Below are 550,243 nucleotides of genomic sequence, written 5' to 3' on the forward strand. Positions count from 1 at the left end.
TGGTCTAATCTTCTGAAAGTGAAAACTCATTTGCTTCATTACCAAAGGATTCAGAGATGCTGGTCCATAAGGGTTGTTAGCTCCGAATTATGGGTCTTGTCGCTTACTTTCCCTGCCTGTCTGCGAGAGTCCAAGGTATGGATCCACTCTAGTTCCTCCGGTTTAATGCTGAAGGAGCCCTTTTTTCGGATGAGGTTTGAGGCGATAGACCCACTTCCTCAATGGTTATCCCCAGTATTCCGGCATTAGCAACGTGAGGGTTTCTTCAAGATGCACTCTTTGGATCGTAAGATTGATGTATTGGGAATCATGACAAAGCAGAAGTGGTTAAGGTTATGTCTGGACGCGTGCTTTTTGTTCGAAATCTTTTTAATTTTATCGGGGTTGACGTTATTCATGACATCCCCGTGAGCCGTTGAGGCGATAGTCGCTTGGTTGGAATGAAACAGGATGAGGACTGTGCTGTTCTGGTGACCAGAAAATTGCTGGCACACTCAGCCCACTAACGTCTTAATATTCCCTGTCCCGTCACATTTCACCAGCACTTCCGCATAAATCTTTGATTGATTGGATTGGATTATTGGGCGTGTAATCGCGCGAAGAAATTTCGAAAAAGACCATATTTCCGATCATAAAAAGGGTTTCTATCATGAGCATGTATCCATGTAAGTACTATCCGAAAGAGAAGGAAAGAGGCCTCGAGGAAGAGCCAGCAATTCGTCTTGATCGATTGACATCGTTTCAATTGTCTGCAATTAATTCTCTTGAGAAGGAGAAGAAAAAAGTCCCCACCTTTCAGCCAGACTGAAATGGTATGGTCAACCTCTTTTTACTCTTCCAAGTGGGCCAGATGACCGCAAATTCCCGTTGAGAACTGACATAGAGCTTATCTCGAAGCAGTCCACAAAATATTCTATGCAATAATAACCCGCAATACTTACTCTATACTATGTCAGTACATTATAATATTACCAAATCTCCTGAGATCTGGAATCTCTGTAAATGTTTTCTCCATCTCCATCGACGGGGCAAGTGTAAACTTTCCACAAGAAACATGGCCAACCAATACCCTCGAAAACCGCACCTTCTTCCGGGAATTTCCCTCGCAGGACCCAGGGGCTACCAATCTTGCATGTAGAAAAAAGCAACAAGAGCTGCAGGCTGTTTAATCCTGACGCATCGAGGCCCGTACACCCTTCTGGTGTACCCGGGGCTGCACTTGCTCCAGAGTACAGAGGAGAAGGAAAAAAAAAAAAAAAAAAAAAACTTCAGAACGGGAGGGTGCCACAAATAGCTCTACGTAACGGTGGAGCCCCGATCCCAAATATTCCAACTGAACTCCATACTTTCTTATCGCGATTGTCACTCTTACAAGATTCCTTTCCACTCATCAGACGCATCTTGAGAATGAAGACATGACATCGTGTCTACGTTTTTGTGGACGCCGCGCCGGGCATATGCATCCTGTGCATCGAACCTTCTCGGGTTCAGCACTCGGATCCCAGAAGCATTAAAGTTTTCCCGTCGTAATAGCGACAGTAGCTAGCTTAGTGTACTTTCCAGCTAGCCGCTTCCCAGTCTCCAACTTGTACATGGGACAGAGGTCTTCGTTACCTTTTTTGCTTATTCCTCCTATGTATGCTGCACTTTTGTGTTCAGTCCCAAAACCAAGGCTAGTCTCGACAAAACTAAGGCCTGAGCGAGCCTTCCCTTTTTCCTATCCCCCTTCCTTCTCGCTTGGGTCCCACCGCCAGAGCCCAGAAGTCTGCATATGTTCATGTTAGTTTAGCTCCAATTCACAATCAAGCGGGTTCACTGTAGAAGAATAAAAAAATAAAAAATAAAAAAATAAAAAAATAAAATATGGGTTGAAAAAACGAATAAGAAAAACTGGTGGAGGTACTGAGAGTTTCTCCACCAAAGTATATGAAGAACGAGCAGCCCTCCCGCGCTTTGCGAGCTTCTTGGACACACTTTTTCACCTTCTCTTGTTCCCTCTCTTACACTCACTCTAGAACTAAAACCAGACGGTCTCCTCTTCTCCACTTTTCCTCAAGAATCAAATTTCTCATACCGTCGACAGTAGACTTCCACAAATTACCGCGTTGCCTGTCAATCGAGTTTTCCAAGACGAACCAGACTTGCTTGTCTCATCGGGTGTCCAACATATCCACACAACTGGTTTTCAGCAGACCGATAATATTCCTAACCTCGAGCTAACTAGCCGCAAGCTCTTATCCACGACATTTTCGCCCACGAAAATTCGAACACTGTTCCTTATGGTGTAGTGTGCCAACTGGACAAGCCTGGTTTTCTTTTCCATACTCTTCATTGTGCGCGGATCATTCTACAGTTGGCCCTGGAACGTTTGATTCCGACTCACTACCTCATTCGTTCTACTTGGTTCCGCTTGGTCTTGTGCTGAAGGTTGCTTCCCAAGAAATTGGTCGACCAGTTGTCCCGACTAGAACGATTCCTTCTGCAGCATCGATTTACTGGAGGAACGTTTCCGCAAGGGCAAATTTGCTTTTGCCCGTGTTAGACATTCGATAGCCAAATCCCAACTTAAACCCAATATCTTCATTCTTTTTTTTTTTATTTTAAAAAGACTCTAAATCCCCTTTTCCGGGGAATTGGTCTGAATGACAGAAGTCTACCAATACGCTCAACGTCAACCGTCCGGTTCTTTGCAGGAGCAACGAGGAGTATCCGCATTGGCGAACTCACGACTTCCCCCGAGCGGGTACTCTGCTCCTCCGCCTCCGCCTACATTTCCATCTCATTCGAATCCAGGACCTAGAGTACACGGAAATCGGCAAGAAAACATGACGATATATCAGTATGTTCCCTCGAATAAAGCGTACCGTAATGAAGAATTGCGGGTTGAACAATTTACTAACCGTTTGCTTCACGTTCCCAGATCTGAGCCGTTTCAGTATGAGCTGAATCGCAGATATCACGGATACTTGGCTGGGCTATATATGTATCCGAACGATGAGGTATGTCTGAGTTTTCTTGGGCTGTGCTGTTCAGGACGTTCGGGCTAACAATGGGATTGTTTTGCGGCCTCTACAGAAGGAACAGGATCGATTAGATATTCTGCACAAATTATACCTTGTCTCCCGCCGAAATGAACTACATCGCGCTCCTATTTCCGTTACTCCATATAGCCAAACCAGAATATTAGATCTTGGAACCGGAACAGGAATTTGGTCGATAGATATGGCGGAGTATGTTAAAGTAGCCTCGAGGGACCGTATGCGTTGGATTCAGACTAACAACGCATTCTCAACAGTAAATATCCAGATGCCGAAGTTATTGGAACAGATCTGTCTCCCATTCAGCCAAAATGGTATGAACCACCATATATATATCTTGGCTATATGATTTATAAATATATGAGATTGCTAACTGATATGTTTAGGATCCCCCGAAATCTTCAAGTCCGAATATGCGATTTCGAGAGCACTTGGACATTAGGACAAAATTCTTTTGACCTCATTCATATGCGGAACGGCGTCGGCAGCGTCTCGAGCTGGCCCGGCTTGTATAGAAATGTTTTCAAGTAAGTTCCCTCGGCTTCAATCATTAAAGCATATTCATATCGATTCTAATGACCACCACCCATCATAGCCATCTAAAACCGGGTTACGGATGGTTTGAACAAGTAGAGATCGATTATGAGCCGCGCTGTGACGACGGAACGATGTCTACAAATCCAAACATTTCACCTCTTGTCAAATGGTATCAATATCTAGCCGACGCCACCGAACGATCTGGTAAACCACTTCGGTACCAACACAAGACAGGAAAGATGCTTGCGGATGCCGGTTTCACAGATATCCGCGAAGTTATCATTCAGGTACCCTATAGCCCGTGGTCAAGCGATCCTCACCTGAAGAAGATTGGCTCTTGGTATACTCTGGCCATGTCGGAAGGTCTAGAGTCCCTTTGCATCGCACCATTCAACAGGATCTACGGCTGGGATCTAGAACAAATCACCGGCTTTCTTGGCCCTGTCAAAAAGGAAATGTTAAGTAAGAAGGTTCACGCGTACAACAACATGTAAGTTTTCACTTCTTCGGCCAGACGGGATAACTTTTTGTGATACTAATTTCAGCTGTGATTCTAGGCATATTTGGATTGCCCGACGCCCTTAACAATTATTAACAACTACGGCTCGCCTCGTTACTTTCCTTGATGCGTTTTCATCGTACTCGAAGTCCCGCTGGCTTCGACCGGAATATTCTGCTTGCCTGCGTTTCTTCCATTCATGCAAAGATACCCCTCTTCCTACGGATTCCTTTTGATAATACCTGATGGCCCATATTACGAGTACCCCGTCGCCTGCACAATTACCTCTTTCCATTCGCATACCAACACCTTAGCATCCAATTTCATTTCCTTGATAACGATTTTCTTTTCTTTTAACTTCTAAATTTGTCCCTAATCTCCTTGAAAGTCTATTCTGCTCGTCCTGGAGTTTGATTTCTTCCGCATCGGTATTTTAAGGTTTAATTGTTTCCCACGATAATAGCTTCCCAAAGTCATCTGCACAAGGCGTTCTGCGGGTTTGAGTATTTTATTCTCTTTTACTGTCCTCCAAAAATCCATTTCTATTGCCTTTTCCCATTTTCTTACCGTTGTATTTCTTTGATATCACGAGCAATATTCATCTACTTTTATTGGAGCTGGCTGGTGGGCGAAACTTTGCATACTTTTTTCTCAAAATTTCAATTTCCCCACAAGCCTTTTCTTCCTTCTCCTTGTAATACTTTGTAACAGTAGTATGAGGACTATATATTCTGGGAGTTTGGGGATTGTGGATAGCACACAACTGGTCTTTCGTTTTTTTATTCTTTTTTATTCTTGTTTTCTAAATCTCCCTTTGTATTTAGATTCATTCGCCTTCTACATAGCACAAAAAAAATTCGTATACGTTCCGCAAGGAGCACTTATTCCTTTTACAGCCATCCGATATCCATGGTCGTTCGTGAATTTTGGTACTATCCGCCACACACCCGAAAGTTTGATGATACGATAATACGGTCACTCTTGTACTAACCCTTTATCGACCAAATGCCCTGATAACATCACCTCCTAATTCCCCACCTTTCCAACAATTACTATCTGAGCAGACAAATTTCACCCTTTTCCTTCTTTAATACGATCGTCACAGCACACGGATCAAAATCCCACGCGGGTTCAAGGCCACGGTTTAAACCAAAAGGAGCCGACCCATCTCGCCTCGTCGTCCCCAAAAACAAGACAGCGGGAACGTTAAAGTTCAAAGCGCTCCTCTTTGGAGTTTCTTCAACTTCCTTTTTTCTTCGACTCATTATTTCTGAGCGTTCAGGACACTAACCAAATATTTCATAGTTCTATAGCTTCTCCGATTCCCCTTTCCCTTTTCCCCTCTCCGCAAAAATATTTGTGTAAGACCTGACAGTGTTACACGTCATATAACATATACTAGGGGGCTATATTCTGGGTATTTATGAGCTTATCCGTGACATGGCACTGTCGAGTTGACTCCACAAAGATATATGTTTGAGAAGCTCGTCACGTTACGATCCTAGTCTAACCAATCGTGACTTCGTAAGCTTTCCTAACGATCAGTGAATTAGAAATAAGCGTGGTTTTCCTTCCTTTTTTTCTCCCCTAGAATCACCTATTAAGATCGAAATCTGGCCTTTAGCTTGTGAATAGTCTTGCGGAAGATAGTATTTTGGCTAGAGAGACACGGCTATATAATTGCTAATAGGACCTATCATATTCTTCTAAAAGGTATGGCAAGGGAAAAATGGGGCAATTATTCGGTGGCCCACCCGGTGGAACCTGCAATGCATCTGACTTTTCACTTAAGAGGTCAAGATCTATATGTACGAGCTAGAGTACCAGTATCCGAGGTAACTCCTGACGCCAGACCAGAAAACCGAAATCGCAAACCAGGTATTGGAATGAGTTCCGGGTAATAAGTACGGATTTTTATATATCGGAGCTCCCACTGCCATGTATGTTTCAGATCTCAATCTTGTTTGTCGTAACTAAGGGTGCGATGCGGGTTCAACGTTCTACAGGATCTGAGAGGCGGTTGCTTCCATGATAGTGTAAGTGTGTGAGACTACGTACTCTGGAGAGGGTTGTACTTATATCGATTTCTCCTTGCTAATGGGTCGAAATCAGGCCTGGATAATGCGTGGGAAGATCGAGATCCTGTGCTACCTACCCCAATTCAAGGTTTGGGAAAGGGAGAACTAGTTTTTTGATATATACAACCAAGCGCAAGCTAGCACCGGTTGGAGTTACAGAGTCATGTCTTGATATCACCTAGACCACATGTTGAACACGGGATAAGGTGGACTGAGAATTTTTTCCAATAAAATATTCGGTGGGGCCGGTTATCTTGTGGCACAAGGGAGCTTGCTTGGGAATCTAGATGGCTGTCGGATATCATCGCGCATCACTGGGTGAAGTCTTGGTGGCTTTCTGTTGTTCAGACTGATGCTATCCTCTAAGCCTAAACCGTCCCTGTCCTTAACATACAAGGCGAATGTCTATGCATTTAGATATCGTTACACGGCATGATATTGCGTATCCAGCGTGGCCCTGTGGCTTCACCCAATCGAGTTCTATTATTTGACGTTGCGCTAGAAGACCCGGCCGGGGGGCTAAAGGATCTGACATGATGCCGGATTTCCAACTCCAAGAGTTTTTTTTTTTTTTTTTTTTTTTTTTTGTAGTGCCGTGCGCGAATCATGTAAGATGTTTAAGAATTTGGAGTAGCACATTATGCACCGTCGAATCGATTCTACGAATGCTTGTGTAGGCAGGGGAAAAAAAAGGAAAAGATATTGGAAGGCCTTGGTCTAGGAGTGGACGGAGCAACTAGCGAGGCCATATGCATATGCGCCATCGCATGGAGTTGACCTGAAACGATGACAAAGATGATGACTACGAGAAAAAACGGGATTGGCTTATCATTATATTCCCCTACGATGTGAGATATGAGATGCTCGTCCCGTGGGGAACATATTCCATGTGGCACAAACGTGTAAGAAAGGAGCTGGACAGGAATTCGAGCCACAAGGATTTCCGCAGGACCAAGTCACAGGCAGCAATAATTATGTTTAAGCTACAAAGTGATCTCACGATGCACGCCCTGGGGTACGCTGGTAAATTTCTAGACTCAGACTCAGAAGAAACATTAAATACTGAGCTTTTAAGCTTTTAGGGATCATTTCCCGGGCGGAACTGCGGTAGACATCCAATATCCGACCACATGGGGTTAAATGCATAAACGCGATGCGGGGGGGACTGCGAGACACTGTCTCAGTGTCTAGCTAAACTTGCTAATGCAGAATCTAATATCAGGATCCCTTTCATCGGAAATACCTATACTCTAGAGACTACTGTTCGTGTCAAATAATAATAATAATCGCGATCGGTTGCGGGAATCGACTAGCCCACCCGGGCTTTGTCATTCGATTCGAATCCTGAAACAGATTGTTTCTAATATATTTGTCGAGGATAGGGCTCCCTGGAACCGACGGGCATTGTCGAGGCTTGGTACTATAACTTCCCGGGAATCAGACAAACTTGGACCTCCTGGCTTTATCTTAACTTCATCTCTACCAAAGATTTTGCATGAGCGGCCCAAGCGCCCGTATCTTGCTTTGATGTAGTATAATTTGGTCAACCATGGTCGGTGGCCGGCGAGAAAGACCATTATCAATCCTGCATCCAAACCGTTACACAATACATGCCAACACAGACCTGCAAGCCGGGATGTTGGGTTTGTCGAAACCACAACGCATTTGTGTCTCACATAACCAACGGAAATGCATCCTCGGGATACCGGATGCACGAACAGGGGAAGCTTCAATCTCACATTTGTCGACAGCACTTGCGCTAGCTCTATACTAGTCCTTCTTGCAGCTATTCGACCTGGCTGGTGATGTCCGAATGCATAATGGCGCTGCGGTATGCACCGCCGGTAAATCGGTCTACGGATAACTTAACCGAAAGTCTACAAAACCCTCATGTCAGGAGCCAGTGAGATCTGACGCCTTGAGCGTTTGTAGACGGAGCAAAGGCAAAGCATGACCGTGAGACTCGCTTCTTCGACCAATTCATATGACAGAAAGTGAGACTTTTTTTTTTAGGTTGGAGGGTAGCAACCTCGACGTGCAGTGCTTGAGAATACGAGACCCTGATGTTTTTTTTTTCTTCCTTCGCTTTGAGAAAGAATTTTTCTCGTTTGTTCCCTGTGCATTTCTGGCATACATACTTTCGCGAAAAATCTCTCGGTACCTGCACCTTGCAAGTTACATAGATGACTGCAAACTAGAATTCAACCGACGACGCTGAATACAATATTATTCTAGTTTTCTTACGAGAAAACTTCCAACCGGGGCTTTCCGTTTGTTGACAATATCTAGGCTCTCTTATCCCTCAAGGTCCTGTCATAGCATCGACCAGCAAACTTTTGAGGCCCGAGCATCTCCGGTCTGACTTCTCGCAGCTCAACCTGAGCAACACAACACTACACCTTCCTGTTAACTGTCCTAGGCGCAAGCTGAGCGGATTGATATCGGGGCATCTCCGCCTTGACTCGTAGGGAGCGGAAAGTTAGCAACCAGACGGCAGTACATACCAAGAGGATCTCGAACCCGGGATCCTTGAGAGGAGCCAACCTGTATCCTTTAATAGAAGTAATCGGCTCTCATCCCGAGTATATGGGATGGTGGGTAGGTTTTTTCCCTGATCCAATCGTCACCTGCCGTAACAAGTGCACGCGAATGTCTAGCTGTGCATGGGGGATCGTGGGGAAACTTTTGGTAAGAAAATAGGCTAACGGGAACCAATCAACCTCCCTTAATTTCATATATTTTGTGGAGAATAGGCTCATACAAATTCAAGCGACCCGCCATTCTCAGGCATCGCTTTGGGCGTCTCCCCTCATTAGGTGTTGGTTTTCTGACATACCACTATGGCTACTTCATTATCACAACGCTTGTCGCGTCAGGCATCCTTTGGGGTACCCATAACCCGCGTGGTGAACTAGGATATGTCGATGCATTGTTCCTCTCCGTTAGCGCAATGACACTTGCTGGGCTCAATACTGTTAGTCATCAACCAGTTGCTTCAAACCTTGATACGTACCGTCTTTTAGAATAGGTTATGTTCGTAATTTAACCACGAACATTGCCATCTGTAGGTGGATCTGTCTGCTTTGAACACTTTCCAGCAGTTCATCCTCTTCCTGGAGTTACTGCTAGGATCATCGGTAAGTTCCGCCAGCATTCGTTTCGTCCGATGTACTAGAGGTTCGATATAAAAAGTCGCATCCGTGCATTTTTGTGTTGATGTGGAGTTGGATTGATAAATACTTGCTTTTGGAACAGGTCTTTGTCTCAATAGTGATAGTTCATATTCGGCGATTCGCATTTGAGAAAAGATTCGCGCAGATTGCAGCAGATAGGAACCGATCAGGTGGTTCTTCAAAGGAACTAGCACCCCATGGCCGCATCCCGGACACGAATAGGGTCGAGGCTGTTCCCTATTCAGTTCACAATGATCTGGATATCGATATTCATGGACAACCATCCGCAATCGGGTTGCACAATCGCCCATCAACTGGACAGCCGGATGATCTCCAGGTTGCACAGAGCGGGACTCTAGATCACGCAGAGGCCCATAGAAGCGATCTGGACCAGGAACAAAGGTTTCATCTCGGGGGACTCGAGTATAGAGCCATTCATCTTCTGTCATGGATTGTTCCAGCATATTTCATCCTATGGCAGCTCTTCTCTTGTATTTCCCTCGGAGGCTGGATTGCGACCTATAAGGCAGATGTGACCCGAGCTAACGGGTTGAACCCCTGGTGGGTCGGGGCATTCAATACGGTCTCTGCATTTAACAACTCTGGGATGAGTTTGCTAGATGCGAATATGGTAATGTCGTTGCTCTTCCTAACCATGGCCCCATGGTCTGACCGAAGTGTCTAGGTTGCCTTTCAAGACTCCTATTTTGTCATTGTCACAATGTCTTTTCTTATTCTGGCAGGGAATACATGGTAGGTATCATCTCAGCAGGGGCAAAGGATCCAATATATCAGGCTAATCCATTCCACATTTTGATAGCTTTCCGATCTTCCTACGATTGATTTTATGGACTCTGTTCAAAATCTTGCCGGAAAACGGCTACTTCCATGAGACAAAACGGGCGCTGGGTTTCTTGCTGCGTCATCCGCGGAGATGCTTTACTCATCTGTAGGTTAACTTATATACCTTGGCCCTTGCTCCGGGCGCCTAGGATCGTGCCTAACATGGACGTAGATTCCCTTCCCAGCATACATGGTGGCTGTTGACAGCTGTGATATTTTTGAATGGAACTGATTGGGTAAGCATCGGCCCATTATAAATTTTAATTTGTTAAGCGCGGTTAATAATAGAAAAATTAGGTGGCATTCGAAGTCCTCAATGTGAGTTCATAATCATACCTCCAGATAGTACGTATGCTTCGGTTCTTCGCTAATGTTCAAGCTAGATTGGAATACCTGAAATCGAAAAACTCCCACTGCCAGCAAGAATCATCGATGGTCTCTTCCAAGCGTTGGCCATCCGAAGCGGAGGCTTTTATGTTGTGCCGATTGCTGCCACTAGAATTAGTTTGCAAGCTCTATACGTAATCATGTAAGTCCCATTTTGCATCTAGACTCCCGTAGCTGCTCGGAAGATACTTACTTGAAGAAACCTTCAAGGATGTATATTGGAGTATATCCGGTTGTTATTACGATTCGCAGGAGCAACGAGTACTTGTACAGAAGTTTGGGCATATATGAAGGCGACGATGAAGAGAAGGCAGACGGCGATACCATCTATGAACTTCGCCAAGAAAAGATTAAACCGTTCCTCGGTTTCTTCACGTCTCAATTGAAGGCTCAACTTTCCCATGACCTTTGGTACGTATATTGATCAAGGCACTTGTCGATATTTGGAATAATATTAACTTGGTTATTTGGTTAGGTTTCTCATTCTCGGGATCTGGATTATTGTTGTTATAGAAGCGAAGAGAATTGAGGCTGACCCACGAAACTTCTCGTTCTTCAATATCTGCTTCGAAGGTGCGGCGACAATTGAAATTAGCCATCCTGATCGATATAATACTGATATAGGTTTATTACTCTAGCTGTCTCTGGATACGGTACCGTTGGTGTTAGCACAGGGTTCCCAGACGCCAACTACTCCTTCGCAGGGGAATTCAAATCGCTGTCTAAAATCGTAATGTGCTTGATTATGTTGAGGTAGGATACCCCGTAATACACAATTTCTTGTGAGGATGACTAATAGCCTGTTGTACTTATATAGAGGACGCCATCGTGGGCTTCCAATCTCACTCGACAAGGCGGTACAGCTACCCGGCGATGTCGTCCTGTCCTCAGACAACAAGGAATAAACCATTCAACCCAAGTCCAATCGGATTATGCAAATAGCATACATATTAAAGAATTGCTAGCGAATTATGCATGTTATGGCAAAATTAAAAAAAAAAAAAAAAAAATTTACACAACCTGAAATAACCCGACATATTACCCCTTACACCGTCATATCACCACATCCTATAGAACGTCCCCCAAGCTCCCTGTTCTAATTAATTAGACTAGGCATAGAATTATTAACATCATTACATATCAATATAGGCGCGAGCATATACTAACATTCTTCTTGAGACCGAAGTAACCACCATCGCCGTCGAAGTAAAGATCGTATCCGTTATAGAACTTGCGCCCTCTGTTTATATATTAATTTTCATATTCGCCAGCTTGAACAAAGTCTTAAGGGGTTGGATTTCTTACGTATTGACGCCGAGAATAGATCTCGTCCCAACCCAAGTAGGTTGCATGAGATTATCAGTACCAATGGTTCCAGCCTTTGCCTTTGGTACAGAAACGAACTTCGCCTCTCCAAATGGGATTGAAGGGTCTGGGATCCTGATAGTTATCTCGTTCCCTTCTTTGTGGGCGACATCACCCTTGGCATAGGCATTCGGAATTCCAGTATCCGTTAGGAATGTCCCAGTAACCCACGAGCTATTGTTGATTTGGACCTCACATGGTGGCTCTCCCTAGTCCCTGTTGTCGGCATTTCCTTCTCTCAAGTTCAACTTGACAGCACTAAATCCCGCCGTGTTTGCTTTTGTGATTCCCAACCAAACACCAGTGGAATTGATCACATAACCGGTCCTAAATTTCGAGCCGACTGGTACACCGTCGATGGGTTTGATGTTCATGAACAGGTTATGCGATGGCGGGTTTCCGCGAGCAAACCCAATACCCATATAGGCCTTTCCGACAGTCGAGCTTCGATCCTCGATATCTCTTCGTCCTCCTCAGAAACACGACGTGTCAGGGTACTTTGATCAGCCGTCGATGTGCATGTTCCCTTACAAACGCACGCCTTCTCTGGAGTTTGACACCGATCCCACTCCGAAAACTTTGGACAACAGACTTCGTTCGTCCTGATAAGTGCTAAAGCGCTAGTAACCACACCTCCAACGTCGACGTCAGTGGTGCACCAGTAGTCTTCTTGTAACCAGTGTGATGAAGTATAAAATACATGTCCGATCTCGCAGTTTCTCTGGAGGTAAGTAGTGCTGAATCCGTATTTAGCATCAATTACTATACCAGTCGAACCCGTGTCCATAGTAGCGACTAGAGGACGACCGTTAACTGTGATACTGAGAGTCGGCGCATCGGTCCATTTCTGATTTCCAGTGTTGTAGAACGGGAGGAATTTTGTTTGTGTGAAAGGACAGTATGTAGGGACCGGATACGGGTTCCCGGTGGGTGTCAGTGGAAGGGCCTCGGCCCCTTGACCCCTAGCAAAGTAGCTGTGACGAGAGCCCCGATTATATGCATTTTGATATATAGATGTATGTATAGCGCGGAGACTTTGGAAATGGGGTGCTCTCGAAGACTTCTTAGTAAATGATACTATAGGCGGCTGGGGGGCATCCTCTTATCTATAAATGTTTAGTATGGAGACTTTCGATACATCCCTTAAGCGCCATGGCGCTGGTTCACAGGCCTCTGTAACTGCACTTCGTTTCCCCTTGACTCGATTGGATACCCCCTCGGGAATCTGGGGGCTGAGACAAAACGGGAAGCTGAGATCTTCACCAAATTTACAAAGCTTAAAGCTGATAACTTCACGCAACGCGCCACGAAATCCAGCTATTCCTGTATGCGGAAGCTAGGTTAGCTCTACGGTGGCGAATAATTCGTCTCGCATACATAATTAGTCTCGAGAGCATACATAATACGAATGCTGAAGAAATTAGTAAATGCAATTGCAAAAGACCCACTAGCGACCATACGCAACAGCACCGATGGACGATGACAACATGCCCTTATAACACATGAAAGCCATATATCTCAAACTGTAGGTTCTCCTTTAATGGTTTTTGAATATTTTACTTTCTGTATACGTAAACATAACCACGTGCGAGGGGGGAACAGTCAGTAGGGATCCCGGAAGAGACCTGATAGAAACAAAGGAATAAACCGATTGGGGCTCAAAGCCTCGAGCTCCGGTTGCGTTCAAGTTTTATTCGGGGTTGCATTAGGAAATATCGAACTGCTAAGACGGCGTACACGGCAATATTACCTTTTTAAATGCCTATTAATTAATAGGGTGCGTAGGTCTGTTGATTCGGTTGTTGCGGCTAAGTAGCATGAATTGTCCAGAAAGGCATGAATCGTGAAGTCCTATTGCCAAAAAACGGTATTGTACATAAATCCAATACCTACGCTACAGAAATCTAAATATAGAAGCCCAGTCGAGAAGGGAAACCGAGTGTAACATGGGATCTCATTGCTTGCTATCACATCATGTTCAAAGCGGAAACCGTGCTCGCGTGGCCATGAGCTGGATGTATACTCGATTCAGTATAGCGACGGACACAGACATGGGACTTGCGTACCTTGTAGTTCAGTACTTCGGATCGTCGTTAGCCTGCATTATAATAAAACCCCGGCGACATTAATATCACGATGAATCGGAGAAATGTGCCCGTTGGCCTCCACAATTTGGCCAATGGTACGGATGAGACGTGTTGCATTTTGTTAGCGTGTTGAGTTGTGTGAGGCTCTTCGCCCGATTAAGTCGTAATTGTGGAACCTGCCCGATGGGTTGAAGGGTGAAACCGGTGCTAATATAAAGGTAGAATGGTTCTTAATGGAAGGCGACTGTACGGTCGAGGGGTAAGGAGCTACTTAATCATATGGGTGAGTTGGATATTGGACATCACGTAGGTCTAGGCCTAGGTCCGCGAAAACTAATTCGAAAATCAATCTTGGGCCAGAATATAATTATTTAAGGAGTCGATTTTGACTAGACTCGTGGCCTGTTAATTTACGAACCACGCAGATCTAGCTAGGTACGAGCGATTCTATTCAATATGGGATCTTTCAAAGCGTTTAAAACTAAGATTTGAACGTTCGAACCACTAACTGGATAACTAGCTAACTCGTAAATACACAGTATCGGATTAAAAATTCGGCAGTGGAAACATTAACATTAAGCAATTTGAGAATCAAACGACAATGGGCATGGTTTCGTAAGTTAAAAGAACGAAAGAAGAACGAGACTAACATAGAATTGCATAAATAAATTTAAACATGAGATCGATAGAGCGAAGGTGCTGATCGTATCAGGTGAGTAAGTGAGTGAATTGGCGGAAGCCGAAATCTCGATCTTGGAGCCAGAGACTAAACTGTAGACTGGATTTACACTAAGGAGTGTACTCTTAAACTTAATGGAGCAAGCCTAGTAATATATTCTGTCGTTTAGTTGGCCTGTATATATGCTAGGATATGTATTGCCTCGAGTTCAACTTAGCTAGCTCAGATAATATCTCCAGGGCCAGGCCAGATTGGAGCGAGTATCCATTCAAACTTGATTCTCAACGGGCATGAAGAAGGGACCTTTGTTAAACAATTCGAGAAGGAAAAAAAAAAAAGCCAAATACCTGCCTATACGCGTCCTTGCGCAGTTTTCAAATGATCAGATAGTTTGTGATGAAAAAGAGAAGGAGACTTCTTTCCAGCGATACGCCCAGCTCGCGGAATAAGAAATAAGCCTGCGGTAAGCAGTGGGTGGAAGGAAATGGTCGAAACGTGACCCTGTGCAAGGCGCTTCGTTGTACCCGTGCCGTGCTGACCTGGTAATTAACAGCACAGCATATGCTATGCACCTGCGGCAGTCTCTGGCTCTTCAAAATGGCTCCAAAGGTTTCTACAAACGCGAATCTCTCGCACCTCCCGAGATGCGATAAATTCTATTGCTTGGTCGTCCTCACGGAAGAGATCGTAAGCAAGATCTAGTCCCTGCAATAGCATGAATGTCGAGTAGTCCTCAGGCTCGGTATATAGATTTCCAGGTGCGCGCTGATACAAGCGGTTGTATATTTTGGTGAGGTGAGAGCCCCCGACGTAGTCGCGATATTTCAAGAGGATTACACTCTTCGCCAAAACACAATCTCTGAGTGAAACTTGTGTTTCCGGGCCGAATAATGTACCGACTCGGTGAAGAAACTCACTCCAATGAATGGCGATGGTTCTTTGGTCCGGCAGCTCCGTGGATCTGCGGTGTTTGCGGATGTAGTCTGTTGCGAGCCAGAATAGTAGATGAATGAACCGAGTGTTTTGATTTGGTTTAATCTTGTCATAGCGACAGATACGTCCGCTAGGATCGGCTGTTGCTACTGCATCACAAAAGTCTCGAACAACTTCGTTTCTGTGATTGAATTTTGCTAGAAACTGGATGACGGTTTGATTCTTTAGATCTTGGGTTTTGCACTTCCGAAGGTCGCTCACCACGGCTTTAATGTCATCGAAGTAACAATTGAAAAAGTGGCGTTCGAGGTGATCTTTCTTTTCATCGGTCCTCACATTTTCATTGCCTTTGCTTAGACGTCTAGACACGGATTCAGTGAATTTCCCAAATGCTCCTGGGAGGAAGTAGATGATTTTCTTCCTCAGCTCATCGGCCACGGGAGCAGGGATTGTATCAATTTCAAGCAGTTTGGCTTGAAGGGAGACAAGTTGCACAGCGTCGAGGTAGCCCAGGTTCCAATTAAGAATATTAGCTTGGATGGGCGGGAGAGCTTGGATTACTCCAAGGACATCTGCAGACGAAAGATACTGAAGGATTTGTACATGGAGCTCAGAAGGAGTATTCTCCATGCCCGGGAACCTTTGTGGAACCTCTTCTCCGTTCATTGTGAGATATAAAGGGGATGTTGAAGGTTAAGAAGAGGATAATATATAGGTGAAGAAAGTATTCTGTAAGTAGGGTAGTCTGGCCAGCTGGTGTATGAGGTGGGTGGACTGCACACGTGCGTACGTGAACTAAGATACAACTGGGACTACAACCTAAACATAAAAGTTTAGGTAGGAGTCGGCGGCTGTTGGCGTCCGAAGAAAGAACGGGAGCTCTAGTGGATTGCTGACGGGTTAGCTAGCAGGAATCCATTGATCAAACTGCCTATATCGCGGTTGATCAAACCTCTTTTTATAGTAAACCGCCACCAAGCCGAATTCAGTTGAGCCTCATCGTCAAGAATAGTCAAGTCGTTATTGCTCACGCAATTCCACTGTTATGCAGCTCCATCAATGTACATCCATGTACAGGGATGGCAGGGTTGGTGGTGCTGGCGTAAGGCAATCCATTCCCGGACTGAAGTCCATGCCGATGTATACGCGTAGGTATGATGATAACATAAGACCCTGACACGTATGCTGCCTTCGGCATCCAATGTCAATCGAGAAATCCCGATAGAGCTCCATTGGCATGGATATCGACGCCGTATTGGTGCTGAAAGATCGGGGTATGTCGATCCTGGGGTGGGTTAGAAAAGTACTGTTAGCACAGCCGCCTCCTAAATTTGGGCTGGGTAGGCGATTGCTAAGTACTTAGACGGTGAGGTTGACCGCTCTATCCCTCGGAAAACCGGCTGAAATTTCGAAATTCCATTTTATGCAGCCTTCGGAACTCGCATTCGAATATATCAATGCGTAATTTACGACTTAATAATTTGTGTGTGATGGGTGCATCAGGGTGGAGCTATCAGGAATTCCTCGTTATCAGAAACCCCATGATCAAAGTACTAAAAGTACTTATCTCCATTTGGGTCCCTTTTAGTGCACATTGCAGTTAACATGAAGCACAGGCTCCCTGGGCCAATTGATAGCTACAGGTGTTCGAAGCCGAGCTAAGTCTTTGAGCATGACCATGGAGGCCCCACTGCAAGCCCTAATAAACAAGGATAAACTGTGGCCTCTTGCGATTTACGCCGTGCCTATTTCGTTTATTATGAAGCATCAATCGCCCGAAATTTGTCAATTTTTGGTGTAGTGTAACCTTAAAAGGACTTAGTCTGGTTATAAAAATCCGAAAACCTCTAGCTGGTGTGTGAGTCGCTGGTAAAATGCGGGGACACGTAGCTAAGTAGCTCCCGGGATTCCTACTTCTTGGAATCCCTAAAGGGATAGGAAGATTGCCTGAAGTTATGCAATCAGTGCTGACATGCATCTTGAAGCTATACTAGTTCCATCGAACCACTTTGATCGCCGTAGCGCTTAGTTTGCACAGAGGCCGGGGTTAATTTGCATACAGAAAGGAGTGCGGACACCAATGCATGCAAGCCCGATGTGGACAAAGGCCGTTCGAGAATGTTGGTCTCCTCCTACTCTTCGATTTGGTTACCTCTCTCTTTTTGGACGCTAAAAACGAGGGGGAAATGATCGCAAGGATATCTTTTCCGTAGATGATTAGCATCGAAAGCTGAGGAGTGAATTAGTGTTGTTCTTGTTGGAGATGTTGTGAATTGATCGGTATCCTATCTTATCGGGTCTGTCTTGCCTTGCATTATCTCGGCTCTTATTTTTTAAAATAGTCGAGTTCGCGGACTGTCTCAGAGGGCACCTGCTTAAGTAAGTACTTATTAAATTTGGTTCAGACGGGTTTGCCACAAGAAGTGACCGCCCCTTCTTCCTCTTATATGAGCCTTTGGGCAGTCCCCAAATATCAACAGAATCTGGAACGACCACGAGACCGTAAGTCAAACTAGACTGATGAAATTCCGCTTATTTCTTCGAATCAATAAGTATCAGGCATCTTTTGGGGTAGTACAAACTATTAAGAAGGAAATCGAACAGCCTATTCGTATATCACGGCGCACCCCCTCTGAGGGATTTTTATCTCACACCCTCGATTTCTTTTCTTAAGGTACTCGAAACTCAGGAACTCCTCAAGTAGGTAAGTACTTAACTGCGAGGGGTTCCAATTGGTCGCTTGATACAGCCATATGATAATTCCTCCATTCTTCTGGCAAGCCGGTTGTCGAACAGTGCATATACATACATCAATGACGCAACATCACACACCCGGCCTTTGTAATTGTGGACGATGTCACCGTCACGGCTTTGTGTTTATACTTAATTCGGTGGACTTGTCTCCTGATAGTTTAAGAATGACAATGTTCTTCGCTTTTGCACATCAATCGCCGTGGATTGACTTAAAACGTTCGCCCTAAAGGGCTTAATAGTTCCATCTAACTATGTTGGATTTCGCAATCCCGAGTGCTCACGTGACAATAGATACAGCATGTGCGCCTTTTGAGGCTGTCACACGGTTGTTATTGGCCATTGGTATCTCAACCCCTTCCAGTGGGAAGATAAGACGAAGAACTGACTATGGCATACTGCAACATTTGTTTTGGAACCAAGTTGTCTTGTGTGGTGCAGCACTAGCACAGCTGTGCCTTCTATCACAAACCCAGTGCATTATCAATCAGCCTAGCCTCCTTCAAAAAAAGAAAAAAAGAAGAAAAAAAGGTGCAACCGCGATAAGCATTCCCCATTATCCAAGAATCCGGTAGCACTGTGTAGAATCATTCCTCATATCAACGTTACGAGGTTCATGGATTCAACACAAAGCCCGGGGAGATGTCGCCTTTCCCGTGTTGGAATTTGAGGTTGCACCAACTCCCCACCAGATTAGACTAAAGCGCCGACACCAAAAGTTTTCTCCTTCAAAGTTCGACTTCGGCTTCGTCGACAGGACTACAACTGCCATTCATCCGGGCCGACCGAGGCTACCGACACTATACTTTGCTTACGCAGGTAGCTCAAGATAGCCGAAATAGTCCCCAGGTTTTAGAAGCCTCCAATGGCGTTCATATAGTGTCGGGTATCTTTCCTTTACTGCATTGGTCGTTTCTCAAGATCCCCACAGTCTTGGACTGCATTCTCAACTGCCAAATCAAATCGCGACGCGAAAAAAAAACCAATATGCACCCAACAGTATCTGTTTCTTTGCGCAATGCAGCCCGGGCACCGCTAAGGCGGAAAACCTGCGAGGTAATTTCTTCTGCCGTCACCTTGCAGAATCGGGCACGGCTTTCCTACCGTCAGATTCGTGAACAATCGAATAAACCTGGTCCGGGACAGTTCCATGGACAAGTATGGGAGTCTACGGCAAAGCGTATTCAAGCCGAGCGGGCGGAAATGGAACGGTATTGGAAAGAGAGGCAGGAGAAACGGAACCGCGAGGGCGACGGGTATTTCTCGAATACGTTGCCTCAAATGTTTGGTAACTCTCAATATCGATAAGATTTTGTTCTTGGACCAGGACGGTGTGCTGACAATTCAAATAGCATGGGTATTGTCTGCGGTGTGTGCTTATTGGCTCGGAACATACAGATGGTCCCCAGCAAAACCCTCGTCGACTACCAAGCTAGAAGACGTTCCCGAAATATACCACGATGTCTCGAAACATAACCTGAGCGCTGCATGGTCCCAGTTTGTGCTTCTCCTCGGCGAAGAAAACGTATCATGTAATCTTGACGATCTTGAGCACCACGCTGGAAGCAGCTGGTCTTCACACCCTGCAAATCCGAACGACATGCCCTTCATGGTTTTGTACCCGTCAACGACCGAACAAGTCTCTGAGATCGCGAAAATATGCACCCACCGCAAGATCCCTATTACTGCATATTCTGGGGGTACCAGTTTGGAAGGACACTTTGCGGCGACGAGGAGTGGAGTGTGTGTCGATTTCACACGTATGAACAAGGTTCTGCAGCTACACAAGGACGACTTGGATGTCATTGTCCAATCAGGTCTTGGCTGGGAAGATTTGAACGAAATTCTAGCAGAACATAACCTTTTTTTCCCACCTGACCCAGGCCCGGGTGCTATGATTGGAGGCATGGTCGGAACCGGGTGTTCCGGGACAAATGCGGCAAAGTACGGCACGATGAGGGAGTGGGTGCTAAGCCTTACGGTTGTGCTCGCTGATGGTACGATTATCAAGACAAGACAACGGCCAAGAAAATCTTCCGCAGGATACGATTTGACAAAGATGTTTGTCGGGTCCGAAGGCACGCTTGGATTGGTCACCGAAGCGACCTTGAAGCTGGCTGTCAAGCCGCAGAACGAAAGCGTCGCTGTCTGTGCTTTTCCTTCAATAAGAGATGCGGCTGCTGCTGCGTCAAAGGTTATTGGTCAAGGGATCCCCGTCGCAGCCGTTGAGATCCTGGACGAAGTACAGATGATGTGCATAAACCAGAGCAAATCAACAGCTAGGGCGTGGAAGGAGAAGCCAACGCTGTTCTTCAAGTTCGCAGGGACAAAGAACGGAGTCAAAGAGCAAATTTCTATGGTTCAAGCTATCGCCAAGTCATGCAAATCCGAATCTTTCGAGTTCGCAACATCAGAAGAAGAGAGGCTTGAGCTGTGGTCTGCAAGGAAAAATGCACTTTGGTCTGTCATGTTGTTGAAGCAAAAGCCTGACGATCAGGTCTGGACCACCGATGTCGCTGTCCCAATATCAAAGCTTCCAGACATCATTGAGGCCACTAAAAACGATATGACTAGGAACAATCTTCTTGGCTCTATGGTTGGACACGTTGGCGACGGAAATTTCCACTGCATTTTACTCTTTGGACAAGAGGACAGAAGAAAGGCGGAAGGTGTGGTACATAGGATGGTCGAGAGAGCGATTACCATGGAAGGTACTACGACAGGAGAACATGGAGTTGGACTCGTGAAGAGGGATTATCTCCCCAAAGAGCTTGGCTCGACGACCGTCGATGCCATGAGAAAGGTATATTTGAATGTATTGTTGATGCCATGCCCCAGAACCTCTGCTAACGAATTGAATTATAGATGAAACTCGCGTTCGATCCTATGTGCATCCTTAATTGCGATAAGATTATTAGGATGGACCCTCAAACAGTTGAGAAGGACAGGTGGAAGAGGAATAAGCCCGCACAGCACAACCCAGTCGTCAAGGAAGGGGATGCGTAGATGTATAATAAGTAGATATCCGTGTACATAACCAAATGAAAGAATTATTGTAAACCATTTCGGCCGTACAAAGTCCGGTGGGCATGAGCGACAATAACTGGGTCCTTGTTTCCATGCAATCCGAAAGAACGACTCCAATCACGATCCGAATCAGGTTACAATTATGAGACCAGTCGAAGCTTCAACACAAGCCAGCACAAAATACAACATCCGACACAGCTTTCAACACCGAGAACATGTATATATATAGGCTTGCGAATTAAAAATATTTAAGTATTAATAATACATAAGTAGAAGATATTAATTAAATAGAAAAAAGAAATGCAACAGACTCCCATATGACGGTCAAATCAAGACCTAAAGCAGGTTTATCGATGTCAGCCAGCAGACAAATTTAAGCTGAAGGATATCATAATGACTAAACAACTAGTAACATTCCCAAATTCCCAAGCGCTAAAAATAATTGCGATCCGCCAAGCGTACGTCCGTAATTTCGTAAGTCCATGTGCATCGTTATTACTAAGGGCGATAGTAACGGACTGCGTCTTCGCGCCGAGGTGTCGCAAGATATTGATCCATGCCATAACGCCCGCTCTGTGGCCGAGATTCGTAAAAGGCTGCTTCCGGTGTAGCTTCGATCATAGACTGGAGCGCAGGATCGAGTCCAATATGCGGATTTTGGTCGAGTTCATTGTGGGTGAAGCTGTATTCTTGGGAGAGGCCGAAGAATTTGTCTTGGTGGGATTCTTCGATTGGTTGAGTTGATGAGCGGGCGCCGGGACCGTGTTTCGACAGTGGGTCTATAGTGAGTTACGAATTAGTAAAGATAACTGCGAAGATAAGAAGGCATTGGCAATAGATGTTATGTTCTTGTGATTTGTTTCAATCAACGGTCTTCATACCTTCATTCTGGGCTTCTTTTGCTCCTAGCCTTCTTTGTAACTTGTTGGCTAGCTCATGGGGCCTATTCGTGTTCGACGGCTGATTATGAGATGGCGAACTCGGTCCGCCTTCTTCCACTGCTAAAGGAAGAATAACGGAAAGCGTCTTTGACGAAGAAGAAGAGGACGAGCGAATCGAACGAATCATATTGAGGTGGTATTATAGTTAAGAGCAAAGCTTTAATCTGACTTGAATTCTCTAGATCGAACTGCGAGGATATATCGATAAATCAATGGGATTTCTTTGTGGTTTATAAGTTATTGCTTCCGAGATATAGTAGTCTAGTCTGTAAAGAAACTCTGATCTGAGATAACGGTATTTTTTTCCAGTGCAACAGGATCCTAACTGTTATCGGTTATCGATCATTGCAACCCAGGCCTGATCCCGTGGAGGACTGTGGAGCGAGTTCGCGTACCTTGCATGATCAGATGAGCTATCTTTTTCAGGGACATCCTTGGCAGGGCCCGCCTAGCAATATCCGATCGAGTCCTCAGACCAATTGGCTTCAAGAGATGACATTCTGCAGGTACGGTGAATTTTCTGCTGCTGCCAGAAGGAAGGTCTCCATGCTGGAAGAGGATGCTAGGCATTCTCACGCCATGGAACGTAAGGAACTATCCTTCGCTAAATATGGCATCGCCTTTCAAGCCTTAGCTTCTGGGGTATGGATGGCTCAGAAGGCTATCTATGTCTTAGTTGGCGTAGCCTTATTGCGGCCCTAGATTTGAAATTGAAAAAAATCCTGCGACTCCACACGTTCAAAATTGCAATATATAAAGAGGTGCATAATAGTGGACATATAATATTACTTGAAAATTGACGATATGATCGACCAAGGTTAAACGTCACATCGATACTATATTCCATACTCTGTCTCACATTTTAGGAATATTCGGATTTTATTATATTGTTGGGCTAGGGTCTGTTCGGGTTGGGGATTTGTTTGCCTGTTTTAGTCTTGAGGTGCTACGGTGCCTGTCATGTCTAAGATACCGCAAAAATCCTCACATTGAGGTGTAGCTAGCTAGCTAATGTTTTCGTCATCCTTCAACGAGATTGTGAGTTAGTTTTGAAGTAAGAATTGTAAGTTTTTTTTTTTTTTTTTTTTTTTTTTTTTCGTACTAGCGGGAACAATTTGGCCTGTTCCATTCATTTATCTCAGTTGAAACCTGTTGATGCATCCTGCAAGCGGAGTTTTATTAGCCCAGGGTATGTGCGTGGCACTTTGCAACTTTACAAGGCATAATCCATGGATCCTGTTGCTAATATTCGACGTTATCAAACTAAGGAATGCCGCCTTTGTGAAAATTTTTCTGATCACTAGACCAGAAGCCCAATCTGCTGTGTCTTAATTGAACGAAACAGGGTTCTGTGCATGATGTGGTGGTAATGCTTAGTCTCATAGAACCCTAGTACCCTGCCCGTGCAGGTATTCCAATAGCGATTATGTAGCAGGACACCATCTACGGATACCGACATAATATCGAAACTGCTGATTCGGCCAAGTTATCGCTGTAGATGAAGCATAGGGCTTCCAGGAGGTATCATATGAGTCTCTCACGTAACAAAAATGCGCTTTGAAGTGCATATCTTTGATATTACAGAGCTCCCCGACGATAGCCACCGGCAAAGCCGTGATGTTATTTCCCGACATCACCTTAGAGGCTGAGGAATTTGAAAAAGGCCAGTTCATAGGATGGTTTCAGACTGTTCGTTCAATTACGTTGAATGAGTGTTTGACTTAATTAGACTTCCCTTTTTGGAGAACATATTGAACTTGGATATCACAAGCGATAATGATCACGAGAAAGCAAAGCGCCGTTGAGTGTTTCTACATCTGGCGAGCGGAGATGAAGGGACCGAATGAGAAGAGGGCAGTGGAGAGGTTAATGTCAAAGAGGAAAGAGATTCCATGGAGATGGAGCCGTTGCGATGGCTACTGCCATGGCCCTCAAATGTCAGGTGCCCTTGCCTCGATTGGTGCTCGGTTGCTGTGGTGATGCTGTGTTGATTTCCTAAAGTAGCTCTATATTTATGGCTGCCAACACCAGGGAAGTCTGCTCCCACAGCAACAACTCCAAAAGCGTCGATCACCACACGTCAGGTACTTCTGAGCTGTACAGATTTTGGTGTTGTCGACAGGTACATAAGCTCCCTCTCACGGCTGTCCCTCTTCCTTCTTCCTTCTTCCTCCTCACCACCATCAAAACACACATCCATACCGCTCTATCTTCCTTATCTCCCACCACCTTTACCACAATCTCAAATCATCACCCTAACAGTTTCGCAAATCTCCAGCTGCACAGATTCCGAAAAAGAAAACCTAAAGCTCGTTCCTCCTGACGTTGGCCCGTTGGTCGAAGTTCGAATATCAGCTAGATCTTTGGCATCAAGAAGTCCTCCGGGATCCTCCTCGGCCTCTGCATCTGTCCAGGATTCATTCATTTGATCATCTTGGATTGTATTATTACCTCCATAATATAATCCGTCCGACAAGATTGATTCACTCGAAACTCATTAAGAGACGACAATAATACGCATTTGCGAACGTACTTTCTTTACACGCCTGAGAAGTACCTACCCGAACACATCTCCATCAAACTCACACACATACTCGCATATTTGAAACACATATCAATACACAATGGCAACCGCTTCTGTTCACACACCCCTCAAGTCTCATACTGGAATGTTCAGCATGAAGACCGCCGGGGGAAGGATGCCTTTGAGCCCATCTCCTCGCAACAGGTCAAACTCTACTTCCAACAGATCCCCTTTCACCCCACCTCCTAGAACCATGGGTGCTAGCAGAAAGGATCTCGGAACTTCGATTTATGCTGGAGGTCTTACTTCCCACTTTAGTGCTGTGGCTGCTACTAGTGCCAAAAAGCCCACCTTCAAGAACTCTCCTAAATCCAACATCACCCGCAATGGCTTCACACCTGTCAAGCTAAGCGTCTCTGACTGGGCTCTTACCGGTACTGGTCCAAATGCCGATAAGCTCAACAGCAAGGTTGCCAACAAGCATGCTAGTCCGACCAAGAAGGTCAGGAAGGGAAAGACCACTATCAGAGCTCACTCTAGCCACATCGACAGATTCGTCCCAAATAGGACTGCTTCGTCGCCGACTGGTATCACCAAGGCAAACTTCAAGAGACAGACTGGTCCTCGTGGACACACCGACCCTGACAGCATCTTTAACTCCCTTTCTGATGAGTTTTCTGCCACTACTCTCTCAACCTACAACGGCAACGCAGATTGTGACTCTCCATCATCCAAGCCAAAAATGTCACCAAACACTGCTGCTTACCAGTCTGCTCTCGGCAGCGCCGTTGGTATTCAAACTGATTCGAGGGTCCTTGCCTTCAAGCCAGCGGCCCCAGAGTCTTCTCGACCTATTGATTTGAGAAGCCAATACAACAGACCACTCAAGGCAGCAAGCAATGCCCAATTCAGAAGACGTGTCCTCACTGCTCCGGAGCGTGTCCTCGATGCTCCTGGGCTTGTTGATGACTACTATCTTAACCTCATGGATTGGGGCTCTAGCAACATGGTTGCGATTGGTTTGGAACGCAACGTCTACATCTGGAATGCTTCTACCGGGTCTGTTTCTTGCTTGCTAGAGAGTACTCCAGACACTCATATCACATCCGTCAAGTGGTCCAACGATGGCTCTTTCGTCGCTGTTGGTCTCGGTACTGGCGAAGTGCAAATATGGGATCCGGAAGAGAGCTCCAAGATCCGCTCAATGCACTCCCATTCTTCCCGCGTCGGTGTCATGTCTTGGGACAAGCATATTCTCTCCACTGGTTCCCGAAGTGGTGAGATCATCAATCACGATGTTCGTATCGCTGACCACAAGGTTGCTTCCTTGGTCTCTCACACTGCTGAAGTTTGTGGGCTAGAGTGGCGTGCCGACGGTGCCCAATTGGCATCCGGTGGCAACGATAACCTCGTCAACATCTGGGATGCAAGAGCCCTTTCCGCTCCACGATTCTCCAAGACCAACCACAAGGCCGCCGTCAAGGCTATCGCTTGGTGCCCTTGGCAAAACAACCTCCTCGCCACTGGTGGCGGCACCTTCGACAAGAAGATCCACTTCTGGAACTCGACTACCGGTGCTCGTGTCAACACCATTGACTGCAACACCCAGGTCACCAGCCTCAAGTGGAGCACTTCCTACAAGGAGATCGTTTCCACCCACGGTTTCCCAGACAACCAGCTCATAGTATGGAGCTATCCAAGTCTTGTCAAGTGTGCCGAGATCCCAGCTCACGAGACCCGTGTTCTTCACTCTGCCCTCTCTCCTGATGGACAAGTCCTTGCTACTGCCGCTTCTGGTAAGTTACACTCACCCGAGATGTCTATACCGCGAATAGTTACTAACGTTCGATTTATTAGACGAATCTCTCAAGTTCTGGAAGATCTTCGAAAAAAAGGCCGGTGCTGCTGGTCTTGCCTCTGTTTCTGCCATGTCTACCACCGGCAAGGACGGAGACTTCTCCAAGCAGATGACCATCCGTTAAATCAAACAATTCCCATACTCCAATGTCTATTTTGAAGCATCACCTACATTTCGACAACCTACCCGACGACAACCACTCGACAACTTACGACAGCAACAACACTCGACAACATATAAAGAAAGAAAGGCTAAGTATTAAACGAATGGCCATGTTCTGTTTAGCGATTGGAACTTTTTTTTCTTTATGAACCGGAATGCTTCTTATGGATACGAATTTACGGAGTCTTTTACGGATTATTTGGAATTATAACAGAGGAACGGGTTAACTTGGCGGATAACAAGGGGGCGTTGGATTCTGAATTTTGACCTGGCTGTTTTGCTTTTAATTACTTATTACATACAAAGGGCGTTTAGGAGTCCTCTGTGTATTCTTAACTTTGATTAAAAATTGCTTAAAAATTGCTTTTGAGTGTCCAATTCTTTTTTGGCTTCCAATGCGAGTTTTCTTGTTGAACCGATCTTGAGTTCCGTTGATGTTCTCCCATGTAATATGTGATGAGTGCATTGTAAAAGACTCAAGTACTTCTTGCCTTTTGATGTTTTGACGCATTGATGCGCGTTAACTTGATTGACAATGACATGTGCTTCAAGACAATGTATATAAGTTAATAATAATCATACTAGTTCCATATCGAAGCCCACTGCCCAAACGCTCTAAGTAAGTTCTTTGGATGTATAACAAGGAAATAGTCGATGTAATTCATTTCGTCGTGTATCTATCTCGGTATTTATCTCTATCGGTAGTACTACTATCTATATAGATCATAATCAAAATCCAACAATCAACCCCTTCAACAACGACACAACTCCTAGCACATCCAGCCCCCTAAATCTATAGACCTAAACAGAGCAAGGCGAAATAACACCCGTCGATTGTGCATAACTCCACAATATCAACCCTGCCAGCCATAGATGGCCCACCAGCAGGTCATACTCTCACCACTTTCTCCCCAATCATCCCTAGCATTCTCCTCCCCTTCCTCTAGAACCACAAAGCCCTTCGTCACCATTAAGTTCCTAAAATCATTTACTTCTCCACCGAATAGCTTGCGTAGCGGAAGTTCCACGATGAATCTTGCGGATTCAGATCGTTCCAACCAACCCTCGACTACGGTTGACAACAGAGTTGGGTGTTCGGATGAGTATAGTGAATCTGCAGCGATAATTAGGGGGTATCGGTGTTCTTGTTCAGCTTCCGCGGTTGGTTGGAACCGCCAGTCTAGGATTCCTGTTGTTACTTTTGTGGAAGGTGGGATGGAGCTATTGTTTAGATCCACGTTTTGTTGGAGGTTTGTAACGATCTCCGGGAGATCTGTCAGGTGAACATGGATACCGGCGGCTTCATTGGTACCATTATCTCGGTCGAGGATGGAATTAACAGTTCCGGCCAAAGCAAGTCCAGCAAGCCCAGTCCCCGCCCCAAGTTCCAGCACCATATTATCCAAAGAATCGGATCCAGAAAGAGCCATACGAATACCCCTCCTCATCCCCTCATCCCCACCAATTCTTTTACCCAGAGCATAAGCAGCACCCCAAGTCTTCAGTCCCAAATTATCACCATCCAAAGTCGGTTCATGAATTTTAATCTCCAATTCATTTGATATTCTAAAACTTCGGTCAAGAGATGGCATTGCCGTACGCCCACAACGTTCTGATAGTCGGATACTTGCTGTTTCCCAGATTATTTCGCGGGATTCATCTGTTGGGAGCCATTTTAGAGGGGAGGAGACGAGAGATGTGAGCCAGGGGGTTGGGTTCCCTATGATTTGAACTTCCTTTTGGGATAAAGTTGCTGCAGCTGGAGTACCGCTATCACTGCTACTAGGGGGCCCATCCCATGACGGGGGACGAATGGCGAGTAGGTCGAGGATTGTTAGGAGTGTATTAAGACTAGGACGTGTGCACGGGTGGGGGAAGTCGATAACTGGAAAAGGGAAAAAAAACCCCCGGATAATGTTAGTCTACGTATTTTTCATTTACCAAAGCATAGCGATATGACTACGGAAGGGGGTATGTGAGAGCGCGGGGGGTCCATTCTTCGATTCAGCAATGATAGTCGGATATCTCATAGAAGAAGCACAAGAAGAAGCAAATGTTATAAAACTAGAATAGAGAAACAAAAGAGCATGCCATGGAACAGGGATATAGGGGGTAGGAGTATATTTCATTACCATCTAGAATCTCATCAGGCGCTTCTTCCGATTCCTCGCGGGTCATGTTGAATCCAACAGCCAATGTAATGCCACTTCGTCAGGTGAGAGACAAAGAACGGTAATGAGCAATTGCAATAAGCAAGGGAGTTAGCAGGGAATAAAAACTCTCCCAAGTTCCGATTATCCAGTGCCACAAAGTCTAGTTAAAGCACAGCCAGTCCTCGAGCTTGGGCGTTTAGTGGGACAAAGAAGCAAGAACAAGAGAATTCAAAAAAAAAAAAAAGAAAGGAAAGGAAAAGAAAAAAGGAAGGTTATACGATCGATATCATGGTTCCGGTATTAATTAGCAAGGCCTTTTACTCCCTCTCTGGTCACTGCAGCTATGTGTACATGTATGTATTTACTAGTCCAGTGGTAGGGAAAGAAGCAAGGAAGAAGAGAGGAAAAAAAAAAAAGCCAGGGTTGCAGGGATTGAAAATGGAGCTTCTGGAAGAGCGGCAGAAGGATTTTTGGACAGGGATCAGCTGGGTTACTGGCTGAGCACCGCAACACAACGGTCTCTTTCAAGCCTTTCTATTGGCCAGTGACAGGGATAAGGAAAAAGCAAAATACAATATCTCGTGCGTGTGCGTGGAGGATACTCTGCAATCGATGCAGTGACAAGATCGGTTAACATTCCAAGGCTTGAGAATTTCTAAGGCATGGGGCCCATGGGGTGGCGGTGCCAGAGTGCAAATTCTTTAAGTACAAAAAACATACTTTTATAACATGAAATGTCTGAAATAGGTTGCTTAAACGATGACGAACGGGAGAACATTGCCTTAATCGATCGCGACAGAAAGGCTTTTATATTTTATTGTTTTTTCTTTGCGGAGGATCCCATGATATCGTCCACTCAGATCCAGTCGTTTTCTATATCATGCAGATTATTATGCAGTGTATGAACCATGCACAGACGGATTTTAGCCAATCCACAGTGCAGTAGTTGCGCAGTTTGTATTCTCCCATTCCTTTTTTATTTTTTTCTCTTGGTAAGCCAAAGGGTCATCGGCTTAGATCGCCTTTGGAAGTTCCAGATCAAAACGGCCTCATCGGCTTAGTACCCACTACCTACCCCGCCGCCTTTTCGCGATATTGTATTGGCTGAATGCATGAAGGGGGGTCAAGGGTATCTTCTCCACTCCCTACAAATGCCACGTGGATGTGCAAGGATCGGAATCTGCTGTGCGTCTTCAATTGGACACCACGTTCACGGCATATGCACATTCTCTCACCTCTCTATTTCTTTGCTTACGCGAAGGTGTTCCAAAAGCAACGACCCGCTTAATTAAATTTACCCACTTTTTCTTTTCTTTTGAATGCACATAAAGAGCACTTGGTGGTCAATCATTCGAAGAAGGCGGTCATGTTTCTGGGAACACCTTAACCCTCTCCCTTCCTCCTTCTTATTCATGTGCAATTCATATAGCCAGTGCCAGGTACTATACCAGTTAGTACCTTTACGTCCTTCGGACATGTAACTCTACACTTAGGTTCTATAATTATTGTTTGCCTCTTACAAACTTAGGAATCACAAAATGAATAATCGCATGACGTACTCGGTAGATAACAATTACCAAGCGATGAGGAGAGTACAAAGATATTCTTGTATACCAATGTACCCTCCAGGATTAGCATTCAACAAGGTTACAATTACTTAACCTGGATTTCAATGAAAGATATAGACATAATAGAAATACGATTATTAAGACAGGTAATAAACGAGTACATGTACCTCTATACCGAATTCCATGATCCTAGTCAATAAATCGAGCTCCGGCCTCATGAACTTAACTCACCTGCTCAAAAATAACCTAGGGTATGTGCTTTGACGCCGATCATAATCACCCAGCCTCTCTCTTTGTACACAACCGGAAAGGTAACCACGCCCTCCCCAAAACAAGTTGAGATAGCGCTGTATCATGTAATTCTTGGAACAATGACGATTGGACCGGGTTTTCTTGAATTATTCTCACATCCCGGTTTTGTTCTAACGTATCTATATCTTGCTAATGCCGGTATGCCCCACGAGATCCAGAAGATGAGAATCAATATCTGTATTATTTTCGTAACAAAAAAGTCTCACGCGGCAGCGATAACCTGCTCTTCTTGTTAGCTGTACATTTTGCATTCTTCATTCCTAGGTTCTTGGTTTCCGCTATCCTCGTGCGTGGAGATAGGTCTTTATTGGAGGGTTACATTTACAATCGCCACTTGCAGTTTTGGATCCTGTACATGCAAGCCAGCTAGCTGGCAAAAAATAAAATAAAATAAAATAAAATAAAATAAAATAAAATAAAATAAAAATAGGTTTGCGATATTTATTCTTGGTGTATACAAATACTTCGAACTTAGAAACCCTTTTTTTGAAGAAAATGATTGATATACTAATTCCATCTGTTATCATGGCCGGAAAGGCTGGCCAACATCACAAGTGCATGTACATGTGTACGCTAATCTATGTTCATATCCATATATCCATTCTCGGAGTTGCAGTCCAAATGCAATGTAAATGAAATCAAAGTACTCCAGCGACAAAATAGTAAAAGAGAAAAGCCTGTAAAAGAAACCCGTCGATGGTATGAAAAGCAAGCCAAAACGTTAAATGAAAGCAAAAGGGGATATCAGAGTAAAGTATAGACATGAAAAGAAAAAAAGGGAAAATACTAAAACAAGTGCCAGTTAAAGATTCGCCATGGCTATAGATAAACTCCCAAACAAAATAGAAACGTGCGAAGGTCCTGCGGCTAAAGTCATGGGACATTAAACCCAAAAATTTAAAGCAAAGTGTTAAAAGAAGATGGGAGAGATAGAGAAAGGTGGCAGAAGAGGAAGAGGAAGGAGGATATGTTAAACAAAAAGACTAAGAACGTAAACGGAAGACGTAGGACCCCTATTCTGCCCCAAAGAATGAAGTAGCATCTTCCACCCCAAGAACTGAGTCCCATTCAACACCATCCATGATCAAGTCACCTTGTCCATCAGCCGACCTGACCTCCTCGAAGGACCATTGTCTTGTATGCCTCAAGGGATAAGCATCGCTGTAGACTCCGTCTTCTTCCACAGGTCCATACTCCAAATTTTCAGGGATATGCATCTTGGGATGAATGAAAGCCGAAATTGGGATTCCAGAAACGACCTTTTGGAGTTCTGAAGAGCAAGTATCCATTCTGTAAGATGTAAGACCAGTGCCCATGTGGGAAAGGAGTAAAGCGGTGTTACGCTTGCTGCTGCTGCTACGCCGGCGGCGTGGAGCATTTGGACGAAGGCTAGAGACAGAACGAGAAGAAGATGTAGTTGTACTTGTGCTTGTTGGTGTGAATGAGAGGCTAGCCCTGGAGGTACGACGGGATAAGGGGCTGATGTCCTGAGAAAATCTACTAGGATGAGAGAAAGAATCTTGAGACCGGCAAAAAGAGAAAGAAGATAGCAAAGCAGAGAGCCGCCTGTTGGCTGGGTAGGCTGCGAAATCTTGACGACGAGAGATCCTAGAGGAAGAAGAGTCTGCACAGCTGCTTCGGCGAGGAATAGGAGAGAAGTTGGAGAAAGATGATCCGCTCCCGGAGGGAGTGAATTGCTGAACGCTTCCTCTTCTTGAAGCTGATACTGCTACTTCTGTGGTATCCATGGTGTTTGCCGATGTAATAGATGGAGAACGGGCCTGGGATGGAAGGCTACCAAGGTCATCAAACCATTTCTCCCGTTCAAAGGGTGATGGGTAATGTTGTGCTTCGGTCTTGTCGTAAGGGTGGTACATAAGCATGGATGGGTTGTACTCCTGTTCCTTGAATGATGCGGCTTTGGAGACTCCTCGCGTGGTAATGCCATCCAAATCGACATCACCAAAGTTATGAGAGAGAGTTGGGGAGTCCGGATAGAGGGCCCAGTCACGATCAAAAGACATCTTCCAGATAGAGAACTTGCGTGGCTCCGGAGTTGGGATAGGTAGAGTGACACTTGGCATTGTGGGCTTTAGGAATGATATTGCAGATGGTTTTGAAAAGCTGGATAGTACGATGAGAGGCAGAGGGGCCTTGAGTATATGCATAAAATCTGTCCAAAGAAATTTCGAGGGAAGGATGTGCCAGAACGAAAGAAAGAAAAGGCGAGTCCAGTAATTGATAGGGAGAAGCCGCAAGCTAGACGCCTCGTTTGAAGATTTGGAAACGCTGTAGGTATGAAAGAGATATATATAACGAAGTATATGTGTAGTAGATGCCTAGCTTACGTCTCTGAGAGGCAGTAAAGGTTGGATAAGTATTGATATTGTCTGTAGGTCCTTGTGGTATGAAAAATGATAATGCTGAGGTGACAATGAGATCGGCCGGTACTTATAAGGTAGTTAAGTAAATATTCAACTTGATATTGAGTGAGGAGATATTTATATTCAAAAAGAACGGGAGGGAACGACTTATATGTCTGCTGGATCTGCCAGCAGCATGCAGGCGAGGAAGGATGCATGGTGTTTCTTTTTGGGTGGGTGGTGTGGCCTGGTCTTCAGTGTGTGGTAATAAATTGTGTTAATGTGGTAGTGTTGAGCCAAGAGAAACACAGACGCCCGCAAGCCTGTCCCATGGGAGAAACGAGGCAAGTAGATGCCTACTGTGTATACCCTTCCCCCACCCTTCCCCTCCCCTCCCTAGGACATATACGGATACATGTAGGTACTTTATTATCCAACGGAAGTTGGTGAGTATAATACATACATTTCGCTTACGCATCTTGGCTTGCGATGCAATGCAAGTTGGTAATGCAAGCAAATTCAACCCGACCAGGTCTTTCCGGTTTCGTTTTTTTCTTATTTTAATTTTATTTTATTATATTTTTTATTTATTTTTTTTGTTGAACAAGGGTTATTGACGCTGGCACAGGGTGCAGGCTAGCCGGTGGATGCAAGTACAACTACGTATGTAAGTACTATATCTGCCCGAGTAGAAAAGGCTCTAAATGCGCCTTAAGCAAGGCCTTAGGATGTCCACATTGTGGGAAACCATCTCGTTAGAGGGAGCTAGTTCGTTTCTTTGTCCGTACCCACCCGCTGTGTTCCATGTAAAGTTGCTTTTGCTTACTATACTTACCCGCTTGCTTGGGGCGGATTACGTCGCCATCACCTTGAATATCGCAGAGTCGCACAGAAAAAGTGCAGCGAAAACATTCCGACATTCGGTGCACCCAAACCCACTTACTCATGTAGGTCGACAGAATACAGCTAGCAGCATGCGTCCATATGCATGCAGGTGTGCTGCAGTGAACCCAATATAATTGATCTTCCCACCGATTGATTTAGTTCTGGGGCGAATCGAATTCGATCATTGAATTCCATCGACTTCTCTTGTAGTCTGTACGATTTGTACATACCGCTTGGTGATGCCGCCCCGCGCACACACGACATGGGAGATAGCAGAAGGCTATGGTTTCACAGCGGGTCTTGATACCCCTGAGACCTTTTTGAGCTCACTCACAGGTATTATCAGGTATTGAAACGAAAGCATGCCCGAGTTTGCTGCTCCATGTTGACGATCATCGTGCCTGTCAAATTTCAGATCCAAACAAAAATACCCGTACTTTGAAGTTACTAGACATATGCAGCGGGCATCGCGGGGATACCACACCAGTATTACCTTGGCTGAGGGACTCATCAACCAAAGCACAGATACCCTTTTTGTGTGTGGACGTGCATGAGACAGCCTCCATTCGCGGCTCTTTGGCTAACCCACGCCAAAGGCTAACACTTGAGACCAACTATTCCCAAGATAGAGCACTTGAGGCTGAGTGCAAAAAAAGAACGCCATTTACAGGTCGCTGGACCCTTGCCTAGCGTGAAAATATCATTATGGGCTTGACTACTTCAGGTAATTTTCCAGAAAAGAACAAGGAAGATTTTCCAATCCTTTCCACTTTCGGCATCTTTGAGTTCGACATCAACCAACCTTGTGCTCTGTACATGTAATCACGCCGCAGGAAAGAAAATAGGACTCGGCTGCTGCAGCGCCAACAGGGTCCCATGCTGTCAGTCGTCTCACACCCTCAGGCGGCTTACAAAAAGGGAATATGCACAACCACTGGTTCCTTCTCTTTGGGATTTTTACATTATAGAGCTACACGTCCGGATCTTTCGGCTGCAGAAATGTCAGTGACGCATCTCCAACTTTAGCGGTGTATGTAGCCACCCTGGGCGCACTGAACTCGACTTGCACATACAGTATGCATAGACGAAAGGAAATGTTCATCTCGAGACAAAGGTTCTCAGGTGAGTCGGAAAAAGCATACATATGATATCTATTTCGTTCCATCCTTCTCGTGGTAAACTAGCCCCACAAGCTGTAGTTGACGAGGGACTCGGTAAAAAGGTAAATTTCGTTTCAACGGTCGAGAAAGATGATTGATCTTGGTTCTTTCCCTCAAACGTCCTCATCCGTTGCCTTGGCCCGCCGTCCCTGTCAAAAAGGCCGAATTTACCGCGCCGTTGCTTAGCAGCCTCCTAGGCCGCAACAGCCATCCCTCGTCTAAATATGAAACCCTTCGCATCTGCGATGCAAACCGGGTGACTAGCAGCTGGTTGACCCGTTGAACATTTGATATTTCCCCCGTGGCACTTGCAATTGCCGGACTCCATACACACAATACCGAGCGCCATAGCCCTGATTCCAACCTCATAAACAGTTAAACAGGCGACCAGCGACTACCCACAGCCAGCTGAACATCGAGGCGACCAGCAGGCTGCAAAGAACTCACACAAAAACAACGGCAAAACTCCACTCGTGAGCATAAGAGAAATCTCCCACACTGAATTCGAACACCAGGCAAACGGCCAAGACCCCCAAACCCTGGTCCGGGCCCGAAAGTACTAGGGTCCTGCACAACAGTTTGATACTCGTGGAGCTCGGAGCTGAAAATATCTTCTTTAAACAAAGTATTATCGCGGGTAAGTTAATGTGTCGCCTCCGCGCCGCATTTGCAAGCTCAGATATGTAGGTACCCAGGCCTGGGGCAAGTAGGCAAATTAACCCCATCATACGATATCGGTAGATCGGACTTTTTCGAGCTTGCATACTTTATGTCAATAACAATTCGTCAATATTATAACTAATTCGAAGATTTCGCCCCTTACATACCGCAAGGCTTTCTGGCGAGGTTCTGTTTGAAATTCCGAATGGTACCGCGTCTGATACAGAGCCCCTGCTGTTTCATGATTTACAATAACACCTGATGGATGCGCGCAGGCTTAACGAAAGTTCAAGTATACTACGTATAGTAGCAGTAGTTAGTCGTTATCTGTAATGCAATTGGTCTCGTGGTCAATTGAAATTAATTCCGTAGCCTTTCTGTTATGCTTCAGTACCTGCGTGGTATCATCTGATCATGCATAGCTTAAGTTTAGGATCTAGAATCAAGATTTCTATCAATTGCAAGCTGATTGACCGAACATTTACAGATCTGAAGCGAGATCAAATTAAATAAGCATATGCTTCATACAGAGTAGTGAAACATAAGTCCGAATTCGGGCACCAGGCATAGCGCATTGGCCTCACGAACTCCACATGATGTTTTTTTTAAACAGAGATGTTCCTTGTAAAAAAAGAGTTCGTAAGCAGAGCGTCGCCGACGTCCCCACCGATAAAAGCGAGCACTTAATCCTTGTGTAACATCAATCACCATCTGCATTCCAATAAGATATCACAGCGGCACACACAGAGAGAGAGAGAAAATGTGACATATCCGAAAATATGTACATACGCTCTACCCCGAAAGTCATTTATCGGCCCAGGGCCACGGAACGAGATGCCATATTTGGGGATCTGTTTGCCCAATTGTTTCGAGAGGAGCGGATAAATATCAATCTATCCATATTCCGAAACATCGCTCTAGCTTTCGATTCGCGCCACAACCACCCGACCTTGCTTGCAGCCGGTATTTCCTAGTTGTCGGAATTCGGTTTTCACAATTCACGGGCCACCAATCGACAAGAAGAGGTTCTATTCTTGTTCAGACTATTTTAGGTTATTTTGCGCTTTGTTCGCCACTGCCGCCTCCCCCTCATCTTCCACACGTTTGTTCAGACCTCTACCCGCCAGCACGGTGCCTCTCAGTCCCCCAAACGCCATAACATCCCCGATCCTCTGAACATTGCATAGCAACATCACAAGTCGATCTAGACCCATCCCCCAGCCTCCAGTTGGCGGCAACCCCCACTCCAGAGCCCCAATGTAGCTTTCATCAACAGGCATCTCCGGTAAGACCTGCTCCGCCTCCTCCAGGATCTCAATTGGCAAGTCCTCACCTGCTTCCAAGGCAGCAACGACTCTGAATTTTTGCTGCTCGAGAAATTTCCTCCGTTGTTCGAATGGCGAGTTCTCTTCCTCGTACAGGTTCGCTAGCTCCTTCCCTCCTACGTACAACTCTGCACGGTGTGCGACAAGTTGTCCGTCACTTTCTCGTCTGCTGGTCTTAGAGAGTGGGGATAGACAAGCGGGGATATCCGTCACAAATGTGGGTTGTATACACTCCGGTTCGAGATACTCTGATGCGAGATAATCTAGTATACCCGGCAAAGTACAATTCACCGGTCTACCAAGCTCGTTTTCATCAATAATTTCTAGTAACCGCTGTGCTGCACCTGGTTCATCCAGAATCGGGAGCTTACAGCCTGCCACCTCCTCTATCCCACTGATAAAATCGATTTCACGGAAAGGTGCTTTGACTTCAATAGTCCGTTCTCTGCTACTGAAAGCTTCAATGTTGGGAAACCGCTGCGGCCTGGCCTTTTCAAAGTCGGCAAACAGGTTTACCAATATCTCCGTAGTCGTCCGCTTCAGCCCTTCAATGTCGGTAAACGCCTCGTAGAACTCGCACGAATAAAATTCAGGATTATGTGTCGCATCAGCGTTCTCATTCCTAAAGTTCGGACCGATCTCAAAGACTCGATGAAGACCTCCAACAACTAGTCGTTTGAGCCATAATTCCGGTGCGATCCTGAGTTGCATCTTTTTATCTGACCCGAAGACTTTCGAAGCAGTCTCAAAAGGCTTTGCGGCCGCACCACCAGAGAGTTCGGCGAGAATAGGCGTAGAAACTTCAACAAATTCTCTCTGGAGGAAAAAATTTCGCATCCAGTTGATGATAAAGGACCGTGCTTTGAGAACATGCACGGGAAGAGGGTTGACCATAAGATCCACGTGGCGAGATTGGAACCTCTTCTCCACATCCTCGAGTTCCAGGGGGGGCACATGGAGACAAGGCGACAAGGGTTTGGGTAATTCAGTCGCATAGATGGATATCTCGCCTGCCTTTGTCCTCCCAGGCAAACCAGTAATAGCTAGGGGTGGGAAGTCACGTTAGTATCCCTTTTCGTTAGCATGGCCAAACAAGGATAGTCCTACCTATGATATCTCCTTTCTTTAGCTTCGAATGTGCACTATCAAAATCCGCACGCTCAGCCCCTGACTTGCCAAAGCTGCTCATAACCTGAACCTTGAAGCCATCCGCAACAATATCAAGGAACCTTAGTTTAGACGAAGACTTGCGTATTGTTTTAATCCTTCCTTTACCCTACCCAAACACCAACAGTTAACATCATGGCCCCTTTCTCTCGACCCGACAGAAATGTCGAAGACAACCCAGGAAGCAGACCATAAACAGTGACCAGATGCCCCTCATCCTCTTCAATCGCCTCATTCTCTAGATAAGAGTACCTCTCACGGAACTCTCTTATACTAACGCGACGTTCAACATCCGGTTTAATCCTTGGGTAATAATCAACATCGCTACCGGTCGCAACTTCCTCCCACCGGTCTTCGACTATATTGCTCTCCCGTATTTGAGCCGCTAGGGGACTAGCAGGCGGTGGGATGTGACTTCCATCCTGCGGTGGCGTCTGGCTCAACAGACGACGTTGAAGATGTATGGGCAGAACCCTCGATCTTACAATAATAGGTCGACTAAAAGAGCGACAATAGACCCGTTTGCCTGTGGTGGCTATATACCTAGCCGGCAGTGACATTATTTTGGCTATGTAAGTGAGTGAATACGCCGCGGGGGTGCCAGTCCACCACGTGCGTCTGACCCTACTACTTCTCCGTTTAATGCCTGTCAGTCGAATGAACATCTCGAACCGAAGAAGTGATCTAATTAAAATGAAATAAAATGTATTAAATAAATAAAAATAAAATCAGAGAGAAAAGCATGCGAAGCTTGTTCAAGTCACGCCGGGAGAATAACCTCCAGGTCATTCGCAACGGTTCTTGATATTTGATACTCATCATAAGGGGAAACTACCGTAACAATTACAAACCCAATCTATAAAAGACACGAGCAATGATATAATCCACATACCTATGATCCTCAACCGCCAACTAAGGCTTCTCCGTCTACTACTGTAATGGAGCGTGGCGATGTTTCTGTTGGAAGTGAATTTAAAGTCGCGAACGATTTTAAGCTCGCTTATATTTTTTTCCAACAGTTCGTATCGATAAAGAAAGAGGGAAAAAAATTTAAGCGGGTGACGTCCCATCGTGTTGAATTGGCAAGCGCCTTAAACGAAACCTCGAAGTCTTGGAAATCGACAAAAACCTCGCACGACCCAACATTAACAGCTGCAGCCTAGGACACCGTCGAGACCCCGATCAACCTCTTCCCAAACCGACTACCCTTCGAACCTTTCCGTTTACCATCCCTTCAAACTCTTCACGATGTCCATGTTCGGTTTCGGCGGGGTCCAAGGCCCCACATCTGCCCAAAAGATCGCAGCCGCTGAAGCAGAACTTGAGATGGTTACTGATATGTTCAATCGGTATGAAAGCTTCAACTCCTTCTATCCTATTCTCCGATGATGTGAAAACATATAGAACTAACATCCTATATTCCGGAATTTAGTCTCACAAACTCCTGCTTCAAAAAGTGCGTTCCAAAGGACTACCGCGAAAGCGACCTGAACAAAGGCGAATCCGTCTGCCTCGACCGATGTGTCGCCAAATTCTTTGAGGTCAACGTTAAGGTCAGCGAGCAAATGCAAAGTCAAGCTGCATCGCGGCAAGGTGGTGCTCCTGGTGCCGGTGGCATGTTCGGAATGTAAAGGACCACTATTGGAATCTACCATTACTGTGTACCCTCGGCCTGCCGTCCTATCCATTCGATGGAGGGATTCGAAAACGAAAATTTTATATCATACTATACAAAGTCGTCGACTTTTTTCATGCTGGGATACCGACAGATTCTAGAATTGGAGGGTAGGCGCGACATAGCACGACATATACGATCTCAACTCTGGGCTCGCGAAGCCTGCATTGGAAACGGCTGGGTTCTATACCCAGCCTAAACGAATAGCAGTTGTACATACACAAAAAGACTATTTTTTTTGCATATCAGGGCTGTTGAAGTGGTGTTAAGGTTTTTGGCTTGCGCAGATGTACAATACGCAATATTCAATCTGGATTGGCACATTAACGTGCCCTGGCACAGACATATAAGAACGCTTGGTAATCTGAGCTCTAGAAGCCTCGAAATCGGATATTGGGTGCAATTGATGCATGAAAGAGATACATATTCCTTTTAAACAGACGCTGGCTGCTATGATAACAGGCTAAAACAGAAAGGTTAAGTTTTATACACGGTAGAGTAGATCACATCCTAACCACATGTTCTACCAATCATTCCCAATATGTTCCACTAAAAGCTCCGCGCCATATATGGTACTAAAGAATCGAAATTAACAAAAGAAAAGCAACAAGCAGCAGAACAAAGAAATTTTATTGCCCGGCAGGCGGTGGGACATGCCAAGCATTATTCCTTGGATCAAATCCCGGTGGAGGCCCAGGTGGGGCGTGTCCGTTCCCAGGTCCTTGGACTGGCGCCTGTCCAGGCCCTCTTCTTTGCTGCTGCTGGCCTCCTTGTTGTTGTGCTCTCCAGTTCCTATATATTACCAAACCCACAACTGCAAACATGACCCCCAGAATTACCAGATTCTCTATGAATTCGTCGTCATCATCTCCGTAAAACTCGTGTCCTGGATCTCCCTGGTGGGCTTTGTCGCCATCCTGACCACCATGTGCGGCATCTCCCTCCTGATCTGCGAACTCCCCAGGCTTATTATGCGTATACTGAGGTTTTTCGTCGGAAAACCACCGCCTCAGCCACTCCCTCACGGTCACCTTCTTCTCCGGCTCCGGATCCGACCCAATAGCATTAATTGACCCGCCGCTGACAGTATTCCAAAAACTCCTCGCCCTCAACTTCATCAAACTCAGCGTAACCGGCAAATATGCTTCAGCGTTGGTCTCTAACGCTTGGTCGTAGTAGCGTTTTGCAAGGTGGTAGTCTTGTCCGACCCCGATTCCGTTCTCGTACATCCATCCAAGATTCCATAATGCTTGTGCACTCTGCGTGAATTCGGATGCGGCGGTATAACAGGCCGCAGCCTTCTCGGCGTCTGCTTCCGTTCCAATTCCTGCAAGGTAATAGTCGCCCATTTTGACGTAGCTGTCGATATTCTGCTGTTTAGCAGACCTCGTCCAATACATCAAGGCCAACTCTTGATCCAAGGCATCATTGCGCCTAACACGCCACCAATCCAGCGGAAATCGACTCTTCAATTCGTCAAGCAGATAAGCAGTATTCGCTTGGCCACTCTCATAGCCTTGCTCTGCTGCCATCATAAATCCGAGAATAGCTGCATCCGTGTTGCCATTCTTATACATCCGGTGGGACCATTCAAGTGGCGCCTGTAGGGCCTCCACCTTCTCGGCAACATGCTTGAAATATAGCGTAGCCATACCACAGCTCCTTTCCCGTCCGTTCCCCTGGTTATTGATCTCCGCTAAGTAGTAATATGCTTCAACTTCGCCGTGGCGTGTAGCTAGCTCGAACCACTTGTTCGCGATAGCGTACTCGCCTCTCCCGTAGAAGATTTTACCAATAGCAACTTGAGCTGCACCGTGATCGTCCTCGGCAGCTGACTTGTAGAGTTTGGTTGCTTTCTCCGCATTTTTCTCCAAGCCTGCAAGGCCATGCTCATAGAGATAAGCCATTCCATGTTGCGAGAGGATATCAGACTAGATCATAGGGAAGTTAGTATCTAAGACCTCTAGTGCTGGAAATAGATTCATCACAAACATATTTCAAGCCCCTCGCAAACCACCTTCTTGCGAGGGCAAAATCCTGTGGAACGGCTTCACCCCTCAGGTACATCCTCCCAAGGTATCCCGCTGCCTTTGCAGCAACTTCGATTACGGTATCCGGTGGATCCTTGACCTCCTTCCCATCCTTGGTCCACATCTTCTTTGCCAGCTGAAAGTACAAGTCCCGAGCCTTTCTGAGATCACGAGCTAGCCCTCTAGGCCCCTCGTAATACAATTTGGCAAGCTGCTGCGTTGCAGCTAGATCTCCTTTGTTGCTCAGCAGCAAGAGGTACTCGATGATGTCGTCAATCAGGGAAAGTGAGTTATGGTCGTTTCTCTTTGATAGTCGACCGGTGTGCCCAACGCTTGCACCGGCACCGTAGGTACCACCGATCTCGTCGACGATTTTATGGTTGTTGCGTGGAAGATAGTGGCCACCTGGAGGTCCAGAATGGTAGTAAGCCATCGCTTTGTCGGCGACTCGTTTATAGAAGAACGCGGCCTCCTCGCAATTCCTAGGTACGCCAATACCAGCATGATAACGGTAGGCTAATGTCATTTCTGATCGAGTATCCCCTCCAAGTGCGGCGAACGTGTGATACACCAATGCCTATAAACCTTTCAGCACAATGTCATCTCATTATTCATAATTATTTGTTTTACCTTAGCTTGATCCTTTTGTATGATACCGCCATAGCCAGTCGCATACATAAAGCCAAGCATATTTTGAGCTGTGCTGTTTCCTGTAAGTGATGCCAGTTCTTTGTAGAAGCCAAATGCCGTTGCGGTATTCCTTGGGTGCGACCAGTTCCCATACTAAATATCTGTTAACTCCTATATTCTCCAGATGAATCGGTGTCCTTCTTCCCCAACAAGTCACCTACGAAGTTCATTTCCGCTAGCAAGTACATTGCATCCGGGTTTTTCATCGACAAAGCCCTCATAAGTAAATGTACCGCATCGCTAAGTACTTTGCTCATCTGTGCCGGGGCACTCCTACTCTCCCCGTTTAACGGCTCTTCCTGTGTAGGGACATTGGCGATGAACAAGAAATCCAGGGTCCTCTGGAGCCAGTAGAGGCCTTGATGGATCCAATACGTCGTCGAATCCCTGCGTCTCGAGTGGGATGGGGATGGGCGGATGGTATTTAAGAGCTCGAGAGCCTCATTGACGTATTGTTGGGCTATATATAAGACAATATATCAGTTCACATCTCATATTGTAAAAAAGATGTTGGAATAGACATACAGTCGGTTTCCTCATGTTGTTCCTGATTATCGAAACCGTCGGTTGGTAAATCGCGGTCCGGGACACCGAGTGGTTTTTGAATGTCACGATGTTCCTGATTATTATCTATTAATACTATATACAATTCCAAAATCTTGCTAATGGCTCGTGGGTATGTCTATACCGGTACGTGTTCTATCGCGTGAGCGGCAATCGATAATGTGGAGAGAAACAAGACTACTCGTGGAAAGCATGGAGATTAGCTACACAAATTCCCTAAACAAGACGAACCCCCCATTTCAGGAAGTGAACTCCTACAGAAATAAACCCCATGTGGCCGTTTTCTCGCCATATTTTTATTGTGGTAAACGTCGTTTCGTGCTGGCCGAACGGTGCTTTTATATCCCTCGAAACAAACCAGGCCGGCTGTGTGTTATAACGAGCCTCTCGCCGATAGGTTACCGTCTTTGATTGAACATGAATGGACAGGAAGTCTATGGATGGGAGCGAGGTAAATGTCGAATGGAGTTCTGAGGTACGCGATCCGAATTCTGGAGTGGCTGGGCCAAGAGCGAAGTAGTGATGGTAGTTGGTGTTAGTAATGCCGCTGGCCGGCCTCTGCGGGATGAGGGAAGACGACACAGTAGCTACAAAGAGGTGGGTAAGACCAAATTGAATGACGTCCATTCTGACTACCGCGCAACACATTTTGAGATGACCAAAACATCCAACGTAACTACAGCACCGGAATCTGTAGTCATAACACAACATCTGGATATGGAATGCCCGCGCTGCTCTTGCAATTAGTTGGTTGATGTTTAAAAGTTGTTCATTCTCTGGTGTTTATTTAACTACTTAAAAACTACTACTTGGTGTAGGCTGTTTATGCTAGATGATATCCTACAATTAGGGAATAAAAAGGCAAAAGGAAGACATATATGACTTTCTGGAAGGTGTGAATTTGGGTGCGGTGCGGTACGGGACAAGGGGAAAACAGCAGACTGGTTTCCATGCTACAAGTGAAATAAACTAGACAATACAAACTACGAAAGGGAAGTAAGCGTTTAAAACTAGTACTAAGCAGAAGAACGAGATAAAATGAAAGGTAACGAGAAAGGGTTACGAAATGGAAAAAACGATCCGGAATTAGAATGATTTTGGGTCCTAATGTGGAGGGGTGTTATGGATAGATCCGAAAGGTAATAGGAACGTGCCGACAATATGGGTAAGGTGATGATAATGATACACCACGCACGTCGATATTTGTATAAAAAAAGAAGAAAAGGTGGGAAGGAAAACGAAAAGGGAAATGAAGCAAGAGAAAGCCAAACCGACTTGAGGAGGGAAAGTTTTGAAACTACTGGAGCTAGAGGCAGCGTAAATCCAAAAGACGACCGAAAAAGGCGACGGCGCTCAGGGTGGAATATCGCTAGGGAGGGCAGGCTACAAGTATTGCACGAAACCGCCTATTTGCAGCCAAGTGTACAGTTGAGGTTGGATGTTAAGGTTTTGAAACAAAGGAAATAAAATGATAGAAACGCTTTGGAAAGCGGATTTGCCTGGCACCAGGCGGCGAGATGGAAGACGCTATAGCGACGCCGAAGCTGTTGGGAACAAAGGAAATAAAAGTGTTACAAAAGATCCATAATAAAACAAAAGCAGGAAAGGGGAAGGTAGTCGAAGGCCACGCGAGTTTCTTGCTCTATGGAAACAATCATTAATCTATGAGACGCCGGTTCCGGTGTAGTAAGAAACGATGTTCCATAAATACAATCCGTTGCAATATTCGGGGACGAAAACCGTGGGATGCCCGGGAGATTTCAGATGACTAGACGTTGCATGTGAAGGGCGTTAAGAAGTATCTGTACAAAAGTCGAAGATGGCTGATGCTGATGAAACACGGAATGTGCAAAGCAAGAAGGTTTAGATCATGATCGTCCGGATGGTGTATATATCGGACTGCAGCCGAAATATGCAGAAGATTATAGAGAGACATCCAGGACGAGACTAACATCTCGAACTTGGGTTGTTGCTAGGTCCTCGAGAACAGGGATGAGGTCTAGCAGTTCATTATCATGGGCGTCAGAGAACCAGCTGCTTACGGGGAGGGCATGCTGTGGATGGAAGATGTAGGAGGTGGGAGAATTGTCGATAATGATAGTGTCCTTCAAGTCACGTCCGAGTTGAGAGAGATCCTATGTTTCATCAGCCAAGAGTTCTGGGTGGGTTATAATGGTCCTGGGATTACACACCTTGACATAGTTGCCTTGATGGTTGTAGCAACTATCTCGGAAGAGACGATGATGGACGACGGAATGAATGTCAAGCTGGTCAAGAAGCGGGTCGCCATACTGGATTAAATGAGTTAGCATGAAAAGTTGGATACTTATAGATATTCTCAGGTCTTACCTTAGAAACGGACGCGGTAAAGACAACAACTTCGTAGAGTTCTCCAACCCGCTTCATGAATTGATCCACACCGGGCCGTTTTATGACATAGATGTTGTGATAAGATCCTTCAATTTCGACGGGTATAGTGAAGTCCGGTTGTTGAAGCAGTTGCTACAAGACATTTCAATTAGTATCACATGGACATATGACTATAGAACGAATTTCTGGTCTATTTCAACGTACCCTAAAGCTGCTGTGAACCAAAGTTTCGTCCAAATCTAGTACGAGACACTTCTTGCCAGTATGTTCCGGAGCAATTGGTGGAAGCAACCACTTGGATTTTTGATCCTCGCTCGACAACATTTCAGCAGGAACAGGGACTGGTACCATGCCCACATCCGCGGCTCCAGTTTCCTGGTTCAGTGAGTCGGTATCTGAGTCGTCTGTCTCAATTGGTGTTGTAGGTCGGACGGTCGAGGTCGACTTTCGCTTGTCATCGCTCGGTATCGAGGTAGTCACTGGCGCCAAGCTAGTTTCATCAGATTTACCCTCATCCGGATGCGGAGTAGGCGGAGTATGTGTAACAGAAGGACCACTGGGGTATTCTGGCTCAGCAGTGGTTGTCGATGTTCCCTGGGTCTGTTGTTCTTGGATAATCGCTGGTGGGAGGAGATTGTTTTCAGGCGCTTCAGGTGCTGGAGGAGGTGGGGTTGTCGGCATTTCCGGGGCTCGGGGAAATTTGGCTTCGCCATTGGTAGATTCGGTGGAGGACTTAGCCAGTGGTGGTTCTTCAGCCTCCTTTGTCGGTAAAGTCTCTGGCGCAGATGGAGTCTCTTCGGCAGGAATAGGGACTTTTTCGTTGAGTTTTGTCTCTTCTTCCTCCTTTGGTGGTGGTGGAGTTCCGACTCGTTCTTGTTCCTTCGACTTTCCAGCGGTAGCCTCGGCTGGGACTCTCGCCTTGTCTCGCGGTTCGGTGCGTGGTCTTTCCGCCTTTCGCGCGTTCTCGTCGACACCTCCTGCATATGAATCCGGCGCCCGGCAGCATCCTAGCAAAGAACTGAAGAATTTCGAAGCACCGCTCTGTTTCGGCTTCTGGTTGGACCTTATGCTCGCTCCGTCACCCCTTCTTCTTCGCTTAGAACCCTTTGCGGCCTCGTTCTCTTCTACCAGACTAGCATTATTGGCAGTCGTAGCTGTAGACGTCAGAGATGAGTGTTGATTCTTTGAATTTGGACGAGAAGGAGAAAGTAAAGAATCCTGGGGTTTTGAAGACGAGGAATCGGCGAGAGGCATACCCGAATCTGTGGGCTGAGCTTGTGACATCTTCGCGACTTTTTACTGGTGCAGGGAATGAATGGGGTTTTCAAGTTCCTGCAAATACCACGTGCAATATGTGCCCTTTAAGGAGCGAGGATTCCCGTATTAAGGGGATTCTGGAATATAACCATTAGCGATTCGTCGCAATTAATGAAAATGCCTCTGACAGGCCGTCAAAGCGCACCCGGAAACGGGATGGGTAAAATTGTACGCACCTCCGCAGCCCCGTCCGACTAGGGGATGAATAAGGATGAGATGGCCGGGGAGATCGTTGCGAACGATGTGGTTCAAGTCACAGGCCCTGCAAGTCGCGTCTGAATATCTCCAATTCGTGCCTAGAGAATTCCTCGAAACCTGTGCGATTTAGAAAAAAGAAAAGGAGAAAGATCTATAAGGGAGTCATCACGATTGTTGGCTGTTAGTTATAATATTCTCTGAAGTTTAAACTCACGGGCAATCAGAGATCAACGCTGCCGAAATTGAACAGTGTCAAACACGAGCCAAACGACCGACCATGCGAAACCATCTACTGCCTCGCTGCAAACACGTTGAGGTTCGAATTGCAGATCGGAGAAGATAGGTTTAAGAGAACAAAGCGTGGTCCGCGATGCGGTTGCACAAAACGTTTCGTCCGGTTCTGGTAAAGTGTGGGCGGAATTGAAAAATAATTCCCTCTACAGAGGAAGAGAAGGCGAGGCAACGAACGTACAGTCTATGTTTTTCCCAGGCTCGATAAGATATCCACCCGGTTTCTGGAGCCAAAAGATGGTTATTTCCGATGTCGGGAGATGGCGATGATGTCGCGATGAAGTAGTCGATGAGGTAATAGATGAAAGAAGTGGGAGATGGAGATGGAGATGGAGATGGAAGAGGCTAGGTTGATGATGATGAAGAGGTTGATGGAAAGATGGAAGTATCGGACCGCCGTGGGCGTTGCGGAAATATGCCAAAAGCTGAGTGTTGGAACCAAAAGCGTAGGTGGAAATGCAAGTAAGTATGAGAACACACAAATTGAAGAAAATAAAATAAAATAAAATAAAATAAAATCGAAACGAAACGACAAAGTAGAATACGAAATAAAATAAAAAGAAAATAGAAAAAGATGATAAATGATAAAAGAGTGTGTAAGTTTAAAGAACGGGCTGAAGAAAGAGAGTCAACGACGGATGATAGTTAGTAAGTAAAGTAATGTAAATTAAAAGACGGACAATAGCCTGTGATCAACTTCGACCCTAGGCACTACTCCTTGAAAACGAATAAAAGATACACGAATGCAAAAGATACTTTTTACCGGCGGCGGGGAAAATTAAGGTGAAGCCGACCGCGAAAACCCAAGAAGCAACGGGAGATGGTGGAGATGTCAGAGGAAGAGAGTGGAAGGGAAGAATGAATGGGGGGATGAGGACGGGGGATGAGAACAGACGATGAGGATGCACGTTGACAGATCAACCCGCCAAACCAGACCGGACCAGAACTGGGAGCGAAAGAGGCGGGAAATGAGGAAAAACGAGAGGCACTCTGCACAATCAATCAATCAATCAATCAAAGACAATAATGAGATTGTTGTGAGCCAGACCTGTTCAAGGAGACAGTTTTCTGAGGGTCAGTAAGAGGGAGGAAATTAAGGGTGGCCTAGGCGTGTCGCTTATTTGCCTTCAGGACTTTCCTTCTGGCTGGTTGGCTGGACACCCCGGATTCTCTCAAAGGTAATGTACCAGGGCAGACCTCAGTCCGCTGTTTGTCGAAGGATATTCGAATTCGATCAATCAATGCTAACCTAGCGATGGTGCCAGCTAATCGCGCCGAGGCATCTCAAGGCAAACGATGGTGAGGAGATATTGATCGATATCGATGGTAATGGCGACAACGATGTTGATGATGCATTCGAGGGGAGCAGGGGAAACAGAAAAAAAAAAAAAAAAAAAAAGAAAGAAGAAGAAGAAGAAGAAGAATCTGCTATCTTACCAGACTGTCGGGCTACTGTACGGCGACAGTGATGAGAAATGACAAAGCGACAGGTTGCAGTGCAGGCCGCTGAGGCACTAGTATTGGTCCTTCTCTCGCAGTAGCGCAAAGATAATATGCAATCCGTCCGACTCGACACAAACGGTATCCCGCGAGGCTCTATCGGATCGCCTCGCCTTTCGACTTCGATGTCTTTGATTTCGTTCCTCGATTGTGGGAAAAGGTTTCTGACTCGATAGATATCGATGTGCGCAATCCTCCAAAGTTACCCCTAGCGGCTAATTATCCAGAATTACCCCAAATTCAATGCGACAGATTCCCTAGGAAATTCGATCTGAGGAAAAAAAAAAAAAAAGACGTGGAAGCAAGTCAAGAGAAATTGAATGCTTGGACAGGTGAACCCAAGCGAAATAAGGTTGGGTAGAGGGGGACCCGTGGTCTGTGGGACTGCACGGCATGGGTTACATACGATCCTTAAATTGGCTCCAGGAAAGTTACCCGCTACTTTGCATCTGCGGCCAGGAAGTCGAAGGAAGAAAAAAAATTGTTCAGACTTGCAGCCACGGTTTTGAACCAAACGCACGGGATCTTTTCCTCTCAAGATTACTGATGTCCTGTCTTTCAAAGCCAGTCCGCTCGGGTCGGTCGCCTGAGGTTTGACATGGAACGGAAGAAAGCTACTAGCTAGTGGCTGTTATGTTTTATGTACCGATATTGTACCCCAAAGTACTGAATTGATGAAACAAATATCGATTATCCAAATTTCAGAGAAACATTTAAAATCGATCTATCCGAGTGGCCCTTATAACTACTCAATTATAGATTATAGCGACCCGTCGCCCTCAGAAAAAAACAGCGGTATACTAACTAATAGTATCTGAAGGCCATGCCAGATGCATATCGGTTTCCGCAAGTGCATTCCCCTTTAGCGACCTCGTTGCTATAAACAATCTTTCGAATTCAGCACCCCTGGTGTCGCAATCGAACAGGTCCAGAACCCAAATCTATCTTAATATTTTCCCGTAAAAGTGATTTTCCCTTCTCAGTATTTTTACTTCTTCAACTGGCGCTGTCATAATGCATACAAACCACAAAGCTCGCCGTCCATCTTCTCGAAATCCCAGAGCTTATCTCAACCGATATGAAGAATGTCGACAGCCTCACCACAACCGCATTTTTGGCTGCCACACCTCTCCGCAGTTCCAAAAAACCCATCGACCAGATTTCACGCTACTGCGTATGGTTCGCAAAACCCCTGTCAGACCTCTCCACCTTTATCCAAAGAGGGTTGAGCGACCCAAGACTCCAGCAAGCCACAACATACATCTCCCAAAGCCCCTTGTCCAACGGGCTTGACTGCCGTACTGCCTTCGCCGAAAGAAACCCCACCCAAACCCCAAAATTGGAAAGCACGTTCTTTCCCACCCGCCACACTGCTAGCCGCCCAGCGGGACGATCCAAGTAGTCAAAATGTACCAATCATGTACTCCCATTTCCCTTGGATTCCGAGGGCGAAGGAAAGGGAAACCAAAATGGCATCCTCGGATATATTTTTTGCTGCGATCAAATAGCCACTTCCCCCTATTAGTAGATAATACGCCCACAGGCTGAAGGATTATGTTTGTAGGTGTGCCATGTACATGCTACTATAAAACTGCTCCGTATCTACCTGCAATTGCAACATCGGTAGGCACAAACTAAGAAAGGCTGGAAAAAAGAAGGCTTTCCTTATTCCGTAGGAGACAAAAGAGACGGAATACAATTCCCAAAAAAAAAAAAAAACTTACGTATCCTCGTCACTCCCAAGCAAAAGGTGGGTAAAGATAGATGTCTATCGAACCCTCTTCGACCCTTCCCCGGCCAGCTTTTCCCTAAAAGCGCCATATCGCTGCGGGGAAAAACGAAATCTAAGTATCTTGCAGATCCGAACCGCCCATCCAAAAAACTCAAAAGTTTAATCGGGTTTTTCTGGGGTTTTTGATCTTGGATATCCATTTTTTGCCGAAATGTTCTGGGATTCTCACTATGACCATGAACCTTGGCTTAGGTAAATCATTCTTTGAGAGTTTGATACTATATACACAAATATGAAAGTGATTTCTAGGGAGGCTTTGCTTGCATCTTCAAGTCATGCAGAGCAATGCTGTCAAATTCTTAGCTAAGACTTGGCTCTTTTCCCTCTCTTCCCCCCATGATAGGATTTCCGGATGAACAGCGAGCGAATTCCACGTTACGAATGATTGACAGAAAAAAGTGATTGCAATTTTTTCTCCAGGTTAAGCTTATTGTAACATTGCGTGTGCACTGACGGGCCTAATAATAAAGTGTCAAGATTGGTTCGCTTCGATTATGTTGGAGAGAGTGCAGGACCAATAGAATAGGTTTGATATCAATCTAGATGCAAATACAGCCTTGAACTGATGCATTACTTGCATGACGTTTATCAGCTGAAGAATATGCGATCGATATATTGGTGCAAATATGGGGGGGTATACAGAGAGATATCAAATCTTTAAAACAGGGTGATGGGGTGTACATATGTCGGGAAAACTTTCGTATTCATGCGATGTGTTGATGAATTCAACATGATCTTCTTGACACCATCATATTCATACACTTTAAGTCACATATAGGGCGGGTGCTCCCTCAAAAAAAAAAAAAAAAAGGTACTTGTTCCTAAAGATATTTTTGCCCGCAATCGCCGAGGGGAAAAACTTTCGAATTCATAGGGGAAGCGAATTTAAATGGAAAAACAATTTGTGGGAATTTCGTGAGCGCAACTGTGTTGGGCAGATGCCAGATAGTCTCAGGGGTGCTCGATGGGAAAAAATATCTAGATCCGTCTCCCACTTCAAGGTCGAGATATCAATCAAAATAGAACAATAACAAAGGAAGCTTTTGACATGATATTCCGAGATTCAATCCCCGTGGGAGAGAAAAAAATATTGAATCCCGCGAAAACGAGTTCCGACTTGCTTTCAAGGGACATTCACTATCCTTAATTGAACAGTTATCGTTCACGTTCTCGGCCTTGTTCCGTACAAGATGGTAGAAAATTTCCGTGGCGATAACAGGGTCCGGACCTCTGGCATCTAGCGTGATTGCCCGAAGAGTATGGCTATGGCGCTATCAGAAGACAAATCCTCCTTTCACGCAAACAAGCACAGTGCAGAGATTTAAAGGGCTTTTGCTCAGAGGAAGTAATCATTATCATCACGATTAGAGATCACGATTGCTTTGAATTCATGAATTCATGACACCAGTGGATTAAGATTTTATGGATTCTCTGGAATAGTCTTCCGAAGTATGAAAGGTTTTAAAAAGAGTGAAAAATATCAATTTGGATGTCTCTCAAACTAAGCTAAAGACTATCCGAGAACGTGATATTTTTTTGTCATCCCATTTTCTGGTAAAAGGGAAAAAAAAAAACAGCTTTTCCTCGCCGGTATCTATCAAAACATTTACAGTCCCAGTCCCTCCAAGGATATCAGATTTGTAAATCAGTAGCAAGCTAGTTGGAAAAAAGAACTCCACCAAAAACGCTATCATGGTCCGCCATAACGTAAAAAGACTATGCAAAAGTGACAAAACAGCCGTACAAGTACAATAAGAGTAGCCTCCTCGTGAACTCCACAATGAAAGAAGAGTTTGAAATTTTTTTGTTCATGAATAAATAAGCGACCGCGGTATTATGAGAGTAAGAGAAATGGTGATCGGGAAACGCCAGTTGGTAGTATGATATTAAAAAGACGATAAGAAACAACTACTTTGCTAGAAGAATGCGAAGCAGTTTACTCCTCAACGGCATAGTCATCGCTACCCTCCTCACCACCCCAATGGACTGGGTTAAGCTTGAGGAACCTGAGTCGGCGGCCTTCGCTGCTAGTGGTGGAGCTGACGCTGGTGCTTCGTCGGGTCTTGAGGGCCATTGGCTCAACTGGAACAAGATCAGCGGATGGGCCAAGCTCTGGAGAGGCGGCGATGGCTTCCTCGTTGTCCTTGCTGTAGGTCATGATGGTTGCCCGTTGTGGTCTTGGGGCAGATGGGTAAGATTCAGAAGTAACTGGGGCCAAAACGAGGAAGTTGGATGGTCGTCGCTGTCTCAAGAACCATGGGGCAACTGTGGGTTCCTCGGTAAGGGCGAGGAAGGTTGATTCCCGACGGACCATGGTTGCGTGGTGAGAGAGGGCCGAGTGAGGAGTGTGGATTGGCTCGGATTGAGTTGGGACGAGAGTTTGGAATTGCATTTTGAAAGATGAAGTTTGTTTGTTTGTTTGAAAGTGTATTTATTAAAGGAAATATCGAGGAGTGATTATTATATGGTTGGAAGGCTTCGACTTGCGACAGCTAGCTATGCTTATAATTATACAGATGAAACTTTTTTTGTGATATCTTCGTTGAAAGGACTGTATGGGCCGGTAGATGTGATTGATGTTTTGGCTTGTTGGTAGAGAGGCTACTGATGAAACTGGAAAAAAGATGAGAGATGGGAGGGTAGGAGGGGAGGTTCTTATAATTTTCGCGGAGAGCTCCAAGACGAAAAGCTCTTCCCCAGGTAATGGTGGTGGCGTAGCGGCCGCAGCATCTGATCACCAATTCGGCGTATGGCCATTGCCTTTGTGTGCAAGAAAAAGGAAAACTTCCCCCACGTAATGGCACGAAGAGTTCCGCAACCTTCTTTCATTTAGCGTTTGAAAATTCCAGGGTGGCCGGCTTGATGCAATGCGCTAAGACAAGACCATCTATGAGGTCACGTTGTGCCCGTTGTACCGGACGAAGGCGGGGGATAACCTTAATTCCCCTTTCGAATTTCAAAACCCCGTCGCAACCAGGGAATTCGCAATAGCGGCCTGGAGTTAGTCGACGTTCGAGTTTGTTTCTGTCTAAGATTCAAACAACTGGTACTATTTCCAGGCGGCAGTGGAACGCTTGGCTGTGTGAATCTACAACATTGAACTTCTTGGACTTGCCAGCTTCAAACAACTGTGATCATTGACGGCGAGGAGGAGGAGGCTATGCATGTAAAATGTACTATTCCTTTGTTACAACGGCGAGGTGATCTCTGATGGTGGGCATGGGAAAACTAAGAGAATTAGCCAAGACGATGTATCGAAGCCGGCGAATGGAAGGGACACAACAGAGCGAACTGACCGTCTATTGGCCCAGAAAAAAGGTGTGCCAATTAAGAAAAATGCAAGTTAACCCTCTGCTGAGGTTGGCGAAAGCGAACGATGGTCGATCGGACGCAGGCAACAGTTAGTGTGTGACGCTAACCCACTGCCGGTTCTCCTTATTCTCCTTGGAAGTGGTGATAGTCCTGCCATTTCCTGATGGTGTTGAGCCAAAATTGCCCAATTCTTTCCTGCCAGAACACGGGTCAAACTCCTGGAGCTCCACACTTCTCTTCCTGCTGTTCGCCCTAGTTGTTGCTGTCCTGTCGCTTCAAGGATGTGGGCTGAAATAGCAGCAAATCAGGACATCCCTGGTGGGACGGAACCCCGTCATTGGTCCCTCGTGCATTTAAGCTTATCAGTGAACGGGGCCGCTGACGTTTGGCCCCAGCGTCATGATCCAACCGACTTCCTCGGAGGCAAATGCCATCCGACCGAGTTCACACCATTCGCACGTGGTGGTCCAGTCCAGATCTCACCCTTTTGATTAACATTTTCCAGCAGATGTTCACTAGAATTTTCCAAGGGCCAATCCATTCCTTTTTTTCCGTTCAGGGTCCTACGTAGAGCTCGGAGTCGGATTCTAGTACAACGCCGACATACATATGATGCTAAGGTAACGCATAATCGTAATGAGTCTGGGGCAATTACGACGCGAGCATCGGTTGTTTTTGTCAGCTGTCTATTATCAATACAGATTTCCAATTCTCCCATCGATGCAAGGGAAACCTTTCGAAATATTTTCTGTTGAGAGACCCTCGGGCTTTGTGGGTTTCAACCCCGCGGTAGCCGGGGTGCTCGAGACCCAGCTGACGACAGTTTCTGTTATCAAATTGCTTATTGCCTTGCTTGTCCCCCCACTGCATTAGCAGGAATCCTAATGCGCAGATATGCAATGGTCCATGGCTTTGTCTCTCTGGCCTCTTCTCCCCAGATGTGACACGAAACTATGAAAGCCGACAGCCTTTTCCTCGTTAAGCTTCTCGAGGGTGGGGCCTGTTGCATATCTTGGCTGTATATCATTGGCTGTCTTTGTTAGCTCTTTCCTCTCGACCAACTGCCTAGTCCAGACCGACCTGTATTCGGTGCACACGGCACAATGTCGAACCGGCTGAACTGAATCTGTTATGCAATCAGTTGACATCCGACTACCCGGGCTGTAGAAGCCGGTTTGATGAAAAAGTCAAGGCGGACCTTCGGCCTGCCGACCCTCTTTTTTCTTTTCGCCTGCATAAGCCAAAAATGACTCCGCAAACCCCGTGTACAAGCCTCACAGCCGAGAAGATTTCAGTCGAGAGCTCTACCGACAGAATTTTCGGTGCGTGCCGACGAAAAAAAATAAAATTTTAGCCACAGAAAATTTTTTGTTGAAAAGGCCTCGCGGGTCGATTTTTCGAAAGGTCATTATCATACCATTCCAGCCGCAAACAATCATGCCCAGCCGGCCAGATGCATAAAGACCGTCGATGCACCCACCACAACCCTGTAGACGGTCGATTCCTTGACGTTCGAAGCTCTTCTATAATTTTCGTCGACGGGAAATCGCGGGGTACCCTGGTATGATCTCACGGAACATCTACCTCGACATCTGTAACTTTACACCCATCAACCCTATGTTCGCCGCGAAATTGCTGTTCTCAGCATGTGTGGATCTCTGTGCCGAAGAGTATCTACATGCTCTATCCTTACTCGGCATGGCACGGCAGTTTCATTTTTTGAGAACACCATTTCAAACCCATTTTTCGAATAGTGGGACTAAAGGATGCCCAATGGTAACATTTAGGTACTAAATGATGCAGTGAGCTATTCGTCATCGACCGCTTCAAGCGCAGATTAGGATAATCCCAGCGATCGCTTAGAGGGGAACCATGCATCCTTTGGTCAAAACCATGAAGGGCACACATGTCTCGTAGGCAAGGCTGTATTGGGAAAATGCAGATGGTCAGGGCTTACGTGAAGGTGGGGGCTTCATGTGATTCCCTACAGTGCATATCCAAAGGCTTAAGGCCAATGGTGATTCTGTTTTTGTTTCAATATGACAGCTATATTTTGAATGCGTCGGTGGCGGTTTAAGGCAATGGAGCTCCAGTTTGTAGAGGTAAAATGCTCTGGACACGCGTTGAATGGCTTCTCGGGATTTTCTATAATAGCAAATGTGGCCCAATTTCTTTCGAACACGGCCCGAATTGGATACCGGCAGCAACCCGATGTCAACTGATATCGAAGACCCGAGACCGCGGTAGGGCTGTCGACAACCAAAGAAACCGGAGCAAGTCCGAATAAACTCACGCCTCCCTGATAACCAGGCTTCTCCGCATTTTCCAGGCCCACCTTGTCTTACATAAAACGGCCCTGCTATAATCTGGCTTTCTTTTTATCTGTTGTTTTCTCGGAATCGGGTAGCAAAAATAACGCAACGGGAGTTTTCGCTCGTGTACCTTGCAGGGCCTAGCTGTGGAAATGATGTCTGGCCTTGGAATGGTGAGAACTTTAATTCCGAAGGTGGGTTTGTGGTTTTGTGGCGGTCTGATCTTTCTCTTCTTGATAGGGACTATCCCGAAAGGTTCTGATATAAAAAAATTTTCCCCTGCATGTCACGAGAGTGTAATGATCTTTTGATGGACGGTAATATCAAGAAAGATAAGATCCGACTCGTACTACCGAAGCTTTTATGTTTCAAGCAGAGCTCACCAGCTTCTTGATTTGTATAGTCAACGGGTAGAAGCGAATAATGCATGGATCGGACAAACTTTTTTTTTTTTTTCCTTAAAAAAAGAATGTTGATCAAACCAATCTAAGGCTAAAGGTCCATTTGCATGTGCTTCTTATCGGGAGGTTTCGAAGCCTGTGAACCAGTAATTAGTACTAGGATTCGATGCTTAAGTTTTCGTATCTTTGTGTGCGATATCTAAATTCACCCGCAGTGCGGGAAATATACTACTTCCTATAACCCGATTATGTCCTCTTGGAGCAAATGATACCGACGTATAGTTTTCTTTTTTGTTTTCTACGCCACATGCTTAAAAGTTTTTTCCACCTGGGAATTAGTCGCTTCAGTTTTACGATATCCCCATTATTCCGTTGCTTCCATACTATGAAGTATATACTTTTTAGAACCACTCCCGTGGATGTAATTTTATGAACATGTTTCAGGAGATAAATTTAATTCGGGCCCGGTCATAGCTCGGACCGGGCACTGTTGGGCCGTTCAAAGTTTCACCGAGGGGGACTCGCATACGTATGTGTTCTGATCATGACAATTGACATTCATGAATGTCTGGGAGGTCAATGTGGCCATATGGACCTAACAGGCTAAACAACGGAGCTTAGTTGAGCACATGACTAATGGCGCCGCCTCTGTGTCTTTTAAGAATTTTGAGACAAAGGTTTATAACGTATAAAATCATATCAAATCTTCAAACCAATATCTTGTCCATGGCATCTTCCATACACCCCCTTCAAAGGAGAAGCATTTGGTGTAAACCGTGTCTGTGACAGATGTGAAGAAATCGGGAATGCTCCGGGCCCAATGAGGTATTACATCTAACGCTCATAATAATCGTCGCATTAACCCGATAACTGGCGTCCTTTGCATGATACGCTGGGTTTGTGTCTGCTTATTTTGTCAGAAGCTACCTAATCGAACCCACATGCTTATTCTATCCTAGTAGTGGAGTCCTATAGTCCCTAGGACCCTGAAAGACCTAGATTCATAGCGAAGGAGAGCCGGTGAAATAATAGCCGACCATGGACCCGGAATTTCTCATGCATATGCAGTCCTGACTCGAGAGCGCTATTTTTCTTTGGAAAAAAATTTCCCTCCACCGGTCGATAGAATAATAGCCAGGACGATAGCAATACCCCTCGGCTGAAATTACTCTCGGGAAAGCTTTGCAGGTAGATTTCGTCGTAGGTTTATTAGGGCGATAATGCTAGAAGTTGATGATTTGGATTCCCGATCCTTGGGAATCTTTAGGGTCCGTAATTTCATTGGATCCTACACCACCCTAGCCTCGAAGGAATCACAAGGGCTGACCTAAATTCTGACGATGCCGTAATTACTCTCTGACATGTGGAATTCCGAAGCCCTGTTCACTAAGTGAGGCTTTTAAGGATATTTCGTACCGATTAATATGCAGACTTTGTTTCGAATTTAGGTCCTTGAGTTTACATTTTGCTCTCTATCTACAAATCAGTATTAGCGTACATACTATCGATCTTTTACGATTACAGTGTCGTGCATAGACTTTATATAGAACGTAGTCCCGAATAAACGTCATCTTTACATCGTCTTCAACAGTATTTTTGTTTTTGGGTTTTATGGATTCGTGGAGGGCAACAATGGCAATTTGTGTAGAGGAGAAGGCTATCGATATATAATAATTGTACGGCTCTATGACGCAGCAGCTTGAAATCTAGCCGTGTATCACTGGTATGTATGTGTTTCAAATCCGTGTCGTCACGACCAGCCGGATAACTAGCCTTTAGTCACGAGGCTAATAGGCATAGTGACTAACATTCTTCAAGTACTCGGCCTAATAGTTCGACTTTATTACCCAGCGATGCCTAGGTACCAGATATACACGGGATCCTATGTTAGGTGTACCCACGACGTTACGACATAAACCACTCCTCGAGCTAGCTTCAACGAACCCGTTTCTTCTTCTAGTCGATATAAACAAATTTAATGCTATATAGATATCAATTTGTCCAGACCAACAATTAATTGATTAACGGAAATCCACTGCTCCCTATTCTGCAAAGCATATTAACATCTATTGACTGGAGAATGTAAACTATTTATGATGGAAAGTTCACGAGATCAACTAACCCCGCTATAGATGCCTCAATACTGATCGGTAGGCCTATAGGAGTATGGTACGTTCTTGTTTGGGTGTCAAGCTTAACTGCATTTGCTATTTGTACAGGCACCCGTTGTCTCGTACCCAGACCCGGTCGAGGTATCCGTCATAATTAAGCCAAACCACGATTTTTATATATACGCTTCGATGTCGGTTTGCGAGTGTGGCGTAACTACGTTGACGCCTCGGTTTTGGTGCATCGAGTGGCGCGGTGGTTACCGGTTGGTAAACCGTCCAAAACTTGGGGTATTATTGATATTTTCGAAATTTGTCAGCCTCTTTTTCCAAAGCTTTCCCTAGACTCTATTTCTAGTGTGCGGTTTATAAGCCAGCTTGTTACATTTAATATCGATAAGGCGAATTGCACCTACTGTAGTTCAACTTTACTAGTGTTTCGAAATTTCTGTTCTCTGGCCGCTTTACTTTATGGGGTGGTAAAATATATAACAAAAAATGCATCTGATGTTACAACCTTCACTATTTATGGGTATCACCCTCTCAAGTCCTCCGCCCTAGTTCCCTGTCGATACACTAATCCCAAGTTAAAAGAAGACAGGAATGACATGCATTGCATAGCGGAATGCAAGACTAGAAGTCCGGATGTTTTAGATTCCCGCCGGGTCCGATCGATCGATGTCTCCGAAGATCCACCCAGATAGTACGCCACAAACCGATCTGGGATGCACGGCGGTTACTGGAGTTTTGGGATTTAATTAGACGCTGGGGATCCATGTACATCCCAGCTTGCGTAATGAATGGGTGTTTCTATGTCACAACATCGGCCCTATCTGTCCAAGGCAAGATAATTGTGGGTCTGGATTGATTCTAGGCGCGCATGCCGGTACCTAAACATCAATACTAAGTTTTGTCTGTGCGAACGTACGTTAACGCGTTACTAGTACTCGTACGATGCACGGAGCACTATAGTACTAAAAACACTATACTAGATTGGATTTATCTAAATACGATGGGCGGCAAGCATGGTTTACTAGATCTATGAAATATTTCCCTCTAAATGCCCCTTAAGTGCAAGAATTGACGTTTGGTTCTTCTGCACATAATTTCTAAATGTTACACACAGACAGTAAATTTAGCACACGGAAAATCCCGTTTAGATGTCACAGCTGTGGAATAATGGCCATCTTGATTTAAAGTAGCTACATCTCCTACGAAATTAGCATAAACTCACAGGCATCTGGTTATAGGTTCTTGAACCTTTCCCAATCTAGAATGATGGACTGAAGTTTATGTTGATCAATTGCAATGTCCTGTCGACACGAGCACGACAATCCAAACGCAAAACCATGTTGCATTTTGAAGGCAACATCCCTGCCATGTGACACAGGCTTGGATATACGTATAGCTCACAAAAATTTAGAACGACGAAGAAAAAGTGCTAAAAGAGCTGAGAAATAACATCAACCTCCCCGACTCTTCGGTGACTTAATCTTTATAACAACACCGGCTCTGCAAACTATACAAACAGGGACGGATGTGGACGCTGTTGCGAAACGGACAAGGGGTACTTTGGGCATATGCGCTACAAAATCCTAATAGGAATTCTGCCGGTACTATACTAAGACTGGATGTGATATTGGGATCCCGGATTGCATTTAACCATTATAAAACCCTTGATTATAGGTGGTGAGATAATTGGATGTTGGAACATTCTTAGTCCGAGGGCATGGCAATGGGACGGTGGAGACGGCACAGTTATATACCCCGTCAGTATTGCACAATCAATGATGATTGAAGCACCGTCAGGCATCCGCTTACCGGAAGTCCACAACAGCTTCCGAAGACCTATGATCACGATCAAACCTCGAGACGAGCTCCTAAATTTTAAAAGAAACCGGTTCCAGCACCACGTGTGCGAGTTTTGGTATTTCCCAGCGATGGAAGAGGGGTTATAATATCACATTTTATCGCTGGCGCGCAGCCGCTTTTATCACACCGGCAGCTTGGGAAAAGAAGCAGGAAAACTTTCCCTTGATCAAGGAAAAGGACTGCAAACCCCGATCACACAACGCATAATCTGCAACTATTGGACGGTTTTGCTATGCATGTAGCTTCAATCCGGGACACATCCGCGACGAACGAGGGCTCGAGGAAAAGGGTTAGGGGAGCGGCTGACCTTTTCACGATCCGCTTTCCCGCTTCCGCTCGTATATATCTCCTGCATATGTTTTCTTGAGGCACAAGATATCCGAAATCAATTTAATATTCGCCTGCTGCGACATGGGAAATATCGTTTCTGTAACGTGGCTACCTAGGTCCCTTCGACGCGCGACAGATCACACAGCCAGCGGCGCATTGCATCCACCTAATTCTCGGCCAGTTTATCGGGACCGGCTCCATCTCGGGACAACTGTCTGTGACAGTGACTGCCGCTGCTTGCAGATATCAGTCACCAGCGCGCTCCGGTGCCATGTTTTGAGGTGTTGATACCATTAAGCTTAAACTGAGAACGCCGGTATGTATCATGGATATCTTCTACCATTCTCGTATCACATGAGAGCTCTGTACATGCTGGTTCTAGATTTCCGGTTCACACGCATGATCACACAGCTGTCAATTGAAAGTCTCTTGCAGGAAGTCTGTGGTCTCGTGAGACCTTATAGTACGATCCCCAGTCCCATAAGGCTACCTGCCAAGATCGAAAAACCGGCTTATCTCCCAGAACAACCTGGCGAAAGCCAAAAACCTGGCCTGAGTTTCTTTTCTAATTTACTCCATATTCCAAAACGCCAAGGAGCGAGACTGCTTAATTGAGGAATAGGTATACCCGTCGACACGGTGGGGTCAGTCCGAATACTTCGCCTAGGAGATCCACTTGTCAAAAAAATGAAATAAAAGAAAGGGACCCTAGCCTTTGGCTCTACAGGCTTGGTCGAAAAGAGACGGTATTCCCCGACGGCAGCGTATCCCCGATCTCTGTCTGTCTAGACGAGCAAAATGGGATCAATCCCGAGCTCCGGCCAACGAAGCTAATCATAGATGCTAGCGCATAGATGGATTAGAACCTTGCGCTGTGGGGTATTTATGTAGCAGGCAGCGATTCCATCGTTAAAGAGGGACTAGGGAATATGAGGCTAATATTTTTTGGTTTTCCTCAAGGGTTGTGGAGTATTGAGGCGTAAGCGTAGAGATGCTCTCTGATCCTAAATTCGGTCCTACAACTCGGCGATCCTTAGTGAGAGGTTGTAGCCTAACCTCGCTGTTGTAGGTTGGAGTGTTAAAACACTCTGATCCAAAGTGCCAATCCATGTTTGGTTTGGAGCTTTATCTTCAACCCTGTATATTTCCTCCGGGCACTCCGTTAGAATACGAGTGAACAATCCATACGGCTAGCCAGGCAAGTTAAGCTTATTTTTACTACCCTGTATCTGAATATCATTTTGTACGTAAAATGAACGCCGCATCGTATCTCGTCAATGCATTACTCTCGAGCTCTCGTTTCAATGCAATAGCTGATCAGTGGAGGCGCATCTGGCAACACTTTGGTGCCACAGCCATTGTACTGGGATTTCCATGTCAGAAAACCGACTGCAGCCAATTGGCAGTGCAGTAACTTCATTTGGGCACAGGTCCAAGCCTGTCTATTATATGCAGCGCTGCACAAGCTACAGCTCGCTACCCAGTATGGGTGCGTACAGCAAGCTTGGTGTTTTGGAATCTGCGCAGCTTAAACAATCGGAGTGCATTTGCAAACGACAGCATCTAATTAGCATGTGCTAGTGAATGAGTTTGGGTGGTTGAAGCGAAAAACTCCTCAAGTTTACCAGCTCGAGCGTTCCATGCAGCTGCTTCAGAAGAATCAGCAATATGTTTCAAAAGCGATCTGCTGTGATGATTCCTGTTCCATCCAAACGAGGAACTCATAAGAGCCCGAGCTGAGGTCCAAATTCGACATTCGAGACGAGCCACGTCATTCATGAACTCACAATCTCCATAATATCCTCATTTCTAGCTTTGCCTTAAAATGCAATTTATTGTATGGGTTTGAGATCTCATAGCTTGGCCGTTTGGAGAACTGAGGAGCTGCATTGTTCGCCCTGAGTTAATGTGGAGCACAGTTGAGGGCTTTTTGCTCATCTACTTTTTTTTTTTCAATTGGCTTTCGAAATACAGGTTCGTTGACCGAGGCCCCGTCGACTCCTGGTGGATAAAACCGTGAAACCGAGGGGCACGGAAGACTTCGCATTTGTGGGCGAAGTCCCGTCTACAGGATATATGCACGGAAAAGATGATATTATATATCTATTGCTTCGCATAGCAGAACATTCTATACGAACTGTGCATCCTATCGGAATTTTGCTCTTCTTTTGCCTTCGTTTCGAAGGCAAGACGTCTCATCTAGGATCTGCAATCTCGCCGAGGGCTCGCTAAATCTGCTACATCTGGGCCTTAATTCGAAAAAACAGGGTCCTCATGCACAAACCTCCTTTGCTTGTTTGCCGTGAGACGTTTTTTTTTTTTTTGGCTGATAGACAGCGAGAATCAGCGAAATGCGTAATCTCTCGGGGAATTACTTGATGGTCGCAAGGATCGTGGTGCAGCAGCCCAGCGTGTAGTCGCGTTATATGATTTGTCAAAGAATTAGATGTGAATAACCGCTCGGAGGGCGGGGTGGGACCTCACTTCCGCCGTCTGCAGAGAGGCGAAGTGAATTTTTCGGCCAGATGCTTAGGCGTCAGTTCTAGTTATGCGTAGCTGGAACATGGATCTCGATCAGGAAGAGGTACAGTACCAAACAGGGACGGAATGGGATGGTCGTTCTGATCTAAATTACCTGGCAACCTACTTGAACAGTCTCAGATCGGACCCCCCATGTTAGCAGGCCGTCGTAGTCTCGTGATGTTGTGGATGGGCATCGTAGTTAAGCTTCGATCGAAGGCGGTGATATGACCTATATCACACAGGATAATTTTGTGTGACCATGTGGCCGGCCATTGTCTAGAGTTTTGCCTTGAGGCTTCATGACGGATCAAACCCTGTATCAAAGCGCTGGAAGGTCTCTAGAAGGTTTCTGAAGTTGGGTATTTGACAAGGATAGGCTGCTATAAACTCGAGACTGTGCCGAACGGGCACATCAAAGCGAAGGAAAGGGAGAACCCGCGGGTTGGGGAAATTTATGAGACTGTCCCTCGTAATAACGCCGTTTGTATTATAGAGCGGTCAGATGCTTACTATCCGTAAGTACAGTGCACAGCAAGTCCATACATTTGCATGCATACACTCGGGGAGGTTGCGTCTTCGGATGGCGGGTGAAATACATTTCGAGATAATAATGCAATGAAATTGAAATTGAAATTGAAACGGAAATTGGAACACTGGGAATTAAGTCAACCTGACCTGAACTGCACTATCGATCTCCCACCCCCTCTAGCTAGCATACCTATACCCAGACCAAAGCAAGCCGGGAGCACGCAAGAAGGCTTTAGTATAGTATAGGGACTGGGGGTGCGGACGCTGTCGTGTTGCGTTAGTCCCGTTGACCCCATGAAAGTGTGCGAGCTCTAGACCCGTCATACATATTTCGGAGTGCCCATTCGAGGTCAAGCTACCGACGGGCCAGAACTACGCTAAATCAGTCTAGAGCACTTACAATGTTCTGAGTTTTTATCTTGCTTCCAGTCAATTGGCAATTAAATTTACCAGGTAACCATCTTTGCCCCCTTCGCCGTGTCATGCGCATGCCATGGTTCATGATTTGATACAATACGATGCTGAGAAAACAAGTGAAATCGAATCAGGCGAATAGGCCAAGCTGGATGCCTCCCGCAAATGCAAATCAGTCGAGATTGGGGAAGTCTTGCGCCACTAACAAGGAGCCAACCAAGGGCTTATTTCTGAGTACATGAATTCCTTGCCGTGTCTACTACTCAAGGCCCCGGCTAGCTTCAATAGTCGTAGCTCCAGTTCACAAGCAGCAAGAGCAAAGGAACAGGCTGCAGGGCAAGGCCGCTGGGGTTTCTGGCCAGGATACACGGTGTAGGTATGTACCGTATCCAACGGACGAAACTTAACTGAGCTAACTTTTGATCAACGGGTGTCAGTCCATGCTAATGGCGAAGTCACCTTATATCCCCATGGTAGGTATAATTTATTATTTTGCGAGACACACCCCACCCGCGGTAGGGCACGACGCAACATCATCCGCATTCCCTTCAGGAGATATCTACGGACCATCTTCCCTTTGGCAACAATGGCACCACCTACGGACCGGAACCGCGTTGTCGGGTTCATGGCTAGATCTTTATAAAAGAAAGCATACCTCTCTTGCATCCAGATCTTCTTTAGTCTTCTCACTCCTCTCTTGCGTATCCACCTTTTCGACCTCTAGCTCCCCTTGAAGCTTTTTCATTCGTAGCGGACAGTACACTCGACAAGTACAAAGCTCGGAGCGTTGGTATTGGTATCTCAAACCAGACCCCATAAAAAATTTCCACCCGCCTCATATATATACATATTTATGTCACAAAGACCGAGAACGTTTGGGACGACGACAAGATATAGCACGCTGCGGTTTTCAGACTCTCGATAGCTCAAATCAATCGATAGCCTCTTCGACTGTGCGGAAACTTTCCCCTTCTTCTGCTCGGTGTGGTCAAGTTGCAAACGGAGCTAGTTCTGCAGGAAGAACATCCCCGGGCCGGACTTGGTAGCTCCACATTTTTGCTACACACGCACGACCCTCACAATGTGCCAAAATCTCGTCTCAGTTTACAGCTGTGGCCACAAGGTTTGCAGCAAAGTCACGTGCGCTGCATCGAGAACGACAAGCTGTGCTCCGAAAGAGAGAATAGTACAACATGATTACAAGTGTGAGGATTGCGAGGCAAAGGGATCGTGACAACCGCTCGCAGCTGCTCTGGCCGGCTGCGAAAATGAGTGGGTTCTGTCTAGCGGCCTACAGAAATTCCGACTATATTTGCAGAAAATGATGTACTCCTACTCATGCTTCCCACCTTTCGTCTTGGGTAAGTTTTGCGCTTTCCCATGTGTTATGCCGAACCGTCGAGCTGCCAATTGGCGGGCGAGCTGCTTGATCGCTTCAATTACTATATGAGTGCTGACAAGCCCTTCCTTCCCTTCGTATGGGATATCCAGCCGTTGTCCGTTTGGAGTTATTCCTGCGTCCCGCTCTACCGTCCTGAATAAGCAGGAAAATTACTTAATAAAAGCTCGCCGTGGTGGTGTCGTCGCACCAACTATACCAGCTCAGAGGATCTCAGCATTATATCCGGAGCCATGAAAATTCCAACCTTGCAAGCAATCAGGCAGGCATCGTGAAGGAGAATAATCTTAAACTTCTCCACATGGGCATTTGAGGCTTGCACATGGCACCCGCCCGATAATCCGTACATACATACCTTATCACGCCATGGCCTGTTTTACGAACACCGACCTCAAATTGGACGCCTTGACAGACTCGAATCGGTTGCAGCCCATTCACCTGACATCACGGCCAACGGACAGAACCCTCTGCTTACTCCGCCTGTTTTTTTTTTTGGGGGGGGATTTCATTTCCGAGCGTTATGAGTTTTTTCGTTTTTTTTCCTTATCTGGGACCTGACAGGATTTCTTAATTCTTTCTTTATCCTTTAATTACCATTTTTCCGATCCGAGCGAGCGAGCGAACGTCAAAAATACACATCTCAATTAACCTCACCTTATACATACGCTCCGAGAAAGGTCAATTTCCATGCAGCTGATGTCGAGCTCATTGTTGAATAGATGGATTTTCCGCCACCACCACCATCAGCAGAAAATACGGGATACCGACATGACAGTTACCCAGTCCACGCCCGACCCCACCTGTCCCGCAACGTCAACATTACTCTCCAACAGAAAAAAGGGCCCGTCCATCCTGCATACCTTCGTGCATTAAACCCCTCTTTAACTGCCATTAGTCCCTTCCAATCGCTCGGCCTTTTCTTGAATTTCTAGTTCGTTTTCTTTTGTATCGGGATTTTGCTTTCATCTCACACCGGTTAATTTGGGTATATTTCCTTTATCATGTGTGGGCGGCCTCTGTTCTCAAGAAAGCAGGTGTTCCAATGGAGTTACTTTTTTTTCCCCCTTGCGCTGTCTATTCTCAATATTGATTCTAATATCATGACATATCATGTCCTAGCTTCCTTTCTGGGGTTGCATCTCTCTATCCGTCGTCTTTTCTATAAAAAAGGGTACTAAAAATTGTTTTTCTTTTCGTTGGCGTAAATTTTGCTCACGGTTTTTTCCCTTTCCGGTTAATGATACTTCTTTACACGGGCTGTGGACAAAATTCTCAAAAAAAAAAAAAAAAGTCTACTGATGTTTGTGTTTTTGTCACTTTCTATTATAAATTTGCTGCTTTCCTTGCAAATGCGGATGCTGTGTTATGCTTATGGAACTTCGAATTAGAAATATGATTTCCTAATGTCACGATGATGCTTGCTTCGTTACCGCGTAGAAGAGAAAGAAGGAAAGAAAAGAAAAATTTCAAAGAGAAAAATGTCACGAATTAATTGAAAGTTCCACACCACACTGCATAAGTCCACCCCACCATAAACCCCCATTCTTTCCCTCTCTTATTTTATTTTGGCTTTCGATATTAATATCGGCTTTTTTGGAAGAGCTCGGGAAGCAAGGACAGCAGCAGCCAAAGAGAAAAAAATTTGGATGAAGCTGTCAGTATTCATCGGTCTCGCAAACCTTTCAATCAATCTGAAAAATTTCCATGGATTTATCCGTTCCTTGCAAAGTCAAAACAAGCTTGCAAGCTTTCACGATGGTCCACCACCAATGTTGACACTCTGCATACCCCAAAAAATCCCATACCGGTCTAAGGTTTATCTTAAAGCTCCACCAGAAGAATAATTGAAAAAGAGACTACCGATGTTTTCTTACTATTGTTTTTTTCTTTTTCTTCTTCCTTACGCTCTCAATTCGAGAGAGGAAAAAAAAAAAAAAAAAAAAAAAAAAAGAATCCCGTCGTTTCATTCCCAGCTACATTTACTAAAAATTTCTTTCCATCTGTCCAGGTCCAGGTCTCGATTTGCAATATACTCAAATACCTTGACCCATGCTGGTACGACAATTCTCGAACAGTTCTAACGGCCGGCGCCGAGGCGAGATTAGACGTCAAACCGCACACCGGCTAGCCTACAGCGATCGATTACACAGAGCTAGGGCGTATATATATACTCATATATCCCCGTCCTTTTTTTTTTTAGACGAAAAAGAAACAAAAGAAAATAAAACTTCCAACCGATTTACCGTTTCTACAATGTTGGGCAAAACTAGAATCCTTATTTTCATGTGCAAGATGTGAATAAAAAGAGCGAAGGGAGAGCTATCATGGATTATCACGAGACCATGTCGCGGCAAGGCTGTTTTCGTGAAACGTAACACCACCTTCCTAACGTTAAGAGCAAATGCAGCAAGAGAATGTGAAAAAAAAGAGAGAAGACACCATTTGTAACCCAGATCGCTCCCCAAAATGCATTAAATTGAACGGATTGAGACCGTTTTCGTATCTTGAAGCTCGATCGAGACCTCAACAACAGCCGGGAACGGGTGTCGAGAGAGGAAAAAAAAGCGGCGGGGACGGCCATGAGTGGGCCGAAGCGAGGTGGTTCAATATTTGCGTATAAAATCCGGAACAGAGAAAAGAAGAAGAAAAGAAACTGCTATGTGGAGAATGGAATATGGAGGAAATATTTCGAATCCGGAGCTCAAACAAAGCTGAAAACGAATCCATTGCAACCATCTGATTGAGAATAAGACCTCAACGAAACTGGACATTTTCCGCTCGCTATCTTGTACCATACATGTTCGAGCGCTAGCTACCCGTGCACCACCCCCAATGTTTCTCCTGCTTCGGATGCACAAGTACCATGCAAAGCTGCAAGATTGCAGGGCCCTGCCTGCGCGCGCTCGCTCGTTAGTTTACCGTCGGACCTTCTTTTTTCCAGTGCATTTTGCATTTGCATTGCATTTCGTCCTCTTTCTTTTCTTTTCTTTTCTTTCTTTCTTTCTTTTTTTTGCCCGTCCGTCTGCACCGTCCGGCGTTTCCACCCATCTCCAAAGAGTTTTAACGCACAAACCTTTCGAGCGGTTGCAAGGGTTGGGCCGGGTGGGAGCAAAAGGGATGGGCTGGCGGGAAACACGCAAGCTCGATCATCGAAATCCCATGCCGTTCCGTTTGATCCGCCTGTCAAGGAGCATACTTTTTTTTTCCCTTTCTCTTTCGATCTTTTTTGAGCTTAGACTCCTCGGAATCCATCAAAATGTTGTCTGACTGCTGGGTTAGAAGGGAAGCTCTTGGGCGCCACCGCGCCTGAGCATTTTGGGTGCCCATGTTCAATCGGCAGCGTGGAGTTTGCTCTAGTGCCCTTTTTTGCGAGCTTGTCCTTGCAAAGTTAAAAGCTCATGGAGCTTGGTCTGCCTTTCCCATGAAATGCGCGGCACAGCTCGGTGGGAATAGCGAAATATGCATTCCGATCAGGATGAATTGCGTGTCCCTCGGCAGATGCAGAAACCTTCGTCCGAATTGGGGGCCAACTTGGTCGGCCGTTAACTCCATACTTCATAACTCCTTGCGTATCAAGCTGGCCGTCGCAATGACCTCTTCGATTTTCTTCAGTTAGAAAAAGAAGCATGGGAGAAAGCTGGAACGGATTTTCCAACGAATGGGAAAGGTGGCAATTTCCCACCCGTCATTGGCTTTCGACCGAGAGTAAGAAAAAAGACACGGATATAATCCGTGTCCTTCGGTTGTCCGTAATCTCTTCGATACTGGGAGGTTTCATTAACGGAGCTTCAAAACGACGTATGCACATATGTGCTAAAAAAAAAAAGAGGACAACGGTATCATGACAGCGCGGCTATTTTCCTGCCGGTGCAAATACCCGAATGCAGTCATCATTTCCTGACTTTTATAATCCTTGAAGGGGAGAGAAAAGAAAAAATACGAATGCAAGATGAAGTTGTAGATCACTTGACTTGAAGCCGGATGCACGCTGTCTGCGGCCTTCTGAAACAGGCTCATCCTGCAGGAAACCGATGCCTTCGCTCATGCAAGATCGAGTAATACAGCCAATCCTTGAATGAAGAGAGAAAAAGCAAGGTATCTTCTTTTGCCAATCTGCAGATATCAAAGGGAAAGAGTCAGAGCCCCTTACAATCCTTTACCTAGCTACCCTTGATCACGAATTTTCACGAGCTTATTGTACGATAGTACAAGGTAGCTTGCGGTTTCGAACTGCGAAATCGAGTCGTCAAAAACAAAAAAATATTTGGCCCTGTCCGGAAAGTTCCGCCATTGGCCTTGTTCATTCGAGCGTCCTAAAGAAAGCTTGATACGCGTGATCCACGTCAAAGGACAATTGACGAGCATCTTCCTGGTCCATTTCCTCCGTCGCCTTCATGCCGTTAAGTTTGATCAACCAGTGCACCAGGTTCCCTCTACCCTCGAAATCACCGTTGGAAACGTTATTAAGACTGCTCATGAGCTCTGATAACAGAGGGTGTAACTGGTCCTTCGCCTTGAAATCCAAAGATAAGGCGTCCATAAAGGTGATGAAGTTCTGGGTACACTCAGCAACCGCCTTCGCGGATGGGCCGGCTGACGGCTGCGGTTGCCCGAGGATTGCCGTGATGCCGTTCTTAGGGATGTTGCCTTGTGAATGATCAGCGCCGCCTCCTCGTGATGGGTGTTCGGAGGTAGCGGGTACTCCAATTTTGAGGCGTGAGGTTGCCGCGGGGTATTCGATCTGTGTCACATTCAGCCAAAAGGGAACTCATCAACCGCCATGTTGGGATGCAAGAAGCCGACGCATGTTTACACATATCCCGACAAGAAACATATCGGACACCCGCTGTCGTATTTTGATAGGGCTGGAGTGTATCTTGTAATTCTGTTCCATAAGATATGAATGGACCAAAAAAGAAAAGAAAAACAAAGAAACAAACATAAATATACCAGGTGATAGAACAACTGATGATTCTGGACCGGGAGAACACCTACGTCATATTCCCTCTTGAATGTTTCTAGATCCACAAATGCCTTGCTTACTTCATCGTTGCTGAGAATCGTCTTATACTGACCGAGCAAGCGGAAACACGTTGGTGTGTACTCATGCTCCTTGATACTATCCCGCACGAACGCCTTCTCTAGGAAGTCTAGAGCGACTATAATCGAGAAAAGATCGGCCAGGGACTCGTGTAGCGACCTCTGGGCCGTGGTCGTATAGAGCTTGACCTCTTCATCTAATGATATTGTGGAGGAGAGGCTGGGAGTGGGGACGAAAGACGGAGAAGGAGCGTATGCGGGGTGATATTGGGGGTTGTTCATGATTCCGGAACTTGGTCGGCCTTCCTAGCCGGTCCAGACGGTACGGCCAGCGGGTCCGGGGCCTTTGGAGGTCGTGAGCTCAACGGTTGGTGATGTTCGGGAGGTATATGTATCGGGACAAGTCGATTTTAGAGTTGGCCCGAGCTTTGGGCTAAGAAATGGATCATGACGACGGCGGCAACGCAAAAATCTTGGAAGCAATCAGCAAACATGTTAACAGTCTTAAAGCCGAAAGTCTACAACTTCGACTTGCATAAGACCGAGAATGCAAGGAGTCCGCTGCTTTACTTCATTCGCAAAATATGATATTATGTCTGCAGTATTGTACTAGTCAAGAACCTATAGTTTAATGCCATGCAAACCGCGGGCAATGTGACATGTAACAATTCTTATTAAAAATTGTCCTCCAGAATACATGTACGTTCTACGCCGCATTTTTCATCCCACTCGGCTCAAGGTAGCCTTAGCCATGTGATCCAGCCTGATTTTTACCGCCATTCTATGCGCGTCCAGGCCCTCCACCGCCGCCAAGTCCATGACCGCGGTGCCAAGGTTTTGCAAGCCATCCGCAGTCAGTTCAGAGCTAGTGATATGCTTGACGTAGGTCGCCAAATTGACCCCGGAATATTGCTTCGCATAGCCATAAGTCGCTACCAGAGATGAATAATGTTAGCCGATATCATATTTTTCAAGCCTCTCCCCTTCAAGGACCCCTTACATCTAAGAGATGCAAGTAAATAGGGGGAAGATGAATATAAGATTCTCTTGACAAAGTGCACTTACGTAAACTATGATTGACTCCAGCACTATAATCTCCCACAGACTCTGGAGTCCATGGTCCGATGAAGACACTGCCTGCATTCTGCACTTTCTCGACACATGCCTTTGCATCTGCGATCTGCAATATTAAATGCTCCGGTGCATATAAGTTGCTCACTTCGAATGCCTCGCCAACCGTATCGACGACGACAGTTACACTGTGAGCAATAGCACCGCGAACAATGTCCACACGGGGTAACGCCATAGCTTGCTTGTGCAGCTCGTCATCAATAGCTTGTAGCTCCTCGTTGGACAAGTCAACCGCAAGTAAGACAACTTGTGAATCGACTCCGTGTTCCGCCTGAGAGAGAAGATCCGATGCCACGAAAGCCGGATTTGCCGATTTATCTGCGATCACTAGAACCTCTGATGGGCCAGCTGGCATGTCAATACTGACGGTAGCCCCCGTGTCGTTTGAGACTACCATCTTGGCCGCCGTCACGAACTGGTTTCCCGGTCCGAGAATCTTATCCACCTTTGGAACAGATTCAGTTCCGTATGCAAGGGCGGCGACAGCTTGGGCGCCTCCTGCAAGGACAATGGCTTCGGCACCAACCTTGTGAGCGATATACACAATTTCCGGTGTGATTGAGCCGTCGGGACGAGGTGGCGATGCAAATACAATCGTCTTGCAGCCGGCGACTAGAGCTGGAACGCCGAGCATAAGTGCCGTGGATGGCAAAACCGCTGTACCTCCAGGGATATACAATCCGACCCTCTCGATTGGCCTTGCAAAGCGAGAGCATTGAACACCTGGCATGGTCTCGACCACCAACGGTTTGGATTCCTTCTGAGCTGCGTGGAATTTTAGGATATTCTCGTACGAGAGGTCAATGGCCGCTTTGACTTCCGATGTAAGAGTCATGAGGCTCTCCGGGTATGGCGCTTTGAGAACCGTAGACTTCAAGTCTGGGCATCGGTCGAATTTCTGAGTGTAGCCGAGGAGGGCTTTGTCTCCATCTTCACGAACGGCTTTGATGATCGGGTTGACGATTCCCATGATCGTTTCCGAAGACTTTTGCGACGGCCTCTTTAGAATAGCCTCGAGCTCGTCTGTTGTAATTTCAGTGGAGAAGTATCTTCTCATTTCGATTCGGTCGCTGCTAGTGTCCTTAACTGGAGTTTCAACTGGCTTCTCAACCGGCTTCGCAGGTGCGGCAGCAGCAGCTTCCTGTGGTTTTGTCCCATCGGTTCCATTCGTCCATTTCTCCTTCGCATCCCCCTTTCTCCTAACCACCTTAAGACTCTTCGCATCGAGATTCTTCTCAATATCAGCGATAGAGACGCCCGCACTAACACACTTCGTGAGTGCAAAGTAAATCAAATCCGCCGCCTCCCAAGCGACATCCTCCTTCGTCTTTGCGTCACACAGCTCATCAGCCTCCTCCATAATCTTCGCCCTCAATAGCGCCGGGTCATTGAATAACCTCGCCGTATACGAACCCTCCGGTGCCGATTTAAACCGTGACTGCAATGTTGCCTGTAAAGCCCCTAAGCCCGTAGAAGATCCAAAGCAAGTCCTCGTATCCAAATGACAGAACCCCTTGCCCTTCTGCTTGACCGTGAATCTTAAACAATCCGCGTCGCAATCCATATCGATCCTGATGAGTTCTTGTATAGCTCCACTCGTAGCTCCTTTATACCATAATCCCCTCTGCCTGCTCTGGTAAACTCCAGACCCGGTCCTCAAGCTCTCCGAGATACTCTCCTGACTGCTATAAACCAACCCCAAGGCGACTCCCTGCTCGTCCACCACCAATGTCGTAAACAGGCCGTCAGGTCTATCGCTCTTGAGAGCCTTTGCATAAATCGGAGCGACACTCAACAATCCCCCCTCCTTCTTAGAATCCGCGGTTAATTCTTTCGAATCGATGATAACCGTAGCATTCAGCTTAATCAACTTGAGCACCTCCTCGAGCACCGGCTTGCTCTTAAACGAAATATAAACTGGCGGTCGGTTCTCAGTCCCATACACCTCCAACCACTCGATCACCGACTTGACATTAACGTCAGGAACATCGGGTACAAACACGCCGAGTGACGTATGCCTGATTGCGTTCTCGAATTCATCACGGGTGTATTTATCGCCCCGAGGAATAGCAAGTATCAATCGATCCTCGTCGATTTGTAGTTTTGGATCCCTTAGCAATTCGAGGTGTTTAAGGCTGGTTATGATTTTTGACGCTCCAACATTAAGCAGCTGTTTAATCTGCGTAACATCGGATTCGAGTGTTGAAACATCGACGAGGAATTGGAACCGGTTGAAGTTTTGAGGAATGAATTCAAGGGATTGACTGTAGTTTTCGGCTGTGACGCTGAGGAATATCCAGCTGAGGTGGGAAATCGATCGTATCGATAGACCGGTGGCTGGTGGGGCGACAAAGTCGTAGGCGGGGATTAGCGGGGCGGTCGCCATTTTTTTTGCAATCGGAAGGAGGGAATAACGAATTCGAATTGACCAGAAATCCTGATGGAGATTAGTCAATTGGAGTCCGTTTGGGAAGGTAGGAACTACAGATGGAGAAATACGGTTTGAGGGCGTGTAAAAGGTCCCTTTTAAAGGGGAGATGGGCTGGTTGCAATTAATCGAGGTGGGTTCAGGTTGAGTCAAATCGTCGTAGTCGAGTAACCCGATGTCGCTGTGGCTAAAATTTTTGTTGTCGCCGAAGGCCTTAGCTTAGCCGGTACTAATGGGAGAGACGTCACATTGGAATGCTACGGCTCTGATAGGCCAGCATTATGCATGCAGACTAGCTCCACTTGACTGACTTATTGTATAGCGTACCTATTTGCGTATGGTTCACGACGTTTTAATTATCACCAAATACTGTGGCTGGAGATATATAACGTGACAATCTAAGTAATTATTGAGGTCGGATATATCGGAATTCCCGGTTCAATACGAGGCCTTAATCTGGAAGGATAATTGCTCTCCGTAAATATCATTATATTCTTTGGTTTCCGAGACTATCATCAATGCATTTAAGAAGTACACCGGATCCATAGCCACCCCCCTTTAACAAACCTATGAGAGTAAAAAAAAAAGAAGAAGAGGACGAGGGCGGGAAAATAATCACAAAATTCCCTTGGTAGTAGTGAACACCGTATGACGGAAGAAGGAAGTATGGGAAGAAGTCAGAGCCGGTATAATAATGTAGAGGCGTAATAGGAGGGTGAGGAAAAAATGTACAAGCGGAAAAGACGGAATAACAACAGGATGCGAAAAAGATTTAGCTGAAGGTACTCGGTCTCTTGGCGAGGAAGATCTTCTTGCCAACGCCAACTGGAGCACGGTGAGGGAGAGGGAACTTGAGGTTGGGGGTGAGGAGCTGCTTGATGTATGGTCGCTTGACATCAGCGGACTTCTCGATCTCGGCAACCTTGAGGATCTGTATTCGAATGGTTCGTTAGTAAATAATCCTTCGACGTTGTATAGTATGTTTTGGTGAAAAAAAAAAGTGACATACGTGGATGGACCTGAATCTGGCACGATGCCTGGCAGCCAAATCCTGGTAGAGGGAGTGGACGGCATCGGTTCTCGATAGTTCTCTGTACTCCTTGTACATGTTGTGGGTACCGCTTCGGGAGTCGTATCTGACCCAGATACCGAAGTTCTTGACCTTCAATGGACGCTTCTCATGGATCTAAAACAGTTTCCGAACAAATATCTCGTTAACCCATCTGCAATTCCCCATATCCAAGTTGGTCTGTTCTTGTGGTTGCAAAAAGGTACATACGACATTCAGAGAAACAATCTCTCCGGCGCTCTTCTTGACCTTTCTGAGCTTCTTGAGGAAGTACCAGAATCTCGACTTGGCGACGACATCGTTGGGGGCGAAGATTCGCATGCGGTATAATCTTGGAGTCTCATCGATCTCCGATGGGAGCTTGCGGCCGATGACCTGGTATTCCTGGAGACGACCTGCAATCACACAAAACCCCATCCATCAGCAATTCGTTCGAAAATGTCGTATCTTCTGTCCAGCCTGAATATCCTCCAGCAAAGCAATGCCCTCAGATTGGAAAAGTTGTCGGATTGCAAGTATTGTTGTGATATCGATATTCGAATAATTTTTTCGACCCATCCTCTCTTCCACCAATTCTCGAAAACGATCGGACCAGGAGTAATAGTAACGTACCCATCCTAGAATAAATTGTTAGTACTGAATAATTTCGACTGACGATAATTCCCGTCGATGAAGAGCTTACTTTGATATAGAACCTGTAGCGGGTTAGTAAACTGAAGTTGGTGATGTGGTCGTTGATGATGGTTGCTGGTGTTGAGAGCACTTTGTCGAAAATTCAAGATACCCAAATTTGCTAGGGCGACCAAGCGAGACACCAAAAACTTGGGTGGTGACTGCTTTTCTTGGATCCGGAAAGATTGCCGGGACAAACAGCTTCAGGGCTTCGACGGACAGCTTTGGTCTTGACAACACGCTCAACACATGCACCCAATCCGGCTCAACCTTGTCTCGTACCCAGGCCAGGACCCAGGCTTCAAGCTCCCTTGCAGGCCTGATACTATGCCGGCGCCCTCCAGTTTGATTTTTCACAGACACTACAATATATGCTACTATCTTGTAGAAGCAGAATTTTGAATTTGATTTCGTATGCTGGGTATTTCTTTCAATTATCTTTAATGCCATAATATTTATTAAGCTTCATTGTCAAGGCCATCGCCAGTAGGCATAACTTAGCTGAGCCATGCTATGCATATAACGAATCAATGAACCCCAATCTCCACCCCCTTGCCTCCCTCCAACTCCTCCCTCGCCAACCTCTGCCTCTCCAACTCCTCCACATCCCTCTTCTCCCTTTCTCTAATCCCCCGCAACAAATCCGGATAATACTTCTCCCCAACATCCGGATGACTCTTAATCCTATTCAACAACGTCGCCTCCCCCAGATGTTTAAACCTATCCTTCTTAAACGTAAATTCGATTGAATCTTTACTTCCTCCGACTATTTGTCTTTTTAAAGCAAGTACTGTCTCCGGAACGTTCATATCTTCGAAGGAGGCGTCGTAGGAGACGCCTTGGAAGAAGGGGATGGAGAATCTGGCGCCTGAACCGGGGGGAGGGGAGAGGACGCGGTGGGTGGTGGAGGTGCAGACGCCTTGGGTTATTGCTTCCATTCCTTGGCCGATTGCGACGACTGACCTTCTTGTCAGACCAATTGGAGGTTCGATACTGGAGGAACTATGGTAGGTTACGTACCGAATGTTCCATCGATGGGTGGGCAATCGATCCACAGGCCATCCGAGTTTTGGACTTGAAGGCCTTTATGGGGCGTTACCTGGAGCAAGTAAGACGATAACATCGAGTCCTTGTGGGGTCCGACGCCTATTATTTTGGTTGGTTTTCCGGCCTCATCATATTATATTCGTTAATTGGATTTATGAACGCAAGTATACCTTGCCCAGTCCCTTCCTTGATCTCCCCCAAATCGGGATACTTCACAATCTTCAACTTATGCTGCTGCCTATCACCCTTAACACCTTCGAAATACCTAACCCCCAAAAAAACAGTCAATTGCAATCTTCCCAAACCCCTAGAAACACAACATACATACCTATCGAATGCATCCGATGGCAATCCAATAGCTTCAGCGATAAGACTAGTAAAGAAAAAACTCATATCCGCCATTTCTTTCATATACTGTTCGTAAGTAGCTCTGAAACCGGGGAGAAGCTCATCTTTGACCCAGATGTTTGGTCCTACGAGATATCGATATATTGGGTCCTCTGGCTTTGGAGGGGGAGTTCTGTGCCGATGTCGATTTGTTCGCGCCAATCGACGGCGAAGCGGGTGCTGTATATCCAACATTTTAACAAAGGAACAGCGGGTATATAGGGGAAAGGGGATGTCATACATTTCATTTCCAAGTCTTGAGTATCCCAAGAAATGGGGGGCTAGGAGGAATCATATCATTGTTAGTATTCATAACAAAGCCATGGGATATGAATGCATGCTACGCACAGTTCTTCATCTCAAGACGAAGTTTCTCATCTTCGGGAAGATTAAAGAATTCAACCCCGAGTTTCTTGACTCGATCGATGAGTTCGCTGGAGATCCCGGTGTTCTTGATGTACAAGAAGCCGACCTTTTAAATATCATCATAGAATAATGTATCAAATCAAGTTAGCTCGACTTTTCATAAACCATACGGGGGTATATTATTAATCGTATGCAGGCAAATGTACAAAGAAGGAAGGAAGGAAGAAAAGTACCGACCTCGATTAATGCATGTCGGAGATCGTTGAGGAAGCCAGGCTTGGTATCCTCCGACCTTGCTAGAGAAAGATCCAGGATTGGGATCGAAGTGAAGGATGTCATTCCGAGCCAGTTTTATCGGTATCTAAATGGTGCGAAACCAGGAATAATATTGTTCAATGCAAATGCTGTTGTAGAATAACTTCAATTGTTTAATGTTAACCTCGGGTCGAGCCGATGTTCGGTCAACCGCTCGTTAATTCTCAATGTCGTCAACGAGTTGTAGTTTTAAGATCTATATCTTCACTCGGTTCAATCAATATCATTAGTTCCCAAGCAGTCTTTAATTTCCTTGGAAAAATTAAATTCCGAATGAAATTCCCAGAGTTTTAGAAACCATTGAATTCCGAAATAAAAGAAGTCCTAAAAAGCCTCGGGTGTCCCGCGGGTTGTTATATAATACAATCACGACATTTCTTAGTCAGCGGATGCGAGTCCAACACTTATACGTTCACCGATGGTACGACCCAGTACCTGTCTATCAGAATGTCCGTCTAGTCGCTACGACCTTCCAGGGTTGATTGGATGGTTGGTATAGCAGCCCATCTGAATGTAAGTAGCTATGTGCCTGTTCCCTGTTCATGCAGCTACTTTCAGCTAATCCGGTCACGCGATAGTCCATTCCAACCCGCGTTGTTCTTCTTTTCCAAAATAAATGATATATTATCTCCAGTCTCGGTGTGCTTTCGAAGAACTCTGTTGGATTTATTTGTGAGCCCGAGGCGGGGCTGAAGTAGAGGGCAGGGAAGGCAGCCACGAGGTCGACGGATCTTCGCGACACTTCACTGATAACGCCGCCTGCTGTATGTCCTGGAACCTCATCCGTTTCGATCCTTTAAATTTGCATCGTATCTTCGAAAAGAAACCCGACCAAACTCGGGATGAAATAGTGGGCCCCAGACCATACCATCCAGCTTCGGCAATCCCCAGCCTCCTGCCTGTCCCCATGCCCTGGCAGCTAGGCGAGTAGACTACCTGCAGGGGAAGCCAGCCGAGCTAACTTCTCCGCCCTTTTATCTTCCCATCCTCCTCAACTCCTATCATCACTTCTTAATTCCGATAAGAGTTAGGTATTGGATGGTTATAGTTGGGACCGTAACTTCTTCTTCTTTTTTTTTTTTAAATGATGTTACGGTCTGCAGTTTTAATTTATATTTGCGCTGCGCGCAGTTTGGTTGAGGGACTTGCGTTTGAGGGGCATGGCGTGGAGGCTTTGTTTAAGGGTCCTTGGGAGTCTTATAATAAAGCACCCGAGGGGAGGATAGTTCGACCGATAAAGGTGTATGGTACTGAAGGAGATGTTACTACTCCTGAGGGACTAACAGAAGGCGGGAAGACCACCTTGACGCCTGGGTCTTTAATTACATATGAGTTCGCGGAGAACATTGCCGGACGGTAAGGACAATCTACAGATCACGACCTCTTGAAAGTATCACCGAGTATGTTTTCTAATATAATATATACCTCTGTCGTGTAGAGTATTCTGGACAGTAGACGACAGCCCACATCTATCCAACAACCAAGTCACCGAATCCTTCCAACTCTCCTTCGGCTTCACCGAATCCCCAAACTTCATCGGCCGACACTCCGATGCCACCACTGACGCAAGACACCAAGATCTCCCACTGGACCAACCTTTCAAAGCCGGTAACAACAGCTTTGACAGGATATACGTCCGTGGAGCGTTTAAATACATGACCATCTGGATAAACGGAAACTCAACATACACCGGTGACGCCCCATCATTCACAATCTCAGATATCTTCGTGCCCTACGCTGCCATGCCACACTTTGAAAATCCAAAGGCATATACCGGATACTTCCATTCCTCGGATAACCTCCTAAACCGAATCTGGTACGCCGGAGCATATACCCTCCAACTCACCACCGTAAACCCGGAAGAAGGAGGATCGCTAGTCGATTTTAACAAACGTGTGGATCATAACCACTTCCCACCGGGTGCGTGGGCTAGTAACTTCACGATTAGCAACGGCTCTTCCGTCACCACCGACGGCGCAAAACGTGATCGTATGGTTTACGCCGGAGACATGACAATTGCTGTCCCCGGTATTGCCGTATCAACGTATGATCTAGATAGCATTAAGAATGCCTTGGAAACACTATTTGCTCATCAATATTGGGACGGTGGGATGCCGTATGCCGGTCCTCCGATGGGTTATCATGGCGAGTACAGTGATACCTACCATCTACACGCTCTACTCGGTGTTTGGAATTACGTCCACTACTCCGGCGACGTAGCATGGATGGCACGGTACTGGCCGGCATATAGACGGGCGCTTCGAGTTTCGTTAAGGCGGTGGAATAGATATCGAGGTCTTTTCTGGTGTTGGTCTACAGCCGACTGGCTTCGACCCGGTCAAGGAGGATATAATTCCGAAGCCAACGGGATATTTTATCTAACGGTGAAGAAAACTTTGGCGATAGCGGAGATTATGGGACCGGGGTATCTCAGTATGGAAGAGGCGAGGATGTTGAATGATATTTTGAGTGCTATGGAGCTTAATTATGAGATTTTGTGGGATGAGGAGAAGGGGTTTTATAGGGATAATATCGATACTAGGAGGAATATTTATCCGCAGGATGGGAACAGTTGGGCTATTTTTTCGGACGGGTTGGTTCCGATTGAGAGGGCGAAGGTTATTAGTAGGAATTTGAGGAAGAGGTGGAATAAGTACGGTGCTCCTGCAGTTGAGGTGAGTCCCCCCCTTTTTTTTTCCCCCCTCTCGTATTAAATAAGGAAGTTTTATTCTGACAATGGATGTGCAGATGCCAAACACGATTTCTCCCTTCGCGACAGGATTCGAGCTTATCGCTCACTGTTATGCGGAAGAGCACCAGTCAGCAGTAGATCTGATGCGTCGAATGTGGGGATACATGCTTGATGGCCAGGGAATGACGAATAGTACATTCCTCGAGGGCTTCACGATCGATGGGAACATCAGTAAGCATTCCAAAAAAAACCAATCTACCCAAGAACTTATCAAACGCTAATATAAAAATACAGAATACCCCGCCTACGGCTCCTCGGAACGAAACTCCCACGCCCACGGCTGGTCCAGCGGGCCCACCTACGTCCTCTCGACCGAAATCCTAGGAATAAAATTCATAACTCCGATGGGGTATTCCTGGAAGATTGAACCGCACTTCGTCGACCTCGATTGGGTCGAAGGAGGGTATGCAACTGCAGTTGGGAAATTCACTGTGAAATGGAAGAAAGGTGGGAAATTGGAGGTTAAAACACCCAACGGGACTAGTGGAATTGTTGTATGGGATGGGGAGAAGAGGACGTTACAAGGTGGTGGGATTTGGGTATGGCATTCTGATGGGTGGAGAGCCGGACGGTGGGATGGGGATGAGGATGATGAGAAGTATGCGTTTAGGAAACCGGACCCGGAGCAGGAGAGGCTGGGGCTGGAGAGGATCAGGTCGGGGTCTAGTTCTTCTGGCGGACAGTCTATTTTGTCGTGATCGGTACCTTCTCGCTAAATATTCACATGTCTTGAGGGGTGCTTTGCCTATTAGCACAATTGCATTGTAGTTTTGATTAATATCACCACTCGAGACTGTGGGAATATCTCATGAAGTCGAGTCTATAAATAATCGACGTGTACACGAACCCACCCTTGCTAACCCAACCAATCAAATCTCTTGCGCAAAAAATCCAACAATCCCTGCAATATTTTTATCAAGACAAGAATCTCAAGCTTCAAAAGCTCAATCCCAGAAAAAAAAAAAAAAGAGAGTTCCCTCCTTTCCTTTCCTTTCCTTTCCTTTCCTTTCCTTTCCTTTCCTTTTCTTCGCAATAAAACAACACCTTTTTATACAAAAATGATCCCCTTCACCCCCTCCCTCTCCAGCACAATCTCCTCCCCCGAAGGGACATACCACTACTCCCTCTCCCGTCTCGGTCCCTACCTCTCGACCATCAGCTCCGACGACCAACTCCGCATCCTCGACCCCACAAACCTAACGGTGATAACCTCCACCTCCTCCCCGACCCACTCCTCGGGCGTAACCTGTCTGTCATCGCTCGACGAAAGCGATCCAAACCTATTATTTACAGCTGGAAGGGATGGAACGGCGAAACTGTGGGATTTGAGACAGGGGATCGGAAGGCCTGTGGCGGTGTTCAGGAAGGGCGGGGAGCCGATACTTTCGTTGGCGGTTTGTAAGGGGAGGGGGTTGTTGGCCGTTGGGACGGAGTTGACGGGGACGGGGAGCGAGGTTGTTGTATGGTATCATTCATGCCCTTCCTTTCCCTTCCCTTTCCCTCTCTTTTTTTATAGAAAAGGTGACTAAGATAGTATTGGAATAGGGATCTCGAAGGACGAGAGAAAATGTCATACGTCGAATCGCATAACGATGATGTTACCCAGGTAATCTCAACGTTCCCCGGAACCTACAAAATCAAAAACCATCTACCAAAAGTACTAAAAAAAAAAAAAAACAGCTATCCTTCCACCCAACAATAACCTCCCTCCTCCTCTCCGGCTCCACCGACGGCCTGATAAACATCTACGACATGTCAATCCCCGAAGAAGACGACGCCCTCCACCAAGTAATAAACCACGGCTCCTCAATCCATCACGCCGGCTTCCTAAACGACTCTACAATATACGGTCTATCCCATGACGAAAACCTCTCTGTTTACAAACTCACGGACCCCAATGAAGATGTTGAAGAACCTGGGCCGGTGGTGTTTGGTGATGTAAGACAGAAATTGGGGTGTGATTATGCTGTTGGGATGTTGTTAAGGGGGAGGGAGAGCGCTGGGACTGGTATCTTGGCGGTGGGATCGCATGGTGAAGGGTGGGTTGATTTGCATTCTTTGAATGTGGATAGGACGGGGACTTGGGCGTTGGGTGGGGAGGATGTGGTTAGGCTGGTAGGGGGCCATAGAGGGGAGGTTGTTAGATGTTTATACTTAGACGATGTGGTAAGTGGAATATATCATTTATATTATCATCAGACGAATAAAGGACTAACGAGGCGTGATTTAGACTGCGACTGTGTATACTGGTGGGGAGGATGGATTGGTTAAAGCTTGGAAGCCGAGTTCTTGATTGGTATATAGGAGGTGATCTGTACTAGGTATTTCCATTGATGCCCAAACTGGCTAAAGGAGTGCAAGAGGTACAGCTATGTGAAAAGTCATCGATCCTCCTTGTTCATTGCTTTCGTCAATTTACAAGGCAGAAAAGAATCGACGACGCTGAGTTAAAGGAAATAGCGGCCCAAGTAGTATATAATAAGTCTAGAACAATTAGCCATTAATAATCATATATTCCAAATTTTGATTCTGTACTTACCATAGAATCCAATCTATACGACACAGCAATGCGGTACCGGTGGTGGTCATTGGTATCTTCGGTGTTCTGAATATAGCTCTTCGAAGTCCGAGTGACAACAGAACGATAAAAACACAATGGTGGAGGTTGGAGTGTTATTTACCCCACCTCTGCAACTGCTTGTCATACCCGATGATGTCAATGTCGATGTTGAGTGACGCGAGCATCATATCCATGGTAAAATGCTGTAGCATGAACATAAAATTAGATGCATTGAATGATCAAGTTAGAAACTTGTCCTCCCTCAATGCCGAGAAATAAAAAGAAATAGTAATTGGGCAGATTAACAGTGAAAGTATCCCAGAGGGGGCGTCTTTCGCGAATGTGTGAAGAAAAGTATCCACAGAGGGAGGAAGTACTCACGTCACCGTCGTCCTTAACGGTATCCTTGGTTTCATTTTGTTGTTTCTCCAACTCAGACATTTCATCAAAACCCGCTTCGTACATAGCAAGCCGCCTCGCTTCCTTTTGCTCCTCCGTCAACCCTTCTTCGGGATCTTCATCAGCAAACCCCCATCCGCCGCCACTCCTGCTGCGCTTCTGTCTATCGCGGTATCCCGCCATCCCACCCATTCTTTGGAAACGCTGCTCAGCACCCGAAAACATACGATCGGCTGCATTTTGCGCCGCCTGTCGCCATTTCAGAATAAGCTCCTCGAGTTTATCATCTTCTCCCGATTGTTCAATTTTTAGAGCTTGCGACGATTCTTCGAGGGCTTGCTTGGCAGTACGAACTGAGTTTCGGAGTTGGGAGAGCTTTTGTTCCAGTGAGAGGATGTATGGGTCCTTGGTGGAGAGTGAGGCTGGACCGGAGAGGTTGAGCTTTGAAGTCTTTTTTAAGGAGGAACGGAACGGTGGATTATTCGATTTGATACTAGATTTGGCAGATCGTTGAGGGAGAATTGCCGGTATATTGATTGGCTTTGTGACCGTTTCAATGTCTTCGCTCGGTTTATGAAGACGAGGAAGCGGAGTATACGGAATCGTAGTCTTTTGAGGTGGTGTGGATGGCGGATACTTTTGTGGAGATTCACGATTGGCAGTCGAGGTATTGTGTAGTGCATTGTTAAGTTTCAAAGGTGATTTGAAAGGTCTCATAAGTTTATTCGTAGCCGTCATTGAAGAGTTTAGACGACGACGTTTGGCGGCTGGGAGACTAGGCGTAGTTGATGTACTTGGAGTCGGACTAGGCATTCGTGGTGGGGACGATGAGAGGGCGAATGATTCCGGTTGGAAGGATTCGGCAGGTGGGGATTCTGCGATTGTTGGGGGGGCTGGGACGTCGATGTATTCATTATCTGGGGTGGGTTCCTGGATATCTGTTTCCTCGACGTCGGCGAAGGAGATGCTGGTGTCGTGTCCATCTTGTTCCTGGACTGTTTCCAACACTGGAAGGCCAGCATATCCGTCTTCGGAGCCAGGTTTCTGAATATCCATTTCTTCAACACCAACCAACCCGGCGCTAACATCGAAGTCTTCCTGTTCCGGAACAGTTTCCAAACCCGGTTGCTTCATAGGACTCGTATGAAACTCCGGAGGCGGACTCGACTCCGACGGCAAAAACACAGCAGACTTCGACTCTATCGACGAGTCCGGCAAAGCTGCAGTGCAACTAGACTGCTGAAGAACATGTCCATTTTCTTCCTCATGGGAGGTCGTTCGAGGTTTACATGGAGTGGTTTCGGTGGTAAATTGAGATGAAGGTGGTAGATGTTGGACCAAAAGTGCTTGGAGTGGAGATTCTGGACTCAATGGACCTGGAGGGTCGCTGAGAGGATCTGGACTGCCGTAGGGCGATGTCGCGGGGACAGCTGGTGGTCGTGGGGGTGGGGTTGAGGGTTCCATGATGTGGATGGTAGATGGAGATGACTTGTTTGGGCGCAGCGTCGGATGAGAACGCGTGCCGGTCGACAACGCGAAAATTGCAACATCCCTACTAAACCAGCGCTGGCTGGGCAAACAAGACCCCAGAGATACGTACGTTGATACCTGCATGCCGATACAAAACTTTAAGAATATTTCCTACCCTATTGACAATCCTACAAAAGAACCATTTACCAAAACTTGATACTCATGATTGAATTCCCATGCGTTTTTCCTGAATTAAACCGATTGACCACCCCTCCTAAACCACATACAGTCCTTGGACAGGACATCTCTAGCAGAAGCAATCTATCTTTCGAAATTTGAACTGGTACTGTATGGAAGTAATTGAAAAATATTTGTAGAGGATGAACTTACACAGTAGGTGTGACGGTTTCCCAAATAAGAGTGAAGGTTGTATGATCCTTCCCAAGCCAGGTACTGCAGAATTCTAGGCCCTCACCCGACGTGAAAAGACTCTACTTCAATTACCATCATCCCAACATATTGTGGCGCTGGTCGAGTGTAGTACCGACCAAACAAACATTACACGCCGTCACGGCATACGATTCGTGCATTAAAAATCTTGGAATACGGTCTTGGCCCAGGTATTCCGAAGTGCGAAGCCAACGAGTTGACGCCATTCCTAGCAAAAAAAATATTGGTGGCGGCTCTAGTGCAGCTGAACGCGGGGTGCGAATGTTGCGCTGCGCTGCAGCTGGAGAACTCGGGGTTTAAGGTGGAGTACATTCGATGTCATATGCATTGTATCGATGAGTTAATATGCCCACTGGCTCACTAAAATTCTCTGGGGAGCTACTAGCTACTTGGTTTATATAATTATTGAAGGGAGGTGCTTAAGCTTATTCGCACTCGGGGCATGAGCTAGATCTGTGCTGGCTGGACGTAGTCGCTGAAGTTATAGTGTATAAGTATTTACTCACATAAATACAATCATGAATTCGAATCAAAATTTAAATGCCACGGCCTCGCAGTCTAGCTGAAGTTAGTTAACTAGTACTAATCAAGTTCTGGTTGAGCTGAGGCTACAATTGTGCAGCATGCAAAAATTGTGGTTGAAACTCATACGCAGTAGGTTATTGCTACGGGACGCCAACAAGCTTGCCCTCGGCTCTCGCCTCCGCAGCCAACTTGGGATGGGAGGCTGAAAGATATGTTTTTGCTGTTGCATGTTGCCAACCATACTGACTTATGCCGTGATTGATCATCAATTGGATAGAAGGGTATTCTACGTTATGTAACACCGTTGAATTTTTTTAACTAAAGTTATAACATTGGGTGACCGCAATCGGAATTTCAAGAATCAAATTCTAGATTTCCGCGATGGATCCATCGACATTAGTCTAAAATCTACCAACATAATATCGTTACGTTACAAGATTGACTTAGAATCCTCAGGTGAGAATTGCCGCCCCACGACCGAAGAAGACCCTCTTCGCATTATACTATTACCGCGATACAAACCCTGCGAACTAGACCGGAACGCTGAATTCTGATTTTGACTTCTTGGCGACACCTGCTTCACCTCCCGTGTGAGGTGTTCAAGCTTTCTCTCCAAGGAGTTGATATTTTGATCAAGTGGATGCGGCCAGGGATGGCTTGTTCTTGTGCATATGCTCAAAATATTCCTTCGAGGATTCTAGGTAAGCTATGACACAGTGCAAAATCGAATATCGAACCACGCAATCAACCGATACTCGGGTACAACATTCATTAAAGCAAACGTTCAAACACTAAAGCAACATGGTATATCCGCTTGCCACGTTACAGGTCTTAAGGATATAATGGGCAGGAACATGAGGAGCCCTATAGCTCTATCTTCTAGTACGTTTAGTGAGCCATTGCATTGGTCGCCGATATAGTCAAAAGCCTCGAGCTAGGGTCTCATAACAACATACCTTAGACACAAAGTTCTGACCGTGGCTTCGATAGCAAAACCATCGCCGAATACTTCTTCTCTATTAGATCTAATCTTTAAATCTTTGTTCCTAATCAATATCGAGAGAAAAAGAAGCTGCGTTGCTCACTTGTGGTATTTCCCAAAGCAGCCACGCGGGACCGGGAATTCCCCTGCCCAGAACCTCCCCAGGCATCAATTTCTCGGCGCATGAGCCCTGGATGCCTGGCTGCGGTACTGTGGCCATTTTGTACTCAAGCCAGCCTAAACCTCGAACGTCATGCCTTCTCGAAGCCTCTGCGCCAGTGAATATGCCACGATGTTCTCCACCACGAGCTCCTGAATAAAGCCCTCAAATCCGTTGACAGTCGTATACCGTCTATATAACAGTCGCTGAGAACGTTAATATTCACGACTGTTGTGTCGATATCCAATTCATTCAATTCCACCTAAGTAGCTATGGAAGCGACTCCGGAGCAGGCCGCAGCGGCCAAAATATACCAGTCACTTAAGGACAACAAGGAAGCATTCTACTCGAACCTTACGGGTGGGTCGATAACAGAGATCAATTTTGTCACTTCCGCAGCGCCGGTATGGCCCCTACTTTATCTCCACTTGGCGTGGGCATATTCTAACAAATGGAGTCTTTGACAGATTGCATATTTTATCTATGCCGCACTTCAAACCCGGAAAGGCTTCTTTCAATCAGATGAATATTCTTTACCGTTATTCCTGATAGACTTCGGATTAAACGCGGCAGCTCTCTTACTTTCAATTACCGTGTACTCCAAATATGCGATATACTTCAGTCTCTTCCTCGCCCTGAATGGGTGTGTTCTATACTTCACACAGTCTCCGTTGACTCAAACGAGATCACGAAAGCCACCACCAAAGGACGATGTAGCAAAAGAGTTGTCCGAGAAAGAGAAGCTGGATGTTTATCTTCCGAAAAAGGCGTTTATTACTGTTTGGAGGGGTGGCATGATGATGATTACTTGTCTTGCCATTCTCGCAGTAGATTTCCCTGTGTTCCCAAGGCGTTTCGCTAAAGTCGAGACTTGGGGTCAAAGTTTGGTACGGGCTAAAACTATACGAAATATCCCTCCGGAAGTGCTTAGTTGACCATGGGGTATATAGATGGATCTCGGCGTCGGCTCTTTCGTCTTTGCGAACGGTGTCGCCACCGCCCGCGGTATCCTACGGGATGCCCACCTCGGCAAAACCGCACCTTTAGTCACCCGCCTGAAACGAAGCTTCCGAAGCTCTCTAGCATTACTAGCTCTCGGCCTCATCAGACTTTTCCTTACCAAAACTGCCGATTATCATGAACACATCACTGAATACGGATTACACTGGAACTTTTTTATGACCCTTGGTTGTCTACCACCGTTCGTGGCTCTATTTCAAGGGACTTTTACCAAAATGGCTTTCCCTGAGCTGTTGGCTATTTGTACCGGTGCGGGGTATCAGTTGGTTTTATTTAACTATGGGCTTCAGAATTGGGTTCTCCTTGCTGAACGCACAAATATCATTAATGCTAATAAGGAGGGAATCGCATCGTTTTTCGGATACCTCGCTATCTTCCTAGCGGGTCAGGCAACAGGCATGAGGATATTACCCCTCCAACAGCAACCGCAATCACAAAGCAAACAACCACAAGCGATCGGCAAGAAGAAGACATCCGCTCAAAACTCAGCGAAGAAGCCGCTTCTCAAGCCATTGTTGCTTCAGGCCATCGTCTGGACAATGTTGTATCAGTTGACTGATAACTACAAGTATGGCATGATAAATACGCAGATCTCGCGGAGAATAGCAAATATGCCGTATCTGTGCTGGGTTGGGGCCTTTAACTGCTGGCAGCTTTTGGCGTTTTATTTGATCGAAACGACATGTTGGGGTGATTCGGAGTCTGTCGGTGGGAAGGGTAGTTCGGCGGCGACGTATGAGGAGAGGAGTCCTAGGTTGTTAAGGGCATTCAATAGGAATGGATTGATTATCTTTCTGGTGGTAAGTACATTTTTCGTTTACCGTTTCGTGGTAAAACATGCTAACAACAGTCATTTTTGGATCTGTAGGCGAATATTGCTACTGGGCTGGTCAATATGACCATGAACACGATCGAAACCAAAACGCCGGTCTCTATGGGTATCTTATTTGCATACGCATTTGGTTTGAGCAGCTTGGCTGTCGGGCTTGATCTAAAGAATATCACGATCAAGTTCTAAACGCAGGCTCTCCATGTAAAAGCAGCATGTTTTGGTGTTTGAAGCGAAAAAATTAGGGACTTGATGTATATATTTTGTACTGGAAACTCCTATCGTACACCGTAATATTTAATAAACTTGTGCCCTAAGACCTATATAGATCTCCTAATTATATTTTATACAATAGATCATTCGTCATCCTCGTCGCTGTCGAACTCCAAGCTCTCTTCATCGTCATCCTCGCTAACGTCCTCGTCACTCTCTTCCTCCTCCGCAACCTGTTTTGTCTTCTTGCCCTTGTTCGGCTTCGCCTTTCCGCTCTCCTTTTCCTTCTTCTCTCGCCTCTCCTCTTCCTTCTTCGCCTCTTCTAAATTCTTCCCCCTCTCTTCTCGCACGTTCCTTTGGGTAATCACATAAACACCTAGCGGACTCTTTTCCCACTCCAACCTCTTCGAGAATCCCATAACCTCGTCCATTCTTCCGGGTCCGAAGTTAACATCCCGTCTCTTCTCCTCAATCCACTTGGCGTTGCTCTCTAACCTTGCCACCAACCCAGCCAACGCATTGTTAAACCTAACGTTTTTATTCCCGGTACCGGGGGCGCTAGCTTTCTTCAAGTACTTTCGAACGATCATCACCGGTGGAACAATTAGTTCCGGGAAAGCCACGCTTGTCGCCCATAGTACGAAGTACTCGCTGAGAACCTCCACAACCTGGTCTCCAACTCCATCTTGTAAGACCCGGGTTCGTAGATAACTCTTCGGCACTCTGATGATTGTGGCGAAGTCCAGGGGTTTCAGTGTCGACGCCTTTGGTGGCTTCTTCATCTCGTTTGAGGTGAGGATTTCCAAAATTATCGATGCGAGGGGGATATACACCCCAGTATGTCTCGATAAGCGGATCAACGATCTGATCAAATGTAGTCGGAGTGGGAAATATTGTGCGGTAGGTATTAACCGCGCCGCGCCTAGCGTAACCTGCACGAGCGGGTATATCAATGGATGAAGCGGGCTTTGTTTACCCTTCTCCGCTTGCTTCAGTCCATCACAATGCGTAGCGAGCACTCTGGACCAGAAGTCTAATGAGTGCACATACTGCCAATTGTAAACTTGCTTGTAGCTTTCCTTCGAGTTATTTGTGATGCTATTTCGTAAATGGACGGCGAGTTGACGGATATAGCCGAATCCGAGCATGTAAGAAAGGTCCTCGTCGACACCGAAGAGATCGATACCGCCGTTTTTCATGAGATTGATGCTTGGGAGGGTATGTGTGGTTGTTCCTCTGCAGCCTTTGAGGAGACCATTGTAGGCGGCCTTGAGACAGGCTTCTTGGAGAGTTGAGTCTCCGATGACGATGAGTTTGCGGAGAACTAGATAGGCGGTCACTCGGGCGGAGTCTTCGGTTGAAGGAGATGACCAGATTTCGACGACCTGCTTTACGAAGTCTCGGAGAAATCGACGGAACGAGAGGAGGTATGGAATCAGGCCGAGGGTAGAGTTTAGGACGAGTTTTGTGGTGGAAGAGTCTGTAAGATTGGAGAGGAGGTGTAGGAGAGAGGATGAATGGGACTTGAGGAGGGTTGTGAGGGTCTTAAATTTTGCGGAGTCGGTGGAAATACGGCTATAATAAGAAGTTAGTACAGGCCTTGGCAGAGAAAACATCATGAGGGAACTTACATCTTGCCACTCGGTAGCTCTTTTACGGGAAGATGATGATTGAGAACCTCGGGTATCCGTTTCAAAGCAAGGACAAGCAGATCGTGGTAGACTAGATCATGGTTAGCGCATAGCTTTCAGAGGAGGATTTGTGACAAGACCATACCATCGGGGTTCGCAATCGAATACTTGAAGTTCTTCTCCTCTGCCTCTCCTACGTGCGCAGCAGCTCTGAATGCTAGAACAACTTCCCTTGTCGCCCTCAAACTGTGCTGCTCTTTTAATGACTTCTCCCATTGTTCGATTTGTGCCTTCTTGACAATCTTCGACTTCCCGTCGTCATCTGCCTTGCCCTTCTTGGCCTTCTTTGAAGGCGCCTCTTCTTCATCATCTTCTTCAAGATCACTAATCGCACTTAGGTCGTCCTGCTCCGCCATCTTGAAATCCAATAGCTCTGAGTCGTTCTCCTGTAGGTACTTGAAGAACTCGGGGTCTTTCTCTGCGAGTGCCGCCAACTGGTCCTTGTGGCTCTCAATTGCGTCGCCTCCCTGCTTTTCATCTGAGTCCGAGCCTTCTTCAGCAGCTGCTGCCTCCTCTGCCTCACTCCTCTTCCGTTTTCCGCTCTTCTCTTTCTTCTTGCCCTCCTTCGTCGGCTGCGACGGCACCTCGAATCCTCCTTGGAAAAACTGTTCCACGCTCATATTCTCGAATAAATCACCGTCAGTCGCCGAAGCAACCTTGGTTTTCTTCTGCTTCTTAGTTTCTTCGTCATCAGAAGCCTGTTCGTCGTTATAGTACTCTCGATCTTCAGTCTTTCGCTTCTTCGACGTCTTCAGTCGCTGCTTTATCTTCTTGACGGCATTGCGCTGCTCGATGACTTTGGGTAATTTGTTCTTTTCGAACTTCTTGGTAGCTTTCGATTTGGCCATGGTTGGCGACTAACTGGTAGTGAGTGGGATTTACGGCGACCGGTGGTGGTGGTGGTGGTGGACAATTGTCGCGCGCAGAATGCTAGATGAGGATCTTTATCGAACCCAGCGAACAGAAATTTTTGAACAGAAAGCGCGATGCCAAGAGAAAATTTTGGAGCCCAACACATTTTTGGAGTTTCGTGTAACGTTGTCAACCCTGTCGCAACACATTTTGCGAGATAACCGGCTTGGTGGTCTACAGCTTGGTCCGCAGCTGTATAGACACATCTGGCTCGGGGGAGGGATCGAATAGGTTGGAAAGCGAAGGATTTCGGGAACGAGGAGTACATTGTCTCGGAGTTACTGCTGATGAACCAGGTCGTGTTCAGGCGACATTCTGACACAGCGGGCAGCTGCCTCTGATCAAACCAGGCCAGGTACATCAAATACAGTAAACTCTAGCATCTGTAAGGATAATTATATTTACGTAGTAGAATTTTGTAATACTTCGTAAAAGAGAGATGATTGAAATTTAATCTATTATACAAAGTGCTTCAGCTATTTTAAGAGAACGCCACAGGAGTGGATACCAGCCACAACACAAGAAGCCACACAAAATTGAGCCCAAAAGTGCAACACAAAAAAGTGTTGATGAAATACAGTGTGAGAGCTTTTGTTGTAATCCGCCGCAACTTGACGGATCATGACAGGGGTCGACAAGATTGAAATATTTACATATGAAGAAGCACTAATTTCGTAACTTTTGTTCTGGTATACAGTTCATTCATTCATTCAAAAAAAAAAGAAAAGAAAAGAAAAGAAAAAATGGAAATAGAGCAAAGTTCTCACTCAGGGATCTTGCCAGCAAGAAGAGCATCTAAATAAGCCAGGAATTTGTCACTTGTGACCGTACTTAACTTGTCGAAGACGGCGTCCGGCATGGCTTCTAGGACTTTGAGGATCTCGGGATCGAGTGCTTCGACCACAGGTGTTTCAAAAAGTAATTTCTTCATTACCCCGGGTTCTGGAGCGTCTGGGTTTGGTGCTCGTCGGAGGATCTTGGATTGATAGATTCCTTGTGAGAGGCGTTTGTAGATGCCGAGGCCGGTGTTGGCAAGAGGTGCTGACAAAACAGCAGGGATCAAAAAAGGCACAACGATGAAGTTGGAGATCTTCATGGCTGTTATTTCCGAAGATCGATCGGTCGCAGTTATGAAGGGCGTAGACCTTCCCGGAATATTAAACCCGGTGGGGAAAGATAGCAAGGGTTATCTTCAATTGGTAAAGAAAAGAGGTCATAAGAGAAGGTATTAACCAGCAGGGTACGGAATTATTAACCAGGGTAAATATAGCATGTAGTATGGCAGAATAGCTTGGGGACTCTAGTTCGATCAGTCTTTTCTGATAAATCTAGGAGAGAGTAATCCTTGCACGGTCGAAATATCGATTTATATACCCCTCCATACATGGGTAGGTCTCAAGTTAACGTTCCTGGGAGACTTTTGGACAGGTGGAACCTCGTGCATTACGAGACACTCACCAACGAAGATTCGAATATTCTCCAGAAAGAAAATCTTTGCAGCCTGGGCTGTCGCATAATATACTAATATGCGATAGAGTTTAAATCTCAATTAGGTATGTTGATATGTTACAGATCATCTCGACTATTGCCCGAGGAAGCATTGCGGGGATCTGAATCATGTCTAGGTCAGGTCATCGTTGGTTGTTCTAATCGTCTACTTGTCTTCCTCTTTCGGAGTGGGGATTCCGAATTCCCCCGTTTCAACTGGCTAGCTGCTCTTTTAAAACACAACCTCGCCACAATAGCGTACCTGCTATAGAGATTCTAGATCCAACATACATAGATTAGCGAGAGGCTAATTTCGCCTCGTAGCGGAAATTTTATGACGACTAATATGACTGGGGCAAGTCCCGGCCTCTTGGCCAGGGGCTTGGAAATGGTTAATATTTGCTAATACTCCGTCGTCTATTGACAAGTTGAACGTTAAAAATCTGCCAAAATGCAACAATTGATTTGTTTCCTAACTTGAACAATTACGCTACCGACTTCTTGGCTTTGGCGTGGCATATACGCCTGACCTGGATTGGTTGTTACCCAACTGGAGCTCGCGATGTTCGAGCGCAATTATTTTCGCTAGTACGTAACAGCATAGATCGTGAGGTCTTGTTGGAACATCTAAGAACGATAACTTTTTGTTTTGATCCTGAGGTTCTGGCGGGCGCTCCCCGAGTTCTCGAGTGCACCGAGATGTCACGTCGCTATCGATCTTTCAGAAACACGATCGTCAAGATATAAGAGTATATAAGCAATATACTCATATCATCTGCTATTTGTGGCGTTCTATACTGCTGTCTTACGATAGTGTAATGTTACTATTTCGTGATAGGGATTAAGATTATCACGTCAGGGCTGGGGCCGAGGCTATCTTTCATATCACATCTATACCTTCTCTTTAGATCTACTTCCCGCATTTTACCTTTTCTTTTTTTCTTGGATCTCCTATAAGATCCCTCATAGAGTCTAATCTTCAAGATAGTATATTAATATACCGTCAGGAATAGTCTCACGAGGTCTTTTCTTCACCATACATCTCTAACGGGTAGACGAAAAATGGTACCCTCGAAATTCCTGTCAGTCGCATTATCGTTCGGTTTATTTGGAACACAGGCTTCAGCTGGTGTTTTCAACTATGGTGGAGATCGCGGTTATGCTGCGTACGCTCGCTCTAAGATAGCTCCTGCTCCTGTAGTCAAACAGACGCCGGACGCTCATAACCTTCTTCCAATTCGTGAGGAATATCTGTTCCCACATTTGCAAAAGCGAAGCGACGACCTTTCGAGTTTACATCTTGAAGAGACGGCTACTCTCTATTTCGCGAAGCCTGCTAGTAAGTTTATTCTCCTCTATATGCCCTTATTCATACTGCTAGTTACTAAAAAAACTGGTGAACATTAGCGGGATATGACATCCATCTTGCCACTATCAATGCGAAGCCGCAAGCGGAACACCCTTTAATAGCCTTGGAGAAATTCGATGGCTTTACAAAGAGTATCAGCTGCCGGGGCGAAGACATCATCCTTGAATTCCAAGACAAGGATGCAATGACCTATGCCACCAAACAATGGGACTGGGTCAACCGGAAGGATCAAGACCACTTCTTCCTCGTTTCCCAACACCACCACAACGGCTGCAACCCCGAGGACGAAAGGATGCCCCACAAAGTCGTTTCCATCAAGTCGGATGCACGAAAGTCGACTATAGTGCTTACTACTACACATGCATCGTGGGATGAAGCACTTGGAGACTTTACATTCAATTTCGAAACCATCCAACACCCGATCATCAAGCTCGCCAAAAGACGAGACCCTATCGAAGTTGGATACTATCCTTCTCCGATCACCATTATTATCGCAGACTTTATCTGTGCCAGAGCTAAGGCCGCGGATATCAAAATTCCTGGATGTAAAGAGAATGGCGACTACGGTTTTGTAGATCTAGAAGCCCTGACTGGAGCTGCTAAGGCTGCTCTTGAGGGAGCGTGGAAGCTCATCCCGAATTTCGATGCGATGGCTACAGCTACCGTTGAATGGGGAAATGACGACCTCAACGATAGGGTTGCATTTGTGGAATCAAGCGGCACAATCCCGGATCTTGACGGAGTCCAGTCTAACTACGAAGTCAAAGGAACTTGTGTCGGCTGCTACGTCAAGGGCACCTTTGAGTATACAGCATCCGGCGGACGTGATTCGAAGACCGGAAAGACCGAACTAATAGTTGGATTCCGACCGAAGATCAAGGCAAGGCTTCAACTCGAACTCACCGGGAAAGTCACAGTGGCCAAGGAGCTCAACTATGTTGCAGACTTCATCTCGAAAGGAATGAAGGCATATGTTATCAAGAATATCATTTGTCTAGAGCCCCAATTCTTGAGTGGACCGGGTGTCATCATGAAGGCTGGCGCTTCGGGAAATTTCACCGTTGGATTTAATCTAGACACTGGTTCGCCTCTTCTCATGTTGAAGGCTACTAGTGGCGATAAGGTCCAGGTCCTCCAGAAAGACTGGGGAACAGTCAAAGTCGATCCTATTATCCGTGCTTCTCATGTGAGAACACACTCCGAAGTCAACCCGTACTTCCGTCTAGGGGTCGGTGTCGGCGCAACATTCTTCAAAAACAGCACCATCAGCGGAAAACTCGGTGTATGGGCGGGATTAAACCCTCAGCTGATCTCTACCATGGACTTGGGTTTTGACACAACAGGCCTTTGTGATGGTAAACCGGAAGTCGGTGCGAAATTCGAGAGTAGCTTTAGATTCGATTATAGCTACACCACAGTGGCTAAAATCGAGAGCGAAAGCAAGCTTGCCAACTTTTTGTTCGACTTGGTAAAGCCGCAGAGCTGGGCCGAAACAAGCGCGACTCTCAATCAGAACAAGAAGAATATCCTTTTTGAGAAAAAATTTGCATTTTGTAAAGCTCTCTCGGTTTGAGATCGATGTTGGAGTGAGTTGAGGATACATAAAATATAATATACCCTGGGCACGAGACCAAATATACCCCTGCATGGAACGGAAATTTTGTACATAGTTTTTAATATTAGTTAACATATCTCGTCATTGGAATCGATTCGAATTCTCTATACATAGCTTCATGTGTATAGGCCGTCATTGAATTTCCTTCGTCGCAAATACCTTAGGTCAATATAGTCCGTGATCTTAGGGTCTGTTTCGGTTTCGTGGGTCATATTTGACAGGGTGGTATATACGATATCAAGGGAGTAGGTATTTGAGGCGACGAAGGTAGACGGATGGTATATTCGACAAAGCAATGTTGTAGTTTTTCCGGGGCAATATTGAAATATGTTTCAGAGTTGCTCGGGCAGTTCGATGTCGATCTGAAAGCTCCTGATAACAGCTGAGCTGAGAGCTAATTCAACAAAGCAAAGCCAATTGTACGTTTGAAGTCGTAGAATGCGACTAATTCCCGATCCAAACCGCATGGAATTCTGGTATTAACTTTTAAGGCTACCACGGGGACCTAGATGTATACAGAGATTTTGAGTGCTTTCTCACGAGGCCAACTTATTCTGACCTAGCGCTTCGCAATGCAACCCGGAATAATAGCTTTCCAGCTGCTAACTCCGGTTTTTTGTGAAGGGGCATAACCTCTGATACCCGCATATGCGGTACAACTTGTATGCTGAATTCTGATGAATAATGCATGGTAGATATAAAAACGAGCAATGTATTTTCGATAGGGAACGCATGTGAACTAGGTCGTAGTGCAAGATGCTGTTGGAGTGAGAGGAATAACGGGTTTCCGGTACAACCTTCCAAGATCGATCTCCATCTCACTTTAGGATCGTAGACTTGGTGTCGATTTGTTATCATACGGGATCGTCTTCAGTCTTGTGCTTTAATTTTGCCAGACGAGCGAGTTGGAGGTCATCCTACAACGTTGTACTTTGTAAATGTGTTGCTGTCTGCATCTGACTTGCAGTGGATGGAGGAAAGAGCTCTTTGCATTGTATTATACAATGATACTTTGGCGATACAGACCAAGATTCCAAAAATAAGTAGAGTATGGGTAACGAAGGTATTCCCAAGAGTCCCAAATATAATTCCTATTAGATTTCCCAGCGAGGTCTCTGTATTTTATAGTCACGTGCCAGACGTGTTGAGGGTGGCTGGATACCGACGCCACACCCCGAAACCGCGGTCCAGCCGACAGCTGCTAATTAGCCCACTTTAGCCTCCTCCACGACGATGTATCGCTGACGATACTCTCTTCCTCCGTGGACCCAACGTTAAATGGTACAACCCTTCACGACCATTACCTTCCGGACCCGTACTACAACTACGAGATAGGCTCAAGATGGATGTGATCGAGAAGGAGTTGGACAAGCTCACAAATGGGGGGGCGAACCTGTCCAAGTCCATCAAAGACATCGACAAATGCTTGGAAATATTGATGGCTGCGAAGGCGACCATCGAAAAGGGTATTGCAGACTATTATTTCGTGTTTAAAGAAACCGGGGCATGATTGAGACTGACTTATTATTCAAGATCCCCGTGCGACTGTCCCTACTCTACAAACTCTCGAGTCAGAGCTCAAGACGGGATTCCAGGCTGCAAACGACAACCTGAAGGGTCTCCATGCGGGCATCGGGAAATATGGCAAGGCTCTAGACAAGGTATACACGTTCTTAGATATCTGTATACACATAACGCTAATCCATGGCGTACAGAAATTCAAACACAATAACAATGAGAATACATTTGGTGCTCTCGCCAACCGTCAACCCCTCATAAACCGCGCGATACAGATGCATCTCCTCCGGGAGGGCAATTTCGAGATCGCTGACATGTTTGCCAAAGAAGCGGGTATTGCTGAAAGTGTTCCTTCGGTCCTGGAAGTCGAGTTTCGAGAGCTATTTTCTATTCAAGAATCTCTCCGACGAAAAGAGCTAAAACCTGCAATAGAATGGGCGGCGAAACGTAGGGATCTGCTAGAGGCTAGGGCTAGCAACTTAGAATTTGATTTGCATCGTTTGCAATATCTGGTTTTTTTGTTTAACGGAGGGGCAGATGATCCGGTAAAAGCACTAGAGTATTCCAAGAGTTGTTTTTTACCGTTTCAGAAGAAGTATCTCCCAGGTTTGTGCCGTCTCCTATATGTGCTCCGGGTTGAGAATAGGATTTTGACAAGGTGCTCTATAGAAATTTCACAACTTGCCGGCTGCTTGCTATGGCGCGAGAGACTATCAAGTTCACCTTACGCTGCCCTCATCCAGGATGAATCGTCGTGGCAAAGCATAATCGATTCATTTACTACTGAATTCTGTGCACTACTTCGACTTTCAGCTGAGTCACCACTTTATGTCGCAACGACGGCCGGCGCCATCGCCCTCCCTACATTTAACAAGATGGCGACAATCATGAAAGCGAAAAAGACCGAATGGACAAGTCAAAATGAACTGCCCGTCGAAGTACCATTGCCGGACAAATTCAAATACCATTCGATATTCGTCTGCCCAGTCTCGAAAGAACAAACTACTGACTCGAACCCTCCGATGATGATTCCGTGTGGCCACGTGCTGGCTAAGGACACCGTGCAAAAGCTTGCTAGAGGCACTGGTAGCCGGTATAAATGTCCTTATTGCCCTGCTGACAGCTTACCGAAAGAAGCTCGAGAGATCTATCTGTAGTTGCAGGCGAAAGTGTTGGGTTTATGGTTTTCGGCGTAGGCTTTTGGTAAGATGGGCATAATATGTAACTGCGTGTGTCGAGGCGTTATCGGTTTTTACTCTTTTTAATAACTCTACTCTAGTTGGTCTTTGGGGCAAAGCGGAATTATTTTCTTTCGGATTCGAATCCTTCAATTTGAATTTGGGCGACGTTGATAAGTTTCGATAGTGTACACTAGCTAGCCGTCGTTATAGATAACCAAATTCTATTAGACAAACGCTAAGATTTCCAATAAAAAGGACTTTTAAAGAAAGAATTCCCGGAACACCAGAACCCATGCAGTATATAGTACACGTTTGCAAGAAGGCAATTGATGGGCTTTTACTTCTTCCGGGCGTTATTGAACCACCTCTTCCCTTCCTTTGTGAGACCCATTCTCGGTGCACTCTTGCCCATAAATTCTCTTTGTGCATCCAGCTCCCTTTCTAGGCCTCGAAGTTCTGCCTCACGCTTCATTCTCGCCTCGAGTTCTTTGTATTTTGCCATTCGTGCCTTTGCAGCCTTCTGTTCGGCTTTGGTCGGTTTGCTCTCCTCATCCTCGTCGTCCTCATCCTCCCAATCCATATCGTCTTCATCCACTACTTTCTTCTTTTCCTTGACCGGTTTGATCACGTTGCCCTCCTCGTCGAATACTTTCTTCTTTCCTCCCCCGACTCCACTATCCACCCCGTCAACACCCACAAACACCAGCTCCTCCTCTAATCTCTCCCGTTTCCTCCTCTCCACATCTCCCATAACCCTTAAATACGCCTTGTCCTGCATCTTCAACCCTCTAACCGTATCCATACTCAAAACCCTACTATCATTCCCACCCGCGCCCCGTTCCTTCACCAAAACGCCACCATCCCTCGTTCTGGCGTTAACCATTCCAAAGTAAAATTCATCTGGATTTCTTTCCGAAGCTTTCGACTTTAGGATCTTTAAGCGCGCCTTTTTGGAGTTGTAATCTTGTGCGCGGAGGGCGTAGTCTTTGTGTTTTTCGAGGTGGCCGTATTTCAGACGGGATGAGATTTGGGAACGTTCTTTGTGGTTGCGACGTTGGATCGCATTGCGCATCGAAGCTGGGTTTTGAGAAGGTTAGGGATTTCGTTAAGGATGGGATTTGGGGGATGGGGGCTTATGCTTACACATGGTGGGTGGTGGTACTGTTCGAGGACAGTGACCTTGATGATGGTGGTTTGTGTGTGAGCGTCGGCTGGTTTGTGTCGCTGAAGGGAAACTGGAACCAAAATTTCGAGAACTTGGCGATTGTTCACGTGAGTAAGAACAGAGGCTAATCACCACATTAACAACACAAAGATGTGCGATCATTGCGAACCGTCTAGTGCGCATGTACACACCGAATTAATTACATTTCCATATTCGAATTTCAGTTCGCAGATTTGACTGATGATGTCGCCGGAACAGAAACCTTGGGCTGTCGGTCTAAAAATATCAAAGCTATGGATCGAGGCTGGCTACTAAGAAAGAAAAGGATAAACGGATGAACGGTAGTCGATGCATCGGTGCTCCGAGTAATGATGTAGGAATGATAAGCTAAGTTAAAACATGATGAAAGAAAAACAGTACAGTAAACGGATCCTGTGTAGTTGAGATCGCGTGTCACAGGGACTACAGGAATTTGATGCAAGATCAAGTTCGCCTTTCAAGCCGTTTCATCTTCGAGGACCTTCATCATTTTTCGAAGTATCCCCAGGTGACTTTATCCACATCGAGTTCCTCGTGTCCTTTGAGGCGCTTCTGGGTACACTCTAAAACAAGCCGGGGAGTAACATTCCCTATTAAGTCCTTGATCCTGTCCTCGCCATCTTTCAAAAAAATTTTCAACTTCTCGACTCGTAGGAAGCGTTTGTAAGCATTGCCGCACACAGTTTTGAACTCCAAGTTCTTGATGTTGATCGTCAAGATTTCCTAGAGTATGTGTGAGCCGCTGGCTTGTCTAGGCGATAGAATTGCTGGATGCTTCGTTCATTCTCTCCTCGGCAATATCCTAAGAAAGGCCATTCTTTGAAGTTTCATGGAGGCCTCTGTTCCTTCTTGGGACGGACTGCCGTAGAGCATTTGAATACTCCTGCACCATGTCATCGTCAGTCAACACCAGCTCGAATCTCTGTAATCCAGCAAATTTAACGTCCTGTGCAGATTCCACCGAATGCTGAAAATCCGTCTCGCACCGTTGGGTCGAATACGGGCTTGGATCCACACGGGGCTTGTTATGACATCAAAGCGGACCCACATACTCCACGACCATATTAGTGACGTTAACAAAATGGCATTGACAAAACTTTTTGAACCATTTATCGGAGAATAACCCCTCGTAGATAATGATTCTTGTGCTATCGGGTGGAGCGATGAAATATGAAGGGTGGAAATTTTTGCCTTCTATGCTGAGTGTGTGCAGCTTCGATAGACCGGCGAACGCGTGTTGGAGATTCCTGAGACTTTCTGGGGCTCTGGGTCCTCATAACATCGTTTTGCGTATTAGTAATCATAGGAAGTAGGGATCCATAGTTGCTCGATGTTAGGCGCCTCGCGTAAGAATGATACAAGGGTCTCCGATAAATCGGTGTTTGCGTAGCTCCAATCATGCTTATATTCATCGTCGCTGTCCAAATGCGAACAATAACTGAGGCTCCTATCGATTTAGTCGTTTACTCGCCAATCTATTTCCACGTGCAGTTTCGTGATTCGGGAGGTATCTAACAATCTCCACGCATCGAGGGTACTTGGATTTAGTGGTACCCTGATGGTTAGGGAGAAGTTATCTTGCTTTCGTTCCGAATGAATCCACTTTCTAGGAACCCATTCCTTTGAACTGGAGAGTGTGAATGAAGAGTGAATTTTTCAACCCAGTCCTCTCGATTCCATACTTGCGTATGGTTCTCAACATCCTATAGCAAAACTTTCCCGGTATCCCCTGTCCCTTCGGTACGGTAAAGGCGTAGATTCGACCAAAGGCTCTGGTTGCACGGATGAAGCTTTGATATTGCTGATTGTGGGGATTGTTTTGGTTGATTGTAGCTGTGTAATGATTTGGAAGGCTGTTGTAGCATTGAACATAAGGTATGACTGGCCAATATATTTTGCAATGAAGGCCGCATCTGAAGCAAAATAAAAACATCCAAACGTTCAAACCTATCCGCTTCCCAGACTACTATCCGCTTGGACAGATTTATCCCTTTTCGGGTGGAATTAAACAAGAAAGGGCACAAGTTAGTCTGGTAAGCCCGAAGTACCCGATTCTGTCCAACCTTAACGTATAATGCGTGGAGTCATGAAAGAACTCTGCGTTTTAACATTTTATACTGTCCAAATTAGTCCCGAGACTGACCTTGTATTGCGAAACCATTCGATCTACACTATATACTACTAGCTTTATCTTGTAGACCAAATTTGCAAATGTTAATTGCGAAGTGTCGCCCCGTGAGGATCGAGGATACGTATATATGGGCCATATTATACTTATATACATGGGTGCGCGTGGGAATACAATTTACGGGCTGGATTGCATTCCGAGCTCCCAGTAGATGCGACATTCAGCATGCTATACGATTTCCCTTTAGACTGAATACCGGGTGTCACAGATGGAAGCTATGATAAGGCACTACTCCCTAAGTACTTCTTTATGCATGTTTGTTCTGGCCACCAGCTAGCCGCTACCGACCATCTCTTGTCCCGATCCATTCGAAAGTCAAATTCGACATGAAGCGCTGCAGCTAAAGGATGATCTCAGCCAAAGGCTTCCCAATTTTGTGATCCTTCGAAGAATCGGTGAAATCCTAATAATTCGGGACGACCCCCCTCTTCTCCACAAAATATATCTTTCCTACCATCTTAGTACTTAGAGAAACGATTTATCGTCCTTTCGCGAGTGATGGCTGGCAAGATACCCCCAGAGCCCAAATACAAACCGGCACCAGAGCTCGTAATCATGACTTCTCGAGCCCAACAGCTCCATAAACCCCTCAAGCTCACAACCCTCATTAGTATTAATGAACCTCAAGTTTACAACGCGCTTGGTATCCAAACCCTCTGCATTCCTAGAGGGTTCCCAACGAGCATTATATTGAAAAAACTAACACTCGAGTTCCACGGCTACGCGAACAATTCCAGCATCCACTACTCCATCGACGTCATTAGCTCACTTCCTCGTGGCGTTGTTGATGGGCTTACATCGACTGCACAATCACTCGAGCGGCTGAATCAGCTCTACGACCCAGGCGATACAAACCTTATTGGAGGGAACAGTTGGTATGCAAATGATAACAACGCCCTTCAATTTGTTGCACTCACAGCCCCAGTGCAGCGCGGGGTCAAGTTGTTAGCTCGGATGAATGGGAGGTTTGTAGATGGTAACGAATACCGTTCTGAAACCATTGATTTCGAGGAGTTGCAGAAGAATGCTGGAAATGGGTCGCAAGGACAATCTGCACCAACCGGGTCTGGAGCTGGAGCTGCTGTTAATCCGGCCCCGCCCCAGATCGTGACGGTGGATGACGAATTCGTTGTTGTTGTGAGGGTTTTGAGATTGTGCGCCTTGGGTCTTGGGCGTGTTACAGGTGTTATTGGGCTGGAGGTTTCATAGCTTGGCCCCGCGTCCTGTTTAATAACCACTGCTTTCCGGGCCGAGTTTAGGCTGGTTACATACTGAGACCAAAGAATGGCCTTTATTCTGTAGTTTCCCTAGCTATCCCACTGGTGATATAACGGATTCGCAATCATATGCATAAATTTAAATTCAGGAAGTACGTACCATGTGGCTGAAGGCTATCGATATGTCCAGGATGCAATGACTCCGGACGGTTTCTCAATTGATCGATATGAGCTCTTAAGTTGCAAGTTTCTAGTCGGCTCTCAAGCACAACGGGCTGGTTGCACACACTCGCTAGACCACGGCCCATCTTCCCCGAACACCAAAAATCAGGCATCGGAAATTGGAACCTTGGATTTTAAAAAAGAACAAATATATACATATATATAAAGTTCAAATGGGGATCATATCAGGGAGAACATACAGGATAGTTAACGTCAAGGCAGGAAAGGTCATCGACCTCTCAGGTACGGAGGGACATTCAATTACAGGATGGCAATGGAAGGGCGGAAACAACCAAAAGGTGGGATCGGTACCGAACGTTCCCAAATCCATATGTAAACAATCACCCTCAATAAATAGTGTCGCGATACTAATGCAACCCGTTTTGCTAGTGGATTTTGGAACAACAAGACGGTCTATGGATTTTCCGAAATAAAGAGAAAAGAAGTTTTTTGGGAATTGCGGGGATCCGAGTCGAATTTGGGACGCGTCTCGCCGCCTCCGATTTTCCGGTACAGTGGGATATAAAACCTGAGGAAGATGATCTATCTGTATACCGGTATGTGTATATACCTGGGCTTAATGGCTAAATCCTCGGGTTCGAAATCTTAATGACAGTCAAAGTATACTTGTCCCGCGGCAACCTTGTCCTCTGAATGCCGAATTGGCGGGTAATGGGAATGGGAATAACGGTACCCCCATACAACTTTGGGGCCAGTGGCCAGCAAATCATCAACATTGGCGGTTTGAAGAAGGTGAGTTTTGTCGGAGTTTTTGGAGATTTGATAATCTGCGAATGTGAGCTGTACTGACACGATTAGTGAATTGAGAATTAGTGTAAACACAGACAATAGTTAAAGCCGTAAGATGAAAACGGTTAACTTCCAGGTAACCCGAGTTAATTTGGGTCATAATGGAGAAATCGGTTGAAAAATATATTAGGTTATATTGAAGCGGGACTTGTATCAGAATACGCAGTAGAATGACCAATCAATTATTTTATCTTGTCCAGTTTCTAAGATCCACAATTTGGTTTACGACACAATATTCGAAGGAAACAATTTAGAAATACACCCAGAAGCTCTGAGTTTATATATACATACAGTCATGATCATCTTAGATCTCGACCAACTCTCAGATGCTAAGAACAGGAGGCGTAGCATAAGAAATACAATCGGTATTGTTTCGAAGGACATCAAAAGTCTCCGCATGGCTTCTTCAGACTAAACTTCCAGCACAATACCCTTTCTTTTCGAAATATCTAGGTCTTACCAACCAAAAGGATCATTGCTGGGGCGCCGAGGACTCCAGACGCGAATAGAACGGTTGCAAACAGTGTAAAACGCATTGTAAAAGCGCTCGGATATGCAAGGTCCGAATTTTGAACTGGGAAAAGAGGAGGTTAATCTCCTAGTCAGTCCCCGGTACCTGGAGACGTAGGTTTCGGTATTCTGGCAACTCGAAGAGAATGTGTAATATACCAACATACAGCTTTTGACAGCGAATAGGAATATGAAAGAATGGACGAGTATCGATTCTTGGCCAAGAATATCTATCGATGCTCTATGTAAATGAAGACACCTGCCTTGAGAGAGGGAAATCATATCTCAAGAAGGGAGATACAGCCTTCTTAGAGACATATCTTTTCTCATAAACGGACTTCAACTCCGTCTATAGATATCCCTATAGAGGGATAAATTGATATCCAATTTAAAGGAGCCAGCTGAGTAAAATAATTGCAGATTTCCCCTCATAGAAATGTCTAGTCTCGGCATAGAAATACCGTTCTTGCTTAAGCGATTAGTGGATACCTCTGATATTCACTCAGATGAAAATATATTTACACTTAAGTTTTCTTTTCCCCGTTATGTGGCCTGGAAGCATCTATTTTGTGGTTTCATAATGAAATTTAGATTTTAAAGAGGCTTTGATATGTAACAGCAGTTGCAGTCCATGGTGTTGACCCGTTATATTTCCTTTTCAGGTTCGGAGGGAACCAATGAACAGTTCTAAATATTACCGTCCATATGAATGCAATATAAGAGAATAGACGAAGGCTACCGGCTGCCCTGGACGGCCCCGGCCTCAATTGCAGTGCAATAAAAGAACGTTTTATAGCCTATAATATAATATCCGATATCTTGGGGGATAAGAAGTAAAAGCAACGATTTTGTGGTTCCAGGAGTACGGTTGGACTTGACTGTACCGATATCGATACACATCTACAGGGAAAGAAAACCAGAATTCGAAGTGCTATTTGGTGCATGAATTGCCGTTTGCCGTAAGTCGTGAGCTGTGCAGAGCTTTCAGGCCCCGACAGGGTCTCGTAAGGCCTGACCCTACTCCCCGTTAACAAGAAAATTAAACAATAGCGTAAGAACAGTACTATGAAACTTCTCGTTATTGTCAGATATTTATTGGCCAGCAAATACCCAATTTTTACCTTTGTACGTAACAAAACCTCAACGGTATGCAGAGCCTCTTTTCAGCGAGGAAGTATATATACGTATATCGATCGCGAACTTGCCCCCAAATACTTGCTTACTTAAGTACATACCTCGTGCATACCCTTATTACAGCACATCATTCTTAGGTGGCTAAAGGGTTAGCAGTCACACCATAGTGGCGGCCAGAAGGTGGCAGCCAGCAAGACGGAATCGGACTAACAGTCCTCTCGATATCAGGATATTTCGACGCCATTGTGCTAAGGATCCCAAAGACAGGAGCCACTCTTCAAATCTATGAACGAAGCTATTTCGAATGTTTGCGCTCCGTGGTTTAGAATCAAAGGTTCACCAGACCCCCAAAATTGCAAACGCTAATTGCAAATGTGAGATATCGAGGTATCTACGTTCCTAATTCGAACTTAATATCGAAGTTACCTAAGCAGACGAGTAGGAAAAAAATTCTTTTTGCTTTAAAAGATAGGGAAATAATTTTAAGTTATACATTAACTCAAAGCCAGTAAATAGGTTCCGCTATGAAAACCGTCGGAGTTCGAGATCGATAAGCCATTGCCTTAGCTAGCCTACATTTGCATCCAGGATGCGTGTTGCGGCTACAATTCCAACAAGAAAACACCGAAGCACGTGCAGAAAAGCTAATGATATAGCTCTAAATGGCGAATGTCCGCCTCAAATTGATATGCTTAAATTCGTAGCCAAAGACGGGGTTCACTGAACTAGCGTCGAGTCCAGTGGAAAAGATGAAATGCAGGTGCATGCGGGACGTCACCCATGGCCAGGTTGGGGTTTTTGTTTTAGGATCCTGTCAAGAGTACTTAACGAGCCATTGCCAATTCTAACCGAACTTTCAACCATAAAGTCTTCTGGGACTGCAAAACCTCAGTATCAACTACACTTCGATACCTTACATATTCTTCACTACAAACCTCTCCAACTCCAAGGGCTTTAGGAGCCACAGGTCATCTCTCGGTCATACAAAATTTCCCAGGATGACGACCGAAAACGAAGATCAGCGACCAGAGGAGTCGGAACAAACACATCCTCGTGCTGTGCTCACAAACCCGGAAGCTCTGACCAATCCGTCTGCCGAAGATGAAGCGAACGCCATGCGACCACCATCCTTGGGTTGTGATGAAGGTAAATATACTTCTTGAATGAAAGAATAAATTATCAGTTTCGTGATTTCTAACATAAGTTTATCTTTCTCTAGATCTCCTCGAAGACTTCCCTCCAGACTCTGAAGTTCGCCACCCTTTGCCTTTCTACTTTACAAAGATGGTGTATATTAACCGACATTATATAACCACTAGGACGTCGACTTAGTCCACTGTCGTATCACCTCAATCCCCGCTCTCGGCCTCGAAAAGCTAACCGCCGTCCTCCGTCTCTGTCTCCGGCAAAACGAAATACCCCGTATCGAAGGTTTAGAATGTATCGCCGGTACATTACAAGACCTTGACCTTTACGATAATGCAATAGGGCATATGACGCGTGACTTGGAGGTTTTGGTCAACCTTGAGAGTCTGGATTTGAGCTACAATGATCTAAAGCATATTAAAAACTTGGAGAAGTTGGTTAAGTTGAAGAACTTGTATTTGGCGTCGAATAGGATTGGAACGATCGAAGGGTTGGGAAATTTGGTAGTGTTGAAGAATTTGGAGTTGGGGGCTAATAAAATCAGGGTATGGGAGAATCTGGAGATTGAAAGTCTGTTTAATGGAAGGAGGCTAATGAAGCGTAGGATATCCAAGGCTTGGACAACTTGACGAAACTGGAGGAGCTATGGCTAGGGAAGAATAAGATTACTGAGATCAAGGTTAGTATCCTCGTCTATAAATTTCCGCTGATGTTATACTTATGCTGACTTGGGTGTAGAACATCTCAATGCTCTCCAACCTAAAAATATTATCCCTGCCCTCGAACCGACTGACAAAACTAAGCGGGCTAGACGGTCTCACCAACTTGGAAGAGCTTTATGTCTCTCACAATGCCATCGAAGACCTATCCGGTCTTGAGAACACACCCAATATCAAGAATCTTGATGTCACACACAACAGACTCACTTCAATAAAGGGAATCGAGCATTTGTCACATATTGTGGATTTCTGGGCTTCGGAGAACCAGTTAAGTTCCTTCAAGGAGGTAGAAGATGTTCTAAAGGACAAGGCGGAACTGGAGACCGTCTACTTCGAAGCGAATCCCTTACAGCTCTTGAGCCCGGCGACGTATAGGAATAAAGTCCGCTTGGCTATTCCGCACATCAAGCAGATTGATGCTAGTAAGTTTTTCTCCGGTTTCTTACGATAGATTCGGTCGGTAACTGACTTGGGTACAGCGTTTGTTACGGCACATTGATTGATCGATTCTTTTGTTGAATTTAACTGAAAAGCGCAATATCATTTCTAGCAACTGACGATAGATGGACCGGTGATATTATAGTTAACAGATAGAAGAGGCCGAGGAAGCATTCTCTAGAAGTGCCAATACACGGTGACATAGCTTGCGGCGCCTTGGTGTTTCTGGGATTGCTTTTTTATTGGACGATGTCATTGCATGGATATAAAATTAGCTAAAAAATAGTAATGAATATACAAAATATTTTGATCTGATGATCGAATTCTTAGTATTAATTACTAAGAGAGTATTGTTTGTTGGAGCATCGTGAGGAACTTGGCCATTCTGAGGCTGGCGGCCATGGGTGTTCAGCATTCAAACTGGAGCCAATGATATCACAACGCACAAGCCAAGCTCATTCAGAGAAACCAGCCTTCAGCGCTTAAACAATCCACAACCGCGACAACCATGTCTTTATAGCCTTCGGATATACAGGCCACCACCATGGAATCAATAATGTAAGCTACAGCTTCTAAACCAAACCATCGCCACTTACTAACCTCTCTGCCAGACGTGCCTGGCGTACCGCTCACGCCGACGAAAACGGCAAGCTCCTAGCCTCCACGATCTCCCTCACAAATACCGACCTCGAAGAATTCGCCTACAGCACCAACCCAGCTCGCGTCGCCGAGGACATCTTCCGTTCGCTCGAATACGAAAATAACTCTTCTAGACCAAAGATCACAAATAAGACGGGCTTGGAAGCATGGGCTGAGGTTTATGTTGCTTACTGGAAGGTCGCACAGGCGCTGGAGAGGCATGATGAGGTCGAATGGGGTCAGGTGTTTGTGGCGATGAAGGATATGACGCAGTATGTGTAGTCTTTTCGATTACATGGGATTTTGGAGATGGGGTATAGGGCTGAAGGACTGACGGTGTGGAGTGGATAGAGCAGTTATTCGAGGGTTTCAGAACGGATTATGGGAGGTCTGGCAACTTGAAGTGCTATATACTGCTTGCAAGTATTTAAGATATGTTGCGATACGGGCGGATGAAGCGAAAAGATCGAACGGCGAGGATACGTGGAAATCGTTGGAAGATGCTGCCAGGATTATTAATCGGGCTTTCAACGTGTGCTTGAACGACCGGTATGTTCGAGGTATCATTGTGCGATTTATATGGGAACTTTGACTGACGATTTTGCTATAGAGCTGAACTCGCACAGAGCAGGAAATGGGGGACGTATTACATCATCAACATACTCTTCAAGACGTACTTCAAACTCAACGCCATTACGTTGTCGAAGAATATCTTGAAAGCACTTGTTGCGAATACGACTGAGATGCCGGACTTGCTGGATTTCAGGACATCAGATGTAGTTACTTTCAAGTACTACTGTGGTGTTATTGCCTTTTTAGATGAAAACTACGTTAAAGCCGAAGAACATCTTGAAATGGCATATCAACTCTGCCATAAAGCTGCACAGAAGAATAAGGAGTATGGTGCACAATCCGTCATTACTAACTATCGCGATGAGAGAGATGCTAATATTTTATAGACTTATCCTGACCTATCTAATCCCCACCAAACTTCTTACTCAACGTCAACTCCCCTCCGCCACACTGCTAAAACCCTACCCACTCCTCGAATCCCTCTTCCTCCCGCTCGCCAAATGCATCAAATCCGGCGACCTACGCGGGTACGACGAAAACCTCGCACGAGGCGAAGACTGGTTTGTCAAGAAACGAATCTTCCTAACCCTCGAACGTGGCAGAGACATCACCTTGAGAAATCTGTTTCGAAAGGTGTATTTGGCAGCTGGGGACTCGAAGACGAGGATTCCGGTTGATCATTTTAAGGCGGCGGTTAGTTGGAAGAGTGGGGTCGAGTTGGAGGCGGAAGAGGTTGAATGTTATTTGGCGAATATGATTTATAAGGGGTATATCAAGGGGTATATCTCGAGGGAGAAGGGGATGGTGGTACTTAGTGGGTCGAATGCATTTCCTGGGACCGGCGTTTAGGTTGTTCCTCATTTTTTTTTTTAACACTGGCTCGAAGAGTTGGGTTATTCAAAGGATTAATCCCGTTCATGCTGAAGTGAAGCTTATAAGAAGCTTCTTTGTATTATATATACTTATGTTGACATGAAATGATTGTCTCGTACCCATACATAAATGAAATGACCTGTATCGAGGTTTCCGAAGTCTGCATAGAAGCCCAAAGGCAATGGTGTAATTGTGGCTAGTGCACCGCCGAAGCGTTGGCCGCAAACCGAATTCAACCTCAATATCGGACCACCTGCCACCAGCCACTACACTACACCTCGTCCCGCGATTCACGATGAACTAGCGAAAACCAGGCTCTTTCCCGTCATGAATCACGATAGATAGGATTCATCCCCCCAAACAATATAGTACAAATGCCACGACCTGTTCAAAACCCATCGGGTTCACTCCCAGATCCCGAACAACCACGATATCACCTCCCATCCGCGAATCCGTTACCACTCTCATCGGCACAGGAAAGTCAAGTGCGGGAGCAGTATTATGCAAACGTTAGGGCTATATGCGCGGAGGAGATTCGGCGTATGTCGTTTTCCCGTTTGGAGGGGGTGTCAATTGAGGAATTTGGAACCTATTACTGATGATTTGGTGTGATTACAGGCTACGCAGAATGCGCCCGCGGACGAACGTTTAGCATGGTATGGAAGTGCAGGGAACAGCAAAAGATTATGAACGGATGTATGGTGTTAAATGCTACACAGGAAGAGCAGGATCGTGCGAGGGAAGAGTGGTTTAGGAAGAAGATTGAGAAGGCGGAGAAGATTAAGAGGCGGAAAGAACGGGAGGAAGCTGCTGCCACTGCACAGGCTGAGAAGGGGAAGGCATGAATGATACCCTTGACTATCCAGCCGTCACGAATCAAGGCAATTGGGGCCTTAGCTTCGAAAATTCGGGGCGAGACAGAGGCTGTCTTATTGGACTGGTATAGAGATGCCGGGCAGCCGTCCTTGCTATTGCAGTTGAGATACTTCAGACCACTTGTAAGAGAGTATTCTGCGTACATAATTAGTAGAATTGTATATACTGCCATTGTATATTGTATAGACCATACAATACACCATATCTCCATGATATCAGACCCTGAGGTATCCGATATAATACCCGTGGCGGTGCGAGTCGCCAAACCACCTGTGGCGCATGGCACTCGTTTCTGGCCTATGGTGTCCTTTCACCCTTACAAAACACCAAACCAACTCTCAAAACCGCCGCCCAAAACCCCAAGTTTGTCTCCTCCATCATAAAATACTACATACGTCGCACGATTGAAGAGAAACGAATACACCCTTCCGACACCGAGCAAAAAGTCAATTGCTTTTACTACTTGCGCGTCCTTTTATGTTACGTCTTCTTTTTAAACTACAGTCATAATGGTATGGTGGATTCCCGTTTTGTCATGGGTCGTGCGAGGGTCTTCGGCGTGGAAGCGATACAGGCGATGACTGGAAGACTAAATGACATGACGACTCTACGGTCTGATACCCGTCATCATGATCGATGAGTCGTTATGTCTCCAGACATCCCAGTTCGATACCATTCCTCGCCACCGTGTCGCAATTACTCCATAGTCCTTCCCCGCCGTCGCCAGATCCCATACATACCCTCCAGATCTTTACGACAAGACTAACATACCGTGTCCACTTTAGTCTTCCGAATCTCCCGAGCCACAATCGCCACCAACCGGCACCAGCACCGGCAGAGCCTCCCCAGCCCCACCCGGTGGTCCAAAGTCCGTCATCAAGCGTCGATCAGCTGCCGACAGAGCGGCCTCGCAGGCCAATGCTCGTCCTTCGAGCACTAGATCCGCTGGAGCGGGTGGAAGTAGTAGTACTATGTTGAGTATGTTGAATCCAGACTAGTTATGAGGTGGTTTTGGGAAGATGTGACTAATGCACGTTTTGTAGAGCTTTACACCGACGAGTCGCCGGGATTGAAGGTTGATCCTGTTGTTGTTCTTGTGCTTAGTTTGGGATTTATTTTCAGTGTGGTGGCCTTACATAGTATGTTCCTTTCCCGGTATATTGATGGGGTTAGATTGGAGTCCGTACTAACCAGTGTTTCTACAGTCATCGCCAAGCTCTCGCGCAAACTCACTGGTTAAACGATTGATTGACTGGTGTGGTGGAATATAGCGATCTGATTAGGTAGTTTCCTATATCTAGATTGTGGGGAGGAAGAAGAAGAGCAGCAGGAGCACATTTCACTATCTGGCGGGTGGCTTCATAAGCTCCACTCAGGTTTCTGTAATAAGCCGTTCCAAAATAAAAGAAACTCTACATTTTTTCCCTCCATTTTCTGTATAATCAAACTTTTGTTACCCCGGTCTGCTTTTGCCCTTCTCTTCCCTTTCTTTGTGTGTATATTTATTAGGTTTGCGTGTTTATATGGTTATTTGAATCCTTTTTACGGTGGAAGGGAGTATGATGCTGTTTCTTTTGGTATCGTAGTATTCTGAGTGGAATAATGCCTTTGAAAAAACAAAATGCTAACCTGTGACGCCGCCCTATGAATATATACACTTGTCCCCAAAGATCCCGTTAACCTCATAGATAAGCACTTACGTAGATAAGATGAATCTACAGCAAGAAAGTCCAACTACTAGGAAACACAAACTCATCCTCCAATATTCTCCTAACCCTATCTAATACAAAATCCTTGACCTTCCCAACATTCTTCAACACCTGCTTCCCTTTCCCTTTTTCTCCAATCTCACTATCGATCCTAATTTCCTTCAACATGCTCGCAATTCCATCTCCACCGCTTCCCAACCCACCACCATAGTGACCTTGGTGATCATGATGGTCATGATCGTTATCTACGAAACAGAAGTGTGCGCGTTTCCCAATGTGGGCTATTACAGCTGTTCCATCGAATGTCATACCCGTTATGGTTAGACGGACGGGTAAGGAAACGAATGACGGGGCTGGATAGTCGATTAGGAGTTCTGCTGTTAATTCCATACGGATGTCGCCTGTATACCTCACTCTTGCGATTATTTGAATATCTGAATCACGGGGTTCACGGAGACGGAGACGAGGGGCGTGGGGGTCTGGTGGGGTGGAGGGGGAGTCTAGTGGGGAATGATGGCCTGCTTGTTGTTGTGGTCCTGAGGAGATTGAAATGTCGGAGAAGGGGGTTGGAGGGGGTTCACGGGTGCCATCTGTGTGGTGAGTGTCGTCTGAGGAAAGGTTTAGATGGGGGTTATTATGGGCCGTTGGGATTGGAGGGGGGATTTTGGAGGAGTCAGCTGTTGATGGGGGGGATTGGGATGGTGAGGTTGAGGAGAGGCCGGAGTGGGGTTGTTGCTGTCGGCGGCTTCGGGAGTATAAAGGTGATCGACCGGGGAAGGTTTCGACTGAGGCTTGTTGGAGGGACGCTAGAGGTGTTAGACCGCCTGTGAAGCCTGATGTTAAGGCAGAATGGAAGTAGTGGAGATTCGACGTTGTGCCACGAAATGGAGATGATGTGAATTGGTCCACCGCTGGCGAGAAAGACGGTCTGAGTCCTGGATATCGGTGGTCGATATACGGAGGAGGCTGTAGACCCATCGGCGTTAATATCGGTGTATGTAGCGATGTCACCGGCGCAGATCTAGTCGTATCTTCATGATACGACCCTTCAAAGTCCGACAATCCCTCCCTCCGATCTCTCCTCCGTCTCTCCCGCGCCCGTTTCAGAATCTCCTCCGGCGAGTTATAAACCTCATTATCGAACTCTTCGTCTTCATCATCGCCTTCAGCGTATGCGTCTTCGTAGAATTCCGGGTATGGGTCTGTTATATCTTGGATTTCAATCTCTGGTGGGACGGTGCCCAGATCGAATGAGACGACGCTCACGGACCGTAGGAATTTTGGGAAGGGGATTTGTTGGAATTTATCATGGAAGAAGCCGCAGAGGGCGTCGGCGTATTCTTTGCCGTCGGGACCGGTGGTGAGGGCCGGCCAGTTAATGTCGACGGCCATTTTCTAGAGGAGGGTGGAAGTTTATGGTTGATTGAATGGACATGGATGTTTTTTCGCGACGAGGACCCGCGGCTGAATTTCCGCTCAGAGAGGGAACATGAACGTGAAGAAATAAGAGGAAAGAAGACAACAGGATTTGTATTAAAAAATAACGCAAGATATATGATACATACCACTTTGTGAAGATGCAGAAAAAAAAAATTGATGGTATCTCGATAATTGTGAAAAGACTCCAGAGAACGCCGGAATGCGAATTCTTTTTGAAAGGAAAAAGAGAAGAAAAAGAGAAAAGGTCGTTGTAGTCCACCCATATTATATCCATCTACATCACCATATCCTCATCTCGATCCCCGTCACCATTCTCTCGAAACATATCAGCCACAGCATCAGGCATCTCTTCGTCCGCTTCATCACGTTCATTCCTTGAATTCTCCCTAGGTGTAAGATCTCCGTCTCCATTTTCCTCCTCTTCATCAGCACCGTCATCCGTCGGATCAGCCAAAAGTTCCCAGTTGACACCCGTTAAACAGTATTGTTCTAGAGGTAGCTTGGTGCCCCAGTCTTTCTTAATAGGCGGTAGCGCAACTTTATTCCTATCCTGTGAGATGTCTAGTAGGAACTCCTTCGGTGGTGCTGCGACGAATTGGTGGTTGACCTTCGAGGAAATTGCCATTCTTAGGTCGGACATAGTGATCTGAGGGGGCGGCTGGCCAGTTGTAGTCGCGGGGTGGGCGGAGTCCCAGTAGAGTAGAGCGTCTTGGAGAACAGAGTTGGTGTATCGGTATGCGATGTCCATTAGAGCTAGAGGGACCCTAACAAGATAGTAGCAAACATTAGCAAGATGGCCTTGATAAATAACCTCGAAGTGAAGATAGCAAAGTACCTCTCCTGGTATGAAGTAACACCCAAAGATGCCAGCATCAGATGGATCGTTCTCGCGTCTCGTGGCCTTCGCGATGCACCTGTATCAACTGCCGATTCCGTGGCCTGTGTTGACTTGAGTGTCGGCTGAGTGGAGCTTTCGCCATTGATGTTCCCGTTTGTTTCCGCCATCCTGTCCGTTGGTCGGCGATGGTTGAGTTTTGAAGAACGGTAGTAGTAGGTAGAAGTGGCTGCGGGAGGGAGACGTGATTAGGATAGCTCGCGATGGATTGACAACACACAAAATACCACAAGTTGCGAAATGCACATCCACATTTCTAAGATTATGACAACAGACGCAATTACAAAAATTAGTTTGATGATTCAGGGAAATGTAAAAAAAAACACTTAGGTTCAAGAGCATAAAGAAGGGCACCACGCCCTGTTGTGCATTGATAGATGTGCAGTGATAGGAATGAAATAGTCTGAAACCGCACAACATAAAAAAGCCTCCCACCCTCCCCTCCATTAGTCTCGAGTCTACTTGATAACTGTTAGTATCGTTTTTCAAAAGAGTATTGAAAACTGAGAGTTACTTGGTCCTTACTTTGGTGTTGCCCGCTCCGTCCCCGCCCTCCGGGGCCTCATCCTCGGGACCTCCCGACAACCTTGGAACCGCACGGTCCGCAACGTCAGGGAGGTCCCTGAGGAGAGCAATACCCTTCGAGGCGTACTTCTCCTTGTCGTATGTTGATGGGTCTTCATGGTCACCCACCAGACCCCAGCCCAGACCGAGGATGCTACTCCCCTGGGCGACGATGTTACAGACGCCCGGCTTTGGCGGGCGATCCGCAAAGAACGGGCGAACCAGGCCCGACTTTATCATCCCCTCGAGGATGCGAAGGTTCTCGGTGCCCCAGCGGCTACCGGTCTGGGAAGGGCCAGAACTGCCCTTCTCGATTGTGGTCTTCCAGCCTTTTTCTTCGGTGGGCGTCATGGCGCCCGAGATTGCCCAGTAATATGGGCGTTCGTCCCTTACGAGCCGGTATTTTGGCTTTGGGACGTCTCTCAGCCAGACTTCGTCTGTGCTCTCAATGTAGTTGAGGTAGAAGAGTAGGGACTCGACTGCTGCCTCTTTGACAGCCTTGTAGGCGGGTTTGTTTGAGGCAGAATATGCCTCGACGCGTTTTTTGGAATTGTACTCCCGTTTTGGTTTTTTGGTAGGTGGGGGGACGGAAGCCGATGGCTGATTGCCATTGTTAGGGAGGCTAGAGGGAGATGAAGAGGAGGAGGAAGGTTGGAGGTCCTGAGAAGCTTCCATCGTGATCTGGACTTGGAGAACAAGAAATTTATCTTCGGGGGCTGGTTTGGAACGCTGAAGACAGTGAAGATGTTGATGTGGATCGAAGGTTTTATGATAAGAAGTGACGGGAGATGGGTATCAAGTAGGCGCTAGTGACGGTGTGAGGATTTAATCAACTTCAGATTTGAGGAGCGGGCAGTGATTGATATTGATTTGGTCAACTTCCTAACTCTCAGCATTTCCCTCTTCACTAATTCATCCTCAAATCACTATACCATTTCACAACAAATAGCTACCACAGCCTCTTTTAACAATCTCCAATATAGATTCAGAGACCCGTATATGCATAAACACTACATGCTTCTATCAAGTTACTATCAAAGTTACTATCACAGTTATCGAAGATGGAACAAACCTAGTCTTGTATTATAACCCATACTGAACTCGGTGTACTATGGACTAACTAGCTAACACACACACTCTCTAAAAAAGATGAAAATAAAAGGGGCCAGTTTTGGATGTTCTGATGTAACTTCCGGCTATATGTCTTAGTAACAACTAGGATTTCCTAAGAATTAGCTACTATGTGTACCTTGTCCCAACAGGCTACGCGGTTACAAACGTTAACAATTTTGAACCGCAAAAGCGTCCCGAAGTTACCTCCCTTTTCTTGCATTTTTCTTTTATGAATTTTTCTGTACATGGCACATAAGAACGGAATATATATAGGTACTTAAGTAGATAGACGCATTTTGTTTTGGGGGGTTCAGCACCGGTCTTGATACTAGACTGGATAGATAGATAGATAGATATTCAAAAAAAGTTAACCAACTTTTCGGGTTTCCCGCGCTATCTATCTAATTATAGTCTAGATAAATGATAAATACAAAGAAAGCTTTTGCATATGGAGAATCTTCATATTTTCTAGAGAGTTCAAGCAACATCCTTACATTCATAGCTTGCATGTGAGAATCAGCCAATCAATTCTAAATATCACCGACAATTAATACTAGCAACAGACATGGCCGAAAATACCGGCACAGGCATTCCTATTTGAATCGTATGAGTACTCGACTAGAAGGCCGGTGGTGTTTCCTCTAGACTGTTGAATATCGAGCTACCCTCAGCAACCCTTTAAAGCCTTAGTTTCTTGGTTTGGTTTATAGTTTTTGCTGAAGATCTGGTCTATATTGCCTTTCCCCTGATTCGACATTTACGATACAGAAATAAGTGTCATAAATACCAGGGGCAAACCTTTGACGGGTTTGCCTTATTCTCACGTATCTTGGTCTAGTTCCGTCTTCAGGATCCCGAAGAACATAGTACACAGTTTTATCACTATCTACTTCCGTTTCTCTCTTCCATAACGAATAAGGCACTTGGGGTGTATTACCGACCTCGGGCTGCTGGCTGTTAGGAGGTACTTGTTGCCCTGGCATCGTCTGGGCAGGTATCGAGTCATTCTGAGACGGCGTTATATTGTAGAATCACACTATTTCCCCTATTTTGGGCAGAACTTGCCCAAACCCACTCCGGGACGCCATTGAATTTTGCACGGATAGCATCTCTTGCCGTGTATTGCTCTGGGAGTATCTCGACTGACTCTGAGGCCTCACTGGAGTTTGAGATGAAGGCTTCGGTTGTCCCATAATGCGCCGAGAAGAAGGAGGCGCTGGTGCAACTGGCATGTTGTCCCATAGGCGCTGGCCTACTAGTCTGCTGGCCCGATTCATCCCCCCTCCGACGTTTGAGACGAGGGGCGGGCGCCGTACCGGTATTATTAAATCCTCATCAATCATTCTGTCAAGTTCATCTGTGTTCGGTGGAGTCCACCTAGAACATGTACGCGAATCGTTTTTGAAACTCTTTGGTGTTGTTTATCTGTCCATGTCCTGCTTTGACCCCAAATGTACCCAATTGTACTGCTCTCCGGTGGTTGATATCTAAGGGTGTAAAAGGATATTCCCTTCGTCCCTAAGGCTTGCGGGCCTAGGTGCCTTACAATGCTTTTTTCGGCCTTTTGCTTTATGTACCTTTGCGCCTGTTAGTTTGGCTCGTGTTTTTTCTTTCGTAACGTAGGATCGTACTCCTTTTTCTTTTATCGTTGTTATTTGCTTCCGAACAGGAGTTCCGACCCTGGTCAACGGCGCGTGTTCTTTCTATATGAATATTAATAGCCGTTACTTGTGTTTTTATTACATAGTATTAGGGTTTGCTTAATGATAGTATAATACTTAAAAACAAATTATTAAAAATTAATAGATCAAGTAAATATATTTCTCATTAAATTTAATCAAAACCTCTGGGTTATTATCGCTTTCATAACCTTCTCTCTCTACTCCTTGCCATATCCCTTCTCCTCCGTAGCCGCCACCCCTGCTGTTGAAAGGGGGTAGTGGGTGTGGTGGTGCGCTACCGCCATATTGACATTCAAGACTCATGGTTCTTCTAGAATACCGGGGGCGGAAATGTAGATATCTAATAAATGTAAAAATTTTTACTATGGCTACGAGAAATAGGACCATGCGAGAGTCCGAGGTTGTGGGTATTTAAATTAGATAACAACCCGCTTAGAGGAACTGAAGATGTTGACTAGGGTTACAGACTTGCTCCTTGGCCGAATTAAGGAGCCGGGTTCTTTTCTTGAGCTGTTATAAACCTTTGTAAATTTTAAATGGTAGTCATTTTTTCATAGAATTATCGTCAACATATCACTTGTCCGATCCTTCCAAGGCTTGTTCGAAGTCGAGTTGGGGTTTGTTTAGCGAATGCCAATACTATCTTCGTCATGAGATTCATTTCGAAGTCCTTGAACTTCCAAAACTCGAGAATAAAACCTTGGTACTGAATTAGCGTCGAATCCTGGCGCTCAGCTGATCAGTATAGTAGATATCCCAGAGATATCTGCGGTGGAGGCATACCTCTGCCTCGAGCACTTAGATTCGAGGCGAGAGGCATACGGACTTTGTCTCGTAAATTGATTGGCTGCAATATAAAAAGTTGTAGGTGTGCCATTCAATTCAAAATTTTAATGGCATGTGGCCAACTTAAAGCTAGAGATTACACTTCCTACTTCTTCGACGAATCATTGGTTAAACTCCTTGCCGAGTTTTAGCGAACCTATGAAACATATGCTACAGTCTTTATTTTGAGGTTCTGCTTCGAGGCGTAACATCACTGACGCGCCAGTTGGATTTAGACCTGTAATAATGGTATAACGATAAATAATGATATCTATGGCGTGATGGCACTAGGTGTGCAATCATACTATTACCTTCCTTAGCTTTTTTAGATAGTGGCAAGTCTTGTGACACTAGATAGTCATTTTTCTCATAAGTAAGGCTTATTTGGTATATGATCGTGGTCATCTGATATCAGTGAGAAGGTAAAATTTCTTATCATAATATTGCCGCGTAGTAGCGTAGCATTTACAAGGCGGCATGTCCATTTTATTAGCACTGTAGCCCATGACCCATTCTCGGTAGCATGTTACACCCTTTTTACGTCCGAAATCAACAGTAAGATTGATATGGGCCGCAAATGAAAGAGTAGGCAATAACAAATTAAGCCTATCTGCACCGGTGTACTGGAACACCAAGTGCAAGCGTTGAAAAGTATGATTTCTAGACCAGAAGACTGAAATGTATCAATTTAAGTGTGTGGTACATGAAATCTGTATTTGCATGTACACGATTGACTGAGCTAGGCTAACGGTTTGCAAAACGTTAGATTTCGTAGAAAATACTTATCTTGAACGGAATTAAAATATAGATGAGAAAATACAACTATATTAAAACTTATTAAAGATGTTCGGTGTAAACATGTAACCGAAATAGTTTCAAAAAGTGTAGGAAAGAGTAGATAGCCGTGAAAGAAGCGTTAATTCTCACTCGATAGTATACTGTCTGATCCTAATCTTTATCAACCTCTCTATAGCATGGAGATGCTATGGTATAGGAAAAGACAGCAGATGTGACCCGATTAGTGCAGTTGCATGAGCCATGATACTAGATAGATATTAAAGGCTGAATTTCTGGCCAGTTAATTTGATACCATGACACTTTATGCAAAAAAGTATACTACCCGAACTAAGATGGTTGATGGGGAAATCTATGTCAACATGAGAAAGAAATAGAGAAAGAAACAAAGAAAGAAACAAGTAAAAGGCTGCGGGCACTAGCCTAGTCCCGACCCGGCTGTTTTGCGCGCATGTGTGCTATAAAATTGAGCCCTGCTACTCTATGAGAACATAATTGTCTCTAATTTCTGCATGTTGATTTTCTAAGCTAGAACCTTTCCCCCGCGCGCTGGGACTGATTGGACCCGGATCGGTGTTGCCCTTGGGGCTGTTGTCTAGGGTACTGATGTTGTCCCTGCTGTCCCTGCTGCCGCTGGGGCTGCTGTCCGTACTGCTGCTGTTGTCCCTGATGATGTTGTCCCTGGGACACTTGTGCATGGTGCTGCTGTGCATGACGCTGTTGACCCTGGGGATGCTGTAAATGGTGCTGTTGACCCTGGGGGCGTTGTCTGGGCGGAAAAAACCCTTCGACTGGACCATTACCAAAAAACATTGCCTCACTGTTGTTTGCCCACTGTTGTCTCTGGTCCTCCATGATGGGGCACCCGTCTGCATACATCTGGTATTCATTCAGTTCTTGTTGTTGTTGTGGATCTAGAAGCGGTTGAGGTCGAGGTTGAGGTTGACATGGAGGCATATACTGGCCTTCTTTGTCTTTGAATGATCGCGATGGTATTATCTTATTCTGGTCCACCATGTCTGTAAGACGTTTCATATTTTGGGAACCCCACCTAGAAGCCGTATTCCCTTTGTGGAAAGTACGCTCCCAAGCCGATTGTTCCACCTGATCGAATTGTGTGCCTGGGTTTCGTTTCCAGTAATGATCATGGTCGCCGCAACGGTCTAGAGGGGGTCTATCTGCAGTAAAGAAACGAGTTTTCTCTGCGTCCTGCAGTTCATACTGCTTATTGCCTCCCTTAGGCAAGAACCTGTTCAAAGAGTTTACCATTGCAGCCTTTAAGTTCTTCTGTGCTACCACATTGTGCGTCTCATAGTGACTTCTACGCCTTTCGCTATCGTATGGTACTTTTGGCTTCTTCTTTTGGTCGACTACCTGCAGCTTTTTGGGGTTTTGTTCCAAATCTTCCTCGTACCCAGATGATCCGCCGGATTCTCCTTCACCATCAATCGGTGGCAGATAAGCGTCGTCCCCGCCATGGCCGCCGCCATCATAACCCCCTCGCCGATTTGGATCTTCCCCGTCATCCTCACCACCGGTGGCACCACCCAAGCCGGCGCCGGCACTACGCTCAGGGAGGTATAATGTACTCATTTAATATATATTGAGATCAGTAATATTGCGCCGATAGCCAGACGTCCAGGTCAGGGCGATAGAACGAATCGTAAGAGAACAAAAGCCAAAAGAAGATAAAGCTTGGTTTTACGGAACCGGAAAGGCATTCAAAAAGATTTAAGGACCTTGAGGATTTCCAAGTATTAGGTTTATATCTATGGATATATATTTTGACACCGCTCCAAATCTAGGAGCTTATAGGTTTCGACAATATCCAACGCCGGATCAACTGGTGAATAGCTAAGCCAATAAGTACATGGTAGTAGCAGCAGATGGACAGTATCTCGCGGTTTGGCCAAACTTAATATTATCATGAGGGGCATTGAGAATCATCGATTTCAAGTATCACGAAATCGATTAAATCATGAGGCTTCAGTCTAGATAGGAGATGGTCTTGAGGCGAACAATAAAGTTTATGATTCTAGCAGCAAAAAATTTTCAGTGCAACAGATTTAGACGGGTAAACTAAGTTAATGCATTATTTTCTCGTGGTGCCATTGCAAAAACGTCTGCTTCTAGCAAAATAAAGTTTTTAGGCTATCTATAGCCACGGAGAAGAAGAAAGCATCATGATGCAACGTAAGTTGGACCTGTGACTCTCTATCATCTATAGGTCTAATCTCTGAGCTTCAACATACACTTTGGCGCTAAATTATAAATGTGATATGTCGCAATACCAATATCATGATATTCATTTTTACTCAGTAACAATTCACATGTATATGTTAATGTTAGGTTAATTAATTACATCGAAAGTTCTATGTGATTTCGAAAACAAAAGAGTTAAATATTGCGGTATCAGAGTAGCAGATTGGTGGAACACATAGTGTAACTAAACATTTGCTTTCTCTGTACATGTATCTAAGTTATGGCCGAATACGGCTATACATTTACGGCCACCCGTATCTTCGGCCCTTGTCGTACAAGATATTTAATGGTACTACAACAACGCAAAAATGCAGCGTGGGTAGCTTGTCACATTGGCCATAATGCATCTTGGGAATTACAATGAAACTGCTCAGTAGTTACTGCTGGCATACTTGTACGGATCCTCAAGCTAAGTTGTTTTTCTATTGCAAGCATTGTGTAAGGTGACTGGCAATTGCGCAAGCTCTCATTGTGACCCTAAAGTACCTCGTTCCTGGAATTAACACACGCAACCTTATTAAATTTCCGCAATTTCTAATCGATCACATTGCATTATCATGAGGCAATCATACAAAGAGCCGGAATCGACCCCATAGACACTCGGTTAAATCTCGTACGTGTACGATGAAATTAGTATCGGTTCGTTAACATAAGCAAACCGTTTGCAGCGCTTAGATTGTATCTATTACCTGTACATACACACACGTATCAGATTTCTTGAACCCGAGAATTACATCATGCCACACACGGGTATTTTTTTTGTCATCGCTCGACTGTTGGCCGGATCCAATTCGACCGCAGGAGAATAATGCGGGATTTTCAGCCAGGGCTGTGATTCTAGAGAAGCTTGATTTCTGTGGTCGGCCTATGATCTTTGGCACTACTAGCCGATAACAGCCTAGTCCCTTCAACTCGAAGTCGTTAGATCTATAGAGTAATGATACACCATTACTCACTAACATAGCTGCCATCGGTCGCCAAGATGCAATTCGACGACTACTCATGAGACCAACGACTATCAGTCCTATCTAAGAAAGCTCGAAAGGCGGTCGCCTCGATCAACAACACAAACTGCCCTGCAACATGATATCAGAATAACCCGAACCAGTCTGAACCAGTTGATGTACTGTCAATCCACGGCCCGGAAGTTCCCGATCATCCCGAGAAAGCCTTTACGGAGATTTAGGTTAGGGATTGAAATCTTTTTACGATTTCATACAACCAACCAAGATGGTTCTCCTAACCGGAAAATATCACATTAGCTCTGTCGCAACCCACAAAATGGTAGGTCTTCGCTTCGATGACCCGATCAATCCCGGCGATTCAGCGAAACAAATATATACTGATGAAGATACCGACCCAAGGGTTTGTTGCTTCTCGCAAAATATGTCGTCCAATCGTAAGCTAACCATAGTCCTGTAGTGGAGCTTCGAAGCCCTTGGGGATGGCCGATACCTTATCAAAACCACGGAGATGATAACGTGCTTTCTAGAGAGAAAAATCATACGTTGTGTACATCCAATGCCGAATCTCCTATTGGAATGGGAAAGAATGGACCCTGTGAATGGGCTGTGGAGGAAGTCGACTAGGGCGGCAGTGTTTATACGTAATGACCGCTTCTTGTGAGCTTTAATCCCTAAGTGATCTGTGGTCTTCTAATATTTCGCATAGGATTCATAAATTTAACTCACCCGAGGGATGGACGGTCCACGGCGATAGGGTATGTTAAGTTAATACTTTCGGTATTGTTCCATGTATAAATGGATAAGATGCTGATGAAATTCTTCTGCGCAGGTCAGCATTGCATTCCCAAGTCATACCGATGGCGACAGGTTCGTCATCATCCCGGATATGCTCTAGCTAGGCTGTATTGAATGAATGAATAATCGCCTCGGCTGTCGCTTTGCGAAAGCCATGAATATGAGATTTTGTGTTTATGAGCATAGATAAGAGTTGGCCCGAGCGCCAGTTTATATGTCGACGTATAACCGGCTATTTTCAGAGGTATGATAGTTATGTGGTTACTTAGTTAGCTGGAATAAACATCAAAGGAATGAATATAGTTAGGTGGGGTGCTAGGTGGTTGCGCGCGGGGTTAAATCCTGATATAATTATTGGGCTTAACTAACTTGAAGGTCTTAGGTCTAAATTTGTTATAACTTCGAGATATTGTTATTAATACAGAAAGAAAAACAAAATAAAACTAAATTAAAAACATTACCAAAATTATTAGATTCAACTTGAAGTTGAAGCGCGAGCGAAAATATACATACATACATACATACATACATACATATACTACATGCTATAAAATTAATGGGAAAGAAAAATAAGATAAACCATTTCAGATTGAAGTAATCGAAGCAAATTTTGTCCCATTAAAAATGTAAATATATAAAAAATAATGAGGAGAGAAGGCTAGTATAGCCATTTAATTTAGGCCCTAGGGACTCGTCAGTATTACTTTAAAATTCAGACTATCGAGTCCGATGTGTTGGTGTTTTCCTTGTCATCAGACACTTTCAACCGTGCTTAGCTAGGTCTTATTTACGTATATCTATAGAAGTCGACAAGTAGTTGGAACACCAAAATTACTTCCGGATGGTGCTAAATCTCTGGCCTGGGTAACACCTCACAACTAAAACATGAATTAAGGCGAGTACCTAACTAGCTCTTTGCATGTAAACTTCGCGGTTATCGTAGATAGTACAAAATTTGCCAAAAAAAATAATAAAAAAAGCAGGCTTAGGAAATTAAAAAAAAAGATTTACAATTTATTCTTACGTTACTTGGTATACATGTAAACAAAGGTTAACTTGCAACAGAATTTCTGGCACCGCGGTCTTGCCTTTATTATCTCATAACTTTTGTAGAAGTTTTTGGAAGGATTCTTGAAGACCTTTCTCCAAAAGCTTAAGACTGTCATGTAATGACTCCTTCTCTGCCATTGAATTCTTTAGGTTCGACTCCAGGGCTAGTATCTTCTCTTGAAGGGCGGCTTCTTTAGATCTGTGGGTTTCGGCCGATGCCACTAAACGACTTTGAAGTTCGGATTGACTGTTTTCAAGGGCTTCGATATTTTCCTTTAACTCTTTGGCTTCGAGGTCTGTGGTTTCTTTGAGCTTATCGTGCTCAGCCCCAAGGCGTTGGTAGCAATCCTTCATGACGGATTCGTTGTGGCGAGAATGCTTCTCAGAGGCTCTAGAACTAGCAAGATCTTGTTCAAGGACATTAATCTGATGTTGCATACTATCCCGTTCTTTCGCTATTGTATTTACTTCTTCCTGAAGGGATCCGTTCTGCTTCTCTAACTCCACCTTATCCTTGATATTCCTAGCATTTTCGGTCTCCAAACTGGATATTATCCCTTTAAACATGCTCTCTTTGTCGCAAGAGAGCTTGACTTGTTGCTCAAGTTCCCTCTTTAGAAAGCTTAGTCGCTCTTCGTACCGGCTTTCCTTCTCTTCGTATTCCCGTTTTAAGGCTCGTTTTTCGCTCCATAATCGTGGTATTTCTAGAAATCCGATCGCAGAATGTTTTATGAAGGCTTGCATCATGATTTCCATATCTGTGATCGCAACTTTAGCCATTTCGTTGTTTCTTTCATCGCCAGGGTGCCTGTCGGTTTTATTGTATTCCATGAAAAGAGCGAGCGTATCGGTGATTGGTGTGTATGGAGAAGCCGCAATAGCGGCTATTGGAGTTGTGGGGGAAGGAGTTACTGTAGTGGGCATCGGATCCAGTTCCAGTATGCCATTGGAATTCAAGGACATTGTGCGAGGGGGAGTAGGGATAATTCGTTTAGGGGTTTCTTGCCTGCTGGTCGTTTCTAGTGATACACTCTGCGGGAGAGGAGACTGTGAGGGTTGTAGGGAGCATCTTTTAGCAATTTGAACTACTGATGGAGTCTGAAAAACTGTCGATGTTACTATGGGCTGAGAGTCCGGTACGCTCCCAACTGCATTTTGAACGAGGGCCTCGGGAGAAGTCCTGTTATCGTTGCTCGTTGACGTTTCTCTGGAGCGTTTTGTAGGACGCTCGCTTGTTGACTCTACTAGTAGTTGACTCCGGTCACCGTTGGATTGGTAGCCTGCTAAATCCTCGCCTTCGACACCTTCCTCATCGTCTTCGGTGTCACTAGACAGAAGCTCCCATGCAGCAGACTGCAAATCTGACCGATTGCCCTTTTTGACGTAATATTCCGGTAAAATCGCTTCCTTCTTGATCAAAGAAGTGAGTTGGACTCTTTCATGGTCAGACCAACTTCGAAAGTAGCGACGTTGTACAGATTCGCTGTTGATTGTCCGTGCGATAAGATTTTTTTCCGTTTCATTCAAATCGCCGTTGATTTTCCATAGATAAACCGTCTTCCTCTTTGGAAACGGTTTACAGGTGATAGTTACTTTCCTCGGATCAACATGAAGCCCCAGTTTTTTCCTCACAACTTTGGCAGCCTCTGCTCGAAGATTTGTCATGACTTCTGTACCTGAGCGTTTCCGTTTGAGGCTTGGAGATGACAATGAGCTGAAGCTTTGGTCCATGCTAGTATCTTCTGCCATCATTATCTGTTGATTCGAAGGGCTCCAATAGATATTCCTCACGAGAATAGTTAAGGTGTTAAAAGGAAGGGAACGATAAAGACCATCTACGCGGTAGCTTTGAGACAAGGGAGATGGATTATGATGTAGAAATTGCCGTGTAAGTTCGAAATTCGGAGTAGTAATTTATGAGACCGCCTGATGAAGCTCAGCTGTAAGGATTTTGTGGGCCAGAATCTTGCAAGAGACCAAAATGAATAGAGTACTGCAAAGATCTAACCTTTGCAATCGACGTGAGAGTTGGACCTTTGGAAGAAAGCAGTATATTTCCTACTGTGAATACCAAAACAACCCATAGCTTAAAACGTAGGGGACTGGATTCAGGAGGACGCGAACGTTAACACGAACCCTTGTCAAATGTACAAATGTACTCAGCTAAACTGACCAAGTTATTGGCCACACCGGAGGATCTTTAAGCCGCATGATAATCCTAGAAAATTTCAGCTGCTTGAATCTGAGTGTTTCGATTGTTAATTTTTAATTTATCGGTACTAAACAGTTATCGTCAAGATGACATGTATCAAAAAAAAAAAAAAAAGAAAAAAGGAAAACTTGAAGACCAGTGCTCCTAGTATAAAAGGTTTGACATCATGATTCATGAATCATGATTGTGATGCCAGTGCTGTTAAAGATTTTCAAGTTCACATAGATTTTATTCTATTCTATTATATTTTATTTTATTTTGATATGTACTTATTTACTTTCTAAATATTTCATTCATTTTTCCGAGCTCCGAGTCCACAGCATTTCTATGATCCCAATTTTATTTTTTTTTTTATTTTTTTAATAATGGTGTGTATGTATTTCGAATATTTCCAAACTTGCATGAAGGAATGAGGAGGACAATTTGAAATACAAGCTGTGAGGAGAAAAAGAAAAGAATCAAAATGGGATAAGGAAAAGGAGAGAAAGGCCTTGTGTTATTTCGAGGGGTCAGAAATAAACAAAAATGTATCGTCGTCTTTTTTTGATGCTGGGTGGCGGTGGGTCTAAGCGTTAGGCGTAGAGGTGTGGTATCTAAATTCGTCACGAGGGTTCCGAGACTAAACCAAATCTAGTTCTTGTGTTACCCAGCTTTCTTGAGACTAAACCAAAGCTAGTCTAGGCTCTCGAAACGACAGGGATCTCAAATTCAATCAGTGAAGATGCATTGGAAGATGTGGAAGACGAGTATCTGTGGAAAGACAGTTGAAAGAACGATTCCGAAATGTTTACAGAGTAGCCGAGGCTCCCCAAAGCGGAAATAAGCCCTGTGCTGGTCCGGCCAAACCTAGGTACCTTCAATTTTGAGATAACGGCAGAGTCTGGAAAATCCTTCCTTGCTTTCACTTGATTGCGGTGAGGTTGGCGTATTCATAAAAATAGCCTTGAGCTAATAACACGTATATAACATTGCGGAAAACGAAGTGCTTCGTATTACCTTCATATAAACTTGAATGGTGGTCTCAGCAACGTGACTACTTGAATGCTAGCCTGGTCCCAACGACAGGTATATGATAATTTTAGAGTATATTCGATGTGGTGCACGGTCTCCTAGCTATACCAATCTCTCTATTTGCAAAATCAAGCTTACCGAGCTCATTCTTATTACTTCCACTGAGCGAATAAAATTACAGCGGCCTAAACAAACTCACGAATCATCAAGTACTAATTTAGGCTACTTCATTCATTACCTTCCTTTGAGTTCGCGAAGTTGAAATCCTCATATGTTTCCAAATACATGCATGGATCAACCTGGATGTACGTTTTAACGTTATCCTGAACTTATCAATCGACGGGATGGTCCGCATCATGCATCATCGAATTTCATCATCTCCTTCCAGCCCTCTCCCTAAAGTTCCAACATTCATATCACCCTGTAGCTTGGCCAACTCGTCCTGAGTCGCAAATCGAAAGACTATCTCACCCAATGGAAGATAAAGTTAACCATATTTTGAAGATGGGATCGTTTGGAGATATATGGGTTCCGTGGATCCAAAGACAGTATTGACGCCAGAGATACTAAGAATCTTCTCTTAGTACCACATTTGCGAGGTCTATTCTAATATTCACGCTGATTAATTGCGGCAACTGAATAATGCCTTCCTTCAAGATTCTGAAGAGAAATTCCCTTTCCGATACTATCCCTTTCCATAGTAACAGCATTGCGCCCTCTTCCCCTCTTTTTACGTCGGTAGGATCCAAGAGCTCTTATAAATGTCAGGTCAGATGACGGGACCTAGGGGAAACCTGATACAAGCAGACGCGGTACGCGTAAGTACACTGGACTGGAAGTTATGACACACTCTCCAGCCTCGATCTAGTAATAATGCGTTTTAGGTACTCGAGTAGGCGAATTACAGGTTACCAAGACGAGCCCACTCAATGTGCCCGAAAAGCCCTCCATTGTTTCTTTTCCGTCGGGCTGGCATCTTGGTTCGATGGAGTTTCGTTTCTATTCAGGGTGGTCGTCGGGGTAACATATGCAAAGGGTTTTTTTGTACACACCCCCTCAGCAGAGTATATATACTTAGGTGGATTCCTAGCCCTTCAAATTTCCTTTTTTCGTGGAAATATTTCCCTCCAAGATTATCTCAATACCATTATATAACTTGATCGGTACACATAATAGCACGCGCGCTCTTATTCATTACTCTTCTCTTCTCTTCTCCCTTGAAGTACTCCCATAATTCCGAAAAGTACTCGCAGAACATATCTTTTGACTTTTACTTACAACTGTAAGTCTTATTACAAAATGGTGCGATGCGTCAACCTGAAAAAATATGACCCAAATGAGCTCTTTCGGGAGGTTCACGACGGTGAGCACCAAAACACACTGGCGGCGGCACTCAACGAATATTTGGCGGAGATAATGGGACGCCGACGACCTAGAACGGGCCTTGTCTATTTGGCAAATTACTATTTTGGTTTGAAGCGCACACGCTCATCATTTACGTGGCATTTTCGAGGAGATGATATTAGTATAGAACAAAGAAGGGACTTGGACGACACGATATTTAAGGATCTGTCCTCGATATCGAGGGTTAATTGGGCCGAGATGACGCCAGCAAATTGGAGTCGGAACCAACTTCACACAATTCTGCTACTGATATCCAAAGAAAAGCTTGAGGGGCGGCGGACTCCAGGGAAAGTGTACACCACACGCTCTAAATGTAGAGCTAACTAAGTTGGTAAGGCAACTGTCTTTGTATTTGACAACTTAAAGGTTTTCCGAAAACTGATCGTAAAATCTTTAGTCACGATCGGATTTATGGGGCTGCGTAGACTTGAATGGTTGTTAAAAGAGATGGAATATACACAAATGTGACAGAGCGTATCTATGCAACGTAGAATCTGATGAATATGATGGATAAATTAATTTGAATAATCTGCCTACTATATTGCCATTGCCTTAACCTTGTTGCCAGTGCCCAGCTACTATCAGTACTAATATATAAGAAACCATTTACAGGACCGGAAAAGTGACGAGTCCATCACAGCCTACCCAAAATTTCTCCGCCTCTACGATACAAGAGCGAGTGTCAAAGTATGATTCAACATCAATGATCGCTATGGCCGAATATTTAATGCGTTAAAAGTTTTCCTTTCATTGGTTTTTACGGTGTTTTAATGGGTTTCATCGCATTATATCTATAGAATTATGTTGTTCTTAACTTTATGGAGTTTTGGTAGATGCGTCGCTTATTAGACTAGTAGCCTGGCACTTGTCTTGAAACTAGAACGGCTTCGCCTATAGACAGTAGTAGACTCTTCATAGCAGCTGCATTCTGTTCGAACGTTCTTTTAATACAAATGTTTTCCCGGTCTAAAACTTCTTTCAAATTCATGTCTATCATAAGAACTTGAATCTTTGTATAGATCATAAAGATTTTGTTTTAGGGATTATTAGGTTCCAGACTATTTCAAAGCTAAATAAGCATTTAATTTTTAATATTTTCCAGATTTTGAGTGCTATTCGATGGCAATATCGTATGCGAAATCTCTCGACTTCTCCTATGTCCAGATCCTACCCGGTTGTAAACAATTGCAACGCCCGACAAAGAGCGTACCCAGCGAACCTTCCCCAAACCCAATGCCAGTAGCGTAATAGTCTAGTAATTAACGATCCGTCGGTATCGGGCGCCTCGATTTTCAAGTTCTATTTAACAACCCCGCGCGTACGCTAAAGGTCGTGTTTTAGCCTTTTTTTTTTTTTTGGCTTCCTACACATAGCGTTATATCATTAGTCCCAAACTATCCAAGCTACCCCGGTTATTTATTTTTACATACAATGGAAAACTTACCTCGATTGACAAGAGGTCAATTTTTTGAATAGATTCCTTGCACCATTTTTCAAATTTCGAGGATTCCCTTTGGTACTGCGAGGAATCTGCGGTCAAAAGCCGTTCCATCATATTTAGAGCCGGTCTGATATATTCCGTGCTAACGCCAATGTAAATTTCTGCAATGTTGGATATCATATATATCTTGCCGTGTAGGCGGAGGGCTTGTTCGGCTAGACGTCGTTTATTTATGTTTGTGAATTCCAAGTTGTTGATTTCCCTGGCATTTTGTGCATTGCCAGATCTGACGATTGCGGTATTAACCCCTTCCAAAAATGTATCCAGTGGGCTGCACATGCTCGTCTTGACATCGCTTAGAACACTTGCGAAAAATATCTTCATCTCGTCGATGCATTCTTTCATAAACGTCAGAGATTTAATCGAGTCCTTGATAATCTTCAGAATCCCATCCTGGAAAGCGACGATAATTAACCTCTGGACTGGCTTTACTGCTAAATTTAGTGCGTGATATTACTCACTATTTCTTCACCTTCCTTTCCCATAGTAGCAAGATTTCGCTGAGTGACCGCAAGCTCGAATTCCGCTTTCCGGTTTTCTTGCACCGGGGAATCTAGTTTGTCTTTCAAAACTGTTAGAGTCTCAAAGCTGTTTTGATACACACATACAGCACGCTCATTTCACTGGTATGAAAATGCAGCACCACTTCGCTGTGAACAGGGACCTCCAGAACTCCTGCACAAAAGTTGCCTGAAAACTAAATTTCCAAGAGTCACACCAGACCACTAAATTCCGTGCTTCCCGGACAAGAAGTTTAGGCCACGAAATAACCCTTCACCGCAGTAGCCGCCCTCTCAAGTCCCATATCGCACTGCAATTTCCTTCGGCAATACCCGTCAGATTTGGTGGCTATGCATGGATACTCTTAACCGTCAAATCTTCGACATCAACTCATCACCGCCTCGCATCTACGGAACAAAAATTCGGTCTAAATGGCTTCCCAAGAACAACTAAAAAAAAAAGTCAAAGACATTAAACAATCTCTAAAGTCAGCCTCGGATGCCTTTTCGGCAATCGAATATGATTAGAAACTTGATACAAGTGCCAAAGTTCGGGAACTTCATTACGCATTATTCGCGGCATCTAGAGGGGGCCGGATACCTACTTTCGTACACCCGAACTGCGATTTCGAAACCGGAGATATTACCGAGCGTCAATACCCCATTTTATCGATGCGGTAAACAAATATATTTCATTCCTTGGGGGCGCCTGGTTTCGGCGGCCAACACCAGCCCAACTAATCACTCTCCAAAGCCAACTGCTGGTGCGCTGGATAGAAGACAGCTTATCGTCACTATTACAATTCCTCAATATTGTCATTGAATGTTTGCAATCCCTTTTGCAATTAAGCATTGACTATAATAAACAAATTATTGAACTCAAAAATGAGCGTCTAACCGCCAACCTTCGAAGAGATATCGTCTGCGCTTGCGCCGAAGCGATTGATTTGAAGGATTCCAGAGAAAAGTTGCTACAAAGAGCAGGAAAGGAATTGGATAGTACGGCAATGGTAATTACGAATATCAAGAGGCGAATTGCGGAAAAGAAGGCAGAAATAGGCTGTAATCGGGTCATGTTATGGGAAGACAAAGAACATATTCTTAGGGTAAAAGATCAGAGAGCAGAACTTAAGAGATCTCAGGTTGATTACGAGGGTAAGGCTATTATGGCTAGAGAAGTATGCAGATTTCATTGCTTTAAAATTTTACTCACAGTCGAATTCAGGAATTAATAGAAAGTCTATATAGAGAGCCGGTCTAGCGATGTTGACGGGGATTCTCGTCGCAATTCTCACCCTTGGTTTAGGATTTGTATACGCAATGCGTGCTTTCAAGAATTCTGAGGAAGAATCTCAACGGGCGGAAAGATATACCACTCGAGCCACAGACTGTGTAAACAAAGCCAATACGCTAAAATCTTCCTACACAATCCTTCAATCATCTACATCCTCACTGGGAGAAACTGATTTGCGCTTCACAAATGAGAAAACGGACTTGGTTCAGAACTTGACAGAAAAGGAGAAACTACGGTCGAAACTGTCGTCTAACGTGGTACATCTTGAGAGAAAGGTATCCGTTGCAACCAGCCTATCGAACGACACTGCAAGAGTTGAAGCAACTTATCAGACGCTATCTACGAATACAGAAGAGCTAAGGAGAAACCTACAAAGTATGAAGACCAACATATCAGAATATCGCGATACCCTTGTAGAACATCGGAACCATGTGGCCATGACTGCCCGAAGAGTTTGACGACAGCCCAACTACTGCGATACCGAGAAATTAAAAATGGTAGAAGGTGCCTTACAAACGATTTTACCCTGCATCGATCAAGTTTTCACCATAGTGGCAATTCCCTCAGGACCCATGATCTAGTTTTAGACTCGACTAGGAAGTGTCAAGATGGGACATTCGTATACCACGATAAGACCGCAAAATATGACATTGAGGGTGCTGGAGGGTCGACGTATTTCTTTTTCCCTAAGCCGCCTATTAATATGAAGGTTATCGCCCTTTAATTCCATGATTGGAACTACAGGATTGATATTGACATACGCTTCGATTTCTTCAAGATCCAGCCTCACAATGCCGAGCTATCGAACTACACCCAACACAATTACTTTGCGTTGAAATGTTGTCAATTTAGCAAAGTCACGTGGGTTTAGTGTATTTCCCAAAACGGACGGTTTCTAGTAAATAGGGATGTAACCTCATCCTCATCGAAGTCCCGCCACAGGCGGCGTTTTCTTCCAAACAAAAAAATCAATGTGATTATCAATATTTCCACATTTCGACGTTTCAATCCTAGAAGCTTTACTAATTTATAAGAAAGAGTCGATGAGTCTGTTTTCTAGCTTCAGGGTCTTGGGTGTGTTGCCGCAACACATGGCAGTGTTGACAAATCACAATCTGTGTAACCTGAGAACTCACCTCTCCTCTTAGTTATGCCTTTGGCAAGAAATCCAGCTGGTTATGATAATACACTGAAGAGTAAGTTTACGGTTCGGGTTCAAGTTCAAAGTACTAAATTTGAATTCAGTTGAATTTTTTCGCTTCGTTTATTCCATTCAACATCGAGGGCGTATCGCAGGCTTCACTAAAACCGTGCTGCGAACATCCTATATCGTACCGTAACACTAGTCTCATGCATCATCATGCACCCTCATAAATACATACTCCCCCTTCATTAAATATGCTACCGCTCATAAGCAAAATCCCCAGGGACCGAAGGTAATACATAAATGACCTCATCAATACAAAATCAACAAAAAGAAAGGGAAATGGCAGTGACAGCGACGGGGACACCGCTAAATGATCATATCAGATCGGCTCCGTAACACTTGACATCATAATATCCCCCAAACTCCACAGACTCCAGTCCGCAACTTTTCTTCCCTGCCTCCTCTCTCCCAACGCATACAAGAAGTGTAAGTCCTAATTAGCACTCCCAGTGGCCGCACTCGGAAACTCTCGGTCCTTCTCACTACTCTCCTTGCCCTTGTGCAAAAGTCCGTAATGATGTCCGTGGTGGTGATTCTGCTGTGGGGAAAGATGTTGCTGGTGTTCGTGATCTTTGGCATATACTTCCCCGCCTTCAACCATGACCAACTCTTCGTCCTCGTCAGCTTCCGAAGTGCTGGCCATAGCATCGACTTGGATGTTCCCTCTCTTTTTCTTGTTACCTCCAATAACACCAAAGAATCCGCCCTCTTTCTTAAAGGGGCTCGATAGAGCGTCCGTGCTCTCTCGTCTCCACGAGCCGAACAGCTCAGTAGCGCTCCCGATAGAGCCAGATGAGCTGTGCCCCTTTCTCCCACTTGTTGGCTTGCCTTCTTTTGTTTCCTTCTCCTTCTCCTTCCCTTCGACGGGGGTTGCGGCTCCAGCAGGGGTTGATCCATCAAGGGTTGGAATAACAATACCACTCAATCCATCAACCTCTTCATCGATCACATCTGCGGTAGGAGTGACAGCACTATCCCCCTTCTTCCTGGAGAACAATCCGCCCTCCTTCTTGAAGGGTGACGAAATTGTGAACTTCGCAGGAGATCCGAGCTTAGGGCTGCTTGTATTACCTCCACCAACCAACTTCGTATGACTTCCCTTGCGGCTAAGACCAATACGACTGAGCAATGATTCCTTCCCAGCACTACTAGAGGCCGATTCCTTGTCAACGGATGTAATAGAAGTAGTGAGAGCGAGCTGGTCAAGACTGGCGGAGCTTGCAAAGGAAGATTCTGTGTTAAGAGATCGAGTCTCGGCATGAAGATGAGAGGATGGGCTCGAGCCGGCGTTATAGGCATCGAAGGTCGGTGCCGTAGGATTCAGCTTGACATTAGACGACGAAGATGGGCCAATATCACCACTAGTAGGAGGGGCCGGAGAGCTGGTGTTTCCTTTGTTTGACGAAAATATCTTCGCAAGACGGCTCGGGTGGCCATTAGGCGGTGAGGTCTGAGGGGAAGGTGGGAGAGATGGGATGAGAGATGAAGTGTTGTTTACATTCGGGATATCAGCCCAATTCGCAGCAAGGGGGCTTGCACGCACGACTGCAACATTATCACGAGCCGGCCACCCAAACGCACTAAAGTCCGCCGTAGGCTTAGGAAGAATGCTTTCTCCAAAAGAAGATATGGACGAAGGGCGTGGAGAGAGTGGTTCCTTTGAGAGAAGCCGTGAGGGGTCTAGAGGATCCGACTCCGGGTCAAAATGATTGAACGAAGTACGAGAACCGTTCGTATTATTCAGAGTGCGCTTGATATCCGTACTATTCGAAAGAAACCCGAGACCAGAAGTTGGCATCCAACTGGTCCCATGGGAGCCACTCCTGCGACGGGTACCAATTGGATCAAGGCCCGTACCCTCTTGCTTTGGGAAGGAATTGGATTGGGATGACTTGAGGCTTCCAAGCGTCGGTGTTTCGTTTGACAGCGTCTTGCCTCTTTGCCTGGTGAAGTTGAACAGATTTGGGAAGATCTTCTTAGGAGGAACAGGCTCCTCTGGCATCGGCGGAGGGATACCTCGGAGGCTGTTATTCACAGAGGAAATGCTGTTGGACCGGTCCAACCGTCCGGACTCCTCCGTAGTATATACAGGGAATTGTGGGAAGGAAGTCCGAGGTGATGAAAGTTGTGAATTAGGCATTGAGTTCGAGGATACCGGTGAGTGAGCGGCTGGAATCATAGGCTGAATATTATCGCTAGTTGGAAATGTTTGAGAATCAAGAAGATATGTGCTGCCTTTAGGACTGGGTGGGACTTCGTCCATGCTCATGAAGAGGTTTGAGGGAAGGAGGGAGTCTGCAGTCGGTGACATGGGCGCACCGCCTGTAAGTTTATCCATCTCAGGTGTAAACATAGGATCGATGCCACTTCCGTATCCGAATAACGGGGCTGCCGGGAGCAAAGGGAAAGGTGGAGAAGTTTGTGTCGGAGCAGTTGTAGATGATGGTGTAGGAGGTTGATTAAAGGGTATGGAAACTGGCATATATGGAAGATCCGCCGTTGGATAGACATTTAGCGGAGCCGAGACCGTCTGAGTGCGATTCTTCCTAGTACGGTTCCTCCTCTGTTTCGACTTGGCTTTCAGGCTTGTCGAATCAGACGGTGGAGCAGGAAGACTAGCCCTGCGAGCATGCCAAGCACGCAGCTGATGCTCTGAACGAAAAAATTCGTCCTGTGCGGCCTGAAAGTGTTTAAGGATTTCCATATATCTCAGCTCCAATGCTTTAAACCGCGCCTGCCATTCCCGCTCGATTCGGGCGTCCTCGGATTCACCAGGAAAGCTGGGCCCCCGTGAGAGTTGCGGCACACTCGGTAGGACCGGTAGGATGCCAGATGCAGTCGGGTCGCCGTCGGCAGATTTAGGCTTATCGTCGGTTTCCTTTTCCTTGAGCTTCTCCTCTTCATCATTGATCGCCTTAATCGCTAGGGAAAGAGTTCTTATTTCTTCCTCTAGACTACCCAATTCTGTGAGGATAGGCTCCAGCTCTTTCTTTTTGTTTTTTCCCATATCTTCTGCTTCCTGTTTTCTTGCCTCTGCCTCATCCTCGAGTCTATGGAGTGCTTCTAAGGCGGCTTCCCTTTCTTCGTCCCACCGAATGCAGTCTTCCTGCATTTTTGTAATCTCATCTTGACGAGCCTTCAATACCTTCTCAACTTTGGTTCTCTGCGCCTCTGCTGCACGTTTCGCATCCTCGAGTGCCCTGGTCTCTGTTCTTAACTGAGATCTGACGTTGTCCTCCTCCTTCTTCTTATCTCGGATTCCCTCTAGTTCCGTAAGCAGAAGAGCCTCAGCAGCCTTATGTTCTTCTTCTTGAGACAAGAACTGAGCCTCCAATTCCTCCGCCTCCCGTTGAATCTTCTCCAATTCTGCTGATAGAGCTTCGACGGTAGCATCCGTTGTAGCCGGATCGCTAGGGGAGGTCCCATGACTTGTTGACCCATTTGTAGCCAAAAGGTTCTCTTCTGTCGTATTCGGTGAATGCTGTCGCCGAAACGTCCGTCTAGATTGAGGGGTCTGGGCCAAATTATCGGTAGCGTGGATTGTGGGGATATCGTCTGGACCGAGGGCCGGACTATTGCCAATTGCGCCATTCATTCCACCAGCCGCTCCTAGTCCGGTCGCTGCCCCGCTAACGGCAGAACTAACACCCGTAGCAGCACCAACTCCATCCCTTGAATTGTCATCGTTGGACCGTAGCGTACGTAATCGTATCAAGGGACTGGGTGCTTGGAAATTCGATGAGTTTGCGGCTATGACACGGACGTTGTAAATTTGGTCGGGGCTAAGGCCAGTGACGACGACGCTCGTATCCCTGCGTTCATTTTCGCCAACTGTTTCCACCCCATGTCAGACGTCATCTCCCTCGGCAACTGCTACAGAATACCCCCCCCCTAAAAAAAAACACTCACCATTCTGGCCATTGATTTGGATTATGTGTTTTGCTACAGATCCTGCCTTTTCAGGTGGTGCCCAATGTAGCTCGATGGAATCTGCGGAGATGTTGTGTAGTGAAACCCGCGGAGGTGCCGGTATATCTAGTCCCAGTCCCTTAACCAGGACAGGAATCGGAATCGCAAGTAGTTTCGATGCTCGGTGGGTTAACCTGTAGAGAATATTATCAGCATACGGCCTTTGTATGTCCAAAAGTCTATCATCCACGTTTTGATCGGTGTCGGGCGAGGATGTCGCGAGGAGAACGATCACGAGCGTACCATGCGAGGGCGAGAAGCGTCGCCACTAAAGCGACGACCATTATGGCCGGGCTGGTGTAAGGCAGCCACAGTACGATTTGTGCTACCGGATCTAGGGATTTGAAGCCCTTGATGAGAGGGATCGAGGGTTGTTTGTTCGGTGGGTTTTGGTGGATTGTTTGAAGATGGGGGGTTTGCATTGGATGTTGCATGATTTCGAGGTGCCAAGCCGCACTCAATTTTTCTTAGTAATTTTAACCGTTCTAGCCTATTTCGTAGACACAGCCAACATTCAACAGCTAACAGCCGTTTCTCTGGATCTCGTATACCTCTTATCGCGACATTTACACGCTGTCCCATATACTGTACTTGCTTGTCGACCATATCGTCGCCATATTAATTAATTAAGTGCATGTACTTAGGTGGGTGCACCGGTACGTATGCATCTGTGTATCTATACATGAGTACGTAGCCACATCCGTATCCATTTACGCCTCTTACGCCTTGATACCATTGCATTAAGTCAAAATTTCGCCACTTCTACCTCCCTTAGTTCAAATCTTTGTGCCGGGCCATTATGGCCCAAAGAAAACCCTCACAAATAGTCTACCAATGCCCTTTCTTCGCCTGCAAACAAGTGTCCCAACTGGAATAATTCGACTGGTCGTGCCATCTTGTCATTAACTCCAACATTCTCGGAGCAATGTCGCGATTCGCCTTCTGAAATATTGTTTCATAAGGGTGAAGATTGATCCCGAAGTATGAATTAGGTCGAAGAACGCTGCCATGTGTACAATGCCTGGCGTAATCGGGCATCGAGGACGCCGCGGTCATAAGTGCCTCAACATCATATCCTTCGTTTAGAACTGCCCGAGCGGCTCGATTTTCAGCCTGCACAGCAGCACCAAAATCTTTGAAACAATGTGAGATAACCGGAAGAATAAGGTTGAGGCCGATGCGGTCTGTGGCGTAGATCATTGAGTTCAAGACCTTTAGTTTCCCTTTTGCGATGTTGCAGTTTATAGTCATCCCGACCAACTATACCCATAGAAATTTATTAGCAAAATTCAACAAAAGATATAGATGAATCGATCCTGAAAGAGATGTATATAGTGACCATCCTATAAAAGAGTGGAAACCCTTGACTGACCTTATTCTTCTCGGTAACTTTGGCCAAATAGGCCTCGCTCCAACATTCTCGACTCCAAGTCGGCATAAAAGGTCCCCGAATAGAAGCATTTAGCATAATGAACCGTTTATAGCTATTGATCAGAGCATTATTATTGTGTGTCAATACCTCCGCGTGAGCACCTAAATCGAAACAAGTATTATTCCGTCGGATTATCTTGATGTTTGGCAGAACCGGGATTTGGTCGACAATGTCGCTTTCGCCATTGATGATAAAGATGAAATCCGCCTCGAAGTGTAAACCATGTTTGATGAAAAAGAGAGCATTTCGACGAGCATTGAGGGTTTCGAAATAGACGTATGTGATCAAAGGTCGGTCTTTGATCGGAGCTAAGGAAGTCTATGAGGGGTTGGCTATTTCCCGCTGCATGAACTCGGATCCTGATATTCTCAGGTTTCGACGCGAAGATTTACAAGAACCAACATAGATGAGCAGAAAAGGAAGACTCGAGCAAATATCTACTATAGAGTGATCCATAGCCGAAATTTATGCATCCAAATCCAAATACCCAGGATTTTACACAAGTCGACGATGTTTAATGAAAAAGAGGGTCCGCGAGCAAATGAAGAACGCCCTGAACTTACCTGGAGAGAGATATCAGGACAAATCCCAGGCCTGAATTCGGCAGCACTATTGCCCAGATGATAGCCAAGTAGAAAAATGAAAGTGGCAGAGATGGTAGCGATAAAGACTGTCCAAGAATAGATCGCTTTCATGAACCTTCTGAGAGAAGGAGGGGCGGAAACGAGAGTGTTCTTCACTTTTAGGTCGAGATCCAAGGATAAGGTCCGGGTATGCGACTTTGAGTAAACTTTTTTGGACGGACTCGGAGGGAGAGAATGGTCGGTCGACATCTTTGCGGTGTGAAAAGGCTAAAGGGATAAATATTAATATCAGCCCCGACTTCGAGGCTAGACAGTTTCCTCTGAACGTTACCAATGTTAATTGAACTGGCTGGGGCCTAGCTAGCTCGCCTGCGCGATCTCTTTATTGCCTGGGAAATAATAGCTGCCGTATAGGTTATATTATGTCAAAACTTGTTACACAAAAGTTTAAGATGTCTGAGGGTAGGTGAGTATTTCAGAGAAAGACGATGTCTGATTTTCCGTCGCAGGTTTTCTCGTTACCTTCCTCCAAAGCTTGGTCAAAGCTTTTCTACTGCCAACTCAGCCATGATCATTATCACGCAAGCGATACATGTACCCCCACACCTTTAAGAAAGGGTCCCCGCCAGGGTAGTATCTGGCGCAGCTTATGCATACATCACCTCATTCGCCAGTCCATATCTCTGGTGAAAACACTTGCATCTACAGGACAAGCCTGCACGATCAAAACGCCACAAAGTTCAGTTTTGTATCACGACTTATGAGGGAAGGCAGATAAAATGAATGATATATAAACCCTCTTAAGGCCTTTGTACGAACCGTTTCTGCTTCTTTTTATGCTCGTAATATTATATCGACGCTAAACTCAGTCCCTTGAAACCTGAGGGGAAATTCGAAAACCGGGTTGTGCAGTCAGGATCAAAAATTACAACAGCGCACCAAAAATTATGTCTAAATCATTGCGGCCTGGAGGGCGCTCTGAATCCGGGACTAGTTCGCACGATCTAAAGTTTTGGCGCTTCTGGAATTTTGCTCAACTGCGGCAAATACGAAACTAAACATACAAGGCGACCAGTTCTAGAGCTTTGGCGTGCAGTGCCTCTGGGCCTCTACTACCAATTCAAATTGTCACATCCTAAAAACAGTAACCCCACCGACCGAAATCAGTTTCAAGTTGACACTCAGGATATACAGGAGGAGACGTAGTTATACATCTTCCTGCCGCTTCGTCTCTCGAACATGGCACAGACTTCAAGTGTGGTGCTGTTGGTTCCTTCCGATCGCTTTTTCTCTGGGCTGGTAGCATGAGGCTAAAGTATAGACTGCGTGGGTGCATGAAAGTAGTTGGCACATCTCAACAATCACAAGCGCTTATGTCGCCATTCTCATTTACTAAACCTCAATCCATTGAAAAATGAGTAATACATGCAGCCTCCAGGGTTGTTAGTAGTGATCAATGGGACTAAGGACACCTGTGGCCAACCGGCGTCTAGGTACGAGACTAGGACTAAGGATGAATGTTTTACATAATATAGAGCCTCCTGAGTGATATGACTGCCAAAACACACTGGAGTATGAATCTGGAAGACTTGTCCTTTAGAGGAATTAATATCATGGATGGTCCGTTGACGTGGAAGCCGAGCGGTGGGGGTTCGCTAAGTACAAATTCTGTGTAGCACGAGCCCACCTCATCCAACGCCTGCTGTTCAATAGGTATACGCTTCAATACGCCACAACCTTAGCATGGTGATTGGTGCGTATCCCCTCCTATTTAGTCATGTAGAAGAGAATATAGAACAATCTTAAAGCATCCTAAATCCCGAAACCGAGATATTTACTTACCAGTCCCGTAACTGTTTGCTTAACCGAAGTAACTGTGTCTCTGGGTCTGATATGGGACGAGGGATTTCTATTTCCTTACGAAGATATCATGATATCATATTCAAAGATTTACCCGCATGGGGTCTTACAGGACGTGAGCGGAACTAGCCGATAGCTATAGGACTTCGACATTGCACATCCCGCATGTTCAATTACAGCTTGTACTCCGGACATTGGGTTGAGAGCTGAATGTTACGAGCCTCGAACCTAGGCGCTTGATGTAGAGGAACTGCTCCAATTGCTTAATTAATCGCAGCCGGGTCCGAATACTGTTGTGACACAATCTATGGTGTGTAAGGGGCGTGTCCGAAGATGGAGCTATTGAGCACCTTATCAAATTAGTCCTAAAGGGTCCGACATAACTATGCCATTTATCAAGACGATTCGCCGATAGGGCCTTCCGACATTTTAGTATCCATCCGAGCAGCGTATTTGGCCATGGAAGAACCCGAAATTAATTCTCGTCGTTTCTTTTTTCTCCCAATACGTACCATGCATGCGCAGATATATATGCAGGATTTTAAGACAGTACCACGGTCGTAGAGACCTCAGCTACTGACTGACACCTTTGATTTCCCAGTGTTCGGTTCATGGCTCATCTATCCGAGTCTAGAAACACAGGGCTGTCTTGGAATTTAACCCAACTCTGTGGGTTGGTATGGTCTTGTGGGTTAGTATAGGATTGCGTTGATGTTGGATTTTTCCCCCAACCCGCCTGACCCATCCCGACCTATTTGGCTAGGATGAAAAATGGATGCTGTTTTTCCAAGAGCCAACAGTTTGTACGACACCCGATAAACTTTCGATGCCCAAAACCGCTCCTGGTATGCCCATCCGAGATATGATCCATAAAAAACGGCTGAACGAAGACAAACTGTCATTCTACCTTCTACGCCTGTTATCACGGAAGAAAATAACAGTTGTTGAACTGTCTGTCGAGCTCCCCAATCGATCTAGCCTAAAAAGTGTTGCCTTTTGTTGAAGGCTCGCCAATGTGGACCTTAATCGGCCAGGGTCTATTGGGTCAGGAGGATCCTTGCTTGTGTAGCTGCATGCATGCACTCTAATTCAGCTTAGGCTGTGGGGCGGAAGGAAATAGATGTTGGATTTTTCTTGCAACAATTAGTAGTTATATCAAATTCATGATTATAGATCGACCATCTACGAATTAATCAGCTGTACATTTTTATGTACTATATAAGATAACTATGATATCTGGGTCCAAAAGAATGATCGTGGAAGCTACAGATCAGTTTAGTTTGGGGGGCTTTACGGAGTCCATTTCGAAGCTTTCAACTACTTCTACCTATACGACTGCTGGGTCCTAGGCTAGCTGGGACGCCCTCTACGTGGCATGGACTAGCCTAAAAAACCGGACCAATACAACATGCATTGCCACTTACATTTCCCAAAATCGGCTCTTCAAGATCTCTGAAATGCTCTGCACCGCCCATCGCCTTATACCAGTTTGACCTTAAACGAGTATCTTAAACAGTGTAAGATGCGTCGCACCCTGTCAACAAACCACCCTGGTTGACCGAAACGCTATCACCGCTGCGAACCCAAGAGCCTTCCGGGTAACGTTCAGAGCCTGGAAAGGCTTTTTCAGCGAAGTCGAAAAGTTCTTCGAGCCACATTTGGATCGTCCCATAAGTTCTACCTCCAATAATACAAGCATAATTTATCCAATTGTAGTTTAAACAACGGCATCTAATCACTAACCCATCTTCAATCTTGAAAATATAGTTCAAGCTATTCATATTTAGCAAATCCGTTTGGAAATATGCACAATATTTAGACTTACTCGACGAAAACTCAGTCGAATACTGCGCCATGATGGTACTCAAATCCCCGTGCATGACAATCATTCAAGCGTTAAATAACAAACGCTCAATTCCATTATTTCACTCCCCTGCATTTATCGTAAACGTCGGCAATCCTGCTCGAGTTCCCGTTTTTTCCCCAAAAGGCCGTGAACACCAAGAAACACCAAAAGCCAGGGTGGTGATTGAGGAGAAGGCACCCCTTTGGCAGCGTATGCCTTCGTGGGGTATCAGGCTTTAAGAGATCCCACATATGCATCGGTAAATTCTGGTACGGATTCACCGAAGCTTATCCTCCAACTGGTAGAGAGAGAGAGAGAGAAAGTCACTACAGCAATTCCGGGATTGAAATTAAGTAGGAAAAATGGAGCAACTACAAGTGCCAAAAAATTGCGACTGTGGTCGCAAGATGTCATCGGGGGAGGTCGTTATGCATACATTGCGCGAGCTAAGGCCTTCGTCGCAGGTCGGGATCCCGAAACATGTACAGGAACGTCGGCAATAGTAAAGATGTATGATCTTTACAATTTAAAAGTGGTATCAAGATACAAAACTGAAGTAGCAATGCAAGTAATAATCCTGTCCCTTGAATCTCGACCTTTTCATAGTTTAATTTTTATTCATGCCTTCTTCGTACCAACATACTACTCAGATACAACCGTTTATCCTCCCTCCGAGGTATCTACATCCCACGACTACACGTAAGTGGTCGCCGTATAAACGGCGGGCAAGGTATTCTAATCCTAGAAGTCTGCGGCAAGAAAATCGAATACAGCCGCTTTTAAAATCCAAGCACCAAAGAGCATGCCAGAAAGGCATTATCGGAAATCCACCGTCTTGGTGTCTTGCATAGAGACCTTGCACTTCGCAACATAACTTACAACACAGAGAGTACTTCGTCTCCCCTGCGGGTGGTCGATTTTGGAGAAGCCACTCTTGATGAAGTGGTAACTGATGGCGCCAAGGAGGGTGAGATGAAGAAATTGGAAGAGTTAACGCCGGATGATCGATATTTCCTATTGTGATGAGAGGGAAAGATGATCAGTACAAAAACTTGCCGACAACTGTAAGAGGAAGCCGATCCTCCCATCGGCTGGACAGGCCGTGGTTGTCGCCCGCCATTATGCTCTATGGATTTGAGGTTATGTCATCATGCAATTGATCATACGTATACTATAAGTACCGAATCAATGTGAAAAATATATTTCTATCTTTTAACTAGGCTTAGCAGTGAAACCGCCTAAGAAAAGACGCAGAACACTTTTTATAAGCTGTGCAATTGTTAGTTGTTGTGATTCGTGTTGCGTGTGTGGCTCTAGATCCCGGCCGACAACCCAGACCTAGTCTTCTCCTGGTCTTGAATCTGCCGAAATCCCAGCACTGTCTCGTTTGAGACTGCATAGAATTCTCCGTACTAAAAATGCAAACCTGGCTAATGGGAAGGCCTCGAGGGTGCCTGATTATACATACTATAGTTGAACAGCAGCTCCAGGAACGGCATCGTTCCCATTAATATTCAGCATCAATCGGGGCGATGTCGCAAAGCTCTAAAGGGAAAGAATTTACTTTATCATAGTCCGGGGTAATTAAATTGAATCCAGCATCGTGCATCAACTGTGCATCGACTGTTGGGGCAGACTGCAGAACTGAAGCTTTTGTAAGTGCCGACGACGGCTTAGTGCCATCGACGAGCGCCAGGACCTTCTTTCTAACGGCTGTTGGGGCTAATAAGTGACCGGACCAGGTGACTGATGACGGCGCCCGTTTTGAAATTTCAAGCCCCCACGATTGCAACCATTGGAGCTCAACCCTTTTCAGGTCGACACGAGCGACCTAAGCTCGACTTTTGCGGATCGTAATCGGTCAACGGACTCGGTATGTCTCCGTCGAAGTTGATTGCTTGCTATCGATTTTGAGCTAGCTCTTTAACCATTTTTTATTTTTTTTTTTTCGATGCATTGCATTGGACCTCAATTCTAAACAGCCGTTCGAAAGAAATTGATAAAGCAAAACCTGGAATTCGAGGGTGTCTTATCCCTCCAATTGGGAGCTTTCGGCATAGTGTAAATCCCGTCGGGTCCCAAGCTTGTGATTCCCGAACGATAATATGGCTATATAAAATTTTTTGCTTGAGAGTCTTAAATACCCACAACTCTGACGTGACAGATAACAAGAGACAGAAATACTTAATCCCTGCAAGCTCGAAGACCCTGGGCCGAGGCTTCCATTAGTTCCTGTACCTGCCGTCGGAGCTTCGTCACCGAGTAAGATGATGTATTTCAATTTTATGGGAAAAGTAACCTGCTGCCGGAAGTGTAACCTTGTGAGTGGCATCGATAAGGAAAACCAAGCTGGGGGCTAATTCTGCATGGAGTTCCCCCATCCTCGCATGAACCGGAAAAGTGTTTTTCTCGAAGTCTCCGACCGAACCGATGTAGCATGTGGTTCCCCGCCCTACGCCTTGGCTCTGCGGCCGTTGAGGGCCCCATCCTGCCATCTTTCGATTGGGGTTCGCATTTGTGCCATGATTTCCTTTGGAGTCGAGTCGGCGCCTGCCTGCACGTACGGGCTGCGACAGGGATACTTGATGCGGTTGGGACTAATTATTGCAAATGGTGGGAATGCATTTGGGTAGTTGCAACTGATATCTGTCGGTCTGGATGTATGTATGTGGAGATACATCCGGAGGATAATCAATTTAATAAGACTGGAACGGACCCCCAAGGAGAAGAAACCTTTTCGTAACCTTTCGTATTCTTTTGTTCGTCTTTCTTCTCCTTGTTTCCCTTCGAGGTTTTGTTTCACCCATTCGAGTAGTTATTTTTGTTTTTTGATTGTTTGAAGGCAAAATCCGTATATTGCACGTAAGCAAGCATCCTGACATTCCAGCTGTACCACTGTCCGGTCTTCGTCTCATCTCACTGTCTCGATCGAATATATTGCCTCATCCTCCTCCGCTATCCGTCTGGAATTAATAATTAAACCAAACCGACTACAAACTTCAAGCTCGAATTCCCGAAGCCTTATAAAAAATCCAAATAAAATAGAGTCGTATAAGAGTACTTGAGATTGAATAAGAATAAGAGCGTTGAATTCAACACTTTCCGATTCCATTCAACGGTGAAACAGGTCGTCGTCGTTTAGCTGTTAACAGGCAAAAACAAACCCGAATCAATCTCAAAACCTGCCTCGAAACCTGTCTTCAACTTCAACTCTCCATCTTCATCACTACCACTACCACTATAACTTAACATCTAGGCCTCGTTCGTAGCCTCACCCGTCATCACTTTAGGAGATCGCCGTAAAGCCGACGACCAGACTTGGCTTGGAACCCCAGCCTGGCTTTTGGTGGTCGTCAGCTGTTCAACAAACACCCATTAGGAACGGCTAATCAAGGCCCTGCGACCTCCGGTTCTGCACTTTGTCGTCATTACTCTGCTCCAGACTTGCTTCCGGCCAGCCTTCTCTCTTTCCACGTCGTCCGTTGTCCGTCACCCGTCGCTTGTCGCCCGTTTTTTTTTTGCTTGCTTTCGTTGCCTTGCCTAAGAATACCGCGTCCTTTCCCTTCTTTCTTTACGCCACAACCTCAGTTTGGGCACCACGTCTCCCATACCATTTCCATTTCGAGCGCATGAGAGTGTGACAGGAGTCAAAGAGAGAGAGAGAGAGAGAGAGACAGAGAGAGGGAAAGTCGTGTGCTCGAAGAAAACCCCAAGAAAGCCGTCAAGGAGGCCTTTCATTCTCTTCCTCGAAAATATTCAAACCTCGACAGTCGATAGTCAGTCGATAGTAGTAAACTTTAGGGACTGCCGCCAACATGCAGTACGTCAGAAGCATCGCCGGTTCTGTCACCAAAACCTACAACTCCATCAACCCTGCTACTCTCAGCGGTGCAATCGACGTTATTGTTATTGAGCAGGAAAATGGTACGGTGGTCTTTTCAAAATCGCTAGGGAGATATCACATGCTAATACGATGACCTGCTTTCTAGGAGATTTGGCTTGTTCTCCCTTCCATGTTCGCTTTGGCAAGTTTTCGTTATTACGGCCGCTGGAGAAGAAGGCAAGCTTCACACATCCCTACCCTAGCTTTACGCCCTAGCATCCGCCCTGATTCTAGAACTAACGTGGTATTCTGCCAATTTTAGGTTGAATTCCGTGTCAATGGACACAAAACCAACTTCCCCATGAAGCTAGGCGAAGGAGGAGAGGCATTTTTCGTTTTCGAAACCACCAGCGATATCCCAGAAGACCTGCAAACATCTCCCCTGGTATCACCTGCTTCCAGCCCTAGGCCGATGTCCCCGGTTTCAGATGGTGGATCCGTGCTGGATTTGGAAACTTTGGAAGATCTAGAGAACCCAGGAAAGACGTCATCCGCTGCTACCTCGGATTCAGTCGCTATACCCCGAAGGGCTCAGTCAGACGCCGGTCAAGCCTCGCCGTATTCGTTATCACCACCAGATGTAATTAAAGTCCGACCGCAGAGTGGCGACTGGAAATATAGCGGCTTGGACAGATCAAACTCGGCGGATATCCTGCCGGAGAGCCATAAGTTCAACCTCGATGACAGCCATAAAGCGAAATCCGCTGAGAACACACCTCGCTCCTCTTCACCCCTCAGTGACCCACAGAGATTTGAAAGAGCTAGAGCGCTCTCTCGCAAGATCTCGATCCCCACAAGGATCACCGACGATGGTGACTTGATGCTCGATATGAACGGCTACAAGACCGGAGAGGAGGACTCGTTACAAGCTGAGGTTATGGCTAGGAGAATTCTGGCTGAGGAGTTTGAATCCGGTTATGACCTTGCCTCGCTGATAGGTGCAGACGGTCATGGCAATATTATCATCTACACGAGTGAAGAAGCAAAGGCTGATGCCGATAGGCGGGCGAGAGAGGCCTCTGCGGCACCAATTGATATTTCCGACCTTGAGTCCGGTTATTCGTCGGATGATGGCAAGAGCATGACAAACGAGCAACTCGTCACTCCCCCAAAGACACCACCCCCAGGAGGACTTCAATCGGAACCCAAGAACTACGCCAAAACACTACGATTGACCAGCTGCCAACTTAGGAGCTTGGACCTCAAACCCGGCGCGAATACTCTCAGTTTCTCGGTCAACAAAGCTGTCTGTAATGCCAACCTTTATTTGTGGAAGTGGAACATTCCTATTGTTATTTCCGACATCGATGGAACAATCACCAAGTCCGATGCTCTCGGACACTTCTACAATATGCTCGGGAGGGACTGGACTCATTTGGGTGTAGCCAAGCTCTTTACTGAGATCTCTGCGAATGGGTATAACATCATCTACCTCACCAGTCGATCCGTCGGCCAAGCGGATACTACGCGAAACTACCTGAATGGTATCGTGCAAGACAAATACAAGCTTCCAAAGGGACCCGTTATCATGTCTCCAGACCGAACTCTTGCTGCTCTTCGTCGCGAAGTCTATCTAAGGAAACCGGAAGTCTTCAAGATGGCATGCTTGCGTGATATCCTCAGCTTGTTCGGCGAGAATGACAACCCCTTCTACGCTGGCTTCGGCAATCGGTTGACGGATGCTTTATCCTATCGATCGGTCAACATCCCATCGACCAGGATCTACACCATCGACTCGAACGGATCGGTCATCCTTGACCTCCTCACTTTGACGACCTACAAGTCTACATATGTCAACATGCGAGACGACGTCGACCACTTCTTCCCACCGACATCGAATCTGACAACAGATGAGTCTTGCACAGATTTCATCTACTGGAGACAACCAATTGATTATGCCGCCTTCAGTGACTCGGAGGATGAAGGGGAGGACGACGATGACGATGACGATGAGGACGAGGAAGGCCCAATGTATGGCGAAGAAGAGTACTATGACGACGAAAACGATGACGATGCTCAATACGAAGACGCACTTGGCGGTTCATTCCTTAGCCAGGGATCCTACAATTCGCTCAGAGACAACAGAATTGATGAGCAGAACGCGCAATTTGACGAAGCATTGAGAATTAACTCACGGGGTCGAATCATCGAACAACTACTCGAGAAGGACAAGATGAGTCGGGCGGCAGATAAGCTGAAGGCCGCTTATGGCGGCGATGTGCCTGAAGCCGGCGTTTCCGATGAAGGCGCAGAGCATATTGGAAAAGTTCATGTGGCCGATCCAAGAGTTTTGGAAGCTCAGGATGATACCATCCACCATGAAAACCTTGGGACTGTGGCCAACCCCGATAACGATAACAACCTAGGGTTTGTCGAGGGGTATATGGGAGTCCAACAGAAACAACCACAATCCGAGCCTGTCGAGGCTGCATCGACCTAGAGAGCTGATGCGATCCGAAGAGGGCTTGTGGCGTACATCCCCGAACGGGGACTATGGTTCGCTTCTGCAAAAAAACCGCCGAAGGAAGACGGTGTGTAAACATTGGGCGGGCGAAGAAGGTGGCTCGCGGAGCGCAACGGATGGCGCATATGTTACGGGCAAGTATTGATAGCGTTTTTGTTTTCCCTTTTACCTCTTTTCTACGAATTCTCTAGTGTTGCTATCGTCGCCGATAAACCTTTTTTTTATTCATGAGAATGCGTTTCCTTTTTTTACTGCACCTGCATTGCATCGGTGTTCTCTTTTATTTATTTTTTCTACTATACCTCGCTCAATTTCTTCTGGAGCATTCTGGCGACAAAAAAGTCGAAATGATAGATTAATCATTCTTCCTGCCATGCCCTCTCTTCTTTGACCTATCATCGATTTTTTACCAATTCCTCATCCTCAATGGCGTTTCAACATGCTTTTTTATATATTCTTTATTTACTACTATATGACAGGGCGGCGGGAAAATTCAACATCCAACTAAACAAACGAAGTACCAATGAGTATTTTTATACCAAAGGCGAGAGAGCAGACGAAAGCGGTCAAGTCCTTTTATATCAACGACTGCAGATTATTTTTGTTTTATGTTTCGAGTATTCGAGTCTTTTGTTTTACAATGCGCAGCATTCGGTGTTTCCAGCGATTTTTTATATCTTGTTTATCGCTTCGTTATTTGTTCGATGTCTCCTTTTTTCGGAATTTTCCTTACAAGTCATAGTCATAGTTCTTAGTGGAGTTTTTTTTGTACGATATGGTGGTGGGTGAATTCATAAGGGGGTGGTAGGATATCGTGCGAATGGATGGGGTGGATATAGTAAGTAGTATATGAGCAATCAATCAATCAATCAATCAATTAAAAAGAGAAAAGTCCAAGCGAAGTAGGATCGTGGATGTGTAATCTTCAAATCGTGTAGAGACACGAAGGTCCACAGCATGGAATGTCCTAAATTCAGGCGTCCATGCATTCAAAATAGCTCCAGGATATCCCGCCCGAGACGTATGAATTATTCCTGGTTTTTGGCATGCCGCCCCCCTTTACCTTGCAGATTTGGTTCAGTTCGGGTTCGTTTGGGTCTGAATTCAATCAAATACTTACCGCATGTGAAATGTAAAATGTGAAAGAGAGTTCCCTCACCTGCATTGTGCCCTGGGAGCAAGCCACGGAATGTCTCACGGATCCGCGGATCACAAGATTGAAAACTTATCTGGAGATCGATGGGAGGCATTTTCAATTGCGTCCTGGTAATTACAAAGATCGTCGGTGCGACGTTAAGCGCTAGCTGACTCGACTGGACTCGTGTCGATACCTATTGATACGATCATCCACAGTTGGTGAATGTCCTACCTGCTCCACCAGATCTATCTCTCCAGGCGCTTACACTGAATACCGTCGGTCAAAGCCCATGCGCAAAATCGGATTTAAGACGAGTTAACAGCCAGCCGGCACTCGATTCTGCAACTCTGCGATCATGATCTGTATCATCTCGTCATGATAGACTGGCTCATGCTACCCAACCCGTCAGACGCTGTGCACGCATCACCCGTTTGTTTACCCGGAGAGCACCGCGGATTGCCCACGAAGTTTACTGTAAATCCTCACCAACAGCAAAATCACAATTTTACAACATCTTCATCTGGATATATATTTGATAAAAATTTACATAATCTTATAGACAGGGTCTATTAGAACATCTCTATGTCATTAAAATCCTTGAAATCTATAAGTATTAGGGGAGTAGACTGGGGTTTGGATTAGTGTATGTTTTTAAATTTTGTTTATAATTCTGTTTGGTGAAGGTGCGCACCAACAATGTCAACGCAAGGTTACTATCCACCGGCGATTGTCGAAATAGGTCCCGAATTCGAAGAGAGGAGAAAGAGTCTAGAGAAGCCCGTATGTGATAAATACCCATACTCCATTAATACCAAGTACCTTGTATACATAATATAACCCATAGCCCCCAAAACTCCCATAAAGTCAACTATCAAAGAGAAGAATCCACCCCTAATAAACCCCAGAGAAAGTCTCCAAAAACGCAGCGTCCATCCCAATACCACTATCCTGACTCCGCCGTTCGATTTTCTTGGTACCTGGTTTGCTCATAAAGCTTTCTTGTACTCCCGCGTTAACGTTGTGAACGTTAATACCGTCGCTGGTAATGGGGATTGGAATCGCAGCGACGAGGGAGGCGATGGTGAGGATTGTGATGGATAGGGGATGCATTTTTCTTCTTCTTTTCTGTTATCAGGTGGGATTATAGGTAAACGCAGTTTGTGAGGATGAGCGATCGGTACGAAGCGAAGCTATCAAAGAGAAAACGATATGAAATTGATACGGGAAACAAATACACCTACAAGCCCCTTTCCTCAAAATACTTTGCTCATAGAAATTAACATCTAGATAGGCTATGAACTCGAGAGAAAGACTTCGACAAGCAGGTCGGTAGGAGAGAAATGTGTTGATGGATGATTGGATGACGATAATGCACGAGATCAAGCAATCGGCGAAGGATGCTCAAGAAAACGCTACATATTAGCGTTGGCAATAATCGAATCGCTAAGCACTCAATAAATCCAAAAAGGGCCCAAAAGGTATGACATACGATTAAATTTAAAGCCTGTCATCATAATCATTCCAATTTATGAACGGGCGCTGTTTCCTAACTATGAGAGAGTAGTATCAAAAGGAAACAAAACGAATATATCCAGCGAATAGAATGAAACAGGAACTATTCCCAAGAGAACTGACAAGAACATACAGAACCAGTCGATCGCGAAGTGTGAAATACCGACAGAGCCGTCTTGCGACATAGGGATACGAGTGTCCGCAAACGAAAATTTAAATGCATTCAACAGAAAAGTTTTCATACCTATAGAATGTGCGATTTCAAATTGGGATCAAGTGCTCTTGTCTACCAGCCGGTCACGACCGGGCGGCTAACGATCAATATATAATGGCTTCAACTGAAACCGCATAAAGCCATCCATCAAATGTGCCAATGCCATTAGGATCCCATATAGCCAGTTGATAACGAAACCAATACCCGAGTAAGATCAACACCGTTAGACATTACAGATGGGAAAACAACAATTTCCACCTTATTCAAAGAACTTGAAAGTCGTGCGACAATGTATGTATTACAGTGACACTCGGTCGAATACATCGACTTTATCGACACCGTTGCTAATTTATATCCAACCCCTTGCTTTCCGATATCTTTGGCTAAAAACTATAGTCCTAGACCCGGAACAAGGTGCACAAACAACGTAGTTGATGCCTCCTACATGTACAGTTGATTTCAAAAAGTTCCCACTTCCGTGGATGTATCTCTCTGCAAGGAGGTTTACACAACAAACGCGATAACTCATGTGATGACTCTTCAGATCTTTTGAAGATTTATTTAAGAGTTGGTCTTTCTGAAGGTGATATATATACATTTCATATAGGAAGGTATAAGAATAAGACTCCAAAGGGAAAAGAATAAAGCAGCGGCTACAACTTGTCTCGTATGCCTAGACCTGGTCGGGCTACAACCAACGACGATAAAATCGACAAATACAATAGCTTGACCATTCCCTTCAGGGAATGGGAGAAATGGTGGGCAAAGCAGCCCCATATGCAAAGGAAGTCTTGGAGGAAATCCTGAAATTTAAACCAGCCCCCAAATATATATACCGGTCTCGTACCTAGAACTAGAAAGAGAGGAGTTTGTTTGGTGTCTACGAATTACTTGCACAATCAAGTCGCCAACTATTATGTCCAACTCCAACGATATACTTACTTAAGAAGGTAGCCATAGCCACTAAACAGAAATTACTCAAGTTGGCTAAGTCGTGGTTCATATACAAAAAAGCAGCAGCGACTTGTATGTACTGACTATTGATATTAACTATAAATCCTAATCACTTAATAAATATTAATTGGATACCTAGGTGCCTAATATATGGTCTCATACCCAGACGCCGGTTGGCCGCCTAATATATGGAAATTGATCTCGTTTTCTTTTTATCCCTTGTAAAATAGCCCATCAAATAGTATCTCGCATTTCACAAAATCCATTATACAGTTCCCACCAGGAGAGTTCTAGAAATAATGCTCGTTCACAACCTTAAATTAACATCTTATCTGATAATAATCACCCCTGCAATCCTCTCCCTCTGAACACCGCCTCCTGACAAAGCAGACTGACCCTCTTAAACAGCCTTCTCCACTCCAATGGACACCCTCTCGCCTTCTCAAATCCAACCACATAAAGCCCATCCCCTTCCTCACTCGTAATCCTCTCAACCCCCACATTTCCCGTCAAAACGCACTGTCTACTATCCCTCGTTTTTACCTTGATATACGCATCATCACCTTGCTTCTCTAACTCTTCAATATTCTCATTATAACACTTCTCATCAACTGCCACCCCAGATTTCCTCAGACTGCTTAACAAAAGCGGTAGCAAGCGTGAATATGGCCAAAGAGTATAGAATCTCGTCAACCGCCCCGATGGACAAATATCATTGAACTGTCTTGCAGCTTGTGTTAAAGTAAGTGATACCGCTGGCTGTGCCGAAAATTGTGATTGTGAAGGATCTTCGTTCACAGACTCTAAGATCTGCTGGTCGTTGTAATTATAACTGCTGAATGACGATTGCTGGGAGTGGTATTGCTGTCTTCGTTGGTTTGCAGCGAAGCTTTGGGCGTTTGCGGCTTTTTCACGGAGGTATTGACTTGGCTGCTGGCTGCTTAGTTCTGGGTTTACATCTGCTGGGTCTAGTGTGAGGGATTCCATGTCGTCACTTAGTGCCTGGGTGTTGGGGATTATGTCTGTCGCGGCTGAGGAACTCGGTTCTGCATTCGAGGGGTGTTCTGCGTTCGAGAGGTATTCTGCGTTGAAGGTTTCGATGTCATCGACGACTATGGTATCTTCTTCTTCGTAATCCATGTCGTCGTCCTCGTCGTCACCGTCGTCTTCTGGTGTGGCGGCGACTTGGGTGAGGGGTACGTGGAGACCCTCGACTAGACGGGTGGCGAGTACTATCCCTCTTTCGCGAGAATTGACGGCCAGAAGAGGGTTTTTGGTTCTATACCATGGGTAGGATTTTACTTGGTCGATGGTATAGCGTTTTTTCGGGTCGATTTCCATCATGGCTTGGATTAGAGCTATGATGGTTGTTAGAATTTAAACCAAGTTGCTAGTTAGAAGGAAAGAACATACGTCGAACGGCTGGTTTTATTTGGGGCCATGGCTCGTAGGTGGCATTTCCACCGGTGGATTTATATTGAAGGTACTCCGGTGAGCGGCTGGTTGGTTCGTCCCAGGGTGTGTTTCCTGTTAGAAGGACGAAAAGAACGACACCGACGGACCAAACGTCGACTTGGTCGCCTATGTAACCTTTGCCTTCGGATACCTGTTACATTTATGAAACGAGAGTGAGGGCCTGGAGTTAGTGTCAGTCCGTCTACTACGCTGAAGCAGAGAAGAATGAAGATGGTTTCCGTACCTCGGGCGCAACATATGGTGGTGATCCGACCAGTTGGGTGCTCTTTTTGACTTGATTTTTATGCTTAAACAAGGTTGCGAAGCCAAAGTCGGCGATTTTGAGGTTGCCGTTTGAGTCTAGCAGGATATTCTCCGGCTTGATGTCCCGGTGAGCGACACCCTTCGAGTGAATGAATTCCGTCCCAGCAAGAAGCTGTTGAAAGTAGTAATGTGCAATGTCGTCTTGGACGCCCACGTCGGCCTCTAATAGAAATCCGTGTTAATGCTGCCATCCGACAGCAGTGATTTGGCCCAGTCGTACCAATTTTATCGAATAAATCGCCACCATCTGCGAATTCCATAGCGATCCACCGCCATATCGTGCTTTCACCACTGGCGTAGAATTGAATGACGTTCTTATGGGCCCCGACATGCTGATGCAGGCCGACCTCCATAAGAAGTTGCTTGGGAGTTATGTTTCCATACTTTTCAGAGTATTGCTTGTGGATGAACTTCACGGCACAAACGGTGCCCGATCCTGGCTCCTTTCCTTTACGGACGCTGGAGATGTTTACCCGTATTAGTTTTATATCACAACAAAGATATCTAGAGATATCCACATACAAAGCATAGGCGCCACGGCCGAGAGTTTCCGACACCAGGTCGAACGGGAGGTTTGTAGGCAGTGGTGCCAACTGACTGTGAGGTGGCTGATAGTGGGGAACCCTGTTAGTTAAGCTTGAGAGTTTTCTGTGGTCCGTGCTTGAAGCTGCGATACCTTACCTGAGCCATGCTAGCCACTGCCCCCTGGCAATGCAATATAATACAATCCGATATCACGATTGATCACGTCCACGTCCTCCCAACTGAGGTTGACCAAAACTGCAAACGCGAAGATACACGCGTGTCGCGAGAGCACGTTCTGTGGGGGTTTGCAATACAATTCGACCTGCTGAGGTGTTTGTGTGAAGCAGCGCTGTGTTGGGTTGAGTTGAGGTGACAACAGCCGTGCCAGTTTGGCATTTGTTTTGGTCGCAGAAATAGCTTAATTCCCAGCAGACCAGAGCTTCTCCCGCAGAAATATATCAGGGTCCAGTCCTCTTTCTCTCCCTCTCGGGATTCTTCCAGCGGTCAAGGCGTATTTAACTGATTCAAACTACCTGTCTTCTTCTCCGAGCTGATTTCTTATCTTTCCTTTCTATTCACGACTCTCGTAGAATTAACTGTCTTCGGCTTCTATCCATTAATCTCCTCATCATCATCGTCTCTCGTCCTCAGCCATCATGAGCGTCTCTACTTCCACAGTGGCTCCGGCGGCCGGCAGCTCGAATACCACAAACGTAACCAAGAGGTTCTGCTTCCTTCGATTTCATACGGTTCCTATATGTTGTGTATGTGTATGAGAGAGAGGGAGGTGATTGCTAACGTCGGACTATCCAGGCTCCAAAAAGAACTCATGCAGCTCATGATGTCTCCTTCTCCCGGCACCTCAGCCTTCCCAGACGACCCATGCAATCTCCTCAAGTGGACTGCCACCATCGTCGGCCCGGATGACACTTACTTCGGTACGTTATACCCTGGTTCTCTGGCTTTCGAACGAGCTACTAACCTCCATATGCGTGTGTTGCAGCCGGCAAGACCTTCAAACTCTCCTTCACCTTCCCCGGAGACTACCCTCTCCAACCACCCACCGTCCTCTTTACCACCCCAATGTTCCACCCGAACGTTGATATGGCCGGCCGTATCTGCCTTGATATCCTCAAGGACAAGTGGTCTGCTGTCTACAACATACAGTCGATCCTCTTGTCCCTCCAGAGTCTCCTCGGCGAGCCAAACAACAAATCTCCGTTGAACGGCCAGGCCGCACAGCTCTGGGATGAGGATCCGAAGGAGTACAAGAGATTGTTGGAGAAGAGACATCAAGAGGCGGAGTAGACGCTCTCTACTCTCACCCTCATGTCTGTCTTGACGATGGCCGGAACATATAGGACCGAGCAAAATGACCGAAACGACCTTTTTCACGTTTTTTCTTTCTTCCCTCTTTCGTATCCTACATTAATGAAATGCTTTTTGTTTCATCTCGGTTTTTTTTTTCTGATTATTCTTGCTCGGCTTAAGTCTTACCCTGCCTTGCTACTAAGAGCTGGTTTTCATATTGGGTTTTCCCTCATGGCGTTTTTTTATTAGTGGATGGGGTTTTATCTTCTTCCTTTTTCCATCCGTTATTTCAATTGTTAGGTATGAGATGGAGAGGGTGTAGCTAGACAGACGAGACGACAGAGGCTTCCTTTCTATAACTGGAATGATAATATTTCCGCTCTCTCGATTGTCATTTTTCTTTTTCTTTGCATTTTTTTATCTTAAATTTTTATATCGTCGATTGTTCCCTTGTCCTATAGCCAGATTCCTCAACTTGTGGCTTCCTGAATGAGATTCCGATATCAAACAATTATTTCTGATTTTGACTAGATGCATAAAATGTATACAAATTCTGGCGTTCGTCGATTCGGCTGTATTGTCCGCCAGGGAATAGATAGATAAGATTGGTTATAACAGCAATTATGATCATGTTGTTTCCCTTTCGGTCCCTGCATGACCTAAACCCGGCTACGGCTTCGATATCGAAATCTTGTAAGCGACAAGGTTAGTTAGTGGGGAACATGACATACTTATCCCCAACTTACTCTCATGAGGGATAGCGATAAGGCTGAAGTCTCATTAATCTACCCTTGCATTGTCCGAGTGCATATTTCTTACTTTTTTGGTAGGATATGCTTTCCGTTGGACCCCTTTCCAGGACGGTAGACGCTTCTTTTGCCAATCACGAATTTAGGGAGCGGTATTTGATTCTCGTACCGCCGGTCTCTGATAATGCTACTGAGATAAATAATAATAATGCCATAGTCCTGGTTCCGTAAATCATCGTCGGTAGGTAAGGTCCTAATAATTTTTAGCAATATTCCAGACAACGACGACGGCATAGAAGTGATCGATCTAAATTTGTCATAGGATGTATTATCGCAAACCTAAACAGCCCTGATCGATTTGACAACGGGAATTCTAGCTCAGTTATCGCTACAAACCAGCGTAACAAACCAATATCGGCGATAGGGTTTTCTTCACTTTCTTAGACGATTACTCTCCTAGAATATCCAAACCGTTGGACGCCTGAAGTTAGCCCCACTCTCAGATTCCACACGGCCACCATACCTAGATAGCCATTAAAATCCCATAGGAGACTTCAATACTACCACCAGCGGCCCGAGATGTGAACCGTGGAGGATATCTGTTGAAATTATAGAAAGAACGCAGAAATGGTGCATCCGCGCACCTCGAGATCGCGTGAGAAATCACCGAGTCACAGAACCGATGGATTGTATATATGTCGTTTAAAATAAGTACTGACCTAGTACTTTCCAACATGATATATATCAACCTCTCTGTGTTGCTGGCCCATTGATACTAAATTTCCAGTTCGGAATGTGTATAATTTGGGGGAGCATAATACGCTTCACCCCGAGTAGAGGGCAGTAGAGAAGAGATGACATCATGAACGTTACATCCTTCGAAAACACGAAGACATCGATGTTATGTTGTGACGTTGCAGTTTGACCGCCAAGCCTCTGCATATTGGCATGTCTTCTTGTCACATGTATCCAAATTTGGTAAAGCAAGCGAACTCGCAAACATGACCGCAATCGCGTGAATCCGCCTGCTCAATCCCCCCATCCACGACTCTACTTCCACCGGTCCAAACCCATCGTACAAAAATGGTCAAGCCGCTACACTTCAAAGGCGACAGAAAGCCTTTAAAAAAACGAAAACGTACCGAGCCCGACGAAGAACCTGGTACTGCATCCTCTATATCCGCCTCCACAGCCGAGAAGTTCGGGACAGCAGCGGGAAGTTCGAGTTCGACGGCTCTAACAACAACAACGACAAACGAAAAGGAGAAGAAAGTTAAAGTTGTGAATGAAGATTTGGATGCAGATGATGGATGGGTTAATTCGGATATTTTGGAGGATATTAGAGGACCGGTGATATTTGCTTTTGTAAGTCCTTTTTCCCTCGCTCGACCTTTTTCTTTTGCGATGGGATGAGATGAGATGGGGATGGGTCGGTTCACGTGTCAGGATGGGCATTTGCAGATTAAGATGGGACATTTGAAAGATCGTCATGGGATTTGCGGGTACCCGGTGGTCTTGCCAACGTGTGTACCTGCGTCTACCTGCAGACCCGGGCGTAGGGCTGGCCCGCATGGCGAATTATTTCATCCGATCTTTTTAATACTTGCCGTGTCAGGTCTCGTGCTTGGACCCTGAATCTTACTCAGAAAATATTTTGGATTTTTTTTTTTTTTTTTTACATTGAACGGGGAAGTCATGGCTAATGGCGATATGATGTAATAGGCGTCCACACCACCTACATGTCTCGCATGCGATGCGACAGGGAAGGTATTTGCTTCGGTATTACGGGATGTTGATGGAGAGGATTTATCGACCGCAGAGCCTCATGATGTATGTTTCTCCTCGTACCACCCTTTCTTATTTTCATATGATTCACCAAGCCAATCATGACGACAACGATAGGTCCGTCAGGTCTGGACGGTAACCCGAATACCCACCTCCACACGTTTGGCCTTCAAAGGCCACCACAGTAAATACCTCGCCTGCGATAAATTCGGTATCCTATCCGCTACAAAAGACGCAATAAGTCCCGAAGAAGAGTTTACACCGGTGAAAACGGAGACAGGGTGGGGTATTCAAACTTGCCGAGATAAGTTTTTGAGAGGGGAAGAGAAGAACGTTAGTAGTGGTGGGAAGGGGAGCGGTGCACCCACCGGTGGTGTAGTAGTGGAGATTAGGGGGGATGCTGAGACTATCGGATTTGCGGAGACATGGGTGGTGAGAGGACAGAGGAGGTTTAAGACGAAGGTTAAGAAGGAAGGTGGGAAAGAGGATAGGATCAGTCGGAAGGAGTTGGAGCAGCTGTGAGTACTATACTATTATCTTTGACGGTTGCAATGTTCATATCAAGACAGCGTGAGAGGGTGTGCTGACGGTTTTTTGATGATGAATATACAGGGCAGGACAGCATCTCGATGATGATCAGGTGAAGTTATTGAAGAAGGCGAGACGGGAGGGAAATCTACAATCTGCGTTGTTGGATATCCGACAGAAGAAGAAGCGTGATAAGTTTGCATGGTAAAAACCCCGTAAGAAACCAAATTTCGAACATCTTGGGATGGTTTTTTTTATTTCGGAGTCTGGAATAAAGCGGAGTTAGAAAAAAGCGGAAGCTCCGGGGTGAGCGACGGATATGCAAAGCACGGTCGTTTGCATGGCAGGTTTGCCGGGGAAATTCCAGGTTTTGGACACACCTTTGATGGGCAGGTGTGGTGGGACTATGCAGCCCTTGCTTGGAGGGGCCCGGAGGTAGATACAAGGAAATACATTCGACGGGTTCTTCCTGTTCTTCCGAACGTCAGGGTCCAGAATGCTCACGTTCACACTCGCACTCGCACTCACACTCACACTCACATTCTTAATATTTGTGAAAATTCAAATGCGTCCCTTTGTGAAGTGACAGTAGATACGTGAGTATTCGGGAACATACGAGAGGAGCTCGAAGCAAAAATTTTCAAATCCAACATGCTCACTGACCCTTGTTCGGAATCGAAAATCAACAGAGGAGTGACATAGTCTGCTGGCTCAAATTGTATGGGAACAAAAGTACCTCTTGACTTTATCAGCGGTTAGCGATCGTAACTCTCTCTTTTTCGCGCGTATTGTTTTAGTTTTTCTTTTGGACAGCTGTCAAACGGCGGGATGCTATTGGCTGGATTGGCCATCGATATCACAGGTACATACTTGCAAAGTGCCCAGGTCGAGCTCGTCCCGATCATATTGCCAGAAATGGTAATGTTTTTGTTTTGGTCTTTGTAGATCGATGGGGGGAGGATTTTTTTCCTTCCATCGGGGAGGGGCAATCAAATGTATATTAGTTTTCGATGGAGGGGGAAAGAAGAATCCTCCTTCCTCTTTCTCTCTTCCTTCTATTGCTATCACCAATCTCCACTATACCACAGTACATGTATACTTGTTGAGAAAAGGTAATTGAAGACCCTGATTCGAGCCCCCATCAGCCCGTTCGCTTGCCCAGCGGCTGTCCGTCCTGTTCCACGTACCAAGCTTCACAAGTGCAAGCTCCCCCCAGCTCCTTCTCTGATCTGGCAAGTTACCAGCGGTGACCTCGATCGCTAAGCCGATAAGGAAGCGGTGCTGGTGTGGAGTTGTTGCCAAGACTGGTATTCCCACACAACACATTTCCCATCGTCCCATCTTCCTATCAGGCCATATCTTAGTGCCTGCCCCCCACCTTATCGGATCCTGCCCACCCACCATCGCAGCTTCCCATCCCATCGCAACTTCGTCACCTCCGAATCTTCTGTCGCTGGCTCTGTCGCCCTCTCAGAACTTCTTACCTACCCTGCACTTCTCTTTTCCATCGATCCTATCGGAGTATCTCCTTCGATCACCTCCTCCTCGCTTGCCGTTGCATGTTGGTCACCTGTCTGCATGAACGTACATACTGCACACTGCTTATCAACCGAAACTGACCACATACAAAAGAGTCATAGAATTCAACCACAACCTCTTAGCTTCGCGAAATCCTTCTTCTCCGGCCAATAACACGAAGTCACTCGATTACGCACCAAAGCACTCATCGCGTTTCTGGACAAGCGCCTCGACTCGCATTGCGTTCTCCATCTTGCGTAGTCAGCACCCGAAGCTCAGTTTGATATCGATACCAGAAGCCAGTAAAAGGTACTATATAAACTACCCCTCCCTTTCGAATCCTCTTTTCGAACCGATATTCCTTCTTCTTCTTCTTCTTCTTCTTCTTCTTCAGTTAGTCTTCATCTCTCGTTGCATGTAGCTCCTTTCGGGTCTCTCGAGTCACGACAGACCGGAATCAAGCTCGCAAGCAAGATATACTCGACAAGTTGGATATCCATCACTTACACACTCTTTTTCTTTTTCTTGTCATTCCCCCCCCCCCCCCCCCTATGTTCTTCAACGATTGCGACCCTTCCTTCCTTGGTTCCTTCTCTGTTATTTCGCTTTCTTTTGTTATCTATTCTTTCCTTCTTTTCTATCAATCTATCGTATTAGGAGTCTTCATGCAGCTTCCTAACCCTCATTTCGTAGCTGGCGTCAAAACCAAACCGCTCAATAAACCTCGTCAACTTACCGAAAGGATAAGTCTCCCAGCAGATCCTCCCCGCATGCAGGAAGATCTTCCCAAAATCCCCAAGCGGGACTTCCTAGTTCCAAAGAATCTTAATGGTGGTTCTTTGCTCGACACATCGGACGACGAAGATGGCATCTTCACCCCTGGTCCAGGATACTTGTCAGCCGCGACCAGCCTAGGCTCCATTCCCGGTCCTAATAAGACCTCACCGACTACGCAACCTTCCAGGCCGGCGACTCCTAAAGCATCTATTTTGGATCCCAACGCCCCTCGAAATAATGGTGAAACTGTCGTCCTTGCTCCGGCTACCCCTCGAAGTAATGGTAGAGCTGTTGCCCTTGCTCCGGCGGTTGCCCCTCAAAATAATGGTGATACTGTCGCCCTTGCCCCGGCGGCTGCCCCTCGAAATAATGGCGAAACTGTCGTCCTTGCTCCGGTGGCTGCCCCCCCGACACCTAGTTCGCTTATTGAGCAACGAGAACGAGAACGGGAACGCGAGCTGCTTAGGAAGCGCAAGAGGGAGCAAACTCCCGTCGATGATCCCGTTCAAATGCAAATACAAACAGAGCACCGAAATCGCGAAGGCAAACCGCTAGAACGCGGGTTTAAGAGCCCGAGTCCTAGCTCATTGAAGCCAATCATTAAAAGATCACCCAAGAGAGTCAGTGTTAGATTTAGTGATGTTCTAAAAGCTTCTCCGAATCTCAAATCGGCCTCGGCAGCTCTCGCAAATGTGCAAAAGACCAGGAAGAGTAGCATTGATGCCACTGTTCGCAATGAAACAATCAAAGAAGAGTCATCGGATACCGTAGAAGAAGCCACGACTACGGATACGTCGCCACCAAAGGCCAAGCGTCGCAAGGCTAACAGATTCGGTCTTTCGGCTGGATCCTTTGGGATTCTTTCCAGCAGCATCATTGCCGCTTGCGTCGGATACCTTACTATGAAAAGCTTTTCGGATGAAACTAGAGCATCTGATATTTTGGCCAACCTCTGTCAGTTGGAGGCCATACAGAGTTTCGGTGATACCGTACCATTTTGCTCCAGTACCGGAATAAATACTGAAAAACCTCGTGGGCCAAGATACCACAAGGGCGATCAGTCTCCACCAGACTATAAGCGACTTATGGAACTACAATTCAGTTTTGAGAAGATTTTGGAGGATTCCGTCGGAGGTAGTAGACTTGCCTACGATATGAAAAACAGTGAAATGGCGGTTCGAGATTTGACCACACTGGTTCGAGTCTCCGGTCTCGCCTGTCGGTACGTTTTCGTCTTACTCCGACCTTTCGATACGTAGCTAACAAGAGTTTATAGTGAGCAATTGTCAATTCATCTAGAGGAGTTCGGCGACAACGCACGCATTGCATCACGCAGCCTCTCCAAGTTCTCTTCCCGCGTCATGGGAACCATTGACAGCATTCTCGCACTCGACGAATGGGCAAAGAAAACCCTAGAAAACATCAGAGATTCGGAATCGGGTCCCAAGTCGTTCGGCAGCCTGGTTCTGTGGAGGGACAATGACCGGATCCGCAGAGACGTCGCCAACACATTCACCAAGACGACAGAAGGGATGAATGGACAGCTGCAACGACTGGTTCTGGAAGCCCAGAAAGTTCTTGCTATCCTCGACCAGCTGGAAGAGAAACTTACTACAATCCGTAAGCCTTCCCCTCAGATGTCCAATGTGAGATGGTATAAACTAACCTTATATTGTAGACGAAATCATCTCCCGCGAAGCTAATCACGTCAAGATGGAGCATGACGAAGTTTTGTCCGCAATTTTCACCAAACTCGGAGCCAACAGGCAGAGGATCGCCCGTAGCAAGGAGCAAGTTGTCTTGTTGCAAAACGTCAATCGCTACCGAAAAACAGCGCTGGGCCACGTTTCCGCCACCGTCGTCGAACTCGACCGCATGAGCGCCGATCTCGAGCAACTCAGAGAAACAGTTGCAGCACCGAGCCTAATGGAAGGAGTCGTCGAGGTCCCTATTGAACTCCACATCCGAAATATCGACCAAGGCATTCTACGATTGACAGCCGGAAGATTGAAGGCCTCGACTAGAAGAGAGGAGTACGTAGACTCATACCCGTTGCTTTCCCTGAAGCACGTGCCAGAGAGCTGACATGACTTGGTATTCGTAGGTACACACAAGCCGTCTTCGCCGCGGTTGACTACTCGAACATGTTGATCAATTCCCAAATTGCTGCCGCTGCATCGCAGCAAATACTCCACAATGTAGAGGTATAAATGGCTTCGTTTGCATGCACCATTCTACCCAGTACATCCCGTGGATCACACCCCTATTTTTTCATATACCTGTCACAGTTGATAAAATCTCCTTATGATGGTTATCTGAAGCTTTATCATAGCGGATGTTTCTCGAGGAGTTATCTATTTCTTGACAGTTTTTCTCTCTTTTATTATCGGAGTCTTGTGTGGGTGTATTAGGTTTTGTATCAGGAATTCAAGGAACTTCGTCAAATATATATCCCGGAGTTCTGGCCTTCTGCTTTTACAGTTATATGTTTCTTTTGCTTTGCTTTGCTTTGCTTTGCTTTGCTTTGCTTTGCTTTGCTTTGCTTTGCTTTGCTTTGCTTTGCTTTGCTTTTGCTTTTGCCACCCAGGTATCGAAAAGAACGATGCAAACCCTGAGGCAAATGGGCTCCCCCCGTTTTTGATTTCTGCGTCTCACATGCTTGCTTTACGCTTTACCATATTTCCACTTCCCCGCCCTGCCCCCTCCACTTCCCTGCCCCCTCCACTTCCCTGCCCCGCCCTACCCCCCTTCACCTCCCTGCCCCGCCTTACCCCCTTCCCCTTCACTTCCCTGCCCCGCCTTACCCCCCTTCACTTCCCTGCCCCGCCCTGCCCCCCCTCCACTTTCCTACCCCGCCCCGCCCTCTACTTCCCTGCCCTGCCCTGCCCTGCTCCCCCCAACTTTCCTACCCTGCCCTGCTCCCCCTCCCCCCAGCTTCCCTGCCCCGCCCTCTACTTCCCTGCCCTGCCCTGCTCCCCCCTCCACTCTCCTGCCCTGCCCTGTACCCCCTCCACTTTCCTGCTTTGCCCTCTCCCCCTCCGTCCTCGATTTCTGCGTTTCACATGTTTGCTTTACGCTTTACCATATCTCCACTTCCCTGCGCCATATTATACTTTTACTTCTCCTTCCACAAGCATTTACAATTTTTATTGTCTACTGGTATTCTAACTAACCTCATCCTGTACTTTTGATTTTCCTTTGTTCACGCACACATAACTAGCACAGTGGCCTTGGTTTTCCTCAGCGGATTTTCATTTATAACTCATGTATACCCAAACTCCTTTTTCTTTTTTATCTTAACGGCTGCTGGATCTGTACTACTGTTTTTATTTTATTATCTTAGCGTCGGAATCATGTATCAACGGAGTTTGAATGTGATATGGTGGTGTACCCGGTTCTTCGTTTTCTCTTTTCTTTCCTCCCTCTTTTTAGTTTTATTTGTTTTTCATTTTTCATCTTTTTTCAAGCATAGCACAACTGTAGGTCGGATATAGTGTGTGTAATATTTATTCATGTATCAGGAAGCCTTTGTTTTCATCTTTGTTTCCGCAGGATATATAAACTCTCCCCCTTTTGTTTCTCTCTACTTAACGGTATCTTGTAATCTACCAGCCTCCCCCTTTTGCTTCTCTCTACTTAACGGTATCTTGTAATTTGCCAGCCCTCTCCCATACCTTTCTTGTATCAGTATAACGGCCGATGGGATCTTTTAGTTCTTAGGCTCCTTTTTTTTCTTTCCCTTAAGCTTGGGAAGGGGGGTTTTTTTTTTTTCCTGGATTGTAATATACTCCCTGACCTTGACTATCTATATGTAGAGCCATTTCATTACTGACGTTATAGTGTATATCGTTGGAGGAGGAGGGAGGGGGATAGATGATGAGGATATTTCCTGGAAAAGAATATGATGAGGATTTTTCCTGGAGAAAGATTTCCTAGGTGGAAGTGGTTTTAAATGCCCAGGTTTCGCATGTTGGAGCAGTGATCCTGAGCTTTAGGAATGTACGACTTAGGTTGCAGCTATGGGCCTAGGCCTAAGATGATAGGCTTCTTTGATCTTAGGCGAGACCCTAGGTTGTGAAGACCGGGTCCTTCTTTTTGAGAGTCCTAGCCTGGGGCCGAGACTAGAGAATACCCTCGCTAGGATTGGGATAATCCTATAATGTTGCCGACATCCACACGTCACACAGCTCTACTCCTTGTATTCAAACCCAGAATCCGACACCATGCCAATGCTTCCAACGGAAATTTTATTTGAAATTTGTACTAACGCGGACCGTGATACTCGCAGGCAACTTCGCTTGGTGAGTAAACGGGTATATGAAGTTGTCACGGACAAAGATTTGAGTATTCACTATCGCTACGATCGTTCAATTGCTCAGATGAGGGGTATTATTGAATCACCGTTACCGTTTTGCGTAAATTTTTTATACCGATTGAGTCGTTTTTCACGGGTTATGAAGGGGGTATGTATATTGTTTTTCTTAGAAATCATTTCTACCAAATACAAGTAAATAGTACCAGCAGCTTTATGAATATCCGGTCTGGTCTCGTAGAGTCTTAACCTCAGGAACTCTTCTTACATATACAGAGTTGTTGACGGGAATATCTTGCCCTTTTGAAGGTTCCCAATATGGTCAATTAATATATGTAATCTTTTTTTCTTGACGAGACAAATAACCATTAGGCATCTGATCGAGATTGAAAATGCATAGAGATTTAGTTTAAAGTTATGAATGAAACTTGGCAGTGTTGATAAATTCAGTGATAAAAGGCCGTTGAAAGTTGCCTCTTGAAATGTTGTCTGTTGCATTTTTCGAATTGGCCTCGGGAGGTGTAATCTGCAGCTGCTAGGCACCCCACGGTCCATATACCGTCCCGCAACCACCCCATCCCCGTTCTTAAATATGTCAGTGTTCGATTGTCTCAAAAAGAACACTCGCCTTCCGCTCTACGTTCCCCCATTAAGATGGCGAGAAGAACATCTCGAGCATCTCCGAGTTTCTCAAACGATATCTAAACTCGAGTTCGAGTTACCGACGATACCTAGTGACATACTAGAAGCTCTCAATCCAATTCCTGGTACACCGGCGCCGAGATCAAAGAAATATGTTGACTTACGATGGTTTTGTGAGTCGGCAATATTTGAGTTGCTTGAGACTATCGGGTTGAGTTATAAATACTATGCCCAAACCGACGGGCATCGGTTCGTGTTAATCATTCTTGCAATTGTCGTCTTCGTCCCATTTAGAATTTCTTACCAAATATATATATTAGCATCGATCTCACATTGAAGAAAATCAAGACACCGATAATTCCAGATTGTATGATTTATGCACATACGAACTACATTGATCAGAGAATATTTGTAGCCATCCTTAGCTCTGTTCAAGAGGGTAGGTTGCCAGGGGCTGAGACGCTGAAAAGGCTGCCTAAAAGGCATATCGTACAACGGGATGGGCGTAAATACCCGTTATCACCGTTTACGTTTGCAACTTTGTTGGCGATAGCGCAAAATCGATATTACTGTTGTCGTAATTTTGAGACATACGAGGTATTTTTCGGCTTACTGGTAGGGAAATTTTGATTAGATGTGGGTGAGCTAAATCTTTTTCTATAAATTCTTTTCAGGCAGACTTGATATACATCGAAGCAGACTGTTCTGTCACACTCATCAATGCTGAATTTCCGGGAAATTACCTTGAGCATGTGATAACTGGCGAAGGAGAACTTGGGAAGGATGTTGTTATAAAACTTAGCGTTTTAGAAGGGTATGTATATAACGTCTTTCTTTGGCCCTCAATAATTGGATCTATTTTATTGATTATAGGTTTTTCTGTAATCTAGTTTAAGCGGACCGAATTCGTGGAGTCACTATCAGCCTTTTTTGTGGTTGGTGAAAGAGCATTTTGAGGAAACGGATCCTGCTGATGGGTAGGCTTGTGTAGAGAGCTCAAGAGGGGGCGAAGAAGATCTACGGACTATAAACCTCATGTATGAATGGGCATGTCGAATGTCTTGATATAATTGGCACCGGCAGAACTAAACCTATTTACATACGGAACTATTTCGAATTCTACAACTTCCTCCTTTTTTGTTGGAGTTGGTGGAACAATATACGATAGTTCGCCCACGGAAATTCCTCCTTGGTTGCGGGGATAGTTCTCCGCATCGTAATCCTCATCCATTTGATTTTCGTCATAGTTTTCCTGGCCATCATTTGTAATTTCCTCTTCCTCGTCATATTCCGTGAGATAGTCTGAATTTTCGTGCTTAGCTCCTATTTCCAAGTTATCGCGGCTATAAAGCTCATAGTCGGAGGCTTGGCGATCGTCGAGCTCATCCTCAGCCGGCTTTTGCGATATAGGTGGACCATTTACTATATACATGTCATAAAGATAGTCGACCAACGAAGCCATCATGATAACGGCGCCTCTGCGATATTCACTCTTAGCCATGTCACGGCGGTAGCTAAAATCTAGAATCAAGTAGTATTCCTTGCTACTCAGATCGGAGTTGTAGCCAGGAATGAAATCTAAGAAAACACTTTATCGGACATCATCCAACGTTAGCTTCGACATACCACAGCTTATAATTAGGATCTTTTGATGCAGAATAACATGTTAACATCATAAAGTGCCAGAGGTTTAACGTTATATATTTCAATGAGGCTTACCGTAGGTCTTTATCCCGGAGTCTGCCAATTGCGGCTCCTATCAGCTAATTGGTATAATTTACTCTGGAAAGAAATCTAATGTATATGCAGAAGAAGGCTCATAACAGCAGGGCTAGTATAAAACGAAAAAGGGTACCAGGCAAAGCGTATATCAACTTAAAATTCCTTGCAGATTTATGGTCCCCGTTCGACCACAGACGGCGATCAATGATCGCCCACATTTCGGCGGCGGCTTGTCCTAAACGCTGACAATTACCATCTCCCATAGAAAATCCCACAGCTTCCGGATCCAACAAGCTTCTCTTCCTCTCGGCAGAGCAAACCCAAGATCGACTTAGCATTGAGCGATCGGGATCCCTTTCTAGGACCGTAAAGTAACCGTCGTCGTATACTGTATGGTTGACAATACCAGCTACAAAGTTTGAATAGCGCGGCCAACTCTCATACTAAAGGTATCTGTCATTAGACTTGGTTTCAAGAGTATGGCATCTCGAAAACAGTGAAACTGGCTTCGTGTACTCTAGTATAGTTCCCTGAATACATTGACTTGTCAAGTAGTGTGACATAGGCTCGTATTTTGCTTCATCTTGTTATCCCGTTGATTGACTCGAATCCGCCTGTGTTATTTTAGCGAGTTGCCCGTGTGTACCTACGAAAATTGTGTTGTGTGCCCTTTAGGGAATCGGGAGAGAGGGACAAGACGCGTCCACGTGACAACATGAGACTGACCACGATCGTGATGGCAACCGCATCGCAGAATCACCAATGTCCCACAACAATAGAATACATCTCATCGATGTCCATCTACAACCTTCATTATCCATCTTAAGCTAGCACAATGTCCATATCCAATGCTCTTAGGAAACCAACTCGGAAACCTCTGTATGTTCTTCCTGAGAGCTGGAACGAGTCACATTTGGAGCGCTTTCGACTCTCCAAAAAACCTCTAATCCTACCGCGTTTAGAGAAAGATGCTCCACAGCTGATGCCTCTCTTTGACTACTATCATGCGCTTTCCAGCTTTCTTTGACGCTCGATATTCGATTTCCTTGTTGCAAATAAACTATCATACTACTATCGACACCTAGAGTCCACGTAGTTTTTCTGTGATTATTTGATTCTAATATTCCCCGCTGCACTGCAGCCATTCAACTTGTTACATCAAAAGAGGGTACAACTCAAACTTATGGTAAACCAAATCAAAACCACGGTAGTGGCAGACGTCGCTGCCATAATTCCCGGAAATCTAGGAATATTTATCGCTATTACAAATTGGCATACCGAAGACAAGGTTTTGTATCGAGGACGTCCGCGGAATAAGTCTAATATTCGCAATGGAAATGATCCAGGTTATCCCGTAAACCCATATGCATTCGCGACCTTATTAGCCATAGCACAGAATCGATATCATTATAATAAAAGTCTCAACTTTTACCAGGCTCGCGCTTCTTCGCTTTACTAACGAAGTCCACTAAATCAAACTAACACAATAGACAACTGGAGATAATCCATATTAATTCCGATTTGGCGGTGGGCCTAATCAGTGCAAAATTTCCACGACAGTATATCGAGCATGTTGCCACAGGCCACGGGGAGCTTCCAAAGAATATGAGAGTACAAGCTAGAATTTTAGACAGATTTGTAATCTTAATGTTCCCTAAAACAGTTATAGGACTGGTAGATATCACTACAGACTCCAAGGAGGGGGGCGGATGGGGTACTCGTCTATATAGATTCTTACTGTTAGCTAAACAGCATAGATGCTGTATGGGCGACAAGTATAAATCTTGAATGAGGATAATGCAGAAATGGATATCTGCGAAATGTGTGTTCGTCGTGAATACTCGTCCTCATATGATGAAGACGAATGTCGTCGTGACACTAAAAGGCGGTTTTGGGCAGACGCGGGCATATTTGAACACAAACGAGGCTGTTGGGGGGATCATCAATTCTATGGGAAAGCCGACACTCTCGACAACACAGCTACCATGGAAGGTACCGGGGATGTATTTGAAAAGATGTACTACACCAGACGGGTTCGCGTCCGGAGCATGAACGAGCCTTGCGGTATTGATTTAGGCTCGAGTTCAGATATTGATTCCGACTAATATTCTACCGAAATGGAATTGGGATTCGGTATGCGCGAGCAATGGGCGGTTCGAGCCAGGACTCTAGACAGGGCACTACGGAACCACTTGTGCCAAGGTCAGATGGCCTAAAATTACACACCCGATATCGCCGTGCGATAGGAGGCCAATGATTCTAATTTCTTCGACAGATCCTCTATAACTTCATTATGAGTCGAGGCTAGAGTCAGCCTAAACTTGTCGACGCTCGGCGTCCCTCAATGAAGCGTAAGAGTACCAGACATTATTTATATACAGAACTAGCATCATATAATCGGGCGATGGTCGACCACGCATAATAGGACTAGCCAGGGCGAGACCACCTAAAGGGTCAAAAAACAGTATCTAGAGCAAACTCATCGTTTTTCAGCTATTTTAAATTTTTAAAAGGGCTATTACATGAGAAGACACTCATCAAATATTCATTAGTTTCGATCCGGACGCGAGTTATACATATTCTTTTGGGGGTAACGTTATAACTACCTGACTTTTCTGAGGCTCAGCTTTTTCACATGCCCAACGACTCGAGAAACAACGTCCCCTTTCCCGGATCGGTCATTGAGCCCAAAAAAACGCTTCCCTCTTTCTTTTGAATGGCATTTTGGAGACTCAGTTTGAAGATATGAATATTCAAACACAATGCTCCTCTCGCCTAGCGTACTATGTATCATCTTGAATTCCTTGAGTGGCATGGAATTCATAAATGCTTGCATCGATACATGCTTCAGATTCGGTAATGATTCTGGCAATAAAGTGCGTAGTACCTCGCCAATCGGCGAACAATAATACCAAACTCCTCGCGCTCTCGAACAAAACGTCTTCAACGAAACAAGGGTAGGTGGTAGCCAGGCATTTGGATCTTCCGCTGGAACAGCTAGGTTCACTGTTCCATCACTTTGAAATATCCGGTTTTCGACTTCCAGATGTGTAAGATTTATTAAACCACGAACAAGAAGGCGACCGTATACTCCTCCAAAGTCGAGTTTGAAACTGGTGAGTGTTGCTGAATGAGAGAGGACGGCGTTTCCGATTGAGATTCGTTCAGCCCCATAGTGCCATCCGCGCATAAGATGTAGGGATTCCAGTGCTTTCGGCGCACAGATAACTTTGTCGAGGTGGATTCCGGCTGTTGCAAAGTCGTCAATTACCAAGTGTTTGATTTCGCAGCTTCCTTTCTGAGGGACCCAGCAGATGCACATTGGGCCGGTGTCATCTCCATGGGTGTGGCACATGCAATCGGTTTCTGTGTTCCCTGTGGTAGCTCCAACAATGAAGCTCGTGGGTCTCGAAAATCGGCCAGCGTTAGATTTGAAGATTTTGACCCTACCCTCCATCTGATCGTAATTTGCAATATCTTTGTCGCCCCATCCAAACTCCTTATCATAAACCACGCCCTCCTCGTCCTGCTCGGAAGGTCGCAAACCAAAAGCTGTGAAGGATTGTATTGCCGGAAATTCTAGTAATTGGAAAGACATCGGGCACCATGACCGAGAAGATGCCCCCCAAGCGTTTCCGTATTCGAATTTCGTTAATGTACTCTCGCATCTAGGTAGTCTCGTATTTAATGCTTCCTCAAGTAACAGCGGCGGCTTAAATCGTGAGGCGTATGAACCACTATGCGATGCATCCTTCTTGAACTTTAGCTCTACCAAATTTGGTAAGCTATATATCAGAAGTGTCAAAATCATATCTGACCTCCCTTCCGCAATAGCATCCAAAAACTTTTGGTCGCCAAGCCCAAGATCTGTCGCAATTTTGTTCAGAACTTGAATCATTCGCTGCCATTCGACTTGTTTGCCTTTCTGTGCTTCCTCTCGTTGGCCCCGTGTCGCGTTCCCTCCCCAATATGAACTTGACCAAAGATCCGTCTCCCACCATTCATCGATTGTAAGGATTTTAACAGTTTCTGATCTTTTAGGGTCCGTTTGAATGATCTCCAGAAACCGCGGTACGACAGCCATCGCGACCTTTTGAACCCCACCTTCAGATTCAAACCCTGACTTTGGCGCTGCATCTGCAATAGATAACCTTTCATAAAACAACGGATAAACGATGTCCCGAAGCCTTCGACAGCTTCTCATCAGACCCTCAAGCTCCGTAGGGTCTGGTTTATATCTTTCAAAGTCGCGGTGGCCATTAATATTTTCCCTATATATCTCCACCGGAATCTCTTGGCTTTCGATGAGCGGTACGGGGATATCTTGGATTAACTTCCATCGCCAAGTTTCGGTTTGGCGCACATAGAGGGCGATTTGAGTGAGTAGCTCGTCGGGGAGCGAAAGTAGCGACTTTTTCGCAGGTCGTTTTGGAAATAATGTAAGCATCATATTTTGAATTTGTGACTCCTCACTTTTTGGCGCTGGAATAAAAGCGATGCAGTAAAGATGTAGATGCGAGCTTGGATATTTAAAGATGTGCAACACTACAAACAGTGGAGCTGGAGAGCTTGTTTTGGCGAGTAAGAAATATGAATGCGAGGTCTCCTAGACAGATCGGAAATTATTAAGGTCGATAGGCTTGGGTATATATATATAAATATCGTCAGTGGCACATCGTCTTTACGCAATAGGCTGGCAGGAATTGCCAGATATGTATATCTGGATGGTAACGTGTGCATGCGCTCCGTGTAGACACGGAGGGCAGCTCGAAGGCGACAATTAGTTTGTTCTCAAGTTGCTTATTTTCTTTCGCTATCGTCGCAATGGTGGGGGAATGACACCCCACTTTTAGAAATAAAATACGAGAGGTCGCATTTGCGAGTAAGGGTGTTGGTTTAATAATGGATATTGTATCTTTTACAATTCGTAACATAGAATTTTTTTTAGAAAAAAAATTTGGGGGGGAAGCTGAGGATTTATAACGAGCGTCCTTTATCAGGTCACAACTGTGCTTCTTGAAAGGGCCCCTGAAGTGGATGCGACGTTGTAATTCGATTACCCAGTCCAAGCGCCAGCGTTAATTTTAATTTGCTGTCTCTCGAAATTGGGCCATTCACATGAAGTCACAAATTCGATTGCCTAGTTATAATTGATGGCTAGAGCGCCTTCAGCTAAATTCCGTGCATTCTCGAGCCGATCACGTTCAACTCTAATGATTTCGCTCAACGATCTCTTTGGCGAAAGTAGCAAAGTCTCTGTGGTCAACCTTGTCGAATAGATTCGGCTCTATAAACCCCAAGGTTAGCTATGATACTCGAAATCGTCGCTGCAATATTTCGAGATTGTTTCTTACGGGTGAAAACGGCTAGAGTATTTCTAGCAACACCAGGGGCTTTTGAAGCCCTGGCGCCTCTGACGAAATGCGGCACTGCTTTGAATTTTCCTTGTGTAATTACCTCCAGAGCTTCGCCCGTCTGGAAAGCAAGACAACTCCTCGGGATTCCAACCTTAACAACCTCTCCCTTTCTGTTCTTGATATATAATCCTGATTCTGGGTCTGGAGAAGCGGCAAGTTCCTCCAATTCAACACCATTTTGTAGTGAAGGTAGATTTGACTTCTCGTCAACGAACATAGCAGATGTTAAACCAGTAAGGCAACCATGGTCGAGATGAGTTCCGCACCAACTGTCAAGGTCGTCTTCGCTTTCTTCGGCGGCAGAGCTTAGCGGAGGGAAATAGTGGAGTAATCTAGCTTTGCTCGAAGAGGAGGTCTTGACAATATGCTCAAGATAACCCTTCTTGTAGTCTGTGATGTTCTTCTCTGCGTATCGGTCGCAAGCTCGTGCTACAAGCACCGCGGTGTCTATTATCAATGCGCACTGTGAAATAACGGCTTAGCTTAGTAACAAATTAAAACTCCAACGCCGTGGCTCGCATACGTACCAGCTCTTGGAACGTCTGTTTAAACCCAGGCAATATTTCTTCTGCCGGCCAGATATTTCCTTTTGTATATTCCGGTAGATGTGGATAGTCTCCTTCTGCACCATCTAGCTTCGGATCCTTATACCATGCACAATTCACATAATAGCTTCCCTTCAATGTATCATATTTCCCATTATCCAACTTCTCCTTCCCGCACGACCAACCAACAAGCCACTTCGCTTCCTCGCATTCAAGCGCAGCCAAGTCCGCGGTCGGGAGATTACCAAGGTGGGTAGCGTATGATAATAGTCGTAGACGAAGGGCAGCGAACTTCGCATCTAGATCCGACACAACGAGGATACCCAGCGACTCGGGTCCAAATGCGTCTTCCAACTTCTCGAACGGAACAGTACCCTTTTCGAGTTCATCGAGGGTGACGGTTACAGGATCCGCCTTCGCGTATGTCGACATTGTGATGAAAAAGATATTTCGGCGTAAGGTTGCTTCCTGTGTAACGTAACACTAGCTTATCGATACGCGATAAGGCTTATCTACAACTGCACGTGGAAGTATCAATACGTATCGAGAAAGGGGGAAAAAATGGTAAACTCGGTTCCTTGTAGGTGCAATGCATGCGAATTTGGAAGCACTTGTGAGTATGGAAAATATCGAACGAAAAATATACAAACTTTGGAATCATATCGTGTTTTAAACACCCACCCCACAGAATCGGATAACGCCGGATTCCTTGCAAAACGGGTTCAACTATCGACAAAGGCCTCAATGTCTCAGACCACCGATAGAGGGCGAGGTTGGAGAGGCTCTTGCTACCTGCCTTGCTCGAAAGACGTCGGCTATTGATGCAGCTAGGGAATCCTTGAAAATGGGTTTGCAACATTCCAACACAATTGGGCTGTGCGGAGTGCGAGCACTATTTTGGTAGGTCAGGTCCCTTGTAAGGCACTATCAACGGGTCGGAATTTTGTGGTCGGACAAATACGAGCAGGGGCAGATAGGGTAACGAGCCTGTGGTGGCGCAGGCCGTTATATTTTGATATAGGTGTGATCTAGGGCATGTTAGGCACCTCTAACATTATAAGGTAAGATCAATGTCACCTTGCCCCGTGTTTACTCTGTATCTCGGGCGAAATTCCATAAGTTGTGATAGGTCCTATTCCAAGAAATAAATATTTACATAAATGCGCATACTGTTGAAATTTCATATATAATAAAAAATATTAATCCGATCCCATGTAGTTGTCAGCTAGTAGTTAAAGCTAGTTTTGGAGAAAAGGAAATTGTTTTAGCCATAAATCGAGCCCTCAAGTCCAAGATCTTTCGAAATTCGAAAATTAGGCGTGGCCAATGCCGCTTTGGCCCGTGGACCGGACCTGCACACACGCCGCTGTACATAAGCTCCCCCCAATTATACAATCTATACAATTCTACAACCATTGAAATTTAATTGAAAATATACCATGAGTTAGATGAGATCTATATTCTGTTTCTCTGTCGTAGATTCTACAAATACATATTTACACCCAATAACTCGTCCCCAAGTATAATATACATCCTACATAATTACTACACCCAAACAAAAGCCCTTTGTGACGTCTGGGTACGAGACCATACTACCCCAACATAAGTACTTATTTCTCAGCAATAACATACTTAACATCATCAATCACAACCGTACAATAAGCACCCGTAATCCCACTCAACAAATTTGCCAAAAACTTCTTAGCATCTGAAATCGTAATCACCAATCTAGTAACATTATTCGCAACATTAAATGTGACCTTCCTCATCCCATCCGACGAAGTATTGATTCCAGGGTATGAATCTTCCTCCTGTGCGGCCAAAGCTTGAAGAAATTGAGTGCCATCAGGGTTCGACACTGTGACGTAAGGTGTGAAAGTAATCTTGCAGATCATCGGTTCAGGATCGAGGCCGGGGATGTGGACTTGACAACCAAAGCTGAGTTGTTGAGGTTGGAACCAGGCGACTTTGGAGCCTGGGTAGACTATTTCTAGAGCGGGAGGGTTGAAGTTGGCATTGATTGGTAGGCGGGCGGATGCGGCTATTCCGCCAGAGGTCTTGAGGGTGTTCTGAACGACAGCGAAGTCTGTGAAGAGAATTTCGGAGTTGACGCCGACTGGGGCGCCGAACTCGGGTGCATCTTCGAACTAGAATATCGCCAAATTATTAACTAGGTTTAGAATTAGAATATCTGTAGCCATCGTGAGATACTTACGTCTGCAACAACATTTCGCGCCGGATTTTCTAGCGAGTAACCTAGTCCCGCGAAGCACGATAGAAGAGAGAGCGAAAGAATAGTCGATCGAAGCATCTTGATAGACTTAAGCAAAGAACTCAACGATAACCGAGAAAAACGATAAAAAGAGCGACAATAACCAGGAAGATCAATGGATCCCAGATCTATGCTAACTCTTATTTTTGGAAGAACAAGATGTAAATCCCCCTCTCTTCATCAGAAACATATCCCTCCTTAAATACAAATTCAAAGAAGTGGAGACATATACCAGACCATCTCTATACTATGTCCAAAAACAATGGTTGACCCTGAAAAGCACACTAGCAAGATCTGCGGTTGTGGAAATTTGAAGCGGGGACAAGATAGCTATATTGAAGGGGATACTATCACTTTTCCTTAGATGAATACCTCTCGAACACATGGATTCCATGTGTTTCTTTCTCCCCTAATATATTAATTATACCCTGTACTCGCACACCGCATGCTGCAAACGTGAACACAGTTCAGAATAGCGGCTGGCGATCCTTGCCCCGAACGTTTGCGCAGCTTAAACGGTTTTGAAGGATTGTGGAGACAGTGAAGTAATGAACGAGGGGCGTCGCTGGATATGGCTTAAACGGCGCACCGGATTTCAAAACCACTTTCCCCGAAACGATGGCGCCTAAAGTGGTTAGCGAGTAGGCTTTATTCTGTGTTTTGTTTCCTTCCCCCTGAAGCCCTCGGACGCATTGCCGAAGCCTAACGAGACCTTGAACCCTGGGAACTCCATTGATATAAGGTATTTAGCCAAGGGATGGCATTCGGAATTGAGCGATCGATAAATTACCATTGTGTCAGGTTCAAATTTGGCTTTTATATTGGCAATACGGCAAACGGATAGCTCATGACACCATATCACTTCTTTCCAGCCTCATGTTTAGGAGATTCCGAGTCGACACATTCGGTGTTAACATTAATACTCGGCTGCGCGCAATTGCAAAAAAAAAAGCTCAGTATAACTAAGTATACGTATATCCCCCCGTTCAATTAAGGCTTGCTAGCTTGCAGATCGGTCCGCGGGTGCAATCGATAAGGGATAGCTGAGCTGCAGGAACAGCTAAGCTATCACCCGTAGACTTTCGGAATCAATGATCGTTAGCTAGCTAATTCCGGTGGAAATACTCCGTTAATTTATACCTACTGCACGCACCCGCTAGCTAGTTGTAGTCGATAATCGTGTGAATTCACATTAACCGTCGATTCCTGTTTTGAAAATCCAACGCGACAGCAATGCGGTTTTTAAAAAAATTTAGGAGAGTTAGCTAGATTAAAACGAGAGGGTGATTTGGCACAGATACCTGGATATCAAGCATAATTTTCATTTAGCCTTCTAGCTTCCCCGGATAAAAGAAATAGAGGTCAAATTTATAGTAACAGGAGCAATACATAAGAAGAAAAAACCTCTCTATGCACAAATGCCGCATCAAGCATGCCCCGAATAAAAGGACGCAGAGGTCGAGTTAACAATAATAATAATAATAATAATAAGAGTAAAGCCACGGGGAGAAAATCTTTCCAATACGCCGTATAATGCGTCCCTCGAATAAAAAGTATCGGAGGTCGAATTAATAGTAAGAAGGGTCGCGAGAAAGAAAGAAATAAGCCCTTCCATAACGCCATAGCAAATGCAAAAGTTCCTCTAAACGCCCCAAATCCACATGCACCGCTCATGCTAGTATAATACCATCGACGGCCAACCTATCACGGAACTCAAGCCATTCCTTCTCGGATTCAAACCCCTTGATTCACTTCAAAGAGTCATTAAAGGCCCACACAAGATGTCTCTATCTGTCACTGTTAGCAAACATCTCACATCCCTTAGTCATGAAGGGGAATGAAACTTCGATATACTCGCACAAACCTCAAGTTTTACCATCGCAATCTCTGAAGGGAGTTTACGCTCATCCCTAACCTCAGGCCAAACATCAAATTCCTCCCGGACGTCATCAAGAATTCCATAGCATAGAACATGTTCGCTTCTTCAAGTTCTTCCCGATGGGTAACTACCTCCTCACCACTGGCTGCGTCGGATTCCACCGTCCCATACCCAATCGGCTTTATTGCACGGTGTATAAGTATCCCCTGTAGCTCTTCACCACTGGATACATCGAATTCTACAATTTCAAAGAAACGTTCTTCGTGTATTGTCCCCAAAATCAATGCGTTCCCAGATAGCTGTTGGTCCTTCTGACCATGAAACTTTACGGAGAGGCCGGAAATGGTGGCAAACCCATGTTCTTCATCTGTTAAGTAAACACCGATAGACTGACAATCCGTCAGGCCCACATGGGAGGTAAACATCCCTAATAGTTTTATAGGGGCCCCAACGTGGTCCTTTACTGGAAAATCAGCCCGTAGATTGTACTGGGCGTTTTGGGGTTTAACGGTCCTCTTCGTAACCCCGAGTTCGAGAGGCATCACAGGATTATGTAGCGTCGGATTAGCTGTGGTAATCATTCCTAAACCTGGTATGCCGGACCGTCCGAGGCTAGGGACCTATATAAGACGGAACACAATTGTTAGTATGATTTTTGTAAGAGCACAGACTCACTAAGCTGTGTCTCCATATATATACGGTATTCTTGATGTACGCCTAGTTACGTACCGCTGACGTTTTGGCTCAGTGGTGCGTGACACTTACAATTTTAAAGATATAAAGGAGGATTTTGGGAGTATACAAAACCAGTTCTTCCATAGAATCCTGTTATCTTGTGTCCCACTTCTGGTACGAGTTTCTTGTTCAAGTTGCTGAAACCGCTAGACTTTCCTAGGTCAAGATGGAAGCGGCGATTGAAAGTTGTGTATAACTGGCCACAAATCTAAATACAGAATTAGAGAATGACTGTTAACGCATTATAGAAAGGATATAAAACTAACGGTGATCTCGGTAAGCTAGGAACCTCCTGCTGTGTAAATACTCCTGTATCACTACCTCGAGATATTTAATTATTTCCCTCGCCCTGGATTCAACGGAAAATCGACAGCCATTCCGCTTTCGAAGCCCAAAATCCATCGCCTCAACCGCTTTCTACATATACTAAAAGTCCAAAACGCAAGATCGCTGATAACCGATTGATTTTCAACCCAGCAAGTGAAGGTATTTGGAAGCTGATTCTTAAAACCAACGGAAACAAACGGGTTCACTGGTCCGCGTTTGATCTTGTTTTGAAAAAGCTGGTGAGAAAACCCCCTACTTTGCCTGTTTTGAAGCCGAAGGCCTTCGTGATGAGGTGTCCATTGGTTGACTTCTGTGCTATCGCTTTATTGTCCAAAGGTGACATGGGCCGCCACACCATCTGGCATGTGAGGGCCTCCGACATGCTACCCAGAGTGAGATTCGGGGATGACAACCCCAAACGCTTGATTTTGTAAGCCTTTTTAAGATTTTTCTTTCAACAACATCATTTTATACATGTATGGACCTCACCATTCAGATAGGAATCAATATTACTAAACTCAAAGTCAGCTACTACAGCCATATAAAAACCCTTCTGGATTAAAGATAGTGGAGAATGAAAAGTCCTCTTCATAACGGCGGACGAATCCATATTCCTACCCCAACCTAGCCGTTCAAACCTTGGTCCTTCAGTAATGGAAATATCGACAATCCCAAGTGAATTTGCCGCAATCGCTATTGAAATGAAGCAGCACAGTTCACCGGAACCATCTTCATTCTCTTCTGGCTCACCAATCCAATCCCATCTATCTTTGCGCCCTCTCGAAAAAGGCAGAGTCCAGTGAGATACTGTAATTTCCCTTCGCCTGTAAATGTCACTCCAATTTCGTCTGTGAGGTAGTATTCTGTGCTCCCACGCGTAGAAACAGTCCGCATGTCCCGGTAAGCACGAGGATCCTGTTCCATGTCCTGTTGCTGGATCATCCGTACCACAAACGGGATTCCAAGATCAAAGCTCGAGGTTGGTATGTTGAACTGTGAGTCCCAGATGGGACGTTGCCCTAAGAACGGATTATCGACATGGTCATCGAAATGTAGTCTCTCGCTTTCGTAAATTTCATCGACCAGATTGGAGAGTAGCAGGCAAAGTTGCCAGATTCGTTGACGGTTCTGGACTATTCCGGATTCACCTGCCACACATTGTCGGCCATGGAGGCAGAGGGAATGCCAATTGATGGTATGCGAGGATGGAAGATACTCATCGTACCAGGAAACTCCGGTTTTTGGAAAAGACAAGAAGCCAAGGTCGGAACGAACATCGAAAAAACCTTTCCATATGATATCTGGGACCTCATACATCTGGGCAGACCTCGTTCTAGTTAAAGAGACTAGGGTTTTCAAGTCTGCGTAGGAGAGCATGGGATCAATTACTTCCCGTGGTAACGTCGGAAATACTTTGGAGATGAACGCAAGAATTCTGGCTCTATGATCGGCCTCACAATCGGATATAATTGAAGGTCGCTAGGGCACCACTGATCCGGACTCGGGACCAAAGTCGGGTTGTCACAAACCGGTCCTTCATCCGTTGGACGGCGGCCGAGCTGGAATTGTGTTCCCAACTGACCCGGCTGTTGGTGAATGGTAACGAGCCTAGAATTCGATAGAGTATCTTGATTTTTTCAGCCGGATACGCATCAGCCTCTGCACCAGCCGCGGAGGTAAACATTTTCCAACAGAAGCAATGGACTGGATAGCAAGCTGAAACAGATTCAAATTTAGGCAAAGAATATCTACGCCAAATATTCGTGAATGGAGATGAATATTGTCGTCTGTCCCCGGAAAGCTGGGGGTCTTTGAACATGTGGGCACTCTTGGTTCGGGCCAGCATCTGCGCGGTTGCAATTGATGACCTTACCAGGACCGGTTACCAAGGGTTCATAATAGTCTTGCAAAGGGGATTGATGCTCTAGGCGTGACTCAGAAGGTAGGAGGTCAAAATGGACTAGATGCGGTGTGTATCAGCCAGTGTTCGTCTACGAGTTGTAGGTCTCGTTGGATTTTCCTTTAGGGGATTGATGTTTGAGGCCGGCAAGCTAGTAGGTATGCACTGCACGTACCGAACCGAACCTGGGTCCACCAGCGTCTGGCCAGGGTCTCCGCTTCCCCCCTGTAGTTAGTATCGGTGCAAATGCCACAGATGACACAGTCCACCATCTTGAAAAATCGATGAACGGATGGCGTTTAGGAAGTATATAGAAAAAGTATTGATGGCGATGGCTACTAATGAAGGTATCGTCTTTGACAGTGCGCATGCCGTGGTGTTGTGTCAAGGAATTACAATTGCCCTACTAGAATAGACTTATATGGGCACCGCCATCAACCCACACTGCCAGCTAATACGCCGATGCAGACATCGACGAGAGGAAAACAAGGACCTCATCTAGTCCACTGGAATATCATTGCAGCAAGCCCTTTCTTAATCTCGAAGACTTGAGAGATCTGAAAACCCCTGTTTAAGCCGAAGAGAAACATCTTTGCTATCATCTGCATGCTTAAATCGCGACAGCGCGCAGACACTACAATCAATCCGACCCCATAGGGGAAAATGTCCTCAGAATTCTACCTCACCGCCTCGCGCGTACAAAATGCCTTAAGGGCAGTCCAATACCACCAAAGGAATCTCGTGGTCTCCCTTTGGGGCCACATTCTTAACATTGAATTCTCCCGCGAAGACGGTTGGTACTTCCGCTACCATGTGCACCTCTATCCCGGCGTTCTCCCTTACCGCCTTCTACCCCAATGGCGTAGATGGCAACATTCACCAAGCGTGCGTGCCAATCGTTGCTATTTACTAGTCATCACATGGCCGCATGATTCCTATGAGTTTGGGAGACACAGGAAGTTCGGGGATGATACGCGGGAAGCGATATTACAGGTTATGACGCTATCCCCCAACGATGAAATTTCGGATTTTCATATTACCATTGCAGTTGCGAACGAGTTGGCTGTGGAGTTTTGGGTGTGGACTGGGAGACAGTATGGGCGCCCGGATTTAAAGAGACTTGTGGTTGAAGATAAGGACGATGGAAGGGAAATATCAGGACCACTTCATGTTGTTGACGATGCAGAGAAGGTACATCGGGTGCTACAACATGTTAAAGGGAGAGCAGAGTCCCTGGTTGATACAGACGGAATAGATTTGTCATGAAGAGGCCTTACAGCCATATATAGTACTTTTTACTATGGCTAGTGCTTTCGAGTACACCTGGACACTCCGTGGAGGCTGGTATACGAGACTGGGTCGAAGTAAATATTCTTTCTTGAACAATCGACTTTTTGTCATTTTCATTGCATGTATACATTACCATACTAATCATAACTTCGTAGAGCGATATATACTTTATATCTGTGCTTTCTAGATATCCCATGTTGGGCATCTAAATGCTTTCCAAAACCCCTCTTATATCATAAGATCCAAAACCAATTACAACATATAAACCAACATTCCCAGCCCGACCATAACCGTCACCAACCACCCGCTAACCACAACCCCGCTAGCGCTACTAGGCTTATCGCTAGGTGTAGGTCCCGGAGTTGGTCCACTAACAGCAGCATTGCTAGTAAAAGCAGCCACACCGCTTCCATCATCTTTTCTGATAACATAAATCTCACCAGTAGCATCAGAGCTCATCCACAGATGTCCAGCAGTATCAAATGCCAACCCAGCAGGTCTAAAGCAAGAGGTCTGGCATTGTGAAAGATCCGGGTTCGCCATGATTTCAATAGCTGCAGATTGTGAGTTATTCGCCTCCTTCGGTTGACCATTTGCGAAAGCAACGGTAACGACACGATAACCGATTGGTTCTGCACGGTTCCAAGAGCCGTGGAATGAAATCCAGGCTTGACCATCACCGTCGAATTTGATATCAAGAGGGGCTTGATGAGCATGGAAGGAGATACGTGGTGGTTGGTAGCGTTCGGCGCAGATGATGTCGTTTACAGTTGAATTTTCGACTTGGGCGAATTGGTCGCCGGTTTGGAGGCCGGTGTGGTCCGGGATTTCGTCGGCGGCCCAGACGGCGTAACAGTTTGGATAACCGTAGTTTCCGCGGGGAGAGGAGTCGAGGAGGGAGCCGTGGAAGTTGAGTTCTTCGGCTGGGTTGTTTTCGTGGATTTCTTCTCCGTTTCTAAGATTACAGCGTGTTGGAATGTATATATGCTTTGATGGTGTTTTAGAAATACATACCTCATAACTCCATCGACAGAGTTCTCGACACTCCACAATTGAGCCTCGTTATCCTCAGTAATACCGACACTGTTCCTCAATCCCCATCCGAGGATGAATCCAGAATTGTGGAAGACAACTGGCTTCTTAGAAACCTCAGAGACATTGAAGGCTCTGATTTGTGCCTTCCCAGAGTTGACGGAGAGAGTGCTAACATCGATATTGGATTGAGAGCCGACTGAGATGATGAGCCAATCAGGCTTGGAGATAGGGCTGAGAAGGGTCCTAGTGACGTGACCGTCTTCCTCGGTATTGGCCATGCCGGTAACGAGGGTTTTCCTGTCATCGACGTCGCCGGTGTCCGGATCGTATGCTATTCAAACATGTTAGGCGACTCATTGCACTAGGATTTCTGGCGCTGATGATTGAAGTACTTACACCACGAGTATGCAACATCGTTCGTCGTTGCAAACAATGTCTTTCCATCCGGGGACATGGAAATACCATGGTTCAACTATCCAATCAGACCGTATTAGTTTCTAACATCCAATACTTTCCACACCCCCGCGCGAAACTGTGTTGAGGCTGATAAAAATCCCACAACTTACCTCAGTATCATTAATGATAAGCCTCCGATCTTGCAGCTGAAGACAAGAGTCCACTGAAAATCTAAAAATTCCAACTCCTCGGTCTACGACTAACAAATGACCTGTAGTATCCCACTGAATGCCTCGTGGGTACTTAAGTCCCCTCGACGCAATGTCCGAGATGTAACCCGGTGCCATTGAAGGCGCGGGAAGGTCGTTGGTGAGCTTGGTGCATGATGTTTGCGCTAGCGCACTGGCAGCCAAGAGTGGCGCCACGAACAAAACTTGAGCCGTCCACCGCATTTTTTTGGTAACGAGTTTTTTGAAGTCGAAAGAGGAGACTTTTGGGGAAAAGAGGAGATAGAAGGGTGGCAAGCTGGGTAGGCGGGAGAGTCAATGGATTATATACCTGCAGCGACGGACGGCGGGGAGCCTCTGCCGTCCTAGCTTTTTTTGCCATAAAAGTGGTGCTAGCTGCCTTGATAGCTAGCTGGAGCATGGCCCTCAAAGGCGTGCCGGCTCGACGGCGCTATCTGCACCCTATGTATGCTGTTAGAGCTGGGCTAGACCCAATGGTGGAGGAATCCCAGACCAAGGTGGAGCGCCGGGAGGTCCAAGAGAACTTTATCCAACCGCATTGGCTTCATGTTCCAGCCTTCTCCATGGCAGTTACGTTTTTCTTCCGCATTGTAGAGGTTGGTGTCTGCCATTTTACCACGAACAGCGGTTCCCCCCAGCTGAATGAAGAGGAGGAGGAGCTTCGACTTTGTTGAGATGCAATGTGATTACCAACTAACATTGTGGGAATCAATATATCGCAGCCGCATTCGCGAGCCGAATGCCTGTTGCAGCTTGCATCCATCAATTGATCCTAAGGGCCCGGTTCTCGAGTGTCAAAAAACTGGCCAAAGTGACGAGAGTCAAAACGTTTTATGACAGCAACTGATGTCAAGCGGGGCTAAACTCAACGGCCCCTAAAATTGCTTTAGCCGAGACCCATTCGAAGTACTTTTTTGCCTTCCTCCATTTGCATTCAGACATCTTTTCGCCTTTGCCCGTTCAGGTACTGATGTGAAGCATGCCATGTGGTACTACTGTTCGTTCGGCAAAATAGATTGCATCGATTGTCTGAGGGCTGCAGGCTGGCAAAAACATCCTTGTATGGGTGGAGGTGCATCTCGGAATTTTCACCCGATTTTTTTAGAACAATTCACCCTTGAAGGAGGGAGCTTGATATATTGAACTGCATTTTAAGGGCGAAATAGGCTAATGCTATCATATATATATCGATATTCAGACCTGGTTTTGCGGAGAATTCGAGTAAAACAATCGTCGCTGTAGTTCATGTAGCATTGAGCAGGCGATGCTTGAAGGAGATCAGTTTGAATTGGTTTTCAAGCTTCCTAGACATGTCGACATATGCATTCGAGCTGTCCATTTGGTAGAATCGTTTAGGTTGGTTCCCAGAATGAGCTCGGAAGCCCTACAAGCGAGAAGGCAGATGAATCGATATGATATCTTAGCTCAGCCCAACTAAATTAGTGAAATGAGGCCTGATACCTGTTTCCCGCGGAAAGCCCCGTTGCATTAGTCTGCGCCATTTTATCATCTCGGGGCGCTGGCAGTGTCACCAGATAAGTTAGCCTTTATTCACTATCAATATCTCGCTTTGGTTGGGAAGGAAACAGATAATGTGTTGTTGTGTTGATAATCAAATGCTAAAAAAAATGGGTTGACTTTTTTTGCAACCCCTCGAACACCACCCGGGAGCCGCCATCCAAAAAAACAGCAAAAACCTAATACTGTGTATGGCGAACCAAATCCTTTTAGCGAGGATACTAGGAAAACCCTATTCTTCTAGATCGGTTTGGCTTCAAAGAAACTGATCCGAAGGGATTTTTTTTGCGGGTGACCGAGTTCTGCTGGTCCGCAGCTGGCGAGTGTCGCAACCGTGGTTGGCTTCTTCCAGAAGAGGAAATCCATACGCATACTAGTATACCTCTAATATAATTTACCACACCGACAACCTCTCCACGCAATGTTGCTAACCAAAATAAGACCAGCGAGACCCAGTCTCGTAGAAGTGTCCGACATACTGCTTGTTCACCTACCCCTTCCAAAGCTGGAAAGGAAGGGTTCTCTTAATCAAGTCAGAAATATGGACCGATCAAGGGCAACATGCAGGATCGTGTAGCTGTTCAAGAGATCTATAATGGTGAAAATATGCTCGAAACCAGCCTGTAGCTCATATTTGAAATGAATAAGACACGTTTCCTGGCCCCGAACTGTTCTAGAAGATGGATGGATGGGCATTTGCAATTCATATCATAGCCCTCGCAGCATTAAGTGTCGATTTCGGTCTTCCATGGCAGAACCGATGCAAACGCAACAGAGCAAACTGGCTGCGACACAGTAGAACGTCCATTTGATAGTTCAAGATCCATTTGCTTTAGATAGAATTTGAACTGGAATCTTGGTTTCTGGTCAATTACCGGTAAGTGAATCAATCATAATCGCCAGAATATATGTCCTTCCGCTGGGTTTAAAGGAGCCAAACGTGTTGTTTTTGTTGTAGATTTCTCACCCTGGGACGCCGCTTCGGCATTGGGATCCGGTTTCAAAGCCTGCACCACCTGCGCTTGCCAATTTCGCGAGCCGGTTGTGTCCGTTCTCCGCTCTAATTGTGGTACAGAAGTACTGAACATTGCATACTACTATCACAAAGTGCAAGCGACTTGTCGGATTTCTAGAAGCTAGATCACAGCATATATCACACTGCCAGCTCGCCATCGAATAAATATGGGCCGAAGAATACCAGAAATGCCACGAGACATGACGCGTAATGCCAACTGTGGCTCCGTTGTGGCCAAGCAAAGCCCAAGGCCAGCGGTGCGAACAAACAACTGTCTCGGTTGCCACGGCGGAATAAAAAAGGTTCCCCTTCCAGTTCCCCTTCCAGTTCCGCCATCCGCGACTCTTCTACCTTTACATAACACTATTCTTGCGACTTCACTTTTATTTACTTTCGATCAACATTAAAGACCATTGAATTGGTATTATCATTACTTTCGTCATTGAATAATCGGAATCGGAATCGCTCACAATGGCATTCATCTTCGTTTGTGTACGTCCCAACTTCGGATCACTGAGGCCGGACCCCGACGTCATCGCATCTCACATACTAACATCGCAACAAATCTTCAGGGCACACAAGACTTCTCCTCGCGCCTAAAAGGCTACGAGAACGTCCGAGTAAACTGCTCGAACTGCCATAATAACTCCGGTACGTAGCAGCATGCCTCTAGAATTATTTTAAAAAGCTATCGAATCCTAACAAATGGTTTATTTTTAGTAATCGCGATAAAACGCCGCAACTTCTTCACATTCTGCTACATCCCCATCATCCCACTCTCTTACCACGAAGAACTCAACTGCACAATCTGTAACGCCCGCTCGAAGATTTCCAAACAACAACTAGACCAGTTAGCGGATCAGCATCAAATGGGGAATATGGGTGGCGGCGGTGCACCACAGCATGGATATAACCCAGGGCCGCAAGGATATTATGGGAAGTAGAGAAGGGTAATATGACGACTTTTTAAAAGGACGGAGAAGATATTGTGGGTTTACGCGGAATCGGGACTGTTTGGTTGTATTTTATATGCATCTACATCCTTGGAAATTGTCCGTCTGTTTTGTTGGTTGCATTCATGGGGGAGTTTCGGTGTTACCTGATTATTCCATTGCTGGCAAGCGTCTTTTCGCCTTAACGCCCTCCTTGTCCACTACCTATTTTAATATACCCCCATCATCCTTGAACACATGGATTTACGGTATTTCAATACGTTCGACTATTTTATTGATATTTCCTTTAGAATTTACGACTATTGGTACTTAGGTCATTACATCATATGTTCGTGAGTTACACCATATATGCATAGGTATTCAATACTCCCTTGCAGAAATTTATCACCTTGCCTAGATGGTTTGTGCTATGTCGCACAGAATCTGCTAGATACTACCGACTTCAACAAAAGCCCTGACCGAAGCCATGATATTTCAAATCTCGAAGTTCTAATCTAACATAACATCGTTATGAATTGAATATACAAGTAGTCAAAACTGCGGGCAGATTATCCAAATTTTAGTAATATTGTATCCAACAGTATATCTTCCCTAATACGTATACTGTCTCATTAGCTTTTGCTTGGACTATACCTCTGCAGCACCGACTTCCAATACACATGGCCAAAGATCCTTGCGAATGTTAGTAATCATTTCCCCAACGAGTATACCATATTTACTCCAACTAGTTCTCCGACGTTCCCAACGCCCCCCCGGCTCCCATCTCCGGTCCTCTCCCACTCTACAAATCTCAAATACAACTCCTTCAACCTCGCTGCCTCACCTCCAGGCACCGGACCCATAAACATATTCCCAACCAATGCGACAGCGCCCTACGCTGTCACTAGATTCTCATTTAACGACCTCCTCGGAACTCCCCCATTAATCACCACATCTTACTTGGATTCGCAAGTCGAGAATTTTACACTTCATGGTTTAAACTTCAATTGCGCGACTATCGTGGCTGGTCCGGTGTCTACGGGGATGCTTATCGATCGTATAATTAAACTTGTTGCGTATTATCCTTCAGACGATTGGAGAATTTTAGAGGCTGGGGAGATGGAAGCTATGTTTATAACGGTACCGGGAAGTGAGGCACCGTTGATAATTACGAAAAAGAGTTCACAAGCGTTTGTGGAGTTTGGGAGTGGGTCTGAAGGAATTCAAAGCGTGGGGCTTGAGTATGTGAGAGGGAGGACGACGGGGTTGGGTGGTGGGGTTGGAGTACCTAGGGATTCAGTATTGTTGGTGATAGATAATTTGAATTATACGGGTTTTTATAAGTGATTTTGAGAATAGGAATCGAAATTATCCATAAGATTTGAGACTAATCGTAGTACCTTGTTGTTTTCGGAATCTGTGGTCTGAGAGAAGAAATGGACTCCGCAAGAATTATGTTAGACAAAATCCACCCAATCCTCCCACAAATACCCAACGACACAAATTAGGATCAATCGGTAAAGCTGCAACCTGGATGGTAAGTAGTTTTCTTAAGATCAAGATAGGACTTATGGTTGGAATTGGGTGGTATTCCTTCGAAGGTTAGACCGGGGGATATTGTGGTCAGCTCACTGACTCATCAGTATCCTGGAGTGGTTCAACATGACTTTGGAAAAAGAGAGAATGGGGCCTTTAGGCAGACTGGGGCGCTGGATAAACCACCAACGGCGCTTTGACGGCATTGAAGTCTTTGCAGACAGAGCGTGATATTGGGCGGGTTCGAAATACAAGAGAGTATAGCCCGTTTGAAGAAGTTATATCCAAAACTAGGAGCAGCACATACCACCCGCCCCAAGTCTCAATACAACGACATCAGCATACAAACCCAGGAAGAAGACCTTCAAATTCACTATGGCTTAATCGTATCAGGCAATCAAGTCATCAAGGATGCTGAATTCAGTGACTCAAAAGTTTTGTGCATCGAAATAGAGGCGACGGGGTTGATGGATGATTTTCCGTGTATGGTCATCCGTGGGATATGTGATTATGCGGATGCAAGGAAGAATGATGATTGGCATCAATATGCGGCTGTTGTTGCGGCGGCGTATGCTAGAGATTTTTTGGGACATATAAGGACTGCGGATGTTGATAGAGAAACGACTATTAAGGATATCCTCCTACGGCAGGGTTAGTTCAAATTCCATTTCTTAGACCCTCATGTACTCCTAATCTTATATCAATGCATTACCTCACGTAATAGTAGGAGCTAATCGTTTCAATCAAATGAAGTTATAATCGAAGCCATCCACAACGACACCAAAGAAGTCTTAAAATTTCTCGAAAACATGCACGACACCAATAAAGCATGGGTCTCAACATAGCATGATTTCACCAGGCACCGGCCAATGGTTTATAGACCTCCCCGCATGTCGAAATTGGCTAGAAAAGCCCAAAGGTTTACTACACTGTCGAGGAATTCCAAAAGCAGGTAAACCATTTTTAACATCAAGAGTCGTTGATCACCTGTTTAGCGTGTGTTCAGCGGACACTGCCACGCCAAGTTTACTTGGTACGGAATCGCATGTTGGAATTGCGTATATCTACTGTGATTATACGCGAAATAGAGAACAGACGACCTTCAACATGCTCTTGAGCCTGCTTGTACAACTTGTCCGCTGCCGAAATTCTACCGGTGGGCCACAGGCTCCTTTACCTGAGGCCATAAAACATGGGAATCTACAGCTTGTAAAACGGTTAATACTTGCGGGCGTTCAATTTAATTACGGTCTCCCCTGGAACTAGTTTTTGAGGACTCGTGTTAAGGAGGATCCATTACAGGAGGCCTGTCGTCTTGGGATGGTTGACAGCGCATCAGATTGCCACTGCGAAGGGACGTTCAGAAATAGTGGAACTACTAAACGAGGAAAAAAGAAAGTCTGAATTTGATTCAAGAGAGAATTCAAAACTGACACCAAGGCGGCCAGGGAGGGAGGTACCAAGGGTATACTCCAAGGCGGGAATCGACGATTGGCGTTTCGAGTTTGGGGCCAAATTTATTCGATGGTCGGATAAAACCTTCTTGATAGAAGCCACGGTCACGCTCATGCGACCAATAAATACATTGGTTCATTGGTCTCGCCCTTATATATATCTAAATCATCGATATATGATGAGAACCCGGTTTAAATATTTTTGTATGAATAACGCTGCCTGATTGGCATCGTTGGTAGATCAAACTTTGTAGATGAATCTACTTGGAATAAATATGAAAATGAACTAAAACTATCTGGCATAGAGAAGGCCGTCAGACTTCAAGAAATGGCAGTGCGCCCCGCTTTGAGATAATTTCAGCTGAAGCTTATAATCGATATCACCTTTTTTTTGCCTTGACAGACTTGCAATTATGACCCTCGAGATGTGGTTATTTTTGCGTTGGCGACACCAGTTCCCAACCCACCTGAACCGGCGCGACTTTGGTTACATCGACAATTCCAACTGCAACAGCTACCTCCGCGCCACTATCATCACGTAACCCGCAGAATGAAATCAGGTCTGTAAGGCACCCCGCCCCCTCTTCATCACCTAGGAGTACCTCTCGAAGCTAACTTGTTTCTAGACGAAGAGCTGGAAGCTCTGGTAAACCAGCTTGCACTAGATAACACGATCGGGCTGTAAGCTACACGACTTTGAAGCTAGTTTGTGGATAGCACGCGACTGATCACATACAACGGGGTTTTAGGGATGACTGGCCCGAAGTGCTGCAATATATGCTAAAGCGGTTGGAATGGGTATTTTACCTTATCTTACGGTTTATATGGGAGAGATCTTGCTGATATATAGAATAGATCGCATACAATTCCTTCCCACTACCTAAACCCCCACCACTGCTGGCGCCCAAACCACCCGTCAGCATCTCTCGCGAATCTACGACCGTAATCCAACCCTCAGATGAAGAGCAAACACCTACTCCATTAGAATCAGCTGGCGAGAACCGCGAGCCGCCATCCACTCCTACAGCGGCACCGACGGTTGACGTTGAGGCTACACAGACCCAGCAGGCAGATCCGACAGCTCAAGCCCCAGCTTCGTCACAACTGCAGGAAACCCCTTCTGTCTCATCCACACAATCCACCTCTATACCTGCTACTCAATTCCCCTCCGAACCTGCCAATTCGAATAATACAGAGAAATTTCTCCCACCGACACTCCTTTCGTCACTTGACTCTCTCACTACCCTTCTAAACACTACGTTCCCTACAGCTCCTCCACATACAATCCAGCGTTTCGCCGAACTCATCTTAAAACCAAACAAACACTACCGCTCCCTCGCAAAATTTCTACGAGCATGTCATCGTGTCGTATCCGTAACTTCGGGAGCCGACAAGTTCCCATTACCGACTAATCACGATGGACAAGCTTCGTCAAATGCGATACCAATTGGGTCGGGATTAGTCGATGATCATGATGACGGCGCCACAGGTGCAACTTTGACACCGATACCATGGGCTAGTGCTAGAGAATACGTCGCCAACAACCGGGTAGATGCGGCGGGAAGTCCGATTAGCGATGAAGGTGTCGCTGCGTTAGTGGCTGATGAAGGTGGGAATGGAGTATCACAAGGGGAGTTATTGAGGAAAGAGCAAGAGGCTGATGTTGTGATAACAGGAGGGACAAATGAAGATGGGCCGGTGGTTGGGGGCCCGCCGGAGTTGGATGCGACTGATGTGGGGCCTCAGCCTGAGGGGACGGTGTTTGGAGAGGCACCGAAGGATGGAGATGGGGATAAGGAGGGGGATAAGATGGATGTTGATGAAAAGGTTGAGGAGAAGGGCGAGTAGGATTCGTTCTTCAAACAAACCTTTTGGAACAGTAGTGATGCGGCAGGACGGAGGAAATGTGGGGGTGTGGTACCTACGAGGGAATGCGAGATGGAGGATGATTAAGGGACGGGATAGGGGAATATGATGGGGTTTATGGCGTGGTGGGAATAGTTTTGTTGCTATGGATTTTTACTACAGGATGCATGCATGAATTCGAAGTGCGACATACACATTGGAGGGATGAATGACGAAATTATCTACCTACATACGTTCATGTACACATGCTGGCGTGTTCTCGTATCTGAGAAGCGAGCTGCAAGTTGTCTATTCTGGGTTGGAGTTACAAATTTGCTTGGCCTGGTAGGAGCCGGGGGACTCCGTGACCGAAGACCAAACCAAGGCCTGGGCCTGGCGCTAGAGAGCTGGGTCCCTGCATGCCTGGTATGTTCCGTTGACTAACGATATTCAAGTCTCCCACGTTTTAGGTACACCGATTCTCACGACCGACCTCGAGCTGATAAAAGTTTTTTCCGGCTAGCCTTAGAAAAAAGACAAGAGATCGTTCTAATGGAAGTTAGAGATATACCAAGACCCAAAGAACGCTTTGTGTTACAGTCCGAGATATGTCCATATCAAAAGATATTCAAATAGGAAAGCGACAGGTCACCCCGGAAGTATTTGGAATGGTGATTGGTCCCACGACTCGGATGACTGGATCCGAGGCGACTAGAATCCAAGAAGCAGCCCAAGAAGCTTGAGGACCTTGATCGCCTCTCAGCACTGCCAACCCGGGTTCTTCCAAGAAGACTGATTTTTCTGGTTGATTTTTTTTTTTTTTTTTTTCATGACGAGATTTCTGGAGTGTCAAGTGTCTATGCATATGATTATATAATTGGAGAGAGTGCGCTCCTCTTTTTCCCTTCTCTCTTCTTTTCTTTTTTATATCAGCTTATAAGAAGTACTATCTACGGGACAGTATATATATCCGGCACCTGACAGGTATATCAGTTATACAACTAACCCGCGGCGTGCGACAGACACAACTTGTGACTTCTGACGTTTTTCCTTTTACGAGATCGTTTTATTCTAGTTTCGGATTCCGTGATTGTAAATTTTTTTTTTTTTTTTCGGCCTTTCCAAGCCGGGTCCTTTTAATACTTCTCGATCCTTCGGCTACCCATTGCCCATCGTCCACCATCTTCCATTCTTGAAATCGGTTTTTCGGTCTTCGCTCTTTTTGCCTCCCTGTCAACGATCATTCAATAGACTTGTGGAGACAGCCGGAGGATTACGCAGGGCTACCGGGGTCTCAGTATAAACTAGCCCAAGCCAGCTGCGTCAACTGCAACTGCAGCCTCAAGCTAACCAGCTTTCCCTCCTTTTCTATCCTACCCTCTAGCACTTTATCCGCGACATATATATCGAAGTATAATATTGGCTGATACTTCCGACACGACATACTACGACACGATAAGATAGCTACAAGATCAAATAGACGACTGCGGCAGGCGGGAATCATGAATTTTAATCAGCAATATCGATAGATAGCGGCTGACGACGACCGACTGCACCGGGTCTCATCTGTCGCCCGAGTCTTAATACATTCACACAACCTTACCTCTAACTTGGACTCATCTTTCCATACTCCAACTTCTTCTTCTCTTCGCGATTATTCACATACCTTATTGTCACCATAATCAAATACCCCGCTTCATACTGAGGAGCAGTAGCCATAGTGGTAGTTCTTAATTAATTTATTTTTCTGAGGTGCGGCGTGCCTCCTGTCGCCATAATGTGTACGTTCCGTTCTGTTCTATTCAACTGCCTGGATTTTCTTGGCATGCATCCATTGAACTGATATCTCCTCGGACTTTCCTTCTCACAGCTGCCGCGACAAACTTCAACTTTAGTGTCATCGTTATTCCCTCTGCCGTCCGTAGTGCCGCTGCCAACCTCGACTTTCCTACCCTAAATGTTCGTACTTCATACCGTTTTTCTATCTCAAAGTTATACTCGTCTAACAAACTCCCAGCAATCTCTTTCCTTCGCCCTCGAGGTCTCGTCGCCATCCGACTTCCAAACCCTCTATTCCGAAGACACCAAAGGCGGAAACACCTTCAAAGGCCTTCTATATGTCCCAGACCTCGACCCTTCCGATCCATGCGACAACCATGACCTCGTTCCTCGAAATGTCACCCGAAAAGCCAATCTCCCAATGGACGACCTCAAACTCGTCGCCTACGCCCCATTAATAACCCAACACTGCAGTCGTCAATACATGTATTCCGCCGAAAACGACAATGTCGCGGCATTCATATTCTATGGCGTTCCGGCAAAATACTCGAATAATACCGACCCTCTTGAAGGCGAGGGGTATCCGTTCGAATATCCTGTTTATTATCTGGATGGATCGATTGGACAGCCGTTGATGAATAAGTTATCGGAGTATAGTGCTAATATGTCGGAGGTTTATAATGGGTTTAATTTGACGGAGGCTGGTTATGATATTCGGGATTATGCTAGGATATATGCAGTTATTTCAACGAGTGGGTTTTGCCTTCCCTTTTGCTATGAGGTGGTTTTTAACGACCGCATGGATATTTTTTTATCACTCGCGTGGGGATCTTGAGATCAACATGAGCTACAAAGCACACATGGCCTTCACGATGCTGACGTCCCTAACAGAGAATACAAATCCAATGCCAGGACTATGGTTATTCCTCCTCGTTGTCGTCGCCGTTCTGCTATTTATCATTGGCGCCTCGTCGCTACTGATGCATTTGTTTCAATTCCACTATCGACGAAGTTTACGACGCCGGATCGCGAATGGAGAAGTGGACTTGGAAGGCTTAGGAGTCGGGAGGATAACTGTACCTCGAGAGTTTCTGGCTAAGTTCCCGTTATACGTTTATATCGCAGAAAATGGAGGACAAACGACACCGCCTAGACAGAAGGTTCAGGATACAACTGCTCCGACTACACAACCGGTGCCAAAGGAGGAAGGAAGAAGGAAGGAGAGGGTTAAGATCCCCAGTGCGGTGGTGGTGAAGGAGGGCGTATCAATTGTGATACCTGCTACCATAACGGCCGAACGGAAATCGAAGGGCAAGGAAAGGGTAAAGGAAAAACCAAGGTCCCCGACAGCTATCGATGCCACCACATCACCAGAAATGGCCGAAGTATCAACATCTAAAGGGTTAACACTATCTTCACCAACCACACCATCGACAACATCTCGTTCATCGCCAAAGGTACAATATTCCTCCACACCGAGCCCACAACCAAGAGGAACTCAAACGCCTACGACAACATCTCCACCACATCCCCGTGGATATCACCAGACTTCTTGTCCGATCTGTCTCGACGATTTTATACATCAAGAAACCACCGTCCGAGAACTACCATGTCTACATATCTTCCACCCGGAATGTATCGATCCCTACCTAAAATCCCAATCTTCTCTCTGCGTGCTATGTAAACAGAGTTGTCTACCAAAGGGTTACGTCCCAATAAGACTTACAAATTCAATCGTAAGACGGGAAAGGCTGTTACGGTCTATCAGGGAGAGGAGTAGGGAGGTCGCTACAGCCACCGCTGCGAATAACGGTGGGAATAACGGGGAAGGTGGGATATTATGGAGATGGAGACTTAGGAGGTTGAGAAGGCAGGAGCAGGATTTGATGGGACGGCAGGCATTGGTTAGAGTTGGGAGGGGGAGGGGAGGGGGGTTCGGATTGGGACCGCATTATAGAGAGCAGAGGGTGGTGGAGGACGTGGTTAGGCCGAGGTGTAAGTTTTATCTCCCGTTCTTTCTTCTATCTTTTGTTAGAGGATTTGGCTAATTTGGAGATAGGGAGGGAAACCATGGATAGGGTATTTCCTGGGTTTAGATGACAGAGAATGGTCTTCCTGACATATATATGCCTACACAACTTGAATTTCAAGTAATATCTATTTATCAATACAAAAATGTGTATAAAAACACCTTAAAAAAAAATCAACAAAATTAAAAAAATTTAAATAATACCAACGTTTTAGTGTATCACTTCCTAGGGTGTATCACTTCCCGGGGTGTATCACTTCCCGGGGTGTATCACTTCCCGGTAGAAAACGTTAGTATATAAAATAAATAAATTTCAGAACAACTTCCTATATTTACTTGTGGATTTGAGATACTTTTTTGATAGTAAAGTTCTGAATTACATATAAAATTTTGTACTAATATTATGAGTTTGTCATCCAAAGATTTTTGATAAGATATTCTTCTATCATCCCACCTTTATACAACGTTGTCTGAGATCAGCCTTTTGGCGTCCGAATATTACCAGCTGTCGTCCCACGCCGAATTTTTTTCCTGATAGAGTTAGGGAGATCTTTATCTATTGCCGTATCTTCGTTAGCAACCGTTTGATACCCCCCTGGAATCAAGATGACCGCTTACTTTGACATCCAGGCTCTAGCTTACCAACATCAGTCATGTCGTCGTCGAAGTCTCAAATTTACATCGACGTCTCCAAGCTGCCCCAAGGAGATGACGCTGGGTTCTCTCCCACTGCAACTCGTCCATCGACGGCGGAGATAGAAGCGCGCTCTGAATATGCGGGGCAAAAGAGAAGCGACGATATCACTTTCCTCCCCGAACTTCGGATGGTGGTCAAGTACAGCAGAAAAGTATCCATAGCCGAGGGCCAAACGTTATGGGCGATGAAGGAGTACCTGCCAGGAGCCGTGCCCGTGCCAGGGATCTACGGTTGGCATCGCGATGAAGATAATGTCGTGATTTTGTATATGGAGCTCGTCGATGGCGTTACATTGGAGGAATGCTGGCAGATGATTGAGATGGAGGAGGGGAAGGCTATTTGTGAGCAGCTTAAGGGGATCTTCACAAGAGCAACTTCATTGTTTCTCGCGAGAAACCAATTCGAATCAAAGCTATCGCCGATTGGGAACAAGCCGGATGGTTCCCATCGTATTGGGAGTATTGCAAAGCCAGAAACACAATTGGGTTCTGCAAAAGTAAAAAATTGGAGGATAAAGATGTCGATAAGGATGGGAAGGTAGATTTATACCTCACATCTTACCCTCGGGTGCAGAATATTGGGACATTTGGGCTAGAACAGTGCACAGTCTTGGGTACTAGAAAAAATTCCAAAGATCCGATTTTTGATAAAGTTACATGCTATTTAGGTAGACCCCGCAGAATGAGTTTCCGCGAACTCACGCCGATGAAGGCTCTTTAACAAGACGGTCTATCCCGAACCAAAACAAATGACAAAAAAAAAAAAAAGCCGTGGCTCCAGGGTGACCGGCCTCCATCGCCGAACTGTTGTCCATAGATCCAATTTCCACCATAGAGAAGGATTGGCGACGAATGAACCAAGGCAGTCTACGCCTGTCGATTGCTTCTCAAGAACGTCACCACAGACTCGTCCATAATTCCATCTTCCACACACGCGACCGCAAGCAAGTAAAGCCAAGCTTGACAACTTGGCTTCCAGAAAAGAAGGAAACCCGATCAAAGTCAGCAAGAGTTCTTTGTAGAAAGGAGAAGTTCTTCCATATTAAGAGAAATAACTTTTCGAAGGATGAATACTTACGCCGGTTTCCGGACGTCCTGGGCGCGGAAGCCCCGGTTGTCCGAGCTCTTTCGCTGTGACTTTGTCGAGATCGACGTTATCCATGAGGAGTTCGGAGAGTACGGAGAGTTCGTTTTCCCGATGTCCGCTTCTTTAATATTTTGGGAGAACCCGGTGATGGGACTACCCCCGACATGGAGCACCCGTCTTGGGCCCAAATCATTCCCATTTCGTACAGGTGTCTCGGGGAGGTAGAACTGCCAATGGTCGAAGCGACCAGGATGACTATACTTGTCATGATCGTTGGAGTAGTGTACCAGCGCGTATACAGATTGACACTTAAATTGTTACTTGATTTCTAAAATGCATAACAGCGAATACATATATTTAACCGACCAAAAACATAAGTCTACAAAAAGTCATAAGCAATACGAGAAACAAGACCGTAAAGGACTTTAGACCATGCAGAAAATAAAGCTGCAAAGGACCTTAGGAGATAAGACTGCGAAGGACCTTAAGTTTATACGGAGATGAGACTACAAAGGACCTTAATTAAGGCCTCCATACTCGTAAATCGAAATAACATCCGCCATCCATCCAACCTCCTCCAACCAGTCCGCTGCCTCGTCCGTCTTCCATTTTAGAAAACCAAGAAATCACTGCTCGGCCTTCTATAGCTTCTAACCCTTCCAACTTTTTGCTAAATAATTCCTATAGCACTTCACTTATAGGTCGCTAATCTTCCACCCATACCCAAGCATCATCGGACGTTTTTGGAGGAAACCATTTACCATCCCATCCCCTCACTCTTCTAATTTTGGACTAAAATGGTTGGAAATCAAGTGTTATTGGTATAGATTATTCCAAGTATTCCAATTTTAGTTTACTTATCTCTAATAAAGAAACCAATTTTTTTCTTAAAATTAGCTTATATTTCATTTCCTATTTGACTGGAGTATAGCATCACTTGAAAAACTTTAGTATGACTCTTGCGGCTTGGGTAGACTTTCACGACTAGCTACATCAGCAGGGGTGTTGTTTTTGTGGTATCCAAGAACCTGCAAATAACGAATGGCACAGGCTGTTCGTACAATATTCCACTAGAATTTGAAGAGCGGCAAGGCCCGGATGGATGCTATGGGGTTAACAGCAGGCGGCGACAAAGTTTCTGATCTAAAGGTTTTAGATCCATGGGAACGAGGTACCCATCGTCCTATATTTTATGTGTGGATTCTTCCTTTTGAAGCAGCTGGGGAATTTTATTTTATGTCATCTCACCTACCAATTGTCCTTTTTGACTTTTTACTTTTGGTAATTTTTGGTAAAATTTTTTATTTATTTTTCAGGGCATTTCATTGGCGATGGTGATGGCGATGTTTAACGCTTTTTTTTTAAATCTTTTATCTGACATTTTTTGTTCTGCTGAAACAGCATTTCAGAAACAATTTGGATCTTTATTTAGTCGGGCGACATGGCGTATGATATCTTCTTTTTCTTCTCGATTTCCGGATTTTAATTCTTTGACGGCTACTTAGGTATTCGATCTTTTTGATTTCCTTTTTGGTAATTTAACGATCGAAAGACTATCCGTTTGCTTCCGATGGAGTTTGCTGCTTTTTATGGTTGACTTGCGCGCACGGTTTGACTTGCTCGCAGTCGTAAAATATAGTATACACGCGACCCTAAGATGGCTGGTATTGATATTCACCACCATCCAAAATCGTTGAGGATTTTAATTTGAAGCTACCGGCGTGGATCATGAATAGCTATAGACGAGGTGACGTTTTTATAACATGAAGTTGGTGGTCTTGATTTTATCTACTCGAATACTCTAGTCGTTGGATCATGGATGTCTCCGTTCAAATTTATGCCTGGGGTAGGAGGCCTAAGCTGTAGCTACCCGGTTAACCAAGTAGTCAGCTGTGGAGTTCCAGCCGCGGGCGATAGTTAACCAGGTCGAACGGCGGGCCGTGAGGTTTAAATTTACCTACGGCCACACTCTTTGCCAGTTCACAAACCGGGTTAACCATCTAAGCACTCGAGTAAATGATTGCTCAAGTATCTGGCATTGGCGAGTAGTTAGTTATGTACCTACCCAAGTTCGCGGGGGGCTGATCAATCGAGTTCTTTTGAATTTTTATGAATTATATTACACGGGAGCTAGATCGGGACCGTTTGGGGGTGATGGATGTTGGCGAAGTTGGGTCGGAATGTATAATTGGAGTTGGATGCATTTTATACCTGTGGCCAAGAGGCTGGCTGGGTGTTGAGTTGGCTCGGTGGAATTCAAGGATCTGTGATATCTTCAGAAAAAATTACCGTTGCGAGCATAAGTGTGCTGTAGCTCTTTGATTTTGTTTTACTTTTTTTTTTTTTTTTTTTTTGAAATAAAGGGACGATATATAAAAATTTTTTCTTTAATTTGTATGTTTTGTGGATCGTGTTAGATATCGAAGCTTCGAAGTAGTCATGCATGCCGGGCTTCGAAGATGGTAGATTGGCGAATATTCGGATCGTCCTGTCCGGTCTTGTTGGTACCGAGTCTTGCCTTGTTATCAGATATTCTCGTGACCTTGGAGTGACCTTTTGTTTGGGGGGGGGATTTAAGGAGGAAATATATTCATGGTTCGATCGATGGCTTTGTATTTTTTATAGTTCACGGGCTCGAGATGAAGTAGATTGATATACGATGGAGGAGTACAAACGTCGGTAGGTTATCTCAAGAGGATTCGAGCTTGTCTCGTAGTGGCGGTCAAAATCTTGCAACTGGTTTGGTGTGGTGGGGATTTTTATGTCCGCCTGGAAGGTAAAGTCCGACCTGGGAAGGCGGTAGAAAACACTTCGGTCGGTGGTTTCTCACAGAAGTTCACCAAACCAGGCCGGACCAACCGACGAGATCAGATCGGACCAAAATGGAACGGGGAACCATGAGCCCAAAAGTCAAGGGCTCGTGGGTCAGGATGGCGCCTCGATCTGAAGATACAGCAGGTTGAGTGTCAAATCTGATGAGCTGTTCGGTTCAGCCTCAGCCAAGGTCTGGCGTGGCCAGAGACCGGAACCGAAGATGCCTCCTTCGCAACCTATGACGGCCCTCGTGCGGGGAAAAACTTTTTAGAATGTTGCCCTGCGTTGTTAGTCGCCGGGTTAGCGTTAAGAGAGGGAAACAGCGAGGGCTTTTCGCAAAGGGCCGGTGCGGGGGAAAAGTAGCGGCTTCAGAAAAAGTCAGCGGATGGATTTGTGACTGGTGGGATTTTTTTGACTTTTTGTGAACCCGGTTGAATGGTGTTCGAGGGAATGGAAAAGGGCTTGCACGAGACAGGTGGACGACGGGTAGGTTTCAAAGGTTCATCTTTGTATGGATTCGAAAACATAGGTTCCGAGATTCGATTCTGCGGATCTAGGATTTGAAGGGAAGGGCTTCGTCATCTTTATCAAGCAGAGTATAATCTAATCTTTGCATAGGTTGAATTCTTCTCTTCTTTATCTCCTCAACCAAGCCAACTGAATCAAAGCTATCGATCATCCAGATAATTAAATGCGAAGAGTGAAGTCACAATGTTTCATATCCTATCGATGTATCGACGGTTCCCAAGCAAAAACGGTCGGGCTAGCAGAATCGAAATCGCCTTTCTAGGACTCCTCTTATTATTGCTTGTCCGCCTGGGTTTACACACTCTCCGCTTTGCCAATCGGTCTGGGATCGATGGTTGGTTGGCCTTCCCTTGCTTCGGAAATCAGAAATCGATCTGGTTGGGCAGGCAGGCAGGCAGGCAAGAACAGAAAAAGGGCTGCACCTGGGTGTGAAGTAAAGAAGTGCAATTGCGCAATGCGCTGTTGGATTGCCTCAGGCAGCTCGAGATCACGATTACGAACCGAGCCCTAACTCGATAAAACAGAATCAAAGCAGGCACACATCCTCGTCTTGATCCTCAACTCGGCTCCAGCTAGTTAAGAGGTAGCCAGCCCAGCTAAGACCTGGAGAAGAGGAAAGGGAAAAAAAGTCGAGATGAGAAGTAACGGATGCATGTGAGGGAAGCTAATGTTGCATCAGAGTGAATTCGGTGGTGTGGGCTGTTTTGTTTTTCTGTTGGATCTGGAACGGAAGACGGTTTTCGTGGTTGTTCGGGTGGGGTAGGAACTGAGTGACAGAAAGGTGCACGTGTGGAAGGGCACAACTGGCCTTATCCATCCGGTCGCAGATAGCGCTCTTCTCTGATCACCAAGGTGTATTTCTGATTGATTCTGAGAATAGAAACACCGTTCAGAATCAACCGTGCCATGTCAATTGTAAATGTAAATATCATACGCCGTAGGTATTGTATTTGGTGTTCATGTCTACGGTTTGGATAAAAATATATATATATATATATATATATAAAGGTGCATGTATTAATATTGAAAATGGGTAGTGCCGAAGTGATATCGACGGCAAGCAAGAACACGAAGTCTCAGAAGAAGCTGCTGCATGCGAGAGAACAAGAAGATCAATGGATCTCGACTGGCCAGAATTCATTCTCAACTGGGGCCATCCCAGCGGGGCCGTGTTCAAGCCCTTTGTTTTGAAACGAGCGGACAGCAAGTCAGGTCGGTCGGCCAGATTCAAGAACACAGCAGCAGCAGCAGCGGAGCTAGGCTTGCAGTAACTAGCAGGATCAGCAAGCAAGCAGAGGCAAGCAAGCAAAGCAAAGCAGTACAGCACCACTTCGTAGCGCAGAGTTTTCGCGGGGGATTTAGGACTGGACTAGGAAGGGTTTCTTCCCCCTCCTCCTGTCCCTTCAACAAGCTATAAATACCACAGTGGCATGCCACCCGCCCGCTGTTTTTTTTTTTCTTTTCCGTCTTTCTAGACGCTTTCATTCTTTGATTCTGCCGTAGTAGACATACATACATACATTACAGACTTATCGTCTATCGTTATCATTGTTTACATATTATTATCTGTGTACCAGATATACTATCTGTCTGTCTATCGAATCTGTTTTAATTGAAGGTGTGTATTTTTTTCTTCTGTCTTGTCATGATGGCCGTTTGATCTGGCAAATCTCGTTCACTTCGTTCAGCCCAGCCCCAGCATTTTTCGTTTTGAAATTTTTTATTTTATTTTTTTATTTTTTGTTGTTTATGTTTGGGTAGCCAACCTGCGGCAGGATGGATGGAACAGGGCATGGCATGGTTGGTATCAGCAGGCCGGGCAGGCAGAATGGGTGTTGCTTGCCCTTCTGTTGTGAAAACCAAAGCGAGCCTAACCAGACCGGACCAAACTGGACCTGAGCCTGGGCCTGAGCCTGAACCGATTTGATCTGGGCCGACCGCATTTCCTTCTTTAATTGAGACCGTCCCCCTTCCGCTGCATTCCCTTCTCTTCCTCTTCTCTTCACTCCCCTCCCTCCCTCCCAAACACCAAAACAACAACACGCCACCTTCCCTCCCTCGTCGACCTGACCTGACCCGACCGACCTGACCCGACTTGAGTTTGACCTGACCTGACCTGGAACAGGCTCCTCTGCAAGGCCGCACCAACCAACCATCATCATCATTACTACCATCATCGACATCACCTTTCCTTACCTTGCTGAAAAATAGTAAGCTCTGAATCGCTCTTGCTTGATGTCTCTTTACTTCGTTCTAATGATGTTTTTTTAGGTCACGAAACCATGGCCAGGTCTAAGGATAAGCCCGCTCCGGCCCCGGCTGCGCCTGTTGTCAACAGTCAAGATGTCATTCAAAAGTATCAGCAAGTGAGTGTCCTCATCCTTCTCATTCCTTCCATCCTTCTTTCGTTTGTTGCTTCTGCCGCTGTAACAAACTTACCGTCTCGCCTAATCACACCACCATGTCTCATCGCAACACAATCGTCCTTCGCGTCATGTCTCCGGACGTCGACGACTATGTCGCGGGAAAAGAATTTGGGCTAATGACCGAAAAGCTATGCGTCAGCCTTGATAGTCTCGCCAATGCTGCTCATGTCGCTTCATACGCTGCGGGCCAGTACATGCAAGCAAACTTTCCGGATTTCAAGCCTGGCGATCAGACCTTTTTCGGTGGTACCTTGGCTCGTGCCGGTGCCGTCGCCGCTGCCGTCGCCCGTACCGCTTCTCTAGTTCCCGAAGCTGAGGAAGAAGCCGCCGAAGAGGGTAACGCTTCCAAGCGCCGCAAGCGTACCAAGACAACCACTCCCAAGGACCCGAATGCGCCGAAAAAACCATTGACAGCATACTTTGCTTTTGCTAAAGCTGCTCGGCAGGATGTCGTCCAGGAGCTTCCCAGCGCCAGCAACAAGGAGATCACCGAGGAATTGGCTGCCAGGTGGGCTACCATGAAGGATACCGGCGAACAAGTATGTCCTCCTTCCCCTTTTTACATATCGTGGAATCTTATATTAATATCTATTTTGCAGCAACCCTTCCGTGACCAGTACGTCATCGAGATGCAGAAATACAACAAGCTTCTCGCTGCCTATAAGGCCAAACTCAGCGGCCAACCCGCTCCCGAGGAAGTCCCCGAAGAGGCCGAACCGGAAGAAGAAGAGGAAGAAGAGCCAGCTCCTCCTCCGAAGCCTGTTACTCCCAAGGCGACCAAAGGCCGCAAGGAGAAAGGTGAATCGAGTAAAAAGAAGACCAAGGAAAAGGCTACTCCTAAGGAGAAGAGCTCGCGCAAGCGCTCGACCAAGGAGGTCACTCCTCCTCCCTCGGCTGGAGAAGAAGAGCAACAGCAAGCCGCGCCGGCTACCAAGTCGCCTAGAAAGCGAAAGAGAAAGGCTGCCGATTGAAGCGATGGGTTGATGGATCGTCTGCTTTCGGACCTTTTGGAGTAAGTTTTTCTTCTCTATTTTGTCTGGGAATCCAGACTGACTTTTTTCTATCTAGCCCTTTACTTTGACGTGGTCTTTTTTCTTCCACTCGGCCTGGCGTAGCTTGTTTTGTGCTCCGGCGAACCTCGTCCTTTTTCTTTTTATCACTCGAGGCTATATTCACCTCTACCATTGTGTACTAAACCCATCCGCCTCTTTTGATTTAGAAGACCGGGTACAAGAATTTCCACTCACCTCACTGGAAACCTTTTTTGAACCATAAGTTGGGGGTTTACCATCGAGCAGAGTCTTGGGATATTTTTTACCATCGAAACGGTTTCTCTAAAATCTTTTCCCTTTTTATTACTATTATTACTACTTACTATTCCATGGCAGATTCATGAATGAACAAAAAACATCGTAAAATTTTTATGTCTGGTTCCTCTTTTTTTTTCCCTCTTGATTTCCTTCGTGGTTTTTCTTTTCGACTAGTTGGAAATGCGGTGTTCTTTTCATTTTTTATGGGTGGGATTTTGTGATCAAAAACTTGTTCTCTCTGTGTTGTTAATGGTCGTTTCTTCACCGCGACGATTTGTCGTCTAGTTGGTTAACTTGGCTATTGTGAGCAAATTAAAGCTTTAGCATTGATCTATATATAACCTTTGCCCCCTCTGGAGCTTCTCGTTCTCGAAGATACTGGTATATATTTAGTAGGGATCGTATCTTTGGTTAGAAGCCATCTTGATGAATACCCTACCTACACCGTGATTAGGATGGTATCCATACCATCGATATGGTTTGTTGTCATTTTTTGGTCGGGTTGGAAGATGGTTGGTTGAGTTGGGCTTTGGTGGTTCTGCGGTCGAGGGTGGTTTGACTTGGGGGTACGAGGGCTACCGAGCTACTTGGCTAGGTGGGTTTCCACGGTCTGGGTGTGGCCCCATGCTATAAGCCCCATGCACCGGTTGGCTACGGAGGCCGATAAGCCTGGAAGCTAAGTCCGGGGTTGCGGGGATCGGATCAGCTTGTCGATGCCTTCACGAAGGATTGCATATTGTAATTACATGTTATAGCTGCCTCCGTGGGTCTATAACTATAGAATACGGGTGCTTTTTTTGTTTTCCACATCGCGGATGATATCCCTGGGGAGTCGAATGCGGATGGTAAATCTCGAGGTTCGAGTTTGGGGAGCGATATCGAATCTACACGTTGGCTACATGAGATACTTCATGGCTTCACTGCGGTACTGGATGTATGCATGCTGGCCGTCGAATTCGAGGATCCCAGGGAAGCTCTACTTCAGGCTTGAAGCATGAAGGCCTGGTATCCTTCCAGCCCTAGCCTGCGGTGGGAGAAACCGGTGTTTCATGCCTCTATCCACGGGTGGTGGCCGTAGTTCAAGCTTTCCGCATAGAATACTTACCTACCGAACTTCGGTAGCCTCCTAGGGCGTTTACGCTCACTCGCGTGTTCTAAAAACAGTTACTCCTGGAATGTTCGGTTTCTATTTTTCTTTCTTCCCCGGCTCCCGCTTTGTTTTTTATTACAGACCGCTGCACTGTAGAGCTTGATCCGTGAGAAGTTTGGAGCTATGGAGTTCTGGATTTGATGTCGTTACATAATTCGATCGATGGGACAGCTGGCAAGAATGTGATTTTGATGTAAGGACACTGGATTACTCTAGGCTAGGCCGGGCCAGGTCGAGTGCTCTCAGGACTCGGAAAAAAAACACCACGTCCTGATCTCAGGCAGGGAGTACCTTTTATATCTGAAAATATCAGTTTGGAGTGAAAAGTACCTCGAATACGTAGAAAGACTCTTTGTCGTCACCCATTGTCATGTAAAACACCGACCCCGAAAGTATAAACTCGAAAAGTTCTATATCCCGATCCCCAGTTCCGGAAAGGGAACCGTTGGACGTTTTTTTCGAACGTGGTGTCTCTACGGTTGCACAAACAGGACGAACCCCCGCGCCAGAAATTGAACTTTAAGATAGGTAACGGACGACATGAAAATGACTCTCCGGTTGGGAAATAATCAGGAAGCTGCAGTTGCGGTCTCGTACCGTACCTAGCTTGATTTTCTTAAACGGCAAAGTTAGCTACGAGCCAGCTAGCTGGGGGAGATAAGGCCCGTTCGTCTTGCATATGGGGTGCATTGGTGGGTTATATATTAACTCTTGTCTTGTCTTTTGCTACTATCTTTTTGCCCTCGAATTCTTTTTTCTAGGCTTTTAGAAATCTGATCGTTTCCTTTTACCCGAACGTACTGTGTAGTCTGGTTGTGTTTTTTTCTTCTCTTTCTCTCTTCCCCTCTTTTTTTCTTCTTACCTCTTTCTGAGTTATCTCGAGGGGACGGAATACCGACTTTTTCTTGTTCTTCTTTTTCAATTGATATCTCTTCGAAGGAAAGAATAGCTACGACATTGTTGCGAACGCCATTTTTCTTTGCGCCAAATCGGAGTTTTTTTTCGTGGTTTTTACATAATAATTCTCTGGGTTGGGTTGCGAATTCGTTTCGGCTCATCATCACACTTCCGAGGGACCGTATTGTTACGTACGAAAAACCAGGGGCATCTTCGGTTGGGCTTCTGGAACCGCTGCTGGATCGAGTCGAACGACACAACTGCCCGATTGATCGAACGGAACTCATCAATTTGTATAAATTTTCATAAGATTTGCGATGCATTTGAGTCCGCGAGAGGTATTTTCTCCTTTTTGCCTGCTAAATTTGATTTCATCCGATGAAGTTTTTCTTTTGGGATTTTGGATTTACTTGGCTTGAAAGCTTGTCTTTTTGGGTTTATTGGTGTGGTATTTCAAGATCAACGCGGATGTTGGTTTGGTTTATGGCATTTGGGTTTCTTTTTGATATAGTATGGGATGCTAATTATTTTATTTTATAATTTCATGACAGATTGATAAGCTCCTCATAGCCCAGGTCGGGCAACTCGCTCAGCGAAGGCTGGCGAGGGGGGTTAAGCTTAATCATGTTGAGGCATTGGTATGTCGTATTCCTCTTCTATCCATCAGCTCTGTATTGTACTGACGGATATGTATTCCATCGTAGGGTTTGATAGCGTATAACCTCCATGAGGTAAGCTCCCTTCCCTCTCTTGAAAATTTACATACGTAGAAATGTATACTAACCAAATAGTTAATCCGCGACGGCACCCACTCGGTCGCCGACCTGATGGACATCGGCAAAAAGATGCTGGGCCGTCGCCACGTCCTCCCATCCGTCGTCTCCTCCCTCCACGAAATCCAAGTAGAAGGTACCTTCAAAGATGGTACTTATCTAGTAACTGTTCATCATCCGATCTCTTCCGAACATGGAGATTTGAAAATGGCGCTTTATGGAAGTTTTCTGCCGGTGCCGGATGATAGTGTTTTTGGACCGGTGGTTGAGGAGGAGGTATATGAGTACGAACGGCAGCCGGGGGCGGTGGTGGCGGTTAAGGGGGTTGTGACGTTGAACGGGGGGAGGAAGAGGGTAGGGGTTAGGGTTACTAATAAAGGGGATAGGCCGGTGCAGGTTCGTATTCCTATTCTTTCTACGGTTCTTGGTTCTGGGATATGATGGTTTTTGATGAAATATGGCTGATGGTGGTGGATTAGATCGGATCACACTACCACTTCATAGAAACCAACCCCCAGCTCTCATTCGACCGTCTCCAAACCTACGGTTTCCGTCTCGACATCCCCGCCGGAACCGCCGTCCGTTTCGAACCAGGTGACACCAAAACGGTCACTCTGGTAGAAATCAGCGGTAACAAGGTAATTCGTGGTGGTAACAACATCGCTTCCGGAAAAGTGGGAAGTTTAAATCCAGAACTCATCCTCGAAAGACTTGCCAAGGGAGGGTTTGAACATGCCCCCGCTCCGGTTTTGGATATAAGTAATCTTTCCGTAGCGGGTATGGAAAGAGAAGCTTATGCGGCGATGTTTGGACCTACTACCGGTGATTTGGTTAGATTGGGTGATACGGAGTTATGGGTAAAAGTCGAAAAGGACTACACCGTCTACGGCGACGAATGTAAATTCGGTGGTGGAAAAACGCTACGAGAAGGAATGGGACAAGCCAGCGGCCGGGGAGACGACGAATGTCTTGACCTCGTAGTTACAAACGCATTGATCGTTGATAGTACGGGGATATACAAAGCCGATATCGGGGTCAAAGATGGGGTTATTGTCGGAGTTGGAAAAGCGGGGAATCCGGATGTTATGGAGGGGGTTGATGCGGGACTCGTGGTGGGGAGTAATACTGATGTCATTGCTGGTGAAGGGAAGATCGTGACGGCCGGTGGGTTGGATTCGCATATTCATTTTATTTGTCCGCAGCAGATTAATGAGAGTTTGGCGGCGGGGATTACGACTTTTATCGGGGGTGGTACGGGGCCGAGGTATGCTACACACTTTCCCTACTCTTTACACTTTGTGATGAACTGACAGGGGTTTTTTTTTTTAGCACTGGAACGAATGCTACGACTTGTACGCCGAGTAAAACGTATATTAGGGATATGCTCCAGGCGTTGGATACTTATCCTATCAACGTCGGTGTCACGGGTAAAGGTAACGATAGTGATCCTAAGGGTCTGAGAGACCAATGCGAAGCCGGGGTTATTGGCTTGAAGTTACATGAGGATTGGGGTACCACTCCGGCGGCCATTGATACTTGTCTTTCGTACGTATCCCTCTTTCTCAATATTTGTGAGTTCGGAAAGCTAATTTTTATTTTATCGGTAACACAGGGTCTGCGACGAGTATGACGTCCAATGCTTGATTCATACCGATACACTAAATGAATCTGGATTTGTGGAGTCTACTATCGAAGCATTCAAGGGGCGGACTATACATACCTACCATACCGAAGGTGCAGGTGGTGGTCATGCGCCGGATATTATTTCTGTGGTTGAGCATCCTAATGTTTTGCCGTCGAGTACCAATCCTACACGGCCTTATACTAAGAATACGCTGGATGAGCATCTCGGTCAGTACCACTTTCCTAACCTCCCTTTAACTCTGGAGGGAATAGTTCGCTGAGGTATTTATTTTTGGGATTATAGATATGCTGATGGTCTGCCACCACCTCTCCAAAAACATCCCCGAAGACGTAGCCTTCGCCGAATCCCGTATCCGCGCCGAAACAATAGCAGCCGAAGACGTCCTCCACGACACTGGCGCGATCTCCATGATGTCATCAGACTCCCAAGCCATGGGTCGTTGTGGAGAAGTCATCCTACGAACCTGGAAAACCGCCTCGAAGAATAAACTCCAACGCGGCTACCTCTCCGAAGACTCGGGTTCCGGAGCGGATAACTTTAGAGTTAAAAGATATATATCGAAATACACCATCAACCCCGCGATAGCGCATGGTATGTCCCATCTAATAGGTTCTATAGAAGTGGGGAAACTGGCGGATTTGGTACTCTGGACGCCCGGGAATTTCGGGGCGAAACCGGAGTTGGTGGTCAAAAGTGGGTTTATCGCGTACAGCCAGATGGGGGATGCGAATGCTAGTATTCCTTCCGTGCAGCCGTTTTACGGGAGGGAGATGTTTGGGGCTAGGGTGCCGGGGAAGAAGGTTATCTGGGTTAGTCAGAAGAGCTTGGAGAATGGAAGTGTGGAGGGGTATGGGTTGAAGAGTAGGGTTGAGGGGGTGAAGAAGTGTAGGGGGATTGGGAAGGGGGATATGAGGTTTAATGATAGCATGCCGAAGATGAGGGTTGATCCGGAGAGTTATGTGAGCTATTCCTTTCCTTTAAAAGAGAACGAGAGAGATGTTTGGAATGGTTGCTAATCATGATATTTTTGGAATAGGTTGTGGAGGCGGATGGGGTCAAGTGCACGGCTGAACCGTCGGCGGAGTTGCCGTTGACGCAGGGATATTTCTTGTTCTGAGTTATAGGCTCCTATTTGGCGAAGAGCTTTTGGGTAGCAGTAATGATTTTGGATGATATCTTTAAGTTTGTGAATATAAATTTGAAATATAGGTTCACTATTAGTTTTCTATTGAGCTTTTGAATAAACGTACGATTTGAGTAATTGTTTGATTTGTATAGTTCGGTGCATCGAATCCGAAGCTGCTTAAGTAATAGTGACGCTACTTTTCCGTTTATAGTCCTTGGAACAAGTCGTTTTAAAGTGAATCTGAGAATGGATTGCATTGGTGTTACGAGACAGGATTTTATTTTCAAAGGTATGGGATTTGTTTGAATCAGCTTTTTTAAATTTAAAATCGGATGCGAGGAGTTCGTCAGACTGAATTGTATTCGTTGTCAAAGTTTGACTCGGACCTGTACTTACCGTGCGTTGGTTGCAAGATCTTGGCTCGAACTGCCGTTTGGACATGGTCGGTCTCTAGTCTTGTGGGTCTTTCGATCCCAGTTGACGTCGAACGTCTCGGTTTCACTACAAATATTCGGCTGGATACTTAGTCTAGATACCGGCGGTAGCACGCGACCCGGAACTATGTCGGACGAAGGAATAGTGCAATTGCGCGCGTTAACGGAGCCGCTGGTCGCATGTATGATTTGTGGGGCGAGGATTGTGGTTGCAAAACTTGGGATCGCGACCATGGGCGCCCCGGCATGGATGAGGGACGTGCGATTTTGTGAGTTCCTCTCCCCTCTTTTTTTACTTTCTAAAAAAACAAAAATTTGTAGATTGTATTTATTAGAGGAAAATTACATGTGCTTTTTCAAAAAAAAAAGAAAAGGTTTTGGCTAATATGTTAAATGGGGAAAAATTTCCCCGGAGATCTAAGGAGAGGATATAGTGACCTTTGATGTTAACGAAGATACCCCGCCGTTCGTACCGGATGATGAGGGATGTGTGATCAATACACCCTACGGCACCCTGGATATAGAACCGGAAGTTTATAACGCCGAAGCCGAAAGGTTTGTTCGTACTGGCGCGAAAATATGTCCTATACTCCGAGGCTTCGAAGATGAAGTTTATGATGGGAAATGTTATGCCATGCATGAAAAATGTTGGTTTGACTTTGAAAAAGTCGCCGAGAGGGTGTACGGAACCCCCCAAGGGGAGATGGATAGTGAAAAACTAAAGATTCTCGTTGGAATATTTGAAAGCGGGAGGGTCGTGAAACAAGGGGATTATAGGTTGGGTTTTCCTCATGGCTATGGGAATGAAGTGGAGATTGAGAGGTATTGGGATCAGATACGAATTCATGGGGTTCGAGCGTTAGGACCGGTTTCTTTGTTAGATCATCATAGGTTTTTGGAAAAGCAGCCTTTGAATGATTTTTGGAGGTTTGGGAGGCCATTTAAGGGGCCTGATAGGCGGGTTCTCCAGAATACGTTGTATTCTATCGATGTGTTAAGGAAGGAGCTCGAGAGAGCTGGGATGGAGGATACGACGGTGGCATTACGGGAGGATGGATATTGGGTCCCGGCGATTACTGGGTTACCGGTGGAGATTATGATAAGAATATTGGAGTTTGTAGGAGGTGATGGGATTATTAAATTTGGAATTATTGAGGATGCAAAGGGGAGGGTTAGAGTTCCCGAAGGGGTTTGGGAGAGGGAGTTTAGGGTTAGAGGAGAGGCTGGATGGGCAGATGGAGATGGGTATTGGAAGGCGAGGGATGATCTATCGTGGTTCGAAAGGTTTGTGAGTGTTAGAGCGAGGATAAAGCTGGATGAGACGAAGATTGAGTCTTTGAGGAATTGGAAGAGGATTTTTAGGGTCTGTGAGGAGATTTTGGATGTTATTTTTGATGCATGCAATGGAAGGGTGGAGGGGGTTGAAGAGGGGGAGTCTGGTGTTCGGAACAGGGGGTTTAAAGTTGTGGTTCCGAAGAGTAGAGGCGGGGTAGAGAAGTATTTGAAACTTGGGAGTTTAAAAGCTACGGGGGTTATGGTGTCTTATACTGGGTCCGGGAAGATGAAGTTTGTGAGTGGGATGAGGTTTTTGCCGGGAGGGGAGGGGATTGGGATTGTGAATTTGGAGGATGAGGTTTATTGTGAATTGTTTAGTAAGGTGCCTGGGGGTACGGTGGTTTTGAGGGCAAGGTTTGGGGAATTTGGGGTTACGAATATTATGACTACGAATGGGGAGGAGGAGTGCTTGAAGGTTGATGGGGATTTGAATGAGAGAGAGGGTGTTAGTGAAGTGAAATTCATTGCGGGACCGGATGGGGTGGATATTGGTGGGGTTAGTGTTTCTATCGATCCTTACAAGATCACGGCTTTGGGGATCGATTGCAAAGCTTTTGTTTCGTGATCTTGTAAATTTTATATCCTTGTCCCTAGGACTTATCTTAGTCTCGAGGCTTCGTTTTGTATAAATATAAGATTCGAGTCCGTGATATTGAGTTTGTTGCATTTTGTGCGTTGTCGAGTTACGTGATACAGGTAAAGCCTTGGCCGGGTTTTTATCCCAGTCGCCCGAGCATTCCTTTGCTTTCAAATCCAAATTTCAAATCACGAACAGACTGCCATTGACCTTCCAATCCACCGCCAAAATGTTCGCCCGTTCAGCGTTCACCACTGCCACGCGCAGTGCCTTCTGCTCTTTCGTCCCTACTGCGTCTCGACAGGTATGTACCCCTCCATTGTGCCCCTCCATCGGCTCTTATGGTTTGTGCCATGCGAAATCGGCCCGAAACGCTGACGTCATTTTTTGTTTTTATGTAGAGCACCCGTAGGTTTGCATCCGAGGCTGGCAAACCACAGAAGGGGACGCAGTTTTTGCAACCAAGGAACTTTGTTTATGTAGCCGGTGGTGCTGTTGCGGCTGCTTTTGGATTGTATTGGATTAAGGGACAGCCGAGTTATTTGATCGAGCCGGTTAAGCCGGCTATCCCGACTTTGACTGGGGATGATTGGGTTGATTTGAAGGTGGGGGTTGATGTTGATATAAATTTTGGGAGGAGAGCTAAATGGTGGTATCTATAGTTGATCAAGTCTGAGCCTTACAACCACAATGTAAGTTTCGTTATTTTTTGGTTATATATTGGTGGGTTGATGCTGATTAAATAAAACAGACCAAGAAGCTCATCTTCGAACTGCCATCTGATGACCATACTAGCGGCCTCAAGACTGCCTGTACGTCTTCGTATCAATTTGATTAATCGTGAACTATACTGACTTGTTCGCCGCATAGCTGCCATCTTGACAAAGTTCACCCCTGAGGGTGGAAAACCAGTCATCCGCCCCTACACCCCCATCTCCGATGAAGATGCACGAGGCTACATGACCCTTCTCGTCAAACACTACGAGAAGGGACCCATGTCCACCCACTTGACAGAGTTGGTCCCCGAGCAACGCGTGTTGTTCAAGGGACCCATTCCAAAGTATCCATGGGAAGCTAACAAGCATAACCACATTGCATTGATCGCTGGTGGTACCGGTATCACTCCCATGTGGCAGCTTATCCGTGCTATCTTCAAGAACAAGGAGGATAAGACTAAGATTACGTTGGTCTTTGGAAATATTGCCGAGGAAGATATTCTGTTGAGACAGGAGCTGGCCAAGTTGGAGAATGAGTATCCGCAGAGGTTTAAGGCGTTCTATACGCTTGATAACCCACCAAAGTGAGTTGCTTTGTCTATACATGTTTCGGGGTATTTCCAGGGATCTCGAATGCTAATAAAAGTTATAGGGAGTTTGTTGGAAACAAGGGATTCATTACTAAGGAACTGCTCAAGCAGGTCCTTCCGGAGCCTAAGGAGGAGAACATCAAGGTCTTCGTCTGTGGCCCTCCCGGCCTGATGAAGTCCATCAGTGGACCCAAGAAGAGCCCAAAGGACCAGGGCGAACTGGTTGGGATTCTTAAGGAGTTGGGATACACCCCTGAGCAAGTTTACAAGTTTTAGACAGATACACTAGACTTCAATGCGGATGTACTTTTAGACGGGCTAGCCGCAATATAAAGATATACAATACCTATTCCTTAAAGGTCGAAGGATCAAATTTGTATAACAGAGTATCACGTGACAATGTTTCGATGTGTTGGTGTGTTGCCAGGCCTGACACATCGGCGACTCAGGCCATCTCTCAGCGTGTTGATGTCGTTGCTCCTCCGCAAAACACCAAAAACACCATCCGCCGACATCACCATCGCCGAGAACCGCACCGAAACCACCGGAATCACCGAGCTTCAACGTCGACCGCGATTACTGAAGCTGTATCTACCGGGTATGACTGCAATAGCGCCTCCTTTCAACCTGATTTGTACGGCGACATAGCTCTCTCCTGCAGACTGCCCATTCCGTAGAAGCCCTGCGCTCGCAACTATACCTTCCTGGCAAGATCCAACATCCCACCGCCGTCGTCGCGCCTTAACCAGTCGCGCCGATAATAACTTCCCGTTCCACCCAGGAAAACTGCTTCATTCCTTTTGCCCCTTGACCTTTCCTTACCCTTTATCCCACATTTACTTTCCTCGGCACGAGCACGCGCTCAAGAAGTGGCCTGCCATGCCACCCCAGGCCGGCAAGGGCAAAGGCAAATCTCGAGGTGGCGGCAGCTCAAGTACTTCTAATCGCGGTCGTAGTCGCAGCCGTAACACGACTCCAGCCTCGATGAATGATCACAGCTCTTCCGTGTCTGAGCAGCAGCTCGCAGCCGATAGAAAGGAGGACGCGGATCCGGCGACATATGCGAATGTCTTCCAGCAGTTCTTGGTTTCTGCGGATTCGTATACCAGCAGTGCACAACCGTCGCAGTTCGTACCGGCGATATCGTCTCTGGATCAGCTGTTGAGGGACTTGACGGATTTGAGGGAGCAGGCGGATAAAAGGAAGTCGAATGTGGATAGGAAGATTATGAAGTTGGAGTTGAAGTTGGAGAAGGTTGCGAGGGAGGAGGAGGAGAAGGTATGGGAATATATTTTCCTTGTTCGGAATTGCGTGTGTGAAGGATGGTATGCTGATGGATTGATTGTTAGAAGAATGAAGGTGTCAAGTTTGAGAAGGAGGATAAAAAGAAGAAGAAGGATAGGGCGATGAGTTCGGAGAGTAACCATCACCGTCCTCATGCATTGGGCGCCCACAGTACGACCTCGCAAAATCCTTCTACTGCGCACATTAAGGGTTTGTTTCCCCCCTCGTAAACCCGCTCGCTCTTCTGCCTCCAAACCCTCAATTACTAAAATAAATATGTGAACAGAGGAGGCAGATGAAGGCCGAGCTACAAATACTAAGAAACGGAAAGCATCCGCCTCACTTGAAGTTGACGAGATGGATGAACAACCAGCAAAATCACCTAAGAGAGAAGCTGCTGAAGATGATCAACCAGGTTCTGAAGACGATGAGCAACCTCCTCCGATGGCTACTCTTCTTATTGCCGAGGAACTATCCAATGACCCCGCTGATTATGAAATCGGAACTGTCTACCCAGAGACGACGGTTGACGAGAAGCGAAAGATATTCTCTGTTGCCCAGTATCCTATGATAGATATCTCGGACTTGATACCCGGAGATCCACCGGACGAGGATTTTAGTAGAGCCAAGCCGAACTCCCAGATTGCTATGAATACGTTTGCTTCATATATTGAGCCTTACTTTAGGCTCTATACGGAAGAGGATTTGGCATTTCTGAGAGAGAGGGTACGTTATCGGTTGCCTGCCGCCTTCTTTGGACGGGTTGCTAACTTAGATTGTAGGGTGATAGGATTAGTCCGTATCTTATCCCGGCCCTTGGACGGCCATATAAGGATGTGTGGTCCGAGGAGGACGGGACGCCATACGAGCCTACGTCGACAGGTCAAGAACACATTGCTCTCGGCAAGCCAGACGACCTCAGAGATGAAATCCTGGCGAAGAACACGATTTCTCTGGGGCCCTTGCTTTCTCGAGTTATGTCAGGCCTTGTCGTTGAGGACCTCGACGAGCCTACTGTCGCAGGCGGCGCAGGTCTCGTTAATGGAGCATCTGGTGGCCTAGATGTGATCATGGAGAACGCAGAGTCTACTTCAGGGATGAATGGTTTGACGAACGGCGCCGGTGGAGATGAACCAAGAGGTGCAACTCTCCGCCCTGTCGCCGCTACATCACTCAATTTACCCGAGGGTATTGTTTCATCTAAGGACTGGAAGATATCCGCCAACAGACCAGAGTTCTCGTCACTAGAAGAGCGTATCAGGCAGGAGATGATTTATATGGGAATGGTGGGCCCATCTGACACCTTCCATTTCGCAGACAAGCAAGATGACGAGGTTTCAGCACGTCTCCGAGAGCTTCAAGCTGAGCTGCGGACTGTTTCGATTCGAAACGGGGCTCGCAAAACGCGACTTGCGGAGCTACTCGGAGAGCAACTTGCTTATCAGGAATATGCGACTATCCTCGATGACTTGGATAAGCAAGTTGATCAGGCGTATTTGAAACGAACTCGAGGGATGAAAGCTAAAAAGAAGAAGCCCTTTGCGCATCACAATGCCAATGCGGCACAAACTGCGCGCCCTGGTATTGGAGATATGGCGAAGACTTTGATGGAACGGCGAAGGAAATGGAAGGATACTGTTGGACCCGTCTTCGATAAGGACGTTACCCGGATCCCCGATAAAACGATATTTGATGAAGATATCATGAAGGGACTGGAGGCGAAGGAGGCTGCTGGAGAGAGTATGGAAGACGACTAGATGTCGGAATCTCAACGGATCCATGTAGAATCTCAGATGGCGAATTGGTTCGACAACTGGGTTAGGAAGAAACGTGAACGGGTGAATCATCTTGAGGACGCAGCCAGCGGCTCTGGAGCCGTGGTTGATCCAGACGAGACGATTGAGGACATACAGTATGATTCGGATTTTGGTTCAGATGCTACCATTCCTGATCCTAATTTTTTGGATGGATATTTGAGTGAAGACGATGACCTTGGAGCCTATGGTCAATTAGATCTGATGCTGAAAAGAGAAGATATTTCGACACGACGACCTTGTTGATCTAACCTCCTCTAACGCATCATACTTTTTTCTTATATTTACAGCCAAGCCTACAACCTTTTTTTCTCCTCTGACATTATGTCCTGAATGAAACGATGTAGCCCTCGTTAGGTATCTTCCTGCTTAATTCTCTTCCTTTGTCCTTCTTCTCCCTCTCCTTTTCTTTTTTTTTAAAAATTTTTTTAAAAATATATTTTACTCAACTTCGTTCTAACGTTTTATGCGCATGCGACGTTGTTACAATTGACTATCGGCGACGACCAGGAAACGGCGTTATCGGTGTGCATGTTTTTAATCTTGTTCAAGTAACCTTTTTATTCTTTTTCCCAACAGACTCTCCCTCTCTTTAATGCATTTTAAATATCCTCCCTTCTTTCTTCACAGCGAGCCTCAAGACCAGTTTCACGGCATAGATATGCTGTGGATTAAATGTATGCAATGTAAATAAGATTAATATTGTGCCCTAGACTAGCCGCGAATCCAGCCCTAGCTATAGACACAGATGTAGCCAGAAAAGAAACAAAATCATTTTGAGGATGGGTGAGTGTGATGAATTTGGTTTGTAGATAGAAGCTAAGCGGTATGTATCATAGCTTTTTATATACTACAAAGTAACCTTGCGCTCTCCCTCCCTTTCACTTCCCCTTGTTAGCAGGGAATACATCTAGATAACTAGGTAGGTATATCTACGTAACTTAAGCTAGCTGCTGGTATAAAGCCTACCCAGGATGCAGAACTAAACTACCACAGCCATGTGCTAAGTAAATGTATACCTTTGATAGTTTTTACCGTGGGTGCGGAAGGGTAGAATATACTCCAGGGTATACGGGTAACGTTAGCATTAATTTGGCCGCCGTCGTAGTGATATTTGTGTAACCTAATATAATACGGCGTCAACCAAATACGGGGCGGGGCGGGAGAGGGGTTTATAGCTTATATAGGTATCACTAAGCTGGGCTGTTGTAGCGTTGCTGGTTGAAACAAAGCTAATAAAGTGTTCGGTTCGTCTGGCGGGGGCATTAATGCTTTTAGCTAGAGTAGCTTCGATTTTAGGCCAGAAATTTGGATAGTAAGGGAGACTTGAGCTTGGGGTCGATGTTTGATCTTTGGATCCATGGAGTCCGTTATATAGATGTGGCGATACATAAAGAAAAAGCCTGGTCGCTCGATTATCTTTGAAGATATAACGTATAGCTCTTGATTTGAAATTTATAATACAATCCGAGCACGGGAGAAAAACAGCGGGGGTGATGGTGATACAATTGCAAGGGTTGTATGTATGTATACAAAAAGATCCGGTAGCGCAAGCTAGAGGCTATAGGTCGCAGGTTTGAATAGGCATCGTCGACGTGGCGAAATATACACTTAGTGGTTTGTGTACCTATATCGCTAAGCATCATTATATCACAAACTGCATGCATAATGTTACAGGATACTTAAATTAATGCTGACGTATACGAGGGCGGGCTTACAAGGGAAAGCACTCGTCTCGATGTCTCATGGAACCGTGAACTTGATCTGCAGTATTGTACTGTATTAAGAATAAAAAAGGAAACCCGTGTTGAAAGCTTGAGTGCTGGCCGCATATGTCCCCTCATTCGAATTACAAGAATGATACATTCGAAAAGTGATGAAAACTGATTATAAGAAGTCTCGAAATCAACATTCGCTCTCCACAACACGGGAGATCGAAAGTCAGAGACGAAGAAAGATGGGAGCGGAAAAAGAACAATCATCTTTTGGGCAGAAACAAAGGAGAGGCGTGCGGCGGATGGAAAACCCTTGCAAAGTGAGAAAAATAAAGAAAAAGAAGAATAGAAGAAGTACGAACAAGTAGGCTAATAGAGACAATACATGCACGTTGTTGTGAATAAGGAGGTAGAAGCAACATGAAAAGCCGCAAGCAAGAAAATTCGAAGCCCAAAATCATCACGCCAGAAACGCCACAGTCCGCCTAAGGAATGAAAGTCGTTGCGAAAAAATAGAAATTACAAAAGAGAAAAATGGGTTTTGAGAAAAGTCTCCATATATCTATCCCGAAAATATCCTTGAAGAAGTTTGTGTGCAGCTTGCATAAGTTGGATAATCCCCATCACTAATGCCACTTAAGCACTTTTAAGTTTTCTTGTCATCGAAGACACTAACACTACCACGTTTCTCCTTCATGACTTGGATGAGCAAGCCGCTCACAGCCTCCATGACCTGGTTGAGATTACCTTCTAGAGCCTTGTGCTTGTCTTCGAGAGCAGCTATTCTTTCCGAGTCAGCAGGATTGTTAGCAGCATTGTTGTTGGTGGCCTTGCGTTGTTGCGCTTCCATCTTCTCAATGCGTGCCTCAATCTTATCAAGGCGAAGCCTAGTCTCCGTGGTAAGAACGGCAACAGGTGGTGTCGGGGCTGAAACGGAATTACGAGTTGCACGACGGGTAGATGTGGCGATGACGGGGGCGGGAGTTGGGTTCTCTAGCATTTGGAAACGTGCATTGATGTCGCTGTCGAGCGTAGAGAGTTTCTCTTCCAACTTAGCGAAACGCTGTTCAAGCTCAGCTTCATCATTTGAACGCTTTTCTTGTTCATTGATAAGTTCGAGTCGTTGTGCGATTTCAGTATTAATGACATCCATGCGTTTAGCTAGGTTGTTGTCGCGTTCCGTCATCTTGGCGCTCACCAAGTCTTTGACGTCTTCGGTCAACTTTGACTTGAGTTTCTCCCACTCCTCCTGAGTGTTGATGACATTTCCAGCGGAGCCTAATTTAGCCTCCAACTTATCGAAACGCTCCTTGTTTTCTTTGGATAAGTTCCTAACCCTGCGGTAGTCTTCATGAAAATCTCTGGTAAAACCATCGAAGACTTCTTTGGCAGCCTTCTCGACGATAGAGGCATTGTCGGCTTGAGACTGCTTGGATTCGGCGAGGTCTTGTCGGAGGGACTCCAAGCCACGCTTAAGGTACTGCAGACGCTTGTAAACAAGTTCATCCATCATGCTAGCGTCGCAGTCATCATCCTGCTCGGATTCCAGGTCGATAGTCGAGGATGGGGTTGCGGGCCTTTGGGTGGCCTCAGCATATGCCCTGATGTCCATAAGCCTGGCTGCTGATGAAGGGGTAGCGAGGCTAGCTGGAGTGGTGGTAGTGTCCATGCGATGATGAACAGGAATTGGGGTTGGAGTTGCCGTGCCGGTGGCAACTGGAGCAACTGGGGCTGGGGCAATGGGAGCCGGAGCAATAGGTGCTGGGGTTGAAACCGAGCTGGCCGCCGGAACGATGGATCTATTGATATTAATCGGAGTAAATCCAGTCTGTGGCGTTGCATCAGGTTTCATCATGGGAGCCACTGGTGCGGGAGCGGTGAGAGCCTTGCGAGCACTGTGATGGGCTTCCTTATCATCTACCATGTCAGGTGGCATGACGAGCGTGAGGCTCTCACGGTTAGGCGAAGAGGTACGCTTCCTCTTGATGCGAATGGGGTGCGCCGGGGAATCTGTGCTGCGCTTGAGGCTGTTCTCCTCGTTGGCCGTGCCGGCGAACTCTGGAGTGCCCCCAGTTGGCCGCTGAGGGCCAGGAGTGTTCGTCGGGGAGTCAGTGTCCATCATCATGACACCCTGACCAGGTACTTCAGTAGGATTGACGTGTGACCACTTGATGGGAGTGACTCTCTTGCCGAGAGTCGGGCCGGGTTTGTACTTCTCAAGTCCGCCCCTTTCGACATTGAGAATGGCATCTCTGATGTCGGCGGTGGTGATGGCCTTCAATCGGCTCTGAAGGCCCTTGGTTCCGTAGCCAGTCTCCTGAAGCTTTGTGATCAGGTTGTTGGCCAATTGGCGAGTAGACTCGTCATCTTCTCGCCAGCCACCAAGGTCCTCGATGGTTCGGACCTGGTGAGACTCGAGATGAAACAACCAGTTCGGGCGACGATACTTGGTTAGTGATTCATTCTGCTCGCTGTACAACCTGTAGATGGTTGCTCGCCAGATCTCAGAGATGGGAACTTTCCCGGCACCACTAGAAAGCCATTGGGAGGTAGCCGACTGGTACAAAGGATCAGTCTGTGATAGCTGGTGCTGAGACTGCTGAGACTGTGCAGCAAGTGTCTGAGCGTGAGATGCCAGTAATTGCTGTTGGAGGGTATGTTCATCGATGAGAGCTTGACCGGCAGCTGGAGTCTCCGGATCTCCACCAGCTCCAACAAACGGAGAGAGGCGCTCACGGGACTCCTGGCTCCCGTTGCCATTGTTAGAAGAAGAAGCCATACCTGAAGCTGCAGAAGCTGAATGAACGGGACAACTATCTAGCTCTGCTGTTGATGAAGGGAAGGCTGGTTTTGATTCTGAAAGTGAGGTCGATGGACGAGGCTTGGGAGTTAGTTGAGAGGTTTGAGGAGTTGGAGTAGAGGAAGAAGTTTTTTCAGGCTGAGTTTGAGCTGAGGAAGAAGAAGGGACAGTGTTTATATCCCTTTGACTGCTGGGTTCACCAGGCCGTGCGGCATCATTCCGATTCTTCCAAAGATGGAACACTTTCTCTGACAGTTCTAGGAACTGATGCATAAGACTAGCAGAAACGCCGACGAGAGTGCCAGCGCAGTTGATGTAGATGTTCTTTACACCGCTGTTAAACTATAGTTATCGGCGGGCGGAATAATTACAGAGTATCAGCATCAGGACTGTATTAATTAAGGAAGTATCCAATGCATGCAAGGGCCAATTTATGGGTCTGGATTTGGATGGAAGACAATATTAAAAGGTATCACGTGGATTGGATAGTTGTTAGAATTTACTTCTTTCTTCCTTTCTTTCTCTTGTTGTTTTGCACGAAAGACGAGTACGAAATAGATGCAAAAGCGAATGCATAAAGTGGGTGTATGCATAAGATATAAAGTATGGCAAGAAAGGGAGGGAAGGCGATTATGATATAAAGATAATTGGTAGTGAAAATAAGTATGAAAATGACTTACAGCATTATCAAGACTCCCCATCAAAGCCTCCACTTGGTCTCCAATTTCCATACTCCCATTCGCCAGAACCGGATCTACCGCTTTGGGGTAATTCGTAATTCTCTTGATAAGTGGCCAAAAGACTTCCCGCCGGCTCTCTTCGCTGACAGAAAATGGATCCGGGCCAGGGACAACAATGTTGGTAAAAATAAGTATGGCATCGGAAACTGCAAAGGGGAAGTAGAAAGATATAGTATCTGGTTGATCGTGGGGGAGACTATCGCGCCCACCGGGGCCAAGGAAGACTCGGGCTTCCGAGGGGGTGGCCATGGTCATGTGGGGATCACAGGTCAGAAAAAAAAGAAAAAAAAAGGATGGATATAGTATACGGGACTACAAATCGTAGGGATGAGGGTATACAAGACGAGAAAAACGTGGCGAAGGAGATCTCACTTAGTTAAACATGTCCGTGGTTTTCGCTGGAAATGAAAGAAAACAAGCGATCGAGTTGGAAGGAAAGTAAAAAAAGAAGAGGGAAAAAGAGTAAAATGAAAATGTAGGCGGAGCGAGATAAAAGTAAATAAGTAAAATTAGTCGCACAGGATAAAAGTAAAAGCAAATGTTAAGAAGGGCAAAAGCGACTAAAGTTGGGTAAGTAAGTATGTAAGCAAGCAAGTCAAGTGTACTTAAGTAGGTAAAGTAAAATAGCAAGTTTTAAATTTTTCTTGGGGGGATGCCGACCAACACAGCACGGGAATACAAGGCGGGTAAACAGGCTAGACGGCCAGACAGGGAAATGGAGAGGGATAACTAGAGGATAGTAACTAGAGGGGATCGAGAGAATGAAAAAAGGCGAAAGCGGAGGGAAAAGAAGAAAAAGGGCGGAAAAAGGGAAGAGGAAGAAGGTTATCGGTGTTTCAGGGTTAGTATTAGTATTGGTTAGAGAGAGAAAGGACACAGTTAGATAGGTTGAGCAGCTAATTGTGGTGTCGTAATAGACACCTTCAGGTTCATTCCCAAGCTTAGCGTCAGACTTTTCGAGAGTTTCTAATTGTTCTGGGTTGGCTGGGTTTCCTGTGTTGGGATGCTTCAAGCGAGCAGGCGCAAAGGCCGGTTTATGCAATGCATGGAAGACAGTCAGATGTAAATGATGTAAGGAAAGTAAGTAACGAACCTGTGGTAATTACCGTGCGGGTCAGCCAGTCTATATAGGTCTGTAAGTAAGCCTGCTAGGTAAGTATAAGTAATCGTCGGCGTCAAGTCGAATATATATAGCAGTACGTAGTTTAAGTCCTCAAGTGGGTATTGGAATGAAATTAAAAGTAGAGAATGGATCGAAAGGAAGGGATTTAGGTTTTAAGCAAGGAAGGGGGCAGCCCACCGCTCAATAGATACTAGTTTACGACCAAGTAAAATTTCCTTTGATTTGAGGCCTGTGTCAGGTCAGCTAATTAATTAGTCGACTGACGTTCTTTCGTACCAGATTTGCAAAACAAGCAAGGGCTAATGACAGTTTAAAAAGGCCACAGGCGCACCTCTGGCCCACTTAAGTACTTAGCCAGCCGCATCAAAGACTTGGCGCGCTGTAGAATGGAGATGTGCCTACTATGTATCTGTAGTATGTATGCATATGCATACTCTAGTATGTAGGTACTTAGGTAATGTATGTCCACCAAACTATCTACAGTCCGGTGTGGCACACTTTCAAGTTTGTTGGAAAATACGATATAATACGTAGAACTACCGATTCTACCAACAAGTCAGATTGCGAAGACCCTTGACAAGATTTCAAACCTGAAATGATGTATAGGTATCTACCCGTATCTAAGCCTAAGTATGCAAGAGCCCCTGATCAAAAGTCGTGACTTTTCCCGTTCCAGTTTGCTTAGTTCCGAGTGTGCTGGCGCGCGTTGTCTCTCAAAAAAGCAACGATATTGGCGTTTCCAAAATAGGAAAAAAAAAAAAAAAAAAAAAGTCTGGCGAGCATTTTTTAGTGTCGCACAAGCAATCAACTTCAGACACACATTTTTTTTCCCGGTTCGACTTTCTCTTCACGAGCGATACAGTCATTTTGTCACGGTCGCTTCCTCGGACCTGGCCAGACCATGATATAGAATTTTCAATTTTCCGACCGCCTGGTTGTTTTTTCCTTCATATACTCGAAATGAATGCCCAATCCTACCTTCAATCCTTTGGCTGGACCCCCGGCACCTCCCTCGGTAATCCTCTCTCTCACGCTCCCTCCACAAGCACCTGTCCTTCCTCCCAACGTCTCACAAAACGTATCCTCACCTCCACCAAAAACAACACCCTCGGCGTCGGTCGTAAGCAGTCAAATCTCAATCATGCCGACCTCTGGTGGGAAAAGGCGTTTGATGTCAGTTTGAAAAAACTAGATGTGAACAAGGATACCACTGCGATACCGCAGGAAAAGAAAAATGTGGTGGACAACATGAACCTTTTTGCGGAATTGGGTGGTGGAAGAGGGTTTGGTGGGACAGTTTTGGGTGAAGGAGCAAAGAAAGGAGGAGAGAATAAGGTGGAGCACAGTAAAGCGCCTTTGTATCGGTATTTTGTACGTGGGCAAGGGTTGGAAGGGACGATTACGTCGATTTCTACGACTACTACTACCACAACAACGGTCGCCCAGACCGAGACTACGATATTGGAGAATTCCAGACCGAGTAAGAAGAGGAAGCGGGATAATGATGATGACGATGATAATAATACGTCATCACTCTCAAAGTCGGAGCGAAAAGCATTGAAAGCGGAGAGAAAACAACTACGGGCGGAACGTAGAGCCGCAAAGACCGAGCGACGAAGGTTAAGAACCGAGAGAAGGGCTGCAAAGGAGGAGAAACGAAAGTTAAAGGCTGAAAAGAAGGCAAAGAAGGAGGCCAAAAGAGCGGCCAAAAGTGTAGAACCATCTTCTGCCTCTTTAGATGAAGAAGAAGACGATGAAGAAGAAGAGAGACATGTCCAGTCAGACTCCGGAGTTGATATGTCGCAAGATGAAGCGTCCGTCGAGGAGGAGGTTGCAACAGAAAAGAAAGAGGAACAGAAAGACAAAAAGAAGGCTAAAAAGGACCCTGAAGAGACGAAATCCGATGCAAAGAAAAAAGAAACGAAATCGGATAGGAAAGCCAAGGACGGTTCGAAGAAGAAGAAGAAGGCTAGCTCGACTTCGAGCTAGCTTTGTCGTCTCGCCGCTGTAGACGCCTTAGAGTGTATGTACATTAGTATTTTTGGGGACAGCATAGATGATACCCATCAAAAGTTATCCAGCATTTCAAGATGGTTAAATTTAGCGATATTTAATACATATCAGTTATGATGGTCGAAAATACTTACGTAGACTCCACCCCTAGCCCCGCATAAGATTCGACAAACTGACAACGGGATTATAAAATACCCGGAACCTCAAGATATTAAACTTTCTCTAATGTACTGGCATATGCATATTGTTATTAACATCTGATCGCATATACCCCACCGATATCGCGACATACCGTCTTCGCCACTAACATAGGACCACACCTGCAGTGCACCAACACCTTTAGTTTCTAATTACGACCAATCCAACAAGGACAAACCCCACCAACAGCGTGAAAATCTGTGCCTAAGACCGATCTATAACTCATCAAGGTAGTGTTCTCACCCGCCCGCTGGGTCAGCAGATCATTACAAGCATCAGATTCATCCACAGTTTGCGGCTATTAAGTTAAGTTTGTCTCAATTTCTCATTGCTACCGTTGTATACATGTACCAATTGCACAACTTTTGCTTTGCTTAGGAATTACTACCTTATGGTTCGCCTAAACCCTTTGTATGAAGCTCTAACGGGCGAAAGGATCTACAGGGTCTGGATAAGTATTAAGAAGGTTGGAGGGAGTGCACATAAGATATCAATCTACCGTTTTTTCATTGGGAGCTTCTTGATAAAGTAGCTGGTGAAAAACGTTGGCCACGGGACTAGATGATAGTTCTATACATCTCCTTCCTGAATGCGATCTTGCCGAGTTTGGCGCCAACTTGGCTGACAGGGCTGCAGGGGAGGGGCATCTATATCTACGCGACCTTTTGGTAGTAATTAATATATACCCACGCGACCATATATATAGATAACGCTTGAGCTATGGTTCTAATATCCTTGTGGAATGGTACATGGTCGCCTAGAGTTTGGTATCACCACTATCTCTCAGATTGAAATTCCTCAGATCTGCTCGATCCGATATTCGGAGACGGTTAAAGTAGTTTATGATTTCATTCCCCCCTGCGGATACGAATCGACTGTAGATATGAACTAGAAGATTATTTTATTACTTAATAGCCAAGACCAAAATTTCGGGATCTTTCGATACGACTATCCCCTTCGCAAACCCTTCCCGTAGTATTTAGGGATCCTCCTTGTTCGAAACAGTCACGTAATTGATTCCTCGATTTGGGGGAGGCGCCTAGGCTGTTCAAGAATATATGTGTAATGTGGAACGAGGAAACAGCTACATCGTATTTACAGACATAACTCACGACGAGAATTTTCGAAATAGAATATACTATAGTACTAGTTTATCTCGTATCCAGAACTCGCCTCTATGAACGGTACTAGTGACGAACACCAAGAAAAAGACGGGATAGCGATATCGATGGGAGTTTTGCTGTTTTCTATCTCTCTAGGCAGACGCATAGATAGAGACACATGACACGCTAAACTATTCTGTGTGTTCAGACCGGGTTTGTAGACGGGTGAATTGTGAAGTTTGTAGTATAACTGCTATGTTGATTGTGAATTCGATTAATATATGTGGGGTGGAGTATCGATATCTTAGTCTTGAGGGTGGGGTTTTGGACATAAAAGAAGAGCTACCCCCCCTCTTCTTTGAAGTTTTAGAAATCACAGTCTCGGGATCGGATATACTTTGCTATATATCATCGATTAGATATCTAGTTAGAAAGCCTCCTAGTTTAATAGCATATATACACTACATATACAAAATGAAATTCCGTTTGGTCCTCGCCACTACCCTTCTTCTGGCCACCGAAGGCCTATCCCGTCGAACATGCGGCAGCGACAATCCACCCACCGAGCTCATTGAAAAGGCCATCCTTTTCAAAGCCATGAGCAAATTCAAACCTGGCTCAAACCCCAAAGCAGCCGAAGAAGATCCAGCTCCAAGATCTCAAGTCATTCCTTTGCATATTCATAACGTTTATGTAAATAAGACTAGGGATCAGGGGTATATTACCGATGAAGATGTTCAGAATCAGGTGTGTATTTTTCAATGCCTTCTTCATTTACGTGCGGTGAATTTAGTCATGGGGTGTAGATATTAACGAATCGGATTTCTATATGAATTTAGTTCAATGTTTTGAATGATAACTATGCGTCCACTGGTGTTTCATTCGATCTTAGGACCGTAACGCACACCGAAGATAAAGCGTGGGCAATGGCTAGCAGAGGGTCGACTGCTGAACTAAACATGAAGAAGACCCTAAGAAGAGGAGGCTATGCCGACTTGAATATTTATATTCGACCATTGAGGAGTGGACTTTTGGGTAAGTCAATGCCGTTAGTATATATCAAGCTTAAATATAGATAGCTAACAATAAGCCTAGGCTACTGCACGTTCCCAGAGGACATCGTCAAAGGCTCTGACAAATTCTTCCTCGACGGCTGCGACGTCCTCTTCTCATCCATTCCCGGTGGCGCTTCAACCGGTTATAATGAAGGGAAAACCGCTACCCACGAAGTAGGCCATTGGTTTGGCCTTTTCCATACCTTCCAAGGTGGATGCAGTGGTGGAGATCTAATCGATGACACACCGGCCGAGGCGTCGCCGGCCAGTGGATGTCCTGTTGGAAGGGATACTTGTCGCGGAGATCAGTATCCCGGGTTGGATCCTATTCATAACTATATGGATTATTCTGATGAGTATGCTATACCTTTTCGAAGTTTTTATATACTCTAAGTAGGATTGAGAACTAATGTGTGGGTTTCCTTTTCGATAGTCCGTGTTTGACTGAGTTCTCGCCCGGACAGACGGTTAGACTGTACCAAATGTGGGACCACTTCCGTGTTCCTCAGGGTTCTTCGAATAGGACTATTACCCGCACTTCAATGCATTAGTTAAGTTATTTTATTGGGGTGGTATGATTGAGCCATGTGATAAATCTTGGCGATATGATTTCATATGATTTCAGAGCTGCCGCCGCCTTTCAAGGTCGGCATCACTGCAATTTATCTTGTCCTGGTCGAGATACCGTTTTCTTACGCTTTCGTTTCGTTATCCATTTTTATTTTATTTACGAACATCTATCTTCAGGAATTCAATGTATTAGATACCCCGATACCTATTTGCCTTTTTTTCATGTTGTTACGATATATGACTATCAACCTTTCTTTATATACTTTTGTCCATGGTATCCTTGCGAGTTTCGAGAGGATAGCAAACCAGCTAGCGCTAGCTGTATAACAGAGCCTTCATACATAGCCAATCGAATCTTGATATTAACACGCTGCCAGGGCGATGCGGCCGTTAAGCTACCAAATATAGAATATTCCTACCCTAAAACTCGATTCCAAAAACTTCAAAGCAGCATATAATGGTAAAAATAGTTTGTCTTTCGGTACCAATCTTGAACCTGAAATATCGAATCAAGACGTTAACACGCTGTACTTAAAATGCAATGCTGTGGTGCCGTGCAGGTAGTGGAGCACGACCAGATTTTACAGCTCCAAAAGTTTTGTACGGATTTGTTGAAATACCACGCGATCGCCACGGAGGAGATCAGCACGAATCCTCCGCCGACTCGGACTGAATTAACAAGAGTTTGTGCCGCATTTTATCAATTCTGGATATATTCCGTTATATAAGACACATACGCCGTCGACTTGCGAGAACGCGTGGCAGATTACGAAAATTATGTATGAGGTTCATGGAACGATAGACAGATAATGTCGATGTTTACGCGTTGTCTTATTGAAGTTTTGGAGTTTAGGGAGTTTGTGATTCTCAAGAATTCATTGATTCCTTGGTTGAGGGATTCTGCGAAAGAGGTTTTTGGGAGGATTGCAACCGATGACGAATACTTGGAGACTTGTAGGAGGAGGAGAAATTTTGCGTTCAGGATTGGTCTTTGGGAACGGAGTGTACCACTTGGTGAGCTATTGTTTCCTGGATTTGTTATCTTTTGTCCCTTCGTTCTCGCCTTTTTAGTGATCGTGGGCTTATACATACCTAGTAGTACACTACGATCAAACGTCGATGTGGTCGCTAATATGCGAGTTAGGCCCGAAAGACTGCTGGAAATTTCTGTTCGAAAGCACACAAGGAACAAGTAGCGACGGGCCTTACGCGGAATGTCAAGATAGAATACGGAACACTTTTCTCATTTTGGAAGAGAGCCTGGAGGACGATCCTACCCAGACATATTGTACAATACCAAGGGTTTGTAGGTGTAGGTATGGTTTAATGGAAAGAGATTTCAGCTGGTGGTTTTTGAGGGAGGGGGACGAAATGGCTGATAAGTCAGTTATCGTATGGAATGATTGGAGGCTTGAGGAGTGGGGATTCAGTTTTCCGGTTTTGATACCCCCGCTTTCGTTGAAGGGTTGAGGGAGGGGATACAGAGGAGGTGGTGAAGGAGAAGTATTTAAAAGCATATGGGAGGGCGAAGGCTATCGTTGAGGTTTGTAGACTCATTCATATGGCTCTTGCCTTAGTTTGAGTATCTGCTAATAAGGGCGATCGAATTTAGAAAACGATGGCCCTTAGGTTCACTGACTATCTTTTTAGAGAATATTCAGAAAAACCTTGTGCAGGATATTCTTTGGGATCACAGAATTCGAATATATCGAGTAGGCTAAAGAAAGAGTGGTTTTCTGAGGTAGGCTCTACCAAGTGTCACTGCGCGAAAAAAAAGCACGATGAAGAGACCTTGATATCTACCAAGAGTCTTCCTTTTTTTTCTTTTACAAAAAGATGCAAAAGAGGAAGAGGTTCTTCCTAGAAGTGGCTTTCCGTGGCGAAGATTTTATTGAGGGGTATGTACTTTAGACCGTCGATATATAACTATATAAATATGCAGATATGTTGTGTAACACCCCCCCCAAAGTATATGAAGCACTCAGCCAACTTGATATGCAACATGTCGGCAAAGGGCCTAACATATTGCAAACAAAGGCACAACATCCTGACAAAGGATATCCAAAGCTAGTATCCGTGCCACTAGGATTATTAATTCAGGCACTATTTTGGAGTTCTAGACGGCCTATAGATCTACTCTGTGTTGTTGAGGTCAGCTTTGAGACCGGGTCTGTCAATACAGTCGTGCATTCCATTTATGCTACAAAGTTGGTGGCTGAAGTTGGGTATGTTTCAGATTTCTGGGCTCAAGCCTTCTAGTTTCCTGCTCTCCTTTAGTTCAAGCCCCTGATTACATCGAGAGGACGATTGACTCAAATTCCAGTTTCAAGCCAATGCAGGCCGACATCCGGTCTCGTACCCATGCTATAATGGAAGTTCTAGCACAGATTGTTCAAGGAACCCAACAATTAAGACATCAAAGACCTCGAAAGATCATCAAACTTAAGCTTCCAAAGCCTGCCCTACAAAATCTTGGTGCTGCTCCAAACCCTTGGGATAGCAATACGAAAATCAAAACCACACTGGATAAAATGGCATCTACCTCGTCTATCACCCTAGATCTTCCAACCAGATGCTCCATAAACGAGAACCAGTTCAAATTAGATCAAAATATGTTAGAGACTCTTGGCCGTGTCACGATCCGCCATATCTGGGCGACATCTCGAGTAAGACGGTGTCCGGGGACTACTATGGCACATGTTGTTGAACAACCAGCGGAATGGATCGTGCATCTTGAATGCAAGGGTTACAAATCTATCGGTAGTTTGTTTCGGATTGGAATGATCACATCAACTAAAATCCTTGTGGGCACACTATGGGCGGCATTAAAGGCACCGCCGAAGTATTTCGATCTCTCACCCGTTACTAAAAGTAGTGTTCACGGTATTCAGTGGAGGGATGTTGAACAGTTCCTTGAACGGCTACAATCGACAACGGATACTGCATCAACAGAGACTGAAACTTCCATACTTCAAGCCACAGAGAAGAACGTGGTTCAACCGGATTTTGATAAACTGATGGCAAGTCCGGTCAGTCCCTTGCTATCTGAGTCGACTATGCCGGGCCAGCCTCCGAAAACGAAAAAGAGAAAATACAGAGATCTCAATGCCCCTTTACCACCGGGAGAGACGTGGCTAAACATGCCAGAACTATCAAGCCCACTTAGCACCCCGCCCGATACTCAGCGCCGCAAACTCCGCCAGGGCCGTCATTTTAGAAATGTGAACTATTCAGCCGACCTGGAGTCGTCACCAGAATCCGATGAAGATGGCGGCCGTATAGTTTCCGACCTCGCGGATGAAAGCGAAGAAAATGAAGAAAACAGTGAGAGCAGTAGCGGGGATGAATATCAAGAAAGCGAGAAAGAGATAAGCGAAGATGGGAATAGAAGTATCAGTGAGGTTACTGATAGTGATGAGACTAACGAAGAAGGAGATGAGCCTCCACGTCTACCTAGAAAAAGATGCACCCCATTGAAGTTCTGGGGAGCCAAAGAAATCCAAAAAAACCAAGAGATGGTTAAAAAAGCACTCAGAGGAACTGCTAGAGAGACGGTTACGGAAACCACGAAGGGGGGTGCTAGGGAAAACACCGTTAAAGAAAAGAGTCCAGCAGAAACGCGTGAAACAAGAGAAGACAAAAATGCAAATGGCAATCAACAAAAATCCAGCGAAGTGAATGCGCCTATCTCTTCGACTCCCCAAACTCTGGATCCAACTAAAGAGCCTCAAAGTCAAATGAAAGTTAAAGATGCCAGTGGCACAAACAACGGAACGGCTGATCTCGTAAATCAAAACCCCCCAAAAAGTCACAGTACATCGCCAGAACACCCGGTTCAAAAGCGAACGAGCAGAGTGTCTAGAGCGCCTAGTCCTTTACCCGATGACGATATGGTCTATTTTTCACCCGGTATCAAGGCCCAAGAAATCCTTACCGAATTCAAAGCCTTGCGAAACTTGACAAAACATAACTATGATCACTACAAAAATGTAGAGAGGAAAGTCGCAAAAATATCCGAAGATCAATTCAAAAAAGATGAAAAACTGGATATATTAATTCAAGAGATGGGCGAAGTTAGGGAATCTATGAAGGAGCTTACGAGCGCAGTAACTCTTTTGTTTGCATTTTGTAAAGGGCAAGATTTGTGAGACCTTCATATCATGATATCATTGGGTTTGGTTCACGAGACAAATATCATTCAACGTTATTCATTTGGATATTTTGAAACTTCTCGGTGTAGTGTTGTTGATATGGCATTCTGCTAGTCCATGGCCGTTTATCTAACCGACATGATAGTACTTGAAAATAAAATTCTTGGAAATCACAGAGGAGAGCTATAGAGTTGTAGAGTTGAAAAAGAAGTCCCATGTTTTGATAGCTGTAATGTCGGGGCAATGTTGGACCGGGTTTCTTTCGATTGTTTACGACACATATCCGTACGCTAGGGTCGAGTGAGATCATCTTCAATGCAACAGTAAAGTTAGTGCGAATGATTAAAGTATATAGGAACATAAAGAGGCCATCTTACCTTCCAACAGTTTGGAAAGACATTCGCGTGGTTAGCTGGGTCGAGACCCCTTTCATAACTTCCTAAATCCTTAGTACGATACGGTGGCTATTCACAAGGCCGCATCTAGATTTACACTTTTATTATGCAGAAATGCGTCAAAACTGGCAGAATATTTGTTAGTCCGGCGAGCATCAATATTCGACATCCAACAGGCCAAAAACACAACCCTTGAGGATCATTGGGGAAAAAATACGGATCGATATAATAGTCTAGAGAGAAAAAAGCCAACAGATCCGACCTCCGAAAGCATTTCGATTGTCAACTAGCTCGTAGTTTTAAGAAATATGGATGCCATTGCATATTGTATTGAATGAGGATCAAAACAAACTCCATAGAGCCGGTTTAAGGAAACCTACATTAAACCTCGGCATTAATTTTTAATGACAAAGCCACGACATTATATTATACAGTATACATCATTCCAACGCCAGTATTCGTATTATACAATTCAGGCATCATATAAAACCATGGCCGGGCAACATATGTCTTCCGTGTAGTGAAAGTAATAAGACATCTAGATCGATCGAGCCGGTTGTCTAACAGCAGTGAATTTTTGACTCGAACCGGGCGAATTCTTTCAACTTTCGCCCACTGACCGAATTCACTTTATCCCATCCAGTTAGCATCTGTAAGTTTCCCTTCATGGACGAATTCAAACCTGTTTCGTTTGTTTGCTTTTCTTCCTTCAAAGAAATATTGTCGTGGTGCGGCCTAACTGGGCCAATTGATTTTGGCCTTGTGTTACCTTCTGCACGAGCTCATGCATCCAAATCCAGGTGTACATAACACGGACATTCACAACTACCTTTACCTGAGACTGCGTTAGCTACCTAGCCCCAGTCACCAACTTAAACCGTTTTTCGAACCTAGACCTTCAACATCAGCTTCAATAAATATACCTTAATACTTCAAAGTCTCCTCTATTTCTATCGCCCGCCCTATAGAACCTCATAGTGCCATGTCAGGGGCGATTGTTCTAGGCCAGGAATCAGCCATGGCGAACCTTTCGACCCGGAAATCAAGAGACTCTCCCTTAGTACCCAAATAGAGAAAAAATTAGATCAAGAAACTCTGGACATGCTCCAGCAGGTTAGCATACGCTCCGTTTGGAGGGCCACCGCAAAGAGAAAGCACATAACGACAAAAACAGCGAAGAATAGAGTCTGGGCTCAACATATTGAGAAAATCGGCTATGGAGCTGTTGGAAGTTTATTGACCGTCGGAATGGATAATTCAATCGACGTTCTCCATGAAGAGATACTAGAGCGACTGAGAGGCGAGCCCAAGTATCTCAACAGGATACCAACCATTCGACAAGATATTTTTAGCATCTAAGGGAAGGATGTCCAAGCAGCAATAAGGAGATGTTAAAGAGGGGTAAGAAAGAGTGGACTGGGTTCCACTAGCCTTTCTCCGAACTTAGGGAGTGGTGCTATCCTAGGACCAAATCAAGATGAAGACCCTACGACTCTAAGGAGTCAGGTTCCGCAGACTACATCTAGTAATACACCACCCACCTCACACCAACCAAACATATTGGAAACGAAATACCATAGTAGCTTAAACATTGCTTCGCTCCCTACTTTGAGCCAGCTCCCAGGGTGTTAGAAAGCGACGCGGAATTGCAACTAAGAGACCCAAGCACTTCACTCAGTGGCCAACCGCGACAGAAGCTGCCTTCGAATTATCGATCTTCTTCGCTAGAAATTGATTGGTCAGAGTTCAGGGTCTTTGGTATTACCAATAAGAAAAAGAAAGCCACGATTAGTACTGGATCTAAGAATCAAACCTACACAGCCAACGGCGGGATCTCAGAGGTCGATGATGAAGACCGCCTTCCACAAAGAAAGCGTCGTACGCTAGTGAAAACAGGACATCCAAAGAGAGTCAAAACCAATACCCATACTAAAACCACATAAATATCGGAAGATGACCAAGTTGCGGCCCTAATGCACGGGCCAGGGAGCAACTGTGCCAACAATAATCCGAAAAGGGTTGGAAGGAACATAAGCAAGGTTTCAGCTATCCCGGAGGTAGATAACTCCACGACCACCTCAGGCGGGAGTGTGACGTCTTCCTTAGAGCAAAGGCAATCTACCAAATAAAGCTGCTCACTAGAGTCAAAGGACATCCTTAACGAATCTAAAGCTTTGCAGAACTTAGCAAGGTCCCATTTCGCTTCTCGCCAGAGCAGCGGAAAGAAAGATCATTCATTGGACAGAAGGGTGTATGCATATGAAAAGAAAATTGGTAAATTGACGCAGGAGATGGATGAAGTTAAGAAGATACTCAAAGAAGTCAATGGTGTCATGGGAACTTTGCTTGCTTTCTGTAAGGGTTAGGATCTTTGAGGGAAGAAAACTTAACTATAATGTATAGCCTTCAATGAATGCATATATTCTCGAGATTTGGGATTTGATCATATTACATAAGGAAGTACATACATTATACGCCTAGAGTTATGAGAAGTTTCAATACAACTTAAGTACTCATTAGGATAGCACGAGCCCGTTGCGCAATTGCAAATGTAGTTAAAGTATTCCCGGCAATATTTCGTACACCTCTAGCCTAATTAACTTACCTAGGTGTCACTAAAAAGTAAAACATCGGATGCACGCTAATTGAAGTTAAGGTACATTTCATATCTTGGGCTCGAAGCCGGATTTAATGTTGTAAATATACCTACGTAAGTATTCCCCCAGTTTCTTTCGAGCCTCTATAGATATATAGGCTTTCGATGAAACTAGGCCTTTATAAATTTCCCTAATTAGTTGACCTGTTTACTTTGAATGCTCTAGAGGTCGAAGTCCCTCTGAAGCACATAAAAAACCACTCGAACTTAGATCAAGCGGACTATCTTGGTATTTGCCAAAGCCCAAGCTATAAAAGAGAGAGGAATAATAAGTCGGTTAGAGAACTTGGGAAATTAACTAAAGAGAGGAAATGAACCTTAATGTAGCTAGGGCCCAAAGCTCGACCTGGCCAGCTGGGAGACAAACCCGAATATCTAGAATAGATTTATGGATGTACATACTTCTTGAATACGTTGTTGAGCGTTTGACATGTGATTTATCTTGTCACTTTAAGCTTAATATCGTATTTGCAACGGTTAAACTTGTGTAGTATACCTGTACAATGGAGTTAATCTCGAGGCTAGAAATGGAGTTCCAATCGTCTTGGGTATTTGAAAGCTCTGGCACCGAGACTAACACAAGTCCCTCTATTATAAAATTTCCTGCTCTCTCCTCAACACCCCCATTTCGATTCTCACCATCACCTCGCGTCTCACCTTCAATTCTCACGATCGATCACATACTTTTCATCATCAATTCTCACTATTAGTTCTCGTCATCAACTCTCATCGTTGCTTCTCACCATCACTTCTCATCATCACTTCTCGATATCACTTCTCGCATCTCCCATCTTAACTTCACTTCTATCTTCTCGTTGCATTGACGAGCTACCCATCCTGACAATGGCAAGTTCGGAAGATTTGGTTTGACAGAACAAGTCAAAGACACCACAATCTCCCAAGAAGGTTTCCTCGATTGAGTCTATTCTCGGGAAAACCCCAACCGCAAGCCCAGACGCCTCGCTTCCACAGGGCAAGCTAAATACACCATAGTCTCCCAAGGAGCCCCCTTCGAAGGGGCCTACTACCGCGGAAAACCCAACCGCAAGTTCCCACACCTCACCTCCAAAGTTTTTTCGAGACAAGAAAGCACCCGGTGTCAAATACCTAGAAGACACACTCCTCGAGGACATCTGGCTACAGACAGTCTACAGAAAATACGCAAAGTCAAATTGGTTGTGGGAATTACAAGGCTATAATATTAGGACAATCGGTGACCTCGAATGTTTCGATGGGAAGGGGGGGATGGAGAGATTAAAGAAAAGGATCAAACTCTTTTTCGAAGAGGAGCTAGGCATAGAATATGAGAAGGAATGGAAGAAGCAAGTCAAGCTTCTGAATAGTGATGACTTTAAGAACACTCTTAACAAGAGCAGGAAGACCCCCTTCCATTATGGATTTCAAGAACTCGAAGAGGAAGAAAAAGAAGAGGAAGATGAAGATGAAGGGACAATGCCCCACGGGACTACGAGCGGAAAACGCAAGGCTGGGATGATGATTCATCCCCACGCCTTCAAAATCCCGACTACGAATCCAGTGAAGGATTCAAAAAAGTCCTTCCTCTACCCAAAAGGAGGAGGATCGGCCGATGCCGATCACTTACACTAGGATGCCCAACCAAACCTGCATTTGGGCGAACTGGCGATGAGAATGTTGGGCCAAGAAACCCGACTTGTGCTCGGCCGGATGGTCAAGGCGATGGGGGGGCTTAACCCTTGGACGAAGGTGCGGCGGGGGAGGAAGTGGGTTCAAGATTCTAGTTAGAGCCCAGGTACCCAAATCCCAACTAGTAGCTAGATCCGGGGGGAGGGAGGGGAAGAATTGAACTGTCCAGAAGCAGCACTTTTTTAATATTAATTCTCGTTAAATTTAAAACGCATTGTCTTTCCGGTCTCGTATCCAGGTGTCTTTCCCACGATCGTGATACGTAGCTGGTGGATAGAAGGAGGCTCAAGACTAAGATAGAAGTCGTGGCGCACGTGTTGTGCGTGTGGTAGTTCCCAAATCCGAAGTCAGCCTGAAAAGGAAATTTTCGACGTCGACTCATACTCGACCTTCAAAAGCCCACCAAGCCCACCTCGTATCTCCGAACCATGCAATTCACAATTGTCATTTATTGCCAGAAATAATATCCCCAGCCCTTCCTTTCCTAATTTCCATTCCCTTCGCTATCAATCCCACAACAATGGCCAACTCAAAGTAATCCCCCAACCCCTCCATCCCTCCCAAACCACCCCACTAACCCCCACCAACAATCCAGGTTCGAATACGTCCGCCACTTCGAACTCTCAAACACCACCTACCTCCTCCCAAACACTTACATAATCATCCGCATCGATGGCCGTTCTTTCCACCGCTTCTCCACCCTCCACTCCTTCACAAAACCCAATGACCCACGTGCCCTCTCCCTCATGAACGCCGCCGCCGTCTCCGTTTTCCACGACCTAGGCGGCGAAGTCGTCTCCATCGCCTACGGCGTCTCCGACGAATTCTCTTTTATATTACGAAAAGAATGCAACCTCTTCGACCGTCGAGAATCGAAACTCGTCTCAACCGTCGTATCAATCTTCACAGCATACTACATCTCCCTCTGGCCTAAATATTTCCCCTCGCAACCACTACAACGCCCCCTACCAACCTTCGACGGAAGGGCAGTATGTTATCCAACCATTGAGAATGTAAGGGATTATTTAAGTTGGAGACAGGCGGATTGTCATATTAACAATCTTTATAATACTACTTTTTGGGCGTTGATACTGAAAGGTGGGATGACGCCGCAGGAGGCGGAGAAGGAGTTGATGGGGACGCTAGCGAAGGATAAGAATGAGATTCTGTGGAGTAGGTTTGGGATCAATTATAATAATGAGGAGGAAATGTTTAGGAAGGGGAGTGTGGTTTATCGGAATGTGAGGTTTTTTCTTTTTTCTCCTTTATATTTGAAATTATTTTTGGGATGATGCTGATGATGAGGGTAGTATGGCGCCGTACCGGAATCTTCAGCGGACGATAAAACAGATGAGAAAGATGACGATTCGGAAAAGAAAGAGATGGCAGCTGAAACGAAACCGACAATATCACCGGCGGAAGCACAAAAGGGTAAATCAAGATCACAGCAAAAGCGAGAAGCGAAGAAACTCGCAAAGGCGGAAGTGGTAATCGAACACGTTGATATTATCAAAGATACGTTTTGGCAGAAGCGGCCGTGGATATTGCATTGGACGTTAGGACGGCAAAACGAGTATGCAGGGACGGAGCAGTGATGCTGTTTCGTAAGCCGAATATATCCGATATTTGATTTTTTTGATGTTGCATGACCGATGATACCCATAAAAGCATTTTGTTTGTAGATATTAGTGCCATACGAAAGAAATATTTAATCCGGCGTCTACGGTTTCTAATTTTGTTGAGGTTGGAAAAGAGAAAAACTGTATATAGCTCAACGGCGACGAGAAAAAAGATATAAAAAAAAGTTATGTATACAAGAACTAGAATCTCGCAAAAAATTAACAGGGTCTAAACCGAGATTCTAGCACGAGAAAACCCCAAAAAGGAGTATTCTCTTTTTTTGCTTTCTTTACAAGGAAGTTTTCTGGTTTTTTGATTGCTAGACTTTGATATTGTCGCCAAAACTATCACAATCCAAGGATATAGGTGGGTAAGGTTGACAAGACCGTTTACGAGAACATACGGGTCATGCTGTAGTAAAAATTAGTTATATGCACCTTTATATAATCACAGGGACTGCAAGGGGAGTGACATACTCGTTTCTGATCCTCTGGTAATCGAACAGACCCTCGACGCTACCGAACGCGCTGATGGCAATATCCTGGTCCCAGATGTGCTTCTCAGCGAACTTCATGACATCCTTGGGGGTAATAGCTCCGACGACTCTCTCAACTTCACCGGGTGTCATACGGCGACCGGTGGTGATCAACTGTCGGCCAATATCCTCAGCGATGGCAGTGGTGCCATCGAGGGAGAGGAGGAGGGAGGCCTTGAGCTGAGCCTTCGCGCGCTCAACTTCGGATTCATCGACCGAGGTGGCGAGACGGGTCCATTCCTATCGCAATTAATTAGACGGATACCTTTAAAAGATAAACAAGGGTACATACTCTCAAAGCGAAGTGGACGAGGTCGTCGATTTCAGTCAAGTGGTCGGTGACGAGGTAGATACCCCAGAGGCTATCTCCAATCAGTATCTCGAACTATCGTAAGATTAATCTTGATGTACATACCCGGTGTCGCTGTAGCTGGTGCTGAAGCTCATGAAGCTGTTGGCAAGGTGGTGCTGGTGCACAAAGCTAGCCAACTTGCTTCCCAAGAAAGGAGCATTGCCCATAGCCCTGTCCCAGTTTCCGATAATGGCTTGAGCGACCAAGGCGGTGAAGTAGTTGTCGTCCTTCCAGCTGACACCCTCGACGGCAATGGCGATGTGGGCAGTCGGGTAGGCATCATCTCTGATTCTGACTTCGGAACCGACGAAGTCTGGGATTTCGCTTCGGGCGGATCCAAAGACAGTTGGTGTGGGCGAGCTCTGGAGGTTTCCGAAGTGCTTCTCAGCGAGCTTGACGAGCTCACCGTGGTCGACACCACCGGCTCCGACGAGAACCATCCTGTCGGCAGTGTAGTTCTTCTTGATGTAGTCGACGAGATCCTGACGCTGGATGGCGAGGATGTTCTCCTTAGGTCCGAGGATGGTTCGGCCGAGAGCCTGGCCCTGGAAAGCGGTGGCGTGGAGATGGTCGAAAACAACTTCCTCGAGCTGCTTGTCGACTTCCTCCTGTTCGCGAAGGATAACCTCACGTTCTCTTTCAATGGCAGATTCGTCGAGACGAGAATTTTGAAGGATATCGGAGAGGATTTCGACGCTCTTGGCTACGTCGCTCTTGAAGGCCTTGGCGTAGTAAACAGTGTTTTCCCGCTGTAAAAGTTTGATATCGACGTTAGATATTGGTGGAGAGATGACGGGTCGGAATGGATACATACCGATGTGTATGCATTCAAATGGCCACCCATGTTCTCGATTTCAAGCTCGAGTTGGTTCTGTGTCCTGTTTTTTGTTCCCTGGATAATAGATAGCTTAGCACCCCATGTCTTCTCGAATAACATATCGAGCGATATATTGAGAGTATAAATATATACCTTGAAGGCAAGATGCTCGAGGAAATGAGCAGTTCCATTGTTGGCATTAGTCTCCGCTCTGCTTCCGGCATCGATCCAAACACCTAGAGTCCATCAGTTTCGTATTCCTTCCCCTGGATAGAGTACCCGGCTCGTATATCGGACGAATGCATACCAACGGTGGCGGTCTGCTGACCGGGATTCGACTCCGTGGCTATCTATCTCAACTATCAGCCATTGCATGCCAACGACACATCGAATATGATATACAATCGTACCGTGAAGCCATTGCTCAAAGTGGTGGTCTCTGTCTTATTTGGGGTCCATGTGGCGGGGGCAGTGGTGGCGGGGGACGCAAATGCCCTGGCGGACCGGGAAGGCTTGAGGATGGATTTTGTGAGACCGGCTCTGGGAAGTGCCAGGCGCGATAGGGCTTGACGGGTAGCAGCCATCACGGACGAGGATCGGAGATGAGGACGCGGGGGTGGTCGGGGAGGAATTGAGATAGTTTGGGATAGGTGGTGGTGGTCGGAAGTCAGTTCAAGTATGGGGATGTCAACAGTCGAGTCGGCTTAGTCTCGAGGTCTCGGACAGAACGACGAAAATTTGGCTGGGGCACTTTTACACGACAGCGCAACGCACAGCAGGGCAATATTAGGCGAGGTTTTATCATGAGGGGCTTCATGCCAGCACCTTTCGGATGTTATCACGACTTCTATTCTTCGGGAATTTCTATAAAAACTGACCAGATAGAATGCAAAGAGCAGAGCTATCTTTTTATCAAACTCGGATGTATATCCGGTGCTTGCGCGTGGAGTTAGACGTCTAAATGTGAGCGGTTCCTATGTGGTTCTTTCACATGATATCATCGCAATGGAATTAGCTAGCCTGCCATTGGCCGGTTTGTCCCTCCACGGTTTTTGGCCGACGAGAAATTCACAACATCAAACTGCCCGGCTGCCACTCGCACGACCTTCCATCTTCCCTCCCTCCACCTCTGTATCTCTCTCCAAAAAAAAAAAAAAACGACCACCGTCAGAACTATCTCCAAGTCCAAGTCGATATATAGGTAGATAGATAGAACAGTCTTTCTATTCCATTCCGGTGGTTGTTTCCAACAATGGCGTCGACTCTTCGCTCGTCTGCTGCCCGACGAATCCTCGCCACAAAGCCCACCTCGGCAATACGGCTACTACCGCAAACCCGAGTCGCTGCTTTCCATGCTTCGCAAAGGCATCAGATTCTGCCTCCCGGACCTCGTACGTGCCAATATCTCATCTGAGAGATTGTTTCTATCGAAATATCCAATTTCAATGAGAAGGAACGGGTCGGATGAGGATATTTCGCTGACTTATATGGCTTTTTTTCTCGGCTACAATAGAGGTCGTCCACGGCACTGTCAATGACCCGGTCCCAATTCCTACACCGAATGCTACGTATGTCTTGTTTGAATACTCGATCATCAAAGATTCTCTAGAAATTCAATTTCTAAACAAGTATATAATTAATAGTCATGGATCCTATCACTGGGCATTCGAAAGAATCATCGCCCTCGGCATGCTTCCGCTCACCGTTGCTCCATTCGCCGCCGGCACCGCAAACCCTGCCCTCGATGCTGCTCTCGGTACTGCATTGATTCTACACTCGCATATCGGTTTCGACGCTTGTGTGACAGATTACTTCCCAAAGTATGGATTTGCTATCGATTAGACAGTTCGATTTAAAGAGCACATGCTAATAGACTCGGATAGGCGACAATATCCAAAGACAAGAACATTCATGGTTTGGCTGCTAAGGGCATCTACCATCACTGCTGCCGTGGGACTTTTCTCCATCCAGACGAACGATGTCGGACTTACAGAGGGTATCAAGAGGTTCTGGAGGGCATAGATGGGCCAAAAATTCGGATTGGGTAGTTGAACGAGAGGAGCTTTTTCTTGTATATGGACCGTACCGAAGGTTTTTAATCTACGCTTTTGATGATTGCTAGGAATTTGATATTGTAATTTCAGAAGGATATATAAGCTTCAATTGGAAGGTAGCTTGGCCTCGAGACGATAAAGTAGCAAGGCTATATAGAAGAGCAGTACTAAAATACATTGTCCAATCTCCATATCCCCCTAAAAAATGTCGTCATACCCTACACCGACGCGACTAACCCTCATCTCCACCCCTCCCACCCTCTGTTAGCGCAGTACCTAATTTCATCTCCCCTCTCCATCAAGGGATCAAGTCATCACTCACCTAAGAAAAAAAGAGGGCGAACAGTCCTCCCCACTAGAGTAATCGGAATCGAATCATACCCTCCGTCCTCCCCACCCAAAAGGATGAAAAGGAACGTCGAATACGCCACGTATCGCACTAAAGTAAACCTCCCCTCTCACATAAACCCCCTCCCTCCCCCTCCCCCCACCGAAGCAGAGAACGAAGAAGAAAAAGAGTAAATGATCGAGTACAAGAGGAATAACCATCTTCGCACTGGACTCCCATGGGGTAAGAAAAAGACAGCATCGCCGACGAATCAATGACGTTGCTCCTTCTTCCCCGTGATTTCTGATGCCGAACGTGCGGACGTGAAGAATCACGTCGGGCCCTTAGGGGCGGGTTTTCGAGCCAGGCTCGAAAAAAAGTGAAGATTACTCCGAATTTCTCACTCGCGTTCTGTAGGTGATTTTGAATCCTCGGAGGATTGAAATCAGTGTGTAGCAAGGAAACGTGGCGTTGGTGGGGTGGACTGTTGAGGGAAGAAGAGGAAGAGAGGGAAGAAGCGAAGAGGATCGGGAATTTTATATGCCAAGAGAGTTGAGGTTTGTGTGACTCAACACAACGCAAAGTTTGTCCAAATCCAACAAACGCCTTCGAAAGAGAATATCGAATCGAGCCAGTTGGCCCAATCGAATACATCTTATTGTTAACTTCCTGATCACAGTATTCATTTCGAATAGTTCCAATGCCCTTTTATTAGCTTATTGTGTGTATTTCGTATGTATATTGCATCAATATAGCCTCTATTCCTCTTGTCTCCTCTCCAGACTCCTCAACTGTGCTATTCCTCTAGTTTAAATATAGCAGAGAGATCTCTACGATTCTTCTCCGGCTCCGGCCGGTCCCTAGAAAAATGAGAGATAGGAGATCCTCTGTATAAGCTGTGGCATCGATACTCATTTGACAGACCGAATTTCGAAACCAAAATCGGAGTTAACAAGAACAATACCTCCATAGTTAGATATTTCGGCCATCCACTCCTGAAGCCCCGGATTCTTTCGCCGTAATAACTCCGAAAAATCATCCGGACGATAATAGTAATCCGAATACGTCCTAAAATTCTTCAACCCTCTAATCTCCAAATCCCCCAACAAAAACTCGAATTCATGCGCACTTTCATAAAACCTCACTTCCTCTTCATCGCTAGACAACCACTCTGAAATAAGCTCAGTCCCAGCATGGCGCGTCTCCATGGTCAAATCTTCAAGACCCATAAAAGGGCACTGTGCAAATTTTCGCCACCATGCTATCGAAACTTCTTGTTTTATGGTTAAACTTTTGGTGTTTTCTGGAGGGATGATGAAAAACGAGGGGTGGAAGAGGTAGCCCGAGAGGCTGAGGCCACGTAGGTGTTTTAAATCCGTGATTGCAGATTGAAGTCCTTTCAATTGGGGTAACTTGATAACCGATGACGGGGTATCACCGATACTTTCTCTCCATTTGATGGAAAGATACTGAAGGGAATGCGTTCCTTTCAGCGTATTCGTGAATAGCTCGATGTCGCTAATTATTCGTGCCATAGAAATACCAAACTCCTCCTGTTCTCCGCCAAAGCCGAGTTCCAAGTCCGTAATGCATTCGAGTGCGAATAATTCGATTGGAAAGACAAAGGGCCTTCTGAGGCCTCCATACTGATCCGCCATCTTTGCGACGATGGACGGCCTTTGGGGTAAATTTAATTTTTGGTATTCTTTTAAGGTCTTCAGGAAGTTGGTTGCTCCGTTGGAAGCCCGCTCTGCAAGTATAGTTAGTATGACATTGATACATAAATCTAGACTCTAAATTTCAAAACCACGACGAAAAGCACTCACCAATATCCTCCCAACACAATTCCACCTGTTGCAACTGAACCTTCCCCGCCAACAACTGCTCATCAAGAATCTTCGATAGCCCATCCAACCCCGGATCCGTCCCCCCAACCCCCTTCTCCGGCATCAAATCCCCTTCTTTAAACACCACCTTCTTAACATGCACAAACCCCATAGCCTCAACTCCAATCTCTTCAGCAATTTTTGCAAGTCTATGTAACCCACGCGAGTACCTGGCCGCTGCACGCCTTCTCCTTGGACTATCAGTGGATTTGAGGGTATGCCATAGATGGGGGCGTGTGGCGTGGTATAAACGCTTGGAGGTACGAAGGAATGAGGCTCTGTCGTTTGGTTCGAGGTAGCCGATGATGGTGGAGAGGAGTTCTTGGGGAAGGGTTTCGAGGGGGGATAGATTCGGGGGGTCGATTGGGGTTCCCATTGTGGTATTTATTGCAGTGATATATGAGATTTTGAATTGCTTTGGTCTGCTGGATCGTTATATAGAGAGGGGTCAAGTTGTGATATCCAGGACCCAGGTTGGAGATATTGTTGCCAAAGATTACATAATTGTGACAACACGTAAACAAAATGTTCTGTGATGCCAGTTCAATTCGAACTTAATCATTCTACTCCCGAAGCCAACTCTTCTACCATATGTATCCCTAGGGAATTAAGCTCACAGATAATAAAATAGGGATTCATCTCTCTATCTATTTCCTTTTAATTTTAAATTTTTTTAAGAAAACGATACTATGTCAAGACGGACTGGTCCTAGTTAGTGGTAATCGTCTACTGCGAGTCTTTGCAGGGACATGTCTTTCGAGATACATATATAAAGCACTCACCCCGATACAACATCTGAAACAAACAATACTCTACCTTATACTCCCAATACGCCAGCAACCACCCCGAACCCTGCTAGTGAATTATCATAGTAACTATGTCGTTTGTTTTCCAACATTCTCCAGCTTTCGTACCATAATATTCTCCAACCGAAAGTCTCCATACGTAAAACACGGCGGATGGTTTCGAAGTACTTTATTCATCAGGCGAGAATAAAGTTGTAACCCTAGGCCCGGCTGTGGAGATGTATATTTTATAAGATTTGAGGCGAGTGCTTTGTTGAACTCATCTCCTGGATCGAAGGGTCCGTCTACCAGACCATTAGATCGAGAAGTATCACCAAATCCAACCAAAACGGGTCGTTTTCCGATACTCCGTAGTATCCAGGTACAGGTATATTCCGAAGTTCTCGAAAGTATATACGTATCCTCTAAGCTGCGAGGCAATCGCCTGTTTTTCTGGGTCTGCAAGGAAATTCCAGATAGTATCAAGAGAAGTTCCTTTAATTTTTTCTATGATAGTAAAATCCTTGGATTGTTCATTATTTATGTAGAAACTCGATGGTTTCGATTTGGTCGGCTTCAAGATCGTAGAAACGTTTTTGGACGGCTGAGCAAAGGTCGTTATTATCCCCTGCATTGTTTATCATGAAGCTACCGTGATGGTCCGCAAGATACGCAATGACAGTTAAGGAGTTTTTGTAAATAGCCAAAATCTACCAGTTGAAGGTTGAGGACCGGAATTCTCGTCTCCCAGAGGGCTTCAATTTTGTGATAGTCTTTCGCCCCTACAGCAATTAAGAACTCCGAACCCTATTCTAGCCGCAGACTCGCAGACTTCGTACAATCTTTTCTCGCGAGTCAGCATGGTCCCGTGAGCCGCCCTCCCCGGAGTAGTCACACAATCTGGATTTTTCTCGGAACGGGTGCTGAAAGTCGATCGTTTTGTTGATGTCAGCACCAGAATCCAAGAACGCTGTTAGCAGTTCAATATCATGCGGTTGACTTTGCGCCGAACGGTACCACAGATGGTCCCAAATCGACGCCCATACTGTCGTCATTGAAGAATTGACTCCGAGCCTAAATGTTGCTTGTAACATCCGTAACGAATATCGGAAACAAACTCTGCCTCACAGCCGTAGTGGATAATTGAAGTCCATATATTCGGCGTCAGATATGCGGTATCCGCCCGCTCCGAAGCAATTCACTGCGTGGTAGAGCTCGCGTATATCAGCACCGGCGAGAGATATATGATTTCAATATTTTTATAACTATGTCTGCCATATTTCCTCCAGCGCTCCCAAAGTGTAGAACCAAGTGATCATACCACGAGGAAACATGCTCATTTTGGTCAAGACGAAATGCTAATGCGATTGCTTCTTGCGCTGCCGCTTCTAAGATCTCGCTCAATATCGCTGGACTGAGTAGATTTTCAATAACAATAGAAGGTCTATTGAAATCGGGTCCAATTCTTAGATAAGTTCTCCAGGGAAAGAGAAAGCACCGTAGCCAGGCAAAAGTTGCTTCGATGTCACTTCTCAATATTGCCGCTATGAGGATATGTGTGGGCCCGCAGGAAAATCTATTTGCAGACAGCAACTCGATACGATTCGCACTGTCCGTGAACAATGGCAGGAAACGGAGACACTCTGTCCGATTGCTCGAAGTTTCCACCTCGGCTACCGCCATCTTTGAGGGTTCCCATAGCTTGAAGAAAGAAGTTAGATCACCAAGTACAGCTTTGCAAGCAAACAGCAGGTCTGCGTTTCGGAAATTGACCCCGGTCGGGTTTCGGTATGGAGTAGCTGTTCTATCACAGTCCCCGTACATACTGAGAAATGGCGACTCTAGACCACTCCCGGTTCGGGGCCCCAAAACTTCGAGGACGCTGAGAAATTTTTCATTGTCGTCAGTCATGTGACCGCTGTAGGACACATTTCCAACACATGCATCGAGTACTTTATAGAGATCAGAATCGATATCCTTGTGTGATTCTCTAATATGAAGTATAAAATAATGGCTGCCTCTGAGATAGAAGATTGGTAGAAGGCCGTTGGAGACTGCCTGGACGGAAGCAGCATCTCTTGATAGAAACCACTTCAAAATGGGTCGAGGGTCTAAGGTATTCATTTGATTGAGCAACTTATGGATTTCATTAGGCCACCAGCTACCATTCGAAAGATGGAACGGGATAAGGTTTACAGCTATGAAGGCTTAGTGGGCTTTCACCGTACTGAGGTCAGTCGAGCCTCGACCCTCGGGAGAAATTGCGATTCTTTGGAGCCCTTCGAGAAGCACTTCGGTGAGTCGCAAGGTGGGCGAAAGGCCTATGACTGAAGGCGGCATGAACGGCCTTGCCCTTGGTATCATAAAATCATCATCGGCGAGAGGGGTGAAAACTTCGACGGCCGGTGAAGAGACAGCCATACTATCTGGATTCTGGGTACAGCGTTTCCTCGCTAAATGTGATTAATTTTCAAATTGATTAGAAATTGGTGAACTCTTACGAAAAGATGGGTTGCATCGACGGCCGGCATTCGTACCCAAACAAGGTTCGCCGGAATCTATATACTGCCTCATCAGATCCAGCTATAACATACGTACGGGTTCTAAAGCAAGATGTCTCCATTAATTAAAAGAACCAAAGTAAAAAAAAATATCTAACCAATCTACTCGATGCCCATAGCCTAATCGTATTTTTGAAGATCTTACAAACCATCCATTCAACTTTCGCCATAACAACCGCACACACCAGATCAAGACCTATTTATACAGTATCTTCCCAACTTGCATAACATTTGATCAGCTGCCCCCGTACTTTAAAAGCAAGTGCGTTTTGTCACTATATAATAGAACGAAAGCACTTTATGAAATAGAAAACTGCAAATTCTGATGACTTTCCTTATTAGCATCGATAAAATGCATCTTGTAACTCGCGGCAACTACCCCCAGGTTATGCCTACCGGGATCCCCGTCGGTTTACTATGCATACCCTGCCTATTTGTGTTCGTCTTTGTCATGCGGTTAATCAGGCGAATAGCCAAGTATGGTCCTACCGAAGCGCAACCTACGGGCGTGGAACTTGCAGGAATGAATGCTGCATATAATCTAGGGATTACGGCGGGCAGTAGTTCATTGTGGTTGGAGTTGTTGCATAGGGGCTCGACTCCTGTTGATAGTCCTAAGACAGCCAACAAACTATCTCTTCCGTCTGTGCTTGTAAAGGAGGCATGAGAGTCACGCTCCTATCTTACTCGCATTCATGACGAAGCCAAGTTCTTTCGAAATTTCGCAACCCTATTCCTTTATAAGGTTTTGTTGCAGACGCTGTATTGGTATGATGGGTTTTGCAACCGTGAAGGACCCTGGGGACTATATCCGAGATCCAGACTTACCGTACGCAACACATACAATGTTGTATTTCTGAAAAAGGAAGTTAGTAGGTAACCTCCTCTAGCCTCGAATACCCCTCCTCGATATCGATCCTCGATCTTCCCCACGACCGCACGGCCTCATCTTTCGTGACGTCAAGCGCCCGCGATTAATGCAAGGAGTGGTGATATAAAGTACTTCCCGAATCAATGTAACCCCCATATACAGTACATACACTACATCCAAAGTTCACAATAATATTGCGCTACACTGCATACGCATTAACCCCAGAGACTCCACGATCCTGAATATCAAGAGCCATCGCCACCATGCCAACAGCCAAACAATCCATCGAATCCTCCCCCCAATATCTCACCCTAACCTCCTACACCAACTTCCTCTCCACCGACCTCAACACTCTAACGACCCTGACCTCCTCCATAACCCCCACCACCCCCACCACCACAATATCAACCTACCTCGAAACCCTCTGGAACTCCCTCCTCCTCCTCGTCTCCCAAACAGAATGGTCATCCTTAACCCATCAAAAACTTTCACTTTTACTTCACCGTTTACAAACCCATTCTTCGGAATCTTCTTCATATCTCGGGAAAACTGAGGTTGAACCGTTACCGATATATAACGACACAGAATTCTCTTGGTCCCAATTACCGGATTTAAACATCTACATCAGAGACTGGTATAACTTCTCCCCCCCATTCTCCCCCTCATCAACCCCCCTCCAAGGCTTCACCTTCTCCAACCAAGAATGGGTAAACCTAAACGCCTTCCTCGCAACCCTCACCCGCACCTCCCTAACCTCGGAAACCCCCAATAATACCCCAACAGACTACTCCCTCTACGCTCTCTGGTCTCTCCGCTCCCTCGAAGTCGAGACAGAATCATTAAACACCCTCGACCCGGCAGACATCCAAACAGCAGCAGTCTGGATCGTTATTGCAAAAACAGAAATATATAAACTATGTAAAGCAAACACGGAGTATGAGGGGAACTTGGCGAGAGGAGGGGACGGCTTTCGAGAGAAGGGATGGAAGGGGTTTAGTGTTGAGAGGTGGAGGGTTTGGGAAGATGCGTTCGGGGAGATTTTGGAGTTGGAGAGTGAGAAGGAGGAGGGGGAGGTTGAGATCATTAGGTTGGTCAAGCAGGCGGAGGTGGTGATGAGGATGGTGGGGGCGGGCGATTCGTGATTCATATTGCCATATGTACTAATGAGGGGAAGCATGTTTTGAAGATTTGAAGAAAAGTTCATCATGTCATTAAAAGATCTCTTATCGCTATATACTTAGGTAGCTATATCATTGCTCTTCAGATGAAAGAAAAAAACCCCATCCCGCTCGCTCTCAAGCCAAAACTTCTCGAATCCACAAAAAAACCGCCATCTAAAAAAAAAAAACCGGAGAACGAAGAAACGAAGAAATGGTATCGTGCTAAATTGAAGAAATCAAAGGTAAAAACAAAGGAAAGTCATGAATAGAAAAAAAATAGAATAAAGACCCCAAACTCCACTTCGAATATTTCATATACAAAAAAAAGAAAGAAAGAAAAGAAAAAAGAAGGTAAAGTTCTTAAACCTCAGTGGTCTCAACTCTCTGGTAAGCCACCGCATCTCTACCTTTCCTTCCAAACTTCTTCCAAACCTGCCACCACTTGCCACCTTCCCGGATCTGTCCAATCTCCTCTTCAATACCCTGAGCAGTCATCCAAGTCGGCCGTCTCCAATACTTCAACAACAAACTACTGCAAACAACACTAACACTGCTCGCGGCCATTGCGGCACCAGCAGCCATAGGATGTAGATGCAATCCAAAAGGCAAGAAAACTCCCATAGCGAATGGCATACCGACAGCGTTATACCCACAAGCCCAAAGCAAGTTCAACCGGATTCTCCTAAAGATAGTCTTCGCAAGGTGTAAACTGGCGGGGATATCCAACAACTCTCCGCTCTTCATCAGCACAATATCAGCAGCTTCCATGGCAACATCCGTACCAGATGCCATGGCGATACCAACATCAGCAGTCGCAAGAGCTGGAGAATCATTGATACCGTCACCGACCATAGCGACGACATCACCTTCCTCCTTCATGATAGCGACAAGGTCTTGTTTTTCGTCGGGGGAGACGCCGGCCCAAACTTGGCTCTTGTCGATCCCAACGAGTTCGGCGACAGCAAGGGCAGTGGAGCGTTGATCTCCGGTGACCATGGCGACTTTGACACCCATGCGTCGGAGGGCCATGATGGCGTACTTGGCGTCGGTCTTGATCTCATCGCTAAGGCAGAGGTATCCAGCGTAGTTACCGTCAATAGCAACAAAGACCACAGTCTGCCCGGCAACAGAAGACTTCTCGGATTTACCCTTGGAAGGATCCGGTCGTCCAGCATCGCCCATAGCCTCAGTTTCCTCATGTTGTGCCAGTGCAATATCGTTTTCCCTCAAAAAGGCAGCATTTCCAATGTGCACGGTATGCTTCTTGCTATCCTTAGCGGGGACAATACCAGCCGTAATACCTCGTCCAACAACAGCGCTGAAGTCGCTAATGCTTCCTTCGATCGTAGATTCGGCATTCATTCCCAATTGTGACTTTGCAAAGTTCGCAATAGCACGACCAATAGGATGTTCACTTCCGGCCTCGGCAAGCCCCACCAATGACCACCAGCGCGTAGCCCGCCAATCGCTAGAGTTCCAAACAGAGTTTTGGTGGAACCGTGCGACCGTCATCTTTCCAACCGTGAGAGTGCCTGTCTTGTCGAAGACGACCTTGGTGACCTTGGTAGCAGTTTCAAGGGCTTCTCCACCTTTTACCAAGATACCGTTTTGTGCACCAACGCCGGTACCGACCATAACAGCCGTTGGGGTGGCCAGACCAAGGGCACAAGGGCAAGCGAACACGATGACAGAGATACAAAGTTTGAGGCAGACCATAAACGAACCGCCGCTCTTAGCGCTCATAAAGATAGCCGGTGGGTTTGGAAGGACGTGCGAGAGAATCATCCAACCAACGAAGGTAATGAAACCAAGTGAAACAACACCGGGGACGAAGTAACCGGCCACAATATCTGCCATCCTTTGAATTGGTGCTCGCGATGTTTGTGCCTCCTGGACGAGCTTCACAATCTGTGAGAGTTGAGTGTCACGGCCAGCACGGGTAACCTTAAAGTCCAGACGGCCGGTACCATTGACGGTACCACCGACGAGGTGGGAGCCAGGTGATTTTTGGATCGGCATAGCTTCTCCGGTAACCATACTCTCGTCGACAAACGACTCGCCATACGCTACCACACCGTCAACGGGAATCTTGTCGCCTGGTCGCAAAATGACAATGTCACCAACTTGGAGGAGCTCGGTTGGTACTTTGCGTTCCTCAACGGTTTCGATGTCAAATTGGTCAGCAGACTTGGATTCGCCGAGTAAGTTTTGGGACTGGTGTGCGTTGGGGTTAATATAGATGGTAGCCATTGGTGGGGCGAGGGACATGAGCTTGGAGAGGGCGGAAGAAGTAGAACCCTTAGCCCTGTTTTCGAGCCAACGCCCAAGACTGATAAAGGTGATCAACATGGTGCAGGTATCGAAAACGGTGGCTGGGCGGGTATGAGGTGGGCACATGATAGAGATGAACATCGAAATGCAGGAGAACAGAAATGCAGAGGTGGTACCAAGAACGACGAGGACGTCCATGGTAGTAGACTTGTGTTTGAGCGATTTCCAAGCAGATCGATAGAAGCGTTTTCCGATACCAAATTGGACGGGAATGGTGAGGGCGAGGCAAACAATGTCACCGAGGAAGAGACCGGGGATGAAGACCTTGACATTACCGAAGTTTAGAGGCTTCAGGTACATCGGGATGATCATGCTGATGAGTAAGACCGGGACAGCAAAGGTCAAACTGAAAAGGAAGGCGGTTTTCCATTCCTGAATCTCCTTGGTTTTGGCGAGAGATTCGAGCTGAGCGTTAGATTCCTCGCCATCAGCCATGAGGGCATTAAATCCAGCGGCTTCTATGGCTTCAAAAATCGTGCGAACTCCAAGAACGAATGGGTAGTACTCGATTTCAACTCGCATGGTTCGGAATGTGACAACGGCAGACTCGACGCCATCGAGTTTGAGAAGAAGACGCTCGATCGCAGCGACCGACCCTTCATCTTGCATACCGTAGACTTTGATGTTGAGGATTTCACTCTTTGCGTCCCTCTGAGCATTTGCCGAAGGGAGGTCGGAGGAAATGACGCGAGCGTCAAAACCCCGGTCCTCGATGATTTCCGCGATTTGCTCCGCCGAGATGACCTCAGGATCGTGCTGGATGACGGCTCTGTTCATGACCAGCGATACTGATACCGAACCGATACCAGCGACATCCTTCAATCCACCTTCAACCGCCGAGGTGCAGGCACCACAAGTCATGCCCTCGATTCCGATGGTGGAAGTGGCATAGTGAGTTGCCGTCGGTGTCTTCTGTTTCGACTCGACGGAGGATATTAATGCTGCATCGAACCCTCTATCTTCAATCCTATTTCCATAACTTCGTTAGCATAGCCCACGAATCCCAATTTTATGAAAATACCTACGTATCCACTATTGTCTGCGCTGAGACCTTTCCGCTCTCATGAACCACCACAGCACGGTTCATCATGAGCGACACATCCACCGATACAATCCCGTCCATATCCGCAAACCCCTTCTCAACAGCCGACGTACAAGCTCCACAAGTCATTCCATCAACCGAAACCGTCGTTGTCGTCAACGTCCTTGCATTCGCTTCCGACTCAACTTTCCTCTCCTTCTTCGGTTCAACAGTCGATACTAACGTCGCATCGAATCCCTTATCTTCTATCGTTTCTACTATCTTCTCCGCCGGGACAAGTCCGGAGTCGTGGATCACAACGGCTCTGTTGAGAATTAAAGATACCGAACACGACTTTACCCCGTCCGTGCCTTTGAAGCCAGATTCTATAGATGCTGAACAAGCACCGCATGTCATACCCTCGACTGCGACAGTGGTGGTAGCATAATGTGAAGTATCGGCGCTCCCGCCGGAAGACGACTGGGGCGCCATGGTTTTCAGTTGAAAGTCCGCCATGATGTCGGCGTGGTATTCCCGCCCCAGCGATCGGTAAGAAATCAGCTAAGATTGGCGATTAAAGAAGGTGGGAGAGAATGCGAGCGAGAGGTGGAAAGAATGCGCGCGTGAGTGCGCTATAAAAAGGCGGGACCGGAGCCGGCTGAAGAGGGAATGTGCTCGCCACCCCGTTGAGGGTGCTTGGGTGAGGTCAGATTGGAAGGTGTCGCAGATGATCGGTCCAACACAAAACCCAAAACCCCCAAAACCCAGTTGGCAGTAGTACCGGTCGACAGAAGTTGGAAGGAATGCAGGCCTGTTTCCTCTATGTAAGCTAAGCCTAGTCTATATTTTTTATTGTCGTTTGAAGATCACGCGGGAAAGTTTTAAATCTCTTGGAGATGCTAGATCCGAATGCCGGACTGTGGTTGGTCGGAGATGGTGAAATCGGAGAGGGAAGTTATGATATTGTCGGCCTAGAACTCTACTTTATCGAGATGGAGTAAAGGTGCATATGCAAGATCCGATCGGGTTTTGATTTTCGAATTGTGAATATTGTATTTGGGGGTCGTAACGTAATTTAAATGCTGGAGAGGAGAGCAGAAGGTGCGTGGAGAAACCAGATCCAACAGCGCCTGTGCAATGAGATGAGAGGAAAGACTACCAGGTCCGATCCAATCCAGTCCCTAACGGTATACGGTACAAGTCCTCGAATACCTTCGATGAAGCCTAACTACACGGTAAGGGAGAGAAGAAATAATAACATCGTGAGGAAACACAGCGTTATTTAACAAGTTCAAGGAAGGGAAACCACTTTTCTTTTCTTTTCTTATTCTCGATAATAATGGTTGGGTCAGCTAAGCTTCCGACGCTTCCACCGCCACTAAATCACCACAGAAGTACCACACCCATTCACAGTTATCGGACCAGCATTGAAGCTTGTCCCCAGTTATTTCTCCACCGAAGCACTGTCCATCCCACACGTGGAACGAGGACCTGCAATCAAGATTCGAAGGGACTTGACTTATAGGGTCATGAGGACCCCATGGAAAGGCCTGCCTTGAACTACCCAACTTCCCGAGCAAGTCAAAGGTGTTCTTGTCCATTCATCGGATGCAACGGCCCCTGCGGAATCGATAATACTATCATCGCAGACAAAGACCAGGGCATACATAAACTGCAGGCGGAAGAAGCGGGACGACGGTGCCGAAATCGCATATTCCCCAAACCATCCACATTATCAAATCCATCACCAAATACTTACACTCTGTATGTAATATTTCCCATCCACGAGACCCATAGTAATGAAAATTTAGTTTATTCTAGCTAAAATCGGTACAAGTACAAGTCCGTGGCGCCGGTCGAACCAACAAATTTTTTGTAAAGGCACGTACTAACGCGCAGGGGCTGCAGCTGCCAACCAGAACCGAAGCGCCTTTTTAGCCCCTTCCTGGGTGGTTTCAATCCCGAAACAACCCCCGTTTGGTGTAGAAACGTCCTGAACCTCGCCTCAAACTGCATTGCCTCGCATCTGTCAGTCTTTTAGTCAATCTTAGATCCATGACGTTGAGGCCAGAATTTTTGCTCATAATTCTCATATTCGCATTCAATAGTATCCTACCGTCTTAAACTTCTACTGTGGTGGCTTTGGAGGCGCCCACTGGTATCCACGTAGCAGCAAGCAGTGGTTCGATTCTTCCTTCCCTGAATCCTAGACCCCTGCGCTCTTCCCTTGTGTGACTAGCCGTTTCTGGATGGTCGTGTTGTAGAACGTTTAGGCAACACATATCGATATCGTGGGATGGCAGAGAGAAGCGCAGGTGGTTTCGTACACAGGCGCATTCAGATCTTGCGGCCCGTCTCAAACGAATAATGCCGAGAAAACGCCGTAGGATAGACTATTTCATACCTTCTACTTTAGACTTCTCGTACACAATATCTGCAGCTATGGCGTCGTTCTCAGACAATCAGATGAAACGGAAAATGTATTAATAATACATTTTCGTTTCTTGCGGAACTTGAATCGACAGGATTCTAATCATGGTTTAGATCTGGCCGGGAGATCCCGTAGTAAACTTGATCCGATCTAGGCTTTCTCTCGTACACAAGGATTCTCTGTCAATACAATAAACATCTTGAATTTTATGAACAGTTTTACCAGATAGGTATGAAGACTGGTAGATTCCAAAATTATAATCAACATGTACTATCGATTTCTAAATAATGAGTTGAGTCTGTCCTAGCACGAAAAACCGACTAGCACTCATATCCCGAGGGAAATCATCTTCACCACCAGTCCACAACGTAGCACTAACAGCACTACCCCCCAAACCCTGATTCTGAGGTCCACAATCGGTAACGCATTACTATTCACCTGACCAGCAGCCGGCGCTCCACCCTGCATAGGCAACGCCGCAGCCTGTATACGACGGCATGGCCTGAGCCACATGCCCCGCCCCATCTACATTTTGAGGAACCGGAACCCCATTAACCCATCCATCCACCCTCTGTAAACCATTATTAAGAAAGGCGCCTACTTTATCATAGAGATTATTCCCGTCTTACCGAGCCATACCTTTGGGTTCTCCTGCCGCCTCGGTGAGCTTTGTGAAATGTATGTCGCGGCGTTTGCAAGCGGTTGGGCTACGAATGTGTTTAACCCTGATTTTAGGGTGTTGGCTACGTTGGCTAGGCCTTGGGCTCCTCGTTGCAGCCGGTTTCCTTTGGGAAGGATGAGCTCGGTGTTTCCGAGGGAATCGATTTTGGGGGTGGCGGTTGGGTAGGTTGTTGTGGATTGGAGGGCGTTGCCGCTGGCGTCGCTGGGTTGGTGCATTAGGTATATGGGACTGTTGGGTTTTTGGGTTAGGATGTTACGGTTTACAGAAAGGGGGGTATGGGATGGTATAACCCCGAGGAGGTTTGCTAGCGTTTGCATTGCGTCGCTGGGTTGGAAATCCCGTCCCTGGGACTGGTTAGAAGACATCTATGATAAGTCCTGAAGCACTCGTTGTCAGGGTGGTGAGGACGGCTTGAAGCTTTAACGAAATCATGGTGTTATAGCTAGAATTTTTGATAGTCATAAACGTCAACCCACTGATATCACATATCGATGTACTGATAGCAATCTCCAAGTTCCACCACGTGCATCCGTTGACCCCCGTCACAGCTAATATAAAACTTAGGGACCGGGTCTTGGGAATCTTCTGCAGAGAGTAGGTCCGTTCGGAGTAAAACGTTAAAAGTTAATTGAAATCATGGGCACGGCTGTATGGCACGTACGTGCAACGAGCGTGGTTGAGTATTTTTACGTAAGTTTTGGCCATGCGAGGTCTCTAGGGGATATGGATGAGGGGAATAATGCAGAGTGTATGAAATCTCGAATTGGTACAAATTTGCAAATTGGGTTAGAAGGTATGTCGACGAGCTGCACCGGTGTCGATCGGGTTATATTATAGTCTTGCGGTATGATGGAAGTTAAGATTGTGGACGTAATTTGTGTGCATGGCTATGTTGCACCATATGGGGATCTTTCATAACCCAGTCATTTTTCTATATGCTGTGAAAGAATGAGATATAGCAATATTTTATAAACCGTCGGTTAATTACAAGTAGGGCGTTATACGTTATTTATCACCGGCCTCCTTATACATTTCTTTGATTCAATAAATATAAATTTGAAGATAAGGATTTTTTTGGGTAAGAAGGAGAGTTACCTCCACCACCCTCGTATTGCATCCGCCTTTCCAAAGAGCCAGAATCGAGCCCTTCTCCACCTGAATTGTAAAGCTTTTCGCCAGATAAATCATCCGGACCAGGCACAATTTCGTTCTCTTCTTCTTCAATTTGCTCTCCCCATGGTACATCCGGCGGAAAAGGCGAATCGCTTCCATCATCTTTTCCAGTGGTATAACGTTGTAATTATTGCTTATTCGGCATACTTCATCCGGAAAGAGGCCCTCAAGGCTTGGGTCTCCACCCAACTGGCTTGGTGGTAGTTGCTGACCAAGGCCACCATTTCCGTTAGGAGGCGACTGGTTAGTTCCCAATGGGTACGGTGGATTTCTATCTTGTGAGCTACTCGACGTCTGTCCGAAGAGTGATGCTGGAATACCGCCGAGACTTCCAGAGTCCAGTGCTACCGGGCTATGGAAATCACCAACGATATTGCCTCGTCATTTTCGTCAATGTAAACTTCCTCGGGTTGGTAATATTGATTACCCTCGCTATCATCCATGGCTGATTCTACGTCATCCGAGGAGAGAGGTGCAGATGGTGGACTGAGATCGTTGATCCCTATCCCACTTTTTCCTCGACTTCATGGTTGGCAACTTCGGCTAGAAACCATCATCATGATCTGTGTGTGTTGGGTGTGATATTATGGAATGTGGCCGTGCAGATGATTTGAGGCGTTTGCGACCAGTGCAGCCAACGCGGGGCAACACAATTGCCCTTTTGGAGCTTGAAGCTCTACTGCAGGCCGGACCCAGTTATCAGTCACGTCCTCCGCTTCACCTCATCCTTCCTCGTCCGTCTACCCGTCTCCCACATCATCGCCGACGCTACTTCTAGACACATCTACAAACCACAATGACGGATTCCACCAAATATCTACAAGCTCTCGAAGAGTTTATCCTTCTGGGAAAGTCGGCTCCCGGTGCTGCTGCTGTCGCGAATATCCAGAAATGTATATCGTCACCAAACTGCTTCGTCTTTGCGGAACTGTTAGAACTGCCAAATGTACAAGCTCTTCAGAACGACCCGGAACATTCAAAATGGCTTGAAGCTTTGAAATTATTTGCGTATGGGAGTTATATGGACTATAAGCGTAAGATACTGTCTGTTCTCGTATGTAGCTTGGATCCTGCTTAACCACCCCTCCATTCAGACCAACGAACAACATCACCAGACTCGCTGCCGGAGCTGTCCCCGCCTCAGCTCACAAAACTTAAACAACTCTCCTTGATCACTATCGCCTCGACGGAGCCCCACAAACTTACCTATCCTTCCCTACAATCCCTCCTCGATATCCCGAACACCCGTCTTCTCGAAGATCTTATCATCTCTGCAATCTACGCCTCACTCTTGGACGCCAAACTCGACACGGCAAACCAACGCGTCGAAGTTTCTTCTACTGCCGGTCGCGATGTCGCTCCCGGTGATATTACAAACATGATCGCAGCACTGGAATCATGGTCGTCCAGTTGCTCGTCAGTTCTTACGGAAATCGAAGCACAAATCGCCAGCATCCAGGCGTCGGCAGTCACACAGCGCAAGGAACAACTTGCACATGAAAAAGCAGTAGAAGACAAACGGAAGGCGGCAGAAAAGGACGGAAGTAAAGGAAAAAGAGTTATTGACCATGACGGTATGGGATTCGGGCCGGGGGAAGATGAGATGGACCTTGATGACGGACCGTTCGATGACCAAGGAGGAGCGAGGAAGACCAGGAAGGGCGGTAACAGAATGTTTAGCAGAAAGAGGTGATAGCGCACTTTTTTATTTTCTTTTGGCTCCCTGTTTGCTTTTTTTCCGGTGTTTTTATCTGGGGAAGAGAGGGCATGGGGATTTTGGTGGATGTGATCATATTTGCTAATGTTCATTGTTACGATGGTGTTGTATGCATATGTGCGTTCAACGCCGTTATGATGATTTCTGAAACTTTTCATAGATTCAAACAAAATAACTGAACATCATACGCGAATGTGGGTGGACGGGGTGGCTGTTCGATGGAAGACTAGATGTTGTTCCTTCTACGCTGGTGTCTTTTAGCTGGTTAATGGCATATTGGCGTTCAATGAAAGGCTTGGTGAGAATTACAGGTCCATGGAATCTGGAAAGACAATCAATACTGTTTATATTAAGAACCGTAAACTCCGAGGCTGTGCATACATCTAGATGTTGGTACAAATCAGGCGGACAATATCAATCCCTTGCCTTCCTCTTCTTACCCTTCTTCTCCGCAGCTGCGGTCCCTGCTTTCTTCTTCTTCTGACTTGTGGCGGCGGTTGGGCCCACGATTTTCACATCATCGTCTTCACTACTCTCTTCGATATCCAACAGGACTGGCATCGTCCAGCTCTTCTCTTCTTCCCTGAAGTTCCCCGGGGCGTCATCCATTCCGATCAAGTCTACTTCTTCATCCTCCCGATCTAGCCTGGCTTTGGTCATTTCCGCCCTATCTTTGTAATCGAACTCGTCTTCTTTCTCAATGTATTCCACGTTTTCTTCTACTTCCTGGAAATCGGGTGCCAAGGCCGACCACCGCTGTGGGTTGTTGGTCGCCCAGATGTAGATTCTACCGGTTTCCAGCCCTGATGCGACGATCATAGGTCGCGTGGGATGCCAATCCACAAAACCTAGCTCTTCTTTAGGACCTTCGAGGATCTTCACAAGGGATCCTTTATTCGTTTCCCAAATATAGACGTCGTGGTTCATGTACGTGCTTGCACAGATGTATTCCCCTGTAGGTGAAATATCACAATGGTTCCAGTAGAGGCGATTAACCAGGTCCTGATACGTATGTTCAACTTGGAAGAGGATGCCGGAGGGGTCCTCGATATCTTCATCTGTCAGAGCGGGCATGTGGACAGTACGGAGGATACGGTCGCGACTGTTGAAGATTAGTGAACGGCCGGACATGGAGAGACGGGCTGTGACTATGGCGGATTTTGTGACGCGGGAGGAGAAGATGGTGGTTTGTGTGGCTGTATGGATGATGTTCACCCAACCTCGTGTTGTAGCGGTGATGATATATTGACCCATTGAATCGAAGAGAGTGATGAGTGTTAGAGCTTTAGCATCCGAGGCGGCGGATTTGGAAGGTGGAGCGGCTTCATCTTCTGATTCAGTGGTGGATTTTCGGGGTAGTGTAGAGAGTTTGATACGTTTCGTCTTGGGCGTAGATATATCGACGAGCCATGGGTGGTCTTCGTGGATTGCAGCGGCGAATAGATTATGATCGGATGGATGTAATTCGGCATAGTATACTGCCGCTTCGAAACGGATAATTCGCTTTCGGCTGCCGTCTTCGAGATCCCAGAGAATGCATTTACAGTCGAGAGAGGATGATAGAAGGTAGCGTCCATCGTGAGACCAGCTGATAGATTGGACTGAACGTGTATGGCCACGCATTATACGTGCAAGTCCACCGGTTTCGACATCAAAGAGGACTACAGTTCCGTCGTGCTGGAGAAGCAAATGTAAGAATCGTATTCAATTGGGATATGCAAGCTGGACAAGATACCCTTCCAGAGGCCAATAGGTCACCTCGGCGGTTGAAGATGACGCATGACGAATGCCCGTAGTCTAATATTGCCTCCCGTAGTTAGCTCCGGTTTGAAAACAGAGCAGTCTTCAAACGGGTCGAAACTTACGAAGGCTGTGCGAAAAGACCTCAGGATAGCTAGAGATAGAAAAGGCAATTAACGATTAGGGCGTGCATTCAATGCTACTGCGTGATTAAGCGACTCGGAATATCGTGCACGTACTCTTGCGACAGCGAGAACGGGTCTGCCAGCGACAAATTCATGGTGTCGCGCGATATCGACGAGGATGTATGAGACTGGTATTAGTGCGAAGATGTCGTACTATCTGGCTTGCGAAGGAAGACCAGTTCCCGTCTAGGCCACAGAACAAAATAGCTACCGACTCATCGATTGGGTACCCAGTTATATTGACGGAGCTGGCGGGTGTCGCTGATTGTCGTCGATATTGAAGATGAGGTTGAAGCTTGCGAGGGTGGACAGGGAAGTTGGTGTTTGACAGGATCCAGAGTGAGAGAAGTGTTGTTTGCTTTTTTTTTTTTTAGAACTCGACGCTGTTTCGCCTACTTTTGCCCACACTGGCCATCACCACTTTCTTACTCCATCACCATCGCCAAACATCATCTTCATTCCGACACAACCTTCACGCTCCCCCGGCCTCAAAGTCTCCCATTGGTTCCGGAGGGGTTTAGTTCATTTTAACGATTGTTTGAATCGATTCTGCTCGCGGAATCGGCTTGAACGCGGTCACGACTAGCAGGTAGCTGCAACGACCAGAGAAGAGAGGGAGGATCCAATAAGAAATTCATCGCCACCTTCGTTATACCTCCACGACTATCGCGATTCTTACCGTCCTTTCGACATCCATCTGTTACATTACTTTTACATCGATTATTACGTTCCTTTGAAAAGCCTCGCGTGTGAGGCAGGTGGTTTGGAAGCAACTCGGGAGAGTGGTGGAAAAGGCAATACAAATCTCCAAAAACACGGCGCCTGATCCATCGAATTTATATACATCCGACTTTTTTCATCGATAATCCGCCAACATGTCGCTCTCGCATACTTTCCCGCACTCCTCGGCGCCTCTGCGCACGATCCAAGAGGTCCAGTTCGGTTTGTTGTCGCCAGAGGAGATCAAGGGGATGAGTGTCTGCCACATTGAATTCCCGGAGACTATGGTATGGCTTGATGGGTTCCTCGTAGTCCGCCGATGCGTATAGTATACTAATTGGTTCGTGCCTACAGGATGAGTCCAAGCTGAGACCACGAGAACGCGGTCTTAATGATCCCCATATGGGTTCGATCGATAGATCCTTCAAATGCGCTACTGTATGCAATCTCATTGCTCGCATCGTGTTTTTAATTTATGTGCTAATTATTCTCGTCAGTGCGACGAGAATATGTCGGAATGTCCTGGGCATTTCGGACATATCGAGCTGGCCAAACCAGTTTTCCACATTGGTATGCTTCTAATCTCCGATTCAACTTGAGACCATGATGACTAACGCTGCATCTACTAGGCTTTATTACAAAAATCAAAAAGGTCCTGGAAACAGTTTGCTTCAACTGTGGCAAGATCCTGCTTGATGAAGTGAGTCTACCTTGAAGCTGGGGTGGGCTCTAGCTTCGCGACCCAACGGGGATCGCGAAGCATTATTCTTTCGAAGAACACTTTGGCTAACATCTGCATCCTGCGATGCGTGATATCAAAGAGCAATCCTCAATTCGTTGATGCAATGCGTATACGAGACCCGAAAGCTCGTTTCAACGCGGTTTGGCGTATCTGCCGAGCTAAAAATGTTTGCGAGAGTGACGCCAATGAAGGTGAGGACGAAGGGCCGAATGATGCCTTACCTGGTGAGGAGAAGGCTCGAAAACACAAGCATGGCGGCTGTGGTAACGCCCAGCCCACCATCCGAAAGGACGGCCTCAAACTTATCGGAACTTGGAAGCCCAGCAAAGATGAGGACGAAGAAAACCCGCAGCCGACCAAGCGGAATCTGACACCGCAGATGGTTCTTAACATCTTCAAACACATTTCAGACGATGAGATCACCAAGATGGGGTTGAACAAAGACTACGCCAGACCGGAATGGATGATCATCACTGTCCTTGCAGTCCCACCACCACCTGTCCGACCCAGTATTTCTGTTGACGGCATGGGAGGAGGTGGAATGCGTGGCGAGGATGATTTGACATTCAAGTTAGGAGATATCATCAAGGCCAACAATAATCTTCAAAGATGTGAACAGGAAGGCTCCCCGGCTCACGTAGTTAATGAGTTTGAGTCGTTACTGCAGTTCCATGTTGCCACGTTCATGGACAACGACATTGCTGGTCAGCCACAGGCGGTTCAAAAATCCGGTCGTCCCATCAAGTCGATCAGAGCCAGATTAAAGGGAAAGGAAGGTAGATTGCGTGGTAACCTTATGGGAAAGCGTGTCGACTTTTCAGCTCGTACTGTCATCACCGGAGATCCAAACTTGTCCCTCGATGAAGTTGGTGTTCCGCGAAGTACTGCGAGAATCCTCACTTACCCTGAGACAGTCACTCCGTACAACATCAAAAAATTGTCCGCGTTGGTCAAGAACGGGCCAAACGAGCACCCCGGTGCCAAATATGTCATTCGGGACACTGGGGAACGTATTGATTTGAGACACCACAAGCGCGCCGGTGAAATCGCCTTGCAATATGGTTGGAAGGTCGAGAGACACATCGTCGATGGTGACTTTGTCATTTTCAATCGTCAGCCATCTCTCCACAAAGAATCTATGATGGGTGAGTTTTAAAGCACAGTAGAATATTCTGAAGATATCTAGCTAACGGTATCCAGGTCATCGTGTGAGAGTGCTTCCATATTCGACCTTCCGTCTCAACTTGTCCGTCACCTCCCCTTACAACGCCGATTTCGACGGCGATGAAATGAACATGCACGTCCCTCAGTCTGAGGAAACCAGGGCTGAAGTCAGTCAGCTTTGCATGGTCCCGCTGCAGATTGTCTCCCCGCAAAGGAACGGTCCGTTGATGGGTATCGTGCAGGATACCCTTTGTGGTGTCTACAAACTTTGCCGTCGTGATGTCTTCTTGGACAGGAACCAACTTATGAACGTTTTGCTGTGGGTTCCTGACTGGGACGGCACATTCCCTCCCCCCGCCATTGTTAAGCCTTCCCCGAGATGGACCGGCAAGCAGCTCATCAGCATGGTTATTCCGAAGGGAATTAACCTTGTTAAGCCTGATAAGGACGGCATGAGCCCGCTTGCCGATACCGGTCTCTGTGTTACTGATGGCGAGTTGATGTTCGGTTTGTTCAGCAAGAAGTCTGTTGGTGCTTCTCAGGGTGGTATGATCCACACCATCTACAATGAAAAAGGATGGCAAACCTGCATGGGATTCTTCAATGGAACGCAGCGTGTGGTTAATTACTGGCTGCTCCATAATGGATTCAGTATTGGTATTGGTGACACCATTCCTGATGCGGCTACCATTCAGAAGATTCAGGATATCGTTACACAGAGGAAGTCTGAGGTCGACGAGGTTACCAAGCAAGCCCAAGAAAACTTGCTTGAGGCCCTACCCGGTATGAACATCAGAGAAACGTTCGAAAACAAGGTGTCTCGATCTCTGAACTTGGCTCGTGACGACGCTGGTTCTGCGACCGAAAAGTCTTTGAAAGACTTGAACAACGCCATTCAGATGGCCCGTTCCGGTTCCAAGGGTTCGAACATTAACATTTCTCAGATGTCTGCTGTCGTCGGTCAACAGTCAGTCGAAGGAAAACGTATCCCATTCGGTTTCAAATATCGAACGCTACCACATTTCACCAAGGACGATTACAGTCCAGAGTCTCGTGGTTTCGTCGAGAACTCCTATCTTCGAGGTCTCACACCGCAAGAGTTCTTTTTCCACGCCATGGCTGGTCGTGAAGGTTTGATCGATACCGCTGTCAAGACTGCGGAAACCGGATACATCCAGCGAAGATTGGTCAAAGCTCTGGAAGACGTCATGTGTAAATATGACGGGACCGTCCGAAACTCCCTCGGGGATATTATCCAGTTTTGCTATGGTGAGGACGGTCTTGACGGGCAACATATGGAGCTCCAAAAAGTCGACATCATTACCTGCGCCAACAAGGATCTCGAAAAGAAATTCCGTGTCGACCTTATGGACCCTGCTTTGTCTCTTTCTCCCGAGCATTTGGAGGTTGCTTCTGAGATTCAAGGTGATGCTGAGATCCAGGCGGTTCTTGACGAGGAATGGGAAAGGGTCCTCCATGCCCGCGACACTGTCCGAAGTGTCGCAAAGGATGCCGATGACTCGATGCATCTACCTATCAACGTCCTTCGTATTCTGGAAAACGCCAAATCAATTTTCCGTATCAAGAAGAATGGCCGTAGTGACCTTGAGCCAGTCGAGACCGTCCACAAGGTTAAACAATTGCTTGATGAACTCGTCGTCATCCGTGGAACCGACCCTATTTCCATTGAAGCTCAACACAATGCGACGCTCCTTTTCCGCGCCCATTTGCAGGGCAGACTCGCGTTCAAGCGTCTCGTTTTGGAATACCGTCTCACAAAGGTCGCTTTGGACTGGGTCATCGGAGAAATCAAGGCCCGTTTCGCAAAAGCTATTGCGAATCCCGGTGAGATGGTTGGTGTCTTGGCTGCGCAGTCTATCGGTGAACCAGCTACCCAGATGACACTGAACACCTTCCATTTCGCCGGTGTGTCGTCCAAGAACGTCACTCTTGGTGTGCCACGTTTGAAAGAAATTTTGAACGTTGCTAAGAATATCAAGACTCCCTCTCTTACAGTTTATCAGGAACCACGAAACATGTACAACCGTGAGAAGGCCAAGTTGCTACGAAGCGCTGTCGAGCACACCACTCTACGATCTGTCTGCGAGGCAACAGAAATCTACTTTGACCCAGAACCTAGAGATACCGTTATCGAAGCAGACAAGGATATCGTCGAAGCTTTCTTCTTCATGCCTGATGCTACTGTGGAAGAAAACATTGCTAGGCAATCGCCGTGGGTTCTGCGTATCATTATCGACCGCAGGAAGATGATTGACAAGGGTTTGCGTATTGAGGATATCGCCGGTAAGATTATGGAAACATACGACCGCGATCTCTTTGTCATCTTCAGCGACAACAATGCAGACGAGTTGGTTATCCGTTGCAGACTTTTGATCGATCGAGATGATAAGGAAGGGCTAGAGGAAGATCTCATGCTTAAACGGTTTGAGGCTCACGTCTTGGATGCCTTAACGTTGAGAGGTGTCCAGGGTATCTCTAGGGCTTTCATCAACGAGAAGACCCGAGTCAAGGTCGACGATTCTGGTGCCCTTGTCATGAACAGGAGCGAGCCAGGCTGTATCGAATATGTTCTTGACACCAGCGGCACAAATCTAGCAGCAGTCCTTACCATCGACGGGGTTGATCCCACTCGTACCTACTCGAACAACTTTGTTGAAGTTCTCGAGGTGTTTGGTATCGAGGCTACCAGAGGCGCGCTACTCAAGGAACTTACACAGGTGTTGGCTTTCGACGGTTCTTACGTCAACCAGCGTCACTTGACTCTTCTTTGCGATGTCATGACCTCCCGTGGTCATTTGATGGCGATTACCCGACACGGAATCAACAGAGCAGACACCGGTGCCCTCATGCGTTGTTCTTTCGAAGAAACCGTGGAAATTCTTCTCGAAGCTGCCGCCGCCGGTGAACTTGATGATTGCCGCGGTATTTCTGAGAACGTCATGCTGGGTCAGCTTGCACCGATGGGTACTGGTGAATTCGATGTCTACCTTGATGAGCAGATGCTCAGCCAGCTCATTACGGACAATACCCGAACTGGAGCGCCATTTGCGAACAAGACAGACAACGGTTTCGATGCAGGTCAAATGACGCCGTACGATATTGGCTCCGGTTCCCCCGACCCAATGTACCTTGGTGCGGCTTCTCCTGGCTTCAACGTCTCATTCTCCCCTATGGTCCAATCAGGCAGCGACTACGAGCCACCCAGCTACCCCATGCCAGAACCATTCGGTGGAACCACCCCAAGAAGTCCTTTCGGAATGGCCTCTCCTGGATACTCCCCGGCTTCGCCAAACTACTCACCAACTTCTCCACGCATGGCTACCAGCCCAGGCTTTGCAGGTGGCCTTGGATTCTCTCCCGCCAGTCCGGCGTATTCCCCAACGTCCCCAGCTTACTCTCCCACCTCTCCCTCGATGGCTGGTGGTGCGTATGGAACGTCTCCTACTTCCCCCAGCTACTCACCTACCTCTCCAAGCTACTCGCCCACTTCACCATCGTTCTCTCCGACCAGTCCGTCCTATAGTCCTACGTCGCCGGCGTATAGCCCTACTTCACCGCAGTACAGCCCGACGAGTCCACAGTTCAATGGTGGTGGCGGAACTACGAACTTTAGCCCTACTTCTCCTACGAGTCCTAGCTACAGCCCAACGTATGTTCCTCCGGCTCTAATATTCTCGTCATTAATCGATACTAACTCAAGTGTTCAAACAGATCCCCTCAATACTCGCCTACCAGTCCTAACGCTTACTCGCCGACATCACCTCAATTCGCTACCCCCGGATCTCCAGGTGGGGCCGCGCCGTACAGCATCTCTTCGCCGATCTGGAGTCCTTCCAGCCCAAGATTCTCTCCAAAGTAAGTTCAACACCTTCCGGCTCTAGGTATGCTCGATACTAACTCAGGAAATAGTTCTCCAAGAGACCCACCAGCGCGAAGTGGTTAAGTGCGATGAGACTGGAAAGCAAGAAGGTGGAGCGATCGCAAAGGCTTTCATGACTCCTTCATGGTTTGCCGCAATGTTTTCTATTTTTTCCTCTTTTCTTGGCGAAACGACAACCACGAGTGTTGCCGTAATTTTTTACTCTAACGATTTCTCTACGTACATATACACTGCTCACAGGTTTTCTTGCTTGTCTTCTTAGCAAGGGGGGATGAGAAGGGTACTTTAAAGTAGGACGCTACCCCTCCCAGAGAAACAATTAAAGATTCAGCTGGAGCAAAAGAAGGAAGGGGGGAAAAAAAATATTTTTAAAAATTCACGTCCATTCATGTTCCATGTTCTCTCCACAGCGTTACTTTATTTGTTTTAATTATTTTTTATTCCTGCTTGTTCGTTTGCAACTGGTATGTACAGAATGCCGCTTGCTTTCTTCCCTGATAAGTTCTTTTTTTTTTTTTTTTTTTTACCCTGCTTTTCGTTGATGCACTGGGAATGCAGAATCGTGGGGGCATGTGGAGGGGCTAGGTAGCATCCGCATGAGACAGACTGTATAATAGATATTTTAGCGATTGATCACGCCCGGATATTTGGGGAGGGATAGAGATATAGAGAAGAAAATTACTATTCACATTTTAATTAGGAACCTGGAGATGTCATTTCATGTCATCTCATGGACTAGACTATCGCCGCGGGGTCAACGATGCATACAAAGCAGTATGGGACGGTTCGAGTTCGTCGTCTCGATTTAACCTGATCGGGCAATCCGCCGATTGCGGACCTGCTGTGTATGACTCCAACTTTGGTGGTTATAAAGATAAATTTGCGACGGTTGGTATCTGCTTTCTTCTTCAAGGTCGACAACATCCAAGTTTGAATATTTTTAAACTACAAAATTAATTTATCTTTTTTTAAATTAATATTTCCGCATTCGAAATATTCAATTAAGCTTACAGTTGCTAGCTTCTCCCAACAAGATCAAGACTTTTTCTACCGTCACTACTACACCGATATTATTATCTAGGAAAATGGCAACTGTTATCCATCTCCGTGCTGAGAGTAAGTTCCTTTTTAACCTTCTCAATATTAACCGGTGAGGGGAGGGATTCTGATTGACTGACTGTTGGATTTGGGAATCATATAGCCAAGCCATTGGAGCACAGGTCATGCTGTATGCACCCCGCGATGAGCTTCATTGCAATTTAATTACCCCGCTATCGATACCGACGTCGCCCCATCGAATACTAGAACTTACGAAACATGTGAAATTAGTGACTCCAACCACTGCTAAAGCTCTTGTTGACGCCGGATACGATGTCAGAATCGAGCGTTCGCCACAGAGTATATTTGAAGACAAGGAGTTCGAGGAGTACATTCACCCCACCATCCCTCCCGATATAGTCAATTGTTCCCCGAAAACGAAAGAAAGAACAGAGTCTCTAATATCAATTGGAATACTTAGTGCTGGCATCCCCCTCGTCGAGACCGGTTCCTGGGTCAACGCCCCCAAGGACCATCTGATCCTCGGCCTCAAAGAACTCCCCGAAGAAAACTTCCCCTTGATCCACCAACACATCCAATTCGCGCACGTCTTCAAACAACAAACCGGCTACCGAGAAACCCTCGGTCGATACCAAAACTGTCTTTACGACCTCGAATTCCTTAACGATGCCAACGGCCGTCGTGTCGCCGCCTTTGGATACTACGCTGGCTTCGCCGGTGCAGCTTTGGCACTCGAGCTCTGGGCTTGGAATGTTACACATCCTGACGGTCCTGGTTATCCGCCTGTTAAGCCGTATCCCAATGAGGATGCGTTGATCAGGCATGTTAAGGAGAGTATCGAGAAGGCGAAGGCGGTTAATGGGGGCGCTGAGCCGAGGGTTATTGTTATCGGGGCTTTGGGGAGGTGCGGTAGTGGTAGTGTAGATTTGTGCACTAAGGTTGGGTTGGGGGAGGAGAGTATTTTGAAATGGGATATGGCGGAGACCAAGCCTGGTGGGCCGTTCAAGGAGGTTACGCAGTGTGAGTGCTTTCTTTCCTCTTCGGCAATGCGGAGAAAGGGAAATGGTGATGCTGATTGGGTGTGGATGTGTTTAGCGGATATTTTTATCAACTGCATCTACCTTATGAACAAGATTCCACCGTTTGTGACCAAGGAAGCGATCAATGCGGATGAGAACCGCAAGCTGAGACTCATCTGCGACGTTGCCTGCGATCCGAACAGTCCGTTCAACCCGGTCCCGGTATATGACATTTGGACAACATTCGATGCGCCAACTGTCGACGTTACGGGCATTGAGTAAGTTCCCTTCTTCTTCTCGGTCATATCTCTTTAGAAATGTATTCAAATGCTAATTATGATCTTGCTATTTGCTAGATCCGGCCCACCAATCTCGGTCATCTCGATTGACCATCTGCCAACTCTGCTACCCAGAGAATCCTCGGAATCCTTCTCGTCGCAGTTGTTGCCCAGCTTGTTGCAGCTGAAGGATAGAGAGACGGCTAGAGTCTGGGCTGATGCTAAGAAGTTGTTTGAGCAGAAGAGGGCGGAACTTAGCCAGTAGATCTGATCCTGGCTTTGAAATGTCTCGGGTACATCTGTACGGGCGTTATTGTATTCTTTTGGGGACATATGTTTGGAATGTAATTTCGGTTCTTGATTTGACCTCATCTGTAGTTGTTTTTTGATACTATTTTTCGGTTCGTATTCACATATACGCAATGGCGTTGACAGGCGCACGCTGGTATTATGCACCGCGGAATCGGTATCGATTCCTTACGTTAGATGCAATGTTTAAGTATTTATTGAACGAAACATAGACCGACTTCATTTGCTTCCCCTCAATTGATCAATGTCTCTTACCTCGCGCTCGTAGTGGCCGGGAGTGATAAAACGGACCGGACAAAAAGTGCGGTCGCATTATTGTGCTTGTATAATTGTGATGTGACCGCCATATACCTAGGTATGTGGTTGCCATGTCCAATGTAGATCTGGATATATCCTCGGACCTCTCTCATGTCATTGTCGGAGTGGCATGGCATTAAAAACGTCGGCTCGATTAAATTCATATAGATCTCATAGTGTGGGAGCTCTCGGAGACCTCTAAACGTAGACGGGTAACTTCTAGGTTGCTCATCGTCTCGCATCTGGAATTACCTCTTAATTTTCGGAGAACTTGGATCATGAGTCATACTTCTTATGGCCAAGTGGGCAGAAGCACGGGGGGTTTTCGTTGTTTATATTTTCATCGACTTTGGATTCGGAGCCGCAAAAGTCATCTAGCATCCCGTCCATTAACTGTAGACTAAAGTTAAAGCGCCATTTATTTAATGCCCACGACCTATATATTTGTTGCCTTCCCTGACCACAACGAGAACCCAACCCTCTGGCAGCTACAGAGGATAATCCGACCAAAGAAACAATCTTATTATATTGGGTCCACGATTTCAAAACTTCTGGCAGAGCACGTTCACACGGCCCACAGACGATCACCGTATGACCGTTCGTGAAAATAAAGGTATATTCGATCGGGTCTGTGATTTCAAATATTTCGAAAACTTATATATCTGTTTTGTCTTTGAAGGACAAAAACATATCTTGCGCAAGTTGGTTTGCTTTCCGAGAGAAAACCCTATGTCGTAGACGTAGTATTGGTGCCCCCATGAACTTTGCCGACTTGGTAAACGGAATTTCGAGTGAACGTATCTGTATAGTCCGAAATAGCTCCCCACAGGATTAACTCATTGTACTCTGCTAATTTTCCATTACCCCCCCGTCGTGATTGTTAGGATTCCGGCAACCAAGAGGAGGCCTGCATATTAGGTGATCTAGCTCGTTGTAATATATATAAATTATCCAAATATCTGGTTCATCCATCTTACCTGATTCTTTCGTTTCATGAAAGCTCAGCACTGAGGGATTCATGATGGAAAGGAATGATATATGCCTCCGAACTTCATATTATAGATGTCTCTCATGCCATGGCTATTGGATTGCAGCAACCAAGAGAAGCCCTACATGTCCGTGGGCGCTCGATTGCCCGTAGATATAATTGGTCAAACGTCCAACTTTTCCATTAGACTTGGATTCTTTCGTTTGATGAATGTTCATTGCGGGATGATGGGAATTGATGATACGCGTGTGTGGACATCATGTTTTAAATGTCCTTCATCGCAGGTGACGAATTCTAGCGACCAAGGGAACCCCACCCGGAGTTCCCGTTCCACCTGTTCCAAGTACATATAAGTAATGACCCAGCCATGGATATTTTCGCAACAGTGCGATAGATTCCGCCGCTCCATAAGGCTACTCTGGAAAGGTTGAATTCATGAGATGATCGATAATAAGGAGACCTAGCTTGTTCGTATTTACAACGAACAAGCCATGATAGGGCACTTCTCTGGCCGCTGTTCTTCTCTCATCGCTCGGCTCCTAGCCCGGCCTTGCATGGTAATTAAAGTGAGTTTTAATTCTACAGAAGAGGACGTGGTTTAACTTACCTTGGAGGTATATGCATTTTTGTAGGTGAGGTGTGTTTTGGCATGCGTATAAACCTCATTATAACTAAAGTATAAACTAGTCCATAGCAGCTGTCGTAATGGAAGCCCCACATGGGGTTCCAGGTTCGCTTCCTGTAAGTATATATGGGTAAGTAATCACCCATCTTCTATCAGGGTTATCGGTTTCGTCTTCTCCTAAGGGGTGCTGCGGCGTTGCTTGATGAAATAATAGGGAAGTAAGTACTTATATCCCTAAAATACGTATAACCCTCATTATAATCGTAGTATAAACTGTCTCATAATAGCTATTGTGGTGGTATGATAGTAAAATGGCCGGTGGAAACCCCACATGACGGCGTTTGGGGCCGGCTACCTGGAGATATATAAATAAGTACCTGAGTAAGTACTTATGTATGTGGTTTGGTTCATAGCAACGTTGGAGCGCGTGCAGGTGGAGGGGACGCATTCCTCGTGGATGGGATTGTACCGGCTGAAGCTGTTTTTGCATACATTTGGTTATACATGCAGATGGGTAAGTAAGACTGTTGAGCCTAGGTTTCGAAGTAGTCCCAACGCTTTGAAGTAGTGAAATATGTGTGGGTTCTGCGTGAACGCGAGAAAAAAGAGGGTCTGTGTTTGAGGATCTGGTATAAGGGAAGGTCGAAACCTGCGTTGTGTAACTCGAAAGCACAGGGACCTCAAAGAAGTTTCCAGCAGATCCTCAAGGGAACTTGAAATCGCCTAGCCTTTTGGTAACTAAAGCTGGTAGCTGTTACGTGAGTGGAAATCTAGATAACTTGAGTTCCTAGTCCCGATGATGGTTGGTAGCTGCTAGATAGGGTGTTAGAAGGTGTTGAGTTGGAAGTGGGAGCTGGCTGTGGTATTGCGGGAGAAGAAATAGAACCTCACCAGAAGCGGCTTATCCAGTCCAGTAGATTGTCTATCGTGGTGGTCGTAGAAAGGAGAGTCTTTCCTTCCCTTCCTTCAGCCCTACACGCCTATACTACACGCTGCGGCTACAAGACCCCGCAGACCTGTGCTTCGTAGCAGCGGTAGGTACTTGAATACCTCCACGAGGGAGGTGAATGATATCTCGACCTCTGAGGACCCATCACCAGCTCCACGCGCAGATATAGAAATGCGGCAAGATGCTGGAGATCATGACACACCCCAAAGCAATCATTCAAGGCTGGTCTTGCGAGAGGTAACAAAATTGATATCATTGAACTTTTCTCATACAGTTTAAAAACTAGGTCTGCCTCCATCAGCAGCTCTCCATTTTATTTTCGAATAAAATATTAGAAAAGAGAGCACGAGAGATAAACACCATCGTAAAGAAAACCCCTTCGAGCACCGTAGCCAAATGAAAACGGACGAGTTAATGAGTCGAAACAGCCCTTGATCATGCATGCACCCATAATTTATAGTAGAAGAAAGGTAAAGTATAGCGAAACGGAAATAAAAACACCCTGGAAGAACACCGGTAATGACGACAGTGGAAGTTACAGTAAGAAAAGAAGAATCCTAGGATGAGAAAATTCGGAAAACGACAGCCTGTAGGGAAAAGAAAAAGTATAATACACGGAAGCGAGTGAGGTTGAATATCAAAATCTATGGTCGACGGACGGGGGGTAATAAGTATGGAGCCCGAGAACGCCAGCGAACTGAAGGGTGTGTTGAAAAAGTGTCAGAAAAAAAAATAGAACGCGGGTGCCAGTTTGAGTCAAAAAAATGTGTGTCACACGACACACGCGAGCGCTGGCAGGAAGGCTGGGTGAATTAGCCTAGACCGGAGGGACGAGAGTCCCTCCGGGTGCCGACACGTGGACCCCGTTGGGTTTGGCTGGCTCGGTGGTCCCGTCAACGCCATTGATCCCACCGACGACCCTCGATGGAGTGGTGTTGGAGTCACCATTGGTGCTCCGAACATCTTCCATCGGGGCGACGCCGTTGGGATCAGCGACGTCCTCCTTTGGCGTGCCGGCCTCGCTTTGGCCGGACACGAGAGAAGCGGCGTCGGACATGTTGACGTTGACGGTGTCCTTGGGCTCTTCCAAAACGGAAGGAGCAGGGGTGACATTGGTCCCATATGCCTTCACGGTGAACTTGAAACCTGTGAAGCTCTTGAGGGTCACCGGTGCCTTCGCCCATTTCCTGCAGGGCGCACCAGAGCGGTCGAGGGCTCGGAGCCCAGCGTTGATAGCCCCGCCCGAGGACTTGGGACCTAGACGCGATGGTGGGAGAGAAGTACCATCGTCGCTAAAGAAAAAAAAAGTGTGTCAGATTGATACGCAATGGTAAATATGGTGGGACGTAAACCTACAGCTTTCGCTTCTTGGGGCCAGGCTTGCCTCCACCTCCACCAGCACGCTTCCCACCGCGTTTTACTGCCTCGACGACACCGTTGATGGCCTTTCCTTCCAGGTTTGGTGGGGAACTAGGACCGGTAGGTGCAGGCGAAGCCACGGATGGAGTTGGAGCCGGCGAAGCAGCCGTGGCAGGAGATGTCGCGCCGAGGGGAGTTTTCTCTTCGTCGGCTATCGAAGCCGGTTTCGATGATATGTTAATGGAAGCAGGAGGCGACTCGACAAAATGCTTTAGTGTTTCTGACGGAAGCTTGATCGTGACGAGCAATCGAGGTTTCGAAGAAGTCGGCGACGGTGTATTTGATGAAGACGACATGGCGACGGTTGGAGATGTGAGATGGGCCCGGTGAGGATGGATATGTCGAAGGGTTGTCTCTGAAGATGAAGGCTGGCTATACCAGAAAGCCAGCCTTTCCTGATCTTCTGCCGATGTCCAATTTATTCAAGTCGGAAAAGGAACTTGATTAACGTGTCAGCCGCCGAAAGACGAGGATGACGGATCGTTAATGATAATAAATGTAGTTCGGATGTCCCGGCGATGGACTGACGGAATAGGGAAAGGTCGTTCGGCCGATGTGATTGTAACGAGACAAATAAGATTAAGAAGCGATATCGTATTGTATTGTCGGACCGAACGTTGCTTCTTTCTCTCCGTGCTATTCTTCTGCTGTTGTTCTTATTCACCTTCTCCGATTCGATTCCGATGAAGCCTTGAAGGAGATAGGAAAGGATATTTGGACGGTGAGAGGGAAAAAAAGACGGTCGATGGGATGAAGCAGATGAATAAAGGACTGTATCCGTTCCGACGGGACGTCTTTGATGATTATGATGATGAGAATCCTAGGACGATCAGGATGATGATGACGAGAACGAGGCTTCGTGGTCGGAAGAGCAGCAGCAACGGGAAATGTGTGTGTGTGTGAGAGCGTAGGTTGTAAGGGAAGCCTTTTCGGTTGAAATACACGTGTTGTTGCGGACAGCAGGATAGTTGTGATGGTGGCTAAGTAGCGAGGAAGCAAAGGTGACTTTTAGGTGATCGATGATGACGATGAGAGTGACGATGAAAGTGACGATGAGGTTGATATTGATGAGGTTGATGGTGATGGAGATGGAGATGGTTGATGATGGAGGAAGGGAAAGGGGAGAGAATTTTGTCGAGCCATTTTAATGAAAGGTGGTGTGTAAGTAAGTCTGCTGGGACTCTCAGGCGGCGGTGGTTTGGTGCTCTGCTGCTGTTCGTTAAGATGTGAGCGGGTTGTTTAGACTTGCCTGCGAAGAGACAGGAAATTTGTGTGGTGTTTCCTATCTTTGAAGTGGGCGATGGAGAGAGAACTCAATTTGGCAACAACACATTTCACCTCATCCAGGTACAGTTTGGCAATAAGCAATTATATGCCAAGCCCCTGCAACCAGCTTCGTTGCCAATTACGTCTACCGACGCTTGTACGTCCATATCACTCGACCTCATTCCTATCGACATCATATACAATATACATATACGGACAGGTACGTTATACGATATAGCTAACCGGTGATGGTAGATCAAGCATATGATATATCCGGGTCTATCGAAATGGATAGATTGTGCCCCGAGCCCTGGCACCGGTACAGCGGTCGTCGCATAACACGGCTCAATCTCGGGGGCGTCAGGCAAGGGCTTGTCCAAAACTCCCAGGGTTAGTTCGTCGTCGTTAACAGGTTTGATGCATCCATCCATCCAGCCAATCCAACCTCCTTCAAGGAAAAGCCTCGCAAACAGGAAAAAAAAAAACTCCATCCTTCCTTCCTTCCTTCCTGTGCGCAGGAAGGAAGCTTCGAAATTAATCCATGGTTCCATTTGTTGGATGCTCGTGAGCTCTTCGGATCGATATCGAATCCACTTAACCCGTGCATATGGCATCGAGAGAAGTATATACTCTATGATCAGGAGACACTTCCCCCAGTCCATTTGCATCGTGCTTCGGTACAACCTCTCCTGCTCCGACTTACGGAGGGTTAACTTGTGCTTCCTTCGTCGTTGGCTCGGTGGTGTGTTTGCGAACACCTCCGCCAATCCAATCCCGACGACGAACGCCCTTCTTCCTAACTAACCGACGTCCGACCACGACCAGCCCCCCCCACTGCATCGCTGCACCTCCAACTGCCAAAATTATTGCTAGTTATTTCGTAGTTTGTTATTCCTCCCTCCCATCGTTCAATATTGGGGGAAGAGAACGGCTATCCAAATGCATCGGATAAACTCACAATCACTTCCGCTAGCATACTACCAACAGCATCACGGCTCCGACCCTCCGAATTCTCGTAAGATTCGATCACATACGATATTGAGCCTCCAGGATATAATACTAACCTGCATACGTTTTTCATCAGTTAAAGCACGTGACTTCGTTTTCGTGGACCTACGTCAGACCGCGTAAATCCAAGCGAGTGTTGATTCAACGCTCTACTAATTTTGGATGAGTTCATAGCATACTGTATGGACTTTTGACGGACTTCTTTGGGTTGAATCATAGGTAGTTCGATTAAGGCGTCTCGATAGTATAATATTTTGCTTTGAAAGCTGTCCTAGAGCGTATTTTTCGCTCCAGAAACCCCTTGGTTTCGCCTACGGTATTAACCGTTCTCAAATCCATCTCGGGACCGGTTTTCTGTTCCGGAAGGCCCTTCGCTTGCCCTGTGGCATATCTATATTTGATCGAAGTATCAATCAAAAGAAGTCATTGAATGCTAACTGATAAAGTTAACCAACTAATCCCCAACGTGCTTGGAGCATGTGGTTTGATGATATGTAGGTACGATTTCGTATCATAAAACAGTATCGTGGGATTCGGAAAGTATTAAAATGATGCTAGGGACGAAATTTGTGCTTGGAAACTGGTCTCGACTGGTCTCGTATACGTATCCAGCTGGAAGACGTCACAAGAGGAGGAGCGGCAAAAAATACCACGTTCCTCGCATACGCCCACGGCCTTACATATTATAGTGCTGCGGTCCGGTTCGGGACAAAAGTTCACAACTATTCCCAAATTATATATATGTCAAAACGATCCCGTAGCTAGACGTCGGAAAGGGAAGAATACGTGAAACTCACCATATTAAGGCGCCAATCGGGTAGGGAAAGCTAAAAAGTAAGCAGATAGCGAAATATATAAAATGTCGATCAATACTTTACAAGAAATAATGTAATACAAACGAGAATATTATACGGCGCCTTCGAATCAATGGAAACAAAACAAACTCCAGAATCCAAACCCTCGAAAGAAAGAAATGTTAAATAGAAGGAGTCATGTAGCTAATCCTTGTTGTCCTCGAGCTGCCTTCTCATCAGTATCTCCCTCGCTACCGGTAATTATATCACTATCAATGTTAACGTTCTGGGGCTGGGCCTCTCGTTTCTTAAAATACCCGCCTCCAGACCCGCCTCCACCGTAGCCTCCATTGTAGCCTCCTGGAGGCCAACTACCGGGAGGATACCCATTGCCGCCATCGCCAGGATTTTGTGGGGCGAAATCACCGTAGCCTTGGGGACGTCTGGAGGGAAAAACCCCTCTTGCTCGGCTGCAGGGTTTCGTTGGTTGTTCGGACCCGGCAACGGCCAAAGGTTAGCCTGCTGCTGCGCGTACTCCTCTATATCGACCGGGAAAGGGTCATAATTCGGGTCCTCAGGCGGAAGGTTTTGGTTCGCTGGTGCGGCCATGCCCAGTCGTGGTCCATCGGACCCGGGTGGGACCGGTAATTGTGGTCCTGGACCCTCAAGGTAAAACGGCGGTTGATCTGGAGGGAAAACGTTGAGTCTGAAATCGGGATCGTAACCAATAGCCTGCCCTGGGTATGCCGCTATGTTGTCAGGCACCACCCACCGGAATTGCCGGTTATGTGGAGCATCCCGAATTCCTTCAGGAATCCGATTAAACGCCTCCTGGAATGAGTGCCAAGTGAGACGGTTGTGAATTGGATCCCGGGTGGGGTTGTCTGCGAGAACTACGATGCATTCGCAACCTGTAATTTATACAACAATTATCGCGATAAAAGGAATTGGGTGGGTTAGCTTTTGTCATGTTTAATTCCATGTCTAGCTCTCATAACATATCGATAAGACCATTAGGCCGATAGTCGAGGCCCCAAGATCGATCATGTAGCCTCTCTGATTTTGTCAAATATGTATATAATGTCTTATACGAGGAACCAGGCAAGGGTTTAGGATTAGAAAGCTTTCTTACCGTAGAGAATTCTACACATGAGGGCCTGGTAGTCATATTGACACCACTGTCTGTTTTTCGGTTTACCCTTCATCTCCCCTTCCAAGTCGCAAATACAATATTTGCATCCACGCTGCTGGTATGTTATCGTGTCCAATATCTCTTGAAAATGTTGTGCCCAGCTCTTCCCCATCGGTAGTTCCTGAACCTCGAGCAAGTTTCGGTAGAATTTGATACGACGTTCCCAAGTGTCAGGTTCATCTGGGAGATCTTTCAAGGAGTTCGGTATCTTATTTTTATCAACTGCTGGTATGATCCTGTTTTCTAGTGTCCAGAAATTGTCCCGACATTGTACGGTGAATGCTGAACTATAGAAGAAGCTGGGATTGACGAAAAAAACTTCGTCAGCCCTCTTATTGGAAGTTTGGGGACTGGTGGGGAGGGTTGTGGAAGTGGCCGTGGAAGCGATTGTCGAAGCGGTTGTGGATCTGGAGGGAAATCTATCGACCGGTGTAGGTGTAGAAGAGTACGCCGCAATTATAGAGCTTCTACTAGTAACATCTTTATCCGTAGGATTTGCCGAACTGGTAGCAACCTCGAGCTCTCGGCCCCCTGGTACGATATACGAGGAGGAAATGACACATAAAATTGCGAAAAGAATAAATGTGAAAAAGACCCGACGTCCCCCAAGAAAATTAAATCCTGGTGATAGATCGTAGTACCGATGCCCTGAGAAGGACATGGTGAAGGTTTGGAACTTATAATTATAATAGAGAAAAATTACGAGAGACTGAGCTAACCAGACCAGGTCTGGTGGTCCGGGGCAAGAGTTGACTAGCTTCTGTTAAAGATAATGATAAATATTTCCCATGATACTTGACACTAGACTCCTATTTCCACTAAATATTAATCGCAAGTGCTAGCTGGTCCACAGTGTCAATATATAGACATTTCAAAACTAAATTTATGTTGGCAAGCTTCTATGGACCTCAGATTCCACAGGGCTACTCCACAAAGGGAACGACATGAATACGTCTTGACTGCCTACGCATTTTGAAACCTCAAAAAGGTGCGAAGCCTACAATCCTGTCTCAACTTATAACTCTCGCTCGCACTTGCCACATAACAGCTATTCACTCCTGACACGACATTCTCGATTGCACAGGTCTCAGAAACTGCGCGAGAAGTTACAAGTTATTGGGAACTATATATATGTATGTGCACAATGATATAGTGATCCGGTTGGAAAATTGAAAATAGTGTTTGTGTTTGAATCCCGAAGCAGGAAGCCCCAGAAGGATGAATTTGATCGACAAGTACTAAATTTGGCCAATATTTTTCAAGCAGCTCTGAAACTACTTTGTTGGTGAATGTTGTTTGTGGCGAAAGCCATCTATCTGCCTCCACAGTTGAGGAATCTGGCGACGAGACAATCTACCTCGGGGTCCCTTTAATTTCGAATCCTGACTAATAATTCCAATTAACAACGTTAAAGCAGCTGCGCAGTTTGATTTTGTTTCTAAGATTCAGAAACTACTCATGATGATTTTTGATTTTTGAACGAAGAAATTTAGTTATATTCCGATATAATCAGCCCGATCAAAAATACCACACACGGAGAGCGAATCCTGGTGAGCATCCTGCAGCGAGGACGCAACGTCGAAGTTTTCAATAGGCATATAGCAGACATTTATCAATATTTTGGCCACTTCGAAGCCAACTTTCTTAGAGAATAGAATGTTTTGGATGGGCGAAGGGATGCGGGGCATATCGCACGTGACTACAAGGCGACAAATCTAGAGCACTTCTATGCTCCGGTGGAATTGGTTAATAGAAGGACCAATGTGTCCGTTGGCCTCTGCTCTATCGTATGCAATATATAGCCACAAAGCATGAGAATTCCGACCGCCATTGAGTCCATATATGGTAAAGAAAAAGGGGGATTGTCAAGAAATTATCATTTCAAGCCTCCTGTAAAGGAGATACATGCATACGTGCGAAAATGCAAAATGATAAACATCAAGTTTATCATCTCACGTTAGAGGTGGAGTTCTTAGGCAACTAACAGCCGGGACTGTAGACTAGACTGCAAATTTCAAACACTGCGCTGCTCCTTCAAAGTTCCAATTCTGAACGGCGAGGCAGTCTGAGTTTGGTGGCACTGTATGCGGAAATTATCGCATATGAAGTATTAGCCTCAAGCCGTAGGTAAGTACATGTATGTATGTACATACATACATTTTTTTGTGATCGACGCGGCGTAGCACTTTGCCTTATTCCGGATTCCACGAAGTTAATGATATCCATTGCCTCGAGGTCAGTCTAGCCCGGCCTTACAACTTGCAGATCTTGTGCGCAATAACTCCACCTAAAAACACAACTTTTAATTTTATATAACAAGTTCGAAACATGCAACAAATATCTCTAGAAGAGAAAATTAATATGCATGAAGATTGATTATCGTGTGACACAGGGTCCCAGAAACCCTACAAAATTACAGTCTTTTGGCAGGATCAGAGTCTGCTTTTCGAGCGTTCCTAGCCTAGGCACTAGCTTACTTCGCTTCCAGTCATTTGGGCCTAGTAGCAAATATACACCCGGCGAACTTTTTCATTTATAAACGTAATAGCTCTCGCCACGAAGACGAAAACTTTTGAAAGTATATATATAGATAGTTTCAAAGTCCCAACGGGTTTCTTTCTTTTCTTTTCTTTTCTTTTCTTTTTAAACAAAAACTTGTAATTAAATAGATACATATAAATAATAGATGAGGCTCATTCATATCAATATTCAAAAGCATGAAGACAAAAATTCAAAGCTTATTCGTTCTAGTTAACGCTACATTGTAGTATTCGATGCCTCGCCAGGCAACATATCCCCCATCCCAGTATTCAGTAAAAAGTCTCCTCCCGGAATGACCTTCTCAATACCCTTAACACCTCCTTTCTGCGACTTTGACAAAAGCAACTCCTTCATACCCTTAGGATCCAACTTCAATGCTGGATTTTTTGCCAACAAATCCGCAACTACACCCGCAACATGCGGCGATGCCATAGAAGTGCCATCAAGCGCCATAACGGTACGAGGTCCCGTATGCCACGTACTAACGATACCAACACCAGGGGCATGGAGAGTAACACATTTTCCGAAATTCGAATGAACCCATCGGTTATCAGTTATCTCAATGGCACCGACGTTAATAATTGGGATCTGGGTGGACAGCCTTCCTGGATCGCTGGAACAGGCGTCGGAGTTTTCATTTCCTGCAGCTACAACGACATGCATACCGGCGTTTAACGCTCTTCTTAACAAATCGGACAAGGCGGGTAAAAAGTCTGGGCCTCCAAGCGACATATTTATGACGGAGCCTTTGAAACCCGGTTGGTCTTTGCGTTTCATGTGAGATGCGAAGGCGGCGTCGACACCGGCGATTATACCAGCGTCAGATCCAAAATTATCTTTGCCGAGAACTTTACAGCCGAAGATATTGACGTTTTTGGCGACGCCGTAGGTTAAAGATCCAATGGTTCCAGCGGTGTGGGTACTAAAAACATAAATCCATCAGTATAATACTTCGAAATCATATTAAATAGGAAAACATACCCATGTCCATGCTCATCCTTTCCATCATCTCCAAAGGCCGTGAATATCATCTTCGCTCGACCGTTGAAATCCACATGGTCGATATTAATCCCAGAGTCGATAGAATAAACATCAACCCCATCCCCAGACAACCTGTCAAAATGATATTTGAAGAATAAATCCTCAACCTTTCGATCCCCCAGCTCAATTATCTCCTTCCGGGATATTCTTTCAAGCCCCCAAGGCGCAGTAGTTTGTTCAACCAATGTATTCGCCTGACGTTTCGACAGCGCAAAACTGGCGCTACTCGTCATATCCCTCGACTTAAGATTCCAATTTGCAACTGGTCCTGATCTCTTATTATTTTTTTGCATAAATGCAATGCTTTCAAGAGAAGCGATGTCATGGGCGTGGGATTCCGGAAGGGATATGCTAAACCCTCGCATATGTATGCCGAAGGTTGTGGCTTTTGTGTGATCAAGTCCCATTTCGTCTATTACTTCGCCCACAGATCTTTTCTCGTGTTCGGCTAGGATGAAGAGAAAATCGTCCTGTGGTTCATTTCCCTGTAGATCGGTTTGTGATCTTGATGCTGTTGGGGCGGCGAATGTGAACGGGAGGGCGCAGAGCAAGAGGTAGCTGGAGATTACGGCTATAGATTTCATCTTTACGATATTATATATTTTGTTATTCGTTAGAACTCGTTAGAGCGTTTACAGTCGCACAGCGACGGAAACGATAGATGGTATTGAAGAAAGGAAAAAAGATATAAACGAATGAAAAGAATTGAAGAAACGACCAGCGTTGTGAACGACCAGCGTTATGGGTGAAGGACCAGCCGAACTTTCGAAAAAAATAGTATTCTTTGATTTCTAAAAGCAGGAACTAGAACTGAGAAGAAACGAAGATCCACTCTTCTTTATAAACTAATTCACAAATCACTATCATACCCGCTTTCTAGAATGTATCACACGGTGGGGCTGAACACTTCATATATTCAAACGAAATAACTATCAAACATAGACATTCAAGCCCCCAAATCCACCCTTTTTGTTTCCGAACATACCCATAACCGCAGGGATCTGGAGATAGCTTGTAAGAAAACCGTGTGCATTAAACGACAAGGCAATACAAAGCCAGCTGCTGGCAGGCAGAACGTTTGAACCCATGTGATACATTCCTCGCAGTACCCGAAAAAACATGACATCAATCTGCAGAGTATTTGATTATATGAGCCTAAGAATAGGAATACCCCGATTTCGAATCTTATAGCTGTAGAAATCCAGGAAAAACCTTTTAAATGTCGAAATTCTCCGGCCTCCTGTCGAAGGAGTTGTTGTGGTTGAAACATGGAGGCTCCGACATCCCTGGTGTAGCAGAGTGACAGGGGTTGCTTTTCTCCGATTGGTCAGATTGGACGTCCTATTTCCTTTCTGGAGAAGGTGTTGTTGTAACGAGAGAGCTGCATAAAACGGCGACGGGCGGTGCCTGTTTAGCATCAAGACACTGTGAAATCAGAGAAGAATGTTCTGGGGATTTGTATGCTTCGTTATCAACTAGGTCCATGATTTTGAATCTTCCATTCTGAAGGAAAATCCATACGATTGCGCTATATCGTTCGAACTCTTGAGGAAGCGCTGAGATTCAAAATATCCGTCCACGAAAGGACAATTCAATAATTACGTCGCCGTGAAGAGACAAACGCTTTTTGAATGATTGCAGTGATGATAGATGAATATGTCGATAGCTAAGTAATAAGAAAAATGAAACGGGATTCTCCTGAGTATCGATTTCTGCTTGGCGTTAATCGTTGACATAAGTTTTCCATGTCTAGAACTAGGCGACTGTGAGGTTTGAAGCACTCCGTTTCAAGTCACCTGCAAGATTCTTGCCTTCGAACCCGGATTCAAATTGCTTCTCTCCAAACCCGCTAGCACATATTCCACAAGACATGTTATATAAATATAATAAAGATACCCTCCCATCCTCAAAGTTTTCCACTCTTCTGTAAACTTTCAAAACACCCTTCCTCACTTTTCATTTCTTTCTTTTTCTTTTTCCTTTCTATTCATTTCGTGCCTCTGTGAGGTATTGAGCAGTTCTGGTAACGCTCATTTTCAAATTCTATATTCTTTATTTTTTCTTCCGTTCAGTTTGTTAATTCTTGCTTGCATATAAAAGGTTTTCCAAGATGAGGACCTCAACATTTTTAATCGCCTCTGTTTTGATTTCATTTTCTTCAGCGAGCTTGATAGGTAGAAATAATGGCGGAGTCGCAGAAGTCCAGAGACCGGCCTCCGGTCAAACCTTTTCGGAATATTTAGCAGAGGCTGGTGTGCAGCAGGCGGGAAGACCTATCGCTCGAAGATACATTAGACGCGATCGAGTACGCCGTCAAATACCACAATTGCCTCGATTACCCACTGAGGGAGTTCCAGAAGCACAGCCACAGCTTCCAGGACAGGTTCCAACTGTTCCTGAGGTCGCAACTTCGAGTGCGCAGGCAGAAGTACCTGCAACCACTGTACCTGCCGCAGTTACTCCTAGTACAGAACCAGTGGTACCAGTCATTCCTGGTGTACCAGTCATTCCTGGTGTACCGGGTGCACCGGGTGTACCGGGCGCCCCAGAAGACCCAGGCGCCCCAGGAGGCCCAGGCGACCTACCAGTTTTCTTCCCTCCAGGAAGTGGTGATCTCCCTGATCGGGAACCAACCGGTCCCGTCGAAGACCCTCTAAAAGTCGAGGGAGACCTTCCACCAGGATTTTCTGTTATTGGAAGCGTACCTGCCCCTTCAGGTGTCGTAGGAGAGCCAGTTGAGTCAAGTCCTGCCCCATCAGCAGTAATCCCAACCGAAGTGGCGACCGCGGAACCCGTTCCGGTTTCTAGCGGTCCTGCGGGACTTCCTTCGTCATTACCTCCTACTCAACCAGAACTCCCTGTCCCAAGCGTTCCAGTAGAGGTATCTGCTTCCAGCGCGCCTGCTGTACTCCCAGCCCCTAGCACTCCTGCCCAAGTTGTTCCTGTAGTCCCAGGCGCTGAGGATCCCGGCACTGCAGCCCCGAGCTTCGGTAATGTCCAGCCGGTAGTATCTTCAATTGCCGCTGCTGAACCATCTCTTCCAGCCCTTCCTGTTGGATTCAGCGTCATCTCAAGCAATATCCCAGCTGCCGCTGCCGCAACCGCAGGAACGCACGGCTTTAACCGAAATCCTGCAGGGAGCCAAAATGGTCAAGGAAATGCCGCCGCCACTACTATCAATCCTGGTAGCCAAATTGCTCCAACTGCTTTGCCTGAGGGTTTCAAAGTTATCAGTGAGGGTGTGGCACAGCCTACTAATAATGGAAAGGCTTCTGCAACTTTGAGCATCCCGGATGCTGGTGTTACATCTACCGGTCTACCCGGGCTTAATAATGGCTCTGAAATTGTTGGAAATATGCCGGCTGGGTTTAAGGTCATTGAAGCACCGCAGGCGACTACTCTTATCAGAAGAGTTCGTCGGTCGATACCACGGAGCGAGGAGGAGCTTATGTATCGTTATGGTTCTAGTAAATAGTTGCTTAATTTAGAACTTAGATGCGAGTGTTTTGTTATATTGGGTACCTTAAATATTAGTTTGATTACTCTATACCAATATACGATTATTCAATAATACCGATATCAATATTATGAGAACAAATTAGTCAGGAAACGGCATCTAAGTGATAGTGATATTAATATGGAAGAACATCTTTGATAAGTATGCCCAAAAGCGAACCGGTACCGCTTGATGCCTTTTAACATACGCTCAGTGTTGGCCTCAATTTTGATTAGGTGCCTCCCACTCTATAGATCTAGCGAAGGTAAAGTTTTATAGAACATTCGGACACGACCTTCGGAGCCGTGACTTCCGTATAGATGAGGACCTTAGATATTCGAGTATCGGCGGAAGGCGAACATGACGTTTGCCCAAATCACGTTGCTTTGTGCTTGAGCGAGAGTTTGATGCATGAATACCCTCTCGATAAATTCCGAAGCATGCATTTAACGCATCCATTCGGGAAGCATTTATCGATGGAAAAACGAAGGCGATCCGAAACCTAAGATGATTTGGAACGGTCCAGGGCCTCCATGCTTTGTCACCCGGTCCGATGACTATTGCAGCGCAGGATCAGAATGATATCATCATATCACCTTATCCCCCAAGTGTTTTTCCTTCAAGGCTCTGCAGGCCTATGTGTGTATATATTTGTCTTCAGTTCAAGCTCTCAGTCGCAAACTTTCGAGAGAATCAACAAGAGAACATCTATATAGGGATCGAGGCGTTTGGTTATAGTGGATACTTACAGGATAAAGGGGGTATATATCATGTTGAACCGTGACATCCACGGGACCTGATTATGAAAGGCCTACATGCGGTGAGGACTACAGAGTAATTGACACACGCCCGGCTTTCCGGGGCTATATTGATATATCTACGCTGCTATACATATGCCAACCATCGCGACTTTTCTAGTAAGGACTGAATTCCTAGCCCCGTCGATATCGTTATATGGTAATTGTGTGGTACGTGGGCACTGCACCACCATGCAAAATATAATCAGCGATGCTTAATTCCGAAGCCCCAATCGTGCTTGAGTCCGTTAGCGTTGAGATTGATAACACTGTTGGCCATCCTCATCACGGAATTGAGAAGTTCAAAGAACATAATTGAGGCCGGTGCAAGTGCACCGTCCAAAGCTTCCATATGAGGCCCATAATAATAAATCCTTCCGAAAATAGTCATATCATATTATTTTGCCAGTTTTGAGGGCTTTCGGGAGACGGAGAACATGAACTTTCCAGTCGTCGCCTCCAATATTAATATTTTTTATGTGGCTATGTCCCATAAACACCATGGGTCTTGAAATTTGGAAACTTGATGCATACTGCAGGAGGATATCCTGACTTTCTTCCTCAAACTGGGCTTCGCCCGGGCACTTTGGAGCATTGGGTCGTTATATTGTCTTCTTTACATTGTCCAATTTGGTGGTTTCAAGAGCATGTGTTCGTGGTCGGAAGTCAGTGGATATATGCACATTTGTTGGACCATCTATGCATCTTCTGAGGAGTGGCGGGGTTAATGGGAGCATGATTTGCAAGCATGCGGTCCGTAGTTTAACCCTGTCTGCATAGCTGATCCCCAAAACTTTCGCAGGGGTTCGTCCATGTACGTCTGTCGTAGATGTTTCAATATACGCCGATTTGGTTTCTGTGCCGTGTCGCTCTTGATATCGTTGCATTAATGTAGCAATCGTGCTGAGCCTGGTAATCGGTTCTATAATAGTTACTTGTATACGATCCTTTCGCAAACCTCCCTCCATAGCCGATAATCTCGCAAAAGCTCTGATGAATTTTGTTATGAACATAGATATTGTCGTCGTGGGAAAGGTATACAATATTTCTTCCTCTATTTTGTCACCATTCTTCTACAAGTTTTCACGGGCAGTCATTTGCGCGCACCGACTTGCAGGCCCGACATCTAGGGCGCTAAGAATGTTTAGTTATATGTTTCTTTTCTTTTCCTTTTCCTTTCCTTTTCTTTTCTTTTTTTTTTTTGTATACAAAGCTGTCATCCACTCGGCGGATCTCATCGTTAATCCTCATATGTGTATTTGGTATCTCGTCCACATGGTTCGTGTAGATCGACGGGTTTTGTCGGTCTAAATTGGGTTTAAATTGTAGACATATCGTTCAAAGCCTGTCAACCAAAGACAAAAAATATATAGCCCACACGCTGAGGTAAATCACCGAGACTAAGATAAATTAATCCGGCGAGCGTGCAATATATAGCCCATATTGATCAAATCGGTCGACATATTCGGACCAGATCCCCCGTCCAAAAGTGTATATTTCGCATTATATCGGCACCGAGTTGAGAAATCGTGCCTCGATCGTTTACACTTTCCTCTAGTTCGGTGCACCGGAGCATAAAGCTTTCGATGCTCCAAGTCAAACTCCTCAGAGAACACGTTTATCTGAGTGCGACTTCTCAGCTCAGTGCCATTGAAATGCCGAGCCATATGTTCCTGGGACATGAGGCAACAAAATCAATCAAAGTCGTACGATCGGGCCAAATTCCCGTCCAAATGTGAATCTTCATATAGTTTTTGTATTTTTCTCGTCCGTGTCTCGAATCATATTCAGACTCTTTTCTTCCAACCCCACGTATCCAATATGGAAGCACTAATTTCCTCAGCCTGTAAGCACAAAGTTTGTATGGGTTTTATATATTTTTAGCCCACAGTTCGAATCATGGTGGGGCTTTGGCACGCGTTTTCATGCAGCTACCTCTGGCAACCTGCAGTCTCAACCCGTTTCCAATATAGTAATGACCCTCGGCTCGATTACACCTCTAGCTGAGATGGAATGCTGAAGGGATACTCACCATCGAGGGGTATTTTTACTGGAAAGGTATGATGACCGGTTCGGTATTTATCCCTTATATATTAACCTTTCTCTATATATCGATCCCACCGTGCAAATATCGGTCTACGTTTTATACATACCGCACCATGTCAGCTTATGTACTGTGTTCTAAAACGGGATGGTATTCATATAGAGGAGGCATATGTCTATCATCTTGGTCGGTGAGTAGAACGAGTGATATGTGCTTTCACATGCATTGCAGCGTCTTCGTAAGGGCAGAGGTTGATATATAGTCGCACATTAGGCGGTCTCATACCCTCTGTGAGACGAAGGTTGTATATTGCATAGGTTGTCTTCATAAAGGTCAGCCTCTTTCCAGCTTCAGACCCAGAGATTGAGAGACCATGAGGTTTTGAAGTTTGTTGTCGAGGTTGTTCGTGTTTCAAGCATAAGAATAACGGATATTTGTGACAGGGAAATCAGGTTCATCTCTTCCTAGGGTACCTCAAGATGAACACGGCATGCTAGGAGAGGATCGGAGAACGTAAGTATATATATGGTTGTGAGATGGTAAAGTTGCATGACGGCGAGGTGGTGGAGGATGCGAGGGAAAGAAATTACCTAGGTACCTAGGCCGTTTGCCGGCGAGGGTGAAGGAGTACGCGTTGTTGAGAGCAGTCTCCCGTAGTCTGCTACTCAAAATTTAGAACATTGAGAACAATGTTCTAGAAGGAAGCAATGTAACCTCTAGAAGTAACACGATACTCCCACCATAATAGAATATTCGATCCTGCCAATGGAACCAAACCATCCGGTTGAACCTCGGCCCAACTTCCAATCTGTATTAAAGGTGCAAAGGTTGTGTTGTAGACGTTGCATCTTCCCACCCCGCCAAAACCACCTGCACCCCGCATGGGAAACGTTGAAACTCCAAAATACCCAAAAACGTGCGCCGCAAATGCCTTAAATTGGCAATTGATCGGAAAGGGACATCTTCACTGACTAAGCTAGAATTAAAGATACCGAAGTTATTCCGGTTGTAGACGTCGATACCGCGGTATTACGTTATGGCATCTGAAGCTCCATAGCTTTTTTAGGATATTGGGTCGCACCATGCACGAAACCAGCTGCACGTCACTGGTTCCGAATGGCGTGGTCTCCGATGCAGTGAGCCTCTCCTCGACGCATATAAACTTGTGACAGCACAGTACACCCCGGATTTTTTTAACATCTGGATCCCAAACAATACGATACGGTATCAAAAAAAGCCATCGACATCTACCGGCTTGACATAAACCCATTTCACCATGTCTACACCCTCCAAAACCCACTTCAAGATCCCAGCGATCGCAGGCACTGATATCTGGAGGAAACCTCCAACCACGAACGCCTTCAACGCACCAACCGCATGCCTCGGCAGCAAGCCGTTAAGGCACTTCCAACGAGCCCGAATCTCTTTCTCCCTTCCTCCCCGCTCGGAGTTAAACAAATACGACCAAGGAGGACTCCTACTCTCCCTCAAACGGGAGAATGAAAAGAAGGAAAATTCACAGTGGATTAAAACGGGTATTGAATACTACCTTGACGAGCCATGGGTTGGCACTGTATGTTGTGACAGATGGGCAGATTGGTCAATTGCTCCCCTTGGAGGGAATGATGGTGGTTCCGAAACGGAAGGCCCGAAGGCTACGATTGAACTTGAAAGATCGAATGATGAGCTCGGGAAGAGTTTGTGGATTTATTTGATTAAGGGAGATAAGAGAATTCCTTTGAGAGAAGTCAATTGGATTTTTGCACAGGAGGATGAAGATGTGTGGGTGGATGTTAGTGCGTATGCGGCCAGGCCGCTGGCGAAGGAGGGGAAAGAGAAGGAGGAATTGATAGTGAATTTTTGGGATGATGAGGTTGTTTGGAGGGTATAAAACCGCTCTTGGGTCTTAACTGCAGACTGACACCATTGGAGAAGATATGGCGTATGCATGTATACACTGATAATTGATATCCACTACGTATTTCTAATGTCGAGCCCTGAATGCGAAGGCCCTGTCGGCTCATGCACACCGTATAGTCTATCCGAACCGGGCGGTCGAGTTCAGCCCAGGCCGAAGCAACAGCCGGCTATTCATGGCCCCGGCTGGGAACAGCGTGATTCTGGCGCTGGAAGGAAGAAGAGGCAATAGCGGGAAATTTATCGCCAGACAGCCTACAGACTGCTCTGGAAAGTATCTAACTAGCCCCGCTCCAAGACGACTTCATAACTGCTTCGATCGGTACCTGGCAGATGCTGGATTGGATCGATTCGGATGGAACACGGCACTCCGATGCGCTAACCGTCGTCTGCTCGCACATTTTTTAAAATAAATTTTTTTTTAAAAAGATTTAAATGATATTACATTCTCTGTATATCGCTATCTCGCATCCTTTCATTCTTTATCCTCAAAGTATCTCTCATTGGATAATTCGGGCGCGGTCTCACGTCACGGTGTATTAGAAAGCGTATATGCACTAACTAGGGCAGCTGCCAGACAAACCGGAGCTCAACCTCGCCTCTTCCACTTAACTACTGAATACGGACCTCCATAACCCAACCAGACTAAGGATTCACTTCACCACTCAGCAGGTACTCGTGACACCGGACAGCACCCGGTTGCTGTGCTGTCTGCTTTTCCTTGCCAGGGCCACAGTAACCTAGTATCCCTCCGCCATATAACTCCATATCTATCGTGTACTGTTCAGACCAGTCCTGCTTCTTCATACCCTTGTCACCATCGGACGGACACACCGTAACACCACCACCACCACCACTTACCACCGGCGGAGTCGGTCCAAACCAGACCACAATTCGCAACTTCGAGGAAACGACTGGCATAACCAGTCTGGAAATCCGTCCAACAATATAACATCATGGCTAGTAGTAGCTATCATACCGTCGCCGCTAGTGGGACATCCACCGTAGTCCCACGTTCACAAGGTTCGTCCTGGGCTTCAATTGTCTCCGGCCAGCCTTCTCGCCCTCGCATTTCATCAACCACGTCCACAGGGCTTCGTACCCAACGAAACGGAAGCTATGCGAATCTATCTGACCTAGGTTCGCAATCCGGACGATACTACAATACCGCTTTGTCCAATGCTTTCAACACACAATCCAAGTTGTCACGACTTCCGGTGTCGCTGCCAAGCTACCTAGAAGACTCGTTATACGCCGAAAAGCTAGATGCCGTTCGGGATTCATCCTGGGTTTCTACCGTACCGAGTAGAACGCCGTCGTATACATCGGTTGGACTACATGCCGCGCAATCTAGAGGGACCGGATTGAAGTTGGATGTTAAGGATACAATCCCATCGCCCGACGATGATCTGCCGACACCATTACCGACCAAATGGAACAATGATGATAGGAGCGGAGGGATAGAGGTTTCTCAAGATGGTCTGAATGTTCAGTTTTCAGGTAGGGGATCTGGTATGCATTTGGCTCGCGTGCTATAGCTATGCTAACACTCGAGTTGAGCGACAGGACCGACCAAGGTCAACGAATACGACTCGGCCTCCGTACGAGCGGACTATTCCATTCCGAGGTCATGTGGAGTCTACTATTTCGAAGTTGCCATTATGAATAAGAGCCGCGAGGGTCTAATCAGTATAGGATTCTGCGGCGCCGACGTCCAACTCAACAGACTACCGGGTTGGGAGCCGAATTCATGGGGTTATCATGGCGACGATGGAAAGTCGTTCTGCTGCTCTGGGATGGGGAAGGCCTATGGACCCCAGTTTAACTCCAAGGATGTTATTGGTTGCGGGATTAACTTTAGGACACACACCGCGTTCTTTACACGGAACGGCCAGATGCTAGGTACTTGAAACCCAGGCATATACCTCTTCCTCGGTTCTAATTCTTCATAGGTACGGCTTTTAGAGAAATTCCAAACGACAGGAAGCTGTTCCCAGCGGTGGGTATGAAGAAGCCAGGAGAACATATAAGAGTAAACTTTGGACAGGAAGAATTCAGTTTCGATATCGATGGATATGTGAAGGTACGGTGAATAAGTTTACTTGATGGCGGTATCAGTCGCTAAGTTACCGTAGGCCGAGCGAAAATCAGCCTTTCAAGAGATTGGCGACAGCCAGGTTGAGAGTTTATGTCCGCCTCTCGACGAGACGGCTTTAATACAATCCCTGGTCTCATCATACCTACAGCATGACGGGTTTGTAGAGACAGCAAAAGCCTTTGCGCAGGATTTACAAGCCGAGCAAAACGCGCTAAGTAACAACGGGAAGTCGAGGCCGTTGGAGTTAATGGAAGACGAGAACGCAATTCACAGGCAGAGTACGTTGTATTTCGATATATTATGCATTGGTATGCAGCTAACAATATCGTAGACATCCGTACGGCAATCCTTGAAGGCGATATCGACAAGGCTCTGGAATTCACACAAAGGCATTATCCGGATGTTCTCTCGCTGAATGAACAAATCAATTTCCGACTCCGCTGTCGGAAATTCATTGAAATGATGCGACGGTCCGCAGAGACTACCAATGGGCGAAAGAAGGTCCCGCCATCCACATCGAAACGCCGTGCTTTTGACGCTTACGGAGACGAAGAAGACGAGGATGTCGATATGGACGGTGGTGACAATCGCAGCGATATGGACGTGGATGAACCGGCACCCATCACAGGACCAGCAGCACCCGATTTGAATATGCTCGGAAAGGTTTTAGAATACGGACGACAGTTGCAGGAGGATTTCAAGGACAAGCCGGAGCTGCAGGAAGAGATGGAACAGGTGTTCAGTTTATTTGCATACTCGGACCCGATGACTTCGCCGATGGCACATCTGTTATCTGAAGAAGGACGTGGGCCGGTTGCCGAGGCATTGAACTCTGCTATTCTCGGTACGTCAAGATCAAAATTCCATTCGAGGCCCAAAATGCTAACGATTATACAGTGTCCCTCGGCAAATCATCGAAAGCACCATTAGAACGGCTGGTTCAACAAACAACAGTACTCCTTCGGGAGCTCGGAGAGGAAGGCGGACCGGCGTCGTTCGTCAACCTACACCATTGGATCCACAATTTGGAGTTTCTTCCCAGCTCGTGAGACCGCAGAGGCAGCCTTTTCTAGTCCATTTTCTCTTTCCTCTTTTTTCCAGAAACCAGATTCCCGGGTTCTTCGTTTTTTGTTTTACTTTTTTTGATGGGAAGTTAAGTTTTTGGAAAGCCTTTTTTTGGTGCAGCATTTCCCCCCCCCCCATACCAGGTGTACTATGGACTCTTCGTTTTTGCCCTTGAATTCGAACTACTACCCTTTTTCTTCTCTTTATCGATCCTCCTGTCCGCCCTTGTTCGGGTTTGCTTAGACTCTACTCTGCTCGTTCCTTTTCTCTACCGATATCGATACTTTCATCGTCTCCCGCATAAATTTGATTCTACACCGACTGCCCGTCGACCCGTCTACTACCCCTTTGCGTTACCCCTCTTCTCCGTTTTATCAAATGCAGGAGCGTATGCAGACTTTTTTTTCTTTTTCCCCTGGGGATCTGATATTTCTGATTTCCGTATCGTTCTTCGAGATTGGGATAAAGGCACTTAATGTTAGTAGCCTTGCGAAAAACCCAGGCAATATAAGGCTTACAGTTAAGCATTATTATATTTTATTATAGTGGGATGAAAATAATTAGAAATTTTTAATAAAAATTATCCGATTAGACTAATTTCATTTCGCGTGCTGCTAAAGCCAACCGGTGTCTGGGTACGCTGATGAGATACGTGGGGTAGATTACAGATGTGGGTGAAAGAAGGATAAATTACCAACGGGATGGATGTCCCCGCCGAAAATGTATTCGCGATCAAATGCGAACTCGAAAAACAAACAAACGGAAAAAGAACAAAGGGAAAAACGCCAGCGCGGTAAGTCCTATTGTACATTAACAAAGAGATGGGCGGGGGGGTATTAACTAATTAAGTTATAGCTAGCTATAAGCGCAACATGCTCCAGAGCAGTCACTCGACTCACCTCCTCCTCTACGACCATTTCTGTTCTCCTTCCCCGTTAAGGTAGTCATTTCTATCCTACATGATTGAAAAAAGGTGATTATATAATATGTACTCTCTAAATGTCAAAGCAGAAAAGAAAAAAAGAAACCGAGTGGTTAAAAAGGAACTATCTGAGTAACAGATCCTGCGGGACCTCACCGCCCAGCTCCTGGACTTGGGCTATCAGGTTTCTTCGGTCTTCTATCGCTTTGCGCATGTAGTCCACCGCTTTTATATTCGTTAATTTCTTTCTCTTCCTTTTTTCTAGGTGCACGTTGGGGGGGGGGACATACTTTTCCTCAAAACAATACTTTCACTTCTACCCTGCCCTTCGATACCAGGTACCAACTCCGTAAGTCTATCAAAGCCGTCCCTTATCTGTCCATCCCAAGGAATTAGCCTTCCCCCGTCCTACCCATGAATATGACAAAAAATAAAGAAAGCCATACCGCCATCCGCCTCTTCTGCTCCGAAGCAATATGATTATTCTTCTTCTCCTCCTCCGTCAACCTCGGTCTCTCGGGCCTCTTCCCATCCACCAACGACTCCCGTCTTCTACCATCGTTACTCCCATCATCATCATTACTCGATAAATCGTCCGTGTTACTTCCGTTATTATTCGACGTGGTAACCGTATCCTTTCTCCTCCGCTTTTGGGGTTGGTTCAGTCCGCTGCTGTTGCTTGATCGGGGTTGTAATGTATCGTCATGTAGGGGTCTCGAGTCTTCATCATCTTCTTCGAGGATTACGTTAGTATTCGTGGTCATGTCCATTGTGTCTAGGTAATGTAATGTGGTTAGGTTTAGATTGTGGTATTGGTTACGATGATGTTGGTGGTGGTTATGATGGTGGAGGGAATGGTGGTGGTCAAAGACACCCATGTTCCCTGCTTCGCTGATTAGAATAGCGTTGTTGTGAATGCTATTGCTATTTGTGATATTTATACCGCTGCTGCTGCTGCTGCTACTCTTTCTTCTTTGAAGTCTTTCCATCTGATGGGATGATGTGGGGGAATAGGTATGGTTATGGTTATGGCTAAGGAGGATGGACGAAGGTAACGGCAAAGGATTACCCAGTACATCAACATTACTGCCTCTCTTCTTCCCCGCTCCTCCCGATGCTCTATTCCCAAATCCGGTAGAAGTATCCATGGGACTTTGTAACGTTGGACTCGATGCTCCTGCTGCTGAAGAGGAAGCTTGGGGGTCCAGGCTGTAGGGATCCATTATGGAGGATACGGAACGACCCTGACCGATACCCATGTTTTCCCAGGCGGCGAGGTCGTGAGGGGTTCCTTGGTGGTTTCCGCCGGTGAAGAGGAGCATGTCTTCTTCGAAGAAGGAGAGGGGGAATTGTTGGTGGAGGTTTGGGGGGGAGAAGGGGTGCGGTTGGTCCATCGCTGTTCTTCTATCGAGTCGAGTCGAGTCGTTCCCAGTCCGGTCGATCGTAGTCGTAATATTCTTTCGTGAAGAAAAAGAGAAAAGAAAGAGAAAAGAAAAAAAGAAACGAAACGAAACAAAGACGCCTTTAAAGCTCTCTTTAACTTCTTTTCTTCTTCTTTCTTTCCCTCGGTGGAGGTGTGGGGTGGTGGGCTGGACTGGAACAGGACAAGGACACTGCAGGACAGGGAAGGCGTGGGATGGCCTCTTTTGCGGGGAATTTCTTGCGCTAACTCGGAAGCAGCCAAACTGGGATGCGTTTGCGATGAAAAAGAATGCAATTGAACCGATAGGACAGAACAGGGAATATCGATTCCTGGGCGCCGTGGCGAGGATTTTAACGACCGAGGATAACAAAGGGAATATTACAGATATCTTTGGGGCAGATATAGTAGATGATATATGAGGCTTGAATTCGAAAAGATATAATTATTTCCGGCTGTTCTTGAAGCGCATGGGTTTCGAAGGGAATGTCTATGTGACCGATGGTATAACCCGTGACGTTGCGGGTTCTGGCTTAGAACAGCAGGTGATGTGGATTCTATGCTAGACCTCGTTCCTGCCTGGGAAAGAAGGTATGACGGATGACCAGAGATGAGAATGGAAAATAGAAATAAAATAGAATTGGATATGAAAAGAGAGGTATAACTTGAAGTGGTAATATAATATTGAAGCTGTAGGATTATAAAAGCCGAATTTAAACTCGAAAACGACAATTTCTATAAATGATAATATCGAAATAAAGAGATCAATCCGACCAGTCAAAGAAGCGTATTATAAAGCCTTAAAAGAACGTCGATTCTTATACCCCGCAGAATGAAAAACTTGAAACCAATCATCGATACCTCCAACGAAAAAAAAACCTCCAAGAAAAAAAACCACCGTTTTAACATCTGAAATCTGTGGGGAACCCTTGCTCCCTATATTTAATATATTTTCTTCCTAGGCCGGTACGTTTGCCTTGGTCCATGGTAATCAAGTCGTCAGTCTTGGTATTGCAGCGAATGATGCTATCACATGCCAAAATCCCATGTTCAAGTGCCAAAATTTTGGCCTCTGATCGAAACCACATCAAAATCCTCAAACCGTTTCCCGAGCCGCAAGGTACAGAAAAGAGGATCTCTGGTGGGTTTCTCCCGAAAAGTAGTGTTATTGTAGGACGCACGAGCTTTTCGAGGGGCCTTAGATGTAGAGAAGATTACTAAGGGCGGCTACCTGGTGCTCTCGACTATATCAGACCCATGGCCGTAAGCGGGAAACAACGTCCGCACGGCCTGTCTATGAGCATACACTGGCACTGTCCCCCAAAGGAATCGTAAAACGGAGAAGAGTTTTTTCTCTATTTGGTATACATTTACATCTATGGCGTTTCAAGAATTAGATATCTACATATTATCTTCCTTTCATCCGTAAAATCCCGCCCAACAGTTTTTCGGTCATGGTTGTATTAAACTTACCCGTTAACCTCGAAACTCGTCCCTCGGTATATTCTATTTTTTTCTCACCCCTCGACCCCGCCATAGCTAGGTAGCTAACTTATATAGTACCGAAGCTACCTTATTATCTCATGCTTCCCCAACGGATTTTTTCTTTCTCTTTCTTCCAGAAGCATGAAAAGAAGCTCATGATATTTCTCGTTCGGATAGGCAATCGTCCGAAAAAAGAACAGGAAGTTACTGATATTCCGCTTCCATCTGCACGAGCTTCTGGTATACCTCCTCCGCCCCATCCATTCCCTTCTTCACATACTCCCTCTCCCAAACATCCCACCTCACCTTCCCACTCCTCACTTCATCCTCCCCGATCACCACAATAACATTATACCCCGCGCTCTTCGCCTCTCTGATACTCTTGTTCAACCCCAAATTCCTTTCTTCCAAATCCACAAAAAAAGTCCTTTTCCCCATCGCCTGTATCCTTTCACCTGTTTTGACACCGGAGAGTATATCCCTTGTACGCTTTGCGAATGTTATGATTTCGGGTTTGTTTGTGACGGGGATGATCTTGACTTGTCGAGGGCTCAACCAGAATGGCCATCGGTTTTCGTATTTTTCGATGAGGAGGGCCATGAATCTTTCCAGACTTCCGAATATCGCACGGTGGATTATCACCGGTGTTTCCTTCGAAACTCCTCCGGTGGTACCGTCGGGGGCGACATCGTAACTCAACTCGAATTTCTGGGGGAGTTGGAAATCCAACTGTATGGTGGCGGTTTGATGCTGCCTGCCCTGCCAATCCTGCAAGAGCACATCGATCTTCGGTCCGTAGAACGCCCCGTCGCCTTCGTCTATCCCCCAGACCCTCGATGTATTATCCAAGCTACGTTTTAAAACTTCTTCCGCTTTTTCCCAGTCCTCCAGCGACCCCATGTAATTCTCCGGTCGTGTGGATAACACGAATTTATAGTCCGGGAAACCGAGGGCATGGTAGACGGTTTCGAGCATCGATAGCGTTGACGAGATTTCGGTGAAGATTTGGTCGCCGCGGCAGAAGATGTGGGCGTCGTCTTGGTGGAAACGTCGGACGCGGGTCAGGCCCGTCAGGGCGGAGCGGATTTCATCTCTGTATATCGTGAATATCAGTACCGGATGTGATGATTAAAAATGTAGTTACGGGAGAGGGGAATACCTGTGCAACGGCGCAAATTCCGCAAACCTCAACGGTAAATCCGCATAACTGTGTCCCCGAGTTTTATACAACAAACAATGTCCGGGACAATTCATCGGTTTGAGGCTATACTTCCCCTCTTCCTCGCTCCTAACCCCGGCATTGAGCCCCTCCCCATCCTCCGAACCCTTCTGCACCTTCCTCTTGGCACTGGAAACCTTGAACATATCATCCCTAAAATTCTCCAAATGCCCGGACTTTTCCCACAAGGCATCGTTATATATCATCGGCGTCACCACCTCCTGATATCCATGTAACGTGTATTGAGCACGTAGGAACTCGATCAAACGGTTAAAAATTCTCGTGCCGTGTGGGAGAAAGAATGGAGAACCCGGGGAGTAAGGAAGGGTGGTGTACAACCCTGTTTCGGTGGCGATGGCGTGGTGGAGGGTTTTGTTGGCATTTTTGGGAGGTTGCCGTTGTGGTTGCGGAGGGGGAGGGGTATCCGAGGCGGGGTTGGAGGATTGAGGTGTGGAATTGGAGGTGGTGAATGGTCGGTTGGGGGGGGACGGGAGAGGGAAGATTGGACGGCGGAGGGGGCGGAAGTGCCGTTGTCTGGCGATGGTGGAGAGGCTCAGGCTCTTCATCGTCGGACAGGTGAAGTGTGGGGGTGAAGTGGGATTTGAAGCTAATGCAAGGTACCGAGGCTTTATTATTTTTGGTAACAGCCTCAACACAAAGTTTTTTCATCAAATTACAACCTACAGAAACCAATAATAATAATGCCCATTCGGAGATGGTATACGTAATCCGATCCACGAGGGATTGTATTTTTATTTGATTTTATCTCTTATTTTTCGTTATTTTGGTTATATCTTTACTTTGCTGAAGAAGATACAAACTCGGTCTATCGATATCAGAAAAATCAAGAGAAACAGCCGAAAGAACTTCAACAGACCGATCCGATTGCAAATCCACCACCTTCACCAAGTTGAGTAAGGATATATAATAATAAAAACAACCGAGCAAGCTAGGAAAAAGTAAAAGACGAAAGTTAGAGCATATCCATCAAAAGTCTGAACTCCAGGTATTGTTCCAGTAGCAAGTTCCGAGTATAAGTAAAAAACCAAGCCGGGAGGTGTATAAGCCAGAAAGAAAAAAAGAAAAAAACCAAAATTACAAAGATCCATTTTGTCCGAGTGTTGAATCCCTCCATGTTGCCGAAAAGGGGTAGAGAAAAGGTACAAGCCGATGATAAGAAGGGCTTTGCGTGTGCGTGTATATCTAAGTTGATGTGAGTTGAGCAGGAAAGCGGGCAAAGGAGAAGAGAGTAGAGGAGACTGAAAGCGCCATGGAAGTCGAAAAAAATCCAAAGAAACCGCACAAATGAAACCCGTTTGAAAGAAAGCCGTAGAAATCAGTAAAAAAGTCCAAAGGAAACAACCAAAAACTTCCAAGCACTCGTATAACTCCTAGTAGATGGTACAATTCTTTAGTACGTCAGAGAAAGAAAGAAAGGGAAATAGGGAAAAGGGTCGGGGATTGCTGATCACTCCCGTGCGTAGCCGAAAAGCTGTTCGGCCTGACGAAACTGCTGCTGAATCCTGAGGGCCGTAGCCGTAGCATGGCTTTGCAAAGCCGCCTGCTGCAGGCTCTCCTGCAAGGCTAACCTATCTGCCTCCTTCAACATGCTCTCCATCTCCTCCCGATTCAAGCTGTAAGGATCGATCCCATCGAAATCCTCCTCTTTCTCCTTCAGAGCCTCCTGTTTCATCTCCTGCACCTGTTCCCAAGTCGGAATATCATCTCCGGTCGTATCCCTCACAATCGTCCCCGTCTTTTTTTCGTACGCCTGTCGTTCCTTCAACGTTCCCCACCAGGTAACCACGCTGTCGACCTCGCTCTCGCTGAGACCCAAATAATCGATCGCCTTGAAGAAACTCCTATGCCACGGCCATCTGGATAGTCTCGCCCGGATCTTTTCGTTATGGTAGTCGAATCCGGGGTACATTTTCTCGATTTCCGAGCCTTCGTTTCCGTAGAAGGATGATACTTCGTGCTTTAGTTCCGTAACAAGGGTTGAAACAATTTGGTCCCATTGGACCACGTCGTCGTCTGCGTTGCGCTTCATCATCCGCGAATGGATGGCTTGGTGGATTTGGCGACGGCCAACCATGTTTGGTCGTTTGCTTGGTTTTAATGCTTTAAAATTCGGTGTAGATGGGATTTGATTTCTTTGATGATTTTAACTCGGTACGGGTGTTTTGAACTAGCCCTGCTCCCCTGAAGAGAACTGTGGGTTATAGGATTTTAAGGCCAGTCGAGTCTTGTGATTGTGATAATCGGAATCAGTGCTTGGAAAGTGTTGTCTCTTTTCGGGAAGCAAGCGATTTCCAAGTTGGTTTTCGGACGATATCACAACGTCTCTTACTTTTATTCGTGCTGTGCTGCACCTAACTACGCTACCAAGATAACGGGAATCGGAAAAGTCTCGGAAAGGGTCGTTTGATATCGATACGTAGTGGAGTTCGAGAGAGGCGGATATTGCTCGTAGACAGACCGTTTTTTAATGTTGGCCTTGATGGTTGGGAAAGAAGAAGGATGAGATGAGGGAGATAAAGCTGTCCTCCTGTTATTTTATTGTGCTCGATTTCTTTCAAAACCGGATTCCAACCAGAGTTGGTTTTTTTATTGATCAATGTTCTCAAGTTCCGATACTCTCTCTCTCTCTCTCTCTCTGCTCTCTCTTTGAACCCTTGGTTTTTCTTCCCGTGGTCAGTGCAGTTAGCGGCACGCAAGGGAAAAGACCACACACGGCGTAAATTCGAGGTTGTTGAGGCCGAAATCCGAAAAATTCCTGGCTCAGAAAACCAAACCACGCGGAAAAGTAGGATAGTGGATTGTATTGTATTGTATTGTCAGGCCGGGAATCCTTTCCTTTCCCACCACCTCTCTCGAGCTCTCCGATTGAGTAGCCTTTTCCGGGATGTTTTCGTTTTGTAATTTTTCCGAAGTGTACACACCGACGACAAGATGGCTTTTTTTTTTTTTTGTTTCTGTTTCCGAGTCGACGGTAATAAATGACTTGGAGTTGGGTTTGGATGTTTTTGTTTATGTAATAGATAACGGCTGGAGTATTGTGACACCAGATTTCCAGAATTATGCGGAAACGGCTGAGGGCCTCTCGTTCGAAGCAGGCAGGCAGGCAGGGCTGAGGGTAATATATGTAAGCAGCAAGCTCGAACCAAAACAAATAAACAAAATAAGAAGAAGACTTCACGGGATGAGCTTGGGATATAAAGTATTTATCGAGGCGGTGTTTTTTTTGGAGATTTGATTGTAAATCTAACGACGGACCGGAGAAAGAAGGATGGATGAGAAAAGAGCAATCAAGATGGTTGAGAGGATTTTAATCAGACTGGGCCTTAGCTTTGCTTTGCTTGTTTGGAAACAAAACCAAGTCAATAAAAGGTGAAACTGGAAAGAAGGGAGCTGAACTGGTTCTAGCTGGTTCAAGGCTTCGGGGTTGTTTGTTTCCCAGGGTATTCAATAAATATAGATAGAAATATAAATTTAAAAAACAGAATGGAAGGAAAGATGGAAGGAATTCGGGGCGGTTTCCTTCTTTAATTTAATTTCAATCTGTGATTGATTAATAGGGTCGTGGGTATCATGTTGTTATCGTTGGCATCGTCATCATCACACAAGCGCAACAGGATGCATTCGACGTTTTGAAGGTGCAGCTGATTTCAATGCGAACCGGGGTATTAAAGAGGTCGGGTATCCTTGCACCAGATAAATTCCGTCTTGCCTTTTTTTTCTTTCTTTCCTCTCTTCTTCTCGATAAATCCGAATTTATTTTCTTCTTGCAGAAGGATATTAACATTCGAACAAACTAAAGTTGTTAGCGAAATTATCAAAACCAAGATGTTGGTTAATATCGACGATGCAACGTTGAGAGCTCCGAAGAAGGAGAATGCCGTGGATTAACTTTTGTTAACGATGGAGATGACCCACTATTTAATACACCAGCTGTGGGGTTAGAGGGACAGCCTTGCTTTTTTCCTCTCTTCCCTCTCACACCCTCTCTTGGACCTTTGAGGTTTAACGGGTTGGATCAGATGGATAATCTGCCCACGGTTGCTGCTGTCCTGCGTTAGTATGTTACTGAGGTCATCTCAATCCTTGGCTAGTTCGACCGGAATGGCTCCGCTTATCGTCCGAGGCGGCTGCTGCTCGTACATAAAGTTGCTTCGTTATGGCTTTTATGTACGCATCAATATTATCAACAGGAAGCTTGTGCGGTTGCTCTTGCCGTTCCCGGTTGTATAATTAAGTATGGATTTAGGAAATCAGCCAAAGTTCGATTCGATTCGAAGAGCATGATACGAGACGAGACGAAAAAAGAGGATCTGCTTTCTAATCAGCCTTTGATCATGAATCGTAATCTCCAAAAATAAAATAAAATGACGAAAAAGAGAGGTGACGATTACACTCTTGCACTGCCCGGTCCGGTAAGTTGGGTTGGATTAAGGCGGGGTGGTCCTTGCCCGGGGACAAAAGCTGGCAGCACAGCATTCCGGTAAGGCTACTTCTTCGTTTCATCTTGAGAGTGCCGGAATGTCGGACCAGATTGCAGACCTGCGACCTACAACTGCCCTCGATTCAAGAGCCGGTTTGTTAGTTAGCCAAGTCAAGCGGGGTTTTGAAAGATCGCTATCGATTCAACTGCCCAGATATCGACAAGGTCGGGGTCATTTAAACTCCTAGTGGATGGTGAAAACAAAAAAGATCCTAAAAGATGGTGGCCTATCCGATTTTAATGGTTGATGGAATTAATATTAATGGGAACTCGTCTACGGAATAATCTACATATCATCGACAGCTTCGGGCTCGAGCTTGCCCCTGTTCGTATTTCGTCACGGGCCAACTGCAGAACCCTTGGTGGGTTTCGCTCGCCTGGCTAAACGGCTTGTCTGTGCTGTGCATTCGCCACAAGGTGTGCTGCAAACGTACAGTACTTCCAGCCACTGAACAAGCCCACATCCCAACATCATATCAAAATCCTATGGATTCCGAAAAAAAAAATGGCAATTCAATAGCCGCCATTAAAAGTTTCAGAAAAGACATTCTATTGCATAGCTTTTCTCTAGTATACGTAACATAAATCCTTAATATAACAGTTTTACAAGCTCTTCATATTCACGACATTTGCGTATCCCCCTCATCATCCTCCTTCTCCGCCTCCTTCTTAACACTCGATACAAATATCTCAACCCCGCCTTGTGTCCCTGCATTCTCCAAATCCAATTTAACCCCCAAACTATCCGCAACCCCCTTCAACCCCCTTCTCTCAACGCAACAGTCAACGTTGCCGTCGCTTGCGAAAACTGTGGACTGTGCAAAACCTTTCTTAATAATTCTTTCTCTTGATACTCCGTCTTGACATCTGCCGTCAATGCTGGTGGGAGATTCGCTAGTAACTTTTGACGTATGGCCTTAGACTCCAGAATTGCGGTTGCGACATTCGGTTGGAGTAGACTTGGAAGGGTAAGGAATCCTTGTGGGTTTGAAGACGAGGAGGCACCGCCGGGGATCGAGATACCACGTATTAGGCTTGCGACGTCGAATGGTTGTTCTTCGGTGGTTGCACTTGCAGGCTGAGGTTCACTTCTAGATTGGTCGATGGAATATGTAAGCTTATGTATATTTCGTTCTTTGGTGCTAAAAGTGACATAGTAAACAAAAAAATGGTGACGATGCAGCTCTTTAACAATCAACCTGCTGTTCCACGTAGGCGCTTGTAATACTATTGTTTTTGTATCTTTCTGTTACCATCTACCTCCAACCCCTTGTTCCATCACCTTTCCAAACTACAAAGCATCTGTAGACAAGAATCGAGGCGAAAACGGTCGGATGTGCGGGTATAGGTTTTGGGGGGGACAAGAAATATAGAAACTTATGGGTGGAATACCGGAAATCGTATTCTCTATTATTTTGTATTTGTTTTTCCATGGTAGACAGCACAGTAAGGGCAAATGATAGGACCTACGCTCGACCACCATCTGCACCCCCTCGTCTGCTACTCTCTCCAGCACCTGGAGCCGCCTCATCGTCGATATCCATAAGCTCGCCCGCAAGGGCATCCAGATCGCCACCGGATTGGATTAACCTATATCCACTAGAATCAGTATTCTTACTCAACATATCCAGGATATCATATAAAAAAACCCACTGATCGATCTTCCTAGCCACCGATCGGTCCTTCCGTGTGTGTTCCGAAGCGCTAATGCTTTCATCGTTCTTTGTCTGCCACCAGAACAGATGTCTTTGATCACTGCTCTGGAATTTCAACACGCATATTCGGCCGTCGTTTGGACCGGCGTTGTAGGGAACGAAGCTGGCGTCGCCGGGGAATACGATTAGGTCGAATTCTTCGCCGTCGACGGTGTGACCGCGGCGGGGGAGCCATTTGAAGTGAAGGAGCTCTATACAAGCTCGTTAGATCTTGGATTTTAGGAACTCATGGTGGATAATTGGAAGGAGCACCCTCATCTCGTGAGAGTTCGAGGCGAATCTCGCCAGGGATGTTAGATGGAACGTAGCGGTTTGGGTTCTCGGGCTGCACGTTGACCGGTTTCCCTGTTCGTCAGCTGGGTGTTTTCGTGGGGTAGAGTGGTTACTTCTGGGAAGTACGTACGTCGCGGGTGCAGCGCCCGGCTTTGGCTGTTATTAAAGTATCCATGGTTCAGGCGTGGATATACCCGTGATGTCGAAGATGATGGAATGGTTTGGAGTGTGGAGGTGGATTATGTGAAGTTGGGATGTCCAGGCTTGGGATGACGAGGGTCTAAGCTAAGCTCTCTCCTGCAGCTAACGCGTCGTCTGCCAAACCAACAACTCATAAAATTCAACATCACATATGCGCATGGCTTTCGTTATAGATAAATGCTAGCAAGGCTGCGACATTGTAGACAACCTCTTGGGGATCATGCTATCTTTTCTTGATACTGCACATGAGCTCTGGCCGGGACAGATTTATATTTCTGCTTGCCGGCCCTTCTCCTTTTTTTTTTTCACACTTTTGTTCCTTCTAGAAGCTTGAAGCTAGATATTATATTGAGATCGAGATCACGGAAGCTACTCGAGAGGTGCTGCTGGGTATTGAGTGCTGGGAAATATCTCAAAGATGGTAAGTGTGCATCTCCAGATCTCGGTGTTTGTCTAGGGTTATGATATGAATCACCGCTAACTTGAGGACAATGAAGTCGACCTTCAATGGCATTGTAAAGGGTACGTGTGGTACCGCGTATCTCCAAAAAAAGTCGACATTGGAGCTGACTTGAAGCTCAGAATTCTCAGGCATTCAATGTAAGACCTTCTATCTCGAGACTGTATACAGAACACATGGCTGATATTTAAATTGTTAGTCGACTATTTCCGAAAAGTGGACGGAGCGGTGCCATCTCTGGCTAACTTTCTCTCACATATCCATTCGTATGTCTCTTATTTTTCCTGATATGAGAAAGTAGTACATTAACGTTCTGTATAGAGATCACCTTACTGGCCTAGCAGGGAAGAGCTACCGAGCACCTTTCATATACTGCTCTGCTGCGACTAAACAGTTGCTCTTGAAGCTCGAGAGACGCATACATCGCTTCAACTATGCAAAGAAACTTGTGGAAAGTCATGAGTATCCATATTTACATTATGCGAACCGAGATCGTATAATTGTAAGAAACTCGACACCAAACTCTATGCAATTATGATACCTATTAACCTTGGAAATATTTATAGAGGGAACTCCCGCTGGAGACACCTACTGATATTGAACTTTGTCCTGGCTACACTATACGGGTGACGCTGTTCGATGTAAGTGTCTTAGCATATCTATATGGTCGGTACAGCCGAGTAACGTAATCACAGGCCAACCACTGCCCCGGCTCGACCATGTTCCTCGTCGAAGGAAAAGGCAAAGCAATTCTCTACACGGGAGACATAAGAGCCGAACCCTGGTGGCTCGAAAAGCTCAAACGTAATCCAATCCTCCTCCCATACTTCCGAGGCATCAAAACCCTCGACTGTCTCTACCTCGACACCACCCACGCAAATCTCGAGGCCTCCCATCTAACATTCAGCTCCAAAGCCGATGGCATTGCCGATCTATTAACTCAAGTCTCAAAATATCCGCCCGAGACAGTATTCCATTTGAACACCTGGACCTTCGGGTATGAAGATGCATGGGTTGCTCTTGCGTCTTACTTTAATACTCGGATTCATCTAGATGATTACCGTTTAGGGTTGTTTAATACACTTAGGTCGAAGGATTCGAAAGGTATTTGGGAACATGGTGCTTTCCTTCTGGGGCGTACGCTTTCATTCAACGACACTGTTCTCACGGACGATAAGAACGTGCGGTTTCATTCTTGCGAGCGGTGGTTGGAGTGTGAAGGGAGGGATAAAGCGAGGAAGGAAGGAAGATTGGTAGAGATATCGCCGTTGGTGGCGAAGTATAGGGATCCGAATGGGACGGAATATATGCTCAGGGAGGCTGGTGAGGGGGGTGGGAATGTAGATGGTAAGTTTTCGATCCCATTTAGATACACGATTTATCCGGGCTAACGAGTTTAAGCAAATGCCGTCGATGAGATGTCTGGAGATCTCCTCTTGGAACTAGCTTCGATTGTGAAGGATCTAAAGCTCTCGGAGTTGATCCAGCAGGTCGATGTGAAGCCTGGGTTTATCCTGCCACTCGATGCAGCAGCCCCAGAGTCTGGTACGAAACTAGACGGGTTCATCGAGATCATCAAGCGAAACCTAGAAGCCCTCATTCTATCGCGACAGGGAGAACAGTTGAAAACCGAGAGCCGACCACATGGCAAGGAATCAACTACTCTCCCAACGTGGTTTGTACGTTTCCGATCTCGCTACCTTTAACCTCCTATATGCATACTAAAAAAATCCACAGGGCTACCCAGTCTCCCGCCACTCCTCATTCTCCGAACTTCAAGACTTCGTCAAAGCACTGGCTCCTAAAGATGTCTACCCTTGCGTCGCCGCCGACGGCTCCTGGTACCAAAAGGACTCCATCCGAAAGCTATTCGGAAAATACTGTACAGGCGAAGAATTCGCCTTCGACATCGAGCGTGCCTTGGACATGGACTTCGTCGCCGAAACCCGGCAGGATCTAGAATACCTCGAACTTCAAGAACAACGGGCCGCCGCGATGGCAGAAGAGTCACAACAAGCTCGTTCTCAGCAGGTATTCCACTCTTCACAGGAAGAGGTTCTTGCACATGTACGAGGTCCTACGCAGTCAGATGATTCAGAGATCAAGAGACAAGTAGGTGAAGCTGTTCGTCGAATAGAATTCGATGAACATGCTCATGCTACTTGTCTACCAGGAGACACTCAGGCGGACGAGTATGATCCTACAGATCCGAATATCGTTGCGAAAGTGGAAAAGGCGATCGAAGATAGCAGATTATTGTCGAAATCGATCTTGAATATCAGCCCCCGTTCCACCATTCAGGTGCACAGAACTCCGGATACGTCTGAAACCCAAGAAACAGGAGATTTGCAAAAGGCACCAGCGACTTTCAGACGAAGACGAACAAATGCAGGATCGGATATTATCCTCGCAGTCTCACCAGATTCACACGAACATGTCACCGTTCGCGTTCCTTCGAAGCGTTTTCACAGTGACTCTACTCACTCCCCTTCACTGACCAAGAAACAGAATATTAGAAAAGCTGGTTACGACGATATTACTATCTCTAGCAAAATGGTTTCCGAAATACTACCTTCTGAAGTACCACGATCAGAGAGGGTTTCTGATACCTTTGAGGAAAAGGATGACTCGCAGGATTCACTACCCAGTGATATTAGGGATCTGGATAGGGAGAGGGTTAAGGAAGCCATGAAGGCGGTGAGGGAGGGACGGTGGCTGGAGACGAGTAGTCGGTTGGGGTTCAATAATATGAACTGGAAGTATAAAGAAGAGAAGGAACTCTGAGCAGACGACTACATATACTAGCATTAAATGGCGTCCCCGGTGATAATACATGCATGCGATTAACATGAAATCTGATTTCTGCCAGTGCAGTTCTTGAGAAGCATACCTCGTGGCAGGTGAGGACTCGATATGTCTATAATAAGCTTTGCGTTGCCGTTGTAGTTCCCATTACTGGTGTTTGCCCAAAACCCTAATCAAAACTGCCTATTCCGTCACCTTGCCCTAATCCCCACCATGCAAACCCTTGTCCAAATCCATCCAACCCAAACGCCAAGAAACCTTCAACACACCACGAAAAGACCGCTATCCTCACCCGACAGCTATTATCGCCAATCGTCTTTTCCAATCACCTTCAATACCCCGTCGACACATTTGTACGTAACCTCTCGAATATAAACGAAAGTCAAAAACTCCGACTAACTTGGAATATCAGTTTTTACCCTCTTCCCTCCTCTTCAACCTATTTACAATGGCACCACCAAAGTCGAAGCCAGGCAGGTCGGCTATTGCTGACGTTGTCACCAGGGAATATACGATTCATATGCACAAGAGGGTACGGATTTTGTTTCCTACGCTGTTGAGATTTGAGGGATGTCATGGTGGTTCTCTTCGAAATATGGATTGGGCGGATACGGATGGTGTTTGGATGGGAATACAGGGACGGTGAATACGGAGGCAACGGCAATGAAGAATGGGAGAACGAGATATCGACAATCTAGAGGGGGGATACGACAGAAACAACGGCCACGCCGACTTGGACGACATCTGATAGCCCGAAGACGAATCAATCGATACTAGAAGGACTAAAGAGGAGGACTCGAGACCATCATGACATCTGACTATCTAGTGTCATGCAGCTGCTAACGCCTCGACCGATGAACAGGTACACGGCGTCTCCTTCAAGAAGAGAGCACCAACCGCCATCAAGGAGATCAAGGCTTTCGCACACAAGCAGATGGTACATATATAACTACCTGAAAACCAACCACCGACATAAAATTTCCGCTAACACGCCGAAACTAGGGCACAATCGACGTCCGCCTGGACCCCCAGTTGAACAAGGAAGTCTGGAAGCAGGGTATCAAGGGTGTTCCATACCGTCTCCGTGTCAGAATCTCGAGAAAACGTAACGACGAGGAAGGCGCCAAGGAGAAGCTTTACAGCTTCGTTGAGGCTGTTAACGTTAAGAATCCTAAGGGACTGCAGACCACTGTCGTATGTTTTCCCCATCCCCAAAAGTCCCCATATAAAGATTTAGAGGCAGGATGCTAATATGTTTTGTTACTACAGGTCGATGTGTAGTTTCCTTTAGTTCGATTTTTCCCTGTTCCTTTCCCGTTCCTGGCCGGTTTTTGAATGCAATTCCATTATTACACTTACTACTATTCCCTTTTTTTTACGATTTTTTTCCTCCTCCGGGTGTTCAAAAATCCTTTGTTATTTTTTTCCCCCAGTTGTAATACCACCAATTACTACGACACTCACACTCTCACACGCACTTTTTTTCGATTCGGTGTTCATATACAAAACCCTCCAACTCCCTCCTGATTAACGAATATCCGACCTCTTTCGAAAGATGGAGACCCTCTCTCCAACAACGTTTCTTCGCTGGGGGTGAATGAAGATACGACATATATACAGCTGTTAGATACCTTTTTCTCTTTTTGTGAATAGCATGGAGGAAGGGATTATCAATGAACATTTTCTCGAGGAAGCTCTGTTTTTTGCAGTGATAGTTCGTAGAATGTTTTAGGTGTGATTTCGTGGCGACTCTTTTGTAAGAATCTTAGATGTGATGATGCTGGATTAATTGGCCTTTATTCAAGCTACTAATCTTGGCCTCGAGACTGCTACTAACACCCTGCCAAATCTATCCAGCATTTGATTCCAGCCAACGACATCATTTCCACCGTTCAGCAACACGACCAACTTAGAAAACTACCCTAAAGATTGGAGCCATAAACTGAATCATTATATCCCGTTCTCGGCTTATACTTAAACAGCTCCAACCCTTCTCCTTTCCCCAAACATTATATCGTACAAAAGCCACAATCGACGGTAACCCCTGTCATACGATCATACATACTTCCACCAAGCATACCTCCTAGGACAAGGATTGTCTGAGCTTCCTGGACGAATGTATTCAGTGTTTTGAGGGCGTTGTCTCCCGGCCGTAGGATATAGATAATATGGACGATGGCGGCAGCATATATAGGAACTGTCGGCGTGCCCGCAGGTGTAGATTGTTACGCGGGTACACGTTTGAGGGCTTGGGGGGGTTAGTTTGTGTCAATGTCCCGCTTTCGAAGGGGAATTGAAGGTTTATGAATAATTGTGTGCACGGAGGATAGGATATATTGACCGGGTCCGTCATGTCATTTAGAATTATTGCATTCTGATATCCATATTGAATTCATGTTGATGACTATGAGACATTGAACGATGTGCTATCAGATTATATATCCCATCCAATAGTACTACCTCCCACACCACGATTTCACCCCTCATACTCCTATCCCTCAAACCTCCAAAGAGGCCTCAACATCAGCGCCTTCGCAAACCTTCTATACTTTTTCATATCCCCCCACACGTCTTCCGATGATTTAACGCTTGCACTTCAATAACAGCGTATGCCTCGTTTCCAAGGTATGAGCATTGAGGACATAGTTCTTGGAAGATGGTTGTAGATATGATCTTTTTGCAACCTTGAGTTTGCAGGTTGTGGTTAGGGGACGGGTGGTGGTGGTGTGCCGGCAGGGGGTGTGGAGGGTGTGGGTTTGGCACATTTTGGGGGGTCGACATGGTAATACCTGGGTAATGAAACAGGTAGACTAGTTATTTACTTTAGCAGATATACACTTAAGTAGATGGTCATGAGCTGTGTTTTAGTCAATATGTGATAATCTCGAGGTAATATCCGATATTTTTTAATGTTGTAAATCCTACCGCGTGTGTAGGTCCACATGGACATATGGGTAACCAAAACTTCGTTGATAGGCGGTAATAATAAACAATTGATTGCAATGCGGAGTACGAAGGTGGTTCAAATCATTTCTTTTCAAGCTCTCCTAATCCGATACATGTACGAAACTCGGCTCCTCAATCGAAATATTCGAGGCCGAGTCATGTCCACGAAAAATATACGCGTCCGGTCCGACTAGGTCTGGGTATAAGACATATATATGGGTCGTATATATTACGGAATAGATACCAGAGAGATTATCGGTACGAAAACAAGGCTACTTTATTATCGTCAAATCCATGATCGCTTGTATAGCAAGAATAAAAATAGCAATGACGAAAACGACCCCCGCAAATAGTTAGTCTCAGACATCGAAGTGTTGACATTGTTGGAATCTTCTCGAACTCAGCCACACTTTTCGCTTCTGTGGCTTTGTCAGCCACGCATCTTAAAGAAACTCGTCTTCCAGCCTTTATCGCTTTTGCCATCACCAACCTTTCATCAACGTCACAACTTCGCGACAAAACCTCCTTCAACTTCAAAACAGCTCCAAAAACGCCACAGATCAAGTCGCAAAGATCACTCTAGCCCTTCACAATGGCAAATTATCTCGCCTCTATCTTTGGTACCGAGCAGGACAAGGTCAACTGTAAGTCCCCAGACCCCGGAAAAACACGTCAAAGGAAAGCGGTCGAAAACTAACATCTCCAATCACACTATAGGTTCATTCTACTACAAAATCGGCGCCTGCCGTCATGGCGACCGATGTTCTCGTAAACACGTCAAGCCGTCATATTCGCAAACCGTTCTACTCCCGAATATGTACCAAAACCCGGCGTTCGATCCAAAGAATAAGATGAACCCGAATCAGTTACAAACACATTTCGATGGATTCTATGAGGATATTTGGTGTGAGATGTGCAAATATGGAGAGATTGAGGAGTTGGTTGTTTGTGATAATAATAATGATCGTAAGTTACCAGGCACTGTTGGTAGTTTTCTGGAAAGTGACTAACTGGTAGCATTCAAGACCTCATTGGCAATGTTTATGCCCGCTTCAAATACGAAGAAGACGCTCAAAAGGCTTGCGACGAGCTAAATCAACGATGGTATGCCGCTCGACCTATATACTGCGAACTTTCGCCCGTTACAGATTTCCGAGAAGCTTGTTGTAGGCTCAATTCTGGGGAAGGGTGTCAAAGAGGCGGGTTTTGCAATTTCATACACAGAAAGGAACCTACCAAGGAGATGGATAGGGAGTTAGAATTAAGCACAAAGAAGTGGTTGAGGATCAGAGGGAAGGATGAGAGGGAGACTAGTAGGAGTCCGTCGCCAGTCTTTGAGGGAAGAAATAGAGCTTAGTTGGACTTGGAATCTCAGTTGGGAACGGATAATTATATTAATTTGCCGACTTTTCTTTAAGCGGCGAAGCTGCCTATTACGCGTTACGTTTGTTGACATTCAGGTAATAGACAATATGACTTGCATGAAATTGTACGATAGAGCTGAAGTTATGGAATTATAGGTGCATCAATTTCGAGGATCTTTCCCTTTCACATTTTATTGACTTGGCTGGTGAGGCTGTTCGATGTGATCGTATATATGGATCTTAAACTGACGGAAATCTTATAGACAAGATGCTAGAGCCGTCAGCATTTCCTTAGTTCCCCTGCCCTCTTCGGTCGATTCATCCAGCCCATCCAACTGCTCGACGAGGGTAGCCTTAACATCCTCTAGTGATTTCTTAGACTTCCCTAACAGCTCGGCTGCACGTTTCCGTGCGCCGTCATCCTCGGCGACTAACCAACTGACAATCTGGTCTAGGATCTATGTAATAATCGTGAGCAAATCGAATATCCAACGTGTTCGGTTGTAGCTCTAGCTAGCTTACCTGAAAGCAGAATAACCCGGAATCTAGTCGTCTTAAATCCCATTCGTCTTCTCTCTCTTCGATTTCTTCTTCAGTAGCTTGTTGCCTCTCTGCGGCAACTTCTTTATCTGCTGCCGATACCCGCCTCGAGTAGTCATCTCGGAGTGACATGATTTTGACTAACTTTTCGTAGTCCTTCTCTACGAACTTGGCGAGTGTTCTTATCCGAGGAGCTGAGTCGGCAGGGAGGTTTCGGAGTAATGATGCAAAGATCCCCAGTAGATGTTCCGTGACTTGAGAATCTTGCTGTAAATCGAATTATCAGTATGGGTCCCGACTATTATATCAATGGGAAACTCTTTACCTTCTTCATGAACGATCCAAAGAGCGTCTTCAACCCCTGAGCTTCTACCAACTGCTCACACACCACCCCTCCATATAGACCACTGCAAGCATGGTCAACCAACCGCAGTGCTCTTCCTTTGCTCATCTTCCCTTCTCTTAACATAATCAAACATAACTCCACACCTTCTGCCTCCACCAACTTCTCCTTCCCTTCTTTTTCGTCGGCCAAACATATTAATGCATCAAACATATTCTCGAATAACTCCTCTTCCTCTCCACCTTTCGCAGGATCCCGTTTCCTATACGGGCTCAGCAATTGTAGTAACACATCCACACCATCAATCTCAATTAATCGTTTCCGATTCTCCGCCGAAGATTGTACGAATATCGATAGTATCTCTGCCGCATATTGTTTATTTTGGCTAACCGGTGACTCCTTGACTTTAATCCTTTCCAGTAGCCATCCTAAAATCTTTGTTTCCTTAACAACCCGTTCTGAAACCGCCTGTTGTGAAGCCAAGTTCTCGAATACTGAAAGAGTATGATATATCCCGTTCCGATCTTCGTCGTTATCCTCCTTCAACCGCTCCAGATTCTGGGTAAGCATATCCAGTAGCTGTGCATCAATCATAGTATTAACCAGCACATTCCACTGCTCCGGGTCAGCCTCCACCTCGTCGTCTGTAAGTTCGCCGATAATCTGCACTACTGCGATAGCAATATCTGTATTTTCGTGACTTAACAACCCCACCAACGATCCCAAACATCCCATGTTTGCAAATTCTTCGTAGAGCTCCGGGTGCTCGGCGAGGATTGCGAGGTTCTTGATTTCAACGTCGAGTTCTGCTTCGGATTCCATGAATTTCGAGGGATCGTCTTCGAATTTGGCGCGCATTTCGGCGTTTTTGGTGATTTTCTTCTCGAAGTTTAACGCGAGCTTTCGGAGATAGTGGAGGTCGATTTTCTCGGGCTAGATAGCATTGCCATAGTTGTTAATCAAACCTGCGAGTAGACTTTTTGCAAAATATAAGATGGGGAATAGCGTACCCCTTGATCATCCTCATCCTCCATGAAATCCAAAATCTCTTTCTCCCGCTGTGTAATCCCACCACCGAAGAACCTTCCACCTTCTTCATCTTCTATATCTTCGTCCGCTTCAGCAGTAAAGTTTTCATTACCGTCCATATCGACGTCATCGTCTGGCGCGTCTTCGACGGCTGCATTGCGAGCTTTGCCTTTGCCGTTCAGTTCGACACGATTGGCTTTGTACCTATCATCTAAAACACAGCATAAGTTTATTAGACAGAGCTCGGGGCATAGCTAGGAAGCTGCATAACCTAGATAGGCGCGCTTTTTGGTATGGACGTACTGGGACTTTCGATTGGTGGTTCTAGCTTGCGCTTTTTGGTGTTTGAAGGGGGAATTGCGGGTTTCTGGAAGGTTTGGTTAGATTATTGAAGCGCGATTTGGGCGGTAATAGGGATAACTTACTTTGAAGAGACTTTCGAAGGCAGACATGGTTGGGATGCTGGTGGTGATTTGCTTCGGCGTTGAGATTGGAATGGTATGTATATGGCGGTGCATAGTCAGGCTGATACCAAGCCTTAGTATGGCGCATTGGACTTTAACTGTGGCGCATAAGATGCGAGGCAAGATAGCCAACCAGAGGTCCTAAATTTACAACATCCTGACTCCAAAATTGGTGTTGTGTGTATCCAGATATCCGACGATGTCTATGATTCCTTTGAATCTACCGTGGATCAACCAATCTAAAATCTATAAACAAATAAATAAAAAGTGATTCATCGCACCTAAAAAATTAGTTAACAGTTTAAAAACCTCTACAGTTCTGTAACCCAATCAAACCGCTGACATCTTTCCTACACTCTCGGTCGAACACACAACTCTAATTACTACCTGACCATCGGGTTATCGGTTCACAACGTTAACTTCACACCAGATCACTCTGCTGATACCTCCACATCATGGCTACCCTCACTCCTAACCCCGGGGTCGGGTATTCTCAAGGCTCTGAAGACACCTATATTCGGGAGTGCTAGTAAACACACCCCTCGATTCGGGAGCGCTAGCGCTCGTCAGAGAGCTCAATCATTATCAAACCCGCCTCCTATAACCTTAACTCAAGAGGGTTTCGATATTGTGCTTCGCGGTATGCCTTTGCCCACCCGCAAGAAGCTTAAGCTGGAACCCACCCAGTCCGAGATCTTGAAGCACCGAACCTCACTACTGCACCAACCCCAGTTCCGACCGCCATAACCAATGAACTTCACAATTTGGGTATCCGTCTTACTTCCCTAGGTTTCCAGGCTCTTGAGTTCAAATATGCCACCACACAAAAGCAAGACGTTTTCGAAGGACCACTTGCAGTTACTCATCTTTCGAAGTTACTTCAGACCTCTTTGACTAGCAAGCTGGAAATCGAGAGAATAAGTGTCAACTCAAACGCCTATAAATTGTATGAGGCACTCTATTCGAATTCGCCATTGTTTCGGAACATCATCGAGGCAGAACTCGACTATCGAGGCAAACCTAGAGTTGCAAATTGCAGCCTACCGTCACATCAAATGTGGGTGTGGTGTGCTACCATGGTTAGCCAAGAGTTAGTCGAGATGTATGATATTGAGAATTTGCCTGGATCGGTTTGCATCATGAAGTTAAGTACATGCTTAAGGGACTCGAACCAGACCCGATATATTATTGTCATGATCTCGATGAGTAGACGGTACGCTGTCTTGGAATAAGGGCCACCTTTGCCTCCCCTATGTTTGGATTTCCGTTAAGACAAGGCTTTTTTTAGAAGAGCCTTTTCTTATTCTTCTTCTCACCGATTGTCTATAGGATAGGAGGAGTGTTTTACTTTTGGTTACTAGTTGTGGGAATTCCGTTGGAGTCTTGTATCGTTTTTTTACTTGAGAAGAAGAGGGAGGAGGTTTTTGACTGTTTTGTTTTACTACATTTTGTTACTCAGCGCGGACAGGATCAAAAATACGACCACGATAGGTCACCGGTCTTGAATCGCAATTGTCAACAGGACTAGCTGCAAGGCAAATATCGATCGATCTAATGATTAAGGGAAATTCAAGTGACTGTTTACGATTACTGTTTGATTTGTAACAACCGGCCAAGTATCTCGTTGATTTAAACTCGAAATTTACTCATTTACGATTTACTTTTAGAGAATATTTCCCGTTGAGTCAAGTTAATATGTTACTTATAATTTATAATATATCATGGAATATTCGAATAGACTCCGGAATTTGATGAAGGCGCACTAAATCATCCTTCTTAGAAACGGCTACCGTAGTATGCCTAAGGACTCCCGGCTACCAACTTGCTATACATTAAGGATCAACGGGGTGCTATTTAGTCCCAAAAATCAAGCGATACGGGACGCCTAGTTAGATATCATCAACGATTCGGAGATCTAGACCGCATGATGGATAACAACTAAGGCTGAACCAACTTCTCACTAAGTTATCGATTTACTATCTCCTACGCCCACTAGCTAGCAGCGGCCAAGTTCTCGCTAGTCTTTAGTTTTGACTTGCGGAAGATAGGTAAATACGTGCATTAAGTCGACTCGCACAACGCTTAAAACTACGTTTGAAGTTGACGTATCACTTTAATTGAACCCGTATTCCTAGGTTAGCCTTAAGCTTAACGTGAATCCTGTTCTCGGAATCAATTAATTTTCCTAGGGGCCGGTATCTAGACAAATATATTCGCACAGTCGATAGGATTAATAATTCATAACTATTCTAATTGTTCGGCAGATTTTCTGCTTTTGATACTGGTAGAGGTTCTTAGGACGGCCAGATATACTCAAAAATACCTAACCGTGATCAACGCACAGGCAGTAGACGACATCAATATCCAAATTCCAATATGTAATGCATTACATATCAACTACCGCGAGGTATAGGTATCTATCTATAAAACAAATAAAAAAATAAAAAGAATAAAAATAAATAAAAAATAAATAAAAACCCAAATCCAATATAGTGTACCAAATATCAAACCTATCCAGAAATGCTGCCAATTTAAAGTACTCAAACAGTTACCATAATGTCGGTACAGACTTTTACAAACCCTGCTGTAGAGCTCAGTTGATCTCGCATGCCTGTCTCCGCGAACTGTTTTTATCCTTAGCTCTGTCAAGCCTGTGGTGGAATGACTTTTAGAAGTGTGTAACTCGTCACAATAGGGAGAGTCAAAATGACTGGATAGGGTCATTAGCCCAGTATTTCGAAAAGTCGGAACTCCAAATACACTTACTCAGGGAATATTGCGCCAGCAACATTCTAATCACCGGGTTTAGATGTCAGCGTTCCTCTTACCCATAAAACTATAGTCTAGGCCCACTTACGCCGATAGTTGAGACACTTCAGGAGCATCGTCAGGAGCGTATAGGGTTGTGATATAAACCTGGCTGGTCGCCGACGGCACTAGAAGGGTTACAATAAGATCAGTTTCCCGCATCTTGAGAAGTCATAGCTACTAAGGATCATGGTTTTGCCTCACTTGCTCCCGTGATCGCGATAACGAGCTGCATCATCAACTGGTCATCATTAATCAGCGGTGTATGCTTTAGTCCTTGAATCCAGAGGATTCCTAGAATCGGGCCGACGATCAATTTCAGGAAACAAGTGGCAGCGATAGACATCCAGAATCCTTTCGGCAAGTGCCGCACAGTTATCCTCGACAGAGCGGCTCCAAGCATTGCAAGACCCATAACGGGTGATAGCTGACCACCGTAACTTGCAAACTGTATTACGAAATCAAGAGGCGGCTTGCCGTCCGGAGCAGTTGGCATTTCAACCCTAGTCGTCGGCACAAACAAGGCTCGTAACTGTGGGATTATTGCGATCACAAGAGCTGATAGCAGGGCTATGGTTGGAATTGTGGCGAACACCTTTATGATGCTCATGACCTTCTCTCTCGTACGACCCATAACTTCGACTTGGGGCGGAACGTTCACATCTAGACTCGTCGATTTTGCCAGAGCCATCATCCCGGTCGTACGAGACAGATCCTTTTCCTCATATTCTGGGAGTTGGTTACGGGATGCCTCAGCTTCCCGACTCCGTTCTACGGGTTCATCGACCGGGTCCTCCTTCTTCTTCTCCTTTTGGGCTTCCGTGTCGTCTTGAGACGGTCTCCTATCGAAATCCCGTCTCATCATCTGGATGCCACCCATGCTGTATCTGTTACATATTCAACGACGGCACAAATCAGCAAAGAATTCCTTTCCGCGATGAGGGGTGTGAAGCAATTGTATTTCACTGAGCGCAAAATACGTAGCATTCCAAGATCCTCTAGGCTTACAATGTGAGAAATGCAAAGACACCCATAATGACTGAATAAGATACTCCTTTTTCATAATCTCCAACGTTGCCAAAAGGTTTAGTTTGCGACATAGTGCTGGTTATACCAATGACTAAATCGGCATTATTGGACCACATATTATTGGCGATGATGCCTGCATAAACAATAATTAGTATAAGGTTGGGGGAAAGCTAGTCCAATAATGGTCAATCTGAGGATAAGACGAACCCATCTTCCATCCCCCAACAGGCGTTAGGAAGCGGACAAGGATACCAAAAACGAATCCAAATGCTGTACAGATTATTTTTTTTCAAAATACCATCAGCATGCAGCCAAGTCGAAAATCCAATGCATAGAAAGTTCGAGGCGCGCTTGGTGCACACCCCTGTTCTATCCCATACCTATAAAGAATGCTGCGGAAAGCACCACAGTACCCGCCTACCAAAATGTTAACCCACAAAAGTACGGCAATGGAATGCAATAGCGATGCGGCCAGAGCAGAGATGGTCTGTAGAAGAGCCCTACCTCAGTGACGTTGTCTAGGGAAAAAGAAGTTATCGTCGATGCAAAGATGAGCATTGGCAAGAACCCATTAATGACAACCTGTGGAATGTAGGACATAACATTCTTGTGTCAACACTACTAGTTCGTCCAACGTAAATCGAATCTACTGTATATGGGACAAATCGACCCGGGGTTACGGGTCTTTAGGTAAGCAATCTCACCGAAGCCATGGATTTGCATGTTGCAACATCGAGAATGCCTTTTCAAACAAAAGTGAAATGACCGATATGTTAGTATTCAGATACAAATCCGGAAATTATTAAGCCCAGGAAATGAATAAAATTTACCCTTTCTAGCAAAAAGCGCGCCGCAGCCTAAACGTAAAGATGGCGAGATTTAACACAGCAGCCCGATAGGATAGGAAAATATCCGAACATGCAAGACGGTTTGCGTCATGGTGCATCTATCTACAGACCTGCAAGGGCCGCAATCTTTGTCAAGGGCTTGATAGAGGTGAAGATCGCTGAGACATGTGTTGCGGGTTAGTCTTCCCCTGTGTTGGATGTGAGGTTGGGATGATTTCAATTGAAACCTCGACAACTTTATTTCTTTCTTGCAGCGAGTGCGGGTGACGATGTTCAATGCCAATGCACCAACATTCCAGACTGACCTTGCCCAATGGAAACTTCCGACATGGTTGCTGCTGCTGCTTGTTTCTTCACAAGACCTTATTTTTTTTCTCCAACTAGATTCTCGAGTTCAGGCCTGATAAACACTGGGGCTGGTTGATCCGGGTCGTGGTGGGCAGTGTCTTGACTCGACTCCTTGGACTAGGCACTCGTCTTGTCGCGCTCAAACAAAGCAAAATCCTAGCAGCGATTGGTATGGAATTCGATCACCGACGATGTGCTAGGCCGGTTGCATATCTGCTGGTTCTGAATTCTGGTGATTTGGAAAGATTCAAAGTCCACCCGAAATGTGACTTTTATCGAGCCGGCCGCGGATCCGGTCACCAGTCCGATGCCGTCAGCAAGACCTTTCCTATTAGCCATTATTGACTAATTGTGATTGTGAATCTAGTCGGTGGATATCTGCAACATCTTTAAAGATTGTATCGGCTAGGATACTCCATTGAGTTTGCTGGGATCCTTCACGAATCATAGCTTGCTAATCCCTCCATGGACCAAGTTTTTTTTCGCGATCCAAATGGGATATCATGCAGTTCGACGGGTACTTCCTCTCCAGTCCCAGAGGCTTCCCGAATGGCTGGCTACAGGCTTGACGGAGAAGTTTTTTAACTGCTTTCGCCTCGATGCCGATTTTGGGCACTAAAATCCTGGGCACTACCAATTGAGAGCTTCGACGCAAGGACATCCCGCACTGCTGTACTGCTTGACAAACCGACAAATTGTGAATCTCCTTGCACCGCCTAAAATCTGTACGAATGCCACGGGCCACTCTGCAAACTCCGTGCACTTGCCACCATTCTGGCTTGGAAAAAGAATCTGCCAAGCCAATAAAGGGAAACAAACCCCAGCTAGCATCTTTTAAACTCGACGGATGCGGAGAAGGCCCCAGCTTACAACTTCAAAGGCAAAGAAAAGATATAAATCTCCTGCCGATGTTTTGATATAATATTTTTAGGTGGCACGTGCGTTCGTTGCGCCACTTCGAAACCTCTCAAAGCTTGCATACATCTTGCATTGGGGAAGTAATTGTCTTCGAGACGGAGAGATCGATCGGGATCGAAAAGATACAATTTCGGACAAGCTGCATGAAACAACGCTCCAATCAAAGGGAGCATCGGATGAGCTCGCATTGAAACCAATTTCTTTCCAATCTTGATCGATAGCTGCCCCAGCTTGCTGGATAGAAAGCTCATTGAAGTCTAGACGGTGCTAGGCTGTTATTGGACTTGAATATGCAATGTTTGCGTTGCTGGGCGAATAATACAACACTGCAAGGCTTCGTATTCCGCATAATCCAGAATATGATATCAACTGCAACTTTGGTCTCGACGAAAAGGCCAGAAATTCGGGCAGCAAAGATGATGGACTAGCATGGGAATGCGAATAATAAGGAAGGGATGCATACTTTCTAGCCACATTGTCCCGGTGAACAAGTCTCGGAATCAATAACCTTTGGATTGTGAAAATCAAGGACGGGGAGCCCCAAAACCTGGTGCACTTGGTTCGAATTCTTTCCTGCAGCATGATCCCCCTTGCCTCGAAGTCACTACTAAGATCAGCTATTACAGAAAGATACTCCTTCCCATAGAAAAAATAAGCTCAGACACGAAAACATGCAGAGTATTGTGCAGAATGCTTGCGGTCAATTCGGACAGGAATTCTTAGTTCTTATTTTCGTGGTTGTCCACCCTGGCCTTCCAATATTCTGTTCCTTCTCCTCCATCGATAATAGAAAGTGCCTCAGTTCTACGAAATGCTGTGATGGAATGCACCAAAACAATACATAGTTGAACCGCGAATTGTCGAAAAACGGTGAGTTTACATCTATTTTGGAGACATCTGCTTCTACATCTTCAAGGTCGACTGGGTATGGAAAACGGGCATATATGAAGACGTCCGTTCCGTTTCTTCCTCAATTCCTTCGTCCCATCCCATTCCATCTACGTTGAGTTCAAAGCAAGCCGCATCGAGCAGAGAATTTGTTTTCACACTCTCTTTACTATCCTTTCACCCAGCAATTCTCATCGTTCTTGCTCGCTTTTGCCTACTTCCGACCTTGAGTACACTCTGTTCGTGACGCAAGTTCATCGAAAAGAAGAAGTACCTTTTTTTTTTTCCGATAAAAATCGTCCGAACTTTTGTGCCAACCGACACTCATTTTTTCGTCAAAGCTTCGCATGCGCCTGGCTTGATTCCCGACATTTGCTTACCCCGCCTGTCACTTAATTAACCATAATCGCTTTTGTTACCTTTCCCTTGTCACGAAGTAACGAGTTCAAAGACCCACTTTTCTTGTTCCCTCTTTTTGATTTCAATCACATTTGACGAAAAGAGATACATCCAAGACACGGGCTGCACAAGTTTGACTGTTTCGTTGGGAATAACCACCAAAGTTGAACTTTGACGCCTTCGATCGAAAACGTTCACGTTCAACAACCCGCGCTTAGTCTGATAGACATCTGCATTATACTAGACCAAAATAATCAACTCTTAATAACTAATTTTTAGCAACATCTCGGGGATCAAGGAACTGGTTACTCAAGAAAATAAAATATACAACAACCACGAAAAAACCACCGGTGGGAACAAGCGAGCTATCTTGCGGGGTTGGGTCCATTATCAAGGGTTTTATCATACAGTAATCCCAATCGCTCCACTGAAAAATATTTTAGATGGAATCCATTCAGAAGACCGATACTCATCACTACATACCAATTCAAGGTTATCCTTGCGTTCTTGAGCCTTCTCCGGATCATCGTAGCATCAATCGGTTCAATCGACATTACACAGGAGTTAAAAAGAGACCTCTACAAACTACACCAAGCACTCGATATATCTATCCGACGCTCTTGTCGAACGATCACCTAAGTCCTACACTTAATAGTCGGCGATATACATCATCCCCAAATATGAGAAGCAGAACAAAGTCTATCTACGGAGTCGAGGAACTCCAGGATCCTCAGGAGTCTTATAGAGAATACCGTCAGCGACAAAGAAGAGGCGAAAGCACCGGTGCTGATGGCGAGTCAGTGTGGGACGACGAGGTTGAAGAAGCTTTCTTTGAAGGTGCGGATATATCCACAAAATTCCCGCCCGCATGGAACGGGAATTTCCGGTGATGTCGCATTTTGGAATGTGAGGCTGACACGTCGACATAGCTCTTGAACTTTTCCCCCCACAGGGCCGCAGAAAGCTTACTGTTGACGGCAAGCCATGCGGCAGGAATGAATTGATCTCAAAATACATCTTCATGAAGACGGGTAAGGAGAGAAAGAGAAAGCAGGTCTCCAGTCACATTCAAGTGTTGAAGGGGCTGTTGAAGCATGATCCCAACTGTGAGTTTTCGTATTTGGTATGCATATCTGCACGGATCTAGCACTAACAGTGAGACAGTTATGCGCCTTGTCGTAGCCGAAGACCAAGACACTATTGACCGCACCTTTGACGAGAAGACTTTGAGCCAGCTTGCTATCCTTTCTGATTCAAGCCTGCCTTCGTCGCAGCAAAAGTACAAGAGGTATTCTAGTTCGACTATTGCTAGCAGCTCGACATCTCCAACTGCATATAGACCACCAAGCCAGATCTATGATAGCTATCATACATCCTCCCCGACTGGCAGTTTCACATCCAGCAACAAGCCACTTACCAAGCCATACAGTCTTGAGATGTGGTTGGGTCAAGACTCCATAGACAAGACCAACTACTCTAGGCAGCATCTTCACGACTACACCAAATTGTACAATCACGAATATGGCCTCAACCCCACAGTCCTATCCAGCATCCCAAGATGGGAGAACAGATTCCCATACATTGCCAAGCTTGCATCTGAGGGACAGCTCAGATGCCCTGTTGTTCACATCTCCAGCTCTCTGCGGACCATGACACAGAGGCCCGATAACATGGTTTTCTGGGCACCTTTCGAGGCGAGCTTCTGCAATGAAACATATTATGACCACGGCTTTACGGTCATTACCAGATTCTATGTGTCCGGAAGCAGGCTCGCATCCATCCAAGAGGTTGAGGAGCCCGCTCTGATTGTCACTGATCCTCAGACCGGCGCTAAGAGGGTCAAGATGTCTCTAAATCCCAGCTTCTGGTCCATGTATTTCAACAACCTTGTCAACGATTTGATGGAGCCACTAGAGGCCGGTGAGGATCTAGACCGCGAGATGCGAAGGCGGGAAAAGAATTCCGCAGATGCCATTGGCAACTTGACTATGATTCAGGAAATCTTCACCTGGAGATCGACAGACCTAGAAATCGCCATTTCGGAAAACAAACTCGCAGCTGGAACCCACGATTACGCCAAGCAGAGAGCTGCCTTGTTTATCTGGGACTTTAGAAAGGCGGAACGTGACGAGGCCGGAGTTACCTATTGGAGACCAGTTGTGGTTGATGACACACTCAGGCACGATTACGGCTATAACAGGAATTCTTTCGATACCCGCCAGCTTCCAAGCTACACCCCAGCTATCGGACAATGGTCCAGTAGCTCCCCGGTCGATAACTATGCGCCATCATATCATCAATCTACCCCACCACTAGGTTATCCGCAGACCCCATACGATGAGCCAAATTTCCCCCAAAATTTCCCGGATATGTCTATGCAGTCCACAATTCGATACTCACTTGGCCAGCAAGACCAACCCCAAGGCAAACCAGGAGTTGAAGATCTTGGTGCCGACTACTTTCAGAACTACGATCAGCTGCCTCCTTTCTCCCATGCCGCGGTTGCAGAGCATCCAGAACTCCTTTCCCAGTGGCCCCAACTTCCCGTCCTAGCTGGCGAGGAACACCTCGAAGGTGGGATGGCCAACATGCAGTAAGTCCGCACGATCGTGCACAAATACCAAGATCTGAGTTTCAAGGGAAAAAATAAAATAAAAATTCCCCGAAGAAAAAAGAACATGGCTAGGAAGGGGGTCTTCCAAAAGAATGCTAGTTTGTCCACACTTTTTGGGTATTCCGACTGCGCATGCCACACCCGCTAGGCTACCACTTTTGCACCAACTTGGCAGCATACGCGACCCTCCTGGCCAGACCACTTCTGTTTCTTCTATCCCTGCAACTCAAGATCATGTATGATGTCTTCCGCTTTCAAACATCTTTCTTTTTTTCTTTTCCATATAATTTTCTTAATTTTCTTAATACCTTTTCTTTCAGTATTGTCCGGGTGAGCTGGTTTTTTTTATTTTCATGTATAGCATCCTAATAGCTCGATGGCGTTGTTTTTTTATTTATATTATCACCACCAACCACACACAAATGTATTTAGCCCGTCTTCTATTTTGGTTCCTGTTATCTTCATCACAAATGTCGATGCGGCCTTTTAAACGCTGTTTCACCACATTTCCTGTGTACTTTATATAGATATCTGTTTTCTTTTCTTTTTTTTTTCTCCCTCGCACATCCACGCACAGTCTTTCTTTTTTCGTTTTCCCTGTTTTGAAATTCATAGCACTACATCGATCTTATCATTGCGACGCGGCGTTCTGGATTTGTGTGCATGTCTATCTGTCCCTCGTTTTTTTGGCCTCCTACATATTTTACAACTACTGGCGGTGTCACGGTTGCTGGCTTTGTTTTTTATATATCACGAAAAGGACTCTGGAGAGGTATGCCATCCCCGGCGAGATCATGTACAACTTTTCTTCCGATTTCGATAATTTCTGGAATGGCGGTATACGGGTCTATTTACTTTTTTTTATTTTTTATTCTATTTCTTTTGTAGTCTAACTATCAGCATACATAGAATAGCGGTTTGTAGGCTTTCTTTATTTTTTGTTACTTGTTGGTTTATTACCAAACTTCTAAATCTTCAAGCAGGTCACTACTCTATATATGTCACATCCCCAACAAACTCGCAAAAGTAATTGAATCCATGAATATACAGACGGCATGGGGAAAAGAATGCAAAAAGCGACATCGTCATAACCCGCAGAGTGCGGCTTACGGTTTTGAAAATATCGATGCGGCAAGCTCGAGTTCAATACAGCAACATGCCGGTCAAATGCGGGTTGGTTTGGTTTGACGTCGCGGTTTGCGCTAACCAGGCAGACGCGATGTGACCGCTGTCCATTAATTCGTACGAAGCGGCATGAACCGCTTCTTAATTGAGATTCTTAATCTTCAGATCGATATCTTCTTTCACCAAACATAGTAATCTTGCTATTCCGTCGATTCTTTTTTGTTTTTGTGCCCTACCCGCTCCCGGCGAGAGTTTTTGTGAGGGTTTGCCGCAAAAATCTTTGATTTTCCCACGCCTTTCTCAAACCTCAAACAAAAAGAAATTATTTGGACTCGGGCTGTTATCGATAACAGATTTATAAATTTATATAAATGTCAAAAAAAAGGCAAAAAAGAAGGACGTCACGAGTTGATGCGACCATCGGGAGTCTACCCGGCTCTCCCAATAAGGCCCGATTGCTTGAAATTGTATTCTTTGAAGCATTTTGCCTGGAGATTGAGGCGTAATGTTGAAGCCAATCGCAACTTGCATGGCAAGGGACATAACGCCGGATCTGGGGCACAGCCGAAGGCGGCATTGTCCCTGACACAATCATAGTTAGTATTAATATCTATTGTTGGATTGTTGAATGAAACTGTTGAGCCTGCCTTCGAATTGATGACCACGATATGGATCCTTTTCTATAGAGCGGGGTCAGGCTGGTATGTCATGTCTCTAGGATGGAGGCTCCTAATCATCGACCTATTAATATCAACATCTGCTTTTATCTTAGTACCGTCTATGATCATGGTGTACCTCTAATTCGAGGTAGAGATATATAGTGCAACAGTAGCGTGGTTGCACGCGTAACGTTCATGTTGTATCAAACACCGTAACACAACTGTATACCACGCCCACCGGTTATACTCGTAGTGTAGCGATATATATGTGATTCCCCCCACCACGATATACTTATTTATAATCCCCCGATGTTTCTCGGAATATATCATATACTATATCGCCCTCTGAATAATAGACAAAATCCTGTGAAGGGAATTGAGGTATTTAGTGCGTTGATGCTTTACTTGGCAGGATGACGTCTACGCTGGTTTCAGCTGGCGGTCTCAGCAGCGGGGGCGAACCCGGTTTTTTCTCGCTGAGCTGAGCTACCCCTCATTCATCCATTGAAATTGACCCCGCTTCAAAATTTTACCCCTTCTCCCTCCTTCTCCGGTACATCTCACCAACCCCCACCATCATCAATCAAACAATCATCACATACCTCCTCTTTGTCTAGATCTTCATATCTATTCCTCCTCCTCATCTACCAACATGAGCAACGTTTACTTCGACGTCACGGCCGACGGTCAGCCACTGGGCCGGATTGTTTTCAAGCTTTACGACGATGTCGTTCCAAAGACCACCAAGAACTTCCGTGAGCTTGCTACCGGTGAACACGGTTTTGGATACGCCAACTCTCCATTCCATCGTGTCATCCCAAACTTCATGCTCCAGGGAGGTGATTTCACCAAGGGTAATGGAACTGGTGGGAAATCAATCTACGGGGAGAAGTTTGCGGATGAGAACTTCAAGTTGAAGCACGACAAGCCATTCCTCCTCTCCATGGCTAATGCCGGAAAGAACACCAACGGCTCTCAGTTCTTCATCACCACTGTCGTCACCAGCTGGCTCGACGGTGCCCATGTCGTTTTCGGCGAGGTCGTTGAGGGATCAGACGTTGTCAAGACTATCGAGAACCTCGGATCCTCTAGCGGCAAGACCACCAAGAGGATTGTCGTCTCTGCCTCCGGCACTGTTTAAATACATTCTTCTTCTTCTTCTTCATGTCTTTCTTTTTTTTTGTTTTTGGAGGGCAATGCTCTTTACACGAACTTCATCGACAACAGTCTTGCTTCTTTCAATTGACCGATCCTACCTTTTTTTTTGCTGTCCTCACCTGGATTTCCTGTTACCACCAAATCCTCTTTCGACAACAATCAAGGAAATGCAAACAAGGGAGGATTCTGATATGAAAACAAGCTTGGAATCGAAGGGTTTATAGTAAATAAGCATAGAAATTCAAAACAAAATCCCCCCAAAAGCGGAATCCAATCCGCTTAAAACAAACACCAATATCTATCTTCCACTAAGACCCGTAGGCGTATACTTGGTAGTCTTCCCAAATGCTTAGTAACCAGTAGTACTTGTATAAAATCGCGTCCACAGACAGATATACACGTTCCATCCTCCCGATAAGGTCTGTAGATGCATCTACCTGACACCCATGAATCGGAAATTTTTTTTTTGGTTTCCTCTTCCCCAAGCAAGGCCATCGGTTTCGTGGAGCAAATGTGGTAGTTTGGGACAGCCAATGACGTGCTAGCTCCAAGCCCTAAACGGTCCAGGGAAGAATGGTTCCTGTCTTCCTGCCCGGCTCGGATAAGGCTGCCCCGACGAACCAGTTCGAAAGCTCGTTCCAACTCCCTTGGCCGGCCTGGTCCTTCCAGGTTGATGCCGGTCAGAGTACTTTTATGTACTTTTTGAGCGGGAACATTCGAATGTTCGAAGAAATTGGTGTTTTTTTTCGAAAGCTGAGAGCCCCCCATTGATCGTATTGTATTGCAGGCGATTGCAGGCGCATCAATGCAGCTTCTGAATAGTAATTAGATTGGGTTGATTGATTGATTTGATTCCTGGCGAATTCGTATGGAATTTTCCGGCTGGGATCGCAGCCAATGCAATTGCACAGGAAGGAAGAGAGAGAAATAGAAAGAGAAAACAACCACCAAACTTCAACCATCGTCGTTGTATTGCATTGCATTCATTTCAACATCAACAACAACATCATCATCACGAACACCTCACCCCAAGGGACGCTCTAACTACCCATACATAGTACTTGTATGTATGTACCCCTGTATACGGGTTATTAGCTAGCGGGAGGTATCGTCATTGCTACCGACCAACCAACCGCCCCGAAGCTAGTGCCATTTGCATCCAACTGACCACAGTTGTTCGGAACCATCCTACATACGCACCTACATACGCAGTACATACAAGAGAATCTCCGAGCATCCCCAGAGAAAAACCATACAGCATCTCTACCCGAGACTTACATATCACTGTCATCTCTCGGCCGATTTCTTTCTCAAAGTTTACAGACAAAAACCTCGAACTAGAGGCTCCACATGATGTCGCTCCAGCCGCCGTTGCCCAAGAGGCGACCGACTGTTCTAGTACCTCTCCCTCAACCTTTTCTCCCTTGCATCCCCATACTCTGCTGCCTATTTTTATTCCCATTTTGTTAAGGATTGGTTTATCTCCGGGATTGTAATCATCTCATCTCTGCCCTAATTCCTTGCTCGAGATTACTAACCGCGCGAACCTTCCATTTTTCCTTAGGTAACGGACGCCAGAGATCAACGTAACCGTCCTCAGATTATTCGCCGTCCAACAATACGTCATGTCACTATTGACAACATTCTTCAGCAATCCAGCGAAATTCCATCAGGCCAGTCGCGAACCCCTCCACCTCGTCCTCACGATCCAAACCTGCCAATACCAACGACACGCAGACCATCCGGTGTCCCGAGACCCGTCAAGAGGCAAAAAGTAGTAAACCAAACGAATTTACCGCTACGATCTTCAAAGGTTACGGAAAAACTAGTGCTCCTCCCCGATTCGCAGAAGCCGAGACCGGATTGGGACTATGATGAAGATAACTCTCAAGCGCCATTACGGGACGATGAGGCCCAAGAGCGAAGTCAGTCACGTGGACCGGATGGACAACCTAGGAAGTCGTACGCCGAACGGTTACCTAAGAATCGGCGTACCGAGAAGCTGGCACGGGTGACGGCTTATTGTACCGCTTCATCGTGGAGGCTCATGGCTGTGTCGAAATTTATGAAGGAACAGCATGTGGCTAGGACGAAGCTTTATGACGAGTGTCTGTACTGTGCCTATCATTTACCGCTTTTGCCGGGTTCCGGAGGTTATAGGGTGAAGAGTAGTCCCATATTGAAAAACCCAGGTGGTAAAGCGGTTTTGGATATGCAGATTGAGAGGAACGAGCAGAGAGATTATCATGAAGAGTACTTCCGAGGGCGGTCCGGGAGGAGGAAGATGTCCGACGGCCTTGGGCTCATAGATCCGGAAGTACATCTTAGCGATAGCCCGACACAAGATAACCCGTTGAGTCCTAAAGCTGGAGATTTTGAAGAAAGTGGGGATAGTAATGGACATTCGAGGAACGCCTTTTCACCGGAGCCGCCAGATGCTGCGGAAGCCAGCTCCTTCGCTGAGATGTATATATACTCATACGGCGTGGTTGTGTTTTGGAACTTTACAGAGCGACAGGAGAAGGTGCGTATTCGCTATGGTGATTCGAAGACTGGATACGATACTAACAAATGTTTTTACAGGATATTCTGGCCGACTTGGTGTTCGCCAAAACCCCTCAGAAGATGTCATTCGCCATCCAGCCCCTCCAGGTGGACGAGTATGAAACCGAGCAATTCCACTTTGAATACTCTCCTCGAACCACCCGGCCTCGTATCTTCAATGACATGATCACACTTCGATCAGGCAACCACATGATTAAACTCGCAATGTCGCATGCCATCGCGCAAAGTACGAAGTTGAGTAGATTCGAAGAGCGAATGGCATTAACGATGAAAGAGGTCGAGGATGTACCCAAGAGCTTGGCATTAAACGGAACGCTGGGTATGAAGCGTGAGGATGTTCTCAAGATGAGTGGGAAACTGTTCAAATTACGTGTGGATGTCAATCTTTCGAGTAATACGCTTGATACTCCGGAGTTCTTTTGGGATTGTAAGTTTTTTTTTTTTTTTCATGATCACTTTGAGATTTGTGTTTTGGAGATGTGATACATACTGACTGATGGCTTTAGCTGAACCGGGTCTTCATCCGTTGTATGCGGCTATACGGGAGTACCTTGAGATCAAGCAGCGAGTTTTGATATTGAATGAGCGATGCCAGGTGTTCCTCGATCTAGCGAGTATTTTGGCCGATTCTATCGCCGATAGCAACATGTCGAGTGAGTATACACATTCCCCTTTATGTTAACTTGGGTTCAAATACTAATGGGCCAATTTTTAGGAATTACATGGATCATTATTATCCTAATTGTTTTGTCCATCATAGTTACCTTGGGTGAAGTGACATTGAGATTTAGCATTTTGAACCGTGAGCATCCTTAAACTGGGTTTTTAGTCTGATTTCGGTCTTCTCTGGAGTGTTATTTTTGTCCGTTAATAGCGAATGGAGGGTTTGGTACGAAAAAGCTTTCGGGGTTTCAAGTATTTGTTTTCTTTATCTTTTGTGCAGGTTCTTCAAGAGCTCCTTATCGTTCTATCTCTCTCTTCTTTTTCCTGGGCTTATATTCGACAGTTTGGGCAGCACTGCTTCGGGCGCCTTTTATCGTTTGCTTCGTGTGTATTCTCTTTTCTTTCTTCCCCTCCTATTCCTTGTAGTAATATATATTTTTCCCTTCTTGCATTCTTCTTTCTCGTCCTTTACTTTTTGTTTCGTTTCTTATGTATTATGTCAGCGTTTCGGGAATAGAGGTCCCGAATGCTCATTACTATAACGATGGTTCCTGAGCCTTCCCTTATAGATCATTTCGAACAAAGACATGAAAATTATACGCCACGAATACCGATACAAATGCACCCCTGGATTCCATACCCCCAAATGAACTCGGGATATCCCAATCTGAGTTTAATGATCGTATTCTTAAATATTCGCTATACATCTGGATCTCCACAGTTTGTTCTGGATTTTTGGTGCCTATGGACAAGTATTTTCGAGGCAATTCGATCGATACGGATTCCAAAGCACTCCAGGGCGTGTTCTAATTATAGCACATTTGATGTTGGTGTACGTGTGTGTCCAGATATATTATCGTATCATGGGATAACGTGGGGTCTTTGTAGAAGCTGGCCACGTTGGCCACGCGAGACTTCTGTACTTCCACACGATTTTATGCAACCTACCGTATCTACAGATTCAATTTTATATGGCATGGTTTGTATTTTATAAGCCGTCGTCAGCATCGTCGCAACCGCCAGGACTTTCCTCATCAAAGGCTGAAACAAGCGAGTGTGAAATTGAAAGGCCAATTGCTCGCGGGAGCGTTGCATTGCTGGGGTACGAACTGTCATTGTTGGTTGGCTGGTAGGCGGGCGCCGGTGCCAATTTCCCCCCTTCGATTCTCCGCCCGCTGACCACTCACTCTAGTCTGTTTTCAACCTCGCTCCATCGCCATCATCGTGCCATCCGTCGACACTTCCAACCCTCGGACCCCTCTCCACCAGAGCCCGACGCTGGCAGCCTGTCGTCGAATCCTTTCGGCTTCATCTATATCCTTCGTTTCCTTCAATTCACTTTTCGTTATTCCCGACAACTTTCCTCTTTCCCCTCCGTCCGGTCACAATCAGGGGCGCGACTACTACCCAACGCTTAGTGACGCCGTCTTCGAATCCACCCATCAAAAACCCGCAAACGGCGACGGACGACAATAGTTCCGATCATAGCGAGTGAGAAGCTAATCCCGTCGACTGTCAGAGGCGGTGGCACGGAGCTCCCAGGATAGAATCTGTTACGCTCGTTGCTCCCAGCTTTCATCATGGCCAGAAATACCGATAGCATGGAAGTCATAGAGCGGGATAGGCTGCCGACTCTGTTCGAAGTCCTGAGCAGGAGGACCAGACCGCCGGTTGATTTGTTCTCTTTCTACATTTACATGAGAGATCAACAGCGTTCTGTTGATTATTTGGATTTCTGGTACGTTCCCGTCCTTTCTTTCTCCAGAGCTATATAGTTTGCTCTTTCCCGATTCGGTCTTATATTAGAGCATCTCTCACTGACGGTGTACCTATCAGGCTCGATGTCTCCCAGCACATGTCGCTGTGCAGACACTACGTACGAGAACTCCGTAGGTCGGTGCTTGTATCCACGCCTGATCTGAATAAGTCCGGAAGCAAGCGATCCTCTTCGGTCATCGACCATCTCGGTACCGGTGACGATGAAGGTGAAAAGAACGACGACCAACGTCTTTCCGCCTTTCTTCGTAGCGACAACACGGCGCATGCGGTCACCATCCCTGGCTACAACCCCCAAAACAGTGGTTCGCGACCTGGCGGGGCCGACTTGAACCCCGCTCGACCTTCCTACCTCTCCACCCCCGAACAAACCTCTTCGGGATCTCCACAGCACACCGTCGCTAGGGCCGACATTAGGGCTTCCGCTGAAAAGATCCTATATACGTACCTCCTTCACGGGTCGGAGCGAGAAATTGTTCTTCCAGAACAGATCCTCGCTTCCATCTCCCATGCGATTGAGGTAGATGGTCGAGATGATCCGGAGGTCTTCGATGAAGCGAAGGACTATGTGTTCCAAGCCATGGAACGAGATGCTTTCCCAGGGTTCCTCAGGTCTAAGGCGTTTGGAAACATAGTACCTCCTTCCTCCTTGGCTAGATTGATCGTTGGGTTGTTGGCCTTGTTTGGAGCTTTCTGGGCTGGATTTTGCTTAATCCTCCTCGATATTAAACCTAAAACGACAAGACTTTGGGTACGTCCTTCCCAATTATATTTAATCGAATTGTATGACATGCTAACCCGTTTGGATATAGCTCATCCTTCCATTCACAGTTGGTGTTTACTGCCTCGCTGCGCATCAATATAATCTAGATCCCATCCTTGCGTTCACCAGCTACAGCGAATACACGTTCATGACCTTTGTGAAAGTGCAAGAACCCTACGTCAAGCGCATAATGATCACTCGAGCAATGTGGGTTCTGGCCATTATTCTTGCCCTGGACGCCGCCTTGGTTGTAATGTACGCCTTGGTACCTGGGAGGAGATTGTAAATCTCATGGCCTCATGCTGTATTGTTTTTTTGCTGGGATGTTTTTTATGCGATAGATGGGTTTATTGGCGTTGATTTCTTGCTGTTTCTTGGGTTATTGCGTCCCCCTCGTTGGGTAGCGTATGGTAGAAGCGATGTCGAGTCGTCACTGACTCGGTCCCTTCCTACCTATGCCACTCCCACCAGTCATGTTGTCCTTGTGGTCCGCATATTGAAGGTTATAGTTCCGGCCTCCTTACCTCGCCCCTAGATCTTCAGGAGGGCCGAGTACCCACAAGCCACCTTCAGCTGTATGTCCACATACGGCATCACGACCTCACCTCACCCCTCAAATCTTAACGTCATTTGTTTCTTTTCCCTTCGCTTTTTCCATTTTTTCCCCGCGTATTACCTCAAATACTGTACTGATGTCCCCCCTAGTTTCTTTTCACTTTCGTATCTACACTCACTTTTTCTTTCTTCTTTCTTTCTCTTTTCGTGTCTTTCAGCCAAGCTGTGTAGCTGTCATTTCGCTTCCTACATCCCTAGCTAACGTTTTTTTTTGCGACTTAAAAGTTTGGAATGTGGGGTCTTAATAGTATTCACATCGATTTCCCTTCCTAGCGGTTGTTTCTTATTTTTATTTTCTTCTCTTCCTCGTTAAGAAGGTTTCCTTAATAATTCATTAGTTGCCGTTTTTTACGTTGACATTAATGCATATTATTCGTTTTAAAATGGAAATAGAAACAAAAAATGAATAGCTGGTTCTTCTCGGATTTTGTGAAGTTATTGCCCTGCTTTTTGATTTTAGGTCTTGATATCCCTTTTGCATCGGCGCGCATGATGGTATATCTGCCGTCATCTTTGCGTGATACCTTTTTTTTTTTTGTTCTCGAGGGCGTGTATGTAAGACCTCTAGCGATCGTTTTTATGAACTATAAGCTTATAGTTAAGACTTTTTTCGCTTCGGTCGAGTAGTGGCCGGTATTAATCTCTTGTTATAAAGGGATGTAATCGACTATTTGATATCGTGACGTTGGCTGAGCGATCGTCGCTTTAAAGGTGACAGTACCGAGGTCCCATGACTACTTTCAAAACCAAAATCCAGACCATTTTCGAAGCCAGCAGCAAATATCTTTAGAATGATCTGACTGATATATTGAGACTAAAATCAAGGGATTTGGATAAAAATTGGGAGCTGGGGATGAGGTTGTTCGAAAAGTTGTGTTTTGCGATGATGTGGTGGAGTTTATACCGCGGATATTGTTCCGATCATGTGATTACTTTAAGCATCAAATCGGAGGGGTTTTGAGGCTGGGAGCAAAGTTCTTTGGAATGATCCAAATGGTCGGTTGAGACTAAAATTATGCGATTTGGATAGAAATCGAGGGTGGTGGAGGAGGTTGTTTGAAAAATGATGTTTTGCGATGGATGATATGGTCGAAATGCGCGAAAAGCGTCTTAATCATGTGATTATTTTCAGCATAAAAAATCGGAGGATTATTGAAGCTAGTACCAAATATCTTTAGGATGATCTGGCTGGTAGATTGAGACTAAAATTAAGGGATTTGGATAAAAATTGTGCGCTGGGGGGTGAGGTTGTCTGAATGGTGATGTTTGCGATGGTGGAGGGTTGATGGTAATGGTGGATCAACGCAGATCTAGAACCGAATTGATTGACTTCCGTCGCAGCTCAAATTTGATCAAAATTTGCACATAATACTGAAATTGGAGAGATTTATTCCACCGGTCGATTGATATCAAAATGAAGTAGTCTGAGCAAATATTCGATCTAGCGGACGAGACTTTTCCAAACGACACTTTGTTGCATTTTACCACTCCCCATGCGTTGCCGGATAAATCAAAATATATTAATACCCAACCGAAAAACCTGCCCTCACACCACCCCCAGGTTCAAATTCGGAATCGCTTCCCCGGATTTTCAATAGATTTTTTTGTTTACCAAGAGGAAGAAGTTTTTTTTTTTTTTTGTATAATTAAGCGGCTGAAGCTTCCGGTCCGGCGTAGGCTATATTTGTATAACCTGGTTAAAGGTGGAGACAGCCTCGCTATTTGAAGGCTCGTGGTTTTTTGTTTTGGAGGCGGGGCGGTTGAGGCTAAATTGGACCCTTGAGCTTGAACTTTATAGAGGATGGTGAGGTGTTAAATCCTTACACCAAAAGTTTTTATTTTGGATTGTTTTCGGAGAATACAATAGAGGGTTGATTGAGAATCGTATTGTCGTGAAGTGCAGTATATACCACATGCTGAGGATTCGTCGCGGCAAACGATGTAATTCTGGATACGCAGGAAGGAATTCGATTCAACTTCATTATCCCTTTCGTAGCCTTAGCAAACCAGCCTATTCCCATGGCTTTCAAATCCATCCCCTTCGCTGTATCGTACCTGCTTATGCGAGGCGAGGCGAGGCATATATCGCGCAGCATCCCATGCTAGCCAGTCTCTTCAGCTCATAAAAATCGCTGTGAACGCTGCCTGTCCTGCCGTGTCCGTGTTCTTAGCTCCCTCCCCTTAACGGTCACCGGTACCGTACTGTTGTCTTTCATGCAAAATGCGAAGAATCCTGAAGCCTGAGGTATTTCCACGAGGTATTTCCCATGAGGATTTGGCCCATGGGTTAACAGTTGGAGAGGGATATTTCGTTCCATGAAGGGTTTGGGGTTAGGGAGGGAAGGCGTTTAGCGGGCGTCCGTGATAGACATGGATCCCATGGGCCTGTACCTAGGAACAATGGTTTTAAACTGTATAGTTCTGGTCGAAGGAAGGGAGTAGTTCAGTTATGTGCTTTGCCATCAATATTGTAGATTTCGCCTAGGAGTACCAGGCTACAAAACCACGTTTGAGATGCACAGTTATATCGATCGATATCCGGGGATTGGAGACCGCATTATTGATACGTGGATGATAAGTATAAACATATATGCACATATGCTGGGTGCGGGTCAAGTATGGATCAAGATTTCCATATCACGGAGACCTGATCCGAAATACTATAATACATGATATCTTAGGCCTCGCTAAATATTTAGGAATAACGGGATTGCGCAAAAGATGATATTGTACGCCGTAATTAAAGCCGTGGTTTAAAGTGGGGAGGATACATGGTAAGAATTGATGCCCTGGTTATATGTAAAGTAGGGTAATGTACGTAACGTTAACGCGTGATCTTGAGGATATCGGAAATCGTTATTGCATAACCGGGTTGTAACGTTGAGGAGTACGGTTGGATGTCCCGCAGCCGGTCTTTTTTGCATAGTTACTGTAGGACCGAGGGGGTGAGGTTGTGGTACTGGAGGGGTAATGCCATGAGGATTGCGTAGCTGTAGTAGCTTGTAGTATTAGAATGCCCGAGCTAGTCCGCCGACTACGGGCTAGTTCTGGTTTCAATGGATTAATTAATTGTGAAATTGAAGTTCAATCTTTACATTTTATGGGGATGAAGATACAAAGCTCGACACTCCTTTTATGTTCTTAGCTTTATGCGATAGCTTTATAGCGATGGTATATTTTTGATTTTATATTGCGATCATGAACCATAATCAGTACAATTTAAACGAATGTATGCCATCCAACTAGCGAGGGATATTTCGACAAACCTGCATTCTTTTTCACCTTACAGCTTTCGTATATCTAAATCGATATCTTGAGCAAACCCTCTAGGACGAAGTCACATGGCCATAACCTCTGAAGCCGATCGAGGAACGGTTTCTATAGATATCAATCAAGATCACTCCAACATAGTCACAAACCGCATCTGACCAAGTTCCCAGCCAATCGAACTAAAGCTATACATGCCCGTCAGTATAAATGCGCATTCGCAAATAACTCCATGGTGTGTCATACAATACAGCAAGGGTTCAGGTCCAGTTCGCCAACGCATTTGGCATCGATTACCAAATGCTTGTCGACAGTGCAGGAACAAAGAAGTAAGAGAGCTCAGGAAAAGACATACTAGCCAGACGTTTCCGCCGCCGCCAGCCACCAAATATTACAGATGCATGTCGAATGGGGTTCTAGGCTGCGAGGTTATGTGGTCCCTGCGTTGTCTGGACTGGGGTGCGAGATGATGAGTTATCAGTCTTTTTTTTTTTTTTTTTTTTTTTTTGTTGGTTTTTGCAGCACGGATGACGCCGATGGATGCTAGGTAAGTTGTAAATTTGATATCTCTCTTCTCGAGGGAGATATGATGTGATGTGACGTTCTTCAGTTCGTAAGTGGCCAGTGGTTAAAATGACCTTTCGTTTTCGACATTAACGTAATTAACATTTTTGGAGATATATTTGATTAATTGCGATCTATTTTATGGTAAATTACAACTTTCCTAGTATTTAGGCCTCCCATGTCAAAAACACCCATGGCCTTGACTTGTTCGAGGTATTCAGCCAAGACCTCTTGTGGTTTTGTTTCCAGCCATTGATATCTGTATGATTTCATATCTTTCATTCGCTCTCCTCTCCTGTGTATTACAACAAGTTCTTTCTCTTGGGCGAGGACTTCAGAGTAGGTCTAGAGTGTTCAATTTCGTTCCCTTCGCAGCGTTACATCACACATATGCACATTCGAAATCCAGTCTTTCAACCTTGGTATGTTAATTGCGTTAATATTATGAATCGACTTTTCTCCCGGGATTAAAAAACGCCTCCCCTTCCTTAGCAGTTTCTGGAGACTGCGGTGGCGAAAATAAAAGGGTGACTTGCATAAAACACGTTTTTGGGGGGCTTGCCATTGGGGTATGGGTGTGTGTGTGTGAATCAGGTGAATAAAGGAACCTTTTTTTGTTCGATTCTACTTTTTTATATTTGTGACGAAGTGTAAAGTGGAGACCGTTTTGGGTTTTTAGAGTTGGATCGAAGGGGAAAATTACCCCCATTTTCCATGCGATTTGGTTGTTTTGTTTCGTAATGCTTGCTCTGGGATGAACCTTTTTATACCGCCGTGGTTTGGTGGAAGGGTAAAATACTTAGATTTCTGGTGGATTATATGGCTGTCTATGGCTTTCTTTGTTTTCTGAGAAAATAAGTGTTCTGATACGAAATTTTGAAGAGGAAGAAAAGAGAGAGGCGTGAAACAAGTAGAAGACCAAGGCGTAGCCATGCGAACGCCTTCTTGCCTAAGCAGGATATGTGTTTTCTATGCATGAGGATATGTTGTATGCAGAACTTCATACGAGGCCAATGGAAATGTGTACGTCGTGGCTTGCCGATTGGACTTTTTTTTTTTTCATTCTTTCTCTCTCCTCTCTGCGGAAACGGCGTCGGGTTTGCTGGGTTTACCTTCAAACTTGGATTTTGTTGAAAATTTTTTTTTTTTTTTTTTTTTTTTTTCGGTCTCTCGTTTCCCTTGCATTGAGGTGTCGGAGATGTATGTATGCAGACTGCACTGGCTGTTGCAGTTCCGAATACGAAAGGCTTGAAGCTTTGCTTTGTGCTTTGACAGGTGTCCGGGTGCTGTACCCGGGTTGGGATGTACTAGCTTACCCTTCTCCCCGGAGAATACCGAATGTCTACTTCACTTGGTCTCAGTGAAAATTCTTTTTGGGGGCAATTGAAGGAACCCTTATTCGAGATCTGTGGAAGATTCAGTAACTGTTCACAATTGAGGTATAGATACTTAATAATCCGTCTATATGATATCCATTCGCTCTCGTCTATATATGTTAGTCGCAAGCGTATCCAAGCTTCCTTTTATCGATTAAAGTTTGAAACTGGGGTCGTCTATGGAACGGTTGGTCTTTTTAATTCTTAACGTCTTAGAATTCCATATACAGTTTGGTATTTTAGGATTTTGCTTTAAATCTTCTATCTGGATTGGGCTTAATTGTTTCGATTGGCAAGAAGGGTCTGTCTATCGATCTAGCTAATGGAGAGCTTATAGAGACTAGAATGTCTTGAGTAAGGATACGTTGAAGATTGGCCCTGTTGCAAGTACAGTAGTTCCCGCGTAAAATGGCCGGGAACTATGGTGCCACGCTTTAGGTTGCTTGTCTACCTGCTGGTGTTCATGGGTTCTTTAGCTTGCTTGAAGATGGGGAGAGTTGGGAGTGTATTGTCAAGAGAAGAAGGTATTGCCGTGGTGAGGTGTTGGAGGGAGAAGATTGGATGGGACCTTGGGGTTTTCAACTCATGCTGTGGGGGTTTACGGACAGCTCTCTCCATGGATGGTTTGGTCTCGTGAGGGTCACGATCCTTTTTTATTTCTTGAAATTAAAGAGAGATAGGTAGGAAAGGATAGAGCGAAAAGGATAATGGCAAATAGATGATATCGTCCTCGTGACAATAAACGGCAGACAGTACAACATGCAATTTGGTGGCGTAGTTTTAAAAACGATTCGATCGGATCGCGGTTCGACAGTTCACTGCGCCTGGGAACAAGCCGCACCCGTATTGTTATATTTTCATATGCACTGGTTCGGTGGAATACATATGCCTGAGGTAATGTGGGGATTTGTCTTACAGACGAAATAAAATGCTCCTATCTTCAGAGGATGTGGTCTGATATGGTTTTTTGTGGAGCCGCCGGCGAATTTAATCTGTGCTTCAATAGGCTTTTTTGGAGGGTAGGAATATATGAAAGGCACGGTTAACTTGGTGTCGAGGTCTCATTGGAAGCCTTGCCAGAAAGTTAACCGACTCTTTTCTCTCGTTCCCGTCCCTGACTCGGCCTGGGGTCGCTATTGTATAAAAATACCAGCGCACCGTGAGCAATTAGTATTATTAATGGAAATCTATTGCCGAAAATACATTTAACCACTGGCAACTGGTTCTGGGTCGGTTCTACTTCTGACGCCGGTTTCACAAAGCACCAGCAATTAACCTCATGCCAGGCGAACCTCTAATAAAGGTCCCCTTTGCCAATTGCAAACGAACATGTGAGTTTCGGAAAGGGTTTTTATTAGATCTCGGAGATTATCTTTGCATGTATCTCGATAGAGATATTATACATACATACGTGCAGCAATGGAAATTATATCAGGGTTTAGGGGGTGTATGTAGGGCCGGACAATGTTTCTCGGGGGCGGTACCTTCGAGGCTGGTTTCCGCCCGCGCCATCATAACTAGCGGAGATGTTACAAACCTCCAAGTTCGGAAGTAGGATACAAAGCAGGAATTCGTATCCTACTCCCTGCTTTTTCGAACCTTACCGATGGAGACCTGCGGGATGGCATCGGGATGATATGTATTATTGTCTAGCGAAGGGGTTTCTGAGAGATATCGTAACGATGCTTCAGTATATGGTACTACCTAATTTTCGGAGTAAATGCGATATAGGGATTTGTCGAGTTGTAATTACTGGTATACTGAGAATCATGCTACCAACGGCCCTCCCCGGAAGTATCTCTTCGGTGCCTCGCAAAGTGCCTGAGAATTTATTGTATGCTTGCCAAAAAAAAATAAAAAATTTAACGTTCCATCATGTCATTGCTCACCCACCGTCATGGCATGGGAATTTTGTTTGTTCAAAAGATGTTTCGAACGTTTCTACATTTCTCCTTCCATCCCACTTGCTATTATGGGTCTGGTGGGCTTTCGTTTAATTCCGTTGTTCCATTAGGAAGGGAACGTGTGACCTGACATCTCGACAAGGCTTCCAGAGACAGAATTTCGAACTAGTGAGGCCTAAGCGTGAGCAACAAACACGCTTTTTTTGTTCCTGCTTTCCCTTCATGGCCTTCCGCTGGTCCTTGCGCTGGAAGAGTTAAGTGCACGTTTATTACATAATTGTGCGAGCTTTCCCCTATAGACGGCCTTTCATTTCCGAGGGGGTTTCGGCGTCACCTGTTTGTTTGCACTCAGGATAGATTCGAATGTGCAGATGATTTTTTTCCTTCTCGTTCTTAGATATTTTGCTTTTACTTTTTCTTCTTTTGCGTGGCTTTTCTGCGTTTTCCTTTCCAATTCGTCGCATTGCATTGCCTTAGGGCCTGGGAGTCGATATGCAGGCATCGCTGTGGTGTGCCTCCTCCACCTTGCCCACGGGCATCGGATGATGCTCCGATGTAGAAGGGTACAACCGGCGATGGGGGCCACGGCCAGCTGCTTGGATGTGTATGCTAGTAAAGAGGAACTAGACCTGGTCCCTGGTCAGCCCAGAAGACTGGAGAATGCTTCGAAATGGGAGGGTAGGCCCAGCAGCATGATGCACCGACATGAGGGAAGTTCGGGACTAGCACATTTATGGAACCCACCTTTTCGTCAAGGAACTCAAGGGACTTGTGTAGCCAGTTGTAGACAGATACATGTATGTACCTGTACATGTGCCTTTTTAAGGACACCCCCAAACCAAAAAGAAAAAGAACTGGAAGTGTCAGATATTGGGGAAAAAACAGATTCGCCTGTCCCGTTTCCGCTTGGCTGTCCGTCTGTCTCTGTCTGTCGGAGACGTATCGAAGGGACGCCATCCATCGGATGTCTGATCTGGTGTGGGAATTCGAGTCTGGTCTGGTCTGTGACTATGGCAGTTAGCCTAGCCTCTCTTCTTATTCCTTCCCGCTGCCTGACCTGTTTGTTACATACTCACACCAGACCGGACAGGTCTGCTTAGTTAGCAAGCCAGCAACAGGAGCTGGACTTGACCCCAAGGTTGGACGTATTGTATGCATTGCCCTGTTGTCTCTTCTCTCACCTGTTTCTTCCCTTCTTCTATTTCCTTTTTCCAAGTTGAATTCATTCAACTGCAACTGCATCAGCAACCTCTCTTGTCTGTTGCAATTCACCGGCAGACAAACAATATACTTCTTTTCTTGATATCTGCTGTTTACCATCTTTTGTTACTTTTGTTATCCGGTCTGGTTGCATTGCTAGTGCAGTACATACGGTCGATACAGTCGATACCTACAGTGGATGTATAGGTCGTTGATGGTGGTGGATCTTGCCTGTTGAGGATTCCCGCCAGCCCAGTTCCACTTCCAGTCCAGTCCTGTTCAGTCTCACCCGAAACCTTCCCTCCAACCCAACCACACCGACGAGGCAAGACAGACATTATAATATACAATCTATCACATTCACAACCTCCTACTCCTCCTCGACGACACTTCGAATTCTCGATCAATCTTTCTGTTTTCACTTCGAAGTTTCGCTGGCCCGTTCCAATATCCAGTCTCTTGCCCGTTCCAACATTCATCCTACCATTCCCCGGGTTACGTACTACTATTACCCTTTTTCTTCGGCTTCCCTTTCTGTTTCCTTCTTGCAACATATCATACCTGACCATACCAGATTCGCATCCGTATATACGAAGTTGTGGTTTTATCCGTCTTTATTTTTGTTCCTGTTCCTGGCTGTTTGGTTGGTTTGCCGTTTGAGGATCCACGACCTCGAATCCAACCCTTTGAAACCTCCAAAGCCCAATATCCGACACGAGCCTCACCATCCTTCCTCCCCTTGTCTTCCTTGTCTTCCTCCCCTTCCCCTTCCCTGCTTCTTGCCTCACGATCAAAAACGGCCTCCCGTACCGATCTGTAGACCTATCGCCATCTTCATCTTAGTCTTCATCATCGTCACCGGACCATTCGCAGGACCAGCCTAGGATCCCCCAATTTCCAATCGGCCGCCAGTATCGCCCGACCCACTACCCACCGTCACTCCTACCGCTACCTCTACGGCCACCGAAACGGAAATCCCGGACCCTGCATTCCCTCTGTCCGCTTCAACATAACTCTCTTCCATAGAAACCCGACCTTTATACGAGTAGATCCATCAACAATCGTGCACGCTGGCGCAGTTCACAATCTAAAGTTCGTGGTGCGAGAGGTCCTCTGCGGGTACCAACCTACAGGGACCTCGGGAGGGAATCAGAAAAACATAACATCTTCTTTAGTTACCTTCTCTGTGGTTTAAACACCCCCCTGAAGAAAACAAAAAAGATACCGAAGTTGTCCTGTCGATTTTCGGGATACACTGCGGCTGGAAACCGAAATTTCCGAGAAATTCACTCGCTCTGTTCGGACGGACTTCTCCTTGTGCGACGACAGTCCAAAGCGGAGGGAACACTTCTTTCCGAACACCCCATTAACATATCGTTCCACCGTACACCCGAGACGAGACTTGCATTGACGAATCCACGATGCTGAATTTAAACATACCCGACGAGGGCCTCGTAGTCCCCGGACCGTCGTTGCAGGCACCCGACGAGAAACCTAATGCACGAGCTGCATACCCGGCGCCGTTCGCCGTCAAGATCAACGTTACCGAACGATTTCTAGAAGAGCTGTCAGCCGGAAAGCTAAATTCCTTACAACTCAACACGGGCAAAGGGCGCACGGTGTGTTTTATCCCTTTTGTTTCCGACTCAATTGCGGATTTTGGTACACGCAGTTAGTAGGATAATGAGGGTGGAGTACTTTTTACTAACGTGATTTTCTCTTTTCTCTCTCTTTTCTTTCGTTGGGGAAAATTTAGTCTTTGCAAGTAGGAAGCAACCAGTTTGAGTTTATGCATACCCACGAGCTGTTCCACAATGAGCTTTATCGACAGTCCAACGACAACGACGGTACCGTAGTCCCGCTAGGCATGCTGAGGGATAAGCTGGAATTGCTGGAAGTTGTGGAAAAGAAGAACGCGGATGCCGACCTGTTGGCTCTTAAGCAGCAGATGGAAGCTCTGCAGAAACAGAAGGATAAGAAGAGGTATATAGAATACACCCTCATGATATCCAAGGCCGTCGTGATTCGTCCTCCATCCACTCGGATATTGACTCGCGTATGAATAGTGTCCAACTTGTCTCGAATCCATCTAAGCTCGGGCCCGAACTTTCCGGACGAAGAGGTTTGATCGCTGCGAAGAAGGCGGGTATTCTGACAGCTCCTTCGATGAAGACTAAGGTCAACAAGAGGACCAAGTTTTCCGACTCTATGCCTTCGTCGCCGGCATTAACGGCTGTCACTTCACCGGCAGGAAATGTGACATCTGCACCTAAACCGAAATCGTTCCGAAAAGATCCTCTATTCCTACCGTTAATACACTTGCTCGCCCTAGGACCGGAGAAGGAACAAATACTGGCGATGAAGACACATACCGACTTGGATAAATGCTCTGGGATAGTAATACAGCTGGCCAATCGTGATATATCCGGTCGATGGGAGCTTTTCGATAGCATGTATAAGGAACTTGACGTCTGGAGATTCAAATACCCGAAGCAGGAGATGCGAGAGGCGGCAATTGAGAACGCAGAGGATGCTTTTGATAGACTGAAGCTGCCAGAAGATGCACCTGAATGGGAAATGCTTCGAAAGCCGGAGGACAGAGGGAAGCCGAGACCACCACGACAACCTCGACGGAAGCCGGAACCGGTAGTTGAACCAGCGAAGAAGAAGCCAGTCGCAGCAGCTTCACCGGCCCTACCTCCGACAATAAAGATTAGCAAAGAGGAACCAGTGACAGCATCTCCCGCTGCCAGTGCAGAGCCAATGGCACGGTCGATATCACAGCCTGCTACGACGACGGGAACGAAGGCTCGAGGAGGTGCTGAAATAGCTGCATTGAAGAAGATAATTGGGAATAGTAATAAGAAGAGTGCTGCGAAACCCAAAGCTGCAACTACAAAAGGAGGAACCTCTGGCCGAGAGAAGAAGACAACCACAACCTCTCCCTCAATATCCTCCTCGACAATCATGCCAACCAAGTTCCCAATATCGACACCCACCGTCACTGCTTCTGCTAAATCCCCAATTCCTCCTTCTGCATCTTCTGCACCTTCTACGACGCGTCCTAAACCCGTTTCTCGAGCTAGAGCAGGTGCCTTCAAGTCTGCCGAGTTTATTTCCGACTCCGAGTCGTCTGACGAAGACCGTATGTTGATAGATACCCCTCCTGTCAAAGCAAACTCATTGTCGTCATCATCTTCATCCTCATCCTCTTCTTCCTCTTCCGCCCAACCGCTCTACAAGAAATCTTCCAAGATAAATCCTCATTCTGATCGTCCTCAAAACATCCCTTCGAAACGACCCCCCAGTGTCGCTGCTACCCGCACCGAGCACGCTGCTTTGCCGCCTTCTACTAGCAACGGACACAAACGGACTGCAAGTTCAAGTGCTTCCCCTGCTAAACCATCCCCACTTGGCTCTTCACCTCCCCTAACAGCTTCTGATATCGTCCGCCAATCATCCACTGCTTCATCTTCCCCTCTCTCATCCATTGCCACCCCTGACGACGTCAGAACTCCTGTTCTCGACAACCATGCTTCGTACACCTCGGTTCCCATCCATACACCAAAAGTTTCTGCCGACAAGGCTTCGTCGAAGCCGAGGTACATCCCAGGACACCGGGATTCCTCAAGTCCTCAACCGAAACGCAAGACTGACGATCAACCAGTTGCTCGGAAGAGGGTCGTGACCTCGACTTCAGAGGATAGTGACGGAAACAGGAAGAGAAAGTCGACGGAAGAAGAACGACCCGTGGTGGCAAGAAAAGCCCCCAAAACATCTCAGACCGCGGACGCAACGAGGAGGGCACGACAACCCACACAACCCGAACAGAGGCGCAAAGAAGTCCCCAGAGTCACCTACGCGTCCTCGACAGCTTCGACCACTAGTATGTCGAGCTCATCGAGCGAAACCTCCTCGCGAGGTGGACGGACGAAGTCCCGCTACGCGCGGGCCGACATGGAGTTGCTTGTTAAGTACAAACGACTCCACGACGACTACAGGACGCGGTACGAGAAAGTCCGCTCCGACCCGAATCCCCCCGAGGATCGGGTGAAGCAGGTCATAGACCTGCACAACAGGCTGGCAGAGATGAAGATACGGATCCAAGGGACCGTACTGGCTTCCTAGTTGGAAGCCGGTACCGACCTCGGATCCATTGAGGATCTCGTCGCTCGTGTCGCCCCCCCAACCGCCGAGAAAAGCCGATGGACATTCCGGCTCCCCGAAGCAGCGGGTCAAAGAGAACCCAATGTTTCCGACTTACGATTCAAACGACGAAGACGAACTCGTCGAGCCTCCCATTGCCTCCATGAAGCGAAAGGCCCCGGAGCCAAACAAGGCTCCGGCGCCAGAGCTGATATCGAATATGGGGAGCAAGAGGCGCAAGCTTTTGGAGCGAAGGGAGGACGGAGAAGAGGGGGAGGCATGAAGGCCCAAAGGGCTTTTTTTTACAGCCCAGTATCCGAAATATCACTTATCCTGCGCACCCATCGGCTGGTCAAGCCTATGGAACCACCTCCCACCTTATTTAAACGCTTTGCTTGCTTTCGGCATTCTATTCTCTTTATTCATCAACAGCGGCGTTATCAACGGAGCGAGGATTTTTACTGTCATGCGAATTGTTTTTCGCGTTATTGCTTTTATCATGAGCGACATGGATTCTTCCGCACCACATTGATTTTATTAACGACTAATGAACTGAACTTCTCTGCCTACGTCACCTTTTTTTGTTTTATCCCAACAATTTTTATCTGGATGGATCTCTCCTCTACTACTGCTCCCTCGACTCGTCTAGCCGAACTTTTCTCGAATTATCGCCCTCGTCTAATCCGAATAGCTTTAACTCTGGCTCCTAGCTCTGCTAGTCCTTGTTTTTCCGGGATCTCAAAAAATTGCGTTCTACGTACTTCTTGCTTTTGCTGTAATCTGTTTTCCTCCCTCACTAAAAAACGTATATTGTCCACTGCGGTGTCTCTATTGCATGCCTTGCCGTTTAATCATTCGTCCCTTTTTATATTTTTATCGCCCCTCCATCGATCCCCTGCTTCCTGACATCCAACCTTTTCGAAACGGTAAATAAGAATGATACCCTTTTTTTACAGAACACAAAATTCACCCTTCTATCTTCCCACTCCCCATAAAACCACTTAAATTCATCAATGGTGTTTACTGCTTTTATCGTTTTCCTTTTCTTATATTCGCCGCGGAATTCCTCTTTTTTTATATATAACTATACATAACGTTTAATGAATACAGGAGAAGGGCGAAAGTCGGGTTTGAGCGAACAAGACATTTTCTTTATAACTACAGAACTCGGCAGATAAGTGGATGTGGCGGGAGAGTGGGAATGGTCTTTCAGTCTGTTCTACCAGATATCTCTTTTTTATTACTATTTTGGTTTTTTATGTATAACAGATATTTATAACTCTGGATACTACCCCCGCTGAAGAAAAGAAAGAAAGAAGAAAAGCAGTGTATTTGATTACATGTGGCTTTTGCATGTGGGCTCTTTGTTTATCCGATGAGAGGAGAGGGGAAAAAAACAGTTCTGTGACTGGTTTTCTTAGTTAAAATTGTAAACTTTTTTTTTGAGTGGTGGAGAGGAAAATTAATAGAATTTTTGATATTCTTGAAGATTATTTTACTAGACTTGTGGATTTGGAGTTTATGGTGATAGATGGATTTTGAGGTATATCAGCTGCGGGGACATGGATTATGGTGACGGCCCGATCTGGCGAGGATCTGGAGTCCGAACATTCAATTCAATATCATCAATCGATCTTCAAATCCAGCTGAACCACATCTACTATTACAAAAAACCTGCTTTCGGCACCACCGATCCAATTCCCGACTTCGAACTCCACGAAATCCGGGCTACCTCAAGTTATGTTACTTTGTCGTCTCCGCCCTTGCTAGTATACTAATGCACATGTCGGTTGAAAAGGAAGGGATTCCCTACCCTTGAACAGCATAGACCATTTCCATTTTGCGTTTTCCTCTGTTTCCCACAAGGTTCCCTCTGTCATGCAGCTCAGCCCTGCGGGAGGTGGGGTTTCTTCCCACGATTGCGATTCTGTTACTGCTTTTGGAGGGGTGCATATGTATATGTATTGTTTGTAAGCTTGAGATGGATGGGATGTTGGATCAGCTGAATGTGAGGGTGATGATGCGGTAGCTAGGGTCGTTGTCGGAACCGTGACGAGTATTCCATGTTCTCGAGTTTGTATTGAGGATATCAAATCATGAAAAATAAGAGAGAAGGTTGGAAAAGAAATCAATCAGTACTGTTAATTTCTACGGCTGAAGCCATCGCAGAACCATTCGATTCAGATCTAACGTTAACCCCCGGAATACCACTCGGTATACCCTCAGTAGGACGCTATATTCCCAATCGCAATCGTAATCGTCTACAACCGCACTTTTTCAATCATGTGTCACACGCCATATATGTGCCCACATGCTGACAGGTTTTAGTCCCCTTTCCCTTTGCCTTTCAACTAACCGTCCGGCGGATGGTACCGTAGCTGTCACATGCATACATACTGTGAGCGTAAAACTAGGCAGCTGGAAACGACTTGCATGCATGCATTTGTCGGTTTCGTAAATACGATTCTTGCCCCGGGGTACCTAAATGCGGAGATTGAGAAGGTCATGGAGTTCTTGAATTCGAATTCGCATTTGCATTTGACTGTGTGTTGGATAGAATGGAATGGGTTACACAAAAGCCGTGATATTTCTTTAGGATCCATTTCCCTCTGCGCAGCCCTAGTATCAATATATTGATCCCCGGTTGGGGCTAATATCGAGCGTTACATTCGATTTCAGCATGTGAGAGTTAATACATATTAGTTGAGATTAAGGATCTATAAAAATCTTCACTTTTAGGACCGTTATATTACCTATATATACGTTGGGAGATACCTCCGCATAACGAAAGATATAGATGTCTTCCCGGGGGAAGGGTACCCCAGCCAGGCGAAGTACATTTATAACCGGGGGGTACGTGTATCGATACACATAAAAAATCACTGGTAACACCGGGAAATAGTATACTGTATTTTAGGCAGAAAGATGGAAATTAGGAATTATATTCATATCTTATCTTATATATAAAAAGATATCCACAACAGGTTGTTTAGGATAAAATTACAAAAAAAAAACGCCCCCTTATGCCCGTAGATAAAACTCCATCTAGATCGCTAAGTTGCAGGAAGATAAAAACAAAAGGGTCATGAAAGGGTAGAACGAATCCGAATACAAGGAATATCGATAAAAAGTGTATGTAACAGAGTAAATGACCCCGAACAAGAACATTTGGATAGGACGAAGACACCGAAAGACTCCTTTGGTAGTCGGTTTTTAGGGGGGATATTAATGGTCAAATTGACCTATTCCCTACCATTATTACCTTTCGACTCGTTCTTCTTCCCCCGTTTTTGCTACTTCTCCCTTGCAAGACAGAAGAGTTACGGGTGGAAGAACGAGTAGTGTAGCGAGGTGTTGAAAACTCCTCCCCCGATATCCATAGGCAGGTGAAATTCGGCATCGATAGAGGCTTTTTGTTGTGGGAGCCGTGGTTTGGGGAATTCTTGCAAAGGATCATGGGAAAACATGAGTATCATGCCTGCCCTGGTAGTTCTACTCGACAAGGTGCTGTTCGGAAGAAGGAAACATTAGCTTCGGATACAAACGCTATAAGGATTCGAGAAAGGCATACACTCCATTCAGGGATCTCCTTCAGCTTGGTAAACAAGAACTTCTCAAGTTTATTTGCGTTCTTGTAGTATGTAGTCGTTTCATTGTTGTACGAGCGACAGTTGTTGAAGATCAGTTTGGCGTCACGGATAAATTCTTCAGGTTGACTATAGTGATCAGCCTCCAAACGGTTCTCCATGGTCTCGAGGTCCATTGGTTCTTTGATGACCTCATAATAGTCCGCAACATCCTCGCGGCTGACTGGTCTCTGGAATGGCCAGGCAGAGGGGTGGTTTTGCATCTCGTTGAGGATGTGTTGGAGCTGAGCGAAGTGTGGAGCATGTTTGGGTTGACGGGCCATTTCATCCATCTCAGGGGACCACCCGGACTCCTTGATGGCTGGGATGGAGAGGGGGTCGATCTTGCAGACACCGTTCTTCCATTGCTTAGGTGGAGCGTGAACTATGTGGCTGCGAGAGATCGCACGGATTTTCGCATGAACACACTCCTTTTGCTTGGCTAACATCTTGCCAGCTTCGAGATACTTGATGCGCGGGAGCATAGAGCACTGCATAAGGGTTCCACCTTCATAGTCCTTGATATATCCCATCCAGATGGATTTGTCGAGGGTAATTTCCTTGGTGAACCCCTGTTTCTTGAAGTACCCGATAGCATAATTGTCGGCATAGGTCAAGAAGTACATGACATCGGAGGTAGCCTTGACATAATCCTACAAAAATGAGCTTAGTAAGATGATGTTAGGGCGTAGCTATCTTGTTGATTTACCTTCAAGTGAGACATCAAATGAGCACCGTATCCCTTGACTTGCTGGTCGGAGCTAATGGCACAGAAGACAATCTCGGCGAATCTTCGGCCTTTAAAAGGACGATAGGTGATACCGCCAACAACCTCCAATGGTTTCTTGACAATAGCCATGCTCAAGTGAGTTCGGTCATACACCAATCTGGCAATGTAATCACGAGGCATCTTTGGGAGCTGCTTCTGGAAAATGCATTTGAGCCCCGTCAAGATTATCATTGAGTCCTTCTCGTTGTCGTTGGCGACAACACGGAACTCAATGACACCAGTACGTTCCTCGATGACGGCGGGCTTTTCCTTGAACTGGATGACCGTCTTGGCTGGAGCGACCTCTTCCTCACCTGTAGGCATAGAGGCGTCCGGGGTGGTAGCGGCGACTGACTTCAGTCGCTTTGGTGATGGTTCTGACATGGAGATGTCGCCATCGTCCGATGCCTTTCGAACCTCTGGAACCAAACGATATAATGTTAGCATCATGTCCGATTCGCAGGGAATGTATATACGGCGCTGGGAATCTTACGCTCATCCTTTACACCAGGTGCCATCGTGGCGATTTAGTCTGTCGGAAGTTATTTGCGGAAAGGATAAATAAGAGTTTTAGAATAATGAATAGATGGCAGAAAGCGTATCGGAATTGCTGTGCGATTGATATGAGCGTGCTGTGATATCGAGATGGAGATGTCGGTTGGTGGAGCGCGGAGGATTTGATATGGTTGGGAGGTGTGTAATATGCAGGTGCATCTTCACCGCCACAATGTGTTGGTGGAAGGTTGAGTGTTGTGGCTGGTGAAGGAGAGCCAAGAACTAGAGTGTGGCGCCAGTCTCTGTGGCGGTGCTGAAGGTATCACCGATGCCCAACACGACGCACACCCAAGCCCAAGGTGGCCTCATCTAACATCCCTCGATATCGCACATACCAGTGTACACTACACATACATATCATACGCCAGACACCGAACATTGCGGATAGACGAAGAAATCACCGAATACCCAGCTTCTTCGCGATCCATTGAAGGCCAATTCATATCTAGAAGAATGTCTACGCCGAGTTTAGAACTGTGGAACGCGGCCGCGAGTACCCCGTTCTCTCCCATTATTGGGAAGAACCTCCACTCCCCTGTAGCGTTCTTACTCCTCGCAATTGGTATAACAACCCCAACAATGGCCGCCATAGTGTATAGATTGTAATTCTAACAATTTGTTGAATTTTAGGCGCAATTCTTACAATTATATTTTCCATAAGTACGATATATCTCCAAGCATACGTGCATACTGTCATAAATCGAAATCTAGAAGTTCATAACTGACTGGTTGATGCAACAGACAAATCGTTAGCCCTCACCCCGGTTATAGCAATTCCGGCCTCAGTTGCGTTCGGGTTTGTGATATCTCGTTCTTCTTCGTCATTTCTACGTCATAAACTGATGCTTGCGAATAGGATTGGCTCTGTATATGCTCTAGCGGCTGGAGGAGTTTACGTTTGAGGTGAAAACATTGATAATACCCACTTAAGATCATGTCCTCTCGCCCTTCCCATTGCATGTAAACCAATACCTACGATATATTTTTAATCACAAAAAAACACCAACCAACAGTCTTGTCGTTTCAAAAGTTTCCCAGCTTTGTTTTTTAGTGCTTTCCGATTTTTCCTTTGAATTTCCCATTCATCACATGCTGCGCCTTACCGTTTCTTGTGTTATTTCCACGCCGCAACACGCTTCGGGGTGAAGAAAACCGCCAACAGCTACCTTGTTTGGGGCTCCTACTATCATATATTCCTGTGGACTGCCAGCTAAGTGAATACCCAGCGGCGTACTTGACATCTTGACAGGTTCTCCAGGAAGTCTGAAGCTGGCGAGCTCACGATATCGGCAGCCATATCCAATAAGGCAGGTATAGCCTGGCCAGGGTGACGTACCTCACGTAGTAATAATTTACGGTACATGCATGTACATGTTGGGCTCCTGTTGGTCTCCTTTGCATCGCAAAAAACAAGTGGTCCAGCCTTTTTTATGCTAAAAGTCTTGCTTTGCCGGGGAAAGCTTATTATAAGAAGATCGTAAGGTGGTGAGGTAGAAGGATCTTCTAGTTGTTCTTGTGCCTTTGCTATTCTTATTCTGGCAGCAATCTCCTCTTTCTTCTTTTCCCACTCCTCTCCATTCGGTGCTCGTATAGCAGTTTTACGCTCGTTTTGATACGCAAGGGACTGTGGACTCGCTCGTTCCGCTTTTAACTAGGGTAACAAGACAAAAGATAATTTACAGTATGACCCCTTAGGAACGACTTTCTTCATTCTTAAAATTTTCTCCTAACTTGATTGTCAAGGTTACACTCAAAATCTACTGCCAAAATGCATTTCATCGGAGCCGCCACTCTTCTCTCACTCATTGCCGCAGTCTCGTCTGCTCCATCACCTGCTCCACAGCAGAGCCGATTCGCAACGGGCACTGCTTTCTGGCCATCCTTCAAGATAGACGGCTTTGACCAACCCGTCGTCACTTACTACGGCTACTTCTACCTTGGCAAGGATACCTCCACCGTCGGTTGCGATCCTAAGGTCGAGGGTACTCCAAAATGTGATACCATGGGGTCTACACACTGGAAAATCTGGTACGCCGGCACAGCAGTCCTTGACGTCCAAGTTCCAGGCGGTCAGCAACTCTATATCGACCAAACTGGTGCATTGAGATATACAGCCCCAGGAAAACCTACACCTCCTGCTGGTTCCACCGTTTTGGGGTTTAGGGTTAGACAGGAAGCGGACAAGAAATTGTACTTCCATCATACTAGGGGGTCGTTTGTGGCCTGCCCCGAGGGTGCGGAGGGATCTGGAGTTTATAAGATCTTTGTGGACGGGAAGGATAAGAAATTGGAGAAGGAAAAGAAGTGTGTGCCGGTTCCTGGGTCAGGGAGGCCGACTGGGAGTCATGGAGCTTCTTGGTATAGCTACTTGACTGAACCAAAAACGACTTAGTATTAGAGGGTTGCAAATTAAAGGGACTATTGATGGTAGCTATGGCTTTTCATGGAAGTAGGGAGGCCCATGGGTTATCATGACATATCAAGCAACTATATAGCCCTACAAGTATACCTATTCGTGAGCACCTATCTAGATGGGTTGCTCGAATATGTACTACTCTAGTAGACGACATATCCTTCGATCTATCGCACATTTACCCTAGCTTCGAATATGATTGATACGATACGTTATCTTTCATAAGCACGAATATTATTTATGTATAATAGAAAGTAGTCTGTAATTTAAGTATGAATGTTCTCTCCAATCTGGCATTGAATTTGTAGTCTCACGGTTTACCACTTGCAGGCCGAACTTGACCCCAGGTATAGTACAGCTAAACTAAGCAGTCAACCCGCTTCCACGTGACTCACGCGTGTGTGTAACGCGTCCACTTTATAACACACCCAACACACTCCTTCTCTCAACCTCCCTCGACATCCAGTACGCCTCGACTCACTCCATCATGACCCAAGATCCCGCCCCCTCTGCCGCTCCCGGCCGCGTCTTCTCTGCCATATCGTCCTCCACTCGTCACATCTACGACTTGCTAAAATGTATAGGCTTTATGCCTATCGCGAACGTCAGCATCTCCGCCGACAACATCCGCTTCTCGGTCGAGGATTCACATTCTATGCAGGGTATGTACATATCTTTACCCTTCATTCAAGCTCTCTAGAATCTTTACTGACAAATAAGGGTGTCTACAGCCAACGTCTGCCTAACACCTGACCTCTTCTCCTCATATAACTATACACCCTCAACAATCCACCAAGAATCCACGGCAGCAGTTCCACCGTCCTCTGCCGAACAATTTAACCTAGAATCCGAAGAAAGCAACTCCAAATTTCAAATATCTTTATCAGCACTCTTAGAATGTCTACAAATTTTTGGTGCAGATGGGAGTAACAATAGCGGTGGTGGGGGTGGTAACAATATTAACCGTCAAGGAGGGGCTGGTGGAATATCTGGTCGAGATAATGTACCTATTGGACGACAGCAAGGACCTTTCTTTGGGAATCCGAACCTGTTTGAACAAAATAATTTAAGATTACCGGGGACTTGTAGGTTTGTTTATCAGGGTAATGGGTTTCCGCTGTCTATTATGTAGGTCTCTTTTTCTTTTCTCTGTATTACTGTTTTAATAAATACTAATGTTTCTATGATGGTATAGATTAGAAGATGCCGGCGTAACCACAACCTGCCATCTAACAACATTCATCCCCCAATCCTCAACCGATCTAATCCCCTTCAACCGCAGTACCCTAACCCACAAACTCATCCTAAAATCCGCCTTCCTCCACGACGCCCTCCTCGAACTCGACCACCTCTCCCCCGAAACCCTAATATACTCCGTATCCCCCAACAAGCGACCAAATTTCTCTCTCTCAGCTACAGGAATCCTATCATCAGCCACCGTAGACCTTTCATCCAACAACAAAGTTGTGATGGAGACCTTTTTGGTACATGAAGAGTTTGTGGGGAGGTATAAATTTGGATTTGTGAGGAAGGCGATGAGGGCTATGGGGGTTGCGAGTAAAGTTAGCTTGAGGGGGGATGGGGAGGGGGTGCTTAGTATGCAGTATCTCGTGGAAGTTGGGGAAAAGGGGGCTGCACCTACTTTTATTGATTTTAGGTTTTTGCCGTTGAATCATGGGGATGATTACGAGGATGATGAAGGGGGAGGGGGTTATAGCGGTATGGATGGAGCGGAGGAGGATGAAGATGGGGATGAGATGATGGAGTAGACGAGTTGGTGGACCATACTACCTAATTAGACGTATTCTTAATAGAGTATTTGAGAGGGATCTTAACAGGAATTTATAATATTATCACAAGGTATCTCGATGGGCTCCGAACTTATATATGATGGTTGGTGGAGTAGAGTATATTTTTTAAACCATCCCCAGGACACCGAGCAAACGCAATCTCTAAAACAACAGATAAAAATTGTCATTTAAGAGAAAAATTCCACTCAAGTGTTCCAATATTATAGAGCCCATAAAAAGGTGCTCCATCTCACCCCTTGTCTTCCCCTTTCATGTTCTTCCTCCACTTCGGCCCTATCGTCAAATCATTTAATAAAAATTTACAAAAATATACAGCGTTAAAAAGCTAGAGCCGACAAGAATAAAGACTCGAGAAAAAAAGATCTGAGGCTGTACATGATGGCTTTTTTTTTGGTTATCCGCCGTTCGCGCCTGCAATAAAGCTGTAAGAAGCAGTTAAACAAGAAGCAACTTGAACTCCGGATATAGGAAGGGAAACAAAAAAGCGTATTATACATGCATCGAATATTGTGAAAAGAAAGGGGCTATGTGCAGAGACCACAGTAAAGAACAAGTTGGAAAGAAGAAGAGAAAAATCAAAAACAAATTTGAAATAGAAATTCAAAACCGCCGGATGTAAACCTGAGCATAAAAGGTCGCCAAAAAAAAGCAAATAATCTGATACCCAAAAACAAGTTCCCAACAATAACTATTTAAGCAGATGTTGTGAGAAAGTTACATCGAGCAAAGATAGCCGAGGCCGTTGAGGAGTTTGGAGGAGTATATCGGATGATTAGATATATGGTGAGCATCCGCAGAGGAAGCCATATCGTTCCAATGTCGTTAATTATATTAGGTTGCATGTCTTGTAGAAAGAGGAGTATATACGGTGAAATGTCTTCATATGCGTCGTGAGGAGTAGAGAATAGCAACTGAAGCTCTTCTATCTTTCTTCTTCGTCTCCTGCATCGTCCGTCGCTAAATAGTCGATATCTAGCTAGGGGGCCAAGGATCAAAAAATCCGCCTCCTGTACCACCTCCTGCATCCGAAAAGAAGTTTTCGGAACTAGATCCACCTCCTAGGAAATCCGGGAACCCAGGGAATCCATTAACTCCGATGCCTTCGATCCCGATTGAGATCCCAAAACCAATCTCACCCATCCCAAAAGCACCCATGTCCAATCCATTACCCAACCAGTTCTCATCCAGTGGAGTGTTATATATTTGGTTGACCCCATCGAATCCCAGGTTACCAAAATTGTCACCGTCGATATTCATCATGTTCGAATTTTGCTGTGCCGATTCTTCGGTTGTAGTTGCTACATCGCTGAGCATGTGAAGGGGTGTGGGTGCATCGGTTAGAGTATCGCTGGGTGGTTGTGGAGTTTCTGCACCGCCGCCGGTGCTATGGGGTGTTGGGACATGCATTGAAGCCGGTATATCGTTGAGTGAACGGTATGCGAGCGATGGTGTGACCGGTGTTGACGAGAAGGAATTCCCTTCTTGTTTTCGGGATGGTTCGACCTTTGGGCCTGGGCTCGGTGGGACTACCACTGATTGTCGTCGCGCACCTTTGCTTCCTACCCGTTGTTGGTATTGGTACCAGTGGTTTAACATGGTGAGTATCATGAAGAACTTGGTTGCTGGTTTGCTTTTGTCGTCGGCAGACGCGGCTTTTAGTAGTGCCAGTAGCTTTTCAAAGTAATAGTCGAGTTTGAGCTGTGGTTTATCGATCACTTTGCCGAGCTCGGAATTTGCAGCGGAGGCGGAGAAGTATATTTTGATAAGTAGAACAACGGAATAAGCTACCCGGGCGAAAAAGAGAACAGGGACGCAGCGGAGTTCGTCAACGGTGATGTTTAGGAATCCGTCAAGGAGGCCATGGGCAGAGGATAAACAGCTGAAGAGGGCGTGGATGTGGGTTTGAGTTAGTTGTGGCATACCACCCGGTTTGAGGCTGTCCGGTTGGCGAATTAGCCTTTCCGTTATAAAAGGCGGTCTGAAGTCTTCCGTCGAATGGTCGCCGTGTAGTGCAACTTCGTGCATGAACAGGGACAAAGTATAGCTAGCTAGCCGTACGGTTTTCGTTTCACACTCCGGAGGTAGATTCTTCTCCCACTCTTCCAACTGTCGTTCGAACCCTTTGAGGGCGAATTGTATCCTAGTTTCTGCAAGGTTCACTTTTGCAACTGAGTCCTCGTAGCCGAAGGCGATTCCGACTTCTTCGGTTATTCTTTGAAGCTTGACCCATTGACATATGATCTTATCGTGCAATGTAGCTTCGGGCGACTTTTCGATAAACTCGACGCACTCTCCCATATATGCTGAGTATCGTAGAAGATTGGGTCGCCGTAGAGACATTGCAACGCTAAACAAAAAAAATATCGTTAGCAAGTAACTCTTTAAGTCATCTTGTATTAGGTAAGTACTTACTTTGAACACATCCAATAGCATGTCAAATACGTCCGCCTAGACTCCAGAGTTCCAGGATCCGGTAGCCACGTCTTCTTCCAACTCTGGAGCTCTTTTGGAACACCCTTTTCTTTTGTTTCTGGATTCGTCATCTGTTGGAATCTGTTCATACTAGGACAATCGTTTGAGAGATTGGTACCACCTGCACCTAACCAGGGTATTCTTGGCCTTCCACCTCTATGTGGCTTGTTTATCCCGCAATCGATCGCCATAACTGCGGCTATGTGTGTGAGTTGGTAGAATTTGAGTTCCTCGAATTGATCCGGTGGGTAGTACCAAAGGGTCGCAATGTTGAGGACTTGGATGATTTCCAAGCTCTTCTCGCCATTTATGATTACTCGGTCTGCTATTCCACGGATTACTTCCTTGTTTAACAGTCGATTCAGGTCTGGATCGAATATCGCCGAGGACGCTGCGAGAATGGCTAGGAATAGGAAGGGCTTTTGTTTCCGGATATCCTGAGCGGTCGTCCCAGTCGGGAAAGTGACGGCAGGGAAATGAGGCGCAAGGTTATCATTATAATGACTGAACATCCTACACGCCAGCTCCATAGTTACAAGCTTCCTATCGATAACATCCATATCACCAGATCCCTGAGCTGGAGAAGTAATGGAGCTAGGATCAGTTTCTGGCGTTGGCATTCTATGTCGAGCGTGATGATGATGCTGCCGCGGAACCGCGAATTGGGGTCTCGGAGGAGCCGACGCAGATGTCAGATGTTCCATCCTCGCGCCACCGAACATTGACGAAGAAGTAGCCTCGGTCGTCACGTCCTCCATATGATCGTGGGCGGAGCTGCCTCGCCGGCTGTCCCCAGCTGCTGCTGCATCCTTGTTCATCAGTCTCTGGCGTTTAGGTTCAGACTCACGGTATTGATCAGAATCTCCCGCTGAAAAGCCATGGGGAATGGATCCTGTGCGGATTTGGGAGTGTTTTCGAGATCTAGTGCCATCGTCAGGGTCGGATAACTCGGTATCGCTATCTGCGGGAAAGTCGCGAAGAGGTTCACGATCACTTTCTCCCCGTCGTTTGGCGTTTAATGTCGCTGTAAGCTTGTCGATCTTGCGTTCGAGTTCCGCCACTCTAGAGTCCGTTCGTTTCTGTCTCTTCCTCGTCGGAACTGTGAAGATACATTCTCGACGTGCCTTCGCACAGCGACGGCAGCTGCCTTCTGGATTCGCGAGATCCGGTTCACATCTGACCTTTAAAGACCGACAAGACTCGCAAGCCCTCGTCCGTTTCTGATCCTGAGCCGACCCAGCAGCTGTATTGCCAGCGTTCGACGAAGCGCCCTGCTGACTATCCGGCGTCGCGTTGGCACTGTGGAAGGCCTCAGGAGAAACTCCAGACCCTGAAGGTCTATATGGCGTCGAAAAACTCGCCATGGACCTTGATGTGCTCGCGGAACTCGGACTCACGATGTCCGCGGCCGTCGGTCCTAAGCGTGGATCCAGCTGCGAGTTGTTCTCGTTCTCAACAGGGCTAAACAACAGCATCGAGTCCTCACCGTCGTCTCCTTTGTCAAGAAAGTATGCACGTCCACCGCCCCGGAGTGTTCCGGGAGGGTCCTGAGAGTGCAAGACCCCAGAACCCTTCCCGTTATTCCCGCGTCCAGCCGTGGTGAAGGACTTTTGGAAGATCTCTTAAGACTGTTCGGTCGGAGAGGTCGGTATATTACACCGACCAACAAGACCTCAGATTTGAAATGGAAAAGGAGAGTCGGGGTTGTAGTAGACCCGCGAAAGACTGGCTACCTAGGAAAGCAATGGTACTCTGCGACCCAGGCCTGGCAGATGGTGATTATGTCAGCATATAGTTAAGCATTTTTGTGCATGTGGAAAATAAGCTTGCTTGAAGATAGTGTTTTAGAACTACCACTCCAGTAAAGTTAAGACACGAGACAGGCAATCTGGCCCCCAGAAATAAAATAGACAAAAAATCGATACGAAAAAATACGAAAAATGGAAAGAAAGAAGGATTCGGAATTTTTGCTTAATAAGTCGGCCCGAAGTGCGAGGTTCGGTCAATATAAATGTCCGTAAAGGACAGAATTTTTATCATATGAGAGATAATAATATTAGGAACTCACCAGGCTAGAAAAAAAAATAGAGAAAAAAAGCAGAAATAGACCAGAGAACAGTGCAAAAGTATGATTCACATTTGCATAGACCTTGCTGCGCAGGAACAGGATATAATCGGACTTTGTGACGACTAAATCCCCGACGCCCGTACTATGCACCCAAGTCCGTAAGCCAATTTTACAGTTCGTTTCTAAGCCTCTGCGTTCCGAACCCGAACGAGTTGGGATGGCTGTTCCAACTGGTCGCCTATTTAATGGGCAGGTATCTTTTCGGCTCAGAATAAATGTGAAGGGGGCGGATTCGATTCCTAGATTTGGAGATTTATCAAAAAAACTGCAGTGCGGATTTGCTTCGCTTATGAAATACTACTGGAGCTGGATAGCCTGGTACGCAAGAGGAGGTAGCATTCGATGTAATGAGGGAAAAAAAAAAATAAAAAATAAAAAGAAGACCGAGATTTGAGATTGAGCGGTGCGGCTTCGAGGGTACTATACTGGATGAAACGGGTGGGCAAACTGGGGCCACAGTGCAAGCGCAATGCAATTGCGGAGCGCCCTTGCTTTTCTTCTTCTTCTTCTTCGGCGGACGATACAAATCGGATTATATACGGTCCCGGGGTGGGCCCCGCGACGTCGACCGGAGTTAGGCTGATTGATTGATTGATTTGATTCGATTGATGGAAAAGTTGGGTTAAGAAGAAGCTGCGATGCGAGAGCTTGACGGGACATCAAAAAAAAGCTGGATTCTGGTTCTGGTTTTGACTCAACGCTAACAGGGGACTAATGTAGCATAGTAGGGCAATGCTTCCTTTTTCCACTCAAATGCTGGCCGGGATATAAGCTTCGTCGCTTTTAGGTCATAAGCCGCTTCCCTCTTTGGAAAAGGATATTATATTCTCTGCAGTGCGGTTACAAGTTGTAGTCAAGTTGCAAGGGACAAGGCCGCCTCAAAGGGGTCAGGTTATGGCGAAGTCTGGGAGGATGCTAAAGGGGCGTGCGTATGACTTTGGCTGTGTTGCGTATGTAATCCACGCAGCCATGGCAAGATGAAGCAGATAAATGCGCGGCCTGGTTTGGACAAAGATTCGATTATCGAGATAGCATGGAACATTGCCTTACTAATGTATAACGTTAACTGTCCCACGCGAGCTATTGTTCGAGGAAAGCCATAGAGCCTTTTATCAAATGTCGGAGCCGAAAATCACCGTCCTCTTGCGGTTACGCAGCTTCTCGAATGGAATTATATCAACTGACTCGTCAAAAATCTTGGTACGTTGAACTGCAGCTGGTATTCGTTAGAGCAGACGAGGTAGCTATAGCATCAAATTATTATATACATTTACCGGCGTGTATATGATGATATCTCTGGGTAAACTCGCCGAAAAGTCCAAACTTGCAAGATTAATCACACCAGAAACACTTACGTACGGATGATGAAAGAGGACACAGTTTTACGCACAATGCACTCATGCGTGGCTTACCCTTCAGCTTTGACCGAAAATCAAAATGATCCGAGTTTGAAAGTAGAAAGATTTGATGACGACTTCAATTCGTCTGTTCTCTCAGTGTGTCCATTAGATGGAATGCCTAGCACTCACCCGGATGGCTTACAAATGAATGCAGGCCTGGGTAACAAGGGACCAGCATTGTTAGATTCCCAGTGCGGCACTTCGCATTCAGAAACAATTTGAATGCTCCGTACTCCGTATTTCTGACTAAGGCAATAACAAAAGCCTTGATATATGGAAACTTCAGGAAACAAGACATGAGCTTGAGGGGAGAAGAAGGAGAATGGCATGGACAGGTTCCTGCTTCACGTTATCAATCACGGAACCTACCGCCGTCTGCAGGATACATTCAATGCAATCCCATTCATCCCAGGCGCTCATGTGCCCAACATATCCCCTTGAAAGCAGTAAACAAGTTAAACGGGAAATGCACCGACGGTAGGCGAAATTGGGGTGGCTTGTCCCCATGTTGGCTGCTTACATGAGGAAAGGAACAATGCCCGTCCCTTAAAACCTTTTCGGCCGGAAGAAGGAGGCCAAAGTAACTCCGAGTGCTCCGAATTACCCAAGTTAGTTGATAAGTCACCAGCCTGTGGATCGTTAGTAGGTGCAGCGGTGACCCGGGCTAGCGTTGACGAAGCCCCTGTTTTATTGGGCGAGAACTGCTTCATGGCGCCTGGCATGCCGAGGCATGTTGTGAAGCTCCGTAAGCTTGTTTTGATGTCGGGCGTCCGTGGACTGCGGGGCTTTGGAGGGGCACATAGATGTGTTGCGGTGATGTTGAAACTTCTGTCAAAGGACGTAGTGTAGTCTTGAGAGTACCCGAAACGCATATACGTGTAAACTACTAGCTACTACATCGTCTGAACTGGTGATAATAACTAGACCAACCACCATCGTTCTTGCAGCAGGAGACAGCCACAAGATTGTCACGCTGGAGTCAAGATGTCGTCAGCAATCAATGCCGCGACTATCCAGGAAATCATGAACGCGTCAACTGCTTCGACACCCCTCCAACCCAGCAATATGCCTTATCCAATCTTCACCAAATCCTCGCAGAAGGAAATCGACTCCATCTTCACAACAGCCACTGTTCTCGGCTTCTCAGACAAAATTCTCATTACAATCATCCAATCAGGCCGGTTATCCCAATGGTTCCAGGTACCGCTGGACGCCGCGCATCCTGCCTTCCTAGAAGCGAAGCCCACAGCCGACGACGACGGCCTGCTACCACTTACACATCTCACACCGAAGTGTTTGCTAGGCGCAAGTACTCCTGAAAGACAGGCACAGGGCCAACTGTACGCTGTGCAACTGGCGAGTCTGCTGGCGATGAGGAATATCAGGGAAACCAGGACCGTGCTAGTGGGATTGGGGCTCGACCGGGCGGAGCATACGAGTGATACCTTCCTGGAAACTTTGGAGCTTGTCGGTAGTTGTCTGCCGTAGTAATTTATTACTAAGAAATCAATTATGCTCCGAGCCATACACTTGTTGTACAGTACACAAGCCTGTTACATACAAACCTCGTGGTAGACCACAGGGTTCTAATTTCGCGGGAACTGTTATTCGAGAAACCGGAATCGCTAGGATAAAGCCACATAGTCTGTGACTAATCTACGGAGTCGCCGAAGAGGGCTGTGAGCTGTTTAATTCAAATCTTAATATCACGAAGGTTCGATTAATGCGATGGAAATGGGAAAACTGAACACGAAGGAAAACGAAATGAATCTCAAAAGTTCGAATCAAGGAGGTTCGGAAGGCATTCTACCCGTATCTTAATATACATCATCAACGTCATCAGCGTTTTGTAAGATTAAATTTCAATAATGGTGCCCACGAGGCCAGCCGAAATGACCGAGAGACTAGACAGTTCTCGGTCGCTTCGGGAGGTCCGCAGTCCCATGACATCCACACCTCCACGATCCGCCCACAGCCTCTGATGCTGAATGTTCTTTATAGCCCATCGAGGAGACCTGAGACATGAGTTTGCTGCTATGACCGAGTGGTTAAGGTGTGAGACTTGAATTGGCTGGTCTTCCAGTTGTAGATATCTCATGGGTTCGCCCGCAGAGGTTCGATCCCTCTTGGCAGCGACGTTTGTCATTCTTTTTAGCCTTGATCTAGAAACAGTCTAGATTATGGCTATTAGTAACCTCGAGGCCGCTGAAGAGTCTTTTTTGCAATTAACAATGAATGAGCTGGTGAGATAATCAACAATTGGATTATTTTTAGATGTTGAAACCAAGCGCAATTTAGTCCCGAAGAAGTGCAATTAACCGGTCCTTCCTCATTAAGTAGATTAGCCTGAGGAATTAATTCATCTTGCTAGATCCCGTGTTGCTGTGTTAAATCTTTGCTCAGCGTTTGTCTTTCGATACATTCCATTTTCGGCAGTAATGTAAATCACATGACCTCCCATTCGATGAGTCGCGAAACACGTCTTCTAGCGAGCATTTGCACTTTAACCCCCACCATGACATCTCAAGGTCCCATTCCTGCCTTCATCGTTTGCCAGATATCTCACGGGCCTTGACAACCTGAGGAGTTTCAACCCTTTTGGTATCATCAAATGCTCTGCTGCTATGCCTCGGTCGAAGTATTCACAGATAACAGTTGTTCCTGAAACGGAGTCGGATGAGGATGACCTCGACGATATCAAATATGTTGCGCCGAAGCGGCAGGGGAAAGAGAAAGTTTCTAGGTTAAAGAAAGGTGTTGCTCAGGAAAAGGGATCTAAGATTAAGCAGACTATTGAAGGTATGTTGTATAAATTATCTAGTTGTTGATTGAATTGAGGATTGATCTTGTTAGCTATACCAGACAGCGAGGAGACGGACACTGGAAACGATACCAGCGATCTGGACAATATCAAATCTACATCTCCGAAGAAGAATCCAAATCCAAAACCTATAGCTACTCCCAAGAAAGATCCTTCGATTATCGATCTATCATTTTCACCGGAGGCAATGGTACAAAAAACAATTATACCACCCAAAAAACAACATCCACTCTCAACATCCACTCCTCTCAAAAAGCGCAAACCCAGTAGCCTAGTGCAATTTTCTTCATCTTCAGAAGATGATTTTCGCCCTTTCCCCCGGAAGCGTGCTCGGGAGGGCGAGGTTCCCCCGAAAGAGACCCGTGTAAGAGCTGAACGAGGCCGTGAAAAAGTCGTAATGACAGATGACGAAGATGACGACCCCTACCAACGCTACAAAGCCTCAAAGAAACGAAAACCTGGTACCCGTGGCCGCCCTAGGAAAGATAGTGCAATCACACCTCGAAAACCGTATGCATCTACGTCGACCCCACGGCCCCGTCGCACTAATACCCAGCTTAGAGATCTGGCTATTGACCGCGAAAATGGGTTTAAATCTGACGAAGATACAACAATTGATTGTCCGCTCCATCTACTTCTCAAAAAACAAACTCTCGAAAAGGATCAAAAGGAGAAAAGCAAACCGTTAGAATCAATATATAGGTTCCCACCTGATTCTAACATATTCTCAAATGAAGAAGATGAATTAGAGGATTTAGAGGAAAAGCCACAATTTCCCGGTGCAAGCCCCTGTCGTGCATATGAAGATATCATACTCGATAGATCCCGTGGTGTGATACCCGCATCAATCGCCCGGTGGCTCCGAGACTACCAAATCGAGGGCGTTCGGTTCATGCACAACGCCTTCATCCTCAACACTGGTGTAATCCTCGGTGATGACATGGGTCTCGGGAAAACAGTGCAGGTTATCGCATTTCTTACCGTTGCATTTGGAAAAACGGGTGACGCGAGGGATTCACGCCGCATGAGGCGTATGAGGGACTGGAGACCCGATGAATGGTATCCTAAGGTACTTATCGTGTGTCCAGGAACTCTGATATCGAATTGGATCAGAGAACTAGAGATTTGGGGTTGGTGGCAGGTTTATGCATATCATGGGGCGAAGGGGGCGAAAGAGGATGCATTAAGAGCTGCTAGGACAGGATATTTGGAGATCTTGATTACTACTTATGATACATATCGTAAGTTTCGTTGTTTTGATTGGCACTGTTGAAAAGAATCATGGTACTGACTACAGGAACAGGACGGGATCAAGCGAAGATCAATATGATCGAATGGGACGCCGTCATCGCAGATGAATGTCAGAAGGTTAAAGAACGGACATCAGGGATTACAGAAGCCATGAATGTGGTTAATAGCCTTTGCAGAATCGGTTTGACAGGGACGGCCATTATGAATCATTATGGCGTAGGTATCATATCTCATGACTCGCCTTCTAATACACTAGAAAAGTAACAGCCTTGGCATCTAGGAACTCTGGAACCTCCTCAACTGGATTCGTCCCGGCGAGGTTGGTACCTATAGCGATTGGAAAAACGATATTGAGAACCCTCTTAAAATCGGACAAGCTCATGGTGCCACGAACGCTGAATTGGCACGCGCCAGAAGTACGGCCAATGATCTTGTCAAGAATCTGCTACCACGAATGTTCCTTCGTCGGATGAAATCACTCATCGCACACCAACTACCCAAGAAAACGGACCGCGTGGTATTCTGCAAGCTTGGTGCGTTGCAGCAAGAGGTTTATGAGAACTACCTCGAAAGCGAAGTAGTGGGATTGGTCAAATATTCGACTGATAAGTGTGACTGTGGGTCACATAAGACAAGGGGTAAATGTTGTTATAGAAAGCTTGAAGATGGGACCACGGTTTCTCAGGCGGTGTTTCCGTGTATCACCAATATGAAACTTTTGTGCAACCACCTGGCAAACTGGGTACCTCGTGATGGGGAGCCCCTCGAAAAACAAGAGAAGGATATTGAAAAGCTACAGATTGGGCTTCCTGATAATTGGGAGAAATACTATCGGCGGCAATACTTTGAAAATGTCATGGACCCGGAGTTTTGTGGGAAATGGCAGGTTTTACAGCGACTTCTGGCGTTCTGGAAAGAGAATGAAGAAGGGGCTAAAGTTCTGATCTTCTCGGAGAGTAAGAAGCTTTTGAAGATGTTGTATATGCTGTTGAACAATACGCATTATAATATCTGCTATCTAGACGGGGAAATGTCTTTGGAAGATCGAACTGCCGCAGTAGAGAATTTCAACACCGATGCAAGTTATTTTGTATTTTTGATATCTACAAGAGCAGGAGGAGTTGGTTTGAATATCGTGTCGGCAAATAAAGTGGTTGTATTTGATCCATCCTGGAATCCATCGCATGATTTGCAAGCGCAGGACAGAGCTTACCGCATTGGACAATACAGGGATGTGGAGGTATTCCGGCTGGTTTGCGCGGGAACAATCGAGGAAATGGTATATGCACGTCAGATATATAAACAACAGCAAGCGAATATTGGGTATGAAGCTTCTTTCGAACGAAGGTATTTTAAAGGAGTGATGAAGGATGCGAGTCGGAGGGGGGAGTTATTCGGGTTAAAGAACCTGTTTACCTTCCACCAGGAGAACGTTGTTCTCCAAGAGATTGTAAATCAGACAAATGTGGCAGAGAGTAAAACCGGTATTGCGATTTTAAATATACCGGATATCAGTGGCAACGACGGAATGGATGAGAGTACGATTTTTGGAGATGAAGGAGGAGATATGGTTGATGATATTATTAACCAAATCCAGGCGATGGTGTCTGGTGATGCTAATAACTCCTCCACGGCGGGTGCAAACAAGAAAATGAAATTAGACCCCGTATCCGCAATTCTCGCGTCTGCGGGGGTGGAGTATACGCATGAGAATACAGAGGTTATAGGGACTTCTAAGCTTGAGGAGAATATTTCTAGAAAGGCGGTGGAGGTGAATGAAGATCCGACGATGAGGGCTATGACGGCTTTTCAAAATGATGTAATGAATGATGGGAGGTTTAGGGTTGGTGGGGTGCCTGGGGAGGTTAGAGTCAGGCAGTTTAATGAGTTGAGGAGGGCGTTTGGGTATGAGAAGAAAGAAGAGGGGAGGTTTGCGTTGGAGGTTGAGGGGTGGAAGCCTGAGAAACGGGCGGGAGCGCTGGAGAAGGTAGGTTTTTGGTTCTGGATCTTTTATAGGGATATGGATACTAACTGTGAAGTAGTTTTATAGGTCAAGACGGCAGGTCCTAGCAGTCAGAGGGGAGTTAACAGAAAGGGACGAAGTGCCGGAGATACAACCGAATGTTATTACTGTAGATGATACAGAAGAGGAGGAGGAGGAGGAGGACATCGAAGATGAGATTGAAGATGAAGAAGACGAGGATGATGATGAGGAACTTTGGTAGTATATCTGTTTTTTACGAATTTTCTTGGGACTTTATACTGGCGTTTTGAGGTTGCGATGTTGGGAACGATACCATGTTGGATTTTTATAGATAGGGCTTCAATGATGTATGTATTTTATGTATAGTATACTGCCTGTCTTGTTGAAAGGAACGCAAGTGCTGTAGGGGTATCATACAAGGGAACGCTAAAATCAATGACATCTAGTCGTGTACGTATATTAGTCTCTTGAACTCGACGCCAACCAGTCTCTAGCCGTAGGTCTAGTGGTGACCAAAATCCAACATGTGTACTTGCCTCTTGGTCTCGTAAACCGACCTGAACGTAAGTGGTCATCAAGACTCAAACCAGAGTTCGTGGAGGCTGGTATACGAAGCCATACTAGAGCAGAAGTTGGAATTATAGAGAGCATGGCGCCCAGTAGCTCGTCTCTCCCTCCTGCTCATCGACCCACAAGAAAGCTTCAGCCATCAGATCATCCACCACTGCCTGTGCTCTAGGTGTAATCCACCCTAGATTATCCACCAGCACTCCAATAGTCACAAATCCGAGCACCTGGATAACCTCCAGCACTTTCGCTTGATCTCTGTTCAGTTCCTTGGGTACGCTTCTTATCATATTTGTTTTCCCTATCTTTATGACCTCGAAGCCCGATCCAAGGGGTTTTAAACACTCAACTGAACGTATTATATCATCCTCGGATATCTGTAATCCAGTTCCACCACCACCAGTTGACTGATCCTTCTTAAGAAACGTAGACTGTACTTCAGTGACAGATATCAACCCCCCATTCTTCGACCGAGTATCACGACAGACTTCAACGATTTTTACAGCAAGTTCGAAGTAAAAATCGTTGACCTGGGCACCCAGTAACTCAGACCATATGCTTCCACCTTTTTCCTTCGGACGGTTTGAAGAAGCGGCTAGAGGGTCGATACCAATGGTTGCGCACATGCGAGCGAACTCCGAACGAAATTTGGGGTTTTGACGGATTTCGGAGGAGTATTGGGTGCTGAAGGTGGAGAGGGCAGCTTGGAAGACGGAAAGTTGGGTGGTGAGTTCCGACTGGTGGGTGCGCCGGAGGGTAGCGCCATGAGTGGACCGGGTTTGGGAATCTTGGGCGCGTCGGTCAAGAGCGGCGAGGCCGACACGGCGCCGCATTTTGGTGGTCTATTTGTGGATGGGATTGTTGAGGTTATTGTCTGTGGGGAGTTTGTATGGTGATGCATGATGATGGCACAGTGGCGGTTACCTCGCCACATGGACTCGTGTTGCATTTTCGTAGCTGTGCCATGCTCAACGCATAAGTCGTGTCACGGATTGGCCTGTAGCTTGCTTCGCAGGACTGATCTGGGGGCTTCAAGGCCCGAAGGCGCGCGCTTAAGGCTGGCCGCAATAAAAAACTAAAATGGGAGAGGTACCGGTCTCGTAACCTAGCCTCCACGAGGGCTGGTTCATGAATTCACGAGACCAAGGGATACTATAAAAAGGAGAAGGGAGGAGAGGAAGGGAGAGGTAATATTCTCTTCAGACTACAGTACTATCGATATATCTTTCCTACTTACAAAGAAATTCTCCACGACTTATATTATCCATATAGACCATTTCATACTAGCCCGCTATATCTCTATCAAACTATGCCCCAAACCGCAGCGTCAGGTCGTCCACTAACCAAAGAGGACTTTATTGTCGGTTGGATATGCGCTCTGGATGTTGAACTAAGGGCCGCATTGGCAGTTCTAGACGAGGTGTTGCCAGAACCACCTTTCCATAGACTCCGAGGCGACAAAAACGTCTACAAATATGGTCGGATAAAGAACCACTATGTTGTAATTGCCTGCCTACCGGCCGGACGCCCTGGTGCAGAATCAGCTAGTGTAGTAGCTACTTATTTGAAGCTGACTTTCCCAAACGTGATAGAACGTGGCTTCGGGCTACTGGTGGGAGTTGGGGGTGGCGCGCCTAATCTACAGAGGGGTCACGACATTCGCCTCGGTGACATTGTTGTCAGCCGTCCAAACAACTCTCGTTCTGCCGTGGTCCAATATGACTTTGGCAAGGCAATGCAAGGCGGTGGATTCTTGGAGCAAGGGAATTCGAGGCTGCAACCGCCGCCACGCATTCTTTTATCCACCATAGAAAAAATCCAATCCGGAAATCCAGCACCCTTTAGAAATAATCTACGAGACAATGCTCACCATCTTGGGGAGAGAGATCATATATTTCAGTACCCTCAGAGCCCAGATCAGCTCTTTGAGGCCACCTGTTTGCACAACGCTAGTAGCCAAATCGGTACCTGTGCCCGATGCGATCTCACTAAGAGGGTATTGCGCCCTCAAAGGAGACCCGATCATCTGGAAATACACTACGGGACCATAGCATCGGGGAATCAGGTCATGAAGGATGGTGTGAAACGGGATTTGATTAGTGCGCAAACCGGAGCTTTGTGTTTTGAAATGGAAGCACCAGGCTTGTTATTGATGGATGCATTTCCTTGTTTGGTTATTCGAGGCATCAGCAACTATGCAGATGGTCATAAAAATGACAACTGGCAAGCCTACGCTGCTCTCGTTGCAGCGCTATACGCGAGAGAACTTCTCCTGAACTGCTGATTCCTCGAATTTAAGCTAAAGGTAAGTTGTTACAATATAAAACACCATTTAAACTGAGAATTAATACTAACTTAAGTACTTAAAATAGCCGCTTCTGGTTCCGCAAACCAACCTTCACCAAGTGGTCAGACTAGCGCTTTGGTCCCTCCTAGGAAAAAACTTCGAGGTACATATATTCGAAAAAGATACCATATTATCATCAAGCCTGTCGTTAAATGGCTCGTCGCTACCCCCTCAAGAAGAATACAACATTAGAGTTAGCGATAAGATGGAGGAGACTTGCAGATAGGTGTCCATGAGAGGAGTGCGATTCGGCTAAGATATATTTTGGATTTCGATGTTTTTGATTGCCACGGTTTTGATTTTGATGCTTTGATTTCGATTTTTTTGGATTTCAATATTCTTTGACTTCGGTGTTTCTGGATATGTATATTATATATAGATAGAAGTTTCGATTCGAAGGTTGCAACGCTGGTATGGGAAAACTTTCCTCGCTGCATGTATTATCAAATCTTTAAAGGGATCACACTTTCGTTCTCGTCTCTTACCCTTTCGTTTCATGTAATTTCTACTGTTCGATTTCGATGAACGAGAGCTAGTTAAATGTGACCTATTATCTAGCCTTCGACGATCTTGGTCCCTGATGATAATTAACTTCTGAAAACGACCGTACATCTAAATCGGTCAAATCGATATTAGGGAGGGTAATGAAGGACACGCTATAGCTATACGGAACTAGAATATTATTATTATTATTATTATTATTTGAATTACCTCCAAGTTGTGGTTATGTCGAATTCGAAGTTTTCAACACCTTGGAAAATTTATCGAAATCCTCCAAGACTATATGGTTGAGCACGTGACTACGAGGTAGGTGTCTAACCAAAATAAAATCGACCGTGAGACTAAATACTACCGTGAAGGTGATATTAAGGGAAGGAGGACCACTAAGCTAAGGACTAGTCGCCGAATTGAAGATTGAAAGGTTTTTTCTTTGGAGCAGAGCTCTTTTCTTAGGCATTGTTAGTTTAGCTTGGGCGTGCCCCGTCAGCCTGAAAAGAATTTGACGACGTCGTACACCAGCGACGGTTAAAATAGTGTATTGGCGGAACCGTCCGGTTTGAATCAAAACCATGGGAGATATTTATACCCTAACTCCATCGAGGTGAACACGAGAACAGGAGCAAATCCATTTCTTCTTTCGTGCATGGAGCTATAAAATTTTCTGATGCACTCCGCATTTTCGAAAATTTTGCGACCTGCTAGATTGATATCAGCCGATTGGACTAACCAGCACCCATCCTGGTAATTTTTGAAAGATCTCTGATCAAGAGGCAAATGTGAGATACCACCGTTGGGTACAGTACAGACGCATGTACGGCCAGACGGTGGGGGTACAGAGATCCACCTATCATTTTTGACCGCAATCCTGGTCGCGGAAGTGGAGACTGCATGCACCCTCGAGCCTCCTACGCTTCGCTTAAGCTAATTAAGCCACAGATAGCGAACAAAGATATGGACGATGTATCGATAACATCAAAAGATTGGAAGGTTGGGAGATATCGCTTGTGGAACTGTGTCTGGGAGTATAGGTCGGAATGAGTAGATGTATCCACTGGGAGGGGTTCAGATGCCGTCGTTCATCTTGCATTGATATTGTGAGAGGGAATGTGACCCCGCGCCATGCCGTCGGAACGTTACCGTTTCGATTCGATTGATGCTGTCACTTGGGAATTTGGCCAGGCCAGCCATGGCCATGCATGAACCAGCCCCTCACGTCGTCTGCTAAGTTTCTGGATGGATTCGATGGCTTATTTCTATGCCGTCCCCGGCTCCCTTTGAAGCTCCTGCCGTGTCGTTTTTCCCTTCCCCCTCCTCACCGCCTTCGTTTCTCCCCTCAACCACCCTTAAATTCGATTCTCCCCGTTTGCCTATTCTCTTCGTCAGTATTTTCCCCTTCTCCCTTCCCGTTAGCTAAGCGGGAGTGTGCATTAGAGTGGTCGTAATTGCCATCGACAATCATCGCCAGCAAAGGAATCAGCATTGCTCATCAATCTGGGTCTCGTTCGCTGTTACGTAAAAACCGTCTGTTTCCATTTCAGCCTCCAAAACAACACCAAAATTTGAGGCATCTGTATTCATTCTCTCCACCGTCACCAACACCACACAAAGAATAAAAAAGTCAGCAATGACTATCGGGGCCTTCGAAGTCTCGAAAACTCGGCGCAAGTGGCAGGTCGCCCTTGCTACTATATACTGTCTTTTAAGTGCTGGTGTCGTCTTTGGATATGCTGGTAAGTCGATGGTGTTTCTACTGTCCACGTGACTAGGGGTACTGACTTAGACAATAGCTATTAAGCCGGTTTTAATCGCGGAGGGCGTGTATCGGGATAGATGTACGGACGACGAGCTGGAGCGAGATGTGAGGGTGTGCTTTGGGCAGGAATTACAGTGCGTACTCTCCAGGGACGTCAATGGGCCGAAATAGTGCACGAAGCTAATGCTGGGATAGTTTGAACTTCATGTTCACTTGTGCAGCCGTCGCAACAAATGTAGGTTCTCCGCAAGTGGCTGTTCCGGGGAATTAGAGCTAATTCTGATGTTAAATAGGTTTGTGCATTGCCGGTTGGTACAATTCTCGACAAATACGGACCCAGAGTTAGTGGCATGCTGGGTGCTGGTTTCTTTGCTGCTGGATGTCTACTATTCGCCTTTGCCTGGGAACTTCCGTTCGATGGTAAGTATCTCTTTCACCATTTACAATTCATTATTACAGGATTATATTAATGGTCTGGTAAACAGCTTACATTCCGGCATATCTCTTCCTCGCCCTCGGTGGCCCATTCGTCTTCATCTCGTCTTTTCAGCTCTCAAACACCTTCCCTACGAGCTCCGGCTTAATATTGTCCCTCCTCACAGGCGCTTTCGATGCATCCTCTGCCGTATTCCTTATCTACCGCCTCATTTACTTCGCCAGCGGCGAAACATTCTGGCCTAAGAAGTTTTTCCTGGTCTATCTCATCGTTCCAGTCTTCACCTTCCTCTCCCAGGTCTTTGTTATGCCTCGGGAATCATACAAGACTGTCGGCGAATTGGTACACATGGTTGAAGAAGATCAATATCACTCCTCAGACGAAGAGCTTCCTGCTGAAGTCCGCCACTCTGTCCAAGAAGAGCGTCGTGCCTCTGTAGCTAGTGAAATAGATCTCCTCCTTGGCCCCAAGGGCGGAGAACGCCACCAGAAGCGTGAGAGTGCGAAGAAGCATATTTCAGGCGTATGGGGTGCCCTGCACGGCAAAACTGCACAGGAGCAAATCACCAGTTGGTGGTTTGTGCTTATCACGGCATTTACGGTTATTCAGATGACCAGGATCAACTACTTTGTGGCGACTATAAGACCGCAGTATACATATTTGCTGGGAAGTTATGAGGATGCGGTGGAGATCAACAATTTCTTCGATATTGCGTTGCCGTTGGGAGGATTGGTTGCTGTTCCATTTATCGGTAAGGATTAAGCTCTATTGACGTTATTTTGGAGATGAGAGTGCTAAAGTATGGGGCTTATTAGGTGCCTTGCTTGATCGGACCAGCACAACGTTCATTATCGCATTGCTGGTGGCGACTGCGACTGCGATTGGTATTTTGGGTGTTCTCCCATATAAATGGGCTGCATACCTTAATGTTATCTTGTTCGTGGTGTACCGTCCGTTATATTACACCACCGTATCGTAAGTTCCCCATTTTTCTAGAAAAAGCACTTAAAAACTTCTTTCCTAATGTTTTTTTGTGGAATCGCAGGGACTACGCTGCCAAAGTCTTTGGCTTCATCACTTTCGGTAAAGTCTACGGCACAATCATATGTCTAGCTGGTTTCTTCAACTTCGTCCAGTCAGGGCTTGATGCTCTGACATATACGGTATTTGGGAAGAATCCCGTACCCGTTAATCTGATACTTTTAGTCGCTGCTATGATTGTTGGAACAGCATTAGTGGCATTTCTTAATTTCCAGGCGAAGAAGATGAAGAGAGATGAATTGGTTAGAGAGGCAGAGAGTGCAGAGGAAACGGTGATGCCTGTACACGTAGGCTTCGGAGAGAGTAGTTATACACAGTAGATATGGAGGAGGTGATGACTGTGTTTGGTGAATGTAATGATCATGATACATGATTGCATGAGAAGTGACTAATGATCACTTCATTATGGTTGCATTCTTGTAAGTACTTGTACTTTTTCTCTCTCTCTTTGAAATGGATTCTTGGAGGCGAGATTGGTAGTCTTTCTGGGTTCATATTTCTCTGGAAATCGGTAGCGGGTTTTAAATTTGTTATCTTTGGTTTTCTGGGTCTGCATGTTTCAATTTCTTTATAACAAAGCTTGCTGCGAAGACATCGATATACATATAAGTATGTAAATGCTAGAAATGATAGACTCATAGATTTAATTAATAAAGAAAGTAATTTCTGATGTATAGATGGGATCTAGAATTGTACAAATAAAACGGTCTTCGATATAGAACTTCCATGATTTTAAATGTTGTCAGCCTTCTTTTTCGACTCGACATACACCAAATTACTTGCTTGGTTATAGTCAGTTTGGCGCTGCCGACTGCTCAGAAATAGCGCTGCGACCGTCCTGTAATCCTTCGTCAAGGATTAGGGCAAATAAGTTAACGACCACACTCCTAACAGCCTCTGGGTCCTTATTGGTGTAATTTCCAGAGACTCCTACGATTAGAGACCAAGAAAATACTTTTCGCGAATTCGGTAGAATCAGTAATTGACGACCGATATTGACATGCATCCGATCAATACTCAGCCTGAACTCCAGAGGGGTGAAAATACAACAACCAACGCAATGATTATATATTTTTTTGGTTAGTGCTGGGCTACGATGCCTCCGGATATAAGTTCAGAGACAGCTGCGAAAAGTAATGCGAACCGTACACCTGAAAATCAGCGACAAGATGTGCGCCCACCGGTTTATCATAAGACTATGGTGGCTTATACACCCAGTCCCAGCATTGACAATAGTGCTGGGTATGGGTTGCTAGGTCGCAATGGGAATACGGAGAGTGTGGATTTTGAGATTAGTCAGGGGATAGGGGTGATGGGATTGGATGATCAGGGAGCTGGGATAAGAGGGTTTGAGACGGAGCCGAAGGTATCTTTAACTTCCGAATCATATTGTGGTGTCGCCGACTGGGCCTTGATATGCCCGAATACTACGAAAAGGATTGGGCCAATGTCCTAGAGGAGCTTCGGACTGGACATCTTAAGCGTGTTCGCATGGAACAACTTTTACAAACTTATGGGCTCAAAATCACGACTGACGCTTTAGCCAGGAAACAAATTGTTTCTGCGGAAGATGATGAGTCCGACAGATATTCTGAGGTCTCGATATCTGATTCCGCCTTGCATCGTATTACGCATGTGATTATTGTTGAGGGGGGACATCTGGAGATGGCAGAGTTGCTTCTTCAGCATAGTCGTGAGTCAGCTCTTATGCCCTTATAATACAATTACCAGGTCTGCGGCTTCCCTTCGTATGCTGACTATCATCTTAGGCGAACGGGCCCTTAAACTTTCACTAAGTGTCAGTTGGTATCTTCATGCCATTGACTATAGTAACTCTTTACATGCGGGCCAGCATAACAATCTCGAAATGGTCGCTTTACTTCTTAAACATGGGATGGGCTTAAGATCCAAGACATTAAAGGGGTACACCGCTCTTCACATAGCGGCAAGGGGAAGACCATGGAGCTAAAAACGCTGGAATTCTTACTCTCTAATGGAGCTCCGGCGGCTGGGCCCGTCGTTCAGCAGAATTCGACTCAGAGTTCGCCTTTACATGTGCTAATGCCAAAGGAACAGGGTACCCATGAGATTGATAAATGCTGCTTTTAAAAAGTGGAGTAGAGGTTGATGTGGTGGATGCTTCTGGGATTACGCCGCTGATGAAGTCAATCTATTCTTCAACAGTGCTGACAACTATATTTTTGCTGGAGGCAGAAGCTAGTGTAAATGCTGTGATTAGTGGGGGGCATACCGCGCTGCATATAGCTACGAGGTATTATGATGATCTTCCGTCATTAAACAAGGAAGATGGGAGGTTAAAGATTGGATCGCTGGTGAAGTGGATAAGAATTTGGAGAGTAAGAAGGGGAAGCGCCCGATGGACTATGTGAAGGGTGAAATTCCTTTGAAGATGCTAGACGGGAAGCTAAAGTGAGTGAATTCTTTCAAGCTAATATATAATTTTTGGGGGGGTTCGGTTGCGCATAACCTTGTCCACCTGGATAACGTTACTGGCGGCTGTGTGTCTGTTTCAGGCCTGACTCTTGGTATCGGCTTTAGCGTATACCTCGGGAAGTTTGAATTATTTCTCAATGAATGCTGTTGTCTTTTATATATGAGTTTCAGCATCCAGGGTTGATATCTCCAGGATTCCACGTACGGAAATCGATATTTGGTGCCCTGGAACTTAAATATGCATATACGCCTGTCCATGATATGAGGCTGAACTTCGAACTTCTCCTGTTTGAGAATTCAACTTGGGTGCTTGCATGAAAATTCCTGGCTAAATACGTTTCAGTAAATACATATACTGATGTATAGACATGTTCAGTAGTCTCGGTCCCAGTACCTCAATTGATCACGGATCTAAAAGTTGAAGTTCGTATCGATACATGATATTTTAGTTCGAGGCGACGATCTAGTCAGCCTAATTTTTTTTGTTTTTTAAAAAAGCGGGTGAGATCTTGGCCATTCTGCCATTCATTGGATATCTTTTTCCGAGGCAACGTATGGCGCTGGCGCGGCGTATACGCACCATACATACATACAGCCTTTGGATGTGGTATCGTACGGAGGCAGTGCGCGCGCCACGGGGCAATGAGGTGTATGCCTGGGAAATCCTTTTGACTCAACTTTTCCTATTAATTTGAATTCCCCGAGAAGCTTTTGGGGGGTCGCATATTGTTGTGAAGTAGAAACCCAAAACAAGATCTATCCCCTTCGATCCGAAATCCAAGGCTCGACAACACTTTCCCTTAGGCACTAAAAAAATACAACGGCCAACTCAAAATTCAAAGACTGGGTGGCGGTTACCAACTTAACTTGCACAAATTATGGAACCGGAAGGTATCCTAGAGACGAATGCAAAGAACGATACTCGAACTTCGACCGAAAACCAGTCTCAAGATTCTCAGCGATCAGTCTATCAGGAATCTCTCGCTATTCTCAATACAGGATTCGGGTCTTTCAGCCTCGCAGGCAAAATCGAACATATGAGTCTACATAATCCCACTCGTACGTTTGAGGTGGAGGTATGTATATTCAAAGCTCTTCTATACCCTTATATATGGTTTCCGCCTCAGGTTTGTAGAAATGGAGTGTTCTAATTCATCGCCCTTTGTTGTTTGTTGAACAGGTGGTGTCGGAAAGTCCAATCGGCACCTCGCCAATATTACCGCGGTTGGAAACCCAAAACTACAGGTCCATGTCCTCTGGCAGCTCTTTCGAAAGTTCCCAATACTCCAGACGGGAAAGTAGCTCAACTGCGCTTACTGCTACTACTTACGACCCCCAAGAATCTGACTCCGATGACGAAGATATGAAACTTGGAAAGCTCAGATATTACATCACTGAGGCAGAAAAACTAAAATCGAACGGAGAGCTTAAAAAAGCGGCGTCATTCTTCCGAGTAATTGTTAAACAGTTAACCGACAGCCCGGGGTTGGAAAGAAATCTGAAAAATCCCCGGTTGCACTATATCATCGAATTGGTGGAGATACAAACACGCCTAAAGAACTGGAGCGATGCACTCATCACGGTACAGAATATGATCGGAGGATCGGACGAACCTGCACTCGTGGGACTAATCGAACACTGGCAGGCTTGGGTTTATTATCAACAAGGGAGCTTGGATTCTGCGAGGTCGAGGTGTGATAAAGCCATTAAGAAGATAAGAAAGAGCAAAGGAAACAATGAGGATAGCGTAATGCTCATGCTTCAGATTCTTGAAGATATGGGAAAGCAAGATCCTGATGTAAAGGAGGAGTGTGAAGTTGAAGCATCCTTTTATAGGAATTTAATTTCATTGCAGGAGCCGCCGGACCTGGTCTCGTACCCAGACGTTACAAAGAAAGGAGTGCCGGAACCGAAATACCCTGCGCCTGTAGTGGAGTTGGATACGAAGAGCGAGTCAGGATGGGGGCCTTCGATGTCAATCATGCCAATATCTTCCGCGAGCTCTCAGCATCAGGTCCACGAATTATCGTCATCTCCATCTGTACGAAGTGAAAACGCTCCCGTGATATACACGCAACCAGTACTAAGATCGGAAAATATTACGGAAACTCGGAATATTCTACAGCGACAAGGGCTTGACTTGGAAGGAGGGAGCATTGTTTGCGTGGCCGAGCAAAAGAAAGGCGGAAGGAATACAAAATTCGTTGCGATCCGCGAAGCTATAACGAAAAATGACATCGTGCTCGCAGATATTCTATTTAGTGGTATGTTTCGCTCCGTCTGTATCTAGGGTGCTCAATACGTTCTTTACCCACGATAATCTCTTTATTGGTTGAATGGGTATGATTCTAACGTTGGCGTGACCTTAGATCCAAAGCTTTGCCAATACAAAATGGATGTTAAATATCCCGGTTGGGGAAGCGATGAGAGCGAACCTTTGCACTTTGCCGTCTTAAGCAACAATCTCGATATGGTCCAGTTGCTTCTGAGAAAAGGTGTCGGCATCCTCTCTGTTACGACGAAATGGAAGCTCACAGTCCTTCATATAGCCAGCCTAGCCCCAAGTGTTGGGTGCGAGATGATGGAATTCCTGATGGAAAATGGTGTTCCAGTGGACGGCATAGAAGGTCCTGAGACTGGCTGCCGGTCGTTACCTTTACATCTAGCATGCGCTGCCCGTGAAGAGACGAAAGTCGAGTTTCTTCTCAGAAAGCGGGCAAGCGTCAATGTCAAGGACTTTCACAAGGCGTCACCTCTAGGCGTTGCAGCTATGTCCCCTGGAACTTCGGTTCACATCAAAAACCTGGTTGATGCCGGTGCCTTTGTGGGCGACTCGGATAAGGAGGGAGATACGGCTTTGCACATTGCTGCGGCGAATTTGAACATCGAAGGAATTAGGATATTGTTGGCGTGTGGAGCAAATCGCAATATAAAGAACAACAAAGGGAAGCGACCGCTTGATATCGCCAAGGCTCTGAGCGATTGTTCTACAGATATTAAATCGCTTCTTAAGTGAGTCTTAGTTCTGCTTTCATATATCTCGCGAAGTCTCTTGAGAAATCTCCTATTGAGCGTTACTAACTATTTCCTGACAACTATAGGCCTGAGAGTAAACCTGCACGTCGTTGGTTTTAGATCTAGTCTCAACTGCTCACATCAATGGTGGCAGGCTCTTCCGCTCTTCTTTAGGATAGATTATAGCTGCAACCTGTTTACCCTGCCTTGCTTGGAATTAAGAGTATCGACCTACCCTAGCGTATTCTATAGATTGTACAGGATATATTAATTTTTAATACGACCTATTTCTTTCTCTTTACCGTTCATGAATTCAGCATCGTGTAAACGTTAAACGGAGAGTCAATTGAGCGCTGTTGTTGCATTTTATGTGTTGCCAAGAATTCCGGACCGAGCCGGGGTCCTCGGTCTTGGCAGGCGATGTGCTATGGCATCATGAATGACTTCGGCCTTCCCCATTCCAAAACTATTCCGTTCGCGTCACACGAGCCTGCAGATTTATCATTTGCCCGCTCTACGATAGGCACGGTATTTCTTTGATATATCTCTCAAGGGGCCAACTTAATGGCTCTCTTTTCTACAGCCTCCTACCTGTAAATATCTTCAGCGACACCCCAAGACTTCGAGTGCTTCGAGATATGCCTCCGCTTGGGACAACTCCATAAACTCTAAGTAAAATATCGTCCAAAGAGAATACCCGTTACCATGAATATCGGGAGCACTACCGCAGCAGTCGCCGGCTCCAGGTCTCGCGTTACCAGCCATAGCGAGCGCACTCCTCTTCTGGCGGTTGTCCCGACACGTCCGTATTCCCGGCGCCACCGGTCTACAACATGCACTCGGTTCTGCTACATCCTCTTCCAGGTTACGATATTCTATGCGATATTATATCTTCTGGTTCTTATACCTCTGCGGATACTACCAGAATGGAATTCGCCGTTAAAATGGCGAGACATCCCGCCTCCACATGAACGCTATCCGTTACCGAAGAACAAAGATTTGGGAATCGAGAGGCTGGTCAAGATATTGGACGAAACGCCGAATCCCGCGAAGGCTAAGCAGTGGAGTAGATATTATACTTCGGGTGCCCATGTGGCAGGGAAAAATTATAGTCAGGCTGTCTGGACGAAGGAGAAGTGGGAAAGCTACGGTATCAAGTCGGAGATTGTGGAGTATGAAGTGCTGTTGAATTATCCTGTTGGGCATAGACTGGCTTTGGTTGAAAGAGGGGTTACCGCCGACACTATTGAAAACGATGCGACAGCCGAAAGTGGGAAGGAAAAGCAGAAAGATGATAAAGTACTCTTTGAGGCTAGCCTTGAGGAAGATGAGGTACCAGGAAATGAATTTTCTCAATCGAAGGACAGGCTACCGACTTTCCATGGGTATTCCGCTAACGGCACTGTTACTGCGGAATTCGTTTACGGTGGATATTGCGACTTCGATGCATTTAAGGAATTAGACGAGCTTAAGGTACCTATCAAGGGTAACATTGTTCTCTGTCGATACGGTTTAATCTTCCGAGGCTTGAAGGTCCTGGGAGCACAAGATAGAGGTGCTGTTGGTGTTATCATATTCACTGACCCTGCAGACGACTACCCTGACGGCTGGTCTGGTGGCGGCAGTGGCGATGGAAAGCCATACCCTGAGGGAAGTGGTCGGCAACCATCGAGTGTTCAACGAGGATCAGTGCAATTTCTGTCTTTGAGGCCGGGGGATCCGACAACCCCAGGATATGCATCGAAACCTGGGGTACCGAGGAGTGATGAGCATGCAGCTATCCCGAGTATTCCAAGTTTGCCAATCAGTTATCTCGATGCAGCCCCTATCCTCAAGGCCCTCAACGGGTGGGGTTATCAACCTAAAGGATGGAAAAAGGGTGGGTTGGTCGACCGCGGAGTGGACTATTGGACTGGCCCAGTTGGCTATGAACCCGAAGTAATTCGTGGTGTCGAAGTTTTGAAGCCTACAAGAACGGGCAACGCAAAACCGACCAAGACTCTCTTACATTTTGAAAATATCGTCGAATATACTCTTACGCCGATTTGGGATGTCATCGGCATTATCAACGGCTCTATTAGCGATGAAATTGTTGTTATTGGTAATCATCGTGATGCTTGGAATGCTGGTGCTGGAGATCCCGTTTCTGGCAGCGCCGCAGTAATGGAGTGTAAGAATGGTTTCATCTGATATCCTGTCCACAAGTATAAAGCTAACCTAGTCATATAGTATCGAGGACATTTGGTGAAATGCTCAAGAAAGACTGGAAACCCCTTCGCACGATCATTCTAGCTTCATGGGATGGCGAAGAGTACGGTCTAGTTGGCTCTACGGAATGGGTCGAGGAACACAGAGCTTTCCTCATGCAAAATGCGGTTGCATATCTGAATCTTGATATCGCTACCTCGGGACCATGGCTTGACGCCGCGTCAGCGCCTTTGCTGTACAAAGTATTTACAGACGCAATGAAGGCCATCAAAGACCCCCTGGCGGACAGTAAACGTGATTTGATTCATAAAGGAGAATCTGTCCGACCAGTGGTGGCGGCTATGAAACCCGTTATTCCGGGGTCCGACGGCATAAATGTCTACCAGGATCACGACCGTGATCACAACAAGGAAACCTACAAGGGTAGCATCTACGAGATCTGGAGTAAAGATGGAGGCATTATTCGCCCGATTGGAAGTGGTTCCGATTTCGTTGGGTTTCAAGACATCGCCTTAGTTCCTAGCTCGGATTTTAGTTTTAGGCAGGGAGCTAGTGGCGCCGTCTATCATTGTGAGTTAGATATACTCATTATCATTGACGATATACTGACACTTTTTTTTATAGATCATTCGAACTACGACTCCTTTGACTGGATGGAGAAATTCGGAGACCCTGGCTTTAAGTATCACCTCACGGCGGCGAAACTCATTGGCCACATGGTCCTCAGTCTCACTGAAACTCCCGTCATCCCATTCAGCTTGACAGACTATGCAAATTTCCTGGCCAAACATCTCAAGCAAGCTATTGAATTCTTCGACAAAACCACTCAAGCTATTGCAGCATCCTCATTGACGACAGAAGTGCATAGCGACATTATCAAAGGAATCTACAGATCCCGCGAATCCCTCACCCGCCTTGGCGAACAAATTGCAAAACTCAAAACCGCAACTGTGCAGTTCGACGAGGAAGCTCTAGCACTTTCTGAGGAAATTAGTGGTCTGGATCCGGATATTCCATGGTACAGGTGGTGGCAAAGCTTGCACTATTGGGCTAGGGTCAAAGATCTTAACAACAAGATTCAATTCTTTGAAAGGAAGTTCATATATGAAGATGGACTGGATGGGAGAGAGGGTTTTAAGCACGTAGTGTTTGCTCCAGGGCTGTGGACAGGATATTCTGGTGCTGTTTTCCCAGGTATTCTAGAAAGCGTTGAGGCTAAGAATTGGACAAATGTTGAAGTAAGTCCATAAATACTGTCATTACCGCTAATGGAAACCGTCTGCGTAAAGGAATTGAGAATGTTGCTAACTTCGTGGTTTCTAAATCTAGCGATGGTCAGAGATTATCCAGAAGTGTGTGATTGATGCAGCGAGAAGCATCGAGCTGAATTGAATAGACTATTAGTAATAACTATCGCGGCTTCAATTTTGATTTGAGCGGGCATCTGATATATATTTCGCAGCGATGGATATGGGGTTTGAATTGCTAGCAGATTATTGATATTTAGACTGGAAAGATCTAATACGTACAGACGTTAAACAAATAAAATGAAATATTGACTTTTCGACTTTAACAAACAATAACTTCAATGACTGAATCGTTCGAGCGACAACCCTTTGCTTTCGTTTCGTGATGGTAAATTATTAGGATTTTTGAAAGGAGATATCAAAACAAAGAGAAGCATTGATACTTTGGCGAAACAATAAAGCATCGAAATAACAATATGAGCAATCCAACCACCCCTATGACCACCTCGCAGATATCGGCCATTCTGATTTTTTCTCGTTTAAACCGGGCGAAACTTGTGGAGGCGACATAGACATCAGTCAATTGACCAGCTAACTCTGTGTCTATTTTGCAGGGGGTTTCGACTTTTTCTTCGTACGCGTGGTGGCGTATTTCGGGCACATCTTTCGGTTTTTTATGTTCAAGACGGTCTCGAAGCTCGAGTATTTCTGCTTCTAGCCGCGAGACACGCAAGGGCCCGGGTTTGTGGGCAGTAGATTTTGCTGTTGCATTTCGATGACTTGGAATGGAATTTGGCTTTGGGATGGAGCTTGTGGGCCCGGAATTCCTATAAGCTCTTTTAATCTTACAAAGTCAGCTTGAAAGTCAACAATGTGGTCTTTGGTTTGTTCAAAGAGGCTGAATATAGAGTCTTCCACAGAGATTTCCGAGTCTTTGCCCTTGGAACTGGTTGGTGAGGGTGTTCTTGAATTCTTGGAAAAACCCGGCTTTGGGATCTGTCTGTGAGGAGTAGATGATGATTCATATATATAGCATATGGTACCGGCTTTCTACTTTCAATAGCGAATTCGGATTCGTCGTCCAAAGATGGGACGACGGCATCTCTCTGATTGACGACAATATAATCGCTTGAATTCGAAAGTGATCGCATCTTTGCGTTCTTGACAGTTTCGGAATTCTGACAAGGATCTGGAATCTTGGCTAGAATCCGGGGTAATGCTTAGCCCTGAGTTAGCTTATCTGGTTTGAGTCGATATTGTCAAGGTGGCTATTATGAAACAGCCAAAAGACTGGCCCGATTGCAGCATTTTCGTAGTTTGGGAAGGGCTTAAGAGGCTCTAGGAAAGGATTTAGGCTCTATTTTCAATTGCGCGACTGTTGCATTGACACTCATGAGTCTCGGTCGTCCGGCCTCATAAAGCCGTACGTAAAACCTTAAGCTCTTCTGTAATCTACAGTATTTCAAATATCTATTGTTAAATCTTTCGAATCGAAGAATACATCTGCATGTAATATCCACCAATTCACTTAACAACGTTATTTTCAGCATAAGAAACATAAATTACGTCTAAAATACAGCAAAAACTGATCAACGAAACAATATCGGTTGCATGATCTCCAATTAGGGTGACGTTATTTCTGTGTGTAAATCGATTCGAATCAAAATTAGGGCCAAAATTACAGTTAGAATCCAAGCTGATATGCAACCGCATGGCCGACTGCTTCCGTCATAACCGCTGCTTATGCGCCGGTTAATACTCGGAATTGTAACACCACGTTTGCGGGTTGTGTGCCCCATTAAAAAATGTATTTGATCTAAAGGAATGATGTACATAAAAGACTGTAAGAAACAGGCAAATATATGCTATTTGGTAGTGACGTGCTAATTGCGAAGTACTGGAAAATTAAAATTCTGTCAACGTTGATGTAAGCGTCAACAGTGGAAAGATTTCCTTAATAGATATTTCTAAGTTAAGGTCTGAGCGGTATCTTTGGGGTGGTAGACTTGATTCAAATGCCGCATTTTGGGACTTCTTGAAATGTGGTACTTGAAATGCGGGTTTGTAAAGCCTTTCTTAGCCGGTTTATAACGCCCTCGTCATCACGGAGGTAGGCCAACCGGTTTTGATAATTTCGATAACGAGACTCAAGTTCGTTTTCTTTACGGGATAAAAGCGTCTCTATTTCTACGAATCGGAGGTTTAAAGACTTCAAGTCATCTTGTAGAGAGGAAAGTAATGAGAATGTGCTAGTATAAATTTCAACCTCGGTCAAGGGACATTCTGTCCCCGGTAACTTAAGAGTTTTAGGTGAGGGGGTTGGAATATGCTAGTGGAGCACGATTAAAAGCGAACATCGTGATTTATTCTATATCTACTAGAATAATGTTCGGAATGTTCTGTAATCTATTCATAAGGAGGCCCGAGCTCTTATACATGTACCTATACTACTTGCTTTTCGTCGGAAAGCCTCGGTTTTCAACATTTAATCTGATGGTACCTGAAACCTTACAGAGGCAAAGATAAAGTTAAATCTGCCAAACTTCCCAGGATCTTGATAAGGTTTCTCCCGTGGGCCGCGAAAGTTTATTTTAAGGCGAATCCATTCATTGCCAACCAATGGGCGGGGTTTCCGACTTACCCCAGCTTTTATGCTGACCAGAACCTTCTCCGCCAGCAACTCATAAAATACCACGGGATTAAAGATAAAATCGATGCCGAGGACGTTATGATTGATCTTGAGCCCCACTTTAGTGAGGCTGTTTGAGGATACGAAAATGAATTCGAATTTGGGGTTCGAATTTGGGGGGGCATCCAGTTATAGTCCTCGCTGTATAATGTACACACCTCAACCAAGAAACTGGCAAGGTACATCTGGTCGCATATGCTTTCCTTATGTCCCCCCGCATGCAGCATTTTCCGAGATCAAACATAGGGAGGAATCCCCGCCTCAACCCTGCATGGTCTGTAAATCCTAACCTTCCATACCATTTTTTTGCTCTTGCCTATAACTATGCTGTCCAATCTTCTAGGGACTCCTCCAGAGATCCTACGTCATATCCTGGTAGCTATCGGAAGCGAGGGCCTCAAGAGCTTTTCTCTATGTTCGAAGTTATGTCGCGATCTTGCGGTAGAGATTAAAGTCCGAAATATTTTCCTGACACCGGCATCACTAGCGGCTTTCGAGGATGGTGGCAGCCATGCTAGTCTACGGCACCTTGTCCGGTAGGGGAAATTCCCGCTACACTAAGAACCCCCCCAAACCGCATTATATGCTTTTCGGAGGTCTGACATGCGTCGTTTCTGTCGGATAGTCATGTTACGTTTGTTGGTCTCAAATGCACTAGCTACGAGGAGTTCCAAACCTCGAGGTTTCAATTTAACGTTATCTCTCGGTGTCGCATCTACACATCTTGCCTTCGCATATTTCCACGAATCTATAGTCTTCAAATTGAGTACTCTATCGAGGAAAAATTAGCAAATAATTTGGGAATCGCTGTGCTTTCAAATTTGTCTACACTGCCGTTCTGGAACCAAACGTTGAAAAGCCTATGCATTGGGCTTGACGACTACCACGGAACGGTGGGCGGATATACAGACGCCGTAAGCATGCCAGCTTATAAAGACTTTCACGAGGCACTCCCGGAAGATGACCAGGAATTTATGGGAGCTATTCAAATTCACACGGAAGATATCGAAGGTGTTGAGGTGCGGTACCCTGCCGGATTGGAGGAAGCTATCATTTATATCCCCTGGCTGCCAATTAGGCCACCATCGCCCCAGACTAATCTTTTCCCATGGCATTATCATTTTATTTCCTCATCAATTCCAGCTTTGAAGAGGGTCAAGATATGCACGCGGCGAATATTCGCTAATGTTGGCTCGTTGGAATTAACAAGTCCAGGAGCTCAGATACGGCGCCATATATCCCAATACTTGGGTTGTGGTGAATTCATTGGAGTCAAGCAATTGTGCTTATACGTCGCTGGCATCGGCTACACGTATGAGAGGAGCTTCGAAGCTCTGCTACGATGGTTTCCAAATGTTGAGGAATTCGTGTTGGATCTTGGGTTCGTCGCTGGTCGACATGAGGCTCACTATAGAGACGGAGGGTTACCCTACGCCGAACTTCTGGAAACCCGGAATCTTGCAAAAATAAGCGTACCATGGCCTATGATGGGACAAAAAAGATTTACAAGGCCAGAATTGGCAGACTTGATCCACAGATGGGAGGCAAGAGGTTTAAGCAGTTTGAGGGAAGTGGAATTCGTCCGAAACGAGTTGTACCAGCTGAGCAAATTAGGTTCCGGTGAACGCTCACGTCCTTACGGATTTATACGGCGTGGTTGTAAAATCGTGCGGAGTGGGTCCGGTCCAGGGATAAAGTTGTGGTGGCGGAACTCAGTTAGCGAAACGATTCCTCAACGGAGGCAGCTTTCGACACGGCCTGGTGCTTGCTTTCACGGGTGGAATGACTATGTAAAGGAAGAAGATGGGACCGAAAGTGAAGAGGAATCTGGTGAACATGCTATTTTGGGGAGTCACGATGGTGATGAAGAGCTACATGATGCATAAGTGGGAGGCTGGAACGGGCTGTCGCACTCGACAGGAAGACATGCCAGACTTTTCTTGAGTCTGGAAATGTAAGCTTAAATCTAATAAAGCCAGCTTGTTATAGAGCTAACCTTGATTATCCGTCCAATTCCGGTGTATACATATATGCATCTCTTCCCATTAGACATATACGCAGATAGTTACACTTCGATGGGCCACTTCACGCGCAGCTAGGTCTAAGTTATTGATATAACTTTATTTTAGCGCTATGAAATAAGATATTGCGACTCAGAGGCGCAATATCGTCTGCCGCTTTAAATTAGAAATTTTGAGTAGTAGTTGAGCCTATCGTGAGTACAGAAATATCGATGTAGGTCATCCTAGCGAAAAGGAATATGGCCTTTACAAATTACAACTTAACTCATAAGTTGTTTTCTTTTGTTGCATTTTGCGAGCTCGCTAATATAACGGCGTTCTAACTCGATTCTGCTTGGGTTACTACCTGGTATCACAGTCTAACCTTAAATTATTCGACTTAAGACGAGGCCCCTTATCATTATACATAGCGATATGAACTTCGAAAGGTTTTTATATAAAACACTTGCTACTAGCTTAAAGGGGCTAGAATATTCTGTAAATCAGCCTGGGGTTATAAGCTTCTTCGGGTGTAACCTAAGCGGGGTCTGCATGAATACTGACCAACCCCAAGTCGGAAGCCCTGCAGCGTCATATATCGGAGAATAATAAATATTTTGCAGCTTATTCGCTTCAACTCGTGAACGAAAATAGTCGACGATAGAAAGGGGAGGGCGGGGTTTGTGTGGTACATGTGGCGCTCAGCGCCAAGACGGACATTGAAATATGTCTAGATGAGCTTGTCCGATTAACCTTTGAACTGAACCTGCCCTTGCAGACTGCATAGCCGGATTGATACGGACCTTGTAAAATGAAAATGGTCAACTTCGACTGTGACGTATCAATATCGCAGAGGACATGATCGCTTGTCGAAGCAAATATCTTTTACCGCTTATCTCTACCAGGAGAGTATACGATCTAAGATAAAGCGGAATTTATAAAGCCATAGTTGGAAAGGATTTGCACGGGGAAAACAACTTTTCGGTCATGATGAGATCCATATTCCAGAATCTAGGCACATAATCAACTATGGCGAATACCCATATATTTACGTAAACGAAGAACTACCCGTGTATTTCCGTATACGGTTGCGTCCAACTCGATTCTACCATGCCTCATGCGTGTCTGCGCGTAATCGTAATTTGGGCAATAGTAAGTAACGACGCCACGGCAGGATTGTGAAAAGAAAAGTCAGCTTTTTCGGTTTGCCTCGTCGAAGGTCCGCCAAATCTCCACCTCGTAGCAGCCTCCCAGAAATCGACGCTGGATATCAGGACGCCGACTATGGTCGGGCTGAATTTTCGCATGCCTCCTCTGCATCGCGAGAAATTTTATAAATATGGGCTTTCCCAATGCTTAGGTCACTCTCTTTTCATCATCGTCATCGACATTTGCCAGTCGTTTACAGTCACGAACTATCTGCAAGATGTATATCCAGAATATCAAGGGTGCCCTCGTGGCATTGATTGCTTTCAACGCTCTTGCAGCCTCTGCTGTCCCTGCCCAGGAACAGAATCTTGAGGAGCGCGGCCCCTATGGCTGTAAGTTCTCTATCATCACTATCGAAGATTATACCATGAAAATATGTTCGGATTTTCACTGACTGTTTGTCTGTAGACGCCGTCCCAACCAAAACTGTGACGAAGTATGCTACCAAGTACGCTACCAAGTATTCTACCAAGTATGGGTACGCTACCACCAAAACTATCACGAAGACAAACTCCAAATGTACGAAGACAGTGACAAAAACTACGACTAAGTACTCTACCAAGACGTCCACAAAGACTTCCACAAAGACGTCCACAAAGACGTCCACAAAGACATCTACAAAGACGTCTACAAAGACGTCCACAAAGACTTCCACGTCCACAAAGACCATCACAGCGGCTATCACTGCTACTGTCAATGGTCTTCCATTCAATTTGAAGAACAAGGTCATCACCATTGCCGCACCAAAGATCACTTCCGGAGGCAGTGTTATCAACCTTCCAGCTTCAATTATCACTGTTCCAGGCACTGTTATTCGCGGGTTGGGCGGAAATGCCGTTGACATTGGCGGAACCTCTATTATCGTTGCGGGCGCCACTATCAAGGCTGGCCCAACTATAACCCTCCCGGAGGCCATTGTTACAGTTGCCAATGAGGCTCTCTTGATTCCAGGTGGCTGCGTCCCCGATGCTACTGTCACCGTCAGCAGCGGTACCACAACCGTCACTGAACCTGCTTCGACTGTCACCAGCACTACCGTTTCGACCGTCACCGATGTCAGTACATCCGTTTCGACTGTCACCGATGTCAGTACATCCGTTTCGACTGTCACCGATGTCAGTACGTCCGTTTCGACTGTCACCGATGTCAGTACGTCCGTTTCGACTATCACCGATGTCAGTACGTCCGTTTCGACTGTCACCGATGTCAGTACGTCCGTTTCGACTGTCACCGATGTCAGCACTAGTATTTTGACCGAAGTCTCTACTTCTGTTTCTACTGTATCGGCTGCTCCAAAGTTCACACCAGGGCCTCGAGCCGTTGGATGCTACCAAGATACCGACGGCAATATGAACACTCTAACTACGAAAGTCGAATCTGACTTGATGACCCGACAGTTCTGCACGGATTACTGTTTCCTTGTTGAAGGACCCTATGTCGCCGCTGGATTAACCAACGGAAAGTAAGTAACCACTGCGTCGTCTAACATTATCGGAGTCGCATACTAACATATCTCGGATCCTAGTGTCTGCCAATGCGATAACTACTGGCGTAATAACCCCCATACATACGAAGTGGGGAAATGCGGAAAACCATGTGCGGATGACGAAGATGATACCTGTGGTGGTGAAGGATACATTCAGCAAATCGTATCCGCACTCTCCCCTACCCTATTCGGCTGTTATAAGGTCGGATCTGGTGATATTCTTACCGGTTTGGCGATGGACCCATCGGACAGCCTGAAACCCATAGACTGTCAGAGAGCCTGTTTCGCCGAGGGGTTTGCATTCTCTGGTCTTACAGGTGGAAAGTAAGTTCTAAACCTGAAAAGCCACCACCCTCTGAGTCAACAGCGCAAAGCTAACAATATTCTAGTCTTTGCACATGCGGCAATGTCTTCGAAAATGCACCAGACAACTATGATCCCACCGACAACAGTCAATGCAACATCGATTGTAATGGTGATCCTAGCAAAAAATGTGGTGGCGACGGATACACCGATATCTACGTTTGGACCGGTTAATTTATCACCAGTGTCCTTGGTTCCAAGAACGCCGGAGCCCGGAGTCCGGCATTATGACGTATATTGTAATACTAACATTTCCTTCCATATACCTAAATACTTATTTAATTCCTTCCAGCCTACAAGAATCCCAAGAACGTGACGGGCCATTCAAGTTTTGTCCCAGCAGTTGGCCGGTGTTGTGATTCATAATTATGGGTGGTTCATGAGAAGCTAGTAATACCTCTACCGGAATCCTGGGGCCCTATCCTAAGTTGATTAATAGACTTACTTCCATGAAGTCATCACAGAAGTCTACTTATCTTTGTAGATGCGAAGAGGAATACGTTCGAGGCTTTTTCTTCACGACAGTTAGCCCGAACTGGTGTCAAAGTACTGCATCATGGCTGGTCTAGAACACGGTGCTGAAAGCTGTGTTGCGTTGGAAGCTATAGCACGCCGCAGGTGGATACTTTTCCAGGCTAGTTAGTTCATGTTTATGTGCCACCTATACATGTCTTCGACCACCTAACCACAACCGATAGCTGCGCAAGCAGGTCCAGGCATTTAGCATTATTTAGCCCTTGAATTTTGATATAATGGGGACCCTGTCGTGAAAGACATGACTAAAAATACAAGAATAGAAGTGTATTAGTATCAGCTGATGCTATATTCGATATTCGATCCTCCAACCAAAGGAATGCGCAGGAATATGTACTACTGCCTGAGCCTTGAGGCCATAGATATCATGAATGTCCCCCCTAGTAGCACCAATTTCTAATACCCCAATGCCGGTGACATTCCATTCCACGGATTTAAAGGGCAAAGCCTAGTCTGAATATTATGACAAGTTTAAAAGACAAAACTACGACGACAAGTTGAAGAACAGAACAACGACAATGCCTCGGGCACCCAAATCAGCTACATCATGATAAATCTACCGAGGCGGCTGGTTCTGTTGGCCTAAGCCAAGGTTTGTCCATCTCCAGACAGACTCGTTCGCTGTATCAACACATTTCTTTGACAAATAACACAAAACGATTAAGTTGGGCTGAGAAACTGACAAGGGTGATCATGCATGTCCCTATCCAGTGTGGAACGGCTGAGGTCGGCGCAACCTATCGAGCCCTCCACTTCTCCTGAATACTTTCAATCTTCCCATATTTTGGGCGTAAATCATCCACAACTCCCTTTTTTTTCAAGTCTAGAAACTGAGTTTATAAAAGTTGTCGATGAAATGCCCGCTCAAGCTCCTCGACGGTACAGACTAACTGTAATACTAGACAAACATGTCCTCACGCTCAATGCCCAAAATACCCTCGTGATAGCACGCAAAGTGAATGGAAAGGCAAATGTCGCATTCGCAGTTGGTCATTTGCAGCCAGAGGATGGGAAACCACAGTTGCTACACAGCACATCCTTCGAATGGGAAGATAAATATCGAGTCTTTTTACTATCACTACCGGAAGGCCTCACGTCTTTAGTATGTTCATTAATAATTTATCTTGTCAAATTTCTAGCTAGGTTTTGCTAATAGCCTTCCAAGGGTAAATCGAGTGCGGCAACAAATGCTGTGGATATTTCATTTGGGGAGATTGCAGAGTATAAAGACGGCACGCTACTTGAGGCGCACAAGGCCGATACGACACACTGGGCAACAGACGGGAAGAAATCCTTCGCAGTTTACAATAGCCCGCAGACATTCCGCCTAGGCGTTCAGCAACTTACTACCAAAAATCATTTTACACCGATCTTTGTGGATCCGTATACTGCAAGTCTTAACGGAACAACTGAAGTTACTCTAAACGACGAGGTATTTTGTCCATCCTTGTGTTCATACAGGTTACATCAATATAATTCACTAACTCGTAACTTTATCCGTTTTAGTATCTTCTCTATTGGGGTTCCCATACAGTAGTAGGGCAGTTTGTACAAGTAGAAGAAAGTGTGTCGTTTCCTGTAGTTTTTGAACCAGGGGTTCAATATAGAATTGTGCGATTTGGGTATAAAGAGCCTGATCAACCGATGGATGCGAGTGAAAGTTTCAGCTGGTATAATGGCGCTGGTACTCCGGACGAACCTACCTTTATACTCTCAAAGATATAATGATTTGGTCGCAATTATGGAATGTTGAAGGTTATAAGGAAAGGATTTCATATTTAAGTTGAGGAAGTAAATAGACATGAATGAATGTAAGAGTTGGTCAACAAAAAACAGCTACAAATAATGAAGCCAAAATCATTCGAAAAGGGGTGAGAGTAAATCCGCAGATTTCAAAACCCAATGTTTCCAGCAGTAATTAATATCCCTAGCCAATCCTACGTCTAGAGCTTGCTCATATTGAAAGGATGTTTCCCAGATATCATGGAACTTAGTCCACAATGTAAAAAGATGGGGTCTCACTACCATCAACTGGCTGATCTTGAGTAGCATATCCGTAGCGAATGGTCCTGGTAGAATCTCCGGGAGGGAAACTGAACTTGAAGGCATCGCCTTCGAAGACCTCGTGGACGTACTCGGTATCGGCAAGATTGTACCAGTAGAGGACATACTATTTGCAGCGATTAGTCAAGAGTTTGATTTATCAAAATGGATATGAATCGATTACCTCGTTCTTTGGGGTGAGGGTGATGGTGCCTCCGCCCATATGTTGGTTAGGGTCAACGAAGATGGTGGACCAATTCTTTCCGGTGGAAGCTTTAACAGCAACGTGGAAATCCTTTGGGGCATTCTTAACCGCAAAAGAGGACTTGGCTTGATCAGCGGAGAGGAGCTTAACATCGGCCTTTGTAGGTTCGGTCAAGTCATTGTTCTGCCATTCGACATATTGGCCAAGATTAATGTCCTTTGGATCGGTAGCACTATTAATCTAACCCAAGATTTAGCTTCAACTCACTCCATATGCCATAACAAGAGAGAACTCACTAGAGCATCATTTGAATAATCCCGAGTAAAATAAACTTGATAATTGGTCGTAAAGTTAAAAGTATTATTAGCTAAGAGCTTCTTCTGCCCGACCGCAGGCTTTGGGGCGGCGTTATCAAAGACGACGTTGTAAACGTTATTAACTTTCTTAGAAATACACAAGCTGTCGGAGGAGCTAGAGTCCAAACAACCGTGGTCGAACTTGACGATGAGAGTGTTATTGACCATTCTGAAATAGTTTAGAGAACAAGAAGAATCTTTAGTTCAAGAAGATTTGAGAGAGTAAATTGTGGTTATAGAGAAGTTTGTATATGAAGATGATGTATCTGATGAGGATGGAGAAGGAAGGAAGGGGATTGAAGAGGATTTCCGTCCCTTTTATGTTCTTCGCGACACTACCTTATGCACCTGGAATCGAATCAAAAGAGGACGGCTGGGAGTTGAACTCGAGTACTCTGTGATTCTAACAAAATTTTTGGTAGCCGTCCTGTAAGTCCACCTGATGCTAGACTTAGTGCTGAAAGTTGAGGATATCTGGCCCCGTAAACTAGCGTCCACGACATAGCCACAGGCTATCGATATCTTCGAGTCGGGAGAAGCCCGCAGCTCAATGAAATGGCGAGTGTAATTCAGCTGATTATGAACGATGGTACCATAGGCTAGATGGATTTCAATAACCGCTATTCTCGAAACAAAAATCCAAAACTCGACCTCGTCGAAGCTAGTTCCCCAATGCAAATATCCCTCATCCACTTCCTACACATGCGTGGCATCTCGACTCAGCCCTGGCTAGGTTACAAAACCACTCAGAATCCGGTGAAATTTGAACTTCACATATCGCGATCAATGATGTTTTTGACATTCAGCTCGCAAGAAGTTGGAAAAAAGAAAGCCTAGCTACCATACACCCTGAGAATTCCGAAAAGAATCTAGCGGGAGAGATTAGCAGGAGAGATTGTCGGGAGGCCCGTTACGAAGTTCGGTCTGTGTGCGATGGAACTACCCTAGCTGCAGGCTTTATATTACAGTACAAAATGCTACAAAACATCTAGAGGTATTTACGGGGCAATGAGGCTAGCGGGTAGTTAATCCTAGACCTATGGGCATCTGACTTTTCGCATGCACATACGCAAGAAAGTAGAGCTTTGAACTTAGAACGTCACCAAGTTTAATAAAGTTGAAGATTAGCATGACTATCAATGCTATCACTAAGAACACCCCTGTTACCTAACTTTGGCGTCTCGAGATGGGGAGGGGTCGCCAAGTCTATGCAGGAGAACACAATATGGTTGGCCAAGCGAATAATCACAACAATCCAAGCACGCTAGTATTAATAGCTTGATCGTTCAAAAAATCTTCGTATCGGGATAGCCTAATAAGGTTTCGCAATCGTTACCGCCTGGCTAGTGTCGGAACGGGTTCCAAGATCAAATTCTAACCAATTGATGGGCTGCTTGGGCACATGCTAAAAAAAAAGCTATTCCCGAGTGCGAACACATTACTCCTCACAGGGCTGAAACTCCAGGAATAATCAATACTCCTATTCTAAATCGAAGAAAAGAACAGAGCGGATTTAATTTCTGTTAGGTGTAGAAGAATGGATGTCCACTCCCTCAGAGGTAGCGAGAATATTTCCGAGCACCTAGGAGGTTGTATCTCGCGATTCTAGCTAAAATAATGTTGGCGATGTGATAGTTATCTCCGGTCATCATGGTCGTCCTCGGAACTTTTATTTAAAATATAAAATTTATCACTTTACACCTCGAACTCAAAAAATCCTACCCTCTGAGACTTCACGGAAGAGGTATTGCAATTTCGAATGTTTCGTGTGAAAGCTATTCATTCATCGTCAAAAATTTCCCAGTCCGGTAGAAGATATGTATATGCATATGGCTTCATTAAAAACGAATCTTATAGTTAATTTCGATTAATATTGAGCTACCGTGGGGCCTTACTGAGGCCTAGCCACGATGCAAAATCATGCATGATCGCACTCGTAACCCGAAGGATTGCATGCGGCACACATTCAAAGTCGCACTCGCAACCTCACAAAGTTGATATCATAGCAAGGCCATATTCGGAATGCTTACTTGACAGGCTATGGCAATCATGTGTCCTAGCCTAAATCCAGATTGGGTTAGCCAAATCACGGACGGTTCAGAAGTGGTCCAGCCTGATCCCGTCCCGGGAATCAATATAGGGCTGAGGAACTCGAAACGGCAGAGCTGGGTAGTTTAGCCTTTTGCGTTGAAGCTACCATCTTGACTAAGATACAACTAGCCCGCGCACTGGAGCTAATGCATGCGCATCGCTATAAACCCTTATTAACGGGAAACTCCGGGCGCGGTCGTAAACCCTGACCTCTTTCTTTCTTTCTTTCTTTCTTTCATTTTCCTTTTTTTTTTTTTTTTTTTTCGCTCAACTGAACGACCTAAGAAACGAAAAGCTTAGGACGCTCCTAGCTTTGAAGTGGTCATCATCGGCCGATCGGACAATTCAATATGCAAATGGCTGTATTGCCAGCGTATATTTGGTATTTTATAGGGATTCGGGGTAGGAATCTTAGTTACTAGGAATCAATCCTTACACGTCGGTAGACGAGACGAGGCCTTGCAGAAATTAACTCTTAATATTATAATACATCGGTATCGATACTACAAATCGAGCAAATAATCTTGAAGGGGAAGGGGGTTCGTCTCGAATATATCAACAATCTAGACCGAACCCTGTGTGATTACCAAAAACCAAAATTTCAAAAGGCCTTGCGGAGTTCAACCACTGATTGTCTTTGATATGGAGTTAAAACACCAAGTTTATATTTATACTATTTGATCAGTATCCAATAACAACTCAGAGAGATGACATGAAGAAATAAAGTCATCGGGCCCTTAGAATTTCCGCATGCAGTTTGCAGGCTGATTGGGCTCGAGTACTTGCTTAATTTATGGCTACCCCGGCTGGGATTGGGTCGAATATAATACATAATCTACTAAACAAACATCGTTTTTGAGACCCAGTACGACTATTTCCTGTACTATCTGGATTAAATTTCTATACATGCAGATTAGCTTGGAGGAGGAGAACGGTTACAATGATCTATAGACCCACTCTCAACTTAATTAATTTAGACCCAAAGCTCGAATACGTACAGGTTTCTCGACCTTGGTACATCGCACGTCATTAGCCATAGTCATTGTGCATATGGTAGAAAAGTATATTTATGATATATTTCAGAACACTAAGCTTATAATATACATATGGTGGAGATAGCTTCAGCGCTTTAGGGCTGTCGGCTCAGACGGAGCAAATCAGGTATCTTAACTCTTTATGAAACGCTGATATATCAACTAAGAGAGGAATAAGCCTTTGAAGGTTACAATTCATGCATCTAGAAAGCCACAATTGATGATTTGAATACTTATTTGGTTGGGAGTCTTATGACCAGACCATCGGACGTATACCGGCGGGATACAGGGAAGGAGCTCAACACCAAAAGGAGAAAAATACAACGAATTCCAAGCAAGCCATCACGAACAGGCTGCAGCGCAACGCACAGCACCCATCGACGAGGTATCATGGACGGGAAGTCAAATGATACAGCCAGCTCCCGATAGTGTAGATGATTGATCGCAATCGCAAGGATGCGGCTGAAAAAAGAAATAATGAGCTGTCTGAATATTCATAAACGCCTCTCGGTTTATGCGAGCAGTTGTAGTTGAGGTTGAGGACAAATTCCCTGAGTATGTGCATGCAGGGTAGATACATGTAACTATATTTCTCGTTGATTCAGCTGTAGGATCCCGCATCGATGTCCTAAAAAGGAAGCAAATATTTCGAGCGAGGCGCTACAATGTGCACATGTGCCAGAATTGCATTGGAACGTACCGTTGATATGACGCTACAACCCTCGGAAGATAACAAACATTACAATCGCGCATGTGTATCATGCGGAGAGATTTTTAGTTGAGTTTAAACATGATTTTCAGCTATGGCGACGAAATTCCAGCTGGGGCTGACTGTAAGTAAAGACCATAAACATAGTTCGATGTCGGCATGCTGGCAGCTGGTCTCGAGATTAGTTTTATGATACATGTGAGGAGGAAATAGGCGAGTTTGAACTTCTCATGACCTCAATACATGCATGAATCTCCGTGTTAGCATGAGATTTTCTGACGGGTGACCATTGTTCTCTCCCCGAAGCCTTATCTTTAAAAAGTTATATATAGAGCAACTAGGGCTTCAAACTCAAGCTCTACCATTCCAACATCTCATGACCGTGTGGACTTATATCTCTATTTTTTCAATAGAATCATTGTCATAATATCCACACATACGTGGACTAAACTTCACATCAAACCGAATCATGACGGGCACCGAAGACCAATTAGATGCCGAAGGTCGAATCCTCATCATTCAGCGGATTCGCGCGTTCTTTGGGGAAAAGGTTAATCGTATCGGGTTTCCTGATTCCTTGCAAGCTTTCTCAAGAGCAACTGGAATTGGGGCTACTGAAGACTACCAAGTTGGGTTAGCCGCAGCAACTACAAATAGTAAGTCATCGGCCTATTGCTCTAGCTCATACTTTCTCTGCATTTTCTTCTAAACTCACACTTACTAAACGTTACAATTGCAGGCCCAGCATATAATTATATCCATGTTTACTGCCAGAAATCGCCTCCTGACGAGGTGACGACGGTGACAGGGTGGGAAAAAGGAGACGAAGGCTTCTGGAGTTACACACCTACTCCAATCCGTGAGTTTACGAATCATCCAGGCGACTTTGAACCAATTCAGGTCTTCTTTGACGTTGCGGAAGACCTAGAACTAGAGGCTATCGTAGGGAGATGTATGTGGACGCGAGCTAGTGCCGCGAAATGTTCACAGTTTACCCAAGGACTTATCATACGAGCTGGGGGGCTCAGATGGGGGTTGACTGTTGGACATGGCTTTAATGATGCGTAAGGTTCATACAAATTCTGGCACTTTAATTATATCTGCTAACCTGAAAAATATTATCAACTTCAAGGGAGTCGACCAGTGCAGAAAATGCTGTAAAGTTTTGCGGTCTTGCTGAGCCAGCTGTTCCACATGGACCAGCTCAGGATTGTGCCGAGTGTAGGGCAAATAAATGCAACTCTGAATGCAAAACGCTTGCAGTCAATACGCGTGTAACTGTCGCATCAGGAGCAAACAATATAGTTACATTCAATCCAAAGGTTGAAGGCTTGGAGTGGCTGGATTTTGGGATTTACAATATACCAACAAATAACGCGATACAATTGAATACATTATTAATGAGGGAGGTTAGACAGCGAACAGGACAGCTACGTAAGTTGAAAGAGCCTACGACCCACCTTCAAGGTTTTGGAGGCCAGATAGATCTCTGGCATCTATGCATATATCTATGATTTGAAGCTGATATACGGATATACACATCTAGAGAACAACGACCCGACAGCCTATGACGAAGTAGCCGGGCCCACAAATGGTATCCAAAGCGTAGCTACTGATATTTTAGACTGTGATTATCTACAGTTTCTTTCACAATTACGGCCTACTGGCGTTTATCTTTTCAAGAGGGGTAAAAAGACGGGTTGGACATTTGCAAAACTACTTACGGTTACTGAGACTCGGATTCGGGTAGATTGCATTGGGCAAAAGACAGGTAAAGGCGACTGCGGTGCCATATGGTGGGGTGAGTACCTTATCTTTACCACCTAGCCGTATTGTTTTACCGGCAGTGTAACTAACTAGGTAATCTCTATCCATCTACTAGTTATCGATGCATTTAGCAGAACAGCCTCTCCGGTTGGGTACCATAGGGCTCGAAATAATAATGTGGCCCATATCGTACCTTATTTAACAGCTTTAGAACAGTTAAGTGCACTCGACCAAAGATTTACTACCTATCAATTCCAGTCTCTGGATAGTTATACCTGGTAGGACTCGACAGGAAGTTCAAGGTTCAACAGGACTAGTGTAAGATATATGCTCCACGAAACTTTAGAGTATATATAAGTTCAATTTGGCCGCCATGATATTAGAATGGATTTTAGTATTGCTTATGTACTCAAGCAGGTTATAATTTTACATTATGTCGCGATTGATATATTTAAATTTGTTAAAAATGTGATATTCTGCTTCCTGGTCAAGAGCAAAGCATAAAAGTGAAAGAAATGTTTAATCAAGATTCCACTGGTTGCTGCGTAGAGCTATATCGGTAACCTATGACTGCCATCATGTATAAAACATCAAGTGAACATTTGACAAGCTCACATAGGCCTGGTACAATAAAGGCTGGAATTAACTAAACCGTTGATAGAGTACCGGAAATTCGCCTCAGATTCTTGCAATTTGTTGTTTGTTATGTATCGATACTATCATGAGCCTAGTGTTCATGTTCAGAAGCCTACTTGCGTATATATAAGTATATACCTGTATTTAAACCTTTGTCGTAAATTTAAATTGATTGTTGATTCTTAGCATATGAAGGATATAATTGTATAATTGCTTTATATTAAAATGCAAAAGCCAGTAAACCGTCCCAGCTATTCCCCCAGAAGCTTTCAAGCTCATAATGCACCAGGAACCAATGATAGTAATTGAAGGAGATTGGCCTCACTCGTACGAACGTACCTAGCAAGCTTGGCAGAAGCTGGCGCTATAACACTGACAGATACCAAAGTGCGCATCCATGACAGGAGGACATCGATTGATATGTCGATACGAGGGCGGAGGTAGGTTGGAAGTCTCTCTGACTGCTGCTAGATCTGTAAAGCCGCTAAGTTTAGATTGTTCTCCACCACTTGCATTTACTTGGCCCATCCACGATCGGACACAAATTCCACGGCCCGTACCATACCCCAGCCCATCAATCGGAAAGCCTCATTCGTCCGCTGGTCTGAGACATCGGCGCCACCACAAAGCAACACATTCAAGCTCCCAAAATAAGACAAATATTCGGAAGCCAAATTCTCACCGACAGCTGTTTATCTCTTAAATATTAAACTATAGTTTTAATGTAAGTTTAGGATACCCGCCTTAGTGCGCTTGAAATTGTAAGAATATTTCCCCGTTATTTTCTTTACCGTCAACACGTTAATACCGTTCACTTGGTAACTTTTCAGAAAACAATGTGTGTGGTGGCAGCTCTAGCATCGGCCACTCACGACATCACCAATTAAGAACAATATCATGGCCGCAAGAAGTTAAGTCGGTCGTCAGTTTTGTATCTGATTGTTTTCATCCTCATAATGTTTCGTAAGGGGCGGAACCAACCAGCATACAGCCAGTAGGGAAGGCTTGGGTGAAAGCCGTAGGCGCGTAGAATTGCAGAAATTTCTGGATAAGCGAGTCCGATAGTTTAAATAACCAATAACACACCATGATCTTGAGATGAAACTCCAGAACTATCTACATTCGGATCGTGTAATGGTAACACGGCATATAGTGTTTTGAGTTGAATAAGTAATCATGTGCTGACAGACCATCGATTGATCGCAGCGACAGCGTCGGGGATGTTTAAATCTTCGAGTTTTCCAGATTGCTCATAAAGCTATACGTCGGCAAAATTGTTCAACGCCTTTTGGTTCTAGAGTTCAAATCGTACAGCCTTCTTTTTTTTTTAAAAAAAAAAAGAGGGGGGAGGGGGCGGAGGTATGCTTATAGCTACCAGAGGTTTTCCACTTCCCACATATGCATCTGCAAATGCAGCTTGTTGCGACTAAGGGCAGGTTGGGATGGAAAGATTTATGATGTGGCATGGCAGCCTATTCGACCCAAGACCTGCCGTCCAGCGGCAAATAATCCACACCTAGTAGCTCAACTCTCGATCAGGCTCTACACGTACAAAGACATTGATGTACATGACTTCTAGCACCTCCAACCAGATACTCGAGAACTTGTGGTACAAGCCGTAGGCCGAAATTCTTCATGCTGATCGCGACATAAGGGAAGTTGTCGTTCCTTGATTCTCAGAACTGCATATCTACTACAGCTTCGTGAAGCCGGATAATCCCTCATCTGCATCTAATCGGCATGCAACGCTCCTAATCTTGTGAGGGTATTGCCTAATGCGGCTCTTCTGGGTGGCTGACAAGAAGCTGAACTTCTTGTCGGGAAACCTTTCCAGTATACGTAGTCAAGCCTGAGCTCCAGGATACAAAGGAGACAGTTAGGCAAAGAAGCAAGCAATTTAGTACTGCAGTGGCAAATTTACAATCGGACAAATATGCACATGAAGACGCAGTTGCCATGATATAAAACTGCATCTTGTTCCTGGGCTCCAAGGGGCCGGAGTCGTAGTGTCCCGAGGGACAGGCCGGGATAGACGTATACGCATATGGCACAGCCCTTATCGATAAGGACAGGAAGAAGTGAAAAGATATTGCACCGCGAGGGCACGATGTTGTCTCATAGATCAGGTGTCTTACGGGGTAAAACGTCTGATTTACGAGACAATGAGGGACAAAAGGTTCTTTTCATTTGACTTTTCTAACTAACTATCAATCTATCTCCTTGGTGTTATTGTACATTAATATTATCTCTATACCCAATCTTCGAGGTATTGAGAGAAAAATAGCTAGGAAACTTTCTCTATCTAATCATTTTGAGATATTCCAAGGAGCTAGTTCGATACTGTTCCCTACATAGCCCTCTGCAAATCCAGCCCATAAACTCCGGTTTCCCAAACCAACGCTCTATACCAACCCAGACTATATTTTACTTCAAGTCTTAGAGCAACCATCTAAAGACTGTAGCACTGAGGCCCTTTTATAAGGGCCCGTGAAAAACTCAAACCGCAAGAAAGTCGCCCTCAGTGATTCAATTCACCTCAGACCGTTTCTCGGTTTTGAGAAGAGATACGAACCTCTGAGCAAAAGCGCGTCTTGAATAGCGAAAGGATACTCGTAAACCCGAGACACTAGGAGAAAATGCGTGTCGGGCAGTGGCACAGCATGCTAGCAGCGTCCGGCAAGGCTGTGCCACTGTAGCTAAACCTATCTTGCTGACGACAAGCAACTACCGGAAATATTAGAAAATGATGCTGTTCAAAGTAGAGCTAGAGGGAGACGGAGGGCCCTTATATACTATTCTCGTCGTAGAAAAATGTCAGCTCAGGATCTATCTTTCATATTCCAGCTAAAATGTCCCTCGCATAGCTCAACGTTGCACCAAACCCGAGGAATCCTGGCGTTAGACATCCCGGGCCACCAGGGGAAGCAGCCACGAAAAACAGCGCACAGCAACATGAAACCTCCGCTTGAAGCCGCCAAAAATTAATCCCGGTCAGTCGAAACCCGACTGTGCTGGTAGGAACAAAGCCTGTCACTGAGCCGAAATCCCATCCTAGCCGACCAGTCGCACAGCACCCAAACCCCGCCGCCCTCCACTCTACATATAGAGAAGGAGTCCGAGATACCTCGCAATCGAAAGGTCTAGGTAGGAACTCTGTATCACATACATCATGCATACGCAGTGGATGTGGATGGGTCTCGAGAACATAGACATTTATCACATCCGGAAAGGCGTTGTTTGCTTTGCTGGGATAAAGCTCAGGGAAGCTCACCCCCTACCAGGCCATTCCAACAATTGAATATGTTGGATTTCTTTGGGGGTTTCTAACCAACTGTTTAGTAGAGGCCATTGGATGGGATGTGGACTTAGAGTTCAACATTCCTTTAGGCCCGAAGGTCAATGCCTAAGACTTGCGTGTATTCGTAATGCTGCGCAGGCGATACACCGCCGCTACGTAACATATACCCTCTAGTTTGGTCGGCAATCGCGTGGTATTTTTAGCGAGGCGAAAGAAAGCTGTTGTTAGTGGTTGCATGTCTATGTGCGTCTGCAGCACAGCAAGTTTGCTTTATGCAAAGCCAAAAAGCTACTAAACGTCAATATATCCAGAATCGACGTCTGTGACACGATGTACTTTCGGCCCTTCAATAGGTATGAGTGAGCATGTTTCGAAGATTGTCAGAATTTTAGGAATACGAAGCATTGCATTGCAGAGAGCTCGAGAGCTGGCTGAAGCTTAATCAGCTTCTTTTGACCAGCTGGTAGGAGGGATTTTACTTTTTCTTTACTCACATGATTTTTACACATTTTCCAACATCTGCAACGCAGGTCGGGAAGTGAAGGGAGAATGAGTGAGTGACTGAACAAGTCGATGAATAGGTGAATGAAGGGCTTCGCAAGACCCCAACCAGGGTTTATGCAGCTCGAAGGACTGCTGGTTGCCAAGACTTCGAAGAAAATACAGCAACAGTCAACACTTTGCTCATCTAATGGGGTACCCAAGGGACAACCAGTCCCACCACCATACTTTTCCTTGCGGAAATCTTGGGCGATGAACAGAAAACACGGAGAAGCAACAACCAGCACATATTCCGACCGTAGAGGGTTTGAAGGCCTCCTCTGTCTACGAATACTACATCAGGTTTCTGCGAATGTATTTTTTACTTCTTTTTTTCCACTGAAGCCTGAGTTTAGACCTGTGTTTACCTAACCTAACATCGTCGTGGATAAGTTTCCCTGCCAAGAAGGAGCGATTCTCTGCATTTTAGCTGTTAGATAGGCGAGAGTGGAGTAGCGAATGGTTGCACAAATAGTATCCTCCTTTATGCAATGGAGGTTAACGGTTCTAGAGGTATTTATTGGAAACGTTTTCCGCTGCCTTCTCTTGTATAAAAAACTTCATTCCTTTTCTGATGTTTTATTGTTGCGCCCTGGCTGGAGAACTTCTGGAGGCGGGAAACTCCATGGTGCATGGCTAGCCGCACTTCAGTGTCAAGAGGTAAATATATCTCAGATTTTCTCCATTATCTTATGTTTTGTCCGAAGATTGGACGGTGATACCAAGAAGGGGATCATGACTAAAAATTAAACGAAATGAAACGAAACAATTGTTAACAGGCAAGACATCGTACAAATTAGCAAACCCGCGGGAGGGATTTGAAAAGCTAAAAAATTCGAGGGTTTTCTACTCTGTACGAGACCAGTTTTCCATAGCTTTATTGTTTTCGAGAGTTCCTCGATTAGGATCAAAATTACTTTTTCCCATCTTTTTCCATGTAGTACATATCAATAATAAACCGATTATATCCCTCCTGAGCGCACAACATCCAAGAGCGTATATATATATCTCAAGCCATACTGTTTTCTATGGTGCCGCCCTACATTGTTAACTATATTCATTAATATTTCGTTCTAATCAAGTGAACAATGTCCATCAGCCGTTCCTCTAGATTCCGTGAAAACTGGGAGGCTGTAACGCCATTTTATGCTACTGCGGTCAGCCGCTAACATCATACGACCGAATTCAAGCCGTCTGGCCGTTTTTGAATAACGGTGTATGCATGTATCAATCAACTTGTATGTTAAATCCTGAGCACGAGATCAGCTGGAGCCATCCTGGGAATTCTATTTAAACCCGACGATACTCCCTATGTTGGGTAGTAAAGCATCCTTCTACTCCAGGTATCACTGGAAAACAAGTTTACCGGCTTCCTCAATAAAATCTTTATTATAGCCAGCTTTTTGAAAGACCCCAAGCTATGAAGCTTCTTCAATTTCTCACTTTTGCCGCATCGGCTAGTGCGATTGATATTAATATATTCGCACGAGACAGGATTCCTGGGTGTTTAGATGACAATTGCATGAATGGTATGAATGGCCTAGCTATCTATGAATTAAAGGAAGTTTTTATACTAATCTTAATACTATAATGTAGCTGTTAATAAGGCGGGAGAAACAGCATCACGTCTGGAAGAGTGTAAATCCTTTGTTTCGTCCCGAACGATTACCTCGTATGTCAAACCTCCTAGATAAAATCTTTTATCACTATCATCCCCGCTTCTCATATCTTGCTAAATATCGATCGTTACTAGTTATGTTTATACGAGTACATCGACGACGGCTTCTTTCACCATCACGTCGATCTCAACCTTGCCTGCTCAACTTCTCGGTAAACGACAGGCCAGCCTCCCCGCAGGAATCCCAACCTGGGCGTCCAATTGCAAGAGCAATGCTGGAACTGAAGCTGTAATTCGCTTTTCTAGCGCATGCTCATGCGCCTATCGCAGCGCTGGATTGGAGCCGTATTCGATGAAATCTAAAACGGAGACAGTCACTCTCACTACTGAATCATTCTCTACAACGACGACGACGACGACAACAACTACAGGATGTCCTACCACGCCACTTCCTGCCTCCATACGCCTCAAGGTTGCGACGGTTTTACAAAAATCAAACGCCGGTGCTTCACCTACAGAAGTAGCTGGTAGCCCTCTCAAGGGGTCCTACGTAAGCGTCGACAGTACTTCCGGGTTGAATTTTGGTCTTATTAAAGAACCGTGCGCCGCGGCTGTATTCTTTTCTAACGTGAAACCGATCGGGCCCGGTCCTAAACAAATTGGACCTCTATACCTCGACCGCACCGCCAAAGCCATACCAGTTAATTTCGGAGTATCAGTATCAGACCAAAGGTTTCTTTCCGCCGGAATAACCGGTCAACTAGCTGCGGGTTCACTGGCTTCAAAGTGGGAGTCTAGGTATGGTCGGATTCGTACTTTTAATAGCGAAGGGCCCAAGGCCATTTTTGATTTGTTATATTATACATCGGGTGATAAGCAAGGGAAAATTGTTGGTTCGCAGTCGGGATATGACCACGTCCCGGTCAAAATTGTTCTTCAATGGGAACCAGCGCCGTAGGTAGGGCAAATCACAGAAGAAACTACTTAAATTCCACCTATTACTAGGAAGGGTAATGTACAATGATAATGTATGTTAAATTGAAACGATTTAGTTAGTTACGTTAGTTGGAAGCACGACGACGCAATACTAATTGCGCGGACGTTCGAATGGACTCATGAATATTAAAAAAGAAATGCCATTGAGGCCTTCAAAATCAAAACCTATTCTCGCCTACACCTAACCTCGCCTTTGGCGGCTATAGTGATACAAATATATCTAGGATATTAAGTTAACACGTGGAAAAGGCTTGAGCTTCAGCCTAGCTAGTATGCATATGCAGCCGTGCAACATCCCATATCAGAATTCCCTATATAATAATATTACTCGTCGAAGTGGAGAAAACAATAGCGAATCACGCCGACGCAAAAACCAAGACCAATCCTAGATACCCTAGACTTTAGAAAGCCAATGGTCGTAACTAGGATAGACGGCCTGTACGCAGATGTTGCGTTTTCAAACAAGGCAAGCACTTCTCGGGCCCGATCCTGGGTTTATCCACACGGCGTCTTTGTATTCAACAAGCACGGAATTAGAACTCTGTTCAAGTACAAGTCCCTTACCTTAGTTTCAGACATTAGCAATAATACGTTAGCCAATTGTGAACCCGCTCGTAGACGGCATGGACCTGCTCGTTGAAGGGAATCCGTCTTTGGTCCAGATGCGCACATGTGGCACAGCAAACCAAATAAATTTTCGAGTGTGTGGATCCGAGCCTCGGGACCGCGGTGGATCCAGACCCCAGCTACTCAACACAAGAAAATAGACAGCAGCCATGAGGGCGCTCGAGCGCTGCTACGCGGAAACAATATCGAACACCTACTAAAGTAGTCAATTCAATTTTGAACCTCAATCACGACACCCAAGATATTGTAACAAAAGGAGATTTAAGTGGGGCCACGAAGCCAAATATCGAAGTTGATATCAACTAACACTTCTAAGTCTAGACCCGGTCGATCAATTGACCCTCACATTATACTAAAATTGAGAAGAAAATTATTGTCGACTGCGACCCACTATCCGCCTGATTCTAAGGCTCGTCGGTATAGAATCGATAGCGCCAAAGGCACTTCCCGCCTGGCAAAACCCCGTCGACTCAGTATTGGTTCAATCAGATGATGAAATTCCAGCATAGATTCGATTATTCCTTCAGTCCACCTCTACTAAGAGAATCATGAAACAAATATGCAATATTAATGTAAGACGGCGAGGCGTTTCCAAAATGCAAACTGATTGCATGGAGCTCCACCGACATTACCGGTATACCAGGGTGCCCACTTTCGTAGCTAAGTAGCAATACAAGTTACACTATCGACGACGCTATGGCCATTATCCGGGACCCCGGGAGCGATGATGCAAGACGAAGAACCAAGAATGTCGAATGATTGGGGGAGATATATTCGACAGCTTTCGAAGTCGCCGACGAAACGGAGCTCTTCATCTCAAAAGGGTAGTACAGAGACTTGCTGTAATCTCATGTAATAGCCATGTGATAAAGTCGAAATGCAGTCAACGGTTTTTCCATGCAAGAGCGAAGATAAACAATCCATCGATATCCAATCAACCTAGTTTTGTCTCTTGATCATGCGGGATTTTGTAACATACCTGGTGCTTTGGGAGGGGAAGAAGAAATATAAAAGCATGCAAGAATAGGAGCCAGTCATCTTATGCAAACTGTCATCTAATGGGAAGAGGTCTTATGGATCGAGATACCATCTAGGTCTTCCGAGAGATAATCGCGTCCTGTAGTGCCAGCACCGGTATCTGCCACTGAATCATTCACGTATCAGGAAATCTAACCTATGGCGGATATCTTAGCCCCGAGACCAGGCGCAGGATCTGTGTTCAATCTCTAAACCTAGAAATATGCATCAAATTCGCTATCCTAAAGAAGTATATTCTGGACTCAATAGGGGACTAGCCTGACACCGCTTGAGCCATAGCTATTCGCAGCTTCTTCAGTCGCTGACAATGAACTCTTGTTCTAGTGTATCTCTTGTTCTAGTTTAGTTGATCTTCTTCATCATCCAAAGGTTACAAGAAACCTGGAATTACCCGTGCTGATCGCTGCGATCTTCAACCTAGGCCTGTAAGAAAATTTGCAGTTAACATGAAGCCTCGTAGAATTCATATGAGAAGTAGCCAGCTACTTATATCTAAGGTTGGATCCTTGAAATTTAAATTTATCAATTTGTAGACCAAGCGCGCATATCACATCTTGTCCAGACTTTTATCTCAGAAGACGATTCGTGGGCCAACTCTCCTAAATCAAGCATTCCATTCTCTGCCGTGCCATTGATAATACAGACCCGAACGAGTTGCTCGTTTTTTTCCAGATTTGTCTTTGTGCATATGGATTTTGAGACTAAGGGCTACCACTTTACAGCCTACTGTAAGGCCCTAGTTAAGACCTTAAGGCCTGATAGGAACCCCACCCTAATCCTGTTTGCTAATCGTGTCTTTGTGCATTCGGCTATACTCGGTCTTCCCCGATCTTGTCCAGCAGCTGCGACGCCGCAACTGTCTTTTCGTTCTATCTCCCCTTTTCTTTTTTTTTTCCTTAAACAAGATAATAATAAAATAAAAATAAAAACAATGACATGATTTTGATAGGCACTAGAATACCGAGGGAGAAAGGGAAGTCACATCTATTGCCCTAAACTTTGGCAATGAAGTTGTCGACATTTATTTCTCATTGACGAGATCGACTCCTAGCTCTTCAACTGTGGTAGCGAAGTCTTGAAATCGTAGCCAACTTCAAGACTCTGGACCGGGCCTCCTTAGGGCATCGCTTCTGGTTTATATACTTTATTGGTCTCTAAAGTGAGAACTTTTTTATCTGGAAAGACCCTGCCTGATATCAGTCCGTTTCCAAGCCTTTCCTTTATAATTCTGGCTTTAGTATACGGCAATGCGAATTGTCTTTCTCGAATACATTATGAAATACGAATAGCTAAATCACATCGTCTATCTACTACAAGATTATTCTGTTGTACAAATAAAATAACCCAAACGTTACACCCTCAAAACCGCCAAATCGTAAACCATATCGGATACCAATCCCCCACCTAGGCTGCTCTGTTCTTCATCCCGCACCCCTTCTCGAGACAAGGCCCTTCTCCTAATATACTTCCTTGAAGGTTGACCGTAAAGAGTGCCTTCTAGAATTTTGTATCCAATTTTCACTCCATTGTTTTTAGACTCTCAGGAATTCCGGATCGTCCAATGCAGCTTTCGTCTTACAAGACGATATCTCCAGCTTCCTGTTCAACAGGGAATATCACGTTCTCAATAGCCTTTAGAGTTCCTCTCAGCGGCAACCCGACCACATTATCATAACTCCCGTTTACCGACTCCACCAATATAGTACCTAACCCCTGGATCCCATATCCACCGGCTTTATCCGCTCCTTCTCCGGTTCGGACATACGATTCTATCAGCTCATCGGTTACATTCTTGTCGAATTTGACAACTGTTTCTATGAAAGTTTGTCAGCTTAAAGATCATAAATGTCTAGTTCAGACGAGTAATATACCTTCAACATGTGTATCCATCGCATATCCTGGTGCTCTGCCGTCGGACAAGGGACTCATTGCACACACTGCCGTAATAACTTTATGAGGCTCCGAATCTCGTAATTGCTTGAGCATGTCGATGTGATCTTGATAGCTTAAAGGCTTTTCAATGATCCCGCCAAGGTAGGAGCATATTATCGTATCGGCTGCAATAACGAGGGTAGGTTCGTCATCCGAGTCTATCTGTTTCAATTCATGAATACAATTACTTCGTCAGACTGGTGTATTCCAAGAAATCCCCATTCTAGGCAGAAAAAGGGGTATGTAGCATAGAAAACCGACCTCTTGCTTATACACACTCATACACTTCTCCTGTGCGGTTTCCAGCACATACTCTATAGCAGTGTATCTACTCTTTTCCAGGTCCTCCGCAAAGTCGCTGGGCACGATGTCAAGCTCTGTGAGGCCAATTTGGGCTAGAAGTTGTTTCCGGCGTGGAGAGGCTGAAGCGAGGATTACACGTTTACCACGTAGCGCATTGAGGCAAGGGAGATCAAGGGGTTTGATGTTTTTTGCGGATTGTGCGTACATTGCGCCAGGCGGCAATGTTGGCTCGTCGCGATAGGACGGGGGCGGCGGATTGCTCGGATTATCGGTGGATGAGAACCAAGAAAACATATTTAGAACCTAGTCAGGGTGTAGTGTATGGGATGATTCGGGAGATACAAAAATACTGCGATTGGGAGGTAACTCGGGGTTGTGATTAGGCCAATATACTTTGTAGAATTGAATATGATGTATGATGCTGGGAATGGCGTTCTAGCTTTGGTGATGGGGAGCTTAGCTGTGATGTCTTGGCATCAATCGGGCCTGTCGTTCGGATTCGAATTATTTCCCCTTTTGATATTGGTTTTAACCTCAATTCTTTGACATCCCTTCCATGAGTACGAGCATTAGAGACCATCTGACAGTCGGTATGGAATATTGCTATCAGCTCGCGATTTGTCAGCTTCATAACCTGCCGCATTCAGGAACAGGTCCGTGAAACACGAAACATCATCCTAAGCTAAGCTCCGCGTGTCGAAATAGACTTAGGATCGAAAACGTCATGCCGTACATCGACTGTGAGAAAAATGTTACTAATCGACCCAATCCCTCGGCTTAAAAAAAACGTCATGCAGGAATCCGCTTTTCCCACTAGAATAACCTCCTGCTACCGTCGGCAAAGCCGGCTGGCGAATGCGGGTCGGCGTGCGCATGCGAGATAAGAGTTTTACGTATAGAAAGAAGTCTACTGCCTAAGATTTTTGATATTGTAACTTCGTGTATTATCTGTAGATTCGTTCAAACAATCAATTGATGTCAAAAGGCCACCAACGGGCCATAGCGTCATCTAGCATCCAAATAAACGGATACCTATACAAGAACATTTCTTACCCAACGTTGCAATCGTCATGCCCCTTCAACGACCGACGGGTGGATATGAAAAACTTCCCAATGGAGCAACTTTTATCGAAAGATGTGGTCGCAGGGTAATTTATAATCAGGAAAAACGGAGACCTGTGCGTCATGCATCTGGTCAAGTCGGCGCAAAACTAACCATCCTAGTAATGTGCCTAGGTATCCATTTCGCGGGATTTGGAAAGGTTTCGTAGAAAAGAAATCTTTAAGGAAATATGGTCCGTCAAGCTCGGTTGTGTGAGGGGGGCAAACTATGGATCAGAAATAGCTTTGATTGAGAGGACTTGCTTTGATGGAAAAGTATATATAGTCGCCTGTATATCCGTTGAGAATTTAGTTCTTTCTTCACCATTACCACCGGCTTTCTTCTCATCCTCAGATCTACTCTCACATATCTCCAACATATATTTCCAACGCAATTGACGGATTTAGCCCTCGGCTAGAAAATAGCGCGACGCCCATAGCATTCATTAAACATTCAACTACAATCACAATGGTTCAATCGAAAGCTTTAATCTTCAACAGCATTCCAGATGGGTTTCCCGTCCCGGGGAAGGACCTCATTGTCCAATCAAGCGAGGTAGACATCTCAAAGGCACCGGAAGGCGGGGTTGTCCTTAAAGTCCTCCTCGTATCTATCGACCCGTACGTATGGAAGATCCAATTATTTGTTGGTATACTTTACTAATATATGGTATAGATATATGCGCGGCCGAATGCGTGACCCCAGCGTCAAAAGCTACAGTGTATGTTCCTCCCCACTCATATCATAATTTATTTGCGTTAGAAAATCCATACTAACCACCATTAGCCCGCCTACCCAATTGGCCAACCAATCGAAGGCGGCGGTATCGCAAAAATCATCGAATCCGGCCACGAAACCTTAAAAAAGGGAGATATCGTCAGCGGTCTGATCACACACTCCGAATATGCCGTCTACTCAGCCGAGCGCACCGCAGTCAGCAATCTCAAAGTTGTGAATAACCCTTATAACTTCCCACTTGAGCGATTCACAGGTGTACTTGGGATGCCGGGTTTAACGGCCTACTCCTCGCTTTATGATATTGGAGAATTACATAAGAATGAGAAGGAGACGATATTTGTTTCAGCAGCGTCGGGAGCTGTTGGGTCATTGGTCGGACAGCTAGCTAAGAGGGAGGGATTGAGGGTTGTTGGGTCTGCGGGGTCGGATGAGAAAGTCAAGTATTTGATCGAAAAGCTTGGATTCGATGCGGCGTTTAATTATAAGACGGAGTCGCCGAAGGAGGCATTGGCGAAGTATATTCCTGAAGGACTGGATATCTTTTACGACAATGTCGGAGGAGGTGAGATATCTAGGTTTCAAAGTGTTCGGTGATTTGAGCTGACAGTCATCCGCGTTTAGAAACTTTGGAAGCTGCGATTGAAAATGCAAAGCCATTCGCACGTTTCATCGAATCCGGAATGATCTCGCAATAGTAAGTTATCCAGCGCCTTCACAAGAAACCAAGCTACCGTACTAATATAATACACAATATAGCAACCGAAAAGCGGACGAAGAGAGTTATCCGATCAGGAACCTCGGGTATGTCGTCACAAAGAGACTAAAGATCCAAGGTTTCATTGTGGGTGATATCGCCGCCAAGTATCTCACCGACTTTTACAAGAATGTGGGACAATGGTTGCACGATGGTTCAATCCACTACAGCGAGGACGTGACCGTCGGGATCGACAATGAGGCAGAAGGTCTAGTCAGCATGCTGAAGGGTGGGAACTTCGGAAAGGCTGTTGTTAAATATGCTGATGCATAATCGGCGTACGATTTGAGGAACCAACGTGCAATCCGAATCCTGTATTTCACAATAGCCCTCGGTCTGTATTAATAGCACGAAGAGACTGTATATCTGTTCTATCGTGTATTCATTTACCGATCGATAATCTCAATCGGGTATGCAGCCAAGTTTTTGAGTACATCTTTCTCGCTCTGCTGTAAATCCGTACAGATCGAATCGAAGTGATGTGCCCCATCCAAATATCGTAATAATGGTAAACTCCTGTCCGCCATTAAAATCCCGCTTCCAGTGGTCATCGATTTCCCCATTTTCCCTCCGATCGCACTCACCGCCCCCGGAGTTTCCGGACCATGCCCTATTGCCAAAGCATGTAGATCAACGGAGCTTCCGATTGCTGCTGTTGCAGCACCGACAGTCGCAACAGCACCCGTGCCATCATCGATCCTCACGGGGTATTTGTGCACCCGGTATAAGAATCCCTTAATGATCCCGAATTGTATAAACCTCCTCACATCCACATCCTTCAACCTCTCGGCATTCTCCAGACTCCATTCTCCAACAGTTAATCCCTGTCGTAAACTTGTGTACAAGTCTAGAATTGTCGGGAAATCAAGAAGCCGCCCCGTGCTACTGATGTATGCTTGACATTCCTCCTGCAGTCCTCCACCGGTGGTAGTAGTCGCCCCATCGTTTACAAAGTTGTACAACTCGCTATTGACGGCATAAATATTTGCGAATCGGAAGACATCAACCATTATGACACAGCCGTAATAGAGTAGTTCTGAAATACACTTCTTCGTGAGTGTATAATCTGCGTCTGCGAGTTCGGAGATGCGGCGTACGGAGTTTACACCGTCAATGAAAGGTATAATACGCTGCATTGTTAGGTCCCAGTTGCTATCCATTATCGATTCGAAGCGGACGGTCGATATTGGAACGTGGTATGCCTTTACCGGTGGAGGTGGAGGGATAGTCGGGAAGAGTTTGAGGTTTATGGTGTTACTCTCGTCTGAAATTTGTAACTTTAGTAAATATTTCGCCAGTTTCAAGGAGGGAGAGGAGTGACAAACTTATTGGGATCATGCACTCGCAATAACTATTTAGATCCTCCATCACCTGCTCGATTAGAGTGTATACCGAGCTTCTAGTCACCTCGTTCCACAAGAATCCCATTTGTTCCTCAAGTGCTTTGAAAAGCCTGGCTAACTTCTTGACAACAGGCTTATAAGAACTGAACTCCTCGGACTCATCCAAAACGATGGCGAAATTGAATATGAATTCATTTCGATCATATTTATCGTCCTCTAGGCAGATTGGGTACCCCAAAAGACGATAGCGATTCCGGCAGAATGTTATCAGACGGTCACAAAGCTGTTGCTTAGGGATTATGTAGTCGGATATCTCATCGAAAGAGAAGAGAGTCGGTGGTTGGGAGGGAATATCCGAAGAAGGAGTGACGGAGTTCTCCGGGACTTGGTAGAGAACGCGGGGGCCTTGGAGGGATATTAGATATGATCTTGAAATTGTTGGATTGGACGGTGAATACCTTTGTCGGCATCGAAGTAGGAGTAGAATATGCACTTTATGCTCATCGTTCTGGGTTCTTATGGAATCCAATGATATATGCGACTGCTTCTAAGGATGCCTGCCGATATCCCCGCATGATGCCGTGGCGCACTGGTTTCGGGTGGTGGTTGAGGATCGATAGGGAACGTGAATGTGTTGAAGTTGAGGTTGGCCATCAACGCCATATTTCAATGAATTTACCAGCCACATTCAACTGACGCCACAATTTCGACGCCTCATTCTCACGTATATTTCTGGGTCGGCATCAGCATCTCGCCATTGTAACAGCGAACCATGGCAACGGAAATCGCATTGATATAACAGTTTTGTTTTCGAACATAGGAATCATCCCATTGGCCACCAAACTGTTATAAAACGTGTCTAGCACTCAAAGTCGGTCCTTGGTTGTAGCACCAATAACATGTGCTCCCCCACTATTGATTCAGAGGTCTCCTATTCGTCCCTTCAAACCCTTTACTATCGACGGTGGTTTTTCATTCTTCGTGGCGAACAACGTGGTAGATAACATTCTTTACCGAATCACAAGCCATCAACAAGTCAACGTCAAGGTGCCATCGGGAAATGTCCCCACCACAAGCCTAATCGTTCAACCCCGCCAAGGAATTTGGGTTGCAGAGGAGAGTCGCAGTGGAGAAGCTATAAGGCTGACACGAAAGGCTTTCTCTAATTGGGTGTTATGAAACCCTCCTGATGCTGACCCCGGGACCATGGCTTTAATCTCGAAAATATTCTCCCCGGACGCTCGGGGTTCACAACCCCGTTGAATGGAATAGGGTAAACTGCACAACATTTTGTTGCAAAGACGGAATTTAGAAGGAGAATTCTTCTTCTTCTCACAGGGGTGAAGTCCCATATGATGGTTAAACTTCGGAACTGATCACCTCTAAATGCTTTGGTGAGGCATACTGATGTTCACCTAAGCCCACTTTCTAGAAAAAATTGCGGTACTCCTTTGTTCCGCAGTTTAAGCGAGTTGAATATAGGTGGGCCTCTCTAGACGTTGCGCGTCATCGGTTCTAATAATTCTAGGTTGTTTTATGCGTGTGCCCTCCCAGGAGGCTCGCTCTCCGCTTGGGCTCGGGAATCTGTGGGCTGTTAAGCCTTCAATCAGTGGTAACGGCTGATTAAGGCCCACCTGTTCGAGACATGGCTGGGAGACGAAATAACGGAAGAAATTTACCTCATTGCTAAGTATCATACGATGACTACATACAGAATATTCCACCACTGCAATTAATTCCAAAAAAATTTTCTACTTCGGATGACCATATATCTCAGTCTTGTTTCTAGGCTATCGTTGAAGCTTTGCCCATATTACAGCAAGGCACTTTTTTTTCATTCTAACTCATACGAAGGCAAAAATGAGTGGGAGAATGCCCGTAAGACTGACAGGATTCCCGTATACCAACTAGTCAGATAATCGCACGTGGTATGATTACAGCCGTATCGATGGACCTCGTCGAGCTGAGCTGAGTAAAGTAAGTAGAGGGAACGTAGCCTCAATGATTTGAAAAATATCGCATCCCGTTTACTGCACAATCCAGCCGCATGCAGGAAAAGGTTTTCCGAGGCCTTGTTTGAAATGGACAAAATATCATGATCGGAAAAAAAAATTTAATCAAGCCGAAACATTCGAAATGATGGACATTAAAAGCGCGAATGTGAACGCTTATACCTAGCTATCGATTACCCTAGAATCTTCTTGCCAGATCTTAGCCAAGGATTAACCGTCGGTAGACGTATAACAATGAAGCTCGACAATTGCCGCCGCAAAATATGCATAATGCACGTCGTCGGTAGCAATAACAGTTAGTATTGGTGATTGAGAGCTTGGCTGTTTCTGGAGGTGCTTGAAACCCACTTGTTTCAATGCAGGAGGGAGAAGGCTGAGGCTTGTCGTCTATCGGGACAGTTGGATCCTATTGCATGCATGGCCTTCTTTCTTGAATGGTTATACGATAGCAAATACCTTCGATATGCCTCTATTGAGAAAGTTTTCCGCCCTAGAGAAACTCGGGAATATTACTTGCATATTTTCGTCAGGTTGATGGCATGAACATCCAGTCGTAGAAGAGGCCTTGAAGGAGGGTATCTTATTCCTTCCTTCGCACCTGCCCACTCCCAGACCAAAGGGTAGCCTGTTGTGGCATGGACTGGGCTGTCTTACACTTACATTAGTGGCCGTACGCCGTCCCCGTAAACAAGAACAAGCCCCCCAGCATGCTAGCAAGGCTAAAGAAAGGGAAAAAAGGGAAGAAGGAAAAGAAAAACGCTCTGACACCCCGTTAGACCCTGGGAATTCCTTATTCCTTATTTTCTCATGCTCTCCCTTTCTTTTCCAATTTTTTTTCTCAGCTCCTCAGCTTCAATCATTCAACCTTCGACAACTCTAGATCTCAACCCTATCTCCATTGACTGAGTACGAGTGTCGACATTAGATACAGACTACAACGGCGACGACTAGAAAGGGGGAATCAATTAATCCAGGGACTTCATCCGATCGCACAACTTGACGTTTACGACCGACCGACCACATCTCGAATTGCATAGCATTTGGCAGCAGCCCCATATTTAGATCGCCTTCTTTTTCCTTGTTTTTTTTTTTTTTTTGTAAAAATCCTGTTCACGAACGACCAAAAGTGTGTGCATTAGCTTTTCTATTCGGCCTGACCGTTCTTTCAAGCCAGCTTCCCTTGCAGAACGTTACATGAGACCTCGTCCCGATCAAGATCTACGCAAACCACCCAAATACCGACGCTAGGAAAATTATTCATTTGCAGAGACAGAAGAGGAGGTATTCGTTTAAAAGATCGCTTGGCGATACCATACGATAACAGTACTAGTATACATAGTACTAGTAATTTGAGGAGAAAGAGAACAAGAAAGAAAAGCGGGAGGCCTCCAGGTTATAGTTATAGCGCGAAGAATCTCGAGAAATTAAGTTCCCTCTCTTCAGCCGTTGCTTGAACAACGCGCGTCTTCGGATGACCCTCGGCGACAGAGCGTAGCCCTCAGAAACTCCGCCAAACAATCATCCCTATCAACACATCCAGTCAAACTCATCCATCCATCCATCCTACAACAACCCCCTGGAAAAGAACCGCCTCTCCACCAGTAAGGCGGGGCCACCACCTTCGCTTTTCCGGCTCTTCCATCCTTCCTCGGTTTTCGAACCGCAAGTACATACATTCTCTAGAAGGGTCTTTCCCATCAGTTGCCCAACATTCCGTTCCTAAAGGGCCACCAAAAGAAAGACTCGAACCCTCTTCTGGGGGACGCAGGATATCTTCGTCACGCAGGAACCGATCTCAGGCGCCCAGGGTTGATGTACTGGCCTACAACAGCATGGACCAGGGCCTTTATGGCTCTGGTCCTCTTAGAGGCTGCCATAGTCCTTACTTTCGAATGGTGAGACTTCCCCTATTAATATTGACGAGTGTCAACAGACCGCCTTGAAATTACAGGGGGCTGACAGCTAGCAGCTACATCTTCGGAAGATTCCAGGCTACGATACCTAATGGCGTTAGAAACGCTGAAGGCAAAGTCACCGACAACAGAAGACCAATTACAACGTACGAGCAATCTATATCGAGTATCAAACTCTTGTATCGTATATGCTAACAGTTTGTTTAGATATCTCACACTGTTCATCTTCGCATGGCTATTCCAGTTCGTCCTGGTATACGATGCTCTCCGCCTCAAGAACACTATTCAGGTCTTTGGCCTCTGCATCTTCAACGCCCTTATGCTGCTCTACTCTGCAATTCAAATCGACCAGATTCGAGAGGCCGTAATGACAGCATCCGGTGGAAACACCGAGACAAACCCGGGCAACTACGACCCACAGAGGCTATGGAGGGTCATTTATCCATTCCTTATCGCCATTCCCGTCGTCATCGGTGTTATTACTGCATTCATGAGCTTTGTCGCCTGGAAACTACACGACGAATTTGCCTGGACAATCTACAAGCACATTTCGGCCGACCTACGAATGAAGCGCCGATATCTCATTTTCCAGATTTATATTGCCCTTTTGAAGTTCGACTTTTTCTTCTTCCTCGGGTTCACAATCCAATTTTTGGTTATCCTACTCGACAAGAATGATATCGAGTTCATCTTGACAATTGTCGTCATTCCGGTTACAATCCTTATCCTCCTCGCTGCTTCGTGGTTCACTAGAAGGGAGAACAAGATTGGCGCTGGTTTCGTCATTGTAAGTTCGCCTAATCTCCAATGTAACACAGAATTTTGAAGCTAACAATGCGACCCAGATTCTCTACCTTGGCGGTCTCTCTTACTTTCTCTTTAAACTCGTTCGTATGTATCACGGCGATAAAGTCAGCTTCTACCTTCTCGCACGCCGCTCTCTCACCATCTTCGCCATCATTACGGTCATTCTCCTCATCATCACTATCGGCGTTGCCATCCAGTGCATGTTCAACTTTGATAAGGGGCTCAAGCAACACGTTAACCGGAGGAAACCAACGGATCCAGAAGACAAGCACCAAATGCAGGATTTCAACTCGGGGACGAACCAAATTAATCCGCCCCCACGGATGGAGATCGATTAATACGAAAGGTTTAAAGTCGGATGGTGTTTTTCCTTCTACTCAGCTTTGCTTTTCTGCACTTGGTTTCTTGTAATTGATTTCTCACAAAAGAAGTGGCTTGGGTAGCTTTTTTTATTATTATTATTACTTTATATCGGGCCTTGGAGGGGTTCTCAAGGTATTATTCATATTTATTACATACTATTACACATATTACTCGACTCGACGACGCTTTTCACGCGACCCATATTTAGTACCTGCTTTTGAATGTCTTTTTTCGTATTCTGATTGGGCTTTTTTGAGCGCTGGAACTATACCTTTCCTATTATACATAAACTTAGTCTTCTCCACTATCCTTCAGTGTTCTTGTCTTTGGCTCGTTTCTTTCAATTTTACTAGGTACTCAGGCGTTCTTTCTCTTTTCGTCCTTTCAATTTACCCCTGCTACTCGGCTTCTCTTTCAGCTCCAAGAAACAAGCCCCCCCCGAGGAATTAAGACAACCATGCAAAAGTAGCTTGGTATGAACAATGAATAGAAGCTTCGAAAGACGTTACAGGAGCCTCGTTTTTCAATGCTCCGATGCATTCAAGATTGATATAAAAGGTTTCTTTTGTTTATTTTCTTTCCTTCGTTTTCTTTGCTTTTCTAATTCTCTTATATCCTTTTGCTACCCTCGTCTAGCCTCTGATTTCTTTATACGGTAGAATGATAATGCATGTATACAAATACACCAGAATCCTCCTCTTCAATTGCTCTTCTATCCTTTTCTTCCCTTTTTCCTTCGTACCATCGTGAGGAAACGTATAAGACATGGCGAATGCAAATAATATCCTTTTTTCCCCAAAATCTTCAGCTGGTTTCTTTTTTGAAGTGATATGACGTTACTAATAGATCTTGCAGACGAACACACGCCACGCTATGCCACCCGTTTCCGATGTTCCCGTGTAACATATACACCGAACCAAGACTTTTGCCGTTCGGAGCCCTGGTCCCTACCGATTTGTTGGTGAAGACCCACCTGCGACCGGTGTCGTACCATCTAATACCCCATTTCCACAAATTCATGTCCGAAGCCGTAGTATACCAAGAGAGTCACTAATATATCCCCAATCCACAAACAATCCACCAATAGTACCTATACCACTCAACCGCCACTACGACTTCCACTAGCACTACTCCCCGAAATCCCAACACCCGCTGCTGCCGCCAAAGCCGCTGCTGCAGGACTACTACTAGTAAGATTTGATGTCCCCAGTCCTGTAGCTGTATTCGATCCCGGGGCCGTGGCACTCGTCGATGCGGCGTTATTGGGTTTGTTTATTGCTTTTTGTTTACTTAGTTGTATGAATAATCTACTGACACGGCCTTGGATGGCGTGGAGTTGTGCTGTGATTGGATTATCGTTAGGGAATTCAGTATTAGAGGGTTAATATGGGGTGTAATGGAACGTACCGTTGACGGCGTTTAATCTCTTCCCTACACTCGCAAGTTTTACAATTGTGGGCTTTAGAAGTGGTGGGTCGGTGGTTTCGAGGTAGTGGTTTAATTCTACATTCGCGATTTACATTTAATAATTTCGTTCCTTATGTTAAAAACTAGTCAGATTATTTAGAACATACGAGAGATCAACCGCTCCAACTCCTCGGCCAGTGCGATCTGTGATTGATGCACAATCCAAAGCTTCTCGGTCGTCTGTCGGATAGTGGGGTCGAATAGCGTGCGTAGACCTGAGGCGAGTGGATCGCCTACACGGGGTGGAGAAGGGGAGAGGTTTCCGGAGAGTGAAGGCGGAGAGCCGGCGAGGGAGGTCGATGCTGACATTTTTGGTTTTCGGAGGTGGGGTGAAGAATGGATAGGGGCGAGAGAATACGGTGGGTTGAGGTGAGGTTGGAGGTTACACAGGTGGGTTGTTGGGGTGGAACCCACGTCGTCTGCTAATTATAAGATCCTGGCGCGGTATCACGATTGTATGTTAATGGTGTTGGATATTAGAGGCAACACATATTGCAGGTTTACTAAGCCTCGTGGTTTATCTGAACTTCGTGTGTTGCTGGCAACGAGGCTAGGTTTGTCAGGTTTTTTGTTTAGGGAGTTTGAAAACTGTTTTATGTCGGGGTAAGCACTTTTGATCCTTCATTCTTTATTCCCGACCAATCTAGTACTACGATCTTAGAATGTCCCAGAAAGTCAATTTATACCCTCTGTGATATCTATGGAGAAACTACTGGTGACAAAGTAGCATTCACTCGCCACAGCAAGAGATTATTCTAATCCTTTCTAAACTCTGGTTCAAAAGGCTGTAATTTTTTTACCCTAATTTCGAATGCCACTGAGAGTGAAAGCGTGCGGAGACTGAGTGAAAGCGTCGATCCATGTGATATATATCTATAACGCAAAGTTCACCCAAAATGCCACTCTCATATCCCGATTGCAATCCATCAAGATTGTAGTCTTTCAGCTGATCTGGTTCCTATCTCCAGCACTACCCTGCACGAGATATGCATGGTAATGGTCATAGCGAGAAAAAATGGCCAGCCTCGAGGTCTAGGCGTAGATGGAGGCGGGGGACAATGTCTATTTGTCGGCTAATGTAGCTTATTTCATGTTTGTAAAGGATCTGGAACATAATTTGACCGCTATTATAATTAGTGGTTACGTTATATCTCCAGAAACTCAAGACTAATCTCCGAGCATCTAGGAGGAGACATCGACTGTGGGGGTAGACCGGGGGCGTATTCCGAGGTGCGCAGAGATATCAATGGCAGAATCGATCCTTCCATGCGCAGGCACTCACGAATGCAGATGCCACAATCCAGAGAACGCCCGCGCCGCTCTTGCCTGTATTAATAACAAGTTGGATCTCCGTGGAAAAGAAATCTTTCAATTCTATACCATCCAGTATCAAAACCTGGGACTTGACGTTCGAAATGCTAGTGTTGAAGATCAAACCCAAGCTGCAGACTTGCGGCTGGGGATGGACCGATTGACTTGGATACGCCAATCATCACTATGGCCCTGAAGAATCAAGTTAGACGGCCAGACCCCTTGTTCCCCTATAATTGAACATGCTTCCAAGTTTTACTCACATGAGAATAAATGCAGATCAAAGTCTATGTGATCAGCAGGTTCTGCGCATCTAACGGGGAAAATCTAGTTTGTTCCGTTAGTCCCACCTTCAGTCTTGCCGGGACAGGTTCGGGTGAAGCTGGTAAGATCACTACTGCCTACAGGGATCTGGCAGGAACTGGTGATTGTGGGCCAAATGGCTGGTTGTATGAATTGGAGTTGAAGTTGCTCGAGCATACGTTACTTGTAAAAGATGCCAAGACAATCAGACCGCTAATTCGAAGTTTTATTAAGAGGAAACGTCAAGCGAATCAAGGAGAACCCTTGAAGAGTCCCCCGACTGCAAGGTGCACTCTAGATCCCAACCCGCTGCATTCTACCACAAACCAGGCGGTTCGGCCCAGTCTCAAGGCGCCCGTTATGTCATTTGGCAAAACAGAGATGGCATTCTTACCTACAAGAACATGTCCCAACAAACCTCCGGTGAGTCTATATATTAGTCAACTTCCACACTAGAAAACCTTTTATTACTGACTCACGTATCTCTATTCAAGACCCCCTTCTCCGTCACCGCCTACGCAAAGGAAGGCACCGCCGTCGCAGCTTGTGCCCTCTTCTACGTTGGCAAGACTTTCTCAACGGAGGATACAAAGGACTATTCGTACCTCGTGGAACCCAAGATCGGATCCAGGGACACCGAAAGGCTGAGATTGTGATTTTGTTCATTAACCTACTGCAAGAAGTTCAATAACATTCGTTACAACTCCGTTCATCGAACATATCGCATTGAAGTGGGAATATATATAGGTACTGTGCCACGAAACTGACAAAAACCGGCACAGAAAGGAAAAAAGTCTCCCAAAGACAATGCAAGAGAGGAGTACATAATTAGGTAAACGCAAGGGCCGACATAAAACAGCCCGTACATATACGCCACATGACCAACTTTGTCTATCCTGTACCGCTCAATAAAGATCAACCCCATATTCCTTGAATTACGCTCCTAATGCATGCGCATGCATGTAGGGCCCTACTTAACCTGGAAAGATTTGCAAAGAGTTTTAGACCTATGTAGATCTAGAATATTGCTCCTGCTTCCCCTTGGGTCTGGTAAAAAAAATTTCTCCCGCATGGTTGAAGTTCGAGGAGTAGAGAAAAACATCCCGGGTCTGTTTCATTCTACCCTCTTGGAAATATACTGGCCGTAATAATTCTTCCTCCTAGTGTTCTTCGTCGTTTCACATTTTAAATTCGGAGAAGTGTAAAAAACAGCCATCGTTGTTTATATTTTTGTTAAAACCGTAATGGTAAAGTTATACATACCGTCTCGAGCCCCCCCCTCTAAACCTATTCCTTCATCCTCGTCCTCAAAATATTATTATCCCTCTGACCTACCTATCAACTTAAAACTTAACCTACATCACAAACAAAATCATAAATCTAGTGAATAGAATTAGATAAATGGTAGTAGTAATTCATCCAAAGAAAAAAAAAAGAAAAAAAAAAAAGAAAAAAAAGGGAAAAAAAAAAAAAAAAGCCTTGTGTACCGACTTCGCTCTCATCATCATCATCATTGTCAACTATCGTATATGCATCCCCAAATGCACCTCCACCCTCCACCTCTGCCTCCACCTCCACCTCCACCTTCCGAGTAACCACGGCCCCTCACAACTTACCTCTCAGGAAAATAGCCCCCAAGTGTATTAACCCACCGTTTCCCGCTCTGGTAATAATAGTAATAATGATAACGACAATAAGTAATGAGGAGTAAAAAAAAAACCGAGAAAAACAAAGAAACCGACTGCATCGCTGCTTATACAACCCCTAACAAACGGTCATTAACAACCAAAAAAGGGAAACCCACAAAAAAATAAAAAAAACCCATAATCCTGACTTAAAGAAACCCGAAAAAAGGGAAAGAAAGGAGAGGTAAAAGGATAATAATATAGCACACTGGTACACCTAAATATCAAAAACAAAAACAACCTAGAGAGTCTCATCCCCAGAGACTATGAAAAACAAAAACAAGTAGAAAAAAGGACACGCAAAAGTGCTACCGAAAGTTTATAACCAGCCCTTGCAATTCAAGCTGCCGTTATAGTAAAACAAATCAAGAAATTCATTAGATAATAACCGTAAACGTCCGAAGGTTTTTGTTGGTACAAGTAGTTTTTGTGAAGGAGTCGAAGAGTTGGGGAGGTCGGTCAATCTGGAGAACCGAAGCCGTAGTCGTTGTGTATACCTGAACGGCGGGTAGCGGACGCCGCTACGAAGACAAAGGCGAAGCCGTCATCTCAGATGCATCAAAGTTGTAAGGCATCTTAAAACGTGGCCGACAAAAAGTCCAAGAGGGACTAAACTATGGTCGTCAAATCATTCCATGGTTTTGCGATAATGACGGTATTGGTGGCACGGATCCTCCGAGCGGTGGTGCATGGTGTGTTGACGGACCCGAAACGGAGTTTCGCTTCTTTTCTTTCCTGTATAAGGGTTAGTATTCTTGCTAAGTATAACGCATGCATAGGACCGCGTAGTTTGGGTTACTAACTTTGCCCATCGTAATCCACACGCATTACACAGTCTATAAACCTTCAGGTCAGCCTGGAACGATTCCCGTATGATGGAAGGATGAAATATAACTTACGTTTTCGGTCCTGTCGGGCCTTTCCTCCATTCAGGACTATCCAGTGTCCCACAATCCGTACACACATATTCGTTAGAGACCTTAATCTTCTTCTTCCTCTCTCCGCTGCCCCTGCTCTCCCTATCTGTCGAAATGGGCACGCCGGCGTCTCCTCTGATCAGACTGGGTGATGTATCGCCCGTACTTATCCCCCTCGACCGTTCTCCTTCATTATACCGCAGCCCCGTCAACATTTCTATTGCGTCTGTGTGCGTTACGCCTTCGTATCTTGCCATCTTATCGCGAAGGGAGTCGGAGCGTAATGCTGAGTTATTTAGACCTTCTAGATTTTGGCGAGTGAGTTGTCCGGGCATCGCAGGAGGTGGCATTGAGTTTGAATGATTCGAAGCGAGAGCACTGACGACGGTTGCCGCGTTATTATCTGCAGAACCTTCTAAAACGGATGTTAGAGATGGATACGGGATAGATTGAGGTCGTGGCAGGGTTGCCGGTGGAACCTGCAGCCGATTGGAACTTGAAGAAAAAGAATTATTAGTACGGTTAGTGGCATTACCTGCATTCAAGGCAGCTGCGACTGCGGCGGCAGCTTCATTTCTGGCACGAGCTTGTGCATCTTGTTCTTCTTGCTCTTCGAGTCTTAACTCTGCTATTCGTCGTTTTAAACGCTCGTTTTCGATTTTGTGTTCCAGGAAGGAATCGAGAAGGGCGACGTTTTTGGTCGGGTAGAGACGAGCCATCATGAAAAAACCGGAGCAGACGGGATTAGGTAGTTGACGTTGTTCTGAAAAGTGGGGGTGGCCATTTGATTCGAAGATGGCGTAGGAGTCGTCCTTTCGGCGGAAGCGAAAGAAGATTCGGAGAGGTTGGCCGGCAAAGATGGCTTCGTTGAACTCCCGGACGAATCTTATTTAGATATAGATATCCGTCAGCGTTTACCAATCATTTTTGATGGTGATGACGGCATTTTAAACGGTTATGAGAGTGGGAGTGGGAGGAAGAAAGAAGTACTGACATGTGAGAGTCATCGGTGTGGATAAATTCAGTGATCATACGACCGAGAAGTTCATCGGTGGTGAAACCGGTGATATTCTTGGTGTTCGGAGAGGTATAGCGTATTTTGCCACTAGGTGTGAGGATGCAGAGGAGGTCTTGGAGTTCCTCGATGATCCGTTGAGACCAGTTACGGCGTTTGGTGAACTCGGTGAGGGTGCTACCGCCGCCGCCGCCTGCTACCACTCCCTGCCCTGCTCCAGCAGCTCCACCGGGACCGGGAACGACTGGATGGAAGATGAATCATGTTGTTAATATAAAATGTATATAAAGTGGGAATGTGAGATGAGGAAGGAAAGGATGAAATTGGAGAATACCGGAGTCGAGTTGCATTTCCATGTCAAAATGCAGAGGGAGATATGGGATGCTGTCCCGGCGCTTTTTAGAATTAGCATTAATATTTCGCGACGGAGGTGGGCCCTGCTGGGGCTGCTGTTGGGTCGTCTGCTGGGTTTGGACGATGTGGAAGACCGGGGAGGTTGCCAAGATGGGCTCCAGAGCCTCACCCATGGTCAGCACCGACCGCCGTCCGATGGGCTGATTATTAAGATTATCCGAGGGGACGGTCATCGGTGAGACAGGACTGTACGGACCCGAGTAGGCTTGACTGATATGATTGACCTGGCTGACCAGAGGGCTGTTGGAGGAGGACGTTCCTGCTCGTGTCGATAAAGTATTTGCCTGGGAGTGAAGCACATTCTGGAAGTCAACGTAAGGACCGTGCGAACTGTTCTGCTGGTGATGTTGGTACAGGTGAGCCAACTGGGTTTGCAGCGACTGAGCACCCGTCTCGATCTGCAGCTGCATCAGTTTCTTCTGTTTGCTGTCCTCCTGGCCTCTTTGACCGTTAATCCCTGACGACGACGAAGGATGGGGTTTGCCGTTCACCCGATCCATCTTTATACAATATTATATTGTATATTATATTATGTAAATATCTTTCTTAATATTTTTTCTTACCCTCAGCTGTATGTACAGTATATATACCTTAATATAGTACGGTATAGTATAGTACACGCAAGATGCTCAGTGTCAGCGCCACAGAACCTGGCTACTGGGTGGCTGGCCTCTCAGCCAGTTAACTCTGCTTTGCCTCTGCTTCGCTTTACTACCGGTGGAGAAAAAAAAGCGAAGCGGAAAGCCCACAGCACACGGGATTGGGGAGAAGGCAAGCAAGCAGAGGTCCAGTCCGGTCCAGTCCAGTCCAGTCGTCTGGCTATGTATTAATTTTTCCGAACAGCACACAGCACAGCACCGCACAATGACGGCACTGTACGAGCACAGGCCAGGCGGGACAGGGCAGGACAGGGCCCAGACAGGATATTTTGTTTTGTCTTGTCTTGGACTTGTCTGAGAGTATGTAAAGCCCGAGCTTAGAAGGGATTCTGTGCTTGTGAAGATACTTCTTCAGTATCGGGGAAAGTAGCTGGCGGAATGGGAATGCGGAAATGCGATAATTGCGGGGAGATCGAGGTTTGTAGTCTTCATCGACGTTTTCCGCTGTTGTTTGGCGTTATGTTGTGCCGGGCCCCCTTGCCACATATCATCTCTTGGTCATCGGTAAGGTCCTTGCCCAGCCACTAGCTTTGCGATGTTGTTACCTGGAATTCAATACCCGTCAAATCAGTGACTGGAATATAAAATACTCCGGGTAATAGAATCCCGAGTCGGGGAATGTTGTGGTTTTTTTTTTTCTTCAAAAAAGAGAGGTTATATGAGACTCGAACAGCTCGGGGGAGAAGAAGAAACAGGGTTTTTGTTGGATTCTTAACTCCTTGCTAAATATTAATATCAGTCCGCCCCACTTTCTCCGCAAGTATACTGCTTCCTCGTAGACCAGACAACAATTGACCTTGCAAAGACCCTTCTCCTTTCTTCTCTTCTAACTACAAAACGACTGGGCTGGGCCGTCGCTGCTGGCGGCAATTTCCTGGTGGCACGTTTGTTCTGTACTCTTTTCCCATTCTGTCGTGCATATATCGCCTTCGAGCAGTTCAGTCGTGGCCTAAGCGTATGCATGTTTAGCTTGTACTGTTCGAAACGGCTGAACTAGTTCCAGTGTTGTCGTCACTGATCGATATTATATTATCGACGGTCTTGAATAATTCTGTCGTGCGAGCTCTCATTGCAAAAAATATTTAAAATAGTCTGCCCATTCACAAAACAGAAACAGACAATTTTACATACTTTATATATTGCAGCAACTTAAAATTCTTGGTGGCGGCATGGAGCATGAGTACATTTTCCCTGAGAATCTAGAAGCGCCACAATTGCTGTGTTTCGCTCGATCTTTGCGCGCATGCGACATCGTGTGCAAGGCCTTTTGGATCGAACTTCCCTTTTGCTTTTTTAAATTTCACATGGCGTTGATATCATTCCCCTTGCACACTCGATCACGGTGAGTTTACTTGCTAAGGCCGATACTTAAGTTAAGGCCGAAGAGGGTTATATACCTAGGCGGTTTTGTCTACAGGAGTGGCATTGATAATTCGTATATCTGCAGCTGCTTGACAATTATCTCTGTATGTAGTACTACGTAATATCAACGCCACAAAGCGTTGACGCGTTGCACCACCACAACGTGACTTCGCGACCTCAAGTCTTGGCGTCGCATGGGAAGCTTCTGAGTCGCACATCTTCACTATCCCTCAACCCCACACATCCACATCCGCAACTTCACCATCTCATTCCCATTACCACCTGTTCGATGCCGAAATAGATCCTCTTATACTACTATTACCCAGTATAAGCATATTTCCCACAATGTAAGCTTCTTTTTCTATCGTATTTATATTATCAAAGATAGATTACTAATGCACAACTATCCCTAGGTGTACGTCCGAATTCAATAAGCCTCGCGTGTATAATCACATATACTAACATTGATCCTAGCGAAAATCGACAAGCTCGCCATATTGGGGTACGTACTCCTCTTTAATATACCTGTTTTAAGATTGGACTGAATACTGATCGATACATAGCATCCGGTCCTTCGACAATACCCGTCAGGAAACAATCGCCTTCCACACCCCTCTCACCCTCATCGTCGGTTACAATGGCTCCGGCAAAACCGTACTTCCCCCGATCTCCCTTATATACCGAATTCCTCCTACGTACTTAACGATCTGAAGCTAATAATATCTAGACAATCATCGAATGCCTCAAATACGCCACAACCGGCGACCTCCCGCCCAACTCCAAAAACGGCGCCTTCATCCACGACCCCAAAATCTGCGGCGAAAAGGAAGTCATGGCCCAAGTAAAACTCTCATTCATAAACACCAACGGCGCAAAAATGGTCTGCACTCGTTCTTTACAACTCTCTGTTAAAAAAACCGCAAGAACGCAAAAGACATTGGATGGACAGTTACTTATGATTAAAGATAATCAACGAAGTACTGTCAGTACTAAATGCGTCGAGTTGGATAGTATGTTGCCGAACTTTTTGGGCGTGAGTAGGAGTATTTTGGATAATGTCATCTTTTGTCATCAGGAGGAGAGTATGTGGCCGCTCAGTGAGGCTTCGGTACTTAAAAAGAAGTTTGATGAGATATTTGAGGCGCAGAAGTATACGAAAGCCATCGACAATATCAAAACTTTGAGGAAAAAGCAGGCGGAGGAAATTAAACGGCTAAATCTCTTACAAGATCAATTTAAAGTCGATAAGGAGAGGGCAGAAAGGGTACTTCCCCTGTCATACGCAAACCTCCGACGAAATACTAATGAATAATATATACGCACAGGCCGAGAAAAAAACCAAACAAATTTCCTCCGAAATCGAAACCCTCCGCGAACAGCGCGAAGAACTGAGCCGCGAAATCTCAAAAATCCGTGAAGAAATCGAAGTCCTTTGGCAAACCACCGCCAGTTTCGAAAAGGACATTGCAGTCTTGACCACAAAACGTAGCAACCGTCAACGTATCTCAGAACTCATCGATGATCTACAAGATGACATCGAACTTCTACCGGACTCTGACGAAGCTTTGGAAGACAGACTTGCAAACTTTAAAGATGAAATGGATAAATTTGAAACTAAAATCGTAGATAAAGAGAGGCAGAAGATAGAAATTAAAGAGGAGCAGGGACGATTGAGAGTTAAATTGAACAAAAAGGCTGATCAGAAGGGTACGCTTCAAGCACGGAAGGAGCACTATGAAGATCAACTCTTGAATCGTGAGAATATGATCAAGGAAGCTAGTGCCCTCCATGAAATCCGCGGTTTCAGTGCCGGAGACCTCGATGACCGTCAAGTCGCAGACTTCATGCGAAAGCTAGAGCAGTTGACCCGCGAACAATCTGGGACCTACGAGCGTGCAAAGGTAACATCGCCCTCTCCTGTATGACTTTTATGACACGCCCGCTAATACAATATACAGAGAGAGGGCAAAGAAGAACAACTCCAAGCCTCCAACGCTCTAAACACTCTAAACCAAAAACTCATCTCCCTCGAGCAAACCAAACGCTTCGCCACCACCGAAATCGATCGTTTGAACTCCGAACTCCGCATCCTCCAAAAAGGCCTCGACCGCCTACAAGTAGACGAAGGCCGCATCACCCGTCTAGAAATCGAAGTCAACGACGGAAACTCCAAAGTCTTGGAAATGAACACCCTCTACGAACACCAACAATGGGACAAACAAATTCAAACCAAGGACTCGGAAATAAGAGAAGTCGAAGCCAACATCGCCCGTGAAACGAAGGAATTAACAAAGGGAACCGCGGAGGCGGACTCGAAAGCCAAACTCTCGATTTTACAAAAGGAGGTAGAAACGAAGACAACAGCACAGGAATCTCTTATCCTTGCGAATACGGATAAATTCGATCGTTTACTTTCGAAATGGAGTGTTGAAACTTTGGACGACGATTACCATGAAATCCTCGAAGAAAGGGAAGAAGAAGTTTCAAAGGCGGAAAAACTGCTGGCGTCTAGTAATGCGGAACTGACACAGACCGAATCTCAACTGAAAACCCAACGCGATCTACTGAAGCAAAAGGCTCAGGAACTAGACCGCGCAAGTAGCCTGGTTGCAAAGGCGATGGATAAACCTTCTTTCGAGGAATGCAGCGACTACCCAGCCTACATCAAATTCAAAGAAGAAGACCTCGAAAACGCCCAGCGCGACCGAGCAATGGTTGAGCAAACCCGCAGTTTCTACGAAAAGGCATTAAAGATGGCGAGGGAACGACAGTGCTGTAGGATGTGTAAACGTTCGTATGCTGATCAAGAAAGTCTTGATGAGTTTATGGCCCGGCTGGAGAAGGATCTCGAGAAACAGAAGGTTGATGTGATTGATGCGGAGATTGCGAATTATTCCGAGGACTTGAGGATTCTGAACGATGTGAGGTTGGAGTTTGATATTGCGACGCGGTTGAGGGATAATGATGTTCCACTTTTGATGAATGGGCTGGCGGGGCTGGAGAAGAAGCATGGAGGCTTACTTGCTAGCTACGAGGCAGTATGTATTAAATATTTCCTGCCACATATTATTATTGGTTTTACTAACATTATGAACAGCGCAAAAAAGAAGTCGAAGCCAAAAAGGTCAACAGAAGCGACATCCTCTCCCTTCGCAGCCCCGTCTCCGAAATCCAAAACTACGCAAAAGACATCCGCGAGAACCAACTACAAATCACCAGTCTCACAAAGCGTCTAGAAGCAATGGGATCCTCCCGCTCAGTAGCCGACATCCAAAAGGCATTACAAAGTCTAAACTCTCAAGCTGGAGAATTAAAACAAAAGCGAGATGCACTATGGAGTGACAAAGAGGCCGCCAGGACGGAACTTGCGGTTGCAGAACGACAGGTGCAGGAGGTTGCTAACCAATTAATCTCTGCACGACACGAGCTTGAGAAGAAACAGACTCAAGCCAAGCGGTTGGCTGATTGTAAAGAACTTATTGGGCAGAGGGAAGGGCATATTAGAGACGCTGAAGAGGAAGCGAGGGGTATTCAACCACAGATCATTAAAGCGAAGGCACGGGAAGCAGAGGTCAGGATGAAATGGGAGGAGAACGAGCAGACGTTAAAACGCGTGGCAGATAAATCTTCAGATACGCTGAGAGGGTTACAAGCAATACAACGAGGCATAATGCAGTACGAAAGCGGGGATACTATCGAAACGTTGGAAAATCTAGTAAGGGAGAGTAAAGAGCTCGAAGAACGGATTTCGGAGATGGATGAGCGACTTGGTGTTGCTGAGAAGGAGTTGGTGGAGTTGAGAGCGCAGAGGGGACAGGCGGATGGGTTCAAGAGGAGTATTACGGATAACATTAGGCTTAGGAAGAACAAGCGGGAACTTGGGGAGTTGGAAAGGGAGATTAGAGAGCTTGAAGCGAGGAATGCGGAGCAGCAGAGGGATCGGTTCAAGATGGATGTGGAGAAGTTGCAGAGACGGCACGATGGGTTGGTTATGGATGTGAGTTGCCCTACCTCTATCAAGCTGGGTTGGTTGGCTAGCTAGGTGGGCGGTTGCTAACAGGTTTTCTGATAGAGAACCGGCAAAGGCGCTACGATCAAATCGTTAGATACGCAGTTGACGGAAATCCTGAAGGAGTATGAAATCGACTTTAAAGATGCCAAGAAGAATTTTCACGAAGGGCAGATTAGGTTGCAGACTACTACTGTTGCGAACGAGGATTTGGGAACTTATCAAATGGCGTTGGATAAGTATGTTTTCCTTGTAGTCACCCAAGAGTTCTAAGATGGGGGTTAAAAGTGGCTAATATTGGTGGCTAGGGCGGTGATGAAGTATCATTCACTCAAGATGGAAGAGGTGAATCGTATCATCGATGATCTGTGGAAGAAGACGTATAAAGGAACAGATGTGGATACGATTCTTATACGCTCTGAACAAGAGAATGCGAAAGGCAATCGGCTCTACAACTACAGAGTACTAACTGCCCCCAAAACGAAACAAACATCCAAAAGCTAACGAACAAACTAGGTCTGCATGCTAAAACAAGACGCCGAACTCGACATGCGCGGCCGCTGTAGTGCCGGTCAAAAAGTATTAGCCAGTATAATCATCCGTCTCGCACTAGCCGAATGTTTCGGTACCAATTGTGGTCTCATAGCCCTCGACGAACCAACCACAAACCTCGATCGTGATAATTCCAGAGCTTTAGCCCAGAGTTTACACGATATCATTAATTACCGACAGGCGCAGAAGAATTTCCAGTTGATTGTTATTACGCACGATGAAGACTTTTTGAGGGATATGAAGTGTAATCAGTTTACGGAGTATTATTATAGGGTGTCGAGGAATGAGAGGCAGAAGAGTCAGATTCATAGGCAGAGTATTGCTGAGGTTAGTTTTTTTTTTCTTTCTTACTCTTTTCCTTCGGTGGTTTCCTTTCCTTGTTGGCCGGGTTTTCTTTTTTACCTCGGGTTTTCTTGGGTTCCGGACTTCCTTCTACCTTGTTGGTTGAGGTTTTTTACCCCGCGTTTTTGAAGTCGGAGGAAGGGTTGTACAGGTTCGCTAACGGTCTTTCGTTCCATTATGGGCAGGTGGATAAATAAACTAGCTTGTGGCCTTTCAGGGGGATGTTGCTGGTGGAACGTCGGACGGTGAATGGGGTTTTTAATATTTGGACAACATCCTGGACATCGGCCGACGTTGTTCCTTTTTGGAGGGTTGTTTAGTACATGTGGGTTTTTGGCATACCGTTTCTTAGGTATACTTTAATTAATGTATTTTGAAATTTGCGAATTTGGATTGAAGTGAATGAGGAAGTTTCAACTTCCCGCTTTCGAAGTATTTGGGGTAAGTGGAGAATGCTGGTTGTTATGTAATGAGGCTATTTAGTTGTAGAAGTTCGATATTTTCTAGGTTTCGTAGGGCGGGGTAGGTGCTTAGTTATGCAATTGGCATAGAGTTCAGAATAGGGTACTAGGGTGCAAAATTTGAGGCTAGATATATGCAGGACAAGTACCAGTTGAGCAATTGGGGATCCTGAACTTTTGTTGCACGTATTCGATGTAAATCGTGGCCAGGCAGAGAGTGGGAATTGTATCGCTACAACCGTGTTGGAATTTAACACTGGGTGTGATTCCGATCAAAACATACGAAGTGGTCATATGATCAGCTCTTTAACATTTTTTTGAAAATATCAAAATTTCTAGACTTTGTCGTTTAAATGCAGGTGCTATATATTTTGTTTCTAAGTAAAGGGTTTGGTTATACAAGGGTAAATCATAATCTCTTTCCTTCCGGTATTGACGGGTAATCCGGCAACTACGTCCATTAAAACAAAAAATGCTGCTCAAAAATGAAAATTTATAGCAGTTAAGCTTCTCGTTGAAATTGATTCCTGAAGGATAAAGGCGAGGCTGTGTAATGCGGCTTAAAATGCCTATAACCATTGGTTACCTATACTGCGAGGCTGTTGAAATATATTGATACATGTATCACCGTGCAGATCTTTGCATTTCAGCTTTGCTCAACTATACCCAATTGAATTCCTTTAGGAGGGACGCCACTGAGAAGAAATTTCAACTTTTGTCAGTTATAAGGGGGGATGCGGCTGGCTTGGGAAAAGGGAGAGGGGAGAGTATAAGGAGGCGGGAGGGGCAAATAATGGACTATTTGCTCGATTGGAGTGGATTTGGGGAGGTTTACTCGGAGTTTCTTTATTATATTGTTCTAGAAAAAATTTTAAGCGTCTATAGTCGTATACGTAGCCGTGATATATATATATTGTATATCAAAAACGACTACTTCCGAACTATATCTTTACACATACATATCTTACACTGCCACCTAACCCCCAAAATGCATTTCCTCCTCCTTCCTCTCCTCTCCCTCCCCCTCCTAACCACCGCCCAAACCAACATCCAGTTCAACTGCGCCTACGACACCGTCGCCGCCTGCGCTGAAAAAGCCGTCACCGAAAGTGTCCCTCAATGCATCCAATTCGTCAACACCACAAACCTCCAACCCTGCGTCTGCGAAGAACCAACAAATACTCCATTCTCGGATAACCTTCTAGGATGACTTATTGCTAGGTGTTTGGATGATACTTGTCAGACGTTGGTGGATTTGGTTGGAGCGGTTTGTGTGGAGGGGGGCCGAGGGTTGAAGTTAGTACTACGAGTGTGAAGAGGGGGGAACCGACGGTTACTACTTCTGTGGAAGAAGAAACTTCTTCTTCAACGTTTATTTCGAGGGGTGAACCGCCTGTTAGTACGCAGACTGCTGGTGGCGGTGGTGGGATGGTTGTGGATAGTACTAGGGTTGTTAGTGAGCCTACTAGGACTACTGCTGGAGGTGATGCGGTTACGTCTAGTGGTTCTGCTGTTGCGGTGGTTAGTGGGCCTGGAAGGGTTTGGAGGGTTGTGGGTGGGGTTGTGGTTTTAGTTGCTGGGATGGTTTAGAGGTTCTGGTTTTTGGGAATGTTATTGGTAGTTATGGATGGATATAACATCCATATCTCAGAATGGAGAGGAGGGTTATCTCGTAACCAAATGTTACTGCGAAGAGCAGGGGGGATATAGGTTGTTAAGTTTGGAGGAGGCGAGTACTAGTTTTTTGTTAATTCCTTCTGTAAATTATATATTTACGTCGGGGGAATATTGTAATCAATCTAGAATCTGGTTTGGTTTAGTTAAAGACCTATTCCGGACTGTGGAGACAGAGAAAAGAATTGAAGTTATAAAATATCAATCGATTCATCCAAGCATATTATACAGTCCTATAGTATTTTGAAATCCGGTCTAAACTAACTTTAAAAGTGCGGCATCATTCTTTAACTACAAGGATTAAAACTGGTTAACTCGGAGGGTAGATATAATCCTTGCCTGTAAGAATTAGAGTCTGCGCAGTTAATTCTGATGTTGGTAGTTGGACCAGGCCTCGATAATGGAACGGTACGGCTTCTCGGTGGCACAAAAAGACATCCAGCTCGATGCGTTGATGTTAACGTTACGCTAAGGACGGCAAGCGAGGGCCACACCATTGCTTTCGTATCGATCGCAATCCTTGACATTAATTTAGCATATCTCAGAGGGACCCCTCAAACTTCAAGCAACTGGTATCGATAATCTGCTACATTGTTCTCTTATACGATTAACTTCGGCTATTATTATCGGAGGGTGGAAAGCTGGCTCACTAAGCATCCGCCTATCGCGATCATCAAGCTAGCCATGTGTTCGTGCGCTGTTCGGTGCGCGACATCATCTCGTGTGGCCAGTAGGCAGGCTATAATCATGCAAAATTATAATTATCCCCCGCCACTCACTTGCAATTTTCAATCTCGAGCTCTTCGCGGACACTGTATCCATTCAAGGTATCATCTTCCTCGTATCCTTTTTTTCTCCACTTCAAAAGCTACCAACTAATCACCAACGTTAAAAACATGAGTAATCCACCTTCCAAGACCAAGCTACCTGATTGTCGTCGGACGTGGGTTCCACCGCCCAGAACTTCTTGAGTTTCCCATGGGGTTGTAGCGCATGAGCTATCTTGCCGAACGGCCGAACCCTTGCAGGATCGGTGTGCGCCAACTCTGTTTTTTGCCCGCAGTACAACTCTGGATGAGATCGACATCAGGTTCCTGTTTGTCGCTGTTTTGTTCGGAGTTTAGTTGCATTGAAAGGGGGAAAGAAGGGTTTCCATTACCTTATGGAACCCTCAGAGTGAATCAAAATTGCGACTTGTAAAGGAGTCCTTCTGTTGTGGAAAACGATGGGAGAAGAAGCTACAACGTAGGTGTCTTTTTTGTTGGAAAAGTAACTTCAGCCTTCTTTTTCATCTTGCATATGAGGTGCAACTTTGAAGGCCGGGAGTCATTGGGATTGGGGGAAGCAAAGCCAACATATGGACTTTCTGCACCCAACAAATACCTCCTCTACGGTAGGCGGGATCAGCCACCAACGAGGGGTCTATCCATACATAAGCCAAGCGAAGAAGCACCACCACAGGGTTGCATTCCGTCGCCCAGGGTTTTCTTCTAGCCAGCTTGGATCGGAGGCTTTTTTTTTCCCACGAGCTTTGTGAGGGCCAGGCCTTTTCTTTACAGCTGGGTTTTGCTGGTTTGCTTGCTTGCCTTGTGGGTAAAATTGGAAGCCATTCCGTACGAAGGGGCCCTCGGTGGTGTGAACTGCTGTGACATTATGTATAAGAATGGTAGCCCCTCCCCTTCCTCTTTCTTTATTTTTATTTTCTTTTATCTGATCAAGGCTTTTTTATATAAAGGCTTTCCAATAAGTTTTTATAAGGCTTTTCCGGACGGGGTCCTTGATTAGCTTTAAGCTTCTCGTTATTCCTGTCTTTTTAAGCTTTGCGATTCGCGAAGGATATCTCGCAAGTTTGTCCTGGGACATTTGGTTTCGACGGCAGAACCCTATTCTATCCCTATTAATATGGCAGTAGACGATATAATTTAATTTTCTTCGCCTCCGAAAAAATTTTAAAAAGAGGACCAGAGAATTTTTTTGAGGTTTTCTTTCAACCTCACCTTTTCTTTCTTTCTTTATTCTTTCTTTTACTCCAACAATGAAGTTATCGGTGATAGCGAGCGCCTTGTTGGCTACCGGCGTAGCCGCCAGGCCGGAGCCCGTGCTGCAAATCCGACAAAATGTGGCATTTAGCTTTGGATCGAATAAAGTCCGTGGTGTGAATATTGGTATGTATCTCTTAAATAAATTTACTATGTTATTATTTTGAAAAACAAAAAGAAGAATTATATCGTTCCATAAAGGGACCTCAGAATATACTAACCAAAATATATTCAATAGGTGGCTGGCTCGTCCTCGAACCCTGGATCACTCCATCCCTCTGGAGCCGCTGGGCAGGAAACCCATCTGCCGGTCCAGTCGACGAATACAACCTCTGCCGGGTCCTCGGGAAAACAGCCTGTCAGGCCCACCTAAAGAAACATTGGGACACCTGGATCACCCAGACCGATTTCAACCTGATTAAATCCTATGGACTGAACACCGTGCGAATCCCAATCGGTTACTGGGCCTTCACATTAAACCCCGGCGACCCATACGTTCAAGGACAAGTCGCCTACCTCGACCGCGCGATCGGATGGGCCAGAGCCGCTGGATTAAAAGTCTGGATCGATCTTCACGGTGCCCCCGGTAGTCAAAATGGATTTGATAACTCTGGGTTGAGAGATAGAATCGGGTTTTTGCAGGGGAATACAGCGGCACAGATGTTAGCCGTAATCCAAAAGGTGGCGGATAAGTACAGCCAAGTGCAGTATAGGGATACCGTTGTGCTTATCGAAGTATTGAACGAACCTATGGGACCTAAATTGGATTGGAGTAAACTTAGGCAGTTTACTTATGATGGATGGGGGATTGTAAGAAGAGCTGGGCCAACATGGGTTGGATACAGCGATGCTTTCTTGCCGCTTACCAAGTGGAATGGGCTTTTGGCACCATCGAATAAGGTGCTTGTAGATAAACACCGTTATCAGGTTTTCTCGGAAGGAGAGGTATCCAGGAGCTACTGGCAGCAATTCGACTCTGCCTGTAGCGCACGATGGGAGTTTAAGGGAAGCAACAAGTACGTCGTCGTCGGAGAATGGAGTGCTGCCATGACCGATTGCGCCAGATGGTTGAACGGATGGGGTCGGGGTGCCAGATACGACGGAACATTCCAGAGTTCGAGGGCTTACGGAACATGTAACGGCAAAGGCGATGCCGATCGGATGACACAAGCGCAGAAGGACGATTTGAGACGATTTGTTGAAGCGCAGTTGGATAGTTATGAAACGACCAATGGGTGGATCTTTTGGACTTGGAAGACGGAGCCTGGGAATCGTAGTGATGATTGGAGTTATTCGAAGTTGGTCGCCAGGGGGATTATGCCTAAGCCACCTGGATCGAGGAGGTTCCCTAGGCCATGTGGTTAAGATCTATCTTGGGCCATATAAGTGGGGTTTGAAACCGTGGTTGCGGAATAGACGGATACATACACGGAAATCCAAATCTAGAAAAGTTATCCTCCCCATTTTATCGCATGTCTGGGGATCGTGCACATGTGGCAGACGTCTTTTTGTTGGAACTTTTTTCTTCCATGCAAATGTACGAGCGTCGAGATTTAATGTTCCGAGAGGCTCCAGTTCATCCGGTCGTTAACGTCTACGGCGCCGTTAATGCTTTCTCCGAAACAACCCTAAGCAGTGGGTTAATATGATAACAATCTGCTGTATTATTAATTTAGCGATGAAATATACAAATATCGTAATGTCAAATTAAAATTTAAGTGTATTGATGACAAGACTTGGGATGTGTCTCATGTATGAGCTTAAGCTCGATCAGTTTGCAATTACCTAATACCCGCGCCGTACCACGGTACCGAAGTAAGATTCTCTAATCTTCAACCGCTAAAATCCTGAAATGCGCGCAAGGAGACAAAAATATTGGCGAACCCATATAATAGTTCCAGAGGTACTAGAGATACATTAAAAACTAAAAGACTCGTTTCGATCGGGACCAACCGAGCCGTCGGACGGAACGGCAAGAAGGGTATATAAGAAACCATTCATTGGAATTTCCCCCTGAGTTTTACAAGCTTGCCTTGTCAATTTTTCTAGATTCGCTCCTTGTTTTTTCCCTTACCATTCACAATCGATGCATCCTTGCCTGCATGTGCATAAGCCTAGAATGACCTTACCCAGCTGATCGTAGATCTATCCACCACAACTTTGGGATATAGGCGAATCGCGGGAACATGTCTAAAACCACCTAGATCTGGATACATGATGTTCTCCCAGGGATCAGTCACCTGCATCAATAATATACTAAGTTTAAACAGCCCCGGCTATACAAATAACCAAGCCGAATTAATCGGCGATTATATGCTCTATATTTTTGCGAAATTACTTTCCCTTTCTAAAATCTAGCCATTAATTATTGGTCAATTATTCAGACCTGCCTGCATGCTATATGTTAATTCCGGTAGGTGTTTGCGCATGCAAGCGGGCGGTTCCGATGACAGATCCGGCATACACCAGCTCCCAAAAGAAATTCAAATGATACGCATAAATCGGCATTGGCATTTTAGGCGAGGTCTTAATGCCGGAGAATTATTGAGATGCAGGTGGGAAGAAAAAGCTTAGGTTGGACTTCTACTATCTACCTGCGATCTCGAGAAGATATTTATTGTATTATGCTTAACTGGAAAGGGGATAATAGGCGTTCGAGGCACGAGGGTAAGTGAAACTGGTAATAACCATAGCTGAAATAAGTATAAACTAGAAACTTGGAGGGTTATATCGGCGGACTGGAATTTCTACGAAGGGCATATCACAAGGTTTTTTCTCTCTTGGCTGGAACGAAAGTTATGTCTATATACACACCTGCGAATTTACAAGAGATATTGTGTTGCAAAATTTCGGCTGGCAGTTAAATATCTACAGCTGCCATGAGATCTTCTATACAGGAACAAGTTTATCAATTCGGCCCTATTTCTTTCTATTATTTTAAATGGATCCATGGAGCGTGAGGAAATTGTTCTCGAATGTATGCGTTCAAGTTCGCACTAGTACACCGTGTCTGGTTCCCGTCCCTTGGATCAGTTTACGCATGCAAATATGTCCTTGATACTGGTATCGACATGATCCACACGAAACGGTCGTCCGATCAGTATACTATCTAAGAGGGCCTAATGGGCCGACATGTGTCGTATATCATTGACTAGACTAGTATTCTTCCTAGTGTGGGGGGCTCTGTCCCGAGTCGAGGTAGAACGTCCGAGTACACCGGTTTGTCATGTGTTCGAACTAGAAGACGACGACAAAACGTGATTGTCGACTTGTGCCTATGTATCCGTTCTATCGGGTAGAAGCATAGAACTCAGAATATAGAACATTCTTTCCTGTTTCAGACATGAATGAAGCTCGTGCAACCAACGCTAAATATAGAAATTCTGTGTTGTAGAATTGTGGTAGATACGCTGACACCTTTCGTTTCTTAACTCCTCGAAATTCAAAACGTTCATGACGTTGTGACGAGACGAAAAGGCGTCGCTGTATTACCTCCGAACGCGCTTAAAAGGAGTTACGTTTCATCAACGGCAAGTATTTGGAAGAGGCTGGGAAGCAGAAGCGTCTACCGGCCAACGGCGTACGGTACGAGGTTCTATCGATACTCACGTTTTCCTGAAGACTGGCTATTGCCCGATATCAATTGAAGCTAGATATTTCCAGCCTCCTAATGCACAAGATGAAGAGAATGATTAATCCAAAGGCTGAACCTAGGCTACCTCACACGCGGGGCTTGCATTCGCAGTACATTCCTTATCACATACCGCTCGTTTGGAATCTATTATGAATTTCCGAGGGTTTTCCTTATCTATGGAGTCGGCCGACCACACATCCACGCCAAAAGGAAATCCATCACGCTAAAAACCCGAGCCCTGGCCAACCCATGTCCCCAGCTTGTCTCAAATGCAAATGAATAAACCTAGAAAATGATATTCCATCGGGCTTCTGCTGCAGTGGCTTTCGATCTGCAGTCTGCGCAAATGCATCCTCGGATACGGGCGATTCCCCCCCCAAAAATTGCAAGACCTGAAGTTCTTGAAGTGGAACCTTGGCCCCGCACTTGCAAAGTTTCGGGACAACCTGCATGCATACCTTTCCCGCTGATACTCTGACCGCTCACATCTACAATCCCTAAGTATACCACTAAAGTAGCTAGGAGACAGCCGTACTCCCGTTCCGTGCTAGCCAGAAAACCCCAAACCCCAACCCACCCACGTTTTTTCCTACACTCCGAAGAAAAAGGAAAATGCGAAAGGGTGGTAAAAAATACTGCAGGCGATGCTTATCAGTGGATAAGCATTCATTGGCATGTTTGTGCAAGAATGATTGGACGCCCCTCGCAGCATATCTGCATTATCCACAAGTCCCCGCCGAGAAATTATATGGCATACATGCACACAGAAAGAAAGACAGACGCACTATCGTTACAGGTCTCGCGAGAGTCAGGTCCTGTCAATTCATCTAGCGCATGGCAAACGAGACATGCGAAAGAAGCTTTCCATGAAAGATCCAGTTACGTAGTATCGACCCTCCGACCAAGAGTCCGATATGATACCGCGCAGCAAAGTATTAGAAACTAAAGTTTAAACCACACCCATACTGTAGCAATCGCGGTATCACACCCCTCTAGCCTCGAAGGACTTAAATACACCATATACTCCCCTCCAAACGACCAGCTTCCCTTCTAGTATCCAGCCCCCCAGGTGTATTACACTAAACCAGTGCATTACCTCATTCGCCTCTAATACCCGCCTGTTTACCTAGTCTTCTAAGGTAATAGATCAAAAGGTCCCTTGACTAGCTATCTATCTATTATATTTCCAAGGCCTTGTTCAGCTTCCATTCGCATAACGCTAAGCGGCGGTTATAACTTTATACCTTCCTACGTTTTATTATACTATTTCGGACACCGACGTAATTCGTTACACACAACTATTTTCCTGCCGAAGAGGCCATAAGGGTGTTTAAAAGTGGGAGTTCAAAAACTGCAGATTTTTTCCTGCCTGGGGGTTAACTGAACAGGAAGGACCAAACTACCTTCTAGGTAGCCTTCAGAATCGACGAATATCCCTTCAAATTTCAATTCTTATGAGTTTGTCAAGCGCTTTATAACCAGCTTCGAATTTCTATTACACAACCGAAATCCACAAGCAGAAATCTTTGGGATTCCAGCTCTTCTGATTGGTTAATTCAAATTCCAACATTCTACCAACGCAAAAACAACGTTGCAACGAAAAAATGTCGTTCGACAAGGACGTCGAGAAAATCGACCATGAGAAACGGGGATCAATTACTGGGGTTTCAGAAGATGATTCTCATGCTATAGCCGCTGAAACTTTCGAATTCGGTGACTCGATATATGCGAGACTCCAACGGTTCGCCGGAAAATGGAATATCGAACAGAGAGGTATCGAGCGGGTATGTCAAAATCTCTTCCACAACGATACTAAACAATTCAGAGACTCTAAGGTACTGACGTTTGAATAACCAATAGGTCCCCGAATCCGAAAAAACCGATACAAAACTCTACAAAGCCGGTACAATGTGGCTCGCCGCAAATCTCGTAGTCTCCTCTTTCGCAATCGGAGTCCTAGGCCCTCACATCTTCGCCCTCGGCTGGCATTCATCCTGGCTCACAATCCTCTTCTTCAACCTTCTATCCATCACTCCAGTCTGTTTCTTCTCTACTTTCGGTCCGGAATTCGGATTACGCCAAATGATCCTTAGTCGCTTCTTCTTCGGCGCTCATCTAGTCCGATTCATCGCCTTCCTCAACTGTTTAGCCTGCATTGGCTGGTCCTCCGTAAACGTCATCGTCGGCGCACAGTTGATCCACACCGTAAACCACTCCGTTCCAGAATACGCCGGAATCTTAATAATCGCATTTTGCACATTTATCATCACCTGCTTCGGCTACAAGGTTGTTCACTACTACGAATTCTACTCTTGGATCCCATGCTTCATCGTCTTCCTCATCACCGTTATACAATTCGCTAGAAGCGGGGTGTTCACCGCCATGCCCGATGGAAGCGGAAAGGAAACTGCTGGTTCTATACTTAGCTTTGGAGGCGCTATTTACGGATTCGGAACCGGATGGTGCTCTTACGCAGCGGACTATACCGTTTACCAACCTAAATCTGCCAACAAGTATTTGGTATTCTTCTACACCTGGGCCGGCCTCATCTGCCCCCTTCTATTTACCGAAACCCTCGGCGCAGCAATCTACATGGGCACCCACACCTCCGAAGTCTACAAAACCGGCTACGAAACCGGAAAAATCGGCGGTCTCTTCGGCGCAGTACTCGTCACAAATTCCCTAGGCAACTTTGGAAACTTTTGTTTAATAATCCTAGCACTTTCGATTGTTGGTAACAATTGTCCAAATATCTATTCCATCGGTCTTTCCGTTCAAGTTTTATCTACAAAGCTTCAGCGAGTTCCTAGATTTGTTTGGACTTTCATCGCCACCTGCTGTTACATCGCCATTGCTATCCCGGGAGCTACACACTTTGAAGCTGTTCTCGAGAATTTCATGTTGCTTATTGCATATTGGTTAGGTATTTATGAAGGTATCTCATTGACCGAGCATTTCATCTTCCGACGAGGGTTTAAGGGATATGAAATATCACATTACGATCAACCCGATAAACTCCCCGTGGGTATTGCAGCTGGAATTGCTTTCTGCGCGGGTATTGGAGGCGCGGTGTTGGGTATGTCGCAGGTATACTGGATGGGACCTATTGCAAAGCTTTGCGGAGGAGAGTTTGGAGGTGATGTAGGCTTTGAATTGGCGTTTGGGTTTGCGGCGGTGACGTATGTTGCACTTAGACCTTTTGAGAAGGCGAGGTTTGGGAGGTAGAAGAGTTTTATAGGACGGGGTTTAGAGGATTTTAGGGATTTGGAGTTTTTTTCTTTTTTCTTCTTTTTTCTTCTTTTTTGTTCTTTGGTTCTCTTGTTTTGCGGGTATTTTGGTATGGTTTTGTTTAGATGATTTGAAATTAAAGCTCAGAAGATTAGAATTATATAATTATTATAATGACGTGTAAGGGTTGGTTGGCATAGGCTATGAAATTCAAGTTTTATATCATCATTCCTTCAAGGAGTCCTGTAGAATCAAACCCTTATATATCACCCATCAAAATCTAATAAGAATCGAGGGCACATATCCAAAACCAGTCTTAGAGCGCAATGTGAATAGAGCTAGTCAAGAACGATCCAATTAAACAAGAATAATATATTACACGAAAAAGAGGGAAGGCTTTCAATCGCCAAATGAAGGAAGAAATGAATCTGAAAAGTGCATGTTTCGCCAAAAGCTCCATTTCGAAAGCGCAAGCTATGAATACAAAGGCGTCCAAATGGTGGGTGAAGAAGAAAAGGTATGAATGTACACCAAGAATAGAATAAAACGCAAGTGATGGCGCTAAAAGCACTGATAGAAATGGGTGAAAGGGAATCAAAGTAAGGTAAAAAAAGAATATGAAAGGGAGAAGAGGGTAGTAAAAACGTTCAAAATCTCCGATTTGATCGGAGAAGTTGGGGGGAAAGAAGAAGCACCAAAAAACCAATAGGAGAGAAAAAACAAGAAAGCGGGGTATGGGTCATATTCAGAAATGAAAAGGGTAGTTAAGAAAAATCATACTGCTACATTAAATGGGTTCCGCTTCATCATTAAACTAATCATTACCGTTAGAATAAAAAAGCCATACCATCCCACATGGAATTATAACCACCCCATATAGAAAGAAGAAAAAGGATGTATATAATATATAAAGGAAAGAGAAAGCAAAACTGATATTTTTTTTATCGTGCCTCGTTGTCGATTTCCTCGACGACGCGTACAAGTTCCTAGTCTTATAGTTAGCACCACTGAACCCAAGTAGATCGAAAACCCACGGCCTACGAACCTTTGTCTCCCTGGCCATGGCAAAACAATGCCCGGCTAACCTCGCATTGAAGTCCTTTGAAGCCTTTCCTTCGTTCTCAATATCTTCGATCTTCATGCCAAGCATCTGGTGCATGGATTCATCCAAACTCTTGACAATCTGTCCGATTCTGTCTCGCAATTTGCCCGACCGGGCGGTATCCATGGCGTTCTCCGTTGATTGTATCACCTTACCTACAAAAAGGATAACGTCGTCCATGAGAGGCCGCAAGGTCCGCAGGTGGCTGTCTTCTGATCGAATTTCCTGGAGGAGCCTCTGGATGCTTTCTATTACTCCATTGGTTTGGCTTATGAGGAAGTTCTATAAATTGATGGTTAGTATCTTTCAAAGACCTGAATTTAAGAATTGATAATATACTTTCAACTCCTCAACCTCACTCCGTTCCTCCTGGACATCGAACGATGGTAGAGGATTGATGCCTAACGGATTCATCGCGGAGAACTTTCCATCCCGTTTAGAATTCCAAGTTCCACTTTGATTCCGTGCTGACCCTCGTTGATTCGAATACCGCGACGAAAACGAAGAGGTACTATAAACCGACTCGATACTAGTACGGGCCGGACTATTACCGTTCATGATCGGTGTCGACTTGCTCGATTTTAGCGGCACACTAAGCAGCTCTGCATCCCCGTCTTCCGTCATTCCATCCACTGTATCATCGTCTTCTAGTTCTTCGCTAGGTGTCGGTCGAACCTTGACTCTCTTAGCCAGGTCAACGACGGCAGATGTTAGGTGAGATGTGGCGGCATCGACGAGGGATACAGGCGAGAGACCGTCCGCGGAGGCGTGGTTTCGAATGGCAGTGATCAAATTCTGCCCGGTAGCTTCAACCCTCATCGACATCTTTAGTACATCATCAGGTGGGTTGGCGTTGTCAATACTCTTTGTTATCGCCCTCACTATTACTGCAACGCTCTTCATATGCACTAAAGTTCCCTTGGGGTCAATACGAGCCATCCGAAGGATTTCGTCAACTGCAAGCTGGCATTTTGTTATATGGATGTCCTTTATCAATCCGTTAGGATCAGAATGCACTGTGGCCTTGTTGATATTACTCTCCATCGCATACTGCAATCCTATTGAAGCTGCTCGTAAATTCCGGAGCTGTGTTTTAGTCTTCGTATATCGGGCTTTCCAGTCCTTCACTTCGTCCCTTAGACTTGCGATTTCGGCAGTTAATTGGTCATGCGAATGTGTAATGTCGCCGCTAGCTGATAGTGACTTCATCTCTTCCAAGAAACTCATCGCTTGCTTCCGAACCTCCTCCGTCGTTTCCTGCTGTTGCTGTAGTTCGACTTTAAGATGTTCGTGCACTTCGAGCAGTTCCTTGTACTTTCTCTGTAGATCCGGGTCGCCTCCACCTCCACCAACATTTCCGTTACCACCCCCGCATTCGTGTGAATTCTGCCAATCCTCTAAGGCGCGGTTTTCGGATCTTAGTCGGGCTAGCTCGCTTTGTAGGGACGAGTTGAGGTTTTGGGCATTAACTAGCTTATTCTCGAGTGAATTCTTCAAGTCGGACAGTTCTCGCGTTTTGTTCTCTAGGGCCTACTAGAGTCAATACAGCTCCTCAGATATCGCAATTAGTGGGGACATACATGTTCATTGTGCCCTTGTAGAACCTTCAGTTGGCTTTGTACAGACCGAAGCTCTTCCTCGTCATCTTTCCATAACTGTTCCGCGTCCCTTAATCTACTGATCTCACGGTCCTTTTCCCGTGTCTGGAATTCGATTTCGTCAAGTTTCTTTTGTAAGGTAGATACTTGTACTTGATAGTCGGCAATCAATTTCTTGTCGGCCTATATATTCTTCGTCAGCAATTGAAATATATCGTTTCCATATCACTCGAGAGTTACCTGATTAGACAGCGGTTCACGGGAGGAGCTAGTGTTACTAGCTAAGCTCTCTCGGCCGTTAACTGCCCTCTTGTTAGCGCCTCCAGACTGTCGGTACCGATCTTCCAAACCAAAAGCACCTTCTTCATCGTTGGGCATCTCGTCATAATCTTCATCTGATACAGGCTTATCAGGTCTGTTTTGTGGCTGTAGGTTTTTCGGTAGAGGGCGGCCTAAGGAGTTGGGGCCAGCGCCGGGTCCGTTTGGACCTCCTAATCCGCTTGGTGGACCTCCTCCGTTTTGCCCTCCCATCCCATTCGGTCCTCCTGGTCCATTCGATCCTCCAGGCCCAGCTCCTGGACCAAGACCTGTGGGCGTCCTCGGTTGCATGCCATAGCCTCCGGGGCCGGGACGTTGCGCACCGTTTTGTGGATTGGGGTTTAAGGGAGCTGGTTTTGGACGTCTGTCCTGCTGATTGTTTGGTGAATTGTCGCGAAGGCTGCTGGCAGGGCTTGCCGGCCGATCAATGCTGCTACCCGTAACATGTGGATACCTCCTTTCCAACTCATAAAATACGTCCGTCGCTAGATCTCGAAATCGGGGAGTTGGCAATGTGCTAAGCTTCTGCCTAGCCTGGTTCCTCTTAGGATGAAATTCGGTCCTGGGCATAAGGTAGGGTGTAGAAGCCTCAGGGAGGTCGGTAGGGTTGGATTTTGTGACACTGGAAGCACTGGAGAGTCGATCGCCGGCACCTTGGCGTCGCTGTAACTCGTCATAGACATCCGTACTGAGCTCCTGGAACTGGATCCCGGTGAGTCGAAGCAGTTTGTCGCGCGCTTTGTTGGCCTTGGAGTCGTTCTTGTCGGCTTTCAGGTAAGGTTCTAGGAGAGCTTTGAGAGCAGCGTGTTGGCGGGCAACCTGCTGCTCATCGTCGAGTTTCTGGTCTCGTCGAGGCGGCATCCTCATGCGAGGCCGCATGTTAGGTGAATCTTCGTACATTCTCATGCCGTCGGATGACCGTGCAACGGAAGAAGGAGGTGATGTGTTCGATGAGCGTCCCATGCTTGGACCGCTAGAGGAGGCAGTACGGGACATTGTACTACCGGAGTCGGTAGGGGATTTGTAGGTGCTGATACCGGACCAGTCGCTTCCAGCAACGGACATGGGCGATAGCGGGGGGCGGTGGTCGAGGAGAGGGGGTCGGGAAGCGGTGGTGATGTTGTTCATGGTTTTGGAAGAGAGTTGGATGGCGCCCGATGGTGGTTTGATTTTTGGCGGCGGGTTTGGAACTCGCTCAAACAGAAGTTCCAACTTGATTGACAGAAATCGCGGCAGCTTCAAACGACACTTTTTTTTTTTTTTTTTTTTTTTTTTTCCCTTCTAATTATTAACTTTAACGTTGCTGCTGGTCAGTTACCAGTTAAGCTAGTTACACTCCTGCTTGTCTGCCTGGTCTGCCAGCCAATTTCGCAGGGCTGGGCGTCTATTGGTTGGCGGCGAGCTCGATGCAATGACCAGGTGAGCCCTTGTCTGAGGTGAGGAAAGGCCGCAAAGGGGCTGACCAAATGTCCAATATCTAGTCAGCAGATGGCCAAAGAATGCTTCCAATTCGATCAATCCGGCTTCGAGATGAAGTATGCACTGTACAACCGAGAGATTCCTCCGTCTGGAGTAGATGCTCCAACCTCCAAATACAAGACCTGGTAATGTAATATGTAAGATGCAATATCAAAGTTGGTGCTCTGTTGGAAGTGTCAGGGCAGGATAAAACGTCAGATGCTCGAGAAAGTGTCGGAAGGCACGGCTTGCGTCATAAAAGCTGTCGGTCGCATGAACATGAGCTGACATTCAATATTAATCGAAGAATGTGCACATAGACATTCACGTATGGACGGAAGGATGTATGGATATCGGCAAAGGGAAGTAATAAGTCTAAAATAAAAAAACATAAACTCTGAGAAAGGAAGTGTGACAGAAGAGAAGAAGAAGCAGAAGGAAGAAACAGAAGAAGAAGAGTAAGATAGGTAGAGTGGATTTAATTAATTTAGTTACATGACATCGATCTACGACATCTGTTCCCCTATTCTATACAATCCTACGGGCAACTTACCGAAATAAGTGTTTGAAGCCCATGTCCAAAACCAAGATCTCTCCCGAAAAGCTTCACGATTTGCGACGGATTTCGTCCTGCTCTTGCATGATCGATTTCAGATCCTCCGCTATAGCTATACATGAATATCCCATATTCATTGCCCAATTGCGGATTCACCGTTATTCCCAGATGCCTGACTGAACTGACTCTTTGACCTAAGATCTCTGTACGCTTTGGTACGTACCGTAGGGTCTAGCCGGGCCTTCTCGAACATCTCGCCAGACCTTCCTGGCCTTCCACTTTTCCCTTCCTTTTTTTCTTCAAATTTAAGATTATCACCAGGGGTGGCCTCGTAATCCACCGGGACCCTGACCGAGCCGGGTGCTGAAGCGAGACCCAGCATTCGAACCCAAGCCAAGCAGCCTCTCCCCTTCGTCCGTCCAATCAAACGTCTGTTCCTGGACATCACTTGACTGTCCCATATCATATCATATCGATCCTGTCGGTTGGATAGCATATAATGACGATGTGCTTAGCGCCAATCCGAACGCCTCAATTGCTCGTCTAGCGAGAGACTTCTACGTATAACAAGCGAAGTTTCAACATTCCGTTCGCATGAAGAGAACGATATCGACTAGTTCGAGCTTGATAGAAAAAACAAGTGGTTCGATTTCGATTCCGTTCCGTTCCTGCATATTATGAAATTAGTCTCTCAAAAACGCCCCCAATTGAAATTTGAACAGCGGAACAATTGACAACACGAATGAGTTGTTACAGGAAAAATCGAAAAACTCGGAAGCCAATACCACCCTGTGCCACGAGGAATTTCGGGGTTCACCTTTTGTGACGGGATGTGTGCCATGGATTGCTTATTTTTGGGCTGGATGGTGTCGGACTTGCGTGGTTGTACGGCAGAAGAAACGCAGCTGGTGTGTTGCGAGACGTCTGGACCCCCTTGTGCTACCGCCTATCACGGGTCACGTGGTTATTTTGGGCTTCCAAACTGCTGAACCCAGAAACCAACACATGTACCTCTTACCAGCTAAGAAGTAGGCTGGGTACGACTCGAGACTAAGAAGAAGTAGTCTCGCAGGTTGTCTTTAAGATATTTACAATGTTTCGAGGCTAATCATACACTCTAGTTATTGACTTCCTCTCATATCTACCATACCATATATCACAGGAGTTATCTTTAGTAACCAGCTGTACTACAACTTCAAATATGCAAATCCTAACTAACTTACCTATTGGTCTACCCAGTTTAGCTAAGTACTCGCTATTTTTAAAAAAAACTCCTATACATGTATACAGCAATATCCACAATGCAATGAATTCAATCGGCCAATATATCGCTCACAAAGCAAATTCCAAGTTCTCAACCGAAACCTGCTTTCGTAACATATCTGCCGACAAATGCAAACCTAGAGCTCTGTTCCAGCCAGCCAAGTTACCTCTATAGCTCAGCTCCGGACCAATAGCTAGCCGATCCTATGCTTCGAAATGCCAAAGCCTTCCCTCGACACGACGATGCATACATCTGCATATTTACTACAGCAGAGCAAAGCATAAATGATGCCTACGGTTCCTTCCTAACATATCCTTGCAGGCAAGGCGACCGAAAAGCAGGATCATTGTCGACAAGGCTTTCATAATTCAATTTATAATGGATCCTTCGTATCAAACAGTTTCAAAGGAAATCTCAAGACGGTCTTATATATCTTTCTCTGATCCTCACTCCTAATACTACGGCCTTTGAAACCACATCAAACAGTGGTTTCATAAATCTGAATCCCAAAAGACATCCCCAGCGGAAAACCATTCTATGGCTTTAATGAATAACTGATAACTAATAACAAGCAATCTCAAAGCTACTTGTCGGAATATCCGACCACATACCAGGTACGTTGAACGACCAACCCTAACCTCTTCCCAACTTCCCCGTCCCCAACTTTAAAACACCGTCAATTAAAAAGGCCTAATTGTTGCTGGTAAATATAGCCTCATCACCCAAGCCACCTACGAGAATCCAACGTCTTAATTACGTATACATCGACAACCATCCACCATGCCGGCCGTCGCAGCAACCGTGTTTCTAATCTGCTGGGGCGCCGGGGCGGGAACCATTTTCACCTTGGCCGCAACTGATGCCCTCTCCGCAGCGGCTTCTACTGCCGCTACTACAGCCGCCGTGGTTGCCGTGACCGAAGCTACACCTATGATCGCGACTGTAGGGACTGGGGTTATGCTCATTGGAGCGGCGGGCTGTGGACTTGCGGCCGTTGCGCTGGGTGCCGTCGGAGTACAAATTTATGACAGAGCGACGGCGAGCGGTTGGGATGAGAGTGAAAAGGGGCCTGAGGGTTCTAAGAAGCCAGCCGCAGATGCTGGGACCGATAGTCGAAAACCTTGAAGGCTCAGTATACTAAGTTCAGATAGATATGCGGTAAAGACATAGCTGACTCAGTGAGGAGTTTTTGTATAGGTTTGTCGATTTTATATCTAGTTTATTGGATACCAATTTAGATTTGTCTTTAATAGCTTTGACAATATCATTTACTGTTTATTCGATCATGATCTCCGGTTGAATGGTTTTCCAGGCTAGTCTCGAGATCCATTTCTTATATGTAGATATACAGGTGGATTTCACGAGACCAACAACGTCAAGGTAGACGATTGCGAGGAACACTAACCATAAGTCAATCACTGCACCGGTACACAGCAATGCCATATAAAATCCTTCTCCTGACTCCAAGGACTCTAAAGTACAGGAGACTACACTAAGATCTATAATACCAAAAGCCAAAAGAAAATGAAACCTAATCCCGCCATGCTACGCTTCATAACCAAACAAAAATCTTTCACCGCCACTATATCCCATCCAAGATCGAATCGATAAATTAATCAAACTATCAATCATATCGTTAGTCATAAGGAAAGATCTTTATATATACGAATCAGACGAGAAAGAAAGAAGCACTCACCCGACTGAAAAATCCACAACTGATTCTTCTTCACCTTCTTCCCAGTATTCGGCTTCCTAGTCCACAGCACAATGGGCGTTCCATTCTTTCGCTTCCCGTTTGCCAAATCAATGTTTAGATCCGGGTTAAAACCGCCAGGGCGGGAGATCCTAATCCACGCAGACACATCAATATCAAGAACAATCCAAAGAAAAACTTCCAATGCTAAGAGCATATAAAACGAGCAATACACCCACCGGAAATAAACCGGATCATCATCATCTGGCCAAATATCCCATCCAATCGGTTCAGGAACACCTGCCAACCGTGTTCCATCTTGAAGAGTTGCACTGTCGGGGACGCCAGGGAACGTGCTGATGCCTAGAAACATTTTCGGTCGTTCAACGTTTCGGAAAGTCCATTGTCCTACTGCATTTTTTCCAAGGATCCACTAAATATATATATAAAAAACGGCGGGTGAAATTAGTATACATTAATTCTGAATTCATGATAACGTTAAATGTTGGAAGTTTTGCGGGGGGCAAACAATTTGGTAATAGATAGACACAACAAACGAACCTTTTGGTTCTCGCCTTCATTGTTTTCCCACCCAATGACGGAAATGTCATCAGTCTTTGAAAGGTCAAGGACCGTACCGCCTTCGACGTTGATAAGTCTATACTTCCTGCCTTCGTTGAGCTGCATCTCTGATATCGATGTATTCGTATGATATTATATCTGCGCTTGTTGTATCCGAAACTAAGAATCTAGGAGAACAAAATCGAACCGTGGCTCTTAAGAAGGTTCCGTCGATAAAGGAACAAGAGTACTTGTCATACGTAGGAGAAATGTGGGACGTTTCTCGGAACAGGATCCGAGAAAGCAATTAAATAGTCGCAAGACCACATACACCCCCGTTCTTTTTACCCCAGTCTGCCCACCCTCGCCCATCTTACGTATGTCATCTCAGCCCAGTTGTCGTCTACCTGGCTTTCTTTGAAGAGGTCGATCCTGGATAGGAAATGTTTGCTCCGGACCAAGACGGGTCATCTTTTTTGGGTACTTAAATGGGGTCTAAACCGGATGCGGTAAACGGTTGGGCTCAACCGATGCCGCAGACGTCTAGGTCCCGTTGTATGCCGCTTGTGGTATTTTGCGGCAATGGAGGGGTTTAATGCGTTGCGGAGAAGTTGGAGGCTGTGATACTTTCGTTGTACTACCACCTGCCCCCTCATAGACAGTCAAGCTTCAAAGCACTAAAAAATTCCTATTAAACCTCCTAACCACTTATATCACCCTAATGCCCTCCCAAACTCGCCCAATTCGCATCGGCCTCATTGGCTGCGGCGAAATCGCACAAGTAGCACATATCCCCACCATAAACTTCCTCTCCGAAAAATTCACCCTTACCTACCTGTGCGACATAAACCCCAACGCCCTCGCCTTTTGCGCCTCCCGTTGCTCTTCAGCTTCGCCTCCGAAGACTACACAAAGCGCAGAAGAATTATGTGCTTCTGAAGACGTAGATGCGGTGCTAGTTTGTAGCACTGATGCGTATCATACGTGTCATGGGGTTGCCGCGTTGAAGTATGATAAACATGTATTCATTGAGAAACCGTTGGCGCTTTGTCGATGGGATATTACGAAGTTGGGACATGCGGAGAAATCTAGTAAAGGGAGGGTGTTTGTGGGATATATGAGGCGGTATGCTTCTGCTTTTTTGGATGCGGTTAAGGAACTTGGAGGTACCGAGGGGATACAGTATGTGAAGGTTAGAGGTATGTGCACGTGCCGCAGGAAAAAAAATATCCTCTCTAGACTAGAAAAAGGATGTTTTATTCTGGTTTGAAGATTACGCTAAAGATTAGATAGATATAATATGTCCAAACAGCATATTTGTCAACCAGTCGGGGACTTTCCCTCGAAAGTTTAATGGGGTATCAGATGAAGATATGAAAGACCTTTTGGACAGGGAGGCGCATATGGTTCGCGAAGCCTTAGAAATAGATATGGGCCTCGCCATCACCGAAAATCGGAAGACGATGCTAAGGCTTTTAGGAGGGTAAGTCTCACTCCCTCCCCGACTTCGAGCTCTAAGAAGCATTTCTAACGTCTACGGATGATGATGATGGTGTATATAGCCTCGGCTCCCACGACCTCTCTGCCATGCGAGAACTGCTCGGCATGCCCAGGGGCGTCCTAGGCGCCCGTCTCTCCCCCACAATGTGGACAATCCTCTTCGACTACCCATCCTTCGCAGTAACCTACGAATCCGGCTTCAACAGCATCCCCCTCTTCGACGCTTCAATCGAGATATTTACGGAAAATAAAGTAGTGACGATAAAATACGACACACCTTATGTGAAGGGATTACCTACTACCATGACCGTTAGGGAAAAGTTTGGAGATGGAACGGCCTATCAAGAGAGGGTTTTGAGGAGCAGTTACGAGGACCCGTATACTAAGCAGATGGGGGAGTGGTGGGAGTGTATTGTTAATGGGAAGGAGCCGAAGACGACGATTGAGGATGCGGCATTGGAGTTGGAGATTTTTAAGATGATATTGAAGGCGGCTGATATATCGTGATTAGTATCTTTTCTATTTCAGAATAGAATTAGCTCAGTTGCCGGTATAGAATAAGGGTGGTAGAGGGTTGTTTCGTGGCCAGGCCCCCTAGCTTGGTAGAGCTACAGAGAGATAGAAGAATAAGCATGTTCGTTCGACGCCTTTTTACGTTCAATAGAATCCCTGATCGAAATTATCCTGACATAAAATCCTAACAGAAGGACCAACTACAGACAATATCCTCCTCCTTATAAGAGCCCTCTTCGGATCTTTGTTATCCCTGAGCTGGCTTCCACTTTCTTTCCCTTCTTCTTTTAATTTTCAGTATCATATATATCCCCATCGGACCGAGTTTTCAATACAAGATATTTTACGAAGTATTTAAGGCATCTTAATTGCTTCGAAGTATAGGTACTTATGTATTACGATTCTACAGAATACTGCCGTGGGAGAAACTGAGGGTTTTCTGGGATGGAAATCTGTCTTAAATTTATAAAACAGCCTTCAAAGGAATGAAGACACCTTAAACGCTCCACAAAACGTTTTATATTCAAAAAAAAAAAGTGCCTTAGCTCCAAAACCTCATATGGTAAATGAAGTAGTCTGAAGATCTTCCTGATGAATATCGGAATATATATCATTCTGACCTGGAGGTCACCCTATTCACCAAAAAGCTGTAAGACCATGGCATGCATCATCTCTAATTTGAAAAGCAACATGATGTTTATATAGTACCTACCCTCTCATCAAGGCGGTATTTATTATTCTATAAGCTTCGCAAGAAAAAAGATATAGTCTGAAATACGCCAAAATACCGCAAAACGCCGTACCCGCTCTTCAATATCATACACTTCCCCTAGACCTGCTCATCAATTAAAAATAACTAGCAGTCCACAACACCGGCAGCGTAGGATGTCTTTCCTGCCACTCCGCCAAAATCTCGGGAACCCGTCCATCAACAGAACTTCTATCAAAGTCTCTCGCTTCGTTGGCAGCTTTATCCCTCTCTTCTTTAGCAGCAGCGGTTAACATCTTTGCTAGTTCCAGAATACCTTTTCCACCGACTGCAGCTTCTTCGTGGTTATCTTTGATGTCGATGTTGATGACGTGGACTAGACGGTTTAGAGGGGAGCCGCGGGATATTAAGTCTACCCATCACCCCAAAAAGTCAATAACCTTTTCCAATAACGTTGATGAGGGTGATTCGAAAAGGGAGGAATGAAAATTACCATCAACAACAGCATCCCAACAGCGTTCCTCACAAGTAATAACCACATCCACAACCCCACTCTCAATCTCATCACTATAAGTCTTCTCCCCTCCCCCCCTCTTCTCCACGGGTCCAGCACCCACCCTCGGCAACCCCACATTCCAATCCTGCCATCTCTCCGGACTCTTCTTAATCTTTCGGTTCCTATCTAACATACTTAATAACCCATTCGCACTGTAGAGTCTTATATCCCTGGCTTTTAGTTCAGTATACATTTCATCGTAGGAGGTGGCGTTGAAGGCGTAGATATTTGGTTTGTCTATTGATGGACCGGGGAGACGGACTGCTGAGCCCGTGCCGAAGGAGATTACGGGGAAACCCGCTTGGGAGAGGACGAGGTGGGCTTCCATTGATCTGTTTTCTTTATTAGCGATTGGAGGTAAATTAAATATATATGGAAGGGAGGAAATACCGATTCTGGTTATTCGCACAAACAGTACAGAATTTCAATGGAAAGTCATCTGTTGAACCCTGACGGCCGGGGATACCGGGTGGAGGGGGTGGGGTTCGAGATTTTGTGGTGCGAGAAGGGGGGTAGAGGGATAGAACTGAGGGAGGAGGGTCGCCGGGAGGGGTTGTAGAACGTGGTTTGCTCATTTTTTTAGTTTATCTTTGGTTGGGTTACGTAGGTTGATGAAGATGAAGATGCGTCTTGTCTTTAAGGTTTGTTTGGGGAACGTTATAAGGCTAAGAGTTACGGGAAGACGCGTATGTGACACGTGACCTGATGTTAAGGTTTACGGGAGGGTTTGAGGGTGATATTGGTGATGGAGGAGTATGAGATGGAGATGACGGTGTAGTTTAGAGTGGATAGGGGTAGTTTATAGTTTACGTAGACGGGTGTTAACTCGGTTGTATTGATGATGAGCTTGGTGGGAATGTTGTACACAGAACGCGCTTAGTAAATTTTTTTTTTTAAATAAAAAAATAAAAAAATCTTAACAACAAGAAAGTCACAGAGTACGTAATAGATATCAGAACCTGGATTAAAACTGCACCATCGTATGTATTAGCTCCATATATTCCAATTATATAAGGGAAATGCGAAACGAGAGGGAAAAAAGAGAGAAGAATTTCAAGTCAGAGTGTTCAAAGTTGCGTAATTAATAATGCGTGTCCTCAGTGCCGTAGCTAGGACAGCTCCAATAATAAGTGTTCATCATAGAATCGCTTATATAAGTAACAGTGGTAAAACAATAATGGATGGTATTAATGAGTATAAGAACCTTACCTGATGAGATGGTGATGCTTTGGTAATATAATGTCGATGTCGATGTCGACACTAATGAGATGTGCACATTTTGATGGTGGTGGAAAGCGAAGAGTGGTGGAGTGGAGGAAGAGAAATTTTCAACGAGAGTATGGCTTATGTAATAAATTTCTCAGGCGATCTGGATGCGCCCGAAGCTTGACTGCTCCTGCTCATGCAGCTGCCAGTAACTAGCAAGTCCGTACCTACCTTAGTTACCCCGGACTATACTACATGCTCGCACTAGCCAGCCTTAGGCTATTCTTCGCAGCGTCGCTGTAATCGAGTAGTTACATTGAATGTACTTCAGTATCTCCAATGTTTCCATGGTAACTGGTAAATTATACTGCGGAACGTCGACGGCATATTATATAATAGAATGTATACAGACAGATTAAAATTTAAATTTAAATTTTTTTTTAAAAAAAATTTAAACCAAAAAACAGTAAGATTGTATAATCGGTGATGCTATTTATAGAATCAGCATCGAGGTCGATAGCACTAAACCTAAACAGGACGGTCAGTGTTTCAGGACAACATTACAGCGTCGATGGGGAAGAGGAAATGCCTCGACCTGCTCTACTGCCGGTATTAACTGAGAGCAAGAGAGCTCTACTCACAGAATTAACTTGGTCGTTAGCTAGTACTAAGTGCTCTATTACACACAAGGCAAGTCCCAAGTTCGTTTTTTTCGAACTGTTATCGATAGCGGTTTCAGGTTTCGGGCCACCGTTAGTAATATTGTCCAGCCAGGCCCAATCATTATTATTACTCCCACGGAGACGGTAGGTACATGTCGTACATGTAAAGGAAGTAGGTACGACATGTCAAGTACTTTGTCCCTGACAGCCTTTCCTCGTCTCTTTTGCAATTTCCGATCAATCGCGATCGATCAATCAATCGAAACCAATCTATCTTATCGTTTATTGCGCGCGCACTCACTCGCACCCTATCGATACTGTAAGTACATAATATATAGTTAATGGAGGGATTCCATGTGGCAGCGGCGGATACAGCGATCGGATTGATAGAGGCGTCAGGAACAAATCTCCCAGCTAGCATCTGGCGTTTACAGCCCGTCTCCGAATATCGTTTCTGTCGCTGCAGTCCTCTGCCATTTTGTATTATTGTGTGGCCCACTGTGTATTTTGTTTACCAATCCAGCCGCCGGACCTGCAATTTTAAACAGGTCCTTTTTTCCCTGTGCCGCCCCTGAAAGAAAGGGAAGGAAACACCATCGGCGGGCGGATTATACTACTACTATTACCTCCATTCTTCTTTAAATTAATATATACACTATTACTATGCTTTACCTGCCGATGTTTTACTAGAAAATTTTTTTATTTTTATTTTTATTTTTTTTATACTAATTTTTATTTTATTTTTTTGGTATTTTATAGTATTGGAATTGGAGCACGAGCGAGCGAGCGAAGCGGGTTTTGGATTTCAATTGAACCCCACCGCTGCCGCCACCATCCATCAATCATCCACTGACCACTCAGAACTACCAAATCACAACCTCTCCTCTTCCCTCTTCTCTTCTTCATCCTCATCTTCACCCTCAAATACACTATCCACACATCTACTTACATTATTTCCCTTCTGTCCGGCTTCAAGACCCCCTTCTCTGTTCATACTAAACTCTCTTCTTCTTCTTCTTCTTCTTCTTCTTCTTCTTCTTCTTCTTCTTCTTCTTCTTCTTCTTCACTTCTTCTTTTTCTCTTCCTCTTCAACATCCATTCCTAAAAACCCCATCCACTACCACCTCCTCCGCAATAACATACCAGCGTCCCCATACATACCACTCTCATATCCCATCCCTTCCACTTGAAACTAACTCTTCGATCTCATATCATCCGGTCCTGCGAAGGGAACGAGAAGGAAAGAAAGAAAAACGAAAGCAGAAGTCTCTCCGAAAACCTACTTCCGCCGTCCGTTCCGTCCTGACTCTACCTTTTCTGAGTCTCTCTATCCGATCTCACTCACTCCTTCGTCCGTCCTCGATCGTCATTATTATATCACTACCTTCGAGACTAGTTTTTTCTTTCTTGAGAACCGAGGAACTGGCTTTCCATCTGTCGAACGAGAACGACCCGGCCTGACGTTGCTGTGCATTGCCGAATTTTTCGTCTTTTATTTTTAGTCCTCACCCATCATCCATATCCCGGATCCTGTCTCTGTTCGAATTCGTCATTTGGGGCGCCACAGGGTTTAATTTCTGGCAATCTCTGATTCCGTACGGCAAATCCTCTTACCATTTTGTTACTGCTTATTTTATCTTTTTTTTTTTTGTTTCGTTTCAATCGTTTAGTTAACTCTCTCTCCCTCTCGTCCGTTTTGTCTGTGCAGGTTTTCCTCGTTTGATACGAATAAAATCGCAAGCGACTCTCTTCGGCGCAGCTTCCTATCCGTCGCTGGAGATTGTCTTTCAGACACCGAACAAAAGGAAGAAAAAACAGCCTGGACTTCTGATCCGAAACATTCTCTATCACCGGCGGCGGCGAACGGACCATTCATCAGGCCTTTTTTTCTTTCCTTTTTTTGTTATAACATCCGACCATCTCTGTCGCCAACTACTTCTATTCCCTACCAAACCCCCTCCTTCCCCTCTAAAAGCCTATCGGACGGTTAGTTTTGTAGTAGAGAGCTCGTAGAAGAAAAAAGTCGTCGAAAAGTAATGGCCACAATAAAGGGGCAGGCCAGGTCCGAGCCTGCGACACCCATCATCCGCGAGGACCTAGGCCTGATAGACCAACTCACTCCGACCCAGCCGACCTTTCAATCCCTCTCATACACAAAAGTCAGAGACTTCGCATATCCTCCCTCACATCCACTCCATTATGGTCCGCCACCTATCCCCAGCATCGGCTCTACTCCCGGCTCGGCCCGCGACTCTGGCCTTTTCTCCGGCGCAAACGGTATCAGCGCTTTCTTAGGATGGTGGAACCCAGCCCCCGGCGCTGGATCTCCTGGCGGTAGGAGGATGAGTGATTCGGCTGCTATCAATAGGGACCCGCGGGGTAGCACGAATCACCCGCCGCCACTCAAATTCGCCGACGGCCCACCTTGGTTCGAAGACGAAGATCTAGTTAGCCCCGTAGTTATCACTCAGAAACACCGAAAGCACAAGTCCTCGCTGGGACTACCGTCAGGTCGCACATTAAGTAAAGACGCCAAAATGTCGTCGATAACAGAACATATGAAGGACGGAGAGTATGGAAACGGGATAGAAATACCCGAGGATATTGGAGAGCCGGGAGGAACGTACCATACTACAACAGGAGAATATTATGAAGATGGAGAGGAAGGCGAGGAGGAGTATGAAGGTGAAGAAGATGAGGAGTATGAAGGCGACGAGTCGAGATATTCGAGGGATTACCACTTTAGTATCGCGGATCCCGACGAAGAAATGCACGGCAAAGCGGTAGCATTGTTCGATTTCAGAAGAGAAAACGACAATGAACTAGAATTGGTGGAAGGGCAAGTGATTTGGGTCAGCTACCGCCACGGCCAAGGTTGGCTGGTCGCTGAAGATCCTAGGACAGGTACATCCCAATCAACCACCTATACCCCATCAAACTACCAAAACCCCTTTCTAACAAATGGCATAACAGGTGAATCCGGCCTCGTACCCGAAGAATACGTCCGTCTATTCAAAGAAACCCCCTTCGAAAACTCTCCCGACGAATACCAACCACAAGAAGCCGCTGCAGCCGCCGCCGCTACCGCCGAGCCTACATCCGCAAAACCCAAAGACTCACCCACACATACCCAAGCCATCCAATCACACTTCTCAACCTCATCGAAGGACTTGGAACGTTACCCAACAGAACAACTTCTCGACTCATCATACCGTCTAGGCTCCCCACCACCCACATCCCGCCTCGGGAATAACGACCGCAAGGACTCCACAAGATCAAACGATTCAATGGATATAGACCTCGTCTCCCCGATGACAATAGTCCCCAACAATGCCTCCACCATCGACCGCGAATTGTTCGCCATCCAACAGAGGAAATTAGAAGGTGGAAAGGTTTTAAATGGGAAGGATAAATCAGAACAGGAGGAGTATCAGACATTACATCATAAGTCGCCGTCAATGTCCGGGAAGGCTTCGCCGGCGGTGAAGGATAGAGATGGTGATGCGGCTATGAATCTGACGGGGACATCGCCGACACCGACGAGTAAGTTGCCGGGAGTTGGGACGAATACAACGGGAGAGGATAATAGAGGGAGACCGGTTGAGGCGCGGTAGTATGGGGGTCCTCTCTTTCTTGGGGGTTATTTGGTGCTTATGTGGAATCTTTTGTATCGATATCTTTTTTTCTTTTTTTTCTGAATTGAAAGCTTGAAAAAAAAAAAAAAAGAAAGACGATCGAGGATGGTTTTTCATGGCTTTTATAAAGGGTGGTATTGAACTGGCATGGTGTCTGGTGTTTTTAACTACCAACCTTGTGAATCAGAAATGAAGACGGGGAGAAAGAAAGCTTCCTGAATGTTATGGCATTATCTTGAATTGATAACAAAGGAAATAATGGAGGGCATCCAGTAATGAATCAAACAAAAGAGAAAGAGGAGCAGGAAACATTGATTGGGGGGGGAAAGAGCGAATACGACCGTCATGAGCGAATCATAGCCTTTTTTTTTATTACTTCAACCAGTCTCGTTTATTCACTATGGTCCAGCCTAGGAGCTATACTTACCTAACTAACTTACTTAACTACCATTATCACTTATTACTTATGAGACGAATTGATTGAATTGATACGCACCTTATTGATATCTTTTTGTCTGGAGCTGTCGTTTTAATGTTGCTTCGCGAACTCGATGGCATATATTTTTGGAAATTATATACTTTCTTTGTTCATCATTGATGGAGTCATCGGGTATTTCAATCCATTTCATTCACTTTATTGTTAGTATTTATTATTGGCTGGGTTAGCTTTTATTTCTTTATTTCTTTATTCACTTCTTCATAAGCGGCTGCTATGCCCCTTTTTCGTAAATCAAAACAACAGTGTTAATTTATCTGGTTCCTCTTTCTCTTAAAGGTGTTCTTTGTCTTCGATTTTTCCCCTTTGGTCAATGTCCCCTTTGTTACGTTTTCTTTCGCTTGGAGTATCTCTTCCCTGTCGTTTCTTTACTATACATCATCGGGAGCCGTCGTTGGAGATGACGAATAGTGGCCCTGAATCTGCAGAATGAATAATCAGGACTGGCTACTGTAAAGGAATCTGAGGGTTCTCCAGAGTGGAAAGGTCCGATCAAGTCAAGGTACAAAACAAGAGATATCCGCCGTATGATAAACGCTTTACCGGATGGCTTAAATTTTTTCTAAAAAAAAAAAAACCGATCCCACAAGCTCTTCAAAACCCTGTACAGTATACGCAGAATACTCTAACTGTAGGATCATGTCTCTGCGCTATTATATCTCTGGCGTCTTCTTGATCAGCTGATAGTAGGAGTAGTGATTATGTAGCCTCGAGGCCAGGTGATGCCCCATGGCTATCTGAGTGGATAGGAGGTTTAAGACGAGCTAACCGTAAAGAAGATCAGAATACGAGATCGCCAGAAGTACTCGAGACTAATTAGGAGTGTATGTCCGAACAAAAGAAAGAAGGAAGATCTCAAGAAAGAAAAACGAAAGAAAGAAAGAAAGACAATTGCCGACAAGGCGAGTCGAACAAAGAAAAGTATTATGGAAAAAAGAAAAAATTCTAGAAAGAGGGAAAGGATCTGAAGATAACTCCATTAAGGACCTTGGGGTAGCGCTATAGTGGCTATGAATGCAATAGCTAGGCATGCAATAGCAGCGAAGATGTGTGTGTGAAATGTAGGAGCTTTGGAACTGCAGCTGGTCTCGTACCCCCTGCTTGCGTGCAGCTTGAGAACTACGTATCTAGTTGGGACTAGTTCGAGATGCTTGGCATAGTTACTGGGTGCTCCCTGTTATAGTTAGACGCTTGGACCGGGGTGTTAAGTTTGTTGTATTTTGGAACTGGCGATGTGTAGATAGTTGGTGTTGCAGCCTCATGAATATTGACAAGGTTAGTCAGGCTATAGGAGGTTATGGTTAACATTATGCATGCAAGTGTTGAGGCAGTACCGAAGTGGTACTCCAAGAGGTCTAAGGAAATTGTTCCAGGTGGCTTCGCAAACCATTGCTTTATTTTTATTTTTTTTAAAAAAATATCGGCTAGTTTGCTGTCAGTTAGCCTCGATTCCTGTCGGTAGGTTAGTTGGTTGAGAACTGAATTCAAGTCCAGCGTCGGCCTCACAGCTTGAATTCGCGGACTCGGCAAAATTTCAAGGTGGGTACTAAACTGACATGCATAAGGGCTGGTCGGACCGTACGGAAGGTACCTTACGAACCGAACGCTCGGGTTGGGCTCCGCTCGCCTGGATCGCATATCGGACCTGGAGAAATGGCAAACAGGCTGGACGATCTTCTTAGATGCAGCGATATGCACATATTCACGGCTTCCTAGGCCGTGGCCGGTTATAAATTTGGGGACATAATATTTTGTAAAATTATTCACGCGGTTTGTGCCTACGATTTTTACTCTGTAAAGACTGGCGTATCGGCGACCTGGTGAATATGTGCTCCCGGGATTTCCGAAACCTCTGCATGAATGCTATTGTATTTTGGGGACCAAAACATACCTAGGCTGCATTTTATTGTCCCTAGATGCAGAAAATCGGAAATCTGCAGATTTGGGTTTATGCGCTGTCGTACTTGCGGAAACTATCTCCTACGGTGTACTTCGTACAAAATTTATAAAATACCGCACCAAATTAGACTGCATTTGGTGACGATTCAGGAACCATATTGAATTAAAAGTACTAATTGATTGAAACCCTCTCGCTAGATAGATCTTTTTTTTTCCCTTTAGGAAAAAACGAAAATTTTGACAAATGAAGCATTAATACATCCTCATACATGCACCTCCACACTGCTTAGACTACGATTGAAGTTTAGGCTCCAGAGAAAAGCATCGAACTTTAGAAGAGGCCTGAAACTGTGGCGTCTAGGCTCCCAAGGTTACTGTCCTCTAATTCTTGTTGGCGACAGATTTTCTCTTTATCGACCCATCTAGCGGCGACCCGAAATCTAATCGAACCGTTTTCCCAGGTACTTAGAAGGGACCGAAGCCTTATTGGAAGCTCGAACCAGCCTCTGCCACACCACCAAGCCGCTTGCCAAATAAATGCTAGCATAACTCTTGGGTCAGAGGTGAGATTCGGGCAGCCCGCATGCCAAAGGCGCAGATCTCGAATAATGATGCTCCCCTTGGACACAACTGCCTGAACTGGGGGACAAACGGCTTTGCGGAGCTGCAACAGCTCTGGGATGATTGCTCTGACGGGCAAGTCTCCAGACTGTCCGGGCTCCAAAACTTGGTCTTCAAAGGTAGTTAAATGGGTGCCGGGCCAAACTTCGAGCGCTCCGTTCTCTATAGTCATGTCGACGAGTGGTATGTTGACCACCATCGAGAACGGGAATTTTGGATGCGGAAAGTCTATATCCGAATGGACTGGCTGTCGAGTGTTTGAGGGAGTTTGGAGAGCTGTGTTACCACTGGCATATTGCAACACAGGCTCCGGACCAAGCATGGCTGCGAGTGTTGGCATTACAAACTGATTCGCCCAGATGTCAGGGAACATAAGTTTCTCGTCAGAAGGAGGAGCCTGGTTGATATTGCCCGTTTCGGCGCCAAAGTTGAAGTGCCTCCCGGGCGCATTGGCCAATTCCTTCGCCTGGGGTGCTAGGACGGCGTTCAATGCATCGAGATGTTTTACATCGATTGCATTTTCGAGTACAATCACGCCAGAGGCATGGAGATGTTTGATAGAACTAGCGAGTAGCTCTGGAGGGTACGTACCCGCCTTACGATACTTCTCGGGAATAGAAAAGATAGGGATACCTTTTTCAAGGATTGGCTCCATGGTTCAAATTTGTGAATATGAGGACTTGATAGGTATGAGAAAGATCACTCAAAAAAAGATTTTCGGCTTTTTCAAAAGCAGTTAGACCGACAAGTCGAAGTATGGGCTAATTGAAGATGTGACTGGTTAGAACTTGATTGATGGTATATGCTCTATCAAATTTAGTGCTATATAACTCTGATAATGGTCGACCTTGAGGTGATAAAGCTATATTTATGCACAAACGCCTCCAACCCTCTGCGAGGCTTCGATTTTGGTTAGCACCATGCATCTATCTACTATCAGGGGTCACCATAGCTTATGAGTATGTTCTATAAGATAGGTGTCTTTTGGTATCTTTGGCCAATTCGTCTCGTGAACCGTTCTCATGGTGAGGCTTTCTGCATGTTCAAACAAAAATGCGCTGCAAGAAGAGATTGCATCGATTGTGGATCAGGCCTAGATATCCAACGAGACTCGAGATATCGGAATTAACTGCCTATGCATGATAGTAAAATGAGACATCTACAATCTACTGGAGGCTGGTTTACGAGATCGTCATATCGGTGCGCGAAATATTCGTGAACGGCTGCTAGCTGTAGGCTGTTTCTGTAGCTTTGCAGATATGAGTTTCGATAAATATAAATGGCGACCCACCTCGCTGCTGATTGTTCCTGTCCCAGATCACGCACCCAGCAAAGCCTCATACGCAGCCTAGCATCTCTTCAATTATACTATAATTGAAGCTCTATTCTCTGAATATATCTTAAGTTGACTGCTATCCTATCCATCAAAGCTGCAACAATGCCAGACCCCATTGGAGTACAAGCAGATATCACCAACATTCCTGGTGCCCTCAGTTCATTAAGCTCCATAACACCACTCCTTCGGGCACTTTCCGCTGATGGTGTCAATCCCCTCGCAGTCGTCCAACTAGAGGCGATTGGTTCTAGATTCCCTATGAGTGGACCATTGGCGAATAGGACTGTAGGCGCACTCACGAGAACGGGATCAGCCTTGACGTTTTGGAGGGCCCAAGTATCCGTCGGTTGGATGAGGGGGGATACTACTTGGGCATTGTCACAGACAGCTGGGGGTCAAGCTTCAGCACTCTTGACGGCCTGCCTCGTCGAGCTATGCTGTAGGAATATGACAGGTCATATACTTTTCGACCTCTCTCAGAAAATTTTACCTAGGGACAGTCGCCTCTCGAGCATGGAGCAACTTTCAGATCTTGCAGAGATTGTATCAAACAAGATGCAACCCGTGCGCTTTGGACAGCACCTGGCAGATCAAGTGACTCGGATTCGAATGACCTATATGCACTCAAATATTCAAATCCCCGGCATTGATCAATCGGGTCAAGATGCGAAAAAAAGCCAAGATCTAGACTTGAGTTCTCTTTTGGACAGAATTTCCGTTGAATCCCTAGTGCATATTCTAGATATAGCCCAGACCGCCTTGCAGGATGAAACGACTACTCTCCGTATAGAGGGATTTGCAGGGATTGCCCAACTTGTTGCCCTCTTTACTGGCCTTTGCGCGGAAGATGTTATGGTGCTGGTCGAGAATGAAGTCATATACCAGGGTGCACGAAGTTCAATTATCGTCTCAGTGGTCTATGGAAAGAGATTGGAAGTATCTAAAGAGCATGCATTGGATTTATCCAAGCAAATTGTAGGTTTGCGGAAGGACGATTTTTTAGGCCAACCAGGGAGAATGTCAGGGTTTGACCGTCTGACAATGGAAAAGGAGGGATGTCTTGGAGGCATGGTTATGAATCTTTTTGCCCATCGGGTAACGCGTTTGCATTTGGAAAACGAACGCCAGGTCGTTGTTTCCTTGGGCAACCTCGTCGGGGCTATCATCCTCACTTTTCAATCATCCGATTACGGACGTGAATCAGACCTCCCGGAGGGTGGCCTTCGATCCCTTCTCGGTACCTCTGCAGCTGCTGAACGCCACATCCGAGAACAACTTGGGTCGCTTTTTGGTGTCGATCTAGACCTCAGCTGCTTAGATGTAGTTTCTGCATATCATAGACTACGAGCTGCAGTTGCACAAGTGCTTCCGGACACTCACTGCACCTGCTCCGCATGTTTAAATTCATTCCATTGGGATGATTTGCACATCAAAAGGAACTATTGCTACGTTCGTAGTATCTGGGGAGGACTACAACCCATAATTGGGTATGCAATCCTGTTGACTTTCGTCGAAATCAAGTGTGGGTCGGTCAGACTGCTCCAGAGCCCAGATATCAAGGCAGGCCGTTTCTTCTGTAGCCGCTTGGTGCAGAAAGTACGGCAGTGTACTGCAGGCGAAAAAATAATCAATGTCGGTGACGACAAACAGAAATATTCGGTAACAGACCTTCATGCTGACCTCTGTGAAATGCTTGGCTCCAAGCCAGCAAACGCCGGTCCCGGATATACGGCAATTGGTACCAGCAATGGTTCAACGTCGATATTTCCATCGACATTGAAAAGAGTAGCTTTCGACGAAACCAAAATGGTGAATTATATCCTGGTGGATGGCCAATATCACAATGAAAAAAATTATTACAAAGCTATTATCGAAGATGCCAATATTCCGCCTCGCTTTCAAGCAGAAAATTCATTAAACCCGAAAGGAAAAGTCAGCTTATCAGATGCCGGAGTACACTCTGACCTTACGTTGACTACAAGGGAATACCATAATGCATTTGCATTGCGAACGAGTGTTCAAGTTGGGGGCAGGGTTTTCAATCTCAGTTTCTATGCACTTCAGATTGCATACATGAGTACAACGATTGCTCCAAGTTGCAAGGAAGCGGGCCACCAGCGAGATTCATCCCCGCCCCCTCCTTATGATACTGACAGTATCGTTGCAACCGGTGTTGATGCCCCACTTGCCAGCGAAGGTAGGTTTTCGGTAGCTTTGGTACATGGGAACAGTGCAGCCCAGTTTCTCGCGGGTGTTCAAAATACTCGCTCGCTGTTCCAAGGGGATTCATGTTTGGATTGTGCAATGAACAAAGCTCAATTGGAAGGTTATAAATTATTGATTCAAAGTTGATCATTTTTAGAGCTCGGAGGTTTGATATTGTCTGGGATGAACTTTCCATGCAGAATAGACCGGTTCTTTTCTTTCTCCGTTTGCTTTTTTGCTCTTATCGACGATCCAGAAGCGCGGGTTTCGCATGGGATTACGTTATTGTTATATGTTATTCCTTGTCGCAAGTTACAAACTGCAGCCACTTCAAGTGTTTCCAGTTGCATGTATGGTTTATTTGTATGTAATTTGATTCGATTCTTGCAACAAGTGGATTGAAATTATTGATATTTCCCCACGAATGCATTCCTCTGACTGATGCAGGGATTAATTGCATGAAGTATGAAGTAACCCTTTTTTTCTTTTCTGTTTTTTTACTATTTGTACAATCATATCAGCCTTATACCTCGTAGTTGGTGGGCTTGCAAACGTCGGCGCCGATGATTCTATAGTACCAATTAAATTGCACGAGCGCATGCGTTGGAAGCAGACAATTACTCTGTAAAGGTTTCCCTGTATCTATAGCTTGGGCTCGAAACCAAACGAACATGAAATCCTAGTACTAGTGCTCTATAATGTTACACATAAGATGTGTATGAATGTTCGAACGGATGTGGCTGATTCCCTCTCGATTGGCGAGTTGCATCTAGGAATTCAACACTTGTATCTCTAAGTGTCGATGTATCGAGGATCTCATGTCTACTAGGACTCGTGACGATTGAGGTGACGAGGTTTTCAGTATATATCCTGAGGAGGATAGATAGCTAACCCTGTATACTTTACGTGTAGTTACTGCATGAATTTGCAGAGCCTTTTAAAATAGAAAGATATAATTGGTATTTAAAAAACGCCCGGTAGGCCAAAGGTATATGCAAAATTATCAGAGAAAGCTTGCAAGAGCAAGTTAACAACGCAATGATAATAAAATTGGTTGTGAAAGGTAAAATTACAATAAGGAGACTCCTACCAGGCTGCAGGATTTGGTTGCCCCGCCAGCCTGCCCAGCCTAAGCCTGCCCAAGCTGGTACCCACCGCTGCCCCGACTGGGTACCCAACCCTGACCTGTCAACCACCCTTCCTGCCACCAGCCTGCCCGCCTACCCATCTACCTGCCTGCTGACACTATTAAACCTGTAACTGCAATCGCTGCTTCGATCCGCATGAATCGAATAGCAAAACCGTAGTACTCAATTCACTCTATAGCCTGCTTGAACTACAGAGACTTTCATCGCCGTTTCACCGTACAAACCACGTTCACGCCAGCCTACCCGTCGCCCGCCGCCTAGCCTATCAAATTAATTAGTGAATAGCACAACAGCTATGCTGCTTACCTCAAACCACTACACGTGAATCTTGTGCAATAGGATTTCTAGATTATAGAGCCGTAGAGACTATATTTTTATCATTTTTTTTTTTTTTTTTTTTTTTTTGATAGAGTTATCATCACCGTCGTTGAGGCAGTCTGTTATGTGATTTTGCCATACGAATTTTGGTGTGGTCTCGCTTGGTGGTTCGTGTTGCCGGTGTGGTTCGCAGCCCGGTAGGATGCGCTATTCCCATCGGATAGATTTTCCTTATTTGAAATCGCCAAGAAATCCGAGCCTGGCCCCAAAGACCCCTGTCCAAGCTTGTATGCAGGCCCAGCATGTCGCGGGTGTCAACATTCATATAAATATGCATGCGAAGCGACGTGTCACAAAGGCCTGCACTATGCTTCATACTTCATGATCAACCAAGCTTAACTCTTGGTTTTAAGAGTGTATAATATTTTCCGACCTTCATATTGTTAGGCAAATAAAATATCGCACCACTATGTTCCAAAACGGTTAGGTATGGTTACGAGTCAATATGCAAATAAGAGCTCAAAGCAGATATTCTAAATATCCTACTGGCTTCCTCTATCTACGTACAGCGTTCTTATACCGTCCCGGATAGTTTGATCTTCGGATTGCAGAAGTACCTCCTTACTCGCAGGTGGATCATGTTGAATGTGTCACTGAAAGCGGGGTGGAGGGGCAACCATGAGCTACCAAACTTGTGTGAAGCAGTTGCGTATGTATATGATATCAAATTCGGTTGGAACCGAATAAAAAAGACGTTTTTGACATGGGTACTGACTTAGCTGTTTAGAGTCTTCGGAATTCGGGAAATAGTATTTGCATTGGAGGACCTTCTATGGAGAATTATTGTTGACGTATGGGGGTTTTTTTTCTATTATGGGGTGCTTGTATCACGAATTGCATCTCTAAAGTTTATAAATAGTTGATGAATCACCTCGAGTAAACTGTTACGATTTGGATTGTTAATCTTCAGACAGCAATAAACACTCCACAGACGCTCCAAAATATTTTACCTGGGGTCTTTGTTTCTTCTTTTTCTTTGGCTCGTTAATTGGCTCTATATTACTTTAGTTTCTATATTATTCAGGAAACCTTTATACATCACTGCCTTACCCCTGCGAGTTTGTGAAACCTATATAATTCGCCAAATTCAGGATGAACAACGCCCTCACTACCACTCTCAACGATGTCGAGCAACGATGTAAGGCTGGCTACTACAACTATATCATTATTGGCAGCGGCATGGGAGGTGGCACTCTTGCTCGGTGCCTCATAGAGGGCGATAGTGGCCACGAGCGTGCAGATTCGCCTCGGGTTCTTGTTATTGAACGAGGTGGTCTGCAATTCTCTACCCACTGTATCAACACCCCAAGCCCTGGATGGTACAGAAAGGAAGGTCCTTCTATGAGTACGGACCTTGTTTTCCAGTCTGTTAAATCTCCAATTGCAACCGTAAGCTCGAGGTCAGTTCCATATGCTGGAGGACCGGTTCATTGCCTGGGTGGACGAAGCAATGTTTGGGGAATGTACACACCTCCTCTCGATCGTATGAGTGTCAAGGAAAAACTTGGCGAGGAAATCGAGCAGTATTTATTCCATAGGGATGGTTATATCAGAGCATACAATCTTCTTTCAAACGGGGGCGACCTGCGGAATCCCTATCCCATGTCGGGATCCGTTACCACAGAATCAATACAATATGTTATTCATGATGTTGTTAACGACTTCAACCGTCTAACAAATATGGTACCTTCCCATTTCATATGCCAGAACTTCACTGTTTGTCCAATGGGAGCAGAGTTTGTTCCGAAAGACCCGTCCAGGAGGTTATATCAGACCGCTATGGGGGGATATTCAGCTGTCAATTGGATGCTAGAGCGCTGCTACAATAGCAGCGAGGCTCTTACAATCCTACCGAACACGCAAGTAATAACTGTGAATTACAATCACGATCATGAAAATCACAAAAAGGAGATCACCAGCATCACTGTTCTTGACCCCGGAAGCAAACACAACCAACTCCGTAACATCCCTACAGGCGGAGCAAAAGTCATATTGAGCAGTGGCACCATAGACACCGCAGTTATCGCTTTAAGAAGTGGACTAGATCAAATTGTCCCAGACCTCATTGGTGTCGGTCTTACTGACCATGATATCTGGGGGGTTAGGTTCGAACTGTGCACAAAAAAAAATAATCCAGTCAACGCTCTCTTAGGCCAAGCACTCCGTTTACAAACGTGGGCGACGCTCTTTGCGGATGATGGGTCCGAGGACACACCATATCTCATAGAAAAAAAGGCACCTTTTCGTCTAAATCTCCCATCAAATAGCAGGCGGCGAGCACAGTGCCTCATCAATATTACCATTAACGCCACATCCTTTCTCGCCCCTTCTTTAGACTCTCCGATGATGTATCTGGACGAAAACGGCAAATTAGTTTCGAAGGCTGCATTCGATGAAAAGTTCCAATCGCCTAGTCACAATTATGAAAAGTTTAGCCTTCAAGTCGTCTTTGAGTTTGATAGCCCTTTAAAGGATGATAATAAAGTTTTGAATCTTCCAAGATCAACCCCGACAATTGAAATTCCATCACGTGAAGACAAGAGGCCCTACCTTCCGAGCATGCGCATATTTGCGTTGGAGGCCGCCTTGCTCTGTGGTTGGCTGAATACACACGGTTTCTCCCGGTCTAATCCCGCGGGCGGACAGGGTGCACAGAGTCATATGGGTGGTCATGACGTTTTAGCTGCGGCAGAAGTCGGTCCGCCGGCTTTAGCGGAACCAGTTGATGTAGGTAACGGGTACCAACCAGGAGCGCCAGGTTGGGTGCCTGGTTACACATGGGACGAAGTAAGGGACCCCCCCACAAACCCTTGCTGGAGATGGTGCCTACCGAGCAACGAAATCAGAGCAAGGAGTGTGATAGTAGATAGAGCGCCCTTTGGGGTTGTCGCACATGAAGTGGGAACTATGCGAATGGGCGTGGGTGAGAAGGGAGTTGTTAACACAGATTTGCAGTTTAAGGGACTCGATAATTTATTTGTCTGCGACCTTTCTGTGTTCCCGTGGAGCCCTACCGCAAACCCATCCCTGACCTTAGTAGCTTTGGCACAGCGTCTTGCTAGCGACTTGACCTCACCAAACTAACTCGATTCGATACTTTGATTTACTAGTGTATCTCAGCCTTATCGTGCGCCCGTAGTGCTCGAGTGATTTATCACTCAGCGGGTATGGTCGAGTAACGTAGCATGAATTTGCTCTTTAACATCTTAAAAATACTGCATTATTAAGTGATCTAGGTCTTGACGTCTCTTTTTTTTCGATTCCTCAATTTGCCAAAATCATGTTTTCATAAGTTCGAAAATTAGCAAATTTATGCATGAGCTTGAGTTCATATTGTTCGACTAAGATATAACCAGAGCTGTGCCAATGGCGCCAAAATTCCTACGCCTAACGAGATGACACAAGATAGTTGAAAAAATATATAGAAACATTTACTTAAGTACTAATTACCTACCTACCCACCTTATATTATTGTTTCGATATGCTAGTTATATAAAACGGAATTAATACTTGAGGGTATAATCATGATTAGATGTTGATGGATAGCCATTGACCTAAATGTTCCTAAATTTTTATAGATCTAGATCTATGTATTAATCGATTTATTTTATTTTGAAGGAAGAAACTTCCGTCATCGTGGGTATAGACATCGATCTGGGGACTATGTTTGTACCATCTTGGACCATACATATATACCCCGGAAGCTTCGAAGTTCTGGCTTGGATTACTTTAATTTGGCCTACCAGGAACCACCGGTGCACCTTTGACGAGCGAAAAATGCAGTTCGAATGCAATGTACCATACACCTAATAAGCTGATCTCTTAAACCGGCTTATAAACCAAAATTCCCATATTCCGGATAGTTCCCACGATCCAACCCTGGTGCCTTAAAAATAGGATAACCAGGAATCCTGATCCCAGCAGGAAACAAGAAGCAATGATTATCCCAAAATCTAGTCCTCGTGAATAAAATTTCCAGTTGCCTCCTCACTCATCAATCCATACCTCTCTGTAACCGCTCTGGCAAGCCCTTTAAAAGCTATATTTCTATCAACCGGCTTCCCAATCCTAGACGTATTAGCAAAACCTTTGACTGGACTCCTCGAACCCCTTCCTTTGAGGACTCCTCAAAGTTCTTGTATAAGAACCAGCCGAAGTCGTCTTATCAGAGCCTCTTGGTTTCCCCTATCTTCCTCTTCAATAGCCTTACCACCAAGTTTCACATCTCCAATTCTTCTTCTCAATCTTGATATAAAAATTTTTTTTAAATAGAAATGGGAAATAAAATAATTATATTGAAAATTTCCTTTTTTTTCTTTTTTAGAAACTGAAATTTAAAAAAAAATAAAAGTCTTATTTATATTGCTTTACTAAAATACGGTTATTCAATCTTTCAGTTGGAAATTCTTGAATTCTGGACCGTGACCTACTTCTTGTTTGAGGATAGTTATCGTTCCGTACGAGCATTGCAATATCACCCTCATCCTCTGCATCCCTATCGCTTCCCTCGTCATCGTGTGCATTCTCATCTTGAGCACCATAAATTTCCTTCATTATCTCATCAATCGTCTGTAACTTCTCCAAAGTCCATACTTCATCCCGAGTTCTCTTAGATTCTGGAGTCCTGTAGGGGGAATCTCGTCGCGAAAAGGTTTCCCTCCCTCCCTCGCTGTTCAACTTGGACGGGCACCCCAAGCGCAAAACCCATCTCTAGCCCCGGCATCTCCAATTCTATTCCTCCTTCCTCAAATATCGTAAACTCTTTGTGGTCTTTTTCTAGGTATGCCCATGGTGTCCTGAGGCCGTCCGTAGTCTCTGGTGAAGGTCCTCCAGACTTATATAATCCTGGGGTTCTAAACCCTAGACCCTCATCATCACTTAATTCATCCGTCGACATATCCATTGCATCTTCGTCGTGTTCGTCATTCATCCCAAATCCAAATTCTTCTCGGAAGGCCCGAATCTCATTTCTGAACTGGGACCATGGATCCTCAACTTTTCCAATATGGCTCTCCTCATTTTTGACCGCCTTGTCCTCTTCTTCGACTTCGCGGTAATCGAGAGTCGGCGCCCAGGGACACTGTAAAGGCTTTCCAACTGCCAAATGCGCACCAAGGACTCGCTTCCATTCTTCAGCGTCAGCAAGGTCCGCGGCTACATCTTGATAAAAACAAATTTAAAACTTCGTCGTGTGTAGCGAAGACATTAGCCCTATATCCAGATACGACATCACTAGAGGATGTCTTAGCCCCTCTCGTAACCTTGGACCCGTGAGCCAATGTTACCGTTCGCTCATCATCACCACAAATCCCTCCTTTGAAATTCTCATTCCTAAAAGCGTGGCCCAAAGTTTGCTGATCATCAATATCGCTAGCATACCATCCTTTTATATTCTCATCTATATGAATAGATCGTTCCTTCGAAGACGCCATTGGAGCTCTGGCGTGTAGGCGGGATTCCGGTAGCATGGTTTCTCGATTTGGAGATAACCCTGGAGCTAAGCTAGTCCCTAGCGCTCTTTTCATCTCCTCTTCGCCTTTACGAAGCCGATTCCTTTGTCTAGTGCTTTGTCTTAACTCTGGTTCTTTCTGATCCATCATGCCATCCAAAAAATCTCCATAGCAATGCCCCCAAAACGTCATCCTTCGTAATAAATAATGAAAAGGATGATGAAATGTGGCCTATCTACTACGACTTCCTCGTTCAGAACAAATGTTCGATAACACTGAGGAAGTATGTTGAACATCTTCTTCGTTCTGCACATGACATCGATTCGTGGTCGAATTCAGATATCGGAAAAGTTTTAAAAATTGGATCAGTAAAGACCTTAGTAGCCATCAGGCGGGTTTGGGAGGCATGGGGGAATGATCTCGGAAACAAAGGGTATAAAATTGAGATCATGAACACCTACAACAGATGACTTGAAGGAATCTTGAATACATGGTCTAGGAAACGGGGGTATATAGTCCCAGATTTAGCATCAGTTTTGAACCGATATCTACACCAGGCATACGGAAAACATTTTTATACATATTGGGAGACCGGTACCACGGAAAAGTCGCACCGCCCTTCTCTAACGCCTAATCCCACATTCTCGTCATCACTAGCGGCACCAAGATTTCGAGTTGATAAGGGTGAGTCGCATCAGATAACAGGATAGGTTTGAATGACACTGATCAAACAAAGCAACTTACCCCCCTCCGGGTTTCATATTGCTACCGCAATCGTACCTTTTGCGCTCGAAAACACATGTCTGGGATTTCGACCAACAGCAGCATCCAAAGATATTGCACCTCTCGTCCAATCTGTCAAGGAAGAATTTCAATTATGGTGTCAGTCGCTTCGAGCAGCTCATTCTACCGGTCTATTTACCGCATCCTCCTTTGTCGACGACGCCTTTGAACTTTGCAGCAGTCTAAGTCAACTATCATCTAATCCTTCTTCGCACACCATTGGATTCGGCGAATTAAACGAGGCGATGATTGTGACTAAGGGATATGTTTTCAACCACCCTACTCAATTAAATACCTCCAATTTAATGGATCACCTTGGGATAGTGAATCTTCTCCTCTCAGTGTTGCCCCTACTTCGGAGAGACCAGAATAGCTATTTACATACCGAAACCTTCAATACTCGCCAGTTCAACCCAACCCTTAGGAGTCAAGCTTTGCTCAAGGCATTTAGCGTCGACCCTGTCTCACTATTTACCCTTATCGGGATTGCGCCTATCGATTTTGTATGTGGCTTAAATACTACATCTCAGGATACCAACGAGCTTAAAAATGGTCTATTTATGCAAAACCGACATATCTGGAAATGGGTGCCCCGACTTCACCCTGAAGGTGTCCGAGACAGGGAGGTACCAATTTTAACAGAATTTGAATACGATATTGATGCAATGAATGCTTTTTTGGCTGCATTTTATATCAGACACTTCGCAATCAGAGGCCAATATTATACTTCCGCGACATTCTCTCTCTTATTACAGCAAATTAAAGGGTTAACTCTCGAAGCGTGAACTGGGAACTCTTGATGAAAAAGCTTAACTTCACCATAGCTTTGATAAATCAATCTGTGGACACTAAGACGGGTCAACACGAGGAGACTCACCGAGACTACAAGATGAGTGCCTTCAATCAGGAGCAACATACATTGAATCACCTTTTCGGTGTTCATACTGAAAGCGCGCTGAAATGGAAGCCCACACCAGGGGCGTTGGCTGAGTTTGACTTCTCAGAACACTTCAGGGCTCAGCATGATGTTGAGACAGCAAGAGAAATCACCCATCAAATCGAAACTCATGAGCCGTTGATATGTCTTACGCTCTCTGTCCCGATTGAAGTTTTCCGAAGCCTGATAGAACGGAAAAGGAGCGAAATTGGCGCTCCCCACTTCCACCTCTCAATATCTCATGGTTGCAAACATCAAAGTTTCGGCGCTCTTAGACGTCGAATTGGACAGCTCGACCCCCCAGTCGTCTTAAATTTAGACGGCGTGAATATTGAAAAAGGCTCCCCCATACTAATCGAGGATCCTGACGGTTGGCAAGGGAAATCAGATGTCATATTTAGTTGTATGATTCAAACATGGATCGCATTATTGCAAGATTGCAAAGTCTCTCTCGAATTTACTCCAGGGGGCCATCTCCCCGAGAACCTACCAGTAAAGATATTCGAGAGTAAAGTTCATAACCACGACAATGTCCGACTGTCAACTAAGTTCCCCCTATCGACTTCGATCGGGCGGCATCTATCTGCAGAAAAAGGACTTCCAAGTCGTGAGATAAAGCTAAGCAGCGCTGCACCAGATGGAATCGAAGAGCCGAATGCCTAGCACGAACCAAAAATAGTTCAAATTCCCCATAAACTCATCTTCTCTGAGACTGAGAACAGAATCGAGAAGATAGTTCCCCGAAATCCAGAGGACAAGAAGGTAAAACAAACGCTCACAGTCGTCATCTCAAGGATATATCTTTCTAACTGTGCCAAAAAAAGGTCGACATGTCGCTATACACCCGAAAAGACCCTCCCCCTACGTACAATTTCCTGTTGGAGTCGCTCAGGCAGCAAGTCGGAGCGTCGGTTCCTGGAATCTACACCCCCTGTTCTTATAAATCTAAAGAAGAATGGCGAAGAACGCTATGAATGGGTCAATGATATTTTTAAATCCGCATTTACAGAGCAAGAACTCCAGCATTCACGGAGTATTCACACCGATGAGGATTCGGGCATAAATGAAACCCTAGCGGGAGTGAAAAGCACCATATTCCGTATGATAATTGGCCACACAGGGATCCGTCAGAATCAAAGTTCTTCCTACTTGCTGCAACATCCAACGAATGGCGGGTTTATGTTTGTGTATGTCAAAGATCTTCACCTTGACCTTTCGGGACACAGTATTGTTGCCGATTGCGGTATTGTTCTTCTTGAAGAAAGTCTCTCCACAGCCGCTCTACCTACCGAAATAGAAAATCTATCAGAAATCCAAGTCACCGAGAGAGAAACATCTGCATGGATGCAACTTGCTGTCAGCTTGGTAGAAAGATGCAGAACATGGACTCATAAACCAAGTTGCGAGTACTTTCAACATGGGAGAATACCGCTATCTGCCCCGAAGTTAACGTTTGGGGTATCACCTATTTGCAACTGTGGGAAAGTCTTTTTATAATGACCCCGTATTCAAACCTTGGGCGCCTTATGCAACCCGAGCGGCAATAGGGCCGATTTTTCCACCACGATTACCTCAAAGGTTACGGGGTGTTCCGCCAGGGTTTGGGCTTTTGGAACAGCTGGCGAAATGTCTTAGAATTCTTTCTAGACTATAAGATCAGGACGCTTTGCCCTTCTCACCTCGGTGCCCACATTACATGGTATCTTGTACTCAGGTTCTAGGTACGAGACCACTCAGACTATATTAATAGTTTTGTAAATAACAATGGAAATTCACAGTTCCCGTAGTGGGTCACAATGATTGAAAAATGCCAACAGAAAGGAATTACACGTTTTCCCTGTAATCTCTAGCAGCTTCCTTGTCCAAGTAAAGCTTCTTTTATATCCAGAACCATTTCCCCAATATCACCCGCTCCAATCGTCACCACAACCTTAGGATTATTATCCATAATCTCATGTATAAGATCAGCCTTCATCACCAGCTTTTTCCTAGGATTCTCAATTTTGGAAAGCAGCCACCCAGACGTAACCCCTTCCATCGGAAGTTCTCTCGCCGGATAAATATCCAACAAAAAGATCTCATCAAAATTCGATAAACTCTTCGCAAAATCGTCGGCAAAATCTTTCGTCCGGCTGAATAAATGAGGTTGAAAAATTGCGAGCAGTTTCTTGCTTGGATATAATTCCCGAACTGCTTGATGGACCGCATCTATTTCAGTTGGATGGTGTGCGTAGTCGTCTATGTAAACCAGCTTTTCGGTTTTGATCTGGTATGAAAACCGACGTTTGATTCCCTTGAATGATATAAGGGCTTCCCGTATCTGGTCGGCTGAAATACCGAATTTCCATGCCATAGCTAGTGCCATAAGCGCATTGCTAAGATTATGCCGGCCCAGAAGCTTGAACCTTAGATCGTGAATGATACCATCCGGTGTTTGGACGTCGAACAAGTATTCCCCACTGTTCATTTTAATATTGAAAACATTAAAATCCGCATCTTCTCCCACTGCAATAGTTTTCCCACACAGCGGAAGACCCTTCGCCACAAAAAGTCGATCCTTGTCTTCCACTTTATCCGCAAATTCCCGAAAAGTGGTTTCCATAGAATCCCTATCCCCATAGATATCAAGATGATCAGCGTCCATGGAAGTAATGCACACAACATTTGGATGCAGTTGTAAAAACGACCGATCAAATTCGTCGGCTTCGACAACAGTAATTTTAGTCCCATTCCCAATCAAGTTCGAATCATAATTTTCAACAATCCCTCCTATGAACGCTGTAACATCTTCACCAGCTTCAAACAATATATGTCCTAAAATACTCGAGGTAGTAGTTTTCCCATGTGTCCCTGCGACGGCGAAGCAGTACGTATCCTTCGTAATCATACCAAGTACTTCTGCCCGTTTTTTGATAGTAAAGGAATTTTGGAGAAAGTACTTCCATTCTGTATGTGATTTTTGAACGGCCGGGGTGACGACGACCAAAGTATTTTCCTTCATGAAATCCTTGGGGATATGAAGGACGTTATCTTCGAAATCGATGTTAATTCCTTCGCCTTGAAGTTTCCGTGTTAATTGCGTCGGGGATTTATCGTATCCAATGATAGTTTTTCCGGCATATTTGAGATACCGTGCCAGTGCGCTCATGCCGATGCCGCCGATTCCAATAAAGTAGACATTTTCCATCTGGCTTAGTTCCATTTTGTTTAGAAACAGGATAATCCTTGTCGCGTTGTTTCCCGCTTCAGTAGAACATAAGACTAGAGGGTTAAAGCTGAATTTGTTGCACAAGGTAGGGGAGACTGCTCTTCGTCAATCATCCGAATAAATTTGCGAATAGTTAAGCAATAAATTTCCAAGCATGGCTCCCCTGTCAATCGTTGTAAATGGTAAAGAATATGACGGCCAACAAAACGCATTAAAAAAGCCCTCCTATTACGGTTACAATGTTTTCGCATAATCCCTAGGTTTTCTAGGATTCCATATATTCTGACGATTATAGACTACGCCATAAGTATAAATTAAGTGTTAGAGTTAACTTCCAGAATTATCTTGGTTTTCATCTAAACCTATTCTTGCAATCCCTGCACAGCATCTTTAAATTGCCTCCCTCGATCCTCATAACTCTTGAACAAATCAAAACTCGCACACGCCGGCGAAAGTAATACTGTTTCTCCAACTTCAGCAAACCCCTGCGCTTTATCCACGGCATCAACCATGTTACCAGCCTCAGCAATCCTATCCACCACACCTCCAAAAGCATCGATTAGCTTCTTATTATCAACCCCCAAACAAACAATAGCCTTAACCTTCTCTTTAACCAGCTCCATAATCTCATTATAATCATTCCCCTTATCCACTCCACCAACAATCCAAACCGTCGGCGTGGCCATCGAATCCAACGCATAAAACACCGAGCTTACATTCGTAGCTTTCGAGTCGTTAATATATTGCACCCCTCTTACATTCAACACCCTTTCTAATCTGTGTTCAGCGCCCTGGAAAGTTTTGAGACTGGACCGTATGGAGGATTCCTCAATTTTTAGGAGTTTGACGATTATGATTGCGCACATGGAGTTTTTGTAGTTATGTTTTCCTTGGAGGGAAATGTTGTCTGTGTCGATTATGAGGTCTTCGTCGTCGATATTGATAACGATGCTCTTTTCGTCTTTTAGATATGCCCCTTTTTCTACCGTCCGTTTGATAGAAAAGGGTATCAACTTCGCCTTTGTTGTATTGCTTTTGAACCAATTTGCGGTAGGTTCATCATCCGCATCATAAATCAAATAATCCTCTTCCGTCTGATTCATCGTAATCCGAAACTTTGCATCAATATACTTTTCGTATTTATACCCATATCTATCCAAATGATCTGGACTTATATTCGTGATAACCGCGATATGTGGCGCATAGTTTACTATCCCATCCAGTTGAAAACTAGATAGTTCAAGAACATAAGACGAATAAGAAAATTCAGCTACTTGAAGCGCATAGCTTTTCCCAATATTCCCACCGATGCCAATATTTAATCCTCCGTTGTTGAGAAGATGGTGGGTAAGCATTGTTGTTGTTGTTTTTCCATTAGAACCAGTGATGCCTATTGTTTGTGATGTAGAATGGGTTGAAGTAAATTCAATTTCTGAGATTACTGGGATGTTTTTTTGGTGAAGTTTTTGGATTATTGGGGCGGTGTCGGGGATTCCGGGGCTTTTCATTACGATTTCTGCGGTTAAGATTTTTGATTCGGTGTGGCCACCGTCTTCAAAGGGGATGTTGTGGCGTAAAAGGATTTGTTTGTAGGTATCTTTGATCTTTGAAAAGTCGGAGAGGAAAACTGTGTAGCCTTGCTTTTGGCCCAGGATTGCGGTTCCTACTCCACTTTCTCCGCCGCCGAGGATGACGAGGTATGGCATGGTGGTGTAGGCTTAGAGGTCTATTGAAGGAATCGTGAAGAGGAGAGAGGGGCGCTTTCTGAAGCGGGAAGATCCAGGGGACGTATTTCGTTTCTGTGGTTAGAGAAACTTCAGATATTGTTTGAATGAGGGGCAATGGATTCTAGACGTCCAAAACCTGCAAGTACACATTCGGCGATGTCGAATGATGACTATGGCCGGCTTTGTGTAACAGGCAACACAGAAAGACTGACTAGGGTTTAGTCTCCCCCTGACCTCACATGGTACATGGCCGGCATGCCGGGGTACAGACGATACACATATGGGAACGGTGTGTTTCATCCTTAATGTCTTAATGCGGTTTCTTTAAGGCATTTTATGTAATATGTATAAATTCGCTGTCAAACTCAAAAGTCTTGCAGAATCAACCGCAATCAGGTACACCACGTACTAACTAAAGCATTAATATGCACCGTGTTAAACATTTTCTGACATCAATCCGACTTGAAAATTGAATAGCCTTCTGGACCTGAATGGATATGGTTTGTGGGGCAAAATTGAGATGTAGTGCCTAAATTGTGGTGACGAGGGGCAGAAAAGGATTGGAAGAAATTAAAGAAGTGGGATCTGAAGAGCTCAAGAGGAACTTATAAGCTTAAATAAATGACTAGAAACTAGGATAGTGAATGGAATGCCTAAAAGATACGATTTAGACTATGTCTGTGGTACCCTGTAGAAAAACCTAGCAAACGACCGGCACTTTTAACATATATTTGATGCTGTATATCACGATAAGTTGATAAAATTATATAAAAGATCTCTGAGAATTGATCATGATTAGAAAGAGAATATCAGAAGAACTAGGTACCAAGTCTGAAATTAATATGGCTAAGTTGGCCTATCGACTTGCGGTTGACACCCAAGTTATCACTAAACCAGAATTCAATTATATCGGGGGCTTGTAGGAAATGTGTATATTTTGCAACTAGAAATGCTGACGGGAGGATAATTTAGGAGTACATCACCCGGGAAGGGATGGAACAAAGCATTTCCAAAAAATCCTCATAAGTCTTTCAGGGCGAGATCACTTAACACCTTTTTCTTCACGATGTGGCTTTAGCTGTGGCTTACGGGTTGAAATTGTTGTATTTCCGAAATGAATTTAAACTCGAAATTAATATTCGCAGGTATTCCTTATTTAGACTAGCTGCAAAGATGATCTGCTTTTGACGCACTAATCTATTTTGTCCATGCCAATGAATTCTTCGTAATATGTGTTGTGTGATCCAACACCGTTTGTCAATTTCCAAAATTTCCGTTTTCTTGTGACTGTCTTTTCTCTCAGTCCCCAAATTTCCTGGACACAAAAATTACCTGCTCGATAATACCATCCTCATAGCTTCAAAGCCGTCTCGACGATTTCAACGACAGCCTCACCAACCACCCCCCTCAAAAATCCATATACAATCTAACTCGGTTTAATCTACCGTTTCTTCAACCTACCGTCAAAATGGAAAACGATCAAGGACAACTCGTCGACCTGTTCGTAAACCCCTCCAAAACCCCCCAAACCGAATCATTGAAGCCTCAAGATAGCTAACATTTTTGAAAAAATTATACAGCTACGTCCCACGCAAGTGCTCTGCCACCAACCGTATCATCAAAGCCAAGGACCACGCATCCGTCCAGATCTCTGTCGCCAAGGTCGACGAGAACGGCCGTGCCACCGGCGAACACATCACCTATGCTCTCTGTGGTTTCGTCAGGTCTCGTGGAGAGGCTGATGATTCTTTCAACCGACTTGCTCAGCGGGATGGACTGTTGAAGAACGTTTGGACGGCTACAAGACAGCGCTAAGATAACTTGAAATCTACAATTGATTTTTGATTGATTTTGACGCTGTGGTGGTGGACGACAAATTTTTTTATTTTTTTTTGAGAGATAGGAAGAGGAGAGGAGGATGGTTTTATTCACATATTTTTTACTACGACTTATCATCGACAAGTCTACGAACTCCCACGAGGAGATTTGACCTAGTTGAGGGTGGTGGACGATTTAGAAGGGAAGGAGGATATATGGCTGGATGAGAGGAGGGGAAAAGATCGATACCTGGACCTACTCCTCTCAGACTCTTTTTTCTTCTCTCTTGTTTCGCCTTTTCGCTGGGTCTCCCATCACATTAAAACTCTATAATACAAAATCCAACTCCCTCTCTCTGTGTCTCTCGACCTCACTTTTTCTCTCTCGCGCAACCCGTGCCAGCTTCTTGCACAGAACGCATTTCCTTTGCTACATACTTACTCTGATGGACTGTTCGGCGTTGCTTTTTTTTTCTCACTTCATGTGTATATTCTTTTTTTTTTAGATTCATGACTTCTTGAATGATAATACAAGAAAGGGCTTTTCATGATCTTTGAGCAGAAAGGAATACAGGACCATGGGATCTACATGTGCACGTGAACGGGGTTTCCTTTGATAAGGCTGAAGTAAAGGTATTGATTACGAAACCAGAAAGTTACCTAGGTTAGAAGGTTGTGGGGTGATTATTGGGGCTTATGGTGGTACGAATGTCTGAAGTGGGTCAGCTGTCGACCACTCGGTAACTTGGGGACATAGTTTGTAGATTGTAGACGGGATGGATTGGATCGTATGTATAGTGTGCATTCCAGAGAACACCGATTTGTAAGATTCCTGTATGTAGCATCGAGGTTTAAGTATCTGGAGTCGAGAAGAAAAAAGGGTCTAGACTTATAATCGTATGATACCTATCGAGGTAGATGTACATCGACCTCGGGTATACACAAGCCCACGATAATAGGCAGTAACATCCACGGCACGGACGTCGGGCGGCGAGGTTCGTTGTTAGACGAAATACTCGGTTGTGAGCGAGGTTGTTAGGTCGACTGAGCTGCAGCCCGCCAGATTTCCCGACGGGAATGAGCTGTGCGTTGCCGGGCCATTGGAGGTAGTTCAACAGAACTTCAAGGACGGCTGACCTAATTTACAACCAATCATGTCGCCCTAATCGTGACTTTATGTGTATGTGTATCTTGGAACAGTGATCATGACAAGTGATCATGACAAGTGAAAGGATTCCTCGAGTTCTTTGATAACTCTCCCTTTCCAACTTTTCTTGAACACTTGTGATGTGTAAAAAAAATATATATAGTAGATATGACTTCATAGGACTTTAGAAGTCTGCTACTATATTGCACAAATATGATATTCCGTCGGGGAAGCCTTGGAGTGCAGACACAGTAAAGGATATACACGGTATACACGTATAACTCGCCTTCGTGACGACATTGCACTGCCGATTTGTTATTCTTGCTCTTGACCTGGTAAGTTAAGTGCTGACTTAGCTCGGAATCCGGGCAACCGAACAGCTCGGGCCAACAATTTTCGGAGCTAACTCTGGGCAGCTAACGATCCTCTTAGCCTCAGGGTCTGGTCTGCACCGCATATTCTTACATACACAGCCTGCAAGGGATGGGTACTGTTGAAAAGTCATAAGTAAGCAGGGCAGAGCACAAAAAGGCGAATCGGACGCCGTGCCATTGGCCACAACTTCGAGTAAAAGCTGCCGGTGTGGTCACATCTCTCTGCATCTCAGTCTTCCGTCGGGTGAAGCACCTCGCTTTGGCATCTGTGAGCTGTCTCTGTCTATTTAAATTTGTTGTTAGTTAACAATCGTCGCGGACAGAATTCTGGTGGATGAAGCTAAGGAAGCCCCTTGATAAGGAAAAAACCAGCGAGTGAGCGAATATCTTTCTATTTTGACAATTTCAATTCAAATTGTTCTAAATTTTTGATTTCCCTTTTCTTTCTTCCCTTCTCTTCTTTTTCTTCCTTACTCTCTCATTCTTTCTACCGGGTATTATCTGCCACGGCTCTCAACAGCCTCTACCTCCAAATTACCTATCAACAACTCGACCTCGTTTCAATCCGACGTTTCAACACTCCTTCCGACCCCGTCGGCGAAACTCTTTTTTTTTTTTTTTTTCCTTTGGTAGGGCGACAAACAACAACGCCAGAACAACACCACACCAAAAAACCTCACGACAATCAACGACAACGACCAAGCCTGATACCCACATAGCATCAAACCGCCCCAATTCACCAGCAGCATATAAGCTGCACCTCCAAGAGCAGGCAAGATGATTATACCTACTCATCTCCTGCCCTCGGGACCTCCAAAGGGCTTCCCGGACCCCTTTACGCCCCTATTCTCTCTATTATCAAAAAGAGCAACTGCACACCCGATACACACCATTGTCGCCATTGCATTGCTCGCATCAGCTACCTATGTCGCATTGTTAGAAGTCAGCTTGTTTGAGACTCGAAGCGACGATGGTCTAGGATGGGGGTTTGGAGGTAATGATTGGACGAAGACTGCTTTGAATGGAGCGGCGACTGTTCAATTGAGCCAGAAGGGAGACTGGGAAGAGGTCAATGGATTAAGGGTATGAATAATTTTATATTTCCAGAATTGAATGTTTTTCAGAAGTAATAGTATGGATGAATGGACGGATAAAACGTGGTTGGCAGCATATTACTACTTCTCGTGTTACTGCTTGGAATGCTGGTTCTAGTGAATGATAGCTAACGAAATTCGTATTATATATAGCAATCTGAAGCTGCTTCTAGACTGTCACTGGTTACTTTGAGCTTCCCACCATCTCAACAGCATCAAGCCATCGCTGTGCCCTCGAATGTCTCTGCTAAATCTGCTGCAAAACCTCTGCCAGTCACTTCGTCGAATAGTCTTGCATTCTCTGTCCCCTACGAAGAAACTACATCTTTCTTGTCGCAAGTCGGCGTTATCTCGACTGGTAAGGAAATTGATGCCGATGGACTACTTAACGAGCAGCAAATCTTTTGGGTTGCGAATGAAGCTGGCGGAAAGAATATTTCCGACAATAGTTTGTCAGCCTTGGGGCTTGTTGGCTGGGTTCAGAACAGCTGGGAAAGTTTTATTGGCTTGATCAAGGTATTTATTTTGTTTTTCTCACTTGGAATAAATTTGGATGGATAGCGGCTAACATTTTTCTAGAATGCTGAATCGCTTGATATTGCGATTATGGCGTTTGGGTACCTCTCTATGCACTCAACCTTCGTATCCTTGTTCTTGTCCATGAGACGTCTTGGCTCCAACTTCTGGCTCGCCACCACTGTTCTCTTCTCTTCCGGATTTGCCTTCTTTTTCGCTTGCTTCACGACCCACAGGCTCGGCGTGCCAATCAACTTGATCCTGCTATCCGAGGGCTTACCGTTCCTTGTCGTCATCGTTGGATTCGAAAAGCCGATCATCCTCACCAAAGCCGTTCTTGAAGCCTCAGCTGCCCAAAGACGTAAGGCTATCCAGAACCAAGACAGAAACAAGGGTACAAGCATTCAAATTGCTGTCAGCGAGGCCGTTCAACAAGTTGGTTTCTCTATCGTAAGAGATTTCGTTATTGAGATTGCCATTTTGGCGCTGGGAGCTGCTTCCAGCATCCAGGGAGGCTTCCGCAGGTTCTGCTTCCTTGCTCTATGGATCCTTGTTTTCGACTGCATCCTTCTCTTCACCTTCTACACTGCTATTCTGTCTGTTAAGCTTGAGATTAACCGTATCAAGCGACATGTCGCTCTTCGTAAGGCATTAGAAGACGACGGTGTTAGCCGACGGGTCGCAGAAAGCGTCGCTCGTGAGAACGAGTGGCCAAAGGTTATTGATAAGGATGGAAAGTTGATCTCTGATGATGAATTATCGAAAGATGGGACCACCAATATCTTTGGGCGAAAAGTCAAGGATAGTAATATCAAGGCATTCAAGGTCCTTACTGTCACCGGCTTCCTCTTCGTCAACATTCTCAACACCGTCATCCTTCCGTTTAGAGATCACTCTGCCACGAGTGTTGTGACACCTATCACCCCAAGCCAACTTAACGCTCTCTCCATCGCAAAGCGAGGTCTCGAATCGATCGCCCAAAGTGCTACCCCTGGTACCATTGTCGAAGTTCTCCACCCTGTCATCTTCCGACCCGTTGTTCACGATGACTCTAGCCTCCCGTTCCCGACTACCCAGCAAAACTCCAACCTCTTCACTGAAGACGCTGTCGGTTCTCGTGTCATGCAAAGTCTGCTCAAGAGCCTTGAAGATCCAATTCTTAGCAAGTGGGTCTTCGTCATCTTGGCAATGAGCATCGTTCTCAATGGATACCTCTTCAATGCCGCCAGATGGAGCGTTAAGGACACTCATGTTGGTGAGGTCGAGGTTCCCGCCCCCGTGAAGGCTATGCTACCACCAGCAGCGCCAAAGGTCTCTATTCCAGTTCCTGAGATTATCAGCACCGAAGCACCAATTGAGAAGCCTACTGGAGACAGAAGTGACGTCAACGTTTTGGTCAATATTTTGAAGTCAGACCCGAAAGAACTTTCGGATACGGAGGTTCTACGTCTCTGCCAAGTTGGAAAATTGCCCATCTACGCTTTGGAAAAACAGTTGAAGGATACCTCGCGAGCTGTCGCCATCCGCCGAAGAGTGGTTGCCGGAACTAAGTCTACCATTACCAACTCTCAATACCTCGCCGAATCGAAACTACCACAGCTGCACTACGACTACGACCGTGTTCTTGGTGCTTGCTGTGAAAATGTTATTGGATACCTACCCCTCCCCGTTGGTGTTGCTGGCCCTCTCGTTATCGACGGAGAAAGCTACTGGATCCCCATGGCCACTACCGAAGGTGTTCTTGTCGCCTCTACTCACCGTGGTTGCAAATCTATCAACTCTGGCGGCGGTGTTACAACCGTCATCACCGGCGATGGTATGACTCGTGGACCCTGTGTCAGCTTCGCATCTCTCGCCCGCGCCGGGGCTGCTAAGCTTTGGTTGGACAGTGAAGAAGGCCAAAAGATCATGAAAGATGCATTCAACTCCACTTCTCGATTCGCCAGGCTCCAAACTATCAAGTGTGCTCTCGCTGGTACTTACCTCTACATCCGTTTCAAGACTACTACCGGTGACGCCATGGGTATGAACATGATTTCCAAGGGTGTCGAACACGCTCTCAGTGTCATGGCAAACGATGCCGGCTTTGACGATATGGAAATCATCTCCGTATCTGGAAACTACTGTACCGACAAGAAACCTGCCGCTATTAACTGGATCGAAGGCCGCGGGAAGAGTGTTGTTGCTGAAGCCATCATTCCTAAGGACACAGTTGAAAACACGCTCAAGATTACTGTCGATGCATTAATCGAGCTGAATATTTCCAAGAACTTCATTGGATCTGCTATGGCTGGTAGTGTTGGCGGGTTTAACGCTCATGCAGCAAATATTGTCGCTGCTGTCTTTTTGGCTACGGGACAGGATCCGGCACAAGTTGTGGAAAGTGCTAACTGTATCACTGTCATGAGAAAGTATGTTTCTCTCATCCTACCTACTCACTAAAGCTGTTTTTTTCTAACGTTTATATCACAGAGTCAACGGCAACCTCCAAATCTCCGTCTCCATGCCCTCAATCGAAGTCGGCACCATCGGCGGAGGCACAATCCTAGAACCCCAGGGTGCAATGCTCGACCTCCTAGGCGTCCGCGGACCCCACCCCACAACTCCCGGCACAAACGCCCAGCAACTAGCAAGAATTGTTGCCGGGGCAGTGTTAGCCGGAGAATTGAGTTTGTGTTCGGCACTGGCAGCGGGGCATCTGGTTAGGTCCCATATGCAGCATAATAGAAGTGCTGCGCCGACGAGGAGTAGTACTCCTGCGGTGGGGAATGGGAGCGTTAATGGTGGAGCTGTGATGCCGGCTGGGTTGACGATGACAAGGGCTAATTAGGTTAATATAATATTATCAATGGAGTGAGGGGCTTGATTTTTAGAGGATTGGTGGTTGGATGGACTCTTTTCTTTGTTTTGATGATCTCAGACGGCATAGCATGCATGTTTGGGCTGTTGTTTTGAGGTGTACCATAATATTTTCTCTCGCTCTTTTATGTTTTCTCCTACATACATACTTTCCATTCGTTTTGACGTCTGGTTTACGGTCGTTTTTGGGATGTAATGCCCTTATTATTTTGATAGATACTAGACCATATCCATACCAATCGATGGTCACTTCATGAACGAAACTTATTTCATATATTCCTTTTTTTCTCTTTGTTTTTAAGATGCATATTGATTTTGGAGGTGGATTATATGTTTTCTCTCTTCCATCTTCTTCCAGCTTTTTTTCTTCCTTTTGCTTCTCTGTTCGCGATGGTGGTATAATCTTTTTCCTAGTTTGTAGTGCATAGTTGTGGATCGAGCTTGAGCTGTGAAAGGTTATGCTATAGCTGCCAGTGTGGTATCGATTGTATGTCTACATGTGGCATATGCAATGGAATGGAATTTCATGAATCTTTTTTTTTCTCGTAGCATCCTTCGATAGATACCTCAGATACCGTAAGGGCGGCTTATGGGTCTCTAGGACGGAAGATTCGTATTAAGATACCTCGATCGATCAACTGAACGTCGAACGCTTTATAAAGCATTTAAGCCGTCTTAATGGCTTCGAAAACTTTTTTAAGGCGCATTTCCCGTCTAAGAAAACCCTCGGTTTCCCCTACGGTATGTAATAGTCTTTGGGGGTAAATAATCTTGATGGTTGAAATTGGTCATGCATGGATCCATATGGAGTTGCGATCTATCGTTGGAATTTGGTGTATTTGTAGCCGGTTATACGGAATAAAGCGGTCTTAAATAGTCTCGTAGTTAAGTTGTGCTCTACAAACTTGTTGAACTTTATAAGCTTTTTTTTTGAAATACGGTTTCAAATTTGCGAATCTATAATATAGAGGAGCTCGGGCCGATGGTTTCGTTCTCGGGGAACTCGGGATGGATGCAAATAGTCCGACGATGCTTCTCAAACTTTTCAGACGACATGAAAAGTGAGGCACGTGAATGTTGGCTACGAACTCTATTCCCTAATATAGCGAAGGTTTCTATACTTTCGATTGAAAGAGGCAGAATATACCTTTGATAAGTGCTTGTACTTATTAGTTTCCGTAGCTGTGGTCACGAGGGTTGTGACAGCAGGTCAAGATAGAGAAATTTTGAAATCTTTCTAGCAGGAACTATGGGTCTCCTTTCAACATATTATGGAAGAACGAATCATAGTCTTCGATTTAAAGAATAGTGAGCAAAGGAAAACTCGATTCGAGGATCCATGGAAGAAAAGAATTTTTTTTTATTTTTTTTTGAAGATGCTGTGTGACCTAAAAATTGGAATTAATTAATGCTTGAGCTTGAGCTTGAGAGGTTCCACTGTGCCTTTAATCTAAAAGAGAGAAAAAAAGGAAATCGGGCACTAATTTCAAAGCAATCTGCAGCCTTTGTCCACAGCTTTCAAACTTTCCACAGGGTATCGACAGTGTTAAAGCAAACAATTAGCTTTGGCAAGTTTATAAAGCCTTCCACTTTTCCCCATCTTCTCCCAGTTTCTTTCTTTCTCTTTTTCTTCACAATATAGCTATAAAATACAATATTTTACAGACTGTCTGATATCTCATAAAACCTTGTATGTATAATACACACACCAACTCACAAAATACCACAAAACCCCTGTATTCCATTCCACCACCATCACAACTGGAATAATGCCAATCTACCCCCACCCCTTCGACGGTTCCCAACAATTCCCCACAGAATTTCCCTTAGACACAAAGACACACTCCATACTCTCTCATGTCAATACCGTGAGCAATCAAACTGGACTACTCTCACAATCAGTAAAGATCTCGCACAGTGGGTGAAGAACTTGAAGCCCAAAGTGACGTTGTGTAGGGATGATGACGTTGATTTTTTGTTCAGAGAATTGGTAAACTATAAGAAGTATGTTGAAATGTTGAGGAAGACTCGGAAGGGGCTTGAACCAGATACCGATGCGGTTTGGAGGATGGATGGGTTGCTCGATAAGATTTGGAAGGGGAAGTTGAGGGACGGTCAGTATTCCGTCTTTCTTTATACCGTATATGCGTGCGTGTGCGTCTGTATCCTTGTCATGGATTCCTTGCTTTAGTTTTCAAAAAAATTAAAGTCTTTATATTTAAATCCACCATTGCAAATGGCGGATAGATCATGAGATACACTCATGAGTAGACATGACCGTCAAGCCTAAATGTAATTCCATGAAACATTGCTTCTTAATACTTCCAAACGGCGAAGTTCATATATTCTTATTTTATGATGCTTCCCCTTTAAGAAACCGGTTTTGATTCTATAACATAAAACCCACCTAGCTGTCTCGATCCTCCAAAGCGTTCCTAACGAAGAAAGAGGCTGGCTAGCTGACCCCAAAAACACTCTTATTCGAGATCTCCTCAATCTGTTCATGTACCCTTTCATCTACGATAAAAACATTCGTCTTAAGTAACGGTGAATTCAACTAAGTATCACTCCGTTCATCAGACGAACTAGAAGAACTAGATCAAGACCCTACAGGTTGCTGGTTACCTTTGGAGTTCAAAATTGCGGGAAACGGCGCTTCCACAAAGATCTCTTCGTACATCAACAACCTAACTTTACCAGGTCAAGATGCACTATTCCGTCCAATCTTGGAAGAGGCTTTTACGAAAATGATACCGCTTTTTGATCATGCCTTGGCAGATCTAGCGGGGAATGGATGGGAGAGGAAGAGGAGCACTAGGACGGTCTCTTATACTATGGAGGAGGATGAGTATATTGGAGATTGCTATTCTAACAATGAAGACCCCGCTGGGAACCCGTGAACTCCGCCAAAGATTGTAGCGTCGAGAAAGTTACAGGGAAACCGGTGAAGGTTGTTGTAAGGATGTTGGAAATGAAGTTGGCGCCTAAGAATCCTGCCTATCAAGATTTAGACCGGCACATTGATGGTTTGGCGGTATGTTGATCTCCCTTCCTTCTTTATACTTAGGTACTTACCTTCGTTATGCTTATATTCTCTTTGCTTCAACTGGATTCTAAATCGGTTTCTCAAAATACAACTAACGATAAAATCTGAAAAACATCATACAAGGAACGTATAGTTGCTACGGGGATGTACCTCTATGCGCAAGAAAATGTTACGAACCCTTCGATTGTATTTAAGCGTAAAGATTTTTATCCCGACAGGGAAGATATTAAGAGGTTTAAAGATTTTGACGGTGAACTTAGCAGGCGAGATGTTGGCACTGCTTTGATGAAGGTGAATTAACGTTAACCCTCAACAACACCCAATCTATATATTATTGTAAAATCTGTATTTCGTGGTATAGCTTCTGAAGTACTTTTTGCTGATTTGCTCTGTTTGCAAAAACTCTAGGAGAACCGAGCCATAGTATTCCCAAATGTATACGAACAGTGCATTTCCCCGTTCTAGTTGAAGAACAAAATAAGGCTGGATTTATAAAGATACTCTTCTTCCATCTGTGTGATCCGCTTCATGAGAAGACTAATAAAACGGCAAGATAGGACCCCCCCCATTCTACTTACTCATCTGCCTTCTCAAGTACCCAGTTATGCTAACCATTTTACCCTATATTCCGGAATTACATAGCTCCCCACGACTCGAGCAGTCCCTCCCCAGCAACCAAGGCAATTCGAACAGATCCTTCGTGATACTAGACAGCTGGAGAAACCATCCTGAAGAGGCATATCAACTAATTCTGGGGTGTTGTGTATTCAGACGACGACGACGACAACCGCGGCATGGACGGTTACCAGACGTACGACATGGATCACGACGTTGGGTACGACGACAACCACTACTACTGGTAGCCAGGCGTTTATCGATTCGCTGCCTGATAAAATTGCAAGGCAATTTTGGCAGTATAACCATATGGGGGGAGACGCGGGATTGTGAGTATATTTATGTTTGCGGTTCTTATCACTCAATATATTATTAATCGTTGTTGCCCGAAAAAATTGTTTATGCGCATTTGTTTCCATGACTAACTAAATATCAAAAGTGTATCCTTATTCATAGAAGAAATGATTATTCTATCTGGTGTCGTAACCTGTTTATCTAGATTTAGAGAAGATGTTTACAAGTTCTTAGCATCATCCAACTGTGATTTAATCGAGTGAGAAGCGCGAATATATGCGAATGCGGATACCTCAACCTCAAATATCTCAGAGCAAGGTTGTGTCGATTCATAGTGTCTCTGCGACGAGTTCCGTATATAGTAGTCTGCCACTGCATCTGTAAGAAAAAGAACATTCTACTACTTAAGGGTACCTGGTCGTCGGCAACGATACCCAGACCCCAATGGACCGGATGTGGAAACGGTCTAGGTTATTTTGAGACTCTTGAATATAACCACATCCAGATAGCCCCAAACACATCACATGCAAGAGGTGGTGTGACGTGTAGCATAAGTGGAGACTACGTTTGCTCTCAATTCTTTCTACCCTGTATTCGCCGTTTTCAACCTGACAGTCAACCAATATTTGCGAATCCACTGTCTATATATAGTCAGTTGATTTGACAATTACATCGTCTACGACTAGGACTGTGTGAATCATGCAAGTTCGACTATATTTATATTTGGTATACCTGGGTACTTGATACCTCATCTACAGCCTCATAAGCTCAGCCCCGGCGTTGGGCCTCAGAACCAAAATTTCGTATCGATAAGTATATATTCTCTATATAAACTTTCTTACGTTATGACGGTTAGTAATGATTTAGAATAATAATAACTATCAAAATCCTCTAAAGGGCGAGAGAAGCTAAGATCTGCAGCCAGCATGAATGCCGCCTATACGAAGAAATTACTAGACGTTCCCCCGTTTGTGACTTCTAAGTACGAGATCGAGGCCAGATCAAACCAATGTGAGGTTATGTATATCTGTACGTCCTCAATTAACCAAAAGAAAAAAAAAAGAAAAAGGATTGCTATATGACATCTTTTTTTCGCAAGCTAGTATAAGAAAATAGTCCCCGGTAGACAAAAGTGAAAATACCCAAAATTACCAGAAGATACCCTTAATTCCGCGCTCAAAACAAAACAAAAAAAAAGGAAACGAAGAATTTCCCATACTTATCTTACACGCTAATATATACCCATATTAGGTTGCTTATATACATTTAAAAAACAACCGAATGAGTAAAAGCCAAAACCACCGCCAGTAAAATCCCTTTGCCAATGCCCAATATTCAAAGAATAATAATAATTAGCATTTAGTGTATGTATAGTTCCTCCATTACTGCTCAAATGCTTTTTGGTTCCTTCCATTACCACTTTTTGGTATCCTCCTATTATCACCCTTTCAATTCCCCGTACTCTCAAAATCGTAAACATTCATAAAACCCCACGTTCCATCCATATCACCTCTACCCGGTTGACCAAGGCTCATAAGCGCCATGGCCGGAAATCCCTGTGAGTCACCGGCTAAACTGGTCATCTGGGTAAGATACTCCTTCCAACTTTCAGGCGCACCGCCATACCAATAGCTTGAGGTATCGGCAGCAGTGGTATGTGGAATGAAGTACGGCTGATGATGTTGTGGCTGGGTTTGTTGTTGTTGCTGTTGTTGCTGCTGCTGTTGGTGGTGTTGATGAGCCGCTGCTGCGAGAGCTGTGGCTGCGGAGTGGACTGATGTGTCTGCGTAGGTTCCTGGGTGGATAGGTACGTGGTTTATTTGTGGCATAGTGTTGATGTTTGGATCCACGTACATTGGACCTTGGGTGTTTGACGGGATATGTGGTTCAGCCCGTGGCGGTTGGTAGGTATAGTGTTTATTAAGATTTGACATCTGTGAAATGGCAGACTGCTGGATGTCATGGGTGGTTGGTGGTGCGAATGTCTTTGGGGTAAGACTTGTGCGACGTTTCGAAGATGGTGCATTGTGGGAATTAGATGTACTACTTGAGCCGGTAATGGAGAGTCTGTTCCCGTGGCGTTCGCGGAGCATTTTCATCGTGGCGTCGGTGAGCGAGAGGATTATGTCGCCGAGTTTGCTGTTGGATCCTATAGCTATTTGTTTAGTTAATATCACAGAGATAGTTGCAAGAGGGGTCAATAGGGGGGTCTTACCGTTTATTCTTCCGAAGTCTTTCATGACACTAACGCTTAGGTCCATGTCTGCCTTGACTCTTGCGATCTCTGCTTGTGTCACTGTCTCGCGCTTCTCCCAGATGGCGAAGAGGATGGTCATGCAGGCCAGTAAAGGCACACTGGTAGCATACCAAGCCGTATCAAGATTGTTTTCTCGTCTGAGCAGGTCTATCATCTCAAGGATAGTACGTGAAGACTCGACGCAGATTGTCAAGTTATCACTACTAAAGCTCGGGGAGATGGACAAGTTCAATGAAGGATGTCGAAGAAGGATGCGTAGTCTAATTAATACATCTATTAGATCCGTACCGTAGTAACAATATAGTGATAGTGTGTGGGAAGCATGACTTACTCATTATACCACAACATCAGATTCCCCGCTTGCATCCTACTAACCACATCTAGGTTTCCTGGATCATACTTCATATGTGGTGGCAAGTTATCCTTCCAACTTGTCATCTGAGCCTCCATGTAATCCACAAACGGTTGGTACTCATCACTTGGTGGTTTCTGAGCACTATAAAGCTTCGTATGAATCTCAATAGTAAACTCCGCACACTTGATAAGCCCGAACGCAACATCAAAGGAACATCGACCATCCGAAGTAGGAGATAAGGGTTCTTGTGTAAACCCTGCTTCGGTGATGTATTCATCTTCGATTCGTGCTGGGTATTCGACGTCATAGTCCGATAGTAGGACACCGATTGGCCGGTTAAGTTTGGCAGAGATGCCAACGTCGATGGAGACACCGATCCAGAAGACTCGTTTGCGCATTTCATCTTCAAGTACATTGAGAGGTGTCCCCGCGCGCTCATGTTGTTTTTTGAGTGAGCGGTTGAGACGGAGTTCAAAGATTGTAGCGGTGGTAACCTTGGACAAGATATATGCCGGGCCGGGACGAGTAAACCCTCGTGTGAATGCAAGGAGGAAGACTAACGCCTGGCAATCTTCAAGGGTACCACCAGCAAGAAGGAGGTTAAGGAAAGAGAGACTGAAGTGATAGTGACGGTAGGCGCGGATAAGATCTGGTTGTTGGGTTTGTCCATCGATTTTGATCTCTCGCTTCGCCATGAAGTACATGGACATAGCACAGATCATATGTGTGATGACTAATGAGGCTGGACTCGTCTTATAGTCAGGTATGTCGTACATGCGATGAAACTAAGCCACAGTGAGTTAGCTATGCTTTGACGCTCATTTTGCAAGCTAATTAGCAGAGACAGGTGGTCCGAGCGAAACTTACTTCGGCTAGAAAAGTTGGCTTGTGAACGATGGGCAGATAGGGCTGAGTAGTCACCCAGTTCCACTCGATCAGCATAAGCGCTTCCTCTTTCGATGGGAGGCTCAATCGTAGAACCGAGGCGGGGGCGTGTCCAGAAGTACTCATAAGGAAACTTTGAAGTGAATCGTCCAAAGGATTCACATCTTTGAAGTCCACATGACCGTCGACTGGAATATAGTTTAGCGACCTAGCGGGTTCTGGAACGCCTTGTAGGTCGGCCAAGTCGATACTGATACCCAAAACTGAGAGAGCAGATGCACGGGTGGAAGTCATGTACGAGTTTCCGGAGTACATCCCGACGTGTGCCTGCGCGCCTGACTTGCGGATCAAGAAAGCAGGACGGCCATGAGGGTCACTCTCTTCTCTATTCGGTGACCTCCCAGTCCTCGGAGTATGCGAGTTCGGCTCATGATGACCGTTTGGATAGTCCATCGAGAATTGCAGTGACTGCTGCTCCATCTTTATGGGACCAGGCTCACCCGCCCTCCATCGGTCCTTATCAGCAGGGTTCCAACCAACGTTAGAACTGCTAGTCGAGGACCCATCATGGCTCTTGTTCCCAGGACTGGCAAGCCCGCCAGCCTGCAGCAGGGCCTCCATATCCCTTATTTTCGCCTCATAATCGGCACACTTTTTCTCAAGTTGCTCGATATATCCACGTGGAACCGCGCGATGCGAGATCCGATCCGTGGTTCTACACTCGGTATTATTTTGTCTGCATGGCGAGCATCCGCCTGATAGTCCGTCGCACCGGATCTTGCGTATCTATAACGCACACGCACCAAGGTTACTAAAAACTCATGATTCTCTTTTGTGGGGAGGTACAAGTACTACACCCCCCTCCCCACCATCTCCTCGTTGGAACAAGGAAAAAAGTATCGCATGTGGTCTTACCTTACACCTGTCGCACGCTTGCCCTGTCCTCGTGGTATTCTGTAGTCGCTTCCTCACCGTTCGTCCAAAATCTTCGGACTTGACGGTGCCAACGGAACTTCCACCCTGAACGATGGGAATTACCTGCTGATTGGGAGTATGCTCGTCAATGAGCAATTGGGAACTCCCATCGGCGACGCTAGCCGACCGTTTCAACGACATCGCTAAGATTCTAAAATCCGACGCCCAGATTGAAAACGTAAAGTTTTTTTGAAGATACGTTGGGCCTTCACAACCCCAGACTTATGGTCTCGTGCCTCTTAGAAAAAAAAAAAAAAAAAACAATAGAGAGAGGAAGAGAGAAGGACACCCACGGCGAAATGGTTGAATGGAGTTACTTCCCCGTAGGAGCAGGTTTGTAAGTATACTTCAACCAGCGGGTAAATTGGCAATAGTATTCGATGAAATATTGGAAAAAGGATACAGATGGGAACAACAAGTTAAGGTAAAAAGCTTATCGGTCGGTCGAATGTCCAAGGTGAGTAGTGTATCATTGGGGGGAAGAGGGTAATGATCAAATGGAATAAAGAGCCTTTCGGAAATATCCAGGCTGGATGTTTCGCAGAAGAATGAAGGCTTTCTCGCTTGGTCTCGCTTTGTCCCGTACTTTGACAGTTTGGTGGCACCAGCGGTGATGAGAGGAACAGACTATCGGAAACCCCCTTCACGAATCCAGCGCCAGATCCAGGGTTAATAAGCAAATTCGAATGGTGTAGCTGGGCTCACAGAAGGCCAAAACAGCTGTAGTGAATTGGGTGATGAAGCTTGTGCTCAAAAGAGTGGATTATTAAGGTCGAATCGGGATTTTTCTAGTTAGATTCAGAAAGTTGGGGGTAGAGAGTAAGGAATTATGGAGAGAGCATCTCGCGATCCAAGCCCCCCAGCCGACAGACTGCCTACATATGAGACACGCAGCTGCAACTTAGCTTTGATCCAGTACTAGAACTTGTGGGCAAAAAAAATTAATGGACCATGGTCCAGCCCGCTGGACTAGTTTTGGCTTGGCTTTGGATAGGGCGGTTTTGAGCGAAAGCTTCAAAACCCCAAATTCTAATTCTAATTTGCGGTCAGCACCTGTATTCAAGAATCCCATCATGTAAGATTTGTTGATAAGAATAAGAAAACCAGAAATTTTCTCCTCGGAGTTAATTGCATGCAATAGGATCGTGATTGACGTGAATCTGGTCAAGTTCGTGCTGGTACTTGGTGCTGATGGGGGGTGAACGAGACACAATTTGACGTTTAGATTTGCAGACGATACATGTATGCGTGTGTCTGGTCACTTCGAAAACGTCTAAGCAGGGATAGGGCGGGTCATGGTAACCGCAAAAGTGGAGACGGTTTGAAAGCGAAGAATGGAAGGGATTGAAGGTGCATCGCATCGTATAGATAAAATGAAAATGGATTGTGATATGAAAGTAGAGTGCAAGTGCGCATGTATCATGCGGCACGGTGGAGAGCGGGAATATTTCCAGAGATGGGTCGCAGCATGCTAACACAACAATGTTGAGGTTGACGAAGAAGCAAGAATCACCGTGTTCGCCGTTCCAAGGGATTGGGATGGTGGCCCTACCAGGATCCACCGCCTCAGCGTGGACATCTTTTTTAAAAAAATGTGATAGGATCTCAATGGGAACGTTCGAAACGGCAAGCATCGTATCGCATCAATCTTGTAGATTGTCCAGTCGGCGGGTGATTCCGGAGGCAAATTCCATACAACAGAGATAGAATAGTCGCAATTCTAACGATAGACACAGGCAATTCGCAGAAAAGCACCATTTCCAAGGCTGGGGAAAGTTTTAAAAGACGGGAAGAACAAAGTTAACGTTTCCTTCCAAGGGTCATAACCGAATGGCGTACCTTAATCAGACTCCCCTAGGCTGTTGCTTTCAATATAAAGCCTTTAAGTTCGATATAAAATTCTGTGGTAGGGCAAAATAGGTATTGTGCTGGCTGTTATTGACAGAGGGTAAAAAGGAAGGATGGGATGCTGAGTAAGAATGATGTTCGATCGAAAGCGAAAGGGGTGTCGCCCGCAAAGATTATCCACTTGGGCTGGCTAGACAGGGCTGGCACCGCACAGCACTGGTTGGCCGAAGACTGTGCGTTTTTCCCCGGCACACGTTCACAGTATGTAAACTACGACCACAAGCCTGCAGCCTCGAAATCGAAAGGCCGAGAAGTACCCCGTACAGACAAGTAGTAACTGTTACCCAATCCTCACGCACGGACACCCTGGCTCATCTTTGCTCTGGCTGGTTCGTCGATGCAGCGTGTCTTTCCTTCGAGTGAAAAAAAATGCAGATGCAAATCCTGTTTTAAGATAGGGAGAAGGGTGAGGAAGGGAAAAACCTTGCCGGTTCAGGTTAAGCTTCAGCCGCCTCGTCGTTTCTCCCTAGCAGAAAACCCCCCCGCTCCTCAAGGAGTTCCGTGCATTTTGCGAGGAAGAAAGCCCAAACGAAGGAGATCCGCTTTTCTGCAGAAAAGCAGACCGGCTGGAGCAGACTGGGGCCGGAGACGAGATCTGGTCCGCTTCCCCGGAACCCGATACGAGGCGCACATGCTGTGCTATCGCAGGTCGGGTTTGAAAAAGCTGATGAATGTAGACGCGCGCTTACCGCCGCTTACCTTAGTCGAATTCCGTTCCAGGTTTGCCTGTGTCTTCGCGTCTGTGCCTCCGTGTGGAGTCGCATGCAAATTGCAGATTGCATTAAATTGGCGTTGCCGTTGTATGATGTCGGTGCTTTGTGGTGTCGACGTCAGCGTCCCGGACGGTGTTTCACGCTTTGTGCAACGTACCCCGGGCGACACTGTCACCTCCGATCGCTCTCGTTCGTCGTCGATCCTCAACACAAACTGAGCCTATCCTCTTCCGTGTCCGTTGCAACCAGCAGTCAGACCACAGTACACCCGGTAACTGATATTGCAGTACGCTCCCCTCATCACCCACCGGTACACCACTCAACCACCATGCCGACCACACTATCCCTTCCTCACCTGCCGTCCAACTATCGACTCCACATTGCGCTCTTCACTTCGGTCACCAATGCCGCCCACTTACACTCGCAGCTGCTAGCCAAAAACCCCGAATACGAGTATGCCTTCATTGACCCGTCCATCCTCGTCAGCCATCTCCAGCCCATCTCGGCCTGCTTCCGCGCTATCCGTGATCTCTTAGACCCAGATGTCGGCCTGAGAACCCCAAACGTGCACTCAGAGACAGTGTTTAGCCTCAGTCCCACCCATAATGTATGCATAAGATGATATCATGGCTGTTCCAGATTTTTTTATATCTGACCTGACCGACTTATCCCGTGTCTGATACTGATACGTACACCTCTCGTTTAATTAGATTACGGACTCATACCGCCGCTTTGGCATCTCGCCTAGTTCTGCTGCTGTGCTGGCAATCAAGATCTTGGATACTTCTCTAGCCTCGTATTCTGAGTCAAATACCCTGGAGCGGCTGACCTCGATAGTCGAGGGAACTGAAGTAGATTTTGACACTAAGGATATTAGAAAACTGACAGATCTAATTAAAGTTAAGAAATATTACAAGCTGAAGGACATGGGTTACGTGGACCAACTTTACAAGAAGAAAGGGAGAAACATTGAAGAAAAGTCGGAAGAGGAGGCATGGCGTGATTTGGAAGTTGCTGTTTTGGGTGCAATGGCATTGAGGAGCTTGGTGTAAAGTGGTTTTTTTTTTTCATTTACATTCCATGTAGGCGTTGTGATCGATATGATACCCTCTAGACAAAAACGTAGTACCATACGAATTTACGATATAGAAGGTACGAAGTTTTGATAACGATATATCTTTCATTTTATTCTCATCATCGACATAGGAACTCTAAGTTAGAGTACAATCTAGGCTAGTAATATTATGCATGAACTCTTGCTTGTACTCGTCTACAACAGCTCTCCATAAACTTCTATCTCGATAGACCTCCTCAAAAGTTCGATATCAGGAAGTTCAGTAGGAGCGGAACGAACCTGTCTGAGGAGAGTAGTCGGTGTATCACGGGCTTCGAGTCCACGAGGCTTGTTCGGTGGTGGGGGAAGCTTTGGCATTGGGCCTGATGGAGGCGGTCTGAGGGCTGCATGTTGAGGTGGTGGAGGAGGACGGCCACCGATCTTTGGAGGAGGGATATTTGGCATTGGTGGACCATTTGATCGTCTATTTGGCGGCACCTGACGCTCTCGGAGTTCTCGTGGTGGCGGAACACCCTTGATAGGCGGATGTGGCAGCGGCCTTCTATCTCCATCACTAGGGCCATCTCGTTGGGTTCCGAAGTCTTTTGGTGGAGGCGGCATGCTTTCTAATTCACGTGGTGGGGGTGGCTTGCCTCCTGGGGGTGGAGCTGGCTTTCCACGATCGAATTCAGGTGGTGGTGGACGCATCGCTTCACCGTCTCTATCACGCCCACCAGGTTGATGGTCAAAGATGTTGAGTGCAGGGCGTCTTGGGCCTGGAGGTGGGCCACCTGGTCCTCTTGGGCCGGGTGGTGGAGGCCCTCCTTGAGGTCCATCTCTTGGCGGAGGTCCTCTTGGTGGTGGTCCACCTCTTTGCCTACGTTCAAGTCTAGAATTCTCTGTATATATCCAACATCAAATTAGTATCTCTAGCCGTTGTATAAAATATGCATACGTGTTTATTCCAAGATATTCTTACCGTGCCCACCAACTACATCCACCAAACTCGCCTGCGCAACCGCAAGGAATAGCGGCGCAATAACAAGAGTAGTAACCTTCATCTTTAAAAATTAAAAGGAAAGAATAATAAGGTCTTTTGTTTGAAAAAATATTACTAAAGGTCTAGTCTATGTCGTCTAAAAAAGAAATGGGAAAGATGGAAAAAGATATAGTTACCGTTATCGTCTTTTTGTCGTTAAGGGAAAAACACCAACAGCTATGATGGACCCGACCAGCGGTTTGAGAATGAAAAGAAAGGGTGATCCTTAAGGTTTTTGGATGCTATAGAGAGGAAAGGAATGAGGAAGGAGTAGGCCTGACTTCCCTTATATGCATTTTTTGGCGACGCAGTTGGGAAGTATCAACCAAGCTACGAACGGAATTCCCCAAAGGATGGTATTCCCCAAAGGAACAGATATTCCCTATGTTTGAGCATCAATACGGAATAGCTTGGAGAAGAGCGTACGAATCATCGCCACATTTTCTAGCGGAGGAAGAGTACGTATTAAGACATGTAGCTGCAGTTTGAATATGTTACGGACTTGAAGATTCATGATAATTGGGTCATTTGAGAAAACAAGCTTTGTGGTTGGGCCATTCTTGGAGTTGAATTGCCTGATTTTGGGTTCAGATATTGGAAATTAGGGCCCTTGATATCGGAGAATTTATGCGACAGATTGTTCCATCCGAAATTTGGCTCTGGTTTGGCTTCTAAGCTAGGGCTTCGAGAAGAAGTTTTTTGAAAAGATATACGAGTATTCGGGTTTTGGGAACCTGATATCTATACATGCCAAGGCGGAGGAGGCAACAGTGAAACAAGGGTCTGACAGGCTACTTGCGGAAGTCAGGTCCATTTTTATTTTCTCGACGGATATAATTGATCGAATTGATACAAGCGTCTTTGGATTCAATATGATGATAGAGAAAAAAGTGGAGATTGAAGCCTAAAAGTTCTATTTTTCAGAGGTCTTGTGAAGTCTTGCACTATCTCGGCAGCGGTTGAGATTCGTCGCCTTATCGCCAGCTTCATGCTTCTGATCGGTTAGTATTCAGTTAGAATCCTCCACATCACCACATTCATATGATCATGAATTGCTAGCCAAGAGCGACTCCTCGAGAGAGATATGCATAATGCAATCAAACGGATTAATTTTGCAACTGAGATTCAGCCTAGCTAGCTTAGAATCGAATTACTCCGTATCAAAGTGTCTTCATTTACGCCAAAAAGTCGGCGACCGCCAAGGACGGGTGTCCGGAACATACATGTCTAAAATGAACACGACATTCAAAAAGATATCTCGGTCGAGCTCTTGGTCTTTCTCAGCGTCTCACGGTCCGAACTTCTCTTCTTTGCAGGCCGGCCACGGGTCTACATTCCCCGGCTGGGCAAAAGAAACTTTCGAACTAACAGGCCGAACGAGAGGGATGCCCAAAGCCAGGGCGAGCGGGCGTCCGATGACGGACCGAGAAATAACCATGAGAGCTCTCGTCTTGAGAGAACTCGAGTTCTTATTCGCGTTCGTCCAATCCAATAATATATCAACCCAAGCATGACCGAAAGCGAATATACACCCCCATGCATTCTTCCCAAGCATATCGTATCAATCGCAAGCCTCCCTCATCTTAAACCCTGACCAGTACACCTTTCAACTTGGTGTGCGTTCAGGGGACTTGATATCAAATTTCAAGGCCTGCTTTCTGGCAAACTCGCAAATGCCGTCGCTACGGTTAAGCTTAATCGTTGGCCCTCCTCCACGCCCAGCCAATTCGCCATGCTTATTGCTTGTTTGGCTAAATTAGCTAACCGAAATCAAGGAAAAGTTGAGTGGAGAAGAGGAAAAAAAGGTAGGATGAACACATATATGTAGACGCCTATTTTCAGCGTGCACGCAGGTTTCCCCGCATCATCATTACGGAGCTGCATTTGCCAATTGGTAGTTCAAGCATGGTTTAATGTTTGGGGGTGCAGCTTTAAACTATTGGCAAAATGGACAAGGCCCTGGAATTCAACCAGCAATTTTGATACGTGACCTAACAACCACTACACCATAATATATCATAGGATTCTCAAAAATTGGCGAGCTCGAGAGGGGAGAGGAGGGGATGAGCCGGTTAGTCCGGACGGGGAGCATATATAGAGCCTCCCCTCTCGGACTCCCTTTCTTCTACCATATGTCTAGCTTATATATCGCAAGCACCAAATACTCGAGAACTTACTTAAGGACTAACCAAATTCGATATCTCATTATCGTTGTGGTCTTATGCTGGGTTGATATTAACCAGCGCGATACCCACGTAAAGCGCCTGGCCAGCCATAGCCGTCGACGTCCGTCCGCGATTGCATATTAAAAATTTTATACACGAAAATCCGTCTTATAATTTTATTTATTCGAGTTGAACTACTTAAACAACCTTCCTTGCCAGATTCTCCATCTTACTCACAGCTTCCTGCAAATTTCCCTTCAATTTGAAGCCTTCAGCATCAATTGATATCGACTGTCTTGAGATATAGACAACATCCCTGCTCCTCCAACTGCGCCAACACAATTGGTATCAATATGGCCTCTGCTACTTCCACAGTTCTTAGCCTCCCAGAACTACTCGCTCCAATCCTACTTCACCTCCCATTTGAAGATATTCTCCGAGCCCGTCGAGTCTCCCATCACTTCAAACGGGTCATAGACACTGACCCCGAGATCCTCTGGGCCACTTGGCGCAGTCCTACCCCTCCAACCTCAGCCCGCAAGCATCTCGCCTCTCAAATCCCTGCAGCAGATGCACCATACACCAACGAAATCACCTACTTCGAGCCATTCCGTCCATTCTTCGAACGTACACTAATCAACATCGACGAATGGACCACAGAACCAAACCCGACATCTCCACCACTTCGTATCCTTCAAAAGCAATTTATTAGAAAGTCACTAGCAGACTTTCTCGCCAAAAATGCTGATGATCTGGGAAGTTTCTATATTACCCGTCCACCTCTCAAAAAGATTGAGTCGAGCATCCGGGTCATAACAGCAACCTCGGGTCGTCGTTCCAGTCTTCAGAGTACATTGGACAAGGGCTTCACAATCGCCAATGAATCGGGGATTACGGTGGATAGTTATTTGAAGGCTTTACTGGACTGTCTCGAGACAAGTTGGGGTCATATCACTTTCGTCCAACCTCCTCCACCAAAGTATATCCCACCGGGCGAAGAAACTGGAGATTTCATGGCAAACTTCAGAAGGAAACATCGTCTAGAAGCCACGCTTTTTACTATGAAGAAGGAATTCTATGATGAAGATGACGAAGATGAGGAGTACTATGAAACCGACGAGAATGGTGAAAGGAGGAGGAAGCATAGGATGACTAGTCGAGAGGAATGGGAGAGGGGAGCTATGAGTTCTACTCTAATCATCAAAGTTCATTATACCGTTCTACCAGAGCCAGTCAAGAGAGAGGGTTTGTTGGCTGGGTTGTGGAAGAGGGTTTTTGGATGATTAGGTGCTTATTTTCTGCATTTATTTGCCTGTGTGCTCTTGTTATTTTCTTTCTTTCTTTGAAGCTTTCCTTCTTCTTTCCTTCTGGGCATTTTCAGCGACGGTTTAATTAATGGGTTACAACTATGGGTCTCTTTTCGTTCTTTTTTCTTTTTCTGGGATGCGGTTTTCATATTTGATTGTCTTTTCCTGCAGGACGGCGTTTAACGAACGACACTAGTTTCTGACAGCACGGACGGTATTGCTTTTTCCTTTGTACGATATTCAGCTCCAGGACTCCACACTCTCACGCAGACGCAGGCTTCTATATGGAGACTACTTGTGCTTTACTACCACATTACTACTACAACTAGGTACTGTACTTTGATACTTAGGTACTCATCAATAATACACATTCTTCATAATTTTAAACCACGAACAGTCTACATCCGTAAATGCCATAATACTACAGAGTTATGCGCATAAAAAGGGGCGATCTCAATCTGTATCTTACCTCATAACCAATCTTCTCTAAAAAAAAAAAGACAATCGACTCAAAACCTCAAAGTCGATATCTATCACTGCTCTCCCACACTCCCCATACTCAACCGCCTTCTTCTTCCCTTAACCTTCTTACACTCTTCCTCCAACTCCTCTCTCAACCTTTCATCCTCCCTCTCCCCATCAATCACCCCTACCCCATTTTCTTCCTCCTCCTCATCACTACTATCACTACTACCACTGCTACTACTCTCCCCACCAACACCATCCCCCTCCACCAACTTCGGAATCCATACCCACATCGTCGCTGCCACAATCGTCAACCCCACCCAGGGAATAGTAGTCCACCCACCGCCCTTCTGCCCGGCACTAAACATCCACCCAAAAGCACTAGGCCCCACCGCCCTCCCCATAGCCGCAGTACTAGTAGCAAACCCATTAAGCGTTCCAAGAACCCTTATCGAACTCGCAGTATTCGTAATCAAAATAGTTGAACTTGTAAACACAAAAACCCCTGTAATAGATTTTAACAGTATAATAACCGTCCATGAAGCATACAACCAGTGTTTCGAGGTGATGGGTAAAGTATACGGCGTTACGAAGTATATAAACGGATAGACTGCTGCTGATGTGGCTAGGAGTTTTACACTACCGTAGTGTCGGGCTATGGGTGGGTATAGTAGGAATTGTAGTAACATGGTGATTATGGCGTTGACGGAGTAGATTAATCCGATTTGGGCGGTTGATAGACCGAAGCCTCCTGGTATGTGGAAGGGGAGGCGGATAGGATCTTTGGCGGTTGGTGGGTGAGTTGAGAAGAAAACGGGAAGAATGGAGTCATAGGAGACGACATGGATAGCGATTAAGAAATAGAGGAGAATGTTGTAGATTGATTGGCGGGTTAGGACTTGGGACCATGGGAGCGGGGCGTGGGGATGGTGGGTGTGGTGTGCTGCACGGGAAGGGGATTTAATTGTGGAGGAATAGTTGTTAGGGTGGGAGGCTAATGCCGCAGTTTCTTCGTCTGCAGGTATAGGCGAGTGTTTGTACGTTGTCTCTGCAGAAGCAAACCGGTCGAGAGTAGAGGATAAGAATGCCTCGATTTTCTTGCCGACCTCGCGGCCGGGGTCATAGCGGTGGCGGTGCCCGACGAGGGTTTCCTCGAGGAAGAGAGTACCAAAGACAAGAGCCATAAAAAGTATTGCAGCCGTAAACATATTTGGCAAAGCAAACGGATGCCGGTCGAAGAAACCACCCTGCGGGAAAATCGCCGGATAGTTTTTGGCAGGTTCACTGAGGAACCCACCAATAATTGGGCCAGCTATACTTCCTATACTCCATGTCAAGGGGAGTAAACTGAAAGCCTGAGGCTGAAGTTCTCGCTCGGGGACTAATTCTGCAACCACGGTTCGCAAAATACCAACGTTTCCATTCAGAAATCCAATGCAAGATCTTGATATCATGGCCATAGCAATGCTATTCGAAAATCCGAATACAAGAACTGATGAGAGCATGCCTAATATACCACATAAAATAGCGGGTTTTCGACCCACACGGTCGCTGAGGCGGCCCCAGGCGATACCCGTCATACATTGCGCTATCGAGAAAGAGGAAGCGGTGAGGCCTATTTTTATTTTTATTTTTTATTTTTTTTTTTGGTATTAGAGTGTATCCCTGTCAATGATGAACAGCCAGTGGGACCGGCTACTTACCGACCCAAAATCCGACATCTGTCTCTGGAACACCGAAGCTACGGATCATTTGCGGGAGATATGACAGGATACTCGTTAAGCATATCGGTTCCGATAGACGGCATACCACTATATTCGAAAGTCCAATGTTAGCAAAGGACAGTCCGATGTCCAAAACATTAAGTTATCATATCGGAAGAGCTGCTCACCCAGAACCGCCAGCTGTTTAAAAGGTAGTTTCGGTTTCGGCCTCTCATTCTCGCGGACTACTAGAGGAGTAGATTCATCTGACGGCATCTTCGGCACCGTATATTCTTCTCGTCTCCTCCCTTCTACTTCTTTCTATTCGTTAACAGAAAGTGATTATCATAAACTCATGAAAGCCGAGTCGGTTGGATTTTATTTTAAAAAAAGCGTTGTCGTTAGGGAAATGCAACAGAGCCGGCGGTTTCTTGGTCAGCCGAAGGAATTAACGGGAACCTCGGATAAGAAAAGCCTCAAATCTATGGGTCTAAAAAAATCTGTAGATGTCTAAAATATCTCCTTGTCTACAATTCCCGATTCATGAAATTGAATAGAAAGAGGACAAGTCGCACTTAAGAAAAAAGTTATAAAATTACGCAGCTAAACTTGAATGTTTGATGTTGGATGCAGATGTGCTGAAGCGAAAAATTGTCCAGTGGCGAAAGAAGCGGCGAGTTCAAAGTATTTAAACTAGCCGGTAGGAAAGAAAAACTTGTAGCATCATGTCATGTGGTTCAGGGAAAGAAGATCTTGAAAAGAATGTACCATTTTTCTTCTTCCTATTTTCGCCATGTAACGGAGGGTTGTAGCGCACTAGACCGTCGTGGTCTTCAAAATCCTGAACTTTGGACGAGTAGCAACAGGAACCTTATTATGACTTTTCACGGCCGAACTCCGCAGATTAGGCATTTAAAACCAGCCTTGCGAACTTGTGCAAGCGACAGGAAGGGAGTTAGTAATAGCCTTTTCCGTGTGCACCAGACCATGCACCCAAAAGTTGGGCGGCGGGGCTGCTAGGGCTGGAGGCCAAGATCTGACATGCAGCTTGATTGGTCAATGGTGCCGGTTGACATCGTGCTGGGCAGAAAGTCGAGTGCAACTTGGGTATTAGGATATGCATGTTCTTATCACATTGTATTGAGTACATAGAAAGACTTCTATCGGTCCCAATACTATAGTTGGCTATAGAGTAGTAGTTATTAATTTATTAGTCGTGGTAAGGACCTGGTTCAAGGAGGTTCTGAGACTGCAAAACTAGGGATGAATTGATGGTGCAACCCTCGGATTAAACATGGGGGCCGCAGAGCTCCCAGGTGAATATGATAAACCGGCTGCACACTTTTTAAATTTTTTTCTGCCGTGCGATGGCAGTTCGGGTGGGTCTCGTGGTAACTATTATGCGTATTAAGTCAGCGGAACGGGATGGGGTTTCCATGATACTTTGCAGCTAAGCGAAAACGTTCAGAGCTTAAATCGAGTTGGAGGTACCAAACATGTCTACGAACAAGCTATAGATACTAATATATGATCGTAATACTCATTTCTCCTAAATATATTGCCAGGCTTTGAGGATATATCATAATATTAAAAAATATATCTTGAATTTATTATGCACCGGTCGCAGATCTTTGAGCCCGCATGCAGAGGGTTCAGATTCGGCTGTCAGCGCACGGCCATATACCCCTCTGACGAAATAGTGTCCGCCGGATCAAATATAAACATTCGGAACAGCTCTGCAGGGACTACGCCGATGTCATGAATGTCATTCAGATGGATTTAGGGCTAGAAGGGTCTTTAAGGGATTGGGGCTGTAGCTAAAAGTTATCTCATTACTAAATCTCGTCATATGCGTCAGCACCAACTGGATCAGCTTCATGTCTCGGACACACCATGTTGGGAGTTTTGTTAAAGTTCTTCCATAATTCACGGTTTTCGGTGACGGTTAATAGATAAAGTACGTGTACACAAGCTAATAATAATAATAATAAAAAATAAAAAAAAGATTTCCGAGTTGGGGGGTTTTTTTTGTAGTGCTTTCGGGGTCGTTGAGATCACATCCATCCATATGCTGCGGTTTTTGTGAGCGCATATATTCCAGTTGCCACCGTTGGCTTCGTAAAAGGCAGACGCAAGGGGTATCGGTGCGGGAGTATTCTAGTGTATACCACCGAAGAGGACACTCGATACGAACCTTACATTCTTTTGCAGGGAAGCCAGCTCAGTTTTAATACAATAATAGAAGTGAGGTTAGACGCTTTAGTTGAGCTCTGAACAGCTAATTTTCACGTCATACAGTGTGAAGGTGGTTTTGTAAGCAGCTCGTGGTTTACTCGAGGAGGGGAACCAGACAATGGTCCGTAAAACAGTTCGCATTGTGAGATATCTTTTCTTTCTTCCTCTTTCAAGACAATATCATAAATACCGTGACCGTCTGTGACTTACGCACATGGCTTACGACCAAAAGAATATTAACACCCAATGATTTTCTCCTCAATTTTGTGCATACTAATACCAAGTGAGGCCGAAATAACGATAAAAAAAAGACAAAAAACACCATGTTGTGTTCGAATTCCGTTATTCGTATACATCGCTGAAAGGTCGGGTATAGATGTCTAAATATCGATCTCGGATACGGTCCGGCACGGGAAGATTAAGGGGCGTTCATGCATTCCCGCACGGCTCGAATCGAAACGAGGGGCCGGTCTGGTGGTGAGGAGTTTGGTTGGTTCGCTAAAAAGTTCCAAGTCTTGGTGGTCGGTTTCGTTATTTAATTGGACCCCTTTCTTTCCCCTGATAATTTCTGTCATTAAGGTTGAGGATGGGATGACTTGGCCGTCGACTTTGGTTTTAATTGGACAATAATGCAATAGAACGAAGGATATCGCTGGAAGGTAGTTGACATCAGTAACAACACACTCTAATGTTATAACTCGGGTTATAAATTCACTACTTCGACATCTCTAATGTACCGGCCTCCGATATAATATCGATGGTTACCTATAATCAACCAGACAATCGAAAACTATGGCAACCTATCACGATCTAAAAATCAGCCCCACCAGTTAACTGCTTTTATCCTTCGAAAACTTCCACGATGACTACAAGTTACTAGCAGTGAAATTTGCAAAAGCAATCCAATCACTCGAAACTAGGTATACCTAGGTACTAAAGTAGCTATAAGACAGACACCTTCATTGCTACTTCAATTGATTGAATGAATGATCTAAGAGTTTCCTTCGGATTAATCTTATGCACGGCAAAACGGTTTAACCAAATGTCGATTTCATAGTCGAAGTTACATATCTCTTATATGTGATAGCCTACCAGCCCCTCTAGCCCAAAACTTAATCCAAGGGGCATCTAAGATTCCACAGGGGACGAATTGAGCGTATATTCGCGAAATGTCGATATTAAACCATTCCCAAGACCATCAACATAGTACCAACCCTCAAACCTCATATCCGGATATCCACCCTTCACATTCCTCGGCGCTCCTGGGGCTTAATAGTCATCGTTCCAGCGGCATAATAACCCAATCTAATCGATCCAAACCACCCCTATCCCGGTCCCCAAAGTCCAAGGCGTTAACGGCGGAAAATCGGTATCTCGTCTTTCTTATATGCCTTATCGTAGGATCCTGCACGGCGTCTAACCCATCTGCACTATCGCCCCGGATGCGTGCATCTTCCTGGGAAGATGAACTTCTCAAAACATCCCCCTCGGCCCGTTATACCTCAAATTTTAAGAAGAAGAAAAAAATCTAATAAACCTTGGCAGGAGAGGATCTGCAGTGCCGTCAGATATATCACATTTTTACGATTTCCACACGTCTGCAGTCTGAGACTATTGAAGCCGAGCCGTTTTGAAAACGAAAATTTTTTAAGCCGATCGTCGTATTCCAGGCGGGATAAGTTTGAAGGAATGTTGAATTTGAGGAGAAGCTAGAGGAAAAAAGGACAGGAACATAAAATTATAAAGGGAAATTCAAACCGACATACATACACGCAATGCATACATACATGAAAGTACATACATCACGGATCAACGGGTAGGGGGCGGGATAGATATCGCATCGTACGATAGCCAATGTATGAATATTGAAGTGCATTATATCGACCAACAAAATTGTGATAAGGATGATATGGTATGATCTTCGGGTAACGGATTGGTGCTGCATGCTGCCCCGCTGTTTATGTACTTCGCAGAATACATCTATTCTAGGTTAAGAAGCTTCTAAGAAACGAAACAATTGAAACAATAAGCTGTCATTACCTTGTTCATATGCACGTACATACATGTAATGTACGCCTTGAGACCCACCTAATTCCCGTGCACGAGGCTTTGGAATTCTGCAAACATGGGTGCCCCCGGCCCGTCATAAATACTTTTTTTTTTATGAATTAAATAACCAAAAAGCGATACGACAAGGGGGGTTAGGTAATTATGTACATTGAAAATATGCAAAAGTTGAGCTGGGACAGCCTCATAATCGACGCAATGATGGTCTTTTGCAGGACTGCGTTGCCGGCGTGGTTGATAATTAAAACCCCCCTAGGTCCGTGTGGGCTTAACGGATGTAACTACGCATGGACCTCTTCCTCCTCTTCATCCCGATGAAGACGTATTCCAGACCCTTAAGGAATAGTCTCCATAACGGATAAAGCGTCCCGAGGAATTCTTCAAAAAACAAAAGTTGAAACTGAAGGTTTAGACTCGAAGGACGGGACACATACTTCCCTCGTCTCGACGACCCACACAGGCATGATTTGCATATTCTCACAAATATTGCAAATGTTTAATGCGATGCCTAGGTGTATCACATCAGGTGCATTTTGCATCTCGTCTGCCCTGAAAGTTTGTGATACCTACCTTCGGCTCGATCGCGAGGCATATTACAAAGAATCTAGAAACAAAGCCAAGGGGCCCAGTGCTCTCAGGCCCTAAGAAGCTAGCTAAGGATTCGAGCAACGGATATGAACCCCGAATCAATGAAATCGTTCTATGCCTGAAATCGGGGCTAGACCAATGGCTAGATCATGATATCAAAACGACACCTCGTTTTTTAATGCACCGGATCTAGTATAGTCCCTTCTTGTCAAGATTCCTGCAGCTGGAATCACAAGCTAAATTTTTTTTTGTACGACCATAATTACTAATCGTTTTCGAGGAGGCCTCGAATCTTGAGCTGGGGCCGGACCCACTTAACGCCCGACAAGGCTTGAATGTGACGACGCACCAGTGTGGAGCAATTGCAATTGCACTATGTAGAGTGACCAAAATTATGGAGGGAGAGTGAATGATACCATTCTAATTAGTTTGCACTATGGAAGAAGTTGATGAGATAGAACGGGAGTACGGAAAAGACGGGCCACGAATTCATTCCAAGACACAAATGCTTCGAGACTGCATGCAAGCGAGGACGCAAGGCAAGAGCAAACGATGCTCAACAGTTTTGAGCTAGCCCTTGCAAAAAAGAAAAGAAGAAAAGAAGTATGTACTGTGTAAAGAGGGGAACGAGAATTGCAACCGGGTATTCCAAAGGTAATCAAGAAAACAGTAATAAGGATAGTTAGTATAGTCGGGGGGGAAAACCCTAAAAAATAAAAAATAAAATAAAATAAAAAAAATGTAGTATCCAAATCCAAACCCCAGCGAACCCCTAGATTTTCTCTTTCGACTTTCAAAAAACGAATCAGTTAATCAACCGACTTGTTGCTGACCCTCCTCTTCCCCTCATTCGCCTCCCTCTTCCCCTCATTGACCTCGATCGACGACCGCGGAAGAAGGCTATTGAAGCTAACGTTCCTCAATGGCCCTCTAATCTATGGCGGACTGTTGTTTCTGCCCCGGCCAAAGAAACTTTTGCGATGCGACGAATGCCTCGAACCTGGCCTATCCTCTTCCGACGATTTGAAGCTCGTCTTGAACGTAATATTTCCAGCGCCAACCGGAATGACGGCCTCTGTGGGTGTTGAGCTCTCACTGAGAATCAACAAACCTTCACCGAGCTTCTCATCCTTTCCGGGAATTCGAGAGTCGTACCAGACTTCGATTTTGAAGCCTGTGTCCGGAGTGCAGTTATACTGCACCTTTTCATCGTTATGCCATTCGATAGAATTACCGTGGAACTTTTCGGTCGAGCTCTTGAGGATATACTTATCCTTACCTTGTGGGATGACATGAACTCGCAATTTCTGGCCGTCTTTGTATCCAGTGGCTCTGACAAGAGTGATATGTGCGAGGCCGGAATCAGGAAGAATACTTGCACCGCTGATGCTCTTCTGACTTCTGTGGCTACCATATGGGTTGAGGTTCACAGAGTCTCTGTTCGGAGTCTTCATCCTAGGAGGTGAGGCGCTACCGCTGCTACGGCCGTCGTCTACAGATGGCTCGTTAACAGAAATGCTGTGAGAAATGCTGCTAGAATCTTCTTCCTTTTCCTCTTTGTCCTTCTTGCCACGACCGAAGACATTCTTGCCAACGAAAGAGGCGCCCTTGATGACACCACCGCCAACTTTTGTGATACCCTTGATCGGTGCCCCGGCGACGTTCGTAACGATCTTGCCGGGAACCGCAAAAGTGCCACTAAATGTTGCAGTAGTATGTCGTTGACGAACAACGTAGTCAGGTGTAAAAACAAAGCCAAGTCGGATCGATCCAGACTTGCCGTCTAAAGGAACGGTAGCAATGCTCTTGGTGAAGGGTTGAACTTTTGTCAAGTCGATATTAGCAGCTCCAAGGAAGTCATCCTACACAATGTTAGCTCAAGATCCCACGCATAACTGCCCATTGATGTAAACATACCTCGCCAGCAAGATCCCAATCGTAAACCTTGCATTTGAACTCGGCGGCAACCTTGGATGGAATCTGGACCGTGAAGAACTCGTTCCACGCAGGGTGGAGTGTTTTCTTCTGGATCTCCGTTTTGAACACCTTGTCTCCATTGAGCTCAAAGATGACATATGGATCGCTCTTTCCATTGCTGTCGGCTGCTGGAAGATCAGATCCATCCAAAACATCAACACGGAGAGATCCCATATTCGTAATACTCTCTCTCTCGTCGAGCTCTATGAGGACGGGGATGTAATTGAGAGTAACGTTGACCTTGCTTACTCCATCCTTGCCCTTTAGCGACAAAGTAGTGGGTTTATAAAGACACTGTTTGAGGATTCTGAAAGTATCCCCCTTAAGCTCTGCGATAATGTCCTCCTTGCCGTCGCCTTTGTCTTTGTGATGCTCTACAAGTCTGAGAGTAACCTTGGAGAACTCCAGCTCTCGGACAAAAGCATCACCAATCTCGTCTACCTTACCCCTCTTCATCCGAATCTTTGAAGATACAAAAGCTGGGAAGAGGAAATCGTCCATCCTGACTTGAAGGTAGCAGTCGCGCTCTGTAAGATCCACATCGTGAATCCTGAAAACGAGTAGGCCAGAGTCTAGTGACGATTAGTATATGTAAGAAATATATATCTAAGATTGACCTACTTTTAGAAAGGAGCTCCTCAGGTGTCAGCTTGATAACCTCTGCCTTCTTCTTCTTAGGCGCCGCGCCCTCGACTTCCTTTTCAGCGGCATCCAACATATCGACTTCGGATCCAGCAACTGTTGGGGATGTGGGAGTTGCGGCCTTGACCTCGAGGTCTGGATCGGTTTCTTCAGCTAGAGCTTCTTCCTTCTTTTCCGGTTCAGGCTCGGCGACATGCATCGTTGGGTAGAAGGATACATTGAAGAACAGAGTTCCCTTCTGCTGTCTTGTTCTATCCAAAATGAGAGGAACGGCCTGTTCTTTTCTTTCTGTGTGTGGCAAAAACTCGCCCTCGACTTCCTCGCTTTCCTTGATGTATGGGCCGACATCGAAGTCGTACTGGCCGAGCGGTCTATCCTTTCCGAGTTTCTCGTAATCCAAAACCTCAAGTGTAACCTTTTCGCGATTACTATGGACAGGAACATAGAGGATTTCATCCCACTGCGGGTTGAGATCTTCCTCGAATGTGACAGACTTAGCCTTTTCAATACCAGATAAGAGAATTCGAACGTATGGGTCTGATTTTCCGAGCTTCTCAACATTACGAAGATCCTTCGCACGAACCAAGTGGATACGTAGAACACCAATTGGTTTAATGTAGCCACCGTCAGCACCGAGGTCTCCCTTCAGTGCGACAGGTCTCCATTGTGCTCTGATCTGGACCTTACCGGTTTTGACACCGGAAAGTGGGAACCAATCCTGTCCCTTGGCGGTTGCGTCGAGCATGTCATTCAATTTGAGTTGATAGAATCCGATGGTTGGATCTTCTGCTAAGTCTCGGGAATCCTTGATCATCAGGCCGACCTTGCAGTGTGTCCTATCTTTAACAATGATCTCGGTGTGTTCTTCCCAGATAGGGTCGTTGCTTCGTTTAACGACCTTTGTTTGCTTGATCTTCTTGCCATTGATAACGAAAGTAGCGTACGGAGAAAGCTGACCGATCATGCTCTTGGTATGGTCTAACTCCTTGGCTCTATGGATAGTGTATCTCAAGACACCGGTATTCATTTCGGGTACGAGCTCAGTAGTGCCATCAGCATTCTTTGCGCCTTCAAGAACCGGGAAGAAGCGGAAGTCGCAGGTGATGAGGCCCCTGTTCTTTCCATTGGCAATGACCGGGAGTTGGACATTTTCCTGCTCTGGTTGACCATTTTCAAGGCTCTTGAGTGGGAATGAAGCAACACCGAGTTCTTTGTCCTTACGAATATCATTATAGTCGAAAACTTGTAGCCAGAGAGCGTCGTTAAACGAGGTAATGATAAGGTAAATGGTTTCATTCCACCTTGGGTTTGCGTTTTCTCTCTTGGTATGTGTCTTTGCGAGAACGTCTCTGCCATTGAAGCAAAGAGCGACATATGGGTCTGGGGTACCTGAAAACTTATCTGGGTTCTTCAAACCTTGAGCGTTATGGATTGTAACGGCGAGGATACCAATAGCTGTATCGACGGCAGCTCCTGCGAGCATCTGGGCGATATTGAGGGTGAAGACGTGTGGAGCGTAGAACATGGGCTTGAGATTGGCGTGGACCATATCCAAAATGAAAGTCTTCAAACCGGGCATGAGACCAATATCCAAACCGAGGAGATCTCCACCAAGGGGCTTGCAAACAAAATCGAGTCTTGGGGGTTGCAAAAAGCAGACATCGACCTTCTCGACGTGTGGAAAGTTGATTTGAAGCTTAATCTTGACTTTCATTTCTCCAGAGCAGGCGAAGTCTTCGACGATAACAGGGAGACCCTTGCTGGCAATACCCTTTCCGACACGTATTTCGAGAACAATCTTGGGGTTGATTCTGCTCTTAAGTTGCATCGAGGTCATATCGGAGGTATCATTCGGGTTGAAGCTGAACTTCCAGTCCATCTCGACGATGTCATCTTCGGTCTTAGGATACGATCGAACATGCTCAAGTCTTGGGGGTTTTGTTCCCATGGTGAATGTTTCCAACCGAAGGCTGTCTAAGAATGCTGGAGTAGCGGTAGAGAGGATTTGGTCGACAGTGTTGACAACGGTAGCAGCTAGGACGGGTTGGTAAATTGGCCAGAATTTGAGGATGAAGTTGTTGATCCATTCGAGGCTCTCCGCATCGGTAGAGAGCCTTTGAAGTGCAGTTTCTCGAATAAGATCATCACGAATATTTCGACGAAGGCGTTTGATAGAGGTTCTATAGTATGTCATGCAGATTGCACAGACGATGATAACCCAGGCAATACCGCCACCGAATAAAGCGACGATCCAGCTCATAACACAGGCGCCGATAATGATACCGGCATTGTGATACCAATCTAAAATAACATGAACAAAATGATTAGTACCTTCTGCCATATCCATTAGCCACATATGCAGTTGCCTACCTCCAAAAAACTTATCCTCGAGTCTCTTTTCGAGCCAAGTTGTTTTGTCGACGTCGAGCTCCTCGGGAGGGGCGCCGAAAGTTGCGGCCTCATTGACTACCGCTCCAAACCTCGGAGCCCATCCTGTTCGACTCCACTCGCCGTCACCGGCTTTTGGATGTCCATTTACATAGCCGTCTGCTGGCTTCTCGCCCTTTTCTTGTGTTTGTGGGCTGGCCGCTGGTTTGTCAGATTTAGGTGTTGACACGTCCTAGGTTCTTGTGAGTTATGACGTCTGTTTGGAAGGCACGATGCGGCAGAGAGTTTCTGATGAACGGGATACGTACGGGATCGATGGCAACAGCAGCATTTGTACTCGGTTGAAGCTTGAGACCCTCTGGGATTGCCTGTAGAACGACCTGTTAGTCACGTCCTTTTTTTTTTTTTTTTGACTTCGAGGTGGTTAGCCTACCTTGCGAACCTCAGCTGCCTTTTCGGCCGGCGTTGCATTGGGATCGAATTTAAACGCTGGAACCCCACCATCGATGGCCTCGTTCTTGATAGCTTCCTGGATAACTTCTCCCGACATTTTGACTTCTTGTGCTCTTGAGGGAGTATCGGGAGGAGTAGCTGGAGTTTCTGGAGGAGGAACAGCAACTGGTGCTGGAGCTGGGGTTTCCATATTGCCGTTAGGCTCAACCCCGAATTGGGTTGAGAGGTTGAACGGAAATTAGCGCTTTTGTGGTCTTTCTGCCGCAACACGTCGGAATAGTTAATTGCAATTGTGGCTATGGAGTGATAATGGAATGGCGATATTGATTGAAGGTAAAGAGGAAGTCCCTGCTCTCTTCTCTTCTCTTCTCTTCTCTTCTCTGGCTTGGGATATGAGCGTGGGACACTTCTTTGTTTCTGCTGCTTGAGCTTGTGATGTTGCTTTTGCTAGCTGTGTTTATTGGAGGACCGAGGAATTGTGACAGGACCAACAGAGAAACACCAATTTGAAGGCAATCTGAAGGCGGGGACTGGAATAAAAAAAGTGTTTAACACCACCACCATGTGCGCCACCAAATTCCTCTTTTATACAAATCTGAGCCCCGGAGAATTGATACTGACCTCAATATCTCCCAGGGCGTGGATAGCGAACTTCAAATTAAGGAAAGGCCACAGTAACACCTTGCTCTTCCGATGGTCGACGGACTAACTCGTTCGATTGGGGAATGTAGGCTCACACTAACCCTCCACCAGTCCACCAAATGGAAATCCACGCAACTTGGCCCCCGCACGACACCTCTGTATGTACGCCGTCTAAAGAAGAGGGCAGAAAACGGATGCAAAGATACAAAGACTAAAAAAAAACTTAATTCTTGTGCGCGCGTACATATGTACAGAAGTGCCGACGGTGGGCTTGATATACAACCAGGCAGACATCTGTGGACACTGTTCCGGCTCGTTAAATCAAGATCTTGGTTGGCCATGGCATCCGGCATCCAAAGATTTCGGCCCCACAGCCCTGTTCATACTTTTTCTGTACCTCGATCGTCTTTTCCGATCTGGTATGCCCGAACTTTCCTCCCCTCCTTTATGTGCTACGCAATCGAATCTTAGTACACCGGACTAAAGAATTGTGTATGGACAGCTGCAGACTCTAGTACTTCTGCTGCAGCAATTGGGTGGGAGGTGGGGAAATAAAACCCGAACCCATTGCCCAGATCCGCTGTCGAATTGTTGGGCTATGCTTTTGTCGATATGTCCCGCTTGAGCCTGTCCATGTCGACGTAATGTGCACATATCTCAGGTTTGCTACCCTTGTTCGTTGATGCAGCTTCTTCCCTGCAAGTTTGACGTTGACCGAAGTTAGTGGCATGACGAACAGGCGGGTACTTCTATTCCCTTGTATTTTGGTGCTATCTGGAAGTACCTCGTTCTGTCGCACGAGGCTGGTGCTTGTAGTCCAGAACATAGCTGTCGTCTTCCAGCCTTAGCTCCGCCAATTGGATATCCCGACGATCGCTGCAGAGCGAGGTATTTCTCTCACTTGCACTGAATATCAGTCAATTGTCTTAAGTCCGGATTTAGTCCTAGCTGGGCTCACGGTCCTTGGACCCTACGTCATGAGTTCAAGATTCCTATCTCTGTCATGTGACAATAGAGCACCCTGAGATGAAGTCTGTTGCGATAGCACAAATTTCGGAAATCGGATGCATTATCAATCATCCATGAGGGGCCACTATCTGACACAGCTGTGACCTTTGCTACCCCAATGGATCCTTAGTCAGCGCGTGTTGCGATCTAAGGCTGGGGGCCCTCGATTGGTTAAGATGAGGAAATCTAATTCAGCCTAGAGCCTGCCATCGATTTATATTTATCGATTTTGTCAAGTTGGTGTTCAGATTCAAGAATGGTCCATCCTGTTACACCTCAACGTCGGCTCAAATTGCAGGATCCGGCAAACGATTCTCATATAGCTTATTGTCGAATCGATCGAACAATGCCACCCATACAATGTCAGTATTGTTGAATTGTTGGTTTTTCGCGATATGACTGTTAAATATGCCGACCCTGGTCTTTCCTCTGGCGAACGCCTACGACCGCATCTCGCGACGACGGGCTGTTTGATTCGATTATGGTTTCGACCCTCGACATTGGATGTTTCCCAACCCCGCACTGGTTGCGATTGAAGCCATATACTTAAATAGTTTTCAATCCAATCCGGAAAGCCTAAGCCCCTAGGTTCGAAGCTATACCAGGCTAGGAATACGAAAACATATAGTCATTTACAACTTACTCATCTATCGAAGCGCGAGGGTTTGTATTATATCCTATCCACGTACCTTGACATTATTACAATCCTTAGCTTTAAAGATAGTAATTTCTTAATTCTATCTATAGGCCGAGCGTCCGTGAAATCAACTCCCATAATAGTATCGATCAGTTAGAGTACTAGGTAAGATATCTTAGAGAACGTGCAGTCCACTTCTTTCAAATGGAGATACTAAAGGATTCCATAGTCCTAAAATGCCCTACGAAATTGATCCAGGAACCGGATTAATACATCAGGTTGCCGAAATACCCAGCAATGAACTGTTCGAATCCGACGTTGGCGCAGCCCCAGATCAAAAGTCATTTACCCAGAAGTTGATATCTCGAATCCACGAATCCCAAAAGAACGATCCCAACATCCCAAACCAAAAAGTGCTTAGCCCTGCGACAGTCGACCTCCAGGAGTCGCTCCTGTTCAGTCCACAAGAAGGAAATGACACAAACTCTACTCCATCCGGATGTCTAAATCTAGTCGAACGGAAATACATGTGGCTTAGGAAGATCTTTTCCGATATCCAATCGGAAACCGATCAAAATTGGCCCATGCTGAATCATATCGCCAGTATCTGCAAAGCTTCAAAAATACATCGTTGCCAGAACCAGATATGCCTGGAGCACCACAAGCAACTTGAAGATGTACTCCCTCCGTGCGAGTGGCCGGCCTTTCGAGAATGGATTATCGAAGTGTGTTCGTGCCAGATGCAAGCCTCATATTCAGAACGGTGCACACGTCCATACCTTCATCTTTCATCCGCGGTTCTGGCCCTCAACTGGTTTCTAGAAGGTATCAAGTTAGCGAGATATACCAACATAACAGCAAAGTATATCAACCTCAATGGCGAGAAGGTGCCAATAAATTTGTTCCCTATATGTGAGATTATCTACTGGGGAGTCAATTTTCAAGTTCATTTGGGAAACACAATGTTCGGATTTCTAGAATGGGGGAATACCATGATACCACATAGTGTGGTTGCCCCCGCTCTGCTAGATGCAACGAATAAGGCGCGCGAACTTGGTATCTGCCTAAATCGCCTCTGGAACGTTTCCCTGATTAGTGAGAGAGGAGAACATGATTTACCAGCGATCATGGGTCTTGCCGCACGATATCCACAACTTCGGCATGAGAATCATGAATCGTGCACGGCAGGGTTCTGTGGATTCAATGCTGTCGATGCTACCTATATCCGACAACTTCATGTATGCGGGGGAAACGAAGTGGCCGATTGTCAAGAGAATAGGTTATTCTTTGATCCGGAACGGCTAAAGGCCCCGATGATAGGTGGCGGTAGAACTGCCTGGTCCGTCAACGAGCCTTTCGAAGTCCTAGGCCCTCAGACCGAATACGCCACCATTTCTCACGTGTGGTCAGATGGCACCGGAGTTGGAATAGAACCACCTGGCCACGTAAATCGCTGCCTTTTCAGATACTTCGCGAAATTGGTCAAACTGGCGGGTTGCAATGCCATATGGTGGGATTCGATTTCTATTCCATTGGACCCGGTGCTTAGAAAGAAAGCGATCAATGACATGCACAATAACTACTTCAACTCGAAATGCACAATAGTCCATGATAAATATCTGGTGGGTTTCGATTGGGCTGAGGATGGAAGTCCTGCACTAGCTTTGATATTTTCTCCATGGTTTACTCGTGGGTGGACGGCAATAGAATGCAAAATGGCTAAGCGAATTAAAGTCGTATACAAGAAGCCAGGATATAACGAACCTATCATCAAGGATCTCGACGATGATATTCTAGCCAAAGACCCTACACGCTGCTCACGAGCTCATTGGATCGCATCCAATATTATCCGGCGGCTTCGTGAGCCAATTGAGAGCGTCAGTAGCCTCCTCGCCATCCTCAAACCTCGAAGCACCTCATGGCCCCGCGATAGGATAATGATTGCGGGGCTCTTGGCCGGTATTGAAGTTAGTTACTCAATGACGCCTACGGCCATTACTAAAGCAATATTCGGGAAGATCAAAAACATCAGCCACTCTAGTCTTCTACATCAAGAAACATCGATTTCCGAGTTTGGTGGATGGTCATGGTGCCCCAATTATCTTTACGACCTACCGGCATCACCACCTGGTGAATTCAAACGGCTTCTGCTGAGTGGGAGGTCATGTATAATCGATAAAAACGGCGCAATACTAGGCGAATTTCCCGCTCGAAGAGTGAATAGAGACGACTTCTTAGGCCGCCGGGTCATTCCTACATCATCCCATCCCTTCGTCAATTCCCGGATCAAAGCTGCTCTTGAAAATTGGCAGAATTGTTTGGTGATTGGGCATTATCCGGGACCATATATACTCGTGGAGACGGAGCTACCAAACGACGAATTCTATTCCAGAGTAAACTACCTTCCAACGGCTAACGAGGTTCTCTGCTGCAGGTACTTGGGAACCGTCAATACTGTGGGTGATGAAGAAATGTATTCGAACCATATATACGACGCCGTGGTTTTACATCCCATCGTTATAGGCCGGGAACCAGATATGACTTTCGATTTTAAAACGTTCTTGAAGTTCCCTAAACAACAAGAACTAGTTATTTCAAATGTCCTGGGAGTTTCCCCCGCTCTTAAATGGGCCTTCTCATTCGAGCATGTTTGGATGGGAGATAATCCGGTCCACGGTGATTTGTTAGTCTTACAGAGAGCCAAGGTCCCTCATCCGACATTTGGACCGCAGTATATGGTTTGGGCCTATTCGATACATAACCTCGAAGTCCTGGAGACAACCCTAGGAAACCTCGAGGTATCCGTCAAAGAAGATCCGTGTTTTACTTTAACCCCTAGTCTCTACATTGATAAAGTGTCAAAGTGGTGGTCCGAGGATATCCCGAATTTCAGCTATGTTGATACAGCCCAATACTGGCCGGCTTTGGGCATACAATCGAATGAAAGGACGACGAGACTCAATTTCACCCGAGATTTACGGAACCCAGGAGATGCAACCCCATCAGAGCTCTTATTCCGGTTGGACTTCCTATCAAGGACGATTACTTACGCCGCCATCGATAACTCGTTAGTAGAACCTTCTGACCCTCAATCGCTGTCTGGAGTATGGGCGTGTAAGTTCAAGTGACATGCACCCAAGCCTTGAAGATTGCTTAAGTTCGATTTCGGTAGGCATATACCCTGACGGGCAGTACGAATTTCATCTCTTCCACCAAGCCAAAAAAGATGAATTATATATCACCAAAATCACAAGCATCAATAGGACTGTCCCTCGAGGTTATAGAATCTTAGAATCATATTGTGATCTCCTACCAGGATCGCCTGACATGGGCCTTGGGAAAGTCAGACAAACGCTTCGCGCAGGTAAGAATTGTGCCCCCCCCCCTCCCCCCGGTCCTCCCGCAGAAAAAACCTTAGCCTATCATGTTATAACACTATACAGGTGGAAACACAAATCATTCCATGGGTGTCGGCGACGATACATGGGCTTATATTGGGATGATGGTTCGGGATGTTGATACGATTGACTTATGCGATGTTCAAGGTTTGAGGAATGCCGCTGGGTCAGATTATTTTTGGAAGTACAGACGTGTCCCCAAATCACTTCTATTCGGCGGGCGCCCTAGTTATATGAATGCTCCTGTAGAAGCTGTTGAATCACCAGTTCCAAGCTGGCCGTGGAGGAGTATCAATTGGTTGGGTTTGTTTCTAAGGAGTTTGTTTCGTACTTAATAAGTTTTATTCGATTGCCATTGCTATCTTTGAAGCTAATATAAACCATAAAGTTTAAAGAAGTTTCCCTATAGGCTCCGTATATTGCCCAAACATCACTACATGCAGGATCGCAAGATCTAGACAATAGATGAAACACTATTTTCGCACCAAGAAAAATCGTGAAAAGCTCGGTCAACTAGCTATTTTCATAACAGTATTCTCACTTTTGACTCTCAAGTCCACAGACAAGTGTTAGCTAATGGTTAATCCGCGACTGCGGTTTTCTTTGTGACAATTGGAGCAGTTTGCTCTGACCTTGGAGTGACCCTCCTCCCGGGCAGACCTCCCTCGTTCATAACCTTACTAGCCAGATAAATACCCTCATGGATAAACTTCTTCCAGTAGAAACGCTCATTTGCTTCATTCCAAGTTTCGCTCAAAAACCCAGCCTCAACTTCAAGAGACTTCGCAGCCGCCAATTCTTCAATTGGAATCTGCGAAGCTTCCTCCATAGCTGCTCTTGTCGCTTCTTCCCAATCCGAACGACTCTGACCGGCTTCGAGGATAGGATTGATCCATTTTAATGCGCCGCTGTAAAGTTGTTCCCAGGTTCCTTCCGCGAATGTATCCGGATTAAGCCCCATAATCGTATTCAACAGAGCTCTTCGTGAACTTGTTTCCGTTTCGTATCGTTTCATTTCTATCCTTCCTATCTTCTTCATCCACGTCGTCGCCGCACATTCAGGAGGATAAAGATACGTTTGCGAAAGCACACAGATAATGATCCATGTTGCGACGATAAAGGCGTTCATATCCTTCAACGTAAGAGACGCAAGAACCATGGCCCACTGCCCCAGAGTGAAAAGCCTCAAAAGAAATCGAAGGAGGGTATATCCCTTTTTCGGTAGCGGTCGTCGTCGAGACTCCAATTGCTTGTTAAGCAAAGAGTTGACAATACTGCTTTCTCCGTAGAAAACCGTCCACTCCGTCGCATTCATGTGCTCCGCGACCACCACCGCTCTATTAAACGGACTTGGACTATCAATCAAAAGCGCCTTTGGTCTACTGCCATATATTAACGAAACAATGAGCCCCGTAACCGGCATAATCAACAGAAACGTAAGAGCAATATAATATCGAAACATAGCACAGAAAACCACAAGTCCGATCAACAATACCCATCCCAATATCGAGGTCGCGAAATACCGCGCCGAATACATCCAAAACGGATCAACGAACAAAAACCGAAACCAGTTATCAGAAGGAACCCGATCCGCCCCTGGAGTGCGCGTAACATGGACAATGCTGAGCTTCTGTATCCTCAAATTCTTCTCAAACATATTTGCATGTTCGTTGGGAATCTGTGTTATCGGCTGGGACGCGAGGCATAACCGGGTTGTTTCTGGGTTGATGATGGGGTAAGCATCGCCCCAGCGACCGTCGAGAGCATGCCACGCGAGACTAGACCCGAATCGATCCAGACAGCAGATGCTCTGGAGATATGCATCTGAAAGGAGGAGTCGAATGTCGCCGGGCGTTATTGGCCAACTCCACAGTGGGACTGCGCCGAAGAGCTCGAAAATGTGGAGTTTGGTGGGGGTATCGATGAAATCTATGAATCCGGTAAGTGGGAGGACACCTGCAAGCTCAGAAGCCCAAGGTGTATTTGCGAGAGCTTCGTTGACGCGAGTAAGAGCCGCCTCTATCGCGGGCACGACACTCGATTCTGAGGCTCCGAGCATTATTTTTAAGTGATAAGGATGCTAAAGGAGCGGAGAGGGGTTGGGAGATGGCCTCTGGGATACATATTTTCTACTTTCCTACGATCTTCGGCCTTTTTATAAATGTTTACCCCGAGTCCACGTACAATGCAGATTTTGTTAAGGATCCCAGTGGGTGGTTTGGCGTGCATTCTCGAGGCTGATATCTAGCTCGCATACGCTAGCCGAAAAAAGTGCCTTGGTTGAGCCTTATTGTGGCGGATTTCTTCAAACTGTTACATTGGATGAACTGTTGAAGATTCGAACTTCTGGAAAGATTGACGGGTAGTGCGGTAATTGTGCTTCGAATACCATCATAGGGCTTAGCTAATATATACAGCTGTACGAAATAACTCTTTGGCAGTTTTCGAGGCATTACTGAATGTTTCCGTGGCCATGCGGAAGGTGAGGCTTTGGGCCTAGCTATCAAAATCCAACGCATGCAACAAAACCTCGAACCCGAACAAGCTGACTGCGTGACTGACTATTTCTCAAGACTTCCTACATAAGGATCTGGCAACCTCAACCTCGCCATGATCGCACGAATCATCCAATTTTTATTTTCCTGAAACCCTTTTTGCACCAGCTGGGTTTCAATATACCCCAGCTTTACATCAATTTCGATCTCTAAATATTTGAGTGCCATTGAGGTATACTCCATACTCTTCGATCTTCCCATGATTTTCATTATTATATCTTTTTGTTCTTTGGTAAGCATTACCTTTTGAGATCATGTTCGGAGAAGGCTTTTGAGTTGATGGCTGTGTTTTTGGTTGTTGAGGGTGAGGATTAGCATGAACGAATATTTGCCTTCGGAGAGGGAGCCCTTTGCTCGGGCGTACTGGAGTATTTCGTATTGGATACGGGGAAAGCGCAAAACAAAGCATAGGTAATTCTTGGTTTGTGGGCTTAGGAAACACTTTACCTGAACAAGATTGTAGTTGTGTAGAAAGGGAAGCCGCGTTTCATGCAGGGTTAGTGGTTGTGGTCCGGCTTCTTCGATATACTCTCCTTCGAGGTCGACGCTCTTAATTCACTCCAAAATTAACTGTGTTGCTCTTGTTGTAAATCCAAACCCCGCACGTGCAAAATTCTCCTTGGTTCACGGGATCTAGGGGACGAAAGGGGAAGGGGCTCAGGGGCCTCGGATCAATGCATCCCTAGATTGGAACCATTCCTACCGGCCGCACTAAATTGAGCCGAGGTGAAAGGAAACGGAGAACGGAGCTTCTCCACAAAATGTTTCAACCAGGTACTCCGCAATTTACGTCGGCCGATTGTAGATAAACCAGCAGGTACGTACTTGTATTTAAAAGTGAGCATGTTTTCTATATCTACACTGTGTCCCCCTGCCCGACGACGAATTGGTGCATCGATATCTTCCCTCTTTGCCTCCGATACCCGTGCTTTTTGCAAAATACTATTACCTGCTCCTTATAACTTTCTGAACGCGAATATGGCGGCGGCGAAGAAGGTCAATCCTCATTCTTATACTACTTTGCAACCGGAGGGGGTTGCTGTTCCTCGTCCTAGTGCTAGGTGTGTACTTTATCCAAATCAAAAATAAAATGTGCACAGGAAACAAAAAAATTGCTAATATAAAAAATAAAAATAACAGTCTAGTCCTCCTAGACTCCCAAAACCGCATCCTCCTAACCCACCGAACCTCCACCATAGGTTCCTTCGCAAATGCTCACGTCTTCCCAGGCGGAAACCAAGATCCCAAAGACACCTCCCTCGAATTCTGCGCCATTAGGGAAACCTTCGAAGAAACGGGTGTATTATTAACAAAACCCCAACCACCATCTTCATTAGTCCCATCGTTTCCACAGATAAGAAGGGATATTCATTCTAGAACCCACAGTCTATATTTCAACCAGTTTTTAGAAGAAAATGGGTTAGAAGCCGATGTTGAGGGGTTAATACCCTTTACGACGTGGATTACCCCGCCTACGATGAAGAAACGGTATGAAACTCATATGTTCCTGGGGTTTTTACCATTATCGTCTTCTGTGGATTCGAGCAGTACGCAACTACCAACATCAGACGGTGGTCTAGAAACCGCATCAACAACATTCATGACCGCCTCAGAAATCCTAACAGGGTTAAAACAAAACTCTATCATATTATTCCCTCCGCAAGCGTATCTAGTTACTAGGCTCGCAAAGTTCTTGAACGATCCGACATTAGGGGTTGAGGGACAGAGGGAGAGGATTAAAAGGTGGATTGAGGAGGAAGGGGTGGGGAGCTATGTGTTTGAACCGAGACCGGAGGGGAAGACGAAGGATGGGAAGAGGTTGATATTGGGGTATGGGCCTAGGGGAGATGTTAATAGGAAGTCGGTGTTGAAGTTTGGGAAGGGCGGGATGCCGGCGGATTTGGAGATTGTGGAGGCGGGGGAAGTGGCGAAGTTGTGATGTATTATATTTTATACCGGGCGGGTTTATAACAGGATTGACGTTCGAAGTACCTCTAAAGTACTATGGCTAAGAAGTATATATACGATCAGTATGTATGATATGTGGAGCTGCGTGAAGCATGAAACCAGATCTGTAAATGCGATCGCACTAAATTATAGATCCGGTCGGTTCCTCTGATTTTCTACTGGTAGAGAGTAGACGGGATCGGATGATGGATATTAAAGCGAACTGAAATCCAACAAGGATGTATGCGCAAGGGCAGGCTAGTCCCAACTAGCGAGAGCGGACGTCGGCAGGGTGCATCCAACAGACACTGACATATACAGACTCGGTCCATAGCTTATAATTAGAAAGAAAGAAGCCAGAGACGCCCTGTTGAATATGCAATGCCATGCCATCGACTGCCATGCCATCGATATCGGGACGAGGAATCGAGCCGGGTGGATATTCCCAGGCAGGCACATGTATGTCTCTATTCTGGCGCCATGTCACCAGCAATCAATTGGCAAAACCTCCCTGTCAGTCCCAAGCTAACTAATGCAATCAACGCAGTCGATTCAATCAATCACGCATGCAGCCCAGCCCACTCGCCAGCACAGCAAAGTCCAAAAACTGTTTCGCTGGCTTGCCTGCCTGCCGAAAAACCCGCTAACTAAGAAAGAAAGACCGCTGGGTTCTGCTGGTCACACGTCGCTGCCCTGTATTTTATCAGATTATTCCTTGCTCTTTGCACCGGATTGTTAAATGCAATGGGCCGGGGATTTACCAACCACTAACGGTGCTCCTGGCAGCTGCTCTGCTCTGCAAGCATCTGAAAAACCTCAACAGGACCTAATATACTTTGCTAACACCAATACAAATACTACCAATAATACTAAGACCGATACTACATTGTCGGGTGTATTGGGAAGACCGAAAGAAAGAAGGAGACCGAGGGGAACAAAGAGCGAGACGCGGAGAGAGGGACAAAGAGCGAGGCAGAAAAAGGAAGAAACGAAATGCAGATGCCTTCTAGCTGCTTGTCTCCTGCCTCTAACAGTCCCATAGCCGAATTATATCAATTATTTTCTCTTCTTTAATTCTCTTCCCCAGATTTATATCGCTTTTACTCTGCTGTCCTACTATATTCAAAACTTCTTCTACGACCGCTACGACTGCTTACTTACCGGGGAGAGCATCATAGCATGCTCTATCGGTGCTGCACACACGACTGACGGGGGATGCCCAGCAGCTAGCCAGAACAGCAGTCTCTTAATCTCTCAATCTCAAACTCCATCATCATGGCGTCGGTAGCTTCTCCTCCCTCAGCGAGGAACATCATCAACAACAACAACAACACAAACACCAGCCCCCTGATCTCTCCTCCCTCCGCCAGAATAGCCTCCAATGCGAACGAAGACCCCAGGACGCTGGGAGAGCAGGAAATCGGCTTGATCTCGAGAATACAAGAGGACCAAGAGTATGCACTTTTCTAGAAAAAAATTTAGCGGTAGCCGACGGAATGTTGTTGCGGTGGTGGCAGTGGTATCGGCCGGCGGTTGCTAACAATTCGCAATTTCTTTTAATCCTAGAAACACATACAACGGCGATGGGAACTTATTCGCTGCTGCTGCAGATGACGAGCACTGGAATGAGTCTGGAAATGGAGGATACAAGTTGGAAAGCGATGCCACCGGCGTCCATGGCAATCCCAACCCATCATCCTCCTTTGACGCTCGACCGCCCTACAATACCTTCGACGGCACCCCCAACGGCGCCGACGAGGACCAGTTTGGAACCTGGGACCCACAGCATCCACTCACCGCTCTATTCAATCCTCCGGAACCGGATCCTGTCCAAAGGAGCTTTACCGCGCCGGCCACCAGCTTTCCCCTCACCCTCCAGGAACGACGGTTGGCTCTTCGAAACTCTCATATGCGAGCGACTCCCATGGTCAGTTCGATAAAACACGATGACATCAAGGGGCTAAGTCGGGCTGCGAATGCTCTCAGGAACAAACATTTCACCACCTCCGGGGGTCGGTCCAATACCGTTTCCTCAAGGCTGTCCGATCGTACGGCCTCGGACGACGATGCCGTCCATCAGTCCTCAAACCGAAGAGGGTCCAGTAATTTTGGAAGTCTGCCGTCGATACACGCCTCCCTCCGACATCGTAAAACGCCGTCGGTCGAGCAGTCCGGGTACATCGAACATTTGGAAAAGCAGATTAGCGACCTTAACGCGAAATTACGGTCCTATACCGACCCTACCTCGGATAAATCACATGCCGCCATAGTCCAACGGTTAAACGCCAAAGTTCGCAGCCTAGAGAATCAGGTGAATGAATGGGAAGCCCTTTTTGACGAACGGATACGTGAAACCGAACGAATTAACTCTCGTGAAAGGAGTTCCAATAATTCTCAGATCAAACTACTTAAGGAGCAGGTGGAGACTCTCACCCAAACCGTTGCCAACTTGGAAGACGATTTGGATTTCGAGAAGAAACAAAACACCGCTCTCACTCTGGCAGTGAGCGATAAGAAGGCTTTGGCTAGGGACAATGCCCAACTCGCTCAAGCACTTACTAACGCACTAGGTGAAATAGCAGAGTTGGAAGCACAAACTCAGGAGAGAGAGGATAATATGATGTATGGTGGTGGTAGTATCAGCGGCAGCCAGAAAGCAATGACACTCGGACAGCTCATGATTGACGTCACACCGAAACCAAGATCCTTAGAAACATTCGCAGATCTCAACATGCCATCCGGAATCGCAATGGAGAAGCAGCACTCGCCTTTCTCGCCAACGGATGCCGCATGGCAAACCCTCAGCCCCACGACTTCCGACGCTAGCACCCAGGATATGCCGATAAGACACCGAAAGATGAGAAAGTTCCCGTCCGGCATATCGGCACCGAAACAACTTATCCTATCACCATCATCATCCCGTCGCTCGTCGGTCGAATTCGCTCGTGGCCACTCCAGGAACGCTAGCAGCTCCTGGGGAAGCCCACGACCCGAAAGAATGGGCGGTGGACGCAACTCCTTGTTCGAGGAACTGGAGAAGATGCATGAGGATGGTATGGTGGCAGCGATCCATGACGAAACCCTATCCGTTATCGGCTCTCAGGCCCCCGCAGAAGTAAGTGAAGCAGAGCCAGAACATCACCGTGGAAACTCCACGTCCCCCACCAATACCGAAACGAGCGACTCCGAGGACTCCCCGCAGTCCAGATCGTTTCCTACCTCCTCCTCCTCCCCTGCCTCCTCCTCCTCCTCTCAACCATCTTCCGCAAAGTCGTCAAGACTCGGAAGCGTCGGTTACGTCCTGTTCTCCCCTCTGCGAGTCACTTCTGCAGTCATTTCTTCCATCGGACGCGGCGTTCTTTCCCCTCGTTCAACGCTTAGAAGCATGCGCCAACGCGCCATGGAGCAGCTCATAGAAGTTTCCGAACTCGAAGAAAGTTTCGGTTCCGATATCTTATTCGGCGATCAATACGATGAACATCTCCGCACCGGCGGTGAAAAGCTTATGCAGTCGCCTGATCTGCAGTCGAGCGGATCCATGCGATCCGGTCATTCGGTCGACTTTAGAGATGTAAGTATAGCCTCTTCTATCACACCGCCATCTTGGATTTCACCGTGCTAACAGCTTTCCCCTTATGGGCTTTTCCCATGTTAGAATATGGAATCTATTACTACTGCCATGACGCCACCACATAAGACCAACGGAACTTTGCACAGACGCAACCGAAGGAGGGCGTCCCAGCACACACAAGGCCCTATCGCCAGTGACGAAGAAGTTCAAGTAGTCTTCTCGGGCAGCAAATCGAGACATCATCATGACGCCGACCCTATCACGCCTTGCAAGATTCGAAGAAAATCATCAAAGCCAGACAAGCCAATCCTTCCAGTAAAACCACAACAGAACGCCCGCGAACGTTTACAACGCCGACGGACGAGCTCTGCTTCTCACGGACTAGGTATTGGCGATACTAGATACCCACCACCATACACACAATACCCGGATATCGCATCTGGGGTCAAAGACGACGGATGGAGAACCGAAAACTCGCAAGGAGAAATCAGTAGTTCCAGCGATGACGAGCGTCCCGGACTTTGGATATCACAAGACCAACTTCGAACGCTACGGCAGGACCTGGACCGTGGAGGGTTATTGAAAGCAATGGGCATCTCCAACGAGAATAACATGGTACTATGGACAAAATTGTTCATCGGGTTCATGGCCACGATGTTTGTGGCTTTAAGAGACGGACCTAGTGTTGCGTTGGAAAGAGTTGATGGGACGAAAAGTCAGGCTACTACGCCTGTGAAGAGGAGAGATGTGAGAAGAGATCTGGATGAGGATTGACTAGATCTGGCATTTGAATAATATACAAGCGCATATACAACGGCATGCATAGCATAGCACGGAGCGTGGAAGATGAATAAGGGTGCATTGTTGGCTTTTGGAAAGGGCATTAAGCATTTTTTTTTGGAGTTGAATTGAACTCCTCTTTTTTTTGGATTTGGTTTGGCGGTGTATAGTATTACCGACGATGGGGCGATTCAACAGTGGCCTTGGGATTACAGTGCTCGGAACAGCATATTTTTTCATTTGTTTAGTTTACTTTACAGACGTCTTTCCTTTGGGGCATCGCTTATCTTTTCATTTGTTTAAGACTTTTTTCTTTAACTCTTTTACATACACTATGGGACAATTGGCTATATTATTCAGCCCAGCATCGCAATCGGTTTGGCTCTTCTTTTTGTTTGGCGGGGAGGAAGGAAGGGGTGGAAAATTTTAATGTGTAACGATATGTTTACGAGTTTTCTTTGTATATTTGTTTCCGAACTTTGGAACTTGAAATTATTTGTTCCTCTTTTTTTCAAAGTGTATATTGAATTGTTTTTTTATCCCTGTGTATAGATTAGACCACATAGTCATTTCTTTTGAGGGTTTATAGAACATACAAGACTAGCTATGGAGTCCTCTACTTCGTTTCGGTGTTAACACATGTTTATGATCTATAGCTAGGATGAGGTGCTACCCCTTTTACCATTAAGGTAAAATTGAGATCCCGGGATTAATCCGTCGGACCACCCGAAGTTGGGGGATTGCAGATGCAGGTGCAGAATGCCCATGTTCCATATACAGACGTGCACATGCCAGAAGCCAGAAGCCGCCTTCGCATGGGATCATCGTGGTCACAAGGATTTTTGGGTGGATTTCCGTTTTTGGATGGGGAAGCGGACGTCCGCAACAGGGTCAACGCATTTTTGGGTGTGGGATCGGGTTGTGTGATTTCAACAGTCTGGGTGTGTGTATACGGTAGCTGTTGCGGGGAGTTTTTTTTTTTTTGGATTTTCACGGTCACTTGGATTACGGAGAGACACGTATCGAGATGGAAGGTATTTGACCGCGAGGAAATGAGACTGGAATTGATGGTGGAGATGGTAGCGGTAGTTGAAGGAGGCATATGGAGAGATTATATTGAAATACCGGCTGATTTAATGAGGCTGGTTTATTTTTTGCATTGAGCTTAAAGCTTCCAAAGTTGTAGCGTAGAGATAGAGAATAACGGACCGCCTTATGCCCATAGTCATGACATCATCATAAGATTGACTGCTGAGCATTGTCCGTGTGTAGCCATTGTAGAGGTGTTGCCTCAACTCAGCTCTCTTCCTTTCTATCACCTCCCTTGACGGGTTTTTCTTTAGCTAAGGTACGTTAGAGCTGTCCGGATTTGTCTCTTCCATCGGCTTCGACCCCTTTGTGTTTTATTTGTTTTTTCTCGAATCTTGTTTTCTTCGTCAGCATCTCATCATTGCCATCATCGTTGATGCATCAGCATCATCACCCCTATCATCATCAACTTTGTCATGAAAGTCTTCTTGCCAACACAAGAAGGGTCCCGAGACTACCTTGTTATCTTATTTCACCGTTACGAAGGACCTTAATATCTACGGGTCGCGTTCCCGGCCCTCGACAGATACGGGATCTCCGGGGGAGAACCACGGCCACTGGTCCACCACCCCCTAGCCCGCGAACAAATCACGTCGTTCCTCCTGAACGACGATGATTCCCAACTGTTGTTCCTAACCCGTCTAATCCGGAGCATAGAATGGGAACTCCTTTTATGCAATTACCATACCGCCACAGCAATGATGGAGAACCTGACCGTTCGGATCCCGGTTCTCATTAACTCGCCTAGTTATCATTACCTCTGGGCTAGGACGTTGAGTCAGCAGGGGTATATCGAACGAGCGGCGTGGCATAGGAGGAAGGTACTTGAGTGCTTTTTTAGGGTATACCCAGGATTGGTTGGGGCTTTCGGAGGAGTCGACGGTGTTGAAGTTGGTGGTGGAGTTGAAGGAGATGAGGATGTGCCGTCGAAGGAGTTTTCGAGCAAGTTGACGCGGGCGTATGAGGGGTATGTTAGTATGAGGCATCCGAGGGATCTTACTTTCTTCCTTGTAAGTTTTACATTCTTTCTTTGAAGTCCGGGGTACGGTCCCAACGGAGGGTGCTCTGAAGTGTGGCCTCTTCCAAACGTATTCGGATTACCGGTTTCACATCCAAGGAGAAGGCGTCCGTCCCGACATCCTCTACGACCAAAACACCCATGCAATCGCCGTCGTGGGCTACCACGTCCAACACGGCAACTTCCTCGGCTGCCACCAACTCTACCGATGGATTCTCAAGAACCTGTCAACCCAATTCGCCCTAGAAACCGTAGTGCAACAGCTCAAGCACATTTTCTCCACGCATACGCCAGACGTCGTCCTTGTCGAAAAGTTAATGGCAGAGGTGTACTTCGCCACCGCCACAAACGTTCTTTGTGTGGGAATTTCAACCGGACGGATTACACGATATGTGATCGATCATGTCTGGGATCTGTACAAAGAAGCGGTGATGCATGCTTATCGCGCTGGTGATGAGTTGCTCATCACCGACCTCAACTGGGCGGTTTTCATCCCGGACTGCAATATCGATATCGACGGGAGGGTGGTGCGACGGAGAAAGCAAAAACAAGAATTTATCTGGGAGAATTACGAAATCATGCCCAACGACTTTATCGAATCCTGTGAGTTCTTCGCTACCAGGAACGACGCTGCGAGGATTAAATTGATATGACCCTGCTTCAACCCCTCGGTCTACCGCCCCCCCTTTTTTTTTTTTGAAATGGCCGAAGGTAGTACTGCGAGAGTATTAGATAGCCTTGGAGGGCTTTATTTGGGTCTTACAGTACTGGTCAGCCTCGTATCATCGGTTTGCCGATTCCTCGGGCTTTGGATAAATGTGTTGACAAGGTTGTATTTCCTCTCCTACCCTTTGCTTTTTCCACCTACCCTTGCCCATCCCTCCCCGAACCATTTCGCGAAAATCCTCATTCATTCTTCAAAAAAACCACCAGCATGGAAGGCCTCCGCAACGACGGTCGACGATGGAACGAACTCCGCCGCATCAATTGCCAGCTCTCAACGAGCAGCACCAACGCCGACGGTAGCTCCTACATCGAACAAGGCTTCACCAAAGTCCTATGTAACGTCACGGGCCCTGCCGAACCTTCCAGTCGGCAGAAGGTTAAGCAGGATAGTGCGACTGTCAGTTGTGAGGTATATTTTGCGGCGTTCAGCGGGACGGATAGGATCAAGAGGGGGAGGAACGATAAGTGTGTTTTTTTGCCATCTATTTATTATATGCTTGGTTTTGGATTGTGGGCTGATGGGATGGATGGTGTTCAGAAAAGTACAGGAGCTGCAGACAGCAATACAAAAGACCTTCTCATCCGTAATCCTAACCCACCTCTTCTCCCGCTCCGAAATCACAATCTCAATCCACATCCTCTCTCAAGACGGCGGCACCCTGGCAGCTTGCATAAACGCTGCGACCCTCGCACTCATAGACGCTGGAATCCCGCTGAAAGACTACGTCTGCGCCTGCACCTCTGGCCAATCAACCAGTATATTCGATTCCGACGGTGCGAGCCCGGATCCGTGGTTAGACGTGAATTATCTCGAGGAAAGCGATATTCCGAGTTTGACAGTGGCGACGGTGGGGGATTCGGAGAAGATTGTGGCGTTGACGATGGAGAATAAGGTTAGGATTGAGGCGTTGGAGGGGATGATTGCGGTGGGGATCAGTGGGTGTGCGAAGGTTAGAGGGATTATGGATAAGGAGGTTAGGAGGCATGGGAAGATGAAGTTGGAGGCGCAGGGGGAGTAGGATGCGCATGGTGAGGGTGGTTACACAGATTTGTGAGATGCAGATATGGCGATTGCCTTTGGGATCATGCGATCAGGTCGTTGGCGCTCGATGATGCGTCTGGCTGTGAATGGATACGGAACAAGGCAAACCAGGGAAGATGGGAACACGGTATGCTTCTGACGACATCATGGGATCTTCGTGGTTCCAATATTATACTATCCGGTCATGGGAAGCGCACGAATCGATAGATTTTTTTCGCAGAAATCAATGCATTTACTAGCGTATGTTACGCTATGGGTTGAATCCAGCAACTGGGCTTTCCAGAATGATTAGATTCGAAACTAAAACCGTCCCCTTATGCGTACATGTATGTACTAACCAATCGATAGACCTAGTCGATGTCTCTGGTTTATTTAACCTACCAAATACCAAAATATGTAAGCTACAAAACATCGTCGCAAAAAAAAAAAAGTCGCAGCTTCCCAAGCCAGGAATGTTTGCATGGCCCAGGCAAGGGTGGTACCCACCGAAAAGAAGCTTCCACGCGGGTTTCTAGAACGCCCTGGCGTTTCGGTTTCGGGTTTTCTCCACCGTCCGTCTGAACTTTTTTTTCTGGCCGCAGGCAAAGCAGGTTGCCAGATTTAGGTGTCTTTTTCCGAGGGTGAGCTATTTTCGTGCTTTCTGCCAGGAGCTTAGCTACCAAGCGAGTCTGCATGGCCGGCTGCGCTGCTCGGATTGATAGAGATGACTGCTGAGCTAAGGAGATGCGGTTATGGGGCGTATTATAGTATGTAAGCACGTACGTTAGATGGTGGAGGAACAGGACGTTTGAAAAAGCGTCAGACGATGGTCACCAGACCATATTTTCGACGCCCTCTCGCGGTCTCAGCGAGAGATAAACCCACCCGCGCCGGCCCCAACAAAGGTAGAGAATGGGTAAAATAGCCGGGCAATTTAAAAACCTCTTTTCGCAGAGGAATTCACGCTTGTTCCCTCCGGGTCTCCTCTTTTGTCTTTGGTTCATTCACCCTTAGTTAAGTCCGAAGCTCTGGTTTGGTTTGCATTCTTTACGCCCGAGTATGCGATCCATGGAGTTGATCTCCAATTATGTAAATCATCCGAAACGAAACTTTTTTTTTGGACCAGATGAACTATTGTTCTCGTCCGAAGGTATTGTCCCTGCTCTTGCCCCACCCTCGACTTCATATCATCGAACTGCATCCAAGCTGCTGGGTATAAAGTTTACAGCTACCTAGCTTCGACTGCTATTGCCTCGTTATTGTAAGTATCCTTTTTTTTTGCACTTGGCGGGGGGGATGGGTTCGGTATTGGCGGTGACCAGCCGTGGAATGTTATATGCGATCCTGCGCACACCTTCGTCAACGTTAAGCTGCCGGCGGCTGCTGCAGCAAGAAGATTTTCGTTCGGTGTTTGTGTCGTATATCTGTAAGGATATCCATTATATTCCGGTGTTTTGAGGAGACTTTGTGTATTCGATCCAACCCTCCCGAAGCTTTCATAAAGAACTTTAATTTTTATTTTTCTCATGTTATATATAAAAAAGATGAGGGCTCTCGAGAGATACCTAGCTCATGCAAAGGTTCTCGCACGATCATTCCCAACACGGAAAGCCCACACGCTGTATTCTTCACACGTTGCTGATACAAGAAGCAACGAGCTCGCGGGTATGAGTTTAACCCAGGCCCGAGTTAGCTTCGATAGCCCTGCGCCGGGTGTACCAACAGGTTTACTCTCCCCATCCTGTCAGGTCAGATCCTTTGCTTCAACCGAAGGAAGGGACGAACCGGCTGTGGCCGCCCCAATTAAGCGTATCTTGGGTTCGCTTTGGGGTCGGCTCGACGGGTCTTATCCTGTTCTTTTGCTGTTGTATGTTGGCCTTTTTCCCTCCGAAACATGTTTTAACATACTTTTGTTACTTTTTTCCCGAGGTTTTTTCTGTACCTGACTGGATTAACCCTCGCACCGACATTACCCACCCACCTATGTAGTTAGCTGCTTTGTTCCTGGTCGTTCGTTTGCATGTCGGTCTGTGCGAGAGTTCGTCTGTGGGTTTAGTTTTTTCTCTGCAGGTGCTCTTTGCATGCCTAGTTCGTGCTTTTTGATCTTATTATCCAGAATTTATGGTGCTGGTGATTGCTGGATATAGGTGTCCACCCCTCGCTGCACACCGCACGCACCGCACGTCCATTGGTACTGGTACTTTACATGTTAAACGCCTGATAGTTCCCAGACGCCCGTCTCTTGTTTTAAATTGATTTATTTTTATTTTTACTTTTTCCCACACATACATGCTCCGTTACATTTCTTTTCCAGTGTGCGATCCTGGGCAAAGAAAGAAAAGACAAAGCAATCCGGTTGACTCGTTTCTTCGGATTAACTATCTTTCCTCTGAGGGTGACTTTTTTTAACATCCGACGCCTGATGGGACTTTTTTTTGTTTCTTAGCTGTTGATTTCGAATTTCTTGCGGGCTCGCCAACTATCACTCAACCTTTGACATAAGAGTATACAACTGATATCGCGCGCATCGTCGTTACAGATTAGATCTATTTCTATCAGTCGAAGAAGAAGTCGAAGAAAAGTAGGAACAAGCGGATATCTTTGCCTCCACATTGCATCCAGGTCCAGCTCTCTGAAACGTATCAGACCCCCTTTCAAAAATATCGTGCTCCTTATCGCAACCATTCCGTCATTAAAACGCTAAAATCCACGAGAGCGGCCCCGGGTCTCTAAATTAAGATACACGGATTTTACAATATTAACCACCAAGAAGCTTGCCAAACGTCTGGGGAAAGCCCCCAATTGCAATCTCGAAAAAAAAAGGTACCAGAAAGGGAAAAGATTAGGGAAGCATCAGTATCGTGAGGTATAGCACGCTACTTTTTTTTTTGTGACGGCGGGCGCACGACACCAGAAAGGTGGTAACTTTTTCTCGTCTATCGGCAGGCGGCTTCTCCTTCTCTTCTTTCTCTCCACCCAAGTTCCTCTTTTTATTTTTCCGGTCGAACCTTAAGCTACTACTTGATGGTCAGCCTCTCTTTCACTCGCTCTTTTCACTCTTCTCGATAAAATCTCACGGGAAAGGAAGTGCGAAAATCCTTTCAATTGCATAATATTTGTCCAGTCCGGTCCGGTACAAAGGGTGCTGTGCTGTACTTACAATCTCATCTCAAGGAACAAGCTAGGCAGTCGAAACCCCCAGTTTGCCTCGATTCGTCAGCCCAAGCTCTCGTCTCCTGGGGTTCACCTCGTCCCACATCCTTCTAGAAAGTCGCTTCGAAGAAAGTAAAACACCCACCGGATAAAATTACATTGCATTGCAAGTTGCGGTACATCCCACAACATAACATACTGCTCTAGCTTGGATATCCCCCAACAATTCTGCATAAAAAAGGGAAACCGAAGCCTCTTGTTAATTTCAGTCTGTACGGGACCTTCGAGACATTCATAATCATTCACCCGTCACCGGTACCATCCATTCATATCCCGGAGCTTGCAGTCGTACTAGTTTTAGCTCCATTCGAAAAATTGGACGGACCGGGGTGTTTTCATACATATCCTCACGAGGCCTACCAGTTTTGGACCCGGTGCTTTTGCTTGAATTCAAATTTCTGAAATCTTCGCGGAACGATACCAGTTATAAAGATTTCAAAATCGGGAACAAAATGCGACTGGATTAGGAATTAACTTGTTCAAGAAGTCCTCTCTCTTTTATTTTTATTTTTATTTTTATTTTTCTCGTGTTCGAATAATAATAATCCGCCTTTCTCGTTCGGACCATTTCAGTTTCATTGCTTTGGTTCTTTCACATATCCGCCACTCTCTATCCTGAGAGAGCTCTGTCCACCACCATATTTACACACCACATCTACTGCTGCTGACTACACGCCAATCCATTCACTTGCGTTATCGCCATCACCGTCAGACACGGGCACTATCCTACCCTTCCGAGCCTCTCGAACTCGCCTGTATAACTTTCCTTCCCACCCCCCAATTTTTTTCGTCGTCAGGTGGTTAGTTCTGACCGATTTAAGGTTCACGTTGTCCAGCTCCAATCCAACCTCGTCGTTACCGCCCCAAACCTCGATATCCAGCACACCCTCCTTCCCAGTCCCTCACCGCAGCCCGTCCGGTGTTCTTTTTCCCCACAAAAGAACACCGCTCCCCACAACCCCCCTCCTTCCCCCACCACCAACCACCAATCACCCAACGTTTCTCAAATAACAGCAACCGTGGAGACCGTACAAGCAGCAGTACGTAGACCTCGAGACGCCCGTCGCCACACCTACAACTCCCACCCGTACAAAGCCAAAACCAAGCGGAAAGTCTCAAAGTCTCCAACCGCAGTCATGAGGCGGCGAGGTGCTCCCGTAGCACCGACCGCCGGGTCTAGTCCGCTCAGTATACTGCACACCTTTGACCAGGAAATGAACCCTGCACGACCCGTCCGGCCGTCACCGTTAACAACACATCAATCGGGTATGCCGTTGGATCTGCTGGAACGACTGAGGTCGTTTCCTCTGTTCCAGACAGCGCCGGAGGAGTTCTTGGCGGCCATAGCGGCTTCCATCAGACCTCAGCAGCATGCTCCGAGGGATTATATCCTAACCGAGGGTGATGAAGCTAAAGCAATGTACTGGCTGGTGAGGGGTGCTGTGGCCGTAACCTCGAGGGATGGAGAGAGTACATACTTTGAGCTGAAACCCGGTGCGTTCTTTGGTGAGATCGGTATTCTTATGGATATTCCGAGGACGGCGACAATTATCGCCAGGACTAGATGTCTTCTAGTGGTTCTTACTAAGGACGCCTTACGAAGAGAGCTACCCAAGTTCCCGGATGTTGAGAAGTCGATCAGGGAGGAAGCTATGGAGAGATTGGCAATCCTAGAGAAGAAGAAGAGGGAAGGTGTGGGGAAATCGAAGGTTCCCGGAGCTATTGGGCTTGCGCATACTGGTGGTGGCGAGCAGTCCATACCCATCGGGTCATCTATGCTGGCTGCGGAGGGTGGAACCTCGTCATTTGTGATTTCAGCTGGAGCACAGAGAAACACCACTACGGAATCGGTATTGGCCACGGGAGAATTGAACATTCGACAGGTACTTAAGGAGCTACCGCTGTTCGCGAACCTTCCGGCCGAGATACTGCATTTCCTTGGAATGAATGCTACCCCGATGTCTTACCCACCGTTTACCCCGATTGTCCTCCAAAACTCTCCCGGAACCGAGATCTTCTTTATAATACAGGGAGAAGTCGAGGTTGTCGACCACAGCGCCGAAATCTCGTCGGCTGGGAACCACACGCCGTTCTTTTCACCGGAGAGCGGGAGGGTAGTAGCTAAATTACGGAAGGGAGACCATTTTGGTGAAGTTGCCGGTCTCGGGTTGACCACGAAACGTATGGCAACCGTTAGAACCATTAACTCCGTTGAATGCCTTGTTATCGAGGGTAATGTGTTAGAAGAGCTCTGGAGAAGATGGAATACAGAAATGAAGCGTGAGGTCGAGGCCACAGCCAGGAGAAGATTGTCGACTGCGGATTCGGTTGATACTGATAAGATGGAAGTTGACCCACTTTCAGTTGGAGACAGCGGACACTCGACGCCGACGTACTCGATCTCTCGGATGGATCTAGCAGATGCCTCTGCGAAACTTGCGACACATTTGAAGGATCCTTCTCACGCCGATTCCCCGCTGAAACAATCGCTCGCCCCTCCTATTTCTGAGCAGCCGGAGATGACTTTCCCTGGTATCAATGTTATCGAGCCGTTGGATCCCGATCCGTTCCTGCCTGCGGACTTTGATGCTATGCGGGCGAAGAGCAGAAGAGGGTCGCTGGCTCCGCCACCTCCCGCACCTACCGTGCCCACCAGTGGAGAAGCAGACACCGAACGACCTATATCACCGTCCCCGAACAAATCCAAGCACCCTACCACTCCCCCGGAACACTATTCGAGCGCCAAGCGAGCTCGAATCGTTCAGCGAAGAACGACGCAGTTCAACAAGGGAGCACTCAAAGACGGCATCTTACTCAAGATATTCGAGTATATGGAACTTCATGAGTTAATGCGATTGCGACAAGTCTCGACGCATTGGTCCAAACTTCTGAATACAAACCAAGATATTCTTCGAGTACTTGACTTGAAACCCTATAACCGCCTAGTCACCGACGAAATCCTAATCAACGTCATCGTTCCATTCGTTGGATCTCGCCCGGAAATTGTCGATATCAGCAATTGCTACCACATCACCGACGAAGGCTTTACTGTGTTAGCTAACGTCTGCGCTCCTAATGCCAAAATCTGGAAAATGAAGAGCGTTTGGGATATCACCGGCCAAGCAATTCTCGAAATGTCAAACAAAGCAAAGGGACTCGAAGAAATCGACCTCAGCAATTGTCGTAAAGTCAGCGACACCCTCCTTGCCAGAGTCACAGGTTGGGTGGTTCCCGAAATGCACCCCATGTACGCACAAATGCAATTCCAAGGTGACCCGGCAAAAGCAAAGCAGCACGAACTTCTCTACCCGCCTCCAGGGACCGTCATCGGTTGTGCAAAGTTGAAGAATATGACTCTTTCATACTGCAAACATGTGACCGATCGGACGATGTCACATTTGGCTGTTCATGCTGCGGCGCGTTTGGAGAAAGTCGATTTGACACGATGTACGACGATTACGGATCAGGGGTTCCAGCATTGGAGTATTACGCGCTTTCCGAATTTGACGCATCTGTGTCTTGCGGATTGTACGTATTTGACCGATAGCGCTATTGTGTTTTTGACGAATGCGGCGAAGGGGTTGAAGGTTCTTGATTTGGTAAGATTTTGCGCTCACAAATTTTGAAGCCTAAAGATAATAGATTGCTAATTACCTTGAATACAGTCGTTCTGCTGCGCCCTCTCCGACACTGCAACCGAAGTTCTATCTTTAGGTTGCCAATCCCTCACCTCTCTCAAACTCTCCTTCTGCGGTTCAGCAGTCAGCGACTCCTCATTACGAGCGATAAGTCTACACCTCCTCGAACTTCGCGAGTTATCCGTCCGTGGATGCGTCAGAGTCACCGGAGTCGGCGTCGAAGCTGTTGTGGAAGGATGTACGAAGCTGGAAAGTTTTGATGTGAGTCAGTGTAAGAATCTTACGAGGTGGCTGGAAGGCGGTGGGGTTGAGAGGTGTAGGAAGATGTGGAGGAGGAATATTAGGTTTGATACCGTTGCGAGGAATACGGAGGCCGGGAATAGGATGCGGTGAGTTTGTTAAAGGAGCTACTTCTCCGAGCAAGTAGTTTGTTTTGGTTTTTTTTTATATATTATGGATGGGAGGTTGACTGGCGGCGTCGTGGGTACATATACCACTATTTTATATTCCTTTCACCCCTATCGTTTAGGTGCGAGTCCGGTTCATTTATCCTTCTCTGTATTTATTTACTTCCCTTTTTTTTATATTCGTCCCCTCCCCTTGTTTACTATACGTTGAGACTATTTTCGGCGATAGGGTTGTGTATGTCTTCCTCCCTTTTCGTTATATCTTATACCTGTGATGGCATCTGCGTCCAGCTTTTTTGGTCCTGTTCAGTTCTCTTATGATTTCTATCAAGGTTTTTCATGTTTTCTCATGTTTCTTTTATCTAACGTAGCTTTCTCTTTTATGGAATTTAAATCTACCCTGTAGATACGTCAATTTCTTTTTTCTTTTCTTTTCTTTCTTTTTCTTTTCTTTCTTAAATTTTCCTTTTGTCAAGCTTGAACATTAATATCTCATGCATTCGTGTTTTATGGAAAGCATGTTTTTATATATTCTGTTATAGAAGGGTGGGTGTATCGGGCGGTATATGAATTGGATATTGGAAATTGTACGGAATTCGAAAGGTTATAATTGATATCGAAGACCCTTTTGATCTGTAAGTCTTATTTGTGATGTAGGGATATGGGATATTATGATGATTTTTCTGAATTTTTTTTTTGTATTTCATATTTTGGTGCGCTAACAGTAAGCTCGCCTGACTATGCTAAAAGTGAAAGAAGAGATGAAAACAAGTAAAAAAAAAAAAGAATGCAAGAGAGGAGGGGGTGTCCTCGCACATATTCTTGCTTTCTTCTTACCACCCTGATTACTGACGTTGATATTCATAAAAAAAAAAGAAGAAAGAATTTCATCATATCTTCATCCTCTTCCCCTCCTTTCAAATTTCAGCGCAGTTGGATTTTTTGCATCATATTTC

The 550,243-nt window shown here is 45.7% G+C and overlaps 158 protein-coding genes and 1 further gene across 164 annotated transcripts; 91 read left to right on the forward strand and 68 right to left on the reverse strand.

Moving 5' to 3' along the window:
* Positions 1 to 2,642: 2,642 nt before the first annotated feature.
* On the forward strand, positions 2,643 to 4,160 carry DFL_005107 (uncharacterized protein; the record flags this gene model as incomplete). The annotated part of the gene is made up of 7 exons (XM_067634317.1): positions 2,643 to 2,839; positions 2,921 to 2,999; positions 3,076 to 3,230; positions 3,296 to 3,352; positions 3,425 to 3,565; positions 3,634 to 4,065; positions 4,133 to 4,160. The coding sequence occupies 7 exons, from the start codon at positions 2,643 to 2,645 to the stop codon at positions 4,158 to 4,160; spliced, it is 1,089 nt and encodes a 362-aa protein (XP_067492397.1).
* Positions 4,161 to 8,743: 4,583 nt separating this feature from the next.
* Positions 8,744 to 11,460, forward strand: DFL_005108 (uncharacterized protein; the record flags this gene model as incomplete). The annotated part of the gene is made up of 13 exons (XM_067634318.1): positions 8,744 to 8,750; positions 8,906 to 9,126; positions 9,221 to 9,289; positions 9,408 to 9,956; positions 10,011 to 10,078; positions 10,146 to 10,274; positions 10,341 to 10,404; positions 10,466 to 10,486; positions 10,552 to 10,697; positions 10,766 to 10,966; positions 11,031 to 11,128; positions 11,194 to 11,308; positions 11,373 to 11,460. 13 exons carry the CDS (start codon positions 8,744 to 8,746, stop codon positions 11,458 to 11,460), a joined length of 1,776 nt encoding a protein of 591 aa, XP_067492398.1.
* A 195-nt stretch (positions 11,461 to 11,655) lies between these two features.
* Positions 11,656 to 12,707, reverse strand: DFL_005109 (uncharacterized protein; the record flags this gene model as incomplete). Its single annotated transcript, XM_067634319.1, has 5 exons — positions 11,656 to 11,664; positions 11,723 to 11,795; positions 11,861 to 12,129; positions 12,238 to 12,382; positions 12,460 to 12,707. The coding sequence occupies 5 exons, from the start codon at positions 12,705 to 12,707 to the stop codon at positions 11,656 to 11,658; spliced, it is 744 nt and encodes a 247-aa protein (XP_067492399.1).
* A 2,543-nt stretch (positions 12,708 to 15,250) lies between these two features.
* DFL_005110 (uncharacterized protein) lies at positions 15,251 to 16,285 on the reverse strand (the record flags this gene model as incomplete). The annotated part of the gene is made up of 1 exon (XM_067634321.1): positions 15,251 to 16,285. The coding sequence occupies one exon, from the start codon at positions 16,283 to 16,285 to the stop codon at positions 15,251 to 15,253; it is 1,035 nt and encodes a 344-aa protein (XP_067492400.1).
* Positions 16,286 to 19,357: 3,072 nt separating this feature from the next.
* DFL_005111 (uncharacterized protein) lies at positions 19,358 to 21,376 on the forward strand (the record flags this gene model as incomplete). The annotated part of the gene is made up of 3 exons (XM_067634322.1): positions 19,358 to 19,658; positions 19,723 to 21,173; positions 21,236 to 21,376. 3 exons carry the CDS (start codon positions 19,358 to 19,360, stop codon positions 21,374 to 21,376), a joined length of 1,893 nt encoding a protein of 630 aa, XP_067492401.1.
* Positions 21,377 to 21,895: 519 nt separating this feature from the next.
* On the reverse strand, positions 21,896 to 22,465 carry DFL_005112 (uncharacterized protein; the record flags this gene model as incomplete). Its single annotated transcript, XM_067634323.1, has 2 exons — positions 21,896 to 22,176; positions 22,279 to 22,465. 2 exons carry the CDS (start codon positions 22,463 to 22,465, stop codon positions 21,896 to 21,898), a joined length of 468 nt encoding a protein of 155 aa, XP_067492402.1.
* Positions 22,466 to 24,962: 2,497 nt separating this feature from the next.
* Positions 24,963 to 26,844, forward strand: DFL_005113 (uncharacterized protein; the record flags this gene model as incomplete). The annotated part of the gene is made up of 2 exons (XM_067634324.1): positions 24,963 to 26,658; positions 26,720 to 26,844. The coding sequence occupies 2 exons, from the start codon at positions 24,963 to 24,965 to the stop codon at positions 26,842 to 26,844; spliced, it is 1,821 nt and encodes a 606-aa protein (XP_067492403.1).
* An 892-nt stretch (positions 26,845 to 27,736) lies between these two features.
* Positions 27,737 to 29,060, reverse strand: DFL_005114 (uncharacterized protein; the record flags this gene model as incomplete). The annotated part of the gene is made up of 2 exons (XM_067634325.1): positions 27,737 to 28,767; positions 29,015 to 29,060. The coding sequence occupies 2 exons, from the start codon at positions 29,058 to 29,060 to the stop codon at positions 27,737 to 27,739; spliced, it is 1,077 nt and encodes a 358-aa protein (XP_067492404.1).
* A 2,868-nt stretch (positions 29,061 to 31,928) lies between these two features.
* Positions 31,929 to 32,999, reverse strand: DFL_005115 (uncharacterized protein; the record flags this gene model as incomplete). The annotated part of the gene is made up of 1 exon (XM_067634326.1): positions 31,929 to 32,999. One exon carries the CDS (start codon positions 32,997 to 32,999, stop codon positions 31,929 to 31,931), a length of 1,071 nt encoding a protein of 356 aa, XP_067492405.1.
* Positions 33,000 to 37,026: 4,027 nt separating this feature from the next.
* DFL_005116 (uncharacterized protein) lies at positions 37,027 to 39,035 on the reverse strand (the record flags this gene model as incomplete). Of its 2 annotated transcripts, none has more annotated exons than XM_067634328.1 (3): positions 37,027 to 38,351; positions 38,416 to 38,577; positions 38,666 to 39,035. In XM_067634328.1, 3 exons carry the CDS (start codon positions 39,033 to 39,035, stop codon positions 37,027 to 37,029), a joined length of 1,857 nt encoding a protein of 618 aa, XP_067492407.1. The 2 variants fall into 2 exon arrangements, with proteins under 2 accessions (XP_067492407.1, XP_067492406.1); XM_067634327.1 differs by having other exon boundaries at positions 38,416 to 38,584; positions 38,666 to 38,710.
* A 688-nt stretch (positions 39,036 to 39,723) lies between these two features.
* On the forward strand, positions 39,724 to 40,106 carry DFL_005117 (uncharacterized protein; the record flags this gene model as incomplete). Its single annotated transcript, XM_067634329.1, has 2 exons — positions 39,724 to 39,824; positions 39,908 to 40,106. The coding sequence occupies 2 exons, from the start codon at positions 39,724 to 39,726 to the stop codon at positions 40,104 to 40,106; spliced, it is 300 nt and encodes a 99-aa protein (XP_067492408.1).
* A 673-nt stretch (positions 40,107 to 40,779) lies between these two features.
* Positions 40,780 to 43,726, reverse strand: DFL_005118 (uncharacterized protein; the record flags this gene model as incomplete). The annotated part of the gene is made up of 7 exons (XM_067634330.1): positions 40,780 to 42,081; positions 42,143 to 42,757; positions 42,811 to 42,963; positions 43,032 to 43,330; positions 43,396 to 43,489; positions 43,559 to 43,611; positions 43,693 to 43,726. The coding sequence occupies 7 exons, from the start codon at positions 43,724 to 43,726 to the stop codon at positions 40,780 to 40,782; spliced, it is 2,550 nt and encodes an 849-aa protein (XP_067492409.1).
* Positions 43,727 to 45,356: 1,630 nt separating this feature from the next.
* DFL_005119 (uncharacterized protein) lies at positions 45,357 to 47,088 on the reverse strand (the record flags this gene model as incomplete). Its single annotated transcript, XM_067634331.1, has 4 exons — positions 45,357 to 45,569; positions 45,627 to 45,725; positions 45,784 to 45,936; positions 46,009 to 47,088. The coding sequence occupies 4 exons, from the start codon at positions 47,086 to 47,088 to the stop codon at positions 45,357 to 45,359; spliced, it is 1,545 nt and encodes a 514-aa protein (XP_067492410.1).
* A 5,750-nt stretch (positions 47,089 to 52,838) lies between these two features.
* On the reverse strand, positions 52,839 to 53,294 carry DFL_005120 (uncharacterized protein; the record flags this gene model as incomplete). Its single annotated transcript, XM_067634333.1, has 1 exon — positions 52,839 to 53,294. One exon carries the CDS (start codon positions 53,292 to 53,294, stop codon positions 52,839 to 52,841), a length of 456 nt encoding a protein of 151 aa, XP_067492411.1.
* A 17,107-nt stretch (positions 53,295 to 70,401) lies between these two features.
* On the reverse strand, positions 70,402 to 71,423 carry DFL_005121 (uncharacterized protein; the record flags this gene model as incomplete). The annotated part of the gene is made up of 2 exons (XM_067634334.1): positions 70,402 to 70,842; positions 71,097 to 71,423. The coding sequence occupies 2 exons, from the start codon at positions 71,421 to 71,423 to the stop codon at positions 70,402 to 70,404; spliced, it is 768 nt and encodes a 255-aa protein (XP_067492412.1).
* Positions 71,424 to 71,861: 438 nt separating this feature from the next.
* DFL_005122 (uncharacterized protein) lies at positions 71,862 to 74,658 on the reverse strand (the record flags this gene model as incomplete). The annotated part of the gene is made up of 2 exons (XM_067634335.1): positions 71,862 to 72,073; positions 72,207 to 74,658. 2 exons carry the CDS (start codon positions 74,656 to 74,658, stop codon positions 71,862 to 71,864), a joined length of 2,664 nt encoding a protein of 887 aa, XP_067492413.1.
* An 814-nt stretch (positions 74,659 to 75,472) lies between these two features.
* On the reverse strand, positions 75,473 to 78,580 carry DFL_005123 (60S ribosomal eL20 domain-containing protein; the record flags this gene model as incomplete). Its single annotated transcript, XM_067634336.1, has 14 exons — positions 75,473 to 75,631; positions 75,710 to 75,886; positions 75,980 to 76,164; positions 76,382 to 76,386; positions 76,452 to 76,464; positions 76,808 to 76,868; positions 76,978 to 77,399; positions 77,462 to 77,587; positions 77,659 to 77,753; positions 77,817 to 77,861; positions 77,966 to 78,055; positions 78,117 to 78,156; positions 78,224 to 78,347; positions 78,479 to 78,580. The coding sequence occupies 14 exons, from the start codon at positions 78,578 to 78,580 to the stop codon at positions 75,473 to 75,475; spliced, it is 1,644 nt and encodes a 547-aa protein (XP_067492414.1).
* A 1,063-nt stretch (positions 78,581 to 79,643) lies between these two features.
* DFL_005124 (uncharacterized protein) lies at positions 79,644 to 82,006 on the forward strand (the record flags this gene model as incomplete). Its single annotated transcript, XM_067634337.1, has 4 exons — positions 79,644 to 79,912; positions 79,995 to 81,231; positions 81,305 to 81,479; positions 81,543 to 82,006. The coding sequence occupies 4 exons, from the start codon at positions 79,644 to 79,646 to the stop codon at positions 82,004 to 82,006; spliced, it is 2,145 nt and encodes a 714-aa protein (XP_067492415.1).
* Positions 82,007 to 82,366: 360 nt separating this feature from the next.
* On the forward strand, positions 82,367 to 83,601 carry DFL_005125 (uncharacterized protein; the record flags this gene model as incomplete). The annotated part of the gene is made up of 4 exons (XM_067634338.1): positions 82,367 to 82,773; positions 82,854 to 82,914; positions 82,989 to 83,474; positions 83,539 to 83,601. 4 exons carry the CDS (start codon positions 82,367 to 82,369, stop codon positions 83,599 to 83,601), a joined length of 1,017 nt encoding a protein of 338 aa, XP_067492416.1.
* Positions 83,602 to 83,723: 122 nt separating this feature from the next.
* DFL_005126 (uncharacterized protein) lies at positions 83,724 to 85,731 on the reverse strand (the record flags this gene model as incomplete). Its single annotated transcript, XM_067634339.1, has 4 exons — positions 83,724 to 83,792; positions 83,848 to 83,860; positions 83,995 to 84,071; positions 84,250 to 85,731. 4 exons carry the CDS (start codon positions 85,729 to 85,731, stop codon positions 83,724 to 83,726), a joined length of 1,641 nt encoding a protein of 546 aa, XP_067492417.1.
* Positions 85,732 to 88,126: 2,395 nt separating this feature from the next.
* On the forward strand, positions 88,127 to 89,892 carry DFL_005127 (uncharacterized protein; the record flags this gene model as incomplete). The annotated part of the gene is made up of 4 exons (XM_067634340.1): positions 88,127 to 88,258; positions 88,322 to 88,741; positions 88,805 to 89,674; positions 89,743 to 89,892. 4 exons carry the CDS (start codon positions 88,127 to 88,129, stop codon positions 89,890 to 89,892), a joined length of 1,572 nt encoding a protein of 523 aa, XP_067492418.1.
* A 167-nt stretch (positions 89,893 to 90,059) lies between these two features.
* On the reverse strand, positions 90,060 to 92,455 carry DFL_005128 (uncharacterized protein; the record flags this gene model as incomplete). The annotated part of the gene is made up of 3 exons (XM_067634341.1): positions 90,060 to 91,491; positions 91,548 to 91,638; positions 91,693 to 92,455. 3 exons carry the CDS (start codon positions 92,453 to 92,455, stop codon positions 90,060 to 90,062), a joined length of 2,286 nt encoding a protein of 761 aa, XP_067492419.1.
* Positions 92,456 to 93,282: 827 nt separating this feature from the next.
* Positions 93,283 to 93,615, reverse strand: DFL_005129 (uncharacterized protein; the record flags this gene model as incomplete). The annotated part of the gene is made up of 1 exon (XM_067634342.1): positions 93,283 to 93,615. One exon carries the CDS (start codon positions 93,613 to 93,615, stop codon positions 93,283 to 93,285), a length of 333 nt encoding a protein of 110 aa, XP_067492420.1.
* Positions 93,616 to 95,069: 1,454 nt separating this feature from the next.
* DFL_005130 (uncharacterized protein) lies at positions 95,070 to 96,949 on the forward strand (the record flags this gene model as incomplete). Its single annotated transcript, XM_067634344.1, has 2 exons — positions 95,070 to 95,346; positions 95,415 to 96,949. The coding sequence occupies 2 exons, from the start codon at positions 95,070 to 95,072 to the stop codon at positions 96,947 to 96,949; spliced, it is 1,812 nt and encodes a 603-aa protein (XP_067492421.1).
* A 1,384-nt stretch (positions 96,950 to 98,333) lies between these two features.
* Positions 98,334 to 99,666, forward strand: DFL_005131 (uncharacterized protein; the record flags this gene model as incomplete). Its single annotated transcript, XM_067634345.1, has 4 exons — positions 98,334 to 98,457; positions 98,525 to 98,652; positions 98,707 to 99,115; positions 99,179 to 99,666. The coding sequence occupies 4 exons, from the start codon at positions 98,334 to 98,336 to the stop codon at positions 99,664 to 99,666; spliced, it is 1,149 nt and encodes a 382-aa protein (XP_067492422.1).
* Positions 99,667 to 100,027: 361 nt separating this feature from the next.
* DFL_005132 (uncharacterized protein) lies at positions 100,028 to 100,837 on the reverse strand (the record flags this gene model as incomplete). Its single annotated transcript, XM_067634346.1, has 2 exons — positions 100,028 to 100,767; positions 100,834 to 100,837. The coding sequence occupies 2 exons, from the start codon at positions 100,835 to 100,837 to the stop codon at positions 100,028 to 100,030; spliced, it is 744 nt and encodes a 247-aa protein (XP_067492423.1).
* A 2,743-nt stretch (positions 100,838 to 103,580) lies between these two features.
* On the forward strand, positions 103,581 to 104,291 carry DFL_005133 (uncharacterized protein; the record flags this gene model as incomplete). The annotated part of the gene is made up of 1 exon (XM_067634347.1): positions 103,581 to 104,291. One exon carries the CDS (start codon positions 103,581 to 103,583, stop codon positions 104,289 to 104,291), a length of 711 nt encoding a protein of 236 aa, XP_067492424.1.
* A 403-nt stretch (positions 104,292 to 104,694) lies between these two features.
* On the forward strand, positions 104,695 to 105,348 carry DFL_005134 (uncharacterized protein; the record flags this gene model as incomplete). Its single annotated transcript, XM_067634348.1, has 4 exons — positions 104,695 to 104,820; positions 104,912 to 105,078; positions 105,144 to 105,274; positions 105,341 to 105,348. The coding sequence occupies 4 exons, from the start codon at positions 104,695 to 104,697 to the stop codon at positions 105,346 to 105,348; spliced, it is 432 nt and encodes a 143-aa protein (XP_067492425.1).
* Positions 105,349 to 107,973: 2,625 nt separating this feature from the next.
* Positions 107,974 to 109,339, forward strand: DFL_005135 (uncharacterized protein; the record flags this gene model as incomplete). The annotated part of the gene is made up of 6 exons (XM_067634349.1): positions 107,974 to 108,121; positions 108,195 to 108,226; positions 108,295 to 108,666; positions 108,726 to 108,800; positions 108,860 to 109,262; positions 109,320 to 109,339. 6 exons carry the CDS (start codon positions 107,974 to 107,976, stop codon positions 109,337 to 109,339), a joined length of 1,050 nt encoding a protein of 349 aa, XP_067492426.1.
* A 483-nt stretch (positions 109,340 to 109,822) lies between these two features.
* On the forward strand, positions 109,823 to 111,339 carry DFL_005136 (uncharacterized protein; the record flags this gene model as incomplete). Its single annotated transcript, XM_067634350.1, has 5 exons — positions 109,823 to 109,836; positions 109,890 to 110,189; positions 110,269 to 110,466; positions 110,528 to 110,815; positions 110,877 to 111,339. The coding sequence occupies 5 exons, from the start codon at positions 109,823 to 109,825 to the stop codon at positions 111,337 to 111,339; spliced, it is 1,263 nt and encodes a 420-aa protein (XP_067492427.1).
* A 398-nt stretch (positions 111,340 to 111,737) lies between these two features.
* On the forward strand, positions 111,738 to 112,208 carry DFL_005137 (uncharacterized protein; the record flags this gene model as incomplete). Its single annotated transcript, XM_067634351.1, has 2 exons — positions 111,738 to 111,903; positions 111,982 to 112,208. The coding sequence occupies 2 exons, from the start codon at positions 111,738 to 111,740 to the stop codon at positions 112,206 to 112,208; spliced, it is 393 nt and encodes a 130-aa protein (XP_067492428.1).
* A 540-nt stretch (positions 112,209 to 112,748) lies between these two features.
* DFL_005138 (Protein transport protein SecG/Sec61-beta/Sbh) lies at positions 112,749 to 113,479 on the forward strand (the record flags this gene model as incomplete). The annotated part of the gene is made up of 4 exons (XM_067634352.1): positions 112,749 to 112,751; positions 113,025 to 113,217; positions 113,283 to 113,378; positions 113,445 to 113,479. The coding sequence occupies 4 exons, from the start codon at positions 112,749 to 112,751 to the stop codon at positions 113,477 to 113,479; spliced, it is 327 nt and encodes a 108-aa protein (XP_067492429.1).
* A 475-nt stretch (positions 113,480 to 113,954) lies between these two features.
* Positions 113,955 to 115,340, reverse strand: DFL_005139 (uncharacterized protein; the record flags this gene model as incomplete). Its single annotated transcript, XM_067634353.1, has 1 exon — positions 113,955 to 115,340. One exon carries the CDS (start codon positions 115,338 to 115,340, stop codon positions 113,955 to 113,957), a length of 1,386 nt encoding a protein of 461 aa, XP_067492430.1.
* Positions 115,341 to 115,662: 322 nt separating this feature from the next.
* DFL_005140 (uncharacterized protein) lies at positions 115,663 to 116,393 on the reverse strand (the record flags this gene model as incomplete). Its single annotated transcript, XM_067634355.1, has 2 exons — positions 115,663 to 116,152; positions 116,224 to 116,393. 2 exons carry the CDS (start codon positions 116,391 to 116,393, stop codon positions 115,663 to 115,665), a joined length of 660 nt encoding a protein of 219 aa, XP_067492431.1.
* A 336-nt stretch (positions 116,394 to 116,729) lies between these two features.
* DFL_005141 (uncharacterized protein) lies at positions 116,730 to 117,522 on the reverse strand (the record flags this gene model as incomplete). The annotated part of the gene is made up of 2 exons (XM_067634356.1): positions 116,730 to 116,741; positions 116,809 to 117,522. The coding sequence occupies 2 exons, from the start codon at positions 117,520 to 117,522 to the stop codon at positions 116,730 to 116,732; spliced, it is 726 nt and encodes a 241-aa protein (XP_067492432.1).
* A 4,268-nt stretch (positions 117,523 to 121,790) lies between these two features.
* On the reverse strand, positions 121,791 to 122,855 carry DFL_005142 (uncharacterized protein; the record flags this gene model as incomplete). The annotated part of the gene is made up of 1 exon (XM_067634357.1): positions 121,791 to 122,855. One exon carries the CDS (start codon positions 122,853 to 122,855, stop codon positions 121,791 to 121,793), a length of 1,065 nt encoding a protein of 354 aa, XP_067492433.1.
* On the forward strand, positions 122,739 to 122,997 carry DFL_005143 (uncharacterized protein; the record flags this gene model as incomplete). Its single annotated transcript, XM_067634358.1, has 2 exons — positions 122,739 to 122,840; positions 122,893 to 122,997. 2 exons carry the CDS (start codon positions 122,739 to 122,741, stop codon positions 122,995 to 122,997), a joined length of 207 nt encoding a protein of 68 aa, XP_067492434.1.
* A 1,648-nt stretch (positions 122,998 to 124,645) lies between these two features.
* On the forward strand, positions 124,646 to 125,703 carry DFL_005144 (uncharacterized protein; the record flags this gene model as incomplete). Of its 2 annotated transcripts, none has more annotated exons than XM_067634360.1 (7): positions 124,646 to 124,710; positions 124,787 to 124,889; positions 124,947 to 125,130; positions 125,196 to 125,244; positions 125,319 to 125,356; positions 125,471 to 125,528; positions 125,667 to 125,703. In XM_067634360.1, the coding sequence occupies 7 exons, from the start codon at positions 124,646 to 124,648 to the stop codon at positions 125,701 to 125,703; spliced, it is 534 nt and encodes a 177-aa protein (XP_067492436.1). The 2 variants fall into 2 exon arrangements, with proteins under 2 accessions (XP_067492436.1, XP_067492435.1); XM_067634359.1 differs by having other exon boundaries at positions 124,787 to 124,808.
* Positions 125,704 to 126,382: 679 nt separating this feature from the next.
* DFL_005145 (uncharacterized protein) lies at positions 126,383 to 128,065 on the reverse strand (the record flags this gene model as incomplete). 2 transcript variants are annotated; one of them, XM_067634362.1, is made up of 2 exons in its annotated part: positions 126,383 to 127,769; positions 127,928 to 127,944. In XM_067634362.1, the coding sequence occupies 2 exons, from the start codon at positions 127,942 to 127,944 to the stop codon at positions 126,383 to 126,385; spliced, it is 1,404 nt and encodes a 467-aa protein (XP_067492438.1). The 2 variants fall into 2 exon arrangements, with proteins under 2 accessions (XP_067492438.1, XP_067492437.1); XM_067634361.1 differs by having other exon boundaries at positions 126,383 to 128,065.
* Positions 128,066 to 132,128: 4,063 nt separating this feature from the next.
* DFL_005146 (uncharacterized protein) lies at positions 132,129 to 132,947 on the reverse strand (the record flags this gene model as incomplete). The annotated part of the gene is made up of 4 exons (XM_067634363.1): positions 132,129 to 132,213; positions 132,284 to 132,324; positions 132,406 to 132,855; positions 132,924 to 132,947. The coding sequence occupies 4 exons, from the start codon at positions 132,945 to 132,947 to the stop codon at positions 132,129 to 132,131; spliced, it is 600 nt and encodes a 199-aa protein (XP_067492439.1).
* Positions 132,948 to 133,969: 1,022 nt separating this feature from the next.
* Positions 133,970 to 135,127, forward strand: DFL_005147 (uncharacterized protein; the record flags this gene model as incomplete). Its single annotated transcript, XM_067634364.1, has 4 exons — positions 133,970 to 134,140; positions 134,211 to 134,631; positions 134,844 to 134,965; positions 135,035 to 135,127. 4 exons carry the CDS (start codon positions 133,970 to 133,972, stop codon positions 135,125 to 135,127), a joined length of 807 nt encoding a protein of 268 aa, XP_067492440.1.
* Positions 135,128 to 135,896: 769 nt separating this feature from the next.
* Positions 135,897 to 139,866, reverse strand: DFL_005148 (uncharacterized protein; the record flags this gene model as incomplete). The annotated part of the gene is made up of 3 exons (XM_067634365.1): positions 135,897 to 139,294; positions 139,373 to 139,566; positions 139,676 to 139,866. 3 exons carry the CDS (start codon positions 139,864 to 139,866, stop codon positions 135,897 to 135,899), a joined length of 3,783 nt encoding a protein of 1,260 aa, XP_067492441.1.
* A 394-nt stretch (positions 139,867 to 140,260) lies between these two features.
* Positions 140,261 to 142,127, reverse strand: DFL_005149 (uncharacterized protein; the record flags this gene model as incomplete). The annotated part of the gene is made up of 5 exons (XM_067634366.1): positions 140,261 to 140,692; positions 140,805 to 141,182; positions 141,428 to 141,715; positions 141,780 to 141,828; positions 142,111 to 142,127. 5 exons carry the CDS (start codon positions 142,125 to 142,127, stop codon positions 140,261 to 140,263), a joined length of 1,164 nt encoding a protein of 387 aa, XP_067492442.1.
* Positions 142,128 to 148,969: 6,842 nt separating this feature from the next.
* DFL_005150 (uncharacterized protein) lies at positions 148,970 to 151,477 on the forward strand (the record flags this gene model as incomplete). The annotated part of the gene is made up of 3 exons (XM_067634368.1): positions 148,970 to 149,078; positions 149,144 to 149,214; positions 149,300 to 151,477. 3 exons carry the CDS (start codon positions 148,970 to 148,972, stop codon positions 151,475 to 151,477), a joined length of 2,358 nt encoding a protein of 785 aa, XP_067492443.1.
* Positions 151,478 to 155,661: 4,184 nt separating this feature from the next.
* Positions 155,662 to 157,788, reverse strand: DFL_005151 (uncharacterized protein; the record flags this gene model as incomplete). Its single annotated transcript, XM_067634369.1, has 6 exons — positions 155,662 to 156,677; positions 156,733 to 156,925; positions 157,019 to 157,260; positions 157,319 to 157,557; positions 157,621 to 157,706; positions 157,780 to 157,788. The coding sequence occupies 6 exons, from the start codon at positions 157,786 to 157,788 to the stop codon at positions 155,662 to 155,664; spliced, it is 1,785 nt and encodes a 594-aa protein (XP_067492444.1).
* A 491-nt stretch (positions 157,789 to 158,279) lies between these two features.
* On the forward strand, positions 158,280 to 158,931 carry DFL_005152 (uncharacterized protein; the record flags this gene model as incomplete). Its single annotated transcript, XM_067634370.1, has 3 exons — positions 158,280 to 158,347; positions 158,437 to 158,561; positions 158,627 to 158,931. The coding sequence occupies 3 exons, from the start codon at positions 158,280 to 158,282 to the stop codon at positions 158,929 to 158,931; spliced, it is 498 nt and encodes a 165-aa protein (XP_067492445.1).
* Positions 158,932 to 160,766: 1,835 nt separating this feature from the next.
* Positions 160,767 to 162,204, forward strand: DFL_005153 (uncharacterized protein; the record flags this gene model as incomplete). Its single annotated transcript, XM_067634371.1, has 4 exons — positions 160,767 to 161,048; positions 161,406 to 161,513; positions 161,586 to 161,986; positions 162,081 to 162,204. The coding sequence occupies 4 exons, from the start codon at positions 160,767 to 160,769 to the stop codon at positions 162,202 to 162,204; spliced, it is 915 nt and encodes a 304-aa protein (XP_067492446.1).
* A 1,370-nt stretch (positions 162,205 to 163,574) lies between these two features.
* On the forward strand, positions 163,575 to 166,501 carry DFL_005154 (uncharacterized protein; the record flags this gene model as incomplete). Its single annotated transcript, XM_067634372.1, has 6 exons — positions 163,575 to 163,580; positions 163,811 to 163,823; positions 164,208 to 165,513; positions 165,568 to 165,911; positions 165,970 to 166,324; positions 166,396 to 166,501. 6 exons carry the CDS (start codon positions 163,575 to 163,577, stop codon positions 166,499 to 166,501), a joined length of 2,130 nt encoding a protein of 709 aa, XP_067492447.1.
* Positions 166,502 to 169,195: 2,694 nt separating this feature from the next.
* Positions 169,196 to 170,226, forward strand: DFL_005155 (uncharacterized protein; the record flags this gene model as incomplete). The annotated part of the gene is made up of 4 exons (XM_067634373.1): positions 169,196 to 169,494; positions 169,566 to 169,842; positions 169,920 to 170,059; positions 170,136 to 170,226. 4 exons carry the CDS (start codon positions 169,196 to 169,198, stop codon positions 170,224 to 170,226), a joined length of 807 nt encoding a protein of 268 aa, XP_067492448.1.
* Positions 170,227 to 170,278: 52 nt separating this feature from the next.
* DFL_005156 (uncharacterized protein) lies at positions 170,279 to 171,185 on the reverse strand (the record flags this gene model as incomplete). The annotated part of the gene is made up of 3 exons (XM_067634374.1): positions 170,279 to 170,834; positions 170,965 to 171,001; positions 171,101 to 171,185. 3 exons carry the CDS (start codon positions 171,183 to 171,185, stop codon positions 170,279 to 170,281), a joined length of 678 nt encoding a protein of 225 aa, XP_067492449.1.
* Positions 171,186 to 173,569: 2,384 nt separating this feature from the next.
* On the reverse strand, positions 173,570 to 175,417 carry DFL_005157 (uncharacterized protein; the record flags this gene model as incomplete). The annotated part of the gene is made up of 1 exon (XM_067634375.1): positions 173,570 to 175,417. One exon carries the CDS (start codon positions 175,415 to 175,417, stop codon positions 173,570 to 173,572), a length of 1,848 nt encoding a protein of 615 aa, XP_067492450.1.
* Positions 175,418 to 176,177: 760 nt separating this feature from the next.
* Positions 176,178 to 177,361, reverse strand: DFL_005158 (uncharacterized protein; the record flags this gene model as incomplete). Its single annotated transcript, XM_067634376.1, has 3 exons — positions 176,178 to 176,254; positions 176,322 to 176,847; positions 176,912 to 177,361. The coding sequence occupies 3 exons, from the start codon at positions 177,359 to 177,361 to the stop codon at positions 176,178 to 176,180; spliced, it is 1,053 nt and encodes a 350-aa protein (XP_067492451.1).
* Positions 177,362 to 178,539: 1,178 nt separating this feature from the next.
* DFL_005159 (uncharacterized protein) lies at positions 178,540 to 179,240 on the reverse strand (the record flags this gene model as incomplete). Its single annotated transcript, XM_067634377.1, has 2 exons — positions 178,540 to 179,076; positions 179,145 to 179,240. The coding sequence occupies 2 exons, from the start codon at positions 179,238 to 179,240 to the stop codon at positions 178,540 to 178,542; spliced, it is 633 nt and encodes a 210-aa protein (XP_067492452.1).
* A 1,709-nt stretch (positions 179,241 to 180,949) lies between these two features.
* On the reverse strand, positions 180,950 to 181,899 carry DFL_005160 (uncharacterized protein; the record flags this gene model as incomplete). Its single annotated transcript, XM_067634379.1, has 4 exons — positions 180,950 to 180,988; positions 181,066 to 181,183; positions 181,252 to 181,700; positions 181,846 to 181,899. The coding sequence occupies 4 exons, from the start codon at positions 181,897 to 181,899 to the stop codon at positions 180,950 to 180,952; spliced, it is 660 nt and encodes a 219-aa protein (XP_067492453.1).
* A 72-nt stretch (positions 181,900 to 181,971) lies between these two features.
* On the reverse strand, positions 181,972 to 182,634 carry DFL_005161 (uncharacterized protein; the record flags this gene model as incomplete). Its single annotated transcript, XM_067634380.1, has 4 exons — positions 181,972 to 182,023; positions 182,082 to 182,110; positions 182,399 to 182,563; positions 182,632 to 182,634. The coding sequence occupies 4 exons, from the start codon at positions 182,632 to 182,634 to the stop codon at positions 181,972 to 181,974; spliced, it is 249 nt and encodes an 82-aa protein (XP_067492454.1).
* A 201-nt stretch (positions 182,635 to 182,835) lies between these two features.
* On the reverse strand, positions 182,836 to 183,519 carry DFL_005162 (uncharacterized protein; the record flags this gene model as incomplete). The annotated part of the gene is made up of 1 exon (XM_067634381.1): positions 182,836 to 183,519. The coding sequence occupies one exon, from the start codon at positions 183,517 to 183,519 to the stop codon at positions 182,836 to 182,838; it is 684 nt and encodes a 227-aa protein (XP_067492455.1).
* A 1,186-nt stretch (positions 183,520 to 184,705) lies between these two features.
* DFL_005163 (uncharacterized protein) lies at positions 184,706 to 185,308 on the forward strand (the record flags this gene model as incomplete). The annotated part of the gene is made up of 1 exon (XM_067634382.1): positions 184,706 to 185,308. One exon carries the CDS (start codon positions 184,706 to 184,708, stop codon positions 185,306 to 185,308), a length of 603 nt encoding a protein of 200 aa, XP_067492456.1.
* Positions 185,309 to 185,584: 276 nt separating this feature from the next.
* Positions 185,585 to 187,215, reverse strand: DFL_005164 (uncharacterized protein; the record flags this gene model as incomplete). Its single annotated transcript, XM_067634383.1, has 4 exons — positions 185,585 to 186,287; positions 186,347 to 186,698; positions 186,764 to 186,839; positions 186,934 to 187,215. 4 exons carry the CDS (start codon positions 187,213 to 187,215, stop codon positions 185,585 to 185,587), a joined length of 1,413 nt encoding a protein of 470 aa, XP_067492457.1.
* Positions 187,216 to 190,015: 2,800 nt separating this feature from the next.
* Positions 190,016 to 190,488, forward strand: DFL_005165 (uncharacterized protein; the record flags this gene model as incomplete). Its single annotated transcript, XM_067634384.1, has 3 exons — positions 190,016 to 190,036; positions 190,117 to 190,195; positions 190,265 to 190,488. The coding sequence occupies 3 exons, from the start codon at positions 190,016 to 190,018 to the stop codon at positions 190,486 to 190,488; spliced, it is 324 nt and encodes a 107-aa protein (XP_067492458.1).
* A 3,528-nt stretch (positions 190,489 to 194,016) lies between these two features.
* Positions 194,017 to 195,314, forward strand: DFL_005166 (uncharacterized protein; the record flags this gene model as incomplete). Its single annotated transcript, XM_067634385.1, has 5 exons — positions 194,017 to 194,026; positions 194,093 to 194,147; positions 194,216 to 194,264; positions 194,322 to 195,075; positions 195,142 to 195,314. The coding sequence occupies 5 exons, from the start codon at positions 194,017 to 194,019 to the stop codon at positions 195,312 to 195,314; spliced, it is 1,041 nt and encodes a 346-aa protein (XP_067492459.1).
* Positions 195,315 to 197,088: 1,774 nt separating this feature from the next.
* DFL_005167 (uncharacterized protein) lies at positions 197,089 to 199,190 on the forward strand (the record flags this gene model as incomplete). Its single annotated transcript, XM_067634386.1, has 5 exons — positions 197,089 to 197,092; positions 197,182 to 197,270; positions 197,329 to 197,842; positions 197,982 to 199,085; positions 199,150 to 199,190. 5 exons carry the CDS (start codon positions 197,089 to 197,091, stop codon positions 199,188 to 199,190), a joined length of 1,752 nt encoding a protein of 583 aa, XP_067492460.1.
* A 582-nt stretch (positions 199,191 to 199,772) lies between these two features.
* On the forward strand, positions 199,773 to 200,357 carry DFL_005168 (uncharacterized protein; the record flags this gene model as incomplete). The annotated part of the gene is made up of 1 exon (XM_067634387.1): positions 199,773 to 200,357. The coding sequence occupies one exon, from the start codon at positions 199,773 to 199,775 to the stop codon at positions 200,355 to 200,357; it is 585 nt and encodes a 194-aa protein (XP_067492461.1).
* Positions 200,358 to 206,020: 5,663 nt separating this feature from the next.
* DFL_005169 (uncharacterized protein) lies at positions 206,021 to 207,641 on the forward strand (the record flags this gene model as incomplete). The annotated part of the gene is made up of 5 exons (XM_067634388.1): positions 206,021 to 206,044; positions 206,370 to 206,454; positions 206,516 to 206,610; positions 206,799 to 207,209; positions 207,270 to 207,641. 5 exons carry the CDS (start codon positions 206,021 to 206,023, stop codon positions 207,639 to 207,641), a joined length of 987 nt encoding a protein of 328 aa, XP_067492462.1.
* Positions 207,642 to 210,344: 2,703 nt separating this feature from the next.
* On the forward strand, positions 210,345 to 213,562 carry DFL_005170 (uncharacterized protein; the record flags this gene model as incomplete). Its single annotated transcript, XM_067634390.1, has 9 exons — positions 210,345 to 210,365; positions 210,579 to 210,665; positions 210,732 to 210,758; positions 210,819 to 211,196; positions 211,280 to 212,064; positions 212,130 to 212,345; positions 212,413 to 212,651; positions 212,728 to 213,404; positions 213,482 to 213,562. 9 exons carry the CDS (start codon positions 210,345 to 210,347, stop codon positions 213,560 to 213,562), a joined length of 2,511 nt encoding a protein of 836 aa, XP_067492463.1.
* Positions 213,563 to 214,237: 675 nt separating this feature from the next.
* DFL_005171 (uncharacterized protein) lies at positions 214,238 to 215,905 on the forward strand (the record flags this gene model as incomplete). Its single annotated transcript, XM_067634391.1, has 2 exons — positions 214,238 to 214,274; positions 214,440 to 215,905. The coding sequence occupies 2 exons, from the start codon at positions 214,238 to 214,240 to the stop codon at positions 215,903 to 215,905; spliced, it is 1,503 nt and encodes a 500-aa protein (XP_067492464.1).
* Positions 215,906 to 216,146: 241 nt separating this feature from the next.
* Positions 216,147 to 217,499, forward strand: DFL_005172 (uncharacterized protein; the record flags this gene model as incomplete). The annotated part of the gene is made up of 6 exons (XM_067634392.1): positions 216,147 to 216,221; positions 216,319 to 216,522; positions 216,580 to 216,609; positions 216,669 to 216,729; positions 216,788 to 217,217; positions 217,286 to 217,499. The coding sequence occupies 6 exons, from the start codon at positions 216,147 to 216,149 to the stop codon at positions 217,497 to 217,499; spliced, it is 1,014 nt and encodes a 337-aa protein (XP_067492465.1).
* A 603-nt stretch (positions 217,500 to 218,102) lies between these two features.
* Positions 218,103 to 220,567, forward strand: DFL_005173 (uncharacterized protein; the record flags this gene model as incomplete). The annotated part of the gene is made up of 5 exons (XM_067634393.1): positions 218,103 to 218,501; positions 218,573 to 218,717; positions 218,794 to 219,233; positions 219,290 to 220,247; positions 220,293 to 220,567. 5 exons carry the CDS (start codon positions 218,103 to 218,105, stop codon positions 220,565 to 220,567), a joined length of 2,217 nt encoding a protein of 738 aa, XP_067492466.1.
* A 2,115-nt stretch (positions 220,568 to 222,682) lies between these two features.
* Positions 222,683 to 225,825, reverse strand: DFL_005174 (uncharacterized protein; the record flags this gene model as incomplete). The annotated part of the gene is made up of 2 exons (XM_067634394.1): positions 222,683 to 225,178; positions 225,517 to 225,825. 2 exons carry the CDS (start codon positions 225,823 to 225,825, stop codon positions 222,683 to 222,685), a joined length of 2,805 nt encoding a protein of 934 aa, XP_067492467.1.
* Positions 225,826 to 227,659: 1,834 nt separating this feature from the next.
* On the forward strand, positions 227,660 to 228,688 carry DFL_005175 (uncharacterized protein; the record flags this gene model as incomplete). Its single annotated transcript, XM_067634395.1, has 1 exon — positions 227,660 to 228,688. One exon carries the CDS (start codon positions 227,660 to 227,662, stop codon positions 228,686 to 228,688), a length of 1,029 nt encoding a protein of 342 aa, XP_067492468.1.
* A 1,799-nt stretch (positions 228,689 to 230,487) lies between these two features.
* DFL_005176 (uncharacterized protein) lies at positions 230,488 to 231,619 on the forward strand (the record flags this gene model as incomplete). The annotated part of the gene is made up of 4 exons (XM_067634396.1): positions 230,488 to 230,760; positions 230,853 to 231,048; positions 231,109 to 231,424; positions 231,502 to 231,619. 4 exons carry the CDS (start codon positions 230,488 to 230,490, stop codon positions 231,617 to 231,619), a joined length of 903 nt encoding a protein of 300 aa, XP_067492469.1.
* A 2,388-nt stretch (positions 231,620 to 234,007) lies between these two features.
* Positions 234,008 to 235,786, forward strand: DFL_005177 (uncharacterized protein; the record flags this gene model as incomplete). Its single annotated transcript, XM_067634397.1, has 1 exon — positions 234,008 to 235,786. The coding sequence occupies one exon, from the start codon at positions 234,008 to 234,010 to the stop codon at positions 235,784 to 235,786; it is 1,779 nt and encodes a 592-aa protein (XP_067492470.1).
* A 3,581-nt stretch (positions 235,787 to 239,367) lies between these two features.
* DFL_005178 (uncharacterized protein) lies at positions 239,368 to 240,448 on the forward strand (the record flags this gene model as incomplete). The annotated part of the gene is made up of 2 exons (XM_067634398.1): positions 239,368 to 239,388; positions 239,834 to 240,448. The coding sequence occupies 2 exons, from the start codon at positions 239,368 to 239,370 to the stop codon at positions 240,446 to 240,448; spliced, it is 636 nt and encodes a 211-aa protein (XP_067492471.1).
* Positions 240,449 to 241,025: 577 nt separating this feature from the next.
* On the forward strand, positions 241,026 to 242,100 carry DFL_005179 (uncharacterized protein; the record flags this gene model as incomplete). The annotated part of the gene is made up of 4 exons (XM_067634399.1): positions 241,026 to 241,039; positions 241,101 to 241,494; positions 241,621 to 241,746; positions 241,816 to 242,100. The coding sequence occupies 4 exons, from the start codon at positions 241,026 to 241,028 to the stop codon at positions 242,098 to 242,100; spliced, it is 819 nt and encodes a 272-aa protein (XP_067492472.1).
* Positions 242,101 to 242,514: 414 nt separating this feature from the next.
* On the reverse strand, positions 242,515 to 244,413 carry DFL_005180 (uncharacterized protein; the record flags this gene model as incomplete). Its single annotated transcript, XM_067634401.1, has 8 exons — positions 242,515 to 242,536; positions 242,602 to 242,900; positions 242,953 to 243,022; positions 243,076 to 243,761; positions 243,827 to 243,904; positions 243,983 to 244,065; positions 244,137 to 244,179; positions 244,240 to 244,413. 8 exons carry the CDS (start codon positions 244,411 to 244,413, stop codon positions 242,515 to 242,517), a joined length of 1,455 nt encoding a protein of 484 aa, XP_067492473.1.
* A 668-nt stretch (positions 244,414 to 245,081) lies between these two features.
* DFL_005181 (uncharacterized protein) lies at positions 245,082 to 245,851 on the forward strand (the record flags this gene model as incomplete). Its single annotated transcript, XM_067634402.1, has 4 exons — positions 245,082 to 245,220; positions 245,343 to 245,397; positions 245,473 to 245,649; positions 245,713 to 245,851. The coding sequence occupies 4 exons, from the start codon at positions 245,082 to 245,084 to the stop codon at positions 245,849 to 245,851; spliced, it is 510 nt and encodes a 169-aa protein (XP_067492474.1).
* A 1,271-nt stretch (positions 245,852 to 247,122) lies between these two features.
* Positions 247,123 to 248,473, reverse strand: DFL_005182 (uncharacterized protein; the record flags this gene model as incomplete). Its single annotated transcript, XM_067634403.1, has 2 exons — positions 247,123 to 247,961; positions 248,038 to 248,473. The coding sequence occupies 2 exons, from the start codon at positions 248,471 to 248,473 to the stop codon at positions 247,123 to 247,125; spliced, it is 1,275 nt and encodes a 424-aa protein (XP_067492475.1).
* A 4,104-nt stretch (positions 248,474 to 252,577) lies between these two features.
* Positions 252,578 to 253,456, forward strand: DFL_005183 (uncharacterized protein; the record flags this gene model as incomplete). Its single annotated transcript, XM_067634404.1, has 1 exon — positions 252,578 to 253,456. One exon carries the CDS (start codon positions 252,578 to 252,580, stop codon positions 253,454 to 253,456), a length of 879 nt encoding a protein of 292 aa, XP_067492476.1.
* A 378-nt stretch (positions 253,457 to 253,834) lies between these two features.
* Positions 253,835 to 257,342, reverse strand: DFL_005184 (uncharacterized protein; the record flags this gene model as incomplete). Its single annotated transcript, XM_067634405.1, has 2 exons — positions 253,835 to 256,772; positions 256,831 to 257,342. 2 exons carry the CDS (start codon positions 257,340 to 257,342, stop codon positions 253,835 to 253,837), a joined length of 3,450 nt encoding a protein of 1,149 aa, XP_067492477.1.
* Positions 257,343 to 259,687: 2,345 nt separating this feature from the next.
* On the reverse strand, positions 259,688 to 260,154 carry DFL_005185 (uncharacterized protein; the record flags this gene model as incomplete). Its single annotated transcript, XM_067634406.1, has 2 exons — positions 259,688 to 259,828; positions 259,897 to 260,154. 2 exons carry the CDS (start codon positions 260,152 to 260,154, stop codon positions 259,688 to 259,690), a joined length of 399 nt encoding a protein of 132 aa, XP_067492478.1.
* A 1,754-nt stretch (positions 260,155 to 261,908) lies between these two features.
* DFL_005186 (uncharacterized protein) lies at positions 261,909 to 263,008 on the forward strand (the record flags this gene model as incomplete). Its single annotated transcript, XM_067634407.1, has 3 exons — positions 261,909 to 262,146; positions 262,207 to 262,801; positions 262,990 to 263,008. 3 exons carry the CDS (start codon positions 261,909 to 261,911, stop codon positions 263,006 to 263,008), a joined length of 852 nt encoding a protein of 283 aa, XP_067492479.1.
* A 235-nt stretch (positions 263,009 to 263,243) lies between these two features.
* DFL_005187 (uncharacterized protein) lies at positions 263,244 to 264,849 on the reverse strand (the record flags this gene model as incomplete). Its single annotated transcript, XM_067634408.1, has 4 exons — positions 263,244 to 264,506; positions 264,565 to 264,626; positions 264,695 to 264,723; positions 264,809 to 264,849. 4 exons carry the CDS (start codon positions 264,847 to 264,849, stop codon positions 263,244 to 263,246), a joined length of 1,395 nt encoding a protein of 464 aa, XP_067492480.1.
* A 780-nt stretch (positions 264,850 to 265,629) lies between these two features.
* DFL_005188 (DNA-directed RNA polymerase II subunit RPB1) lies at positions 265,630 to 271,344 on the forward strand (the record flags this gene model as incomplete). Its single annotated transcript, XM_067634409.1, has 8 exons — positions 265,630 to 265,761; positions 265,829 to 265,912; positions 265,972 to 266,044; positions 266,104 to 266,174; positions 266,392 to 267,361; positions 267,417 to 271,050; positions 271,113 to 271,256; positions 271,311 to 271,344. 8 exons carry the CDS (start codon positions 265,630 to 265,632, stop codon positions 271,342 to 271,344), a joined length of 5,142 nt encoding a protein of 1,713 aa, XP_067492481.1.
* Positions 271,345 to 272,366: 1,022 nt separating this feature from the next.
* DFL_005189 (uncharacterized protein) lies at positions 272,367 to 273,902 on the forward strand (the record flags this gene model as incomplete). The annotated part of the gene is made up of 6 exons (XM_067634410.1): positions 272,367 to 272,397; positions 272,483 to 272,509; positions 272,611 to 272,707; positions 272,801 to 273,360; positions 273,436 to 273,637; positions 273,716 to 273,902. The coding sequence occupies 6 exons, from the start codon at positions 272,367 to 272,369 to the stop codon at positions 273,900 to 273,902; spliced, it is 1,104 nt and encodes a 367-aa protein (XP_067492482.1).
* Positions 273,903 to 277,622: 3,720 nt separating this feature from the next.
* On the reverse strand, positions 277,623 to 278,520 carry DFL_005190 (uncharacterized protein; the record flags this gene model as incomplete). Its single annotated transcript, XM_067634412.1, has 2 exons — positions 277,623 to 278,097; positions 278,162 to 278,520. The coding sequence occupies 2 exons, from the start codon at positions 278,518 to 278,520 to the stop codon at positions 277,623 to 277,625; spliced, it is 834 nt and encodes a 277-aa protein (XP_067492483.1).
* A 2,976-nt stretch (positions 278,521 to 281,496) lies between these two features.
* Positions 281,497 to 283,145, reverse strand: DFL_005191 (uncharacterized protein; the record flags this gene model as incomplete). The annotated part of the gene is made up of 3 exons (XM_067634413.1): positions 281,497 to 281,543; positions 281,610 to 282,203; positions 282,425 to 283,145. The coding sequence occupies 3 exons, from the start codon at positions 283,143 to 283,145 to the stop codon at positions 281,497 to 281,499; spliced, it is 1,362 nt and encodes a 453-aa protein (XP_067492484.1).
* Positions 283,146 to 285,241: 2,096 nt separating this feature from the next.
* On the reverse strand, positions 285,242 to 286,650 carry DFL_005192 (uncharacterized protein; the record flags this gene model as incomplete). Its single annotated transcript, XM_067634414.1, has 2 exons — positions 285,242 to 285,947; positions 286,007 to 286,650. 2 exons carry the CDS (start codon positions 286,648 to 286,650, stop codon positions 285,242 to 285,244), a joined length of 1,350 nt encoding a protein of 449 aa, XP_067492485.1.
* Positions 286,651 to 288,176: 1,526 nt separating this feature from the next.
* On the forward strand, positions 288,177 to 289,541 carry DFL_005193 (uncharacterized protein; the record flags this gene model as incomplete). Its single annotated transcript, XM_067634415.1, has 1 exon — positions 288,177 to 289,541. The coding sequence occupies one exon, from the start codon at positions 288,177 to 288,179 to the stop codon at positions 289,539 to 289,541; it is 1,365 nt and encodes a 454-aa protein (XP_067492486.1).
* A 4,138-nt stretch (positions 289,542 to 293,679) lies between these two features.
* On the forward strand, positions 293,680 to 294,294 carry DFL_005194 (uncharacterized protein; the record flags this gene model as incomplete). The annotated part of the gene is made up of 1 exon (XM_067634416.1): positions 293,680 to 294,294. One exon carries the CDS (start codon positions 293,680 to 293,682, stop codon positions 294,292 to 294,294), a length of 615 nt encoding a protein of 204 aa, XP_067492487.1.
* Positions 294,295 to 295,276: 982 nt separating this feature from the next.
* Positions 295,277 to 297,467, forward strand: DFL_005195 (uncharacterized protein; the record flags this gene model as incomplete). The annotated part of the gene is made up of 6 exons (XM_067634417.1): positions 295,277 to 295,820; positions 295,887 to 296,222; positions 296,273 to 296,403; positions 296,456 to 296,696; positions 296,750 to 297,262; positions 297,316 to 297,467. The coding sequence occupies 6 exons, from the start codon at positions 295,277 to 295,279 to the stop codon at positions 297,465 to 297,467; spliced, it is 1,917 nt and encodes a 638-aa protein (XP_067492488.1).
* Positions 297,468 to 298,529: 1,062 nt separating this feature from the next.
* On the reverse strand, positions 298,530 to 299,799 carry DFL_005196 (uncharacterized protein; the record flags this gene model as incomplete). Its single annotated transcript, XM_067634418.1, has 3 exons — positions 298,530 to 298,630; positions 298,696 to 298,780; positions 298,852 to 299,799. The coding sequence occupies 3 exons, from the start codon at positions 299,797 to 299,799 to the stop codon at positions 298,530 to 298,532; spliced, it is 1,134 nt and encodes a 377-aa protein (XP_067492489.1).
* Positions 299,800 to 301,514: 1,715 nt separating this feature from the next.
* On the reverse strand, positions 301,515 to 303,095 carry DFL_005197 (uncharacterized protein; the record flags this gene model as incomplete). Its single annotated transcript, XM_067634419.1, has 2 exons — positions 301,515 to 302,403; positions 302,470 to 303,095. 2 exons carry the CDS (start codon positions 303,093 to 303,095, stop codon positions 301,515 to 301,517), a joined length of 1,515 nt encoding a protein of 504 aa, XP_067492490.1.
* A 902-nt stretch (positions 303,096 to 303,997) lies between these two features.
* On the reverse strand, positions 303,998 to 304,624 carry DFL_005198 (uncharacterized protein; the record flags this gene model as incomplete). Its single annotated transcript, XM_067634420.1, has 1 exon — positions 303,998 to 304,624. The coding sequence occupies one exon, from the start codon at positions 304,622 to 304,624 to the stop codon at positions 303,998 to 304,000; it is 627 nt and encodes a 208-aa protein (XP_067492491.1).
* A 3,163-nt stretch (positions 304,625 to 307,787) lies between these two features.
* Positions 307,788 to 309,193, reverse strand: DFL_005199 (uncharacterized protein; the record flags this gene model as incomplete). 3 transcript variants are annotated; one of them, XM_067634423.1, is made up of 6 exons in its annotated part: positions 307,788 to 308,121; positions 308,423 to 308,437; positions 308,501 to 308,620; positions 308,684 to 308,936; positions 308,998 to 309,070; positions 309,149 to 309,193. In XM_067634423.1, the coding sequence occupies 6 exons, from the start codon at positions 309,191 to 309,193 to the stop codon at positions 307,788 to 307,790; spliced, it is 840 nt and encodes a 279-aa protein (XP_067492494.1). The 3 variants fall into 3 exon arrangements, with proteins under 3 accessions (XP_067492494.1, XP_067492492.1, XP_067492493.1); XM_067634421.1 differs by lacking the exon at positions 308,423 to 308,437 and having other exon boundaries at positions 307,788 to 308,118; XM_067634422.1 differs by lacking the exon at positions 308,423 to 308,437.
* Positions 309,194 to 309,637: 444 nt separating this feature from the next.
* Positions 309,638 to 313,765, forward strand: DFL_005200 (Ribosomal protein L31e domain superfamily; the record flags this gene model as incomplete). Its single annotated transcript, XM_067634426.1, has 15 exons — positions 309,638 to 309,640; positions 309,717 to 309,741; positions 309,802 to 309,819; positions 309,879 to 309,945; positions 310,001 to 310,181; positions 310,246 to 310,320; positions 310,375 to 311,026; positions 311,081 to 311,358; positions 311,417 to 312,438; positions 312,549 to 312,579; positions 312,784 to 312,837; positions 312,897 to 313,016; positions 313,347 to 313,421; positions 313,487 to 313,678; positions 313,754 to 313,765. The coding sequence occupies 15 exons, from the start codon at positions 309,638 to 309,640 to the stop codon at positions 313,763 to 313,765; spliced, it is 2,805 nt and encodes a 934-aa protein (XP_067492495.1).
* A 2,257-nt stretch (positions 313,766 to 316,022) lies between these two features.
* Positions 316,023 to 316,787, forward strand: DFL_005201.
* A 264-nt stretch (positions 316,788 to 317,051) lies between these two features.
* On the reverse strand, positions 317,052 to 319,158 carry DFL_005202 (uncharacterized protein; the record flags this gene model as incomplete). Its single annotated transcript, XM_067634427.1, has 6 exons — positions 317,052 to 317,252; positions 317,317 to 317,601; positions 317,660 to 318,610; positions 318,688 to 318,917; positions 319,010 to 319,073; positions 319,132 to 319,158. 6 exons carry the CDS (start codon positions 319,156 to 319,158, stop codon positions 317,052 to 317,054), a joined length of 1,758 nt encoding a protein of 585 aa, XP_067492496.1.
* A 2,657-nt stretch (positions 319,159 to 321,815) lies between these two features.
* DFL_005203 (uncharacterized protein) lies at positions 321,816 to 324,185 on the reverse strand (the record flags this gene model as incomplete). Its single annotated transcript, XM_067634428.1, has 12 exons — positions 321,816 to 321,880; positions 321,937 to 321,962; positions 322,028 to 322,106; positions 322,183 to 322,865; positions 322,987 to 323,140; positions 323,215 to 323,277; positions 323,388 to 323,424; positions 323,512 to 323,589; positions 323,712 to 323,749; positions 323,838 to 323,864; positions 323,966 to 324,013; positions 324,161 to 324,185. The coding sequence occupies 12 exons, from the start codon at positions 324,183 to 324,185 to the stop codon at positions 321,816 to 321,818; spliced, it is 1,323 nt and encodes a 440-aa protein (XP_067492497.1).
* Positions 324,186 to 327,088: 2,903 nt separating this feature from the next.
* Positions 327,089 to 329,005, forward strand: DFL_005204 (uncharacterized protein; the record flags this gene model as incomplete). Its single annotated transcript, XM_067634429.1, has 3 exons — positions 327,089 to 327,245; positions 327,338 to 327,514; positions 327,573 to 329,005. The coding sequence occupies 3 exons, from the start codon at positions 327,089 to 327,091 to the stop codon at positions 329,003 to 329,005; spliced, it is 1,767 nt and encodes a 588-aa protein (XP_067492498.1).
* A 2,453-nt stretch (positions 329,006 to 331,458) lies between these two features.
* DFL_005205 (uncharacterized protein) lies at positions 331,459 to 331,947 on the forward strand (the record flags this gene model as incomplete). Its single annotated transcript, XM_067634430.1, has 1 exon — positions 331,459 to 331,947. The coding sequence occupies one exon, from the start codon at positions 331,459 to 331,461 to the stop codon at positions 331,945 to 331,947; it is 489 nt and encodes a 162-aa protein (XP_067492499.1).
* A 1,367-nt stretch (positions 331,948 to 333,314) lies between these two features.
* On the forward strand, positions 333,315 to 335,345 carry DFL_005206 (uncharacterized protein; the record flags this gene model as incomplete). Its single annotated transcript, XM_067634431.1, has 5 exons — positions 333,315 to 333,362; positions 333,529 to 334,488; positions 334,548 to 334,956; positions 335,036 to 335,182; positions 335,245 to 335,345. The coding sequence occupies 5 exons, from the start codon at positions 333,315 to 333,317 to the stop codon at positions 335,343 to 335,345; spliced, it is 1,665 nt and encodes a 554-aa protein (XP_067492500.1).
* A 1,427-nt stretch (positions 335,346 to 336,772) lies between these two features.
* Positions 336,773 to 338,017, forward strand: DFL_005207 (uncharacterized protein; the record flags this gene model as incomplete). The annotated part of the gene is made up of 3 exons (XM_067634432.1): positions 336,773 to 336,930; positions 337,029 to 337,719; positions 337,781 to 338,017. 3 exons carry the CDS (start codon positions 336,773 to 336,775, stop codon positions 338,015 to 338,017), a joined length of 1,086 nt encoding a protein of 361 aa, XP_067492501.1.
* A 10,061-nt stretch (positions 338,018 to 348,078) lies between these two features.
* On the forward strand, positions 348,079 to 351,086 carry DFL_005208 (uncharacterized protein; the record flags this gene model as incomplete). Its single annotated transcript, XM_067634433.1, has 5 exons — positions 348,079 to 348,276; positions 348,414 to 348,640; positions 348,724 to 349,748; positions 349,815 to 350,664; positions 350,786 to 351,086. 5 exons carry the CDS (start codon positions 348,079 to 348,081, stop codon positions 351,084 to 351,086), a joined length of 2,601 nt encoding a protein of 866 aa, XP_067492502.1.
* A 3,209-nt stretch (positions 351,087 to 354,295) lies between these two features.
* DFL_005209 (uncharacterized protein) lies at positions 354,296 to 355,716 on the reverse strand (the record flags this gene model as incomplete). Its single annotated transcript, XM_067634434.1, has 4 exons — positions 354,296 to 354,310; positions 354,375 to 355,082; positions 355,139 to 355,617; positions 355,692 to 355,716. 4 exons carry the CDS (start codon positions 355,714 to 355,716, stop codon positions 354,296 to 354,298), a joined length of 1,227 nt encoding a protein of 408 aa, XP_067492503.1.
* A 490-nt stretch (positions 355,717 to 356,206) lies between these two features.
* On the forward strand, positions 356,207 to 358,145 carry DFL_005210 (uncharacterized protein; the record flags this gene model as incomplete). Its single annotated transcript, XM_067634436.1, has 6 exons — positions 356,207 to 356,315; positions 356,384 to 356,413; positions 356,495 to 356,549; positions 356,610 to 356,649; positions 357,409 to 357,434; positions 357,497 to 358,145. The coding sequence occupies 6 exons, from the start codon at positions 356,207 to 356,209 to the stop codon at positions 358,143 to 358,145; spliced, it is 909 nt and encodes a 302-aa protein (XP_067492504.1).
* Positions 358,146 to 358,653: 508 nt separating this feature from the next.
* Positions 358,654 to 359,935, forward strand: DFL_005211 (uncharacterized protein; the record flags this gene model as incomplete). Its single annotated transcript, XM_067634437.1, has 3 exons — positions 358,654 to 358,828; positions 358,898 to 359,294; positions 359,362 to 359,935. The coding sequence occupies 3 exons, from the start codon at positions 358,654 to 358,656 to the stop codon at positions 359,933 to 359,935; spliced, it is 1,146 nt and encodes a 381-aa protein (XP_067492505.1).
* A 1,014-nt stretch (positions 359,936 to 360,949) lies between these two features.
* DFL_005212 (uncharacterized protein) lies at positions 360,950 to 363,924 on the reverse strand (the record flags this gene model as incomplete). The annotated part of the gene is made up of 2 exons (XM_067634438.1): positions 360,950 to 362,324; positions 362,390 to 363,924. 2 exons carry the CDS (start codon positions 363,922 to 363,924, stop codon positions 360,950 to 360,952), a joined length of 2,910 nt encoding a protein of 969 aa, XP_067492506.1.
* Positions 363,925 to 366,961: 3,037 nt separating this feature from the next.
* Positions 366,962 to 367,465, forward strand: DFL_005213 (uncharacterized protein; the record flags this gene model as incomplete). Its single annotated transcript, XM_067634439.1, has 1 exon — positions 366,962 to 367,465. One exon carries the CDS (start codon positions 366,962 to 366,964, stop codon positions 367,463 to 367,465), a length of 504 nt encoding a protein of 167 aa, XP_067492507.1.
* A 1,136-nt stretch (positions 367,466 to 368,601) lies between these two features.
* DFL_005214 (uncharacterized protein) lies at positions 368,602 to 372,274 on the forward strand (the record flags this gene model as incomplete). Its single annotated transcript, XM_067634440.1, has 6 exons — positions 368,602 to 368,776; positions 368,831 to 369,867; positions 369,940 to 370,039; positions 370,102 to 370,265; positions 370,330 to 372,036; positions 372,092 to 372,274. The coding sequence occupies 6 exons, from the start codon at positions 368,602 to 368,604 to the stop codon at positions 372,272 to 372,274; spliced, it is 3,366 nt and encodes a 1,121-aa protein (XP_067492508.1).
* Positions 372,275 to 372,671: 397 nt separating this feature from the next.
* Positions 372,672 to 373,433, reverse strand: DFL_005215 (uncharacterized protein; the record flags this gene model as incomplete). Its single annotated transcript, XM_067634441.1, has 1 exon — positions 372,672 to 373,433. The coding sequence occupies one exon, from the start codon at positions 373,431 to 373,433 to the stop codon at positions 372,672 to 372,674; it is 762 nt and encodes a 253-aa protein (XP_067492509.1).
* Positions 373,434 to 373,909: 476 nt separating this feature from the next.
* On the forward strand, positions 373,910 to 375,173 carry DFL_005216 (uncharacterized protein; the record flags this gene model as incomplete). Its single annotated transcript, XM_067634442.1, has 3 exons — positions 373,910 to 374,842; positions 374,900 to 374,905; positions 374,973 to 375,173. 3 exons carry the CDS (start codon positions 373,910 to 373,912, stop codon positions 375,171 to 375,173), a joined length of 1,140 nt encoding a protein of 379 aa, XP_067492510.1.
* A 1,899-nt stretch (positions 375,174 to 377,072) lies between these two features.
* On the forward strand, positions 377,073 to 378,998 carry DFL_005217 (uncharacterized protein; the record flags this gene model as incomplete). Its single annotated transcript, XM_067634443.1, has 7 exons — positions 377,073 to 377,178; positions 377,236 to 377,335; positions 377,397 to 377,436; positions 377,495 to 377,621; positions 377,687 to 378,388; positions 378,453 to 378,612; positions 378,683 to 378,998. The coding sequence occupies 7 exons, from the start codon at positions 377,073 to 377,075 to the stop codon at positions 378,996 to 378,998; spliced, it is 1,551 nt and encodes a 516-aa protein (XP_067492511.1).
* Positions 378,999 to 379,774: 776 nt separating this feature from the next.
* Positions 379,775 to 380,647, forward strand: DFL_005218 (uncharacterized protein; the record flags this gene model as incomplete). Its single annotated transcript, XM_067634444.1, has 3 exons — positions 379,775 to 380,044; positions 380,116 to 380,371; positions 380,448 to 380,647. The coding sequence occupies 3 exons, from the start codon at positions 379,775 to 379,777 to the stop codon at positions 380,645 to 380,647; spliced, it is 726 nt and encodes a 241-aa protein (XP_067492512.1).
* Positions 380,648 to 382,010: 1,363 nt separating this feature from the next.
* DFL_005219 (uncharacterized protein) lies at positions 382,011 to 384,148 on the forward strand (the record flags this gene model as incomplete). Its single annotated transcript, XM_067634445.1, has 3 exons — positions 382,011 to 382,208; positions 382,313 to 383,396; positions 383,502 to 384,148. 3 exons carry the CDS (start codon positions 382,011 to 382,013, stop codon positions 384,146 to 384,148), a joined length of 1,929 nt encoding a protein of 642 aa, XP_067492513.1.
* Positions 384,149 to 384,852: 704 nt separating this feature from the next.
* On the forward strand, positions 384,853 to 387,747 carry DFL_005220 (uncharacterized protein; the record flags this gene model as incomplete). Its single annotated transcript, XM_067634447.1, has 4 exons — positions 384,853 to 386,317; positions 386,377 to 386,925; positions 386,980 to 387,593; positions 387,685 to 387,747. 4 exons carry the CDS (start codon positions 384,853 to 384,855, stop codon positions 387,745 to 387,747), a joined length of 2,691 nt encoding a protein of 896 aa, XP_067492514.1.
* A 3,464-nt stretch (positions 387,748 to 391,211) lies between these two features.
* Positions 391,212 to 392,177, forward strand: DFL_005221 (uncharacterized protein; the record flags this gene model as incomplete). The annotated part of the gene is made up of 1 exon (XM_067634448.1): positions 391,212 to 392,177. The coding sequence occupies one exon, from the start codon at positions 391,212 to 391,214 to the stop codon at positions 392,175 to 392,177; it is 966 nt and encodes a 321-aa protein (XP_067492515.1).
* Positions 392,178 to 393,717: 1,540 nt separating this feature from the next.
* Positions 393,718 to 395,523, forward strand: DFL_005222 (uncharacterized protein; the record flags this gene model as incomplete). Its single annotated transcript, XM_067634449.1, has 4 exons — positions 393,718 to 393,832; positions 393,909 to 394,962; positions 395,026 to 395,310; positions 395,376 to 395,523. 4 exons carry the CDS (start codon positions 393,718 to 393,720, stop codon positions 395,521 to 395,523), a joined length of 1,602 nt encoding a protein of 533 aa, XP_067492516.1.
* Positions 395,524 to 396,739: 1,216 nt separating this feature from the next.
* Positions 396,740 to 397,608, forward strand: DFL_005223 (uncharacterized protein; the record flags this gene model as incomplete). The annotated part of the gene is made up of 3 exons (XM_067634450.1): positions 396,740 to 396,985; positions 397,049 to 397,315; positions 397,390 to 397,608. The coding sequence occupies 3 exons, from the start codon at positions 396,740 to 396,742 to the stop codon at positions 397,606 to 397,608; spliced, it is 732 nt and encodes a 243-aa protein (XP_067492517.1).
* A 265-nt stretch (positions 397,609 to 397,873) lies between these two features.
* DFL_005224 (uncharacterized protein) lies at positions 397,874 to 398,655 on the reverse strand (the record flags this gene model as incomplete). Its single annotated transcript, XM_067634451.1, has 3 exons — positions 397,874 to 398,053; positions 398,111 to 398,371; positions 398,428 to 398,655. The coding sequence occupies 3 exons, from the start codon at positions 398,653 to 398,655 to the stop codon at positions 397,874 to 397,876; spliced, it is 669 nt and encodes a 222-aa protein (XP_067492518.1).
* A 4,135-nt stretch (positions 398,656 to 402,790) lies between these two features.
* DFL_005225 (uncharacterized protein) lies at positions 402,791 to 404,148 on the forward strand (the record flags this gene model as incomplete). The annotated part of the gene is made up of 4 exons (XM_067634452.1): positions 402,791 to 402,977; positions 403,061 to 403,385; positions 403,454 to 403,755; positions 403,868 to 404,148. 4 exons carry the CDS (start codon positions 402,791 to 402,793, stop codon positions 404,146 to 404,148), a joined length of 1,095 nt encoding a protein of 364 aa, XP_067492519.1.
* Positions 404,149 to 410,084: 5,936 nt separating this feature from the next.
* On the forward strand, positions 410,085 to 411,138 carry DFL_005226 (uncharacterized protein; the record flags this gene model as incomplete). The annotated part of the gene is made up of 3 exons (XM_067634453.1): positions 410,085 to 410,091; positions 410,159 to 410,234; positions 410,316 to 411,138. 3 exons carry the CDS (start codon positions 410,085 to 410,087, stop codon positions 411,136 to 411,138), a joined length of 906 nt encoding a protein of 301 aa, XP_067492520.1.
* A 3,278-nt stretch (positions 411,139 to 414,416) lies between these two features.
* Positions 414,417 to 415,370, reverse strand: DFL_005227 (uncharacterized protein; the record flags this gene model as incomplete). The annotated part of the gene is made up of 3 exons (XM_067634454.1): positions 414,417 to 414,655; positions 414,713 to 414,935; positions 415,035 to 415,370. 3 exons carry the CDS (start codon positions 415,368 to 415,370, stop codon positions 414,417 to 414,419), a joined length of 798 nt encoding a protein of 265 aa, XP_067492521.1.
* Positions 415,371 to 416,646: 1,276 nt separating this feature from the next.
* DFL_005228 (uncharacterized protein) lies at positions 416,647 to 417,943 on the forward strand (the record flags this gene model as incomplete). The annotated part of the gene is made up of 5 exons (XM_067634455.1): positions 416,647 to 416,798; positions 416,854 to 416,899; positions 416,965 to 417,478; positions 417,538 to 417,610; positions 417,673 to 417,943. The coding sequence occupies 5 exons, from the start codon at positions 416,647 to 416,649 to the stop codon at positions 417,941 to 417,943; spliced, it is 1,056 nt and encodes a 351-aa protein (XP_067492522.1).
* Positions 417,944 to 418,056: 113 nt separating this feature from the next.
* On the reverse strand, positions 418,057 to 419,517 carry DFL_005229 (uncharacterized protein; the record flags this gene model as incomplete). The annotated part of the gene is made up of 3 exons (XM_067634456.1): positions 418,057 to 418,934; positions 418,996 to 419,418; positions 419,472 to 419,517. 3 exons carry the CDS (start codon positions 419,515 to 419,517, stop codon positions 418,057 to 418,059), a joined length of 1,347 nt encoding a protein of 448 aa, XP_067492523.1.
* Positions 419,518 to 422,873: 3,356 nt separating this feature from the next.
* On the forward strand, positions 422,874 to 424,083 carry DFL_005230 (uncharacterized protein; the record flags this gene model as incomplete). The annotated part of the gene is made up of 4 exons (XM_067634458.1): positions 422,874 to 422,920; positions 422,995 to 423,084; positions 423,146 to 423,725; positions 423,784 to 424,083. The coding sequence occupies 4 exons, from the start codon at positions 422,874 to 422,876 to the stop codon at positions 424,081 to 424,083; spliced, it is 1,017 nt and encodes a 338-aa protein (XP_067492524.1).
* A 1,124-nt stretch (positions 424,084 to 425,207) lies between these two features.
* Positions 425,208 to 425,884, reverse strand: DFL_005231 (uncharacterized protein; the record flags this gene model as incomplete). Its single annotated transcript, XM_067634459.1, has 3 exons — positions 425,208 to 425,449; positions 425,516 to 425,611; positions 425,683 to 425,884. 3 exons carry the CDS (start codon positions 425,882 to 425,884, stop codon positions 425,208 to 425,210), a joined length of 540 nt encoding a protein of 179 aa, XP_067492525.1.
* Positions 425,885 to 427,159: 1,275 nt separating this feature from the next.
* DFL_005232 (uncharacterized protein) lies at positions 427,160 to 427,845 on the forward strand (the record flags this gene model as incomplete). Its single annotated transcript, XM_067634460.1, has 2 exons — positions 427,160 to 427,612; positions 427,684 to 427,845. 2 exons carry the CDS (start codon positions 427,160 to 427,162, stop codon positions 427,843 to 427,845), a joined length of 615 nt encoding a protein of 204 aa, XP_067492526.1.
* A 1,652-nt stretch (positions 427,846 to 429,497) lies between these two features.
* DFL_005233 (uncharacterized protein) lies at positions 429,498 to 431,720 on the reverse strand (the record flags this gene model as incomplete). The annotated part of the gene is made up of 6 exons (XM_067634461.1): positions 429,498 to 429,609; positions 429,678 to 429,710; positions 429,774 to 430,206; positions 430,327 to 430,676; positions 430,786 to 431,050; positions 431,141 to 431,720. The coding sequence occupies 6 exons, from the start codon at positions 431,718 to 431,720 to the stop codon at positions 429,498 to 429,500; spliced, it is 1,773 nt and encodes a 590-aa protein (XP_067492527.1).
* Positions 431,721 to 433,122: 1,402 nt separating this feature from the next.
* DFL_005234 (uncharacterized protein) lies at positions 433,123 to 438,341 on the forward strand (the record flags this gene model as incomplete). Its single annotated transcript, XM_067634462.1, has 11 exons — positions 433,123 to 433,132; positions 433,716 to 433,743; positions 433,805 to 433,895; positions 433,969 to 434,505; positions 434,567 to 435,142; positions 435,200 to 436,279; positions 436,339 to 437,238; positions 437,314 to 437,489; positions 437,559 to 437,712; positions 437,767 to 438,129; positions 438,330 to 438,341. The coding sequence occupies 11 exons, from the start codon at positions 433,123 to 433,125 to the stop codon at positions 438,339 to 438,341; spliced, it is 3,927 nt and encodes a 1,308-aa protein (XP_067492528.1).
* Positions 438,342 to 439,593: 1,252 nt separating this feature from the next.
* Positions 439,594 to 440,195, forward strand: DFL_005235 (uncharacterized protein; the record flags this gene model as incomplete). The annotated part of the gene is made up of 2 exons (XM_067634463.1): positions 439,594 to 439,714; positions 439,849 to 440,195. The coding sequence occupies 2 exons, from the start codon at positions 439,594 to 439,596 to the stop codon at positions 440,193 to 440,195; spliced, it is 468 nt and encodes a 155-aa protein (XP_067492529.1).
* A 2,119-nt stretch (positions 440,196 to 442,314) lies between these two features.
* On the forward strand, positions 442,315 to 443,683 carry DFL_005236 (uncharacterized protein; the record flags this gene model as incomplete). The annotated part of the gene is made up of 2 exons (XM_067634464.1): positions 442,315 to 442,444; positions 442,557 to 443,683. The coding sequence occupies 2 exons, from the start codon at positions 442,315 to 442,317 to the stop codon at positions 443,681 to 443,683; spliced, it is 1,257 nt and encodes a 418-aa protein (XP_067492530.1).
* Positions 443,684 to 447,556: 3,873 nt separating this feature from the next.
* On the forward strand, positions 447,557 to 449,177 carry DFL_005237 (uncharacterized protein; the record flags this gene model as incomplete). The annotated part of the gene is made up of 2 exons (XM_067634465.1): positions 447,557 to 447,736; positions 447,813 to 449,177. 2 exons carry the CDS (start codon positions 447,557 to 447,559, stop codon positions 449,175 to 449,177), a joined length of 1,545 nt encoding a protein of 514 aa, XP_067492531.1.
* A 944-nt stretch (positions 449,178 to 450,121) lies between these two features.
* On the reverse strand, positions 450,122 to 453,326 carry DFL_005238 (uncharacterized protein; the record flags this gene model as incomplete). Its single annotated transcript, XM_067634466.1, has 6 exons — positions 450,122 to 450,166; positions 450,226 to 450,564; positions 450,622 to 451,812; positions 451,863 to 452,063; positions 452,121 to 452,182; positions 452,240 to 453,326. 6 exons carry the CDS (start codon positions 453,324 to 453,326, stop codon positions 450,122 to 450,124), a joined length of 2,925 nt encoding a protein of 974 aa, XP_067492532.1.
* Positions 453,327 to 456,256: 2,930 nt separating this feature from the next.
* On the forward strand, positions 456,257 to 456,601 carry DFL_005239 (uncharacterized protein; the record flags this gene model as incomplete). The annotated part of the gene is made up of 1 exon (XM_067634467.1): positions 456,257 to 456,601. The coding sequence occupies one exon, from the start codon at positions 456,257 to 456,259 to the stop codon at positions 456,599 to 456,601; it is 345 nt and encodes a 114-aa protein (XP_067492533.1).
* Positions 456,602 to 457,092: 491 nt separating this feature from the next.
* DFL_005240 (uncharacterized protein) lies at positions 457,093 to 457,856 on the reverse strand (the record flags this gene model as incomplete). The annotated part of the gene is made up of 4 exons (XM_067634469.1): positions 457,093 to 457,097; positions 457,173 to 457,321; positions 457,409 to 457,602; positions 457,731 to 457,856. 4 exons carry the CDS (start codon positions 457,854 to 457,856, stop codon positions 457,093 to 457,095), a joined length of 474 nt encoding a protein of 157 aa, XP_067492534.1.
* Positions 457,857 to 458,451: 595 nt separating this feature from the next.
* DFL_005241 (uncharacterized protein) lies at positions 458,452 to 459,737 on the forward strand (the record flags this gene model as incomplete). The annotated part of the gene is made up of 3 exons (XM_067634470.1): positions 458,452 to 458,929; positions 459,024 to 459,213; positions 459,293 to 459,737. 3 exons carry the CDS (start codon positions 458,452 to 458,454, stop codon positions 459,735 to 459,737), a joined length of 1,113 nt encoding a protein of 370 aa, XP_067492535.1.
* An 852-nt stretch (positions 459,738 to 460,589) lies between these two features.
* Positions 460,590 to 461,583, reverse strand: DFL_005242 (uncharacterized protein; the record flags this gene model as incomplete). Its single annotated transcript, XM_067634471.1, has 3 exons — positions 460,590 to 460,864; positions 460,946 to 461,340; positions 461,399 to 461,583. 3 exons carry the CDS (start codon positions 461,581 to 461,583, stop codon positions 460,590 to 460,592), a joined length of 855 nt encoding a protein of 284 aa, XP_067492536.1.
* A 3,329-nt stretch (positions 461,584 to 464,912) lies between these two features.
* Positions 464,913 to 466,490, forward strand: DFL_005243 (uncharacterized protein; the record flags this gene model as incomplete). Its single annotated transcript, XM_067634472.1, has 2 exons — positions 464,913 to 465,780; positions 465,850 to 466,490. 2 exons carry the CDS (start codon positions 464,913 to 464,915, stop codon positions 466,488 to 466,490), a joined length of 1,509 nt encoding a protein of 502 aa, XP_067492537.1.
* A 2,747-nt stretch (positions 466,491 to 469,237) lies between these two features.
* Positions 469,238 to 470,182, reverse strand: DFL_005244 (uncharacterized protein; the record flags this gene model as incomplete). Its single annotated transcript, XM_067634473.1, has 1 exon — positions 469,238 to 470,182. The coding sequence occupies one exon, from the start codon at positions 470,180 to 470,182 to the stop codon at positions 469,238 to 469,240; it is 945 nt and encodes a 314-aa protein (XP_067492538.1).
* A 783-nt stretch (positions 470,183 to 470,965) lies between these two features.
* DFL_005245 (uncharacterized protein) lies at positions 470,966 to 473,215 on the forward strand (the record flags this gene model as incomplete). The annotated part of the gene is made up of 1 exon (XM_067634474.1): positions 470,966 to 473,215. One exon carries the CDS (start codon positions 470,966 to 470,968, stop codon positions 473,213 to 473,215), a length of 2,250 nt encoding a protein of 749 aa, XP_067492539.1.
* A 2,471-nt stretch (positions 473,216 to 475,686) lies between these two features.
* DFL_005246 (uncharacterized protein) lies at positions 475,687 to 477,678 on the forward strand (the record flags this gene model as incomplete). The annotated part of the gene is made up of 1 exon (XM_067634475.1): positions 475,687 to 477,678. The coding sequence occupies one exon, from the start codon at positions 475,687 to 475,689 to the stop codon at positions 477,676 to 477,678; it is 1,992 nt and encodes a 663-aa protein (XP_067492540.1).
* Positions 477,679 to 479,203: 1,525 nt separating this feature from the next.
* DFL_005247 (uncharacterized protein) lies at positions 479,204 to 480,062 on the reverse strand (the record flags this gene model as incomplete). Its single annotated transcript, XM_067634476.1, has 2 exons — positions 479,204 to 479,754; positions 479,828 to 480,062. 2 exons carry the CDS (start codon positions 480,060 to 480,062, stop codon positions 479,204 to 479,206), a joined length of 786 nt encoding a protein of 261 aa, XP_067492541.1.
* Positions 480,063 to 481,716: 1,654 nt separating this feature from the next.
* On the forward strand, positions 481,717 to 482,427 carry DFL_005248 (uncharacterized protein; the record flags this gene model as incomplete). The annotated part of the gene is made up of 1 exon (XM_067634477.1): positions 481,717 to 482,427. One exon carries the CDS (start codon positions 481,717 to 481,719, stop codon positions 482,425 to 482,427), a length of 711 nt encoding a protein of 236 aa, XP_067492542.1.
* A 1,183-nt stretch (positions 482,428 to 483,610) lies between these two features.
* DFL_005249 (uncharacterized protein) lies at positions 483,611 to 484,966 on the reverse strand (the record flags this gene model as incomplete). Its single annotated transcript, XM_067634478.1, has 1 exon — positions 483,611 to 484,966. The coding sequence occupies one exon, from the start codon at positions 484,964 to 484,966 to the stop codon at positions 483,611 to 483,613; it is 1,356 nt and encodes a 451-aa protein (XP_067492543.1).
* A 368-nt stretch (positions 484,967 to 485,334) lies between these two features.
* On the reverse strand, positions 485,335 to 486,678 carry DFL_005250 (uncharacterized protein; the record flags this gene model as incomplete). Its single annotated transcript, XM_067634480.1, has 1 exon — positions 485,335 to 486,678. One exon carries the CDS (start codon positions 486,676 to 486,678, stop codon positions 485,335 to 485,337), a length of 1,344 nt encoding a protein of 447 aa, XP_067492544.1.
* Positions 486,679 to 488,167: 1,489 nt separating this feature from the next.
* Positions 488,168 to 488,514, forward strand: DFL_005251 (40S ribosomal protein eS21; the record flags this gene model as incomplete). The annotated part of the gene is made up of 2 exons (XM_067634481.1): positions 488,168 to 488,199; positions 488,280 to 488,514. 2 exons carry the CDS (start codon positions 488,168 to 488,170, stop codon positions 488,512 to 488,514), a joined length of 267 nt encoding a protein of 88 aa, XP_067492545.1.
* Positions 488,515 to 490,814: 2,300 nt separating this feature from the next.
* On the forward strand, positions 490,815 to 494,477 carry DFL_005252 (uncharacterized protein; the record flags this gene model as incomplete). Its single annotated transcript, XM_067634482.1, has 4 exons — positions 490,815 to 491,120; positions 491,285 to 491,647; positions 491,711 to 494,058; positions 494,120 to 494,477. 4 exons carry the CDS (start codon positions 490,815 to 490,817, stop codon positions 494,475 to 494,477), a joined length of 3,375 nt encoding a protein of 1,124 aa, XP_067492546.1.
* A 5,432-nt stretch (positions 494,478 to 499,909) lies between these two features.
* DFL_005253 (uncharacterized protein) lies at positions 499,910 to 503,074 on the reverse strand (the record flags this gene model as incomplete). Of its 2 annotated transcripts, none has more annotated exons than XM_067634483.1 (5): positions 499,910 to 500,610; positions 500,677 to 500,978; positions 501,050 to 501,858; positions 501,941 to 502,744; positions 502,874 to 503,074. In XM_067634483.1, the coding sequence occupies 5 exons, from the start codon at positions 503,072 to 503,074 to the stop codon at positions 499,910 to 499,912; spliced, it is 2,817 nt and encodes a 938-aa protein (XP_067492547.1). The 2 variants fall into 2 exon arrangements, with proteins under 2 accessions (XP_067492547.1, XP_067492548.1); XM_067634484.1 differs by having other exon boundaries at positions 499,910 to 500,616.
* A 2,808-nt stretch (positions 503,075 to 505,882) lies between these two features.
* On the forward strand, positions 505,883 to 506,606 carry DFL_005254 (uncharacterized protein; the record flags this gene model as incomplete). The annotated part of the gene is made up of 2 exons (XM_067634485.1): positions 505,883 to 506,161; positions 506,265 to 506,606. 2 exons carry the CDS (start codon positions 505,883 to 505,885, stop codon positions 506,604 to 506,606), a joined length of 621 nt encoding a protein of 206 aa, XP_067492549.1.
* A 218-nt stretch (positions 506,607 to 506,824) lies between these two features.
* DFL_005255 (uncharacterized protein) lies at positions 506,825 to 507,669 on the reverse strand (the record flags this gene model as incomplete). Its single annotated transcript, XM_067634486.1, has 2 exons — positions 506,825 to 507,507; positions 507,588 to 507,669. 2 exons carry the CDS (start codon positions 507,667 to 507,669, stop codon positions 506,825 to 506,827), a joined length of 765 nt encoding a protein of 254 aa, XP_067492550.1.
* A 2,496-nt stretch (positions 507,670 to 510,165) lies between these two features.
* DFL_005256 (uncharacterized protein) lies at positions 510,166 to 511,095 on the forward strand (the record flags this gene model as incomplete). The annotated part of the gene is made up of 1 exon (XM_067634487.1): positions 510,166 to 511,095. One exon carries the CDS (start codon positions 510,166 to 510,168, stop codon positions 511,093 to 511,095), a length of 930 nt encoding a protein of 309 aa, XP_067492551.1.
* Positions 511,096 to 511,652: 557 nt separating this feature from the next.
* DFL_005257 (uncharacterized protein) lies at positions 511,653 to 513,563 on the reverse strand (the record flags this gene model as incomplete). Its single annotated transcript, XM_067634488.1, has 3 exons — positions 511,653 to 513,199; positions 513,288 to 513,395; positions 513,476 to 513,563. 3 exons carry the CDS (start codon positions 513,561 to 513,563, stop codon positions 511,653 to 511,655), a joined length of 1,743 nt encoding a protein of 580 aa, XP_067492552.1.
* Positions 513,564 to 519,112: 5,549 nt separating this feature from the next.
* Positions 519,113 to 523,827, reverse strand: DFL_005258 (uncharacterized protein; the record flags this gene model as incomplete). The annotated part of the gene is made up of 6 exons (XM_067634489.1): positions 519,113 to 520,039; positions 520,095 to 520,726; positions 520,776 to 523,097; positions 523,167 to 523,416; positions 523,493 to 523,552; positions 523,618 to 523,827. 6 exons carry the CDS (start codon positions 523,825 to 523,827, stop codon positions 519,113 to 519,115), a joined length of 4,401 nt encoding a protein of 1,466 aa, XP_067492553.1.
* A 1,868-nt stretch (positions 523,828 to 525,695) lies between these two features.
* DFL_005259 (uncharacterized protein) lies at positions 525,696 to 529,657 on the forward strand (the record flags this gene model as incomplete). The annotated part of the gene is made up of 5 exons (XM_067634490.1): positions 525,696 to 525,755; positions 526,082 to 526,089; positions 526,154 to 529,038; positions 529,097 to 529,288; positions 529,368 to 529,657. The coding sequence occupies 5 exons, from the start codon at positions 525,696 to 525,698 to the stop codon at positions 529,655 to 529,657; spliced, it is 3,435 nt and encodes a 1,144-aa protein (XP_067492554.1).
* Positions 529,658 to 529,902: 245 nt separating this feature from the next.
* DFL_005260 (uncharacterized protein) lies at positions 529,903 to 531,381 on the reverse strand (the record flags this gene model as incomplete). Its single annotated transcript, XM_067634492.1, has 1 exon — positions 529,903 to 531,381. The coding sequence occupies one exon, from the start codon at positions 531,379 to 531,381 to the stop codon at positions 529,903 to 529,905; it is 1,479 nt and encodes a 492-aa protein (XP_067492555.1).
* A 1,474-nt stretch (positions 531,382 to 532,855) lies between these two features.
* DFL_005261 (uncharacterized protein) lies at positions 532,856 to 533,816 on the forward strand (the record flags this gene model as incomplete). The annotated part of the gene is made up of 2 exons (XM_067634493.1): positions 532,856 to 532,938; positions 533,018 to 533,816. The coding sequence occupies 2 exons, from the start codon at positions 532,856 to 532,858 to the stop codon at positions 533,814 to 533,816; spliced, it is 882 nt and encodes a 293-aa protein (XP_067492556.1).
* A 1,283-nt stretch (positions 533,817 to 535,099) lies between these two features.
* Positions 535,100 to 538,169, forward strand: DFL_005262 (uncharacterized protein; the record flags this gene model as incomplete). Its single annotated transcript, XM_067634494.1, has 4 exons — positions 535,100 to 535,278; positions 535,391 to 536,939; positions 537,234 to 537,395; positions 537,480 to 538,169. 4 exons carry the CDS (start codon positions 535,100 to 535,102, stop codon positions 538,167 to 538,169), a joined length of 2,580 nt encoding a protein of 859 aa, XP_067492557.1.
* A 1,793-nt stretch (positions 538,170 to 539,962) lies between these two features.
* On the forward strand, positions 539,963 to 540,935 carry DFL_005263 (uncharacterized protein; the record flags this gene model as incomplete). The annotated part of the gene is made up of 2 exons (XM_067634495.1): positions 539,963 to 540,274; positions 540,336 to 540,935. The coding sequence occupies 2 exons, from the start codon at positions 539,963 to 539,965 to the stop codon at positions 540,933 to 540,935; spliced, it is 912 nt and encodes a 303-aa protein (XP_067492558.1).
* Positions 540,936 to 541,216: 281 nt separating this feature from the next.
* On the forward strand, positions 541,217 to 542,027 carry DFL_005264 (uncharacterized protein; the record flags this gene model as incomplete). The annotated part of the gene is made up of 2 exons (XM_067634496.1): positions 541,217 to 541,473; positions 541,547 to 542,027. 2 exons carry the CDS (start codon positions 541,217 to 541,219, stop codon positions 542,025 to 542,027), a joined length of 738 nt encoding a protein of 245 aa, XP_067492559.1.
* A 4,351-nt stretch (positions 542,028 to 546,378) lies between these two features.
* On the forward strand, positions 546,379 to 549,273 carry DFL_005265 (uncharacterized protein; the record flags this gene model as incomplete). Its single annotated transcript, XM_067634497.1, has 2 exons — positions 546,379 to 548,841; positions 548,908 to 549,273. The coding sequence occupies 2 exons, from the start codon at positions 546,379 to 546,381 to the stop codon at positions 549,271 to 549,273; spliced, it is 2,829 nt and encodes a 942-aa protein (XP_067492560.1).
* Between the last annotated feature and the right edge of the window lie 970 nt (positions 549,274 to 550,243).

Source organism: Arthrobotrys flagrans, assembly GCF_004000055.1.
Source record: "Arthrobotrys flagrans strain CBS H-5679 chromosome Unknown unitig_0, whole genome shotgun sequence".
Lineage (NCBI taxonomy): Eukaryota > Fungi > Ascomycota > Orbiliomycetes > Orbiliales > Orbiliaceae > Arthrobotrys > Arthrobotrys flagrans.